Below are 452,864 nucleotides of genomic sequence, written 5' to 3'. Positions count from 1 at the left end.
GGTTTTTCAGTCGATTTTTTTGGGTAAATTTTTGTTTTTATATGTACCCCTTCCCTGGGCCCGACTCAAACCTTGGCGACACTTTGGCGAGGATTGCATTTGCTCCTGCCCGCTGTCGACCACATTCATTTTTTTGCCGCTGAGCGGTCTTAGCAGGTCTTTTTGAGGAATCTCCGTGTCAAAGTACCGCCAGGTCTCTCAACGGTCCTTTGGACAGCACTTGGGCAAGCTTTAGTTTTGACCAATTTCGGGCCCGAAGAACCCTATATGAGTTTATAGGGGAGAATGAAGTGTGTCGAGCTCCGAGAACATTTGAAGCCCCACTCTTAGGTGCAGGTGTGCTGATCACCTCCCTTTTGTCAGTTTCTATTTGGCATTCTCAGGCTTAAAAATCTTGTGGGTTTTTTTGTAAATGGCATTGGGGATGGGGGAGGGAGTTGACAATGAAGCTCATGCAGTCCCAATTATCCAAATTTAGCTTTGATTTGTTATAAAGGCCAATTTGAACCAATCCTTAACATCTCATTTGGCATTGATAATTAACTTGAAAAGAATCCTTGGGAATGGCTGGTGTCATGTATGTAACCTTCATGTAACTGTAACCTTCATGTAACAACACTGTACACTGTATACACCTAAGAAATGCACACTTTGACCACAGGAGGTGAACTTGTGGGAGACACTCCTCACCTGGTCATCCAGGTATATAAAGGGAGGTCCCACGCAGGGTCATCACTTCTTGGTCCTGTGAATCAAGGTACAGGTCACAGAGTGACCTTGTCTCCAGTATGTGCCTCGTGTTGATTTACAGTAGAGTGTAAGGACACTACATTTGGCAACGAGAAACGGGAATCAACGACTCACGAGAATGGCCATCGGTAGCACAGAGAAACGGTACTGTGTTGGTGAGGACTGGGACGATTTCATTGAGAGGCTCCAGCAGAGCTTTGTCACGAAGGACTGGCTGGGAGCAGCAGTGGCCAACAAGTGAGGGGCACACCTACTGACCAGCTGTGAACCTAAGACGTACGATGAAAGACCTGCTCGCACCCGAGAAGCCGGCGGACAAGACCTTTGAGGAGCTCAGAAAACTGATCGGTGAGCACCTCAAACCAGCGAGCAGTATACACATGGCCTGACACCGATTCTATACGCACCAACATCGGGAAGGGCGGAGCATACCGGACTTTGTTGCGGACTATCGGCACTTGGCCAGCCTCTGTAAGTTCGCAGACGCCTGCAGGGGGGAGATGTTAAGGGATTTTTTCATTGAGGGCATTGGTCATGCCGGGATTTTTTGGAAGCTAATTGAGACCAAGGACTTGACCTTGGAAACAGCGGCATTGATGGCTCAAACCTTCATGGCGGGGGAGGAGGAAACCAAGATCATATACGCGAGCAACTCTGCTCCCAACGTGGCGATGGAGCAGGGAGTTAACATGGTAAATGCGACTCAGAACTCTGCAGGCAGGCAAGGGCAATTCGACACCAACCAGGCAGTAACAGACTCTAGGGTGGGTCCTCAACAGAGACAATGGCAGGTTGAACGGACATTTACACCATCACAAGGGACAATACGTCCCGGGATGGGACCATTGACACCCACAAACAGAGTGCTCAAGAGTAATCAAAGAGACAATCAGAGAGGAATGCCTAGTAACAGCTCTTTTGTTCACAACGATCTCAGCTCCTGCTGGAGGTGCGGGGGCAGACATGCTGCACAAACCTGCAGGTTTCAACAATTCATCTGCAGAAATTGTAACTTCAGTGGACATTTAGCCAGAATGTGCAGGAAGCCCACAGCGAGGCTGGTTTACGAAGCGGATGAACCACAAGAGGGGTCTGCAAAGCAAGGTTATGCTCGGGACACAGCAATGGATGCTGAAGTTCAGCGGGTTCAGGTGGCAAACATCCACAGCTCATACACAAAGACGCCACCTATGATGATGAGAGTACTGTGAAACGGCATCCCCGGTACGCATGGAGCTGGACGCAGGAGCCAGTCAGTCACTTATGAGTGTCCAACAATTTGAGAAACTATGGCCACTCAGAGCTAGCAGACCCAATCTAGAACGCATTGACACGCAATTACGCATGTACACCAAAGAGATCATCCCAGTGCTAGGCAGTGCAATGTCGGTGGTCACACATAATGGATCAGAGAACTGGCTGCCACTCTGGATTGTCCCGGGAAATGGTCCCGCGCTTTTGGGGAGGAGCTGGCTAGCCGAGATGAACTGGAAATGGGGGGATGTGCACGCCATTTCATCTGTGGAGCGAAGTTCATGCTCACAGGTCCTACAGAAATTTGAGTCACTATTTCAACCTGGTGTCTGGACTTTCAAAGATACCAAAGTAGTGATACGCATCATCCCGGACGCCAGACCAGTGCACCATAAAGCCAGAGCTGTGCTGTATGTAATGTGGGAGAAAATTGAGAGTGAGTTGGACAGGTTGCTAAGAGAGGACATAATTTCGCCCGTTGAATTCAGCAACTGGGCAAGCCCCATCGTCCCTGTCCTAAAAACAGATGGCTCGGTCAGGCCACTATCAACCAAGTGTCACTACAAGACCAATACGCGCTTCCAAGAGCGGAGGATCTTTTTGCCACGCTGGCAGGCAGCAAGCTGTTCACCAAGTTGGACCTCACTTCAGCCTACATGACCCAGGAACTGGCCGAAGAATCCAAGCTACTGACCACTATCACCATGCACAAGGGGCTGTTTGTCTACAACAGGTGTCCGTTTGGCATTTGTTCAGCAGCCGCTATCTTTCAAAGGAACATGGAAAGCCTGCTCAAATCCATCCCTGGAACAATCGTATTTCAGGACGACATCCTTATCACGGGTCGAGACACCAAGGAACACCTCCACAACCTGGAGGAGGTGCTACGCCAACTGGACCGGGTAGACCTGCGACTAAAGAAGTCCAAGTGTGTGTTTTTGGCCCCAGAGGTCGAGTTTTTGGGCAGGAGGGTTGCCGTATACGGGATCTGGCCTACCGAATCCAAAACGGAGGCGATCCGTCGCGCGCCCAGGCCCGGCAACACATCAGAGTTACGTTCATTTCTGGGACTATTGAACTATTTCGGGAACTTTCTGCCGAAATTAAGCACATTGTTGGAGCCGCTACACGTGCTCCTGCATAAGGGTTGCGATTGCTTTTGTGGGGATTGTCAGGAACGGGCTTCCAATTGGGCGCGGAACCTGCTTTGTTCTAATAAGCTGTTGACCATGTACAATCCCTGTAAGAAATTGGTTTTGACATGTGATGCATCATCCTATGGGGTTGGGTGCATGTTGCAGCTGAGTAATGATGAGGGCCAACTCCAACCTGTGGCTTATGCTTCCCGGTCGCTCTCCCAAGCAGAAAGGGGATATGGGATGGTTGAAAAGGAAGCACTCGCATGTGTCTACGGGATGAAAAAGATGCACCAGTACCTTTTTGACAGAAGGTTTGAGTTAGAAATGGACCACAAGCCATTAACATCCCTGCTGTCCGACAGCAAAGCTGTCAATGCCAATGCGTCAGCTCGCATACAGCAATGGGCTGCGAATGACTACACCATACGGCATCGGCCAGGCACCGAAAATTGCGCTGACGTGCTCAGCAGGCTTCCATTGGCCACCACTGAGGGGGCAGTGGAGCAAAGCGTTGAGATGGTCATGGCTGTCAATGCTTTCGACAGTGCAGGCTCCCCCATCACAGCCCACCAGATCAAAACATGGACCAATAGAGATCCCTCCTATCCTTGATTAAGAAATGTGTCCTGACTGGGGATTGGGTGCCCGCACACGGAGCATGCCCTGAAGAGGTCAGACCGTTTCACAGACGGATGGAGGAACTCTCCATCCAAGCTGACTGCCTACTGTGGGGCAGCTGGGTAGTCATGCCCAAGAACGGAAGGGTGCATTCATCAGGGAACTCCACAGCGAGCACCAGGCATTGTGCTAATGAAGGCCATTGCCCGGTCACATGTATGGTGGCCGGGAATTGATGCAGACCTAGAATACTGTGTTCGCAGGTGCACGACGTGTGCCCAGCTGGGCAATGTCCCCAGGGAGGCCCCACTCAGCTCGTGGTCCTGGCCCACCAGGCCATGGTCACGTATTCACGTAGACTACGCGGGCCCGTTCATGGGGAAAATGTTCCTCATTGTTGTTGATGCGTACTCGAAATGGATTGAGTGCATCATATTGAATTCGTGCACGACATCCACCACTGTGGAGAGTCTGCGTGCGGTCTTTGCGACCCACGACTTGCAGGACATCCTGGTTAGCGACAATGGCCCGGGCTTCACTAGCTATGAATTCCGGGAGTTCATGTCGGGTAATGGCATCAAACATGTCAGGACAGCACCGTTCAAGCCGGCTTCCAATGGCCAGGCGGAACGTGCGGTCCAAATCATAAAACAAGGCATGCTCCGGATTCAAGGACCCTTCCTTCAATGCCGCCTATCGCGCCTCCTGCTGGCCTACAGGTCCCGACCGCATTCGCTCACGGGAGTCCTGCCAGCGGAACTACTCATGAAACGCACACTTAAAACTCGGCTGTCCCTCATTCATCCTGTCCTGTCAGACATTGTTGAGGGCAAGCGCCAGTCCCAAAAAGAGTGCCATGACCGTAACTCAAAGGGGAGATATATAGAAATCGATGACCCTGTTTTTGTTCTTAATCACGGTTTGGGGCCCAAGTGGCTTGAGGGTACTGTAATTGGTAAAGAGGGGAATAGGGTCATAGTGGTCAGACTTAACAATGGACAGATATTGTGCAAGCATCTGGACCAAGTAAAAAAAAAAGGTTCAGCATGGACACTGAGGAACCTGAGGAAAATCATGAGATGCTGCCCACACCACTGCCAGTGAAGGAGCAATAAGAATCTTCAGCAGCATGTACAGTCCCTGCGGCCAGCCCGGACAAGCCGGAATCACCACAGGTGACAGAGACGCATGCCAAGGCTCAACAACCAGAGCCCCAACTGCGGCGCTCCACGAGAGAGCGTCGACCGCCTGAAAGACTTAATCTTTGACCCAAAGACGTTGGGGGGGAGGTGATGTCATGTATGTAACCTTCATGTATCTGTAACCTTCATGTAACAACACTGTACACTGTATACACCTAAGAAATGCACACCTTTACGACAGGGGGCAAACTTGTGGGAGGCACTCCTCACCTGGTCATCCAGGTATATAAAGGGAGGTCCCACACAGGGTCATCACTTCTTGGTCCTGTGAATCAAGGTACAGGTCACAGAGTGACCTTGTCTCCAGTATGTGCCTCATGTTGATTTACAGTAGAGTGTAAGGACACCACAGCTGGAGTAAGTTATTTGTATTTCTTTCCAATAACAAAAATAAATCCAGTGGTGAATAAATAATGAAATAAATGCCTCCTCCCAGACAACAGGCCCAGGTGCAGAGCATGACTAATTCCTTTTAATAGGAATCACTTGGATCCAAGTCCCCGGACAAAGAAATAGACCCTTCATATTTGAAAGCAATAGCAGGGCGCCATTGCTTATTGTCTCAGCTCCTACATTTCTCTAACTCTGCCTTTCTATGCATTTTCCCCTCCCTTCCAGTGTTCAGTTGTCTATGTCTTACTCTGTAGGATGCCGTCCTTAAACTCCTTTGTGTTTCAACATGTTCTCAAAACTCACTTACTTGACCTGCCATTGATCACCTCTCCTAAGTGCCCTACTTAAGCGGTGTCCTGTTTTTACTGCCTTGAGCTGTTTTTCAACTTTAACGGTTCTATACAGGTGCAAAATTCTTGGAATCTACAATTCACAGAAAGGGATAGTACTCCTTAAGCACATGTGCTTTCTTCAAAACTATATTTCTGATGTGAGATGTCAGGAATTGGGATTAGTTACTCCAAAAGCTATATTTCAAAACAGAAAAAATTGTATGGGTATCAAGAAAGTCTTGTTCCCAAGATAAACCAAATAATGTGGACAATATATTGAGAGGGAGAACTTACCAATGTCTTATGGCAGCCATTTCAGTCAGACTTTACAACATTGTATAATACATGTTGCATTAATTTATTTGAGAAGTATTAGATACGGTTATTGTGGATCAACAGGATGAAAGCTGTAGACTGCAGGAAGATATCAATGGACTGGTCAGGTGGGCAGAGAAGTAGAAAATGGAATTTAATCCAGAGAAGTGTGACGTAATGCATTTGGGGAGGGCTAACAAGGCAAGGGAACACACAATAAATGGTAGGATACTGAGGTGTAAAGGAACAGAGGGACCTTGGAGTGCTTGTTCACAGATCCCTGAAGGTAGCAGGACAGGTAGATAAGGTGGGATACTTTTCTTTATTACCCGAGGCATAGAATACAAGAGCAGGGAGGTTATGCTAGAACTTTATAAAACACTAGTTAGGCCACAACTAGAGTATTGTGTACATAGAAATAGGAGCAGTAGTAGGCCATTCGGTCCTTCGAGTCTGCACCGCCATTCAATATGATCATGGCTGATCCTCTACCTCAACACCATATTCCCACTTTTCCCCCATACCCCTTGATGCCTTTTGTTTCCAGAAATCTATCTATCTCCCTCTTAAATATATTCAGTGACTTGGCCTCCACAGCCTTCGGTGGTAGAGAATTCCACAGGTTCACCATCCTCTGAGTTAAAAAATTTCTCCTCATCTCAGTCCTAAATTTCCTACCCCGTATCCTGAGACTGTGACCCCTCGTTCTAGACTTCCCCACATCCAGTCTATCCAACCCTGTCAGAATTTTATACGTTCAATGAGATCCCCTCTCATTCTTCTAAACTCTAGTGAATACAGGCCTAGTCGACCCAATCTCTCCTCATACAACTGTCCTGCCATCCCAGGAATCAGTCTGGTGAACCTTCGTTGTACTCCCTCTCTGACAAGTATGTCCTTTCTTAGGTAAGGAGACCAAAACTGCACACAATACTCCAGGTATGGTCTCACCAAGGCCCTGTATAACTGTAGTAAGACATCCTTGCTCCTGTACTCAAATCCTCTTGCAATGAAGGCTAACATTTGCTTTCCTAACTGCTTGCTGCACCTGCATGTTTGCTTTCAATGACTGGTGTGCAACAACACCCAGGTCCCTCTGTACATCGACACATCCCAAGCCATCACCATTTAAATAATACTTTTTGTCCTTATGTTTTTCCTACCAAAGTGGATAACTTCACATTTATCCACGTTATACTGCATCTGCCATGTGTTTGTTCACTCACTCAACCTATCTAAATCGCCTTGCAGCGTCTTTGCATCCTCCTCACAACTCACAATCCCACCTAGTTTTGTGTCATTAGCAAACTTGGAAATATTACATTTGGTTCCCTCATCCAAATCATTTTTGTTGTATATAGAAGAACTCCACGAGGCTCAGTACTGTGAGCTAAACTTAGTGACTTAGTCTTGTTTATTACAATTCCAGAATGCCTAAACAACATGGCAGCCAACCTTTTATACCGGCCCTGCACGTGTGTGCAGGTTACCATTAGGACTCCAAGAGTTGCGCCCTCTGGTGGTAAGTATTACATATTTACATACATAACATCAGTCCTCTTCCCCCCCCCCGCCTCCTGCAAAGTCTTCGGTACAAGTTATTTACAAGTTGAGGCGATCCGGGGCCCTTTGCTCCCTGGTTGATCGTCTAAGTTCAAACCCTGACGTGTGTGAGTTGGCCGGACCATTGCTGCACTGCACCACGGCTGATCTGACCGGACTGTCAGGAATGGTGGGTTCATCCTCGTGATTGATAGCGAGGTCGATTGCTGGTTGGGTGTGTGTGGGTGGATCGTTGATGGTGATGTCCTCTTCAAGTCGTTCCTGGTTGTCAGTAAATCACAATTTAGTCTGATCTAAATGCTTTCTGCATGTTTGGCCATTTAACCATTTGATTATAAACACCCTATTCCCTTCCTTGACCAAAACAGTGCCAGCAACCCACTTGGGACCATGATTGTAATTCAGGACAAACACAGGGTCGTTAACATCAATGCCATGTGAAACAGCTGCGCGATCGTGGTACATGTTCTGCCGGTGTCGCCGGGTTTCCATGTGATCATTAAGATCCGTGTGGACTAGAGAGAGCCTGGTTTAGAGGGCTCTCTTCACTAACAATTCTGCCGGGGAATCCCGGTGAGCGAGTAGGGTCGCGTCCGGTAACTGAGCAGAATGCGAGACAAGCGGGTCTGCAGGGAGCCGTCCGTCACGCGTTTCATGCTCTGCTTGTTGTTTGGACTGCCTGCTCCACTTGACCGTTAGACGCGGGCTTAAACGGAGCAGACCTGACATGCTTGATGCCATTGCGGGTCATAAACTATTTGAATTCCGAGCTGATGAAACACGATCCATTGTCGCTGACAAGGTCGACAGGTAAGCCATGGGTGGCGAACATGGCCCAGAGGCTTTCAATGGTGGCTGTGGACGTGCTGGATGACATGATTACGCATTCAATCCATTTGGTGCAAGCGTCCACAACGACTAAAAACATCTTTCCTAGAAAGGGGCCAGCAAAATCTACGTGGATGCTGGACCACGGTTTGGAGGGCCATGACCACAGACTCAGTGGAGCCTCCCTTGGTGCATTGCTCAGTTGCGAGCAAGTGTTGCACTGGTGCATGCATGACTCCAAGTCTGAGTCAATGCTGGGCCATCAAACATGCGACCTGGCAATTGCCTTCATCATGACAATGCCTGGGTGGGTACTGTGTAGATCGCGTATAAACGTTTCCCTGTCTTTTTTTGGAAGAACCACATGATTACCCCATAAGAGACATTCCGACTGGATGGACATTTCATCTTTGCGTCGGTGAAATGGCTTAATTTCATCTTGCATTTCCTCGGGAACGGCCGACCAGTTCCCATTTAGGATGCAACTCTTTACTAATGATAGCACAGGATCCTGGCTGGTCCAGGTCCTATCTGGCGAGCTGTGACGGGTGACCCTTCGCTCTCAAAAGCATCCATGACCAGTAGCAAGTCTGCGGGCTGCGCCATTTCAACCCCGGTGGTGGGTAATGGTAGCTGGCTGAGAGCATCGGCACAGTTTTCAGTGCCTGGTCTGTGGCGGATAACATAGTCATAAGCAGATAATGTTAGTGCCCATCTTTGGATGCGGGACGAAGCATTGGTGTTGATACCTTTGCTCTCTGAGAACAGCGAAATGAGCAGCTTGTGTTTCAAGCTCAAACCGAAGTCCAAATAGATATTGGTGCATTTTCTTAACCCCATATACGCATGCTAACGCCTCTTTCTCGACAATACTATAAGCTCTCTCAGCCTTAGACAGACTTCTAGATGTGTATGCAACCAGTTGGAGGTTGCCCGATACATTGGCTTGCTGTAACACACAGTCGACCCCGTACGGCATCACAAGCTAGCACTAAACGTTTACATGGGTCATAGTGTACAAGTAACTTATTTGAACATAGCAGGTTCCTGGCCTTCTCAAAGGCTGTGTCTTGAGATTTGCCCCAAACCCAGTCGTCACCCTTACATAGCAACATGTGCAAAGGCTCTAACAACGTGCTCAACCCGGGTAGAAAGTTACCGAAATAGTTGAGGAGTCTCAGGAACGAACGCAGCTCCGTCATATTCTGTGGTCTGGATGCATTCTTGATGGCCTCTGTTTTTGAGCCTGATGCCGTCTGCTACAATCTTTCTCCTCAAAAATTCAACTTCTGGCACCAGGAAAACACACTTGGAGCGCTTTAGCGGGAGTCCCACTTTGTCTAGGCGATTTAAAACCTCTTCTAGGTTGTGTAGATGTTCAATGGTGTCATGACCAGTGATCAGGATGTTGTCTTGAAACACAACAGATTTCAGCAAACTCTCCATATTTCTCTGGAAAATGGCTGCAGCCGAGCGAATCCTGAAAGGGTACCTGTGGTATATAAACAGCTCTTTGATGCACGTCAGTCTTTTCGAAGATTCAGCCAGCTCCTGTGTCATGTAGGCGGAGGTTAGGTCCAACTTGGTGAATGACTTCCCTCCTGCTAACGTCGCGAACAGGTCATCCGCCTTGGGCAGCGGGTACTGGTCCTGTTGTGAGACTCGGTTAATCGTTACCTTGTAGTCTCCGCAGATTCTGAGCGTGCCATCGCTTTTCAACACCGGAACAATTGGACTGGCTCATTCGTTGAACTTGACCGGCAATATAATTCCTTCGTGCTGGAGTCTGTCCAGTTCAATCTCGACTTTCTCCCTCATCATGTACGGAACCGCCCGAAACTTGTGATGGATGGGTCGTGTATCGGCGCCTAGATGGATCTGTACCTTGCCGCCTTAGAAGTTGCCAATGCTGGGTTCCAATAGCGAGGGAAACTTGCTCAGCACTTGAGGCACACAAGGCGTCATCCACTGAAGATAGTGCTTTGATGTCATTCCAATTCCATCTAATCTTTTCTAGCCAGCTTCTGCTGAACAGTGTTGGCCCATTGCCTGGAACAATCCACAATGAAACCTCTTGCACAGCTCCATCATACGATATCTTCACTGCTGCACTTCCAATGACTGGTATGAGCTCTTTGGTGTCGTTGTGCAGCTTTGCATTAATCGGGCTCAGTTTGGGCCTTTGTGCTTTGTTGCCCCTCAGTTTCTCGAAAACCTTCTGGCTCATTATTGATTGACTTGCACCCTTGTCTAATTCCATGGATACTGGAACTCCATTTAATTTGACTTTCAGCATTATAGGAGGGCTCTTGGTATTGTAGGAGGGCTCTTGGTAGTGAACCCCATACACTTCTTCCTCGGGTTGAGTTGCCTGTGCTGCGTGATCCGCGCTGGATCGATCATCCTCTGCCACGTGGTATGTCGCAGCACATTTGCACATTCGCTGGAGGTGCCCCATCGTTGCACAGCCTTTGCACACGTAGTGCTTGAATGGGCATTGATGGGCCCGATGATTACCCCCACAGCGCCAACACGGTGCTAATGGATTCATATTCATCTCCGATGGCAGATTGTGAGTCATCACAGGTCTTGCAGCCGCAGACGTATTGGCCCTGCCATATGCAGTACGGCCTGCTAGCGACGTCATTTTATGCACAGTATTTGCCAGTGAGCTTCGATATTGAGAAGATATCTGTTTGGTGTTATCGTCCGTGGCCATGCATGTCTGGGCGATCGCGATGGCCCTGCTCGGGTCTAGGGTTTCGGCAGTCAGCAGCTTTCGAAGAATGACCTCGTGGCTGATGCCCAGCACGAAAAAGTCCTGCAGCATTTGCCCCAACATCACAAGGTCCCGCAAGGTGTCTCAGGTTGGTGACATAATCCGCCACATCCTGGCCCCCGGAGCGATGGTGCGTGTAAAAACGATACCTGGCCATGAGGATACGCTAATTCAGCTTGAGGCGATCCCGAACCAGCGTGCACAACTCTGTATATTCCTTCTCCGTTGGTTTCGTCGGTGCGAGCAGATTCTTGATGAGGTCATATATTTTAGGCCCACAGATGGTGAGGAGAACTGCCCATCGCTTGGCCACATTAGCGTCTCCTTCCAGTTCGTTGGCCACGAAGTACTGGTCGAGATGCTCGATGAAGGCTTTCCAATCATCACCCTCTGCGAATCTCTCTAATATTCCAACGGCAGCCATGGTTGCGTGAAGGTTCGTATTCTGTTACTCGTCACCAGTTGTTGTGTATAGAAGAACTCCACGAAGCTGAGTACTGTGAGCTAAACTTAGTGTGACCTTAGTCTTCTTTATTACAACTCCAGAGTGCCTAAACAACATGGCAGCCAACCTTTTATACTGGCCCTGCACGTGTGTGCAGGTGACCATTAGGACTTCAACAGTCGTGCCCTCTGGTGGCAAGTATTACATAGTTACATACATAACAATTTATATATGTTGTGAATAGCTGGGGCTCATGCACTGATCTCTGTGATACCCCACTAGTCACGGTTCTGGTCACCACATTACAGAAAAGATGTGATTGCACTAGAGAGGGTACGGAGATTTACGAGGATGTTGCCAGGACTGGGGAGCTTTATCTATGAGGAAAAATTGGAAAGGCTAGAGTTGTTTTCTTTAGAGCAGAGGAGGCTGAAGGGAGATTTAATTGAGGTGTATAAAATTATGAGGGGCCTAAATAGAGTGAATAGGATGGACCTATTTCCCTTAACAAGGTGGCATAGATTTAAAGTAATTGATAGAATATTAGAGGGGAGTGGGGAATTTCTTTCAGTCACTGGGTGGTGGGGGTCTGGAACTCACTGCCTGAAAGGCTGTTCGAGGCAGAAACCCTCATCGCATTTAAAAAGTACTTGGATATGCACGTGAAGTGCTGTAATCTACAAAGCTACGGACCAAGAGCTGGAAAGTGGTATTAGGCTGGATAGCTCTTTTTTGGCCGGCAGATACAATGGCCAAACGGCTTCCTTCTGTGCCTTAAATTTCTATGATTCTATGCCTACCCATTATACAAACCAGCTGATTTTCATTTGCTTTGATTTCTACAACAGGAAAAGTAGCTTTACACCCAAGCAGCAAGTTGAAAATCTACCCTTGATCTTGTTTTGAATTAATTTCTTATTTATGCAAAAAAACTGTAAAAATTCTAAAACTGCTCGAGTGGTTTGTGTTTATGGAACAATTCAAAGAAAGGTTGAATTATGATCATGAATTATGGATGGTACAGTACAGTATGTGAGGTTCACATTGCGTACTATGAATTCCATGTAGAGAGGGGTCCTGTGGGAAGTAGGAAGGAAGGACAGTAGGAGTATGTATGAGTTTGTGTGTATGTATTGGCACATGCAGTGGAGCCTGGTCTCCAGTTGTCTTGGATCCCCTTGACACTTGAACCAAGACCTTGCTCTGTCAAGCCCGTGTGGTGGTTGGTGTGCAACAGCTACCCTACATTAAAAGAATTTATGCACTGGCATTTTCCACTGTTTAAAATGAGTTCATCAGTCACCTGAGTACTCATTTTTAGTGTGGAAGCAAGTCATCCTCGATCCCGAGGCACTGCCTATGATGATGGTATAGTATTATAATACTGATGGTGGCCTATTATCTCAGGACAATTGCCATGGTAAACTGCTCTGAATATCATGGCAGCTGAACAATGGTACAATGGAAGTAGTTTAGAAAAACTTGATGGATGGCGAGATTTTCCAAAATTCTATATTAACATGATGGATGGTGGGATTTTCCAATATTCTACAAAATTATAGGAAATATAGTTTTAGTACTTCTATACTGTGTAAACACTTATTTATTCTTTTGTATAAACTTTCAACAAAAGCTGTATTTTAATGGGCGTGCAGTAGACTATCATATACTGTTGATGCAGTTAAAATTTGTTGAAAAGCTGAAGAAACTCTTTTTACTGGTGTGTTACATGCATTAAATGTTTGAGAAAAATTAAGCATTTCTGTAGTTTTAAATTGTTTTTGTCATGTCTATCCTCCCCTACCCTGAAGGCATCGAATCTTTAAGGTACAGTTCTATCTGGTACCTCACTCGTGACCATCGTTCATGTGGATACCTCAACAATGCGTATCCTGCAGGTGACATTCCAGTTGAGTCCAATTTTGTCCACAGCTGATGTCCATACGCACTCGATTCCGATCACTCCTGTGCTCACTGACCTACATTGGCTCCTGGTCATCCAACACTTCCAATTTAAAATGCTCAGTCTTGTGTTGGGGTAAAAAGACTTCTCTTCCTCAACTGGACTCCCTGATATAAGGAATCGACACCCACCCTCTTGAATTGTGACCATGGAATCACTCAAACGAAAGCTTCGGTTCAACCGGTTTTTATTCAAGCATGCTAGTGAAGGGTTCTAATGAACACTTCTCCGATCAGAGGTTTTACAATTATACAGTTTTGCGAGGTGTGCGGCCCTTCTACAAAACCATCGACTGGCCGACTGCTATCAGTGAAGTTACATTGATTTGTTGACCTGTATCAGACTGGCTGAATGGTTCTTCCCCACCTGTCCATCTCCCATCACGTCACCCGGAATGTGTTATTCAGTGGTGTCAACTTTGCCTCAGTTCCTTATGACATGATTAGTAACCTTGCTTCTCAGGGTTTGCTATGTTTCTAGACTGTTGACTCTCCATTGCCCTTGGTGGATGTGTTATTATTCAGTACTCAGCGTATGTTTTCATCTTCTATCAGTCTGTGCTAAGGGTCAATGCATTGTTGGCTACTTATAAGCCCTACAATCTGGACCATGTGTCAGATCAATTCACTTGCTTCAGTATCCTTTTTAGTGACCATCTGTCTCCCACTTTAATGATCGTACTTTATCCCCTTGCACTGGTCTTTAAATCCTATAATTTCCTCATCCCTCCCTTTCTCTCTAAACTCCTCCAGCCCTACACTCACTGCAGAACTCTCCATTCCTCTTGACTCATTCCTCCCTCTCTTCACTCCACCACTGACAGCTGTGCTTTCAGGCACCTAGGCCCATGGTCTGGAATTCCTTCCCTAAGCCCATGTGCCTTCCTCACCTGCTTTACAACTCTCCTTAAAACCCACATCTTTGACCATGCTTTCGGTCACCCCTCCTAACAGCTCTTTTTGGTAGACATACACTTTTTTCTGATAACGCCTCTGTGAAGCTCCTTGATGGTGGGGGGGGGGGGGGGGGGGCGGCGGTTCTACTTTAAAGATGCTACATAAATGCAAGTTGTTGTTGCTGCTGCTGCAGTTATCAAAAATTGTGTTAGATAGGATCCTTTCAGTCAGTGGAGAGAGAAAACTTTCCCATTTGACTAGATTGAAATCTAGGCTCCAAAAGGTGAGGAAAAAAAGTGTACTAATCAAGTAAGCTACAACAGTGACCGAACTTGAGTTTTTAAATACTTTGGTTCCAAAATTCCTCGGGTTCTGCTGATTTCTTGCACGTTTTCCAGTTATCTGGTTGTCATGTAAGGGGTGGAAGCTCCATATAACTCGGGTGGAAGCTTCACCAGGCATGATCTCACTGCAACTGCGATCAGTATAATTATGGGGCCTTTTTAAATGTTTCAATGCACTTTTGAAACTGTCCGCTCGGTTACTGAAAAATTATGCTACTTTTGTTGCGGCATTTGACAATCCCATATTGGTTACAGTTTGAAAACTGTTTGGTAATAGTTTGGATTTCATTTTTTTTTTAGCAATGCCTACTCCAACTCGAGAAAAACAACCAACTTTCATCAATAAAAAAGGATGAAGGTTGTCTTTACTGTGTTTCTAACAGAACAGTGTCATCAGTAAACTGTGGCTGTTGAGATTTTACTAAAATCAAACAGCAACTCAGACAATGCAACACACAATATTTGCTTCATCTATATTTATTTCCATGTCACGGCAGTGAGATTGAACTCTGTGGGTACAGTGGTGTGTCTACATAAAAGATCACTAAAGATTCAGTTAAAAGGGACACAGAATACAGGAAGTTTCAAGTTTGACTCCTTTGCAATTTCAATTTTAGAAAACTGCTCAAAGCATTTGTAGTAAAAGCTACATTACATTTTGTGAACAAATGACAACATCCATATGAATATATTAATTGAATGATTTGTTTATTTCATAAAAAATCATGCCAAACAATGTAGTGGAATGAAACAGCTAAACGCACAGTAGTTCCATTTCAAAATCTATATTTGCTGTACAAAGTGGATACAGAAAATAATTAAACATTTAGAAAATGCAGAATTCAGTAGTGATACTAGTGGCATTGTTAAATGTCAATGTTGCCACAGAAATTCCATTGCTTCTTTTAACAAAATTCTACCACTATTAAAAAAAATACTAACTAAAATTTTTCAGTACAAAGAGCCAAGTACCAATTGTAAGTGTTATTGTGACATAATATCTATAACCTTAAAGGGGCAGGCCCTTGACTAGAAAGTAAAAGAGCTTGAATCACTGCAATGCTTCAATATGTGCCTTATCTTGTGTCAACAAAGATACATCAACAGAATGATACACTGGGTTACTCTGCCCCCATGATTGAAAAGGGCAGCATAGGATCAGGGGCTAACTGGTTGGTTGGGAGGACTGGCAGAAGGCAGTTGACAAAAAAAATGGAGGAAACCAGTTAGCACTGCATCTTTCAGCAGCACTCAGGACATTACACATCCACCTTTCAGTAGTGTTATTCTTCTTCGTCGTTGTCAGTATTCAGACAGTTGACCTCACATGCAATAATCTTAATCATGCAAAAGACTACAATTACTGTATCCACAAATTCCCATTACAGAAAATCTTTTACAATTTTACATTCAGTCTAAATAAAAATTGAATGCAACATCTTGTTTCACTGAAATGGGCAACGCAAGGACCTACAACCATCAATTCAAACACATGCCAATGTATAGACCCATTCTGCAAACTATTGTAAGGCGTAGCTCTATAGCCTGAAATTTCCTCATTGTCAGCTGAAATGGTCCATTAATTCAGTAAATTTAAAATACACAAACGACCCAGGACTGTGGAACAGCACACCATAATAAAAATATTTCTTAGACTGTAATACTGCCCAACAAATCTAATCATCTAATTTGGCACTATTTAAGTACAGGTGTCAACGTGTGTTACTTATTTTAAGATAATTTACAATATCGATAATCTGCTAATCACAGCCACTAACTGAAAGCATAGTTTGTTCAATATGAATGGTAACATAAATGAAAGCAAAGTAAAAATTGTACCGCATTACATAAACCACACGATACATACAAGCATGTAATTATGCAGATAAATTCTACTTTAAAAAAATTGCAACACTGTAAGGAATGTGTCTCCAATGGCAGTCTGTATTAGCAATTCAAATAAATACTGTCATAAATTTCAAGGCAGAACAAAAAATTGCTTGAACGAAATTATATGGCGGCATCTAAGAAAAACATTCAATTTCTAGGATATAATCAATATGAAAAAAGGTGTGTTATGTGCAAATCTTGTTTCAACAAATTATGTAAAATGTATAGAAATGTAACAGAAAAATACAATGCTTGAATTAGCAAAAGATTTAAATGAGACTGGACTTTAACTTGATATTAAATTTTAGACAAACATGAGCTATGATAATTAACTACAGCATTCAGCAGTAAGAAAGCTTTCAATCTCAAATAAAAAGACTAGACTTTTTCATGAATATGGCTGGACTTTTCTACTGTTAAAACCAACATCTATTTTTTGCAATGGTTACGAAACCTTACTTCTAATAAGGTACATCCTTCTTTTTCTTTAGTTTGTAAACATGGAAGGTTTTGTTTCTAAACACACGGGAGAAGAAAGTGGTATAGGAAGGGTCATTAGATTTGATTTCATCACAAAAGCGTGGATAAGGAGAAACCTCCAAATCAGGATCATTTGCTCCAGGACCATCCATCACCTGGAAAATATATAATTACAGAAAAAGTCAGATTCCTAAATTTACTAATTTCACAGCACAAAAACATAAAAAGCTTTTAAAGTAAACATTTTAATGCTCACAATAAGGCTGACAGTGATTATTCAAGATATTCTAGTCAGAAGTAAATATTGTACAATTACTTATCACACATGACCCTAACATCTTGTTACAGTACTATATTAAAAGTAGCCTAAATCAAGCTTTTCCAGTCCTTGAAATTGAAGCATGATCGGTCTGTGTGTTGGAATTTAATTTAAGGGCAGTTCTGTTACTAATTACTGTGGATGAGCTGAATCAATTTATTTTTACAAGGAGAACAGAAACACACACCCAAAAACTAAGACGACAATATGTTTCAGCTACATGCAGCACAAGATCCATTTCAAGGATCACCCTCTGACTCTTCTTCCATCTACTCATGGCTCCCTTTTTTCTCTCTCTCTCGCTCGGTTTCTTCTCTGTATCAATAACCTCCACTCCTCAACAACATCTACTTTTATTAATATAGCGCCTTTAAGGTAGTAAAATAGCTCCAGGCACTTCGTAGCAGTGTTATAAGCCAAAATAGATAAATTTGATACTGATCCACATAAAAAGAAATTACGGCAGATGACCAAAAGCTTGGTTAAAGAGATAGGTTTTAAGGAGTGTCTTAAAGGAGGAAAGAGAGGTAGAGAGGCGGAGAGGTTTAGGGAAAGATTTCCAGAGCTTAGGGCCCAAGCAGCTGAAGCCATGGCCACCGATGGTTGTGCAGTTATAATCAGGGATGCTCAGGAAGGCAGAATTTGAGGAGCGCAGTCATCTCATGGGGTTGTGAGGCTGATGTAGATTACAGAGATAGGGAGGGATGAGGCCATGGAGGGATTTGTAAACAAGGATGAGAATTTTGAAATCGAGCCGTTGTTTAGCCGGGAGCCAATGTAGGTCAGCGAGCAACAGGGGTGATGGGTGAGCGGGACTTGGTGCGAGTTAGGACACGGACTGCCGAGTTTTGGATGACCTCAAGTTTATGTAAGGTAGAATGTGGGAGGCCAACCAGGAGTACATTGGAGTAGTCAAGTCTAGAGGGAACAAAGGCATGGATAAGGGTTTCAGTAGAAGAGCTGAGGCAGCGGTGGAGACGCGCAATATTACGGAGGTGGAACTAGGTAGTTTTAATTATGCCATGGATGTGTGGCCAGACAGGTCCAGGAGGAGGAGGAAGGATAGTTTACCTTTGTCACAGTCACAAAGGATGTAATTTGTTTTGGCTAGGGAGCAGTGACTGCTGGGAGTGTCGAGTAGTTTAAAAGAAAACTGCTTCTTTTAACTGAGGAATTTGGAAAGGGAAGGAGTAAAGCCAGTTGTTGTGGTCCATGTCGGAACAAACGACATAGGTAGGAAGAGGAAGGAGGTCCTGCTGAAGGAGTATCAGGAGTTAAGAGCTAAATTAAAAAGCAGAAACTCAAGGGTAATAATCTCTGGATTATTGCCCAAGCCACGTGCAAATTGGCATAGAAGCAGTCAGATCAGGAGAATTAGCATGTGGCTAAAAGGCTGGTGTGGGAAAGAGGGGTTCCTTTTCATGGGACACTGGCAGTACTGAGATAGGAAGGAGTTGTACAATGGGACGGGCTTCACCTGATCTAGGATAGAATCTATGTCTATGCGGAAAGGGTAATTAGGAAGGTGGTAAAGGCTTTAAACTAGTAAGATGTGGGGAGGGATCTACAAGAAATTAAACCAGCCTAAATATAAACAAAACAGGAAAGGAGAGCATAGGAAAGAATAAAAGTAAGGGAGGACATTGATGGCCAGGAAATAAGAGTTATAAAACAGGAGTGTAAAAAGATGGTTAAAAATAAAGTGAAAGGAACTGCTATTAAAAATGAGTTAAACTGTCTGTACAGCAATGCACACATTGTCAGTAAAAAAAAAACAGGAAAGCTGGAGGTAATCATGCATTGTGATGAACCAGACATAGTAGGGATTACTGAGACATGGCTACAGATAATCAGGACTGGGGACTAAACGTCACAGGGCATAATATATTTAGAAAAGACAGAGAGGAATTATGGGGCGGTGGAGTAGGTGTACTTATTAGGGATAACAAAATGGCAGTAGAAAAAAGTGTCGCCGCTATCAGCAAGACAGAAACAGAATTTTGAGGGGCTGAGAATAGAACTAGGGAAAATAAAATAGACAACATTTTATTTGGACAACAATATTTGCAAATAATTATGTAGAACAACAATGGGAAACATTTAAAGTGGTGTTCAAAAGAGTCCAGGAGAAATATATTCAGCTAAAAAAAAATAACATTAATGAAACACTATAGATGAATAAAGCTGTAAGGGAAAAATTGAGGGTAAGGAAAGAGGCATACATTAAGTACATGGACAGCAGGGGTGAGCATAAGGGAGAATATGAAGAGTTTAGGAGAGAAGTTAAAAAAAAAAGCAATTAGGATGGCAATGAGGAACTATGAAATTAAATGATCAAGGAACATAAAAAAAAATAGTAAAATATTTCACGGGCACATAAATAAAAAAAGGAAGGTTGGGATGGGAATAGGGCCACTAAAGGATGGATTGGATAATACCACAGGCAGCAACAGAGAGATGGTCGAAATATTAAATAATTACTTTGATTCAGTATTTACTAGGGAGATAGAACAGGTGGACATGACATCGGATGATGAGATAAGTACATTTAAAATAAAAAGAGGAGATATATTAAATAAACAAATTAAACTCAGAGGAATAAAACCTTGGTCTGGACAGATTACATCGACGCATTTGAGAAGAATCTAGGGAAGAGATAGCAGAGGCATTACTACATATAGCTAATAATTGGTTAGAAAAAGGTGTAGTACCAGAGGACAGCGGAAAACTAACAGAATACCTATATTTAAGAAGGGAGATAGAACATTATCAAAGAACTAGAGACCAATCAGCTTAACATCGGTGGTAGGAAAAATAATAGAATCCGTACTAAAGAAGAAAAAAGGCCAAGGGGTGACCTAATAGAAGTCTTTAAGATTGTGAAAGGTTTTGATAGAGTAGATACAGAAAGAGTGTTTCCATTTGTGAGGAAGAGCATAACTAGAGGCCATCAATGCAAGATAGTTGTTAGAAATTAGGGTTACCTGAAAATGATACTGTGTTTATTGATTGTATGTGTTATGTATGCAATAAAGGTTCAAACTGAGTGCTGTTTAACGAAGCAAGGTACAACCTGGCTTCTGCTTTATTTAGGCACAAAGTGCCTGACTCACAAAATTGCTGGCCTTTTATACCAGAGCAGCATCATGTGCATCTGCTCAGTGGCCGCCAACAATGACACCATCTGGTGGCTACAAACAGCATGTACATACATGACAATACCCTCCGCTGAGATCTTATCACAGTTTTTCCACAGGTTGAAACGGTCCGGTGCTTTATGCTCCTGGGTTGATCGTCTCAGTTCGATTCCGGCCTCGGGTGAATGTGCAGAGTCTGTTGTGGCTGGGTGGCTGACTTGTTGGGGGTGGCAGTGGCCATGTCATTAATTACAAGTCCATTTTTATTGAACAAGTCCGTGATGAAAATTCTGGGTTCACTGATGATCCTCGAGTCCACTGAAGGCTGCGGGTAGGTTGGTTGTTCGTCGATGGTTTCTTCGTCCGACTTTGTAGTCTCCACAGATTCTGACTGTGTCATCACTTTTCAGCACATGAACAATGGGGCTGGCCCATTCATTAAATTAGATCGGTGATATGATCCCTTCACGCTGGAGTCTGTCTAGTTCAATTTCGACCATCTCCCTCATCATATACAGCACTGCCCGAGCTTTATGATGGACGGGTCTTGCATCTGTGTCCACGTGGATCTGCACCTTGGCTCCCATGAAGTTGCCGATACCCGGTTCGAACAGCGAGGGGAACTTGCTCAATACTTGGGCACATGTATCTTCCTCCGACGACATCGCCTTTATGTCGTGCCAGTCACATCTGATTTTCTTCAACCAGTTCCTGCCGAGCAGCGTTGGGCCATTGCCTGGAACAATCCACAGCGGTAACTCATGAACCGCACTGTCATATGACACATTAACTTGTGCACTGACAATCACCTTTATCAATTCTTTGGTGTACGTTCGCAGCTTGGCGTCATCAGGGCTCAGCCTGGGCCTCACAGTCTTAGTATCCCACAGCTTATTAAATGCCCTCTCGTTCATGATCGATTGACTCGCCTGTGTCCAGTTCCATCGATACTGGTATCCCATTAAACTTCACATTAAACAAAATTGGTTTATTCTTGGTTACGAAAGAGTACAGTCCATACATTTCCTCCTCTGGCACCTCGGATTGCGTATCCAGATCCACGCTAGTCTGACTCTCATCCTCTGCGTGGTGTGTCGCAGCTCGCTTGCTCATCTGTGGACAATTGCGCTGGAGATGCCCCACTCTCAGACAGCCTTTGCAACTATATTGCTTAAATCGGCATTGCTGGTGCCGATGATTTCCCCCAGAACGCCAACACGGAGAAGTTGGATATATTCCCGCTGGCGGATTTTGGGCAGCCACAGGTTTTGCGAACGCAGCCGGATAGGCCCTGCCATGTGCCACTCTGCCAAACACCAAATCAATCGCATTTACAGTACTTGCCGAGGTTTGGTTCTTCACCGATATTTGCTTTAAATGCCTGTCCGTCGTTATACATGATCGAACGATCTGGATGACCCTTTTTAAATCCAACTCCTCCATCGGCAGAAGTTTGCAGAGGATCACCTCGTGGTTGATACCGATAACAAAGAAGTCCCGCAGCATGTCTGCTAACACCGTCCTGAACTTGCACGGTCCTGCTAGACGTCTCAGGTCGGCAACAAATTCCTCCGCGCTCTGGCCCTCCGATCGAACACGTGTATAAAACCTGTAGCTCGAGATGATGATGTCGTCGTCTGGCTTGAGGTGCTCCCGCACCAATGTACACAACTCTTCATACATTTTCTCTGTTGGATCACTAGGCATGAGTAGATTCTTTATCAGGCCTTAAATCTTTGAACCGCACACAGTGAGGAACACGGCCTGGTACCGATCTGCATCGTTGACCCCCTTCATTTTGTTGGCCACGAAGTACTGGTTCAAGCTGCTCACAAAGTCTGCCCAATCTTCTCCCTCCACGAATCGTTCTAAAAATCCAATCAGGCACATTTTGCAAACAAAGGTTCTTGTATTCTCGTCACCAAATGTTAAGTATGCAATAAAGGTTCAAACTGAGTACTGTTTAACTAAGCAAGGTACAACCTTGCTTCTGCTTTATTTAGGCCCTAAGTGCCTGACTCACAAAATGGCTGGCCTTTTATACCAGAGCAGCACCATGTGCATCTGCTCAGTGGCCTCCAACAATGACACCATCTCATGGCTACAAACAGCATGTACATACATGACAGTATGTTTCTGCTCAAGGCAAGTAAAGGGTTAATGCATAAGCTATGTTTTACCCGAGAATGCTTAAGTTTCGCTTTCCCGAGACAGTGTTTTTAATGAGTTAGATTAGAGAATGCACAACATTTTGACAGTCTTTAATTTGCCCAATGAAGGGCCAACCTAATATTTCTTCCATTATTACTAATAATCAATTATAATGCTAAGGTAGAATTTGGAGATTGTTTAACAGATATTAAAAGTTAATTAGTATAAAATATATAGAATAGAAGGAATGAGAGTTAGGGTTGGTTGAATTAAGATAATTCTAGCCTGGGGCCCCTGATTTAATGCCTAAGGTTGCCCTGAGACATGCACCAGTTGGAGCTGGGAGACGACAGGATGCTATAAGAGACCATAGCTTTGAGGGAACCGGGCTTGACGGATAAGAGTCGTCCAGATGGATGGATTGGCCTTCAAAACTATAAACTAGAAAGTTGAGTAATGGTTGTAAAGGTCCCTCCTTCAGGGTGGGTCTTCATTGTCAAGTGGAGACAAAGAACTAAAAGCATTATTGGGTAATAAGCTTTTACAGGAGCCTCCATAGGTTGAATAGCCTGGTCAATAATTCAATCCTAGGCCCACCCCTAAAAAGAGGATAAAAGAAACACCATTTGGGCTCATTCAGGTAGATCGGGAAGGAAGAACCACACAAGGGTGAGCTGGTTGAACGCTCTTTCGAGAATAGACCCTGCTCATTGAAGTCAATCACTCTGGGGTTCCAGACAAAAGGTAAAGATGACATAAGCCGGAGAACTGCTTGTCACGGTCGTATGCTTTTGCTGTATAACTTGTGTGTTATATTCCGTCCTAAACTCTGAATAAACACAATATATCCACCATATTGGTTTGCACTCAAACCTGATTATTAAGGTAACCAGAGATAGCCTGAAAAGGCGTTTTCCAAGAAATCAAATAGGGAATTCAGAAGAAACTTCTTTACCCATAGAGCGGTAAGACTGTGGAACTCGCTACCACAAGGAGCATTTGAGACAAATAATATAGATGCATTTAAGGAGAGGCTAGATAGCATATGAGGGAGAAGGGATTAGAGGCTTATGCTGATAGAGTTAGATGAGAAAAGACAGGAGGAGGCTTGAATAGAGCATAAATGCCGGCATGGACTGGTTGGGCCGAATCGCCTGTTTCTGTGCTGTATATTCTATGTAATCCTATGTAAAACATGCAATATGAAATTTGCTGATAATAATCATCTTTGTTCCAAATAGTCTACAATCTGGACATGGTTGTGATGATTAACTGCTAATCTGAACTGTCGCTTTAAAGCACAGCTCAAGTACTGTGTGTAAATCCAGGTAAAGTGTCCATTTGCAGACTGCAAAGTCAATCATCAGCAAACTGATGGATGGTGTCATTGACAGTACTATCAAGCGGCAGTTACTCACTAATAACCTGCTCACTGATGTTCAGGTTGGGTTCCGTCCGTTCCACTGGCTGGAGTCATACCTAACACAAAGAAAGATGGTTGTGGTTGTTGGAGATCAATCATCTCAGGAAATCGTTGCAGGAGCTCCTCAGGGCAGTGTCCTCGGCCCAACTATCTTCAGCTGCTTCGTCAATGACCTTCCCTCCATCATCAGATCAGAAGTGGGGATGTTCGCTGATGACTGCACAGCGTTCAGTTCCATTTGCAACTCCTCAGATAATGAAGCAGTCCATGCCCGCATGCAGCAGGACCTGGACAACATTCAGGCTTGGGCAAATAAGTGACAAGTAACATTTGCGCCACACAAGTGCCAGGCAATGATTACCCCCAACAAGAGAGAGTCTAGCCACCACCTCTTGACATTCAATGGCATTACCATCACTGAATCCCATCAACATCCTGGAGGGTCACTATTGACCAGAAACTTAACTGGATCAGCCACATAAATAATGTGGCCACAAGAGCAGGTCAGAGGCTGTGTATTCTGTGGCGAGTGTCTCACCTCCCGACTCCCCAAAGCATTTCCCCTATCTACAAGGCACAAGTCAGGAGTGTGATGGAGTACTCTCCACTTGCCTGGATGAGTGCAGCTCCAACAACAATCAAGAAGCTCAACACCATCCAGGACAAAGCCCTCTTAAGTGGCACCCCATCCACCACCTTAAACATTCACTCCCTCCACCACTGGTGCACCGTGGCTGCAGTGTGTATCATCTGCAAAATGAACTGCAGCGACTCACCAAGGTTTCTTCGACAGCACCTCCCAAACCTGTGACCTCTACCAACTAGAAGGGCAAAGGCAGCAGGCGCATGGGAACCCCACCACCTCCAAATTCCCCTCCAAGTTACACACCATCTGGAGTTGGAAATACATCGCTGTTGCCGCATCGTCGCTGGGTCAAAATCCTGGAACTCTCTCCCAAACAGCACTATGGGAGTTCCTTTACCACACGGACTGCAGCGGTTCAATACCACCTTCTCAAGGGCAATAAATGCTGCCTGGCCAGCGACACCCACATCCCAGGATCGAATTTAAAAAAAATTAGAAGTAAATTGCTTGTAAATTTCAGGCTCCAGGTCAAAAAACCCCAGCCCTGGAGTTCTGAAGCAATAATCCCATCCATTGCCTAGAATGACAAGTTGATGCACCATTATAAGGTGAAATTATCCTTTATGTGTTTCATTAAGTTATCAGGTAAAACTTGTTAGCTATTGTTTAAAGTTACTAACTCAAATATAACAAAATTACGTCAATTTGTTTTAGATGACTACAAGACTGAACAAATGCTACTTACGTGACCATTTGTGCTATCAAGCAGGTCTCTCAAACGACAGCCTCTGCTGTGCCGCCTTTCATAACAAATACTGTCCTCGAGGAGAATGTAGTCTGTTCCATACAGTCTCAGGATACTGTACACCTCTGCAGGGGAGCGTCTGGAGTAAATCTGATAGATCTTCAGAGAAGGACAATACAAGCAGTATTAAACTGAACAACTTAAAGAAGTACAAATTGACAAAAGGCCATTTGGCTCCTTCTAACCAACTGCACTCAGCATATACCATCAGGGATTCTTCCCATCCTATTTAATCTGCCGAGAGAGCTGAATAGGTACAAATGGAAGTTTCAAAAACTAAACTCAAATTCCTACATAACTGTTAAAGATGACTCCAGATAACTAATCACCTGCAGAAGATAACCCCAGCTTCTGTTCTCTACTGCAAAGTCTTCTTAAATACCTCCCGCCGTCTCCTCCACCCTCAACCCAAACAAGTGCCAGGAGTTCATGAACGTCTTTGTCACTAAGATTGAGACTATCCGATCAGCTGCCTCTGCTGCTTCCCTCCCTTCCCCTAGTCCACCGGGCCAAGCTTCCTTTAACGTTCCCCCTGCCCTAGCCCTGAACACACATCTTTCTCTAGTTTCTCTCCTATCTCCCTTCATGCCCTCTCCGAGCTCATCTTGTCCATGAGACCCACCTCATACTCTTGACCCTATTCCCATTAAACTGCTGACCACCCAACTTCCCTTCCTGGCTCCCATGTTAGCTGAAATTGTTAACGATTCTATTTCCTCAGGTACTGTCCTCCTCTCCTTCAAATCTGTTGTCATCAACCCTCTCCTCAAAAAAAATCAACCCTTGACCTCGTCCTTGCAAACTACTGACACATCTCCAACCTCCCTTTCCTCTCCAAAGTCCTTGAACATATTGTTGCCTCCCTATCCGTGCTCATCTTTCCTGGAACTCCATGTTTGAATCCCTCCAATCAGATTTCCGCCCTTGCCACAGTACTGAAATAGCTCTTATCAAAATGACAAATGATATCCTATGTGACTGTGACAAAGGTAAGCTATCCCTACTCGTCCTTCTTGACCTGTCTGCAGCCTGAGACACGGTTGAGTACACCACCATCCTCCAACACTTCTCCACCCTCTTCCAGCTGGGTGGGTCTGCACTCGCCTGGTTCCATTCTTATCCATCCAGTCGTAGCCAGAGAATCACCTGCAATGGTTTCTCTTCCCGCTCCTACTCCGTTACCCAAGAATCTATCCCAGACCGCTTCCTCTACATGCTACTCCTCGGCGACATAATCCGAAAACACAGCGTCAGTTTCCACATGTATGCCAACAACACCCGGCTCTACCTCACCACTACCTCGCTCGACCCCTGCACTGTTTCCAAGTTGGCAGACTACTTGTCTGACATTCAGTACTGCATGAGCAGAAATTTCCTCTAACTAATTTGCTCATATCTCATTTACAAGTTAATTGACAGAGCGTTTACTGTTTTGCGAGGAGTATTTCCCATGTAATATACTACCCTACAGTGGGAAAACTATTTTTCTCAATCTATGTTTGAGGCTCATCAATTTTATAGTCTTGGACTCTCGTCTGCAATTATTGCTCAAGTTAAGTAAATGCACAAATAACCATAAATAACCATAAACCATGATTTTCAGTATTTCAAGAATCTGCATTGTCCTCTCTCAATATTATGTTCTCTATTAAAATGCCAATTCTGTTAAAGTCTCTACATAGCTTTAAATGCCAAACTGCTCATCTTCTTTTGAATCCTCTTCAGTGCACTATTGTTCTTTCAAGATAGGGCACTCAAAGATGCAGACATTTCAGAATTGACAACAATGAGTTATACAGGGTAGATAACACATTCTTGCTTAAAATTGAATAACTTTGAGGTGCACATCCTCCAATATCTTATTTGCCTTATTAATAACAGCTTTAATTAACCAGATACTTTAAGTGAGCAACCACAGGCATATTTTCTTCCATTTGCTACCTTTGCCAAAGTGCACATCACCCACATGTACAAATATTATACATTTCCTTACATTTAACCACAGTACATTCCATCAGCTATTCCGTAGCCCATCCACTTAATTTGTCCTGAAAGCTGTCAATCGGTTCTACATTAGCGATCTAGCTGGACAGCTTAGCATCAAATGCCAATGTTTGAACATTACAGGTTCAGTGTCACGAATCCGGCAACCTTGGGACCGGGGCCGAGCCAGTTTTCATGTTTTTCCGGACTTCGGAACATGTTTCTGATGTCCGAAATCCAGAAATGCTCAAGCCCAGGTTCGGGTACTTCCGGATTTCGGAATGTCAGAAAGGTGTGGAGGTCGCCGCCAAGGAGCTGTTCGGGTGGGGCCCTGCCGCCAAGGAGCTGTTCGGGCCGCTGGCCCCGCCACCGTGGAGCTGCTCGGGCGGGGTCCCACCGAGGGGAAGGTGTTCAGGCGGGGTCCCACCACCGTGGAGCTGTTCGGGCGGGGTCCCGCCGAGGGGAAGGTGTTCAGGCGGGGCTCCACCGCCGTGGAGCTGTTCGGGTGGGGTCCCGCCGCCAAGGATGAGTTAGGGCGGGCCCCGCCACCCTGGTGCTGTTCGGGCGGGGCCCCGCAGCCAAGGAAGTGTTCGGGCCGGCAGACCCCGTCGCAGAGGAGGTGTTGGGTGTTGGTGCGGGCCGGTGAGGAGGCCCCGAGGCAAGGGTAACGGCGGCGAGAGCGAGGTGAGGCAAGTGGCGGCGGGGTAAGGGCAGCGGCAGCAAGGTGAGGCCCGAGGTCGGGCAGCAACGGGGCCCCGAGGTAAGGGCTGCAGTGGTGGGCGAGACGAGTGGAGGCGAGGTCTGAGGTCAGGCAGCAGCGGGGCCTCGAGGTCGTCAGGGTTGGCGGATATGGATTCCGGAACATTTTACAAATTACGGACATCCCTGCCACCAATTGGTCCCGAGTCCGGATTCTGGACGCTGCACCTGCACTAGAAGTACTCTCTTCCATATAATTTATCAATGGTGTAATCAGCAAGTGTTCCAGCGAGACCCTTGCAGAATATCACTACACATTATCTCTTGAGCCTATAATCATCACCTGCTTTCTAATGCCAATACAATTTCTAGTCTAGCTAGTTTATTTGTCATGTATCCAAGTATTTTTCACTAAAAGCACAGATGCAAAACTTTATTCCTCATCCATTAGTTTAGTCACTAGGCATATTTAGTTTAGTGGTGCCAATGCTACATTGGAAAATTCCTATTAAGCCAATATACTGTATGATAATCTAAACCCTTTGGGGCAATTTTAAACATTCCCAAAATGGGCACAAATCTGCTGCACCCACTCATATCCTTCAGCAGGAGGCCCAAACCAGTTTTAGATTCAGACCTCATTAGAATAGTTAACGAGCTGCCCAGTGCTCAATGAGTGCTAGCATGCAGCTTGCCAAATCAAGGGACTGATAATCTGGTGGCTCCACAAGCAAGCCGAGCCAGGCACTAAAAGAGATGGGAGGTGCATTGGGGGAAGGGGGCTTACCCAGCAATTGGCAGTGAGCCATAGTATTGCCGTTGCTGCTCTTCCTGGCCCTATAAAAATTCCCCCCCAAAATATTCCAGGCCTTTTTTCCCGTGGCTTCCTGCGGTTCTTTTAAGGACCACTGGTTAGGTCGCTCACCGCCAGGCACAAATGAGCACCGCTTCACCTGTTTGGACTTGGAAATTTCAAGAGGAGTCCAAAACTGGTGTGGAATGCCAATTTGCGCATGTATGCAACCTCTCATGGGCAGAAGTGCTAGGTGCCCATTTATGGGGCATCATGGTGGGCTGTTAGGTGTCCATGGGGCAGCCTTTGTTTTCCTGCCATTTCCAACTGGTGTACTCCTTGTAAACATTGTCTCAAATTACTTACATCACCAGTGACAGATCTGTAACTGCTGGTACTTCACTAGAACACTATAAAGCTCAAAATGCCCATTCTAGACACTAGGGGGTAGAAATTCGTTAGCTTAGCGCCTCTGGAAAGGGTCGGAACAGGGGCGCTAATGGAGTTTGGAGCTGTGAGCGCCGGCATTCGTGCCGCTCGGCACATTAAGTGTGCTGGTGCTGGTGGCGCTGTCCAGTATCGCCCGGGGGCATTGAGCAGGTGAGCAACACCCCCGGTTTTGACATCGCAATTATTTTTGTTTGCCGCTGACCCTGTAGTGCCGCGTAGCACGCCGTAGTGGGACCACCTGAAAAAAACAGGCGGTCAGAGCTGTCCCAGTGGCTGAGGGGGAAGGAATGAAAACATCAGGTAAGTGTGATTGTTTTAATTTTTTTTATTTTTGTGATTTATGTTTATGTGGTGATAGGTACTGGGAATGTTTTTTGTGGGATTTTTTTGATGATTTTTTTTCCCCAGGGAAGCCTCTCTTAGGATACTCCAAAGCCAGCTCTTTAGCTCGGTATTTTCAGTTGTTAGCCAGAACAGTTTGACAAAATCATCGACCTGAAACGTTAACTCTCTTTCTCTCTCCACAGATGCTGCCTGACCTGCTGAGTATTTCCAGCATGTTTTTATTTCAGGCCTCTCTAAGTTGATGACAGATAAGTTTGAAACACAGGCTCCCAATGAAATCAAAGCAGCTGCTCCAGTAAACACACAGGCTCACCCATAACCCAAAACGCAGGAACAGCTTGGAGTACAGCAGAAGCTAAAGACGGATTTGAAATAAGGAAAACAGACCTGTCATTACAAGGATACAATCTAATCCGTTGTCTGTGTGGAGATGTGTACCTGTTTTGTTCTTTCCCTTAACCTTTTATCTTCATAATGAGGGTGGTTGGTTATGGTTCTCCCAGTACACAGCTTGACTCCAGCTAACAACTGCATACTTCCAGCAAACACAGCATCTTTAGAAGTTTTTAACCTGTGGGGCGAGAAAGGAAAACAAATTAATAATGTACTAAACACTGATATAAAGGCTTCTTTATAGGTCAGTATTTTTGCTAGCAAAGTTTTAAAGAAAGAGAAACATAATTAAGTCATACTCTTCTAACAACCCAGCTGCAAGAAACACCTCCCTGATATCACCAGAAGTGCTATAGGCCCTGGACAACGTGGACTACTTCCCCTATCTCGGGAGCTCCCCATCAACAAGAGCAGGCTCTGACGATGAGATCCAACACCGCCTCCAGTGCGCCAGTGCAGCCTTCAGCCGCCTGAGGAAAAGAGTGTTTGAAGACCAGGCCCTCAAAACTGCCACCAAGCTCATGGTCTACAGGGCAGTAGTAATACCCGCCCTCCTTTTTGTATGGCTCAGAAACATGGACCATGTACAATAGACACCTCAAGTCGCTGGAGAAATACCACCAACGATGTCTCTGCAAGATCCTACAAATCCCCTGGGAGGACAGACGCACCAACATTAGCGACCTCGACCAGGCCAACATCCCCAGCATTGAAGCACTGACCACACTTGATCAGCTCCACTGGGCAGGCCACAAAGTTCGCATGCCAGACACGAGACTCCCAAGGCAAGTATTTAAGTATGGCACCCAAAACAAGACAAAATATTGTAACTATGGCCTAACCAATGATTTGAGGTTTATCATTATCTCTTTACTTTGTACTCTATTGCCCCTATTTATACAATTTAGGACCCCATATTGCTTTCTTTAAAATCAAATTGTCCTCCCATTTTTAAGATTTGTGTATCTGAACCTCTAAGTCTTTTGATGTATATTTCCTCTCCTTATTCTTCCTCCCAAATTATATCACTCCACATTAATTTTTTTCTGACATCTATTGCCCATTCTACTAACATTTCTATGTTCTCTTGAAGTTGCTTGCAGCCCTCTTCATAGCTAATCATGTCTTCTACTTTTGTGTTGTCAGCAAATTTTGAAATTGTGCCCCCTATTCAGAAGAGCATGGCCTCAACACTCACTCCTTAGGGACAGCAATTTTTATATTCAGCTGCCAAATAAACTTTATTCTCTTATTTGGTTTTAATCCAACTTCCTATCCATTGTTGCCATGTTACCTTTAATATAATGCATCTTCATTTTATCAACAAGCTTGCTAAGTGGCATCTCATCAAACATCTTTTGAAAATCCATACACACAACATCCACTGTGTTTTCTTAATCAATACGCTCTCTTATTTCATCCAGAAAATCTATTAAAGTTGTCAGAGGAGACTTTAGTTTTACAAATCGGTGCTGTCTATTCTTAATGAACTCATGGCTTTCCAATGGAGTACAGGTACTAATTTTATACTTTTGAAGCTTACCCAGTATTGATGTTAGGCTGACGGATTACCCTGTTTATCCCTTTCTCCCTTCTTATAGGTGTTATATCAGCGTCTGCGCACATTCAGAGGCTGAACTCCAGGACATAGTCGACGTATTTACTGAGGCATACGAAAGCATGGGCCTTCGCTAAACCTCCGTAAGACAAAGATCCTCTACCAGCCTGTCCTCGCCGCACAGCACTACCCCCCAGTCATCAAGATCCACGGCGCGGCCCAGGACAACGTGGACCATTTCCCATACCTCGGGAGCCTCTTATCAACAAAAGCAGACATTGATGAGGAGATACAATACCGCCTCCAGTGCACCAGTGCAGCCTTAGGCCGCCTGAGGAAAAGTGTGTTCGAAGACCAGGCCCTCAAATCTACCACCAAGCTCATGGTCTACAAGGCTGTAATACCGGGGTCTACAGGGCCGTAGTAATACCCGCCCTCCTGTATGGCTCAGAGACATGGACCATGTACAGCAGACACCTCAAGTCGCTGGAGAAATACCAACAATGCTTCCGCAAGATCCTACAGATCCCCTGGGAGGACAGATGCACCAACATTAGCGTCCTCGACCAGGCCAACATCTCCAGCATTGAAGCACTGACCACACTTGATCAGCTCCGCTGGGCAAGCCACATTGTCCACATGCCAGACACGAGACTCCCAAAGCAAGCGCTCTACTCGGAACTCTTTCATGGCAAACGAGCCAAAGATGGACAGAGGAAACGTTACGAGGACACCCTCAAAGCCTCCCTGATAAAGTGCAACATCCCCACTGACACATGAGAGTCCCTGGCCAAAGACCGCCCTAAGTGGAGGAAGTGCATCCGGGAGGGCGCTGATCACAGTGGTGACCAAGGAGTGGACCAAGTGATATACTGTACCACAGCTTGTCCGATTTGTGCCTTTTTGGGATTTACTTTAAAACCTGCTTTCCGTTATCTCAAATGACTTTTCCATAACTAGAACAGAGTCTAGCACGCAGGCTTTGAAAGCTGCTTTCCGTTATCTCAAATGTTCCAGTTTCAAGGCCATTACATCTCACTTTCTGTGGTTCTTCATCCACCGTATCTGAAGTCACAAGTTCAACTTATATTGTCCTTTGTTCTAAACTGCTAATGCCTGCAATTTTAACATTTTAATTTTTTCAAAGTCCCTTTACACTTCGCATATATCTCCCCACTTGCCCAGGAGTTTGACCTGTTCACTGAAGGTATTTCTAGATTGTTTCCAAACCTTTTAGTTTTATTTCTTTTTTTTTAAAAAAAGAGATCAGATTTAACTTTTTATTTTAAATATATCTCATTTTGTTGTGCCTTTTCTTAACCAGTGGTACTTGAAACCCTCACAACAAAATTAACTCTTCACTGCTCCCATCCCAATTTCTGCTCCCCTTTTGTAGTATTTGTATTTATTGTTGGATTACAAAATGTCAAATATGGTAACGCTGTTTTTTTTTTTAATATCGGACTTCTCATTTATGCTTATAGTGATTCACAGATCACAGAATGCAAAGTACTTGTTTTATAATTGTGTGTCTAACTTCTGTTTTAGAAGCTGATCAAAAACTGTAATCTTTTGCTCTGTAACTTCAATTTTGTGATACAGTATCTCATAAATTACATCTTTTTAAGCTTCAGCTTCTGACGCAGTAGTTGTGTAATTTTATTAAAAGGCTTCCAAACCCAAGATTTTCCAATACAACTAAAATGTTTATCAAGGAGAATCACCTGAAATATCTCAAAATCCCAATTCAAATATTGTACTGCCAATCTTTTATTTAAAACTCTTTTTACTGAGCTAGAAGCTTTCGTGTCAAGGTTTTACACAAAGGAGAATGGGGGCGTACTTCCCCAGCCCGCAGCCTCGAGAGACTCACGCAGGCCATTTTTTTAAAAAAAGCATTACAATTTCCCTTCTCCGTTCTTTATCTCATTCCTAGACTAAATTTATTGTCTTTCAACCCAATGTAATCAATGATTATGTGTTTTCTTTTGACAAGTGAGCGTGTCGAAAACATTTTTTTAAACCAACGGTACCACGCATTTTTTATGTTTTGCTCAACAAACCTATCCTTTGTGTATTTCCTAGCTCCGTAACTTACCATCCAAATAAATCCGCACCTGCGTTTCAAACTTAAAATGTAATTCAATTCTAGGTTCACACTTTCTTAAAACTTCCCACATACAGGACAACACTACAAAGGGTTAAAAAAAACTTTCACTCTGTCTGAAAAAGTGAGGAGCTAAAACAAACAGACTGCTCCACCATTTTTTCAAACAGGATTTCAGACACACGAAAAATTAATTAATTCCCATCTCAAATATTCCAGTCAAAAAATCACACAAGCACTTTTATTCAAAGACAGACATTCACAAAATTCTCTCTTCATTCAACAAAGTTTATTGTTTGGCCGGCTCTATTTTTGTATCCATACTTCACTTAAGATAGTCACTATCAGGTTTTTTTTTATGGTCTTCTGAAAAATATCTACTAAGCGAGCCGTCCGGCCCCCAATCTAGTGTATCTTTACATGCCATTTCTATACTGGGAACAGGAGATGTCGCTCGGTGTCACGATCCTACGGTCTAAGTGTGTTTCCTACACCTCCTTGATCCTGGCCGTCACGTGGGACTAAGTCCTCTTAATTCAGGCTCAGGCTAGGCATTTGAGATATTAGACCGTCTGCTCGTGTCGATCAACCTGCGTCCACCTTCAGCACCCCTGTTTCTTGTTACTGTCGCGCACTTGGTTAGGATTTTGCCTCCTACCTGGTTTAGAGGATTCTGCCGCCTTCCCGGCTACACCGAACCGCACCACTCACTCAAGTCTGTCCCCACTTGTTCTTTGGTCACGATCTTGTCAAATCCCACAGTCCGTTTTGAGCACTCTAATTTATGGGTGGTAAATGAAAAACACTCACCCTTTTTCGCTCAACGTCCCTGGGAAATGGCAAGACGTCAAGACCCTGCTTGCTGCGCCAAATTGTGATGACCGAGGAGTGGACCAAGTGATATACAAGGTCAACACTCAGGTAGAGACGACAGACTCCGGTATGTGGTTCAAAATGGTTTATTCACAGGCCTGGGAGAGAGATTGAGACCCGCTCTCAGACCCTCAGCTCCGCAGTTAAATTTAAGTTACAGCATTATATACCTTTTAGTACAAGCTTATCTCACAGGCAAAGCCTGCATCTCATAATTTTTCTTAATTAAAGCATTGTGTGTCTACATTCTTTGAGTTATATTTCATCATATCTTATCTTGTACAGATAGTAACCGTGTCTTGTAGTATCCTTCTCAAGGTCTCATCTGCTCGGATGATTCGTGATTATTCTACCACTGATTGTCTTGCTGCTTCGATTTTAGGTTTGCAAGTTAGCAAAATTATATGATACAGTGTTTTCTCTACCCTAGCTTTTAGATTTTGCAAGTTAGCAGAATTACATGATACATGGTTTTCTCTACCCTAGCTTTTAGTTTATGCAAGTTAGCATAATTATATGAGGATTGATAGTGTTTTCTCTACCCTAGCTTTATACATAGGTTTAAATGATCCCAGGCTATGCACCTTACTTTGGGGCTTTTTAGGGGTACTTCAGAGTGCATGCAGGAAACAAGCGCATGCAGCGGAAAGAACGTGCGGAAAACTTGTCCCACTCTTCCTTACCCTCAACGACTGTCTGTCCCACCTGTGGCAGGGACTGTGGTTCTCCTATTGGACTGTTCAGCCACCTAAGGCCTCATTCTAAGAGTGGAAGCAAATCTTCCTCGATTCTGAGGAATTGCCTGTGATGATGATGATGATATCAGTAACCCTCCAGTCCTCTATCACAACTCTTATATCCTGCCAAAAACCATCAAACTCAATTGATGAGAAATCACTATTCCTGACACCAAACATACTTGACTCCTACTCCACACTTCTCTCTGCAGCTTATCCCACTGCCTTAGCCAGTATTTCATGCACTGTTGTCTTAATCTGGAGAACTCGAATCAATAAACTGTAAAAGCACCAACTTAAAGCAAAAAACACATGTTTTGATTTGTTATGGATTTTAGCACAATTTTAAAGTTAAAAATTCAAATGTAATTTTATAAGTGGAAAATCATTTAACTTACTTGATCCAGTTCATTAATTCAACTGTATCAGGGTCATAAAATTCCCTCAGATCTGACAGTTCAATCATTATCTTTGGCCAGAACTAGAAAAACAAGAGACCAAATATTGAACAAATATAATTTTTCTGTCCACATTTCCCACCTTTAGTGGTCCGATGCCACGTACCCTAGAGTCCTGGTGGAAGACTGTAGATGTGGTAATCTAGAATAAATCCACAACCTCTGGGAAAGTCGCTTTCTGACAAGCTCATGGGGAGGGGTTAATGGAGGGCTAAACCTTGATCAAGATGAAACAAACCATTGCAAATTTATTCATACACATTGATACAGCAGCCAGCAGAGGCAATGACCCAGCAGCCACTTGCCATCTGGGAAAAGTCCAAGTGCAAATGTCAGTTGAGATGAATCAGAGATTTCATTTGGATTTGAAAATTATTATTATTTTTTTAATACTTTTACCAGAGATATAGGGCCTGAAATTGGTGGCCTTACTGCCCATTGCCGCCGCCAAGTTTTTTCGGCAGTTTCCCCTCGGTGACAGATTCCTCTTGGTCTGCTGCCGGCGGGAGGGGAGTACTGCTGGGAACTGCCCGCTGACGGCCACTGGCCACTCGCATAAGTGACCTCCCGCTTGCCGAGCTACCATATTGGTGCAGGCGGGAGTCGACGGCAACAGGGGGAAGAGACCGCTATGTGGAGACAGGTCTAACCCCAATGGTAAGTAAGAAGACCTGCAAAAAAAGGTTAGTGAACATGTTTTTTTTTCAGTGTTTTACCTGTATGAGGTCCCCTGAAGGTGTTCTGGCTTTTTTTGAGAAGATTTTTATTTTTCAGTATTTTCAGAATTTGAGGAGCGCAGATATCTCAGCAGGGTTGTGAGGCTGAAGGAAATTACAGAGATAGGGAGGGGCAAGGCCATGGAGGAATTTGTAAAAAGGATGAGAATTTTCAAATCGAGGTGTTGCTTAACCAGGAGCCAATGTAGGTCAGTGAGCACAGGGGAGATGGGTGAACGGAAACTGCAAATGCTAGCAATCTTAAGTCAAAACAGAAAATGGACAACAGGTTCATCAGCATCTGTAAAGATAGAAGTTAACAATTCAGGTGTGTACCCTTCATCAAAATTGGAAAGTGAAAGCTAAACAAGCTCTTTTGTAAGATGTAGAAGAGAGAAACAAGGAAGTGGGGAGGAAAAGAGACAACAGATATTCTAATGTCCTTAAAGAATTTAATAGGAACCTGTGAAATGATATAAAAGATCATGAGTGAGTGAATGAAAAGATGGATTAAAACGATGTGTACTCAACTCAGATGGTGAAAAGCATGGGCGGAAGTTACAAGATCTAAAATGAAACACTACAAACACAATGGCCAGAATTTTACTGGCACTGCAAATGTGAGTTCGGAGGCAGGTCAGCTGTCAAAATGGCAGTGATGGACAGGGGGCAGAAGTACGATTTCAGCACGCCTCTACGCCAGTTTCCCAAGTACTGGGTCTTCACAGACCTGACACCAAGCGGCAGGGGAGCCAATTCAAATCATTAGCAGCTTGTTTAAAGGTATTTAAAAAGCATTTTTACCAGGTACTTACCATTTTCCAGCTTTTTTTAATGAGGTTCTCGGCGCTTGGAGTTCATGTCAGGTAAGTGTGTTGTGTTTTCAATGACTCTCCATTGTTGTGAATAGTTGACAGCTGCAAAAGTGGTATAAAAAGCTACCATTTCACAGCTGTTTAATTTCCAATCTTAGAAGCTGGAGCCTTCAGGATTTGGAATACACTTTTCAGCTTTATGGAGGTTTGAAGTGTTTGGAGTGAACTCTCTATCCAGTGTCACCTCAACTTCAGCATCCATCTATTCCATCAGCATCGGAGCCCTTGAAAAAAATCTCACCTTGGTCTTCAGAATCCCACCACGATCAGCCCGAACACCAACATCACCAGGCACACCAGCATCACCAACAACAGCACCAACCTTCTCTGCAATCACCTGAAGCTGCGCACAGGACACAGGGCATCAGCACCCGACCATATTGCTGCCCGGGATGCCAGGGATGGCCTCACCATGGCCAGATTGACTTCACTTGACGTTGTACACCCTGGCTGCCACATGATGATTCAGGTTAACACCACCCCACACCAGCACCATAAAGCATCCCTACAATGCGAAGCCATTCCTTTCACACTCATCACCATTGGGGCGGGACCATTATGTCTCACCATTCACTGCGATTCAGTAGGCCACTTCCAAAGGTGCACACAGATCTGTCCAAGAAGGCAAAGTGTTGAAAATAAAGATTTCAACGTTTGACAATACATCAACATAAACTTTAAATGAACATTGGCTAAAAGACCCAAGTAGCTAACCTTATGTGTTGTTAGTTGGTATGATTGGACAAGGATGAGGGTGAGTGTGAGGGGTGGCTAGTGAGATAGCGATATGTAGATAGAGGGATGGCTGGAGGTGCAAGGTAAGTTGGTGTGAGTAAAAATGTGCAGGGGTAGGGTACGGAAGGCAGAGTGATGGGGATGTGAGACACATCAGAATGAGGTTGAGTGTGACTTTGCATAACGTTTCGTGATCTACTCAGATCACTGAAAGATTTGCGCCACTGCAGCCTGGTCCTCCTGATGACATTCCTGCTTGAGCCCTCCTATGCAATGTGCAACTAGACTGCGCTGCTGTCCTGGGGAAGTCTCTTCTGCCCATGGCAAGGAAAGAGAACCTCCCTGCATGCTGTGACTCCCTCCATAAGCATGTGGAGTCATGGAGAGCCTGAGTGCGGCCATGCAGTGCTTGCACTACCTCGATGCTGCAGAACACTGACAGCACAACTGTCAAAATGAATGTGGGCATGGTCCCTTTTAGGAAACCGGCTGGTGACCCACATCCTTTTAATTGGTCGAAAACCTCGTGGGGCAGGCTTAATATCCCAATCAGGGGCAGTCGTGGGGGGAGCCGACATGGAGCCAGAAGCGGGGTCGCAGTCCATGCCGGACGTCACCCACCACTCTCCTGCTTTGTTAGGAAAAATCGAGCCTAATAGGTCTGCTAGTCCCAAAGAAAAAAAACAGGCCACCACCTGGTTGCAGAACCCCAAGCTGCAGCTGTGTTCTGTTGAAGGATCCACAATCAAAGCCTTAACCCATCTCCCCTCCCAACAAAGTCTCCCACAACCCACTGCTGAAAAGAAAATTAGGTTGTAGCTCAGGCTTAAAATGACTAATGTCAATGTTCAGCACAGAGGGCTTCAGAGTTCCCAGGACAAATAAGAAATGCTGTTCCTGAAACTGTTGGGCTTGGCTGGAACAGTGTCAGAGCCAAGCATGTAGAAATCAGAGTGGAAATAGGAGAAGTTAAAGCGGTATGTCACAAGGAGATCAATGCCACATGGATATATTTGGTAAAGTGGTCACTTAATCTGCATTTGGTCTCCTCAACATAGATCAAACCATACTGTGAGTAGTAAATACAGTATACTAGATTGGAGGAAGTACCTGTAAATTGCCGTCTCCCATGAAATAAATGTTTGGGACACAGGCCAGTGGTATGGGAAAAGGTAATGGACAGCTGTTGAATCTTGTGGTTTCACAGGAAAATGCCAGGAGGGTAGATTGAAATTGGGGTGGTGGTGGTGGTGGTGAAAGCCAGAGGAGAGGTGATGGAAATGCTGTAGGTGATGGAAATGGCAGATGAAGCAATGAATGCCAAGACTGGTGGGATGGAATATGCAAAAAGATGGGGAAAGGGACAGGAAGGGCACAAGATCTGAAATAAAATAGGAAACACAGAAAACTGGCCAACTCCAGAACTCAGCAGAGCCCTCCATCAGAGTTGTGTTCATTATTACGAGTTGAAGGGAAGAGCATATATGCTTCTGGCGAAGAAAATTTTAGAAGCTCTGGTGCCAATAGAGCAGATACGACAGCGATGTAGATATCTAGAGAAAAATGTGGTGTTTATCGGAAGTGGGATGGGAGGAAGCATAATCCAGGTAGCTGTGGAAGTCTGTGGGCTTATAATAGATGACAATGGAAAGGCGTTATCAACCATCAGGATAATTACAGAGAACATAGAATCTACAGCAAAGAAACAGGCCATTTGGCTCAACTGATCTATGCTGGAGTGTATGTTCCACACAAGCACCCTACTGTTCGAATTACCTCTTCTACTTTGGCCCTATACCCCTCTATTCCATTCTCCTTCATGCATGCATCAAAACTCCCCTTAAAATGCAACAATGCTTTTTACTGCAACCACTCCATGTGGCAGCGAGTTCCACATTCTCACCACTCTCTCAGGTCAAAATTCAAGGTCTGGATAAGGCCTGTTATCATTGTTTTGCGGCGGCCATGCGGCGGAATTGAGTGGCCACTTCGTTACAGTCCATTGGCCGCGACAATTCAAATTCACCTCGGGCGGTCCACCACTTCTGCCCCGCTGCTGCCGACCACCCCAAGCGCATCATCAAAGCACGCACCGCCGCTCTCCCAGACCTCCATTGTACCTCCCGTGAAATTTACCTCAAAAAAAATCGCCGATCTGCTGTGCGGTGCCCCGACAGCTTTTTCTGCCAGTGCCCTTCGCCGTCACTGTGAGAGCCACGGCAGCACGGTGGCCCTTCAAGGGAGGGCGCACTGCTGCAGCCGCCATGTTTTTTTTTGCCGATCGACTTCCCGATCGGCCGGACAATTATGACCCCGGGTTTGGCTGGGCCGCTAACAGGCAGCCTGGCATTCCCTCGTGTGGCCTAGTGGCAGAACCTAAAAATTCGCTACTTCTCTCCCCTTTAAATGAGGGGAAAGATGTGGTGATGCACACGCGCACTGACGTCATCACCGCTCGAGACTCTGTCCCGCCCCCACTTCCGCCCTTCACCAGCACTTACTGCCACACTTCCACCTCCATTATGACAGACTTCCGGTCAGCTCCCAAAAAATTGGCAAAGAGGTGAAAATGAATCAAGAGTCCACCTCATCGGACCAGACGGTAAAAATATTAAAAACATCTTTAAAAAAAGGTAGATGCGCCAGCTTTCTCATGGGCCTGAATTTCGGACCCTCTGTGTAGAAATATTCCTCTTAAATTCTCTGTTTGATCATTTAAAAAAAAAAATTTGATTGGTACCACCCAGATTCACGGTGTAAGTCGTTGTTTTGCCGTGGGCGGTCTTTCAAGGACTTTTTCATGAAACTCCCGCCCAAAGTACCGTCAGGTATCTCGGCAGTCCTTTGGGCGGCACTTGGGTGGAACTTGGCTTCCACCAAGTTCGGGCCCTATATATATTACTGGAATAAATCTTACCTCGTGGTAAAAGTAAATGAAGATTATTATAGGAATGGTAAACCTCATCACACCGACCTGCAAAAACAAGAGATCTAAAGATTAAATGATACCAGCAGATTGGAAACAGTCTGACCCATTAGTCTTACTTCAATACAATGGAAAACAATGGCATTGATTACTTGGGAGTAAAATTTCGGGTTATGTTTAAAATAACTTAGTCAACATGGATTCATAGGGGCAAGATCCTGTTTGACCAACCTTCTTGGCTTTTTAGAGCAAATGACATGCCAACTGGTCTATGGTAAGCCTACAACTTGATGTATCTAGATTTCCAAAAAACATCTAAAAGTTCCATGCAAAAGATTATAAATTGAGCTCACAGCTGTGGTAAATTCAGGTTAAATCTTTGAAACGGATACTTTTTAACAAGTACTTTTTAAAAGTAGTTATTTCAAGATGGGGTTCCTCAAGGATCAGTATTGGAATCATTACAGTTTCTAATTTCCATTGATGACTTGGATTCAGAAATTCAATGCAAATAAGTCAAAATTGTAGCTGACATTAAAATAGAAGAGGTCATTGATTCTGATGGAGCTGCTTAAAATGTCAAAAACAATTGGATAAAATGGGCCCAAGTTTCCACAAGAAAAAAAACGGGCGCCCCTCCGAGCTGGGCGCCCGTTTTTCGCGCCTAAAACGGCGCCTAAAAAGATCCTCGGTATTCTCCACCTACTTACAAGTCCTCTGGCCGTAGGCGCAGCCAGCACCAGCTGTGGGGGGGCGGAGCCAGGTCCCTGCGCTGAAAACAGTGCCGGGACCTCTGCACATGCGCGCTACAGTCAGCACGCAAGTGCAGTAGCTCCAGGCGCCGAACTGTGTGGGAGGGGCCCGAAGCACGCAGCCCCTAGCCCTGGCTGAATGGCCTCACTGGGGCTGCGTGAATGAGGCTCCTCCCACGGCCAGCTCCTGCTCCCTCCCCCCGACCAGACCCGACACTCGCTCCCCCCCCCGCCGACCAGACCCGACACCTGACACCCGCGCCCCCCCCCCCCGCCGACCAGACCCGACACCCGCGCCCCCCCCGCCGACCAGACCCGACACCCGCGCCCCCCCCCGACCAGACCCGACCCCCGCTCCCCCCCCCGACTGACCTGACCCGCGCTCCTGTTCCCCTCCCCCCCCCGCTCTCTCCCCCCCTCCCTCCCCTTCTCTCCCCCTCTCCCTCTCTCTCCCTCCCCCCCTCCTCTCTCTCCCTCCCCCCCTCCTCTCTCTCCCTCCCCCTCTTCCCCCCCTCCTCTCTCTCCCTCTCCCCCCCTCCTCTCTCTCCCTCCCTCCTCTCTCCCCCCCACTCTCTCCCTCCCTCCTCTCTCCCCCCCACTCTCTCCCCCCCACTCTCTCTCCCGCTCCCGCTCCTGCTCCCGCTCCCGCTCAGCGGCACGAACAGCTGCAGAATTCTCCCTGGCTGAAGCACTTTCACACAGGTAGGAAGATGGTTTATTTAATCTTTTCTTGGCTTATAAATGTTTATTCAGGTTGGATTTATTTGTATAATATTTGTAGAAGTATAAATAAGGATTTATTGTCGAATTTAATGAGTTCCCTTTCCCCCCCCCTCCCCCCCACCTCGTTCTGGACGCCTAATTTTTTAATGTGTAGAACAGGTTTTTTCAGTTCTACAAAAATCTTCACTGGCTCCATTCTACTTTAGTTTGGAGTACATTTTCACTGTGGAAACTTTCAAATCAGGCGTCAGTGGCCGGACACGCCCCCTTTTGAAGAAAACATTCTGTTCTAAACTAGAACTGTTCTACCTGACTAGAACTGCAGAAAAAAAAATGTGGAGAATTGCGATTTCTAAAATAGTCCGTTCTCTACCAGTTGCTCCTAAAAATCAGGCGCGAATCATGTGGAAACTTGGGCCCATAAAGTGGACAGATTAATGGGCAGATGAATTCCAATGTGGACAAGTGGAGTAGGTGAGATAAAAATCTAGGAATCATTTAACAATTGGATGCTGCGTTGAGTGGTCTTTCAAACGGATGAAACAAGAACCACCAAATGACCTTCCTCATCTGTATTTGTAACCTTGTGAAAACTAAATCCTCATCAGAAAGAATCAAAAAATGCTGAAATATATTTGGCATTCATCAGACACAAATGTATCTTTGGCTTGCCTTATTTGTTAAAATGGGATTTCTGTTCCTCATTAATAATATTTTCTGCATTTTCTTTTCAATTAGAGAGCAGAAATATTTTCTGACTAAACCAAAAGTGACTTGCACTCCGGACTGAAATGGGGTGCCAGAGAACTTTTTGTTATTGGAAATGAAGCATGTCTGTACAATTAAAATGCACCCATACTTTTATTTCTTAAGCAGTTTAATTTATATTTTAACCTGCTTTAAAGCTGAATGAAACCCCAGGTGTAGATAGATTTATTTCATCTGCTGAAAATCCATAAAACTCCACAGTAGCCACATAAGGTATATTGCAGAGTAAAATGCTGTTAACTTTGGACTGTAAGCTTTGCAACTTGGATAACCTGAGCAAAACAAAAAAGTTGACAGGAATTTACAATTAAGTACTAAATTAACCAAAGCAAGGGAGTAGGACTAATTGGTTAGTTCTACCAAATAGCCGACAGTGATGATGGGCCGAATGGCCTCCTTTCGTGCTGCATCATTCTATGATCCTCCAAAATAATTTGAGGAATATCAGTGGTGAGGAATGGAATGCTTTTCAATTTTACAGCTTTACTATTGAGCATTCTTGATCAAGCAAAGTATCATCAGATCACAAGCCACAGCAAAGCTAGTGCTTCTGCGCCAGTGTGAATTTTTCCATTTATCACATCAACCACACCGTGGTCTCTGACTCTGCTGGTTTAGTGCCAAATTAAGGGAAGTTTTGTGTTCGACTCTACTAGAAACTTGATTGAAACTGATTCACATTCAATCTCATTTTACTGTCAAGACAAGAGATGTTCATCCCATCATTTGGGCTAGATTAAAAGGCAGGCCACAGAGGTGGAAAGAAGTATCTTGTCCGACTCAATCAGCCATTCAATACAGCTGCTATTTATAAAAAATCTTGAAATTGTGTCCATTTTTGAAGCCACTGATAATCTATTTTTAATTTTGCTTTGTATAAAACAAACACAGTAATGCCCAAGTCATTCCAATTGTTATAGGCTAATGTTTGTGTTTGGAAATGTATAGTAAAATTACAGTCCTGAAAAAGGATATATGTTATGTACATTATTGAACTGGAAAGGATGTGAAACAACTGGCTATTTGAAATACAGCATTATTTCTTAGGTGCAAAAGATAGTACTTTCGCCTTCAAGATTACCTGTCATAGCACTGACATCTAGTGGCAAGTTGTAAATACTAATTAAACTCAAATAATTAAAATCATAAAAAAGCATGCACTTTCCAACTTTAAACTAACAATCTAAACAACTTAAAGTAATCTTAACAGAAATGTTCTTAATTTATAAACTCGGAGACCAAAATTGGTTGATACCGATGGTCCGCCCATTTCTCTGCGGTACAGTGTTTGAAGACCAGGCCCTCAAAACTGTCACCAAGCTCATAGTCTACAGGGCCGTATTAATATCCGCCCTCCTGTATGGCTCAGAGACATGGACCATGTACAGTAGACACCTCAAGATGCTGGAGAAATACCACCAGCGATATCTCTGCAAGATCCTACAAATCCCCTGGGAGGACAGACGCACAAACATTAGTGTCCTCATCCAGGCCAACATCCCCAGCATTGAAGCACTGACCACACTTGATCAGCTCCGCTGGGCAGGCCGCATAGTTCGCATGCCAGACACGAGACTCCCAAAACAAGCGCTCTACTCGGAACTCGTCCAAGGCAAATGAGCCAAAGGCGGGCAGAGGAAACGTTACAAGGACACCCTCAAAGCCTCCCTGATAAAGTGCGACATCCCCACTGACAGGTGGGAGTCCCTGGCCATAGATCGCCCTAAGTGGAGGAAGTGTATCCGGGAGGGAGGTGAGCCCCGAGTATCGTCGCTGAGAGCATGCAGAAATCAAGCGCAGGCAGCGGAAGGAGCGTGCGGCAAACCAGGCTCCCTGCCCACCCCTTCCCTCAACGATTATCTGTCCCACCTGTGACAGAGACTGTGGTTCTTGTATTGGACTGTACAGCCACCTAAGAAGCAAGTCTTCCTCGATTCCGAGGGACTGCCTATGATGATAATGGCTAGCGGTATGTCGTTTCATGCTACTGGCATACCGCTGAGACCGAAGGCGGCAAAATTGGTGAAAACATTTTCGGCGTTATGTCAGCGGCATGCATCTTAGTAGTCGATCAAGAGTGACTCTGTTCGATGGGCGGTGCGACACGGAATTGCGCATGCGCAAATTTTTTTCCCACAAGCGTTTTACCCGTGGTCAGGGGTCACCCATGGAGGAAGAGGAAGAGGAAGGGGGAGGAGGAAGGGGGAGGAGGGAGGAGGAAGGGTAGGAGGAGGAGGAAGGAAGGAGGGAGGGAGGAGGAAGGGGAAGAGGAGGAGGGAGGAGGAAGAGGGAGGAAGGAGGAGGAGGAAGGGGAAGAGGAGGAGGAGGGAGGAGGGAGAGCAGGAGCAGCAAGATAGTCGAAGGCCAGTGAGTTTGAAAATAGATAGCCTAGTGGAAAAATTTGGTCGCAACTAATAATTATTCAGTTTCAACACAAGAACAGATATTTAAGGGAAAATTAATAATCAGAAAAAAATTATGCCAATGAAAAAGAAAACATCCAAACGCAGGAATATCAAGGAGGGGAGGTGGAAGGCGCCTGCCTTCGATGAGATGGAGTTACCTGTCCTTCTGGAGCACATCACAGAGAGGTACTCCGACCTCACCAAGGGTGGTCATGGAAAGCCCCTCCCAAAGGAGTACATCCAAATTTGGGACGAGATCGGGGAAGCTGTGTCCTCGAAAAGTACGATGGTATGCACTGGGGAAAGGTTCTGAAAGATGTGGAATGACCTGGTGAGGGTTGCAAGAGTAAGTAATGATTTTATTTATGCCCCCCTACCATATGCTATGTACTATGTAAATGTAGGTTCTGTGTCACACGGATGATGTTTTTATTTATCTTAAGGTTACAGCGATGTATTCGTGCTTTTCAGGCAATGACGAGGATCAACGCAGTGCTTTTTAAAATGTGTGTGTGTGTGTGTGTGTCTATCTGTGCCATGTTAAATGGATTGAAGATTTATACTTTGATTTACTTTCCTTTCTGCAATAGCGGCCGATCAGCGTCGTACGGGGCGGGGGGGGGGTGACCCCACAACCCAGGAGCGGCTTACAGATATCGAGATCCGTGCCCTGTCCCTGGTTGGGGATAGCAACCATGCCACCATTGGCATTGGAGCTGACCCACTCACACAAGATGGTAAGTTGAATAAAATGCAATCTGTGTTTTAATTGTAACTGTAATGTTGGCCTGATGTAATGTAATGTAAGTTTATTGCACTGTAATGTTAGTCGCATGTGATGTACTGAACTGTTGGGGGCATGTAACGCAATTCATATATGTATTCTTGTCTGCGATATGCAATGCAGTACTGCAGCAGTGATGGACATTTAAGTAAGACTGCGATAAGTCACTGTACTATGTAACCCTCACCCCTTCCCCGCTGTCAAGCTTTTTCAAATGTTTTGTACTTCCAGACTCTAATGATTCAGACCACAGTGACATCGACAACAGACCCACTGCCTCCACCTCTGGTGTCACCCAGCCCTCTCCTGACGAGGAAGAGGAAAAGGAACAGGAACAGGAAGAGCCAGCAGCCAGTGGAGGTGGAGCTGGAGGAGGATGCACCAGCTGCATGTGGAACATCCTCCACCAGCATGGAGTCTATATTCATAGGATTCCCCCATGGGTCCTCTGAATCTGCCGGACCAAGCCATGCGCAGCAAGCCATGCGCAGCAGTGTTGCATCGCCTTTGCCACAGCAATGGAGGTTGGTGCAGGAAAGATCAGTTGCAGTAGGTGTGTACCAGAACATGGTGCGTCTGTCACAGGCCAGTGTCGACATAGGTTGAGAGCTACTCAAGGCCATTTCTACAATAGGCACTAACATCGCAGCTCTATCAGAGCGGCAATCGGAGGAAAGCCGCTCTGATAGAACCGCGATGGAGCAAACTGCCGACGCCGTCGAAGCCATGCGGCAATGAACATGATCGGGACATGGCGCAGAACCCCCACGTGCCAAAGTAGTCAGGTCAACAGCACATGGGGAGCTGACATCATCGCCCAGCTCTGAAGCTTTGTCTTCCACATCGCGAGCTTCTCCTGAGGCCCCAGTTATTGCACCTGCAATGACTCACTCTCTAACCCCCCCCCCCCAACGACAGTCCTAATGGTGATGCACCACGCAGCCGCAGATGGGGCAGAGGGCGTGGGCGGGGAAAGTAAAATGTTTGTTAAAGTTGGTATTAAAGTTTTGTAAGTTTTGTTAAACTTTTTATTTAAAGTTGCAACAGTTGTTCACTTTTACAAAGTTTTGAAATTGTTGTATATTTTTAAAATGTTTAGATAAACATTTGAATTGAATTTAACCACTCTTGTACAGTGTCAAACTTTTGGGGTAACAGTCATGAAGGTCCTAAAGTGCAGCTCTCCACATTCAAGCAAAGCGTTTATTTATGAGCTGCTAACGTAACAATTTTGCAGTGGCATACGCTCTGCGTGCCCTCCGCTGTGGTGTTGGGGGTGGTGCCATGGGTTCATCTGCAAGCTCCTCGTCATCCTCCTGCCCCTCATTGTCCTCCTCTTCCTCCTCCGTCTCCTGCACTCTCTCCTCAGGTGGTCCCTGTGGCAATTCCTGTCCCCGCATGATTGCTAAATTATGCAACATGCAGCACACCACTGTAAACTTAGCAACCTGCTCAGGGTAGTATTGCAGCCTGCCTCCTGAGTGGTCCAAGCATCGAAAGTGCTGCTTCAGCACTCCAATAGTCTTTTCAATTATGTTACATGTGGCTATATGGCTTTTATTGTATCGTTGCTTGGGTCCTGTGTGAGCGTTCCGCAGGGGTTCAAGAGCCAGGTAGTGAGGCCGGATCCTTTGTTGCCCAGCATCCAGCATTTACCTTGTTACTCAGACTTCAACAGGTCAGACACAGTGCTCTCCCGCAAGATGTGTGCATCATGGATGCTCCCTGGAAAGTTGGCATTCACTACCATTATCCGCTGTGTATGGTCCCATACCAGCTGCACGTTGAGGGAGTGAATCCCTTCCGGTTTCGGTACACCTCCGCCTCCTGTAATGGTGCTCGCAGGGCAATATGGGTACAGTCAAGAGCACCTTGGGGAAGCCGGCAATGCGTGCAAATCCCAAAGCCATGTCACTCTGAGCTTCCCTGGTCATTGGGAAGTTTATAAATTCCATCCGGCGTGCATACAGTGCTTCGGTTACCTGTCGAATGCACCGATAAGTAGCGTACTGAGAAAAGCGCACGTGTCCCCAGCTGATGATTGAAGAGACTCACATTCATAAAAGGAAAGTGCCACAGTCACCTTCATTTCAACAGAAAGTGCAGTAATATTGGTGCTACTGGGCTGCAGATCTGCCTTAATGAACTGGCAAATCTCAGTGATGACCTCTTTTCGGAAGCACAGCCTTTGGACACACTGTCGATCGGTCAGGTCCAAGTATGAACACTTCTCCCTGAAGATCCTTTGTGGGTGAAGCCTCCCCCTCCTCATCATTCTGCGACCTCTTCCATGAGCCTTATAACTCTGCTCAATAAACTTCCTCACATCTGGTTCCTCCATTAAACAGGTTGTCATCAATACAGGCTGAGATAACACAAGCCCCATTCTTTTTAAATCTCCGCAATATTTTTCCATCAAAAAAATTATAAAATGCCTATATTAATAATTTACTCAGTAATAGTAAATATTACCTTTTCCAATCAAAATCACACTTTAAAATCACTTTTCACCTCAGAGATACAGAGCTGCTGCTTTAGCTGACAGTTCCTGATTTCCAAAATGGCGGCTCCGTGCACTCCACCCATTCCTGGCCACCTACCATCGTGTAAAATCACCTTTTCCAGGACGACATGCGATGGTAAGTGGTCAGTGGTTTTCAGGTGGTATGCGATAAAAATAGCACTTTTTGGGCGGTTTGTGGGTGGTCCCTGCACGCCGGACGGTGTGCATACCGCTCGGCGGTATGCCACTGATGAGTATTCCACCGAGCGGTATGTTGCTGTTTTCTGACCAAAATTGCCCCTTTGGGAAGTACGCTGGTGGTTCGCGGGCGGTGGTATGTCGGCCAATTTCGTACCCTCTATGTGTTGACTACACAATTGAATCTGAAAATACATAGCTGATCAAAACCTCAATGGTGAAGCTATTCCTTGCATTATATCTCTTTTTAGTTGCTGTGAATGTTTTTCAGTTACTGAAACTTCTCTGTTGGAAATAATGTACTGTAGCCAGATATTGAGTCTGTCACTATTACCACACCATCTTTTTGCTGCTACTGATTTTAGGTAAATTACACAGTTTCTGTGTAAAGTCTGTTCTTAATTACATTCTCAAGTTATATAATAAAATTGATGTCATGCAAGAAATGAAAGTCAGTTGTTAATGGGATCACTTACAACTAACTCCTAAGCACAGGCATCATAGGTCTAAATAAATGATCACAAAATGCTCTGGCCAAATATATTAAAATAGTGGACAAGTCTTTGTAGGATTTAAAAATATGAGCAATTTAATGGTTGTGAATTAATGAGGTACTTGTATGTTTAATGCTTAGAAATGCTAATGAATGTCAGAAAACAATTATTTAACTTGCATTTAGAGAAAATAAATATGCGACATGTGTCATTCTACACTTTGTTGAAACCACGACATGATAGTGTGGAACAAATTGTGCAAAAAGTGACTTCACCTCAACAGGAAAGTCTAGACATAACTCTTAAAAGTCAAGTACATACTGTATAACTTTATTGAGAACAGCGGGCATTAATATTCAAGACTCTATAGGACATTTTGTTACAACAAACTACGTTAGACATAAAATTGAACTTCTGATTCAAAATGAATGGCGCACTATGTGTGCTAACGGCACTGACCCACTGAGGAGAATACAGCCGTACTGCTTTGAGGCTCAGACTCCACAAATGATTGCTGCAAATTACTGCTGATGCAAAGACACACATATGGGATGTCCACAGATATTTCATCCTGTAACAAAAAAAACCAGCTAAAAGAACAGACAAATCAGTACAATGTAGATCTAAAAAGTATTTTTAACCATTAACTTATCATAGAATAGAGTGTATTTTGAAATAGATTGCTCCCATTGATAAAACTTTGAAGTTGGAGAAATAGTTTTCAATTGTACAATCTGTGTTCAAATTACCAAAGCTTTGATAGCGAGGTTTATATTTCAGATGATATAACACTGTATTTGCATTTTAGTGTTAAAAACAGGCCATAATTTGCTGTAGCAGATCATCTAACGGCGTCTGCCCTTAGTTAGACTTGCCCTTGCACGTTTAGATTTTAAAATTGTGTGTGTTGGTGACGTACTTTTGGGGGCATCCGAAACGGAGGACGCTCCATAGACCCTCGCGGTTGACGGTGTCAAAGGCCTTTGTAAGGTACAGCAACTTTGCGGCATTCATAGAATGTACAGCATAGAAGCAGGTTGCCAACGATGGGGCAAAGAGAATGGAGGATGCATGAGAGACCAGAACTGGAGGAACGCAGAGTTCTTGGAGGGTTGTAGAGCTGAAGAATGTGAGAGAGAAAGAGAGGTGTGATGCCATGGAGGGATTTGAACAGAAGAATGAGAATTTTAAGAGAGGCCAAGAGCTAATGTAGATCAGTGAGGACAGGGGTGATGGGTAAACAGGACTCAGTGTAAGTTAGGACACAGCAGCAGAATTTTGGATGAGCTCAAGTTTATGCAGGGTGGAAGATGGGGGGCCATCCAGATCATTGGAAGAGTCAAATCTGGAAGTAACAAAAGCATGGATGAGAGTTTCAGCAGTAGATGGGCTGATGCAAGGGCTAAGACTGGCGATATCACGATGGTGGAAGTAGGCAGTCTTTGTGATGGAGAGGAGAGGTGGTCGGAAGCTCAGATAGGATGCCGAGGTTGCGACTAGTCTGATTCAGCTCGAGACAGTGGGCGTGGAGGAGGATGGATTCGGTGGCAAGAGAACAGAATTTGTGCAATGCTTAATTGGAGGAAATTATGGCTCATCCATGTTTCAGAGAGGTAAACAGAAAGACAATGGGAGATAGAAATAATGGGCTTGCGTCTGGAGCGGTAGTCAAAATGTGCACAAAAATGGACATGGGGACTTCAGGTTACACAGACATGGCAAAGATTAGGATAGAAATGTCCTGGTTGTAAACAGAGGACAGGGAGGAGACAATAAGAGAGAAGCTCCAAGGTGGGATGAAGTTGCTTTATAAATAGTGCAGTCAATTTGGAGCACTGACAAACTAATGTCCAGATTCGGTGACGGGTGTGGAGGGCGAGTGAATCTAGTGATCACACACAAAGGGCTGGATTTTCAGCTTCTCAGTTTTCGGGGCGAAAAATGGAGGCGGGGCGGGAAAATTAGCCCTATTAGCATTACCGATTAATTGTTTAACTTTCAGCATTTGGGGTCTGTGCCAGGGGCGCTGCGCAAAGGGGGGCGTTGCACTATTTTCGCAGCGCAAAAACGGGATCCTCGCCAACTTTAGTGCGGGACCGGGTGCACTCCAAGAGAGGCCTTGGGAGGGGAAACCCCACCCCTAAAAAATTCAAAAAGACATTCAAAAAACATTGCCAACATCCTTATCTCACAAATTGATGCGGAAATATTTTTTAAAAACCTGTTTTTCAATTTATTCAACTCACCGCCATCGGCAGGGCTGGACCACCGTGTTTTCCCTGGCGGTCATCGGGTCGCGGCATACGGGTTGGCCGAGTCTCGAAACTCGAACAGTGTCGCAATGAGTGTCTTTACACCTCCGGCACAGCTCTCCCCGGTGTGCTTCTAAGCGTCGCCACAAAAAACGAACCGAGGATCGCGACTGAGCGAAAAACAGCTGAGCGCCCCAGTTTTAGCCACAGAATGTGGTGAAAACCCGGTCGCAAACCACCCGAAAATCCAGTCATTTGTTTTATATCTATATATGTTAATATCGGTATATCTATATCTAATAATCTACATATGAACATATTCATTAAAATGGACTAACTTACCACCAAGATTACAAAATTTGGAATGCTAAAAATGAATTTGGAAAATACATTTATTATCTCAGTCATTTATGAATGTATCTGACTGTACTTATGTATTAGGCCACTGAAATTAATGGTTTTATTTAAAGAAATTCGTTAATGTTCTAATATTTTCTATTTACCACTATTAACCTTCAGAAAAAATAAATAAAGCCCATAATGCATTGGGCTAATGTGTTAGATTACAATACCTCATTGTACTTAAAGCCAGCAGACCAAATAACACATTGTGTATTAGATTGTAGGCCATGTCTGGTCTCAGCATAATCATGTTCTCTTCTTTAATGGATGTGCTCTGGGATTGAGTTGAACAACTACTGCAGCTAGGGAGAAAATTACAGAGTTATAAATAGGAATCACTGTTTTTCGATGAATAAGCATTCTGCTTACGAGGAGGCAGGATCAAAATATTGAACTATTGTTACTTTATTAACATGTAGCCTTAATATCTTTAGAAAATATACCAAAAAAGTTTGTGCTGTTTTACAAGTTTCAGAAAGCATCTGATTATAAAGTACAAGGCTAGTGGAACACAATGTACTGCACAAATAAATGCACCACAGCAGCAAATCATATAGAAAAGTGTAGGAACATAGGAAAGTACAGGATTGGAAAATACCATGCAGTCCATCTGACTGGCCTCAAAAATTAACATTCTCAGATCAATTTAATTTTAATAATCTGTTATTACTGTTAGTACCACTATAATTCAGTATAAAAAGCTTACACTAAGCCTCTGTTTACTAAGTGTCCTACGTGAAGAATTTTGGGAAGTCTCAACCAGTTTCTATTGGGCAACGGGTTACAGCACAAAACCGATACTAATTGACAATCTCACTCAGGCAGACCACCAAAATGGGAGACTGGAAAATAAAAACATCACATCGGTTCAATCGGAGGGGGAGGGGGTGTTCTTCTGAGGTTTAGGCATAGTAAGAGTTATTGGCTGTGCGATTCTAAGGATCATTAGGCTGGTTTTTTACTGATTTCAACCATAAATTCCTACATTGTTGGGGTTGGTAAATCAGGAATAAATGATTTACACCTCGTATTAACATTTTTAAAAAACTTTGAATTTACCTGCCCTGTTTCCATATCCATTCAGCCAGTTTTCCCGAATCCAGTTATTCAATCTAGTCTTGAATGTTGACATAGTTTCTGTCTCAACCTTGTGTGAAGAAGTTTATCTTTCTCTCTGTTCTAAATCGCTTATATTTAAACTTGTCTCCCAGGCTTGTACTAGACCAGTGTTGTTTAATAGAAATTGCTGACTAGCCACAGGTGTGGCTATGATGTCGCTGTTTTAACCACATGTACTAATTTTCGCAGTAAACGTCTTGCATACAATACAGGTAAATGTGTTTCAAGCGTATATTTATTTCAACATCTACCACCATTTAGTACAAAACGTTGTAGTCTTGCTCTTTCATCAAAGTTTGAATTTATCAGACACAGCACATTTAAGTGCAGCAAGTAGGCTTTTGACCAGCAGGTGCGAGCGATACTTGACTTCTTCAGAGTGCTTGTTGAGCATGTTGACTTGCACAACGATACGTGCCAGACCTGCAACTGCTCCATCCAGAACGTGGTTGGATGCTGCTGCTTGTCCTTTGTTATAATGTGCCCTGTTGGAGCTGCTTGTTATTGGTTGGGCTGGCCTAGAGCGGTTATTCCAATTGGTCGAGCTGGCATTAGTCCCCATTTTAGTGTATGACTGGGAAGCACGCCACAGATTACCACCTGTGAAATCCTGCTCATAAATTTACTTCATAATCTCCTAAATTTATTTTGCAGCAGTTCAGGCCTTTCATTATCTACATCACGGGCTCCCACATTGATCATAATAACTAATTGCTCTCCTTCCCCAATCTTTTCCAGTCTATGCGATATGTTCCTTAAACTAGCACCTGGGGAGCATTAGGACTGTCTGTCCGAACCGCAAAGGATCATGGGAGGCTTTCTAATTAGGGAATTTCCTATCACTGCTGCATTTCTAGCTATGTTGCTAATCTTCTTCATCCTTGAGCAATCTGTTGTGTGTTGGTGCCATTGATATTTATTTGATGGCCTCATTTTCCTTACAGAAGGCTAGAGCCTCAAATCGGTTTGCTCAAGGCACTCTGTTTTAATCTTTCCTTCCGGCCTTTTCACATCCACCAGATGGACACCCATTTTCACTCCTCTACTGCTGCTCCCCATTTCTCATCTGTTTCTCACAAAAAACTACTCTCCATCCCTCATGTGTTAGATTGACTCGGGCTCTTCTCAAGCTCTGAGATTTTGAGCCTGAGCAATGTGAGCTGCTTACACTTCGCACAGAGGTATTTTCCTGGGTCAATGCCTGGAGCTCGAAACTCCCATATCTTGCAGGAAGAACACATCACTGTCCCTTCCTGCGCTGACACTTTTAGATATACATAGTTTTTCTGACTTTTTAGGTTTAGTTCTGTTTTAAAGTTATTATTTGTGGATAATATCAGCTTGTTCACTTAACACCTCCTTCACTCTCTGCACCCAATTCTCACTCTCACCAAATTTCCATTTTAGAAGTGCTCACTCTCACTGTGTTCCCATCTCACTCCGTTACCTGCTCACTCTATGAAGTACTCTTGATATTCATGAAACTTCCATAGGTTTTTAAAATCAGCAATAAAAACGCCTAATGATTAGAAACATAGAAAATAGGTGCAGGAGTAGGCCATTCGGCCCTTCGAGCCTGCACCATCATTCAATGAGTTCATGGCTGAACAAGCAACTTCAGTACCCCATTCCTGCTTTCTCGCCATACCCCTTGATCCCCCTAGTAGTAAGGACTACATCTAACTCCTTTTTGATTATATTTAGTGAATTGGCCTCAATAACTTCCTGTGGTAGAGAATTCCACAGGTTCACCACTCTCTGGGTGAAGAAGTTTCTCCTCATCTCGGTCCTAAATGGCTTACCCCTTATCCTTAGACTGTGACCCCTGGTTCTGGACTTCCCCAACATTGGGAACATTCTTCCTGAATCTAACCGTCAGAATTTTAAACGTTTCTATGAGATCCCCTCTCATTCCTCTGAACTCCAGTGAATACAAGCCCAGTTGATCCAGTCTTTCTTGATATATCAGTCCCGCCATCCCGGGAATCAGTCTGGTGAATCTTCGCTGCACTCCCTCAATAGCAAGAATGTCCTTCCTCAAGTTAGGAGACCAAAACTGTACACAATACTCCAGGTGTGGCCTCACCAAGGCCACTGTAGTAATACAACTGTAGTAACACCTCCCTGCCCCTGTACTCAAATCCCCTCGCTATGAAGGCCAACATGCCATTTGCTTTCTTAACCGCCTGCTGTAACTTCATGCCAACCTTCAATGACTGATGTACCATGACACCCAGGTCTCGTTGCACCTCCCCTTTTCCTAATCTGTCACCATTCAGATAATAGTCTGTCTCTCTGTTTTTACCACCAAAGTGGATAACCTCACATTTATCCACATTATACTTCATCTGCCATGCATTTGCCCACTCACCTCACCTATCCAAGTCACTCTGCAGCCTCATAGCATCCTCCTCGCAGCTCACACTGCCACCCAACTTAGTGTCATTTGGAGATACTACATTTAATCCCCTGGTCCAAATCATTAATCTACAATGTAAACAGCTGGGGCCCCAGCACAGAACCTTGCAGTACCCCACTAGTCACTGCCTGCCATTCTGAAAAGTACCCATTTACTCCAACTCTTTTGCTTCCTGTCTGCCAACCAGTTCTCAATCCACGTCAGCACACTACCCCCAATCCCATGTGCTTTAACTTTGCACATTAATCTCTTGTGTGGGACCTTGTCAAAAGCCTTCTGAAAGTCCAAATACTCCACATCAACTGGTTCCCCCTTGTCCACTCTACTGGAAACATCCTCAAAAATTTCCAGAAGATTTGTCAAGCATGATTTCCCTTTCACAAATCCATGCTGACTTGGACCTATCATGTCACCTATTTCCAAATGCGCTGCTATGGCATCTTTAATAATTGATTCCATCATTTTACCCACTACCGATGTCAGGCTGACCGGTCTATAATTCCCTGTTTTCTCTCTCCCTCCTTTTTTAAAAAGTGGGGTTACAGTGGCTACCCTCCACTCCATAGGAACTGATAGTCTATGGAATGTTGGAAAATGACTGTCAATGCATCTGCTATTTCCAAGGCCACCTCCTTAAGTACTCTGGGATGCAGTCCATCAGGCCCTGGGGATTTATCGGCCTTCAATCCCATCAATTTCCCCAACACAATTTCCCGACTAATAAGGATTTTCCTTAGTTCCTCCTTCTTACTAGAACCTCTGACCCCTTTTATATCCAGAAGGTTATTTGTGTCCTCCTTAGTGAATACCGAACCAAAGTACTTGTTCAATTGGTCTGCCATTTCTTTATTCCCAGTTATGACTTCCCCTGATTCTGACTGCAGGGGACCTACGTTTGTCTTTACTAATCTTTTTCTCTTTACATATCTGTAGAAGCTTTTGCAGTCCGTCATAATGTTCCCTGCAGGCTTCCTCTCGTACTCTATTTTCCCCGCTCTAATCAAACCCTTTGTCCTCCTCTGCTGAGTTCTAAATTTCTCCCAGTCCCCGGGTTCGCTGCTATTTCTGGCCAATTTGTATGCCACTTCCTTGGCTTTAATACTATCCCTGATTTCCCTCGATAGCCACGGTTGAGCCACCTTCCCTTTTTTATTTTTACGCCAGATAGGGATGTACAATTGTTGTAGTTCATCCATGCGGTCTCTAAATATCTGCCATTGCCAATCCACTGTCAACCCCTTAAGTATCATTCGCCAATCTATCCTAGCCAATTCACGCCTCATACCTTCAAAGTTACCCTTCTTTAAGTTCTGGACCATGGTCTCTGAATTAACTGTTTCATTCTTCACTCTAATGTAGAATTCCACCATATTATGGTCACTCTTCCCCAAGGGGCCTCGCACAACGAGATTGCTAATTAATCCTCTCTCATTACACAACACCCAGTCTAAGATGGCCTCCCCCCTAGTTGGTTCCTCGACACATTGGTCTAGAAAACCATCCCTTATGCACTCCAGGAAATCCTCCTCCACCGTAGTGTTTCCAGTTTGGTTAGCCCAATCTATATGCATATTAAAGTCACCCATGATAACTGCTGCACCTTTATTGCATGCACCCCTAATTTCCTGTTTGATGCCCTCTCCAACATCACTACTACTGTTTGGAGGTCTGTACACAACTCCCACTAGCGTTTTCTGTCCCTTGGTATTCCGTAGCTCCACTCATACCGATTCCACATCATCCAAGCTAATGTCTTTCCTTACAATTGCATTAATTTCCTCTTTAACCAGCAACGCCACCCCGGCTCCTTTTCCTTTCTGTCTATCCTTCCGAAATGTTGAATACCCTTGGATGTTGAGTTCCCAGCCTTGGTCACCCTGGAGCCATGTCTCCGTGATGCCAACCACACTGTATCCGTTAACTGCTATCTGCAGTTAATTTGTCCACCTTATTCTGAATACTCCTCGCATTGAGGCACAGAGCCTTCAGGCTTGCCTTTTTAACGCACGTAGACCCTTTAGAATTTTACTGCAAAGTGGCCTTTTTGTTTTTTGCCTTGGGTTTCTCTGCCCTCCACTTTTACTTATCTCCTTTCTGTCTTTTGCTTCTGCCTCAATTTTGTTTCCCTCTGTCTCCCTGCATTGGTTCCCATCCCCCTGCCATATTAGTTTAACTCCTCCCCAACAGCACCAGCAAACACTCCTCAGAGGACATTGGTTCCGGCCCTACCTAGGTGAAGACCGTCCGGTTTGTACTGGTCCCACCTCCCCCAGAACCAGTTCCAATGCCCCAGGAATTTGAATCCCTTCCTGCTGCACCACGCCTCAAGCCACGTATTCATCTGAGCTATCCTGCGATTCCTACTCTGACTAGCACGCGTCACTGGTAGCAATCCCGAGATTACTACTTTTGCGGTCCTACTTTTTAAAATTTAGCTCCTAGCTCCTTAAATTCGTCTCGTAGGACCTCATCCCGTTTTTTTACCTATATCGTTGGTACCAATGTGCACCACGACAACTGGCTGTTCACCCTCCCTTTTCAGAATGTCCTGCAACCGCTCCGAGACATCCTTGACCCTTGCACCAGGGAGGCAACATACCATCCTGGAGTCTCTGTTGCGGCCGCAGAAACGCCTATCTATTCCCCTTACAATTGAATCCCCTATCACTATCTCTCTCCCACTCTTTTTCCTGCCGTCCTGTGCAGCAGAGCCACCCACGGTGCCATGAACCTGGCTGCTGCTGCCCTCCCCTGATGAGTCATCCCCCTCAACAGTACTCAAAGCGGTGTATCTGTTTTGCAGGGGGATGACCGCAGGGGATCCCTGCACTACCTTCCTCGCACTGCTCTTCCTGTTGGTCTTCCATTCCCTATCTGGCTGTGGACCCTTTACCTGCGGTAAGGCCAACTCACTAAACGTGCTATTCATGTCATTCTCAGCATTGTGGATGCTACAGAGTGAATCCACTTTCAGCTCCAATTCCGCAACACGGTCCGTCAGGAGCTGGAGGCGGATACACTTCCCGCACACTTAGTCATCAGGGACACCAGAGGCGTCCCTGATTTCCCACATAGTACAGGAGGAGCATAACACGTGTCCGAGCTCTCCTGTCATGACTTAACCCTTAGATTAACTTAAATTGGCAACAATAGTGCTACAAGTTACTCACTGATATAGAAGAGAAAAAAGAAAAGCTACTTACCAGTCAATCACTTGCCCCCTTGGCTGTGACGTTACCTTTCTATTTCTTTCTACTTCCTTTTTGCCTTCTCCCTGTAGCTGCACAAGCGCGCCTCAGCGACGCACTTCCCGACTCTCTCCACACACCTGGAACTCCCGAGCCTCCTCCGATGCGTTGGGCCTTTTTGTAGGCCTCAGCGACGCACCTCCCGAGTTGATGACTTTAATGGTGGAACCAGTAGAAGCAGGAGTGGAGACAAAGGAGGAGTGCCCAAGCACACAGAGCGGCGTCAGCAGATCCGACCTGGGTGGAACCAGCAGGTGCAGGAGCCACCGCAGGGCAGCACGAGCCAGCTCCAGAGTGCAACAAAGGCATAGTGGACAACAAACCGGATGTCACAGCATCCCAGGTGGCGGATTGGTTTGCGACTCTTGGTGCGAGGTGGAGCCCAGCGGTGTGTCGGGGCTCAGAAGTGATCGGAGGACAGCGAGAGCCCAGAAATTGGAAGACAACACGAGATCGGAGCACAGCAGGCGATCGGAGGACAGCGAGCGGTCGGAGAAAAGCGGGAGCCCAGATGTCGGAGGACAGCGGGAGCCCAGAGGTCGGAGGACAGCAGCAAGGTTGTGGCCCAGGAGCGGCGCAGCGCAAACCAACAGTGGGTTTGTGGCCCAGGAGCAGCACAGCATGGGCCATTGCGTCCTACGGAACCCAGGGATTGAGGCCCTGCGAGAAGGAGGATAGTAGGAGTATGCGTGTGTGTATAAACTAGGCCCATACAGCAGAGCCTGGTCTCTAATCGTCTTGGAACCCCTTGCCACTGGACCAAAACCTTGCTCTATCAAGCTCGTGTGGTAGTTGATATGCAACGGCGACCCCACGTTAAAAGAATTCACGCACAGGCATCTTCCACACTTTAAGATGAAGTTCGGGACCTGGAACGTTAGGACCCTCATGGACAACCCTAACAGCAACAGACGGGAACTCGGGTGCTTCGACATTGACATCGCCGTCCTAAGCGAGACCCAACGGGCAGGGAAAGGCCAGCTCAAAGAACAAGGTGGTGGTTACACCTTCTTCTGGAAAGGCAAACCAGAAGCAGAACGCCGCCCCCATGGGTTGACTTCACCATAAAAAATGAACTCGTGGGCCATCTCAGAGACTCCCCCTGCGGGATAAACAAACGCTTCATGCCGCTTAGGCTCACCCTAGCCCGGAACCAGTGCGCTACGGTCTTCAGTGCATACGCCACAACACTGGAAGCTACAGATGAGACCAAAGAGGAATTCTAATCCAGTCGCGAACAATCCCTGTCCCAACGAGCGACAAACTGATCCTCCTCGGTGACTTCAATGCCAGAGTTGGAAAGGACACTGACCTCTGGGGAGGCATGATCGGCAGAGCGGGGGGTAGGAAAAACCAACTCCAATGGCACCCTCCTCCTGACGAAATGCTTAGAACACAGTCTCGTCATAATCAATACCCTGTTCAGTCAGAAGGACCAATATAAAGCTTCATGGCAACACCCTCACTCCAAGCACTGGCATCTGCTAAACTACGTCATCATCCGAGTGAGGGACCGCAAAGACATGCGCATTACCTGCGACATGACAGGAGCTGACGACTGCTGGATGGACCACTGCCTAATTTGCTCTGTCATCAGCATCAACATTGCCCCAAAACAGCGATGGCAACAGAAACAATGCTGCAGGAAAATCAATGCCAGTGCACTCAAAGATCCTGCTAAGAAAGCCCTATTCAGCCAGCGTCTCGCTACCAAACTGACGACTCCCAGTGACCCAGAGACGCAGTGTGTCCATAGTGCCTGGTCAACCCACAAGGTTTCCACAATCAGCACCTGCGAAGGGACGCTCGGTCACTCGAGCAGGAAATACCAAGACTGGTTCGACGAGAACGACCAGGAGATTCAGGAGCTAATATGCCGCAAGCGCAAGGCATTCTTAGACTGGAAGCAGCAACACAAATCGAGGGCTAGAAAGCAGCTGTCTGAAGGTCGAGGTCCAATAGAAAACCCGCGACCTAAAGAACAGATGGTGGGTGGAGAAAGCACAAGAAATCCAGCAGTTAGCTGACAACCATGACGTGCATGGATTCTTCAGCGCAATCATGATGACCTATGGCCCAAGCACCCAAGACCCTACTCCAATACTGGCCAAGAATGGAGGGCTGCTCATCAAGGTCAGAGAGACAGTCAGTGCCCGCTGGAAGGAGCACTTCGAGGATTTCCTCAACCGAGACTTTGTCTTCGATGTGAGTGTCCTCGACTCCATCCCACAGCATGCCACCCGCCACCATCTCAGCATAACTCCAGCCTGGCACGAGGTTGAAAAGGCCATCCGACAACTGAAGAACAAGTTATCAGGAGCAGATGGAATTCCCGCCAAAGCACTAAAACATGGCGGAGAAGCAATACTGGCGCGGATCCATGACCTCATCTCTCTTATCTGGAAGGAGGAGATCATGATAGGAGATCTCAGAGACCCTGTCATCGTGACCATCTTCAAGAAAGGTGACAAGTCCAACTGCGGTAACTACAGAGGAATCTCCCTGCTGTCGACCACCTGGAAAGTCATCGCAAGAATCCTCCTGAATCACCTTCTTCCTGTGGCTGAAGAACATAAAAACATAGAAAATAGGAGCAGTAGTAGGCCATTCGGCCCTTCGAGTCTGCACCACCATTCAATATGATCATGGTTGATCCTCTATCACAACACCATATTCCCGCTTTTTTCCCATACCCCTTGATGTCTTTTGTGTCGATAAATCTATTTATCTTCTTATTAAATATATTCAGTGACTTGGCCTCTACAGCTTTCTGTGGTAGAGAATTCCACAGGTTCACCACCCTCTGATTGAAAAGATTTCTCCTCATCTCGATTCTAAATTTCCTACCCCGCATCTTGAGACTGTGACCCCTTGTTCTAGACTTCCCAGCCAGGAGAAATATCCTCCCCGCATCCAGTCTATCCAACCCCATCAGAATTTTATACGTTTCAATGAGATCCCCTCTCATTCTTCTAAACTCTAGTGAATACAGGCCTATTCGACTCAATCTCTCCTCATACGTCAGTCCTGCCATCCCAGGAATCAGTCTGATGAACCTTCGCTGCACTCCCTCCATGGCAAGTATATCCTTTCTTAGGTAACAAGACCAAAACTGCACACAATATTCCAGGTGTGGTCTCACCAAGGCCCTGTATAACTGTAATAAGACATCCTTGCACCTGTACTCAAATCCTCTTGCAATGAAGGCCAACATACCATTTGCCTTCCTAACTGCTTGCTCCACCTGCATGTTTGCTTTCAATGACTGGTGTACAAGGACACCCAGGTCCCTCTGTACATCGACAGTTCCCAAGCCATCACCATTTAAATAATACTTTGTCTTTATGTTTTTCCTACCAACGTGGATAACTTCACATTTATCCACTTTATACTGCATCTGCCATGTGTTTGCCCACTCACTCAACCTATCTCAATCGCCTTGCATGCATCCTCCTCACAACTCACCTAGTTTTGTGTCATCAGCAAACTTGGAAATATTAGATTTGGTTCCCTCATCCAAATACTTTATATATATGTTGTGAATAGCTGGAGCCCAAGCACTGATCCCTGTGGTACCCTACTAGTCACTGCCCGCCATCCCGAAAAAGACCCGTTTATTCCCACTCTCTGTTTCCTGTCAGTTAACCAATTTTCAATCCATACCAGTACATTACCCCCAATCCTATGTGCTTTCATTTTGCACACTAACCTCTTATGTGGGACTTTATCAAAGGCCTTCTGAAAATCCAAATACACCATATTCACTGGTTCTCCCTTATCTATTCTATCAGTTACATCCTCAAAAAACTTCAGTAGGCTTGTCAAACATGATTTTCCTTTCATAAATCCATGTTGACTTTGTCTAATCCTGTTGATATTATCGAAGTGTGCCGTTATCACGTCCTTTATAATAGACTTGATAGAGAATTCAAACAGGCTGCATTTAGACAGGCTGTGAAAATTCACAGACAACAAGTCAGAGATGCTACATGCATTTCAGCCACATTGCGTTAAGTCATCAATCAACTTGACATTTTCGGACCTTGGGTAGTGAGCCAATAAGGTCAAAGAGGGCGAGTTCTTTTCTGTAAATTGAACCCGGTATAAAATACAGCCATTTTGACCATGTGTCTCAGTAAGATAAAGAAACTGGCAATCAGCGAGCAGCTTGTTACTCTCTGCCAAGATTAAAAAGTTAAAACTACCATCAGAGTTCGTATTTCATTGGAAATTAAGAGATCTAACAATTTTGGCGCTGCGAGCAGGGTCGCTGAGGAAAGAAACTGAATTTTGGACATCGGACCTATATATTAAGGTAAGGACTCCTCTTTTTTTTTTAAAAAGTCCTCGGTCAAAAGTCTAAATTCGCCTCTCCTTCTACGTGATTCCGAAAGCCTCCGGTTTGCGAACCCTCCGGTTGGTAGTCGGCTCGAGGTCCCATAGACGTCTAAACTTCGGCGGTGTGTTAGTTAATTAATCACCGACCTATTGATCGGCGAGCAAGCCTACGACTCGAGACCCCAGTAAAGAACTCAGTGTTATGGCAGCAGGAGATAAGAACAAAGAATTGCCTACAACTGTTAAAGGTGGGCAGGCACCACCTGAAGTTTCGCTAGATTTAATTCTCGAACAGTTGAAAGAATACATAGAGCAACAATTCAACTTATCTAAAACCTGTATTAAGATCGAACAAAAGTACAGAACCTCCAAAGGACAATGGTCCTTGGACAAGATTAAAAGGGTCTGGGGAAAAACGACCCGTATGAAAAATAAAGAGCGAACTAGATGGTCGTTACGGTTATGGGCCAGATCCGAAACCGGAATGAAATTATAATGCGTTCCCAACATGATCGAGAACTGACCAGTACAAAGGATCAATTGCAAGCAGTTTGTGCACAGCTGCGACAGAAAAAGCTTGAACTTGAAAAGCTGGAAGCGGAAGTTAAAGATCTTAAAGGTGAAATTAAAGAATGGAAAAAATCATTAGGTCAAGAGACAGTAATAGGAAAAGGAAAATGTATTGATCAATTCCCAGGGTACCCATGTTTGGATAAATTAAAAGCGCAAACCCGAAGACACGACCGAGGAATAGATACGGTTTCTGAATCCTCCGACAATACAGTGTCGGAGGATGATGAAGAATTAGGGGTGCGCTTTGCCCCGTTTAAAAAAAGACGAGTTGTAGTCAAATCAGAAGAGACTGCGGATGAGGGCGGAACCAAAAAAACAAAGAGAAAGGTGCATGCGGAATACTTAGTTCATGCTCCGGTAGACCCAGAGAAAATTGATAAATGGTCCAAGGAATTGCCCAATCCAAAGAAAGGGGGAGTAAAAACGTGGGACCAATTGGACCGCTTAAGAAATATATATCAACTTCATCCCTGGGACGGAGTGCAAATTTTGACCATAATGGTGTCAAAAACACAGGGAAGAAAATTGCACGACAAGGTAGATGAAGCTTTGGGGCAGAATGAGCAAGAATTAGACGCAGGATGGGAGGCGATTAAACACTGGCTGCAAGCCTTCAGTCCAGCTAAGACAGACTGGGGAAAAATTGCAGCTTGCCAACAGAAAGGAACAAAGGAGGTCCTGGAGTATGACGAGCGGTTTAGATGCACGTGGCTAGAACATTCGGGTATGAATAATATGGATGAGGAAATGGATGAACAAGCGTTTGGACCCCTGAAAGCAGCTTTCGTGGCAGGTCTAAAGCCAGAACTGTCCAAAATGCTTAAGGTAGTGTTACCAGACTGGGAAGGTAGAGGAACTACCTTTGCAGCATTGGTGGATCGATGTAACCAATTAGATCGGGATATGGGAGCTAAAGTCCGAGCTGTACAGGCTATGGGATAGAAATCCCAGGATTCCGATAAACAGTCATTCGGAAAATTACCCGGAAAATGTCATTATTGTGGGAAAGAAGGTCACTGGGCCAAGACGTGCAGGGCAAAACAGAAAGGTCGTGGCTGGGGAAGAGGACGCAGCCAGGGATACAATTCAGCCAACAAACCAGGCTTGTCACAAGATAACGACCTCATAGAAGCATTTAAGCGACTGACAATACAACAACAGAAGGAGTTACTTGGGATAGCAAAAAACGATTAGAGCCCACCCTGGCCCACCTCCTCGCACTAATACAACAAAGGGGAGATGGGCTATATATAACTGTGAGGGTGGGCGATAAGGATGTGGACTGTCTTTTAGACACAGGGGCGGAATTAACATGCTTACCCCTAAAATATGGAGACTTTTTGCCGTTGGATGGTAGGGCACATACAGCCTATGGAGTTGGGGGCCATAAAATGGAAATTAAAAGGACAACACCGGTACTTATAGGGCTGGGTCCACATGAACTAACCACGCCGGTCTGGATAGGCCCAGTAGATCAACCTCTTTTGGGAATGGACGTTCTAATCCAAATAGATTCATCGTTGCATTTCGAGGATGGTCGGGTGACATGGTCAATTAGAACTTTGAAGAAAGAAGAATTGAAGGAACACCTGATATGGGCTAAAGATAAGAACGATTGTGGCCTACTCCAGATGGAGCCTGCGTCATTTACAGGGACCAAGCCTCCATGCACTAAACAGTATCTCATCAGTCCAACTGCCTTTGCGGGAATCTTACCGGTTATTCAGCAATTGGAGAAACAAGGGGTGCTTATTAAAACGCATAGCTCCTCCAATAGCCCCGTGTGGCCGGTACAGAAATCTAATGAGACTTGGCGTTTGACTGTCGATTATAGGAAAGCTAACCAGTGTATTGATCAAAAAGCTCCTTTGGTCGCAGATCCCTCCACCATTTTTAATGCCCTCAAACCGGAACATAAATATTTCTCGGTTATAGATATGGCCAACGGATTTTGGTCGGTGCCTCTGGCACCGGAGGTTCGACAGTGGTTTGCTTTCACTATCCAAGGACAACAGTATACTTGGACCCGGTTACCACAGGGTTTCCACAACAGCCCGACGGTATTCCACATGGCTTTACAAAGCCATTTGCGAGAATTACCTCCCCTGTCATCCACAGTCATACAGTATGTAGACGATATCCTGCTAGCTTCAAACACGGAAGAACAGCATGAACAAGATTTACGAGCTTTGCTGGATCACATTCGGCTGAAAGGATATAAAGCCAGCATCGACAAAGCACAAATCACCAAGAAGGAACACCATGGCCCCAGGCACTACCAGTAGTGCTATGTAGCATTAGGGCAACCCCGAACAGAACTACAGGTCTAAGCCCATTTGAAATTATAACAGGAAGACCCATGTCGCTGCCAGGAACTATCGATTTACGGAAAGCTGATGTTCACTTAATGAGTGACACTTTGTTATCATACTGTCAGAACTTAACCAATGCTATTAGTTCTGTTTCCCGACAGGTATCGGCAGCTTGGGGTAATCCACCCGAAGGAGGACACAACATCATCCCGGGAGTCTGGGTGTATGTGAAAAAGTTACATAAAGAACCTTTGGGTGCCAAGTGGGAGGGACCTTATCAAGTGTTATTGACCACCCAGGCAGCTGTTAAAGTCCAAGGAAAGAAAGCCTGGATCCACGCTTCAAACGTTAAACGAGCACCCGTAACGGAAGCTGAAATCTAATAAGGACAATTACTTTTCGTGAAAATGTATAAATTTACTGTAGTATTGATTGTAGGTATTCTAGGCATAGGCCTACTTCTTACTAGCCCACCTTCTGCACCAAAGGGGAATAGTAGGGTAGCAAGGGAATTACATGTAAATACCTTTTTATATATGTCATACATTTATGCCAAACAAGGTAACATTTCTAGTTGTTGGGTGTGTACGCATATTCCTATTCACTCAAAGGGAGGGATTCCCTTGATGCCAGTTCCCTTGAATATCTCGGAAATGGCTGAGTGGATAATTAATCAAAATAAAACAGGCAATGCGTTTCAGGATACGGAAAACTGGGCACGTAAATGGAAGTCAGCAGGTTACAATCTGACTACCTTTGAAGGGGGATACCAACCGTGGTACAATAATTCCAAACAGCTCCCATTTTTTGGTATCACTAATACAACGGGAATAGGAAGACCGGGGGAATCGGTCTGTCTGATTAGAAACATCAAAGGAGGCCAAATATGGGGTATAGTAACTGCTCCCGGAATTATAACATAATCAAGCCACGGAACCGTCCAAACTGGGCCGATGTGGGAATTTTTAACGTAACGGGGATTCTGAATAAAACAGATGGAAAAGCCTGGACAGGCCCCGGAGTGTTGCTGACAAAGAAACAGCTAACATTCATTGCATATAATGGCACCTATTGGGTGTGTGGCCACAAGGCCTACCCTTGGCTGCCCCAGAATTGGATGGGATCCTGCTATTTAGCCGACATTGTGCCTTATATGTATCATATAAAGTCACTGTCGGAACATTTACACCGTCCTAAGAGAGCTATCACAGAAACAGAGAGGTTCTTTGCCATTCTGATCCCCGGGTATGGGACCGCCAAACTGGCAAGGGAATCCATTAACATGGCATCCGTTGTGGAACGAGTAGTCAATGATACCTCAGAGGCCCTAGTTAAAATCAATGCAGAAATGGTAGCAATCCGCACAGTAGCCCTACAGAATAGACTGGCCCTTGATTACATCCTGGCTGAAAAGGGAGGTACTTGCGCCCTACTCGGAACTGAGTATTGCACATATATCCCAGATAGCTCCGAAGAAATTACCCACTTAGCGGAGCATATCCAAAAGGAGGTAGAAAAACTTAAGCAACCCCCATCATTCACTTTGTGGAATGGAGCCACTGAATGGGACTTCATTGGTAGAAGGTTTAATTCTATTTGTTGTAATTGTTTTACTTTTATATTGTTTGTTTATGTTGATTAAATGTTGTTGCGACCAGGCGGCTGTAGCTGTTGTCCCGCAGGTGAGACACCTTGCAGGTCCCAGCAGACCGTCTGTACGTGGCACAGGGGTATGTTATGCTTAAGGAAAGGTGGTTTACTGGTTGAATTAAGATATTGATTTGGATTAAATTGGAATAAGGTTAATTAACCTACTAAAACCAGACTTCCATTGTGGCCACGATGGAACTCGGGTTGGTGTAAATTTGTGTGGAAGCTACTAGTCCGGACATGTGGCGAAACACATCAACAAATTTTAGAAGGAAACTCTATTAACATGTATGAAATTATTTTGTAGAATGTTTAACCAGTGATACCTGATGTTTTATGATTCAGTTTGTGAAAGAATCAAAGGGGGGGATTGATAGAGAATTCAAACAGGCTGCATTTAGACAGGCTGTGAAAATTCACAGACAACAAGTTAGAGATGCTACATACATTTCAGCCACATTGCGTTAAGTCATCAATCAACTTGACATTTTCGGACCTTGGGTAGTGAGCCAATAAGGTCAAAGAAGGCGAGTTCTTTTCTGTAAATTGAACCCGGTATAAAATACAGCCATTTTGACCATGTGTCTCAGTAAGATAAAGAAACTGGCAATCAGCCAGCAGCTTGTTACGCTCTGCCAAGATTAAAAAGTTAAAACTACCATTGGAGTTCGTATTTCATTGGAAATTAAGAGATCTAACAAGACTCTAGCATTTTCCCTACTACTGATGTTAGACTAACCGGTCTGTAGTTCCCAGTTTTCTCTCTCCCTCCTTTTTTAAATAGTGGGGTTACATTTGCCACCCTCCAATCTGCAGGAACTGTTCCATAATCTATAGAATTTTGGAAGATGACAACCAATGCATCTACTATTTCCATAGCTACCTCTTTCAGAACTCCTCCCAGTCGCAATGCGGAAGGACATGATCTTCACCACGTGGCAGATACGAGAAATGCAGGGAACAGCACCAACCCTTGTACATGGCCTTCTTTGACCTCACAAAAGCCTTCAACACCGTCAACCATGAGGGATTATGGAGCGTCCTCCTCAGATTCGGCTGCAATCAAAGCTTTGTCAACATTCTCCACCTGTTCCACGATGACATGCAAGCCGTGATGCTAACCAACAGATCCACCACAGACCCATTCCACCTTCAAACCACGGTCAAGCAAGGCTGTCATCGCACCAACACTTTACTCGATCTTCTTTGCTGTAATGCTCCATCTCACACTCAGTAAGCTCCCCGCTGGAGTGGAGCTAAATTACAGGACAAACGAGAATCTGTTCAACCTCTGCCGCCTCCAGGCCAGATCAAAGGTCGTCCCATCCTCCGTCATCGAACTACAGAACGCAGACGCCGCCTGCGTTTGCACACACTTGGAGGCTGAACTCCAAGCCATCGTCAACACCTTCACCGAGGCGTACGAGAACATGGGCCGTACACTAAACATCCAAAAGACAAAGGTCCTCTACCAACCTGATTCCGCCACACAGCACTGCCCCCCCGGTTATCAAAATCCACGATGAGGCTTTGGACAACGTGGACTATTTTCCATACCTCGGGAGCCTACTGTCAACAAGGGCAGACATCGACTAAGAGGTCCAACACTGCCTTCAGTGTACCAGTGCAGCCTTCAGTCGCCTGAGGAACAGAGTGTTTGAAGACCAGGAGCTCAAACCCAGCACCAAGCTCATGGTCTACAGAGCAGTGGTGATACCCGCCCTTCTACATGGCTCAGTGACATAGCCTATGTACAGCAGGCACCTCAAAACACTGGAGAAGTACCACCAACGCTGCCTCCGCAAGATTCTACAAATCCATTGGCAAGATAGGTGCACCAACGTCAGTGTCCTCGCTGAGGCCAACATCCCCAGCATTGAAGCACTGACCAAATGCGATCAGCTCTGCTGGACGGACCACATCGTCCACTTGCCTGACACGAGACTCCCAAAACAAGTGCTCTACTCAGAGCTACGACACGGCAAGCGAGCCACAGGTGGGCAGAGGAAACACTTCAAGGACACCCTCAAAGCCTCCTTGAAAAAATGGAACATCCCCAGTTGTTATATATGTGGACGTATTTACTCTGTACAGCCACCAGAGGGCTCATCCCCTGGAGTCCCAGGGGATCCCATAATCCCTTGGGAGCACAGGTATTTAAGGAGGCTTCACAGGTTGGAGGCGCACTCTGGAGATCTGCACTTTACTTTGAGCTCACAGTGTTTAGTCTGACTCTTTCTCCATACACAACAACTGGCGACGAGATACAGATAGCAAACCCAAAGATGCAGAGAACAGTGGGCATCCTAGAGAAATTTTCTGAGGGAGATGATTGGGAAACTTTTGTGGAGCAATTTGACCAATACTTCGTGGCCAATGAGCTAGATGGGGAGGATCGCCCTTCATGGGGAATGAAGGGCGATCCTCCTCACCATCGGTGGGGCATCAACGTATGCCCTCATGAAGAATCTGCTCACTCCAGCGAAACCCATGGAGAAATCGTACGACGATTTGTGCACACTGGTCCGAGAGCATTTGAACCCGAAGGCAAGCAGTCTGATGGCGAGGTACCAGTTCTACACCTACAAAAGATCTGAAGGCCAGGAAGTGGCGAGTTATATCGCCGAGCTAAGACGCCTTGCAGGACATTGTGAATTTGAAGGACATTTGGAGCACATGCTCAGAGACTTTTTCGTACTTGGCATTGGCCACAAAACCATACTTCGCAAACTTTTGACTGTCGAGACCCCAACCTTGAGTAAGGCCATAGCGACAGCCCAGGCGTTCATTGCCACCAGTGACGATACGAAGCCAATCTCTCAGCACACAAGTGCTGCTACAACAAAGTGATGTTGTTTTCGAATCGTAATGTACAGGGCAGGTCACACATACCTGCAGCTGCACGTCCGCAGATGACTCAGAGTTCACCATCAAGGGTGATGAATGCAAGGCCATTAATACCTGGTTGGCGCTACGGAGGTGATCATCGTTTCCATTCATGCCGATTCAAAGAATACGTTTGCAAGGGCTGTGGAACAATGGGACACCTCCAATAAGTGTGCAGGCGAGCTGCTAAGCCTGTTAAACCTGCAAATCACCATGTTGCAGAAGAGGATAGATCCACGGAGGATCACGACGAACCAGAGCCTCAGGCAGAGGAGGCAGATGTACATGGGGTGCACACATTCACCATAAATTGTCCCCCGATAATGCTGAATGTTGAACTAAATGGACTCCAGGTGTCACTGGCGCTGGACACGGGCGCGAGCCAATCCATCATGGGAAAAAAGACTTTTGAAAGGTTGTGGTGTGTGATATATTCACAGAGCACAAGCACACACAGCTTCCAACATGGCAGGCAGCTCTCTCGGAAGCCTCCGGAAATCTGCCTGGTTCTGTTTATTAACCCTGCACTTGCAGTACACAATATGTCCACATCCACTGTGGAGCTACAAACATTACAAGCTTACAGACATTACACTTTTCCCTCCTTAATGAAGAAGCCATCATAACAAACATCATACATAACTTTCATGTTTATACATAACACAGGATATAAACTTATTTTTCTTTTCCATATTTACAAATTTAACTTTATCATTTGTTTTCTGTTTCGAAGAGGATACCTTCGCTCTCGAACAGAACCTTCCAAACATGGTGTCGATTTCACACTCATTCAAGGCTCATCCTGAGGAACGTTTTCCTCCACGGAATTTCCTTGATTTTCATTTGAACTCACTCTAACTTCAGGCTCTTTGTTTTCCTGACTCGGACTCAGACTTTCATTCTGATTCTCTCCTGGATTTGTTTCCAGTACATTGGATTTAGGATTTGCTGCTGGTATATCAAAACTATCTGATGAGTCAGAAATAATTGAATCATTCCTACGAATGAAGAATGGATGTGTATCTTTGTCTGTTACCTGGTTTGGCCATCCATTTGCAATATACTCATACACCTTTGACATCACTGGGTCACGTTTGGTTGCTCTACCAATCTCTTCAGTTGTGATTGGCAGTTCATCAATGTATGAAAAATAAAACACTTCTTCCCTATCGGGTGTAACTTGTGATGGGGAAGGCAATCTAGACATTGCATCAGCATTACTGTGATCAGCTGATCGTCTGTATTCAATATCATATGTATATGCTGACAAAATCAAAGCTCATCTCTGCATTCGGGCTGCAGCTAATGTTGGAACTGGGGACTTTGGATGGAGGATTGCTGTTAGGGGCTTATTGTCCGTAACGACGGTGAACTTACGACCATACAAGTATTTGTGAAACTTCTTGACCCCAAAAATTAATGCCAAAGCTTTCCTTTCAATTTGTGCATAATTACTCTCACTGGCACTGAGAGGGCGTGAAGCAAAAGCAATTGGTCTCTCCTCCCCACTACTTAATACATGAGAGATTACTGCCCCAACTCCATATGAAGAGGCATCACATACTAGCTTAATCGCCTTAGATATGTCATAATGAACTAACATGGTGCTCTCTACCAATTTGCTTTTACACTCCTTGAATGCTGTATCGCATTCTTTTAACGACTTCCAATGGACCTGTTTTTTCAAAAGTTCTTTCAGTGAATGTAATACTGTAGCCAAATTTGGTAGGAACATCCCATAATTCAAAAGACCCAAGAATGAACGAAGTTCAGTGACATTCCTGATCGCATCCAATTTTTCCATGGTTGGATGTAAACCATCTTTGTTTACTCTTTACCCTAAGTACTCCACTGAGTTTTTAAATAACACACTTACGAGCAGACACTCGTACTCTGTGCTTCTCTAGCCGTTTGAGGACTTCATTCAATATGTTATTATGAATTTGCCTATTTGGTGCTGAAATTAGTATGTCACCCAAACAACATACTACCCCTTCAATACCTTGCAAAATCTGGTTCATTACCCCTTGGAATATGGCAGGGACGGAAAACACTCCAAACGGTAGCCTGTTAAGTTGATATAGGCCTAGATGAGTATTTATAGTCAAACATGACTTGGACTCCTCATCTAGTTCAAGCTGTAAGTAGGCATTCGTAAGATCCAGTTTTGAGATCTGACCACCTGTCAGTGTTGTGAACAATTCTTCTATATTCGGCAATGTATTGGGGACATGACCCTCCAGAACCTGGTTTACGGTGACTTTATAATCACCACACAATCTTACCTTACCATCAGACTTAGGTTCAACAATGGGTGTAGCCCAATTACATCGATCTATCTTACAAATAATGTTCTCAGTCTCTAGTCTTTTGAGTTCTTGCTCAACTTTCTCCTCGAGTGCATATGGTACGGAACGTGGCTTGTAGTAAACCGATCTAGTGTCCTTCTGTACCCTGACACTCGCCTTGAGGCCTTGGATCGGACTGCCCGTTTCGCAGAACACCTTTGGATACTTCTTGATAACCTCATCCGTTGATGAAAATCTCGCTTCCACACAGAAAATCTTATGCCAATCCAGCTTCAGTAAGCTCAACCAATTTCTTCCTAGTAAGGCCGGCTTGTCTCCTTTCACTACTATTAGAGGCAAGTTCTGAAATTGATCTTTATATTTCACCGGTACGGTGATACGACCTACCACAGGATTTTCTCTGCCGAGTAGCCTCGCAGCTCTATCTTGGATTTCTCCAGTTGTAAATCATGCAATCTGTCGCAGTACAGTGACTCCGATACTACACTCACGGATGCACCCGTGTCAATTTCCATTAGTATCTTGAATCCCACAACATCTATGTGGATTTTGATGCTTTCCGAATCGCTGTCCGTTAACCTCGTGCTCCTGATGACGTGTAACTCTAACATCTCCTCGTCCTGTTGTTGTTCTTCCATGCTATGTAGTCTCTTGGGATTTCTACTCATAGCTTTGAACGCTGGACTCATAGCTTTAAAAGCCCTTCAGTCGGTATGCCTTCGCAAGCTGCCCAGTCTTCCTGCAGAAGAAACACTGCCTTCACGTATGGACAACTTTGAGCAATGTGTTGTCCCAGGCACCTATAGCACGACTTCGACGCTCTGGTAGAATTTCCAGTTTCTGAGACTTTGGGCCCCCACCGTCTTTTACTTTGAACCTGCAGGTGATTCATCTTGGTTAATTCTCGGGAATATTGTTCGGCCATGCCCATTGACCTCACTGTCTGACAAGCAATCTCAAAAGTCAAGTCATCCGTCATCAATAACTTCCTTCTGATCGCATCATTTTTCACCCCACAAACAAAACGATCCCGTAATGCTCAGTTTTGAAAGTTTCCAAAATTACAGTGCATCGATAGCTTTTTTAATGCTACGATGTAATCACTAATACTTTCATCAGCCTTTTGATTCCGAATCCCTAAACGATAGCTTTCAGCAATTTCTAACGGTTTGGGGTTATAGTGCTGCTCCAGCTTTGTTAAAGTCTAATTTAAGCGTTGTGTCCTTTGGCTCGTCAGGCACAAGCAGATTTACAAGAGTGTCATATAATGCCGGACCTGCCTCTGATAAAAAGATCGCTCTCTTACATTCCAACACAGCCCGGTTCTGGACTGCATTGTCTGGAACTTCGATTATGTTATTTGCAGTGAAATACATTTCTAGCCGATCCACATACGCTTTAAAAAGTTCCCGGTGTCTATATTCCCCCAAATGTCTGATTACACCTGCCATTTTAATCTCTAGCTGTTCACACCGTGTGCTGTATTTTACCTCGGATTTTGTTGCTTTTTTCCAAAGACAGAAACTTCCAAAGGCTCTCTGTTGGCTGGCTGAATCCTTCACCAACAAAATTTAAGCTTTAAATCATCTGAAAAATCCCATCTCAATCGCCAAATGTGATATATTCACAGAGTACAAGCACACAGAGCTTCCAACATGGCAGGCAGCTCTCTCGGAAGACTCCGGAAATCTGCCTGGTTCTATTTATTATTAACCCTGCACTTGCAGTACACAATACATCCACATCCACAGTGTGGAGCTACAAACATTACAAGCTTACAGACATTACATGGTGCAACAAGGCATCAAGGCCAGTCTTAATTCCAGTTCTTACACGAAAGAACTGATTCCTGTAATCGGCAGTGCTACCATAAAGGTCTCCTATGATGGAGCAGTGCACAAGCTACCACTCTGGGTGGTACCGGGCGATGGTCCTACGCTGCTCGGCAGGAGCTGGCTGGGAAAGATACGCTGGAACTGGGACGACGTCCGAGCGCTATCGTCCGCTGACGACACTCCTTGTGCCCAGGTCTTAAACAAATTTCCTTCGCTGTTCGAACCAGGCATCGGGAAATTCCAAGGAGCAAAAATGCAGATCCACTTAATTCCTGGGGCGTGACCCATCCATCACAAGGCGAGAGCAGTACTGTACATGATGAGAGAAAGGGTAGACATCGAGCTAGACCGGCTGCAAAGAGAGGGCATCATTTCACCGATCGAGTTCAGCGAGTGGGCCAGTCCTATTGTCCCAGTCCTCAAGGGAGACGGCACCATCAGAATCTGTGGCGATTGCAAAGTAACTAGCAATCGTTTCTCCCTGCAGGACCAATACCCACTACCAAAGGCCGACGACCTCTTTGCAATGCTGACGGGAGGAAAGACGTTCACGAAGCTGGATCTGATTTCAGCCTACATGATGCAGGAACTGGAGGAATCATCGAAGGCTCTCACCTGCATCAACACGCACAAGGGTCTTTTTGTTTATAACAGATGCCCGTTTGGAATCCGATCAGCGGCGGCGATATTCCAGAGAAACATGGAAAGTTTACTGAAGTCGGTCCTGCACACCGTGGTCTTCCAGGACGACATCTTGGTTACAGGTCGGAACATAGTTGAGCACCTGCAGAACCTGGAGGAGGTTCCTAGTCGACTCAACCGCATGGGGCTCAGGTTAAAACGCTCGAAGTGCGTTTTCCTGGCGCCTGAAGTGGAGTTCTTTGGAAGGAGGATTGCGGCGGACGGCATCAGGCCCACCAACGCGAAGAAGGAGGCAATCGAGAACACGCGGAGGCCACAGAACGCGATGGAGCTGCGGTCGTTTCTGGGACTCTTGAACTACTTTGGTAACTTCTTACCGGGTCTCAGCACACTGCTAGAACCACTACACGTCTTACTACGAAAAGGGGGCGAATAGGTTTGGGGCAAAAGCCAAGAAAATGCTTTTGTAAAAGCGAGAAAATTGTTATGCTCAAACAAATTGCTTGTGTTGTATGATCCATGTAAGCATTTGGCACTAGCATATGATGCGTCGTCATATGGCGTCGGGTGTGTACTGCAACAAGCTAATGATTTTGGGAAACTGCAACCGGTTGCTTATGCATCCAGGAGTCTGTCTAAGGCTGAGGGAGCCTACAGCACGATTGAAAAAGAAGCATTAGCGTGTGTCTATGGGGCAAAGAAAATGCATCAATACTGTTTGGGCTAAAATTTGAATTGGAAACTGACCATAAGCCACTTATTATCCCTGTTTTCCGAGAGTAAAGGGATAAATACCAACGCTTCGCCCCGCATCCAGAGATGGGCGCTCACGTTGTCCACATACAACTACGCCATCCGCAACAGGCCAGGCACAGAAAACTGCGCCGATGCTCTCAGTAGGCTGCCATTGCCCACCATGGGGGTGGAAATGGCGCAGCTCGTAGATCTAACCATGGTTATGGAAGCATTTGAGAGTGAGCAATCACCCGTCACTGTCCGACAGATCAAAACCTGGACAAGCCAGGACCCCTTATTATCTCTAGTCAAAAGCTTTGTGCTTCATGGGAGCTGGTCCAGTGTCCCAGTGGAAATGCAGGAAGAGATAAAGCCATTCCAGCAGCGCAAAGATGAAATGTCTATACAGACAGACTGCCTGCTGTGGGACAATCGATTAGTGGTCTCCAAGAAGGGCAGAGACACCTTCATCAATGACCTCCACAGTACCCATGCAGGTATCGTAATGATGAAAGCGATAGCCAGATCCCACGCGTGGTGGCCTGGTATCGATGCGGACTTAAGAGTCCTGCATTCACAGATGTAATACATGCTCGCAATTAAGCAATGTACCCAGGGAGGCACCGCTAAGTTTATGGTCTTGGCTCTCCAAACCGTGGTCTAGGGTATATGTCGACTATGCAGGCCCGTTTTTGGGTAAAATGTTCCTTGTGGTTGTAGACGCGTACTCCAAGTGGATTGAATGAGAGATAATGTCCGCTGCCACTACTGAAAGCCTGCAGGCCATGTTTGCCACACACGGCTTACCCGATATCCTGATGAGCGACAACGGGCCATGTTTTACCAGTGTTGAGTTCAAAGAATTCATGACCCGTAACGGGATAAAACATGTCACATCTGCCCCGTCTAAACCAGCGTTCAATGGTCAGGCAGAGAGAGCAGTGCAAACCATCAAGCAAGGCTTGAAGAGAGTAACTGAAGGCTCACTGCAGACTCGCCTATCCAGAGTCCTGCTTAGCTACCGCACGAGACCCCACTCACTCATTGGGATCCCACCTGCTGAACTCCTCATGAAAAGAGCGTTTAAGACAAGGCTCTTGTTGGTTCACCCTGATCTACATGAACAGGTAGAGAGCAGGCAGCTTCAAAAAATGCATACCATGATTGAGCAAATGTGTCACGCGAGATTGAAATCAATGATCCTGTATTTGTATTAAATTATGGACAAGGTCCCAAGTGGCTTCCCGGCACTGTCATGGCCAAAGAGGGGAGCAGGGTGTTTCGGGTCAAACTTTCAAATGGACTCATTCACCGGAAACACTTGGACCAAATCAAACTCAGATTCACGGACTATCCTGAGCAACCCACCTTGAACCCTACCTTTTTTGATCCCCCAACATACACACCAGTGGCAAACGGCACCACGGTTGACCACGAAGCAGAACCCATCATCCACAGCAGTCCTGCAGGGCCCAACACACCAGGCAGCCCAGCGAGGGACTAACAAATGATTCAACAACACCAGCTTTCACACCAAGATGATCAACCAGGACAAGAAGGGCTCCAGATAGACTCACAGTGTAAATAGTTACATTATTGACTCTGGCGGGGACGGGGGATCGGGAGAGTGTTGTTATATATGTGGACTTGTATTTTATCTGTACAGCCACCAAAGGGCCCATCTCCTGGAGTCCCAAGGGATCCCATAATCCATTGGGAGCACAGGTATTTAAGGAGGCTTCACAGGTTGGAAAGGTTCTCTGGAGACCTACAATAAAAGACTAAAGTCACATTTTACTTTGAGCTCAGTATTCAGTCTGACTCTTTCTTCATACACAACACCACCGACACCTGGGAATCTCTGGCCAAGACCGCCCAAATTAAAGGAAAAGCATCCAGAAAGGCACTGAACACTTCGAGTCTCTTCGCCGAGAGCAAGCTGAAGCCAAGCGCCGACAGCGGAAGTAGCGCATGGCAACCCAGGCACCCCACCCACCTGTTCTTCCAACCACCGTACGCCCCACCTGTGACAGAGACTGTAGATCCCGCATTGGACTCTTCAGTCACCTGAGAACTCATTTCTAGTATGGAAGTAAGTCATCCTCGACTCCGAGGCACTGTTTATGATGATGATAATGATCAAAACATCACAGGAGTAGATAACACAAAAGCAAAAATACTGCGGATGCTGGAATCTGGAATAAAAACAGAAAATGCTAGAAATCTCAGGAGGTCAGGCAGCATCTGTGGAGAGGAAGCAGAGTTAACGTTTCGGGTCAATGACCTTTCGTCAGAACTGGAGTGTGTTCGGAAAGAACAAGCACTGAAAGAGGGAGGGGAAGAAAGTACAAAAGGGAAGATCACAGACCTACCCTTTTGTTCTTTCTTCCCCTCTCCCTTTCAGAGCTTGTTAAGAATATGTTCTTTTCGAACACTCTCCAGTTCTGATGAAGGATCATCGACCCAAAACATTAACTCTGCTTTCTCTCCACAGATGCTGCCCGACCTGCTGAGATTTCCAGCATTTTCTGTTCTTATATGGAGTAGATAATTTGTTTTGCAAATAATAACTTGTAATTTAGTCGAAAATTCTGTTGGTCTCTGTGATATTACATCGGCTCAAAACAAAACTGAAAACAAATCAAATCTATCCACTCTTAAATAATGCACAGCACTATTGCTATTTAGTTGAAAAATAACCATCCCACAGTATAATGTGGCAGCAAATAGGTACCAATAGGATCTGATTCAATAACAAAGGATAATGCTGAGGTGACATTTAACAAATACTGCCATAAATACACATACCTGAGATTCCGAATAGCAACAGTTCCAGCAATGCTCACTGTGATAACCAGAGCTAAAAGATACGAAGGGAAAATCAATGTGTGCATAAGTCTTTGGAAAGTATCATAAGGCAGCAGGCCAAATGCTTCTTCACACAGGTATAACTTAGCATCAAAATCCCTAAAGAGAAAGAGAAAAAACATTATGCTTCTACTAAATATATTTTCAACTGTGCATACATGAGAACTTGAAGATCTCAATCTGGCATCATTTTATATATGTTGGACTAGTAACTTCAATCTTACATAATTGCTAGTTATTATTAAGAGTTCTGCATTACTAGATTCAGTCGATCGTAGAGGTATATTTCAATATTATTCATTCTGAATTTGGACTTCTAACATCAAACCCTGTTTGCACAAGCACATAAGATTTTGTGGATTCATCTCTGCAGACAATGCCTATAATAGTTTTTAGTTTCACTTCAACTGACATGATGCTTTATTTGGGAAAAGACAATACTTCACATCAAGGATAAAAATACAAGCTGATTGGCCAAATTAATTGTGCCAGCAGCCACTTTAAATGAAGTACAAAATATAAAAAGCCGGATAGCCTGGTGGTAAAGAATAGAGTACTAGAGCCCAGTCTTTAGTTGCTCACAAGCTTTTATTCATAGACACACCCATTACATACTGTGCACCCCCCAACCGCCCACCCCCACAACAATTTTAATTTCCAGTTTCACACTTAAACTTCCCTTTCATTGCCATAAATAAAGAGGAATTTGGGGATGTGCTCCTTTACAACAAGAAAGTTAAATCAGAACTTTCAAATTAGCCTGTGACATGTGACCTTACTCATGCCACCCTGTACCCTCCCCTGCTGCTAACCATTCGTCTGTTGCTTTGGATTTCCAGATGAGGAGTCGCATGCGCCAAATCCTTCAACGGAAGCCTCCACCTCGGGCCGTCATGTGTGTGTGTGGGGGGGGGGGGGAGGGCAGGGGAGGAGGAGGATGAGGGCAAGGACAAGGAACTTGGAGGAGAGGAGCAGACAGAGCAGCCTACTTGGGCTGGGGGGGGCAGGCTGATGCACTCAACTCCTCTTTTTCCTCCGGACAGCACCAGCGATGGGGGCGGGGGGGGTAAAGGAAAGGAAAGAGCCGGAGGTAAAAGACTTTCGGGGCAGGGGTTGTTGATTTGTTGTTGTTCTGGTATTGATTTGTTGTTGTTATTTTATAAAAGTTTAAAAGGTATTTAAGTTTCAAAATTATGTTTAACAAGTTTCCAATGCTTATTAAATTATTTTGTTTACTGTAACCATTCCTGTGTAGTGTCTCATTTGCAGAATAAGAGGGGGAATAGTCAGCGTGGTGGGATAGAATGGCCAGACAATGGTCAAATGTGCCGTTCACTCTTTATGCAAAGCGTTGAATTATGAGCTGCTGATGTAAGGCTCTTGCAGTGGCGAAAGCTGCACGAGGCCTCCTCTGTGGTGGGGGTGGTGGCATGGGTTCCTCACCAGGCCCCCCCTCCCCTCTCTCCTGAGGTGGTCTTGCAGTCTCCATTGGCAAATCCTGTCCACTCATGATGGCTACGTTGTGTAGCATGCAGCACACCACAATGAACTCAGAGACCTGCCAAGGGGAATATTGCAGGCAGCCTCCAGAGTGGTCCAGGCATCGGAAGCGCTGCTGCTTCAGCACTCCAATTGTCTACTTGACAATGTTGCGTGTGGCTATATGGCGCTCATTGTAGCGATGCTCGGCTTCTGTCTGAGGGTTCCAGAGGGGGGTCATGAGCCAGGTGGCAAGGCCGTAACCATTGTCTCCCAGCATCCAGCTCTGGCCTTGTGGATGACACTTGAACAGGTATGAGACACTGCTCTCACGAAAGATGAAAGCATCATGGATGCTCCCTGGAAACTGGGCATTTACTGCCATGATGCGCTGAGTATGGTTGCAAACGATCTGTATGTTCATGGAGTGGAATCTCTTTTGGTTTCGGTAAACCTCTGAATTGAGTAAAGGTGCTCGCAGGGCGATGTGCGAACAGTCAATGGCACTCTGAACCTTGGGGAAGCCAGCAATTCATCCAAAATCTACAGCCCTCTCATTCTGTGCCTCCTAGGTCATTGGGAAGTTTATGACGTCTATCCTGCGTGTGTACAGCGCAGTAGTCTCCTGGCGAATGCAGCAATGTATAGCGTACTGCGAGATGGACCATATGTCCCCTGCTGATGCCTGAAAGGAGCCGGAGGCATAGAAGGCAAGTGCCGCAGTCACCTTCACCTCAATGGGCAGTGCAGTCCTGTTACCATTGGTAGGCTGTACGTCTGCCTTTATGAGCTGCCATATCTCTGCGACCACCTCTTTTCAGAAGCGTAGCCTTCTAATGCACTGTGTCTCAGAGAGCTGCAGGTATGAGCGCTGTTGCCTGTAAACTCGTGGGGGGTAAGGCCTCCTCCCCATACGTCTGCGACCTTTTCGATTACACTCAAAATGCTCATCAATAAGCCTTCTTTCAGCTTGACACTGTATAATTACACCAGCCAGGAATAATGGCCGACATAGTACAGACCCCATTTTTTAAAAATGTCCTTAAATATTCTTTAAAACGAACTATAGGCCCGGAAATTCCATCCTCCCCAGGCCCGTACAGAGTGTGTACGGACCCGGGAAGGCATTGCAAAAGCCTGTTTTCAGCGCATTTCATGCGCATGCGCTGAAAACCAGCTTTTCCGATCTGTCAAGCTCCAGCTTGACAGATCATCAGCATATCGAGAGCGAGGATATTTGCATGGACAAGATTGTGGTGCTTACCCATATCTTGCCCAGCAAATGTCTTCAAAACTCTTGCGCCTGATAAAAGCAGGAGCATAGCCTACTTTTTACAGGCATAAAAATTTTAACACACACTTAAAACATAAAAAATAAAATTTAAAAACACATTTCATTTTTAAAAACCGTGCCCACTACATAAGTTATTTAAAACCATAATTTAAAAAAAAACTCGGAATTTTTTTATCTCCAAGATATTTATTAACTTTAATTTCAATTAATTTTAATTATGTGAGGTGTGCTTTTTATTTTTTTTTATTTGGTGTTACTGTGTTTTTTTTCAATTAATAGCAATGAAAGCTCGTAGATATGGAGTTCTCATTGTTATTAATTGAGAATACTTTACCTGATTGGTTGAGCAGTGACATGTGACTGCATCTTGTGTGTGGGAACCTGGAGGACGGGAGCATACTTCGCACCCGCGGGAAGGGAAGGCCTCCCCACTGGAATTCTACGCTCCTCCGGGACCACCAGGTACTTTCGGAAAAATTCTCCGGTCGGAGGCGTTCGTCCGAAAGAATTTCAGAACCATAAACTCACATAAAACTTCACTGTGTAAAACACAAGCTTCTTCTCCAAATCCTTTTATGCACTGAACTTCTGATCCGTTTTCAAGATAGCGCCATTAGTGGCGGGTGTGCCCTGGGTTCGGCTGTTTCTGGCGGGTTCCCGGGCGGACGGTAAATCAGGCGATATCGCCGAATTTTCCACCTGGGGTGATAGCGCAGCATTGCATGCCGATTGACGGCATCCAAACGGTGAAAACACTGGGCAGGCGCTAAGTCTTAGCACCGCCACAAAACCACTGCGGAAATTTCTGCCCAGGCACAAAATGTTAAGACACTCATTTAGCGCCAAAAAAAGGTGGTGAAAAACCGACTGCAAACCTGTCGAAAATGTGTCCGAAAGGTTAATGGGGGATCTAATGGAGGTTGTCAAAATTATGAAAGGTTTGAGGAGAGTGAAAGATTGTTACTATGACTGGCAAATTGGTAAAGATTATCACAAGAAGAAAAATAAATAAATTTTACCTTGTTGCTCCAAATCCAAACTTCGCTTTAAGGAATTTAAAAATATGTTCATCGGATTCTAGTCCTAGAATTCTCTGCAACAAAAAGGAACACATTGATGAGATCACATCAGCAATTTATAGTTCTACCATTAAATTGCTTCCATTCAGTACTGTTTCTGTGAGTAGTTACTCATTCATGAGTTACTAAGCAAGATCTCTTGGGATACAAATAAGTAATGAGAAGCCCTTAAGAATTAAAAGGAAAATAATAATAAATATAACACAACCAATATTTGTGTTGACCAAAGTTATACATGCTTTTGAAATTGTGAATTCATAGAACATGTTACTGATTGTTAGAAATTCATTTTGCACAAGAAAAGTTTAAGCTCCTGACAACATTTGTTTGTCCCTGCAAAGATAGTTTTGATGTTTGTGAATGTGTTACTTATCAAATATTTCTTCAGAAAACACGCAAAGTAAATATAGGCTCGAGTGGAGCATAAACATTGGCATGGACGTTGGCCGCACGGCTTGATTCTGTGCTATATATCCGATGTAAAAATACTGCGAAGCCAGATGTTCTTATTTCCCAGAACCACGATAGGGTTGCCCTTGTCCTCGCTTTTCACCCCACCAACCTGCACATTCAAGAGATTATCCTCTGCCATTTCTGCCACCTCCAGTGCGATCCCACCACCAAACACATCTTCCCAGCATTCCGAAGGGACCACACCCTCCACGACACCCTGGTCTACTCCTCAATCACCTCCCCTTCCCACGGCACCTTCCCGTGCAAGCGCAGGAGATGCAACACCCGCCATTTTTCTTCTCCCTTCCCACTGTCCAAGGCCCCAAATACTCCTTCCAGGTGAAACAGCGATTTACTTGTACTTCTTTCAATTTAGTATCATCATCACCCATCATAGGCAGTCCCTCAGAATCGAGGAAGACTTGCTTCCACTCTAAAAATGAGTTTTTAGGTGATTGAATAGTCCAATACGAGAATTCCAGTCTCTGTCACAAGTGGGAGGGACTGGTTTGCCGCACGCTTCTTCCGCTGCCTGTGCTTGGTTTCTGCATGCTCTCAGCGATGAGACTCGAGGTGCTCAGCACTCTCCCGGATGCACTTCCTCCACTTAGGATGGTCTTTGTCCAGGGACTCCCAGGTATCGGTGAGGATGTTGCGTTTTATCAAGGAGGCTTTAAAGGTGTCCTTGAAACGTTTCCTTTGCCCGTTGGGTTCGTTTGCCGTGAAGGAGTTTCGAATAGAGCGCTTGTTTTGGGAGTCTTGTGTCAGGCATGCGAACAATGTGGCCCGCCCAGCAGAGCTGGTCAGTGTTTCAACGCTGGGGATGTTGGCCTGGTCGAGGACTCTAACGTTGGTGTGTCTGTCCTCCCAAGGGATCTGCAGGATCTTGCAGAGACATCATTGGTGGTATTTCTCCAGCGATTTGAGGTGTATACTGTACACGATCCTAGTCTCTGAGCCATACAGGAGGACGGGAATCACTACAGCCCTGTAGACCATGAGCTTGGTGGCAGATTTGAGGGCCTGATCTTCGAACACTCTTTTCTTCAGGCGGCTGAAGACTGCACTGGCGCACTGGAGGCGGTGTTGAATCTCGTCGTCAATGTCTGCCTTTGTTAATAAAAGGCTCCCGAGGTATGGAAAGTGGTCCATGTTGTCCAGGGCCGTGCCGTGGATCTTGATGTTTGGGGGTGCAGTGCTATGCGGCGGGGACAGGCTGGTGGAGGACCTTTGTCTTGCGGATGTTTATTGTAAGGCCTATGCTTTCATACGCCTCAGTGAAGATGTTGACCATGACTTGGAGTTCAGCTTCTGAATGCGTGCAAGCGTCGTCTGCGTACTATAGTTCGATGACGCAGGTTGAACCGGGATCCACTGGTTCTGTAGTTTAGTTCCACTCCAGCGGGAAGCTTGTTGAGTGCAAGGTGAAGCATGGCAGCGAGGAACATTCAGAAAAGAGGGTTGGCGCAATGACGCAGCCCTGCTTAATCCCGGTCCGGATGTGGATTGGGTCTGTAATGGATCCGTTGGTAAGGATCACGGCCTACATGTCGTCGTGGCGCAGGCGGAGTATGCTGACAAACTTTTGGGGGCAGCCGAAATGGAGGAGGATGCTCCATAGTCCCTCGCGGATAACAGTATCAAAAGGCCTTTGTAAGGTCCAAGAAGGCCATGTACAAGGGTTGGTGCTGTTCCGTGCATTTTTCTTGCAGTTGTCACGCTGTAAAAATCATGTCCGTTGTACCCCCTAGGGGACGAAATCTGCATTGTGACTCCGGGAGAAGCTCCTCAGCCACAGGGAGAAGACGGTTGAGGAGGATTTTAGCGACGACTTTCCCATTGGTTGATAACAGGGAGATTCCTCTGTAATTGCCGCAGTCGGACTTTAGTATACTGCATTCGCTGCTCACAATGCAGTCTCCTCTACACCCGGGAGACAAAACGCAGATTGGATGACTGTTCAGTCCATTAAACATGACCCAGAGCTTCCACTCTCACCTCTCTATCCTCAGCCTCTTGCACTGTTCCACCCAAGCTCAATGTAAGCTCGAGAAACAGCACCTCATCTTTCAATTAGGAACTTTACAGCCTTCTGGACACAACATAGAGTTCAACAATTTTAGACCATAACCTCTGCTCCCTATTTTTTCACATGGCAACTGTTGATGATTCTGCCATTCCCATATAGACCTCTTCTAGACTCATCTTTTGTTTCTTTACTTGTCCCCATTAACATCTCCTTTTGCACTATTATACCTTTTGTCATTTAATCACTCCTGCCCATCACAAACCTTCCCTTTTGTTCTGTGCTCTCCTCCCCCTGCACTTGCTCAAAACTTTTTCCAGTTCTGATGAAAGGTCATTGACCTGAAATGTTAAGCTCTGTTTCTCTCTCCACAGATGCTTCCTGATCTGCTGAGTATTTCCAGCATTTTCTGTTTTTATTTCAGATTTCCAGCATCCGCAGTCATTTCCTTTTGTTCTTATTTAGGGTCCTTTATAGATCAAAATAAATTAGTGGAAGATACACATTACCAAAATACATTACAGCCTCATTGCATTCTTCTGTAGGCAACTCATTTTGGAGTTTCCTCAAAGTTTCACAAAAAAGACTTACAATAACTCTATTTACATACCTTACTTGTATTATTTATTAGGACTGTTAAGCTGAATACTACAGTTAGATGCAGCAATAGTTTCAAAACTCTTAGACCAAAAGTGCCAGATTTTAAATTCCTCTAAAACAAAAGAGAAAATGCCAAGATTAGATTCTTCATTTCCAAAAAATCATTATCAGCTAAGCAGGACAACCCAAAGATTTATTGGAAATATGACTATAAGTGTAACACTCAGAAAGAAAATCAAACTGCCGTAGCATTTTCTAAAATATTCAAATTTGCTTTTGTATAGTATTACATTGACAATTTTTGGAACAAATCCAAAATACTTTCATGAAGGTTCAATGGGCTAGAAAATGCGTGGCACCCCGTTTGGGGGCATAACTTTTGCGGGAGCGCAAAAGTATCGCTGAGCACTACACAATTCCATCGGATGTGAACTTGCGGTTTAGCGCTCCAGGAGGGAAGTGGAGAGTTAAATCAAGAGCGACCACTTCCCGTGGAGCGCTAAACGTAGAGGGGTGGCAGTGGCAGAGAGCTGCACAATGTCCTGTGCTGCGCTGCCGGGATCACAGGCTCCTTTCCTCCCTTAAAAGGGCCAATGCTGAGGTGATTTCAAGGTAAGGCTGGGAATGGTGGGCGACGGCACCTGTGATCCATGAGGAGCAGCCCCAAGCACTCTTGGAGAGTGTAGGGCTGCTCAATCACGGGATGGGAAAAATTGAAAAGAACAGCACACAGGGGTGAGAATAAAATTTTGGCCTAGCTGACATTCTATGTCTTTAATTACCGCTCCCCAAGCAACCGACCGACGTCACAACCCACCCCCCCTGCAGCTGCCGTTGTTGACGTCCGGTAATGCTGCAAGGGGAAAAGTGAATTTAAGATCCGGGGTGCTAACGGTGGGCTGTGCATCGGATGACTTCACAATCTCCAAGGTGCAGGAGCTCGAGGCGGCAAGGTTTAGTACTAGCGCTAACCGGCCATGCAAGTTCGCGGGTGTCGGTAACGTTGCCATGCCCAGTATGCCGTTGCGGGGGCGATAATGGGAGGCGCAATGGAGGCCAATTTTTCCCCCCAGTGTCCCTTAAAAAAAATAGGGGGCTGAAATTCAGCCTCCCGATAAGGCCTCTGGCAGCCTGAAAGCGGAAGCCACGGGGCAGATGCTCGCTAAATTCAGCTCAGGGCTTTTTGCTGCGGTGTGATGATCCGGCCCGCTACTGCAGATGCGTCTTGAAGATGTCATCAGTGCGCGCACCACAATGGAGCTGCCCCGGGAGGGAAATTCACCTGCCAAAGTCTCCTGACCGCCGCTTGGTGCCCCCGACAGCTTTATGTGTCAGGGCACTCCTTGTTGGTTGCGGGCGCGGCCGCCCTTAAAAGGGGAGGTGGCGCTGACGTCGACGCCATTTTTTTTTTTGCCAGCCGACTGCCAAATTGGCCCGACAATTATGCCTCCGGGTTCGAACAGACCGCCAACAGGCAGTGCGCACCCCCTCTTGGGTGCCAGACCGTTGGCCCAGCCGAAACCCTCGCTGGTGGCCTAGTGGACCTAACTAAAAAAGATGCATAGCTCGCAGTGGCCCTCCCCTTTAACTGAAGGGGAGAGATGTTGTGACACGCCAGCGCGATGATGTAATCGGCACGGCGCTGATGAGTGAGAGGGGGTGAAGTGAATTTAAGATCCGGGATGATAACGGCGCGCTGCGCGTCGGATGACTTCACAATCTCCAAGGTGCAGGAGCTCGAGGTGGTAAGGTTTAGCACCAGCGCTAACCTGCCATGCTTACCAGGCGTGGCAGAATTACTGACACCCGCGAACTTGCATGGCAGGTTAGCGCTGGTGCTAAACCTTACCGCCTCGAGCTCCTGCATCTTGGAGATTGTGAAGTCATCCGATGCGCAGCGCGCCGTTATCACTCCTGCCCCTACGTCCTTCCCCCACTTCTGACCCGCTAGTGATGGCCACTCCGCTCTGCTCCCATGATGAGGCCATTTCCTCCCTGCTTGAAAACAAGTTTGAGGAGCTGAATTTCTCTGGTTGCGATGGCCAGAAGACTTCAAAAACAGTAGTTCCGCGCCGTTTTGAGGGGAGGTGAATTTTGGCCCCTATATCTTCAACTAAGTAGTTTTGTCTGCTTTCCCGCCGCCTTGTGGAAAATCTACATTCTGTTTCCACTTGCACTCTCACTCACTCTAACTAGTTGAATAAAGGATGGAACACCCTAACAAGCTGCTGGTTAAGTGTTTTGATTTACTTTTAAGATGCTCAGTGACTGAGTAACAATAAGACTGATTGGTTATGCCTGTAACATTACAATCTTCACTGTAACCTCATGTTGATATAGAAGTTGGAACAATTATTTTCAGTCACTACTTGTCATTAGAATCAAAACAACCTAGAATATGATGGGGGAGAAATTGGTTGTGTACGCCCATTTTTTTAGGCGCTACGCTGTCTCCTAATAGTTAAAAATGGGGTCAGAGATGCGTGCACACACTTCTGATGGGAAGTGCGCCGGGCGCCATCTTGGTAAAGGGATTTTCACGCACGCACCTAATGACCGCCAGCAGCATGCAGAGCAGATTATGACAGCAGTGTGCAAAGCTTATTTGACACCATGCTGCCATTTTCAAAAGTCACACTCCAGCCTACATCCTCTCTTAACCTCACACAGCTGAACACTACAGTAAATAAAATGAAGAACCTCCCACCAGCACTATTTAAAGAGATCATGAAGTACTTACTGGTTAGTGGCTGAATTATTTCTTCTGGTTGCTGGTGCAATTGTATGTGTTTATGGGCTTTCCTATACTTGACTAAAGTTTGAATAGGCTTCAGGGAGTGGTCTGGCTGGTGCTCAAGTACTTTATTGTTGATTTAAAAGCTTGTGATGAAACAAGTTGCTTCCAGACATGGGTGGCCTGGTAGGGCTTCCTCTGGGAATTTATGCATGACTGAGAGAATGAAGAGAGACCACACAGAGCTGGACATACTGCAAGAGGGGAGGAGGAGGAGGGCTCTCAGCAGGACGGCATATCCGCAGAGGGTCTTTAGGGAGCAATTCTCTTACCTCAACTTCAGCGAAGACCAATGCTCAAGACACCTTCGCTTCACAACAGAGGTTGTGACTGAAATCTGTCAACTGCTGCACCCAAAACTGCAACCACAAAGTAGGGCAAGGACAGCAATGCCTGCGGCTGTCAAGGTGAGCATGGCTCTTAACTTTTATGCGATTGACTCTTTCCAGGCTGCTGCTGGAGATATAGTAACATCTAACAGTTTGCAGTGCACTGTTGTATAAGGGTGCTCACGGAGCCTCTCCAAGTGCTTCTAAGAGGTGCTTCCCCGGTGGCTGAAGCATGAGGTGGTGAAAACGCTGCTAACCTTCAATTGAAGAGACTGCAGATGGCCTTCGAGGGCTACCTCAAGCAGTTCTGGGCCTAGAAGGCCTGGTTTCAGACTGCACCATCTCAGCCTGGGCTGCAGCAGTCTGGGCTGGCTGACAGAGGCAACAGCAAGGGCACTGGTGGAGTGGCAGGGGTGGCAACAGCAATGCAGTCTTCCTGAGAGAGGACAGCAGATTCGTGCTCCATGGAGCCACTGCCACTCTCTCTCTCTCTCTCGAGGTGGCGCCTCAGCGATCTGTTGGGAGCACAGATTGATGGACCGCTGTGACACACTGGAAGCCCCTTTTAGTAGTGATATCCATCATCATTATCATAGGCAGTCCCTCGAATCGAGAATGACTTGCTTCCACGCCAAAAAATTCACAGGTGTTTCAATGAAGGACTGAATATTCCAGGTCCCGAACTGCATATTGAAGGGTGGAAGATGCCTATGCGTGGATTTTTTTAAACGTTTGGTGGCTGTTGCACACCAGCCACCACACGGGCTTGACAGAGCTAGGTCTTGGTCCAGTGGCAAGGATTAACCAAGACGATTGGAGATCAGCTCTGCTGCATGGACCTAGTGCGCATACATATCGCAGTGTGGGCTGGCCCATGCTGCCCCTGGGCCCTCGCCTCTTCTGGGCCCTGAACTCGTGCTTCTCCTGGGCCCCGATCACGCCGCTCTACAATCTCTCGCCGCTCCTCAATCTCTCGCCGCTCCTTCGCCCTGACCTCACTGCTTCTCTGCTGCTTACCGCCTCTCCTGCTGTACCTGCCCACACTCCAATCATTGACCTGGATCTTGGTGACATCCAATCCAGTCGCCCTCTTGACTGCCGTCACTCTCCTGCTCCAGCACGTGTTGCTCCCTGGAGTGATATGTCGCCACGCTGCTCCTACCGCTCCCCGGCCCGCTCAGGCTAGGAGCCACGCAGACCGCTTTGGCCAGGCCATTCCCTCCGCTCCCCAGCCCGCTCCAACGGCGCTCACAGTCTGCACAGCCCCCGGCCCATGAGCATTATCGGAGCAGGCCGGGGAGCGGAAGGAGCAGCGCGGCAGTCCGGCCCAGCAGGGTAAGGAAAAGCTATATGATGCCATACAATCATAGAAACTTACAGCACAGGAGGCCGCCATTCGGCACATTGTGCCTGTGCTGGCCCTTTGAAAGAGCAATTGTGCTTAGTTCCACATTTCCGTTTTTGTCTGAACCCTGAAAGTTGTTTATACTTAAGTACCTGTCCAGCTCTCTTAAAATTACTGATGGAATCAGCTTCCACCACCTTTTCAGTTAGAGGAGTTGTGATCCCAACCACTCGCTAAGTGAAAAAAATTCTCATCTCCCCACCAGATCTTTTGCCAATGATTTTGAAACTAAGACCTCTAGCTATTGATCCACTTGCCAGAGGGATTAATTGTTCTCTTTCTACTTTATCAAACCTCTAATTATCTTGAAAACCTCCAGCCTCAGCTGGAGTATTGTGGACTATTCAGGTCACCACGCTTCAGGAAAGGTGCAGGGGCCTTAGAAAGGGTATAGCGGAGGTTTACCAGGACGTTTCCAGGGATGAGGGACTTCTGTTATGAGGAGAGGTTGGAAAATTTCAGACCGTTCTCCTTGGAGCAGAGAAGGTTAAGAGGTGACCCAATAGAGGTTTTCAAGGTGAGGGAATGGTATCCAGGTCCATGATGGCAGCAGGCTGAGCTTGCAAGGTAGCAGTTTGAGCTTCCACTGTAGTATTCAGTCCTTTGATGGAAGCTGTTTGTGCTGCAATGGAAGCTGTGACATCGGCCATCAGATGTTACATCATGGTGGGTTCCACAGGTGTGTTGATGGAGGGGACCATGCATTCCATGTTGGAAAGAATAGGCTCCAAGCTCTGCACAAAGCCCTGTGCCAAATTGGTGCTCTTTGACATTGAGCACATGTTTTCTGGCAGGCCTTGCAGTGCACCAAGCATTTGGTTATGTACACCCATCAGCCTTCTTCTGCAGCCTGGCCCATCGAAGTCCTCATCTGACTCCTCTGCAGCAGAACTAGTGTGCGACCTCACCCTCCAGTGAGCCGGTACCTGTGCTATCCTTTCCCTGCACACTACGTGCAGATCCCTCTCTGTCCATGTCTCTAAAATACATGCAGTGTCAGTGTCTGGGCTGGTGCCTGCGAGTGTAAAATCAAGTGACTGTGTCTCTTTATCGTCGATGTCTTCTTCCTCTTCCTCCGCCGACTGGGAAAGTTCCAGTTCTTGGGTATATAAAATGAAAAAGGGACAAGGGTTGGGTTGTGGTGAGAAGAGAGGAGAGAAGTAAGAAGTGCGTGATTACACCATCAGCAGCTTGCGAGTCAGAAGAGATTGCGGGAAGGGGGAGACCTGGGATAACAGAAGGAGGATTAGGTGTGCAGATACCCTCATCATCGATCCCTTCAGCCTCTCCAATGGCATCTCCATTGACGCCCCTTCCTATGACAGCCTGCATGGTCTCCTCCATGGGGCTTAAAACACGCAGTTGAGTTTGTCCTCCTCTAGTTCTTTCCTGCTGCCTGCTGTAATGCGCCACCTTCTCCTGCAAGAAAAAGCTAAGTGTATCAGTGAGTGCCCTGCAATATGTTTGGGTGAATTGGCTATCATGGTTGAACAGCTGCCAGCGTGTACGTGCTCTGAGTTATAAGTGCGAAGCTTGCAACAGTGCTAAGTGTGTGAACTGAAGGGTTGAGTAGGTTTTTGGTAGGTGGGGGCGTAGAGAATTGAGTAATGGATCAGGCTAGTGATGCAGTTGATAGGATATGCTCCGTTGGGCGGCCAACATTGTCCGCATGCCCGACACAAGACTCCCAAAGCAAGTGCTCTTCTCGGAACTTCTACACATCAGGCGATCCCCAGGTGGGCAGAGGAAACGTTTCAAAGCCTCCTTGATAAAATGCAACATCCCCACTGACACCTGGGAATCCCTGGCCAAAGACAACCCCAAATGGAGGAACAGCATCCAGGAGGGCACTGAGCACCTTGAGTCTCGTCACCGAGAACATGCAGAAAACAAGCGCAGGCAGCGGAAGGAGCATGCGGTACATCAGACTCCCCACCCACCCTTTCCTTCAACAACTGTCTGTCCCACCTGTGACAGAGATTGTAATTCCCATATTGAACTGTTCAGTCGCCTGAGAACTCACTTTTAGAGTGGAAGCAAGTCTTCCTCGATTTCAAGGGACTGCCTATGATGATGATGGAGGATACGCCATTTGAAGATCTCACTCACCTTGACATTTCATGTCAGGTCGTTAAACTTCTTCCTGCACTACATCTGTGTTCTTGGAGCAACATTCCTGGCATTGACCTCCCCCACCACTTATTCCCATTGCCTCCTGAGCGTACGTCTGGAGGGCCTTTTGTCCCACTGCGAATATAGGACGTTGCTCCTTCTTTCCACCGCTTCCACCAAGACCTCCAGTGTATTGACTGAAAACCTTGGTGCTCGCTCTCTCGCATGTTCAGCCACTGCTCAAATTATCACAGACCAGATTGACATTTGAAAACACTCCCGCCACTCTGTCTTTAACTAGCACTAGCCACTCGCGATACTGCCACCATCCCCGCCCCCCCCCCACTACATGTGGCCCATGAACAGCATGGATAGTGCTAGCTGCATGCAGCAATCATTTAAAAGGGCAAGCAGCACCCATTTAATGTGCTGTCTGCAATGCAATCAACGGGTGCAAGTTAATCGCATACCAATTTCTCCCCCTATATTCTTCACAATTTAAGATACTTCCTAACTGAAGTTCATAAAAGTATGGTAATAACTATAAAGGATTTAAGTCTACATATATTACGATTATTTTGAATGAAAAAAGGTTTTCTATTACTACCTGCAAGTGGCGCACTATTAAAGCAGCCAGAATGAAACTTAGAACCAATGACCCCAGGAGCATGGAGTTGTTAAACTGCAGGATCCAGACGAGAAGCAAAGCAGCCACATGTACAAGGTATAGTGACGTAACCTGCAACAGAAGAGATATTACACCAATGAAGCCTTCTCCTCACACAAATTATTTTCTCAATCATTTGCCAAAAATTCAAAATAAATGTAAATCACAAAATTATTTTTTAGGCCCCACATTAAGATTTTGAAAGCAAATAACACTAAGTATGTTCTTACATGTGCTAGAAGCAGGCATTTAAATGGTCAATTTTCAAAGGAAAGAGGGCTCAATTTTCCCCAGTGATTTGCGTTGTTTTTTTGGAGCAGGCTGCTCTTTTTGGCCCAATTTGAAAAACCACAGTTTCCCCAATCAATTTGCACTAGTGTAACTCAGTTAGTTACGATTTTTTTAAGTCAGTTTTTTTTTCAGCCAAAGGGGACTTAAGCAGCCACCTACTCCACTTCTGGTCATTTAGGGAAGTTTGGCCAGCTGAGAGTTACTCCAGTTCTGATTAGGCTAGCGTATGTGGCCTCTCCAGAAAAACCTTACCTAGAGTTAAGGAAATCAGCACAGCAGATGCCCAGAGACACAGTGAAAGAATTGAAAAACACATAGCAGCAACTTACCTCCAACCCCGCCCGAAGGCTGTCCGGTCCCATTCTCAGTCCCCGGTTCTCACACACAGACAGACAGGGGAGAGAGAAAGAGAGAGAGAGAGAGAGAGGGAGAAAAAGAGAGGACTGACACTGAGTGTCCCAGGGACCGAGAATGGGACCGGACCGGGAGACAGGGGTCACGGACCGGCAAGCCCTTCGGGCGGGGTTGGAGGTAAGTTGCTTCTATGTGTTTTTCCATTCTTTTAATGTGTTGGGAGCTGGCTGTATGTTTCACTTTGCAGCCTCAGCTCACATTGTGCCCCTGGTTACCATGGCAGCCCGATCTTTGTGGCGCAGATCAAGGCTCCACCCCCAAAACTAAGTCGGGTTAGGCCACGACAAAAATGAAAAAATCCAACGGGGAAACTTAGAACTTTTTTGGCGTACTTGGGCCCCCCAAAAATCGGGCGGAACTCTTCAAGTACGCCCAAAAAATGTTTTGGGGAAAATTGAGCCCATTAGAACCTACATGGTTGTCACAGCAATGATCTATTTTACAATGGCATTCAGCCTTTTTCCTCATTTGTTTTACTTTAATCAGTGGCTAGCCAATGATTTTAAGAAGTGCCTGACAAATTGAATTCAATGTAAACACATATCTTCCCAAGCAGTAAAACAAACAGCATTTTATAATTGAAAACTCAGCCAAGGTCTGTTTTTAATATAAATTTGGTCTGCCAGAACAGTATTTTTTTAAATATTAAATTAAACTAAATACAAGTGATGACCTCAAGTTTCCTGAAGTAGGAGAATTAGGATTCGGAAAAAATATAGATAAATAACGTATACAAGTTAGAATGTTTAAACAGGAGAGCATTTACTGAGTGGTCCGGGATTTGCTGTTATTTGCCAAGTTTCTGCTCTTCCCCAGTGACTTAGCCTTCCACAGCCACATTAAATTTTGGAGTTCAGCTTTTGGGGGCCTCTCTGCTGGACAGCCCACCAGACACCCTTAAGTGAAATAGAGAATTTTACTGACCAGCTTCTCGTTTCTCCCCAGTAAGACCTAGCAAACTCATCTATGAGTAGACATCAGAGTGGAATTCAAAATAGTAGACTCAAAGCATCAATGCAAGGCTAATATCCTAGGCGAAGGCTTTAAGCATTCCCATTGAAGAGGCTTTCCAAAACCTAGAAGCCTATACTCAAACTGACCACATTTCTTACTCTAGTGAAACCCTCTCCCCTTTTAAAAAATAATATTTATCCACCATCTTTTAGTTTCCACACATTGCACATCAATCTCTGCCCAACTGCAGAAACAGTCTGAAATTAGTTATTGCTGGATTTACTCGGGGTCTTCTTACCTGCACTCACCACCCCTAACAATCCAGCTGCGACTAGTAATTTACCAGGTTAGTGAATCCATATTATATTCTGTGGCACAGCATGTGCTGCATTTCCCATGTCAGTTCATACATGCATACATATCAGATTTATTGCACAGTATTAATCTCGTATTACCTTTGATGTAGGCACCATATCGAAACAATCCAAGGAAAAGAGAGCCAGAGCTTGTATTAATAAAATAAACTGGTTAAACTGCCAGGTAATGCAGAAAAGGAATGTCGATGCCATGATCAATGTGAATAACAGCCGCTTAAAATAGAAGAAAAAAAAGTTAAATACAGGTCATAAACCAGAAAATAAATCTGCTTTTAATGTTTGTGCACTGTAACATTCTTTAGTGTTTTCACTCTCTTCATTAGTCAAATTGCCATCAGAATAGGTACATTAGGTGTTAAATCTGCCTACACAAAATGGAAAGTTCAATCTCATCTTCCAGGTACAGCAGCAGGCTATATATGTACAGATGAGTAATATTAGAGTTTACTTCAGTAAATGTATTTTTCCCTCTTTTTCTTGGAGACTTCATTAGACATCAGAGTAGATCACACGATGAACTACAAAGCTGTCATATTAGCTGTGCTATTACTGAAAAACTTTCAGCAAATCTTTGCAGGTAGCTACTAATTTCACTTCAAAATGCTCAAATATATTTATTTTTTGTAACATGGAAAGCACCCAAAAACATTAGAGTCAGCAAGATCAATTGCTCATCTCCCATCTAAGAATTCAAATTTAACATCTGTATATACATTCTTAATTGCTGCAACAACTTTACTTCCTAATAAATAATTTTATTTAACAATGAACTTAAATACAAAGTTAACGATATCCAGTTGTCAGAAATATACTTGCATTCTTCAGGTACAGTAGCACTATTTGTGTATTTACTTTGACACAGCTTTCAAAAGAGTAAAGCTGTCTTCCAAAGATTCATATAGTCTTTGATTTAAAATAAAGTTCAAGTGTTAAATTGGAAGAGAATTTATTCAGTCCGTGCCTATATGATTCTTTCCACTGCAGCTCAAAGGTGTATAAATTACAATTTAAAAATGAACAGTGGAACATTTTGTTCTGAGTACAGCACTTGCATCTTTATAAATTTGCATCGTTAGAGTACTGAATATGGTGTTCCTCTCAGACTACTAACAGTTAGAACATCAAACTTTATAAGCTCTTGCTGCTTCACCAACCTGCACCCCCATACAACATGAGGTATGTGCTTAACTCTCATGCCCTCAGGCAACTATGAACAGGCAATGTGTGCTGGCCTTACCAATGATGCTTCTATCCCAAGAAAAAAGAAAATAGACCTCATATGTTCACCATCATTACAAGAAACCTGATTATATTACACCCTAGTATTTGGAAGTTTTATATTGTTACATACCTTTAAATCACTCTCTGGATATCAAACTCAAACTGGGATGAACTTACTATATAGACAAGGTTGATTCTCTGTTGACATCACTAAGTAGCCATGGTGAGAAACTTATTACAGAATCTAATGCGCTGCATGTTCTTTAATTTATTGTAATGTTTAGTTCTGTATGAAAGAGGAGAGCCAGCGCTGGGAGATGTACTTTAAATATAAGTACTTTTATCTACTGTGTGACCCATAGCATTCATTTTCAAAGAAGACTACCTTTTAAAAATAAGCCATTTCAGGATTTTGCATACAACTTCAAGGGTCAGTCATTTAGATGGAGGCATTCCAATATCAAATAGGAATATTCCTACGAGCAGCAGCCATTATTGAACAGCACACTGCACAATTCATCAAAGTTTAAAAATGACAAGTAACCTCCTGACTGGCACTGTTAAATAAATAAATATACAGCTCTCAATCCCAGCATATTCTGTATGGATTCCTTGTCTCACATCACAGTGCATTCACTTTGCATTTGTGTTGCTCAAATAAAAGTAGATGGTGCGCAACATCATTTCTTTTTTAAATGATCCCTTGTATTTTAATCTCAACTTTTATCAGACCCTGTATATTAGATTAGAAATACCTCTACAACTATAAAGCGCTGCTCCACTTGCTTTACAGCAATAAATTTCTATACTCACAGGGTGAAGTGGTTTTAGCTGTGGTCTGAGGTAGTACGTGATTGCCATTATTTGTAATGAAAAAAATGGAAGTGACCAATTCTCCCTCAAAGGAATGGTGAACTCCACCCTTGTTGTATCTATTCTATAAAGATCAAACAAAAATTAGACAGATCATAAAGGAGCTCAATCTAGACGCATCATTACTTTCAGTTTCTATAGGTGCATAAATTAAGTTGCTGTATAAGAAATGTGAAGTGAAATGGCTTCCAAATTTATAGAAATGGGCAATCTGGCTGCAGTTTACATACAAAATCAAAAAGGTATTAATATGATTTAATTTTGCAGGTTCCAAAACAAAAATATAGCTGTCATAATCTGGAGTCTAACAACAAAGGAATTGATCTTAGATGAATAATGCAGATGGAATTGAGATCAAAATTAACAATGCACTTCACAAAAAGGGGCATCAACAGTTGGTGATCCTGTGCTCAGTACAGTTAATGCACAGACAACATGTAATTTTTCCGCACCACAAAGTGTTGATGCCTACCTGTTTAGGATGTACCATATAGCTGCCAGTGCCCCTGACATCCAGGTATCACTTAGTAACCAGCTGGTAATGTATATTGAAATGACATAGAGGGCCTGGAGTCCAAATACTGTGTACAGGTAGAAGAAAACTGGCTCCAGATAATTCTGTCAAAACATGATGCAAATAACTCTCTTCACAATACTTGGCTACAACATAAACTAACACAGCACCTTACCAAAGCTTGGAATAAACTGCACAAATGTAAACACAAACACATTCATTTTATTATAAAAGTTGACTTTTTACCTGAAGAGGCAAAATTCTGTACAAAATGCTTAGGAAAACCTCTTGGTAAATGTTCATCCGCTTAAGGAGGTTTATGGTCCTCCTTGATTCAGTCTTATTGTCATACAAGAGCTCCTTCAAGCCTTTACATAACAAAGCACAACATTAATAAAAAAAAAGAACTGGATTCTAAGGATAAACATGAATAAATTAGCATGTGACACTCATTTTCAAATTTACAAATATCAGACCATTCTACAAACTTGCATCTGCTATTTTATGACCAATGAGTACTGCAGTCCTTCCCTGCTTATGGCTTTGCCTCCAGCAAAAGTAACAGATTGAATACATTGAAGCCCTATAACATCTTCCAAAAGCAGGCTTGGAGAAATTGAATTATTTTAGTACTTCTTGACAAGCAGGTAAACTCAGGTTATGTACGTTTTTCAAAAAAATCAACTTCAATCTCAGGATTTAGAGATGAAAACAAAATTGTGAAGTTTAACTGCTTTGTACACATGTAGAAAGAAGTATTAACTTCTACTGAATTTTCAGGTTTCAGGGCTATGTGAAAAGTAGACGGGCTGTCTCCTCCAGAAAGCAGGAGTTAGTACTGCAAGTGCTGGAAATACTAGATTACACTGACATTTGCCAAACTATTAACTTTTGCAGTGTACTTTGTAATATCTACAAAAGTACAACATCAGTAAGAACACAAAGCTGTAATATCAAGAGAGTTATTTTCTTGAATGGCATTTTCACTTACTACGAAAGAAAATATCAATCTGGTTAGATTTTTGAAAAAATGACAATAGTAGCCTGTCCAAGTCCGTGCCCAGTGCAGTGCACATCAGAAATTGAAGGCATGTTGCAGGCAGCATGCCCATGACATTTCTGATACATACCGGTGGCAGCTGACGATTCTCAAAATCTACCCTAACATTGCTAGCATAAAACATCATTTACAGCAGTGTCAACATGAACCTTAGCAATAATGTAATCACCTTGGATTATGGTTGGGGCCTGCAGCATCTGCTTGTAATATGAATAATACAGACCACATTCTGTCCTGAAGGAGATTTCCTGCTCTACCTCCTGCACATAAAACAGAATGCAATTGTGTTCAGTACAATTTGAACAAACAGAATGTACTTCTGTTAGTAACACAAGTGTTACTAAAGGTACACTTAAAATTTATATTCTGAAAAAAAAACTAATATAAAAGGGATTAAAAGCACAGCAAGAATTGTAAACGCTCAAGAGATTCACCATGGTGGAACCAGGATGCAGGTTATTTAATACAGCTGACGGAGTTGAAAAAGCTGCCACACCAAATAGACCATTTGCTACTGCCATGCTTTTTAAAATATTTAGTAATCGTCAAAAGATTTTTGCTATTCAAAAGTAATATGCTAATGACCACACCAGCTATAGTACCAATAGGCATTAAAAGAAAGGAACATGTTTCTATAATTCAAGTTTTTTTAAAAAAGAACAAATTTGATTTGGAGATAATAAAGATAGGTCAACATCCTGTAAATGTTTAGGAATACCACTGTTTTAGTTGATTAAAAATGTAGTTCAGGTGACGCCCAGCTGGTAACCTAAAGGAGAAACTCTAAAACCAGATGCTGATTTTTGAAATTAGTATCACCCAGAGAGCCAGGAGAGTGAATGTGAAGCAAGGCAGTTTAATCATATCATGTGGACCCAGTGAGTACAAACAGTTCCTTGGTCTAAACAACTGGGACCCAGAAGCTCTATATCCCTTCACCCACATTGCTACTGGATTCAGGGCAAGCCTCTGCGTCCAAAAACTAGGGGACCTCATGGAATGCTGCGTTAGCCCATTCCTCCCCCACCCAGCATCTACAGGAATGGGAGAAGAGTGTTTTCTTCTCTGGCTGAAAGTCCTGGGATCCTGTAAATGGCTGACAAGCAGACCCCCAGCTGCTCTCCACACTTCCCTGTGTCAGCCTGCTAAAACTGACAGGATCATTGCCTCCTGCTGTTAGCCCAGATTCCCTGCAGAGTACTTTGAACAAGAAGTTCTGAACCTTTAAAATCTTGTCAGCAGATTCAACTTTGAAATAAACAGTTGATCTGATAACTGGTGAAAAAGAGGCAGTACTAAACTTTACCTCACAAACGCCCCCCGATACTGAGCCAGACCCAAGGACTTCAAGTGTCCCGAAAACTGCTGTGGACAGTCCTATGACAGTCCTTAGGGAACATATAATCATCAGACCACAACTGAAAAAGCACAAAATGCTCCAGAGCTAAAAAGATTTTGAGTGGAAGATAATGGATCCTGAGACCCAATGCAAGAGATCGAAGCTGGACGGCACAGAAAGGACTCCAATTCAGGCCAGAGGAGGTTAAATAATCTGTTGTCCAAGGTGCAGAGAAGGTATTCACGTTCAGCAGAGCAAAGTATTAGGATCCCGTTAACAAGTCCAGTGGCAGCATTCCCACTTCCGAGTCAGAAGGCCGTGGATTGAGATCCCACATCAGAGACTTGCCCAAATAATCTAGGCTGACACTGCAGTGCAGTGAGAGAGTCCTGCACTGATGTAGGTACAGTCCCCACCACTTATAGCAGCCATGTTCAGAGCCTGGAGGCTGCTCCTGTTAGAAAAATAAATGGCACTCAATGCTGTTCCAATGAAATCAGTGAGTATGCAAAATATTCTATTTCACTGTAGACCATAGAACTTCTAACCACCTAGCAGAAAGCCAAAGATGTTTTGATGAACTTTCCCCTCCCTCAACTATCACCAGAGCATGCCCAGTCACTGGACTCTTCAATGCAGGCTAAACTAATCCACTCAGGCTTCATCTGAGATGGAGAGAGGGGAGGGATTTATTTGTCAGGTGAAGCTTTTTATCATGGGCTTATAACCAAAAGTTACTGATGAGAATTGCTAAGAATTTGGATTGTTTGCTTTGGAAAAGATAGTGTAAAGTTGTGTTTCTGTAATGTTTAGTCTGATCTGCAGATTTCCAGCATGGTTTTTTTCTCTTTGTTTGGAGAAACCTTAAGCACATGATGTGCGGGCCATACTTAAATTTGGTTAAATTTTGATGTTAACGAAGAACTGAAGATTGCACAGTTGACTATCTGATAACATTAAAAACATGAACATTCAAGCACATAAATGTTCCTTGCACAACAGTTATAGTTGTAAGACAGCAACAGTGAAGATCAAGGAGGTAAGGGCTACATCGTCAAAGTAGATAATAATTCATCCATTATTGGAGTTGGTAAACAGGTATTTAGGATGTAATTTATTGAGCAATTTTTCAAATGTTAAAGAAATGCTCCAAGATAAAGCACAACAATGCCTTGAGTTCTTTTTTGAAAAAGATAGTCAATGAACAAAAATTTTGATTCTAATAAATTAAAATAGACAACAAAACAGTCAACAAATGTCAGCATGCTCACCAAACAAAATGCTTCAGGACTAATGCTATTAACAGGCTGAAAAGTGACTCAATTAACTGCAGCAATGATAAGATACACAGCTTCCTAAATATATACAGCAGGATAAATAAGTACAATTTCCATACATCTCATTCACCCTCTACTATGGGCTGAAAGTACGACAACATTATTAGCACATTAGATGAAAACACAGAGGTTGCCTTTCTAAATCTTTTCCTTTGAAAGACAATTAGAAAAACGCTCACCTGTATATTTGAAAACCAGAGGAAATTCTCATGTAGAGACTGAACATACCAGGAGTGAAAATATCCCAGTACTAATCCCACTGAGAGAGCTAGCAGTGGGACAATCCCCGTTCTCCATAGAGGTGACCAGATCCCAGTAACTACCACCTCAGGAGGCAAGATGTTACTACTTCCATCAGTGCCAGCTTGAACATCAATTTGTTTATGATTTCTTTCCAAACTATGCTGTGAAGCATCACTGATAATTTCAGATTGCTTTTTCCTCTTCCTTAATATCATGATAATATGCCACTGGGTGTAAAGAAATCTCAGTCGTCTTTTGCTTTCTGTCTCAGGACCACAAATGGCCAGGACACTGCTCTGTTCAATGTAGCACCTGTCTTCATTAAAAATCCAAGACATGATAAGGCAGCAATGAGTCATCCCATGGGTTGCTATAGAATCTAAATTGTAAACATTCAGTCTGAAGCATTATCTTACTTCTTTCAGTCATTGGTGATATCCTCTTACTACAACCATCCAAAATAAACAATGTTAATAATGCAGAACACAATGTTATCTAGCACATATGTAATAGTTCTGGACTCTAGCTTATTTAGTTTGACAATGGGGATGTTAAATCATTAAAAAAAAACTACAATATGTCTAAAGTAATTAAACCTATTCAAAATAAATACAAGTAGAATTAACCAGATGAGTAACAGCTTATCAAATTTCACAGCATTTAGTGCTTGACAAATAGCAGCCAAAAAAAAATCACTCATAAGCCCCAATTTATTTCAGAACCAACATTTTTGATTGGATACAGCTGTTACTTAGCTTAAATAATGAACTCCAAACCGCTGCACAAACACAGTAGAATAATCTGTGGTAGATCCAGCCTGGCTACATCCTGGATGGAAAATGTCAAAAAGCACAGTAGCTGAGAGTAGCTTGCATAGTCAAAACATTATGTTTGGAATGATCACCTGCCATTTGCTAAGTAAACGCGGATCAGACGTGAGCACGGTGCTGTCATTCAAGATCCAGACATAGTAGCAGACCTAGTCTGTAGGGAAGGAAAGTAGTAAAATTATTTTCACCAAGCTTCTATAAGTACCGTCCTGTGTACTCCCAAGACAAACAGCAAGAACCAACAAAGGGCAAATGACAGCACTATGCCCACTTCTGAAATGCGTTTTACTACTCAGACATTTTTGACTATGCACACTCTTCTTAGCTACTTTGATTAACATTTCCATCCAGGATGTAGCCAGGCTGGACTTACCATGGATACTAATCTGTTTGTGCAGAGGCTTAGAGGTAGTAGAGGTATGTGTTTAAACAAAGCAACAGCTGTATCCAACCAAAAATGCACCAAACTTCAAGGTACACAACATTTACCAGAGAATTACGCATGCTTAAATGAAAGCTTTGCAACAGCTGCTTTTCTTCCACCTTTATCATAACAGTTTCCAAAAAGTTGCAATATTTAAATCAATGGGCCTAAAATTGCGGCCTCACCGGTATGCATGGCCCCGGTGAGGCCTCACAAAAGCCGGTTCTCGGGGCGTGATGCACATGCGCCGAAAACCGGCTTTTCTGATCTGCCAAAATTTCTTCAGACAGACTGAACGCATCTCCGGGAGAAGAACATCCGCACGGGAGAGATTGGGCTAATTGCCCATCTCTTGCCCAGCGAATGTCCTTCAAACTTTTACGCCTGGGAAAAGCAGGCGCATAAGCTTACTTTTACCAGCATAACACTTTTAAAACATAGAAAAATGAAATATAATCATTTATGTTTATGTTAAAAACCCTGTCCATTAAGGTAAGTTTATGTTTAACCCTATTAAAACACACTAAAAAAAAATTCCCCCAAATATTTTTTTTCTAAAACATTTAATTACATTTAATTTCAATTAATTTTAACTTTGTGAGGTGCTTTAAAAAAAAATTGTGCTGTGTTTTGGTGTTTTAGGGGGTTATTCTCATTGATAGTAATGGGAACTCGTACAAACGGAGTTCTCATTATTATCAATGAGAATACTACAGTGATTGGTGGTCCAGGCCCACGTGATTCAAACATAGATGTCCGTACGTGAAAGACAGATCCCCGTACGCTGCGCAGCAAATTAAGGCCTCGGACCAGCATCCTACAGGGACCAACAGGTAGTTTTGTAGATGTTTTTCGGGTCAGATGTGTTCGTACGAAGGAAGCCTCCGACCACAATCCCCACCAACCCCCCCCCCCCCCCCAACAGAATATGCCATGTCAATAAACTCCTCTGAAACACTAGTCTCAATAATCTCTCCTTCTGAAGGGAGTTTCAACAGTAATATTGCATAAGGTGCCTTTCTTTTTTTTCCAATTGTAATATTCAATCATATACTAAATAAAAGCATAACATTCTCAGAGTTTTCCTGATCAATTACCTATTCAGCTGAAAATTACCACGGCTGCTTGGGAAACTGAATTAGATTTTTTTCTGTGCTTGATCACTGCTAAATTATGTACAATATATAAGCACTGCGAACAGAAAAGCTGGAAGTTATCACTTTCTATGAGAGAGCACCAAGGAAGGAATATTAAGCTGTGGAGTTCAAAGAAAGATGATAATACAACACAGCCATATAATGCAGCACCACAGAGGCCAGAACAAGCTGGGGTACACCAAAGCAAGAAGGCACTGCTGTTGCCAAAGTGAAGTACAAGAATGAAATCTGCCACTGTTGAATTGAATAGGAAAGAAACAGAATTCATATGGATAGAAATAATACTTAAGAAGAGATCGATCATGCTAAAAGGGCTGCACTAAAGACCACCGATAGTGGAAAGGAGGTGAAGGAAGAAATATGTAAGCAGATATGTGAAACTAGTAAAGGATGTGAAATAATAATCATGGGAGATTTTAATTACCCCCAAATAAACTGGCAAGAAGAGGTAGTGAAAGGGATACAGGGAATGGAGTTTTTACAATTGGCCGAAAATTGCAGCCTCACCGGGTATGTACGCAATGTGCATGCGCCGAGAACCGGCTTTTCCGATCTGTAAAAATTTCTTTAGACAGATCCAATGCATCCCTGAAGGAAGGACATCCGTGGGGCAGAGATTGGGTTATTTGCCCAACTCTTGCCTAACGAATGTCTTTTAAACTCTTACGCCTGGTATAGCTTACTTTTACCAGCTTAAGAGTTTTAAAACATAGAAAAATGTAATTTAATCACTCATTTTTATATTTAAAACCCTGCCCATTAAGATAAGTTTATTGTAACCCTATTAAAACACATTAAAAAAAAAATTAAAATTTTCTAAAACATTTAATTACATTCAATTTCTATTAATTTTAAATATGTGAGGTGTTTTTTTTTTTATTTATTGTGTTGTGTTTCGGTGTTTTAGGGGGGTATTCTCATTGATAGTAATGGGAGCCACGACATAGAGCTCCCATTGTTATCAATGAGAATACTACAAAGTGACTCGTGGTCCAGGCTCACGTGATTCCAGCATATGCGTATGTATCTGAAAGACACGTTCCCGTGCGCTGCGCAGTGAATGAAGGCTTCCGACCTACATTCCTCCAGGATTACCAGGTATTTTCGTAATGGATCTAGTAATGGGAAAGAACCAGAACAGATAAGAGAAGTAAGCACAGAGGAACATCTAGGCAATAGTGATCACAAGATAATAAGGTTTAAGATAAAGATTGAGATGGACATAAGTAAGACAAAGGCCAAAGTAATAAATTGGGAAATTTATATCACTATATAAAATTATATCACTCGACACGAAAGGTCCGTATAGAGAGAAACAAATTGTTTATTAAAACCTGATTAATCAAGAGAGAACCGGTTGCAACAGTGTGCCTGCTGGTCGCTCTCCTCGCCGGTCTCATAGGACAGGCTGCGCAATTACAGTTTATAGAGTCGAAATACAGTCAAAATGGTGAAACTAGGCGGGGAAGTGTTCCATTCATCATTTGCCACCAGTCCCCGCCCACCTGCTACTAATACATTGGTTAATACAGTTTTCAGCAAGGTCATTGGTTACTACAGTTACATTAATTTTATTGGTTACAGTAATTTCTAACGATTCCATTAGTACATTCAGTTCTGACGACTGTTGCTTGGGATAAGCCCCCTACAGGTTATGTGTTACATTTCTGGGAACGTCTTCCCAGGCTCACTCTCAGGCTCGTGTCCTCGACAGCCATCTGGCTACCCCTCTGCTAAAAGAGGCTTTGTTCCTGTTATCTCATGTGGCTGGAACATAGTGGCCTCTTCTTGTTATTTCTGAGAGCTGTCTACATAAATCTTGTGGGTGTTCTTATCTCCTCAGGAGAATTTCTCTGACCTTCTGTGTTTCAGCCTAATTGCTGGGATGTGGGATTCAGCTATTCTATAATGAACGCATTTAAACCTCTCTCTCAGCCTTTCTTACTTTATATTTTAACTACACAGAATCACTTTACCCCTGATTAAGGTTTTTACAATCCCCCATTTGATCAGGTGGTAACCCCTAATACCCACCATGAACAACAATTTTCCTTTCCCTGCCTTGATTCGTGTGTCTCCCAACTCGGTTTTGTTGATCAAGCGATAGGATTGGGACACTCACGATTCATATCAAGTATTCGTGCCGTCTTTGTGTTTGATTCCCCTTTTTGGATCTAGCAAAGGCTTTCTGCATTCTTGATTACAGGCCTTAGCCAACATCTTCGCTCTGCGTCTCTTATATCTGCCTGCATATTCTCCCAGGAGTATCAGCACCACTATCAGCTGCACTAGGACTAACACATGGGACATAATTCTGATCCCTAGCTTGTAACTTTGCTCGGGTATGTCTCTTCAGTTTTTGCACTTGTTACATAACATCAACAACCAACTCAAGGCTATTACTATCTGTACTGCCACTAGGGTATGTAAAAGGATGCTTATCCACGGATGTATAATCTCAAATACCGAGGCGGGTTTTTCAGGTTATCCTTTATTTCACTGTCCAGTTCTTTGCCTTTATCCTTTAGTTCATATCTTTTAATGTTATTTCTTAATGGTCCTTTGAGCTCAGTTAAATCTTCAAGTAACAGGGGAATTAATTGGTGGTGCTTGCTCTTCCATGTAATCATCAATGTCTTGCTTAATCTCATCGCTTATATGTAATGTCATTGTCTTCCTGGCGTGTAAATACATCATGCGTGCTCTTCCCACTGCCACTGACACTCTTGGAGTGAAGACATTGTAATGTTACAAGTCAAGCCTCCGCAATCGTAAATTCCCAGGCTAGTTACCACGCAATATTCTCCTCGTCCTTCATAGGCATAATGTGTGGGTTCGGTTCGGGCAGGGCTTATTCCAATGACACATCCTTCCGTAGTATTGTCAAACCCGCAGCTATCCTTGCTCCCGTCTCCCACTGGGTGAGGGCATATAGTTAGGCTTCCTTCCCTCCAGCACCCGGTTAAAGATATTCCCCTTATATTTCCATTCTTTTTGATCGCATACTGGTCCATCGCGGATGTACTCTTCCCCTCGTATTATCCCTATGTTTTCAACTTCCTATTGAAGATACAGGTACACGCCTTGGTTTGTTACGGGGATTACTAGTATCGTCCTCTTATTCCTGCTTATTTAGCTCGTTAATTGTTCGTGCATGGCCTTCCAATACGGATATAGTTTGGATGTTTTAGATCCTAACTCTGAAGATTCTATCCCTATCCTGGCCCGTTTTCTCATTAGTACCTCCATCGTTCCCCTCAAACTATCTACTCCTGCTTGGATCGCCTGTATATCTAGTGCACCTACTAGAGAAGTCCCTTTACTTATTTCAGTTAATAAGTCATTCCCTATAGATCTCCTCTGTCTTCCTGCTTTGTGTCTCAGCTGCTTGTGATACTCCCTTGCTCCTGATGCGTCACTAGCTTTTCTCAGGATTGTGTCTACCAATCGTTTGTACAACGCTTTAGTCTTGGGGCTAAACTTTTCTGACAGGTATGGCACTGTTAAATTGATGCTCACAGGTAACACTTCATGCTGCACATTGTCAAATAACAACATTCCCTCCGATCTCATCACCAACCCGCTAGGCGGCCCTTCAGTAAGTGGGGGGGGGGGGGGGGGGGAAGTAATTGGTGGTAGTCTTGTTGGTTCTGGGGTCATGACTATAGGTTTTTGACAATTAATCATCACCGCTGGACCTGAACACTTTCTCTCTTCCTGACATATGACCCATTCTATTGCTCTTAACGAGGACAGCTCTCAGACCATGTCCCTCTCTGGGTCCAGACAATGTACTATTACTTCTGTTCCAGGTTTAACTACCATGTGCTTTCCCGAGGTTAATTCCCCTGGTTTACAATATTCAGGTAACATTTTGTTACCCACTTATCTTGTGGTTTCAAGATAAAATGGTTCTGACATTCGGATGTTGCCCCCTAGGGGCTGTTTTACATAGTTGTTGTACCCTCTGGTGTGGGTATTTGCTTCTGGGCTCTCTAAATGCAGCCTTGTAGCTTGTCCTTGTAGAATCATAAGGGCGGTGGTGATCACGTTTATATACATTCTGTTGATAAAACATATCCTGGACATTCCAGGTTTTTAAGTTAGATTTTTACCATTTCTATTTCAATTGGATTGTTTGCACCATTTCTCCAGGCATGTGCCCTTTTCCAGATCCATTTTATTACAGCTAGTACCCTAAAATTGCAAATATACATCCTAATCCTCTAAAAAGTCCATCTGTCGTATCTTTATATTCTTTCAGCTGGGACCAGTGCTTCCACCGCCCCCTAACTTTCATATTCACGCAAGCACACGTATCTCCACTAATTAATACCCCATATGGTCCGCTCCACCCTGGTTTCTCTGCCACTTCCTTAACCATTACCTTCGCCCCACCTCGGGGATTATAGCCGAGGCGGTTACCTCACCACCTTTGTCCTCCTCCTTCTGCCTTTCTCGGACCTTCTGTCGCATACCTTTCAACTGCTCACTCAATTCCCTCACATACTTTCTGATTCTGTCTCGTAGGGGGCCTAAGTCGGCTTCTCCTGTCACTATTCCTTCTGGTAACCTCATTGCCTTGTTCAAGGCGGTTTTAAGGGTCCGATTCATTCTCTCTACCATCCCTGAAATCTAGGGATGATATGGGATGTGAAACTTTGTTTAATATTGAAAATTCTACATTTCTTTTATCACTTGACCTGTGAAATGAGTCCCTTGATCCGAGTCAATCATGTAGTAATAGGACTGCCTCCCATTTTGCCCGGCGGACATTGGAGACGGCCCGGAGCTTCCCTGTATTTAGCATTTCCACCAGTGTGTGTTTTGCTTGCACTATTATTTCTCCTGTCAGTATGACAGGCTCGCTAATTTTGGCTGCCCAAGTGGCACAATCCAGTGCGGCCAGGCATCTGGACAGACCGGCAGCCGCTGGTGATTGCTGTGTCGAGTAGTAAGCTGCGAGTCTCATCCTATCCCCATTCCCCATGCATTTGTGTCATCACGGCTTGATAGAAGCCTCCCTGGTTCTCACAATATATATGGAATGGGAGGATCCATGTTCGGGAGTCTCAGCCCTGGAGCTGACATTAGGCCTTCCTTCAGATTACCGTATGCCGTCTCTTGTTCGGGGCCCCACTCTATAGTTTCTAAGGATGGTTTTCCCCCTTTCACTAGCTGCTGTATTGGTTCTGCAATCCATTAAATATTGTGGCTGGGCTGGCCACGATAGGATGTTGACGGGGAGTCACTTTATTGAGGGCAGTATAATCAATAGGTACCCGGTATGATCCATCCGGCTTTCGCATGGGCCAAACAGGGGAGTTTGTTGTTCCCTCTACCTCTCGGCGTATACCGCATACTTTGTCCCCCGAAGGTATTTCTAGATTGTTTCCAAACCTTTTAGTTTTATTTCTTTTTCGAAAAAAAGAGACCAGATTTAATGTTTTATTTTAAATGTATCTCAGTATTTTGTTGTGCCTTTTCTTAACCAGTGGTACTTGAAACCTTCACAACAAAATTAACTCTTCACTGTTCCCATCTTAATTTCTGTTCCCCTTTTGTAGTATTTGTATTTATTGTTGGATTACAAAATGTCAAATATGGTAATACTGTTTTTTTTAATATCGGACTTCTCATTTATGCTTATAGTTTCTAAGTAATTCACAGATCACAGAATGCAAAGTACTTGTTTTATAATTGTGTGTCTAACTTCTGTTTTAGAAGCTGAAAATTAAAAACTCCAATCCAAGTAAGAATAGCATAAGTAGAAATTTTTTTGCTCTAACTTCGATATATTTTGTGATACAGTATCTCATAAATTACATCTTTTTAAGCTTCAGCTTCTGACGCAGTAGTTGTGTACTTTTATTAAAAAGGCTTCCAAATCCAAGATTTTCCAATACAACCAAAATGTTTATCAAGGAGAATCACCTGAAATATCTCAAAATCCCAATTCAAATATTGTACTGCCAATCTTTTAATTAAAACTCTTTTTACCGAGCGAGAAGCTTTCACATCAAGGTTTTACACAAAGGAGAATTAGGGCGTAACTTCCCCAGCCCACAGCCTCGCAGGCTTTTTTAAAGGCATTACAATTTCCCTTCTCCGTTCTTTATCTCATCCAGAGACCAAATTTATTGTCTTTCAACCCAATGTAATGATTATGTGTTTTCTTTTGACAAGTAAGTGAGCGTGTCGAAATTTTTTTTTAAAAAACAAACGGGACCACGCATTTTTTATCTTTTGTTTAACAAACCAGTCCTTTGTGCATTTCCTAGCTCCGTAACTTATCAGAATAAATCTGCACCGCTTTTCTAACTTAAAATGAAATGCAATTCTAGGTTCACACTTTCTTAAAACGTCCCACATCCAGAACACTACAAAGGGTTAAAAACTTTCAACTTTCTGTCCGAAAAAGTGGCTAAAACAAACAGACAGCTCCACCATGTTTTCAAATAGGCTTTCAGACACATGAAAAATTCATTAATTCCCACCTCAAATATTTTGCAGTCAAAAATCACACAAGCACTTTTCATTTTAAAGACAGACATTCACACCAGTTTTTTTTCCCATTCAACAAAGCTTATTAATTCTATTATTTGGCCGGCTCTATTTTTGGATCCATCCATCACTTAACATAGTCACTATCAGGTTTTTTATGGTCGTCTGAAAAATACGGCCACCCATAAGGGAGCAGTGTCCAGCATATCTTTACACACCATACTCAGTTTTTGGTACGTCTACCCTTATATCGGTTTCACTGTATTCTCAGATACTGATCGTCTCCCTACTTGGTTTCACTTCACCTACGATCTCACCGACTTTTTATTGATTTAAACTGTATTCTTAGATACTGATCGTCATTCTAATCGGTTATCCCTAATCCTAGAACCTGCGATCCCATCGACACCCTTATTGATTTATCTGTATTCTAAGATACGGATTGTCACTCTACCCGATTCCCCTTGAACTTAGAGGCAACTCTCACATCGATACCTTATGATAGTGTCTATCGTGACTTCCTAATTCCCCCAAGTCTTTTATACCATAACAGACCTTTCACAGATTCTGGTACCCCGGGCAACAGACACGTCTCGTAACAGTTCACATTGGATTATGAGTAGTAGTTAAATATACTCACTCGTGATGGATACGTATACGCCTGTATGGAGGCTGCCCGTTGTATCCTGTTCGTGACGCCAAAATGTTGTGGAGTATTAAAAATATAACACGCGAGACGAAAGGTCCGTATATAGAGAAAAGAATTGTTTATTAAAACCTGATTAATCAAGAGAGAACCGGTTGCAACAGTGTGCCCGCTGGTTGCTCTCCTCGCCGGTCTCATAGGACAGGCTGCGCAATTACAGTTTATAGAGTCGAAATACAGTCAAAATGGTGAAATTAGGCGGGGAAGTGTTCCATTCGTCATTTGCCACCAGTCCCCGCCCACCTGCTACTAATACATTGGTTAATACAGTTTTCAGCAAGGTTATTGGTTACTACAGTTACATTAATTTTATTGGTTACAGTAATTTCTAATGATTCCACTAAGCTGAGGTCCTTACTGCTAGGGGGATCAAGGGGTATGGCGAGAGGGCAGGAATGGGGTACTAAAGTTGCATGTTCAGCCATTAACTCATTGAATGGCGGTGCAGGCTCGAAGGGCCGAATGGCCTACTCCTGCACCTATTTTCTATGTTTCGATGTTTCTAAAAGAGAAACTACAAAATTAAACGATCAAGGAATATAAAATTAAATAGTAAAGTATTCTACTGACATATAAAATCAGGATAGGGATAGGGCCACTAAGGGATACACACGATAAACTCACAGGTATCGACAGCAAATGGCAGAAATATTAAATCACTACTTTGCCTCAGTATTTACCAAGGAGATTAACATGGTGGACATGACTTTAGAAGAAGAGATCAAAAAAGATCGAAAGACATTTAAAAGAAGCAAGCCCAGGAAACTACAGACCAACTAACTCAACATAGGTGGTAGGAAAGATAATGGAATATTTACTCAAAAGTAAAACATCTAGAAACTGAAAATAAAGGAAAGAATAGTCAGCACAGATTTCAAAAAGGAAGGTTATGCTTAAAGAGGTAACAGAAAGGGTAGACAAGAGTAATGCAGTAGACAAAATATATTTGAAATCTCAAAAGGCCTTCGATAAGGTACCGCATCGTAGCCTCATGACCAAGATCAGCACATGTGGAGTCAAGGAACAAGTAGCAGAATGGATAGTAAACTGGCTACAAAATAGAAAACAAAGGGTAGGGATTAAAGGTAGTTACTCAGGCTGGAAAAAAGATGTTAAGTAATGCTCCACAAGAATCGGCACTGTTGTTCACCATTTATATAAACGATTTGGACTCGGGAATTGGAAGTACAATTTTAAAACCCGAGGATGATACCAAATTGGGGGTTAATACAGAGGAGGACTGAGCGGGTACATCTATCAGGAAACCGGGTGAAGGCCGAAATTCAGTAGCACAAGAAAGCTAGCGCACCTCCCGATTTTTTGGGGGCCATTACCTCCGATCGGTGGCCCGATTCATTTTCACCTCCAAAAAAGGAAAAATGGATTCCAGCGCAAAGGAGCATTTCCAAAATGCAGTTTCCAGTGGTGTGGCTGTTAATTACAGCGTAACTCCCACGGAGAAATTCATAATGCTGCTAATGTGTTGCTAACAAGCCAGCTGCTCCCTGCAGCTAGGCCCTGAGAAAGGTAAGGAGTTGAAACATAGAAATTTACAGCGCAGGAGGCCATTTCGACCCATCGTGTCCTCACCGGCCGACAAAGAGCTGCACGGTCCTTGATCAGCAGCCCTAAAGGTTACATATAAACCTATGAACAATGACGGAAAGGCAAAGAGCACTCAGCCCAACCAGTCTGCCTCACACAACTGTGACACCCCTTATACTGAAAACATCTACACTCCACCTCAACTAGAGCCATGTGATCTCCTGGGAGAGGCAAAAAATAGATAAAAACCCAGGCCAATTTAGGGAGAAAAAAATCTGGGAAAATTCCTCTCCGACCCATCCAGGCGATCGAAACTAATTCAGGAGATCACCCTGGTCGTATTCTATTCCATACAGTACTTACCATTATATCTACGCCGTCCAACAAAAGGTCATCCAGTCTAATCCCAATTACCAGCTCTAGATCCATAACCCTGCAGGTTACTGCACTTTAAGTGCCATCCAACCATTTCTTAAAAGTGGTCAGGGTTTCTGCATCCACCACTCTTCCAGGCAGCGAGTTCCAGATCCCCACAACCCTCTGCGTAAAGAAGTCTCCCCTCAAAACCTTCCACCAACCACCTTAAAACTATGCCCCCTCGTAATAGACCCTTCCACCAATGGCAAAGACCCTTACTATCCACTATGTCCAGGCCCCTCAATGAGGTCTCCTCTCAACCTCCTCTCTTCTAATGAGAACAAGCCCAGCCTATCCAATCTGTCCTCATAACGAAGATTCTCCATTCCAGGTAGCATCCTAGTAAATCTCCTCTGCACCCTCTCTAGTGCAATCACGTTCTTCCTATAATACGGCGACCAGAACTGCATGCAGTACTCCAGCTGTGGCCTAACCAAAGTATTATACAATTTAAGCAGAACCTCCTGCTTTTATATTCTATGCCTTGGCCAATAAAGGCAAGCATTCGGTATGCCTTCTTAACCACCTTATCCACCTGGCGTGCAAGAGGTTGACCATGGCTGCTGTGAGACGAGCAAGGAGGGCAAGCCATTATATGGATGCGGAGCTGGACACCCTGATGCAAGATGTGGAGGACAGGAGAAGAGTCCTCTATCCGGACGTGGGAAGACCAACAAGGGAGGTCCTCAAAAATGCATGAAGGGAAATCACATCGGGAGGTCTCAGGCACCTCCATCAGAGGACTGTGCTTGAAATGGTTCCATGACATCATCCATCTTACGAAAGTGAGCATCTCTTCCACCAACTGCTGACCTTGCATCTGCGAGACTCTCCTTCAACATTCTCTTTTTTCCCATACTCACTCTAGCAGTATTTCATTGTTCACACCTCTATACATATATGTGTGTGTTCTCGCAATGGAGGCTCCCTTTCATCTCACACTTACAGCTGCATGTCACGGACAAACACTTGTGCACTCATTTCTGATGCGTCATCACAGTTGTACTCACCAACCATGCTTTCTTTTGTGGGCAAAACTGGCTCACAATAGAGGCGAGCAAGTGAGGACAGGTGGTGGCTACGCAGACACACAGGTGCTCACAGCTCTGGAGGAGAGGGCTGAGGCGCTGGTTGGCGGCATGGTGCATTCCCTGTGGGCGACGGTCGTGCTGGCGCCGATGTGGGTAAGTGAAGGCCCTCCTTTAATGTTCTCTCCTTGAATGCTCCAGCAACTACTGTTCCTTTCCTTCATGGAGGTCTGCTAGTTGCATCTTCCATGCCTTCATCCCCCACCACCCCTTCACGGCAGCCCTTCTCCCATTTATGCTTGCAGATGACACGCCCCCCGTTGCCTCCGGTACTGGTGATGCCGATGTGGGCAGCATTGGTAAGTGAGGCTGTCCTTGAATGCGCTCTCTACTTGAATGCACAAGCACCTACTGTGCCTTTCCTTATGGAAGTCTGCTATTTGAGGACTGCATGCGTCAATCCCCTACCTCCCCCCTTAGGGCAGCCCTTCTCCCATTTATGCTTACAGATGACAGACTGAGTGGCAGCACAGTCGCCAGTCATGACACACCGACAGACATCAGAGAGCAGCTGGAGGCCTGCATGACAGCCGTGTCGACAGAATCCCTTCAATTTCAATTCATAGCAGTAAGGAAATTGCGGGTTCAAGCCCTGCTGTGAGTATCCACAGCATTCTGATGTTTGGGGGTACCACTGAGGAGGAAGAGGAAGAGGAGGACACTGCTGGCACCAACGCGTCACTGCTTCCAGGGTGCTGGACTGTCTGCACCCGGCCCTTCCAGGCCCAAAGATGTTCGAGGGCGTCCAACAAGGACATCTGTAGGTAACACACAACAACCTTCCCAGACCCATGATGCAGCCACAGGGGAGACGCTTAGGCGTAGTTTTAGAATAGGCACACGTAAGAGGTGTTATAAAGAGATGCATGGGGTAAAACATGATTATTTGTGGTAGTTGATGGTAGTATTTTTTGTTTCTGTTGTGTTTTTTCACTGACTTTTATCATTTGATAAATCTTTATTTTTGGCACATATATCTGGCCAGGTGTTTTATTTGGGAGTGGGCAATTCTGAGTGAAGGCACTGCTTGAGATGGCCATGGAAAGTGGGAACTGAAGGGTCATGTGTGAATAATATTATGTGAATCGTGCAGCTATCAGACGTAGCTGCATCTCCCTTGCAGGGTTGCGATGGGGATGAGACCTCCTGGCTGGGTGGCGATGGGGATCCTCCTCTTCCTCCGCCTGCGTGGTATGGCTGGCTCGACCTCCAGCGGCTGTCCCCTCATGAGGGCCAGGTTGTGCAGCATGCAGCAGAGCACGACGAATATGGAAACCCATTCAGGAGTATTTTGCAAGGTGCCACCAGACCAGTCCAGGCTTAAGGATGCCTATGCAGTGCTCGATGATGCACCTGGTGCCTGAATGAGCGTTGCTGTACACATGCTCTGCCGCTGTCCTGGGGTTCCACAGTGGAGTGAGCAGCCAAGTGGAGAAGGGATATCCCTTGCCGCCAAGTAGCCAACCACAATCCTCATTTGGCCCGGTGAATAGGGTGGGCACATTGCTCTGGCGCAGAATGAACGCATCATGGCAGCTGCCTGGGTACCTCGCATCAACCGACAGGATCTGACTTTGGTGGTTACACACAAGCTGAACACTGAGCGAGTTGAAATCCCTTGCGCTTCACAAAGATCTCGGGGTGATCTTGTGGCACCCTCAGCACGTGTGCAGTCTATCGCACCCTGCTCTCTTGGGAACCCTGCAATTTGGGCAAATCCAGCTTGCCGCTCCACCTGCTTGTCCCTCGTCATGGGGAATGGTATGTAGTCCACTCTGCTCCTGTAGCGTGCATCCGTCACCTTCCGGATGCAGCGGTGTGTAGAGAACTGCAAAATGTTTCTGATGTCTGCGGTGTCAGACTGGAAAGATCCCGGGGCATAGAAATTCGAAGCGATGGTCACCTTGGTCTCAACTGTCAGGGTGGTCGTGAGCCTTGTGTGAGGCTCGAGATCTTGTCGCATCACATTGCACAGCTCCGTCAGTACCTCCTTTCGGAACCACAGCCTTCGCAGGCATTGCTCATCACTGAGATGGAGTAAGGAGAACCGAGGTCTGTAGACCCTTTGAGGGTAGGGCCTCCTTCCCCCACCTCTGTGTTGGCCACCTCCCATGGCAGCTGGATGTTGGCCATCTCCCTGGTCCTCCTCATGGTCAGGCGCCTCTGCCAGGCTCTTGCTGGCAAGGCTCCTGGCCCAGTATGTTGTGGGGGGGTGGGGTCAGCGTGCCTGATCCTCCTGACGCCATCTCCCTTCTGGACACTCTCTCGACGTGCAGGTCTGCGCACGTCAGCACGCCCTTGTGGATGTTGGACAGCCATGGCTGCAGACCTCTGGAGCACAGAATGACTGAGCTGAAAGTGCTCAAAACTCTCACAAAAACTAGAAACAGCACTCAGATGGTTAAATTAAATGAAAAAAAACATTTACAAAATGTGCGACCAAAAATACCCCGATCGTAGGAGTACTGCTTTGACCTATCACAGCAAAGCATACCAACACAAAAACCTGGCAGAGGCACTGCTCAAAAAAAAGCTGGGTTTTTAAATAATTGAAAATGGATGGCCTGGTCGCGTAGCAGCGGTGCACACCCTGATGACATCACCGCGGCCCCAACATCTTTACCGCTGGACGCCCCCCAACAAACGGTCCCTCACGGGACCCTGAATTTCAGCCCCGGGCTCTCTTCTCTAGAAAAGGAAAGACTGAGGGGTGACTTGCTGGAGGCCTTTATGAATATGAAAGGGTGTCATAGGGTAGACGTAAAGAGGATGTTTCCACTTGCAGGCGAGACCACAACTAGGGGCCATAAAATGTAAAATAGTCACTAATAAATCCAATAGGGAGTTCATAAAAAACTTCTTTATCCAGAGTGGTTAGAAATTGGAACTTCTACCACAAGGAGTTGTTGAGTCGACTAACATAGATACATTTAAGGGGAATCTAGATAAACACACGAGTGAGAAAGGAATAGAAGGATAAGTTGATGGGGTTAGATGAAGAAGAGTGGGAGGAGGCTCATGTGCAACATAAACCGAAACGGACCCATTGGTCCAAATGGCCTGTTTGTGTGCTGTAAATACAATGTAATATTATGTATTGACAGAGGAAGTAGCCTGAACCAGTTATAGCTACTGCTGTGGAGAAGTTGAAAGAGTTTGATGGCTGTTTCAAGTTCATTAGTTCAAGAGACCTGAACAATACTGTAAAACACTGAAGATCCTGGTGAAGCAGTAAAGGTGTCTTTTTTCTAATTTTCCTTTGGTACACGACTGCTAATTTCATCTTCTACTAGCAAGTTTATTTCTTTATTTCATGTAACAATAACCAAAACAAAATATATTTCAGAAATATACCCAAATACAAATAACCAGGTGAACTTGCCATCTCATCCGAAAGACGGCACCTCCGACAGCACAGCGCTCCCTCAGCACTGGAGTGTCATAGAAACACAGAAACATAGAAAATAGCTGCAGCAGTAGGCCATTTGGCCCTTCGAGCCTGCACTGACATTCAATAAGATCATGGCTGATCATTCTCTCAGTACCCCTTTCCTGCTTTCTCTCCATACCCCTTAATCCCTTTGTTCGTAAGGGCCATATCTAACTCCCTCTTGAATATAACCAATGAACTGGAATCAACAACTCTCTGCGATAGGGAATTCCACAGGTTAACAACTCTCTGAGTGAAGAAGTTTCTCCTCATCTCAGTCCTAAATGGCCTACCCCTTATCCTTAGACTGTGTTCCCTTGTTCTGGACTTCCCCAACATCGGGAATATTCTTCCCGCATCTAACCTGTCCAGTCCCGTCAAAATCTTATATTTTTCTATGAGATCCCCTCTCATCCTTCTAAACTCCAGTGTATAAAGGCCCAGTCGATCCAATCTCTCCTCATACGTCAGTCCCGCCATCCCGGGAATCAGTCTGGTGAACCTTCGCTGCACTCCCTCAATAGCAAGAACGTCCTTCCTCAGATTAGGAAACTAAAACTGAACACAATATTCCAGGTGAGGCCTCACCAAGGCTCTGTACAACTGCATTAAGACCTCCCTGTTCCTATACTCAAATCCCCTAGCTATGAAGGCCTACATACCATTTGCCTTCTTCACCGTCTGCTGTATGTGCATGCCAACTTTCAATGACTGATGAACCATGACACCCAGATCTCGTTGCACCTCCCCTTTTCCTAATCTGCCGCCATTCAGATAATATTCTGCCTTCGTGTTTTTGCCCCCAAAGTGGATAACCTCACATTTATCCACATTATACTGCATCTGCCATGCATTTACCCACTCACCTAACCTGACCAAGTCATCCTGCAGCCTCTTAGCATCCTCCTCACAGCTTACAGCGCCACCCAGTTTAGTGTCATCTGCAAACTTGGAGATATTACACTCAATTCCTTCATCTAAATCATTAATGTATATTGTAAAGAGCTGTGGTCCCAGCACTGAGCCCTGCGGCACCCCACTAGTCACTGCCTGCCATTCTGAAAAGGACCCGTTTATCCCAACTCTCTGCTTCCTGTCTGCCAACTAGTTCTCTATCCATGTCAGTACATTACCCCCAATACCATGTGCTTTGATTTTGCACACCAATCTCTGTGTGGGATCTTGTCAAAAGCCTTTTGAAAGTCCAACTACACTACATCCACTGGTTCTCCCTTGTCCACTCTACTTAGTTACATCCTCAAAAAATTCCAGAAGATTTGTCAAGCATGATTTCCCTTTCATAAATTCATGCTGATTTGGACCGATCCTGTCACTGCTTTCCAAATGCGCTGCTATGTCATCTTTAATAATTGATTCCAACATTTTCCCCACTACTGATGTCAGGCTAACGAGTCTATAATTACCCATTTTCTCTCTCTCTCGTTAAAAAGTGGTGTTACATTAACTACCCTCCAGACCATAGGAACTGATCCAGAGTCGATAGACTGTTGGAAAATGTTCACCAATGCATCTATTATTTCTATGGCCACTTCCTTAAGTACGTTGAGATGCAGACTATCAGGCCCTGGGAATTTATCGGCCTTCAATCCCATCAATTTCCCTAACACAATTTCCCGCCTAATAAGGATATCCTTCAGTTCCTCCTTCTCACTAGACCCTCGGTCCCCTAGTACTTCTGGAAGGTTATTTGTGTCTTCCTTCGTGAAAACAGAACAAAAGTATTTGTTCAACTGGTCTGCCATTTCTATGTTCCCCATTATAAAGTCACCTGAATCTGACTGTAAGGGACCTACGTTTGTCTTCACTAATCTTTTTCTCTTCACATATCTATAGAAGCTTTTTCAGTCAGTTTTTATGTTCCCGGCATGCTTCCTCTCGTACTCTATTTTCCACCTCCTAATTAAACCCTTTGTCCTCCTCTGCTGAATTCTACATTTCTCCCAGTCCTCAGGTTTGCTGCTTTTTCTGGCCAATTTATATGCCTCTTTCTTGGATTTAACACTATCCTTAATTTCCCTTTTTAGCCACGGTTGAGCCACCTTCCCAGCTTTATTTTTACTCCAGACAGGGATGCACAATTGTTGAAGTTCATCCATGTGATCTTTAAATGTTTGCCATTGCCTATCCACCGTCAACCCTTAAAGTATCATTCGGCAGTCTATTCTAGACAATTCACGTCTCATACCATTGAAGTTACCTTTCCTTAAGTTCAGGACCCTAGTCTCTGAATTAATTGTCACTCTCCATCTTAATAAAGAATTCTACCATATTATGATCACTCTTCCCCAAGGGGCCTCGCAAAACAAGATTGCTAATTAGTCCTTTCTCATTACACATCACCCAGTCTAGGATGGCTCGCCCTCTAGTTGGTTCCTCGACATATTAGTCGAGAAAACCATCCCTAATACACTCTAGGAAATCCTCCTCCACTGCACTGCCACCAGTTTGGTTAGCCCAATCAATATGTAGATTAAAGTCGCCCATGATAACTGCTGTACCTTTATTGCACGCATCCCTAATTTCTTGTTTGATGCTGTCCCCAACCTCACTACTACTGTTTGGTGGTCTGTACACAACTCCCACTAGCATTTTCTGCCCTTTGGTATTCCGTAGCTCCAACCATACCGATTCCACATCATCCAAGCTAATGTCCTTCCTTACTATTGCATTAATTTCCTCTTTAACCAGCAACGCCACCCCACCTCCTTTTCCTTTCTGTCTATCCTTCCTGAATGTTGAATACCCCTGGATGTTGAGTTTCCAGCCTTGGTCACCCTGGGGCCATGTCTCCGTGATGCCAATTACATCATATCCGTTAACTGCTATCTGCGCAGTTAATTTGTCCACCTTATTCCGAATAGTCCTTGCATTGAGGCACAGAGCCTTCAGCCTTGTCTTTTTAAAACACTTTGCCCCTTTAGAATTTTGCTGTAATGTGGCCCTTTTTGCTCTTTGCCTTGGGTTTCTCTGCCCTCCACTTTTCCTTTTCTTCTTTCTATCTTTTGCTTCTGCCCCCATTCTACTTCCCTCTGTCTCCCTACATCAATTTTTTTGTGCTCAAGTTCCTGGAGTGGGACTTGAACCCACAGACTTCTGACACAGAGACGAGAGTGTTACCCACTGAGCCAAAGCCGACACTTCAAGCAAAAATACACAGAAAGTCTGAGTTTAGTGATTTAAAAAAAAATGGGTTTCATAATCTCAGCCTAATTCCCAGTGGGTGTTTGTCAATCAGTTTGTGGCATAAAGAGGGAAAACTTAGAGTGAGAAGCAAACAACTTAAAAATGGAGCAAAACAAAGATACAATCAGATTTAGAATTGTATAGACAGTGTGCCATGATAGCTCAGTGGGCAAATGTATTGACTTTTCCATATAAGGTCCATGGCTGAATCTGTGGTCAGTGCTGAGTTACTCAATTTAACAGTGGCAACAGCAACTATACGGAAATTCCTGTCGGCATCCCATAGCTAGCAAGAACATTTCTGCCAGTATTCCTACTTTTTATCACTAGCCCTGATGAAAAGGCAGGTGTATAGACATCAGGGTTGTAAGACTCCAGTACCAAAGTATATAATAAAATCTTAATCGATCAGTCACGGCAAATCAAGTTATATGCAGTATTTAACTAGAATATTAGCAAAGATAACAATGTCTCTGTGAGAAGATTATCACATCTCCATGAGCAGGATTTCTGGATAGACCATGTAATATTCCAGACAGGAGTAGTATCCATTGTGGAGTTGACCCTATGAAATGGGTACTGTGCCTCTGCATGTCACACTCAAGTGCTTTGATCTGATCATTTAATTGGCAGAAGTCGCCAATGGAAGCAGTCTCTATGGGCTCAAGTTTCGGGGCGCACCTAGAATGGCGCAGCCCCGACACCCATGCCTGTTTTCCGTGCTCAAAAGCGCGTCAAAAACTCACGGAGGAATTCTCGGCCTCGCAGCAGTGCGCAGCGTGATACAAACATTGGCACTTGGCCATTTTTAAAAGGTACCTGTGGAGCTGTGGAAAGGCTTGAGAATGAATCATGGTGATTTTTTGTTCCTGAAGGAATGCTTTTAGCAGCACTGTTGAAGAAGTCACCTGCTAAAATCAGTGAGTGTTGCTTTTTGCTGCTAAACTTCCAGAACAAGTGCTGCATAAGTGCATGCAAATTAAGGACTGTGTGTTTTGAAAAATCAGTGTCAATTCAATACAACAATGGAACAACGTCCACCAAGAACAAAGAATTTCTTGCATGAGGAAGTGGAGATATTCGTTAACGTCACCGAGCAGAGATGGCAGGAGCTGGATACCAGCAACAGAGGTCGCATAAAGGTGCCACCCAAAGAAATGAAGAAACGCTGGAACAAAGTTGCAGAAGATTACTGCGCAGTGGTGCATACCATGAGATCTGGAAGCCAGTGTAAAAAGAAATGGCATGACCTTGGTCAAGTAGTTAGTGTAAGTAATATTTTCACTTTTTAATGTAATCGTAATTGTAAATGTGACTATCTGTATGTCCCACCCTGCAGAAAGACGCACGCTGTAAAAAGTGATATTTTAATCTTTGCAGAAGAAATTGGCCCACTACAAAAGGGAAAGAACGCGAACAGGAGGAGGCCCACCAAATCTGCATCCACTGACACCCTTAGAACAGAGGGTAGCTGCTATGATGAGTCATACATGGAGAAAAGCAATCAGTACAGCACAAGCTGGGTCCGCACGCAAGGAAGAGGGCAAGTCCTGAAAATGCATCGTGGCCCTTCAAATCAACCTGCTGCCTGGCCTGCTATGTGTGAGAGTACTCATGCCACCAATCCTGCCCCCTCCTCTGCTGCTAAACATTTGACTGTTCTGATATATTTTGCAGACGACGACGATGATGATGATGATAATGCCAACCCTGAAGATCCTGAAAATCCACAACAAGAACCAGAAGCGGACGATCCAGACTGGCTGCAGGTGACGATGACTGAAATGTCTTCACTGGAGACCTTCCAAATTAATATTTATGAGCCCACATTAACGGGCATCAGAGTTTCAACCTCTTGCATAGGTTCTGGTTTCACCTTCCATGGTTTTGATTCCGATGTTACGGATCCCAGTGGTGCTGCTGGTGTAATCCAGCAGATTACAGCCAGTGCCCCAGCATCCCAGCCTGCGCCTCCCATTCGCATAGGTTCTGGCTCCACCTTCCATGGTTTTGATTCTGACGTTGCGGGTCCCAGTGGTGCTGGGGATATAATGGAGCAGTTTACACCCATTCACCCACCATCCCAGCCCGCGGCTTGCACTCGAGTGGTGCCGGGCGCAAGACCCAGGGCCGCACCATCCCAGCCCGCGCCTCCCACTCTAGTGTTGCCATTTGGAACCCTGACTGTCCCACTGTCCCAGCCCGCGGCTCCCAGTGTAGTGGGGCCACGAGGCAAACCCAGGTAGAGGAGAAGGAGATTGGAGACACGCTCTCCTGAGATGCAGCGTGCAACAGATGCGGCTCAGGTTGTGGCATTGGGTATGGAGACCAATGAGCTTACCCGATCACTCGTCGGCAGCATCAGTGCAGTGGGTGAAGAGGTGACGGTACTGACGGGAGAAATAGCAGTAATGACACAGGAAATGAGGGAGGGAATGGCCGAGGGAGTGCAATCGACGGCACAGGCTGTCAGGGAGGGCATGCAAGTGACAGCATGGGCCATCAGGGAGGGCCTGGGTGAGGTAGCTGCTGCAATAAGGGCACATAGCCCGGCCAATGAAGAAGTGAACATTCACCAAGTTGTGGATGAGAGATGGTTGCAGCCTTTCTTTGCTGCTTTTGTTCTTGTTCTTGATGTAACTGTTGTAACGTTTTTCAAATTGAAATTGTTTTGTAAGTTTTGTAACTTTACAACTTATAAGTGATCTTAGAGTCATATTAAAAAGTAAAGTTTGAAACAAATATTTTATTGCACTAACGTTAACTTTTCAATAAAATATTTTTTCATTAAAACTGAATCATGTTCCATTAACACAACACAACATAGGAACAACTCCAAAAAGTAAACATGTCTATGCTCAACAGTTGTCACGGAGCCCTCAGGCACCAGTAATTGAAGCGATCACGGATGAACTGCTGGCGTAGGGCTCGAGTAATCGTTAAAGGAGCACAACGGACTGCCCTCCTCCGACCTCGTGCTCCGGCATCAGGCACTTGCATGCTTTCCTGATCATTGTCATCATCCTGCTCTTCCAAATTACTATCATCAGGCACTGGCCCCTCATGTGGGTCTTCTAGTTCCACTGCCAGCTCCTGCTGCCTCATGATGGCTAAGTTATACAGCATGCAGCACACAACAGTGAAGTGACCGACAATCTGAGGAGAGTATTGCAAGTGGCCTCCGGAATGGTCCAGGCATTGGAAACGCAGTTTCAAGATGCCAATAGTCCTCTCTATGATGCTGTGCATCGCAATGTGCGCCATGTTGCATTGATGGTCAGCTTCCGTCCGTGTTACGCTTAGGGACATCATGAGCCAGGCTGTACCCTTTGTCTCCCAGTAGCCAGCTCTGCCCTTCTGGCTGCTGCTCAAACATGTCAGATAGAACGCTGTCGCGTAGGATGAACGCATCATGGGTGCTGCCAGGGTATCTCGCATCGACTGACATGATGCGCTGCTTGTCGTCATACACGAGCTGCACGTTAATGGGAGTGGAAACCTTTTCTATTCCTGTACTGCTCAGAATCCTCCACAGGTGCTCGCAAGGCAATGTGGGTGTAATCAATGCAGCCCTGTACCTTTGGGAAGCCAGCAATCCTGAAGAAGCCCACAGCCCTGTCATGCATTGCTTGTGCAGTAATTGGGAAATTGATGAAGTCATTCCTCCGCGCATACAGTGCAGCCGTGACCTGGCAAACACAGGCATGTATTGCACGTTGAAAGATGGCGCACACATCTCCAGTTGTAGCTTGAAACGATCCCGAGGCATAGAAGGCAAGTGCAGCTGTTACCTTCACTTCAACAGACAAGGCAGTCGGCGTTCCGCTTCTGGGCTGCAAATCTGCTCTCAGCATATCACAGATCTCAACAACAACGTCTCTGCGGAAACACAGCCTTTTGACACAATCAGCCTCGCTCATGTCCAGGTATGAACGCCTGGCTCGATATTGCCGACGTGGGTAAGGTCTCCTGCTCATCAGCCTATGGGCTATGACGTTCCTGATGTGGTGAGCTCTAACCAATTCCCTCCTATGCAGTGAACTGATGGCGAACCATTGCATAATCCATGGTGTTGATAATGCAGCACCCATACTTGAATGACAAATTTAACTTTTAAACTTGCTGGCTGGCTGGCTCTCTCTCCCGGTGCTTTGTACGCCTCCCCTGTCTCCTGGCCGAACGGCCTGCAGCCTATAAAAATAACTTCACAGCTCTGGAGTCTGCTGCGTTGCCTCTGTGTGTAGCTCCAACCATGTCCCGCCACTGTCTCCTGGCCGAACGGCCGAAGTCACAGCGTAGCTCGGGAGGCATTGCCTGTGTGTGTGGCCCCAACTGTGTCCTGCCCGTCTCCTGGCCGAATGGCCGAAGTCACAGCGCAGCTCGGGAGGCATTGCCTGTGTGTGTGGACCCAACTGTGTCCCACCCGTCTCCTGGCCGAACGGCCGATATCTTCACAGCTCGAAGGCTGCTGCTGCCGTCGCTGTGGGTCGTTGGACTGACACCACCCCTGTCCCCTGCCGGACGGCCTGAATCTTCACAGCTTGAAGGCTGCTGCTGCTGCTGCTTCAGACAGGTAGGAAAATTCAATGTATTTTTTATTTGCTTTATTTATCATTTAGTATTCAGGATGGCTCTTTATTTGTATAAGTGAGACTGCTGAATGCTTATAAAATGTAATTACTTCCCTCCCCCCCCCACCCCCCCATCTCTCGTTCCCTACGCCTGATTTGTAAGTGTAGGCAGTGTTTTTCTGAGCGTACAAAAATCTACACTTATTCTAAGTTAGTTTGGAGTAAGTTTTCGCTGCCTAAACTTGCAAAACAGGCGTAAGTGGCTGGACACGCCCTCTTTTGAAAAAAAAATTCTGTTCTAAAATGAAACTGTTCTAACTCACTAGAACTGGAGCAAACTAAATGCCAAGAATTGCAATTTCTAAGATGCTCCATTCTAAATTGTTGCTCCAAAAAAATAGGAACAACTCAGGCTGAAACTTGACCCGTATATGTAGGGCACAGCATGCTCCATGTACAGGGAATATATAGACAGGGTTTAGGTTTAGGCAGGGAATTACAGAGCTTAGGGCCTAGGCAACAGGAGGCATGGCCACCAATGGTTGAGCGATTATAATCTGGGATGCTCAAGAGGGCAGAATTAGAGGAGCGCAGATACCTCAGGGAGCTGAAGGTGATTACAGAGATAGGGAGGGGCGAGGCCATGGAGGGATTTGAACACCAGGATGAGAATTTTGAAATCGAGGCATTGTTTAAGCGGGAGCCAATGTAAGTCAGCGAGCACAGGGGTGATGTGACAAGAGACTGTGGTTCTCGTATTGGACTGTACAGCCACTTAAGAACTCATGTTAAGAGTGGAAGCAAGTCTTCCTCGATTTATTCCTCGATTCCGAGGGACTGCCTACAATGATGATGATGAAGATGAGTGAACTGGACTCGGTGCAAGTTAGGATACAGGCAGTCGAGTTTTGGATGACCTTAAGTTTACATAGGGCAGAATGTGGGAGACCAGCCAGGAGTGCGTTGGAATAGTCAAGTCTAGAGGTAACAAAGGCATGGATGAGGTTTTCAGCAGCAGATGAGCTGAGGCAAGGGTAGAGACGGGCGATGTTATGGTGGTGGAAATAGATGGCCTTAGTTATGCCACAGGTAGTACTCCCTTAGTACAACACTGAATTGTCTCTGGTGTGGGACTTGAACCCACAACCGTCTGACCCATAGGAACAGAAGTAGGCCATTCAGCCCCTCGAGCCTGTTCTGCCATTCATTTAGATCTTGGCTGATCTGTATCTAAACTACATTTATCTGCCTTGGTTCCGTGACCCTTAATACCCTTGCCTAACAAAAATCAATCAATCTCAGTTTTGAAATTTTCAATTGAGCTAGCGTCAACAGCATTTTGGGAGAGAGCATTCCAGATTTCCACTACCCTTTGTGTGAAGAAGTGCTTTCTGACATCATTCCTGCATGACCTTGTTTCGTCGCATCACCATTACAATTCTCTTAGATATGCCAATGTGTTCCCTATAAAAAGGGACAACACCCATTTTGAATTGTACACATACTACAGTCGAACAGTGCATGCAGTACTGCGACAGACTATTCAATCAGTAATAAAGAAATTACAGCTGCTTACTATGTCACCTTTGTTGAAAATTGTGCAACATAAAGACAAGATATCAGATCACTCTAGTATAGTTTGAAATTTAAACAGCCAGAAATATACAGCAACATATACTGCATTTAATGGGCTCCACCTTGTTTGATATCATTCATGATTGCACTATAGATTTAATTTGCAACGACATTACCAATACAACTTGCATTGGTTCTTCACAAAAATAATGCACTGGTTTTTCACAAAAATAATGCAGAATATAGCATACTGTCATCTGAAGGTGTAGTTAAAAAATAATTGCTACCTTGTTTCAGCACCAGCCTTTCGTCTCCAGAGTACTGTTGACCTCCACATATGTTAGACAAACTGTTGCAACACACTCACTTAGTACTTAAATATCAAATGTAATCAAAGACCATGGCAGAAAAGAGCACATGAGGTCTCTGAGCTAAGTTATACTCCTTCAATGTTTATGGATGGATCATTATTCCTACTTGCATATGCATGTGAGCATCATGCACCTTTCCAAGCCAACCAGCGTATAAAGTATAGAAAGAAAACTGATGGCCAACTATTGCCTGTAGAATTATTGAATACCTTTCTTTTTTGCTTGAAATCATCAGTTGCTACTTTGAGCAAGGATGCATGTGCAAGTCTTATTGATGGCTCCTGCAACTTGTTAAAACTCAACTTCTCATTGGAGCACAAATTTTCTGGCAACTCCCTAGATAGGGAAATGGGGGGTGTGGGCGGAGAAAATAAAGGGGCAGGGAGAAAAGGGGCAGCAAGAGGGGGAGGTAGAAAAAGAAGAAAGGGAGAGGGTAGGGGAAAAGGGAGAAGACAGGAAAGTAAGTAAGGGCATATGAAACCTAATGCAAAAAAGGGCCAAAAGAGTAATTTGATGCAAAAAGAAAATGATAGGATATCTTTGCTGCCACCCTGTGGCGCAGTTGATCAACTTTGTGCAATACAGCCTGCATGTTAGTAACAACTAAGGGATCTCCTGCACTGCTGCTCAGTGTCAGGGAACACTGGGCAGGGGGAGGACGTTTTGGAGGAGAAGAAAGAAGGAGGGAGAAGAAAGAAGGAGGGAGAAGAAAGAAGGAGGGAGAAGAAAGAAGGAGGGAGAAGAAACAAAGAAAGAGAGAAAGAAAGAAAGAAAGAAACAAACAAACAAACAAACACACACTGTTTGTGGTTGGGTGATTGGAAATATTTCAGGTTAGACTGAATTGGCGTTAGGCCGGGCAGGGCAGATACCCGAGACAGAGTCAGGAAAGGCAGAGCAAAGATATGGATAGGGCAGAGGAAACCAGAAATGCCAAATTAGCCATAGAGACTGAGTGAGCTCAGAGGAAACAGGAAAGGAGATTCAGATTAGGCAGACCAGGGAGTCTAAATGGATTAAGTTATAGCTGTGCAGGAGTAAAATTAAATTTAAAAGCAAGGAAAATTGCTAAAAAATAAACTTTAGAAAAATAGAATGATAAAAATAAACATAGAAAATAAAAAAAAGCCTGCCCTGCGGGTTTTTGTTTCTGTTGAATCACACGGTTAGCCGGCATCAATGTTGAGATCGAATTGATCCATGGTGTCATGTAGAAGACCAATCAGAAAATGTTACAAGCTCACTACATACAAGCATACATATTATCGACAGATATTTACAGACAAGATTTTCAATGTATAGAATATTCAATCCAACAAATATAAACCAATTGACTAACTACTGTACAAATTAGGGAGAAAAACAATTAAAATTAAAACTGATAATAGTCGTGTTTTTTTTTAAATGACCATCCTCCCAACAGCTTTTTTGTTCACTTATTTAATGTTAGTATTCTTTACAATTTTGGTCCTCTTACCTGGATAGTAGAAAACCACAGATCATTTTCGTGCAAAGTTGCAAAATAAAGTGAGGTGAGAAATCCTAAGAAAATTGGCATTATTCCACCAATCAGGAAGATTACATGCTTCGCTGTCACTGGACCTATGGAATTACATAGCAGATTACTGAAAAGTAAAACAATAATAACATAAATAGGAGCAGGAGTAGGCCATAAGGCCCCCTCGAGCCTGCTCCCCCATTCAATACGATCATGGCTGATCTGATCATGGACTCAGCTCCACTTCCCTGTCCGCTCCCCATAACCCCTTATCGTTTAAGAAACTATCTATTTCTGTCTTAAATTTATTCAATGTCCCAGCTGCCACAGCTCTCCGAGGCAGTGAATTCCACAGATTCACAACCCTCAGTGAAGGAATTTCTCCTCACTCAGTTCTAAATGGGCGGCCCCTTATTCTGAGATCATGCCCTCAAGTTCTAGTCTCCCCCCCCACCAGTGGAAATATCCTCTCTGCATCCACCTTGTCAAGCCCCCTCATAATCTTTTACGTTTCAATAAGATCAGCTCTCATTCTTCTGAATTCCAATGAGTAGAGGCCCAACCTACTCAACCTTTCCTCATAAGTCAAACCCTCATCCCTAGGATCAACCTAGTGAACCTTCTCTGAACTGCCTCCACAGCAAGTATTTCCTTTCGTAAATATGGAAACCAAAACTGCACGCAGCATTCCAGATGTGGCCTCATCAATACCCTGTACAGCTGTAACAAGACTTCCCTGCTTTTATACTCCACCCCCTTTGCAATAAAGGCCAAGATTCCATTGGCCTTCCTGATCACTTGTTGTACCTGCATACTATCCTTTTGTGTTTCATGCACAAGTACCCCCAGGTCCCGCTGTACTGCAGCACTTTGCAATCTTTTTCCATTTAAATAATAACTTGCTCTTTGATTTTTTTCTGCCTAAGTGCATGACCCCACACTTTCCAACATTATACCCCATCTGCCAAATTCTTGCCCACTCACTTAGTCTGTCAATGTCCTCCTCACATATTGCCCTTCCTCCCATCTTTGTATCATCAGCAAACTTGGCTATGTTACACTCAGTCACCTCTTCCAAGTCGTTAATATAGATTGTAAATAGTTGGGGTCCCAGCACTGATCCCTGCGGCACCTCACTCGTTATTGATTGCCAACCAAAGAATGATCCATTTATCCCGACTCTCTGGCTGACAAACAGAAAACAATCTTCTATCCATGCTAATATATTACCCCCAACCCCGTGAATTTTATCTTGTGCAGTAACCTTTTACGTGGCACCTTGTCAAATGCCTTCTGGAAGTCTAAATACACCACATCCACTGGTTCCCCTTTATCCACCCTGTTCGTTACATCCTCCAAGAATTCCAGCGAATTTTTCAAACATGACTTCCCCTTCATAAATCCATGCTGACTTTGCCTGACCATATTTTGCTTTTCCAAATGTCCTGTTACTGCTTCTTTAATAATGGACGCCAACATTTTCCCAACCACTGATGTTAGGCTAACTGGTCTATAGTTTCCTGCTTTTTGTCTGCCTCCTTTTTTGAATAGGGGCATTACATTTGCAGTTATGTTCAACAACCTTTTTGTCAAAACATTTATTTGTGTTTTATTGCATTATTGTCAGAAGAGTAATGATTTGCTATCTTAAACAAAACTGATCCTAAATCATACTGCGACCTTACATTTATTCCAACTGAAATCTCTGGCCAAAAGTTAATATTGGGGCTAAAATTCCAGCCTTGCCGGATCCATACAGAATACGTACGGACACGGCGAGGCCCCGCAAAAGCCAATTTTCGGTGCGCAATGTGCATGCGCCAAAAACCGGCTTTTCCAATCTGTCAATTTTTGGCTTGACAGATCGTCCGCATCCCCGCAACCAGGACATTCACGCGGGCGAGATTGAGCTATTTGCCCAACGAATATTCTTAAAACTGTTGCACCTGGTAAAAGCAGGCTACTTTTACCAGCGTAAGAGGTTTAAAACATATAAAAATAAAATTTAAGTGCACATTTTGATGTTTAAAACCCTATCCACTAAGGCAAGTTTATTTTAAACCCAATTCAAACACAAAAAAAAATCAAAAAAATATATATTCTTTCTAAGACATTTAATTAACTTTAATTTTAATTAATTTCAAATATGTGTTTTTTTAAAATTTATGTTGTGTTTAATGTGTTTTTTTTCCTCATTGATAGCAATGAGATATGAGGTTCCAGTCACACGTGACTCCAGCTTCTATGTGCGAACCTCGAGGACGGGGGCGCGCTCCGAAGCGCGGGAAGAGAAGGCCTCCCACTGGAATCTCAAGCGCCTCCGGGATCACCAGGTACTTTCGTAAAAAATTCTCGGGTAGGAGGCGTTTGTCCGAAGGAAGCCTCCGACCCGAATTTCAGGGCCATTATTTACATTGATGAATTATTTTCTTAACCTGGTTTAAAGTCTAAAGTCTATTTATATATGTAAAACAGAAACACTATCAAGAAATAAGAATACTCTAGATCAGCTCATATTTTAAACACTATATGTAACAGAGTGAAATTGTTAGGGAGAAGCAAGGTTATTAATAGCACCCTCAAGTCTTGTGTGACATTTATATTGTAAAACTACCTCCACTTAAAGTAATTCCTCAATTTGCCCTGCATTCACGACAAGTGGATTCCAGAGCGCCAACAGCAAAACTGAAAAAGAATACATGTACATTTTGTCTGACAGTTGTGGCTGCAGTTAGCGGTCTAACTGTGGAATGCCAGTGAAAGAAAGGTCTATTCAGTCCAGAAAACACAAAGTGCATTGCTGGCCTGTACAAACAGCTGAATGTTCAGGATATCGATGACCTGAAAAAATACCAGATTTTCTAGCAGCAGGATATGCCATGGTACTCCATCTGGCTGGAGGCATTAACATAGAGAAAGCTGGCATAGGTAGCAGCACTGTAATATAAATGTGGCATTAGAGGCAGCAATAAGACAAAGAGAAAAGGCAAGATCAGAATGTATAAGAGGTAATAACTAAAGGAAAGGAAAGCTATGTGGTATGCATAGTCAGTATTTTGGGAATAGATGAAAATCAGGCTTAGAAGTTCTTGGCAACAGTCTAGTACAGAGATAATTGAGTCCAAGTCAAGGTATGTATGGGGTAGAGATGAAGTAGCAACAGGTTTGGGATGCAGTTAACATGTGAATGAATTCACTAGATGCAGATAAATGACACAAGAGCACAGATGCCTATAATTGCATACAAACCTTTATACATGCAAGGTCAGTGTATAAATGTAGAAATATACAGATGCACATAAACTTACATAGAATTTACAGCACAGAATCAGGTCATTCCACCTAACTGGCCTATGTCGGTGTTTATGCTTCACATCCTACTTCATCTAACCCTATCGGCATATCCTTTTATTCCTTTCTCCCTCATCCACCTATCTAGCTTCCCCTTAAATGCATCCATGCTATTAGCTTCAACTACTCCATGTGGTAGCAAGTTCCACTTCTTTGGCTCGACATTGATTTTTATTTGATCACTCTTGTGTGAGGTGCCCTGGGACATTATTCTAATGTAAAGGTGCTACATAAAAGCAAGTTGTTGTTGCAGTCAGCTATGAACTAGTTTTCAAATCCAATTTATATAAGCAGCTGCTGTACAGTTTTAAAGCTGAGTCATCAGAAATGGTGACATTCCAACACGACCGTGACCCAATGACTAAAGCTGTTATAAGTGGTGATGATAATCACTCACCTCTTTTCCTTTCCCAGAAAAGCTGACAAAGTGGTATTTAAATTTACTAGCAATTTGAGACTTCTATGGGGCTGAAGTTGGGGCAGATAATTCGAATTATCTGGTGAAGCGATGGGGCGAGGAATAGAGGGAAATGGTCCTCTTTTTTAAAATCATCGGGCGGTGTTTGGAGCGGCAGAGGGGCGGAAGCGAGTCGGGAGCGGGGCAGAAGGTGGGCGGTGTCATCAGCGCCGTGCTGAGCACGTCAGCATGACACGGACCTGCCACGTTGCGCTTATGCTTATCAACGTCTCGCTCCTTCACTTAAACGGGAGGGACGCTACGAGGCCTACATGGCTGAACCCGTGGCCACCATTGTTGGGCTGACTGCAGAGTTGGCCGACAATTAGAATAAAATGGCGGCCACGGCGGTGCGCCTGTACCTTTAAGGGCAGACGCGCTGCCCAGCCACTGGCAGCTTCATAGAAACATAGAAAATAGGTGCAGGAGTAGGCCATTCGGCCCTTCGAGCCTGCACCGCCATTCAATTAGTTCATGGCTGAACATACAACTTCAGTACCCCATTCCTGCTTTCTCACCATACCCCTTGATCCCCCTAGTGGTAAGGACTACATCTAACTCCTTTTTGAATATATTTAGTGAATTGGCCTCAACAACTTCCTGTGGTAGAGAATTCCACACGTTCACCACTCTCTGGGTGAAGAAGTTTCTCCTCATCTCGGTCCTAAATGGCTTACCCCTTATCCTTAGACTGTGACCCCTGGTTCTGGACTTCCCCAACATTGGGAACATTCTTCCTGCATCTAACCCATCAGAATTTTAAACATTTCTATGAGATCCCCTCTCACTCCAGTGAATACAAGCCCAGTTGATCCAGTCTTTCTTGATAGGTCAGTCCTGCCATCCCGGGAATCAGTCTGGTGAACCTTTGCTGCACTCCCTCAATAGCAAGAATGTCCTTCCTCAAGTTAGGAGACCAAAACTGTACACAATACTCCAGGTGTGGCCTCACCTGTACAACTGTAGCAACACCTCCCTGCCCCTGTACTCAAATCTCCTCGCTATGAAGGCCAACATGTCATTTGCTTTCTTAACCGTCTGCTGTACCTGCATGCCAACCTTCAATGACTGATGTACCATGACACCCAGGTCTCGTTGCACCTCCCCTTTTCCTAATCTGTCACCATTCAGATAATAGTCTGTCTCTCTGTTCCTGCCGCACGAAGCTGTCGGGGTCTCTGACAAGCGGTCGATCGACTATTTGAGGGCAATGTCAATTCCAGGGCGGGGACCAGGCGGTGCGCGCTCTAATTACATCATTACCGCCATTCCCACAGAAGCGGGGCGGATACCTTTACCGCCTCAAAAAATCACGAGGGCAATATCCCGATCGTCGGAGAGTCCGCTCCGACTCTTAAGAGTGCTCTTAAAAAAAAATGGACAATTTCAGCCCCTATGGGTTCTGTCTGACAGATCGCTCTATAAACCTATACTACTTTGAGTTACTAGTCTGAATTATGTTGTCAGCAAGGATTCTGAACTGAACTTGAAGGGGGCATCCCATCCTGGAGTCTAGTCTGCACAACAAATGAAACACACACAGCTTGCTCCCACTTAATTTTACATATTCCAGAGGCAAAATAAAGTAGAACACCAACTGATTAAGAACGTAAGTTGGTTTCACTGGACTTGATTTCAGCTTCACGATTATACGTTTCAGAATGCTCAATCTTGCTGTAGCAGTCTTGAACTATCCAAATCTTTTATTAGATTTCAGTTTCAGTTGGGATGCAATGTAGAGCGTTTCTTTTTTAAATAATGCTGCATACTTTCTCCTTCCATCACAATTTTCTTGCCAGTAACATCTTCTGTTCGTGAAGATTCAAGTCATTACTTCAAGCATTGGCCACTGTCCTCTGAGCTGTCACCCAATACCTATCTTGCACAGTACATTCCAAAAATCAATGCGCCTGTTTCCATGCCTTCATCATGGTGCAGCTCACAATGCCATATAAAACGTCAAGTGAAAATCAGCCTTCTACATCTTTCCTCCTCCAGCGTGATTTCTTTCTTCCGAGTGGTTTCATAGACTAGCAAACAATGTGATGTAACGAGATGGTTGAATTATGTAGAAAGAAATATAAAAGTGACAATGTGCAGATATAGAATTACAACACAGAAACAAGCTATTCAGCCCAACCATTCCATGCTGGTGTTTATTTCCCATATGATGAGGAGAGATGGAAAGTACTACTTGAAAAGTGGAAGCAAATTCAATAATAGCTTTCAAAAGGGAATTGTATATATACACTTGAAAAGAAAATATTTGCATAAGCTACAGGGGAGTGGGACTAATTGGATAGCTCTTATCAAAGAGCCACAAATTATAGAATCTTTAGAACAGAACCAGGCCACAGGCACAATGGGACAAATGGCCTGGTTCTGTTCTGTAAGATTCTATGATTTCTTCAAGAAGTAGTCCTAATCCCATGTACCCATTCTGTTCTCATATCTCTTTATTCTCCTTTCCTTTAACCATCTATCTAACTTATTCTTAAATGTTAACATGGTTTCTGCTTCAATCATTAATGCCAGTAATGCATGCCACAGATTCACAACCCTCTGTGTAAAACAGTCCATCTTGCTCTCAACCCCAAATCTCTTACATCTATGTCTCCTTGGTCTAGACTTCTCAATCACTGGTATCAGTCTATTTCTATCCATCAACTCTGCTCGATCACTTCATGATATAAAACAACTCGCCTCTCATACTTAGGTAACTGGCCTTATTTAAATTTAACACTTTAATTCTAGTCTTAAGTATTTCACTCTCAAACTTAATGTGAAATTCTATCACATTATGAATACTCTTCCCCAGAGGATCCATTACTATGAGATTACTAATTAATCCTGCCTCATAACACAATACAAGATCTAAAATAGCTTGTTTCCTGGTTGGTTCCATGACGTTTTATTCTAGGAAACGGTCACGAATGCATTCCATGAACATGTCCTCCAGACTACCTTTTCCAATTTGATTTGCCCAGTCTATATGAAGATTAAAGTCCCCCATGATTATTGTATTACCTTTGTTACAAGCTGCTATTATCTGTTAAGTAATACTGTGTCCAATGGTATAGCTACTGTTTGGGGGCCTATAAACTACTCCCACCTGTGTTTTCTGCCCCTTGTTATTTCTTAACTCCACCCATACTGATTTTACTTCTTGATCTTCCATGCCAAGATCCTTTCTCACTACTGTCGTTAAGTCATCCTTTATTATCAGGGCTATGCTTACCCCCCCCCCCCCCCCTCCACATTTTCCATTCCGCCTGCCTTTTCGAAATGTTCTTTAAAAAAATGAGATGAGCTTTTCCATCTACATATGGAAAGCCTACCAGTTTTTGTCTTTACTTTGGGCTGCTCATCCTCCTTTTGTTTTGGACTTTCCTCCATAGCTTTAGAGGCCTTTCTTCGTTTCAAAAAGGCCATGGTTTCGTTTGCACAGCCTCTTAGAGATTACTGATCCCTGAAAACAATGATCACAGATATTAATAACTATCTAGATCATCACATAAAATCGTCCATTTCGGTTTTGCATTGATTATACTTGTGATCCGCTGATTATAATCTAGAGCCAGTATCCTGGACAATTACAATGTTTTGATCATGCACGATTGTTTGCGCGGACAAAACACAAGGGAGAAGTGATTGGGACCAAGGTGAGCGTCCGTCACGGTCAGGAATCCAGGATCTTTATCCGTGGCCCACCTTCATTGACACGGAGAAATAAGACCGTGGGCGATCGGACAGCTATATTTAGAGCCAATAGTGCGGACCGCCGATAAAATATCATCCTTTTACACATTCACCAGTAAGACCAGTTATTGCCGTCCCGTGTCCCCGCCTCCAAACTCCGGCGCTACACACACCGGCACCGCGCCGAAAGCCCGGCCCTACCACAGAAAACCAAACCCCGAGAGCAGAATCTGCACTAACTGTATTCCAACAAGCGACATTTTGAGAAATCACAGCCGCTAGCTTCTATATCCGGGTCGGAGGTCCGTTTGGCGTCTCCATGGTAATGAGTGGGTGAGCGGGAGCGCGTGCAATGGGAGAGGCACCAGAAGGGCGACGAACGGGGGGCCAGGCCAAGGTGGGCATTTATATCCAGTCACCTACTGTAGGGTGACCATATTTTCTAAACCGAATCCCGGGACACACAGGGTGGGAGCACAGCCAAGTAGCCAGGATGGAAGATGTAGGTTGCTGCAGCCTGGCGAGGCAGTCTTTTATTTAGCAGCTGCACATATACACTATAACTGCAAAACAAATGTGCATATTGTTACGGTGGATGTGACACTATTGAAGCGCATTCAGATAATGTTTATAAATAATACAATAGCACTGTTCAGTCCATTGACCTGAAACTGTGATTATGTCTAACATGCATATATTCCAATGAATATGACTAGTCAGTTCGGCGACGAGTTTCGTGAACCAGGGACTCTTTTGGGGACATTGTTTGTTTGGGGTCACAGTATCTCATCCAAAGTCTGTCTCCGGAAAACAGGGACGTTTGGTCACCCTAACCTAATGTCTTGTGGTGTAGACGCTTCTAGTAGTCTCTGGCGCCTGATGGCAAGTCCTCATCCTTCTTTGCTCTCTTTACCTGAACCAGCCATTGTAATGATGCATTGTAATGATGCAAATTATTTTTGAAATTAAAAAAAAGCCATTGTAATGATGCAGCTCGACTCCCAGTCCCACTCCTTACTAGCAAATCTTTCCAGTTTGTCGGTATTGTGAATGCTTAAATTATTTCCTGACTGTAGTAACCATCAGAATAAGCAGATCGGACCTTGGATTAATGTAGTAAATTTTATAATGTAGTACTCCCTGTAGTGTCTCTGCACCTTGTTACAAACTCACACGAAGCATGTATATATCAGACACAGTCACTCTTATTCCCAGGACCAAAAAATGCTGACCCTGGGTGGGACTTCCCCTTTTATACCTGGAAGCACAGGTGAAGAGTGTCTCTCGCAAGCTCAACTCCTGTGGTCAGGGTGTGCATTTCAAGGTACAGATACAGTGTGCATGAGTTACAGTTACATAACTATTGTCATTGCAAGATGGTGAAATACATGACATCACCTCCCCTCTTAAGTCTTTTAGTTTCAGAGATTAAGTCTATCGGGTTATCGACGCTCTCTCGTGGAGCGCCGCAGTTGTGGCTCTGGTGGCTGAGCCTCAACATGTGTCTCTGTCACTTGAGGTGATTCCGGCCTGTCCGGGCTAGCCGCTGGGACTGTGCATGCTGAGGGCTGTCTTTGTTGCTCGTACGCTGGCAGTGGTGTGGGTGTTATCTCATCATGCTCTTTTCAGGTTCCTCCGTGTCTGTGCTGAACCTTGTCTTTACTTGGTCCAAGTGTTTGCGGCATATCTGCCCATTGTTTAGTCTGATCACCATGATCCTGTTTCCTTCTTTGCCAATTACAGTGTCCTCAAGCCATTTGGGTCCCAAAGCATGGTTAAGAACAAATACCGGGTCATCTATTTCTATACACCTCCCCCTTGAGCCTCGATCATGGAGCTCGGTTTGGGACTTGCCCTCAACAATGTCTGCCACGTCGTGCACCTGCAAACCCAGTGTTCCAGGTCTGAGTCAATCCCCGGCCACCATACATGTGACCGGGCAATGGCCTTCATTAACACGAAGCCAGGGTGCTCGCTGTGGAGTTCCCTGATGAACGCTTCCCTTCCTTTCTGGGGAATGACTACCCGGCTGCCCCATAACAGGCAGTCAGCTTGGATGGAGAGTTCATCCATCCGTCTCTGAAACGGCCTGACTTCCTCGGGGTACGCCCTGGGTGTGGGCGCCCAATTCCCAGTCAGGACACATTTCTTTATCATGGATAGGAGGGGGTCCCTGTTGGTCCAGAGTTTGATCTATCGGGCTGTGATGGGGGAGCCCGCAGTGTCAAAAGCCTCAACGGCCATGTCATCTCGGCACTCTGCTCCGACGCCCCCTTGGTGGTGGCCAGTGGGAGCCTGCTGAGTGTGTCAGCGCAATTTTCGGTGCCTGGCCGGTGCTGTATGGTGTAGTCATACGCAGCCAGCGTGAGAGCCCATCGCTGTATGCGAGCTGACGCGTTAGCGTTGACAGCCTTACTGTCGGATAACTGGGATGTTAACGGCTTGTGGTCCGTCTCTCGCTCGAATTGTCTACCGAAAAGGTACTGGTGCATCTTTTTCACACCGCACACACACGCGAGTGCCTCCTTCTCGACCATGCCATATCCACGCTCTGCCTGGGAGAGCGACCTGGAGGCGTAAGCCACCGGTTGGAGTCGGCCGTCATCGTTACCCTGCTGCAATACACACCCAACCCCGTAGGATGACGCATCGCATGTTAAAACCATTTTTTTACAGTGGTCCTACAAAGTCAACAGTTTGTTGGAACACAGCAGGTTCCTCACCTTATTAAAAGCCTGTTCTTGACAATCCCCCCAAAACCATTCACACCCTTTACGGAGGAGCATGTGTAACGGCTCCAACAATATGCTTAAGTTCGGCAGAAAGTTCCCAAAATAGTTCAAAAGTCCCAGGAATGATCGCAGCTCTGACGTGTTACTGGGCCTGGGCGCCCGGCGAATCACCTCAGTTTTTGATTCAGTGGGCCGAATCCCTTCTGCGGCAACCCTCCTGCCCAGGAACTCGATCTCTGGGGCCAAAAACACGCACTTAGCCTTTTTCAGCCACAAACCTACCCGATCCAATCGGCGTAGCACCTCCTCCAGGTTGCGGAGGTGTTCCTCGGTGTTTCGACTCGTTATAAGGATGTCGTCTTGGAATACGACCGTTCCAGGGATGGACTTGAGCAAGCTTTCCATGTTTTGCTCAACGATAGCCGCTGCCGAACGAATGCCAAACGGGCACCTGTTGTAGACAAATAATCCTTTGTGCGTTGTGATGGTGGTCAGAAGCTTGGATTCTTCCGCCAGTTCCTGAGTCATGTAGGCCGAAATGAGGTCCAGCTTCGTGAACAGCTTTCCACCTGCCAGCGTGGCAAAGAGGTCCTCCGCTCTTGGAAGCAGGTATTGGTCTTGCAGCGACACTCGGTTGATGGTGGCTTTGTAGTTGCCACAAATCCTAACCGAGCCATCTGCTTTGAGGACGGGAACGATGGGACTTGCCCAGTCGCTGAATTCAACGGCCAAAATGATGCCCTCTCTGAGCAGCCTGTCCAGTTCACTTTCAATTTTCTCACGCATCACGTACGGCACCGCTCTGGCTTTGTGGTGCACTAGTCTGGCGTTCAGAGTGATGCTTATCACTACTTTAGTGCCCTTGAACGTTCCGACACCGGGTTGAAAGATTGACTCGAATTTTTGCAATACCTGCGAGCATGAACTTCGCTCCACGGATGAGATGGCGTGCACATCCCCCCATTTCCAATTCATCTCAGCTAGCCAACTCCTCCCCAAAAGCGCGGGACCATTTCCCGGAACAATCCAGAGTGGCAGCCGGTTCTGTAATCCATTATGCGTTACTACCAAGTTTGCACTGCCCAGCACTGGGATTATCTCTTTGGTGTACGTACGTAGCTGTGTCTCAATGCGTTCCAGTTTGGACCTGCTAGCTCTGTGTGGTCATAGTCTCTCAAATTGTTGGGCGCTCATGAGTGACTGTCTAGCTCCCTTATCCAGCTCCATGTGCACCGGGATGCCATTCAGTAAGATTTTCATCATCATGGGTGGCGTTTTAGTGTATGAACTGTGGACGTCAGCCACATGAACTCTCTGAACTTCAGCATCCATGGTTGCTCCCCAGGCCTCATCCTGCATTGCAGACCCCTCGTCTGGTTCCTTTGTCTCGCAGACTAGCCTCGCTACTGCCTTTTTGCACATCCTGGCCAAGTGTCCACTGACATTACAAATCCTACAGGTATAAAGCTGGAACCTGCAGCTTTTGGCAGTGTGTCTACCCCCATACCTCCAGCATGAGCTGAGATTGCTGTTAACAAAAGGACAATTCCCAAACATTCCTCTCTGATGGCCCGTTTGGCTGTTTCTAAGCACTCTGATGGAGGGTGTTATTGGTCCCATCACGGGATGCATTGTTCCTCGTGATGGTGTGAATTGCCGATCCCCTTTCCATTGTCCCTGTTGCAGGCCCACCCTGGAGCTTGTTGCTGCCTGGGCGGTGTCGAATTGCCCTTGCCTGCCTGCCTGGGCGGTGTCGAATTGCCCTTGCCTGCCTGCGGGGTTCTGTATCACTTTTACAACATTAACTCCCTGGTTCATTGCAACATTAAAACCAGGGATGCGTGCGTAAATTAGCTTGGTCTCCTCTTCCCCTGCCATAAAGGTCTGAGCTATAAACGCCGCCCCTTCTAAAGTCAAGTCCTTAGTCTTTATGAGCTTCCTGAAAATGCCGGCATGATTAATGTCCTCGACGAAAAAGTCCCTTAACATCTCCCCCCTGCAGGCATCGGAGAACTTAGAGACTGGCCAAACGCCGCAGTTCCGCCACGAAGTCCGAGACGTTTTGACCCTCCCGACGTCAGTGAGAGTAAAACTGGTGCCAGGCCATGTGTACGCTAATTGCTGGCTTGAGATGCTCCCTGATCAGCTGGCTGAGCTCTTCGAAGAACTTGTCCGCTGGCTTTTGCGGTGCGAACAGCTCTTTCATCAGCGCATACGTCTGTGGACCACAGCTGGTCAGTAGATGCGCCCTCCGCTTGTCAGTCGCTGTCTCTTCCAGCCAGTCCTTTGTGACAAAGCTCTGCTGGAGTCTTTCCACAAAGTCGTCCCAGTCCTCATCCACACAGTAACGTTCCTCTGTGCCACCGGTGGCCATCCTTGTGGTTTGGTGATTCCCGTTTCTCGTCGCCAAATGTAGTGTCTCTGCACCTTGTTACAAACTCACACGAGGCATGTATATATCAGACACGGTTACTCTGTGACCTTCACTTTATTCCCAGGACCAGAGTGCTGACCCTGGGTGGGACCTCCCCTTTTATACCTGAAAACCCAGGTGAGGAGTGTCTCCCGCAAGCTCACCCCCTGTGGTCAGGGTGTACATTTCAAGGGTACAGGTACAGTGTGCATGAGTTACAATTACATAACTATTGTCATTGTAAGATGGTGAAATACATGACACTCCCGATGTAAAATTTTGCACAGCAGCAATGCATATTGTTTAATGTTGTATAAACCTAAATGATGTACTCAAGCATATAACCATTTGATCCAGATGTAAGAATGCAAATACGTTTACACAATATTAATAATTTGGCCTGAGAGAAAGACATAACACTACAAAAGAAAAATAAATGTTGACTTTCTTTTGAGCTAACATATTATTTCAGCTATGTATATGCTCCATTCCAATTCAGAGGGATTGGAGTGTGAAATCTGTAGTAAAACATCTCTTGCATTAAGAAGTATGTCTGTTAGCTCGAAATCTTAAAGTCCAGTGACTGTAGCATAGAGGAAGCAATTTTCTAAACTTTCATTTTAAACCTGAGTTTAGTATTTGGCAGCTTATTGATAGATGCCTGTTAAAATAGTACAATTGAAAGCCCCTTTTTCTATATAATATATAATCACTATTACATTTTTATTAAAAACATTTTGCATTTTTATACCCTTTGGAAATTGTTATTAAATCATCATATGCTACATCATGCACACAAGAATAACCATTGTGACAGCATCATGAAACAGTTTTAAAAAGGCCAATGTAATTTTATGGTGTTTACCAAACACGTAGAGAACCAGTCAAAAGAGGTAATATCCTAACTACTTCGATGTCTTACAGTAGACTTGGAATATTGTAACTATTTTTAGTTTCTGGCCAGAAATACATGGTCTCAAAGAGTGCAAAAAGAGCAACTAGGATTATTCTGGAGCTAAGTGCATTGAGGGGATATTGAGGAAGCTTAGGTTAGGGGATAAGTGGAGATACTGTGTGACACAAGTATTTAAATTTATAAGAGGAATTGATGAGATGGACATTGGAATACATAAAATAAGATATAAAAAGATATAAAAGTAAAGGTGAAAATTCTTCTAAAGACAGTAAGTACTGTATATAAATTGAATTACCTCAAAGTAATTGATGCAATTACAGTACACTTAATCAGAAAGAGTGGGATTGGTGTGTTGTATATAAAGATTTGAGGCCCATTTCAGGATTAGAATTGGAATTGAAATAATAGTAAGTTAAAACTGAGGTGGCGGAATGGTTGATAGAAAAGTGTTTATAACAAGAGTCTGGTGGTAATGAACATAAACAATTACTTAGTTGGGCATAATGTTTTTCTCTCCTTTTTTTTCTGTGGAGCATTCACAGTATGTGAAAATGGAACACTCCTTTTACTAAAGCAAATGTTAAGTAATGACCATATGTTAGTCACAATTACATAGAAATAATTTTTTTCAGTCTGTTACAAAGCATTGAAATGATGTCATAAGCCAGAAGAATGAGGCTAAAGTGTGGTATATACGAGTTGATAACACGATGGCAGGTGTTCGAAATACTAAAGTGTTTTGGATGCAGGGACCTGCTTTAGAAGTATTGCAATGCAGTGGTGCACTGGGAGCCTGTAACAGGAGTACCTCAGCAGTGTTCCAATCAGTGCACATATACAACGGGCATGGAAGGGGATATCAAATATAAAAATTGAAAACCCAATTTTAACTCGAGGCACGAAACATGCAGGCGGGAAGTCCCCTTAATGTCGTCGGCTTGAGACCTGGGTGATTTTAACTCCCGGATATTTCCAATCACCTTTGGAATTGGGAAGCCCACCCACTTACCACGCACAATTTCCTGCATGACTCACAAGGCCGTCTTTTAAAGCGAGGTTGTATTCCCTGCTTGAATTTATCATTGAACAACTGTGCAAGATATCTTGGCTACTGAAGTGAATAGGTCTTCCTATTATGAAATTTCAAACAATGGAATCAGTTGTCAGGAGTAAATTTGAAGATTATTTTGTGCAACAATGCCCTAGTAAATAATAGTCATTGCAGCTTCAGAAAGAGAAGATCCTGCCTGACAAATCTTCGTGACTTCTTTGAGGCAGTGACAGCTCAAGTGGACTGTGCTAAATCCTAGAATGTGGTGTACTTAGACTTCCAAAAGGCATTTGTTAAAGTTCACACAAAAAGCTACAAGATAAAAGTCAATGGATACTTGTTAGGGAACTTATTTGGGGATTTTCTTTTTTGGGGAGGGTAGGGGTGGTACTGAGTAGGGTGTCCCAGGGATCAGTGTTTCTAATTTATATCAATGACAGATTCAGAAACTCAATTCAGATTGGCCAAATTTTCACATGGTTCAGAGAAGCAAATGAACTAACTCAGAAATTACAGAATGTGATGTACAAAATATTTAAGTAGGCAAAACAATGACAGGTGAAATTTAAACCAGACTATTGTAAAGTGCACCTAGGAAAGAAAAAATGTGTAACACTCATACTCCACGAATGGTGTTGAAATAGTTAAAGATGAAGTTGAACAAGAACTAATAGTCTTAGTAGATTGAATCTTAATATGTGCAACTAATGCAAAGCAACGATCAACAAAGCCAAAAAATGTTGAAATACATAGCCAAAACAATAGAATATAGGAAGTTGTGTTCGAAGTGTACTGTGCTTTAGTCAGACCACACCTTGAATACTATGATTAGTTCTGGTCGCAGAAAAACAAAGGAAACATTCAAGTGCTGGAAGCAGTGCATGGAACAGCCACAAGTCTGCTCCCTCGTGTCAAAGGTCAGTGTTATGGAGAAAGTCTGGAGAAGCTTGGGCTTTTCAGCATGGAAAAGAGACTTCTGAGAGAGTAGAACAAGGGTCACAAGTTCGAACTTTAAAAGATAAATTTAAGACTGATATCAGGAAGATCTTCTGCACAAAGAGTGACCAACATTTGGAATGGAGTTTCAGATAGAGCAGCAGAGGTGAAAATCCTAGAATTTTTAAAGAAACAATTAGATGCTGCAATGTGGAGGAGGGGTGGATTTGGGGGGTGGGGAACTGTCAGCTCTTTCTGGATGGATGAACTAAGATGGGCCAAATCTCCTTCCTCATCCATAATTATCTTGTGATCTTGTGACCCACAGTGTAAGGAAAAAGGATCTAACTTGAGATCAGAGTGCAGTCAAAATAAAACACATTGGAAATGGCTAAAATCAACTCTTTAGCAGACTGGAAAACTCCATTAACAGAGAGTGAAAGCTCATCAGCAGATGGTGAAATGTCATCAGAAAGCAGCAATAGGCCAACAGCAGACACTGAAATTGCATCACCATGCAGCAATAGCTCAACAGCTGGCACTGAAATTGTATCAACAAACAGCAATTGCTCAACTGCATACACTGAAATTGCATCAGTGAGCAGCATTAGGTCAACAGCAGTCACCGAAATTGCATCAGCAAGCAGCAATAGGTCAACAGCAGACGATGCAAGCAGCTTGGCTGAGCATGAGCATTTCTACCCCAGCAATGCACCTGAAGAAATGGTAACTCACTCAAAAGAATGCACAGAAGTAGATGTAAATCAATACCAGAGCAAAATGCAAAAAATGTTTAAACTGCTGGAAATCTGCTATGAAATGTATCAAGGCAAAACAGATTCTGGTGAAAACAAAGTACAGTCTAGCAGTTGGCAGCAGAATATAATATCTAAATTAAAGGAAGCACTGACAAATTACTGCAAAATAATATACCGATGTAAAACAGATGATATTGAACAAGAGGCAGAAATTAGTGATGAGCACCACAGCATAGCAAGTGAATGTATTGACATGCTGGAAAATTTTACAAGAATATTTGAAGATGAAGATGAAACAGATTCTGGTGAACAGGAGAAAGATATTAGTAATCAGGATGAGATTAAATTATCTAATTTTAACGACATGCTAGAAAGTTGCTGCAAACAAATATATGAAGATTCTTGTGAAAAGGAATTAGAGATTAGTAAAACCAGCACTTCAGATTGGCAGGTTAGTACAATGCAGACTTTGTAAATAATCTTCTTAACTCATCATTTGAAATTCTACGAATATGTGTTGTAACAATAGTTTTAATACATTATCACAGTATTAAAATCTCAATAAAGGGTAGGTTGTTGACTATTCTTAAAAATTCTTTGTAGTTTTGGACTGGTCATTAACAGAAACTTGCAGTGACATTGAATAAGCCTTTCCACGATTTTTCTGAAAGATAATACATTATCCCTAGGGGCAACTAAAATCAAGGAAAACCCAAAGATGTTTTATAAATACATGAAGTTCAAGAGAATAACTAAAGAAACAGTAGGGCCTATTAGAGTCCAAAAAGATAACTTGTGTGTGTGGATGTGGAAGACGTGGGTTTGGTTCTGAATCAAATTTTGGGCCGGATTTTCGAGAGGTTGGGATTGGGTTTTCACCACGATTTGACCCGCCGCGGCAAAAACATGATTGCAAAGCCCAGGTGGGATCCTCGGGTACCTGTTTGCAGTGGTGCTTCCAAGTACCGCTGGGGAGAGGTGCATCGCGTGCAACTCCGATTGTGTTTCCAATCGAGTTTTGGCACTGTCCCGACCCATACGCCGCGCCCAGAATAGCAACAGGTCAAACCTGTCGGTGCAGCCCTGCCATAAGAACACAAGAAATAGGAGCAGGTGTAGGCCATTTGGCCCCTCGAGCCTGCTCCGTCATTCAATAAGATCATGGCTGATCTGATCATGGACTCAGTTTTAATTCCCTGCCCGCTCCCCATAACCCGTTACTCCCTTATCGCTCTAAAATCTGTCTATCTCCGCCTTAAATATATTCAATGACTCAGCCTCCACAGTTCTCTGGGGCAGAGAATTCCATAGATTTACAACCCTCTGAGAGAAGAAATTTCTCCATCTCAGTTTTAAATGGGCAGCCCTTATTCTAAGACGATGTCCCCTAGTTTTAGTTTCCCCTGTGAGTGGAAATATCCTCTCTGCATCCACCTTGTCGAGCCCCCTCATTATCTTATAAATTTCAATAAGATCACCTCATTCTTCTGAACTCCAATGTGTATAGGCCCAACCTACTCAACCTATCCTCATAAGTCAACCCCCTCATCTCCGGAATCAACCCAGTGAATCTTCTCTGAACAGCCTCCAATGCAAGTATATACTTCCTTAAGTACGGAGACCAAAACTATATGCAGTACTCCAGGTGTGGCCTCACCAATACCGTGTACAGTTGTAACAGGACTTCGCTGCTTTTATACTCTATCCCCCTTGCAATAAGGGCTAACATTTCATTTGCCTTCCTGATTACCTGCTGTACCTGCATACTAACTTTTTGTGTTTCATACACAAGGACCCCCAGGTCTCTCTGTACTCCAGCACATTGCAATTTTTCTCCATTTGAATTCTAATTTGCTTTTCTATTTCTGCCAAAGTGGATAACCTCACATTTTCCCACATTATACTCTATCAGCCAAATTTTTGCCCACTCACTTAGCCTGTCTATATCCCTTTGCAGAATTTTTATATCCTCCTCACAATTTGCTTTCCCACCCATCTTTGTATCATTAGCAAACTTGTCTACATTGCACTCGCTCCCTTCACCCAAGTCATTAATATAGATTGTAATTAGTTGAGGACCCAGTACCGATCCCTGCGGCACCCCACTAGTCACTGTTTGCCAACCAGAAAATGACCCATTTTTTCCGACTCCCTGTTAGTTAGCTAATCCTCTATTCATGCTGATATATTACCTCCAACACCGTGAGCTTTTATCTTGTGCAGTAACCTCTTATGTGGCACCTTATCTGGACAACGTGAGGAAAAGAGTTTTTGAAGACCAAGCTCTCAAAACTGCCACCAAGTTCATGGTCTACAGGGCTGTAGTAATACCCGCCCTCCTGTATGGCTCAGAGACATGGACCATGTACAGTAGACAGTCAAGTCGCTGGAGAAATACCACCAACGATGCCTCCGCAAGATCCTACAAATCCCCTGGGAGGACAGACACACCAACATTAGCGTCCTCGACCAGGCCAACATCCCCAGCATTGAAGCACTGACCACACTTGATCAGCTCCGATGGGCAAACCACATCGTTCACATGCCAGACACGAGACTCCCAAAGCAAGCGCTCTACTCGGAATTGTTTCATGGCAAACGAGTCAAAGATGGGCAGAGGAAATGTTGCAGGGACACCCTCAAAGCCTCCCTGAAAAAGTGCAACATCCCCACTGACGCAACAGAACGCCCTAAGTGGAGGAAGTGCATCTGGGAGGGTGCTGAGCACCTCGACTCTCATCGCCGAAAGCATGCAGAAATCAAGCGCAAGCAGCGGAAAGAGTGTGTGGCAAACCTGTCCCACCAACCCTTTCCCTCAACGACTATCTGTCCCACCTTTGGCAGGGACTGTGGTTCTCGTATTGGACTGTTCAGCCACCTAAGGACTCATTTTAAGAGTGGAAGCAATTCTTCCTCGATTACGAGGGACTGCCTATGATGATGGCACCTTATCGAACGCCTTCTGGAAATCCAAATACACCACATCCACTGGTTCCCCTCGTTACATCCTCGTTACATCCTCAAAGAACTCCAGCAAATTTGTCAAACATTTCCCTTTCATAAAACCATGTTGACTTTACTTGATTGAATCATGCCTTTCCAAATGTTGGCAGCAGTAAGTCCGAAAACTTGCAAATAAGGTAAGTTAAAGTTTTTATTTTTTAATTTTTTTGCAGTGATTACTTAGTTAAGGGTCTTGTAAATGTTTTGGGGATTTTTTCCCCCCTCCCAAGGCTTCTCTCGCAGCGCTCCTGGCCTCGAACTAAAGTTGGCGAGGATCGCGTTTTTGCGCTGAGAACACTTGTACAATGCCTCCATTTTCGGCTGACCCAAAGGCCGAAAGTTAGGCCTTAAAACGTTAATTTTCACGTATCGCTTGCGTTTTCACCCAAAAATCCAGCCCATAGCGTCTCTCTTCAGAAAAGAGAGGGACGATGCTGACATTGTAGTTGAGGAGGAGTATGAAATGGAATTCAATCCGGAGTTAAACATAGTGAAAGAGGACGTAGTAAGGCGTTTAGTATCTTTGAAAGTAGCTAAATTGCCAGGCCCAGATGTAATGTATTCCAGGCTGTTAAGAGAAGCAAGGGAGGAAATAACGGAGACTCTGGCAATCATTTTCCAATCTTCTCTGGATACCGGTGTGGTGCCGGAGGACTGGAGAACTGTTAATGTTGTACTGTTATTTAAAAATGGAGAAAGAGATAAACGAGTAATACCAGGCCAGTCAGCCTAACCTCGATGGTTGGAACATTATTGGAAAACATTTTGAGGGATAGTATTAATCGTCAGTTAGAAACGTATGATTTAATAAAGGACAGCCAGCATGGATTTGTTAAGGGATGATCGTATTTGACTAACTTGATTGAATTTTTTGAGGAGGTAACAAGAAGGGTTGATGAGCTGTTTGACGTAGCCTACATGGTTTTTATCAAGGCTTTTGACAAGATCCCAAATGGCAGACTGGTCAGAAAAGTAAAAGCCCATGGGATCCAAGGGAAAGTTGCAAGTTGAATCCAAAATTAGCTCAGTGACAGGAAGCAAAGGGTAATGGTTAACAGGTGTTTTTGTGACTGGAAGACTGTTTCCAGTGGGGTTCCACAGGGCTCAGTATTCGGTCCCTTGCTTTTTGTGGTATATATTAATGATTTAGACTTTAATGTAGGAGGCATGATTAAGAAGTTTGCAGATGATACGAAAATTGCTATTTGGTTGATACAGAGGAAGATATCAATGGACTAGTCAGGTGGGCAGAACAGTGGCAAATGGAATTTAATCCGGAGAAGTTTGAGTTAATGCATTTGGAGAGGGCTAACAATGCAAGGGAATACACAATAAATGGTAGGGCACTGAGAATTGTAGAGGAACAGAGGGACCTTGGAGTGAATGTCCACATATCCCTGAAGGTAGCAGGACAGGTAGATATGGTGGTTAAGAAGGCATACAGGATACTTTTTTTATTAGCCGAGGCATAGAATATAAGTGCAGGAGGATTCTAAGAGGCTGCAGGGTGACTTGGACAGGTTAGGTGAGTGGGCAAATGCATGGCAGATGCAGTATAATGTGGATAAATGTGAGGTTATCCACTTTGGTGGCAAAAACACAAAGGCAGAATATTATCTGAATGGCGGCAGATTAGGAAAAGGGGAGGTGCAACGGGACCTGGGTGTCATGGTTCATCAGTCATTGAAAGTTGGCATGCAGGTACAGCAGGCGGTGAAGAAGGCAAGTGGCATGTTGGCCTTCATAGCTAGGGGATTTGAGTATAGGAGCAGGGAGGTCTTACCGCAGTTGTACAGGGCCTTGGTGAGGCTTCACTTGGAATATTGTGTTCAGTTTTCGTCTCCTAATCTGAGGAAGGACATTCTTGCTATTGAGGGAGTGCAGTGAAGGTTCACCAGACTGATTCCAGGGATGGCTGGACTGACATATGAGGAGAGACTGGATCAACTGGGACTTCATACACTGGAGTTTAGAAGGATGAGAGGGGATCGCATAGAAACGTATAAGATTCTGACGGGATGGGACAGGTTAGATGCAGAAAGAATGTTCCCGATGTTGGGGAAGTCCAGAACCAGGAAACACAGTCTTAGGATACGGGGTAGGTCATTTAGGACTGAGATGAGGAGAAACTTCTTCACTCAGAGAGTTGTTAACCTGTGGAATTCCCTGCTGCAGAGAGTTGTTGATGCCAGTTCATTGGATATATTCAAGAGGGAGTTAGATATGGCCCTTACGGCTAAAGGGATCAAGGGGTATGGAGAGAAAGCAGGAAAGGGGTACTGAGGTGAATGATCAGCCATGATCTTATTGAATAGTGGTGCAGGCTCGAAGGGCTGAATGGCCTACTCCTGCACCTATTTTCTATGTTTCTGTGCTTGAACTGTATAAAACACTAGTTAGGCCACAGCTAGAGTATTGCGTACAGTCCTGATCACCACATTACAGGAAAGATGTGATTGCATTAGAGAGGGTACAGAGCAGATTTACAAGGATGTTGCCAGGACTGAAGAATTGTAGCTATGAGGAAAGATTGGATCGGCTGGGGTTGTTTTCTTTGGAACAGAGGAGGCTGTGAGGAGAGACCTGATTGAGGTGTATAAAATTATGCGGGGCCTAGATTGAGTGGATACAAAGGATCTATTTCCCCTAGCAGAGAGTTCAAAACCCAAATGGCATAGATTTAAAGTAATTGTTAGACAGATTAGAGGGGAGTTGAGGAGAATCTTTTTCATCCAGAGGGTGGTGGGGGTCTGGAACTCACTACCTGAAAGGGTGGAAGAGGCAGAAATCTTTATTGCATTTAAAAAGTACTTTGATATGTCATTGAAGTGCTGTAACCTACAAGGCTACGGACCAAGAGCTGGAAAATGGGATTAGGCTAGATAACTCTTTTTCAGCCAGCACAATCATGATGGGCCAAATGGCCTCCTTCTGTGCTGTAAATTTCTATAATTCTATGAATTGATGATTTCTCAAAAAATAGATGCATTTCAAATCTCAATTTTGACTAATGTTCTAATTAATTTGTTCTCGAAAGACTCATTCCAGCACTTCGTTGTTGTGGTAGTCGAGTAAGCAGTGCACTTTGCAATGTAAGCCTAGTCTCATATTATTCATTGTGGCTTCTGATAGTTCAACCTCTTCAACCGACCTATTACTCATGATGACATCAGTACCTCTGCCAATGTCCTCCACAATTGTTTAATTTCTTCCTTTAACATTGTTGTAGCCAATTTATCATGGACAATCTACCACACTCTCTGTTCTCCCTGGCACAACAGGGCCTTTGTAGCCTCAAGTCCATAGATTGTAAGTTTCAGTACACTTGGTCTGTGTGGTCAAGCTTCAGTACACTTGGCCTGTGTGGTCAAGCTTCAGTGACCAGTCTGGTTGTCTATCATAAAATATGGCTTGGCCTCATCAAGCTCTACAATCACTCCCTTTCCATGGCCAAATCATCACACTACTCTAAGATAATCCAGGAGAGTAGGAACGACACCAAAACCTATCCCCGTCTCTTACAGGTTTTTTTTTCACATAACCCCTCCAGCCCACACCAAACCTAGCTCATTCTTGAGGCCCATCATTTTTAATTTTGTTAAATTTGTTTGTGGAATGTGGGCGTCACTGGCAGGCCAGAATTTATTGTCCATTCCTAATTGCCCTTGAGAAGATGGTGGTGAGTCGCTGCCTTGGACCACTGCAGTCCGTGTGGTGAAGGTAGTCCTCCAACAATGCTGTTAGGGAGGGAGTTCCAGGTTTTTGACCCAGCAACGATGAAGGAACGGCGATAAACTTCCAAGTCAGGATGGTATGTGACTTGGAGGGGAGCGTGGAGGTGGCGGTGTTCCCATGTGCCTGTTGCCCTTGTCCTTCTCGGTGGTAGAGGTTGCGGGTTTGGTGAGGTGCTGACGAAAAAGCCTTGGCAAGTTGCTGCAGTGCATCTTGTAGATAATACTACACACTGCAGCCACGGTACATCGGTGATGGAGGAAGTGAATGGTTAAGATGGTGGATGGGGTGCCAATCAAGCGGGCTGCTTTGTTCTGGATGGTGTTGAGCTTCTTGAGTGTTGTTGGAGCTGCACTCTTCCAGGCAAGTGGAGTGATTATGGTGGAAGGGCTTTGGGGAGTCAGGAAGTGAGACACTCGCCACAGAATACCCAGCCTCTGTCCTGCTCTTGTTGCCACAGTATTTATGTGGTTGGTCCAGTTAAGTGTCTGGTCAATGGTGAGCCCCAGGATGTTGATGGTGGAGAATTCGACGATGGTAATGCTGTTCAATGTCAAGGGGCTGTGGTTAGACTCTTGCTTGTTGGGGATAGTCAATGCCTGACACTTGTGTCGCACGAATGTTACTTGCCACTTATCAGCTCCAGCCTGAATGTCATCCAGGTCTTGCTGCATGTGGACATGAACTACTTCATTATCTGAGGAGTTGCAAATGACACTAAACGTTGTGCAATCATCAGCGAACATCCCACTTCTGACCTTGAGAAAAGGTCATTCATGAAGCAGCTGAAGATGGTTGGGCCTAGGATACTGCCCTGAGGACCTCCTGCAGTGATGTCCTGGGGCTGTGATGATTGACCTCCAACCACCACAACCATCTTCCTTTGTATTAGGTATGACTCCAGCCAGTGGAGAGTTTTCCCCCTGATTCCCATTGACTTTAGTTTTACGAGGGCTCCTTGATGCCACACTCGGTCAAATGTTGCCTTGATGTCAAGGGCAGACACTCTCCCCTCACCTCTGAAATTCAGCTCTTTTGTTCATGTTTGGCCCAAGGCTGTACTGAGGTCTGGAGCTGAGTGGCCCTGGCAGAATCCAAACTGGGCATCGGTGAGCAAGTTATTGGTGAGTAAGTGCCCCTTGATAGCACTGTTGATGACACCGTCCATTACTTTGCTCATAGAAACATAGAAACAGAGAAAATAGGTGCAGGAATAGGCCATTCGGCCCTTTGAGCCTGCACCACCATTCCATAAGATCATGGCTGATCATTCACCTCAGTACCCCCTTCCTGCTTTCTCTCCATACCCCTTGATCCCTTTAGCCGTAAGGGCCACATCTAACTCCCTCTTGAATATATCCAATGAACTGGCATCAACAACTCTCTGCGGTAGAGTATTCCACAGGTTAACAACTCTCTGAGTGAAGAAGTGTCTCCTCATCTCAGTCCTAAATGGCTTACCCCTCATCCTTAGACTGTGTCCCTTGGTTCTGGACTTTCCCAACATCGGGAACATTCTTCCCGCATCTAACCTGTCCAGTCCCGTCAGAATTTAATATATTTCTATGAGATCCCCTCTCATCCTTCTAAACGCCAGTGAATAAAGGCCAAGTCGATCCAATCTTTCCTCATATGTCAGTGCAGCCATCCCGAGAATCAGTCTGGTGAACCTTCACTGCACTTCCTCAATAGCAAGAACGTCCTTCCTCAGGTTAGACCATAACTGAACACAATATTCCAGGTGAGGCCTCACCAAGGCCCTGTACAACTGCGGTAAGACCTCCCTGCTCCTATACTCAAAGCCCCTAGCTATGAAGGCCAACATACCATTTGCCTTCTTCACCACCTGCTGTACCTGCATGCCAACTTTCAATGACTGATGTACCATGACACCCAGGTCTCGTTGCACCTCCCCTTTTCCTAATCTGCCACCATTCAAATAATAATCTGCCTTCGTGTTTTTGTCACCAAAGTGGATAACCTCACATTTATCCATATTATACTGCATCTGCCATGCATTTGCCCACTCACCTACCCTGTCCAAGTCACCCTGCAGCCTCTTAGTGTCCTCCTCACAGCTCCCACCGCCACCCAGTTCAGTGTCATCTGCAAACTTGGAGATATTACACTCAATTCCTTCATCTAAATCATTAATGTATATTGTAAATAGCTGGGGTCCCAGCACTGAGCCCTGCGGTACCCCACTAGTCACTGTCTGCCCTTCTGAAAAGAACCCGTTTATCCCGACTCTCTGCTTCCTGTCTGCCAACCAGTTCTCTATCCACGTCAGTCCATTACCCCCAATACCATGTGCTTTAATTTTGCACACCAATCTCCTCTATGGGACCTTGTCAAAAGCATTTTGAAAGTCAAAATACACCACATCCATTGGTTCTCCCTTGTTTACTCTACCAGTTACGTCCTCAAAAAATTCCAGAAGATTTGACAAGCATGATTTCCCTTTCATAAATCCATGTTGACTTGGACCGATCCTGTCACTGCTTTCCAAATGCGCTGCTATTACATCTTTAATAATTGATTCCAACATTTTTCCCTCTACTTCTGTCAGGCTTTCCGGTCTATAATTACCCATTTTCTCTCTCCCTCCTTTTTTAAAGAGTGGTGTTACATTAGCTACCCTCCAGTCCATAGGAACTGATCCAGAGTCGATAGACTGTTGGAAAATGATCACCAATGCATCCACTATTTCTAGGGCCACTTCCTTAAGTATTCTGATATGCAGATTATGAGGCCCTGGGGATTTATTAGCCTTCAATCCCATCAATTTCCCTAACACAATTTCCCACCTAATAAGGATATCCTTCACTTCCACCTTCTCACTAGACCCTCAGTCCCCTAGTACTTCCGGAAGGTTATTTGTGTCTTCCTTCGTGAAGACAGAACAAAAGTATTTGTTCAACTGGTCTGCCATTTCTTTGTTCCCCATTATAAATTCACCTGAATCTGACTGTAAGGGACCTACATTTGTCTTAACTAATCTTTTTCTCTTCACATATCTTTAGAAGCTTTTTCAGTCAGTTTTTATGTTCCCGGCAAGCTTCCTCTCGTACTCTATTTTCCATCTCCTAATTAAACCCTTTGTCCTCCTCTGCTGAATTCTACATTTCTCCCAGTCCTCAGGTTTGCTGCTTTTTCTGGCCAATTTATATGCCTCTTCCTTGGATTTAACACTATCCTTAATTTCCCTTGTTAGCCACGGTTGAGCCACCTTCCCAGCTTTATTTTTACTCCAGACAGAGATGTACAATTGTTGAAGTTCATCCATGTGATCTTTAAATGTTTGCCATTGCCTATCCGCCGTCAACCCTTTAAGTATCATTTGTCAGTCAATTCTAGCCAATTCACGGCATACCATCGAAGTTACCTTTCCTTAAGTTCAGGAACCTAGTCTCCGAATTAACTGTGTCACTCTCCATCTTGATAAAGAATTCTACCATGTTATGGTCACTCCTCCCCAAGGGGTCTCGCACAACAAGATTGCTAATTAGTCCTTTCTGATTACACATCACCCAGTCCAAGATGGCCAGCCCTCTAGTTGGTTCCTCGACATATTGGTCCAGAAAACCATCCCTAATACACCCGAGGAAATCCTCCTCCACCGTATTGCTACCAGTTTGGTTAGCCCAATCTATATATAGATTAAAGTCGCCCATGATAACTGCTGTACCTTTATTGCACGCATCCCTAATTTCTTGTTTGATGCTGTCCCCAACCTCACTACTACTGTTATGATTGAGAGTAGACTGATGGGGCGGTTATTGGATAGATTGGATTTGATTTGTCCTGCTTTTTATGGACAGGACATTCCTGGGCAGTTTTCCACATTGTTGGATAGAGGCTTATGTTGTAGCTGGACTTGAACAGCTTGGCTAGAAGCACAGCTAGTTCTGGAGCACAAGTCTTCAGCACAACAGCTGGGATATTGTCGAGGCCCATAATCTTTGCTGTATCCAGTGCGCTCAGCCGTTTCTTGATAGTACGTGGAGTAAATCGAATTGTCTGAAGACTGGCTTCTGTGATGGTGGGGACCTCCGAAGGAGGCAGATATAGATCATCCACTCGGCACTTCATAATAGAATCTATTGTTAAGGAAATGGTAACAGGGCACTTAGAAAATAATAATAGGATTGGGTAGAGTTAACATGGATTTATGAAAGTGCAAGCATGTTTGACAAATGTGCTCGAGTTTTTTGAGGTTGTAACTAGCAGAATAGATAAGAGGGAACCAGCGGACATGGTGTATTTGGATTTTCAGAGGCATTTGATAAGATGCCACATTTTAGTAAGTAAATTAATTTAAGGGTTAAGTTATGGCAGGAGAGCTCGGACCCGTGTCACGCTCCTCCTGTCCTATGTGGGAAATCAGGGACACTGACTACTATGTGTGTGGGAAGTGTGTCCAGCTGTAGCTCCTGACAGACCACATGATGGCACTGGAGCTGCGGATGGACACACTCTGGAGCATGCGCGATGCTGAGAATGTTGGGGATAGCACATTTAGTGAGTTGGTCACACCACAGATAAGGGTTAGGACAGATAGTGAATGGGTGACCAAGAGACAAGGCAAGAGCAGAAAGGTAGTGCAGGAGTCCCCTGCGGTCATCTCCATCCAAAACAGATATACTGTTTTGGATACTGTTTGGGGAGATGACTTACCAGGGGAAGGCACCAGCAGCCAGGTTCATGGCACCATGGGTGGCTCTGCTGCACAGAAGGGCGGGAAAAAGAGTGGGAGAGCTACAGTGATAGGGGACTCTATTGTAAGGAGAATAGATAGGAGTTTCTGCAGCCACAACCGAGACTCCAGGATGATATGTTGCCTCCCTGATGCAAGGGTCAAAGATGTCTCGGAGCAGCTGCAGAGCATTCTGGAGAGGGAGGGTGAACAGCCAGTTGTCGTGGTACATGTAGGTACCAACAATATAGGTAAGAAGCGGGAAGAGGTCCTACAAGCTGAATTAAGGGAGCTAGGAGTTAAATTAAAAAGTAGGACCTCAAAGGTAGTAATCTCTGGATTGCTACCAGTGTCACGTGCTAATCAGAATAGAGGGAGTAGGATAGTTAGAATAAATACGTGGCTTGAGCAGTGGTGCAAGAGGGAGGGATTCAAGTTCCTGGGACATTGGAACCAGTTCTGGGGGAAGTGGGACCTGTACACAAGGGACGGTTTGCACTTGGGCAGGACTGGAACTGATGTCCTGGGGGTAACATTTGCTAATGCAGTTCGGGAGTGTTTAATATGGCAGGAGGATGGGAACCTATGCAGTGAGACAGGGCGAAGTAATATGGAGTCAGAAACAGATGGTAGAAAGGTAAAAAATAATAGTGGAAGGCCGAGTAAACAAAGGCAAGAAACAAAAAGTGACACCCTACATCATAATTCTAAAAGGACAAAGGGTGTTAAAAAAACAAGCCTGAAGGCTTTGTGTCTTAATGCAAGGAGTATCCGTAATAAGGTGGATGAATTAACTGTGCAAATAGATGTTAACAGATATGATATGATTGGGATTACAGAGACTTGGCTCCAGGATGATCAGGGCTGGGAACTCAACATCCAAGGGCATTCAACATTCAGGAAGGATAGAATAAAAGGAAAAGGAGGTGGGGTAGCATTGCTGGTTACAGAGGAGATTAATGCAATAGTTAGGAAGGACATTAGCTTGGATGATGTGGAATCTATATGGGTAGAGCTGCAGAACACCAAAGGGCAAAAAACATTAGTGGGAGTTGTGTACAGATCTCCAAACAGTAGTAGTGATGTTGGGGAGGGCATCAAACAGGAAATTAGGGGTGCATGCAATAAAGGTGCAGCAGTTATCATGGGTGACCTTAATATGCATATAGATTGGGCTAACCAAACTGGAAGCAATATGGTGGAGGAGGATTTCCTGGAGTGCATATGGGATGGTTTTCTAGACCAATATGTCGAGGAACCAACTAGAGGGGAGGCCATCTTAGACTAGGTGTTGTGTAATGAGAGAGGATTAATTAGCAATCTTGTTGTGTGAGGCCCCTTGGGGAAGAGTGACCATATATGGTGGAATTCTACATTAAGATGGAGAATGAAACAGTTAATTCAGAGACCATGGTCCAGAACTTAAAGAAGGGTAACTTTGAAGGTATGAGGCGTGAATTGGCTAGGATAGATTGGTGAATGATACTTAAGGGGTTGACAGTGGATTGGCAATGGCAGATATTTAGAGACCGCATGGATGAACTACAACAATTGTACATCCCTATCTGGCGTAAAAATAAAAAAGTGAAGGTGGCTCAACCGTGGCTATCAAGGGAAATCAGGGATAGTATTAAAGCCAAGGAAGTGGCATACAAATTGGCCAGAAATCGCAGCGAACCCGGGGACTGGGAGAAATTTAGAACTCAGCAGAGGAGGACAAAGGGTTTGATTAGAGCGGGGAAAATAGAGTACGAGAGGAAGCTTGCAGGGAACATTAAGATGGACTGCAAAAGCTTCTATAGATATGTAAAGAGAAAAAGGTTAGTAAAGACAAACGTAGGTCCCCTGCAGTCAGAATCAGGGGAAGTCATAACGGGGAACAAAGAAATGGCTGAGCAATTGAACAAGTACTTTGGTTCGGTATTCACTAAGGAGGACACAAACAACCTTCCAGATATAAAAGGGGTCAGAGGGTCTAGTAAGAAGGAGGAACTGAGGGAAATCCTTATTAGTCGGGAAATTGTGTTGGGGAAATTGATGGGATTGAAGGCCGATAAATCCCCAGGGCCTGATGGACTGCATCCCAGAGTACTTAAGGAAGTGGCCTTGGAAATAGCGGATGCATTGCCAGTCATTTTCCAACATTCCATAGACACTGGATCAGTTCCTATGGAGTGGAGGGTAGCCAATATAACCCCACTTTTTAAAAAAGGAGGGAGAGAGAAAACGGAATTATAGGCCTGACATCGGTAGTGGGTAAAATGATGGAATCAATTATTAAGGATGTCATAGCAGCGCATTTGGAAAGAGGTGACATGATAGGTCCAAGTCAGCATGGATTTGTGAAAGGGAAATCATGCTTGACAAATCTTCTGGAATTTTTTGAGGATGTTTCCAGTAGAGTGGACAAGGGAGAACCAGTTGATGTGGTGTATTTGGACTTTCAGAAGGCTTTTGACAAGGTCCCACACAAGAGATTAATGTGCAAAGTTAAAGCACATGAGATTGGGGGTAGTGTGCCGACATGGATTGAGAACTGGTTGGCAGACAAGAGTAGGAGTAAATGGATACTTTTCAGAATGGCAGGCAGTGACGAGTGGGGTACCACAAGGTTCTGTGCTGGGGCCCAAGCTGTTTACAATGTGCATTAATGATTTAGACGAGGGGATTAAATGTAGTATCTCCAAATTTGCAGATTACACTAAGTTGGGTGGCAGTGTGAGTTGCGAGGAGGATGCTATGAGGCTGCAGAGTGACTTGGATTGGTTAGGTAAGTAGGCAAATGCATGGCAGATGAAGTATAATGTGGATAAATGTGAGGTTATCCACTTTGGTGGTAAAAACAGAGAGACAGACTATTATCTGAATGGTGACAGATTAGGAAAAGGGGAGGTGCAACAAGATCTGGGTGTCATGGTACATCAGTCATTGAAGGTTAGCATGCAGGTACAGCAGGCGGTTAAGAAAGCAAATGGTATGTTGGCCTTCATAGCGAGGTGATTTGAGTACAGGAGCAGGGAGGTGTTACTACAATTGTACAGGGCCTTGGTGAGGCCACACCTGGAATATTGTGTACAGTTTTGGTCTCCTAACTTGAGGAAGGACATTCTTGCTATTGAGGGAGTGCAGTGAAGGTTCACCAGACTGATTTCCGGGATGGCGGGACTGACATATCAAGAAAGACTGGATCAACTGGGCTTGTATTCACTGGAGTTCAGAAGAATGGGAGGGGATCTCATAGAAACATTTAGAATTATGATGGTTTAGACAGGTTAGATGCAGGAAGAATGTTCCCAATGTTGGTGAAGTCCAGAACCAGGGGTCACAGTCTAAGGATAAGGGGTAAGCCATTTAGGACCGAGATGAGGAGAAACTTCTTCACCCAGAGAGTGGTGAACCTGTGGAATTCTCTACCACAGAAAGTTGTTGAGGCCAATTCACTAAATATATTCAAAAAGGAGTTAGATGTAGTCCTTACTACTAGGGGGATTAAGGGGTATGGTGAGAAATCAGGAATGGGGTACTGAAGTTGCATGTTCAGCCATGAACTCATTGAATGGCGGTGCAGGCTCGAAGGGCCGAATGGCCTACTCCTGCACCTATTTTCTATGTTTCTATGTTTCACGTTCAGCAAAATTTAGGGCTCATGGGATTGGGGATAATATGAATTGAGGATTAGTTAACGCACGGCAAACAGAGTAGGAATAAACGAGTCATTTTCGAGTTGGCAGCCTGTAATTAGTGGAGTACCACAAGGATCAGTGCTTGGGCCTCAGCTGCTCACAATCTATATCAATGATTTGGATGAGGGGACCAAATGTAATATATCCAAGTTTGTTGATGATACAAAGCTAAATGGGCATGTAAGTTGTGAGGAGGATGCAAAAAGGCTTCAATGAGATATAGACAGGTTAAGTGAGTGGGTAAGAACATGGCAAATGGAATATAATGTGGAGCAATGTGATATTATCCACTTTGGTAGGAAAAATAGAAAAGCAGAGTATTTTTTAACTGGTGAGAGATTGGGAAATGTTGGTGTTCACAGGGATTTGGTTGTCCTTGTACACAAATCACTGAACGTTAAGATGCAGGTACAGCAAGCAATTAAGAAAGCAAATGGTATGCTGGTCTTTGTTATAAGAGGATTTGAGTAGAGGAGTAAAGACATCTTACTGCAATTATATAGGGCCCTTTTGAGACCACACCTGGAGTATTATGTACAGTTTTAATCTCCTTACCTAAGGAAGGATATACTTGCCATCGAGGGACCTGACCAATTCCTGAGATGGGGCGATTGTCCTATGAGGAGAGATTGTGCAGATTAGGTCTACATTCTCTAGAGTTCAGAAGAATGAGAGGTGATCTCATTGAAACATACAAAATTCTTACATGGTAGATGCAGGAAGATGTATCCCCTGGCTGGAGAGTCTCAGAATAAGGGGTCGGCCATTTAGGATTGAGGTGAGGAGAAATTTATTCACTCAGAGGGTGGTGAATCTTTGGAATTCCGTACCACAGAGGGCTGTGAAGGCTCAGTCGTTAAGTATGATCAACACAGAGATTGATAGATTTTTGGATATTAAGGGAATTGAGGGATATGGGGGTAGTGCAGGAAAGTGGAGTTGAGGTAGAAAATCAGCAATGATCTTATTAAATGTTGGTGCAGGCTCGAGGAGACAAATGACCTACTCCTGCTCCTATTTCTTATGTTCTTATCACCTGCTACCTCAACCCTCTCCTGTCCCACCTCCTGACCACCAAATTTCCTTTTCTCAGAACTTTGCTTCCCATGATCCTCAACCTGTCCCTTTCCTTCAACGTGGTCCTGATATCCTTCAAAACCAATGCTTTCATCCTTCTGCTAAAAACAATCAATTCTCTACTCTTCCATTTTCTCCAAATAAGAACATATCTCCAATCTTCTATCTCTCTCTGAAATCCTGAAACACATTATCATGTTGGACATATAGGTCTCCATGCTCTGAACAAAGCCTGGACCTGGGTCGCTGCCCCAAGGAACTCTTGCAGCGATGTCCCATTCCAACATTTGGAAAAGCATAATTCAATCAAGCAGAGTCAGCATGGTTTTATGAAAGAGAAATCATGTTTGACAAATTTTCTGGAGTTCTTTGAGGATGTAACGATCAGGGTGGATAAAGGGGAACCAGTGGATGTGGTGTATTTGAATTTCCAGAAGGCATTCAATAAGGTGCCACATAAAAGGTTACTGCACAAGATAAAAGTTCACGGGGTTGGGGATAATATATTAACATGGATAGAGAATTGGCTATCTAACAGAAAACAGAGAATCGGGATAAATGGGTCATTTTCCGGTTGGCAAACAGTGACTAGTGGGGTGCCGCAGGGATCGGTGCTGGGTCCTCAACTATGTACAATTTATATTAATGACTTGGATGAAGGGGCCAAGTATAATGTAGGCAAGTTTGCTGATGATACAAAGATCGGTGGGAAAGCAAATTGTGAGGAGGACACAAAAAATCTGCAAAGGGAAATGGACAGGCAAAATAGACAGTGAATGGGCAAAAATTTGGCAGATGGAGTATAATGTGTCAAAATGTGAGGTTATCCACTTTGGCAGAAAAAATAGAAAAGCAAATTAGAATTTAAATGGCGAAAAATTGAAAAGTGCTGCAGTACAGAGGGACCTGGGGGGTCTTGTGCATGAAACACAAAAAGTGAGTATGCAGGCACAGCAAGTAATCAGGAAAGCAAATGGAATGTTGGCATTTATTGCAAGGGGGATAGATTATAAAAGCAGAGAAGTCCTGCTACAACTGCACAGGGTATTGGTGAGGCCACACCTAGAGTACTGCATACAGTTTTGGTCTCTGCATTTAAGGAAGGATATACTTGCATTGGAGGCTGTTCAGAGAAGGTTCACTAGGTTGATTCCGGAGATGAGGGGGTTGACTTATGAAGATAGGTTGAGCAGGTTGGGTCTATTCACATTGGAGTTCAGAAGAATGAGGTGATCTTATCAAAACATATAAGATAATGAGGGGGCTCGACAAGGTGGATGCAAAGAGAATGGGGTGAAGTTTCAGCCGCCCGCTAGAACGGCACACATCGGAGAGGCCTGCCTAATTTATAGAACAAAAATTGCGCCAAATACTTATCTCGCGATTCTCCAATAGCTGTAGACCCAATTCCACCTCGGCGCGGCGCAGCAGGAGCTGCTGGGGACGGAGCTACAGCCCTGCGGCGAAAACAGTGCCGGCAGCTGCGCGGATGCATGCGCATCTTGCTGGGGCGGGCCCTGCCTGAAGAGTCGTCGACAGCCCGAAGTCCTTGGCGGGGCTCAGCTTCCTCGTCGTCAGCGGAGCCCACCCGCCCTGCATCTTGCTGGGGCGGGCCCCGCCCGAAGACTCGGTAGCAACCCGGCATCTTCTTCTCCCCCCACCCCCCCATCTTCTTCTCTTCCCTCCACCCCCCCCCCCCCCCATCATCGTCTCGTCCTCTCTTCTCCCTGGTGCTGCAGTAGGTGAGTAGAAATAATGTTTTTATTTATTGAGTGACTTTTAATTTTTTTTTAATTTTTAATTTTTTAATTTATTTGGATTGATTTATTGGTTTATTTATCATTTATTATTGATGATGGCTCTTTATTTGTAAAAGTGAAGTGTTTAGTGTTTGTTAAACCCCAACCTTCATTCCCTATGCCTGATTTGTAACCTACGCCTGATTTTCTGTGTAGGCAAGGTTTTTTTTAGTGTACAAAAATCTACACTTACTCCATTCTAAGTTAGTTTGGAGTAAGTTTTCGCTGCCTAAACTTGCAAAACAGGCGTAAGTGGCCGGACACACCCCCTTTTGAAAAAAAAATCTGTTCTAAAATGAAACTGTTCTAACTCACTCGAATTGGAGCCAACTAAAGGCCGAGAATTGCAATTTCTAAGATACTTCATTCTAAAATAGTTGCTCCAAAAAAAAGGAGCAACTCAGGCCGAAACTTGACCCCAATATTTCCACTCATAGAGGAAACTAAAACTAGGGGACGTGGTCTCAGAATAAGGGGCCACCTGAGGAGGAATTTCATCTCTCAGGGGATTGTAAATCTATGAAATTCTCTGCCCCAGAGAACTGTGGAGGCTGAGTCATTGAATATATTTAAGGCAGAGATCGACAGATTTTTGAGCGATAAGGGGTTAGGGGGAGCGGGCAGGGAAGTGGAGCTGAGTCCATGGTCAGATCAGCCATGATCTTATTGAATGGCGAGCAGGCTCGAGGAGCCAGCTGTCCTGTGCCTGCTCCTATTTCTTATGTTCTTATGTTCAACCATCTTCTGCGTAAAGATTTTATTCTAATCTTTGTATAGAAATGTGATGTATATCTTGATTTCTTTTAATTATATTGGAGAAATACACTTTTGTAACTTTATATTTACAAATATTTATATAGAGTATTTGAGAAATTATTTTGACGTGCTAATGAATACTTTGTGAAATATTTTCCAATAATACATATAATGGAGTGTGCAGTGTTGTAGAAAATTGTGACTCTTTTATGAAAACTACAACTTGTGTTTCTCTGAATGCCGACATACAAAGTTATGACCTGTTGGACACAGTAAACCAAACCTAATTCTGTGCTGTACACATTGATAACAAAAGTCAAACACTCAGGAATATTGCGACTGACATGATATTTGTAAGTACTTTACTGCTTACAGTTTTAATTGGTGTTAGCATTATTAATCCAAACTTTTGCTTGTGATTCTTGCTTATTATCGTCCATTTGTAAGGTAAATGAGATGCTTCTTGAAACAAACTACTTGTAAAAGTATGAGAAAAGGCGATCACAATTTGATTTTATTTATAAATATATGTAAAACAATCATGAGTGATTAAATGTAAGTTTAGTAAATATTTTGAACTCTTTTCCTGTAGACAGAGAATGCTGCACAAGATCAAACAGATGTAAAGAGTGTTGAAGCCACAGCACCAAGTACTTCTTCCATTGCAAATAGCTGTAGTGATGTATGGCAACAAGAAAATGTTGATGTAAAAGGAAGTGCTTCCCGACAGACAAAAAAAAACAAACGTTGCAAAGTGAAGAATAGATCAAGTCGTAGGCGACGTAAATCCTGTGTAAAAAAAGGTGCTAAACAAAAAATGGATAGCCCTAACAGCAAGCAATTGAATGGTTCAAAGAAAAAAGGAACAACAGAAAGCTCCAAAGGAAGTACAGACGAGTCTGGCAGCAATTCAGTAACAGACAATTCCATTACACACAAAGCAGGTGCGTTTAGATCAACAGATGTATTGGGTAAATATCAAATTGGAACTCCATATTTGTTGAGGACTGGATGGCCCAATTAGTTGAGGCACTGGGCTTTCATTTGTCAGATCTGTGCTCAAATTCAGCCAAACATTTAGATAATTTTTGATATTCATGTCAATATTTGGTGATTAAAGGAAGGTCTTCTTATGATCAATCCTAATAATGGTTACCTGGCCTTCATCCTCCTCTATCAAGGTGCCTCCCATTGCACATCACTCTATATTGTTGTCACCGCTGCTGCAAACCTTCATACTCCTTCAAAGCCATTGCAAGTCTTGGCTGAAATAAAGATCACTGTAAAGTGCCTGAAGCTCAGTTAGTGTCTGATACTTAATTATTTTTGAGGCAATAAAATCGCTCTAGAGCATATATTGATTGTGACTGAGTAAGCAAATGAACGCTTGTCAAGAAGTTTGCAACAGTTTTCCTCTGGTGAGATGTCAAATCTACCTTTTGCTTAGGGTTTCCATATGGCAACACATCTGAGTTTGGGAAATCAACGCCCCACCAAGGAGTGATAATTTTGTTGGTCACTGCTACCAATGCTGCATGTACAGATGCATCTGCAACAGGTAGATTGATGAAGTCGAGGTCAAGTAGGTTTTCCCGTGTGTTGGTTCTCACACCACCTGCCGCAAGCCCAGTCTGGCAGCTATGTCCTTTGGGACTCGGCCAGCTCAGTCAGTAGTGGTGCTTGAAGTCCCCCACCCAGAGTACATTCTGTGCCCTTGCTACCCTCAATACTTCTTCCTTGTGCCCTTGCTACCCTCAATACTTCTTCCAAGTGGTGTTCAACATGGAGGAGTACTGATTCATTAGCTGAGGGAGGGCGATAGGTGATAATCAGCAGGAGGTCCCTTTGCCCATGCTTGGCCTATTATGTTACTTCTGATATCATATCTCTGGTTGCACTAGTAACTGTGATGAAGTTGATACAGTTTTCTTTTGTTCTATTTAATTGGTTATTTTTGTTCTAACTGTCAGCTTGGATCGGTGGATAATACTTTTACTTCTGAGTCAGAAGGTTGTGCGCTCAAGCCCCACTGTGGCCTTGAGCACATAATCTAATGCTAACACTTCAGTGCAGCACTGAGAGGCTGCTCCATTGTCAGGGTTACTTTCTTTTGAATGAAACTTTTAAAAAGAGGCCTGTCAGTCTACTCTAGTAGACATAAAAAATTCAATGGAACTATTTGAAGAAGAGTAGGGATTTTCCTGAAGTCTGATCCACATTCCTTCCTCAAACAACTCCCCAAAAATAGGTTAACTTGCTGTGCAACATTATCTTTCATGTTTACCTTCAACAATAATGACTGCATTTCAAAAAGTAACTCATTGACTGAGAAGCATGTTTGGACATCTTGAGTATATGATAAGATTCTGTATAAATGCAGGTTCTTTCTTTAATAGAAAACACACAAATGTAAGGAAAGTACAGATGTTGACTCTTAGCTATATTATTATGGTTGGAACATTTGACTCTGGGTTCTTGGCTGCAATTTGCGTTATACAGCATTATAATATGTGATACAAACCGAGTTTCTTTTTACCCTATATTTTCAAGTTATTTTATCCTCCTTCATAGTCACCACAGGCCATTCATCAACTGCAGTTGAGAGGTCAGATGATTGGCTGCTACTCTGTTTTGGGCATTAATATGTGTATGAGATTAGCTTCTCCCTCCTATCTCCAGGAAAATATCAGGCCTCTAATCTGTATTTATCCTATCAATGTGAAACGCTGTAAGGATTTCTAATACCTAGTCCCCCGTTACACAGTTCTTTGACTTCAGGATTTATAAGAACAGAATACACACGGCACAGGGTTTTGGCTCAACTAAGATTTGTTTATTTATTGAATATACACACAATTACCTCCCCATACGATTTATATTGGACGAACAAACCCCAAAATACAAACCCCTACGCAAGGGTCATTTGCATCGCCTGTTACATACAAAATACACACAATTATCTCCCCTGTATAAATCACAACGATTTATATTGGACTAACAAACCCCAGAATACAAACCCCTATGAAAAGGTCATTTGCATCGGCACAACTTGACACAGTTAAACTCGTCCGCGATTTGACTGTTACATATAAAGTTACCCAGACTAAATCACAAAAACCTTCTCATCATAGGCAGTCCATCAAAGTGAGGATGACTTGCTTCCACACCAAAAATGGATGAGTTCACAGGTGTTTCAATGAAGAACCTAATATTCCAGATCCTGAACTACATCCTGAAGGGTGGAAGTTGCCTGCGCGTGGATTGTTTTTAACTTGTGGTGGCCATTGCATACCAGCCACCACACGGTCTAGAATACCAGCGGCAGGTCGGGGCCATAAAAGGAGCGGCGAGCGGCCTCGGGAGCAGCGTGGAGGCATACTACTTCAGGGAGCAACGTGAGCTGGTGCAGGAGGGCGACGGCAGCGAAGAGTGAAAACCCTTCTATGATTTGACTGGAAACAACATACAATCACCAATTCCCTGGCTGTCTCCTGAACTCCTGAAGTTGACTGTAAGCCCAGATCTTTAATTGCAGCTCGTATCTCGAAGGCACACTGCTGTTGCTATTTCGATTCTGTTCCTGCACTGCTCTGTGCCTTCGAAAATGGGTCTTCTTTATTCCAAAATCTAACTTGCAATCTCAAAACAGATTTCCTGTTCCCTCCTGTGATATCAGTTCTCCTGCTGTGCAGCACAATGCAGAACCTTCCTTGGTATCGATGGTTGAGGAATGTGTAAATGTCCCTCTTCCTTCTTGACAGTGACCATTGAAGGTGTGAATGTCCCTCTTTTGGTGCTATTGTCAGTGTTGTCTCTGACTTCCACTCTGACTGTCATGTCGGCCCGACAATTATGCCCCTGGGTTAGGCCGGGCTGCTAACAGGCAACCTGGCACCCCCTCTTGGGTGCCAGGCCGCTGGCCCAGCCAAAACCCTCCCTGGTGGACCAGTGGGCCGAAGTTTAAAATTGCGAAGGTTCTCCCATTTAAGTGAAGGGGAGAGCTACGGTGACGTGGCGCCGTGATGACGTTACCATGGCGATCACTTCGCACCGCCCTCAACTTCCGCCCCTCAGATATTGCCACCGCCTTGTATCCGCCCCTCTCATGTAGTCACCGCCCCCATTAAGAGCGACTTCTGGATGTGACTTTTAAAAAAAACAACAGAGTGGAACTTCGCTCAAGAGGCGATCTCAAACACAGCTGCATAAAAACCATTGAAACGTGGTGCGTGCGCCCCATTTTTGGTGGGGGGCAATTTCTACCCTCGGCGTCGCGAGTTTAATAAAGGCTCAGTGCTCACAGCTGCATTCTCAGTTCCTTCTGGGAAACAGATTAGTGACAATACATGTTTGAGAGACTTATCTGTACAGTTTAAAGGTCTTCACACACACAACATAAGAATAAGAATGGGTGGTGCCATGGCTACTTTAGATTGGACTTTGGATGAGGAAGTCAATCAGCAGCAGCAGGAAGGAACTGCAGGTGGACAACAGAGAAGGAAGCAACAGTAGGGTCGTGTTTGCAAGAGGCACGGCCCATGTACAGACAAATGCTCAGCTTCGTTGACCTCTTGGAAAAGCAGTGCTTCTGGAGATTGAGATTGTCACAACAGGGGGTTACAGACATCTACGGCCTCCTAGAAGAAGACCAGCTCCCTGCTGGACCTGGTGGCCACGTATTTCCAGTGGCTGTAAAAGTCACCACCACCCTCAACCTTTTTGACACTGGTTCCTTCCAGGGTGCTACCAGAGACATATCGAGGTCTCCCAGTCAGCACGATATAAATGCATAAGGCAGGTAAAGTATGGATTGTTTGCCAGGGCTGTGAATTATGTAAACTTGCCCTGTGATGACAATAACCAGAATCAGCAGGCACTCGGATTTGCATCTCTGGCTGGCTTCCACAGGTACAAGGTGCCATTGATTGCACACCCGTGGCAATCCGAGCACCTCCAATTCAACCAGGAGTTTTCATCAGTCGCAAGGGATTTGATTCCATCAATGTTCAGCTGGTCTGCAACCACAAGAAAAGGTTCATGGAGGGCACCGCAAAAACACTGGGAACTGCCATGATGTTTTCATATTGCGTCAGTCCAACATCCCCAACCTGTTCCTACATTGAAGTACTCTTAAGAGGTGACTGATAGTTAATAAAGGATAGCCACTTCAAACCTGGATGACACATGTGAGGAACCCCACCAATGAACCCCAAAAGCGCTACAATGGCAGCATATGATAATCAGATGAGTCATCGAGCAAGCTGTCGAGATGCTCATGATACGCTTCAGGTGCTTGGACAGATCTGTATGTGCCCTTCAGTACAGACCAGTAAGAGTCTCCAGGATAATTGTTGTGCGCTGTGTTCTGCACAATATATTGCAGCAGCGAGGACTAGAGGTGGAGGAGGAACAAGCCGCTCATCACTCATTACTTGATGAGGAGGAAGATGAAGATGGGCACCTAATGCCACACCAGCCACTCACATTGCTACTCTGGTTGCCAGGGATTCTCTAATAGTTCGAAGATCACATTGGACTAAACTACTGATCACATCCCCCAGAAGACATCCTCGCCATGCCCTGCAACATCAACCTACTCAAGGTTAAGCAGGACTCCTTCATTCTTGCTGCTATTTTGAACAGTGTGCATTGCAGGACTGCCAGTACATCACAGATTTGCTGCAGTCCCTCTATGATTCCCCTTTTCCTCGATGTTCCCTGGAGTTGAGCATCTATTTCCAGCTAAGCAGAGCTTGAGAGGAGTGTGCCCTCCAACACAGACTCTCCATAGCTGACCGTGCCACCAGTGTCTCTCCTGCTCACTTGTGAACTATGATTCACCAGGTGAGAACTCAACTCTCTGTCTAACAGGATGCACCAAAGTGTATGTAGAAACATAGAAAATAGGTGCAGGAGTAGGCCATTCGGCCCTTCGAGCCTGCACTGCCATTCAATAAGATCATGGCTGAACATTCTCTCAGAACCCCTTTCCTGCTTTCTCTCCATACCTCTTGATCCCTTTAGCAGTAAGGGCCATATCTAACTCCCTCTTGAATATATCCAATGAACTGGCATCAATAACTCTGCGGCAGGGAATTCCACAGGTTAACAACTCTCTAAGTGAAGAAGTTTTCCTCATCACAGTCCTAAATGGCCTACCCCTTATCCTGTTCCCTGGATCTGGACTTCCCCAACATCGGGAACATTCTTCCCGCATCTAACCTGTCCAGTCCCATCAGAATCTTATACGTTTCTATGAGATCCCCTCTCATCCTTCTAAACTCCAGTGAATAAAGGCCCAGTTGATCCAGTCTCTCCTCATATGTCAGTCCAGCCATCCCGGGAATCAGTCTGGTGAACCTTCGCTGCACTTCCTCAATAGCAAGAACGTCCTTCCTCAGATTAGGAGACTAAAACTCAAGACAATGTTCCAGGTGAAGCCTCACCAAGGCCCTGTACAACTGTAGTAAGACCTCCCTGCTCCTATACTCAAATCCCCTAGCTATGAAGGCCAACATACCATTTGCCTTCTTCATCGCCTGCTGTACCTGTATGCCAACTTTCAATGACTGATGAACCATGACACCCAGGTCTCGTTGCACCTCCCCTTTTCCTAATCTGCCGCCATTCAGATAATATTCTGCCTTCGTGCTTTTGCCCCCAAAATGGATAACCTCACATTTATCCACATTATACTGCATCTGCCATGCATTTGCCCATTCACCTAACCTGTCCAAGTCACCCTGCAGCCTCTTAGCGTCCTCCTCACAGCTCACACCGCCACCCAGTTTAGTGTCATCTGCAAACTTGGAGATATTACACTCAATTCATCTAAATCGTTAATGTATATTGTAAAGAGCTGGGGTCCCAGCACTGAGCCCTGCGGCACTCCACTAGTCACTGCCTGCCATTCTGAAAAGGACCCGTTTATCCCGACTCTCTGCTTCCTGTCTGCCAACCAGTTCTCTATCCATGTCAGTACATTACCCCCAATACCATGTGCTTTGATTTTGCATACCAATCTCTTATGCGGGACCTTGTCAAAAGCCTTTTGAAAGTCCAAATACACCACATCCACTGGTTCTCCCTTGTCAACTCTGCTAGTTACATGCTCAAAAAATTCCAGAAGATTCATCAAGCATGATTTCCCTTTCCTAAATCCTGTCACTGCTTTCCAAATGCGCTGCTATTTCATCCTTAATGATTGATTCCAACATTTCCCCCACTGCTGATGTCAGGCTAACCGGTCTATAATTACCCGTTTTCTCTCTCCCTCCTTTTTTAAAAAGTGGTGTGACATTAGCTACCCTCCAGTCCATAGGAACTGATCCAGAGTCGATAGACTGTTGGAAAATGATTACCAATGCATCCACTATTTCTAGGGCCACTTCCTTAAGTACTCTGGATGCAGACTATCAGGCCCAGGGAATTTATCGGCCTTCAATCCCATCAATTTCCCGCCTAATAAGGATATCCTTCAGTTCCTCCTTCTCACTGGACCCACTGTCCCCTAGTACATTTGGAAAGTTATTTGTGTCTTCCTTCAAGAAGACAGAACCGAAGTATTGGTTCAATTGGTCTGCCATTTCTTTGTTCCCCATTATAAATTCACCTGAATCCGACTGCAAGTGACCTACTTTTGTCTTCACTAATCTTTTTCTCTTCACATATTTATAGAAGCTTTTGCAGTCAGTTTTTATGTCTCCTGCAAGCTTCCTCTCATACTCTATTTTCCCCCTGTGTCCTGTGACAGTGCACCCTCAGAAGGAATCTGCTCCTCTGAAGAACCTGTTGGCAGGAAATTACATGACTGCTGTTCTTCGCGTGAAGGCCTTAGTGAATTATTGATGGCAATGTAAAAATGTTACTATTGAGCATAATTAAGATGATCATATTTCACTGGGTGCTGAAATCAAGTCAACTTGACTGAGTCTTGTGTGAGATGTGGGTCAGAGTTATTTAATGCTGTCACCTGGCAGCTGTGAAGTTCCAGTCTCTCCATCCTTGATGGTCAGGGATGCAGAAATGCCATCAATCTCCATGACCTCTTCCTCCGCAGATGTCAGCTGCACTATTTGTGGCGGGCCACCTCAGGTCCTCTACCTCTCCCTTGTATTTTGTGCTCGCTTCTCCTGCTAGGGGGAATGACAGACCCATGAGTGTTCAAACAACGAATGCAATGCATTTGGTGAGGGTGAATTTCACGTAGTTGCATCACATTGTATAAAGATTGCAGTATCTTGGTAGTCTGTCGTATCCAACAAAGACGTTGATGTGCTAATCATCAATGGCATGTGTCTTCAAATGGCTATATAGGCCAATTCTGGATACACATTGTCTCTTGCACGTCGGAGAAAGATTGCAGTGGTGTATGGATAAATGGGGAGGTGAGAAAGTGCACAGAAAGTGAACGATGGGTGCTCTTCAAACTTAAATGGTTGTGCGGAGTGATGTGATGAGTACACTTGACAAGACAGAGTGAGAGGGTGGGGAGTGTGCAATACAGGATGTATGTGAATCTGCAACTGTACTCATCTATCCTGACCTAGTTAGATCATTAAACCATTTCCTGCACTGGATCCAGGTACGGGGCACAATACTCCTGCGGCTGACTTCAGCCACCTCTAACCACACCTTCTTGGTGACAGCAGCAGGTTTCTTCTTCCCATTGCTGGAATAAATTATCTTCTTCCTGCTCCTTACTACCCCCAGCAATACATCAACTGATGCTTTGTTAAACCAAGGCACAACCTTTCAATGTCCTAACTCCATGTTCTAACTTTACTGTCTCCAAATGATCCCAACTCCTCCAAATTCCATCTTTGAATTGGCCCTTTAAATAGTCAAGTTGAGCTTGCGTCATGCAAGTGCGCACCACGGGCATTGGAGACATAAAACCCGGAAGTAAAATGATAATTAGGTATCCATGTTGAAATCAGACATTCCCACGAGCCTAAAATTCTTCTCGGTCTCGTGCCCGCTATCACTATTTCTTTACCCCCCTCCCCCTGTTCCACTCAGAACCCATCTCTTCATTATTATCCAGCCCACTGTTCCCCTTAAGTGAGTGGGCGAAACTATGGCAAATGGAATTCAATGTGTGAGGTGATCCACTTTGGACCGAAGAAAGATAAATGGGAGTATTTTCTAAATAGTCAGAAACCAGTAAAGGAAGAGAAGCAAAGAGATTTGGGAGTCCAAGAACAAAAAGCAATCAAAAAGGCAAATTGAATGTTGGCCTTTATCTCAAGGGGCTGCACTACAAAGGGGAGAAAGTTATGCTTCAGTTGTATCGAGCCTTAGTATAGTATAGACCCCGTCTGGAGTACTGCGTTCAATCTTGGGCACCGCACCCAGGAAGGATGTATTGGTCTTGGAAGGGGTGCAGCGCAGATTCACCAGAATGATACTGGGACTTAAAGAGTTAAATTATGAAGGCAGATTGCATAAACTTGGCTTGTATTCCTTTGAATATGGAAGATTGAGGGGTAATCTGATCAAACTATTTAAAATATCAAAAGGATGCGATAGGTTAGCTATGGAGAAGCTATTTCCTCTAGTGGGGGAATCAAGAACAAGGGGACATCATTTTAAAATTAGAGCTAGGCCATTCAGGAGCGAAATCAAGAAACATTTTTTCACACAAATCTGGGACTCTTGCCCCAAAAAAGCTAAGATATGCTGGGACAATTGGACCTTTCAAGACTGAGATTGATAAATTTTGTTGGGTATGAATATCAAGAAATATGAATCAAAGGCAATTGAAAGGTAAATGGGGTTGAGGTGCCGATCAACTGTGATGGATTGAATGGTGGAGCAGGCTTGAGGGGCTGAATCCTACTCCCGTCCCTAACTATCCTATGTTCCTTAAAGTGACTCTTTAATGAATTTATGCATTTACTTTGCAGAACCTGATGATGTGGCGAGTTCTCCTTCAGAGAAACAATCTGCAGAAAAGGCCAGAAGTGACACTCGATCAAAACAGCGCAAGAGGTGCGTGTTACGAATATTTTCTTCCATGTTATGAATATTTTCTTCCATCTCTTTTGCATATTAAATTCATCTTTTTAGTGGGCTTCTTTCATTTATTTTCTAACCTTCACCTAATTTCCCGTAATAGCGCCGGCCGTTAAGACTGGTTTCCTTGTAAAAATGGCGGCCGCCTTGCTTCCACCCGATTCCGGCATGGAACACAGTGGCCGACACTTTGGACAGTTGGCAGTGCCTGTTCTCCCCTCTCCAATGTAAATGTGAAGATTGCAACACCTGACTTGAAACACAACATGATTTTGGACATACCATATCACCCTCTCCAAACCACGCATGGAAGAACATGCATGCAACAGTTGTACAGAGATGCTGTCAGTGCTTCTTAAAAGGACACACATCTTTCATCTAAGTTTTGATTTCAACTTTTGGGCTTTTAAAATATTTTATTGAAGTAGTGGCTTGGTGCAATGCATTTAAAATGTTAAAGTGTGCAGGGTGTGCTGCTGAAGGCTTGCAAGACTTTGGATGTCAAAGGAAAGTCACTAAGAAGATCACTTGCTCACAGTGCTGGGGGCTCTAGTTGCAGTCCCCCCTGGGCTGGGGCAGCAAAGGGCACAAGTTGCTCGTAGAGGGAAGAGGAGAATCAGAAAAGGAGGAAGCAGAAGGTGGGAGGCAACCCAGACAGTCCCTTTCTGGCCGAGATCGAATCATCCACCTGCGGTACCAGTGACGACAACCTCAATTCCCCTTTCAACATTTGTCCCACCTTAACGTCCCTCTGTTAATGACCATTACAGCATCCTCTTGGCCACAGGGCTGTTAGGGAGGGAGTTCCAGGATTTTGACCCAGTGACGATGAAGAAATGGCAATATATTTCCAAGTTGGAATGGTATGTAACTTGGAGGGGAACTTGAAGGTGGGGATGTTCTCATGCGCCTACTGCCTTTGTCCATCTAGGCGGTAGTGCTTACAGGTTTGGCGGGTGCTGCCAAAAAAGCCTTGGCGAGTTGCTGCAGTGCATCTTGTGGATGGCTTCCCCACTACCGAGATTAAACTGGCTGGCTTGTAGTTGTTGGATTTATCATAGAAACATAGAAAATAGGTGCAGGAGTAGGCCATTCGGCCCTTCGAGCCTACACCACCATTCAATAAGATCATGGCTGATCATTCACCTCAGTACCCCTTTCCTGCTTTCTCTCCATACCTCTTGATCCCTTTAGCCGTAAGGGCCATATCTAACTCCCTCTTGAATATATCCAATGAACTGGCATCAACAACTCTCTGCGGCAGGGAATTCCACAGGTTAACAACTCTCTGAGTGAAGAAGTTTCTCCTCATCTCAGTCCTAAATGGCCTATCCCTTATCCTAAGACTGTGTCCCCTGGTTCTGGACTTCCCCAACATCGAGAACATTCTTCCCGCATCTAACTTGTCCCGTCCCGTCAGAATCTTATAGGTTTCTATGAGATCCCCTCTCATCCTTCTAAACTCCAGTGTATAAAGGCCCAGTTGATCCAGTCTCTCCTCATATGTCAGTCCAGCCATCCCGGAAATCAGTCTGGTGAACCTTCGCGGCACTCCCTCAATAGCAAGAACGCCTTCCTCAGATTAGGAGACCAAAACTGAACACAATATTTCAGGTGAAACCTCACCAAGGCCCTGTACAATTGCAGTAAGACCTCCCTGCTCCTATACTCAAATCCCCTAGCTATGAAGGCCAACATGCCATTTGCCTTCTTCACCGCTTGCTGTACCTGCATGCCAACTTTCAATGACTGGTGCACCTCCCCTTTTCCTAATCTGCCGCCATCAGATAATATTCTGCCTTTGTGTTTTTGCCACCAAAATGGATAACCTCGCATTTATCCACATTATACTGCATCTCCCATGCATTTGCCCACTCACCTAACCTGTCCAAATCACCCTGCAGCCTCTTAGCATCCTCCTCACAGCTCACACCGCCACCCAGTTTATTGTCATCTGCAAACTTGGAGATATTACACTCAATTCATCCAAATCATTAATGTATATTGTAAAGAGCTGGGGTCCCAGCACTGAGCCCTGCGGCACTCCACTAGTCACTGCCTGCCATTCCGAAAAGGACCCGTTTATCCCGACTCTCTGCTTTTTGTCTGCCAACCAATTCTCTATCCACGCCAGTACATTACCCCCAGTACCACATGCTTTGATTTTGCATACCAATCTCTTATGTGGGACCTTGTCAAAACCCTTTTGAAAGTCCAAATACACCACATCCACTGGTTCTCCCTTGTCCACTCTACTAGTTACATTCTCAAAAAATTCCAGATGATTCATCAAGCATGATTTCCCTTTCATAAATCCATGCTGACTTGGACCGATCCTGTCACTGCTTTTCAAATGCGCTACTATTTCATCCTTAATAAATGATTCCAACATTTTCCCCACTACTGATGTCAGGCTAACCGGTCTATAATTATCCGTTTTCTCTCCCTCCTATTTTTAAAAGTGGTGTTACATTAGCTACCCTCCAGTCCATAGGAACTGATCCAGAGTCGATAGACTGTTGGAAAATGATCACCAATGCATCCACTATTTCTATGGCCACTTCCTTAAGTATTCTGATATGCAGACTATGAGGCCCCGGGGATTTATCAGCCTTGAATCCCATCAATTTCCCCAACACAATTTCCCTCCTAATAAGGATATCCTTCAGTTCCTCCTTCTCACTAGACCCTCGGTCCCCTAGTACATCCGAAAGGTTATTTGTGTCTTCCTTCATGAAGACAGAACCAAAGTATTTGTTCAATTGGTCTGCCATTTCTTTGTTCCCCATTATCAATTCACCTGAATCCAACTGCACGAGACCTACGTTTGTCTTCACTAATCTTTTTCTCTTCACATATCTATAGAATCTTTTCCAGTCAGTTTTTATGTTCCCGGCAAGCTTCCTCTCGTACTCTATTTTCCACCTCCTAATTAAACCCTTTGACAACCTCTGCTGAATTCTAAATTTCTCCCAGTCCTCAGGTTTGTTGCTTTTTCTGGCCAATTAATATGCCTCTTCCTTGGATCTAACACTATCCTTAATTTCCCTTGTTAGCCACAGTTGAGCCACCTTTCCTGTTTTATTTTTACTCCAGACAGGGATGTACAATTGTTGAAGTTCATCCATGTGATCTATAAATGTTTGCCATTGCCTGTCCACCGTCAACCCTTTAAGTAACACTTGCCAGTCTATTCTAGCCAGTTCACGCCTCATGCCGTCAAAGTTAGCTTTCCTTAAGTTCAGGACCCCAGTTTCTGAATTAACTGTGTCACTCTCCATCTTAATAGAGAATTCTACCATATTATGGTCACTCTTCCCCAAGGGGCCTCGCATGACAAGATTGCTAATTAGTCCTTTCTCATTACACATCACCCAGTCTAGGATGGCCAGCTCTCTAGTTAGTTCCTCGACATATTGGTCAAGAAAACCATCCCTAATACACTCCAGGAAATCCTCCTCCACCGCATTGCTACCAGTTTGGTTAGCCCAATCAATATGTAGATTAAAGTCGCCCATGATAACTGCTGTACCTTTATTGCACACATCCCTTATTTCTTGTTTGATGCTATCCCCAACCTCACTACTACTGTTTGATGGTCTGTACACAACTGCCACCATCGTTTCCTGCCCTTTGGTATTCCGTAGCTTCACCCATATCGCTTCCACATCATCCAAGCCAATGTCCTTCCTTACTATTGCATTAATTTCCTCTTTAACCAGCAACACCATCCCGCCTCCTTTTCCTTTCTGTCTATCCTTCCTAAATGTTGAATAACCCTGGATGTTGAGTTCCCAGCATTGGTCACCCTGGAGCCATGTCTCTGTGATGCCAATTACATCATATCAATTAACTGCTATCTGCGCAGTTAATTAGTCCACCTTATTCCGAATACTTCGCGCATTGAGGCACAGACCCTTCAGGCTTGTCTTTTTACCACACTTTGCCCCTTTAGAATTTTGCTGTAATGTGGCCCTTTTTGTTTTTTGCCTTGTGTTTCTCTGCCCTCCACTTTTACTATTCTCCTTTCTATCTTTTGCCTCTGTTTCCCTTTTATTTCCCTCTGCCTCCTTGCATAGTTTCCCATCCCCCTGCCATATTAGTTTAACTCCTCCCCAACAGCACTAGCAAACACTCTCCCTAGGACATTGGTTCCGGTCCTGCCCAGGAACAAACCGTCCGGTTTGTACTGGTTCCTACTCCCCCAGAACCGGTTCCAATGTTCCAGGAATTTGACTCCCTCCCTTCTGCACCACTCCTCAAGCCACGTATTCATCTGAGCTATCCCGCGATTCCTACTCTGACTAGCACGTGGCACTGGTAGCAATCCTGAGATTACTACTTTTGAGGTCCTACTTTTTAATTTAGCTCCTAGGTCCCTAAATTCGTCTTGTAGGACCTCATCCCGTTTTTTACCTATATCGTTGGTACCTATATGCACCACGACAACTGGTTGTTCACCCTCCCTTTTCAGAATGTCCTGCACCCGCTCCAAGACATCCTTGGCCCTTGCACCAGGGAGGCAACATACCATCCTGGAGTCTCGGTTGCGGCCGCAGAAACGCCTATCTATTCCCCTTACAATTGAATCCCCTATCACTATCGCTCTCCCACTCTTTTTGCTGCCCTCCTGTGCAGCAGAGCCACCCACGGTGCCATGAACTTGGCTGCTGCTACCTTCCCCTGATGAGTCATCCCCCTCAACAGTACCCAAAGCAGTGTATCTGTTTTGCAGGGGGTTGACCGCAGGAGACCCCTGCACTACCTTACTTCCACTGCTCTTCCTGTTGGTCACCCATTCCCTATCTGGCTGTGTACCCTTTACCTGCGGTGTGACCAACTCACTAAACGTGCTATTAACGTCATTCTCAGCATCGTGGATGCTCCAGAGTTCATCCACCCGCAGCTCCAGTGCCGCAATGCGGTCTGTCAGGATCTGCAGGCAGATGCACTTCCTGCACACGTAGTCGTCAGGGACACCAGAGGCGTCCCTGAGTCCCCACATAGTACAGGAGGAGCATAACACGTGTCCGAGCTCTCCTACCATGACTTAACCCTTGGATTAACTTAATTTGGCAACAACAATGCTAAAAGGTTACTTACAGATAAAGAAAGAAAAAGAAAAACTACTTACCAATCACCAGCCAATCACTTACCCCTTGGTTGTGACGTCACCTTTCGATTTCTTTCTACTTTTTTGCCTTCCTGCTGCAACTGCACCGGCTGGTCACTCCGACTCCCCGACTGGGCCTTTTATAGGCCTTGAACGCTGCCCCGGACTCCCGCCTCCTCGACTGCCTCTCCGATGCTGCTGGTGGGCCTTTTATAGGCCTCGGACGCTGCACTGGACTCCCGCCTTCTCGACTGCCTCTCCGACTCACCGACTTGGCCATTCATAGGTCTCGGACACTGCCCCGGACTCCTGCTTCCTCGCCTGCCTCTCCGACACTGCTGGTGGGCATTTTATAGACCTTGGACACTGCCCCGGACTCCCGCCTCCTCGCCTGCCTCTCCGACACTGCTGGTGGGCCTTTTATAGGCCTCGGACGCTGCCCCGGACTCCTCGACCTTGCACCCTTTTTTGAACGTGTGTAACATTTGCCATTCTCCAGTCCTCTGGCATCAGCCCCGTATCCAAGGAGGATTGGAAGATTATGGCCAGTACCTCCGCAATTTTCACCTTTACTTCCCTCAGCACCCTAGGATGCGTCCCATCTGGTCCTGGTGACTTATCTAAGTACAGCCAGCTTTTCTAGTACCTCCTCTATATCAATTTACTAGTTAAATGCCTATAGAAGACTTTTGGATTCTCTTTTATGTTAGCTGCTAATCTATCCTTATACTCTCTCTTTGCTCCTCTTATTTCCTTTTTCACTTCCCCTCTGAACTTTCTATATTCAGCCTGCTTCTCACCTGTATTCTCAACCTGACATCTGTCATTCGCCCCCTTTTTCTGCTTCAAACTTACTCTTTATCTCTTTCATCATCCAGGGAGCTCTGGCTTTGGTTGCCCTACCTTTTCCCTCGTGGGAATGTACCTCGACTGTACCCGAACCATCTCCTTTTTAAAGGCAGACCATTGTTTGATTATAGTTTTGCCTGCCAATCTTTGGTTCCAATTTACCCGTGCCAGATCCATTCTCAATTCACTGAGATTGGCTTTCCTCCAATTAAGTATTTTTACTCTAGATTGCTTCCTGTCCTTTTCCATAGCTAGTTTAAACCTTATGATGATGATCAACATCATCATAGGCAGTCCCTCGGAATCGAGGAGGACTTGCTTCCGCTCTTAACATGAGTTCTTAGGTGGCTGAACAGTCCAATATGAGAACCATAGACTCTGTCACAGGTGGGGCAGATAGTCGTTGAGGGAAGGGGTGGGTGGGACTGGTTTGCCACACGTTCTTTCTGCTGCCTGCGCTTGTTTTCTGCATGCTCTCGGCGATGAGACTCGAGGTGCTCAGCACCCTCCGGGATGCACTTCCTCCACTTAGGGCGGTCTCTGGCCAGGGACTCCCAGGTGTCAGTGGGGATGTTGCACTTTATCAGGGAGGCTTTGAGGGTGTCCTTGTAACGTTTCCTCTGCCCATCTTTGGCTCGTTTGCCGTGAAGAAATTCCGAGTAGAGCACTTGCTTTGGGAGTGTTGTGTCTGGCATGCGAACAATGTGGCCTGCCCAGCTGAGCTGATCAAGTGTGGTCAGTGCTTCAATGCTGTGGATGTTGGCCTGGCCAAGGATGCTAATGTTGGTGCGTCTATCCTCCCAGGGGATTTGTAGGATCTTGCGGAGACATCGTTGGTGGTATCTCTCCAGCGACTTGAGGTGTCTGTTGTACATGGTCCATGTCTCTGAGCCATACAGGAGGGCGGGTATTACTACAACCCAGTAGAACATGAGCTTGGTGGCAGTTTTGAGGGTCTGGTCTTCAAACACACTTTACCTCAGGCTTATGATACTGTGATCACTGTTCCCTAAATGTTCCCCTATTGACACTTGCTCTACTTGACACACCTCATTGTAGTTCTCAAAACATGTCCTAATTTCCTCTCTAATGTAAATTCCTGGTTCCATTTACACCTGAGATTATTAGCCCTTCGTGTTATCCTTTTCACAAATTGGAGCTACATCACTGACCACATTTACTAGATACGTGTAAGCTTTAAAGAGGTGATTCCCTGATCGGATGATCTCAGTAAAAAGAGACACATGCAGGAGTGGAGCGGTGGTTGGAAAATTGTGGCTGCATAATATGGATTCTCATTCTAACCTATTCTCTTTCACAACATAATCTCCATAATAGGACTACTGAATCCTGGTTCCTAACTTACATGTTATAGTTTGTACTGATTTGCACATGTCACTGTAACACCTTATTTTGCCATTTGGGAGAGGTGGAGAATGTGGCATGCAGCTATAATTCCTCTATGCACCACTGTATGGCATCACTGCCATGAGGTCATTCTAGTTCACAGCCTTTAACTGTATTTGCACTGAATTTGTATATGTATACTTATGGTTCATGTAATCCAGAGCCTTTTCTTTGTTGGTTACAGAGATGCCAAAATAAAACAGGAATGGGGGGAGTTGGCACCATACCTGGACACAAGTACGTTAAACAAATCATTAGCCGAGGTAAGTTTATGAATTTGTTTATAACTAATACAGAAAAATTGTTCGTTCACAGACAACAAATGGAAATTATTAAATTAACATGAAAACTTTACTAGCATTTCTGTTTTACAATCAAAAATCTAGCTCTTTATACTTTTGGGACTTAGCAAGAATGTAACAGAATCCAGATGGATTCCTGTACAAGCATTGAGCAGGCGATCAAAGGAATATTCACAAACTAAAGTTGTAAATTCTCCTGTGTAAGTGGAGGATAGTTCAGTCAAAGAATGAAGAAGATACTACCAAGATGAGTAATCCATCTCCCCACACATTCCTTCAGTTAATGTGGGTAAAAGAGAGAGTCTCATTTTAACCTGCTCTTGTTTACATCATTGGTTAAAATCAGCCCTATTCACACTGTTTCAATGGATCAGAGTTAAAGGGGGAATTTTAACCTTTTAGGGTGGGTTGGGAGGATTAAAAATAAAACATTGATTTTTGGATTGCCACCACAATCCTACTCCAACCCGCCCACTTTCGATTTTAATGGAGAAGTGTTGGAGGGCAAGCGGCCAACCAGCTCTCAGGACACGGGTCAGTCAGTAAAGTATTTTAAGAAGGCTGCATGCCTCCATTTTAAGTAAAATTTTATTTTTAACACCTGCACGCATGTTTCCCAGGCCTTGGGAAACTTGGCAACTGAAGGGAAGTGAAAACATCTGGATCCATTCTTTACAATACGGCTTGTGGGCCAGGAGTGCTTCTCCCGGCCCACCAAGCTTCCCAGTGTCCCCCCACGATCAAACCCACATGATCGACTGACACCCCATGTCCATTAAATTCAGCAGGAAATCCTAACTTCCAGATTTACTGTTTGCAAATCCTCCCCCGCCCTGCTCCCCCCTTCCCGCCTCAGAGTTACTGTTGGGGCCAAAGACTCCAGCTGCACAATTCCAGTGGCACAAAGCCACTGCTGGCTGGGCAGCGGACTGAAATTTGGGGCAGAACTTGGTTATGCCAACTCTCCCCTCATTTATTGCCCTCCAAATTTTCCAGCTGAATTGAGGGCGATTGTATAAAAGCCCCACATACATCTTTCGTATTATTTGCACCCTAGCCTGTGCACCCCTAGAATTAAGCATTGATAAGGGGCTCAATTTCCGATATTACACTTCAAAGTACTTAATTGGCTGTAAAGTGCTTTGGGATATCCTGAGGATCGTGAAAGGTGCTATATAAATGCAAGTCTTTTTATTTCCAATGGAGATTTAAAGTTTAAAAGGCGGTTGTGATCTATTTCATTCTCAAAACAGGCAGAATTATGGGGGTAGTTAAAATAACTGATTTTTGGATTGCCACCACAATCCTACTCCAACTTGCGGGTTTAACAGAAGCTCGTTTGGATGACTGCGAGTAACCTACTCGCCGGAGTAGGGCGTTAATTAGTGCAGGTACCTATTGCTGCAATTAACGTCCTTAGGAGATGTTAATTGGGTGTTTTTAAATTGAATTTTACTTAACCTGTGCAGCATTGGTTTCCCGGACCTCAGGAATTGACCAATCATACAGTGATGACATTGAGCAACAATCCAGGTGGGTTTTTAACTAATGTTCCCTTTAAGCTGCATGGCCGCACAATGCGCAGCTGGTGTGCAACCACAAGAAGAGGTTCACGCAGGTCTGTGCCAGATTCCCTGGGAGTTGTCATGGTGCATTCATACTATGGCAGTCCAACATTCCAGACCTTTTCGCTCCAGGAAGCAGACTAAAAGTCTTGCTCTCAGGGAACAAGGGATAGCCGCTTAAAACCTGTCTCATGACACCTGTGAGGAACCCCAGCAATGAGGTGCAGGAGCTACAATGAGAGTCACCTGACCACTAGGTGTGTCACAGAGCAAGGCATTGGAATATTGAAGATGTGCTTCAGGTGCCTAGATAGGTCTGGAGGCACCTTTCAGTATTTACCAGCAAAAGTGTCCAGAATCATAGTGATGTGCTGCAACGTGCACAACATTGCGCAGCAGAGATGATTGCAGGTGGGGGAGAACGAAGGGGCTTAACATTTGTCTTCGGATGAGGAGAACATAGAGGAGGAGGATGTTGAAAATGAAGGTGGGGCTCCCATCACCGGACCACATTGCTGCCTGAGATGCCGAATACCGTGAAGGCTTACTTAGTGTTGACTCACACGAGGCAGCATGTGGGGTACTGACTATGGCGTGGGGGCGAGTGGGTGGGGGCAACAGGTGAGAATTGATACCACTCTGAGTGGAAATACTAATTTCATGTTCCCTTTTGCCATCATCCATCTCCTGAGTCAGTGCCACATCACTCTTACCATTCTGCTGCAGAACAACTTGGTGTAGATCAGTAATACGTTGTAAGACCACAGATACGATATCTGGCATCCATTTTAAGGTGGCAGGCATCTCCGGCATGGCAGTGGCCATGGCCTGCATGGACTCATTTGAGAGCTATACTTGAAGTCCATTTTGGCAGACGCTCTCTCCATGGCAGACATTCTCGCAATTTCCTTTGCCACCATTCCACTAGCGATTGAGTCAGATTATTCCTTCCTCTCCGCTGTTGTGGTGAGTGTACGTGACTAAGTTGCTGATGCACCTCTAGCATTCTTCTTCTCATCGATAGCTCATGAGGTTCAGCATCTATGTCCAGTTGAGCAGAGCTTGGAGAAGATTGCGCCCCCCCCACCCCCCCCCCCCACGCAGACTCTCCACAGCTGTCCCTGCCACTCGTGTCTGCTCGTGCTTACTTGTGAGTTGTGAGTCACCAGGTGGAAACCCAACTAACTGTTTAAGTGGAACCGCCGAAGTGCGAGTATATGCACAGGTGCACGGCTGTGTCCTGTGACAATGCATTCTCAGAAGGAATGAGATGTTTATGTAATGATGTGTGTATCGTCCCAGTACCTTAAATGTAATGTAAGCACTATGCCACACCACAGAGGGCGCTGTGGTGGGAAACCTGGTAGTACCTGCAACAGGCGCTATATAAGGCTGACCACCACACCTGAGAGGCACTCTGGAGCTGAACAATAAAGGACGAAGGTCACAGCAGTTAGATCAACACCAGACCGTGTGGAGTCAGTGATTTGTGTGCTACATACACCACATTGGCGACTAGGAAGCGGACGAACTCCATGCAACCATGGCTACTCTGGGCTCGCTAAAGGATTTTACGGTGGGCAATGATTGGGAGGCCTTTACGGAAAGGCTCGAGTACTACTTCACAGCAAACAACTTGACGGAGGACACAGACACAATGAGAGAGAAGCTTAAGGCGATATTGCTTTCCAGTTGTGATGATGAGGTTTACTGTCTCGTCAGGGATTTGCTGGCACACGGGAGCGCCAGGGACAAGTCATACGAGGAGCTGACTGAACTCATTCGTGACCAGTTGAAACCGAAGGAGAGCATCCTCACGGCCAGATACAAATTTTACCATCACTGCAGACCTGAGGGCCAGGATGTCACCAAATATGCTGCGGACCTCAGGAGACTCGCGGCGCCGTGTGATTTTGGCACACACCTTGATGAGGCTTTGCGGGACGTTTTTGTTATGGGGATTGGCCACAAGGGCCTCCTTCACAAGCTGCTAGCCACGGAACCCACAGTCACTCTGACAAAGGCCATCACCATCAGCCGGGCATATATAACCTTGATTTGCAGCACCAAGCAAATAATCCACACAGTCTTGAACCCGGCAGGCACTGTCCACAGGATAGCGCCCACCACGGACAAAACTGCAGAACGTGGCTCTGCCCGGGCCAGAGAGCACGGACCTCGGGGTCCTGGAACTCCGAGTCCGCTGAGGGGGGCCAATCAAACAGCACCATGCTGGCGCTGTGGAGGAAGCCATGAGGCTCACCGGTGCAGGTTTGCGGAGTACACGTGCAATGCCTGCCACGTTAAAGACCACCTTCAGCGTATGTGTAAAAGAAATCAGACTCACCATATGGCTGAGGAGATGGGGGATGATCTACTGTTCAGTGAGGAGCAGGTAGAAGATGATGAGGTGTTTGAACTGTACACGTGCACCGACAATTCGCCCCCAGTGATAAGGGAAGTAAAAATCAACGGAGTCCCAGTGAGTATGGAAGTGGACACGGGCTCGGGTCCGTCGTTGATGAGTCGGAGAACTTTTGATAAACTGTGGATTAACCCAGCTGCACGGCCCAAGCTGGTCCCGGTCACGGCGAAGCTGCGTACTTACACCAGGGAACTAATACCGGTTCTTGGCAGAGCGGAGGTGCAGGTGTCCCACAGGGACGAGACGCACGGTTTACCTTTGTGGGTCGTTGCAGGCGATGGGCCGACACTCCTCGGCCGGAGGTGGATGGGGACGGTCCGTGGGAGCTGGGAAGACTTCACCACTCCACAGGCTGCTGCTCCCCGGGGTGCTGCCATGCCCCGGGTCCCCAGAGAGCAGCGCCGACCGAGCTGGAGCTGCAGCCTCAATCCACCCACAGGCAAGCCCCAGGCCCGGACCTCAAGCCACAGAGATCCTGCAGCCTCAGCCCCCAAAGGCAAGCAGCCCTGCAGAGTGGGGCCTAGTGGGGGGGGAGAGCCGGCGGGGTGCGAGGGATCCAGGATGGCCGGCGGATCGGAAGAGCCCCGCCGAGGAGCTGTTAGCGTCGGGCGGAGGCAGCAGCTGGAGGTCGCCGGCCACGGCGGCCGCATGGGAGGCCTCTACGGAGGCCGCAGAGGAGGCGGCAAGTCAGGTGGCAGCGGAGGGGAGCGGAGGCTGCGACGGCGGAGGGCATCCGGAGCGGCGGAGAAGAAGATGGCGGCGGCATTGTGCTCAAAGCAGCAGAGCATCAAAGATGGCGGCGCCCAAGGAGAAGCCTCGTGGAATCCTCCTGCATCAAAGATGGCGCCTTAAAAAGGAAATGCATCCGGGAGTCTTAAAAGGGCCTTACCAAGAGGTGGTCCCCACAAAGGACTTCTGTAAGGCAGAGCGAGTCCAAAATGAGCTATGTTAATGTGAGATGGTGAATTTATAATAAGAATTAATTTTTTAATGCTGAATGGCCACTGTATTTGTGTAAAATAATGGATGAAGTACAATTAATGATAAGGGCTAACAAGGAAATCAGGGATCTGTTACCAGTCAATAACTAGTTAATGTACCAGATAATATGTACCATACTAATGCACTGTCTATGCCTACCTGCCTTCCGTTGGACAAGTGTGATGTTATGTAATGATGTGTGTATCGTCCCAGTACCTTAAATGTAATGTAAGCACTATGCCACACCACAGAGGGCGCTGTGGTGGGAAACCTGGTAGTAACTACAACAGGCGCTATATTAGGCTGACCACCACACCTGAGAGGCACTCTGGAGCTGAACAATAAAGGACGAAGGTCACAGCAGTTAGATCAACACCAGACCATGTGGAGTCAGTGATTTGTGTGCTACATACACCACAGAAGTCCTCTGAGAAATTGTCCTCATTGATATCCTATGACAATTGCTGTATGCGAGAAGGCCCTGGAAGACAAAAGAAAGGGATATGATTTAGTTGTGGCAAAGTCACAATCTGGACAATCACCATTCTTAGTCTTCTCATAGCTCAGTCATTGATGAAATAAAGTCAGCATATGCGTGTCAGAGATATTTGTAACTCCGTCACCAGCTACCTGCGAGTTTGCTATCTCTCCATCTCCGATTGAGAGGGACACAGATATACCACTTATCTCCAGGGTAGCCTCCTCTGCATCTGTGAGATGGACTATTTCAAGCGGCCCACCTCCAGTCCTCTCCCTCTTCCTTGCGTTTTGCATTCGAAAAAACAGACCTGTAAGTGAGTGAAGGTGAGGATTTCACCCAATGGATGCAGTGCATTTGGTGAGGGTGACTGAGACAGATGCATCACATTGCATAAGGATTGAGGTGATTGGCAACGGTGGATGGGTAAATGAGGGGGGTGATGAAATGCATAGAAAGTGAAGGCTGGGTTCTGCTGAAAGTTGAGTGGGTGTGAGGAGTGATGTGATGGATATGCTTGGCAAGGCAGAGTGAAAGGCTGAGATTTCTAGCATTTTCTGTTTTTATTTCAGATTCCAGCATCCGCAGTATTTTGCTTTTGTGTAGAGTGAAAGGGGGCTTGGGGTTAAACCACAGGATGTAGTTGAATCAACAAATATACTCACCATTCCTGACCTGGTTAGGTCGTTAAATCGCTTCCTACATTACATCCAAGACCCGGACACAATGCTCCTGCTGCTCACCCTCTCAGCTGTCTCCTACCTTCTTGGTGAGAGCCGCAGGTTTCTTCCTCCCATTGCTGGGAAAATGCAGCTCCCTCCTGTTTCTGGCTGCACCCAGCAGTATTTCCAGTGATGTGTCATTGAATCTGGGTGCTGCCCTTGTTCTGTGTGCACCATCCATCGTGAAAACTCCAATTTCCATCAGTGAATTGTCCCTTGAAATGCAGCTGAGATCGTGTCATGCAGGTGCACAACACGCTCACTGCGCAGCTTGGTGATGCAGAAACCGGAGGTTAAAATGAATTGATTTAATTGCATTGCAATCGCAGAATCTGACTTGCTGAGTTGATTTCCGGGATTCGCCCATGCAATTCCACTTCCCGTCTCCTCCTGCTCGGAATGATTTCCGGGTTTCGCCCATGCAATTCCACCTCCCGTCCCCTTCTGTTCGGAAGCCGCCTTCAGATTAATACCAGAGCCCGGATGTCTGTGCCAGTGATTAAATTGGAATTTATTAAGGGGTATACACCCCTCTTCCCCCAGCTTGTGTACCTTGCCCCACCCTTGCAACATTTTACCCTGCCTTCAACTTTTGATCATACTTCTGACTCCACTCCTGCAGCATTTAGGATTTCATAAGTACATGGTAATATTCACATAATAAAGTCAGGCAGAAATGTATTTCTTTTTCAAAAAATATAACCTTGAGTTGAGCTTCAAAACCTCGCACCCAGCCCACCAAAAGAGTGTGTATTTCCAGTTGTGGAACATTGCCAGCTTTGTCTCTACCCCACTCCCACCAACGCTTTGCTTTTTCAACACCTTGTTAACTGGCCTCCCAAATTTGATCCTACAAAAACTCCAGAACTCTGCCTACAAGCTCTGCTCACCCATTACCCCAACTCCACTAGCTCCCTGTCCTCCAACACACTGGGGATCATTTTCAATTTTGCCACCTGGCAGAGTGGATCACCCGCCCATTGAAGAATCTGCCGATTTTTGTTCCTTTGATTTTGAAGTTGAAAAATTACCCAACATTGACTTCAGAATCCTCACCCTCATTTAGAAATTCTGTCAGGGCCAAGCTCAGTCTCATCTCTGCAACCTCCTCGAGTCCAGTTTGCATTTAGCATTCAGGATTTAAAAGTCACTTGATTCAACTATTGTTTCCAATGTGGGTGTAAACAGCACATTAAAAATTAAATAAAGTGATATACTCAGAAATGTATTCCGAAGAAAATAATCAAAAATGATTCTTTGTGACTGTCCTAATTTTAAAAATTGCTCATTTATAAAAATAAATTGTAATATATTATACGTAGAACCTCCTGTAATTAATTATTGAGAATTTCATGACAAACATACAGGAATGATGTTAGAAGATTATAATAACTTTTTTGTGAATTCATCGAGGACATAAGTAAACATCAGCCAGACATAATCAACTCCTTTCACCTTCTTTCATAAATTAGCATTTTTTTAAGCAAAGTTGAAAGTTCAAGTCTGGAATTCATGATTTATTACCTGAAAGTAAAGAAAACCAATGTTTAAAGATTAACGTAACTCATCATCATCATAGGCAGTCCCTTGTAATCAAGAAGACTTGCTTCTACTCCTGAAGTGAGTTCTTTGGTAGCTGAACAGTCCAATACGAGAGCTACAGACTCTGTCACAGGTGGCACAGATAGCCGTTGAGGGAAGGGGTGGGTGGGACTGGTTTGCCGCTCGCTCTTTCCACTGCTTGCACTTGATTTCTGCATACTCTCTGGTACACTCATAATAAAGGATGAAATGGAGTACTGTGTACAATGTGCAAGTGTGACCTTTGCTCCTTTAATAAGACTCCAGAGTGCAGGTACCTCGTGGGAGGGCTGCTTATATACCGTGCTCCCAAGGGATGCTGGGATCCCTTGGGACTCCAACAGGTGGGCCCTGTGGTGGTCAGGTGTCATACAGGTTACAAGGGGGTAAATACATAACATCACTCCCCCGTGATGTCAACAGTATTTACAAGGTGAGACGATCTGGGGTTTTTCGCTCCCTTGTCGATCGTCTCGGTACAAATGCGGGTGTGGGTGAGTTGGTTAGTTCTTCACTGGGCTGTTGGGCAGCCAGCCTTGCCGGGCTGCTGGGGATGGTGAGTTCGGCTTCGTGGTCAACCATGATGTCAGTTGCCACTTGTGTGTGTGTTGGAGGGTCAAAGTTGGTGGTGTCTTCTTCGGGTTGTTCGTAGCTGTTGGTGAACCGCAATTTGATTTGGTCCAAATGTTTTCTGTACGTTTGACCATTGGCCAATTTGAAATACCCTGCTCCCCTCTTTGACTGTGACTGTGCCAGCGAGCCATGTCCATAATTGAGCACAAACACAGGTTCATTGATCTCAATATCGCGTGACAAATTTGCGCGGTCATGGTACACACTTTGTTGATGCTGCTCGCCCTCCACGTGATCAGGGTGGACAAGAGATAGCTTTGCTTTTAGCGCCCTTTTCATGAGCAGCTCGGCTGGGGGAACCCCGGTGAGTGAGTGCGGTCTGGTGCAGTAGCCTTTGACACTTGTTTCAAGCTTTGCTTGATGGTCTGAACTGCCCCTTCTGCCTGGCTGTTGGATGCGAGCTTGAACGGGGCAGATGTGACGTGTTTGATCCTGTTGCAGGTCATGAATTCTTTGAATTCAGCACTGGTAAAGCACGGCCCAGTGTCATTGACTAGGACATCAGGCAAGCCGTGCGTCGCAAACATGGCTCGTAGGCTTTCAATAGTGGCCGTGGACTTGTTTACAGACATTATTGCACATTCAATCCATTTTGAGTTAGTGTCCATGACAACCAAAAACATTTTGCACAGTCCACGTGGATCCTTGACCATGGTTTGGAGGGCCATGACCACAAACTTAGCAGTGCCTCTCTGGGTGCATTGCTCAGCTGAGAGCAAGTGTTGCACTGGCGCATGTATGACTCTAAATCTGAGTCGATGCCAGGCCACCACACATGGGATCTGGCTATGGCTTTCATCATTACGGTGCCTGGGTGGGTGCTGTGCAGTTCACAAATGAATGTATCTCTGCCTTTCTTGGGCAAGACTACGCGATTGTCCCACAATAGACAGTCCGCCTGCAGGGACAACTCGTCTTTGCGTCTGTGGAACGGCTTAATCGCCTACTGCATCTCTGCTGGGACACCGGACCAGCTCCCATGGAGGACACCATTTTTTTACCAAGGACAGTAAAGGATCCTGGCTGGTCCAGGTCCTGATCTGGCGGGCCATAATGGGGGATGTCTCGTTCTCGAATGCCTCCATGATCATGAGCAAGTCCGCTGGCTGTGCCATTTCCAGCCCAGTGGTGGGCAATGGCAGTCGACTGAGAGCATCAGCGCAGTTCTCTGTGCCCGGTCTGTGGCAGATTACATAGTTGTATGCCGACAGTGTGAGTGCCCATCTTTAGATGCGGGCAGAGGCATTGCTATTAATCCCTTTGATCTCAGAGAACAGTGATAAAGCGGCTTGTGGTCAGTTTCAAGCTCAAACTTGAGTCCAAATAAGTACTGGTGCATTTTTTTCACCGTGTAAACGCACGCCAGGGCCTCTTTTTCAATCATGCTGTAGGCCCTTTCGGCCTTGGACAAGCTCCTGGACGCATAAGCGACCGGTTGCAAAATCCCTGATTCGTTAGTCTGTTGTAACAGATACCTGACCCCATATGATGACGCATCACAAGCTAGCACTAATCGTTTACAAGGGTTATACAGGACAAGAAGTTTGTTTGAACACAACAGATTTCTGGCTTTCTTAAAGGCAGCCTCTTGTGAATTCCCCCATACCCAGTCGTCTCCCTTGCGCAGTAGCGCATATAGGGGTTCTAGCAGGATGCTTAACCCAGGTCGGAAATTACCAAAATAGTTAAGGAGTCCCAGGAACGACCACAGCTCCGTCATGTTCTGTGGACTCGGCACGTTCTTTATGGCCTCCGTCTTAGCGACGGTGGGTCTGATGCCGTCTGCTGTGATTTTTCTTCCCAAGAACTCGACGTCCTGCGCCAGGAAAACACACTTCGAGTGTTTCAACCTGAGCCCCACGCGATCCAACCGACGAAGAACCTCTTCCAGATTCTTCAAGTGCTCAATGGTGATCCGACCTATAACCAGTATGTCGTCTTGGAAAACCACGGTGCAAGGAGTCAACTTTAGCAGGCTCTCCATGTTCCGCTGGAAGATAGCCGCGGCCGACTGAAGGCCGAACGGGCACCGGTTATAGATGAACAGACCTTTGTGTGTGTTGATGCAGGTGAGGCCTTTCGAAGACTCCTCCAGCTCCTGCATCATGTAGGCCGAGGTCAGGTCCAGCTTGGTGAATGTCTTCCCTCCAGCCAGGGTCGCAAATAGGTCGTCTGCCTTGGGTAGCAGGTACTGGTCCTGCAGCGAAAAACAGTTCATCGTTACTTTATAGTCCCCACAAATTCTAACCGTGCCATCCTCTTTAAGTAACGGGACAATCGGACTAGCCCAGTCATTGAATTCCACCGGTGCGATGATGCCTTCTCGCCGCAGCCTGTCCAGCTTAATTTCCACTTTTTCACGCATCATGTACGGTACCGCCTGTGGCTTGTGGTGGATGGGTCGCGTACTGGAAACCAAATGGATCTGCACTTTCGCCCCTGAGAAGCTCGAACAATGATGGGAACTTGCTCAGAACCTGGGCACAGGAGGCGTCGTCGACAGATGAAAGCGCTCGGATGTTGTCCCAGTTCCAGCGGATTTTGCCAGCTTCTGCCAAACAATGTGGGGCCATTCCCTGGCACAATCCACAGTGGGAGTTCATGTACTGCTCCGTCCTAGGAGACTTTGACTTCTGCACTGCCGATTACAGGGATTAGTTCCTTGGTGTAAGTCGTTAGTTTGGTGTGAACGGGGCTGAGCTTGGGCCTGTGTGCCTTTTTGCCCCACAGCTTGTCGAAGGCCTTTTTACTCATTATGGACTGACTTGCACCTGTGTCCAGTTCTATTGTGTTCCGAACTCAGATGAGACTGCACACAGGGAGGTTAAAGTAACAGTGACCTCAGTCTTTATCAAGACACTCCAGAGTGAGGAACAGGCCTTAGGGGCAGGCTGGGCTCCCTTGGGACTTCAGGGGATACGCTCCCTGGTGACGGGACATGGGAGTGCATGCTTTACAGATACACAACATCACTCCCCGCAAAGTCAAAGTGAAAACTATTTACAAGGTAAGGCGGTCGGGAGCCTTTCTTTACCTGGTGGACCGCCTCGGTACAAATGTCTGTTCTGGTGTGTTGGCTGTGCCCTCGCTGGGCTGGCGTGTTGTTGGCCCTGCAGGGCTGCTAGGTGAGCTTGGCCTTGCTGGGCTGTTGGGCGTGATGGGTTCAATTTCCTGGTCCGGGGTGGTGTCGTTGATCCTTTGGGTGTGTTTTGTGGGCTTGAAAAAGGCTGTGTCTGCTGTGGGTTGTTCAGGGCAGTCTGTGAACCGCAGCCTTGTTTGATCCAGGTGCTTTCTGCAAATTTATCCATTGTCTAGTTTGACTACAAACACCCTACTGCCTTCTTTAGCTATCACCGTGCCCGCGATCCACTTAGAACCATGTCCATAGTTTAGCACATACACAGGGTCATTCAGATCAATTTCCCGTGACACAGTGGCGCGACCATCGTTTACAGTTTGTTGCTGCCGCCTGCTCTCTACCTGATCATGCAGGTTGGGGTGAACCAGCGAGAGTCTGGTTTTAAGTGTCCTTTTCATGAGTAGCTCAGCTGGGGGCACCCCTGTGAGCGAGTGGGGTCTCGTGCGGTAGCTGAGCAGTACTCGGGACAGGCGGGTTTGGAGTGAGCCTTCTCTGACTCATTTAAGGCTCTGTTTGATTGTTTGCACTGCCCGCTCTGCCTGCCCATTGGAGGCTGGTTTAAACGGGGCTGAGGTGACATGTTTGATCCCATTGCGGGTCATGAATTCTTTAAATTCGGCACTGGTGAAATATGGCCCGTTGTCACTGACCAATATGTCAGGCAGGCCGCGGGTGGCAAATATGGCCCTCAGGCTTTCAATGGTGGCAGTGCTTCCCGACATTATTTCACATTCAATCCATTTTGAAAACCACCACCACCAGGAACATTTTACCGAGAAACGGGCCCGCATAGTCGACATGGATCCTTGACCATGGTCTGGAGGGCCAGGACCACAAACTTAGTGGTGCCTCTCTGGGCGCGTTGCTCAACTGAGCACACACACTGCATTGTTGTACACAGGACTCTAAGTCAGAGTCGATACCGGGCCATCATACGTGGGATCTGGCTATCACTTTCATCATTACCAAACCCGGGTGTGTGCTGTGGAGATCCGAGATGAACGTCTCCCTACCCTTTTTGGGTAGCACTACGCGGTTACCCCACAACAGGCAGTCTGCCTGAATGGACAGCTCGTCCTTTCACTGCTGGAACGGCTTGATTAGCTCTTGCATTTCAACGGGGATGCTGGCCCAGCTCCCATGCAGTCCACAGATTTTTACTAGGGACAGCAGAGGATCTTGGCTGGTCCAAGTCCTAATCTGGTGGGCCGTGACAGGTGATTTATCATTTTCAAATGCTTCCATGACCATCAACAAGTCTGCGAGTTGCGCCACAATCAAGTTTGCGGGCTGTGCCATTTCCACCCCCCTGGTGGGCAATGGTAGCCGACTGAGAGCTTCCGCACTGTTCTCGTTGCCTGGCCTGTGGCGGATGGTATAGTTATACGCTGATAGCGCGAGTGCCCACCTTTGTATGCGGGCTGAGGCATTAGTATTTATCTCCTTGTTTTCAGCGAACAGGGATATGAGGGGCTTGTGATCGGTTTCCAGCTCAAATTTCAGGCCAAACAGGTACTGATGCATTTTCTTTACCCCGAACACACACGCTAATGCCTCTTTCTCAATCATGCTGTAGGCCCTCTCGGCCTTAGACAAGCTCCTGGAAGCATAGGCGACAGGTTGCAACTTCCCCGCAATGTTAGCTTGTTGTAATACACACCCGACTCCGTACGACGATGCAACACATGCTAGCACGAGTCTTTTACATGGGTTATACAATACAAGCAGCTTGTTGGAGCATAAAATGTTTCTGGATTTCTCAAAAGCAATTACTTGGTTTTTTTCCCCATACCCAGTTCTCCGCTTTACGCAATAACACATGTAGGGGCTCTAAGAGGGTGCTTAACCCCGGTAGGAAGTTACCAAAATAGTTGAGGAGTCCCAGGAACAACTGCAACGCCGTGATGTTCTGTGGCCTGGGCGCGTTCCTGATAGCCTCCGTCTTGGCATCTGTGGGCCGAATGCCGTCCGCCACGATCTTTCTACCCAAAAACTCCACTTCTGTTGCCATGAAAACGCATTTCGGCCTCTTCAGCCGCAGCCCTACACAATCCAGTCATTGGAGGACCTCCTACAGGTTTTGTAGGTGCTCTATGGTGTCTCGACCCGTGACCAATAACTCGTCCTGAAAAATCATCATGCGTGGTACAGACTTGAGTTGACTCTCCATGTTTCTCTGGAAGATTGCTGCAGCCGACCGAATTTCAAACGGGCATCTGTTGTAGATGAACAGTCCCTTGTGCGTGTTGATGCAGGTGAGGCCCTTCGAAGACTCTTCCAGCTCCTGCGTCATGTAGGCCGAAGTCAGGTCGAGCTTGGTGAACGTCTTGCCACCTGCCAGCGTTGCAAATAGGTCGTCTGCCTTAGGTAGCGGGTATTGGTCCTGTAGCGAGAAACGATTAATAGTTACTTTATAATCGCTGCAAATCCTGACCGTGCCATCACTTTTGAGTACTGGAACAATCTGGCTGGCCCACTCGCTGAATTCCACTGAGGAGATGATGCCCTCGCGTTGCAGTCTGTCCAGCTCGATTTCCACTCTCTCCTTCATCATGTGAGGTACCGCTCGCGCCTTGTGGTGAATGGGTCGTGCCTCTGGGACCAAGTGGATCCGCACCTTCGCCCCGGAAAAGTTTCCAATGCCTGGCTCAGAAAGGGAAGGAAATTTGTTAAGAACCTGGGTACATGAGGCCTCATCGATATGTGATAGTGCTCGGATGTCATCCCAGTTCCAGCGGATTTTGCCTAGCCAGCTCCTTCCAAGCAGTGTGGGGCCATCGCCCGGGACAGTCCAGAGTGGCAGTTCGTGCACCGTGCCCTCGTAGGTGACCTTGACCATGGTGCTGCCCAGGACAGTGATGAGCTCTTTGGTGTACGTTCTCAGTTTCGTGTGGATGGGGCTCAGGGCTGGTCTGAGTGCCTTGTTGCACCACCGTCTCTCAAACATAATTTTACTCATGATGGATTGGCTAGCACCAGTGTCCAGTTCCATGGCTACGGGTAAGCCATTCAATTTTACATTTAGCATTATAGGTGGACATTTCGTCGAAAATGTGTGCACCCCGTGTACTTCAGCATCTGCCTCCTCTCTCTGAGGCTCGAAATTGCTTTGATCCACCATGGACCGATCTTCCTCTGCCACGTGGTGGTTAGCTGGTTTTGCAGAGCTTGCAGCTCATCTGCAAGCTCGTTGGAGGTGCCCCATTGTTCCACAGCTCTTGCAAGCATACCCTTTGGAGTGGCATGAAAAGTCTGAATGGAAGCCTCCACAACGCCAACAAGGTGTGAATTGCCTTGCATTCATCCTTTGTTGGGGACTCTGAGTCATCTGGGTCACCTGAGGACTGCTGACAGTTGCAGACTCGTGGTTTCTGCCCTGTACATTTCTGCTCGCAAACACAGTTCCAGTTAATTTATGAACATTGCTATCACTTGTGTACTGAGAGATTTGTTTGGTGTTTTCACTGGTGGACATAAATGCCTGTGCTATCGCAATGGCCTCACTGAGGGTCGGTGTCTCTACGGTCAAAAGTTTTCGTAGGATGGTCTCGTCGCCAATGCCCAGTACAAAAAAGTCTCTGAGCATTTGCTCCAGGTAGCCATCAAACTCACACTTTCCTGCAAGTCGCCTTAGCTCGCGACGTAGCTCACCACTTCCTGACCTTCAGATCGCTGGCACGTGTAGAACCGATACTTCGCCATCAGCATGCTCTCCCTCGGGTTAAGATGTTCCAGAACCAGTGTACACAGCTCCTCATACGACTTATCTGTGGGTTTCACCGGAGCTAGTAGATTCTTCATGATGCTGTAGGTTGGTGCCCCGCAGACTGTGAGGAGGACCGCTCTCCTTTTTGCAGCGCTTCCTCCTCCGTCCAGCTCGTTGGCTACAAAGTACTGGTCTAGCCATTCGACATTGGCTTCCCAGTCCTCATCCTCCAAGAACTTCTCCAGGATGCCCACAGTTTGCTGCATCTTTGCGTTGGATTCATATACTCGTCGCCAGTTATTGTGTTCTTTACATAGATGAGACTTCACACAGGTAGTTTAAAGTAACAGTGACCTCAGTCTTTATTAAGACACTCCAGAGTGAGGAACAGGCCTTAGGGGCCGGCTTATATACAGTGCTCCCAAGGGATGTTGGGATCCCTTGGGACTTCAGGGGATGCGCTCCCTGGTAGCTGGACCTGGGAGTGCATGCTTTTCAGATACACAACAAGTTCCATAGATACTGGAATACCATTCAGTTCAACTTTCAACATTATTGGTGGACATTTTGTAGTGAATGTGTGTACCCCGTACACTTCTACCTCCTCGGTACGAGTCTCCACCTCAGCAGGATCCACAGTGGATCAATTTTCCTCTGCAACATGGTGGTTTGCAGGGTTTGTAGCTCACCTGCACATTCGCTGGAGGTGTCCTATTGTTCTGCAACCGTTGCACACATAGTGCTTGAAGCGGCATTGATGGGCCCGATGATCACCTCCACATTTCCAACAAGGTGTTAACTGCCTTGCATTAACAATTGATGCCGGACTCTGGGTCAACTGAGCTCGGCAGCCACAGCCGGCGTGTACATTTCTGCTTGAAACCAACGTTACTTTATGCACAGTACTGACCGAAACTTCTTTACTCTGCGAAATCTGTTTACTGTTGTCACTGGTGGACATAAATGCCTGGGCTATCATTATGGCTTTACTTAGATTCGGAGTTTCTACAGTCAACAGTTTGCGAAGGATTGTCTCGTGGCCAATGCTCAGTACAAAAAAGTCTCTGAGCATTTGTTCTAGAAATCCCTCAAACTCACAATGTCCTGCGAGGTTCCTTAGTTCGGTGACATAGCTCGTCACTTCCTGGCCCTCCAATCGTTGACACGGGTAGAACTGATATCTCGTCATCAAAACGCTTTCCTTAGGATTTCGATGTTCCCAGACCAGCGTACACAATTCTTCGTAGGATTTCTCTGTTGGTTGTACTGGAGCCAGGAGATTCTTCATGAGGCCATAGGTTGTTGCCCCACAGACAGTTAGGAGGATTATCTTTTGTTTGGTCGCGTTCTCGTCCCCTTCCAGCTCGTTGGCCATGAAGTATTGGTCGAGTCTCTCCACGAAGGCCTCCCAATCGTCCCCTTCTGGGAACTTTTCCAGGATACAGACTGTTCTTACATTTTAACATGGTTGTTCGTTACCTCGTCGCCAATTGGTACACTCATAATAAAGGATGAAACTGCGGACTGTGTTAAATGAGCAAGTGTGACCTTAGCTCCTTTAATAAGACTCCAGAGTGCAGGTACCTCGTGGGTGGTCTGCTTATATACCGTGTTCCCAAGGGGTGCTGGGATTCCTTGGGACTCCAACAGGTGGGCCCTCTGGTGCTCAGGTGTCATACAGGTTACAAGGGGTTAAATACATAACACTCTCGGCGCTGAGACTCGAGGTGCTCAGCGCCCTCTCGGATGCACTTCCTCCACTTAGGGCGGTCTTGGGCCAGGGACTCTCAGGTGTCAGTGGGGATGTCGCACTTTATCAGGGAGGCTTTGAGCGTGTCCTTATAGCATTTTCGCTGCCCACCTTTGGCTCGTTTGCCATGAAGGAGCTCCGAGTAGAGCACTTGCTTTGGGAGTCTCATGTCTGGCCTGCGAACTATGTGGCCTGCCCAGCGGAGCTGATCGAGTGTGGTCAGTGCTTCAATGCTGGGGATGTTAGCCTGGACGAGGACGCTGATGTTGGTGAGCCTGTCGTCCCAGGGAATCTTGCGGCGACGTCATGGGTGATATTTCTCCAGCAATTTGAGGTGTCTGCTGTACATGCTCCATGTCTCTGAGCCATACAAGAGGGCAGGTATTACTACAGTCCTGTAGACCATGAGTTTTGTGCCAGTTTTGAGGGCCTGGGCTTCAAACGTAAAAGGGAGACAGCGTATTAGTTTTATGGTTCCATTAATTTCTGCAGTTAAACTTCAACATTTACAGGAAAGGATTTTTGCAATATTATCACAAGGCAAAGATGCATCTTTCAATATTAAAAGAGAAACTATTTTCGTTTATTGGGGAGTCTAGGACTAGGAGGCATAGTGTAAAAATTAGAGCTAGACCTTTAGGTGTGAAATTAGGAAACACTTCTAAACACAAAGGGTGTTAGAAGTTTGGAACTCCCTTCCGCAAATGATAATTGATCTAGATCAGTTGTTAATTTTAAATCTGAGATTGCTAGATTTTTGTTAACTAATAGTATTAAGGGATATCGGCCACAGGCGGGTATATGGAGTTAGTTCAGCCATGATCTCATAAATCAGTCATGATCTCATTGCATGGCGGAACAGGCTCGAGGAGCTGAATGTCCTGTTCCTATGTTCCATAGGGTTAAATGATTACTAGTTTACCTCATCCCAAGGCCTATTTTAAAATGATTTGCTCATAAATGGATTCAGTTTTGCAGAGATGAAAATATACATTTAGTACAGAACCACTGTTGGCAATGTTATTATGTGTATTTTTGCATTCTTATAATGAAGTTGTACACTGTTGACTATAAATAAGGTACACACTTCAAGCCCTAAATTCTCAAATGACTGATTTGAAAAGATTTTTCGTTTAATTTTTGCAGCTATTTTCAACACAAAAAAAAATCCTAAATTGATTGAGTAGCAAGACCATTCACTTTAGGAAGAGCATCTTTTGAAGGTTACATTTTGAATTACAGATGCAATGTTAATATACGATGCAGCTTATATTCATTATAAGAACATAAGAAATAGGAGCAGGAGCAGTAGGCCATTTGGCCCCTCGAGCCTGCTCCACCATTTAATAAGATCAGAACTGATCTGATCTTGGGCTCAGCTCCACTCCCTTGCCCGCTCCCTATAACCCTTCACTCCCTTGTCTATCTCCACTTTAAATATATTCAATAACCCAGCCTCCACAGCTCTCTGGGGCAGAGAATTCCACAGATTTATGACCCTCTGAGAGAAGAAATTTCTCCTCATCTCAGTTCTAAATGGGCGACCCCTTATTCTTAAACTATGCCCCCTAGTTCTAGATTCCCCATGAGTGGAAACATCTTCTCTGCATCTACCTTGTCAAGCCCCCTCAGTATCTTACATGTTTCAATGAGATCACCTCTCATTCTTCTAAACTCCAATGAGTATAGGCCCAGCCTGCTCAACCTTTCTTTATAAGTCAACCCCCTCATCTCAGGAATCAATCTAGTGAACCTTCTCTGAACTGCCTCCAATGCAAGTATATCCAACCTTAAATAAGGAGACCAAAACTGTACGCAGTACTCCAGGTGTGGTCTCACCAATCCCTGTACAGTTGTAGCAGGACTTCCCTGCTTTTATACTCCATCCCCCTTGCAATAAGTTCCCCTATTATGAGCTCCTTTCCTTTTATGGGAGGTACCCTGTAGAGTAATAGTCTGAAAACATTTGTAAATTCAATACACTGTGGTTATCAGCAGTTATTTTATTTTCATTCTGTCTGTCACAGCCCTCGGTCATCAGTTACGACTACAAGAGTAGACTTACTGCGAATACAATTGTTGAACCATACATTTCCTACAAAATGGACCAGTAAGTAAAGGATTATATTACATCATAGCATTCACCTAAGATGTACTAAACCTAAATAAAATGCAAGAGTTCAGTTAAAGAATATAACCTTTTTTAATCAGAGACACAGAGCGGTTGGGGGATGGGGGTGAAATTCAACTTTGGCGAATGTCACCTGTTGTACAACCCACCCAATTTTCTTTTGACTTCATGAGAAAGTAAAGTCGGGCAGGATGTATAATGGGTGCTCAATCCACTACTGCCCGATTTGTACCCCTGCCGAAGTTAAATTTCACCATCATGATGTCAAACAAGGTCACACATTTCCATTTTATCTCTTCTTCCCCTTTCCTTTTCTTGGTACGATGCCATTCTTTAGCTAACCTGCCAGAACGAAACCATGCTATGTTTTCCCTCCCTAGTGACCCAAACAAGGTGCTAATGAGCTAATTGTATGAAGTCACATCAGAAGTAGGAGCCTGGCTGGTGGCAGCTGGAGTATTGGATGGGTTGTATGCTGATTTTCTGCACTCCACATTTTGCACTGCGTGATTTAGGGCAAAAAAACAAACTCATGTTACTCGGAGGAGCAGGTCTCATTTACTTGGCTAAATATTTAATCAAGTTCCATGTCAAATCATGTGACTTAAGGCAAGGTCCAATCAAAAGTGTGTTTGTCACATATAAAATGGGTACACTGGAATCCTGTAAGCTGGCCGACACAAGCAGTCTTCTTAAAGAGAGATGACAGTTTCAGGTGCTGGTAAAAGGGGGATAATTACATATTGCTGTATATTCTATGCATTACTTGGTTTCGCCGGATAGTCTGTCATTTCTGTTTTACTTCTTGATAATATTTTCCTTCATTATTCTTGGTTGCTGCTGCCATTTAAATCACATCTCTGATTTTCGTCCTTTATCTGTTTATTATTCCCTTTCCCTCTTATCTCACATCTTACAAAGATAGATATAGATAAGGGAAGCCATTTGGCTCATTTAGTTTATCTCATTCAGCACCAAATTGTCTCTTGAATGATTCCAAAGTTCTTGCGTCAGTTAACCAACTGGAACGCTAATCAGGTATTAATCACTCTATTCATGATGAAATGCTCCCTAACATCCATCATAAACTTGCCTTTTACTTGTTTGTACCTAAGTCCCAATATCCTGCAGTCATGATTTAACAGTGTTCTGGATTCATCTTTTCTATTCCACTTATGTATGTTTGAAATTGATATTTCCTGACCTTTGTAAACATTCCTTAATTTCCTGTGACTTCTGTAATAGTGTTTTCCTGTTTAGAGCACTCATTTTTTCAGTCAGAAAATCCTGTGACTACATTTCCCAATTAAAAAGCTTTGTTTGAGTCTGCCTGCAATTACATGGTGTGGTCACTGGAGGCTCTATATTCATCTTAACAATGAATCATTATCATTTCTGCTGTTTGAGATGAATTGGCCTGGTTTTAATTTATTTTATTTATAATTTTTTTATGTAGGTAGTTATTTTTGTTTTAAATCTTCAAGTAATATGTTCTTCAAATTTATCTATGCCCATATCTTTGGCCGAGCCTGCCATATCTCCCAGAGCCCCTGGACAGTACTGCTGCTTCTGGGTCTGACTCTGCTCATATTTTATAGAAAATATAATTATTTATATCATGAAAATTTGCTGCAATATATACTAATATTTGTGTTTTTTTTCTCTGCTCCACTATTTCCCTTCTCTGTCTGCTCCCCGACCTTGCCAGTTAGCTGCTCCGTGGCTGGCTCTGGGCCACCACTGGAGTAGAGCTTCCTCCAAATCCCATGAATCTGTTGCAGGCTGTGGAGAAAGTCTTTGCAAAAGATGAAGTGGCAGGACTCAAGGTTCTGTTCAAAGCTCTGTCAGCCACTCCCACATACGATATGCAACTTCTGCTCCACTCTTCCACCTCGCTTGCCGCTTGCTGGTTTGGCCACCATTGCCAATATCCTGCTTACCCCCGCTGTCTCGGACTGCCCTGATAGGAGATCCTGAGAGCAGGCTGCCCTGCCGTCATGCCCGGCTGACTGCTTGCCCAATCCATTTTGCCCATCCCCCCCCACGCCATGCTGATTGTGTTGAGGGGTTGTGCATTCTAATAATATTCCTTAGAACCAAAGACTAGACTTGATGCCAAGAAAAAAAGAGTTAGTAATTGCACCCATCTATAATTCTTCTATAACTTCTCCCCCCCCTCTCCCCGGACTTCTGATTTTCCCCACTCACCTCCCAGCTGCTAACTATTTTCTGCCTTCCCTATCTAAATCTTCTCTACCTTCTTCATCCAAATTACCTTCCCTTTCTAGCCTTCATCATTGAAGTCCTCCTTTCGCTCTGTGTCCAATTATCTCCCAGCTCTAACCCTATTTCATCTGAATCTACATGATATCAACATACACTGTTTCCAAGGCTTTTGTATGCTTCTGTGACCAAAAATGAATATACTATTCAACTTCAATTTGCTCCCTCCCTCAAACTCCCAATCATCCCTCTATCTCTCTCATTCCCCCATTATCTCTCATACCCACTTTTATCATGTGCTTCTAATTCTCTGTCACTCATACTCATTGGCCTACAAATTGCGGTTGTAGGCTTGCCGCTTGCGTAGACCTCCGAACTGTAAGAAAAGTACATACCTGCCTGCCGCCTCCGGAGCTTTGGATTCTTGCGGTCCTGGGTCTGCAGGCATATGCCTGGTGCAAGTCCAACCCATCCCAGGGCTGCATGCGGTTCGCAAGCGTCCCTGGGATCACGTGGGCCAGCCCAACCGATGACAAAGAGGGATTCCTATTATGTTTATGGGAATTCCATTTACGTATGGAATCCCCAGAAACATAATAGAAATCACTTAAAGAAAACAATTTCACAACACTGAAATAAAAATAATCACAGATTCAAAATTAATTAAAATATCATTTAACTAAACATTTAAAATAAAAAAATCTTTTTTTGAAAGATAAATTTAAACATTTTTAATGGGGACAACATTTTAAATATGTGAATGTTTAAATCATTAAAAAAAATATGTTTTCACATTTTTTTAAACCTTTACACTGGTAAAAGAAGGCCTTACACCTGCTTTACCAAGCATAAGGGTATGGTGGGTATTTGCTGGGCAGTAATTGGGCAATATGCACGAGCGATAGTCAATTTCCAGTGGATGTGTATGATCAGTCAAGGAGAAACATGACAGATCGCAGGTTCCGGGTTTTCGCGCTTGTGGAAACCAGAACTTGTGGTGCACTTATGACGACGTACGTACGCCTTCATAGGCCCCGGATTATCCGGGCCATTATGACGAGTGGCAGCTCAAGAGATGCTCCCATTCTGGTTGAGGATCTGGCTACTTTTGCAGATTTCAGCAGCTTGCAACAGGATTGCAGCCATGGCATTGCTGCTCCTCATTTGTTCCATGACTGATTTGTTTTAACAGCTGATTGTGTTGCAAGCCACCAATATGCTGGGTGTTCAGTGCATGATTTAATAGTTGGTATTGTGACTAATTCAAACCATAACCTAGCTGAATTAGAACAAACGAAAGCTGCATGCTTCATTATGACCAATCTGCATCTACCACGTCATGATTAATTAAGTATCTAGGTGCAAAGAACTGCATTCTAGTCACAAAAGAAGCTCATGAGATCATTATTTTAATTTCAACTTCTGTATACCAGGATGGATACATTACAACCCCTGAGTTTGGAAAGTTTGTATAAATATAGATTAGCCAGCATTAGTTCAAGTCACTGATTGCCCATTTGTGTCTCTTGGTAAAATCATCTCCAAAAATTCTTCAGTCCTTGTTATTCTTCAGGAGATTCCTGCTTCTTCTCCTTTCAAAAAGGATAGGAATAATGATGTATATGCAGAGCATCAGCATTGAGATTTGAGGCCTGGATTATTTTTCCATGGCATATTACACAAATACATTATACACATGAAGCAATCTATGTTTCTTGCATTCAAATTACATGAAGAAAAAGGAATAGAAGAATATGCTGATAGGAGTAGATGAAGAGAGAAGGGAGGAGGCTCGTGTGGAGCATAAACATCGGCATAGACCAGTTGGACCAAATGACCTGTTTCTGTGTTGTGGACTCTATGTAATTCAATGTAAGTTAACTATTAATTCTCTCTTTTATGCAACAGCATGTTACCAGACCTTCTTACTAGACAACTGGAAAATTGGTAAGGAAAGGAATTTCACTACATTAAATAAATGTTTTAAAAAGCGTATTTAAGTACCAGCTTAACTCAGGGGTAGCAGTCCCACCTCTGAGTCAGAAGGTTGGGTATTAATTTCCCAATCCAGGAATTGAGCATGTAATCTAAGGTGACACTTCACTGCAGTACTAAGTGCTGCATTCAGATAAGACGTTAAACTGAAGCCCGTTCTTTCTGTTGATGTACCAGATCCCATGGCAGTTTTTTAAAGAAGAGTAAAGGTTTCTCTTGATGTCCTGGCTAATATTCATCCTTCAATCAGTGTCACCAAAAATAAATTAACTGGCCATTTACTTCATTGATGCATGCAGGAACTTGCTGTATGATAATTGGCCGATGTGTTTGCCTACAAAACAACAGTGATGTGTTTTGGGATGTACTGATGACATGTAAGGCACAAAATAAATGCAAGTTTTTTCTCTGTGTATTAATAACCCCAACTTCATTGACAGATGTTATGGTTGCCATGTTGCATCAACAGTAAGCTTGTCTGTGTCTAGGAGAGGTTCACATTCAAATGGTGGTGGAAAGCTAAGAACAAGTCAAATCATGCCATTGGAATATACCTTTTAATTGCTTGGTCGACAATGATATTTTCTCTGCATTCACACCTCTGAATGAAAGGATGGACATGCTCTGCTTCAAGGTTTTGCTAATGTTACCCTTTTTAATTAGAAAACGTTTTCTGTTCTAATTTATGGTCTTATTTTCTCCCCTTCTAATCATCATTCTTCTGAAGCTAATGAGCAATGCTGGAGTACAATTGAACAGATGGCTGCAGCTCTGTGGTACCTCAACCAAATGCCTCATCTTTGTGTATGAGCCTTGTCCAGTGTGAGATAGTAGACAGTGACATGCTTAAGCTGCATTCTGGGAATGACCAGAGGGACCAGTGCAGTGCATTCATAGTGCATTGGCTGACCCTCTTCACTCAGGTAATGCATAGGTACAAAATGGTAGATGACGAATGCAGTAGAACTCAAGCCCTGATTTTAGAGACAGAGGCAGGCCTGAGTGGAGAAAATTTCTTGGACCATTTCTAGCATATGTTCTGGCATTTCTTCTTTCTTTCATACAATAGATGACTTTATGGAAGTTGTCTTTTCAGAATTATTTCTGTATTTATGATGTTATAAATGTTATTTATATGGTTATTCAGCTGTATCATGTAACCTCCTGAGAGAGGTGAAAAAACATATAAAAGTCCAGGACAAATAGGGAAAAAGAATTTGTAAAATTTCGCTTTGACCCCTTTAGGCAATCGAAATTAGTCTAGGAGACCACTTTGGCCCTGCTTAATGTCATGCAATACTTACCCTTTGTACAAGATGATCTCCACCCTAGCCAGAAACAGGTCTGGCTCTCGCTTAAAGGAATTCAGCGAATCAGTGTTCAATGCATGAATCGGCAGCCTGTTTCACGGGTCCATTATTCTCTGGGAAAAGAACATCCTCCTAACAATTAATCTAGTTCTGTCTTTACATAAAGATTGTGACCCCCTGGTCCTCCGCAACGTATTTAGTTGAAACAAGCTATCCACACAAACATAATTTAATCCCTTCATCATCTTATAGAATCATAGAATGGTTGCCGCTCAGAAGGAGGCCATTCAGCCCGTCAAGTCCATGGCGGCGCTCTGCAAGAGCACTTAGGTCAAATCACCCCTGTTATATATGTAAACCTGTAAATACCTTCTTTAACCACCAGAGGGTTCATTCCTTGGAGTCCCAAAGGATCCCACAATCCCTTGGGAGCACTGGTACTTAAGGAGGCCTTACAGGCTGGAGAGGCACTCTGGAGACCTTCAATAAAAGACTAAGGTCTTTGAGCTCACAGTATCTGGTCAAACTCTTTATTCATACAGTATAACTGGTGACAAGATATAGATATCGAACCCCACCGCAACGATGCAGAGAACAGTGGCATCCTGGAGAAATTTTCAGAGGGAGATGATTGGGAAACCTTCGTGGAGCAACTCGACCAATACTTCGTGGCCAACGAGCTGGAAGGAGAAGCGAATGCTGCCATACGAAGGGCAATTCTCGTCACTGTTTGCGGGGCACCAACGTATGGCCTCATGAAAAATCTGCTTGCTCCAGCGAAACCCATAGAGAAATCGTATGATGATTTGTGCACACTGACCTGGGAGCATCTTAACCCGAAGGAAAGAGTTCTGATGGTGAGGTACCGGTTCTACATGTGCAAAAGGTCTGAAGGCCAGGAAGTGGCGAGCTATGTCGCCGAGCTAAGACGCCTTGCAGGGCATTGCAAATTTGAAGGACATTTGGAGCACATGCTCAGGGACTTCTTTGTACTTGGCATTGGCTATGAAGTAATACTTCGCAAACTTTTGACTGTAGAGACCCCAACCTTGAGTAAAGCCATAGCGCTAGCCCAGGCGTTCACCGCCACCAGTGACAATACCAAGCAAATATCTCAGCACACGAGTGCTGCTACAAATACTGTGAACAAAGTAATGTTGTTTTCGAATCGCAACGTACAGGGCAAGCCTCACATGCCTGCAGCTGCACATCCACAGATGTCTCAGAGTCCACCATCAAGGGTGATGAATGCAAGGCCATTAACACCTTGTTGGCGTTGCGGGGGTGATCATCGTTTACATTCATGTCGCTTCAAAGGATACGTTTGCAAGGGCTGTGGAACAATGGGACATCTCCAACCTATGTGCAGACGAGCTGCAAACTCTGCTAATCCTGCAAACCAGGATGTTGCAGAGGAGGACAGATCCACGGCAGATCACGGTGAACCAGAGCCTCAGACCGAAGATGCAGAGGTTTATGGGGTGCACACATTTACCACAAATTGTTTCTCGATAATGCTGAAAGTTGAATTAAATGGACTCCCGGTGTCAATGGAGCTGGACACGGGTGTGAGCCAGTCCATTATTTGCCAAAAGACTTTCGATAAATTGTGGTGCAGCAAGGTCTTAAGGCCAGTCCTGACTTCCATTCGTACTAAACTGAGAACGTACACAAAGGAACTGATTCTTGTAATCGGCAGTGCTACCGTAAAGGTCTCCTACAATGGAGCGGTGCACAAGTTATCACTCTGGCTGGTACCGGGCGATGGCCCCACCCTGCTCGGCAGGAGCTGGCTGGGGAAGATACGCTGGAAGTGGGACGATGTCTGAGCGCTCTCACCCGTCGACAACACTTTGTGTGCCCAGGTCCTAAACAAGTTCCCCTCGCTGTTCGAGTCAGGCATCGGGACGTTCCAAGGAGCAAAAGTGCAGATCCACCTAATTCCAGGGACGCGACCCATCCACCACAAGGCAAGAGCAATACCGTACATGATGAGAGAGAAGGTGGAGATCGAGCTGGACCGGCTGCAACAAGAGGGCATCATTTCGCCGATTGAATTCAACGAATGGGCCAGTCCGATTGTTCCAGTCCTCAAAGGAGACGGCACCGTCAGAATCTGTGGTGATTACAAAGTAAGTATCAATCGTTTCTCCCTGCAGGATCAATACCCACTACCAAAGGCAGACACCCTTTTTGCGACGCTGGCGGGAGGAAAAACGTTCACGAAGCTGGACTTGACCTCAGCCTACATGACGCAGGAGTTGGAAGAATCATCGAAGGGCTTCACCTGCATCAACACGCACAAAGGCCTCTTCGTCTACAACAGATGCCCATTTGGCATTCGATCAGCCGCGGCGATATTCCAGAGAAACATGGAAAGCTTACTGAAGTCGGTCACGCTCACCGTGGTCTTCCAGGATGACATCTTGGTCACAGGTCGGGACACAGTCGAGCATTAGCAGAACCTGGAGGAGGTTCTTAGTTGGCTTAATCGTGTGGGGCTCAGGTTAAAATGCTCGAAGTGCGTTTTCCTGGCGCCTGAAGTAGAGTTCCTGGGGAGAAGAATCACGGCGGACAGCATCAGGCCCACCGATTCGAAGATGGAGGCCATCGAGAACGCACCGAAGCCACAGAACGTGACGGAGCTGCAGTCGTTTCCAGGACTCCTGAACTACTTTGGTAACTTCTTACCGGGTCTCAGCACACTGTTAGAACCACTGCACGCTTTACTGCATAAGGGAGACAAATGGGTATGGGGTAAAAGCCAAGAAAATGCCTTTGTAAAAGCTAGAAAACTGTTATGCTCAAACAAATGCCTTGTGTTGTATGATCCATGTAAGCGTTTGGTATTAGCATGTGACGCATCGTCATACGGGGTCGGGTGTGTATTGCAACAAGCTAATGAATCTGGGAAATTGCAACCGGTTGCTTATGCATCCAGAAGTCTCTCTAAGGCTGAGAGAGCCTACAGCATGATTGAAAAAGAAGCGTTAGCGTGTGTTTATGGGGTAAAGAAAATGCATCAATATCTGTTTGGGCTCAAATTTGAATTGTAAACTGACCATAAGCCCCTGATATCCCTCTTTTTGGAAAGTAAGGGGATAAATATGACTGCATCGGCCCACATCCAGAGATGGGCACTTACGTTGCCCACATACAACTATGCCATCCGCCACAGGCCAGACACAGAAAACGGGGGTGGAAATGGCACAGCCCGCAGATTTAGTTATGGTAATGGAAGCATTCGAGAGTGAGCAATCACCTATTACTGTCCGACAGATTAGAACTAGGACGAACCAGGACCCTTTACTGTCCTTAGTAAAAAAAACTGGGCGCTTCATGGGAGCTGGTCCAGTGTCTCGTCAGAAATGCAGGAAGAAATAAAGCCGCGCAAAGATGAAATGTCTTTACAGGCAGACTGCCTTCTGTGGGGTAATCGGGTAGTCGTACCAAAAAAGGGCAGGGACACTTTCATTAGTGATCTCCACAGTACCCACCCAGGCATTGTAATGATGAAAGCGATAATCAGATCCCACGTGTGGTGGCCCGATATTGATGCGGACTTAGAGTCTGCGTGCACAAATGTAACACATGTTCGCAGTTAAGCAATGCACCCAGATGGCGCCACTAAGTTTATGGTCTTGGCCCTCCAAACCGTGGTCTAGGGTCCATGTCGACTATGCAGGCCCGTTCTTGGGAAAAATGTTCCTAGTGGTTGTAGATGCGTACTCCAAATGGATTGAATGTGAGATAATGTCGGCAAGCACGTTCGCTGCCAGCACTGAAAGCCTGCGGGCCATGTTTGCCACGCACGGCCTGCCTGATGTCCTTGTGAGTGACAACGGGCCGTGTTTCACCAGTGCCGAGTTCAGAGAGTTCATGACCCGCAATGGGATCAAACATGTCACATCTGCCCCGTTCAAACCAGCATCCAGTGGTCAGGCAGAGGGAGCAGTGCAAACAATCAAACAGAGCTTGAAGAGGGTAACTGAAGGCTCACTGCAGACTCACCTATCCCGAGTCCTGCCGAGTTACTGCACGAAACCCCATTCGCTCACTGGGATTCCACCCGCTGAACTGCTCATGAAAAGGGCACTTAAGGCAAGACTCTCGTTAGTCCACCCTGATCTACACGAACAGGTAGAGAGCAGGCGGCTTCAACAAAGTACATATCATGATCGTGCAAATGTGTCACGCGAAATTGAGATTAATGATCCTGTATTTGTGTTGAACTATGGACAAGGTCCCAAGTGACTTCCCGGCACTGTTGTGGCCAAGAGGGGAGTAGGGTGTTTCAGGTCAAACTTTCAAATGGACTCATCTACAGGAAACACTTGAACCAAATCAAACTCAAATTCACGGACTATCCAGAGCAACCCACATTAGACCCTACCTTTTTTGACTCCCCAACACACACACCAGTGGCAACCGACATGGCGGTTGACCACGAAGCAGAACCCATCACCCGCAGCAGCCCAGCAGGACTCGCCACACCAGACAGCCCAGCAAGGCCAGCTGCACAGCAGCCCAGCGAGGGCCAACAAACGACTCACCAAAACCAGCATTGGCACCAAGACGATTAACCAGGGAAAGAAAGGCCCCAGATCGACTCACCTTGTAAATAGTTACACTATTGACTTGGGTGGGGGGGGCGGGAAGTGTTGTTATATATGTAAAGCTGTAAATACCTTGTTTAACCACCAGAGGGCTCATCCCCTGGAGTCCCAAGGGATCGCACAATCCCTTGGGAGCACTGATACTTTTAAGGAGGCCTCACAGGCTGGAGAGGCACTCTTGAGACCTGCAATAAAATACTAAGGTCACACTTTACTTTGAGCTCACAGTATCTGGTCAGACTCTTTATTCATACACTGCAACCCCTAAGTCTACGATTCTCTAAAGTGTAGAATCACAGCTCTTTGATCCTATCTGGGTAACTAAGATTCCTTAAACTGGGAATTAATCTTGTTGCCCTCCTCTGTACCCCTTCCAAAGCCTTAATATCACCCACCATATGAGGAGACAAAATCTGGACAGTATTCTAACTGAGGCCTAACCAAGGTCTTGTACAAGGACAAAATGTTTGTGTTATAGTGAATTTTCTTGTAAATATACCCTAGCACCCTATTTGCTCTGGCTATTGCTTCATGGTGTTGGTCATGAACCTTTAGAGAACTATGCACTGCAATGCTGTGATATCTTTCTGTTTCCTCGAGCTTTAGTTCTTTTCTAACCCAGTAAGGTTATTCTTAAACATGGCTGTGCTGAAGTAGTTGAACTAGTTTAAATGCTACATAAAAGCTAGCTCGATGCGGTCTGTCAACCATTGCGCATCCAAGGAGCTTAAGTAGAAGCCTTCCCTGCTAAATAACTTACCTGGACCCGTGAATACCTGCCAGTTGGCAATGAAGTGAAGCTTCTTTTTACAAAGATCCTGAAGCCACATGTTGAATCTAGTGATTTGGCTGTTTCTCTCCAGCGATCTGTTCATGACTGAGGCTACTAGCCTTTCACCCTTGTTTTGGAGGTCTGTTATAAGGTCTTTGTATGAGGACAGGTTGCATAAACTTGGCTTGTATTCCCTTGAGTATAGAGGAGTGAGGGGTAATCTGACCGAGGTGTTTAAAATATTAAAAGGATTCAATAGAGTAGATACAGAGAAACTATTTCCTCTGGTGGGGAAATCACAAATATGGGGACATAATCTTAAAATTAGAGCCAGGCCATTTCGGAGGGAAATCAGGAAGCACTTTTTCACACAAAGGGTAGTAGAAATCTGGAATTTTATTCCCAAAAAGCTGTGGATGCTGAACCAAAATGCACTTTCAAGACTGAGATTGATAGATTTTTGTTGGGTAAGGGTATCAGGGATATGGAGCTGAGGCAGGATAACAGAGTTAAGGTACAGATCAGCCATGGTCTAATTGAATAGCAGAGCAGGCTCGATGGGCTGAATGGTCTATTCCTGTTCCTATGTTCTGCAAAACAAATGGATTTTTATCCATTGTCATTTGTTCTAATATGTAACCCGACTACAGGCACTTACCTTTCGTTAGGTTATCCATACGCTCCCGGAGATCAGCTACTCCAGCACCAGGGATCAAAGGAATGCTCTTGAAAAGGTCTTGCCGAAAAAGGGTGCTATTTGTGTTCCTTACAATGGAATTCCTTACGAGGAGTGAACACCTTTACTCCTGATTCCTTGCCTGTGCCTCTAACCTTGTCCTCTTTGTAGCTGATGATATCAGATGGTAATTTTAAAGAAAATGGAATTATTGAATTGGTTGGTTTAAATTGATGGGTTTGTGTATATATCTTGTTTTTAATTGATATCTTTTCACACTTGTCTACACTTGAGCAAAACAATATGGTTAACTTGATAGTTTTTATTTGAGCAGTTCAGATGAATTTTTGTGCTTCAGGTGTTAATGTCCGAAATCCAGAAACCTTGGGATCGAGGCCATTCTGAATATTTCCAGATTTCGGAACGTCTTTGCCTGGGCTGAGGGAGACAGATGGGAGGAGAGGGAGGTGGGGGGGGGGGTGGGGGGGAGAGGGAGGCAGGGGGTGGGGGGCTTCGGTTGGGCTGCCAGAGGTTGGGGGTGTTGGTCAGGCTATCGGCGATCAGGGGGATCGGTCGGGCCGAGGTCGGTCGGGCCGGCAGAGATCGGGAGAGGTCGGCCGGAGGTCGGGGGGTGGCTGGAGGTCGGGCCGAGGCCGGGGGAGGTCGGTCGGGCTGCCGGAGGTCGGAGGAAGGGGCGGGGGGGGGGGGGCGGTCGGGCCGAGACCGGGGGGAGTGGGGGGTGTCAGGTGTCAGTTGGGCTAAGGTTGGGGGAGGTTGTTTGGACTGCTGGAGGTCGGGGAGGAGCCGGTCGGGCCGCCGGAGGTCGGGCCGCCGGAGGTCGGGCGATACCAGGCCAAGGCCGGGGGGGGAGGTCGGTTGGGCGGATGGAGGTCGGGGGAGGTCGGGTGGCTGGAGGTCGGGGGAGGTCAGGCCACCGAGGCGGGGGAGTCTGGATTTCAGAACATTTTCCAGTTTCCAGACGACTCCGCCACGGATCGGCCTGGTGTCTGGATTCCGGAACTCCGGATTTTGGACTTCGCACCTGTAACAACATATTTAGGGCTAGACTTTCGGCATCCATCCGCCCATTTACCGCCCATTTTACTGCCGAGAGGCTCTTGACTGCCCATATGTGTGTTTAAATGGAAACTACCATCCGTTTACTGCCCATTTATAGCCGGCAGTAGATTTGGCATTCAATTACCGCCGGCGATGAGCGAAACCACCCGCCCATTTTTTTTTTCCTCAAATCTGATGTCAACACTCGTGTAATGCCCAGAAGACTGCTTATAATGGAAACTACTGCCCAAATACCACCCAGATTATAGCCGAGCTCTAATTTCGGCAATTCGCCCACATACCGCCCCAATTACCGCCTGCCCCCAAAAACGTTCAGAAACAGTTGCGCTCACCTGACCTTAACCCGGCGGTAGGGACGCCTTGTTGTAAATCGGATGAAATTGAAGAAAAGGTTGCTTAAAGTTGATGGGAGCATTGAAGTAATTCGTGAGTGATTTTAAGTGTGTTTTTGTCATGTATGTACATTCTGTTTGTAGCCACCAGATGGCGTCATTGTTGGAAGACATTGAGCAGCACGCACATAGTGCTGCTCAGGTATAAAAGACTGGATCAACTAGGCTTATATTCACTGTAATTTAGAAGAATGAGAGGAGATCTCATGGAAACATATAAAATTCTGATGGGATTGGACAGGTTAGATGCAGGAAGAATGTTCCCGATGTTGAGAAAGTCCAGAACCCCAGGGGTCACAGTCCATGGATAAAGGGTAAGCCATTTAGGACCGAGATGAGGAGAAACTTCTTCACTCAGAGAATTGTGAACCTGTGGAATTCTCTACCACAGAAAGTTGTTGAGGCCAGTTCATTAAATATATTCAAAAGGGAGTTACGGCTAAAGGGATCAAAGGGGTATGGAGAGAAAGCAGGAATGGGGTACTGAAGTTGCATGATCAGCCATGTTCATACTGAATGGTGGTGCAGGCTCGAAGGGCCGAATGGCCTACTCCTGCACCTATTTTCGATGTTTCTATGCCAGCCATTTTGAGAGTCAGGCACTTTGAGCCTAAATAAAGCAGGTTGTACCTTGCTTAGTTAAACAGTACTCAATTTGAACCTTTATTGCATATATAACATTTGACGACGAGAATACAAGAATCTTTGTTTGCAAAATGAGCACGATTGGATTTTTAGAGCGATTCGTGGAGGGAGAAGATTGGGCAGACTTTGTGAGCCGTTTGAACCAGTACTTCGTGGCCAACAAAATGAAGGGGGTCGACGATGCAGCTCAGCGCCAGGCCGTGTTCCTCACTGTGTGCGATTCAAAGATCTATGGTCTGATAAAGGATCTACTCGTGTCTAGTGATCCAACAGAGAAAGCGTACGAGGAGTTGTGTGCATTGGTGCAGGAGCACCTCAAGCCAGACGACGGCATCATTATCTCGAGATACAGGTTTTATACACACGTTCGATCGGAGGGCCAGAGCGCGGAGGAATTTGCTGCCGACCTGAGATGTCTAGCAGGACCGTGCAAGTTCAGGACGGTGTTGGCAGACATGCTGCGAGACTTCTTCGTTATCGGTATCAACCATAAGGTGATCCTGCGCAAACTTCTGGCGATGGAGGAATTAGATTTAAAAAGGGCCATCCAGATCGTTCGATCATGTATAACGACGGACAGGAGTTTAAAGCAAATATCGGTGAAGAACCGAACCTCGGCAAATACTGTAAATGCGATTGATTTGGTGTTTGGCAGAGCAGCACATGGCAGGGCCTATCCGGCTGCGTTCGCAAAGCCTGTGGCTGCCCAAAGTCTGCCAGCGGGAATGTATCCAACTTCTCCGTGTTGGCACTGTGGGGGAAATCATTGGCACCAGCCGTGCCGATTTAAGCAATATAGTTGCAAAGGCTGTCTGAGAGTGGGGCATCTCCAGCGCAAGTGTCCGCAGATGAGCAAGCGAGCTGCGACACACCATGTGGAGGATGAGAGTCAGACTAGCGTGGATCTGGATACGCAATCCGAGATGCCAGAGGAGGAAGTGTATGGACTGTACTCTTTCATAACCAAGAGTAAACCAATTTTGATTAATGTGAAGTTCAATGGGAATCGATGGAACTGGACACAGGGGCGAGTCAATCGATCATGAACGAGAGGGCATTTAGTAAGCTGTGCGATACTAAGACTGTGAGGCCCAGGCTGAGCCCTGATAACGCCAAGCTGCGCACGTACATCAAAGAATTGATAAAAGTGATTGGCAGTACACAAATTAATATGTCGTAAAACGGTGCGGTTCACGAGTTACCGCTGTGGATTGTTCCAGGCAATGGCCCAATGCTGCTCGGCAGGAACTGGTTGAAGAAAATCAGATGCGACTGGAATGACATAAAGGCGTTGTCGTCGGAGGAAGATACATGTGCCCAATTATTGAGCAAGTTCCCCTCGCTGTTTGAACCGGGTATCGGCAACTTCACGGTATTGTGTTCCTAACACAGATGAGACTGCACACTTGGAGGTTAAAGTAACAGTGACTTCAGTCTTTATTAAGACACTCCAGAGTCAGGAACAGGCCTTAGGGGCCGGCTTATATACACTGCTCCCAAGGGATGCTGGGATCCCTTGGGACTTCAGGGGATGCGCTCCCTGGTGGCGGAACATGGGAGCGCATGCTTTACAGATACACAACATCACTCCCCCCGCCAAAGTCAAAGTGAAAATCATTTACAAGGTGAGGCGGTCGGGAGCCTTTATTTCCCTGGTGGACTGCCTCGGTACAAATGTCTGTTCCGGTGTGTTGGCTGTGCCCTCGCTGGGCTGGCATGTTGTTGGCCCTGCAGGGCTGCTGTGTGAGCCTGGCCTTGCTGGGCTGTTGGGCGTGGTGGGTTCAGTTTCCCAGTCCGGGGTGGTGTCGTTGATCCTTTGGGTGTGTGTTGTGGGTTCGAAAAAGGTGTGTCAGCTGTGGGTTGTTCAGGTCAGTCTGTAAACTGCAGCCTTGTTTGGTCCAGGTGCTTTCTGAAAATTTGTCCATTGTCTAGTTTGACTACAAACACCCTACTCCCTTCTTTAGCTATCATTGTGCCCGCGACCCACTTGGGACCATGTCCATAGTTTAGCACATACACAGGGTCATTCAGATCAATTTCCCGTGACACAGTGGCGCGACCATCGTTTACATTTTGTTGCTGCCGCCCTGCTCTCTACCTAATCATGCAGGTTAGGGTGAATCAGCGAGAGTCTGGTTGGTTTTAAGTGTCCTTTTCATGAGTAGCTCAGCCGGGGACACCCCTGTGAGTGAGTGGGGTCTCATGCAGTAGGTGAGCAGTACTCGGGACTGGCGGGTTTGGAGTGAGCCTTCTGTGACTCGTTTAAGGCTCTGTTTGATAGTTTGTACTGCCCGCTCTGCCTGCCCATTGGAGGCTGGTTTAAATGGGGCCGAGGTGACCTGTTTAATCCCATTGAGGGTCATGAATTCTTTAAATTCAACACTGGTGAAACATGGCCCGTTGTCACTGACCAGTATGTCAGGCAGGCCGTGGGTGGCAAACATGGCCCTTAGGCTTTCAATGGTGGCGGTGGCGGTGCTTCCCGACATTATTTCACATTCAATCCATTTTGAAAAAGCATCCAACACCACCAGGAACATTTTACCGAGAAACGGCCCGCATGGTCGACATGGATCCTTGACCATGGTCTAGAGGGCCAGGACCACAAACTTAGTGGTGCCTCTCTGGGCGCATTGCTCAACTGAGCACACACGCTGCATTGCCGTACACAGGACTGTAAGTCAGAGTCGATACCGGGCCACCACACATGGGATCTGGCTATCGCTTTCATCATCACTATACCCGGGTGTGTGCTGTGGAGATCCGAGATGACCGTCTCCCTGACCTTTTTGGGTAGCACTACGTGGTTACCCCACAACAGGCAGTCTGCCTGAATGGACAGCTCATCCTTTCGCCACTGGAACAGCTTGATTAGCTCTTGCATTTCAACGGGGATGCTGGCCCAGCTCCCATGCAGTACAGTTTTTTACTAGGGACAGCAGAGGATCTTGGCTGGTCCAAGTCCTAATATGACGGGCCGTGACAGGTGATTTATCATTTTCAAACGTTTCCATGACCATCAGCAAGTTTGCAAGCTGCGCCATTTCCACCCCCGTGGTGGGCAATGGTAGCCGACTGAGAGCATCCGCACAGTTCTTGGTTCCTGGCCTGTGGCGGCTGGTATAGTTATACGCTGATAGCGCGAGTGCCCACCTTTGTATGCGTGCTGAGGCATAATGATTTATCCCCTTGTTTTCAGCGAACAGGGATATGAGGGGCTTATGATCGGTTTCCAGCTCAAATTTGAGGCCAAACAGGTACTGATGCATTTTCTTTACCCCGAACACACACGCTAATGCCTCTTTCTCAATCATGCTGTAGGCCCTCTCGGTCTTAGACAAGCTCCTGCAGAAATAGGCGACAGGTTGCAACTTCCCCGCAACGTTAGTTTGTTGTAATACACACGCGACTCCGTACGACGATGCAGCACATGCTAGCACGAGTCTTTTACACTGGTTATACAATACAAGCAGCTTGTTGGAGCATAAAATGTTTCTGGCTTTCTCAAAAGCAATTACTTGTTTTTTTCCCCATACCCAGTTCTCACCTTTACACAATAACACACGTCGGGGCTCTAAGAGGGTGCTTAATCCCGGTAGGAAGTTACTAAAATAGTTGAGGAGTCCCAGGAATGACCGCAGCTCTGTGACGTTCTGTGGCCTGGGCGCGTTCCTGATAGCCTCTGTCTTGGCGTCTGTGGGCCGAATGCCGTGCGCTGCGATCTTTCTCCCCAAAAATTCCACTTCTATTGCCATGAAGACGTATTTCGACCTCTTCAGCCGCAGCCCTACGCGATCCAGTCGCTGGAGGACATCCTCCAGGTTTTGTAGGTGCCCGACGGTGTCCCGACCCATGACCAATATGTCGTCCTGAAAAACCACCGTGCGTTGTACCGATTTGAGTAGGCTCTCCATATTTCGCTGGAAGATCGTTGCAGCTAACCAAATTCCAAACGGGCATCTGTTGTAGATGAACAATCCGTTGTGCGTGTTGATGCAGGTGAGGCCCTTCGAAGACTCCTCCAGCTCCTGCGTCATGTAGGCCGAAGTCAGATCGAGCTTGGTGAACATCTTGCCTCCTGCCAGCGTCGCAAATAGGTCGTCTGCCTTAGGTAGCGGGTATTGGTCCGGTTACGAGAAACGATTAGCAAATTCTGACCGTGCCATCACTTTTGAGTACTGGAACAATCGGGCTGGCCCATTCACTGAATTCCACTGGGGAGATGATGCCCTCGCGTTGCAGCCTGTCCAGCTCGATTTCCACACTCTCCTTCATCATATGAGGTACCGCTCGCGCCTTGTGGTGAATGGGTCGTGCCTCTGGGACCAAGTGGATCCGCACCTTCGCCCTGGAAAAGTTTCCAATGCCTGGTTCAAAAAGGGAAGGAAATTTGTTAAGAACCTGGGTACATGAGGCCTCATCGACATGTGATAGCGCTTGGATGTCATCCCAGTTCCAACGGATTTTGCCCAGCCAGCTGCTTCCAAGCAGTGCGGGGCCATCGTCCGGGACAATCCAGAGTGGCAGTTCGTGCACCGTGCCCTCGTAGGTGACCTTGACCATGGCGCTGCTCAGGACAGTAATGAGCTCTTTGGTGTATGTTCTCAGTTTCGTGTGGATGGGGCTCAGGGCTGGACTGAGTGCCTTGTTGCACCACAGTCTTTTAAACATCTTTTTACTCATGCTGGATTGGCTAGCGCCAGTGTCCATGGCTACGGGTAAGCCATTCAATTTTACACTTAGCATTATAGGTGGACATTTCGTCGAAAATATATGCACCTCTTGTACTTCAGCATCTGCCTCTTCTCTCTGAGGCTCAAAATTGCTTTGATCCACCATGGACCGATCTTCCTCTGCCACGTGGTGGTTAGCAGGTTTTGCAGAGCTTACAGCTCATCTGCAAGCTCGTTGCAGCTGTCCCATTGTTCCACAACTCTTGCAAACATACCCTTTGAAGCGGCATGAATAGGCTGAATGGAAGCCTCCACAACGCCAACAAGGTGTGAATTACCTTGCATTCATCCTTTGTTGGGGACTCTGAGTCATCTGGGTCACCTGAGGCCTGCTGGCAGTTGCGGACTCGTGGGTTCTGCCCTGTACATTTCTGCTCGCAAACACAGTTCCAGTTAATTTATGAACATTGCTAGCATTTGTGTGCTGAGAGATTTGTTTGGTTTTATCACTGGTGGACATAAACACCTGTGCTATCGCAATGGCGTTACTGAGGGTCGGTGTCTCCACAGTCAAAAGTTTTCGTAGGATGGTCTCATGGCCAATGCCCAGTACAAAAAAATCTCTGAACATTTGCTCCAGGTAGCCATCAAACACACTATCCTGCAAGTCGCCTTAGCTCGGCGACATAGCTCGCCACTTCCTGACCTTCAGATCGCTGGCACGTGTTGAACCGATACCTCGCCATCAGCACGCTCTCCCTTGGGTTAAGATGCTCCCAAACCAGTGTACACAGCTCCTCATACGACTTATCTGTGGGTTTCACCGGAGCCAGAAGATTCTTCATGAGGCTGTAGGTCGGTGCCCCGCAGACCGTGAGGAGGACCGCTCTCCTTTTTGCAACACTTCCTTCTCCGTCCAGCTCATTGGCTACAAAGTACTTGTCTATCCGTTTGACATAGGCTTCCCAGTCCTCACCCTCGGAGAACTTCTCCAGGATGCCCACAGTTTGCTGCATCTTTGCGTTGGATTCGTATAATCGTCGCCAGTTATTGTGTTCCTAATACAGATGAGCCTGCACACAGGGAGGTTAAAGTAACAGTGACCTCAGTCTTTATTAAGACACTCCATAGTCAGGAACAGGTCTTAGGGACGGCTTATGTACACTGCTCCCAAGGGATGCTGGGATCCCTTGGGACTTCAGGGGATGCGCTCCCCTGGTGGTGGAACCATGGGAGTGCATGCTTTGCAGATACACAACTCACGGGAGCCAAGGTGCAGATCCACGTGGACTCAGATGTCGTCCATCATAAAGCAGTGCCGTATATGATGAGGGAGAAAGTCGAAATTGAACTGGACAGATGCCAGCATGAAGGGATCATATCACCGGTTGAATTTAATGAATGGGCCAGCCCCATTGTTCCTGTGCTGAAAACTGATGGCACAGTCAGAATCTGTGGAGACTACAAGGCTATGATCCACAGGGTTTTGAAACAAGATCAATACCTGTTACCAAAGGCTGATGACTTGTTTGCGATGCTAGCCGGAGGGAAGTCGTTCACAAAACTGGACTTGACGTCGGCCTATATGAAACAGGAGTTGGTCGAGATATCGAAGTGACTTACGTGCATTAACACACACAAAGGACTGTTTATTTACCACACGTGCCCTTTCGGAATTTGCTCGGCTGCAGCAATATTCCAGAGGAATATGGAAAATCTACTAAAGTCCATTCCCAGATCCGTCGTATTCCAAGATGACATCCTGATCACCAGTCATGACTCCAAGGAACATTTGAAGAACCTGGAAGAGGTTCTACTGCGTTTGAATAGAGTGGGACTCAAACTGAAATGCTTGAAGTGCGTCGTCATGGCCTCGGAGGTCGAATTCCTCGGGAGGAAAATCGTTGCTGTTGGCATCAGACCTACTGTCGTGAAAACCAAAGCCATCAAGAATGCACTCAAGCAGAATGTGATGGAGCTGCGTTCGTGCCTGGGTCTACTCAACTGTTTTGGTAACTTCCTAACTAAATTGAGCACCTTACTAGAACCAGTGCAAGTGCTATTGAGAAAAGACGAAACTGGGTGTGGGGCGTATTACAAGACAGAGCTTTCGAGAAAGCCACCAATCTGCTTTGCTTGAACAAGCTGCTGGTACATTATGACCCATGTAAACGTTTAATTTTGGCTTGTGACGCATCGTCATATGGAATTGGTTGCGTACTCCAACAAGCCAATGAGTCGGGGAAACTTCAACCTGTCACGTATGCATCCAAAGGTTTGTCTAAAATGGAAAGAGCCTACAGCATGGTAGAAAAAGAAGCTTTTGCATGTGTGTACGGTGTTAAAAAGATGCATCAATACCTGTTCGGTCTGAGGTTCAAATTAGAGACTGATCACAAGCCGCTAATTTCATTGTTTTCCGAGAGCAACGGTATTAATACCAACGCTTCATCCCGCATCCAAAGGTGGGCGCTGACATTATCTGCCTATGATTATGTCATTCGCCACAGACCTGGCACAGAGAATTGTGCCGATGCTTTGAGCTGGTTGCTGTTGCCCACAACGGAGGTGGAAACGCCACAACCGGCAGATCTAATGTTAATCATGGATGCTTTTGAGAGTGAAGGAACCCCTGTCACGGCTCAACAAGTTAAGACCTGGACTAGCCAGGACCCGATTTTATCGATGGTTAAGGGTTACATCCTCAAAGGGGATTGGTGTGCCATACCTAAGCAAATGTGCGAGGAGGCCAAACCATATATTCGTTGCAAGGGCGAACTGTCTATTCAAGCAGATTGCATATTGTGGGGCAATCGTGTTGTAATGCCCAAGAAAGGGAGAGAGAAGTTCGTGCGTGAGTTACATAGCACACATCCGGGTATTGTGATGATGAAGTCCATCGCCAGGTCCCATGTATGGTGGCCAGGAGTTGATTCTGAGCTGGAAGCATGTGTGCATCAGTGCAACACTTGCATGCAGTTTAGCAAAGCACCAGCAGAATCGCTGCTGAGTCTGTGGTCGTGGCCATCCAAACCTTGGTTCAGGATCCATGTAGATTTTGCAGGTCCCTTCCTGGGCAAGATGTTTTTAGTGCTGGTGGATGCTTATTCGAAGTGGATAGAATGCATAATCATGTCATCCAGCACGTCCACGGCAACCATAGAGAATCTCAATGTCATGTTTACGACACATGGTCTGCCTGACATAGTGGTGAGCCACAATGGGCCGTGCTTCACCAGTCAGGAGTTTGTGAAACTTAATGGCATAAAACATGTAAGGTCAGCACCGTTGAAGCCTGCGTCCAACGGGCAAGCAGAACGTGCAGTACAAATTATCAAGCAAAGCATGAGGAGAGTAAACCAGGGGTCACTGCAGACCCGCTTGTCCTGCATACTGCTGAGTTACAGGACAAGACCCCACATACTCACAGGGGTCTCGCCTGCTGAACTCATGAAGAAAAGAGGTCCTAAGACCAAGCTATCTCTGGTACACCCAGATTTAAATAATCATGTTGAATACAGAAGATAAAGTCAACAAGGGTACTATGATCGCGCAATTGTATCACGCGAGATTTCTGTTAATGATCCTGTATATGTGTTGAACTATGGTCAGGGTCCCAAATGGATCGCTGGTACGGTCATGGCCAAGAAGGGCAACAGAGTATTTGTTAAGCTCAAGAATTGGCAAACTTGCAGGAAACACATGGATCAGTCAAAGCTGAGGCACACAGATGAGCCAGAACAGTCGGACGAAGAAACCATCGACAACCAACCAACCTACCAGAAGTCTTCAGAGGACTCAAGAGTCATCAGTGAACCCAGAATTTCCATCACGGACCTGTTCAATAAAAATGGACTTGCAATTCCTGACATGGCCACTGCCACCCCCAACAAGTCAGTCATCCAGCCATCAGCCACAACAGACCCAGCACACTCACCCAAGGCTGGAATCGAACTGAGACGGTCAACGCGGGAGCGCAAAGCACCGGACCATCTCAACCTGTGAAAGACTGATAAGATTTCAGAGGGGAGTATTGTCATGTATGTACATTCTTTTTGTAGCCACAAGATGGCATCATTGTTGGAGGCCACTTAGCAGCACGCACATGGTGCTGCTCAGGTATAAAAGGCCAGCCATTTTGAGAGTCAGGTACTTTGGGCCTAAATAAAGCAGAACCAAGGTTGTACCTTGCTTACCCAGCTCACTGTGTCGGCGCACTGTGTTGGCTCACTGTGTTAAACAGTACTCAGTTTGAATCTTTTATTGCATACATAACAGTTTTAACATTTTGAAAATTATCTGAGCATATTGTGGTCAATTTTGAGTAAATTTGTGGTTGTTTAAGGACAATTCAAGAATTTTGAAAACAGATTAGGGCATTTATAATGATGGGGCCTGTAATTTCTCAGCCAGTATTGGTGACTACTCATGCTACAGAATAGAGATAGGAGAAAATTCATTGAAGAGCATTATGTACCCAATCAAAGAGGTGGCAGACTGCTGAGGAGGAGGAGACCTTACAGCCAACGCATTTACAGGGAGCAGCGTTCATACCTGGACCTGTCCAATAACATGTGCGTTAGAAGGCTGCGCTTCTGAAAAGAGGTCATCAGTGAGATATGCCAGCTCATTAAGGGAGACCTGCAGCCTACCAGCACCATCAGGACTGCACTGCTGTTGAGGTTAAGATTACTGCGGCACTTTCCTTCTATGCACCGGCTCCTTTCAGGCCAAAGCTGGTGACATTTGCTGCATCTCTTAGTACGCCACACATTGTTGCATTCGCCAGTTAACTGACCCTTTACACATGCAGGATGGACTTTATAAACATCCCTATGACCAGGGAAGCACAGAGTGCGAGGGCATTGGGGTTCTCGAGAATAGCAAACATCCCCGAGGTCCACGGCGCAATAGACTGTACACACATCAACATACGAGCATCTTTGGAGGAGTCAGAGGTTTACTGTAACCGAAAGGGATTCCATTCCCTGAACGTGCAGCTCGGTGTTGACCACAGCAAATAATCATGGCAGTAAATACCAATTTTCCAGGGAGCATTCATAATGCGCTCATCTTGCGTGAGAGCACTTTCTCCGATCTTTTTAACAGTCAGCCACAAGGTCAATGCTGGATGCTTGGTGATTTAGGAAGGATAGACAGAAAGGAAAAGGAGGCGGGGTGGCATTGCTGGTTAAAGAGGAAATTCATGCAATAGTAAGAAAAGACTTCAGCTTGGATGATGTGGAATCGGTATGGGTGGAGCTGCGGAATACCAAGGGGCAGAAAACGCTAGTGGGAGTTGTGTACAGACCACCAAACAGTAGTAGTGAGGTTGGGGACAGCATCAAACAAGAAATGGGGGATGCATGCAATAAAGGTACAGCAGTTATCATGGGTGACTTCAGTCGACAGATTGATTGGGCTAACCAAACTGGTAGCAATGCGGTGGAGCAGGATTTCCTGGAGTGTATTAGGGGTGGTTTTCTAGACCAATATGTCGAGGAACCAACCAGGGAGCTGGCCATCCTAGACTGGGTGATGTGTAATGAGAAAGGACTAATTGGCAATCTTGTTGTGCGAGACCCCTTGGGGAAGAGTGACCATAACATGGTAAAATTCTTTATTAGAATGGAGAGTGACACAGTTAATTCAGAGACTAGGGTCCTGAACTTAAGAAAAGGTAACTTCGATAGTTTGAGGCGTGAATTGACTAGAATAGACTGCCGAATGATACTTAAAGGGTTGACGGTGGATAGGCAATGGCAAACATTTAAAGATCACATGGATGAACTTCAACAATTGTACATCCCTGTCTGGAGTAAAAATAAAATGGAGAAGGTGGCTCAACCGTGGCTACCAAGGGAAATTAAAGATAGTGTTAAATCCAAGGAGGAGGCATATAAATTGGCCAGAAAAAGCAGCAAACCTGAGGACTGGGAGAAATTTAGAATTCAGAAGAGGAGGTCAAAGGGTTTAATTAGGAAGAGGAAAATAGAGTACAAGAAGAAGCTTGCCGGGAACATAAAAACTGACTGAAAAAGCTTCTATAGATATGTGAAGAGAAAAAGATTAGTGAAGACAAATGTAGGTCCCTTGCAGTCAGAATCAGGTGAATTTATAATGGGGAACAAAGAAATGGCAGACTAATTGAACAAATACTTTGGTTCTGTCTTCACGAAGGAAGACTCAAATAACCTTCCGAAAGTACTAGGGGACCGAGGGTCTAGTGAGAAGGAGGAACTGAAGGATAACCTTATTAGGCGGGAAATTGTGTTAGGGAAATTGATGGGATTGAAGGCCGATAATTCCCTGGGGCCTGACAGCCTGCATCCCAGAGTACTTAAGGAAGTGGCCCTAGAAATAGTGGATGCATTGGTGATCATTTTCCAACAGTCTTTCGACTCGGGATCAGTTCCTATGGACTAGAGGGTAGCTAATGTAACACCACTTTTTAAAAAGGGAGGAGAGAGAAAGCGGGGAATTATAGACCAGTTAGCCTGAAATCAGTGGTGGGGAAAATGTTGGAATCAATTATTAAGGATGAAATAGCAGCACATTTGGAAAGCAGTGTCAGGATCTGTCTAAGTCAGCATGGATTTATGAAGGGGAAATCATGCTTGACAAATCTTTTGGAATTTTTTGAGGATGTAACTAGTAGAGTGGACAAGGGAGAACCAGTGGATGTGGTGTTTTTGGACTTTCAAAAGGCTTTTGACAAGGTCTCACACAAGAGATTGGTGTGCAAAATCAAAGCACATGGTATTGGGGGTAATATACTGATGTGGATAGAGAACTGGTGGCAGACAGGAAGCAGAGAGTCAGGATAAACGGGTCCTTTTCAGAATGGCAGGCAATGACTAGTGGGCTGCCGCAGGGCTCAGTGCTGGGACCCCAGCTATTTACAATATACATCAATGATTTGGATGAAGGAATTGAGTGTAATATCTCCAAGTTTGCAGATGACACTAAATTGGGTGGCGGTGTGAGCTGTGAGGGGGATGCTAAGAGGCTGTAGGGTGACTTAAACAGATTAGGTGAGTGGGCAAATGCATGGCAGATGCAGTATAATGTGGATAAATGTGAGGTTATCCACTTTGGGGGCAAAAACACGAAGACAGAATATTATTGGTGGCAGATTTGGAAAAGGGGAGGTGCAACGAGACCTGGGTATCATGGTTCATCAGTCATTGAAAGTTGGCATGCAGGTACAGCAGGCGATGAAGAAGACAAATGGTATGTAGGCCTTCATAGCTAGGGTATTTGAGTATAGGAGCAGGGAAGTCTTATTGCAGTTGTACCGGGCCTTGGTGAGGCCTCACCTGGAATATTGTGTTCAATTTTGGTCTCCTCATCTGAGGAAGGTCATTCTTGTTATTGAGGGAGTGCAGCGAAGGTTCACCAGACTGATTCCCGGGATGGTCGGACTGACATATGAGGAGAGACTGGATCAACTGGGCCTTTATTCACTGGAGTTTAGAAGGATGAGAGGGGATCTCATAGAAACATACAAGATTCTGATGGGACGGGACAGGTTAGATACGAGTAGATTGTCCCGATGTTGGGGAAATCCAGAACCAGGGGACACAGTCTTAGGATAAGGGGTAGGCCATTTAGGACTGAGATGAGGAGAAACTTCTTCACTCAGAGAGTTGTTAACCTGTGGAATTCCCTGCCGCAGAGAGTTGTTGATGCCAGTTCATTGGATATATTCAAGAGGGAGTTAGATATGGCCCTTACGGCTAAAGGGATCAAGGGGTATGGAGAGAAAGCAGGAAAGGGGTACTGAAGGAATGATCAGCCATGATCTTATTGAATGGTGGTGCAGGCTCGAAGGGCCGAATGGACGACTACTGCACCTATTTTCTATGTTTCTATGTTTCTATGTGATCAAAGATATGGCCTCGCCACCTGGCTCTTGACCCCTTCCATAAGCCCCAGACAGATGCCGAGCATTGCTACAATCAGAGTCATATAGCCACACGCAATATCGTCGAAAAGACAATTGGAGAGCTGAAGCAGTGCCTCAGATGCCTGGACCACTCTGGAGGCAACCTACAATACCACCCGAAGCAGGTCGCTGAGTTCATTGTGGTATGCTGCATGTTGCATAACTTAGCTATCAGGAGGGGACAGGAATTGCCAGATGGGACCGCTGGTCCACCTCAGGAGAGGGGAGGAGGAGGAGGAGGACGAGGATGTCGGGGAGGACGATCAACCTGGCGATGAACCCATGAAACTACCCCCCACACCACAGGAGAAGCCCCGTGGTGGTTACCAACTGCAGCTCATAAATGAACGCTTTGCTTGAAGTTACGTTGGTGACAGTTATGTTACGAGGTGGCCTTGGAAATAGTGGATGCATTGACAGTCATTTTCCAACATTCCATTGACTCTGGATCAGTTCCTATGGAGTGGAGGGTAGCCAATGTAACCCCACTTTTTAAAAAAGGAGGGAGAGAGAAAACAGGGAATTACAGACCGGTCAGCCTGACATCGGTAGTGGTTAAAATGATGGAATCAATTATTAAGGATGTCATTGCAGTGCATTTGGAAAGAGGTAATATGATAGGTCCAAGTCAGCATGGATTTGTGAAAGGGAAATCATGCTTGACAAATCTTCTGGAATTTTTTGAGGATGTTTCCAGTAGAGTGGACAAGGGAGAACCAGTTGATGTGGTATATTTGGACTTTCAGAAGGCTTTCGACAAGGTCCCACACAAGAGATTAATGTGCAAAGTTAAAGCACATGGGATTGGGGGTAGTGTGCTGACATGGATTGAGAACTGGTTGTCAGACAGGAAGCAAAGAGTTGGAGTAAATGGGTACTTTTCAGAATGGCAGGCAGTGACTAGTAGGGTACCGCAAGGTTCTGTGCTGGGGCCCCAGCTGTTTACACTGTACATTAATGATTTAGACGAGGGGATTAAATGTAGTATCTCCAAATTTGCGGATGACACTAAGTTGGGTGGCAGTGTGAGCTGCAAGGAGGATTCTATGAGGCTGCAGAGCGACTTGGATAGGTTAGGTGAGTGGGCAAATGCATGGCAGATGAAGTATAATGTGGATAAATGTGAGGTTATCCACTTTGGTGGTAAAAACAGAGAGACAGATTATTATCTGAATGGTGACAGATTAGGAAAAGGGCAGGTGCAAAGAGACCTGGGTGTCATGGTACATCAGTCATTGAAGGTTGGCATGCAGGTACAGCAGGCGGTTAAGAAAGCAAATGGCATGTTGGCCTTCATAGCAAGGGGATTTGAGTACAAGGGCAGGGAGGTGTTGCTACAATTGTACAGGGCCTTGGTGAGGCCACACCTGGAGTATTGTGTACAGTTTTGGTCTCCTAACCTGAGGAAGGACATTCTTGCTATTGAGGGAGTGCAGCGAAGGTTCACCAGACTGATTCCCGGGATGGCGGGACTGACCTATCAAGAAAGACTGGATCAACTGGGCTTGTATTCACTGGAGTTCAGAAGAATGAGAGGGGACCTCATAGAAACGTTTAAAATTCTGACGGGGTTAGACAGGTTAGATGCAGGAAGAATGTTCCCAATGTTGGGGAAGTCCAGAACCAGGGGACACAGTCTAAGGATAAGGGGGAAGCCATTTAGGACCGAGATGAGGAGGAATTTCTTCACCCAGAGAGTGGTGAACCTGTGGAATTCTCTACCACAGAAAGTTGTTGAGGCCAATTCACTAAATATATTCAAAAAGGAGTTAGATGAAGTCCTTACTACTAGGGGAATCAAGGGGTATGGTGAGAAAGCAGGAATGGGGTACTGAAGTTGCATGTTCAGCCATGAACTCATTGAATGGCGGTGCAGGCTAGAACGGCCGAATGGCCTACTCCTGCACCTATTTTCTATGTTTCTATGTTTCTATGTTACGTTTCATCCTTGCCTTTCCATTGTTTGCAACCCTTGTATTGATGGTTAACCTTCTGTTTGTAAAAGACACACTACAAGAATTGTAAGTGAAATAAAAATCTTTTATAATTTAAAAACTGAAAAAACCTTTTTTAGAAATTTAGACTTGCATATAAATATTTTAAACAGGAAAAAACAATTAACAGATACAAACATTGAAAACAGTTAAACAGATAGAACCCCCCACCCCCCAGTCAACATTTTTTTAATATCAATTTAAATAACTATAGCAACATCATCCACCCCACCCCCCACCCCCAACCAGGAAAAATATCTACCTGCAGTCACCGTTCCCTCTGCCTCTACCCCCCTGACCTTCACACACCCTTTCCCCCTAACGTTGCCCCTGCCTCTGGTCCTACCCGCATTTACTCCAAGTCGTCTTGCAGCAGGGCACCTCGAGCGCGGGGGGTGACAATGGCAGAGTCACTGCTTGGGATCACGGAGAAGAATCGGTATCCGAAGTCCCGTCTCCAGAGTCAGAAGTAACTGCTTCCTCCTGACTCTCAGCTCCCAGCATAGGTAGTACGGCACCTTGGGGTGCAGTGCCATATACCGAGTCCATTGTCTGCTGCATGGCATCGACAGAATCGGCGGTTCGCCACATTACCACAATCAGCTGCGCCATGTCCTCTGAATGACGAGCTGAAAGTGTGGCAATGTTGCTGATTAATCCACCTATCGCCTGGAGGAGCTCTCGACCAATGTCGACACTCGCCCTAAACAGTCCAGGTTGACGTCTGACTGTCTTTGAGCATGCCGACCTCGCCGAATCAACCTCTGCGAATTTGGTGTAGGTGTTGGACCATTCGGTTGAGGAAGAGGTGGCCACAGGTAGATTGGATCCTTGAGTCCCCGAGTCCCGCTCCTCCACATGTTGGGTTGAGCTGCTGGGTTGAGGGTCATCCATACGATCCTACTCCTCTGTGGACTCGTCTCCGGTAGGGAACACCACTCGAAGTAAGAGGGGCGATGCTCCAGGGGGCTCCAAATTTCTCCGCTGTTCGTGGGCAACTAGAAAACATAATATGAGAGGTTAGTAGAAGAGGAGGGGAAGGCCAGGATGACATGAGAATGCATATGCTGCGCAGGCATACGTAGGAGGAGCAACACTACTGCATTAGATATCTCCGACAGACGTTACATTTAATTAACATGAACAGAAAGTACAGAAACTGCATTACATTATATAATATTTCTTGATCCCAGCATTAATTACATTACATAATTCATATATTATACCCAAGTAGCATTAAATTATCTGGGGGTTATACATTATTTACCTGGCGCCCCAACCGGCTCTGCACCACCACGGGTGGCCCAGCGATTATGGACCCTAACGACAGCTGTGGCCCGCTCCTCGAGGTCGATCAGTTCTGCCAACTCTGTGGGCTCTCCTCCCATGCGCAGATGCTTCGCATGGTTGGCAGATATCTTCTTCTGCAAAGATGAAAGAACATGCTAATTGCCCAGGTACTATTACAGAACACACAGATAGACACCCACAATTAGTTATCGCCAATGTCCCATTAATGTTATATGTTATATGCTAATACAGTTAGGATGCAATTATTGCATGATTAAAACATCTACGTTTAGAGAAGCACTGTAATAAGATCGTGGATAGGAAGCAATGTGTGACACCAGGATTACCCAGCTTACCAAACTTAATTACAATCTGGCAGATTTACATTTTAAGTAATGAGTCAGTGCATGATTAAAGTTATTGAAGTTATTAAAGTTAGTACTTACTCTCGCAGATGCAACCAGGTCGTTACAACGTTTGCGGCACATCGAAAAAGGTGCAGGAGTAGGCCATTCGGCCCTTCGAGCCTGCACCACCATTCAATATGATCATGGCTGATCATGCAACTTCAGTACCCCATTCCTGATTTCTCTCCATACCCCTTGATCCGTTTAGCCGGAAGGGCCACATCTAACTCCCTTTTGAATATATTTAACGAACTGGCCTCAACAACTTTCCGTGGTAGAGAATTCCACAGGTTCACAATTCTCTTGAGTGAAGAAGTTTCTCCTCATCTCGGTCCTAAATGGGAACATTCTCCCTGCATCTAGCCTATCCAAACCCGTCAGAATTTTATATGTTTCTATAAGATCCCCTCTCATTCTTCTAAATTCCAGTGAATATAAGCCTAGACGATCCAGTCTTTCTTCATATGTCAGTCCTGCCACCCCGGGAATCAGTCTGGTGAACCTTCGCTGCACTCCCTCAATAGCAAGGATGTTCTTCCTCAAATTAGGAGACCAAAACTATACACAGTATTCAAGGTGTGGCCTCACCAAAGTCCTGTACAACTACAGTAAGACCTCCCTGCTCCTATACTCAAATCCTCTCGCCATGAAGGCCAACATGTCATTTGCCTTCTTCACCGCCTGCTGTTCCTGCATGCCAACTTTCAATAACTGATGTACCATGACACCCAGGTCTCATTGCACTTCCCCTTTTCCTAATCTGTCACCATTCAGATAATATTCTGCCTTCGTGTTTTTGCCCCCAAAGTGGATAACCTCACATTTATCTACCTTATACTGCATCTGCCATGCATTTGCCCACTTACCTAATCTATGCAAGTCACCCTGCAGCCTCTTAGCGTCCTCCTCACAGCTCACACTGCCAGCCAGCTTAATGTCATCTGAAAACTTGGAGATATTACATTCAATTCCTTTGTCTATATCATTAATGTATATTGTAAATAGCTGGGGTCCCAGCACTTAAACTTGCGGTACCCCACTAGTCACTACCTGCCTTTCTGAAAAAGACCCGTTTATTCCTACTCTTTGCTTCCTGTCTGCCAACCAGTTCTTTATCCACATCAATACATTACCCCCAATACTATGTGCTTTAATTTTGCACATTAATCTCTTGTGTGGGACCTTGTTAAAAGCCTTTTGAAAGTCCAAATACCACATCAACTGGTTCTCCCTTGTCCACTCTACTAGTTACATCCTCAAAAAATTCTAGAATATTTGTCAAGCATGATTTCCCTTTCATAAATCCTGACTTGGACCAATCCTCTCACTGCTTTCCAAATGCGCTGCTATGTCATCTTTAATAATTGATGCCAACATTTTCCCCACTACCGATGTCAGGCTAACCAGTCTATAATTCGCTGTTTTCTCTCTCCCTCCTTTTTTAAAAAGTGGGATTACATTAGCTACCCTCCAGTCCATAGGAACTGATCCAGAGTCAATAGAATGTTGGAAAATGACCACCAATGCATCCACTATTTCTGGGGCCATTTCGTTAAGTACACTGGATGCAGATTATCAGGCCCTGGGGATTTATCGGCCTTCAAACCCATCAATTTCCCTAACACAATTTCCTGACTAATAAGGATTTCCTTCAGTTCCTCCTTCTCGCTAGACCCTCGGTCCCCTAGTATTTCTGGAAGGTTATTTGTGTCTTCCTTAGTGAAGACAGAATCAAAGTATTTGTTCAATTGGTCTGCCATTTCTTTGTTCCCCATTATAAATTCACCTGATTCTGACTGCAAGGGACCTACATTTGTCTTCACTAATCTTTTTCTCTTCACATATCTATAGAAGCTTTTGCCGTCAGTTTTTATGCTCCCTGCAAGCTTACTCTCATACTCTATTTTTCCCTTCCCAATTAAACCCTTTGTCCTCCTCTGCTGAATTCTAAATTTATCCCAGTCCTCAGGTTTACTGCTTTTTCTGGCCAATCTATATGCCTCTTCCTTGGATTTAACACTATCCCTAATTTCCCTTGTTTGCCACAGTTGAGCCACCTTCCCCATTTTATTTTTACGCCAGACAGGGATGTACAACTGGCTCAGCTCCTGATAATCGTGGGCGGCCGACGACACCACCTCCACGATCTTCACCTATATACCTTGGTAAACATTTGGGAGGGGTTTCCCACGCCCTCGCTGGATTAATTGGCTCCACCTGTTTTCGACTTCATGGACCAAGGTTGTGTTGGCCTCATCAGAAAACCGCTTGGCCATTTTTCTCCCTCCCACCTCAGCTACCTCACCTACGTCACTCATGACTACTTCTTCAATGTCAATACTTTTTATTTGAACTGTATTATAATTTTTTTCCAACTTTTAGAACCTCGAATATTTGATGCTTTTCTCTCTCCACTTGATCTGCTCCCAGCCTCCCAGCCTCTCTCTCTCTCTTCCTCCCTTCCTCTTCTGCGCATGCGCAGGTGATCCCTGACGCCTTGAATTGTGGGAAAAGTGAAGTGCCGGAAAAAAATTGCGCATGCGCAGAACGGCCGTTGCTAGGAACGCCGGCCTTGCACGACGGAATAGATCGCTACCATCCACTTGCTATCGCTACCGCCCAAATAAAAAAGGTGAAACTAGCAGTTTTTAAAATGGGCTTTATTCCGGCGGTTTTTAAGGTGGGACAACCACTACCGCCGGAAATATCGCCCATATATGAGCGGTAACAATCTACGCTGAAAGTCTAGCCCTTAATCTGTGAGGCAAGCAAAATACAAGGCTTTGAATTGTATAGATTCAAGTATATTTTAAACCGCAGGAATGATTGGCTATCCTCCATTTAAATCGGTGTTTTGAAATTTTTTATACATCCCATACAGATTAAGAAGCTGCCAGTTTACAATATTATAATCATAACCAATGCAACTTGTGATCTCTGTTGGGGTATGGTGTGTCAGCGTTTTTGTTGCAACATTAGAAAGGACAACCTAGTGGAAGTTAAATGATCATTCTTCCTTTTCCCCTCTCTCAAATTGTAAAAAGCTCTGACACTGGTGCCATTCTGAAGCCCTTCCCCATTAGAGACAAGGGCCCTTGTGTTTTTATTTTGAGAGAGGTTGCTAGGTACAAAAAAAATACAATGCTGCAATTTACCTCCACAAATCCACTCTTTGGAATTTCACTAACCTAAGCCTCTGTGATGGTGAAACTGACAGAATATAATTTGCAGCATTTGACACACTGCACAAATGTGTATTTCCCTGGTTTTGTGCCCTTCTCAATTGATGCAGCACTAACACACTGTATCATCATTAATAGAGCAAGGGACCAAATCCTTTGATTTGATGCACTACTTTTGTTAAGTAGCACACAATGTACTGACTGGCACAACTGTAGCAACCTTTTCAGTTACTATTGAGGCCACTATAACTTGGCTCCAACTTTTTAATGTTCTTTTAAAAAGCTGTTGTATGACACATATGTACTTAGTGTGCACTTCATTAGAATTTGCAAAATTTCTGTCCGCTAAGCTGTAATGAAGGTGGACTATTTTCCAATTCATACTTTTCTAAATTAGTACAAGAAAATAATTCAGTATTTCACATTTCAACTTGTCGAATCATATCTAAATGATTTCTCCCAAGGAACAAGAAAAAGGGCAAACTTCACTCTGATAAGCGAATCAGCCTTCCATTTCGAGCTCAAAAAAAATATCCCAGGTAATGTAGTATTCTATACTAAAGCTACTTAAGTGGTTTGTTTTGGTCAATCCTGCAACATGTTGCAAATATTTATATATTTATATATTCTCTTAAGCCATCTGAGCTGAGCCAAGAATTAAAAACTGGGTTTTATTAACTGCATTCTGGAAGGGGAATCTTTTTTTGCGTTTGTGTGTGTGTGTGTGTGTGTGTTCACGCACACACGTGCTAAGAGAAAGTAGAGCATATCTAGAATTCTGAAACAAAAACAGAAAATGCTGGAAACACATGGGTTTGCACATTTTGGGTGCAGATCCTTCTTCAGAATGGTACCAGCCAAATAAATCAACAATCACTGCCCATCTCAGCATTCCCTTCCAGAATGTCTGTTCACATGTGAACAAGACCCTTGCCATCCCCAACCTTATTGTGGATGATTGCATTGACATCCTGGTTTTGATTGAACTCAGCTCACAGATGGCAACATCTTGCCCCTTATCGAAGTCTCTCTGCCTGGCTACATTTTCCATCCCTGCCCTGCCAAACAGCCATGATGGTGGTGTGATCCTTATCATCAGCTCACACCTTGATCTCTCCCTCTAGTCCTGTGGTACCTCTCCTCCTTTCAACACTTCACTTTGTTACATCTCTCTCATCTCTCCTTTAAAATCCTCATTGTCCGCCACCCTCTCAAACCCCATCCTAAGTTTCTACCCGAGATATCTTGGTGATTTCAATCTCTATGCCAGTTCCCCTTGCCCTCTCTCTTCTGAACCCACCGCCTTCCTGTCCTCTCTACATATTCATGGCCACTCTTTACCATGCCATCTCCCATGGTCTTTATACTCCTGTGATCTTGATCACTGACAACCACTGATCTGATCCCTCGTCACCCACATCTCCCTACCCAGTTCCAACCATACTTCCTTCTTCATATGCCTCTGGAAAAATGTCTTCACCATTGCATTTCCAAACTCCCAACTGCTTAGCCTTTGTTCACCATTATACTTCTGCAATCATCAATTTACTCAACCACTCCCTCATCTCCACCTTTTATGCTCTTGTTCCCAGCAAAACCTTTACTCTCTCCAATATTAACGACCAGGATATGGCTCCCATCTTTGCTCCCTCACATCCGAGAGGCACAGATTTGAGCGTATCTGCCATACAGTTGAGCCATCCATCACCAGATCTGGGTGGACCATATGAAGTACTATTTGGCATCACTATTGTCTTCCAAAATGACTTACTGCTCCAGGATTAGCCTAGTAAGCAAAGAGAACCCTCAGTTTCTTTAATTTTCAAGATTGAGTTCCGTAAATTTTTGTTAGGTAAAAGTATCAGGGATATGGATCAGATCTTACCCATCACCATTGCCCTCTGTTGGTTCTGGTCACCTAACAAATTTAAAATGATCATCCTTCTGTTTTAAATGTTTTCACAGTCTCAAGGCTCCCCAACTCTCTAACTTCCTCCGGCCCTACAACCACCCCAAACTCTCTGTTCCTCTGAATCATGCCATTGTTTATCTTCCCCTCCCATCACCCACAACTGGAAACCGTGCCTTCAGATGCTTAGGCTACCCTCTCTAAACCCCTCAGCCTCTCCACCTCCCTCTCTTCCTTTAAAAGCCACCTCTTTGACCCATCATAATATCTCTTTCTTTGGCTCAGTGTTTTTTTTTGATTACGCTTCTGTGAAATGCATCTGTGTTACAGGTTCTATATAACTGTTAATTGTTGAGCAATTTTAGTGACAGAAATTCTCTTCTGACTCTGAAACTTTGCAGCTTTTGCACTACAGCCAATCAAAATTATATATTGTCTGTAGCAGACCTTGAGTAATGCTGACACTGGCATCAGTGCTCATTGACTATATCCCGGGCCTCTCAGGCTGGGAGTAATACAGATGAACTTTGGACCTGAAGCACCCAAGTTATGTCCATCTAAGTTGCAATTAGAGGGCTCTGAAAAAAATCTAAAAAAGGCTCTAAAAATGCCCAAACGTTTTCATATTTTGGTCTCAGAAAATGGATTACAGTACAAGTGCAGGTTAAGTACCATATTACTTTTAATGATTGTGTGTCTATGGAAACTGTCAGCATTAGTAAAGAGGGTTGAGGGAAGCCCAAAGTGTAATATGGTTAACCTTGTCCATTAGGGTTTAAAACTAGTTCTAAATCTTTCAACTTAGGCCTAAGAAACTGAAGAAAATAAACCATAATTTTGATGAAGAAAATAAAAACGACTATTTGTCAACCCGAATCGACTTCTTCAAACTTTCTCTGGATATTCTCAAATATCAAAGCCCTTTCAACCAATCTACAATGGAAAGCGCATTGATATGTTACATGGGACATTCAAAGGGTTCTCTGGCAGCAATCAAAGAACTGACTGATTACTATTGTCATTAAACTGGTCAACTACTCAATACTCGAGAGACATTTGTTTTCATTTATCTGGTAGTATATAAATTTAGATCAAAAGTAATACATTTATGTTTGTGCTGTGTATTTTACTGCTTTCATTATATCAGTTACTTTTTAAATTGTAAGTCAACAGTTCATAAATTATTTCAAATGTTTTATATTTACACAAAAAAAAAATTGTAAGTCAAAAATATTAATGTGAAACATTTCTCCAGAGTACTGACGTTTTGAAAATTTACAGAAATTGAAACTTTTACTCATAGAATTGTGCTCAAATTTAAAATTTGTTGATTTTAAAATAGATTTGTTCCAGACTTTCAGTTTATTAAATCAATTGGAGTTTGTTGCAAATACGTAGAGACATGAAACTGTTGGCAAACATTTGCTTATTTTCTGACATGGATTATTTTAAAAGTAGAACTGGCTGAAGGATGTAAATTTTTTTTTTGAAGGTTCTCATTTTTAATTTGCCTCTTTTGCAATGGCAATTGATCACTCTGCTTGTTGGGGCTGTTTGGAGTGGGGCAGGAATACTACCACTGAACCTTTGGTCTCTCCGCCTAATGTAGGTACATGGAGACACCCTGCAGTATTCCTCAAAATGTTTTCAAAATAGATGCTAATTATGATGGGCCAGATTTTGCTTACAAAATAATGGTGTGTGAATGATGCATGGCATTATTAATACGCAAATATGCCAGCAGCTTGTAGTGAGCAAGGGATTGCCTGTTTCAAATCCACACAAATTGCTGGCCAATTTGTGCTGCTTCGTCATTAGTTTCGCGAAAATGGCATTTCGTGCTTAACCTCTCTGTGATTTTCATGAAGTTGCTGCATTAGCAAATTATTTAAGTTAAGTCTAGTAATTAACAGCGCAAGTACCCTTTTAACAACATGATAATTGTTACTACAAAAGCATAATACTGTTTGCAGGGGGTCCGCTTCGGGGTCCCTTCCCCCCCGGGGAGAGTGTAGTTCTTTTCAGGGGGTCCCACCCTAGGTGGGTGTCATTATTTGCAGGGTCCCCCCGGGAGGGACTAGTTCTTTGCAGGAGTGAGGGGCAGAGGGGAGAGTGTTACTGATTGCAAAGGGTTCCTCCCCCCCCATGATGGTGTTTTATTATGGGGGGGTGGGGGGAAGAGGAAAGAGTGTTGTTGTTAGCAGGGGGTCCCCCCGGGAAGGTGTCGTTGTTTTACGGGATGGCGTTGGCATCTGCGGAGAGTCCTTCAGAAGGGTAGCGGTATGTATAGTGGGTACTCCTGAGAGCATGTTGTTATGTATAGTTGTTCCTACGGGATGATGTCTGTATTTGCAAGTGGCCTCCTATGAGGGCCACTTTACACTTTACTATCGCTGAGATAGTAAAGTGTAAAGAGCACATCTGAAGCAAGAACAGAAAATATTGGAACCAAACAGCAGGGTCAGTCAGCATCCATGGAGAGAGTTGACAAGTTGATGTTTTGGGTGCAAATGGAGTTCAATGTGAGGAAGTTTGAGATCATTTGCTCTGGATCAAAGATAGACAAATCAGAATCTTTTCTTAAAAGTGAGAAATCAAGAACTGTGCATGAGCAAATAAATCACGAAATACTAGTGCACAGGTAGAAACAAGTAATCAAGATGGCTAATGGAATGTTGGACTTTATCTCAAGAGGGTTGGAATTCAATGGGGAGGAAGTGATACTTCAGTGGTACTCCGTCTGGAGCACTGCATTCAGTTCTGGACACTGTACATCAAGGAAGGACATATTGGCCTTGGAGGAGGTATAGTGCAAGATACACCAGAATTATACTGGGGTTTAAAGAGTTAATTTATGAAGACAGGTTGCATAAACTTGGTTTGTATCTGCTTGAGTTTTGAAGATTGAGTAGTGATCTAATTGAGGTCTTTAAAATGACAAATGATTCGATAGTGTAGATACAGAGAAATTATTTTCTCCAGTGGACACATCCAGAACAATCTTAAAATGCAAGTAAGGCCATTCAGGAGTGATGTCAGGAAGCACGTTTTCATACAACGGGTAGTGGAAGTATGGAACTCTCTTCCCTCAGACCTCCAAACAGTAGTAGTGATGTTGGGGAGGGCATCAAACAGGAAATCAGGGGTGCATGCAATAAAGGCGCAGCAGTTATCATGGGTGACCTTAATTTGCATATAGATTGATCTAACCAAACTGGAAGCAATACGGTGGAGGAGGATTTTCTGGAGTGCATAAAGGATGGTTTTCTAGACCAATATGTCGAGGAACCAACTAGGGGGGAGGCCATCTTAGACTGGGTGTTGTGTAATGAGAGAGGATTAATTTGCAATCTCGTTGTACGAGGCCCCTTGGGGAAGAGTGACCATAATATGATGGAATTCTACATTAGGATGGAGAATGAAACAGTTAATTCAGAGACCATGGTCCAGAACTTAAAGAAGGGTAACTTTGAAGGTATGAGGCGTGAATTGGCTAGGATAGATTAGTGAATGATACTTAAGGGGTTGACAGTGGATGGGCAATGGCAGACATTTAGAGACCGTATGGATGAACTACAACAATTGTACATCCTGTCTGGCGTAAAAATAAAAAAGGGAAGGTGGCTCAACCGTGGCTATCAAGGGAAATCAGAGATAGTATTAAAGCCAAGGAAGTGGCATACAAATTGGCCAGAAATAACAGTGAACCCGGGGACTGGGAGAAATTTAGAACTCAGCACAGGAGGACAAAGGGTTTGATTAGGGCAGGGAAAATAGAGTACGAGAGGAAGCTTGCAGGGAACATTAAGATGGACTACAAAAGCTTCTATAGATATGTAAAGAGAAAAAGATGAGTAAACACAAACGTAGGTCCCCTGCAGTCAGAATCAGGGGAAGCCATAATGGGGAACAAAGAAATGGCAGACCAATTGAACAAGTACTTTGGTTCGGTATTCACTAAGGAGGACACAAACAACCTTCCGGATATAAAAGGGGTCAGAGGGTCTAGTAAGAAGGAGGAACTGAGGGAAATCCTTATTAGTCGGGAAATTGTGTTGGGGAAATTGATGGGATTGAAGGCCGATAAATCCCCAGGGCCTGATGGACTGCATCCCAGAGTACTGAAGGAGGTGGCCTTGGAAATAGTGGATGCATTGCCAGTCATTTTCCAACATTCCTTAGACTCTGGATCAATTCCTATGGAGTGGAGGGTAGCCAATGTAACCCCACTTTTTAAAAAAGGAGGGAGAGAGAAAACAGGGAATTATAGACCGGTCAGCCTGACATCGGTAGTGGGTAAAATGATGGAATCAATTATTAAGGATGTCATAGCAGCGCATTTGGAAAGAGGTAACATGATAGGTCCAAGTCAGCATGGATTTGTGAAAGGGAAATCATGCTTGACAAATCTTCTGGAATTTTTTGAGGATGTTTCCAGTAGAGTGGACAAGGGAGAACCAGTTGATGTGGTGTATTTGGACTTTCAGAAGGCTTTCAACAAGGTCCCACACAAGAGGTTAATGTGCAAAGTTAAAGCACATGTGCTGGCGTGGATTGAGAACTGGTTGACAGACAGGAAGCAAAGAGTAGGAATAAATGGGTACTTTTCAGAATGGCAGGCAGTGACTAGTGGGGTACTGCAAGGTTCTGTGCTGGGGCCCCAGCAGTTTACATTGTACATTAATGATTTAAACGAGGGGATTAAATGTAGTATCTCCAAATTTGCAGATTACACTAAGTTGGGTGGCAGTGTGAGCTGCGAGGAGGATGCTATGAGGCTGCAGAGTGACTTGGATAGGTTAGGTGAGTGGGCAAATGCATGGCAGATGAAGTATAATGTGGATAAATGTGAGGTTATCCACTTTGGTGGTAAAAACAGAGAGACAGACTATTATCAGAATGGTGGCAGATTAGGAAAAGGGGAGGTGCAAAGAGACCTGGGTGTCATGGTACATCAGCCATTGAAGGTTAGCATGCAGGTACAGCAGGCGGTTAAGAAAGCAAATGGCATGTTGGCCTTCATAGCGAGGGGATTTGAGTACAGGGGCAGGGAGGTGTTACTACAGTTGTACAGGGCCTTGGTGAGGCCACACCTGGAGTATTGTGTACAGTTTTGGTCTCCTAACTTGAGGAAGGGCATTCTTGCTATTGAGGGAGTGCAGCGAAGGTTCACCAGACTGATTCCCGGGATGGCGGGACTGACATATCAAGAAAGACTGGATCAACTGGGCTTGTATTCACTGGAGTTCAGAAGAATGAGAGGGGATCTTATAGAAACGTTTAAAATTCTGACGGGTTTAGACAGGTTAGATGCAGGAAGAATGTTCCCAATGTTGGGGAAGTCCAGAACCAGGATAAGGGGTAATCCATTTAGGACCGAGATGAGGAGGAACTTCTTCACCCAGAGAGTGGTGAACCTGTGGAATTCTCTACCACAGAAAGTTGTTGAGGCCAATTCACTAAATATATTCAAAAAGGAGTTAGATGAAGTCCTTACTACTAGGGGGATCAAGGGGTATGGTGTGAAAGCAGGAATGGGGTACTGAGGTTGTCATGTATGTAACCAGCATACTACTGTAAACCTTATACAATTGTAACCCTCATGTAACCACTACATACTGTACATACTTACTAGAAATGCACACCTTGACCACAGGGGGTGTACTTGTGGGAGACACTCCTTACCTGGAGATTCAGGTATATAAGGGGAGGTCCCTCGCAGGGCCAGCACTCCTTGGCCCCGGTAATAAAGGTGAAGGTCACAGAGTGACTGTGTCTGCAGTACGTGCCTCGTGTGATTATGTTTAAGAGTTAAGGACTCAACACCTGGCGACGGGAAACGGGAATCACTGAACCCAGAGGATGGCCACCGGTAGCTCAGAGGAATGTTACTGTGTGGGTGAAGACTGGGACGATTTTGTGGAGAGACTCCAGCAGACCTTTGTCACGAAGGACTGGCTGGGAGAGGATGCAGCTGACAAGCGGAGGGCGCATCTACTAACAAGCTGCGGGACAAAAACGTATGCGCTGATGAAGGACCTGCTCGCACCCCACAAACCGGCCGACAAGTCTTTTGAAGAGCTCAGCCAGCTGATCAGCAAACACCTAAAACTGGCGAGCAGCATACACATGGCCCGGCACCGGTTCTATACACACCGACGTCAGGAAGGGCAAAACATCTCGGACTTCGTGGCAGACTTGCGGCGCTTAGCCAGCCTCTTAAGTTCTCAGACGCCTGCAGAGGGGAGATGTTAAGGGACTTTTTCATTGAGGGCATTAACCATGCCGGGATCTTCAGGAAGCTCATAGAGACCAAGGACTTAACTCTAGAAGGGGCAGCATTGATAGCTCAACTTTCATAGCAGGAGAAGAAGAGACCAAGAGAATTTACGCGAGTAGTCCTGGGTCCAAGGAATTAATGTGATAAACGCGGCTCAAGATCTCGCAGTCAGGCAAAGGCATTTTGAAACTGCAGCAGTCAGACAAAGGCATTTTGTAACTGCCCAAGCTGAAACCGACTCTAAGGTGGGCCCCCGACAGGGACAATGGAGAGGGGAGCGGCAATTCACGCCATCAAGGGGACCATTAACACCCACCATCAGAGTGTTTAGAAACAACGAAGGGAACAATCAGAGAGGAATGCCTGCTAACAACGATCTCAGCCAATGCTGGAGATGCGGGGGCAGACATTATGCGAAAAGCTGCAAATTCCAGCAGTTCGTCTGTAGGAATTGTAATGCCAGAGGACATTTGGCTAGGGTTTGCAAACAGCCGGTAACGAGGCTAATCTATGAAACAGAGGAATCAGGCGAGGGGCTTGCAGTGCAGGACAATGCCTGGGGTAAAGCCATGGATGCTGAAGTTCAGCTCGTTCATGTGGCTGATGTCCACAGCTCATACACCAAAACGCTACCCATGATGATGAAAGTTTTATTGAATGGCATCCCGGTGCGCATGGAGCTAGACACGGGAGCTAGCCAGTCCCTCATGAGTGCACAACAATTTGAGAAACTATGGCCACACAGAGCTAGCAGGCCCAAACTGGAACGAATTAATACGCAGCTACGGACGTACACCCAAGAGATCATTCCAGTGCTAGGCAGTGCAAACGTGGTGGTAATACACAATGGGTCACAGCACCGGCTGCCACTCTGGATTGTTCCGGGAAATGGCCCCGCGCTTTTGGGAAGGAGCTGGCTAGCTGAGATGAACTGGAAATGGGGGGATGTGCATACCATTTCATCTGTGGAGCGAAGCTCATTCTCACAGGTACTACAAAAATCCGGGTCACTGATTCAACCTGGTGTCGGAACGTTCAAGAGCACAAAAGTAGTTATACGCATCACCCCGGACGCCAGACCAGTGCACCACAAAGCCAGAGCGGTGCCATAAGTGATGCATGAGAAAATAGAGAGTGAACTGGACAGGCTGCTCAGAGAGGGCATAATTTCGCCCGTTGAATTCCCAATGGGCAAGTCCCATTGTTCCTGTCCTTAAAGCGGACGGCTCGGTTAGGATCTGCGGTGACTACAAAGCCACCATCAACCGGGTGTCCCTGCAGGACCAATACCCGCTCCCGAGGGCGGAGGACCTTTTTGCCACGTTGGCAGGTGGCAAGCTGTTCACTAAATTGGACCTCACTTCGGCCTACATGACTCAGGAACTGGCTGAAGAATCCAAGCTTCTGACCACCATCACGACGCACAAGGGTTTATTCATCTACAACAGGTGTCCTTTTGGCATCCGTTCAGCGGCCGCCATCTTTCAGAGAAACATGGAAAGCTTGCTGAAATCCATTCCCGGCACAATCGTATTCCAGGACAACATCCTAATGACGGGTCGAGATACCGAGGAACGCCTCCACAACCTGGAGGAGGTGCTACGCCGACTGGACCGGGTAGGCCAACTGCTGAAGAAGGCCAAGTGTGTGTTTTTGGCCCCAGAGGGCGAGTTTTTGGGCAGGAGGGTTGCCGCAGACGGGATCCGGCCTACAGAATCCAAAACGGAGGCGATCCGTCATGTGCACCGGCCCGGCAACACACCGGAGTTGCGATCGTTCCTGGGAATGTTGAACTATTTCGGGAACTTCCTGCCGAACTTAAGCACATTGTTGGAGCCATTACACGTGCTCCTGCATAAGGGTTGCGAATGGTTTTGGGGGGACTGTCAAGAACGGGTTTTCAACAGGGCTCGGAACCTGCTTTGTTCTAACAAACTATTAATGTTGTATGACCCCTATAAAAAACTAGTTTTAATATGCGATGCATCATCATACGGGGTTGGGTGTGTGTTGCAGCAGGGTAATGGAGACGGACAACTCCAACTGGTGGCTTATGCCTCCAGGTCGCTCTCCCAGGCAGAGCGTGGGTACGGCATGGTTGAAAAGGAAGCACTCGCTTGCGTTTATGGTGTGAAAAAAATGCACCAATACCTTTTCGGCAGACCGTTCAAGTTAGAAACGGACCACAAGCCGTTAACTTCTCTGTTGTCCGACAGCAAGGCGGTCAATGCAAATGCGTCAGCTTGCATACAGCGATGGGCTCTCACGCTGGCTGTGTATGGCTACACCATACGGCACCGGCCAGGTACCGAAAACTGCGCTGACGCGCTCAGCAGGCTTCCCCTTGCCACCACCGAGGAGGCAGCGGAGCAAAGTGCTGAGATGGTCATGGCCGTTGAGGCTTTTGACACCGCAGGCTCCCCCATCACAGCCCGCCAGATCAAACTCTGGACCAACAGGGACCCCCTCCTATCCATGATAAAGAAATGTGTCCTGACGGGGGATTGGGCGCCCGCACATAGGTCATGCCCCAGAAGGGGAGGGAAGCATTCATCGGGGAACTCCACAGCGAACACTCTGGCATCGTGTTAATGAAGGCTATTGCCCGGTCACATGTATGGTGGCCGGGGATTGACTCAGACCTGGAACACTGGGTTCGCAGGTGCACGACGTGTGCCCAGCTGGGCAACGCCCCCAGGGAGGCCCCGCTCAGCCCGTGGCCGTGGCCCACCAAGCCTTGGTCACGCATTCACGTGGACTATGCGGGCCCGTTCATGGGAAAAATGTTCTTGATAATTGTCGATGCATACTCGAAATGGATCGAGTGCATCATATTAAACTCGTGCACGACATTCATCACCGTGGAGAGCCTGCGCACGGTTTTCGCGACCCACGGCTTACCGGACATTCTGGTCAGCGACAATGGCCCGTGTTTCACCAGCCATGAATTCCAGAAGTTTATGTCGGGTAATGGCATCAAACACGTCCGGACGGCGCCGTTCAAGCCGGCTTCCAATGGCCAGGTGGAACGTGCGGTCCTAGTCATAAAGCAAGGCATGCTCCGCATCCAAGGACCCTCTTTGCAGTACCGCCTATTGTGCCTCCTGCTGGCCTATAGGTCCCGGAACTCCTCATGAAATGTACGCTCAAAACGCAGCTGTCCCTCATCCACCCAACCCTGGCAGACATTGTTGAGGGCAAGCGCCAGTCCCAAACCAAGTGCCACGATCGTAACTCAAGGGAGAGGTGTATAGAAATGGATGATCCGGTATTTGTACTTAACCATGCATTGGGACCCAAGTGGCTGGAGGGCACCGTGATTGGTAAAGAGGGAAACAGGGTCATAGTGGTCAGACTCAATAATGGGCAGATATGCTGCAAACACTTGGACCAAGTAAAGAAAAGGTTCAGACATAGACACCGATTAACATGAAGAAGAGCATGAGATGTCAACCACACCACTGCCAGTGGACGAGCAACAAGGACAATCACCAGCATGCACAGTCCCTGTGGCCAGCCCGGACAGGCCGGAATCACCTCAGGTGACAGAAACGCATGCCAAGGCTCAGCCACCAGAGCCTCAACTGCGGCGCTCCACGAGAGAGCGTCGACCACCTGATAGACTTAACCTTTGAGTCAAAAAGACGTGAGGGGGGAGGTGATGGCATGTATGTAACCAGCATACTACTGTAAACCCTATACAATTGTAACCCTCATGTAACCACGACATACTGTACATACTTACTAGAAGTGCACACCTTGATCACGGGGGGTGTACTTGTGGGAGACACTCCTTACCTGGAAATTCAAGTATATAAAGGGAGGTCCCTCGCAGAGCCAGTACTCCTTGGCCTCGGTAATAAAGGTGAAGGTCACAGAGTGACTGTGTCTGCAGTACGTGCTTCGTGTGATTATGTTTAAGAGTTAAGGATTCAACAGAAGTTGCATGTTCAGCCATGAACTCATTGAATGGCGGTGCAGGCTCGAAGGGCCGAATGGCCTATTCCTGCACCCATTTTCTATGTTTCTATGTTTCTAAAAGACTGTGAATGCTGGGTCAGTTAAATTTTCAAGCCCGAGATTTTTGTTCGGTAATAGTATCAGACATTATGGATCAAAGGTGGGTAAATGCAGTTGAGGTACAAATCAGACATGATCTGATTGAATGGTGGAACAAGATCGCGGGGCTGAATGATCTACTCCTGTTTCATGTACTACAAATAGAGGGAATTTGAAACAAAAATCGGAAAAGTAGGAAATATAACATCTGTGGAGAGAAGAGACATTTGGTGTTTTAGGCTTGTGCACTTAAATTCAACGCAGAAAAGTGTGATGTGATGCATTTTGTTGGGAAGAATGGAGAGTGCAAGAAGATAAAGACCTGGGGGTGTTTGTGCAGAAATCTTTGAAGGTGGCAGGACAGATTAACAAAGCAGTTAATAAAACAAATGGGATTCTGGGCTTTATAAATAGAGGCTAAGGCCTAAATTTTCCCCGACTTTGCGACCGTGTTTTCGCCGCAATTTGACCCTCTGCGATGAAAAACCAGTCAGCGGGATCCTCGGTGACCACTTTGCGGCGACGCCGGGGAGAGGAGTGCCAACGTGCAACGCCACAGATTGCATTTGCGTCCCACTTTTGGCTCTCTCGGGACCCATATGCCACGCCCAGAATACTGACAGTGCAGTCCTGCCAGCAGCGGTAAGTATGAAGACCTGCAAAAAGGTAAGTTAAAGTTTACATTTTAAATTATTTCTCAGCCATTTAGTAGGTAAGGGTTTTTTGAATGTTTATTGAAATTTTTTTTTCATTTTTCCCACCTCCCAAGGCCTTTCTCGCAGCGCTACCGGGCCCTGGACTAAAGTTGCCAAAACTCGCGGTTTGCGCCGCAAATCCTCGTGCAACACCAGCTTTACCGATGCATAAAGGCCGAAAGTTTGGCCTAAAAATGGTAGCACAGCGAAAACGGTAATTTTGGCATAAAACTACCGTTTTCGCTGAAAACCGAAAATCTAGCCCATAGAATACAAAAGCCAGGAAGTTATGCCCAATCTCCCAAAACATTAAGATCAGCCTGAAGCAGACCAGCATCATCTATAGATCTAACACTCGCATAAATCTTGGTATCATCTGCAAATTTGCAGATTGTGCTGCCAATCCCTGAATCCAGATGATAAAAATAGTAAAGAGCGATGGTCCCTGTGGGACACCACTGGTGACTGGTCTCCAAACAGATCCAAATCCATCGATAACTACTTTTTGCCTACGTCCTGCCAGCCAGTTCTGAATCCAGCTCAATATATTACCACTAATACCGATCTTATAGAGAAGCCTCTTATGCAGTGCCTTGTCAAAACGTTTTTGGAAATCTAATTAGACATTGGCCCTGAAATTCCGATGTCCTGGAGTTTCTACGGACCCGGGAAGGCATCGGAAAAGCCGGTTTTCAGCGCTCAATGAGCATGTGATGAAAACTGACTTTTCCGATCTGTTAAGTTTCTGGCTTGACAGATCCTCCATATCTCGGGAGCGAGGACACTTGCAGACAAGATTTCCGATATTTATGAATATCTTGCCCTGCAAATGTCCTTTAAAATCTTGCGTCTGAAAAAGCAGGCGTACAGGTGCAAGTGTTTAAAAATAAACAAAAACATTTTAAAATAAAGTTATAAAAACACATTTTATTGTTAAAAAGCCTTCCCACTACAGTAAGTTTATTTTAAGGCTTAATTAAAAAAAACTTTTAAAAAAGTCTGGAAAATATTTTTTTATATAACAACTTTAATTTAAATGAATGTGTAGTTTATTTTCTATTTTTTATTGTGTTTTGGGTTTTGGGGGGGTGGGGGGGTTCTCATTCATAGTAATAGGAGTTCCGGACTTACGGAACTCCTATTATTATGAATGAGAATCTATACTGCACCTGATTGGTTGCTGTCTCCAGCTCCCGGCCTGCGCACGTCCCCACGTGCACGCGCTGCAACGCGCAGTCAAGGGAGACCTCAGGCTCAGAAGTTCCAAGGGGCGCAGCAACAACAGATAAGTGCGCATCTTTTTTCTCTTTTTCTGTCGTTTGCCCGCGGAAAGAGCTCGACTGGAATTTAAGGGCCAATGTCTGTTGGACTTTCCTCATCCACCAACTTTGTAACTTCTTCAAAAAAATACAATTAGATTTGTAAGATACGATCTCCTTTTTATGTAGCCATGTTAGGTGTCCCTAATATGTCTTTCTCTATCCAAGTATTCATATATTACATCCCTAATGATTTCTTCAAGCATCTTACCTATTACTGATGTTAAACTAATGGGCCTATAATTACCCAGGTCTGTCTTGTCACCTTTTTTAAAGTTGGGGGCTAAATTAGCCTTCTTTCAGTCTATAGGAAGTGCAGTGCAGTGAGCTATACAGGCCATGAGCTCGCACAGCACATGCCCCATCTCTCTGAGGATCCTCGGGTGGATATCATTTGGCCCTGCTGCTCTATCTATTTTCAAGTGATTAATTCTTTCTAAAACAATATAGTAATCTATGTTAATACTAGTTTTGTTAGTAACATTATTATATTCTAATAGTCACGCAGTATCTTCAAGGGTGAAGACCGATGCAAAGTACTCATTTAATATTTCCGCCATACCCAGTGAGTCCTTTGTAACCTGTCCTTGAACACCCTTCAAACGTCCAAAAGTATTGGATCGTTCTCTGACTCTTTACATAACTGAAAAAGCTATTCCCATACTTCCACAGTTGTCTACTATCCTTTTTTCTATTAGCCTTTTTGCTTATCTAATAGTAGCCTTCATTTTCTTCAGTTGTTCCTGGTACTTAGCTCTGTTTCGTAGAGTATTAAATGCCTTTAATTCATAGAAACATTTCTGTTACATCTTATTTGTTATTGTACATAGCCAGTCAGCCACCTTGGCTTTTTCTTACCACATTTTGTTCTTTTGACTTTGGGAACAGATTTGTTTTCGACATTTTTTAATCTTGTTCTTAAAAACTTTCCATTTATATTCTGCATCCGTCTCATCACCACCCAGGAGGGTTAGCCAATTACCTAAATCATCTGTCATTTGGTGAAGTTTGCTCTTTTGAAATTTGGTACTAGTTACAGGTTCTCGGTACCTTTGGTTCTATTAGCCAATTGGAACCGTATCATCATCATTATCATAGGCAGTCCCTCGAAGCAAAGATGACTTGCTTCCATGCCAAAAAGGGATGAGTTCACAGGTGTTTCAATGAATTACCTAATATCCCAGATCCCGAACTACATCTTGGAGGGTGGAAGATACCTGTGCTTGGATTTTTTAATGTCTGGTGGTCGTTGCACAGTAGCCACCACATGGGCTTGACAGAGCTAGGTCTTGGTCCAGTGGCAAGGATTACCCAAGGCAACTGGAGACCAGCTCTGCTGCAAGGACCAAGCGTGCACACATATTGCAGTGTGGGCTGGTCCGTGCTGCCCCTAGGTCCTTGCCTCTTCTGGGGCCCAGATTCACGCCTCTCCTGGGCCCCGGTCACTTGCCTCTACGAACTCTTGCCGCTCCTTCCTCCTGCTGTGCCTGCCTGCACTGCAATCAGCGACCTGACTTCGCGGCCGTCGCCCTCCTGCAGCAGCGCGCGCTGCTCCCTGCAGTGACATGCCACCGCATGCTGCTCCCTCTGATGGCCCCGGCCTTCTGATGGCCTTGCAGGCCGGCACCACGCCGATTTCCTGGCTGGGCCGCCGCACTCTGCTCCCTCCAATGGTCCCATATAATGTTGTAGTCACTGTTGGCCAGATGTTTCCCCACATGGAGGCCCGATACAAGGTTAGGCTCACTACTAGATCCAATATATGATTATCCCTAGTTACTTCAGTAACATGTTGAGTCACTTTACGGACTCAACATTGAGTTCAACAATTTCAGATCCTAACCACACCCATCTTTTTTTGGACAGCAGCAGTTGATAATGATTCTACTCATTATCTCGAATTTCGTCACCGAGAGCATGCAGAAATCAAGCGCAGGCTGCGGAAGGAGCGTGCGGCAAACCAGCCCGACCCACCCCTTCCCTCAACGACTATCTGTCCCGCCTGTGACAGAGTCTGTGGCTCTCGTATTGGACTGTACAGCCACCTAAGAACTCAAGTTAAGAGTGGAAGCAAGTCTTCCTCGATTCCGAGAGACTGCCTATGATGATGATGATGACTATTCCCATTTACACCTCCTCTAGCCCCATCTTTTGTTTCTTTACTTGTCAAATTACCACCCCGCCTTTGCCTTGCATCCCTTTTGTCATTTAATCTCTCCTGCCTTCCACCTGATCACACACCTTCCCTTTTGTTCTTTCCTCCCCTCCCCCCTTTCCCTATCTCTGTGCTTGCTTAAAACCTGTTATATCTCTAACTTTTTCCAGTTCTGATGAAAGATCATTGACCTGAAACGTTAACTGTGTTTCTCTCTTCACAGATGCTATTTGACCTGCTGAGTATTTCCAGCATTTTCTGTGATAATTATTAATGATAATCAACCTCTGCTGCCCAGAACGTAAACAATTATAAGTATGGAGTCTCATCCCTTCATGTTGTGAAGTGTTTTAGATTTTGAAAATGTCAAATTTTAATTTTTCTTTAAAATTTTTCTTTGTCTCTTTTTTTCTCTCTCAATCCAATCTTTCTTTCCCTCTTTCTGTAGCTGATTTGACATTGAATTCACCCACCTTCTCAATCCTTCCTCAGTTTGTCACAATCCTTTAATCCCATTGGTTAAGGAGATATACTGTTGTCCCATTGTTCAGCAAGGTCCCTGATGCCCTCACGTGCCGTTATCAGCTTGCACTTCCAGCAACTTTGTGGGCCAAATTTTTTAAAACCTACATGTTACATGGACAAGTCTAACTAACAGGGCACGCCACCAGATGCCCCGCTCCAGCAAAATCTGGGCTGCTGTGTCGGATGACAATGATAGTTAGTTAATAGTAACTGATTAGAATTGCTTACTACCTAAATATTACCACCCCATCCAAAAACACATTCTTCAAACATTTCAAAAACAGAATGTTCTGATTCTTTTCTACTCAATATGGGATATTGAATGGCTTGCTGTACTTGGATACATATAATAAAAGGATTGCTAACTGCACATTTTGTATGCATGGCTTTGTTCCAGTATGCTAATCTGGTTATATTTATGTGTACAGTGGAATATTTTTGAAAAATTATGTTGTCAAAGAATCTTTTTTTTTACAATCACAGAAACCGAATAACCCAAGCTTAGTTATGCTACAACTAAACAGCCATTGACTTTATGCTATCACTTTGGTGCAGATATCAATTACATTTTACTGGGTAACCTAGATAACATAGAAACATAGAAAATAGGTGCAGGAGTAGGCCATTCGGCCCTTCGAGCCTACACCACCATTCAATATGATCATGGCTGATCATGCAACTTCAGTACCCCATTCCTGCTTTCTCTCCATACCCTTTGATCCCATTAGCCGTAAGGGCCATATCTAAATCTCTTTTGAATATATCTAATGAACTGGCCTCAACAACTTTCTGTGGTAGAGAATTCCACAGGTTCACAATTCTCTGAGTGAAGAGGTTTCTCCTCATCTTGGTCCTAAATGGCTTATCCCTTATCCTTAGACTGTGACCCCTGGTTCTGGACTTCCCCAACAACGAGAACATTCTTCCTGCATCTAACCTGTCCAATCCTGTCAGAATTTTATATGTTTCCATAAGATCCCCTCTCATTCTTCAAAATTGCAGTGAATATAAGCCTAGTCGATCCAGTCTTTCTTCATATGTCAGTCCTGCCATCCCGGGAATCAGTCTGGTGAACCTTCGCTACACTCCCTCAATAGCAAGAATGTCCTTCCTCAGATTAGGAGACCAAAATTGTACACAATATTCAAAATGTAGCCTCACCAAGGCACTGTACAACTACAGTAAGACCTCCCTGTTCCTATACTCAAATCATCACGCTATGAAGGCCAACATATCATTTGCCGCCTTCACCGTCTGCTGTACCTGCATGACAACTTTCAATGACTAATGTACCATGACACCCAGGTCTCATTGCACCTCCCCTTTTCCTAATCTATCACTATTCAGATAACATTCTGCCTCCCTGTTTTTGCCACCAAAGTGGCTAGCCTCACATTTATCTACATTATACTGCATCTGCCATGCATTTGGCCACTCACCTAACCTGTCCAAGTCACCCTGCAGCCTCTTAGCTTCTTCCTCACAGCTCACACTGCCACCCAGCTTAGTGTCATCTGCAAACTTGGAGATAATTACATTCAATTCCTTCGTCCAAATCATTAATGTATATTGTAAATAGCTGGGGGCCCAGCATTGAACCTTGTGGCACCCCACTAATCACTGCCTGCCATTCTGAAAAGGACCCGTTTATTCCTACTCTTTGCTAGCTCTCTATCCACGTCAGTACATTACCCCAAATACCATGTGCTTTAATTTTGCACACTAATCTCTTGTGTGGGATCTTGTCAAAGGTCTTTTGAAAGTCCAAATACACCACATCCACTGGTTCTCCCTTGTCCACTCTACTCATTACATCCTCAAAAAATTCTAGAAGATTTGTCAAGCATGATTTCCCTTTCATAAATCCATGCTGACTTGAACCGATCCTGTCACTGCTTTCCAAATGCGCTGCTATTACATCTTTAATAATTGATTCCAACATTTTCCCCACTACCGATGTCAGGCTAACCAGTCTATAATTCCCTGTTTTCTTTCTCCCTCCTTTTTTAAAAAGTGGGGTTACATCAGCTACCCTCCAATCCATAGGAACTGATCCAGAGTCTATAGAATGTTGAAAAATGACCATCAATGCATCCACTATTTCTAGGGCCACTTCCTTAAGTACTCTGGAATACAGACTATCAGGCCCTGGGGATTTATCGGCCTTCAATCCCATCAATTTCCCTAACACGATTTCCTGACTAATAAGGATTTCCTTCAGTTCCTCCTTCTTGCTAGACCCTCGGTCCCCTAGTATTTCCGAAAGATTATTTGTGTCTTCCTCAGTGACGACAGAACCAAAATATTTGTTCAATTGGTCTGCCATTTCTTTGTTTCCCATTATAAATTCACCTGATTCTGACTGCAAGGGACCTACATTTGTCTACACTAATCGTTTTCTCTTCATGTACCGATATAAACTTTTGCAGTCAGTTTTTATGTTCCCTACAAGCTTACTCTCGTACTCTTATTTTCCCCCTCCTAATTACATAGAAACATAGAAAATAGGTGCAGGAGTAGGCCATTCGTCCCTTCGAGCCTGCACCACCATTCAATAAGATCATGGCTGATTATTCACCTCAGTACCCCTTTCCTGCTTTCTCTCCATACCCCTTAATCCCTTTAGCCGTAAGGGCCATATCTAACTCCCTCTTGAATATATCTAATGAACTGGCATCAACAACTCTCTGCAGTAGAGAATTCCACAGGTTCACAATTCTCTGAGTGAAGAAGTTTCTCCTCATCTCGGTCCTAATGGCTTACCCCTTATCCTTAGACTGTGACCCCTGGTTCTGGACTTCCCCAACATTGGGAACATTCTTCCTGCATTTTACCTGTCCAGTCCTGTCAGAATTTTATCTTTCTATGATATTAAACCCTTTGTCCTCCTCTGCTGAATTCTAAATTTCTCCCAGTCCTCAGGTTTGTTGCTTTTTCTGGCCAATTTATATGCCTCTTGCTTGGATTTAACACTATCCCTAATTTCCCTTGTTAGCCACAGTTGAACCACCTTCCTCGTTTTATTTTTACGCCAGACAGGGATGTACAATTGTTGAAGTTCATCCATGTGATCTTTAAATGTCTACCATTGCATATCCACTGGCAACCCTTTTAGTATCATTTGCCAGTAAATCCAAGCCAATTCTCGTCTCATACCATTGAAGTTACCTTTCTTTAAGTTCAGGACCCTAGTCTCTGAATTAACTGTGCCACTCTCCATCTTAATGAAGAATTCTACCATATTATGGTCACTCTTCCCCAAGGGGCCTCGCACAACAAGATTGCCAATTAATCCTCTCTCATTACACAAGACGCAGTCTAGGATGGCCTGCTCTCTAGTTGGTTCCTTGACATATTGGTCTGGAAAACCATCCCTTATACACTCCAGGAAATCCTCCTCCACCGTGTTGCTACCAGTTTGGTTAGCCCAATCTATATGTAGATTAAAGTCACCCATGATAACTGCTGTACCTTTATTGCACACATCCCTAATTTCCTGTTTGGTGTCATCCTCAACCTCACTACCACTGTTTGGTGGTCTGTACATGATTCCCACTAGCCCTTTGGTGTTCCGCAGCTCTACCCATACAGATTCCACATCATCCAAGCTAATATCCTTCCTTACTATTGCGTTAATCTCATCTTTAACCGGCAATGTTACCCCACCTCCTTTTCCTTTCTGTCTATCCTTCCTGAATATTGAATACCCCTGGATGTTGAATTTCCTGCCCTGGTCACCCTGGAGCCACGTCTCTGTAATTCCAACTGCATCATATCCGTTAACAGCTATCTGCGCAGTTAATTCATCCACCAGTAACGGTTTATTTAGTAAAGTTTTACTAGGTAAAGTATATCTGGTACGAAGATGATTCTGCACTATTTCTGGAAATTGCATCCAAAATCTGGTGCTTTAGGTGGGTGGTCCAATCATACCACCTACCGTCTGGCCAAACTTAAAATCAACCCGAGTCAGGCCTACTGTCAACATTACAGGAGTCTTAACTGTAAATATTGCATCCATTTTTTAATTAAGAAAATAGCAGTAAGCGTACTCTCCATATTGGTTGTTGTTGCACTTGTAATATGTATCTGCATATTAGAGAGAAGAATGCCTCTTTCCTGTATGGGGCAGGAGTCAAACGAAAATGATTGATGTACAATTGAAACACTGAATCCATGTCATCTTGGTATCCTCTATTCTAAACCCATTGAGTCTGTACCAGTTCTTTCAAATATTCAGCACTGTGGAAGGACAAAATAACATTTCTGGAGTCTCAGAAGACCCAGCTTGGTGCAATATCATGTCTATATTGAAGAGTGCCCTAGATTAAAATCCATAAAACGTTTCTTCCAATAAGACTGTATTTGTGCTGCTGGTATGGCTGCTCATGTTATGGCTACATTGAAAAAATCAACAAGAAACAACGGGGGAGAAACTAGTTTTGGGTGGTTGCGCAAAATAGGTGATAGTGAATTGGGAGCCCGTTTTACATCTTTCCCAATGTTCTTTTCCATTGAAGTCTGTTAGGTATTTTAAAGTGGTTTGAATGGTTAAGTTGAACGTGGAGAAAAGGAGAAGCTTTTTGTTTCCATGTGAGCAAAATGAGCTGAGCCATCAGATTAAGGACCTGAGACAAGGGGCAGTTGCTGAGACACCACATACCACGGTAAGAGATAGCATTGAGATACTACTAAGACAGTCAGAACTATTGGCCTGCACATCACAGTACAATAAACAAAGCTTGTAGAACAGAGGTGGAAGCCAAAAAGATTAGAAGTGGGGTAAACACCTCAAGCGTGATGTCAGCTGGGTGGAATAGTAGGTGCAGCCCAAGGTATAGCTGAATAGTATAAGGGTAGGAGCTGTTCCCTCCAAAAATTAGAGCACTCTCAGAACAGTCGGACGTCCATTTGCTGCAACGGTGCCCCATGATAGATAACAGGTCTGATCAACTTGAACAGGACTTCATGGAGGAAACAGGTTGTATTAATTGCTTGCCATTTAATGTAATACTGTAGAACAGTTGTATAAAAACAATACTGTTATTAGTCAATGCATATTAAAGATGATTGTTTCAAACCACTTGGGACCAAATCACATGGAGGTTATTGTTGCAGGAAGAATAACCCTTTGTTGCAACGTAACCATGCGAACTCAGCTAACAAAGTCAATAAAAAAATAGTAAATCATTAAAAAAGGGGCTCCTAATTCACTATCGCCTATTTTGCGAATCTGCCAGAGAGCAATTTCCCCCTAATGACATTGAACTCTGGCAGAAAGAATGTAGTTTGTCCACAATAGGATTTGAGAACTTTGTCTTTTCCCAGATGTCAGACCTCCAAGCTTCCATTTGAGACAAAGTCGAAAGATATATACAGCTGCTTTCTCACTGATCTTTATTTATTAATGCACCCAAGACATTACATGGCTTCAGATTCAATCATTATGTACTTATCGGTCTTGTGAATAAATATCTTGGCATATAATGAAAGAAAACCCCTACTTTCCATTTAAGTGGTGGAATGCAAGAATGGCAAATAATGCTGTTAGATGGTTAGGAAGTTTATATATAGATGCTTAGGAACACATGTTTAGTAAGACATATGATATAGTCGTCTGAATAGGTAAATCCTTTTTTCTCTCCAGCTCAATTCCTCCAGTACAGTTGTAATAATCTTTTAGTAGACTTCTTTCTCCTCTATATATTTAATGTTATAAATTCATATTCTAATATTGCATCTTTCTAATGATTTCATAAAGCTCTGATTACTATTAAGGAAACAATGAACATGACTGAGCTGATAACATGAATAGTGGAGGGGTGTGGAGGAGCTGCAGATGGGTAGCCAAGAAATGTTCTGCATGGGCTCTGCACCTTATCCTGAGCGATAACATCATTTGATGGCATGTTGATATGTTGAAGCTGTCTGCTTACCTGTAAAACACAAATTCATCTGGTTAACCTCACAGATACACTTGTGATATAATTCAATTTAAAACAGAACATCTTAAACACAATGATCCTGAATTTGTTGAAAAAAACAACGTTGTCTAAATGATGGATGTTGTTATTTATGTACAAATCGACCCGCAAGTGGCGAGGAAGAGATACCCCGTAAATTGCAAATCGGCACAAGCTTTGCGAAAATGACATCTTGCACTTAACCACTCCATGAATTTCATGAAATTGCTGCATTTGCACCTTACTTGCCCATTAAACTAGCCACGGAAAGTTAAGTCTAGTAATTAATAACGTAAGTACCCTTTTATCGATGTGTTAGTTGTTAATGACTGTTAATCAACCTCGCTGGCCCAGAAAGTGAACAATTAAAAGTGCGTAGTCTCATTCCTTCAGTTTGTGAATTGTTGGCGATTTAAAAAATGTCAAATTTTAAATGAACTTATTTTTCTTTTCCTTCCTGCCCCTTTTTTTCTCTCTCTTAATACAATCTTTCTTACTCTCTTTATATTTCTCTTTCTGTACCTGATTTAACATTGAATTCAGCCACTCTAATTCACCCTCCTTCTCAGTCTTTCCTGTATTTATTTCTCAATCCTTAAATCTTATTGGTTAAGGAGATAGACTGTTTGTCCCAAGGTACCAGATACCTGTTGCATTCATGGCGCTGTTATCAGCTCGCACTTCTAGCAACTTTGTGTGAAAAACATTTTTGAGCTGAAGGGTGCAGGAACTATCAGGTCACACCATGAGATGCCCCGTTCCAGCAAATTCTGGGCCAATAATTTAAAAACTGCTAAATGCTGAAAAATGTACCATTTATAATGCTGTACTATATATTTTTGTAGTATTTCCAGCCCGAGAAAAACAAAGGAGACTGCTTGAAGTAATACCAATGGAAATGGAGGGCTTGAATTTCTTCTTGTAATCGGCACAGTAAACATCCTTGGCAAGGAAACAACTTATACCAATGGCAACAACCCTTGGTCAAAACATCTGTCAGTATCATTTGAGACTTTCTCTTGTACTGCTGTGCATTGGTTACCATGAAGATGTAAACATCATTTTGTATTCCACTGCCTACTTGAGTAATTACTTCAATAAAGTTATTTTTAATGTTGAAAAAATGAGGATGGTATTATAATATTTCTGTAAAATATTACATAAATATGGTCAGGCTGCACCAAGATTATTGGGTTAGGTTAAACTGTGCAGTTTAGCAATTACTCTTACAGCACACTGGTGCTATAAATACATTAGCAATTCCTCCAATGTATTTATAACACCAGTGTGCTGTAAGAGTAATTGTCCTGGAAAAAACATTCTCAGTAAAAATCTGAATATGGAGGAGAAACTATTTTTTTTTGTTTACAGCCTACAGTAATCATCGTGGTTTTAAATGGATCATCTTCCAATGCTATTTTACTAATTTTGGTCTCAGTTACACTGACAATGTTTCTCTATATGAAAACATTACAGTCACATTTATCTATGAATAGTATTATTAACATAGAGACATTACCAACAGCTTGCATGGACTACTTAAATACATGTTATCTAAGGTTTTATCTTAATTTATTGAAATATACAGGAACCTGTCTGCATAAGCAGAATCCTTATTCCTGGAAGTTTTCATTTTGACAGGTTATTGCTGGAACATAACCCAATTAGAGATATTAAACATGTTTCTGCATTCACTCTTTCAGTAATTAAATGTGCCTAATTTTCTAGACAGCCAATAAACCATAATAAATTAGATTGAAATGCATTATGCCCATTGTTCTCTATACATTGAGTACCCAACGTCAGTTGTGCAGCTGTTGGAAATGTGTAGCTTTTACACACTTCCTTGTGACCAATTACAGAGCAACATTGGCATCATTCTGGGGCAAGTCCTGTGACAAAGACATGATGAGGAGAATCAAACAAGAAGAAAATACCCTTTAAGAATAATGGCCCGGATTTTGCGGTGGTAATGATGGTGAAACTGTCAGATTTTGCTGTCATTACCACTCTGAAACTGACCGTAACCTCAGGATTTAGTGGCTGCATAGATAAACATGGAAATCCTGGAGTTACAGTCAGTCATTCACTGCTCCACCATAGGTGATGCTGTGGAACTCCCCATAGCTGGCAATCAGTTGAACTGACAAAAACGTAAGCTTTTCTGCCTAATATCGCTCTTAAACACCCCATAAAAAGTTAAGCTTTGTTGAAATAGGTGTAACTGGGGATTTAATAGCATGTTGACTGCTGAACAACCATTTTGGCCCTGAAAAACTAATTTTATATTTGTGGAATGTGAAATTTTTCAATTATGATAAAATAATAATAAAAAAGTAAGTTTATGATTTTTCAGGTGTTAGTTCAACCCCATGTGTATGTCCCAATCTTTATTTTTTTCTCTGTAAATTTTTAAAGGGTGAATTGATAATCAGTGCTTTTTATTTCCTGGTTTGCTGTTTGAGAGAATTCTTCAATGTGATTGGCTGTTTAGACATCTTGATGACATCACTGCTGCTCTATGATGGGGATCCCCTTTTGACAGTGCTACAATCAAATTATGATCAAAAAAGCTAAAGTGTTCCCACAGAGATTGCGAGATTTTTGTGGACAACTTTCTTCGAGGTCAGTGACGATCACCATTGCATTTGCCGCTGACCGCAAATACTGGGCCAATAATTATCTAAACTTCACCAAAAATATAAACATGAACATCTGAACAAGCACCCTAGTTTAGAAAGCTGTTATAGATTGGAGTTATATGTAAGAGCATAAGAAATAGGAGCAGGAGTAGGCAATTCGGCCCCTCAAGCCTGCTCCGCCATTTGATAAGTACATGGCTGATCTTCTACTTCAACTCCACATTCCTGCACTATCCCCATATCCATCGATTCCCCTAATATCCAAAAATGTATCGATCTCTATCTTGAATATACAAGGACTGAGCCTCCACATCCCTGTAGGGTAAATAATTCCAAAGATTCACCACCCTCTGAGTAAAGAAATTTCTCTTCATCTCAGTGCTAAATGACTGCCCCTTTATCCTGAGACTGCGGCTCCTGGTTCTAGACTCCCCAGCCATGGGAAACATTCTTCCTGAATTTACCCTGTCAAGCCCTGTAAGAATTTTGTATGTTTCCATGAGATCACCTCTTTTTCTTCTAAACTCTAGAGAATATAGGCCTAGTCTACTCAATCTCTCTTCATAGGACAATCCACCCATCCTAGGAATCAATCTGGTGAACCATCGTTGCATCTCTCTATGGCAAGTAGATCCTTCCTTAGGTAAGGAGACCAAAATTGTACACAATACTCCAGGTGTGGTCTCACCAAGGCCCTATATAATTGCAGTAAGACATCTTAAATGCCAACATACCATTTGCTTTCCTAATTGCTCGCTGTACCTGCATGTTAACTTTTGTGATTTGTGTACAAGGACACCCTGGTCCCTCTGAACATCAACATTTCCCACTCGTTCACCATTTTAAAAATGCTCTGCTTTTATATTTTTCCTACCAAAGTGGATAACTTCACATTTCTCCACATTATATTCCATTCGCCATGTTCTTGCCCATTCACTATATCCTCCCTGTCCGTTAGCCAATCCTCAATCCATGCTTGTATATTACCCCAATCTCATGAGCCCTAAATTTTGTTTAATAATCTCTATTTAAGTAACGAGGGAGAGAGAAAACAGGGAACTACAGACCGGTTAGCCTGACATCAGTAGTAGGAAAAATGCGATAATCTATTATTAAGGATATGGTAACAGGACACTTGGAAAATAATAAGATTGGGCAGAGTCAACACGGATTTATGAAAGGGAAATTATGTTTGACAAATCTGTGGCACCTTCGCGAATGCCTTCTGAAAATCCAAGTACAGCACATCCACTGGTTCCTCCTTATCTATTCTGCTAGTTACAACCTCAAAAACACTAATAGATTTGTCAAACATAATTTCCCTTTCATAATGTCCTGTTACCATATCCTTAATAATAGATTATCGCATTTTTCCTACTACTGATGTCAGGCTAACCGATCTGTAGTTCCCTGTTTTCTCTCTCCCTCGTTACTTAAATAATGGGGTTACATTCGCTACTTCCCAATCTGTGGGCACCGTCAAGAATTTATGGAATTTTGGAAGATGACAACCAATGCATCCACTATCTCTATTGCCACCTCTTTTAATACCCTAGGAAGTAGGCCATCAGGTCCAGAGGATGTATCCGTCAATCCCATTAATTTCTCCAATATTATTTTTTTTTTTACTAATACGAATTTCTTTCAATCTCACTAGACCCCTGGTTCTCCACAATTTCCGGGAGTTTTTTGTGTCTTCCGTGAAGACAGAACACAAAGTATTTGTTTAATTTCTCTGCCATTTCCTTATTTCCCATTATAATTTCTCCTGTCTCAGCCTGTTAGGGACCTATGTTTACTTTTGCTAATCTTTTCCTTTTTACATTCCTATAGAAGCTTTTACAGTCTGTTTTTATGACTCTTGCTAGTTTACTCCCATATTCTATTTTCCCTTTCTTGATCAATTTCTTGGTCCTCCTTTGCTGAATTCTAAAAGCCTCCCTAGCCTCAGGCTTACTACTCTTTTTGGCAACATTATAAACCTCTTTCTTTAATCTAATACTATCTTAAATTTCTCATTAGCCATGGTTGGACCATTTTTCCCGTGGTGTTTTTATTGCTTAAGTGAATGTATTTTCATTACGAATTGTGAATTATTTCTTTAAATGTTTGCTATTGCTTTTATACTGTCATATCTTTTAATCTAGTTTCCCAACCTACCTTAGCCATACCCAAGTAGTTTGCTTTGTTCAGGTTTAGGACCCTAGTTTTGGATTTAACTGAATTACTCTCAAACTCATAAAATTCTATTATATTACGATCACTGCTCCCCAGAGGCTCTTTTACGACAAGGTTATTAATTAACCCTGTCTCATTGCACAGTACTAGATCTAAAATAGCCAATTCTCTCATAGATTCCTTGACATACTTGTCATGTATGTAACCTCTATGTAACACCACTGCAATACTGTATATACTTAAGCAATGCACACCTTGACCACAGGGGGTGAACTTGTGGGAGACACTCCTTACCTGGTCATCCAGGTATATAAAGGGAGGTCCCATGCAGGGTCATCACTTCTTGGTCCTGTTAATAAAGGCTCAGGTCATAGAGTGACCTTGTCCATAGAATGTGCCTCGTGTGGGTTTTGTGCCATTGAGACTAAGGACTTTACATTGGCGACAAGAAACAGGAATCAGCAACCCATGAGAATGGCCACCGGTAGCACAGAGGAACGGTACTGTGTTGGTGAGGACTGGGACGATTTCATTGAGAGGCTCCAGCAGAGCTTTGTCACGAAAGAATGGCTGGGAAATGCAGCGGCCGTCAAGCGAAGGGCACATCTGCTGACCAGCTGCTGACCTAAGACTTACGCACTCATGAAGGACCTACTCGCACCCGAAAAGCCGGCGGACAAAACCTTTGAAGAGCTCAGCAAACTAATCGGTGAGCACCTCAAACCGGCGAGCAGCATACACATGGCCCGACACAGATTCTATACCCACCGCCATCGTGATGGACAGAGCATACCGGACTTTGTTGCGGACCTCCGGTGTTTGGCCAGCCTCTGTAAGTTCACAGATGCCTGCAGGGGGGAGATGTTAAGGGATTTTTTTATTGAGGGCATCGGTCATGCGGGGATTTTCCAAAAGTTAATTGAGACCAAGGACTTGACTTTGGAAGCGGCGGCGTTGATGGCTCAGACTTTCATGGCGGGGGAGGGGGAAACCAAAATAATATACGCGCGCAATTCTGCCTCCAACGCGGCGGGGGATCAGGGAGTCAATATCATAAACGCAACTCAGAGCCCCGCAGGCAGGGAAGGACAGTTCGACGCACCCCAGGCAGCAATAGACCCCAGAGCAGGTTTTCAACAGAGACAATGGCAGGCTGAATGGACATTTACGCCATCACAGTGGACAATGCGGTCCAGGATGCGGCCATTGACATCCACTAACAGGATACTCAAGGGCAGTCAAAGCGACAATCAGCGAGGAATGCCGGGTCATAGCTCCTTTGTTCACAACAATGGGAATCTCAGCTCATGCTGGAGGTGTGGGGGCAAACACTCTGCCAGGACTTGCAGGTTTCAACATTTTGTCTGCAGAAATTGAAACCTCAGTGGCCATTTAGCTCGAATGTGCAGGAAGCCTGTAACCAGACTAATTTACGAGGCGGATGGACCAGAAGAGGGGTCTATGATGCAGGATGACTCTTGGGGCAAATCAATGGACGCTGAAGTTCAGCGGGTTCATGTGGCAAACATTCACAGCTCATATACCAAAACGCCACCAATGATGATGAAGGTTTTATTAAACGGCATCCCTGTACGCATGGAGCTGGACATGGGGGCCAGCCAGTCACTCATGAGCGTTCAACAATTCGAAAAGCCATGTCCACACAAAATCAGTAGACCCAAACTAGAACACATTGAGACACAACTACGGATGTATACCAAAAAAATAATTCCAGTACTAGGCAGTGCAATGTTGGCGGTCACACACAATGGATCAGTGAACCGGTTGCTGCTCTGGATTGTCCCAGGCAATGGTCCCGCACTGTAGGGGAGGAGCTGGTTAGCTGAGATGAACTGGAAATGGGGGGGATGTGCATGCAATGTCATCTGTGGAGCGAAGTTCGTGCTCACAAGTCCTACAACAATTTGAGTCACTATTCCAACCTGGCGTTGGGACATTCAAAGGTACCAAAGTAGTGATAGGCATCACCCTGGACGCCAGACCAGTGCACCACAAAGCCAGAGCGATGCTGTATGTGATGCGGGAGAAAATTGAGAGCGAATTGGACCGTTTGCTGAGAGAGGGCATCATCTCGCCCATTGAATTCAGCGACTGGGCGAGCCCCATCGTTCCCGTCCTAAAAGCGGATGGTTCTGTCAGGATCTGTGGCATACAGCGATGGGCTCTCACACTCGCTGCGTATGACTACTCCATCCGGCACCGGCCGGGCACCGAAAATTGCGGTGACGCACTCAGCAGGCTTCCACTGGCCACCACCGAGGTGGCAGCGGAGCAAAGCACTGAGATTGTCATGGCCATTGATGCCTTTGACAGCGCAGGCTCCCCCATCACAGGCCGCTAGATCAAAATCTGGACAAACAGAGATTCCCTCCTATCACTGATTAAGAAATGTGTCCTGACTGGGGATTGGGCGCCCGCACACGGAGCATGCCCTGAGGAGGTCAGACCGTTTCACAGGCGGGTGGATGAGCTCTCCATCCAAGCTGACTGCCTACTATGGGGCAGCCGGGTAGTCATGCCCTAGAGGGGCAGGGAGGCATTCATCAAGGAACTCCACAGTGAGCATCCTGGCATCGTTCTGATGAAGGCCATTGCCCGGTCACATGTTTGGTGGCCGGGAATTGATTCAGACCCGGAACACCGTGTTCGCAGGTGCATGACGTGTGCCCAGCTGGGTAATGCCCCCAGGGAGGCCCCGCTCAGCCCGTGGCCCTGGCCCATGGACACGTATTCATGTAGACTACGCAGGCCCGTTCATGGGAAAAATGTTTCTCATTGTGGTAGATGCGCACCCGAAATGGATCAAATGCATCATTTTGAATTCGTGCAGGACATCCACCACTGTGGAGGGTCTGCGCAAGGTCTTTGCAACCCATGGCTTGCTAGACATCCTTGTTAGCGATAATGGCCCATGTTTCACGAGCTACGAATTCCGGGAGTTCATGTCGGGCAATGGCATCAACCACGTCAGGACAGCACCGTTCAAGCCGTCCTCCAATGGCCAGGTGAACGTGCGGTCCAAATCATTAAACAAGGCATGCTCCGGATTCAAGGACCCTCCCTTCAATGCCGCCTATCGCGCCTCCTGCTGGCCTATAGGTCCCAACCGCACTCGCTCACGGGGGTCCCGCCCGCTGAGCTACTTATGAAACGAGCACTCAAAACTCGGTTGTCCCTCATTCACCCTGTCCTGACCGACATAGTTGAGGGCAAGCGCCAGTCCCAAAACGAGTACCATGAACGAAACTCAAGGGGGAGATGTATAGAAATAAATTATCCCGTATTTGTCCTCAATCACGCCGTGGAGCCCAAATGGTTTGAGAGTACTATAATAGACAAAGAGGGGAACAGGGTCATTGTGGTTAAACTTAACAATGGGCAGATATGCTGTAAGCATCTGGACCAAATAAAAAAAAGGTTCAGCATAGACACTGAGGAACCCAAGGAAGATCATGAGATGGTGCTCACACCACTGCCAGTGAACGAGCAACAAGAACATTCAGCAACATGCACAGTCCTGGCGGTCAGGCCGGAATCACCACAGTTGACAGACACTCACTCCAAGGCTCAACAACCAGAGCCCCAACTGCGGCGCTCCACAAGGGAGCATAGACCACCTGAAAGACTTAACCTATGATCTCAATAAGACTTTGGGGGGGGGGGAAGTTGATGTCATGTATGTAACCTCTATGTAATGCCACTGAAATACTGTATATACTTAATCAATGCACACCTTGACCACAGGGGGTGAACTTGTGGGAGACACTCCTTACCTGGTCATCCAGGTATATAAAGGGAGGTCCCACGTAGGGTCATCACTTCTTGGTCCTGTGAATAAAGGTTCAGGTCATAGAGTGACCTTGTCCATAGAATGTGCCTCGTGTGGGTTTTGTGCCATTGAGACGAAGGACTTTACAATACTGATCTAGAAAACTATCTTGAATGCATTTCATGAATTCTTCCTCTGAACTATTTCTGCAAATTTGGTTTGCCTAGTCTATATGAAAGTTAAAATCCCCCATGATTATTGTATTATAGTCTTACCCATGTTACATGCATCTGTATTTTCTTGATTTATACACTGCCCGACACTACAACCACTGTTAGGGGGCCTATAGACTACTTCCACTAGTGTTTTCTGCCCCTTGTTTCTTAGCTCCACCCAAACTGATTCTACATTTTGTTTTTCTGAGCCAAAATCCTTTCTCTCTACTGTCCTTATTCCCTCCTTTATATTTAAATTTAAAGATTGGGAAGACCGAAGCCATTGTTTTCGGTCCCCGCCACAAACTCCGTTCCCTGGTCACTGACTCCATTCCTCTCCCCAACTTCTGTCTGAGGTTGAACTACACTGATCGCAACATTGGTGTCATATTTGACCCTGAAATGAGCTTTCGACCACATATCCGCAGCATAACTAACACCGCCTATTTCCACCTCAGTAACATCGCCCAACTCCGCCCTTTCCTCAGCTCATCCGCTGTTGAAACCTTCATCCATGCCTTTGTTACCTCTAGACTTGACTATTCCAATGCACTCCTGGCTGGCCTCCCACGTTCTACCCTATGTAAACTTGAGGTGATCTAATACTTGGTTGCCCGTGTCCAAACTCGCACCAAGTCCCGCTCACACATCACTCCTGTGCTCGCTGACCTACATTGGCTCCCGGTTAAGCAACACCTTGATTGCAAAATTCTCATCCTTGTTTTCAAATCCCTCCATGGCCTCACCCCTCCCTTTCTCTGTAATCCCCTTCAGCCCTACAACCACACCGGAATATCTGCGCTCATCTAATTCTGCCCTCTTGAGCATTCGTGATTATAATTGATCAACCATCGGTGGCCGAGCCTTCTGTTAATTCATCTATTTTGTTACAAGTGCTTTGTGCATTCAGATATAGCTTTCACTTTTTTCTATTTTTCCCTGATGTGACTTAACTCACTAATGCCCTATTACCTTTATTCATCTTTCTGTCCCTTCCTGACCCACTCGGCTTATCTTTACCCAGACCACTTCAGCCTTGACATTTCTTGACATTTCTCTTACTACTTTTGAATTTACCCTTTCCAGAATCCTTCCACCCTCTTCATTTGGGCTTAATGGAGAAATAACATTTTCAGAATTTATAATGAAAATACTATAATATATTGCTGATCAAGATACAATATCAATGTTTTTGTCATGTGTATTGTTACAATTTCTAATTATATATATTCTTATTTGTAACAATGGAACTCAATGTTATGTGAACATGATGGAAAAAAAATAGCTCACTTCTTCAGCTTTCTTAAAAACTCGTATAAAGTTTAAACCAAGTAGCTTTTTAATGTCATTATCAGTCCAGTTACGCTGGAGAAGCTCAGCAATTAAAGCAGGATATTTTGAAACATCTTCCAGACCAGTTGGAGCCCTTTTAAAATAAAACAAAAATACATTATTATTGTTCTTACTGTCTCAACAAATGGATAATTCTAGGCTCAGAATCAGAAACAATTGCAAACTCTGTACCTTTCAAAACCATCAAAGTCACTACCGATGCCCACGTGATCTGCACCAGTGATATTTCGAATGTGATCAAAGTGGTCTAAAACAATAAACAATTTAGTAAATGCACAGAGAATTTAATCTTGTCCTATCATTCAAAATGGTTGCTGGTTATACTAACCTGCCACTTGGGATAAGGTAGCAGTTCCTTTACAAGAAATAAAGTAAGGATAAAAGTTCACCATCACAATGCCTGAATTATTTGCCTGAAAAGTTAACAAAGCAGACAATTTGTGCAATTAAACTGTATTTGAAGATAAAATCACAGGATACTGAAAGTTACTTGAAAAACATTTTAGGTGGTGTGATTCAGTGAATAGCATCATGGAGCACTGGTAGGTTTTAGACACAGTAACTTCCCAAACTCTTGTGTGCCATTAAAGTGAGAGGATAAATAAAGCTAGCTGTTTATTTATGGGAGAGAAAGAGCAGGAAATTTTGTCCCATGTTACTCCCACACACCACCTAGCAGCAATTCAAGGCAAATCTGGCAGATCTTTCTGGATGAGCAAATTACGTGTGCTGGAGCTACTTAAAAGAGAGAGAAAGCAAATAAAAACCAGGGGAGGCCAAACAAGAAACACATTGCAGTATATTATTGGTTTATGCACGGGAAATATTTGATGCATTTTCATCATCAGTTGTGTATTTCTAAAACACTTCATGATTATAAATAGGATTAAAATGTACTTCATTTTAGGTCCAGCAGCACCATTTAGGTGCTCTGGTGATCAGCTGTAGGCACAACTATTAGAATGTTTCATTCATATTCTTTTCAAATTAATAGTCTCCATCATTTCTCATACTTTATCAACAGATCCTTTTATTATTATGCTTATTGATTCTATTTTCTCAAGATTTTCAATAGATTTCAATGATGTTTAATAATGTCACTTTTAGTGGCAATTCACACTTCAGGAAAGTGTGAATATATACATCAATATAATTTTCTTGTCACACCATCAATCTGATACAAAGGTGGGATTTTCACATTGGAGAGCGTACGGATTTGGGGCGGGTCAGCAGCTAAAAGTGCAGAAATTGACAGTGCGTTGGGAACCCGCTGACTTCAGCCTTTCCCTGGGAGGTTAACAACCTGAATGAGGTCGCCCGCCTCTCCAGAGTGGGTCGCGCGGTTTCTCCACGGTCCTGCTCGGGAGAGGCGGTGACCTCATTCAGGTTAACTGCTCATTTACAGACCATTAACAGCCTTTTTAACGTCAGGTTTGAACTTTAACTGGTTGCGCACAAGATTCACACACCTTGGGAAGCTCCGTATCCGTAATAAGATGGATGAATTAACTGTGCAAATAGATGTTAACAGATATGATGTGATTGGGATTTCAGAGACGTGGCTCCAGGGTGATCAGGGCTGGGAACTCAACATCCAAGGGTATTCAACATTCAGGAAGGATAGAATAAAAGGAAAAGGAGGTGGGGATAGCATTGCTGGCTGAAGAGGAGATTAATGCAATAGTTAGGAAGGACATTAGCTTGGATGATGTGGAATCTATATGGGTAGAGCTGCAGAATACCAAAGGGCAAAAAACGTTAGTGGGAGTTGTGTACAGATCTCCAAACAGTAGTAGTTATGTTGGGGAGGGCATCAAACAGGAAATTAGGGGTGCATGCAATAAAGGTGCAGCAGTTATCATGGGTGACTTTAATTATGCATATAGATTGGACTAACCAAACTGGAAGCAATACGGTGGAGGAGGATTTCCTGGAGTGCATAAGGGATGGTTTTCTAGACCAATATGTCGAGGAACCAACTAGGGGGGAGGCCATCTTAGACTGGGTGTTGTGTAATGAAAGAGGATTAATTAGCAATCTCGTTGCGCGAGGCCCCTTGGGGAAGAGTGACCATAATATGGTGGAATTCTACATTAGAATGGAGAATGAAACAGTTAATTCAGAGACCATGGTCCAGAACTTAAAGAAGGGTAACTTTGAAGGTATGAGGCGTGAATTGGCTAGGATAGATTGGCGAATGATACTTAAGGGGTTGACAGTGGATGGGCAATGGCAGACATTTAGAGACCGCATGGATGAACTACAACAATTGTACATCCCTGTCTGGCGTAAAAATAAAAAAGGGAAGGTGGCTCAACCATGGCTATCAAGGGAAATCAGGGATAGTATTAAAGCCAAGGAAGTGGCATACAAATTGGTCAGAAATAGCAGTGAACCCGGGGACTGGAAGAAATTTAGAACTCAGCAGAGGAGGACAAAGGGTTTGATTAGGGCAGGGAAAATAGAGTACGAGAGGAAGCTTGCATGGAACATTAAGACGGACTGCAAAAGCTTCTATAGATATGTAAAGAGAAAAAGGTTAGTGAAGACAAACGTAGGTCCCCTGCAGCCAGAATCAGGGGAAGTCATAACGGGGAATAAAGAAATGGCTGACCAATTGAACAAGTACTTTGGTTTGGTATTCACTAAGGAGGACACAAACAACCTTCCGGATATAAAAGGGATCAGAGGGTCTAGTAAGAAGGAGGAACTGAGGGGAATCCTTATTAGTCGGGAAATTGTGTTGGGGAAATTGATGGGATTGAAGGCTGATAAATCCCCAGGGCCTGATGGTCTGCATCCCAGAGTACTCAAGGAGGTGGCCTTGGACATAGCGGATGCATTGCCAGTCATTTTCCAACATTCCATAGACTCTGGATCAGTTCCTATGGAGTGGAGGGTAGCCAATGTAACCCCACTTTTTAAAAAAGGAGGGAGAGAGAAAACAGGGAATTATAGACCGGTCAGCCTGACATCAGTAGTGGGTAAAATGATGGAATCAATTATTAAGGATGTCATAGCAGCGCATTTGGAAAGAGGTGACATGATAGGTCCAAGTTAGCATGGATTTGTGAAAGAGAAATCATGCTTGACAAATCTTCTGGAATTTTTTGAGGATGTTTCCAGTAGAGTGGACAAGGGAGAACCAGTTGATGTGGTGTATTTGGACTTTCAGAAGGCTTTCGACAAGGTCCCACACAAGAGATTAATGTGCAAAGTTAAAGCACATGGGATTGGGGGTAGTGTGCTGACGTGGATTGAGAACTAGTTGGCAGACAGGAAGCAAAGAATAGGAGTAAATGGGTACTTTTCAGAATGGCAGGCAGTGACTAGTGGGGTACTGCAAGGTTCTGTGCTGGGGCCCCAGCTGTTTACATTGTACATTAATGATTTAGACGAGGGGGTTAAATGTAGTATCTCCAAATTTGCGGATGACACTATGGCAGTGTAAGCTGCGAGGAGGATGCTATGAGGCTGCAGAGTGACTTGGATAGGTTAGGTGAGTGGGCAAATGCATGGCAGATGAAGTATAATGTGGATAAATGTGAGGTTATCCATTTTGGTGGTAAAAACAGAGAGACAGACTATTATCTGAATGGTGACAGATTAGGAAAAGGGGAGGTGCAATGAGATCTGGGTGTCATGGTACATCAGTCATCGAAGGTTGGCATGCAGGTACAGCAGGCGGTTAAGAAAGCAAATGGCATGTTGGCCTTCATAGCGAGGGGATTTGAGTACAGGGGCAGGGAGGTGAACCTATGGAATTCTCTACCACAGAAAGTTGTTGAGACCAATTCACTAGATATATTCAAAAAGGAATTAGATGTAGTCCTTACTACTAGGGGGATCAAGGGGTATGGCAAGAAAGCAGGAATGGGGTACTGAAGTTGCATGTTCAGCTGTGAACTCATTGAATGGCGGTGCAGGCTCGAAAGGCCGAATGGCCTACTTCTGCACCTATTTTCTATGTTTCTATAAGCTCGCCTGTAAAGGGGAGACAGAAGCTCAATGGCCTTGTTCATTAAGTAACAGGTGGAAAAAAATACATAAATACACACAGCTTACACCTGCTTCCTTGCCTAAGGAAAGGCTCTTGCTGACACCATTTTGTGCAGAGATTTAGCTTTCAGAAATTTGCAGGTGATTTCTGAAACTTGGAAGCCACTCTCATTCTAGTCACTCTCAGTACAGTGGAGGATTGTGCCTCTGATCTCTACTTTACCTGCCATCTATTAGGTCAGCATGGATGCCGCTGATGCTGTCTCACCTTGGACCTCAGAATCGGACCAAGATGAGCCCCAGAACCAGCAACACAAGCCACAGCAACACCACCAGTAGTAGGAACCACACAGCAACCTTCTCCTCGCCGACCTGATGCTCTACAGGAGAGAGGGGATCAGCACAGGGGTGCACCGTGCCAGAGGTGATACCCCCAACACAGGGCAGAGGATGAGCTTCCTGGACATGACTGAGCAGCAGTGCTTCAGGAGCCTCAGACTATTGCGCCAGGTCTTTGCAGACATTTGTAGCTTGCTGGAACAAGACCCGCTGCCCAGAGGCTGGACATACCTTACCAGAGGCTGTCTAAGTCACCATTGCCCTCAACTTCTTTGCCTCAGGCTCCATCCAGGGACCTGCAGCAGGCATTTGCAGGATCTCACAGTCAGCAGCCCACAAATGCATCACGCAGGTCACCGATGCCATGTTTCACAAGTCAGTCACTTATGTAGACATTGCCACTGATTAAGCCAGTGTTACTGAGGGGGTGCTTGGATTTGTGGCTCTGGCTGGCTTCCCACAGGTGAAGGGCATCATCAACTGCACACATGTGGCCATCAAGCCACCTCACATCACTCAGAAGTGTTTGTGAACTGCAAGGGCTTCCACTCTCTCACTGTGCAGCTCGTCTGCAACCATAAAAAGATCATGATGCATGTTTGTGCCAGATTCCCTGGAAGCTATCATGACTCTTCTGTGCTATGCCAGTCCACCCTCCCCTCAAATCTTCGCATCTCCAAACAGATTTACTCATTAGCTGCTTAAAGACAAGGGCTATTCACTGAAGACATGATTCAGGACACTGTTGAGGAGGCCAAACAATGAGACCGAGGAACGCTATAATGACAGCCACATGCCCATAAGATATGTCATAGAGCAAGCAATTGGCATGCTGAAGATCTGCTTTAGATGCTTTGACAGATCTGCAGGAGTCCTTCAGAACGCAACAGCCAGGGTTTCCAGAATTATGGTTGTATGCTGCATAGCGCAGCAGTGAGGATTGGAGATGTAGGAGGAGCATGGTGCAGAGCGCACAGCCTCTTCGGAGGAGAAACCTGAGGTGGAGATGGCGCCAGCAGCGGTGCACATTGCTGCCTAGGAGGCCCAGGATGGCCTCATAATGGCCCCATTTAATTAACTTGCACCAGTGAACCCATGTGACTCCCATATGCTGTACCAACTTCCCTCCCCTCCAACACTACAAACCAGTCCTACAATGACCTAGTCATTCCTGGACAGCACTTTGCTGCACATCAGTGGGGCGATGATGGCTCAAGTCTATGTTGGTATCCCTCCTCGAGATGAGGTCAGTGAGAGTCTGCAATCTGTTGTTCACAGCTAGCATGTTCTTGTTCGACTGGCGCAGTGGCTGCTCCATCCTTTCCATGGAACACCACATTGTCGCCATCGTTTGTGAGATGGTGGTGCTCATGTTGGAGATGGACTCCTCCATTCTCTCTACAGTCGCACATATCGCGGCTGCAAAATCACTCAGAGCCATGCACATTTGTTGATGCTCCTCCAAGATCAACCTCTTTTTTGACGGCCCCCAATGTTCAGCAACTGCATGCAGCTGAGCAGAGCTGGGAGTGCCCTGTGCCCTCTAGCGAGGACTCCCCATGCTGTCCCTGTCTCCACCATCTGCTCTTACTCACTTGTGATCTGTGAGACACCAGGTGACAACACTACTCTATGTCTCGCTGGACCCACTGAGCTGCGCATATCTGCGCTGGTGCTTGGTGTGCATGGGTCTGGTGATGGTGAACCCTCAGAGAGTGAAGCTTCCTCTGAGGAGTTGTCTTCCTCCTCTGGCTGTACAGTGTGCTTGGACACTAGATGGACCTGTGGGAAAGTAAAGACATGAATTAGATATGTAATGATAAGAATGCGTGACGTTACTATTATGCACATGATGACATTTCAGTGGCTGCTGACATCAGTCATCATATGAGTGACTGTTGTCTGCCATGTGGCTGTATGAAAGTTAATTATGTCACCAGGTTTCTGGGAGGTTCCCCTCTCTCCATCTTCCACCGCCAGCAGCTCTGCAACTCCAGTGATTTGCAGCGCCTCCTCCTCTGCTGGAGTCAAGTTGGTGTAAATTGGGAGGGCCACCTCCAGTTTGTTGCCTCTCCCTGTTGTTTTGGGCTCTCTTCTCCTGCAAGGAGAGAAAGAAGAGAACTTTGAGTGAGAGTAATGGAATGAGTGTAAGGAATGGAATAAATCTGTAGTGGGTGACTATGAGGGAGTGACATGCCAATGCCAAATGGATTCCTTTTACGGCATTACTTCCTATGATTGCATTAGGATGAGTGAGAGTGTCAGTGGTGGTTAGTCAGATGGGGATGTGAGTAAGTGCATAGCGAATGAGAGATGGATATACCTTGTAAGGTAGGTCGGTGTGAGGATTGACATGCAAGAGTAGGCTTGAGAAGGCAATGATGGGTTGAGGTGACACGCACATCAGAATGTAGTTGAATGTGGCATTGCACTCACCTTTCCTGACCTCATGAGATCATTAAAACTTCCCTAGCACTGGATCCAGGACTGCCTTACTATATCCCCGCTGCTGACCTCCTCCGCGATCTTCAACTATGCCCTACCAGTATCAATGGAAGGTCTCTTGTGCCCATCCCCAGAGAACAGGATGTCCCATGTGCTTGACTTCCAGGGAGGAGTCAGAGAAACTGGTTGTTGCCTTCTGCCGCTGGGACTGCAGAAGCCTCAGATGGAAAATCTTTATTCTCTGAACAACCACACCTATGCCAAAGAGTTATGATCTTCCTCCAACAACCTTCAAGTGTGATGTTTGGAAGGCCCCTTTAAATATCTGAGCTCATGGCGAGTCATCAATGATGTCATCATAGCCGCTCCATTTAAATTGGCTGAGAAACCCGCAGGGCTAACTCAATGAATCCAATTCAGTTAAAGACAAGGTGAACAGCGCGCTGCAAAGTGCTGCGTGAGGCTGACCTGCTACACAGCTCCCCCGCACCCGACTCACCTCACCGGTAATAATTCCGGGCAAAATGTTCTCAGCTCGTCTAAACAGGTAGAAACAAGAACTTGGGCAAACTGTACCGTAGTGCAAAAACACAGCTAACTTGCCTAGTACCTGTAGTGCGTCAGCTTGGCTCAATTGGTAGCACTCTGAGTTAGAAAGTTATGGATTCAAACTCCACTCTAGGATCAAGAAGCACACAATCTATGCTGGCATGTTGGTGCAGTACTGAGGGAATGCTGCATTATTGGAAGTGCTGTCTTTCAGCTGAGATGTGGATCATGGCACTATTTGAAGAGCAGGAAGTATTTTCTAGTGCTGTGGTCAACGGTCCCCTCTCAATCAACACCAACAGTAACAGATTATCCGTGTACCTTCAAAAGAAATTCAATGGGTGTGAAGCACTTTGGGAAGTCTGAAGGATGTGATAAGATACTAGAGAAATGAAAGTACTTTCTTTTATTAGTTTTACTTTCAATGATTAATCCTGAGGGCTTCTTAATTCCAGCAAAACCCACACTGCATTAGATAATGACTACTAATCTATGAAATGAGCTACAGTCAATTGTTTGCAAATTAATGCCTGAAAGACTGAATCATTTTAGAATTTTAACATCTACAGGAATGAAATATTAGCATTATACTAATGTTATTGCTTTAATATCAGAAACAAATTGCAGATCAAAGCTAATGTGCCTGGTAAAGTAAGGCAAAAGGAAAACCACAAATACCAAAAATCTAAAATGAAATCTAGCGGATGAATCAGTATCTGAAAGAGGAACATGGGTTAATGTTTTGGTGTAATCCTTCATCATGCATGGTTTATATATTTTTAGAGTCATAAGGAATAAAATACTCAATCAGTCAAATTAGTTCTTTTACAGTAATGTGTAATAAACCGAAGACTTTTAACATTGAATGTACATGAGCAGTAATGCCACTTTGGCAAATGGTTGCCCGTAAGGCATAAGGAGGTGCGTATAAATTATGCTGTATGTATAGTTTAAATATACTTCCCCCATCAGTAACCATTATTTTCAAAGCACATAGATGCATGGATTTCATAATTGTCTATTTGTTATAGCAGCAATCCTGTTATGTAACTGCAATGCATTGAAGCCACGGTATTTCCTACAACAATCAATAAAATGAGTCTCAATGTTACTGTTTGTCAGATCACTGCGTCTGAAATCACACAATGTAATTGTTGTCGTCAGTCGCGACATAATCCTCCCATCCAACTCAATGACATGTAAAAAAATATATAGTAGAAATCCATACAACTTCACAGAATTTTCTGCAAGGCAATGATACATCGCAAAATTAAAACAATATTAAATTGATCAAGCGTTGCTCTTATGGTGTCTGACATCTCAATCTCTAAATACAATTCTGCCTGTAACACACTATTATCAAATATGGAAACCTATTTATTATGGGTTTTTTTGTTATTAATTCAGGTAAAAATTGCCTTAAAATAGATGAATAAGGAGTTGGACTTAGACTTTTCCCTGCAACTTTCAGCTCAAAGATTTTTTGTGTCGTGACTTGTTGGCAATGTGAGCTGAGAATAGCATGGCAAGGGCAACAGGGTATCTGGGACCTCAGTGAACAGTGAGACCAACCTGTATATATATTATATATGTAGATATACATGTATCTCCTTAACCAATGACATTTAAGGATGGAGAAATAAACAGAGGAAGGACTGAGAAGGAGGGTGAATTAGAGTCAAATTCGTACTATGAAATCAAGAGAGACAAAGAAAAATTGGATTGAGAGAGAGAGAGGAGAGAGAGAAAGACAGAAAGGAAAAGATTAAAAAAATAAAATTTGGACATTTTAAAAATATCCACAATTTACTACCTGAAGGAATAAGACTCCAGTTTAAATTATTCACTTTCTTGGTCAGAGAATCAGCGACTGACAGTTATTAACAATGATCACGTCGTTAAAAGGGTACTTGTGCTATTAGTTACTAGATGTAACTTTCTGTGGCAAGTTTGATAGGCAAATCCAGTAGGTTCATAAAAATAACGAGAGGCCAAGAGTGAAATGCTGTTTGTGCAAAGTGAACGGCGGAGAGACATAAATCGACTGGAAGTTCGAAAGACTCGTAACTCATGGCATATCTCTTAATCCTCTGAACTTGGTGGCTGATTTTCACATTAATAATGGTGTGCGTTGCTCAATTGCCATTATTTTTCCAGCAAGTTCCGGCCCAATGTATTCCATTTGAAATGTTAAATAGTAGTATGGAACATTTAAAGTATGCACATGATTAATCATACCAGCTTACGTAGAACATGATCTTGCACATTTCTGTAGTTGTGGCATAAAGCAAATGCAGAGGAATGACTGAAAATGACAGGAGCAGCTGATACTTCAAGTGCTGCCAACATTGTATCTTCCGAGACGTGGGACAGATCAACCAGCATTCCCAGACGATTCATTTCTTTTATAACTTTCTGAAAGGCACATATAGCAAACATTTGACACAAAGTATGGCCTTCCCTTTCTTTTCTGTATTAACAATAATGTGTATATATATATATACAGGTTGAACTTCTTTTATCCGGTACCCTCGGGACCTTGCCTGTGCCGGATAAGGGGTTTTGCCGGACGAGGGGCGGTCACGCTAAATTGGATGGTACAGGTACTGAGCAAGGGGGATATCAGCGCTGGCTGGGCTTGGGGCTGGGAGTGTGGCAGAGAGATCTGGGGGGGGGGGAGCGGGGCGGTGGATCGCGGGGTCAGGCCAGCGATTGCGGGAGTAGGCAGCGAGGAAGGACTTCAATTTGTTCATGTCGGAGTTCTGCGCATGCGCCACCCAGTGGCCGGGAATGGTGCCGGACGAGGGGTTGTGCCGGAAAAGGGAGTCCCAGATAAAGGAGGTTCAACTTGTAGTGCCTTTTCACCTGCGCTAATTTCTACTTAAGCGGCTCGATGTCAAATTTTAAAATCTCATAATACTCCTGTGAAGCGCCTTGGGACATTTCACTATGTTAAAGGCGCTATATAAATACGAGTGGTTGTTGTTTAATGTAAAAAAATATCCTAAGGCGCTTTGCAAAAGTGTAAGGGGAAACATGTCATTAGTCATGTAGGAGTAGGGATGAATGGTTGTTTTTGGACTGGAGGGAACAGTGAGGAGGATAGTGATAGACTTCAAGAGGACATAGACAGGCTGGTGGAATAGGCAGACAAGTGGCAGATAAAATTTAACGCAGAAAAGTGTGAATTCATACATTTTGGTAGGAAGAATGAGGAGAGGCAATATAAACTAAAGGGTACAATTCTAAAGCGAGTGCATGAACAGAGAGATCTGGGGGCATATGTACACAAATCGTTGAAGGTGGCAGGGCAGGTTGAGAATGCGGTTTAAAAAGCATATGGGATCCTGGGCTTCATAAATAGAGGCATAGAGTACAAAAGCAAGGAAGTTATGATGAACCTTTATAAAAACACTGGTTTGGCATTAACTGGAGTATTGTGTCCAATTCTGGGCACTGCACTTTAGGAAAGATGTGAAGGCCTTAGAGAGGGTGCAGAAAAGATTTAACAGGAATGGTTCCAGGGATGAGGGACTTCAGTTATATGGATAGACTGGAGAAGCTGAGGTTGTTCTCCTCAGAGCAGAGAAGGTTGAGGGGTCTAGACAAAGTAGATAAAGAGAAACTTCCCATTGGCAGAAAGGTCAAGCCAGAAGACACAGATTTGAGGTGATTGGCATAAGAAGCAAAGGTGACATGAGGAAGAACTTTTTACGCGAGTGGTTAGGATTTGGAATGTACTGCCTGAAAGGACAGAGGAGGCAGATTCAATCGTAGCTTTCAAAATGGAATTGGATAAGTACCTGAAGGAAAGAAAATTGCAGGGCTATGGGTAAAGGGCAGGGGAGTGGTACTAGCTGAAGTACTCCTGCAGAGAGCCGGCACAGGCTCGACGGGCCGAATGGCCTTGTTCTGTGCTGTAACCATTCTATGATTCAATGATTCTAGAAGTACATATTAGGAGTGGTGACCAAAACCTTGGTGAAGGAGATGGATTTTAGGCAGGGTAGTAAAGGAAAAGAGAGAGATGGTGAGTCAGAGGGGTTTAGGGATGGAATTGCAGATGTGTGGGGCCTAGGGGGTAGAAAATACAGCCACCAATGGTGGGGCCAAGGGAGGGGAAGATGAACAAGAAATTACTGCCATAGATGTTAAAAGTTTTTAAAGTGTGTAGGGAATGCTGCAGGTTGCTTGCTAGGCCTCGGATGGTAAAGGAAGGTCTCTAAGAAGACAGAAAATGCTGGAAATTCTTAGCAGGTTTGGCAGCATCCGTGGAGAGAGAAACAGATTTCAGATCGCAGGGCTGCCCAACCTGCTGAATATTCCTAGCATTTTCTGCTTTTATTTCAGATTTCCAGCATCCTTTCGCAGAGAGAATAAGAAGATGCCAAAGAGGAAGACGCAGAAGAGAAAGCAGAAGGAAGGATGCAGCCCAGATAGCCCCTTTCTGGCCAGGATATCTGGGATGGAATCATCTGCCTACAGTACCAGTGATCCCAACCCCAATTCCCCTTTCAACATTTGTCCCACACCTTGCCTTCCCTCTGTCACAGCGTCTTCTTGGCCACAATGCTGAAATAAAAGCCACCACAAAGCAAACCCTCTCTGTCACTTCATCAAAGAACTTAATCAGGTTAGTCAGACATGATTTTTCTGTAACAAATCTGTGCGGGCTGTTCCCAAGTGAGAAACAATTTTGTCTCTCGATAATGGTCTCGAGTAATTTTCCCACCGCTGACATTAGTCTGATTGGCCTGTAGTTACCAGGTTTACCCTCTCCCTTTTTTTGAACAGGGGTGTAACATTTGCAATCCTCCAGTCCTCTGGCACCACCCCCATATCCAAGGAGGATTGAAAGATTGTGGTCTGAGCTTTGTTGCAAGGTTTTTGGTAAGACTTATATGAACAAATTGGTTTCTTTCTCATGCTTATTCACGCTAATCAGATAAGTTTTGTATCTTGCAGACTGTACTCTAATTCTACTGGTTAATGTTGGCAAACCTTATACACTTGTTAAATATTTAAAGGCTTATAAGGAACAACATGTTTCAATACTTGGTACGTTTTTTTGCCGTAATCTCTATATGTACATCACAACAATATTCTATGATAAAAGGACCATGAACTCTGACACAGTACATCATAATGCATGCTTTCTTTCTACACAGTAGCAATGTACTTTTGGCATGGCTCCCAAAGACTGTAAATCAAAAGCAACTTTTCATAGTCTCAGATAGTTTACTAACTTTTCCAAACTCAGACAGTCCATTGACACCAGGTTTTACACTGCCACTGTCCACTCTGCTGGTATCTGCCCTGAAAAATGAGAAATGTTAAAATAAAGGTTATGTTTCGATTAGGTGCATTCTGCATTTGTGAAAAATAAAGTTAGAGATTGCACTGTGTCACAATGTACTGAAAAACCTACATGCTGCACTATGGACTGATGTCAATGATTCTCAACATGCTGAGTTTGCAAATATAGCCATGAAGAAATGCTGAGCAGATAGCAAATAGATCCCCAGAGGGTGAGCAAAAATCAGGAACATAAGAAATAGGAGCAAGAGTAGGCCATCCAGCCCCTTGAGCCTCTTCTGCCACTCATAAGAACATAAGAATTAGGAACAGGAGTAGGCCATCTAGCCCCTTGAGCCTGCTCCGCCATTCAACAAGATCATGGCTGATCTGGCCATGGACTCAGCTCCACTTACCCGCCCGCTCCCCATAACCCTTAATTCCCTTATTGGTTAAAAATCTATCTATCTGTAACTTGAATACATTCAATGAGCTAGCCTCAACTGCTTCCTTGGGCAGAGAATTCCACAGATTCACAACCCTTTGGGAGAAGAAATTCCTTCTCAACTCGGTTTTAAATTGGCTCCCCCATATTTTGAGGTTGTGCCCCCTAGTTCTAGTCTCCCTGACCAGTGGAAACAACCTCTCTGCCTCTATCTTGTCTATCCCTTTCATTATTTTAAATGTTTCTATAAGATCACCCCTCATCCTTCTGAACTCCAACGAGTAAAGACCCAGTCTCCTCAATCTATCATCATAACATAACCCCCTCATCTACGGAATCAGCCTCGTGAATCGTCTCTGTACCCCCTCCAAAGCTAGTATATCCTTCCTTAAGTAAGGTGACCAAAACTGCACGCAGTACTCCAGATGCGGCCTCACCAATACCCTATACAGTTGCAGAAGGACCTCCCTGATTTTGTATTCCATCCCTCTCGCAATGAAGGCCAACATTCCATTCGCCTTCCTGATTACCTGCTGCACCTGCAAACTAACTTTTTGGGATTCATGCACAAGGACCCCCAGGTCCCTCTGCACCGCAGCATGTTGTAATTTCTCCCCATTCAAATAATATTCCGTTTTACTGGTTTTTTTCCCAAGGTGGATGACCTCACACTTTCCGACATTGTATTCCATCTGCCAAACCTTAGCCCATTCGCTTAACCTATCTAAATCTCTTTGCAGCCTCTCTGTGTCCTCTACACAACCCGCTTTCCCACTAATCTTTGTGTCATCTGCAAATTTTGTTACACTACACTCTGTCCCCTCTTCCAGGTCATCTATGTATATTGTAAACAGTTGTGGTCCCAGCACCGATCCCTGTGGCACACCACTAACCACCGATTTCCAACCCGAAAAGGACCCATTTATCCCAACTCTCTGCTTTCTGTTCGCCAGCCAATTCTCTATCCATGCTAATACATTTCCTCTGACTCTGCGTACCCTTATCTTCTGCAGTAACCTTTTGAAAATCTAAATACACCACATCCATCGGTACACCTCTGTCCACCATGCTCGTTATATCCTCAAAGAATTCCAGTAAATTAGTTAAACATGATTTCCTCTTCATGAATCCATGCTGCGTCTGCTTGATTGCACTATTCCTATCCAAATGTTACGCTATTTCTTCCTTAATGATAGTTTCAAGTGTTTTCCCCACTACAGATGTTAAACTAACTGGCCTATAGTTACCTGCCTTTTGTCTGCCCCTTTTTTAAACAGAGGCATTACATTAGCTGTTTTCCAATCCGCTGGTACCTCCCCAGAATCCAGAGACTTTTGGTAGATTATAACGGATGCATCCGCTATAACTTCTGCCATCTCTTTTAATACCCTGGGATGCATTTCATCAGGACCAGGGGACTTGTCTACCTTGAGTCCCATTAGCCTGTCCAGCACTACCCCCCTAGTGATCGTGATTGTCTCAAGGTCCTTCCTTCCCACATTCCTGTGACCAGCAATTTTTGGCATGGTTTTTGTGTCTTCCACTGTGAAGACCAAAGCAAAATAATTTCCACATTTCCCAATATTAAATCCCACTTCTCATCTTCTAAGGGACCAACATTTACTTTAGTCACTCTTTTCCGTTTTATATATCTGTAAAAGTTTTTACTATCCGTTTTTATGTTTTGCGCAAGTTTACCTTCGTAATCTATCTTTCCTTTCTTTATTGCTTTCTTAGTCATTCTTTGCTGTTATTGAAAATTTTCCCAATCTTCTATTTTCCCACTAACCTTGGCCACCTTATACACATTGGTTTTTAATTTGATACTCTCCTTTATTTCCTTGGTTATCCACGGCTGGTTATCCCTTCTCTTACCGCCCTTCTTTTTCACTGGAATATATATTTGTTGAGCACTATTAAAAAGCTCCTTAAAAGTCCTCCACTGTTCCTCAACACAAACTCAATTGTCTGTGTTTTCTCAATAAGATCATGGCTGATATTCAACCTAAACTCCACTTTCCTGCCCAATCCCCATATTCCTTGATTCATCTAGAGTCCAAAAATCTATCCATCTCAGCCTTGAATATACTCAATGCCCTTTGGGGTAGAGAATTCCAAAGATTCACGATCCTTTGAGTGACAAAATTCCTCCTCATCTCAGTCTTAAATGGTCGACCTCTTATCCTGAGACTATGCCCCCTAGTTCTAGACTCTCTAGCTAGAGGAAACAACCTCTCAGCATCTACCCTCTCAAGCCCTCTCAGAATCTTATATGTTTCAATGAAATCACCTCTCATTCTTAACTGCAGAGAATATAGATCCATTCTACTCAATCTCTCATCATAGGACAACCCTCTGATTGCACAAATCAACCTGGGAAGAATTATTCTGTACTCTTCTTGTGCACCTTTTTATGTTAGCTGTCAAAGTGACTTTTGGGGAGGCTTGGAAAACATAGAAACATAGAAAATAGGTGAAGGAGTAGGCCATTCGGCCCTTCGAGCCTGCACCACCATTCAATAAGATCATGGCTGATCATTCCCTCAGTACCCCTTTCCTGCTTTCTCTCCATACCCCTTGATCCCTTTGTCCGTAAGGGCCATATCTAACTCCCTCTTGAATATAACCAATGAACTGGAATCAACAACTCTCCGCGGTAGGGAATTCCACAGGTTAACAATTCTCTGAGTGAAGAAGTTTCTCCTCATCTCAGTCTTAAATGGCCTACCCCTTATCCTTAGACTGTGTCCCCTTGTTCTGGACTGCCCCAACATCGGGAATATTCTTCCCGCATCTAACCTGTCCAGTCCCGTCAAAATCTTATATGTTTCTATGAGATCCCCTCTCATCCTTCTATACTCCAGTGTATAAAGGCCCAGTCGATCCAGTCTCTCCTCATATGTCAGTCCCGCCATCCCGGGAATCAGTCTGATGAACCTTCGCTGCACTCCCTCAATAGCAAGAACGTCCTTCCTCAGATTAGGAAAATAAAACTGAACACAATATTCCAGGTGAGGCCTCACCAAGGCCCTGTACAGCTGCAGTAAGACCTCCCTGTTCCTATACTCAAATCCCCTAGCTATGAAGGCCTACTTACCATTTGCCTTCTTCACCACCTGCTGTACCTGCATGCCAACTTTCAATGACTGATGAACCATGACACCCAGGTCTCGTTGCACCTCTCCTTTTCCTAATCTGCCACCATTCAGATAATATTCTGCCGTTGTGTTTTTGCCCCCAAAGGGGATAACCTCACATTTATCCACATTATACTGCATCTGCCATGCATTTGCCCACTAACCTAACCTGTCCAAGTCATCCTGCAGCCTCTTAGCATCCTCCTCACAGCTCACACCGCCACCCAGTTTAGTGTCATCTGCAAACTTGGAGATATTACACTCAATTCCTTCATCTAAATCATTAATGTATATTGTAAAGAGCTGTGGTCCCAGCACTGAGCCCTGCGGCACCCCACTAGTCACTGCCTGCCATTCTGAAAAGGACCCGTTTATCCCAACTCTCTGCTTCCTGTCTGCCAACTAGTTCTCTATCCATGTCAGTACATTACACCCAATACCATGTGCTTTGATTTTGCACACCAATCTCTTGTGTGAGACCTTGTCAAAAGCCTTTTGAAAGTCCAACTACACTACATCCACTAGTTCTCCCTTGTCCACTCTACTAGTTACATCCTCAAAAAATTCCAGAAGATTTGTCAAGCATGATTTCCCTTTCATAAATTCATGCTGACTTGGACCGATCCTTCATTGCTTTCCAAATGCGCTGCTATGTCATCTTTAATAATTGATTCCAACATTTTCCCCACTACTGATGTCAGGCTAGCCAGTCTATAATTACCCATTTTCTCTCTCTCCCATTTTTTAAAAAGTGGTGTTACATTAGCTACCCTCCAGTCCAAGGGGCCTCGCACAACAAGTTTGCTAATTAGTCCTTTCTCATTACACATCACCCAGTCTAGGATGGCGAGCCCTCTAATTGGTTCCTCGACACATTGGTCTTGAAAACCATCCCTAATACACTCCAGGAAATCCTCCTCCACTGTATTGCTACCAGTTTGGTTAGCCCAATCTATATGTAGATTAAAGTCGCCCATGATAACTGCAGTACCTTTATTGCACGCATCCCTAATTTCTTGGTTGATGCTGTCCCCAACCTCACTACTGCTGTTTTGTGGTCTGTACACAACTCCCACTAGCGTTTTCTGCCCTTCGGTATTCCACAACTCCACCCATACAGATTCCACATCATCCAAACTAATATCCTTCCTTACTATTGCATTAATTTCCTCTTTAACCAGCAACATTACCCCCTCTCCTTTTCCTTTCTATCTATCCTTCCTGAATGTTGAATACCCCTGGATGTTGAGTTCCTAGCCTTGAGAGGAGGCCTCCTGCCTGTCTTTCAGCTACAGATGATGCATGATATGGGCAAACTATTTTCTGTTCACGCCAAATATAGCAGCTACATGGATCTACTTGATACCTTTATCACAACAATTTTACAGTTTTATTTTTATTATTTGTGCTTAGATAATATTTTTCTTAGTGGTTAAATATCCAATTTACAGGGAAACAAACTGGGATCTAAACATTCATAGTGGTTATCATCTTGTTAGGCAGCATGGACAAGTCTCCATTTTACTGGACATGGAGCACGGAATGTGTATAATTGCTTAGACTCTTTTGCAAGCCCATTATTTCTACTTACAGTCAAAAGAGGACTTACTGCCATAGCATTAATACAAGTAATTATGTTACTGTGTGAAGGGTAATATCTGATCCCGTATTTGCCAACTCAAAGGAAACTTGGCACTGCCACAAATGGCTATACTTTTGTATAATGAAGCATTTTCTTACCATGGTGTATTACAGATATGTGTTAATGTCAGGTAACGGACTCCAAGTTCATAGAACATGCGCAAAGCTGCCAGACTGCTGTCGATTCCATGTCCACCTTCTATACCAATCAGGCTGGCTATTTTACCACTATTAAACACTTCCGTGATTCCTTTAATAGAATTAATCAATATTGTTACACGTTCCAAAAACATTTTTCCTACACACTGTCTTTTGCAACCTTATTGCTGATGCATTGTCAGCTAAAGTTCATAGCAGTATTTTGTCTGAGACTCCACCATTTAGGACATGGTAAGAACTTCTCCGAAGGTAGCACCACCTTTGTCCAGTTTCAAAGTCACAAACAATTGCTTAAATCCACAACCTCATTTTTATCAATTACCCAACTCCTTTGCTCACCCAAATCACAAATCGTGCCTCCATGTGTTCTTCAAATAACAAGAGGGCGGTCAAATATTTGTGATCTTCCCCCATCATTCTTGTGTTCTGCACTTTGCTAGCAAAATGTACACATTGTACGCAAATAAAATAACATCTGTTGTGCAAGGACAGGAAACTTTTTTTACATTCCTCACCTAAATATGGATTATATAATGACATACCATCTGCTGTTGTTGTTAGATGCAAATCTTCCGGGAACATCTGTATGATTCTTTTTATCACATCTATTTGTTCCAAAGTGTGGCGGACTGCATCTTTGTTCTGTGCATTACAGGGCACATAAGCAACCCAAAACTGGTGCAATGAAGCAGAAACACATGTGAAATTGGACCAGCAACATCAGGTAACAATGGTTATTCAATCAGAATTACATGGGGCTTGCATTCTATCCTGTTCAGTCCTCGTTTCTATCAATTTTTCCACATCTGCTTAATATGAAAGATATAATAGACGTACTGATCCTGACTTATTGATCCATAATATTAAAATCAACAGCCAGTATTATGATTTACTTTTATTAAATTATTGGAACATTGGTAAAGGTAAAGCCATCTTAAGAGTGAAGATGAAATATTAAACATTCATTATCTAGCAGGTGGTTCCATATTATTCACTGTAATAAAAACAGTGAATTTCCTCATGATGATTGCCATGCTGTTATGCTAAAGGAAATACATTTGCATCAACCAGTGGTCAGGAGACGTATTTACAATAGGGGTTACCTGGCGCACTAATTTCTATTTATGCGGCTCGGTGTCAAATTTTTAAATCTCATAATACTCCTGTGAAGCACCTTGGGACATTTTAGTACGTTAAAGGCATTATATAAATACAAGTAGTTGTAGTTTAATGTAGAAAAATATCCTAAGGCGCTTTGCAGAAGTGTAAGGGGAAACATGGAGCCATTGTCATTAGTCATGTAGGAGTAGTGATGAATGGTTGTTTTCGGATTGGAGGGAAGGTATAGTGAACAGTGAGGAGGATAGTGATAGACTTCAAGAGGACATAGACAGGCTGGTGGAATAGGCAGACAAGTGGCAGATAAAATTTAATGCAGAAAAGTGTGAATTCATACATTTTGGTAGAAAGAATGAGGAGAGGCAATATAAACTAAAGGGTACAATTCTAAAGCGAGTGCATGAACAGAGAGACCTGGGGGTATAAATCGTTGAAGGTGGCAGGGCAGGTTGAGAATGCGGTTTAAAAAGCATATGGGATCCTGGGCTTCATAAATAGAGGCATAGAGTACAAAAGCAAGGAAGTTATGATGAACCTTTATAAAAACACTGGTTTGGCATTAACTGGAGTATTGTGTCCAATTCTGGGCACTGCACTTTAGGAAAGATGTGAAGGCCTTAGAGAGGGTGCAGAAAAGATTTAACAGGAATGGTTCCAGGGATGAGGGACTTCAGTTATATGGATAGACTGGAGAAGCTGAGGTTGTTCTCCTCAGAGCAGAGAAGGTTGAGGGGTCTAGACAAAGTAGATAAAGAGAAACTTCCCATTGGCAGAAAGGTCAAGCCAGAAGACACAGATTTGAGGTGATTGGCATAAGAAGCAAAGGCGACATAAGGAAGAACTTTTTACGCGAGTGGTTAGGATTTGGAATGTACTGCCTGAAAGGGCAGAGGAGGCAGATTCAATCGTAGCTTTCAAAAGGGAATTGGATAAGTACCTGAAGGAAAGAAAATTGCAGGGCTATGGGTAAAGGGCAGGGGAGTGATACTAGCTGAAGTGCTCTTGCAGAGAGCAGGCACAGGCTCGACGGGCCGAATGGCCTTGTTCTGTGCTGTAACCATTCGATAAGCTCATTTGTATGCCCTTTTGAGTAGTGATTGGTCGAAATGGAATTTGCTGGAGTGCATAGAAATAAGAGTGCAGCCTTTAAAATCTGAACACTGCAGCAGCAGACTGGTGGACATGCAGATAAATAACAGCATTTTGCTCACTCACTTGACTCTTAGATAACTTCACTGCATGACACAATAATTTTCTCACAATTTAAGAATGTCTACAGCAATAATCACTGGAATAAGCGGCAAACAAGGCAACAGGCATTGACGAACTACCCAGAATTTTACAGACTTGACTCTCCAAGTCCTCCGGAAGAAAATAAAGATAAAGAGACATAGACTGTTAGGTGTCTGTGCCAGCAAACTTGCCAGAACTCTAATTTGTGGCACCTGGATGGAGGTGCCAACTGAGTTCAATTCTCTCACTCCCAGTACAGCAGACCAGTGCCTCAAGAAGTTCAACCAATCTCACAGAGCAAGAAAGATAATGTACTTGTACCCTTTCCTTCCTTTACACTGGGCTGCAGCACACTCTTCGCCCTCTAAAAGGAACATTGGCACAGATGCAATGCGCTGAATGGCCTTAACCTGCGCTGTAATGTATGTTATCACCTTAGAAACAAAACTTTTCTTGTTACATATCAATGATTTCCAGCACTGCTGTGAGCAATAATGAGGCTTTATATCCAGAAGATTGGGGCTGAAGTGAAATGATCACTTTCACTACTGTACTGCAAACTTATTAATAGTACGGATGATTTCCTAACTGATATTCCTTCCCCCCCCCCCATAAGATTACAGCAATATCTCTTTTGTACATAAAGGCTGAAGAAGAACCTGCTACCTGAGCACCAACCAAACCAGCCCGAAGCTTCTCAATGTTGGTCTGAGTAACATTCCAGCTCTTAATGTCTACCGCAGAAAGATCATTGTGCACCCTCTTCCTTAGCTGCCACGGCATGTCATTGTGTCTGAAATAATGAAAGTTATGTCAGGTTTTAACAAAAGAAAATACAGAGATTAGTACACAAATCCATTATAGTGTGGATTGGCAGACCATCATGAAAAGTATTCCCATACAAGTGAGCCCCCAGTCTTAACCAATTTTTCTGTGGAGATGCTGAACTGATGCAAGTTATTTCCGTTTTTCAGTTAACTGGTTTCTGACAGATGCAGTAAACCATTACCAAAGTTTCATTTTTGAGTTTTATGCTAGATATTTTACTCGGGTTTAGCATTACCAACCATTCCTGTAAGCAAACTTTGCATCCCCTATCCACCAAAATCTGCCTGATAACTGGGTAAACAATAGTGAGATTGAACAAAAAATTGTTGCCACGGTACTCTGGCTTACTGGAAAGCACCACATGACACCATATGATGCTTATTTTTGGTAGGCAGATTGAATATGCATTCTATCAGATCAAGACTCATGCTCTAAACCAACAGATATTTAACATCGAAGAGATAAATGAACAGCATTCAGTACAAACAGTAGATATTAAAGTAATTACACTATTTAACATAAGAAATAAGAGGAGTAGGCCATATGGCCCCTCGAGCCTGCTCTGCCATTTAATTCGATCATAGTTGATCCGATCATGGACTCAGGTCCACTTTCCTGCCCGCTCCCCAAAACCCCTTATCCCCTTATCAGTTATTCCCTTATTTGTTATATATGTATAAAAAAATAAAAACCAAAAGCACTTCTCTTGCAGAATGGGTATATAATTGGCACATAAACGTCAATATACACAAGTGTGAGGTAGTACACTTTGGTCGGAAGAATAAGGAAGCCATAATAACACAGGTGGGGAGTTAAAGTGTTAAAAATCTGAATCCAGACTAGGACCTGCCCACTTCCGGTTTTAATGGAGACAGGACGGGGGGTGAGCAGCCAACCTGCTCCCAGGAGGCGGGTCTTCTATTTAAATATTATAAGGCTGGCATGTCTCAGAATTGACCACCATTTAAAATTTAACAGTGGCTGGTCGAGTTTTACAGGCCTTGTGAAACCCACCAGCTAATGGAAAGTGAGGACTGCCTTTACACTTACCTCCTGGATCCAGCGTCCCTACCCAATTCACCACCCCCCACCCCCCCAACCCATGATCAGAGACCACTCCATGAGGCCTCTCCCCTCCCCCACCTCCCCCCGCACACCTCCAGTTCCCCCCCCCGATCATTTTCTGGACACCTCTCCCACTGTACTCCTGCGACACTCCAATCATTCCCCGGATTCCCCGGACCACTTCTCCCCCCCCCCCCCCCCCATCCCCATCCCCCCGTGATCTTCCAGCCCTCCGATCATTCTCCAGACCTCCCCACCCCAACCAAATCAGCCCCCGCCCCCCCCATGCGATCCCTCTCTTCCCTCCTTTCTGTGACCTAGTGCCAAAGGCCTACCTGTCCGCAGCCAGCCAGCCTCTCCATCTGACTGGTTGTGTGAGGCAAACAAAGGTTTCCAATGCCTTTAAATTCAGCAAGGGCTGCGGGAAATCCAGGGAATTAAAATTGGGCAGGTTTTACAATGGGTGAGCAATCTGTTCTGCCAAATTACTGCCAAGGCAATGAAGATGCAAATTTACCCCCATATGTTGGATTACTGCACTGCACTGAACCCTATGCAGATGCCACATAAGTGGTAAACTAGAACCAGAGTACACCTCTGCTGGAGGGAGTAGTACCACCGTTGAAACGCCAAGCCTGATATATATCACTCATAATGAACAAAGATATGTGGCAACAGCACGAGATCAATTCACCCACCTATTGTTCCTTCCAACTTCAAGGGAAGCAATTGATGAGGAGTAAGTTGGACACATTACATTGTAGAAGATTAAGGTGCTTAACATGTCACAATCTGCCCTTTGCTGAGAGCAGCTTTTTGCCAAATAGTTCATGCAAGAGTTTATGTGAGAATCCTGAGGCTTGAGACAACAAAAGCAGGAAGGAATTACCTGGAGGCTAGGTATGTGAACATACACCTTTTTGGGTTATAGAGAGCTAAGCAGTTGCTGCAGAAGCTTTCAACCTCCAACTAGTGGCATCACTATTGGATAGGGTTTGGTGTGTGTCGATGCTGTAGTCATCAGGATGTTGGCAACACACTCACATTTATCGCAAGTTATTTGACTTACCATGCAGTTTGGTAGCAGTTCCTAATATCTGTTTTCTGCTTTTCAGGGGCACAAACCCACCACTGTTCATTGATATGATCACTTAGTGACTAACCGATCCAGAAATTGTCCTCTTGGATTGGAAAATTGCCAGTCACTCCACTATTTATGAAGGGTAACAAAACATTTCTACAGCACCTTTAATGTAGTAAAACCTCCGAAGATGCTTCACAAGAGTGTAATAAAACAAAATTTGACACCGAGCCACATAAAGAGATGTTAGGGCAAGTGACCAAAAGCTTGGTCAAAGAGGTAAGAGAGAAAAACTAGGAAATTATAGGTCAAAACATTGCTTAGGTGAATTTTTCAGTAATTTGTGCTCGTGACTCTTACACTGGCAATGGATTTCTGTGTGTGTAAAACGCATCAAATCAACAAAATAAATCTTTGGTATACATTTTTGTAGTCAGTAAATCATGAACCATAAATTGATTAATTTTATGGATCTACTTTCACTTTGCTAACTATATGCCTAAAATAAATGTTAAAACACCAACTTGTTACCACAACTGATAAGATGTGTCTGTATGATCTTAAAACATGTATTGGTGGCACAAAATGCAAATATTTGTTTTAGCTCCAGATTCAATTGAAGTCCACATTATTCCAAATATTATCACGACAATTAATTTACATAAATTGAGTTTGAACACTAAAGCTTTAATTTTTTTGATTCAGTATAGAAAACCTTAAAGCTTAGAGTATGACATGCAATTTCAACTCAATAGGGAATATAATCATTTACTTACCCATCGATCAATGTAGTATTTTTCATTAACTGCTCAGCTTTCTGACGAAAGGAAAGTATAGCTGTGTTTTTTTCGAAACACTGCATTAAAATAATCAGTAAAATATCCAGAGATTTTAGTATCATTTCTAAAGGACTTAATAGTTCTCACAACTACAATGTGCTTCTTACTGTTTGAACTTTCTGTTAACGTGCCAAGATTTTTAAAACAATGGTTTTCTGTTACAGGAAGCAGTTCCCTTGTGTTTTAAGGCAACACAAAAATACATCATCATAGGCGGTCCCTCCAACGAGAATGACTTGAGTCACAGATGTTTAAATGAAGGACCTGATGTTCCAGTCCTGAACTCCAATTGAGGGGGTGGAAGATGCCTGTGCGTGGATTTTTTTACCGTGTGCTGACTGTTGCACATCAGCCACCACACGGGCTTGACAGATCTAGGCCTTTATCCAGCGGCAAGGGTTGAACCAGGATGACTGGAGACCTGCTCTGCTGCACGGACCTAGTGCGCACACATATCGCAATGTGGGCTCGTTCTCCTATCCCCCATTTACTGGTGCCCCTCCCTATTCCCCCTTTTCCAGTGCCCCTCCCCTATACCCCATTTACTGGTGCCCCTCCCCTATCCCCCATTTACTGCTTGTACTTGATATGGCAGTGTCAACATAACAAAAACAGATTACTTGCTGTATCTGCATACTAACTTTTTGTGTTTCATGCACAAGGACCCCCAGATATCCATATACCCTACATCAAAAGCACTACCCTCTTTGACACTCCTGGTTAAACTTCTCAAAAAATTCAATCAAGTTAATCAGACACGACCTTCCGTTAACAAATCCATGCTGACTGTCCATGATTAATCCGTGTCTTTTTAAATGAAGATTTATCCTGTCCCTCAGAATTTTTTCCAACAATTTGCCCACCACCGAGATTAGGCTGACTGGCCTGTACTGATATTGACGGACACTCTATAAAAACAGGCCTGTTCTGATATAGGGGACACTGTGTAATAACAAGAATGTACTGATATAGGGGACACTGTAATAACAGCAATGAACTGATATAGGGGACACTCTGTCAGTCAGTAAGCGCATATTACACAATTTAATATTCCACAGTAGACATACCATAGCTGGAGCTGAACAATCGTTAGATGGATTTAGCATTATGGACCTAATGGAAACTTCACACATCATTCGGTCCAATTGACCCGTGCCTGTGTGTGTGTCTCTGTGTATGTATGTGTGTGTGTGTGTGTGTGTGTGTGTGTGTATCTGTGTGTGCGTGTGTCTCCCTGTATCTGTGTGTCTGTCTGCCTGTGTGTGTGTGTGCCTGTGTGTCTCTGTCTGTCTGTGTATGTGTGCCTCTGTGTCTGTATGTGTGTCTCTGTGTGTGTCTTTGTGTGTGTGTGTGTGTGTGTGTGTGTCTGTCTGTCTGGGTGTGCATGTCTCTGCCTATATCAGTGTCTGTCTGTTTCTCTGTGTGCCTGTGTGTGTGGGTGTGTCTGTGTCTGTGAGTCTGTCTGTGCATGTGCGCATGCCTGTGCTTGCATGTCTCTATCTGTGTGTCTGTCTGATAGTGTGTGTGTGTCTGTGTGTGTGTAGCAGATTATTTCAGTAATAGATGCAATGGTGGTGATTTAAACCTCATGAATATCCCGATGTCGTATGATTTTATATATGAGCCAATAAAAAATATTAAATATAAGGAATGTGATGATGATGAGTGTGTTATTGCATGCTCAGTGATTTGCTATACACTCTGGGGGAGAAATCCGATCACATCTCAGTTGGGGCGGTAACCCAGGTGGAGCGGTAATTTTTAGCGCCTTGAAAAAGTTTGCTGCTCCCAATGAGAAATTTGTCGGAATTGGGCGAAGAGCTGAAGGTGGCACAAAATCAGCTGTTACACACTTGACCTGAGGGAGCGCTAACGAAAATGCCGGCGATAAATTTAACCGACCCATTGCGACAGCAAAGAATGACTAAGAAAGCAATAAAGAAAGGAAAGATAGATTACGAAAGTAAACTTGCGCAAAACATAAAAACAGATAGTAAAAGCTTTTACAGATATATAAAATGGAAAAGAGTGACTAAAGTAAATGTTGGTCCCTTAGAAGATGAGAAGGGGGATTTAATAATGGGAAATGTGGAAATGGCTGAGACCTTAAACAATTATTTTGCTTCTGTCTTCACAGTGGAAGACACAAAAACCATGCCAAAAATTGCTGGTCACAGGAATGTGGGAAGGGAGGACCTCGAGACAATCACTATCACTAGGGGGGTAGTGCTGGACAAGCTAATGGGACTCAAGGTAAGGTAGACAAGTCCCCTGGTCCTGATGAAATGCATCCCAGGGTATTAAAAGAGATGGCAGAAGTTATAGCAGATGCATTCGTTATAATCTACCAAAGTTCTCTGGACTCTGGGGAGGTACCAGCGGATTGGAAAGCAGCTAATGTAACGCCTCTGTTTAAAAAAGGGGGCAGACAAAAGGCAGGTAACTATAGGCCAGTTAGTTTAACATCTGTAGTGGGGAAAATGCTTGAAGCTATCATTAAGGAAGAAATAGCGGGACATCTAGATAGGAATAGTGCAATCAAGCAGACGTAACATGGATTCATGAAGGGGAAATCATGTTTAACTAATTTACTGGAATTCTTTGAGAATATAACGAGCATGGTGGACAGAGGTGTACCGATGGATGTGGTGTATTTAGGTTTCCAAAAGGCATTCGATAAGGTGCCACACAAAAGGTTACTGCAGAAGATAAAGGTACGCGGAGTCAGAGGAAATGTATTAGCATGGATAGAGAATTGGCTGGCTAACAGAAAGCAGAGAGTCGGGATAAATGGGTCCTTTTCGGGTTGGAAATCGGTGGTTAGTGGTGTGCCACAGGGATCGGTGCTGGGACCACAACTGTTTACAATATACATAGATGACCTGGAAGAGGGGACAGAGTGTAGTGTAACAAAATTTGCAGATGACACAAAGATTAGTGGGAAAGCGGGTTGTGGAGAGGACACAGAGAGGCTGCAAAGAGATTTAGTTAAGCGAATGGGCTAAGGTTTGGCAGATGGAATACAATGTCGGAAAGTGTGAGGTCATCCACCTTGGGGAAAAAAAACAGTAAAAGGGAATATTATTTGAATGGGGAGAAATTACAACATGCTGCGGTGCAGAGGGACCTGGGGGCCCTTGTGCATGAATCCCAAAAAGTTAGTTTGCAGGTGCAGCAGGTAATCAGGAAGGCGAATGGAATGTTGGCCTTCATTGCGAGAGGGATGGAGTACAAAAGCAGGGAGTTCCTGCTGCAACTGTATAGGGTATTGGTGAGGCCGCACCTGGAGTATTGCATGCAGTTTTGGTCACCTTACTTAAGGAAGGATATACTAGCTTTGGAGGGGGTACAGAGACGATTCACGAGGCTGATTCCGGAGATGAGGGGGTTACCTTATGATGATAGATTGAGTAGATTGGGTCTTTACTCGTTGGAGTTCAGAAGGATGAGGGGTAATCTTATAGAAACATTTAAAATAATGAAAGGGATAGACAAGATCGAGGCAGAGAGGTTGCTTCCACTGGTCGGGGAGACTAGAACTAGGGGGCACAGCCTCAAAATACGGGGGAGCCAATTTAAAACCGAGTTGAGAAGGAATTTCTTCTCCCAGAGGGTTGTGAATCTGTGGAATTCTCTGCCCAAGGAAGCAGTTGAAGCTAGCTCATTGAATGTATTCAAGTCACTGATCGATAAATTTTTAACCAATAAGGTAATTAAGGGTTACGGGGAGCGGGCGGGTAAGTGGAGCCGAGTCCACGGCCAGATCAGCCATGATCTTGTTGAATGGCGGAGCAGGCTCGAGGGGCTAGATGGCCTACTCCTGTTCCTAATTCTTATGTTCTTATGTTCTATGCCCCGATCTCTGATTGCGAACCTGGGAAAGGCCGAGTCTTAAAGGCGCAGCACAGTAGTGCCCCCATTAAAGTTTTCAAAAATACTTTTTCTCAAGCTAAACTGTTATGTCTGTCTGCCGCTACAAACTCAGAGGCTCACGTACTGTACTCTGTGTAAACATTGTGCTGATTGTGGCCTCCGAGGGAAGCGCCTCCTCATCCCTTTAAGTCGCCCCCAGCTAATGACTCTGGACTGTTTTTGCATGTACTGTTTTTCCAGACGTTGTTATTGCCATGCACTAAATGAGGCTGTCACACCTCATTTAGCGAGCTGTGTGTAAGCGTGGGCGTTGCACCAGGACTGACATCATGATCGCAGCGACCATCAGCAGCCAGGCGCTAGCAGTTTGCGCCAAGCTAAACCTGTAATGAATTTTCCGGCGGGTGGGGGGTGAAATTCGGTTACAGTCTAGTGGACGCCATCAGAGGCCTTGCAGAGTGTGCAGCGGCCCTCCCCTTTAAGCGAAGGGGAGGGATGTAGAAATGCGTCACTACTCGCCCCATTAGCGCTGCTGGTCCCGCCCCTAAAGTGGAGTGTAATCTCGCGTGCTCCACTTCCTTTGGGGGCTGGTAAACCCAATTCAGCCGCAACAAGTCATGGCCCTAGCAGGAAACCACCCCCAATCGGGGCGTAGCACAATTTCGCCCCCGCCCCAAGTGTGTTATTGTAGTCTCGGTGATTTATTTGACAGTCAGGTGAGTTATACTCCATACAATGTGTTACTGAACATGCAGTGTGTTATTGAACATTCAACTCCATCTGTTGAATCGCTAACTTGTCCTTATAATCGCATTTTATATTTATAGGCACTGAGAGGTCAACAAAACTGACAGCGATTGAATGTATTCTCAAACAAGACATTTCTCGCCTCTAGAGAAGTGGTGAGTTTGAGATTTTCCTCAGTTGAAATGTTTCCATAATTTTTTAATATATTTTTTTGATCTTCCTTTACCCACTCCCCCAGCCAAACCCCCACCACACATTGCCCACTGTGTCCGTCTGATCCCTTGGTCCCTACAATACCAGAATGACTCATTGACACCCATTGTTTTTGAACAGATACTGAAATATTCAGAAAGGTGTCGTCGCTGTGGGAAGACACTGACAATCTCCGGAAGAAGCTGTGCCTGAACCTATCATGTGAGAGCCACCGCGAGACTCCAGAGCGTCGGATCATAGAAATAATCCGGGCCATTATTGGAGAGCTGCCATTTCATTGAGAAACCTGGGTGAAGGGCCATGGCCCTGAGCTCCCATCACCATCATGCTTTGTTCAGAGCTCCTGAGGAAACGAGGCCAATCGAGTGGTGCCCCCCCAAGTTTGGGTTTGAAGAGAAAGAAACAACAGAAAAATAACAACTTTAATGGCATATCCTATCAATGTGCATTATGGTTTAATATGCAAAAGCAGATGGGATGCAGCACAGGCTTCAATTAATTTTTTTATAAAACCAGAAAACTCATTTACTTTCGACTTAGAATTTGAAGCACAACATTCAATTGATTTGTGCCCCTCTAAAGAACTTCCTGTTTTTAAAACCCTCTTTGCCAGCTTTCAGAAAGCACTTCTTAACCTTGGTGATAAAGTATATATTAAAGTAATATTTCATGATTTAAAAATTCAAAAGGAATTCTAAATTTTGCCAAAGGCTCTCCATGGCTCACTCGGGTGAGATGAACTGTGATGAGATGGATGAAGAAACAATAAGGGCCGGAATAAGCATATTGAGGGATACATTGGAGAGTCTGGGTGCAGCCCTCTGTCTCTGTGCAGTCATCATCAGTGTTTGCAGCACTCACAATGCTGTCAGTGCACTACAACATTGAAGATTAAACTTCAAATCTAATGTGGCCATGGTCCCTTTAAGAGATCCCGGCTGAAAATGTGCCATGAATTATGTTACCAGACCCACTCCATCTCATTGGGCTGGGTAATGCGCTGGGTGGGTTTAATAGGCCCCATTAAGGCAAGTTCATTTCTACAGTGGGATGGAGCCAGCAGCGGAGTCGGGACCTGACATGGCCACCGCCCGCACCAAACCCGCCAAGGTAAAGAAAATTCTGGCCTCGGTGTCTGAAAACAGCTCAAAACTTTCTTTAAAAAAAAGTACGTGTGAATTTTTAATCTTTTTTTGAATATATGTAGAACACTGAACTAATTTATGTATACTTACAAATAGTTTCGTACACATTTTTAAATTATTCAAATATTGTGTTAAGTTTCTGGCATCTAGGTTTCAAGAATCAAGTTTTAGGACTTCTGTCATATTGGTTGATTTTTAACCTTGATTTTGTATTTACAAACTGCCTCCTATTTCAGTTTATAAAATTCATAGATCCTGTAGTCAAGCTGCCAAAGAGCAGTACACACAAGGTCAGGTAAAATCTCTCAAGAAAACACACTGCTTAGGACACTAATGAAACATTCAAACATGTCTATCCTCAAAGGGTGCTTCAGAAAACATTTTAGAGCTGAAATATCAAAAGTATTTTGGTTCATAAAGGCAGTTGTTTTCAGTTGGAGCTGGAGTTAAAGGGGTTACAAATTGACAAGCATAGTTCAAAAGTTGTGAGAGAGATTTATGGCTTTCATTTTTACCATTCAAATGTTGAGATTCTTATGCTATAATGTTCAATGTGTTTGTGTGTGATTTGACAAAAGTAAAATGTATAATTTTTTGTTCACGCATGGATGCATTCCCCCAATACATTTATCGACCTCTCACTGTGCAAGCTGTTTGCAACACCAGCTACAGAGTTTATTAGCAAGGACCATATTTTTGTAAATGATAATAAAGTTTTTGAACAGTTTCAGCTAAAATTCAACTCCTAGGTCAACATTTAGGATTAAGCTAGATGGTTAAAGAAAAGGGTAAGAGAGAGATATGGGCCCAAGTTTCCCCAGGAGTTGCTCCGTTTCTTTTGGAGCAACTTGATTTTTCTGGAGTATCTTAAAAGTTACAATTCTGCACATTTGCTCCAGTGTAAGTGAGTGAGTTAGGGTTTTTTTAAGTTTAGTTTAGTTCAAAAGGGGGCGTTACCAGCCACCTATGTCTGCCTTGGCCATTTAAGCCAGCTAATAGTTGCTCCAAACTAACTTAGGCCAGCGTATGTGGCCACGTGTCCGCACAGAAAAACCTTACGGAGAGCTAAGAAATTGCGCAGGTCGACAGAGATTGGGTGGGGGGGGGGTGCACAGAGGACCTTGCAAAGCACTAAACACCTTCATAACTACTAATACAGATCTTATACTGTAACTTTTGTATAATTTACACATTCCACGAGATAAAGCTTCATAAAATCTGCATTTTTTATCATTTATATCAGAAGTTGAATTTTGATGGTGCTGACTGCCTTTCTTACTGTTCTTATCAGCAGTCTAGGGACAACTTTTCTAATCTGAGCAGCTTGCTCCTTTTCTAAATCATTTGAAGAAACTCTCCTCCTTCCCCCCCGCCCCTATCCCCGCACCAACCTGTTTCTTGTAGCCCTCAGAGTGGTTCGAGTCTTGAACTCTCCAAGATCATCAGGTGTGAATTTAGGTAGTTAGGTTTAGGGGGCTATTTTACTGAGGAAGGTTTCACAGACAATTTTTTCCTCGTCCAACATCCCCAAATGTGAATACGTTTCCAGCAGGGGTGGAGGTCGGGACTCAGGAGCTGGAGAAGCGTCGGGAGATGAAGGAGCATCGGGGAGAGGTGGTTGGGACTCGGGAGCCAGAGGAGCATCGAGGGCCAGAGGAGCAATGGGGGAGGGGTGGTTGGGAACCAGGAGCATCGGGGGGAGGGGCAGGGGTTGGGACTCAGGAGCCAGAGGAGCATCGGGACTGGAGGGGGGAGGCCGGGAAGGCGATTGTCGGTCAGAGGGGAGGATCAGAGGCCTCGGGGAGGGGGGAACAGAGGTCTCGTGGGGTGGAATCGGAGGTCTCGGGGATGAAGGTCGGGGGAGATTGGAGTGCTCGTGGAGTGTGGTTGAGCCAGGGAAGGCAGCGGCCGGCCGGTGCGGCAGGCCACTCGGCCCGGGATAGGGACGGCGAACATCGTGTCGTCCCTTCGGCCAGGAATAGGGGTGGCGAGCATCAGGACGCATCATGCGCACAGCTGCCGGCACTGTTTTCGGCGCAGGGCTGTAGCTCTGCCCCCCCACTGTGATTGCCACGCCACGCCCTAGGACAGTCCACGGAATGGGGAGAATAAGGAGCTACATTTTTGGCGGCGTTTTAGGAGCAGAAAGTTGCCGCACCTCGGGTAAGTGCGCTGGGAAGAGAGGTTGGGGAAATTTGGGCCCATGGGAACAAAGTGATCACATGGGATTAGGACCACTGCTCATGGAGGATAAACACCAACATGGACTGATTGGTCCAAATGGCCCATTTCCGTGTTGCTATGTGATTCTATGAGTATAACGCAGAGCTCTGAACATTAAGCACTGAAATCTCCCAAGTGAAAGCAGAGCTACATTTGGGGGATAACATAATAAATTAGCTGGAAAATAGGTGATATGTTATATAGAATTAATCTGTTCATTTTTTTTAAGACAAAGGTTTATTACCAAATTACAAATGGTATACTGAATAAAACATAATAGATGACAAACATTACAAGTAAAATAAATTAATCTAATGTTACACAACATTTCAAGAAGTACAATAATTACAGAGGTACTACAGGTTTGGTTTTATTAACACAGAAAAGCTTGATCTGTTCTATACTAACAGATCCATATAGCTTTTGGCATTAAGGCATGCAGCTTAATGTGTGGATCGAACTTAGATACACATTCCTACACGCACACACTCACACAGTTCCAATATTAAAAGATATGTCAGTTTTCTAGAGTGCTACGCTTTGGCTAATAAAATGTTTTAGTGTTGCTGGTGACATCTGGGAAGAAAAAGTACATGTATTCAAAATAATTCTTCAATATCAAATGGCTTGTATGTTACATTACTTATACAGCTTCCATATCCACCTCAGATATCAAATTGTAAAATGTCCTTGTTGTACAATCATAGATCTTTAACAATTATATATTACATTTTAACTAAGTGCTTTCAAAATATCCAAGTATGGGGTCAGTGGCCATCTAGTGAAGCTTTTTGTTTAATATTTTTCATAAATTTATTTTATGTTAATGCCACTGTTTATGATTGGAAATATAAGCATATAATACAAATGGGAAACATAGTGAATGGGATATAAAATAACAGGAATAAAAATAAATTTGTGTAGGATCTAAAGGCTCCGGGTTAAGCATTTTAATAGTTAAACCCAATAATGTCTCCCAAAAGCAAGTTTCTCTTTACCATACATTTCTGTGTGGCATGATCACATAAATAAACTTTTGTAAAGTAATATAGTTTACAGTTTTGTGTTTACCAATGATGCACAGTACTTAATCTTTCAGTCAACCTCGTAATGATTCAGGATTCAGTAATGAGGGTGTACTTGTAAAATCCTTACTAACCAAGCTGAATCCTGCTTAAAGTGGAACAAAAACCATTCTGACACCAACATTTAGATATAGATCCTTAAGTTATCATGTCAGCCCTATAACCTGGAAACACCACTATCCATAATTTATTCTTAAATATACGGAACTTTATACTGTTTGAAGCATTTTTTTTTTTTACCTTTATTGAAAGAAATATTCTCCTCACCACCCCCCCCCCCCCCCACCAGTATGTCCTTTACCCCAGTGTCAGTCATTTGAACTCACCATAGAATGGAAAATAGGTTAATAATGTTGGCTTACAATGGGCTTTGATTACTCTAGTCAGTGGTAGAATTTGTGCAAGATTTTGAGATTTTACCAATGTAAGCACAGGCGTGAGATAGTATGTCAAGTATTCTGCATATATTAAGATAAACTCTCAATTATTTACATCAATAGGATGTTGCCTAGTATATCAGTAGGGTATAACAGCTACAATGGATTCAGTTTCTCAAAATCTTAGCTCCATTTATAGAAAGACGACTTGCATTTATATAGCGCCTTTCATGACCACCAGATGTCCCAAAGCACCTTACAACTGATTCAATACTTTTTGAAGTGTAGTCACTGTTGTAATGTAGGAATTTATATTGTAATTTGAAACCAAATCAGTTTTTATCTAGTTTGCAAATCGCTATATAAACACTGACACTTTGCAAACCAGATTATATCAGACTTTTCACCGTTGGTCTAAATAATGCACTAAATAGGTATAATTGGGACAAAACCAGAAATTTTCCAGATTCATTCACCTCATAGGCAGTACAAATAGGGCATTACAAATGTTCAAGTATCAGCAGTTGGTATCTTAGCAAGTCCCTTTGTCATTACTGATGCTTCCCATCACCTTTCACATAACTGCCAGTCCCGCTAAGGGTTCACAAAGATTTTCCAACCACTGCTAAGTTTTAGGAGGCGTATTAAGAATTAATAACCTTTACACCACAGGGTGGTAACAAAAGTAACAATTTTTTTTAAAGTATTTTTTTGAAAGTTGCTGTGCAAAGTACCCATTTCAATTTACAAAGCACATATGTTGCTTCTATGTAAACATGACAAAAATTCAAAACCAATTAAAATGAGAACAATTTAATAAAACCATTAAGAAACCCCAAATATTACTCCTTTCATCATTTCTGCCATTAATATAAAAGGAACATTTATTTTATATTGGCAATTTTAGTTTTAGGCCAATAAAGGTTTTCTATAAAGCTAATTAAAAGACTTGAATATTGGCAATAGTTTTTGCTGCTTATAAAATGCAACTGCAACAATTGATTTCTACAAAATATATTAAAATAGGTTTGTTACATATTGACATGGTTAGCTTTTAACTTCACACTCTGGGTCCTTTATAGCCACATTTTTTTATACCACTGACCACAAAAGCTCCAAACCATTTAAGGTAAATGTTAGTTAAATCTAAAGGGATTATGTGTATATATGTATATATAATATACATAAATAGCATTTACCTCGGATGGTCTGGAATTTTTGTGGTCAGTGAGATAAAAATGTGGCTATAGCCAGTGTGTGAAGTTATATATATATGGAATTACAGTAAAAATAATGTGCAAGACCTCAAGGGTTTAAACTGATAGAATGATAAGTGATCAATTTTCTATGCTTCCCAATATAATTGAAACAGTGTCAAATGTAGAGAACATTCAATAGATCAGTTTGAACTGCTGGTTTTCAGGTAAACATTCAAACTAGTTTAAATGGGTTCCAATTACATTCCCAGATATGATGTCAATTCATGTGGCTAATATAACCAAAAAATTGGGCTTAACCCAGCATTGCTTTTACCCATTTTAGACAGTGGAAATGGGCTATTTTAGAAATTTCTACAAATGTTTCATTCACTTCACAATCTGTGGTGCAAAGTAATTGCCAATATTCAAAGCTTTGAAAATGTGAAAAGTCAGCTAAAGTTCAATACAAGAACCTACGCATTTCCTTTCAAGTAACAAAGAAAGTGACTAATGATTAAAACATACAGTATCTTTTCCTGGGCAATGGCAAATGCATTTGCCACTTAATATTCAGTACAAATTTACCTTGCAATTGGCGAGATCATTGCTCAAACACAATCTTCATGTTTTAAAGAGACACCAAATTCATGGGAAAGTGTTTGGCAAACCTCTTTTCATCTGTTGACAAACACGTAGCACCATAACAGTTCTTATTGAAATGTGTTGTTCTCTTACTTGTTTGTGATAAGGTTCATGATGAAAACAGGACACAGGCTTTTCTCACATCCCAAATATAAGTGTTGCCAAACATTTCTGAAAGGGCTTATCTTCACTTTAGATACTATGGGTGTAAATAGCAAAATATTTCCTCATACGTATTTGTATTTTAAATAGATTTTAGACTGTTTTAATTGCTGTTTATAAGGCCAGTTTATTGCTCAAACTAAACAGTTAAAATTTCACGGTGTTTTAAAAATTGAATAAAGTTCAAAAATGAACAGTAAATTCAAAGGTAAAACCACAAGTTACTTAACTATCATTTAGTCACAATACCTGCATTAAAAGGAAAACATTAACTCATTGAAAAAAATCTTATTACATCTTTTCAATTTTATTCACATCAATTTTCTCGTGTCTGTTAAAAGTAAATCCAGCACAAATTTTAAATCTTTAATGTATACTTTTAATTACATTGCCAAATTTAGTCCATGCTCTTAAATGTACTATTTCATCTGTCGTAAGTTGAATCTTAGTGAGGTACCTTATACTATTTGTTCAGTTTATATGATTCAGTGCAATCTTTCTTACAAAATGAGGGAAATCATAATTTTAAGCAGCAAAATTAAGGATTATAAACTTTCAAGGGCCCATTTCAAGTCAAAATGCTAATATTTATTTTAATGTTAGTGGCAGTCTGTTGTCATTGGGATACTACAATGCACCAACAAAAGCCCAGGGCAAACCTTGGAGGAGTTAATGGTTCTACTAGAACTATTATTCCTTTAAAGATGCTTTTGAATAATTTCTACTTGTGATACAACATACTAAAATGCAGATTTGATATACTCCCTTTAAATATAGATCTCAATGCCTAGATATTTTCAGTCTGAAGCATCAAAGCCCTTGTGAATGTTCCCAAACCTTAAATACTGCTCTGAACTAAAGGGTATAATAAGTTAGCAGTTACTCACTCCTCCAAATAAAGTTTTAAAATGTCAGTGTACACCATGACTGGAACAAAGGCGATTTTCAGACTGTTTTGAAATAACTCAACAGTATTGTATGGAATTTAAAAGATAATCTGTCTGTAGTAAAATTATTCACCGAAAAAAATGATATCAGGCAAATTAAAGCATAACATCCTTTTAAAGATGTACAAAAAATTGTTAACATGGGTCAAGCTACTCAGATAAGGTTCTTTTCCTTCCTATTTGGAGTGGAATCGTAAAGCACTTATCAGAGGCTATTGTGTTTAAAAGTCAACCTGCTGTAATTCATAAGTAGAGGAAAACCTGTGCAGTCTTAGACAAGAATAGTTCCCTGGAAAATTGTGGTACTAACCAAAGCTTTGACTAAAACCTTTGTTCCAAGCTTAAATTTACTGCTACTTAACAAGGACAAAGCTTCCACTTAACAACTCCTTCACCTATCATTGTCCTTAAAAGAGATTTGTTCAGTGATATGATTAGAAATTAGCACCATCAGCAAAGTGCATTGTGAATTCAATAACTTCACTGCCATGTAACAGCTGAAAATTACATGCATAAATATAAAAAAGTTAAATAAATACAGAAATATCATCTGTACCTAAAACGCCAGTATTTAGGACACGGGATGGAGCAGTGTAAGAGAAATTGAAATATCAAAATGATCCTCAAGCATTTTGCTTGTTTCTCGATTATTTATACGCAAGTTATTACTTGCAGTAAGTTCTTACAAAGGTGAGAACTGTAATGCTGACATTTAAAAAAGACAAAAATCATTTTTTGAAATGTTGACATTCACTTTCTGTTCATACTAGTACAAGCTTATTGCAAGACTTCATCCAAGAGCCAATATGTGCTGCAAGTATGTTTCCAGGTTTAATTTAGTCAGAGCCGCTCTGTTCAGGCTGGGAGCATTGGTCCTTGTTAAGGATGATGTTAATGATCTCACCCTCGTGCTCCTTCATGTGATCCATCAATAGCTCTTTACTGGTGGATTCATATCCGCAGATACAGCAACAGAATAGTAGGACACAGTACTCCATGCCAGCACGAGTCTGACTTCCACTTTTTCCTGGTGAATCAGAAACATTTATGTCTGAATTCAACTTCTGGCACTTTTCAGGGCTTCTGGTTTCATCTGTAATGTGGCCCATTGTCTCCGGAGTGGACACAAGCTTATCAGAATTTATAGAAAGATGATGAACTGATGATGGTGATGATATTTCTTCAACATCCTCAGCTGAAGATTTCCTCTGGGGCTCTTGAGACCTAAAACAAGTTATAGAGATTTAATATAAAATACAGAGTAAATAAGTTTACCAAATATATATAAAAAATGGTACTTCCTGTCATTTTCGATTCAATTGTGCTATGGTTTGTTCCATATTAATTATGTCTACACCTGGTGAAACCTTCCATCACTTTTTAAATATGATTTTCTCATTAATGAAACAGTCTGTGACACTGTAGTTACAGGATCCAGACACTGCGTGACACAATGGAACAGTTGGTTACTGGATGGAGATGATTTTTTTTTTAAAAATGTCTCTCCCTCTCCAGGCTAGAAATAACCCTTAAAATGTTTCTTTAGCCAGTGCTTTCACAAGGCCCACTGTCCATTTTGGGACTCTGGTGGCAGTGCAAGATAAAGCTATCTAGGGCTAAGTTTCCCAGTGCGTCTCTACCCTCTAATAATTTTGAAAAATTTAATTTCACAGCATCAATGTCCCCACTCACTGCCATCCCATATATGCTACATTAGGAGTCAGTGTCTCCGGAAATGTGGTTCGCTGGATACAGTGGCAAGGCCTGGTATGATGATGTTTGCATCCCTAAACACCAGCACTTTCCCCTCATAACTAGCCCTGCTGGAACGAATAGTTCATCACAACTTGTTTACCTAACTCCAACTTCAGCCTGCAGGAAATAATTATCTAATCCAAAATTCCATAGCTGTTTGGAGAATTCCCATCCACAAACCCCTCCCACTTGAGCAGAAAATTGGAATTGGGATCTTCACAGTCTGCCTCCCAATTGCCACCCAAAATCTCTCTTCTTCCCCACCTAGAAAAAAAATCATGTCTCCAATGAAGAAAGCTTTCTCTCCCACTGGTGGAGGAAGCACGCCTACTAATTCCCTCACCTTCTCCTCCCCTCCCTGAGAAATAACGGAAATTGAAGGTCTGTGAGATGGGAGTCCCTTCACCAAAAATCAGGGCCTTAAGAATGCAGACCATCTCCTCTCCCCCTAAAGAGAAAGTCTCCATGCCTAGCAACCCTCTTCTTCTACACAATCATAAATATAAATTACTACCTGTACAAAGAGTGCAACATAGCATTGAAAATTATTCAAATCATAGTTGATCGAACAGTGCTAAGCACAATTACTAAATCTGAAGATGTTCAATTACCCACAGTTGAATCAAATGCTCACAACAAAAGGATCATTAGAAGCTTCCACTATCAAATGCATTTATTCTCACCTGCTGCTTTGAGAAATGGCTTCATTTATGGCCTTATTCACCTGTTCATAATTATAATTTTGGTCACTTGCATGTTTCCACATATGAGACTTCAAAGATGGAGGATGGCTACACATGTAACCACATAGAGAACACCTATCAAGAAACAAAACCAGATAAATTGATCTACATTTTTGTTTTCATCCAGGTAAATACAATATATTAATAAAACCCAATATAATCAAGTTGTCCCATAGCTGTAGAAAGAAGACCCTTAACCATAGGATTACAAATCTGAATTGCAATCTTGATTAATATTCAAATGAGTCCATTGCCAATGGCTAAGTTTCAAGTTCTTGGGCAATCAAAAGAGATGCAACAACAATGGCTACAGCAAAGCTGGTGACCCAGGCCAGCTTGTTCTGCAGGCTGGAGATAGCAGTGATAATCTAACAGGGTGAGTAAACAGAGAAATACAACAAGAAAGTAAAACATTTTCTGCTTTTGTAAAGCAAGTGCTCCTCAAACACCTGGTGAAAAGTAGAATCTCTTATTCTGACTTTCACAAATGTCATACAACACAGATTCTTAAATTGCAGGGCCATGGTTTGTTAAGGATTTTTCTGAACTCCCCAAATTATGCCACATATCATATGATGTAATCAAATGGATATGCAATGATATAACACTTTGAACTTTCTTCTCTGGTCACCATAATTAAATACATTCTAAAGTTTAAAGTACTTACTATTCAGGAACAATGGGGTCAAGTTTCAGCCGCCCGCTAGAACGGCGCACATCGGAGAGGCCTGCCTAATTTATAGAACAAAAATTGTGCCGAATACTGACCTCGCGATTCTCAGATAGCTGTAGGCCCAATTCCACCTCGGCGCGGCGCAGCAGGAGCTTGCTGGGGGCGGAGCTACAGCCCTGCGCCGAAAACAGTGCTGGCAGCTGCGCCGCGGCGACGCCCCTATCCCCGGCCGAGTGGCCTGCGCATCTTACCTCGGCGGTGGAGCCCGCTCGCCCGGCCTCTCGCTGGGGGCGGGCCCCGCCCGAAGAACTCCTGGCAGCCGTCGTCGTCGTCAGCGGGGCCCTGCCCGCATCTCGCTGGGGGTGGGCCCTGCCCGAAGAGTCGGCGGCAGCAGCCCGGCATTGGCTGCGTGCGGGCCCCGCCCAAAGTCCTCGGCAGCGCCCGGCTTCTTCTTGGTCGTCTTTTCTCCCCCTCCTCCCCCATCTTCCTCTCTCTCCTCCCTCCCCCCCCCTTCTCCTCCCTCCCTCCCCCCCCTTCCTCCTCTCTCCTCCCTCCCCCCCTTCCTCCTCTCTCCTCCCTCCCCCCCTTCCTCCTCTCTCCTCCCTCCCCCCTTCTCTTCTCTCTCCTCCCTCCCTTCTCTTCTCTCTCCTCCCTCCCTTCTCTTCTCTCTCCTCCCTCCCTTCTCTTCTCTCTCCTCCCTCCCTTCTCTTCTCTCTCCTCCCTCCCCCCTCTCCTCCCTCCCCCCCTTCTCTTCTCTTCTCTCTCCTCCATCCCCCCTTCTCTTCTCTCTCCTCCCTCCCCCCTTCTCTTCTCTCTCCTCCCTCCCCCCTTCTCTTCTCTCTCCTCCCTCCCCCCCTTCTCTTCTCTCTCCTCCCTCCCCCCCTTCTCCTCTCTCTCCTCCCTCCCCCCCTTCTCTTCTCTCTCTCCTCTCTCCTCCCTCCCCCCTTCTCTTCTCTCTCCTCTCTCCTCCCTCCCCCCTTCTCTTCTCTCTCCTCCCTCCCCCCTTCTCTTCTCTCTCCTCCCTCCCCCCCTTCTCCTCTCTCTCCTCCCTCCCCCCTTCTCCCCCCTTCTCCCTCTCTCCCCCCTTTTCTTCCCTCTCCTCCCTCCCCCCCTTCTCTTCCCTCTCCTCCCTCCCCCCCTTCTCTTCCCTCTCCCCTTCTCTTCTCTCTCATCCTTCCCCCCCTTCTCTTCTCTCTCATCCCTCCCCTCTTCTCTTCTCTATCCCCCTCCCCCCCTTCTCTCCTCTCCCCCCTTCTCTTCTCTCCCCCCTTCTCTTCTCTCTCCTCCCTCCCCCCCTTCTCTTCTCTCTCCTCCCTCCCCCCCTTCTCTTCTCTCTCCTCCCTCCCCCCCTTCTCTTCTCTCTCCTCCCTCCCCCCCTTCTCTTCTCTCTCCTCCCTCCCCCCCTTCTCTTCTCTCTCCTCCCTCCCCCCTTCTCTTCTCTCCTCCCTCCCCCCCTTCTCTTCTCTCCTCCCTCCCCCCCTTCTCTTCTCTCTCTCTCTCCTCCCTCCCCCCTTCTCTTCTCTCTCTCTCTCTTCCCCCCCTTTTCTTCTCTCTTCCCCCCTTCTCTTCTCTCTTCCCCCCTTCTCTTCTCTCTCTCTTCCCCCCCTTCTCTTCTCTCTCTCTTCCCCCCCCTTCTCTTCTCTCTCTCTTCCCCCCCCTTCTCTTCTCTCTCTCTTCCCCCCCCTTCTCTTCTCTCTCTCTTCCCCCCCCTTCTCTTCTCTCTCTCTTCCCCCCCCTTCTCTTCTCTCTCTCTTCCCCCCCCCTTCTCCTCTCTCTCTCTTCCCCCCCCTTCTCTTCTCTCTCTCTCTCTCTTCCCCCCCCCCCCATCATCTTCTCTTCTCCCTCCCCACTCCCATCTTCTTCTCTTCTCTCTGGTGCTGCAGTAGGTGAGTAGAAATATTTTTTTATTTGTGATTTTTAATTTTTTAAATCTTTTTAATTTATTTGGATTGGTTTATTTATTGATTTATTTATCATTTATTATTGATGATGGCTCTTTATTTGTAAAAATGAAGTGTTTAATGTTTGTTAACCCCCCCCCCCCCCATCTTTCGTTCCCTATGCCTGATTTTCTAAGTGTAGGCAAGGTTTTTCTGAGCGTACAAAAATCTGCACTTACTCCATTCTAAGTTAGTTTGGAGTAAGTTTTCACTGCCTAAACCTTTAAAACAGGCGTAAGTGGCTGGACACGCCCCCTTTTGAAAAAAAATCTGTTCTAAAATGAAACTGTTCTAACTCACTAGAACTGGAGCAAACTAAAGGTTGAGAATTGTAATTTCTAAGACACTTCATTCTAAACTAGTTAACTCCAAAAAAATAGGAGCAACTCAGGCCGAAACTTGAACCCATTACGTGGAAAAATCTAAAATTTATTAATTGGAAGAAACTACTTAAAGCTAGTAAATATACTTCAACACTTTACATAAGCATGTAGGAGGCAGAGGGATTGCTTTTTAAACAAGTAATATAATCACATGTAAATGTATGCATTTTTCAACCATTTTCCACTGCTTTATTATTTGAATACCAGAAGGCCCACCCCCAACAATGAACTCACCAACTATTTGGTTGCACCGGATTATAGAATCTGTACATAAAGGCATGCCTCCACAGTCAAATTTTAAAAAGTAATTTAAATGAATTAATGAAATGAGTGGGAGTGTGTTAGGAATATACACAACATTTGGTAATTTACTAAAATGCTCTTCAAACTCACGTTTTAGTGATAAACACTTAAAACAAGGATTAGAAGTTGGTTTAGATTAAATTTAACTCTAGATGAGGGCGAATACAGAAAAGTACCTCACAGTATTTTACACAGCTCCACTTAACAAGCAGCATTGTTTGCTGCAGCTTTGATTCATTGTGACAGTTCAAAAGCTAGCGAGGGCATTGGTAGATTAGCATCATGAATGGATATCATCCTTAAATCTAAAATAATAGATCCGGCTGGGATTCAAATACAGCTCATGGGGCTAAACTTTTGGGTTTTTAAACCGTTCAATTACTGCCCGATTTATCGCTTTTAAGGCCTTACTGCCAGTTTTTAGGTCCACATGCAAATTTTCACCCATATATTGCCTGATTACCGTCGGCGGTATTTTCAGGTTCAAATCATCACCGGCGGTAATTCCAGCCGCCCGCCAAGTAGATGGCATCAATTTTCCCTCAACAGTGTCGTGCACGCCCGTAAGATAGTTTAGAATTTGAAAAAAACGCCCAGAATACAGCCCGCTATCAACATCGCTGTGTAAAGGGTGCACTTCAATGCCCCAGACCCAGCAACATGGATGTCATTTTGAAATTGGAGTTGCAGCTATATTAAATTGCAGTTTAAACTTCAATTGTTTTTTGGAGCATTTTATTATTGTTTTTGAGGAATACTTATAATTTCAGGGGTTTATAAAAATATATTCTTTAATTTGAGGAGAGATTTGAGAGATTAATGACATTTTATTAATTTTAGAACAATTTTCAGTAAATTTACCTTAAAAAAAAATGGGGCTTGTAATTTCTCAACCAACGCTGGCTACTAATTACATGCCGCAGAGAGAATCTGGAAGGTGGTTTATTGGAGAGCATTATGTGCCCATTCAAAGAGGTGGTAGACTGCTGAGGAGACCTCACCCACAACGCATGTACAGGGATAAGCGATCATACCTGGACTTTTCCGAGGACACATATGTTAGAAGGCTGCACTTCTAACATGCAACATGTTAGAAGGAGGTAGTCAGTGAGATATGCCAGCTCATTAAGACCTGCAGCCTACCAGCACCATCAAAACCACTCTGCCCGTTGAGGTTAAGGTGACTGTGGCACTTTCATTCTATGCATAGGGCTCCTTTCAGGTATCAGCTGGCGACATGTGCTGCATCTCAGCACGCCGCACATTGCTGCATTCGGCAGGTGACACAAGTGCTTTACGCACGAAGGTTTGACTTTATAAACTTCCCAATGACCAGGGAGGCAGAGTGAAAGGGCGTTGGGATTCTCAAGAATAGCAAACTTCCCTAAGGTCCAGGGTGCAATAGACTGTATGCACATCACCCTGCAAGCACCCTTCGAGGATGCAGAGGTTTTTTGTATCCGAAAGGGATTCCACTCCCTGAACGTGCAGTTCATTGTCGACCACAATCAAATAATCATGGCAGTAAATGCCAATTTTCCAGGGAGCATTCATGATCTTGCGTGAGAGCACTGTCTCTGACCTCTTTAAAAATCAGCCACAAGGTCAATGCTGGATGCTTGGTGATAAAGGATATTGCATCGCCACCTGGCTCTTGACCCCCCTGCGTAAGCCACAGACAGGAGCCGAGCATCGCTACAATCAAAGCCATATAGCCACACGCAATATGGCCGAAACGACAATTGGAATGCTGAAGCAGCGCTTCAGATGCTTGGACCACTCTGGAGGCAACTTACAATACCATCCGGAGCAGGTCACGGAGTCCATTGTGGTGTGTTGCATGTTGCATAACTTGGCAATCAGAAGCGGGCAGGAAATGCCGCAGGGGACTGCAGGTCCACCTCAGGACATAGTGGACGAGCCAGTTAGAGAAGTGGAAGAGGAAGGTGAGGAACAGGAGGTTGAGGAGGAGTCTGGCGATGAAACCATGATAACAGCCACCCCAACACCACTGGAGAAGACCTGCAACGCTTATGCAGCAGCAAGACTGTTATGTCAGCAGCTCATAAATGAACGCTTTGCTTGAACAGTTATGAGTTCAGTTAAAATGTCCATTGTTTGTACCCTTTACATTGATTGTATGGATTGTTGACCTCTCATTTATCAAAAGTGAGTGAGACACATCACAAAAATTTAAGCTCAATAAAAGTTATTTTAATTTTGAAAAAGGCTGAGTGTGAAGTAAATTAAGAAAAAAAAATTAGTAATGATACTTAAAATTTAAAAAATGAACAAGATTTGAATAAGTCAACAATGCACTTTTAACACACAACACAACACCCCGAGCAGTAAACTATTTTTCATAATAAACTAACACCCACCCAACCAACCACCCACCCACTAACAGTTAACACAATAGAAAACATTTTTATATTAATAGACAACAACGCACACCAACCCACCCTCCTCCCCCACAATCATTGAACGAGACAGGAAACATTTTTAATTCATTTGCAACCACCGCCTTTCCCCCCCACCGCGCCCCCACCTGACATTTAAATGTTTATTTGGATTGCGTGTACCCCTGCCCCTCCCCACCTGTATCAATGTCAGGGCGTTGTGCAGCAGTGTGTCCCGAGCGCAGCTGCAGAAGGCGGGGTGACCATGGCAGTGCCAAGTGTGGGGAATGTGGAGAGGTGGTAGGGTCTGACGATCCGTCCTCGGAGTCAGAAGAATCTGCATTCTCCTGACTCCCATGTGCTGTAGGCATGATTGGTACGACACCTCGGGGTTCAGTGTCGTTCCCCGATTCCACTGGCCGCCGCAAGGCGACCACGGAATCAGCGATTTGCTGCATCACCCCAATCCGCGCCGCTGTCTTCTCCAAATGTCGCGCTGATTGCGATGCTACCTCTTGTGTGAGTGCACCAACTGCCTCGAGGAGCTGTCGACCTATGTCGACACTCGCCCTCGTCAGCACAACCATGTTCATCTGTGTGTCTGCCTGTCTTGTTGCACGGATCTCATTCCGAAGCAGCCTCCTCAGATTAGGCACGGGTACTACAACACTCGGTGAGCACTGCTGCACAACACTTGGTCCAGCCACTTCCTCGGAGCTGAATCCAGGAAAAATTGATTCGACGGAGGAAGAGGTGGTCGCAAGCATGAGGGACTCTTCATTGGACTGTAGCACCTCCTCGATGTCGATTTCCTGTGGCAGGTCGAGCATTAGATGCACTTGAGCAAAGTCATCCTCCTGTTCCTCTGTAAACACTACTATATGCTCCTCTTCAGCTATAAATCAAGATAGAATAGGTAAACAGAAGGGCGAGGAAGTGAGGGAAGGAGGAGGGTGGGAGAGAGAGGGAGGGTGAAGGTGACATTTTATAGCTTACAGTGTGCATGAATATGAGGAGGCGCAACATTATTGCATTATATTTCAACGAGATACACTACATGCAATGAATGTACATAATTTACAGAGACTGTATGGCATTCTAATATTTCATAATGGTACTAGCTTTAGAATGCAGCATTTATGCATTATGCATATCCCGGGGATCTTGCGTTCCTCACATCACGGAAGCACCGGATCAGCACCACGAGTGGTCATGCGATCATGCACCCCAGTGAGTGCTGCAGCCCGCTCCTCCAGGTCGCTCAGCTCCTGCAGCTCTGCTGGCCCTCCCCCAGTTCGGCGATGCTCGCCTCGGCTGAAAGCGATTTTTTCCTGAAAATACGATAAAACCATGGTTTAATATAATTGCACAAGTACTAGTAAGCACTCCCAATGCTTTTCAACACTGTCCTAGTAAGGCATCGTCACCTTTCAAGTTGTGCATGATAAACACATCTTATTAATTAACGCAAAACAATATAATAACATCGTTTATAGTAACTCCAAATTTAGATATTAAGAAATGCAGAGAATGGCACTTTCAAATTTTAACTAATGAATAATTGAATTATTAAATTTATTAAAGTTTTGACTTACTCTTGCGACCGAAACGACGTCATTCCAGCGCGTTCTGCACTGGACTGGCCCCCCGATGGATCTGGGCGTCAGAGGATACCGTCTCGGCAATTTCTGCCCATATTCGCTGGTATACTTGAGGGCTGGGCTTGTCACGACCATCCTGGGTCAATCTGTCCCAACGCACTTGGGCTTCCATTGAAAAGCGTTTAGCCCTTTTCCTCCCTCCAACGTTCGCTTCGGGCTCCACCTCCATCGCGACCGTTAATTTTTGTTCCATTTTAGTTTTAATTAGATAAATCTTCAATCGTACTGAAGTCTACTCTCTTTTTCCTTAGCCCTCCCTACTCAAACGCGCATGCGTGGGATGACCCTTGACCCCCGGAACGCGGATAATAAAGAAAATCCACCGCGCATGCGCAAAAATAAGCACACCAACCATTGCACATGTGCACAAAGAGAAGAAAAAAAATATTTGGCTCATGCGCAGTAAGGCTGGTCTGGATCGAGCTGGCCTTACGAGGACGAAGACCACCCGCTGCTGCAGACTGCCGCCCCCCACCAGCGCTGAGATACCATCAGGTTAAAATTAATGCTTTAATTCTCGGCGCAGATCGGGCAGTATTGTTTAATTATTTTCTTATAAATGGCCAATTACCACCGAGATACAGGCGGTGGCGGCGCAAACAGGAAAGTTTAGCCCATGAAGTCTGGACAGATTTTTAAAAATTAGTGAAGTAACAAATGCTAGGATTGGATAATTCCCAACTCCCCCCTCTCAAGTTGTTGAACAGGGCAGCTCCTTGAAGTACCATACTTGAACAAACCTACAGTATGGTAGCAAGGCAAACTTTGAGTGAATACAAGCTGCACATTGATTTATCTTCAATTTGGTCTTGCAATTTTGACGAACTTCATATTTAAACACAATTTTCCATCATAAAGAAAATAAAGATTTTATTTATTCATCTGCAATTACTGAACTGTCTGTTTAGAATTTACTTACTTGTACTGTTCCAGCAACTGAACAGCCTGTGGTTCCTGTGGATGGCGCCTCATATGACACTTTAAACCGTTCATATTTGTTGTAGCAAAGTCACAACTACTGCACCTGTAAATCGATCAAGGACTGAACATGAGCATGTGTCTTTAAATGTTTGCTTTACTGTAATATAGTACTGATTTTCACTTTAATATCTTATAAACTCGAGAAGTGAGGTTCACTAAAGCTCCTCACCATTTCCCTCAAAAATGCTGAGAGATTGTTTTTGTAACAAAATATTGGAATACATATATAATATAGTTTATCAAGGTGAGGGTGCAAGGGAAAGAAACTTCCACTTTTTACACAGGAAAGGATCAGAAGTAAACAAAATAACTGGAATCACTGGTTCTTTACAAATTCAGGAGGGCAATGAATATAAGACTCAAAAAGCAAATGTTTAAAAAGGATTCTTTATCGGGTAGGAGTTCATTAGTGGGGGAAAAGATTTTCGTTGCTTGTAATGAGATTGTAAAGTGTTCATTATATATTTGGTTACAATTTCACTGCAAGCAGTGGAAACCTTCCCGTGTTTCTATACATTTTACTTAACTGTCTAAGATGCCTAAATCATAAACAGTGCCCTATAAACAGTTTTTGACAAAGGTTCCACACCTGAAAACGCTAACTCATCTGTTCTCTCTACAGATGCTACCTGATCTACTCAGTGTTTCCAGCATTTTCTGTTTTTGTTTCAGATTTCCAGCACCTGCAATTTTTTTGCATTTTGTTTAATTCATTGCCACCTCCCGGTCAGGAATTGCTACCCTGAAAAAGGTCTATTGCACTCTTTGACATGATTTGTCACTTTTAACTGGTTCACCTTCACTGCTAGCTCTTTCCCATCTTGCTTTTCATCATGTATTTGCTAAGATTTGGTTTCACAGCCTCATTTCTTTTTAGCACCGGTCTCCACCTCACTCAGAATTTGGATTCCAGCTCAAAAATTCATCCTTTTTCTCATCGACCCATAATCAACAACATTTCCATGATATTCAATGTTCCTCTAACCACAAATCCACCCTCTCCTCCATATCACATGCATGCCCTTGACCCCTCTTTTCAGCAGCACGGACTCACTATTTCAGAGCTGTCCTGGTCCTCAGTTCCCTATCACTCATTATCTTATCCAGTGCTCGTCAGGTAGCAAAAACCGCAAGCTTCAATAACAGTTGGATGCCAGACTATCTCCTGATCCCTCTTCACTTTCTTCTGATCCCCCACCTCTCCTTTCAATCTCACCCTTTGCCATATTTTCTGTATCCCCTCCAGCCGTTCCCTTTTTGATACTGAACAATCCATCCTTAGCAAGGGCGTCAGCTCCATCATATATACCTTCACCACGAGTTTTAACAAGGGGGTCACTCATAAAACGGTAACCCATCTCTTCTCTCCATAGATGCTGCCTGACTTGCTGAATGTTTCTATCAATTCTGGTTTGTTTCATCGAAGATCTCTTATTTATAGTTCTCCACATTGTGAGGAGGTTAAAATAATCCTGAATTGGTCATGGATTAAAAAAAATGGCAAACTTCTTTTGGAGAACCAGATTTATCAATTCGAACTACTGAATCAATTAAAGACATCAAGCAGTGGTTACATTCACAATGTATTTGTGCTTTGAAAAGAATTAATAAAGCGATTTAGAAAAATAAGGAAAGAACTTGCATTTATATAGTGCCTTTAACAACCCCATGATGTCCCAAAGTGCTTCACAGCCAATTAAGTACTTTTGCAGTGTAGTCACTGTTGTAATGTAGGAAATGCTAACCAACAATGTGGGAAACTGCCCAGGTATGTCCTGTCCAAAAGATGCAGGACAAATCCAATCCGGCCAATTACCGCCCCATCAGCCTGCTCTCAATCATCAGCAAAGTGACGGAAGGTGTCGTTGAAGTTCTAACAAGCGGCACTTACTCACCGATGCTTAGTTTGGGTTCCGCCTGGATCACCCGGTTTCAGACCTCATTACAGCCTTGGCCCAAACATGGACTGAAGAGCTGAATTCCAGAGGTGAGATGAGAGTGACTGCCCTCGACATCAAGGCAGCATTTGAGAGAGTGTGGCATCAAGGAGCCCTAGTAAAACTGAAGTCAATGGGAATCGGGGGACGATCTCTCCACTGGCTGGAGTCATACCTAGTACAAACGAAGATGGTTGAGGTTGTTGGAGGTTAATCACCTCAGCCCCAGGACATTGCTGCAAGAGTTCCTCAGGGCAGTGTCCTCGGCCCAAACATCTTCAGCTGCTTCATCAATGACATTCCCTCTATCATTAAGGTCAGAAGTGGGGATGTTCTCTGATGATTTCAGTGTTCAGTTCCATTTGCAACTCCTCAAATAATGAAGCAGTTAATGCCCGCCAGACCTGGTGACATTCAAACTTGTGCTGATAAGTGGCAAGTAACATTCGCGCCACACAAGTGCCAGGCAATGATTATCTCCAACAAGAGAGCGTCTAACCACTGCCCCTTGACATTCAACAGTAATACCATTGCTGAATCCTTCACCAACATCATCCTGAGGGTCACCATTGATCAGAAACTTAATTGGACCAGCCACATAAATACTGTGGCTACAAAAGCAGGTCAGAGGCTGGGTATTCTGCGGCAAATGTCTCATCAAAGCCTTTATCTGCAAGGCACAAGTCAGGAGTGTGATGGAATACTCTCCACTTGCCTGGATGAGTGCAGCTCCAAAAATACCAAAGCAGCTCAACACCATCCAGGACAAAGCAGCTTGCTTGATTGGCATCCCATCCTCTAACTTAAATATTTACTCCCTCCACCACCAGTGCACCATGGCTGGGGCATGTACCATCTACAAGATGCTCTGAGTAACTTGTCAAAGCTTCTTCGACAGCACCTTCCCAAACCCGCAACCTATACGACATAGAAGGACGAGGGCACTAGACACATGGGAAAACCATTACCTGCAAGTTCCCCTCCAAATCACACACCATCCTGACTTGGAAATATCTCATCGTTCCTTAATCATCGCTGGATCAAAATCCAAACAACATGATGGGAGTACCTTCATGTGGACTGCAGCAGTTCAAGGCGGTGGCACACTATCGCCATCTCGAGGACAATTAGGGATGGGCAATAAATGCTGGTCTTGCCAGCAACCACCACTTCCCAGGAATGAATTTTTAAAAAATTTGCACACAGGAAGGTCCCACAAACACAAATGCGATAATGACTAGATAATCTGTTTTAATTATGTTGTTTGAGGGATGAATATTGGCCAGGACACCGGGAGAACACCTCTGCTTTTCTTACAAATAGTGCCATTGGATCTTTTATGTCTTCCTGAGATGCCACCTCTGAAGTGCAGCACTCCCTCAGCAGTGTCGGGCTGGATTATGTGCTCAAGTCTCTAAAGTGGAGCTTGAACCCATAACCTTCTGACTCATGAGGAGAGAATATTATCTATTGAGCCACGACTGACATGAAAAGTTATCTTCAAAATGTAATTAATGATATAATCGAGTAATAGTTTATTTTCTAATTCTAATGAGATCCCTATAGAATGCCTTCATAGGATTAGGAAAAATATACAATGGGTTCAATGAAGTGGTCACATCTATCAGGATCCCGATCTGTGATCCAGAACGCAGAACAAGTTATAAATATGTCGCTTCATTTTGCTGCCATCTGGTGTCTGGGAATGTTCAGACATTAAAGCAGCAAAATTGAAAGGCACACAACTTACTCAAAGAAGCAAACAGTTACTTTATCAATGCAACATAGGTAGAACTGCTGGGTGTTGCTTTGTGTAATAATGACTTTCTTGTTGCAACATCTGAAGAATCAAGTAACACAGGCACAGAAATAGCTTTGGTCAACAGAGTTTGTTACAGATTTTGAACTGAGAAACTATTTTACTCGAGCTCTCTCATTCAACACATCTTGTTTGTCATTATATTCTTATACCATTTTATCTTGTAGCAGCAGACTGCTGTATTTGATTCAGCTTGAAAGCAAGAAACCTACAGAAAGAGTTCACAGAACTATTGGATTATGAAAGGAACAAAGTGAGTTCCTGCAATAACAAGTTACAATAGGAGACCGAGCCATGGAACTCTACAGAAGCAAAATACTGCGATGGAACTCTCTACATGGGTATACAGCAAATCTATGCAGTTTCATTACAAAATTGTCCATGCAGTTCGTATGGATTCCATTTTATGCAATCAATTGACAATTCATTGCGAAAGGTTCCTCTAGCACCACTGATATGATAGGAAATCATGACAGGATTGTGCTGCAAATGTATATGCAAGAACAACTATTGTAACAGAGATAAACATCAAAAGACAGAAAAAATTAGCAGCAATTAATGTTAAGTTTATTTATTTCAAACTACTAAATACTCCAGTGTAAATTACAACAGGACACTATTGAAGTGTGTTGTTATCCTGCAGCTTCTATTCTGTACCAGGTATCTGTAAACTGTATTGTGCAGCTAGCCGACTCATATTTTACAGCTGGTTGTACCTTGTTCCGAATCATATTGGGCCTGAAATTGTGCTCCCCATGGGTGCATATGAAGTGCACATGCACCCGTGGGGAGCACGATTTCAGGCCCAATATAAGGCCTGCTTTTACCAGCATAAGAGTTTAAAAAAAAATCTTAACACTCATTTATATATTAAAAACCTTGTCCATTAAGATAAGTTTATTTTTAAATTAAAAAAATTCCATAAAAGTAAATATTTGTATAAAATATTTAATTAAATTATGTAATGTTTTAAAAATTTATTTTCAGTGTTTGTGTTTTTTGGGCGTATTCCCATTCATACTTACGGCAGCTCCATACATATGGAATTACCATAAATATGAATGGGGATCTCACTATTCCCGATAAGTTGGGCCTACTCACGTGATCCCAGAGATCCGTACGATCCTGGGATATGTGGGCCTCTACACTGCCCTTTGCGTAGAGCCCCAGGACAAGTCGCCGAACCTCCGGGGCCTCCAGGTACTTTCATAGAAATTAATGCAGTCGGAGGCATCTGCCAGCAGGAAGCCTCCGACCGCAGTTTCTGGGCCATTGAGCTCAGTGACAGGTTGAGAAGTCGACTGATTCTTAATATAAGGCGTGTGGGGGTGGGAGCTTTGCTTCACTTCCCAAATAACAAAGATTCCATACAAAGTTTACAAATTGCCGAGCTGGAACTAAAAAAAGTCACTGCACCAGGCAGGGGTTGTACTATTCCTGATGAAACATATGTAATACTCAACTGGCACGTTAACCCATGAAACAATTTTTAATTGATAGCTGATTGTCGTTAAAAAAAAATGGCAGAGAACATTTGGCAAAACTTAAAAGTTACAATTTGTGCATACAGTCATTACATCTACATACTGGAAACCTTTTCCACATTTAGCAGTATCAGTTGTGCCCAAAATATATTTTCTTCAATGAACGTACATTCAAATTCCTCAACATCATTTGTATATTTCATGATGGAAACTTTTGTTTTTTGTTTGGGGGGAGGGCTAAATAATACATTCTGACTGCACCATATAGGGCCCAAGTTTCGGGCCGCGCCTAGAACGGCGCAGCCCTGACCTGGACGCCCGTTTTCCGCGCCCAAAAGTGCATCTAAAAATACCTGCAGATTCTCCGGCTCCCTGTTGGTCCTTTGGAGCTCGGCGCGGCGCAGCGCAGCACGAGCTGTGAGGGGCGGAGCCAGGTCCCTGCGCTGAAATCAGTGCCGGGACCTCTGCACAGGTGCGCTACAGTGCAGTAGGTCCAGGCGGCCGAAACTGTGTGGGAGGGGCCCGAAGCATGCATCCCCTAGCCCTGGCTGATTGGCCTCACTGGGGCTGCAAGGATCAGGCTGCACCTCCCTGGTCCAGCTCCTGCTCTGGCTCCAGCTTCCTCCCCTGTTCAGCTGGCTCTCTCACCAACCCCCAGCTCCCGCGACCCCCCCCACCCCAGCTCCCGCTCAGACGACCCCCTCCCCCCAGCTCCGACGACCACCCTCCCCCAGCTCCCGCTCCGACGACCCCCCCCCCCCCCCCAGCTCCCGCTCCGACGACCCCCCCCCCCGCCTCGCTCCCTCTACGACGACCCCCCCGCCAGCTCTGGCTTTCCCCGGCCTTTAACTCCGGTCCACTCCGCTCCTTCGTCCTTTGGCGGGGCCCGCCCGGCCGGCATCTTGCTGGGGGCGGGGCCCGACCGAAGTCTTGGGCCCGGCTTCTTCACATCCGCCGGGCCCGTTCAGCCTCCTCCCTCTCCTCTCCTCTCCCACCCACCCTGCCCTCCCTCCCCTCTCTTACCCCCCACCCTTCCCTCCCTCCCTCTCCTCTCTTCCCCCCCCACCCTTCCCTCCCTCCCTTCCTCTCCTCTCTCCCCCCCCCTCCCTCTCCTCTCCACCCACACCTCCCTCTCCTCTCCACCCACACCTCCCTCTCCTCTCCACCCACACCTCCCTCTCCTCTCCACCCACACCTCCCTCTCCTCTCCACCCACACCTCCCTCTCCTCTCCACCCACACCTCCCTCTCCTCTCCACCCACACCTCCCTCTCCTCTCCACCCACACCTCCCTCTCCTCTCCACCCACACCTCCCTCTCCTCTCCACCCACACCTCCCTCTCCTCTCCACCCACACCTCCCTCTCCTCTCCACCCACACCTCCCTCTCCTCTCCACCCACACCTCCCTCTCCTCTCCACCCACACCTCCCTCTCCTCTCCACCCACACCTCCCTCTCCTCTCCACCCACACCTCCCTCTCCTCTCCACCCACACCTCCCTCTCCTCTCCACCCACACCTCCCTCTCCTCTCCACCCACACCTCCCTCTCCTCTCCACCCACACCTCCCTCTCCTCTCCACCCACACCTCCCTCTCCTCTCCACCCACACCTCCCTCTCCTCTCCACCCACACCTCCCTCTCCTCTCCACCCACACCTCCCTCTCCTCTCCACCCACACCTCCCTCTCCTCTCCACCCACACCTCCCTCTCCTCTCCACCCACACCTCCCTCTCCTCTCCACCCACACCTCCCTCTCCTCTCCACCCACACCTCCCTCTCCTCTCCACCCACACCTCCCTCTCCTCTCCACCCACACCTCCCTCTCCTCTCCACCCACACCTCCCTCTCCTCTCCACCCACACCTCCCTCTCCTCTCCACCCACACCTCCCTCTCCTCTCCACCCACACCTCCCTCTCCTCTCCACCCACACCTCCCTCTCCTCTCCACCCACACCTCCCTCTCCTCTCCACCCACACCTCCCTCTCCTCTCCACCCACACCTCCCTCTCCTCTCCACCCACACCTCCCTCTCCTCTCCACCCACACCTCCCTCTCCTCTCCACCCACACCTCCCTCTCCTCTCCACCCACACCTCCCTCTCCTCTCCACCCACACCTCCCTCTCCTCTCCACCCACACCTCCCTCTCCTCTCCACCCACACCTCCCTCTCCTCTCCACCCACACCTCCCTCTCCTCTCCACCCACACCTCCCTCTCCTCTCCACCCACACCTCCCTCTCCTCTCCACCCACACCTCCCTCTCCTCTCCACCCACACCTCCCTCTCCTCTCCACCCACACCTCCCTCTCCTCTCCACCCACACCTCCCTCTCCTCTCCACCCACACCTCCCTCTCCTCTCCACCCACACCTCCCTCTCCTCTCCACCCACACCTCCCTCTCCTCTCCACCCACACCTCCCTCTCCTCTCCACCCACACCTCCCTCTCCTCTCCACCCACACCTCCCTCTCCTCTCCACCCACACCTCCCTCTCCTCTCCACCCACACCTCCCTCTCCTCTCCACCCACACCTCCCTCTCCTCTCCACCCACACCTCCCTCTCCTCTCCACCCACACCTCCCTCTCCTCTCCACCCACACCTCCCTCTCCTCTCCACCCACACCTCCCTCTCCTCTCCACCCACACCTCCCTCTCCTCTCCACCCACACCTCCCTCTCCTCTCCACCCACACCTCCCTCTCCTCTCCACCCACACCTCCCTCTCCTCTCCACCCACACCTCCCTCTCCTCTCCACCCACACCTCCCTCTCCTCTCCACCCACACCTCCCTCTCCTCTCCACCCACACCTCCCTCTCCTCTCCACCCACACCTCCCTCTCCTCTCCACCCACACCTCCCTCTCCTCTCCACCCACACCTCCCTCTCCTCTCCACCCACACCTCCCTCTCCTCTCCACCCACACCTCCCTCTCCTCTCCACCCACACCTCCCTCTCCTCTCCACCCACACCTCCCTCCCTCCACTCCCTCCACATCCCCCTCCTCTCCCCCCCCCTCCTCCTCCTTCTCCCCCCCCTCCTCCTCCTTCTCCCCCCCCTCACTGTCAGAAACACAGACACTGACAGAGAGTGAGAGAGAGACAGACAGAGACACACACTGGGGAAACCCCGTCCCAGCACGCTGTTGGAGGACTCCCGGTGCTGCAGTCAGTGAGTAGAAAATGTTTTATTTATTGATTTTTTAATTTTAATTTTTTCTTAATTTTTTGGGGGTTGATTTATTGGTTGATTTATTGATGTATTTATCATTTATTATTGATGATGGCTCTTTTTGAAAAACTGAAGTGTTTAATGTTTGTAAACTTCCTTCCCCCCCCCCCCCCCTGCCCCCACCCTCCCCGTTCCCTACGCCTGATTTTCTAAGTGTAGACAAGGTTTTTCTGAGCGTACAAAAATCTACACATACTCCATTCTAAGTTAGTTTGAAGTAAGTATCCACTGCCTAAACTTTCAAAAAGGGCGTAAGTGGCCGGACACGCCCCCTTTTGGAAAAAAAAAATCCGTTCCAAACTGAAACTGTTCTAACTGACTATAACTGGAGCAAACTAAATGCCGAGAATTGCAATTTTTAAGATACTCCATTCTAAACCAGTTGCTCCAAAAAAACAGGAGCAACTCAGGCCGAAACTTGGCCTCTATTACTCAAGACCTCATGATTGCCCCCATTTAGATTACAAACAGTTCACAATTTCTCAAAGTTAAAACATAATTTCCTGACATTCTTTCTGACAATTTTGGGCGAAAGAAATAGAATTCTTTGGCATTTGGGATATTGTAACTATAACTTTAAGAGTTTTCTTTGAGCACCAAAGCTCCTTTAGATAGAATCTTTTTTTTCAAACTCACTGCTGCAATTATTATTTATTGCATGCCTTTGTTCACACTTGTATAACTTTGTTCTTGAAAGTGACTGTAAAATAGGAAGAACCACCCAGAAGTGCATCAAAATGGATTTCAGGAAGCCACATGAAAATAGCCCTTTAAGGTATAAGGACAAACACAAAGAAACAGATTGCCTAACTAATTGTCCATTTTTGGAGATGCTGGGCTTCAGTTTTTGCAGATACCATTTTAGCCATTTTTTTTTTTTTAAGGGGGTAAAATTGGCAAAAAATACACCAGACAGTAAAAATCGGCATTGAGCGAGGATTCATGGTGGAAACCGCAGTCCTCGTCAACTTTAGCCCGAGGCCCATCACCGCCAAAAATACAGGCCCTGGAAGGAGAAAAAAAAAACACAAAAAAAATTGCAAAAATAAAAAACTTAAAAAAAATCAGAACACATTCACTATACACTTTACTAATGAATCGCTGAAAAATAATTAATAAAAACTTCAACTTACCTTTTTTGTAGGTCTTCATACTGTTTCTGGGGCTTCAGCGTAGGCTTTTATCAGGCGTTTTTTTCCCCACTGAGTACGGGTTTGCCGAACGGCCAATTTTAAGCGATGCGGTTTCTTTTGGCATTGCACATCATCGATCCGCTTTTTGGCGATATTTCAAAACCACCATTCGTTAACTTTGGCCAATTTAGGTGAGTACCTTTTACTGGCAAAAAAGGTGAAATATCGCCGAAAAAACATGCTCAAGGCTGACCAATTTCTCCCCCGCTGTGTGTTGAACAAACTGTACATTGAGTTTGTTATATTAAGGCCAAGGTCAAAATCTGAAAATTAGTCATTAAATTTATACAGTTTGGGCTAACAATGAACTTGAAAGTAAAGCTCTTAACACTGGGGTTTCAAAAATCATTCTTAGTAACCTGACTTAGAATACTGACTCTGCCCATGAAGGTAAATATGTAAACATCAGTGATGCAATTTCTAAATTAGTTTTTTACTCAATAATTGCAAAAGGTGAGAATGCATACTATGTCTACCACAGACAATGTGCCAAAAATTGTAGTCAGAGGTTTCCGACCGAAAATATTTTTATGACAGTACATGGTGGTCCCGGAGGAACGAACACTTGCACTCCGACGCCTAGATGCGCAGAGGCCCACGTATTCCAGGAGCGTATGCGCATCCTGGGATCACATGGGCATGGACCACCAATCACAATGTAGTATTCTCATTCATAGTAATGGGAGCACCGAGCTCCCATTACTCTCACTGAGAATACCCTAAAATCAAATAAAACACAAACATAAAAAAAACACTTCACTTTTTAATTAATAGAAAGTGCATTAAATTAAATGTTTTAGAGAAACATTTATTTCTTTTGAATTAAAAGTGTTTTAATAGTGTTAAAAATAAACTTATTTTCATACAGGGTTTTTAATATAAAAATAAGCACTAACATTTATTCTTTCTATTTATAAAACTCTAACGCTGGTAAAAGCAAGCCTTACGCCTGCTTTTACCAGGCGTAAGAGTTTGAAGGACATTTGCTGGGCAAGAGTTGGGCAAAGAGTCCAAATCTCCGCCCATGAAGGCCCTTCCCCCGGGGATGCGTGCGATCTGGCAAGACATTTTGATCTACGCGTGCCTAAACCCAGAACTTGTGGGGCCTCTTTGGGCTTGTGCATACATCATACACACCCGGAGAGGCTGCAATTTCAGGGCCAATATTGCGGCAACTGCAACTTTTATTCAGAAACCTTAAAATGTATCTAAAAAATAAACATCCCAAGATATCACACACTATGGCCGGAAGCTTACCAGCTCAGAGTGTGGGTTTGGAGGCGGGCCTACTATCAAAATGGTCATTTGACAGCGGGGTGGGATCCCGCTCTGAACCTGCCTCTGTCAGTTTCCAAAGTGCCATCTGTGGTTCACAGACCCAACACCAAGTGGCGGGCCAGCCAATTAACATTGGGGCAGAAATTCCGGCCTCTCGAGTCCGTACGGAATGTACACTGACCCGGGAAGGCATTACAAAAGCCAGTTTTCAGCGCACAATGAGCTGGAGCTTGACAGATCTTGCGTATTTCGACAGCCAGGACATTTGCAAGGGCAAAATTGCGATATTTACCCATATCTTGCCCAGCAAATGTCCTGAGAACTCTTGCGTCTGATAAAAGCAGGCACATAACCCACTTTTACAGGTGTAAGAGTTTTAAAATACACAAAAACATTTTAAAATAAAATTATAAAAACACATTTTATTGTTAACAACCCTCCCCACCACGGTAAGTTTATTTTAAACCATCATTTAAAAAACTTAATAAAAAAAAAATTGGAAATATATTTTTTATAATTCATAATCAATTTAAATTCATAAAAATATGTGGTGTACTTTTTAAAAATTAGTGTTTAGGGTGTTTTCTCATTCATAATAATGGGAACTCCAACTTATGGGGTTCCCATTATTATGAATGAGAACATACTTTACCTGATTGGCTGCTCAGATCCATGTGACTGCAGCTCCAGCCCTGCGCACGTCCTGACGTGCACACGTTGCGACGCGCAGTCAATGACGGCCTCAGGACCAGGCACTCGCGTGGGCGCAGCAGCTTCAGGTAAGTGCGCATCTTAAGTTTTTCCCTTGATCGCCCGCGGGAAGCAGCCGACTGGGATTTCTGGGCTATCGGGCTAGATTTATCATCATTTAGCCCTACCATTGCTTTTCCAGTGGTATTTCGGAGCTATTTAAAAATCGAGTTTTTTTTTAAACCACTAAAATACCACTCTCACTCAAAAGACTTTATTCATCAAATAAAACTGGTGGTAGGGCTAACTGTATTTCATTCTTATTTTTCAACGTAACACTGAAGTGTAAAATTGGTGATATTTTTGCGCATGTGTCATCAGTACCCATCCGCTCCTCCTCTCCCCGACATGGCCTTACGTTGGGCCGGCCGCTCCTCCTCTTCCCGTCGCCTCCAGTGCTCTCTCTGAGGCCGGGGCGGCGTGCTCACCCCCAATCTCCACCCCCCACCACCTACACCAGGTGCTTACGAAGCCCAGCCACCGGGTGCGTTGCTCCCCTGCACTCCTGCTGACTCGGTCCCTTTGGTCAGTCGGCCTGGCCCAGCGGTGTCCACGACATCCCTTGGGGGATGGGGGCATGGGACATGGGGACCACTGTGTGGACATGCTCTTGAATAAACCTTCTTCCAATTTTACTCTGCATCATATAAGTAGTCAGCAATATTGGCAGAGATATTTTAGGTCCCATTCCTTTAAATGTCCTGCAAATGTTCTGAAAATGTCCTCCAAATTTCTTAAATATCCTTAAAATGGCCTCCAATTTACACAAATAATCCATTAATAGCCTCAAATAATCTTCAAATCTAACTCTGAACTCACAAAGATGTCTGTCTAAAACTCAGCCTTCTCATGTGGACTGGACTGCAGCTCCATTTTTTAAAATGGCATCCGTAGCACTGGATTCAATCAGATAAGAGCAGATAAGAGTGCACTTTTCTTGGTGGTAATTTAGGCCAGTGGTAAAGATGGTGGTATTGATGAATTCACCTCCGACGGTCATTTTCAGTGGTATTTCAGTGTTGCACAATTAATGATGTCATAAAAACGGGAAAATAATAAGATCGGTGGTATTTTTTTTTACCACCGGTGGTAAATCACTGATGAATTTAACACCGGTGGTATTTCGGTGCTAAATTATAAAATCGGTAGCAAATCTGTGATGAATTTACCACCGGTAGTATTTTCGGTGGTAAATGATTGAAAAAATAATGAAAATCCAGCCCAAGAGTTAGTTTAGAGGTATTTAAAACATTTTTTAACCAGGTACTTACCATTTTTCCAAGTTTTTCAGCAGCTTCCTGTCGCTTGGGCTTCACGGCAGGCAAGAATCGGGTTCTCAATGATTATCCTTTACTTTGACGAGTTGACAGCTGCAGAAGTAGTATAAAAGCTGCCATTTCACTGCTGTTCACTTTCCAATCTCAGAGGCTGAAGCCTTCAGGATTTGGAAGACACTTGAGCTGTATGCAATTTGGAAGTGTTTGCAGTGAGCACACTATCCAGTGTTATCTCCTTGGAGCAACCTCTCACACCATTGACAGATTGCTGGTAATCTCAACTTCAGTTGCCATCTATTCCAGCAGCATCGTTGCCCTTGAGAAAATCTCACCTTGGTCTTCAGAATCCCACCACGATCAGCCCCAACACCAACATCACTAAACACACCAGCATCACCAACACCAAACTTCTCCGCAATCACCTGATGCTGCACAGGACACAGTGCATCAGCACCCGACCTCATTGCTGCCCGGGACGCCAGGGAAGGCCTCACCATGGTCACATTTACTTCACTTGGCACTGTACACCCTGGCTGCCACATGAAGCGCCAGATTGGTACCACCCCACACCAGCACTATAAGGCATCCCTGCAATGACCAAGCCATTCCTTTCACACTCATCACCATTGCGGGGGTAACCTTATGTCTCACCATTCACTACAACTTACTAAGCCACATCTAAAGATTCACACAAATCTGTCCAAGAACACAAAGTGTTCAAAATAAAGATTTCAATGTTTGACAATACCCCTTAGCAAAAACTCCAAATGAACATTGACGGTGTGTGTTATTAGTTGGTATGATTGGCCAAGCATGAAGGCGACTGTGAGATGGGGATGTGATAATGTAGATAGAGAGAGAGGGATGGGTGGAGGTATAAGGTAAGTTGGTGTAAGGATGTGCAGGAGTAGGGTAAGGAAGGCAGAGTGATGGTGATGTGATGAGTGGCATAGCAGGATTAGGTTGAGTGTGGCTTTGCCGTAACATTTCGTGATCTGCTGAGATCATTGAAAAGTTTGCTCTACAGCAGCCAGCTCCTCCCGACGACATCCCTGTTTGTGCCCTCCTGTGTAATGTGCAGCCAGGCTGTGTTGGTGTCCCGAGGCGGTCTCTTCCACCCATTGGAAGGGAAAAGAACCTCTCTGCATGCTGTGGCTCTCTCCATAAGCATCTGGAAGGAGTTATGAGACAGCCTGGGTGCAGCCGTGCACCTTTGTGCAGCGCTCATCTCAATGCTGCAGATTGCTGACAGCACAACTGTCAAAATCAATGTGAGCATACTCCCATTCGGGAAACCTGCTGATGACGCGTCATCAAATGACATAATCAGACCCGCTTCTTTCAATTGGCCGGGAATTTCACAGTTGGCCGGGGCAGGGCAAGCCGCATCAATGGGAGATTCTTCACACAGTGTGGACTGAACCCAGGAACGGTTTTGCCACCCGCCACCGACCCCCCCGGTTGGCGAGATAGCGGCCTGTGTGTTAGATTGTCAAGGGACTCCACGGTCACCTAATTAATACTGTAGTACCTTAACCAGCTTTCATATATCACCAGTAAAAACAAATTGTATTTTCCTGTGTTTCATGGACTTACAGTTTATGAAGTTGGCAGTTTAATAACCTGAGAAAGTCTGACATCCAATTTCATTAAAAATCTCCCACCATCAATAAGTTTATTAACCCATTTCTAGTTTTATGGTCTGCGCCAGTGACAAGCAGGTTATCACACAGACGGCAGAAAATATATATTTTAATGGCTCTTTTCTGCTTGCAAACAGGTCACAGGAGGTACTTCTAGAGGATAGATGTCACAATACTCCTATTTGTGAAGTACTATTGACAAAGATTGCCGAGACTGATATGCATACACAGATGTAGGTGAATTGGAATAAAACAATGCTTTAGGATTTCCGTGCATTAGATAGTTTGCAAGAATAAAAGTGTATATTAATGATAAAAATTGATTCAGTTTGCATGTATAAATGTCAGAAGTGGAGATTACAGACAGGCTGCGAGTTTGAAGAGACAAAATGGATACCTCCCAAGTTCATGTCTTCTCTGGCTGGGCAGAGCTTAGAGAACAAAAGAAGCATGGCTTTGAAACCCATCGAAACTCACCAAACTAGAAAAGGTGTTAACTGGAAAACAATTAACCTAATCAACGAATGGCCCATTCCCCCAGTCACATGTGTGAGGAAAGCCAATAAAAGACTGCCCTGAAACTAAGACCCAATCCTGGGGCTTTCTGAGAAACAATGGACTTAAGAGATATAAAAATCCAAGTGCAAGGCCTGCTCGTTCTCTCTTTTTGGACCACACGGCAAAGTAGGAAACCTCCTTCCACAAAACCAGAAGCAAGGAAGAATGTCGAGTGCTTTGCCTTGACTCAGAGGGAAGTATATGTCTTTATAAATCTGTAACACATTACTGTAACAGCATTGTACCTGTTGTAACGAAGTAGAATCTGTAGGGTACTCATTGACTGCTGTTTTTCTGATAGGATACGTGCATGTGTGTGTTTAATAAACTTATTCCAAACTGTTTTAAAAGAATTGGGGCTAGAAATGTGTTTTTTGGTGCTTTCACTCCGCTACCATTACGAGGCCTAAAATTCGGGCTTCAATTTGCACAGCAGTAAAAATCGGCGTTGCACGAGGATTTGTGGCACAAATCACGAATTTTCTGCAACTTTACTCCAAAGTCGATACCGCTGCGAAAGGCCTTGGGAGGGGGCTAAACACCAAATAAAAAAATCACAACACATTCACAAGACACTTAACTAGTAAATCGCTGCAAAAGAATTAAAAAATAAAAACTTTAATTTACCTTTCTTTGCAGGTCTCCATACCTACTGCTGTTCCAAGGGCTGCAATGCAGGTTATTCCGTGGTGTTTTTTTTCGTCATATAGATGCGCAGTATAGTCTTGCTGTCAATTTAATGCCAGAAATGTAGAAATCTTACAAAATTGGTGGCTCGTCCGGGATCTGGCAAGACAGCTTTTAATCATTCTTTTAAACAATTAGAAATCTTGGGAGTTGCGATTCTAACCTGTGTTGCGAAGTTTAAAACTGTAAACTGTTAAACGGATCGGGAGAGTTGCGTGTTAGTCGTCGCGGTAGTTGGAACTGTTTAAGAGAAGGACATAGGATGAAGGGATCGGTGATGTACAAAATGTCAGCAAAATACGTAGCTGCAGCCTACCATGAGAAAATATATGAAAAGGTGTCCATAAGGGACTTACAAGAGTTACAGGCACGGTGCATCTTGTAAGGGCCAACATGTGTCCTTTGGGGAGCTCGTGACATTTATCCAGGAGAGAGTGGATGAAGGAAAGCTAAGGCCCAAACGGGCAAACGGTCTCTTGGCATTCAGCGCACATTACTGTATTGAGAGAGATGAGGAACTAATGAGGCAGGATGCAAAAGAGACAAAATTTAAGGGAAGATACACAAGATTTAAAAGAATTACAATTAAAAGAGATTCGACTAAAAGAAAAAGAGAGTAAAATTATAAAATAACACGCATCCAGCTTGTTAGGCAGTTAAAAAAGGGAGAAATCCAGCATTTGAGACAAGAAACCAATCGATTAAGCCACAGTATCAGGCAATCAGAAAGAGGGGCTGAACAGTCAGCTTCGTTGCTACAGCAACAAAGCCTCTCAAATTTAAATGCTAGAGCAGCTATGGCTGCCGCAAATAAAAACAGATTAGAGCTAAAAAAAATATAAATTGGAAAACTTGGGGCAAGAGGTAGAAGATGTTAGGGGGCCATTAAGGGAAGCAATTAAGAGGTCACATTGGGAGGCAGACCACTCCCGGTGCCAACTAGAAATAGCGAGGCTAAAGAATAAGTTAGGGCAGCAGCAGGCCCTGGTATCCACAGCAACCCAGGAAGCAATAATAGAGGCAACTGAAGGGGACAAGGGGGAGACAGATTGGGAAGAGGAAGGCAGTATAATCCCCAGAAGGGTGAAGGAGGATGCTATACCTTGGAGACACAAGGACCAACCGTAGCAGTAGTAACCACTTCCTTGCGGCGTAATGTGCATGGTCACATCATCAGTAACCATACCGACTCACGGCCCATATCTGATGCTGACGCCATGGCGTATAGCCATGAGTTGGGGCCCATTAATGAGGGGGACGACCCACTGGGACTTAATAGGAGGTAGGCAGATTTCAGGAGGGGTTACCCAGAGGTAGAAGAGGGAGACTTAACACGAGTCCTCCTCTTGGCCTGTTCCACTTCTCAAAAATAATCTGCCAGACCCAATCCTCCAGCATGGCACAGCAACCCATGTAGTCATGACCGAGATCCTAAACCATTTAGGGATCCGAAACTTAAACTTAATGGCTATGCTTAGTCAGACCAAACAGCGCCCAGATGAGACCTCTAGAGCCTTCAGTAATTGGCTGTACGATATCTATGAATGTACTCAGAACCAGGCACCTGCTACTGCTGCAGCAGGCAAGAATCAGGAACAATTTAACTCGATGTTCCTGACCCAACTCCACTCTTTAGTTAAAACCCTGGGCATAGCCGTGAGGCCCGCCGATCAATGGACAGATATAGAGACCAACGCACAAAGAGCCTGGGAGATGGTAAAAGAGCACTTACAAGTGAAGTCACCACCCACCGCAAAGAAACCAGTGTCAGCGGGGACAGTGCTTTAATTGTAAAAAGGAAGGTCACCTTGCAAAAAACTGCAGCAGATCCAGATGGGCACTAGACCACGGTGCAACGCATAGATACCTCCTGAGGGATCAACCCAAACCCTCTGGGATGGAACAACAATTGGCTCAGTTAGTTACCCTTCTAAAGAAGGACGAATCCAAGCCCTGTGTGACAGATCAACGATTGGACCAGCTGATAACCTCATGAAAGCCCAAATTGTCATGGGGACTCCTCCAAGGATCCACCCCCCAAAGATTGGTCGGAAGTGGGGTTCCGACGTGATGGTAGCGGGTGACCAGTAGTCCTTATTATCTTAAAAGGGGGCTGGCAGCAGATTATGCTTATCGATACTGGCTCAGCCGTTACCATCATCCACACCCTATACCCTGAACGCCATGCAGCGGCAGGGAAGGGTTGCATGGCCCTTAAAGAGTTTAATGGTGATACAACCACTATGTATACAGGGAAGGCCTCTGAACTTCAGTAGGAGGCCTCACCTGGAAGGTCCCAGCGCCGATGCTGATGACCACCCCGACAGAAGGGGAATTTTAGGGACTGATGTGTTGGATCAGTATGGTAATAGATTACAACCAAGAATGTGTTTGGATGGAATTGAGAAATAATGCAAGAGTGATAGGAGGTGGGTGGGGTGGCTTGACCCATCCACCTCCACGGAGGTGGGTGGGGGGCACACACCCACCTCCATGGCACGAACCTGGTATTGCAGTACTTCCAGGAACGGTGCAGTGGCTCTAGGCCTTTTGGCTAAGAGCATTGGCGCAGAGTGATCCTTGACAGGTGCAAGGTGACCTCTGGCGTTTGTGATCTGACAAGGAATTGGAAAGATTGGCAACGAATAAAAAAAAATGCAAGAGTGATAGAAATTTCAGGTGCTCACTCGGCTTTTGCTTTTAAAAAGCCATCTGAGTACGACCCCCCGGAGAACGAAAATGAAGCTGTGGCAAAATTAATTCAGGGTGTTCGCCACATGCAAGCACGATTGTGAAAAAATGACAGGGGAAGAGTCTATTGAGAGCCGCCTCACTCATTCACTAAACAGTATCCCATCCCAAGGTAGAATCATCCCTATATCTGAGACACCATAAAATCCCCAGTCTAGCAGGGTGTTGTTAGGACAGGCACTTTCACGACCAATTCACTCACATGGCCAGTTAAAAAGCCTGATTGCAGCTGGCGACTGACTATTGATTACAGAAAGTTAAATTCTGTAACACCAGTCTGCTCACCGGTAGTAGGAGAAACTCCCACCATATTATCTCTAATTCTTGCTGGTTCCAAGTATTTCTTGATCCTTGACATTGCCAATGGATTCTGGAGTATCCCTGTTAAAAGGGAAGGCCAATACAAATTCGCATTCACTTTTGAGGACCAGAGCTACACCTGGACATGCCTGCCTCAAGTGTTCCACAATGCCCCACGATCTTTCACAAAAGAATGGCTGCAGTTTTAAAAAGACTTTTCCCACCCTACCTGTTTTCTACAGTATGTAGACAACCTACTGCTGGCAACTGATAGCATGGAGGAGCATCTGTCCCTTTTGCACGAACTGTTGACATTGTAGGCTCAGACGGAACTCATTGGAATTCTGAAGAATGAGAGGTGATCTTATAGAAACGTATAAGATTATGAGAGGGTTTGACAAGGTGGATGCAGAGAGGATGTTTCCACTGGTGAGCGAGACTAGAACTAGAGGGCATGATCTTAGAATAAGGGGCAGCCCATTTAGAACTGAGATGAGGAGAAATTTCTTCTCTGAGGGTTGTGAATCTGTGGAATTTGCTGCCTCTGAGAACTGTGGAAGCCGGGACATTGAATAAATTTAAGACAGAAATAGACAGTTTCTTAAACGATAAGGGAATAAGGGGTTATGGGGAGTGGGCAGGGAAGTGGAGCTGAGTCCATGATCCAATCAGCCATGATATTGAATAGCGGAGCAGGCTCGAGGGGCTTTATGGCCTACTCCTGTTCCTATTTCTTATGCTCTTATGTTAAAGTGAATCCCCGTAAGGCTCAATTGGTAAAAGAACGGGTCACCTTTCTAGGAGTGTCCATTTCTCCAGAGGGATCATCCCCTAACCCACAAGGTGAAAATAATACAGCAACTGCCATTACCAACTTCCAAAACAGCCCTACAATAATTCTTGGGTTTGGTGGGGTACCAAAGGAACTTTATCCCAGGCTTTGCAGAGTGCACAAAGCCCCTGTATGATTTGATAAAATTACGGGGTGATGAAATACGCCCGGCATAGACTGATGGTCACACCCAGTCCGTGGCTAAATTAAAAACTGCAGTGATCCCACGCAGCCCTTTCATTGGAGGTTGGGGCCACAGAACAAAGCCTCACCGCAGTTCTGTGCCAAATGCGAGCTAATCGACTACAGCCCAATGCATATGTATCTCGAATCCTAGAGGGGGCAGAAAAAACATATGCCGCATGCGAGCGCCACCTGCTGGCCATCTTCTGGCCAGTACATCACTTTACCTTTATTATTGGGTTACAGGCTACAATCCTGCACAGCGGACACACACCTCTGAATTTACTGATGAAACCTGGAGATTCGCTAGTTTCTTTGCAGTGCCTCAGCAAATGGACATTGGAATTTATGGAAAGAGACATTGATATAATTTCCAAACCCACCACACTGCTGCCACAATTTCTGATCTATGAGGGAGACCCGCATGAATGTCCGTTACCCCTGATTAACTTTGAGACCCATCCTGTGCAGAAAGAGCCCATACAGGGAGCCCCAGATGTCTACAGCGATGGGTTCTTATATCACATTGAGGGATCCCCCCACACCAGGTATGCTGTGATATTGCCAGAGAGAACCATCCAGCGAAGATGCAACAGACAGTCCTCACAATATGCAGAAATTGTTGCACTTCTAACCGTTATGAAGGAAACCTCAGATAGACCCGTGAATATTTGGTCCGATAGTGCCCATGTGAAAAACATCATGCTCGCTCTCCTTGCCTGTATACCACAAAAATGACCATCATACAATAGACGGTAAGCCTTGGTTACACCTGCTCTGGTCATACCTTAAACAGCGATCCGAGCCCTGCTTCAGAGGAAAGGTAGCAGCTCATAGAAAAGGGGGGTCCACATAGTGAGGGAAATTCCAGAGCAGCCAAGGACGCTGCGATTGATTGGGAGATTGAGGATATAGTTGTTGACCCCTGCAATGCTGTTAGCAAGGCCTCCTCAACAGATCACCTAGATTTAAAATCCCTGCAGCAGCAATACTGGTCATATGCCGTTGTAAGTGTCTGGCACGAGGAAGACAGACCCCTTCCTTAACCAACAGCCTGAGCTTCCAACACCATATTAGCTGCTGCCCCTGACTCAGATGAGCAGTTGCTGATGTTCAAAAGAAAGCCAAATGCCTGCCCAGCGGTGTGTATTCCTCCAGAGGTGGATCAGGAACTGCTCTCTCTTTTTCACTCCCGCCCCACAGCAGGGCACTATTCGGCCAATGTAACCTTCTATAAGGTAGCATCCACAGCTTGGCGGTCTTCTATGAGGGAAACAACCAATATGTGGCACGATGCCTACCGTGTCTGCAGCACAATCCTCCCACATACACCAACCGAGACTTGGGACAGAAAGCAGAGTGTAGCGGTGAACAGTTGTTTTTCAGACTGGAGGGAAGTATACAGGGACCACTGGTCTTTTTGATATATATTAATGACACGCACTTGGTTATACAGGATATAATTTCAAAATTAGTGAAGGATACAAAATTCAGAAATGTAGTAAACAACGAGGAGGACAACAAGAGACTTCAGGAGAACATAGACAGACTGGTGAAATGGGCAGACAAATGGCAGATAAAATTTAATGGTAGGAAGGATGCGGAGAGGCAATATAAACTAAATGATACAATTTTAAAAGGGGGTGCAGGAAGAGAGAGACCTGGGCTGTATGTATGCAAATCTTTGAAGATGGTTGGACAAGTTGAGAAGGCTTTTAAAAAAGTATATGGGATCCTTGGCTTTATTAATAGAGGCAGAGAGTACAAAAGTGAAGAAGTTATGCTAAACCTTTATAAAACATTAGTTAGGCATTCGCTGGGGTATTGTGTTCAATTCTGGGCACCACATTTTAGGAAGGATATCAAGGCCTTGGAGAGGAAGCATTAGAGATTTACTAAAATGGTACCAGGGATGAGGGACTTCAGTTATGTGGAGAGACTGGATAAGCTGGGTTGTTCTACTTAGAGCAGAGATGATTTTGATAGAGTAAATAAGGAGAACATGTTTCCAGTAGCAGAAGGGCCTGTAACCAGAGGACACACATTTAAGGTGATTGGCAAAAGAACCAGAGGCAACATAAGGAAAAAAAAATACAGCGAGTTCTGATCTGAAATGCACTGCCTGAAAGGGAGGTAGAAGCAGATTCAATAGTAACTTTCAATAGGGAATTGGATAAATACTTGAAGGGAACATTTTTGCAGGGCTATGGAGAAAGAGTGGGGGAGTGGAACTAGTTGGATAGCTCTACCAAAGAGCCAGCACACGCATGATGGGCTGAATGGCATCCTTCCATTCTATGATTCTATGAAAATCAGGCTCGATATGTTCAGATGTATGTTTACAGAAATTTAGTGAGGTACTTATCTAATTTTTTGACTGCACACACCTGTAAGGTTTATCAGAGTTGTGGATTCTCCTGTGGTTTCTTACACCAACATATGTCGAACTTGTGTAGTCACACACATCGCATTTGTACAGTTTCTGAGTTGACAGTATTTCTAGATAAAAGAGGTTAAAGAATTAGTATTAAGAGTTGTTGAGGATATTAAGTCACAATTACCATAAAAGGCAATATAACCAAGATTTAAAAAACGGTATTTTCCACTTGATGCAGGTACCCTTTAGATATTTAATGCATATATAATAGTGTTTATACAGGACATACAATACATGTCAGTGCTTGCCGGTATCCAAGTATCTTTTTTGAAGGGAGGGGGTGTGGTTAATGAGAAGTGTAAGGATACAAAAAATAAAGTTAGTCTATCTCAATGGCACAGCACATTTTTGTCACTCTTCTCACAGATTCATGCAAGCATGGACATTGTTGTATATATAAATCTTCACCAGGCTTTCCCAGCATTGCTCAATTTCAGGATGCTCATCATCATAGGCAGTCCCTCGAAGCGAGGATGACTTGCTTCCACGCCAAAAAGGGATAAGTTCACAGGTGTTTCAATGAAGGACCTAATCTTCCAGATCCCGAACTACATGAAGGGTGTAAGATGCCTGTGCGTGGATTTTTTTAATGTGTGGTGGCCGTTGCACACCAGCCACCACACGGGCTTGACAGAGCTAGGTCTTGGTCCAGTGGCAAGGATTACCCAAGACTAACTGGAGACTAGCTCTGCTGCACAGACTGAGCGCGCACACATATCGCAGTGTGGGCTGGCCCGTGCTGCCCCTGGGCCCTCGCCTCTCCTGGGCTAGAGGTCCATTGTCATGCTCCTCATTTTAGATGGGAGTCAACATCTGAGCATGTTTGAAAAGTAAACCGTTTTGGATAGAAAGTCATGGAAGCATTTTAATGTATCTTTGCTGGATAGCCTTGCCATCATAACCTTTATTTCATAATAGCCACCTGTAGTTTAATTGGCAAGCAGTTAAAGATAAAGAAATGTAAATGACAGTTTAGCTGCTTGTTGATTGTGTGAATCTTAATTATTGGTGTAAATGTCTCAGCCATCCTTCACAGAACCACACCTCCAAGTGTCTATTCCAACATTCAGACAGACCTACATATATGGAGGAAACAGAGAAAGCTGTCAACAGAATAGAAACCTCGAGTGGCTCGAGAAATCTCAGTGGAACTATTAAAAAATGTAGCTGGCCACAAAGCTATCAATCAACTCCACAGACACTTAGTAAAGCCTGGGAAAGCAATGCTTTTCCAAAAGACATGAAAAAGGTTATGATACTGCTTTTTGTAAATGGAGATGGGTCTCTAATCAGACTGTCAAATTATTGAAGCCATTACTCCATCAGTGGCTGCAAAATAATTTGTGGCTCACTGGTGCTCAGCTGTTTGTAACAGCACCGTCATAGCATACTGAAGTTCATAGCTGATGCATGTACATCAAATGTTTATCCTGAAACAAGTAACCATTCTTCATTGCTTATGATGTCTTGAGCAACACATTTCACTCTTTCAACTGTGTTAAGTTTAGAACATATGTGTTTTTAGAAAATTTTATTCTGTACTGGACCACCGAAGCATAGCTAATATAGGGATTTGATATTTCTTCTATCAATTGGGGGGAGGAGGGAGGGGTGTGTGTGTGTTGGCTGATCATGAGATTGGGGGGGGGGGGGCAGGGGGCTGAGGACAGGGAGGCATATCACGACAGATTTGCTAGAATGGTCAAGTGGGGGAAGCACGCCTGCTCCTTCTTTCCCACAAGTAGTGCTAGAAAAGCACTTAGCTGTTGGCTTCTTCTGACTCCCACGTCCCTTCGGCTGCCGGGTTGCCCAAGCCCTGGGAATCCATTCCGTTAAATTTAAAGTACTGACAAAATCTGAGGAACGCAGCCTCATTAATGTATTAAAATCACTGACCGGCCTTTCCAGCATGGGTTATTTGAACAACCCCAAACCTGCCTCGGTTAAACCAGAAGGCAGCACACTTGCAGCGGGTTGGGGATTAGATTTCACATTAACAATTTAACTCCCACCTATTATCGGGTGGCTAGAATACCACCCCCATACGCCCCCCCCCCCCCATTATTTCTGTTGGGCAGGAGTTTGTGTAACACCTCGAAATGAAGCCTGGGTAAACCAATTGTCAAAAGGGGCATATATGTTGTTGACATAGGCTAAGAAAGTCTGTCACTGTTGAAACAAGGCCAGATAAGAACTTTGCAGTGGTAACTTATTTCATCTGCACCTTTTTCCAACCAATCATTGTGCACTGAAAGAACAAATGCCTGATTAGAAAGCAGGCCATCTGCCTTCAGAAATAAAGCCTCTAACTTTCATCTACAGGTCCAAGAGAAATTGAATTATCTAAGACAGGTACCTCTGTAAAGAGGACACACTAAGGCATTAGCAGCATATTGCTGTAAAGTTTAGCATTCATTTTATGTTGAAGGCCCGCTCCAAATGGCAAACACAACTGTATCTAAAATGAACTTCTGTGCCTAGAACATTAAAACCAAGCAAATCTAATTGCAAAAAAACCCAATTCAGCATAATTAAGCTATTTTATATCATAGGCAGTCCCTCGAATCGAGGATGACTTGCTTCCACGTCAAGCAGTTCACAGGTGTTTCAATGAAGGACCTAAAATTCCATGTCCCGAACTAAATCTTGAAGAGTAGAAGTTGCCTGTGTGTGGATTTTTTTTAATGTGTGATGGCCGTTGCACACCAGCACCACACGGGCTTGACAGAGCTAGGTCTTGGTCCAGTAGCAAGGATTAACCAAGACGACTGGAGACCAGTTCTGCTGCACGGACCTAGAGCGCGCACATATAGCTGCGTGGGCTGGCCCGTACTGCCCCTGGGCCCTCGCCTCTTCTGGGCCCCAAACTCATGCCTCTCCTGGGCCCCGATTACGTCCCTCTACAATCTCTCGCCGCTCCTTCGCCCCGACCTCGCCGCTCCTGCTGTATCTGCCCACGCTCCAATCACCGACCTGGACGTTGGTGACGTCCCTTTTCACTACACGTGCTGCTCCCTGGAGTGGTATGCCGCCATGCTGCTCCTTCCGCTCCCCAGCCTGCTCCGCTGATGCTCGCAGGACGGGGGCCGCACAGCCTGCTGGGCTAGGCCGCCACGCTGCTCCTTCCACTCCTCGGCCTGCTCCGTAACATAGTAATACACAAAAGACTTGCATTGTTTAAATACAAATGTTTAATTAGACACTTTTTGCATACAAGAATACACACACATAAATATTCACATTACCCTCTTGCATGTTTTCAGTTTCTTCTCCTCTACTATGGTCAGTATTTTCATCATTTGTTTCCACTGTTGAGGAAATGTCAGAGAGACTATGTTGTTCACGCTCATGGTTCCGAAGTTGACTCTGTCAGAAAGATGCCCAGAATGTCAAAAAGGCAATGAACCATATTTACATAGAATGAATCCAACAAACACCAACCTACAAGCAACCAAAATTAAAAGAAGTAATCCGTCACTTCACAGAAAACATTTCAGTAACTCTTGTGATTATAACCCATTGTTGTAATTCGTGAGACAAAGAAAACACATTTAAAAGCATACATTTGGATGAAATTTAAATACTCAACAGCAAGATACTTTAAAACTTTAATCCAAATGAGATTATTAAACATTTTGAAGTCAAAACTGAAACATAATTGCTCAGTAAAGAATAAAGCTACAGTACAATGTTAAATCCACCATCTTCTAAATAATGGTCAAGTAGCAGAGCCTGATTAAGCTTCTGAATTCAAAATGACCTAAAATGCTGTTAAATATAGCAACTTGTATTTATATAGCACCTTTAACAAAGTAAAAAGTCCCAAGGTGCTTTACAGTAGTACAAGACAAAATAATTTGACACCGAGCCATAAGGTGAAATTAGGGCAGGTAAGCAAAAACTTGGTCAAAAAGATAGGTTTTAAGGAACGTCTTAAAGGAGGAAAGAGAGGTAGAGGCGCGGAGGGGTTTAAGTAGGGAATTACAGAGCTTAGGGCCTAGGCAACAGAAGGCACGGCCACTAATGGTTGAGCGATTATAATCAGGGATGCTCAAAAGGACAAAATTAGAGGAGCTCAGACATCTTGGAGGTTGTGGAGCTGAAGATTACAGAGATAGGGAGGGGCAAGGCCATGGAGGCATTTGAACACAAGGATGAGAATTTTGAAATTGAGGTGTTGCTTAACTGGGAGCCAATGTAGGTCTTCTTAGGTGGCCCCTCATATTGAGGATGACTTGCTTCCACCCCAAAATCATCATCATAGGCAGTCCCTCGAAATCGAGGAAGACTTGCTTCCACTCCCAAAGTGAGTTCTTTGATGGCTGAACAGTCTGATACAAGAGCCACAGACTCTGTTACAGGTGGGACAGACATTCATTGAGATAAGGGGTCGGTAGGGCTGGTTTGCCATGCGCTCCTTCCGCTGCCTGCGCTTGGTCTCTTCGTGCTCTTTCCGTTGGGACTCGAAGAGCTCGATGCCCTCCTGGATGTAATTTCTCCACCTTGGGCGGTCTTTGGCCAGTGTCTCCCAGGTGTCAGTGGTGATGTCGCACTTTAGCAGGGAGGCTTGGAGGGTGTCTTTATAACCTTTCCGCTGTCCTCCTTTGGCTCGTTTACCATGAAGGAGCTCTGCATAAAGCATTTGCTTAGGGACACTTATCTGGCATGCGAACTATGTGGCCTGCCCAGCGAAGCTGATCGAGTGTGGTCAGTGCCTCAATACTGGGGATGTTAGCCTGGTCGAGGACACTGATGTTGGTGCGCCTGTCCTCCCAGGGGATTTGCAGGATCTTGCGGAGACATCGTTGGTGTGAGGTGCCTTCTATACATCGTCCATGCCTCAGATCCATACAGGAGGGCAGGTATTACTACAGCCCTGTATACCTGGTTTGATGAAAATGATCAGGAGATCGAAGAACTAATAGATCGCAAGCACAATGCATTTCTGAGCCTCAAGCAACAACCCAACTCGGGAGCTGCAAAACAACATTACAGACGGCTCAAGGCTTAGGTCCAAAAAAAACCAGGACCTAAAGAACAGGTGGTGGATGGAGAAAGCACAGGAGATACCACAACTTGCCGACAGCCACGATATGCGAGGATTCTTCGCTGCAGTTAAGGCCACCTACGGTCCAAACTCCCAAGGCCCCACCCCACTCCTGGCCTAGAACGGGGGAAACACTCATCAAGGCTATCAGGGCCCGATTGAAGGAGCACTTTGAAGATCTCCTCAATCGAGACTCTGTCTTTGACTCGAGTGTTCTCGACTTGATCCCGCAGCATGCGACCCGCCACCAACTCAGTGAAACTCCAACGTTGCACGAGGTAGGCAAAGCCATAAAACAGCTCAAGAATAACAAAGCGACGGTGCGGATGGAATCCCTGCTGAGGCACTAAAGTATGGTGGCGAGGCGCTGTTGGCGCGGATACATGACCTCATCTCTCTCATCTGGAGGGAGGAGAGCAGGCTGGTTGATCTGAGAGATGCAGTGATTGTGACTATTTTTTAAAAATGGGACAAGTCCGACTGCGGCAACTACAGGGGAATCTCCCTGCTATCAGCCACTAGGAAAGTTGTCGCTAGAGTTCTCCTCAACCGTCTTCTCCCTGTGGCCGAGGAGCTCCTCCCAGAATCACAATGTGGATTTCGTCCCCTACTGGGCACAACAGACATGATCTTTGCAGCGCGACCGTTGCAGGAAAAATGCAGGGAGCAGCGGCAGCCCTTAAACATGGCCTTTTTCGATCTTATAAAGGCCTTTGACACGGTCAACCATGAGGGTCTAAGGAGCGTCATCCTCCGTTTCGGATGCCCCCAAAAGTTTGTCAACATCCTTCGCCTGCTTCACGATGACATGCAGGCTTTGATCCTTACCAACGGATCCATTACAGACCCAATTCACGTCCAGACCGGGGTCAAATAGGGCTGCATCATCAGTCCAACCCTCTTCTCAATCTTCCTTGCCGCCATGCTCCACCTCACAATCAACGAGCACCCCGCTAGAGTGGAACTAAACTACAGAACTAGTGGGAACCTGCTTAACCTACGCAGCCTCCAGGCCAGGTCCAAGATCACCCCAACCTCTGTTGAGCTGCAGTATGCGGACGACGTCTGCGTCTGAGCACATTCAGAGGCTCAACTCCAGGATATAGTCAATGTATTCACTGAGGCATATGAAAGCATGGGCCTTACGCTTAACATCTGTAAGACAAAGGTCCTCCACCAGCCTGTCACCGGCGCTCAGCACTGCCCTCCAATCATCAAGATCCACGGCGCGGCCCTGGACAACATAGACCATTTCCCATACCTTGGCAGCCTCTTATCAACAAAGGCAGACATTGATGCAGAGATTCAACATTGCCTCCAGTGCGCCAGTGCAGTCTTCGGCCGTTTAAGGAAAAGAGTGTTTGAATACCAGGCCCTGAAATCTACCACCCCAAAAAAGGAATGAGTTTACAGGTGTTTCAATGAAGGATCTGACATTTCAGGTCCCGAACTACATATTGAAGGGTGAAGACGCCTGTGGGTGGATTTTATTTAACGTGTGGTGGAGGTGCACACCAGCCACCACATGGGCTTGACAGAGCTAGGTCTTGTTCAAGTGGCAATGATTAACCAAGACGACTAGAGACCAGCTCTGCTGCACAGATCTAGAGAGCACACATATCGCAGTGTGGGCTGGCCCATGCTGCCGCAATGTAGGTCAGCAAGCACAGGGGTGATGGGTGAATGGGACTTGGTGCGAGTTAGGACATGGGTAGCCGAATTTTGGATCACCTCAAGTTTATGTAGGGTAGAATGTGAGAGGCCAGCCAGGAGTGTGTTGGAATAGTCAAGTCTAGAGGTAACAAAGGCATGTATGAGGGTTTCAGCAGCGGATGAGCTGAGGCAAGGGCGGAGATAGCGATGTTACGGAGCTGGAAATAGACGGTCTTGGATATTCTGTGGATAAGTGGTCGGAAGCTCACTTCAGGGTCAAATATGACACGATGGTTGCGAATAGTCTGTTTCAGCCTCAGACAGATGTTAGGGAGAGGGATGGAGTCCTTTGCTAGGGAATGAAATTTGTGGCAGAGACCGAAAACAATGGCTTTGGTCTTTCCAATATTTAATTGTAGAAAACTTCTGCTCATCCAAAACTGGATATCGGACAAGCAGTCTGACAATTTAGAGACTGTGGAGGGGCAGAGAGGTAGAGCTGGGCTGTCATCAGCGTACATGTGGAAACTGACGCTGTATTTTCGGATGTTGCTAAGGGGCAACATATAGATGAGAAATAGGAGGGGGCCAACGATAGATCCTTGGGGGACACCAGAGGTAACCATGCAGAAGTGGGAAGAGAAACCATTGCAGATGATTTTCTGGCTATGATTAGATAGATAAGAATGGAACTAGGCGAGTGCAGTCTCATCTAGCTGAGTGCTAGTGGAGTTGTTGGAGGAGGATGGAGTGATCAACCGTGTCAAAGGCTGCAGACAAATCAAGAAGGGTGAGGAGGGATAGTCTACCTTTGTCAGTCACAAAGGATGTCATTTGTGACTTTGATGGGAGCCGTTTCGGTACTGTGGCAAGGGCAGAAACCTGATTGAAGCGATTCAAACATGGAGTTGCGGGAAAGATGGGCACGGATTTGGGAGATGACAACACGTTCAAACGTTCAAGGACAGGCAGGACATGAGAGGAAGGGGAGGTTGGATATGGGGCGGAAGTTTGTAAGGACGGAGGGGTCAAAGGTATTTTTTTTGAGGAGGGGTGATGATGGCAGATTTGAGGGAGAGGTGTACAGTACCCGAGGAGAACCGTTAACAATGTCAGCTAACATAGGAGCCAGAAATAGTTACCAAGTGTGGCTCTTTAATCTTAAAATGTTAAATAAAAGTGACCCAAATTTACAAATGATTGCAATCCATAAACAATTTAACATCTCTGATAATGCTTTACTGTATCATTGAACTTGAATGATATGCAAAGCTATTTTAACAAATGGCTGTGGTTATATTTTAGTTTCTATACACACACATTAATTGTAACATATCGAAATAGTGAAACGATTTAATTAATATAGTCAGTTTACCTTATAATAAAATGCTTCATTACACCGTTTGCAGTGATACATCCTAGTCTTGCAGTGGTTTATCATATGACTCTCCAGACTATTACTATCAGCAGCAATGTGATCACAGATTGGACACTGGTAAGGCTGCCGTTGCCGGTGAACTCTTAAGTGCTGCTTGATGTATCCCTTGTTACCACTGCTATAGTGACAGAGGCGACAACGGTAAGGCCGCTCTATGTTGGGTATATACTCCACTAGGTTGCCTGGTGAATTCAGATCATTTGAAGGTTGACATTGTGCATTATCCTGCAATTCCTTCAGGATATCTTCATCGGAAGCATTTTGGTCAGTTCTTTCTCTCAATTTTTCAATCACGGTGAGTAGTGACATACTGATGCCCATTTTCATTGGTACTTCAGAAAAGTCAGATTTAGCCTTATCAAGCTGCAAGTCACTACTAGTGCCATCTACAGAATAACTGTGAGCTGGAGGAATGGAAGGGCTGATTTCCATACTTCTCTGCCCTGTATCAGGCTCAGGGTTTTTAGCGTTGGCTCTGTTTAATTCTGGTGCTCTCATTGGCATTGCAACAAGAGCTTCAGCAGCCAATGAATGAAGCCTCAAAGATTCAGAATTAGTTCTCCTTCGTACTGGTGGAATATTTTCATCAACTGCCACAGGTTCAGTCGATTTTAAAGCATTATTACTTTCTTCAGCATTCCACCCCAAGGCAGTTGCTTCCAATGCAACTGTATTGTTACTTTGTTGATATATTTCTGAAGAATCTTCACAATAAATCATATGAGACTTTTCAGAGATAAGTCTCTTCTCAACTTCAATGTCTGGTGTCATCAGAAAGTGCTTTTCTGGAACAGTGTCTCCAGCTCCTGGGACACGCTCCACTATAACATTGACATGTCCCGCCTTGTTAGAACTGCAGTTAATGATCTTCTGTGCAGAAGAAAGAAGGCTATCTGAAATTGTGTTTTCCTGTTCGCAATGCATTATCAGAGGCTCCTCCTCAATAATTTCCACTACTGTCGGACTAGGTACTTTTGAGTGGGTAATAGCAGAATCTTTCACAGTAGTCTCAGACAGTGAGGGCTTGCAATCCAATGAATCCATTACAGTAACTGGAGCCACGCCACAAAACTGCAATTGATTTGAATCAGTGCAGTGCACACTTTCTGATTTAATTGTTGGTGAAAAAACAATTATTGGCTCATCTTCATGAATTGAGAGACCTGTAGAAGAAACTGCTGAGGTAGCTGGCTCACATTCCTCCTCAAAAATTGGATAAGAACAATCTACTTCACCAGCATGTTTCCATGCATGCGTTTTTAACATTCGCTGGCGATCACAAGCATAACTGCAAATCAAACACCTATACATGCCGTACTGGTCATATGTATACCACTTTCTTGGGCCTGGTTCAGTGTCCAAACCAACATTTCCTGATTTTGCATCTTTGTTGTCTACATTACCTATAGTACCTGACCCTAATTGCTGCTGAATCTGTGGTAACAACTGCTTTCTCTGCATCTGTGCATCCTTGAGGTGCATCCAAATATGAGCTTCAAGTTCCTCTTGTTTTTTTGAAACAAAGCAACACTCAGAGCACATCAATACCACCTCACTTGACTTTCCATGTTGCTCAAAGTGCTCCTTTAACTGTGGAAAAGTCAGTGAACTGAATTTACATAAATTGCACTGGTATCGGGTGAGTTTCCTGTGCAAATATTTGTGTTCTAAAATATCTTTAGAAACCGTAGTAGCAAAGTTGCACTGTTCATGTGTGTAGGCCTCGGTGTTGTTATGGCTACGCATATGTGCATAGTAGACAGATTGCTCTCCAGTAACAAAGTCACAGACAGTACAACAGAAGCTGTTTGTAGCTTGAGTTTTAGCTGCAGAGTTAAGAGTCCTCAGATCTATTCTGTTACAACTCTTAGGCAGATCTTCTGTCTTAAAATAGGTTGCTCTAACTGAGGTGTCATCCTGTAATTTATCCTTGTTTGGGTCCACAAGTTTTTTGGCTGTGAGAGCACAGCTGTTAGTGTGTTCAATTACTGCACTTTTTATGTCAGAAGTGCTAGTATAAGGCCTCTTTTGACCAGCTAGAGAACACTGCTTTGATCTTCCCTTCTCCACTATCTTGCTCAACTTTTCAATAACCTGAATTAACGAGCCTGATCGTTCCATTTTTGATACAATCTTACTATCTACAAATGAACGAGTTGCTATCTGCTGCAAGAGATGTTCATCGCACTTATGCTTTGTTGTACAGCCATGGCTTTGTGGTTGAGATTCTGCAACAGCATCTGAAAGCATACTGTCCGGTCCGCTGGTGTGTTGTATTAACAATGCAATACCTCTAGATTTTTCCATTATACCTACAAAAGAAACAGAAAACATTAACTTTTACAAACCCAGATGCAAATTAAGTATTCCTAATAACAATACATTGGGCCGAAATTTGCCCAGGAGTTGCTCCATTTTTTTTTGAGCAACTTGATTTTTCTGGAGTATCTTAAAAATCCCCATTCTGCACATTTAATTTGCGCTAGTGTAAGTGAGTTAGTGAGGATTTTTTTCAGTTTTGTTTTTTTTTCCCCAAAAGAGGGCGTTACCAGCTACCTATGCCTGTTTTGGCCATTTACGCCAGTTTGGACAGCTGATAGTTGCTCTAAACTAGCTTAGGCCAGTCAATGTGGCCACTTGTGGCCGCACAGAAAACCCTTGCGGAGAGTTAAGAAATCAGCGCAGGTAGCCAGAGATAGGAGGCGGGGGAGGGGGAAGAGAAACGGAGAGGACCTTGCAAAGCAATAAACACCTTCACAACAACATTCAAGAAGCATAAAAACCATCAATAATAAATAAAAAGTAAAACTTAAGTCCTAACTTCCGAACTCGGCCCGGGAAGTCAGCGGGCTGACTCCGACTTTCTCAAGGACCCTCCGACGACTTCCAGCTCTCTCCGGCTGGGGGCAGGAGCTACAGCGCAAGCACGAAACCTCCAGTGCGCATGCGTTGAGCTGCCGGCTCTGTTTTTCACGCCGGGCCCTAGCTCCACCCCCCTAATAGACTGACCACGCCACGCCAAGCCATGGGAGAGGCTACAGAGCAGCCAGAATCCGGGGAGATCTTTTTGGCGCCGTTTTCACTCGAGGAAGTCAGCGCATCTCCGGTGAGTGCGGCGAAAAAAACGGGATGACCAAATTTGGGCCCATAACTACAATTAACTTTTGTGAATACTAAAAATAAAATAATTTTTCAATTCCTGACAAGCATACATTTAAATATATTTAATATTTCTCCAGATCCAATTCCAACTCTGCATAGCCCACAAAGGGACCTCTTTTTTGAATAATTATTTAAAACTTCCTATGCTTACGTGGTCAGACTTCATTGTTATATACCAAAGACTACGTACAAACAACTCGCATTTATATAGCGCCTTTAACAGAGAAAAACACCAGTAGAGGGATCGAGAGAAATAAAGTAGAGGTCGAGCTTGGCATCATCAGCATACATGTGAAAGCTGACCGTTGTATATTTGTAATTTGAATGTTACATCTTCGACCATTTTTATTTTGTAATCAAACTCCAGATGAATTTGCCAACCTAAGTTAATATTTTAAATCCTGTAAATCACATTGACGTCACTTAACTGGAGGCACTAGAGGTTATCTGTAATAATGATTTTCATAAGCTTTGAAACAATAGGGATGCTTCACATACTAACCTTAAGAATTACAAGCTATTTTAATCTCTTTTTATTAATATTTTTCTGGAATAAACTCATACTTGAGGATGATGAGTACACAGGAAAATCGTACAACTCGGAGGGGGGGGCACGAGACTCGGATGGGTTTACCATATTTGACAGCATGAGTGACTAAACCATCATCTATTTGTTTAAAGAATTCTATGCCAATTTCCACCTTTTGTTCTGGGGATGTATAAGAATTACCAATTAGTCATTCTCCTCTTGGTCACAAATTTCTACCCAAACTATCTTGGACTTTCCTTTATTCAGCAAGTAAAACCCGTTCTTTTTGGAGTATGCTTGACAGGATTTGAAAAATTATTTTATTTTTAGTATTCACAAAAGTTAATAGTAATGTATCTTGTGCTCTTCCCCCATCAGCAATTTTACCCATATTCCTCCTCACTCAAATTTATTCCATTTCCTGCAGCAGTCTTAAAATGCCATTCTATTTTTGACTGCAATTTGGGACAAAGAATTGAGTTGTAAGTAGGTAGTGAAAGTGCTACATTTTTGTAACTGGGTATAATAATAAATCCATTACAACAATCAAAACAAAGGATTGCCTACTTTCACACAAGTTCTTCAGAAGGACAGGATTTGTGGCTGGCTTTGATGCACTTCATTGTATATTGAACACACAATATTTTGCTTTATGACTAGCGATTGAAAACTGTTCCAGAATTCTACACTCATTAATCACACATCCTAAACAGCCAAAAGTGCCAAATTAGGAATTTGTGCCTTTTGACTCAATTAAAATGTATACCAGCAGCTACAAGATCACTGCCAAAACAAATTCTTCTTGTTGATAGCTGCTGACACAGTGCTTCTTTTATTGCCCATGTCGGAACTGGATTTCAACTATGTCCAGATGACAGAACTAGCGCCTTTGCATTAAATCAGAAAGATACTTCCAGTCCCTACTTTGCATTCTTTCAAAGAATGTAACTGCTTTTGAATTCCATCTGTTAAATGTACACTACTTATAAAATGCTTTGCAACTTGACTCAGCAAGACAGCTAAGAAAGGTCATCGACCTGAAACGTTAACCCTGTTTCTCTCTCTCCACAGCTGCTGCCTGATCTGCTGAGTATTTCTCACATTTTCTGTTTTATATCAGCTAAGAACAAAGTCTGTCTGTTGGGAGTCTTTCATAGATTAACATTGATAGCACTTAAAGAATTAATACATAATTCACGACAAATATACATTCCTTTAAGGCACAAAAACTCCACAGGAAAAGTGGCCCAACCGTGGCTAACGAGAAGTTAAAGATAGTATTAGATCAAAGGAAGAGGCTGATAATGTTCCCAAAAAGAGCAGTAAACCTGAGGATTGGGAGGATTTTAGAATTCAGCAAAGGAGGACCAAGAAATTGATAAAGAAAGGGAAAAGAGAACACGCGTAAACTAACGAGACATAAAAAGAGACTGTAAGAGCTTCTCTAGGTATGAAAAGAAAAGATTAGAGAAAGTAAATGTGGGAGAAATTATAATGGGAAATAAGGAAATGGCAGAGAAATTAAACAAATACTTTGTGCCTGTCTTCATGTGTGCGTAGGCAATTTCTTCTCCTCTTTGAATAACAGAAAAGCATTTTTAGCATGCATGTCTTTACAAATCATTGATGCAATTAACACTAGAAAGCCAAGATCCTTCACCCAATTTGGGGCATGATTGAAATCTTACTTTGAAGTTCACATTTCATAATGCTCCTCTACAGGGATCAAACAATTCATCAATCGTCTTTAATGTTGATAAAGAGAATCGACGATAGATTCTCATGATCCTTGAGGAGTATTTTCTCGCCTGAGCAGGGCATAACTTAATTCCATGGAAAAGACATTCACTTATTCTGGGTAAACAGTCAGCAACTGACACATTGAGCAGCCTTAGTTGGCTGCCTTCTATAATACTCGAGTTCTCTATACAGCCCTCAAATTTAATGCTTTCATAACCTATTGAAAATGTGTGAACAGAGTATGGAGCTAATATAAAGCTACCAGTGTATAACAAATGTAATAGAATAAACTGAAAGCAGTATAAAACCCACCCAAAATTTTTGCTTAAAAATGAAATCTTAATTGTAAATTAGCTAAATATAGTATTGTCTATGGTTAAAAACAATTATAAAGTATCTTCTCTTTCTTCTTAGGCAGTCCCTCGAAGTTGAGGATGACTTGCTTCTGCACTAATATGAGTTCTCAGGTGACTGAAGAGACCAATGCGGGACCTACAGTCTCTGTCACAGGTGGGGCAGATGGTGCTTGAAGGGACGGTGGGTGGGGTGCTTGGCTTGTCATGTGCTCCTTTCGCTGTCTGTTACAAAGTGTAGTGCAAAGAACGTTGCAGCAACTATTATTCAAAGTGAGCTGGACTCGGTAGATAATTTAAAAGGCCTAACTGAGATATGGGGAACCTACGAACTAAAGAGAATGAAGCAGAAATTCCACTTCCCAACCTGCGATTTCCCTTCAATTAAAAAGCCCCAAATAAAATCAAGAATTACATTCTCCGTGATGATACTCCAAGAATGACATTCTCACGGACTGTGACCCGTGGTACATTATCCTTTACCACAAACTCTCTGTAGCCTTTTACATGTTCAGCACCAATCTCCTTCAACACCTCGCCTGCATTGCCCAAGTTCAGTAGGACTGCCCTCTCATTTCACTCTTACTTAACAGATCTCAGGCAGAACATCTCCAGTAATGGCCTCTCTTCCCACCTCTCAAGGCTCCCAATAATCCATTCCTTGCCCTTCTCTTCCTCAACTACATAATGCTCCTTGCAAATCATCATCGGTACCATCATCAGCCCTACCTTTCAACAAATTCTCTTGAGCACTCCACTGTCTCTGTCCTGTCAGACTGCTTGTCCAACATCCAGCCTTTGATGAGCCACAATTTCCATTAGCTAAATAGTAGGAATACCAAAGCCATTGTCTTCAATACCTGCTGGTGATTGTATCCCCATTTCTGCCCACCGTCTCAGCTTGAATCAAACTGCTTTTATGCATTTGATTGGTGAGAGACTGGGAAATATTTGCATTCAGAGGGACCTGGGTGTCCTTGTACATGAATCACAGAAAATTAACATGTAGATACAGCAAGCAATTAGGAAAGCAAATGGTATGTTAGCTTTTATTACAGGCATTAGAGTATAAAAGTAAAGAAATCATACTACAATTATACAGGGCATTGGTGAGGCCACACCTGGAGTAGTGTGTGTCGTTCTGGGCCCCGAAATTCACGGTCCCGGGAAGGACCGTGACTACCCGTTTGTGGCAACCATTTGTCAAAATTGAATAGCCACCGCTTTGAGCTTAACTGGCCGCCCCGACATAGATTCAGTCCGGGAGGTCTTGTAGCGGTGTGGGCCACCACCGACTCTCGTGGAGATCTGGGGCTTGCGGCAGGAGTGATGCACTAAAAGTGCGCACCGCTGCCGCTCCGCTCCGGACTAATTTTCAGTGTGAAAAAGCCGGCCCTTCAGCTGACGGTGCCCCCGCCAGCTTTTAGGGCCAGTGCAGAGTGGCAGAGATCTCGGAGCCATGGGAGCGGAGAGAGTCAAGGTGGTAAGATCCAAACCTGTGGATGTTCAGCACGGAATCCGCACTCAAGGGGAGAGAGAGGGCCAGCTCAGCATTCCGAGCAGTAACAAATGGGAATTTGTTCCACCTCCAGGCTAGATCCAAGGTCGTCCCATCCTCTGTCATTGAACTACAGTACACAGATGACACTTGCGTCTGCGCACACTTGGAGGCCAAACTCCAAGCCATCGTCAACACCTTCACCAAGGCGCATGAAAGCTTGGGTCCTAAACTAAACAGCCGTAAGACAAAGGTCCTCCACCAACCTGACAACGCCACACAGCACTGCCCCCACGGTTATCAAAATCCACAGAGAGGCCTTGGATAACATGGACCATTTTCCATACCTCGGGAGCTACTGTCAGCAAGGGCAGACATCGATGACAACATCCAACACTGCCTTCAGTGTGCCAGCGCAGTCTTTGGTCGCCTGAGGAAGAGTGTTTTTGAAGACCAGGACTTCAAAGCTGGCACCAAGCTTATGGTCTATGGTCAGAGACGTGGGCTATTTTCAGCAGACACCTCAAAGTACTGGAGAAGTACTACCAACACCGTCTCCACAAGATCCTGCAAATCCATTGGGAGGACAGACGCACCAACGTCAGTGTTCTCGCTCAGGCCAACATCTCCAGCATCGAAGCACTGACCACATTCGATCAGCTCCGCTGGGAGGGCCACATCGTCCGCATGCCTGACATGAGACTCCCAAAGTAAACGCTCTTTTCGGAGCCTTGACACAGCAAGCAAGGCCCAGGTGGGTAGAGGAAACGCTTCAAGAACATCCTCAAAGCCTCCTTGATAAAGTGCAACATCCTTACTGACACTTGGGAATCCCTGACCCAAGGCCACTCAAAGTAGAAGAGGAGCATCCTGGAGGGCGCTGAGCACCTCGAGTCTCGTCACGAGAGCATGAAGAAACCAAGCGCAGACAGCGTAAGGAGCGTGCGGCAACCCAGGCTCCCCACCCACCCTTTCCTTCAACCACTGTCTGCCCCACCTGTGACAGAGACTGTAGATCCCGTATTGGATTATTCAGCCACCTGAGAACTCAGAGTGGAAGCAAGTCATCCTCGACTTCGAGGACTGCCTATGATGATCTTACGTGTGCCTAACCTGCGACTTCGCTTCAGTATCTCCCCTGTGGTTGCCTCATGAGTCTGGGAAGGCTGCTGTGTTCCCTGTGTGGAAGCTACAGATGTCCTTCTAGGACGCCCTCGATCAGCTTTGGGTCTTGAAGGGCCGGCTGGTGACTGGTCACCACCCTCCTGGGAGGGTTCAGTCTGACTTGGCTCGGGCGAGGCCATGCGTGGAGGCACTGGCGGAGTGACAGGTCTGGGGCCAGGAATTTTGCGAGCTGGAGGGAGCGCATCATCTGTATCCGAGGAGCCTGAGTCACTCACTGGGGACGTCACAATACCATCAGCACCAATCTGAGGGAGCTCAGGTCAGCGCTGTGGCGCCACACCGGAACGTCCCCCGTGGCCCGTGGTGCAAACCAGCTGCGAAAGCAACATTGAGGTCTCGGGGGACATCCAGCTGAGTAGCCACAGTCTGAAAGCCATCTGATATGACAGCACTTAGACGCTCTGTCGACTCTTGCAGAGCCACGGCCATCCTCTCCAAAGCAGCACAGATAAGCTTGTGCCCGCGCGCCTGTGCTGCAATGGTAGTTGCCACATCACCCCAAGGGTGAATTTCCCATGGGAATAACACACCAATTAAGACTGCAAACTTTCAGGTTTGAAGGGCTAATAAGACTGGAACACTTTTTTGTGGTCAAGAAGCTAAATTTGGATTCAGTGGCCTGAACACCACCAGCTTTCTGGCTGCACTGAATTTCAGCCTCCTGGTCTCCTTACCTAATGAAAGACATATCTGCCTTAGAGGAAGTGCAACGAAGGTTCACTAGTTCCTGGGATGAGGGGATTACCCTATGAGGAGAGACTAAGTAGACTAGGCCTATATTCCCTAGAGTTTATAAGAATGAGAGGTGATCTAATTGAAGCATATAAAATTCTTAAGGGGCTTGACAGGGTTAATGCTGAGACAATGTTTCCCCGGCTAGGGAATCAACAACACGGGGTTACAGCCTCAAAATAAGGGGTCGGCCATTTAGGACTGAGATGAGGAGAAATTTCTTCACTCAAAGGGTTGTGATTTTTTGGAATTTTCTACCCCAGAGAGCTGTGGATGCTCAGTCGTTTTGAGTATATTCAAGACAGAAATCGATACATTTTTGGGAACTAAGGGAATTGAGGGATATGGGGACAGTGCAGGAAGGTGGAGTTGAGGTAGATGATCCGCCATGATCTTGTTGAATGGCAGAGCAGACTCGAGGGGCCGAAATTCGATAAGGTGGCACACAAAAGGTTACTGCACAAGATAAAAGTTCACGGGTTGTGGTAATATATTAGCATGGATAGAGGATTGGCTAACTAACAGAAAACAGAGAGTCGGAATAAATGGGTCATTTTCCAGTTGGCAAACAGTAACTAGTGGGGTGCCGCAGTGATCGGTGCTGGAGCCTCAACTATTTACAATCTATATTAATGACTTGGATGAAGGGACAGAGTGTAATGTAGCCAAGTTTGCTGATGATACAAAGATGGGTGGGAAAGCAAGTTGTGAGGAGGACACAAAAAAATCTACAAAGGGATATAGTCATCATAGGCAGTCCCTCGGAATTGAGGAAGACTTGCTTCCAGTCCTAAAGTGAGTTCTTTGGTGGCTAAACAGTCCAACACGAGAGCCACAGACCTGTCACAGGTGGGACAGATATTCGTCGGGGGAAGGGGGTGGCACTGATTTTATCACACGTTCCTTCCGCTGCCTCTACACGCTCGCAGCATTGAGATTCGAAGAGCTCAACGCCCTCCCGGATGCACTTTCTCCACCTAGGGGGGTCTTCGGCCAGGGTCTCCCAGGTGTCAATGGTGATGCCGCACTTCACCAGGGAGGCTTTGAGGGTGACCTTGTAACGTTTCCGCTGCCCACCTTTGGCTCGTTTGCCATGAAGGAGCTCAGAGTAGAGCAGTTGCTTAGGGAGTCTCGTGTCTGGCATGCGAACTAAGTGGCCTGCCCAGCGAAGCTAATAGAGTGTGGTTAGTGCTTTAATGCTAGGGATGTTAGCCTGGGCGAGAACACTGATGTTGGTGCGTCTGTCCTCCCAGTGGATTTGCAGGATCTTGCAGAGACATCGTTGGTGATATATCTCCAGCGACTTGAGGTGTCTTCTGCACATCGTCCATGCCTCTAATCCATACAGGAGGGCGGGTATTACTACAGCCCTGTAGACCATGAGCTTGGTGGTAGGTTTGAGGGCCTGGTCTTCGAACATTCTTTTCCTTAAGCGGCCAAAGGCTGCATTGGCGCACTGGAGGCGATGTTGAATCTCGGCATCAATGCCTGCCTTTGTTGACAAGAGGCTCCCGAGGTATGGGAAGTGGTCCACGTTGTCGAGGGCCGTGCCGTGCCGTGAATCTTGATGACTGGGATTATAGATAAAGGGATATAGACAAGCTAAGTGAGTGGGCAAACATCTGGCAGATGGAGTATAATATAGGGTGTCCACTTTGGCAGAAAAAAATAGAAAAGCAAATTATTATTTAAATGGAGACAAATTTCAAAGTGCTGCAGTACAGAAGGACCTGGGGGTCCTTGTGCATGAAACACAAAAGTTAGTATGCAGGCACAGCAAGTAATCAGGAAGGCAAATGGAATGTTGGCCTTTATTGGAAAGGGTACAGAGTATAAAAGCAGAGAAGTTCTGCTACAACTGTAAAGGGTATTGGTGAAGCCACACCTAGAGTACAGCATACTTGCAATGGAGGCTGTTCAGAGAAGATTCACCAGGTTGATTCCGGAGATGAAGGAGTTGACTTATGAAGATAGCTTGCGTAGGTTAGTCCTATACTCATTGGAGTTCAGAAGAATGGGCCCAATTTTGGCCAACCCGTTTTTTTGGCGTACTTTCCCTTTGTGCGCTGGAAACGGCGCCGGAAAAAAATGGTCCCATCTTGGCTGTTCTGAAGAGTCCGAGTGCCCTGGCGCGGTGCAGATTAAACAGTGGGGGGCGGAGCTACAGCCCTGCGCCGATATCAGTGCCAGCAACGTTGCGTACGCGCAGTGGCGTCGAGTCCGGTGTTCGCACATGCGCAGCAGTGCCGAAACTTGTAGCCGTGTCCTGCCGGTGTTGCTGTTTGCATGCAAATTAAGACTCCCCGCGGCCCCCCCCCCCCCGAAGGCCGGCCAGCCAGCAACTCTCTCTCTCTCTCTCTCTCTCTCTCTCTTCCTCCCCACCTTATTCCCCCCCTCCCCCCCACAGACCGATGCTGCGTTCGGTCGCCCCCCCCCCCCCCACCCCGCTCCCTCGAAAGCCAGCCAGCAGCTCTCTCTCTCTCTCTCTCTCTCTCTCTCTCCCTCCCTGCTCCCATCACCACCGATGCTGCGTTCGGTCGCTCTGCTTCGCACACTGCAGCCCCCCCCCGCCCTGGCCAAAGGGCTTGCCGGTGTGTGCTCCTCTCCTCTCCTCTCCCTTCAGCCTCCCGATGAGTCTTTGCTGGCCGCCCCTTTTCCAGGCCGAATGGCCTCCCGTATAGGCTGGCCCACTGCCTTCCCCGGCCGAGTTCAAGTCAAGGTAGGATTTACTACAATTCTTTATTTGTTATTCAATTGTTTCCCTGAGTTCTTTAGTTTTTAATGAGTTATTTAAACTTTTATTTGCAATGTTTGGTGCTTGGGTGCAGGTCCTTACTTACCTGCGGCAATTTCTTAATTGCCCGTTCAATTTAAGGTAGGATTTGATGCAGTACTTTTATTTGTTACTTTAATTATTTACTTCACTTCTTTATTTTTTATTGAATTGTTATTACTGCTTGTGCTTTCTTTGGTGCTTGAAATGCTGTTTAGGTGTAGGGTTCCTTCTATTTTTTTATTTTTTATTTATTGATTGCTTATTACTTTGGTCTTGGTGCTTTAGGTGCAGGGTTGTTTCTATTTTATTTGTTAATTAATTGCTTATTACTTTTTGTGCTTTGTTTGGTGCTTGGTGGTGCTTGAAATGTAGTTACTTGCACCGATTCCTTAACTGTAAGGTCTTTCTGTGCGGACAAAAGTGGACACATATGCTGCCCTAAGTTAGTTTAGTAAAACTTTTTTCTGGCCAAATTGGCATAAATGGTGTAAGTGGCTGGGAACGACCCCTTTGGAAAGAAAAAACTGACCTAACAAAAAACCTAACTAATTCCTTACACTGGTGCAAATTAAATGGCCATATTTGCAACTTTTAAGATACACCAAAAAAAAGTGCAACTCATGGGAAAATTTGGGCCCAATGAGAGGTGATCTTATCAAAACATAAGATAATGAGGGGGCTCGACAAGGTGGATGCAGAGAGGATATTTCCACTCATAGGGGAAACTAAAACTAGGGGACATAGTCTCAGAATAAGGGGCCACCCATTTAAAACTGAGATGAGGAGGAATTTCTTCTGAGGGTTGTAAATCTGTAGAATTCTCTGCCCCAGAGAGCAGTGAAGGCTGGATCACTGAATATATGAGAGGCGGAGATAGACAGATTTTTGAGCGATAAGGGAATAAAGGGTTATGGGGAGTGGGCAGGAAAGTGGAGCTGAGTCCATGATCAGATCAGCCATGATCTTTATCAAAAGGCAGAGTAGGCTCGAGGGGCCAAATGACCCACTCCTGCTCCTATTTCTTATGTTCTTACGTTCTTAAATACCTACTCCAGCTCCTATTTTTGTGTATTCTTATGCTTCCAATCTTCAGCTATACCACTGTCACCTCCAGAATCAACTATTCCTATTCTCTCCTCGCAGGCCTCCCATTTTCCATCCTCTGCTAAATTTAGCTGATCCAATATATTTAGCTCCGTCTCATTCGCCAATCACTCTGCACTTGCTGACCTGTATTAGCTCACAGTCCTCCGCATGTTAATTTAAAATTCTCATCCTCCTGTTTAAATCCCTTCATGGCCACAACCCTCCCCATCTCTAACCTATTCCAACCATCTCGCCAAACTCATCATATCTTTGACCTTGGCCTCTTGTGCTTACCCTCTTCTCCCTTCACCCCACCACCAGCAGCCGTGCTATCAGCCATCTCGGTCCCCAACTCTAGAATTCCTCCCTAAACCCCTGTTTCTCCACCCATTTCTCAAGATTTCCTTTGAAACCACCTCTTTGAAAAAGCTTTTGGTGTCCATTTTTGATTACACCTCTGTGAATTGCTTTGGGATGTTTTCCTATGTTAACAGCACTATATAAATGCAAGGTGTTGTTGAATGGACAGAAAATCACAGTCTGGCAAACACAGATGCCGAATTTCTATCTCAATATGTCAACATGAAATGTTAGCATGAAAACAAGGAGGGGAAAATAAGGACAAAATGCCGGTTAAAGGAACGGAAGAATGAAGCTGTTGTCATTTTTAAATACAGCAATCAGCAAATTTTTGCAACTATAAAGTTAAAATTCTATCAATGAAAATCACGATTATAAAATGCACAATGTTTTGTGCGACTAATTTAACTCTGAACTCATGTTAACTTTTTCTCTTAAATAGGGAGCACTACCTCCAAAGGGGAGGGAGGAGGGGGGGTGATTTGAGAGATTAAGAAGGCCACCACAAACAAATGAGTAAGAAAAAGTATAATTAAAAATCAATGGAAAAAAAGATCCTTTTTATAGCTATCTTCCTCCCTAACATTACATTAAACAGGAAATAGACTCTTGTGGAGATTAAGAGCCCAAGATTCCACATGATTTGCGCCTGATTTTTAGGAGCAACTGGTGGAGAGCGGACTATCTTAGAAATCGCAATTCTCCACATTTTTTTTTCTGCAGTTCTAGTCAGTTAGAACAGTTTCACTTTGGAACAGAATTTTTTCTTCAAAAGGGGGCGTGTCCGGCCACTGACGCCTGATTTCAAAGTTTCCACAGTGAAAACGTACTCCAAACTAACTTAGAATGGAGCAAGTGAAGATTTTTACACATTAAAAAATCAGGCGCATGTTACAAATTAGGCGTTCAGAACGAGGTGGGGGGGGGGGGGGGGGGGGAAAAGGGAAGTAATTAAATTCTACAATAAATCCTTATTTATACTTATACAAATATTATACAAATAAATCCAACCTGAATAAACATTTATAAGCAAAGAAAAGATTAAATAAACCATCTTCCTACCTGTGTGAAAGTGCTTCAGTCAGCTCAGCGGTGTGGCGTCGTTCCCGCGAACGGGAGGGAGGGAAGGAGGGAGAGGCAGTAAGTAGGCAGCAAGCAGCCTTCCACTTGAGGTGGAAGCCTTACAGTTAGCTCAGCGGTGTGGCGTCGTTCCCGTGAACGGGAGGGAGGGAGGAGCAGTCGGGCAGTAAGCAGGCATTTGTGCAGCCTTCCACTTGAGGTGGAAGCCTTACAGTCAGCTCAGCGGTGTGGCGTCGTTCCCGCGAACGGCAGGGAGGGAGGAGGCAGCCGTTCCCGACGGCGGGCTGGGGGGGGGGGGGGGGGGGAAAGGAGGCAGTGAGAAGGCTGCAGGAAGCCTCAGAAGTTGAGCAGCCGTTTCCCGACGGCAGGGGGGCGGGGGGGGGGGAGGAAGAGGCCGTCGGGAAACGGCTGCCTCAACTTCTGAGGCTTTCTGCAGCCTTCTCACTGCTGCAAGAAGCCTCAGTGCTGATCATAGAAGGGCAATGTGCTTTTATTAAAAAATATTCAAAAATTAAACAGCGACAAAGAACTACAAAAATGGCCAAGTGCCAATGTTTCCTTCACACTGTGCATTCGCAAACGCTCCAACGCGCACGCGCAGCGTTGCCGGCACGAAAAAAACTAATTTAAATGGTACCCGCCCCCTCCCACTTACAAAATCGGCACGAGTGGTAGGCTATGCCCCTCTGGGCGCCGCGCCAAGCAGACATGGAGCTGCAGGGCGCTCCAGAATCGCGCGTTTTTTTTCAGGCGCCGTTTTTGGCGCGAAAAACGGGCGCCCGTCTCGGAGGGGCGCCCGTTTTGTAGCGTGTGGAAACTTGGGGCCTAAATGTCATATCTTTGCTTGCACGGCTAGTGATGTTTAGGCTCATGGACAGATGCCAAAGTATCTAGAATTTGAACAATAAGCTACCAGTTAATTAACTTGTGTTGAGCTATTAAAGGACAGGAGCAATTTAAATCAACAAAATTGTCCCTGCTCTCAACATCAAGTGTGTTCAACCTCCAATTCAGCCCTAAATTCAGCCTTACCGACGTCAGGTATATCAAGGCAGGCTTTCATACCAGCATCCGAGCGATGCAGACTGTGTGGGAAGGCTGCTTTTTCGCAAAGAAGTTGTAACCGAGATCAGAACATAAGAATTAGGAACAGGAGCAGGCCATCTAGCCCCTCGAGCCTGCTCCGCCATTCAACAAGATCATGGCTGATCTGGCCGTGGACTCAGCTCCACTTACCCGCCCGCTCCCCGTAACCCTTAATTCCCTTATTGGTTAAAAATCTATCTATCTGTGATTTGAATACATTCAATGAGCTAGCCTCAACTGCTTCCTTGGGCAGAGAATTCCAGATTCACAACCCTCTGGGAGAAGAAATTCCTTCTCAACTTGGGTTTTAAATTGGCTCCTCCGTATTTTGAGGCTGTGCCCTAGTTCTAGTCTCCCCGACCAGTGGAAACAACATCTCTGCCTCTATCTTCTCTATCCCTTTCATGATTTTAAATGTTTCTATAAGATCACCCCTCATCCTTCTGAACTCCAACGAGTAAAGACCCAATCTACTCAATCTATCATCATAAGGTAACCCCCTCATCTCCGGAATCAGCCTAGTGAATCGTCTCTGTACCCCCTCCAAAGCTAGTATATCCTTCCTTAAGTAAGGTGACCAAAACTGCATGCAGTACTCCAGATGCGGCCTCACCAATACCCTATACAGTTGCAGCAGGACCTCCCTGCTTTTGTACTCCATCCCTCTTGCAATGAAGGCCAACATTCCATTCGCCTTCCTGATTACCTGCTGTACCTGCAAACTAACTTTTTGGGATTCATGCACAAGGACACCCCCAGGTCCCTCTGCACCGCAGCATTTTGTAATTTCTCCCCATTCAAATAATATTCCCTTTTACTGTTCTTTTTTCCAAGGTGGATGACCTTACACTTTCCGACATTGTATTGCATCTGCCAAACCTTAGCCCATTCGCGTAACCTATCTAAATCTCTTTGCAGCCTCTCTGTGTCCTCTACACAACTCGCTTTCCCACTAATCTTTGTGTCATCTGCAAATTTTGTTACACTACACTCTGTCCCCTCTTCCAGGTCATCTATGTATATTGTAATCAGTTGTGGTCCCAGCACCGATCCCTGTGGCACACCACTAACCACCGATTTCCAACCCGAAAAGGACCCATTTATCCCGACTCTCTGCTTTCTGTTAGCCAGCCAATTCTCTAACCATGCTAATACATTTTCTCTGACTCCGTGTACCTTTATCTTCTGCAGTAACCTTTTGTGTGGCACCTTATCGAATGCCTTTTGAAAATCTAAATACACCACATCCATCGGTACACCTGTGTTCCACCATGCTCGTTATATCCTCAAAGCATTCCAGTAAATTAGATCTGTGAGTTAGTAAAAGCAGACCTGCAACCTAGAAGTGTCAGCAGGACTGCTTTGTCAGTTGAAGTGAAGGGTGCAGCTGCACTTTCATTCTATGCATCTGGATCGATGTAGGCCACAACTGGATACATCCCACAAGGGGATATGTGCGGCATTTCTCAACATGAAACACATATACCTGCATTTGGCAGGTAAGTGCTGCACTATATGCCCAGAGGAATGACTACATAAAGTTCCCCATGTCTGCCCAGGCTATGTGTGAAAGGGCTGTGGGCTTCCCCAGGATTGCTGGCTTCCCAAAGGTATAAGTCTGCATTGATTGTACCCACATCGCCTTGCGAGTACCTTTGGAGGATTCAGAGATGTAAAGGAACAGAAAAGGCTTCCACTCCGTTAATGTGCAACTCGTTGTGTGTCAACGTGCATCGCATCATGTCAGCTGATGCAAGATAGCCTGGGAGCACCCATGATGCGTTCATCCTACGCGAGAGCGCTATATCTGCCATGTTTCGGCAGCAGCCAGAAGGACACAGCTGGCTACTGGAAGGCAAAGGGTAAGGCCTCGCCATCTGGCTCATAAGACGCCCCTATATGTAACCCAGACGGAAGCTGACTGGGAATACAACATGTCGCACATTGCAACGTGCAGCATAATAGAGAGGACCATTGGCAACTTGAAACATAATTTCCGATGCCTGGACCATTCCGGAGGCTACTTGCAATACTCCCCCTGAGATTGTCGGTCAGTTCACTGTTGTGTACTGCATGCTGCATAACTTAGCCATCATGAAGCAGCAGCAGCTGGTAGTAAAAGACTCATCCGAGGAGAGAGTGGCTGATGGCGAGGAGGAAGATGCAAATGACAGGGAGGACGACGACGAGGACACCATGCAACTACCTGAACCCGGAGCACGACGGCGGAGGGCAGTGGGCCATCGTGCCCCTTCAACGATTGCTCGAGCCTTGCACCAGCAGCTCATCAGTGAACGTTTTGCTGCCTGAAGTGGCAACTATTCAAAATGGACCATGTTTACTGTTTGGACCTGTTCCGTAATGTGTTGTGTTAATGGAAATGATGATTCTTTACTTCAAAAAGTTGTGTTAATAATGGAATTGATTCAGTTATAATTTAAAATATATTTTATTCAAAAGTTTAACAAACATTTGTTTGTACTTAACTTTAATAAAATATTCTTGTCGCAAACTTTAAAGTTTTCAGTTAAGATCAGTTATAAACTTTTAAACTTGTAAATTTACATAACTTATAAAAAACTTTTCATTTGAGAACAGTTACAACAGCAGCAAAAAAAGGTTGTACCCATCTCTTCTCCACATTTTAAGACCGCCCGCTGGCTTGGTCTTGTTGACTCCACCCCTGCCCACGGGCAGTGGTGCAGCCTTTCTCGGGTTGGTACCGAGCTTATTCTTTCGAACATCTCGGGTAATGCGCACTTCTTGATGGGGGGAGTGGGCAGGCAGTAATATGGAAGGCCCGGCTTGGGCCTCTTCAGAGGCTGGTCTGGGGATTGGAGTGGAAGTGGCTGTTGATTCTGTCAATAGCTGTGGGGTCTGGGCAGCTAACTCCGACATTCCGTCCATCATGTGCCCCGACAGTGTCTCCACTACCTCCAACATTCCCTCCCTCATGTTCGCCGACAGTGTATCAGCTACCTGTGACATTCCCTCCCTCATGTTGACCAACAGTGTATCAACTACATAAACATTCCCTCCCTCATGTTTGCCGACAGCGCATCAGCTACCTGCGACATTCCGTCCCTCATATGCACCGACATTGTATCAGCTGGCCGAGACATTCCCTCCCTCATGTTCCTGGACAATGTTCCCATTTCTCTTGAGTGTTATTACTTTTCCAGACAGTCCCGATATCTCATCACCCACCTCACTGACGGTGTCCAGGAGTGATCATGTAAGGTCAATGCTCTCCACACTCATTGCCATCATCTGAACCATATCTGTTAGATCCTGCAGCTCAGATGAGTGCTGTCGAGCTCTCCCTCCCCTCCTCATCCTGTGGCATGCTGCATCCCACTGGAACCCGCAGCCTTGGACGGTGGGGCCCTGGGTGTACCTTGCTGCATCCCAGTGGGATCCATAGCCTCGGATGGTGGGGCCCTGGGTGTGACTCGCTGCACCCCACTGGATTCCCCAGCCTCTGACTGTGGCAAACCATGGAATGTCCCAATACTCGTACCACTCAGGAAAGGGGCTGGCAGCTCAATGGGTGGCACCTGCACCTCCTCCAGAGTGAGTACAACAGTGGGTGCTTCATACATCACGTCCCCCTCATCCTCACCCCCATGCTTTTGGTCTGGAAGGTGGGATTGGAAGATGTTCTCCTCTTCAGGCTTGTCCATGTCTGAATCTTCTTCTGCATCGTCAGAGTTGGCTTCAAGTTCTGCAATATATAACAGAACAGACAAATCGTTAGCAGCAGAGGCAGGGGCAGGATGGGTGGCATGAGTAGGCTCACACAGCACAGGCAACAGGTTGACTTGAAGGACCACGATGAATGATAGCACATTGCTTCAACCAAAGCGTAGCTAGCGGAGACATCCCCATGAACCGAAGCATGGCTAGCCCGCGCAGTACTTAACATTTAGCAAAGCCAGACTGTGGAATTTGCAGCACTTACCCTCTCCCTCGAGTGTGGGCCCAGTTTGTGCAGTGGTGGTTGCTTTTCTCCAGGCAGAACCCATAAAAGCAGCGACCATGTCTTCCAAGTGTGTCAGTGGGTGCAGATTTGCCAGCCGCTTCTTGTTTGAGTTCTTTCCCTTTTGTTGTGTGCCACCTTTCTCTGCAAAGATTAAAATATAACATTTTAGAGAGGGTATCTTTCTACTGGGTGGGACATATACAGATGGTCACATTTACAATTGCATTTCCAGTGAATAAATGAAAATATTACTTACACTAACTACTTGACCAAGGTCCTGCCACTTCTTTTTGCACTGGCCTCCAGACCTTGGGGTGGTCACCATTGCACAGTAATCTTCTGCAAGTTGGTTTCAGTGTTTCATCATTTCTTTTGGTGAAACTTTTATATCACCTCTGCTGGTGTCCAGCTCGTACCATCTGGCCTCAATTACAGTAACTAGTGCCTCCATTTCATCCTGTAAGAAATTCTTGGTCCTTGAACTGCGTTGCACCTTGTATTGCAGCTCCGATTTTTCTAACGAAAGTTAAAGTTCTCACACACAACTGGCTCTTTAAAAATGGCCAAATGCAGACCGGAAGCTGTACTGACCATGGCAATCACGTAAAAAAATGTCCTTTTTTTAAATTCACGCATGTGCTGTGGGGGGGGGTGGGGGAAAGAGGGGGCATCATGTTTTTGGTTCAGACATTAGGCTCCACCCCACCCCGAAGCTAAAGGACACTTATTTTTTTTGGAGTCGTCGGGGCCATAAAGAAACGGGCGTAAATCTGGCAATACGCAAAAAAATGGCATTGGGGAAAATTGAGCCCTCGAGTCTAAGTTTGGAAGGGGCTGTTTTTAGTGATGTTTTGTCATTGGTGCGAAGTACTAAATCGGAACAGCAAGATGTGCTAGTGTCATCAATTTGAGGTGGACATGGAGCTAAACTTTGTGTGTCACTGCAGTAATGCAGAAGATCAGTACCTGGAATGGGTACCAGAGGTATTCAGGGCAACAGGATACCAACTGTAGCATGAAAGGATGAATAGAATCTTTTGCAATACTGGGCTTGTGTTTTTATCATTTCAGGATGTGGAGTGGATATGCAACTTGTAAAGCAGAACCACTTGCTGCAGCAGTTCTATAATAGACTATAACAGCAGCAAGTAGCAAGATAAATTCAGAATTTACTCAGCTTACTAGTTCAGGCAACATTTCAAAAGTTAGTTGCTCTGCTGCAAATCCAGGAGCTGACTTCACTGAATACATAGCAAGATTCCTCCAGTCCATTCATTCAGTTGTACAATGTGATTTTATGTGCACCTTTCAGACTGATGCTCAGACCACTGTTATTCACAACAATTTAGATAACTGATGGGGAAAATAGGTAAGTAAATGTGCTTAGAACAGTAGGTCTACTGACGTAAACAAGGCTGGGCACATTCAGTACAGCAAATATTACTTTTTTCTTGTTAATTGTTTTATAGTTACATATAGAAACATAGAAAGTAGGTGCAGGAGTAGGCCATTCGGCCCTTCATAAGAACATAAGAATTAGGAACAGGAGTAGGCCATCTAGCCCCTCGAGCCTGCTCCGCCATTCAATAAGATCATGGCTGATCTGGCCGTGGACTCAGCTCCACTTACCCGCCCTCTCCCCGTAACCCTTAATTCCCTTATTGGTTAAAAATCTATCTATATGTGTCTTGAATACATTCAATGAGCTAGCCTCAACTGCTTCCTTGGGCAGAGAATTCCACAGATTCACAACCCTCTGGGAGAAGAAATTCCTTCTCAACTCGGTTTTAAATTGTCTCCCCCGTATTTTGAGGCTGTGCCCCCTAGTTCTAGCCTCCCTGACCAGTGGAAACAACCTCTCTGTCTCTATCTTGTCTATCCCTTTCATGATTTTAAATGTTTCTATAAGATCACCCCTCATCCTTCTGAACTCCGAGTAAAGACCCAGTCTACTCAATCTATCATCATAAGGTAACCCCCTCATCTCCGGAATCAGCCTCGTGAATCGTCTCTGTACCCCCTCCAAAGCCAGTATATCCTTCCTTAAGTAAGGTGACCAAAACTGCACGCAGTACTCCAGGTGCGGCCTTACCAATACCCTATACAGTTGCAGAAGGACCTCCCTGCTTTTGTACTCCATCCCTCTCGCAATGAAGGCCAACATTCCATTCGCCTTCCTGATTACCTGCTGCACCTGCAAACTAACTTTTTTTGGGATTCATGCACAGTGGGTGTCCCCCTCCCCTTTTAAAGGGGGCACTGGAAAAATTTGATTTTAGCGCCCCAAAAAAAAAACCAAAAACCAAAAAAAAAAAAGGGGCCTTGAAAATGTCTGCTGTGTCACCCAGGTCGGGTGGCATGGTTTTAATGTTTTATGTTTTTGCAGGTTAACTCAAAAGAGTTTCATGCACAGTGGCGCGCGCCTGTGATCCCGCTGCTGGGAGGCTGAGGCTGCAGGATTGCTCGAGGTCAGGAGTTCTGGGCTGCTGTCGCCTGTGCCGATCGGGTGTCCACACTAAGACCGGTATCCACATGGTGGTCCTCGGTTAACCTGGGATCACCAGGTCTGATGAAGAGGGGTGAACCGGCCCAGGTCGGGAACGGAGCAGGTCAAAGCCCCCGTGCTGGTCAGTAGTTGGGTCGCACCTGTGAATAGATGCTGCAGTGCAGCCTGGCCAATACATTGAGACGCATCCTTTAACTCAAAAGAGTTTCATGCACAAGGACCCCCAGGTCCCTCTGCATCTCAGCATGTTGTAATTTCTCCCCATTCAAATAATATTCCCTTTTACTGTTTTTTTTCCCCAAGGCGGATGACCTCACACTTTCTGACATTGTATTGCATCTGCCAAACCTTCACCCATTCGCTTAACCTATCCAAATCTCTTTGCAGCCTCTCTGTGTCCTCTACAAAACCCACTTTCCCACTAATCTTAGTGTCATCTGCAAATTTTGTTACACTACACTCTGTCCCCTCTTCCAGGTCATCTATGTATATTGTAAACAGTTGTGGTCCCAGCACCGATCCCTGTGGCACACCACTAACCACCGATTTCCAACCCGAAAAGGGCCCATTTATCCCGACTCTCTGCTTTCTGTTCGCCAGCCAATTCTCTATCCACGCTAATACATTTCCTCTGACTCCGCGTACCTCTATCTTCTGCAGTAACCTTTTGTGTGGCGCCTTATCGAATGCCTTTTGGAAATCTAAATACACCACATCCATCGGTACACCTCTATCTACCATGTTATATCCTCGAGCCTGCATCACCATTCAATATGATCATGGCTGATCTTGCAACTTCAGTACCCTATTCCTGCTTTCTCTCCATATCCCTTGATCCCTTTAGCCGTAAGGGCCACATCTAACTCCCTTTTGAATATATCTAACAAACTGGCCTCAACAACTTTCTGTGGTGGAGAATTCCACAGGTTTACAATTCTCTGTGGTAAATTTAAAGTAATTGGTAGGTTTAGAGGGGATTTGAGGGAAAACTTCTTCACCCAGAGGGTTGTAGGGCTCTGGAACTCACTGCCTGAAAGGATGGTAGAGGCAGAAACCCTCACCACATATAAAAGCACTTGAAGTGCTGTAACCTGCATGGCTATAGACCTAGTGTGGCAGTGTGAGGGTATATCATGTGTTTCAGGAAGGAAGATTATGCTTGACAAATCAGAGTTCTTTGAGGGAGTGACATATATGGTGGATGGGGGACAATGCAATGTATGTGTCATCACCATTTCTCTCGACCCCTCCACATCCAGTTTTGGATGAGCAGAAATTTTCTCCAATTAAATATTGGGAAGACAGAAGCCATTATTTTCAGTTACTGCCACAAACTCTGTTCCCTAGCCAATGACTCCATCCCTCTCTCCAACATTTGTCTGAGGCTGAACCACATGGTTTGCAACCTAGGTGTCATTTGTAAGATCTAGTCGGTAAGGCTATCACAAGGCTGGTGCCTTGTTGCAGAACTAAGCTATTTTAATTAAATTGACTGTTCGACTTGGCTTTACAAATACACCCTTAACCACTGAAACTGCAAAAGATCTAGAAGGGGAGAGAAACAGGAAAACTCTACAATGTGCCAGACAAGAGTTAGAGAAGTGTGAAAAATGTATGTGCAATTAACAGGTCATTGTAGAAACCCTAATAATTGATGCAACTGGGACATGTGATCAGGAAAATGGATATAATTGAAAAAAGATTGTAACTAATCATCACAGTTGTAGAGAAGGACCCAGTGAGCACTCCCCCCAGAGAAGGAGCCAGTGAGCACCCCCACAGAGAAGGAGCCAGTGAGCACCCCCACAGAGAAGGAGCCAGTGAGCACCCCCACAGAGAAGGAGCCAGTGAGCACCCCCACAGAGAAGGAGCCAGTGAGCACCTCCGAAGTGAGAAAGGGGAAATGTAAAGACATTGCTTGTTGTGCTACGCTGACTAGTGCTTGAATCGGTAATGTAGAACCTGTTCGGGGCTGTATTTCTTTAAAGATGTGTGTACTCATTATATAATCCTAATAAAAAGATTTATCATTACTAACTGAGATCAAGTCAGAGTCTCTATTACTTCTTACAAATGGTGACCCAGATGGGACTGCAATAGGGTTGTTGTGGGAGTTGAGCCAGACTTTGGGTCTTGCACTCTAATTGAACACAATATACCCACCATATTGGTTTGCAGTCGAGCCTAATTGTTTGAAAGACCAGAAGTAGGACTTGATTATGGTGATCTTGTTGGGTTGCAGAGTCATAGTGACAAAAGGACGCCGAGATGTTTGAGAGAGACATAAGGGAGGCACTAGAGAAGAAATTAAATAAGCCGAGTAACAAGGACGTCCAGGATTTAGTGGCAAATTGCCTGAATAATAAGATGTCCTCGTATATCATCATCATCATAGGCAGTCCCTCGAAATGAAGATGACTTGCTTCCACACCAAAAAAGGATAAGTTCACAGGTGTTCCAATGAAGGACCTAAAATTCCAGGTCCTGAACTACACCCTGAAGGGTGGAAGATGTCTGTGCATGGATTTTTTTTAAACATGTGGTGGCCGTTGCACACCAGCCACCACACAGGCTTGACAGAGCTAGGTCTTGGTCCAGTGGCAAGGATTACCCAAGACGACTGGAGACCAGCTCTGCTGCACGGACCTATTGAGCTCACATATCGCTGTGTGGGCTGGCCCGTGCTGCCCCTGGGCCCCGAACTCACGCCGCTCCTGGGCTCCAATCACATCCCTCCAGTCTCTCGCCGCTCCTGCTATGTCAGCCCACGCTCCATTCACCGACCTGGACCTTGATGACGTCACTCTTCGCTGCCGTCGCAGCTCGTGCTGCTCCCTGGAGTAGTATGCCTCCACGCTGCTCCCAGGGCCGCTCGCCGCTCCTTTTATGGCCCCAACCTGCCGCTGGTGTTCTCACGCAGGTCAGGGCCTCCACGCTTCTCCCAGGCCGCTGCAGCGGCAGGTCGGGGCCATAAAACGAGCGTCGAACAGCGGCCTGGGAGCAGTGTGGAGACCCCGACCTGCCATAAAAGGAGCCTCATACAAGAAAGCAGTTGAGTACGTCCAGAGACGAGTGGATGACAAAAAAAATAAAATACATAAAGGAAGGAGATTACTGGTATACGCTGCTCATTTCTGTACACGTAGTGGTGATGAACAAAGAACAGTTAGTACAGGAGCAGGAGGCTCAGATACAAGATTTAAAGAAGCAGCTGAAGAATAAGCAAAGAAATATTGATCAGAGTTCATGCTTTAGCAGCAGCGGCCTACGCAGCGATGTCAGAAGCAGCTGAGGTTAAAAAGCAATGCGAGAAGGTTAAAAGAAAAAATGAGCAATTAAAGTATTCTCTGGAAGATGCCCGAGGGGCACTACGAGAGGCAGTGAAAAGTAAGCTGAGTGTTAAGGATACTCAAATATTAGTTACAGTGCGTCTGACTAGTAGGACATCGGCTTATGGCGAGGCGGTGAAGTATATTCAAGGACAACGGGACGAGAAGAAAATTAAATGAGAGAAAGTAAAAAGATTACTTGTCTATGTGTCACAGTTCTACGCAAAAGTTGCAGATAAACGTAGTAAAAGTGGGGTAAAAGGGAAGCATAAATAGGAGAGACAGTGGGAGATAAAAAGGATCCAAGTCATAAGCGAACCCATTTGAAAACTCAGTAAACGAAGGAAAATAAAACAGGAAATTGGGAAGCCAGGAATAGTTGCTGAGACGACAGTTTAAAAATTGAAAAAAAGAAACAAAGTTGAAACCGACACAAACTATCAGATTCTGTGCCGAAAAACATAAAACACAATATTCACTGAATGAAAGGAACTTTAAAGGATGCTGGAATTTCAGTTTGTGTGAAAGTATGTGTTAAAGTGTGGAAGTTTTCCTGACCATGAATGTTTAATAAGTTACAGGATTCCTTTTGTCTGAAAGTCTCTTTGAAAGAAGGTGTGTCTGTTGTGTTTGTTTTACATCCACCACTTTTCTGTGCATAGAGCTAAAAGCCATTTAACTCTTTGTAGTCTTGTCTTGAACGTTGGAAGTTTTAAGGAAGTGTGACTATGTTGAGTTCATTTCAATTTAAGATTGAGAGACTAGAGATGGTGACAACTTTGTGATCTGCAAAGTACTGTCTTCTTAATTTGGTGACTGAAAGTCCAAGGCCCCCACCCTCTTAAGGTTTTGACAAGCAAGATGTAACCAGAAATTATCAATTGGGTTGAAAGAGGAAAAAATAAATTAGTCCATGATGAAATAAAGAAAGGAGAAAGGGAAAGATTCTGCCCTTTTTCTACTTTCAGTACAGTGTCCTTTTTAAAAAAAAAACAGTCTGTATGAATGTTTCGGAGCTACAAGCTGAGTGACGCCCCTTGTGTAACATGTTAAATGATTTCTGTTTAAATGTGACAACTAATTTTGTCAGTTATATTCAGTATTTTTATACTCATTTGAAAAGCATCTGAAGAACAGACAAAGATGATATAATTTACTGTTATTGTTAGTAATACTGGAATGTGTAACCAAAAGAAAGAAAAAGGTGGACTGCTATTGCTGTGAGAGAGATATCAGGCAAAAGTTTTAACATTTATTTGAAAGCTGCAAAAAGTTCTGTAACATTATGTGGCTAGGTGTCAATTTTTTTTGTCTTATAATACTCCTGTGAAGCGCCATTAGGACGTTTTACTACGTTAAAGATGCTATATAAATACAAGTTGTTATTGTGGTACCCATGGGCGTTTAGAAAGCCCACACATGAAAGTACCACACAAGAAAATATTGAAGATTAAGGGGAATAGAATTAGGGGAAGGGTAGCAAATGGGATTAAAAACTGGTTGTAAGGCAGGAAACGGAGTGTAAGAATTAAGGACAATTTCTCAGGGTGGATGAAAATGGGTAGAGGTGTCCCTCTGTTGTTCACTGTATATAGGAATGATTTTATATAGGGTAGATTTAGGGCTAGAGAGAGTGGTGTTCAAAATTGCAGGCAACACTAAAATAAGAGGCATAGTAAATCATTGAGGACAAAAGGAAGCAACAAAGGGATACTGATAAGTTAGTGAAATGGGCAAAAAAGTGGCAGATGGAATTACATATCAGCAAGTGTGAGGTGTATCGTTTGGTGAAAAAAAAATAGAAGTAATACTTTGGGGAAAGGTTGGTTGATGAGCAGAGGGATTGACATGGCAATAAAAACAAACTAATGTAATTCTGGGTTTTATGGCAAGAGGTATATGGGCCGGGTTTGCAACCGAGTTTGTGCTACATTTTGACCCTCTGCGGAGAAAACCCGGTCGCAAAGCCCGGGCGAGATCCTTGGCTCCTTGTTTGCGGTGGCGATGGGACCTACTGCCGGGGAGAGCTGTGCCGGACGTGTAATGATGCGGGTTGCGTTACTGTCCGAGTTTTGGCAGTCTCCCGACCTGTACGCCGGGCCCAGACAGAGACAGGTAAATATAACCCTGCCAGCAGCGGTAAGTACGAAAAACCTGCAAAAAAGGCAAGTTAAAGTTTTTATTTAAAAAATTTTTTTTTGTAGCAATTAATTAGTTAAGGGCCTTGTAAATGTTTTTGGGAACTCCCTCCCCCCCCCCCCCCCCCACCCCTAAGGCCTCTCGCAGTGCAGACTACCCTGGACTAAAGTTGCCGAAACTCGCGTTTTGCGCCGCAAATAATTGTGGAACGCCTCCCTTACTGAGACCCCAAAGGCCGAAAGTTTGGTCTAAAAACGGTAATGCACCGAAAACGATAATTTTCACGTATCGTTACCGTTTTCGCCAAAAACCCCACAAAAGCTGAAAATCCGGCCCAATGAATATAAAAGTCAAGATGTAATGGGGAACCTGCATGAAATTTTAGTAAGATCACAGTTGGAGTAGTGTGTGCCATTTTGGGCTCCACACTATAGGAAGGATGTTGAGGCAATATGGTACAATGCAGATTCACTAGGATGCTGCCCAGTACGAGGAAATACGAATATAAGGACTCGGGCTGTTTTGTTAGAATAGTTGATAGAGGTGCTTAAAAAATGGGACACAGTGGACAGAAACAGACCGCTTTCAGTAATTGAGGCATCTAGAATGTGGGAACATAAGATATAAGCTTAAATGCAAGAGATTTAGGGAAAAAAGCAGTAGAAAGTTTCTTTCTTTTTAAACATAAAGGATCATGAGGCTTTGGAATGCATTACTGGAATGATTGAAGCAGAGACCATGTCAACTTATAAGGATAAGAAAGGTGGTTGAAGGAAAAGAGGACAAAAAGGTGATATTGGAACAGGGCAGAAACATGGGATTAGAACTATTACTCGTGTGGCGAACACACACCAACACAGACTGGTTGGGCCTAATGGTCTGATTCTGTCTTGCAATTTCTATGTAGTCAATCAGCAGGATCCTACAGTATTATAGATGTTATTTTTCATTGGCACTAGTAGCATTTTTTAAAAATGTAGAATGTAATAGAAAACCTGTATAAAACTTTAGTAATACAGGTGCAGAGTCAAAAATCCAGAGTTTCGGAATCCAAAATGTTCCTGAATCCGGACCAATCGGTGGCAGGGTTGTCCGGAATCCGTAAAAAGTTTTGGAATCCGGACCCGACGACCTCGCCCAAATACAACCTCGGTGGGGGGCCCGCCCAACGACGACCTGCTCGGTGGGACCAGATGGCCCGAACAGCTCCTTGGCAAGAATCCCCACCTTTGACGTTCCGGAAATACCCAAACCTTGGCTCGGGTGTTTCCAGATTCGTGACGTCAGAAAGCAAATCGGTAGTCCGGAAAAGCTCGGAATCCGGAACAGCCTCAGTCCCAAGGGTTCCAGATTTTAGGCACTGCACCTATACCACAGCTGCTTGGTCTTGTAGCTTCTAACAAAAATCAAGTTTCTAAACCACCACCCCTTCAATACAACTCATGCCCTTTATTTCTATACCTTTGAGAGCGAGTGCCAATCACTTCAATGAATTGAGCCTCAATAACAGTGTTATACAAAAGGACATGAATCTAACATTTTAATAATTTCAACACAAAAATGCCTAGCTTAAAGTATTTATATCCTTGACATACAAATTGTATTTGAAAATTTAATTTCCCTTAAACTGTTGTAGCTAATCTATTTCAAAAAGTAATCGGACTGAAATTATACAAATCAAATTGATGCCTATTCTAAATAAAACTTAGCCTAGCATTAACTATAAATTGATGGGCCAATTAGAATCAGCCCTAGTCTTGGCTTTTCAGTGGCTTAAGAGATAATTTGAGCCTCCTGAGCTGCCCAATATTGATTACAGGTAAACAACTTACAATTTCAGTTGAGACCAGATCTATTTCCACCCCATCCCCATGTTGCTATTCTCTTCCCCTCACCCATGCTTCAATTGGGAGGATGAAAGAATCAAGTGTGGCAAGTGCACAAACTGCAGTCATTAAAAATTGAGCATCAGTAATGTTTTTGAAAGTTTTTTTTATTTTACATTCTTAAAGTCAGATTACCAGTTCAATTAGGGTTCTCTCAAATTGATAGCATAGTGCTGGGTAGGGACATCAAAAATCCATGTACTGGATGGACTGCAATGAAAATCTGAAGCTAAGTTACCTTGAGAGTTATCTGAGCTGTATATTCTATGTAATTCTAGGCAAGATCTTTAAATGTTTTCAGTTGCTACATGTGCTTTCAAGCACAGTAAGATGTTAAAATTTCCATGGCGTTTCATAAAAAGCCAAAGACAGACATATCCCAAATTGCCTATTTCCTAATAGGAATTCCATTTGGGAAGTTTGGGCTTCTTTAGATACCTTTTCTCATGCGCAATGCAAAAGATAGCTCATGAATTGAAGTGAAATCTTATGTACAAAGTAATCTAGAATGGTGTGCCTTGGATGAATAGACCCATTTATCGTCTCTGAATTACATATAGGATTTCCACTATATGCCCACATCACTTCAAAGGATGATTAATATTAATAACAGCAGACACTTAATAGATTAAACAACCTAACAGGCTTATCCACAGATACAATCATTGCAGAACCAAGCAACTGTGAGCTGTTGAAGTGAGCCAAGTAACAGCAGCTTTGAACCAGATCACAAAAGAGAAAGCCATCAGTTAAGTTCGGAGTAAATAAAGCCAAAACACATCTCAGAAGGAGTAGCCTACCAATTACATTCTCCTTCAGAATCACGTAAGGGTTCCCATCTACAAAACTACATTTCACTTCTTGTATATGTTGAGGCCAGATCGAAACTGGTTTATCAAAAAGTGGCAGATTCGTATATCCACAAAACCCTTTGTAATACAATCTTGTTTTTAAAAAGTCACAGAGGTACAATACTCAATAATGGACTGCAGGCATAACATATCACTTTAAAAAAAAATGTCTCTGTGGCATTTGGCAAGTGCTGCTTGTGTTAAGGCTGCTGGCTAAATTACATTGATTAATAACCAAGTGAGGTGGATGTGCTTGATGAATGTTTACCCAGATGCATACTTCCATTAATCAACTTGTATTGACTTGAATTATCTTTTCTTTATATATTTTATAGTCACAAGAACAATCCTGAAAAATATTGCTAGTTACCCAAATAATTGGTGAAAGATTGAGATGTCTACAACAAGTTATGCATAGATAGTATTTCTATGGCAGTTGGAAATTTCACCTGGACATTGACATTTCCAGCTACTGGAGCGAGATGGAGATGGAAGCTGGGTCCTCGACTATTTACAATCTATATTAATGACTTGGATGAAGGGACCGAGTGTAATGTTGCCAAGTTTGCTGATGATACAAAGATGGGTGGGAAAGCAAATTATGAGGAGGACACACACAATCTCTGCTCTAAGGAGAACAACTGCAGCTTCTCCAGTCTATCCATGTAACTGAAGTCCCTCATCCCCGGAACTGTTCTAGCTAAATACAAATACAAATGCATGGAAAAGTGGAAATCCAGCAGACTGGGAGTTATAAAAAGCAACAAAGGGGTACAAAGTAAAAAGAGGTGCAGAAGCGAATATGTAAAAAAAAACTTGCAAATGATACAGCACAGGAGGCCATTCAGCCCATCATGTCTGTGCTGGCTCTTTGGTAGAGCTATCCAATTTTAATTCCACTCCCCTGCTCTAGCCCTGTAAAATTTTCTTTCAAGTGTTTATCCAATTCTCTTTTGAAAGTTACTATTAAAACTGCTTCCACTACTCTTTCACACAGTGCATTGCAGCTCACAACTCACTGGGTAAAAAACACGTTTCCTTTCATTGCCTCTGGTTCTTTTGCCAATCATCTTAAATTTGTGTCCTCCAGTTACCTACCCTTCTGCCACTAGTAACAGCTTCTCTTTATTTACTCTATCAAAACCATTCATGATTTTGAACATCTCTCAAATGGGCTGAATGGCCTCCTGTGCTGTATCATTTGCAAGTTATTTTTTACATATTCGCTTCTGCACCTCTTTTTACTTTGTACCCCTTTGTTGCTTTTTATAACTCCCAGTCTGCTGGATTTCCACTTTTCCATGCATTTGTATTTGTATTTAGCTAGAACAGTTCCGGGGATGAGGGACTTCAGTTACATGGATAGACTGGAGAAGCTGCAGTTGTTCTCCTTAGAGCAGAGATTGTGTGTCTCCTCCTCATAATTTGCTTTCCCACCCATCTTTGTATCATCAGCAAACTTGGCAACATTACACTCGGTCCCTTCATCCAAGTCATTAATATAGATTGTAAATAGTCGAGGACCCAGCTTCCATCTCCATCTCGCTCCAGTAGCTGGAAATGTCAATGTCCAGGTGAAATTTCCAACTGCCATAGAAATACTATCTATGCATAACTTGTTGTAGACATCTCAATCTTTCACCAATTATTTGGGTAACTAGCAATATTTTTCAGGATTGTTCTCTTAACCGTCTCTGCTCTAAAGGAGAAGTCCAGCTTCTCCAGTCTCTCCACATAGCTGAAATCCTTCATCCCTGGTATCATTCCAATAAATCTCTTCTGCACCCTCTTGAAGGCCTTGACATCTTCCTAAAGTGTGGTGCCCAGAACTGAACACAATGCTCCAGTGGATGCCTAACCAGTGTTTTATAAAGGTTTAGCATAACTTCCTTGCTTTTGTACTCTATTCCTCTATTAATAAACTCAAGGATCCCATATGCTTTTTTAAAAAACAGCCTTCGCGACCTGTCCTGCTACCTTCAAAGACTTGTGTACATACACCCCCAGGTCTCTTTGTTCCTGCACCGCCTCTAAAATGGTACCAGTTAGTTCATATTGCCTCTCCTCAGTCTTCCTCCCAAAATGTATCACTTTACAGTTCACTGCGTTAAATTTCATCTGCCATGTGTCTGCCCATTTCACCTGTCTGTCTATGTCATCCTGAAGTCTGTTACTATACGTCTCATCGTTTATGTGTTGAAGAGGAATGTGAGCCCATTAAAGATGGATACAGGCGAGACTGTAATGGATAATAAGGAAATGGTAGACTACTTTGTATTAGTTTTCACTGGAGAAAGAGGACAAAATACCAGCAGTACAAGGGAACCTAAAAATAAGTTACGGGGAGGAACTTAGTAGATTAAGTAAAAAAAAGGTAATGGAGAAAGTAATGAGACTTAAGAGAAACACATCGCCAGGACCTGATGAGTTTTACCCAGGGTATTAAAATAAATAGATCAGGAAATTGCAGATACAATTTCATAATTTTTCAAATTTCTCTAGATTCAGGAATTGCAAATATCACTCCAATATTTAAGGGAAGGAAGTTCGAAACTAGATCATTACAGACCTGTCAATTTAGCATCAATTGTGGGAAATTACTGAAATCTATCAGAGGCAGAGTGACTGAGCACATGGAGAAATATTAGCTGGTCATGTCATGTCCGATAAATCTAGTTGAATTTTTGAGGAGATTACCAGTATGGTGGCTTGAGATGTGTCTATGGAAGTTGTTTATATGGACTTCCATAAGTTTCCACACAAGAGATTATTAGTAAAAAAAAGTGCACACAGAAGCTGAGGTAAACTTGTGACATGCGTGGTAATTGGTTGGCAGGTAGGAGACAGAATAGGGATAAAGGATAATTCTCTGTTTGGTGGGATGTGACAAATGGCATTCCTCAGGCATCTATACTGGGGCCTCAGCTTTCCACCATATATATATACAATGACTTAGATAAAGGAATAGCGAGTTGTATATCCAAGTTTGCAGATGAAACTAAGTTAAGAGGCACAGTAAGTTGCATGGATGGGAGCAGGAAGTTGCAAAGGGACTAAGTGAGTGCACAAAACTATCGCAGATACTAGTGCCACCAGTGCCACATGCTAGTCAGAGTAGGAATCGCAGGATAGCTCAGATGAATACGTGGCTTGAGCAGTGGTGCAGCAGGGAGGGATTCAAATTCCTGGGGCATTGGAACCGGTTCTGGGGGAGGTGGGACCAGTACAAACCGGACGGTCTGCACCTAGGCAGGACCGGAACCAATGTCCTAGGGGGAGTGTTTGCTAGTGCTGTTGGGGAGGAGTTAAACTTATGTGGCAGGGGGATGGGAACCAATGCAGGGAGACAGAGGGAAACAAAAAGGAGACAAAAGCAAAAGACAGAAAGGAGATGAGTAAAAGTGGAGGGCAGAGAAACCCAAGGCAAAAAACAAAAAGGGCCACTGAATGTAAAGGGGCTGCAGGAGGGGTCAAAACTAAAAATCATGGATTAAAAACTAGTATTAAAATACTCTACCTAAACGCACGCAGCATTCGAAATAAAGTAAATGAGTTGACGGCACAAATCATTACAAATGGGTATGATTTGGTGGCCATTACAGAAACGTGGTTGCAGGGTGGCCAAGACTGGGAATTAAACATACAGGGGTATCTGACGATTTGGAAAGATACACAAGAAGGGAAAGGAGGTGGGGTAGCTCTGTTAATAAAGGATGATATCAGGGCAGTTGTGAGAGACGATATTGGCTCTAATGAACAAAATGTTGAATCATTGTGGGTGGAGATTAGAGATAGTAAGGGGAAAAAGTCACTGGTGGGCGTAGTTTATAGGCCCCCAAATAATAACTTCACGGTGGGGCGGGCAATAATCAAGGAAATAATGGAGGCATGTGAAAAAGGAACGGCAGTGATCATGGGGGATTTTAACCTACATATCGATTGGTCAAATCAAATCGCACGGGGTAGCCTGGAGGAGAAATTCATAGAATGCATACGGGATTGTTTCTTAGAACAGTATGTTACAGAACCTACAAGGGAGCAAGCTATCTTAGATCTGGTCCTCTGTAATGAGACAGGAATAATAAACGATCTCCTAGTAAAAGATCATCTTGGAATGAGTGATCACAGTATGGTTGAATTTGTAATACAGATTGAGGGTGAGGAAGTAGTGTCTCAAACGAGCATACTATGCTTAAAGAAAGGGGACTACAGTGGGATGAGGGCAGAGTTGGCTAAAGTAGACTGGGAACACAGACTAAACGGTGGCACAATTGAGGAACAGTGGAGGACTTTGAAGGAGCTCTTTCAGAGTGTTCAACAAAAATATATTCCAATGAAAAAGGGTGGTAAGAGAAGGGATAACCAGCCGTGGATAACCAGGGAAATTGAGAGTATCAAATTAAAAACCAATGCGTATAAGGTGGCCAAGGTTAGTGGGAAAATAGAAGATTGGGAAAATTTTAAACGACAGCAAAGAATGACGAAAGAAAGCAATAAAGAAAGGAAAGACACATTTCGAAGGTAAACTTGCGCAAAACATAAAAACAGATAGTAAAAGCTTTTATAGATATATAAAATGGAAAAGAGTGGCTAAAGTAAATGTCGGTCCCTTAGAAGATGAGAAGGGGGATTTAATAATGGGAAATGTGGAAATGGTTGAGACCTTAAACAATTATTTTGCTTTGGTCTTCACAGTGGAAGACACAGAAACCATGCCAGAAATTGCTGGTCACAGGAATGTGGGAAGGGAGGACCTGGAGACAATCACTATCAATAGTGGGGTAGTGCTGGACAGGCTAATGGGACTCAAGGTAGACAAGTCCCCTGGTCCTGATGAAATGCATCCCAGGGTAGTAAAAGAGATGGCAGAAGTTACAGCAGATGCATTCGTTATAATCTACCAAAATTCTCTGGACTCTGGGGAGGTACCAGCGGATTGGAAAGCAGCTAATGTAACGCCTCTGTTTAAAAAAGGGGCAGACAAAAGGCAGGTTAGTTTAACATCTGTAGTGGGGAAAATGCTTGAAACTATCATCAAGGAAGAAATAGCGGGACATCTGGATAGGAATAGTGCAATCAAGCAGACGCAACATGGATTCATGAAGGGGAAATCATGTTTAACTAATTTACTGGAATTCTTTGAGGATATAACGAGCATGGTGGATAGAGGTGTACCGATGGATGTGGTGTATTTAGATTTCCAAAAAGCATTCGATAAGGTGCCACACAAAAGGTTACTGCAGAAGATAAAGGTACGCGGGGTCAGTGGAAATATATTAGCATGGATAGAGAATTGGCTGGCTAACAGAAAGCAGAGAGTCGGGATAAATGGGTCCTTTTCGGGTTGGAAATCGGTGGTTAGTGGTGTGCCACAGGGATCGGTGCTGGGACCACAACTGTTTATAATATACATAGATGACCTAGAAGAGGGGACAGAGTGTAGTGTAACAAAATTTTCAGATGACACAAAGATTAGTGGGAAAGCGGGTTGTGTAGAGGACAGAGAGAGGCTGCAAAGAGATTTAGATAGGTTAAGCGACTGGGCTAAGGTTTGGCAGATGGAATACAATGTCGGAAAGTGTGAGGTCATCCACCTTGGGGAAAAAAAACAGTAAAAGGGAATACTATTTGAATGGGGAGAAATTACAACATGCTGCGGTGCAGAGGGACCTGGGGGTCCTTGTGCATGAATCCCAAAAAGTTAGTTTGCAGGTACAGCAGGTAATCAGGAAGGCGAATGGAATGTTGGCCTTCATTGCGAGAGGGATGGAGTACAAAAGCAGGGAGGTCCTTCTGCAACTGTATAGGGTATTGGTGAGGCCGCACCTGGAGTACTGCGTGCAGTTTTGGTCGCCTTACTTAAGGAAGGATATACTGGCTTTGGAGGGGGTACAGAGACGATTCACTAGGTTGATTCCGGAGATGAGGGGGTTACCTTATGATGATAGATTGAGTAGACTGGGTATTTACTCGTTGGAGTTCAAAAGGATGAGGGGTGATCTTATAGAAACATTTAAAATAATGAAAGGGATAGACAAGATAGAGGCAGAGAGGTTGTTTCCACTGGTCGAGGAGACTAGAACTAGGGGGCACAGTCTCAAAATACGGGGGAGCCAATTCAAAACCGAGTTGAGAAGGAATTTCTTCTCCCAGAGGGTTGTGAATCTGTGGAATTCTCTGCCCAAGGAAGCAGTTGAGGCTAGCTCATTTGAATGTATTCAAGTCACAGATAGATAGATTTTTAACTAATAAGGGAATTAAGGGTTACGGGGAGCGGGCGGGTAAGTGGAGCCGAGTCCATGGCCAGATCAGCCATGATCTTGTTGAATGGCGGAGCAGGCTCGAGGGGCTAGATGACCTACACCTGTTCCTAATTCTTATGTTCTTATGTTATGTATGGAGTTCAATGTGAGGAATTATGAGGTCATCCACTTTGAATCGGAAAAAGACGAATCAGAATATTTTCTTAATAGTGAGATATTAAGAGCTGTGGAAGGAGCAAAGGGATTTCGGTGTCTATATACACAAATTAAAAGCTAGTACACAGGTGCAAAAGGTAATCAAAAGCCTAACGGAATGTGGCCTTTATCTCAAGGAAAGCAAAAGTGAGGAAGTGATGCTTCAGTTGTAGAGAGTCTTGATCAGACCACATCTGGAGTACTATGTTCAGGTTTGGGCAACAAATCTCAGGAACAATACATTGGCTTTGGGAAGGATGCAGTGCAGATTCATGAGATTGATGCAAGGGCTTAAAGGGTTAAATTATTAGAAGTTGCATTAACTTGGTTTGTATTCCCTCGAGTTTCGAATGTTGAGGGGTGATTGAATCAGTGTTTAAAATGATAAAGGGATTCAATAGGATAGGTACAGAGAAATTATTTCCTCTGGTGGAGAATCCAGAGCAAGAGAACCGAGGGCTCAATTTTCCCCAGAGATTTGCGCTGTTTTTTTGGCGCAGGCCGGTTTTTTTGGCCCAAGTTAAAAAACCCAAGTTTCCCTGATCAGTTTGCAACAGCGTAACTCAATTAGTTACGATTTTTTTAGGCAAGTTCTTTTTCAGCCAAAGGGGGCGTAACCTGCCACCCGTGCCAATTCTGGCCAGTTAGGCCAGCTGAGAGTTACTCCAGCTCTTCTTAAGCCAGCGTATGTGGTCTCTGTAGAAAAACCTTGTGGAGAGTTAAGGAAATCGGCACAAGTAAGTGCAGCAGATGCCTGGACAGCAGCAGCAGGAGAGGTAAGAGAGAGGGGGAAGAAGCCTTTCAAGTAGTTAGGTGCGGGGACTAGAAGGGAGGAGGCCATTCGGCCTGGGATAGGGATGAGGGAGCGGACTGGGAGATCACTTGGCCAGGGCTTGGAAGCTGACCGGCAGGCCACTCGGCCTGGGATAGGGGTGGGGGAGCGGACTGGCAAGCCACTCGGCTTGGGATAGGGGCAGGGGAGCAGACCGACAAGCCACTCGGCTTGGGATAGGGGCGGGGGAGCAGACCGGCAAGCCACTCGGCCTGGGATAGGGGCGGTGGAGCGGACCGGCAAGCCACTCGGCCTGGGATAGGGGTGGGGGAGCGGGAGGCCGTTCGGCCTGGGCTCGGGGTGGGGGAGCAGACCGGCATCAGGAGGAGGGGCGAGGGAAACTTTAATAATTTAGTGGAGGTAAATTGCTGCAATATATTTTAAGGTGCTTGTGCAGGTTGTGAGCTGGCTGTATGTTTCACTTTCGAGCCTCAGCCCGCTTTGTGTCCCTGGTTACCTTGGCAACCCGATCTTTTTGGCACAGATCAAGGCTCCACCTCCAAAACTAAAGGACATGTTAAGCTGCGCAAAAATGAAGAAACCAAACGGGGAAACTTAGACATTTTTTTTGGCATACTTGGCCCCCAAAAAATGGGCGTAACTCTTCAAGTACGCCAAAAAAAAGCTTTGAGGAAAATTGAGCCCATAATTTTAGAATTATAGCTAAACCATTTGGGAGTGAAATCAGAAAGCACTTTTTCCACACAAAGGGTAGTGTAAATCTGAAACTTGTTCTCCTAAAAGTATGTGGATACTGGATTAATTGAAATTGGTAGATTTGTGTTCGATAAGAGTATCAAGGAATATGGAACAAAGGTCTTTAAATGGTGCCGAGGTTCAGATCAGCTATGATCTAACTGAATGGCAGAATTGGCTCAAGGGGTTGAATGACTTACTCCTTCCTATTCCTATGATGCAGAGAGTGAAAGAGCAAAAGGCAGACATTGAAACAGAGAGGTTCAATTTTTATCCTATCCATGTGGAGCAACAATTTCCAGAACAAATTGTGATCCAGGCAGAAAATGTACAAATAAGTGACAAAGCCAAACGATTTAATTTTTCTTTTCTTTAAAAAATATTGTTTAGCCATTAAATAAAAGTTCTATGTTAATGATGGAGTTAAGGATGAGTTTTTTTTCCCATGTTGCTAAGGGATCTAATCCTTTCCCCAGGGCCAAAGGGCGATGCGATTTTCTGCTTGACTGCAGACATTGCGGCCAGAGGTAAGCAGCATGTCAGGCCAAACTATTACAAATAGTCAGGTGCTGGTCGGAGGCTGAACAGTGCAAAAAACATTTTTGTCCGTAGCACACCAATTAAAGTGTCAATGAGAACCACAAATCCAATGTAGGAAATGACTGGGGTGGGGGTTATTCTTTTATTAGGTTAATAGCTGAGGAAAAAAAGTTGAAGAGGAAGCAACAATTCAAGTAATTACACCTTAAACAAATACTAAAATCCATTGAGAGAAAGAGCAAAAATATTTTAGAATAGGATTTCAGACCTATGCCACCAGAGAGGGGCAGACCTTATTGTAATATGTTAAAAATGTTACTATTGAGCTAAACTTAACTCTCGCAGGGTTAAATCCACAGGATACCAGCACTGTCAGGTGTTAATTAGTTATCAAACAGGGTATCTGAACCAGCATGCTGGAGACAAGGCAACATAGTTTGATATCTAGTGATCGTTCAGGCTAACTGCTTCTGCATCAACTCTTTTCGCTTGAACTTGGCAGAGGCCATTGGAAAGTTAGGCTGGTGGATTCTTCTCTTTTTGGAGTGGGGGGGGAGGAGGAGGCGGGAGGAGGGGGGGGATGGGGAGGGGGAGGGGGGAGGAGGAGGGGGGAGGAGGGGGAGGGAAGCAGGGTAGTCAGTTTGCCTAAAAGCTGACACTGGAGACAGACAAAAAGAAACAGCTGTGAAAGCTGGAAGTAGTCAAGCAGCAAAGGGCTGCAAGAAGATTAGAAAATCAGATTTAAGTCAAAGAAGATGACCCACTGAACTGTGGTAGCGCAGTGCATTCATTCTTTTTCTATTACGTGAAGATATGTTGTTTTGAAAGAAATAAGTAAAGCCAATCAGAACCGTGTGCCCATTTGATGGGAAATAAAGCAGCTTAACAATTCGTATTGAGTCTCATCTCACCAAGTGTTTGTTCAGTCTGCCTTTGGAAAAATCTGGTCTTGATCACAGGAGGATACCGTCATTGTATCCCTGCATTATGCTATTGTCAGAAAAAAGAAAGACTTGCATTTATATAGTGCCTTTCACAACCCCATGATGCTGCAAAGTGCTTTACAGCCAATGAAGTCCTTTTGAAGCGCAGTCACTGTTGTAATGTGAGAAAGACAGCAGTCAAATTGTGCACAGCAAGTTCCCACAAACAGCAATTAAATAAATGACCAAATCTTTATTAGGTGTTGGTTGAGGGATAAATTTTAGTCAGAACACTGAAAGAACTCTCGTGTTCTTCTTCAAATAGTGCCATGGGATCTTTTATGTCCATTTGAGGGACATACAGGGCCTCAGTTTAACCTCTGACAGTGCAGCATTCCCTTAGTACTGAATGGCTCAGCGTTCTGCTGTATGCCTTGCCAACCAGGCCTTCAGTCACCCATTTGCCTGGCTGCACTAGGCCTGTTTGGCTGCCTGCCCTAGTGCTCCTCCCAGTAGGACCATGTCCATCATGTTTCTAGCTGCCTAACTGTACACGGCTCCATTCGTATATTTAAATTAAGGGCAGTTCTACTCATCCCATTTCTTTACGCTAATTATACTGAAAATGACCGTGGAAGTTTATTTTATTTTAATATAATTTTATGCATTCAAACTTTTGTATTTTAACTAAGTTTAGGATGTACAATTAACTTTAACCATTATAATTATGGACATTTTTATATTTTAATAGTCACTGTTTAAATATTGTTTGAAATATTTCAAAAGATCTAGAAATTATTGCTGCAGGTATCAGCAGGCACACGTTTTGTATATTTGTCTGTTATACAAAACCCATATTAAAATATTGGTATGGAGACATCATATAAATAACTAAATAAATAAGAATTGAAGGTAGTGCAGTTGATAGTGTATATTAACTTTACAAGGTGTTGAAGAAGTGCCATAATAGACTGGTTAGCAAAATTGATGCCCGTGAGATTAAAGGGGCAGTAGTAGCAAGGATATGAAATTGGCTAGGAGAGAGAAAGCAGAGAGTAGTGGTGAACAGTTGTTTTTCAGAATGGAGAGAAATGTACAGTGATTTTCCCGAGGGAATACACAGCTCTTTGCTATTAGGGCCACTGCTCTTTTTGATATATATTAATGACCTGGACTTGGATATAGGAGACAAAATTTCAAAGTTTGCAGATGGTACAAAACTTTGAAATGTAGTAACCAGCAAGGAGGATAATAGCAGACTTCAAGAGAACATAGACAGACAGGTGAAATGGGCAGATACATGGCATCTCAAATCTGATGCAGAGAAGTGTGAAGTGATGCATTTTGGAAGGAAGAATGAGAGGCAATATAAACTAAAGCGGGTGCAGGAACAAAGAGGGGGGATGTTCACATATACAAATCTTTGAAGGTGGCAGGACAAGTTGATAAGGCTGTTAAAGTATACAGGATCCTTGGCTTTATAAATAGAGACATTACATAGAATTTACAGCATAGAAAACAGTCTATTCAGCCCAACAGGTCTATGTCGGTGTTTAAGCCCCACACACGCCTCTTCCCACCGCAAGTCATTTCACCCGATCAACAGATCCCTCTATTCCTTTCTCCCTCATGTACTTATCTAGCTTCCCCTTAAATCCACCCTTGCAGGCAGATTACAAAAGCAAGAAAGTTATGCTAAGCCTTTATAAATCACTGGTGAGGCCTCAGCTGGAGTATTGTGTCCAATTCTAGGCACCACACTTTAAGAAGGATGTCAAGGTCTTAGAAAGGGTGGAGAGGAGATTTAATAGAATGGTACCAGAGATGAGACTTCAGTTATGTGGAGAGACCAGAGAAGCTGGGGTTGTTCTCTTTAGAGCAGAGAATGTTATGTGGAGATTATTTAATAGGTGTTCAAAATTATGAAGGGCTCTGATAGAGTAAATAAGGAGAAACTCTTGCCAGTGGCAGCAGAGTCAATAAGAAATAGGAGCAGGAGTAGACCACCTGGCGCCTCGAACCTGCTCCACCATTTATTATGGCGGATCTGATCATAGACTCGGCTCCACTTCCCTGCCCCATCCCCATAACCCTTTGTTCTCTTATCACTCAAATACCTGACTATCTCTGCCTTAAATATATTCAATGACCCAGCCTCCACAGCTCTATGGGGCAGAGAATTCCATAGATTTTCTTCCTCATCTCAATTTTAAAAAAGTGCCCCCTTATTCTGAGACGATGGGCCCAAATTTCTCCAGGAGTTGCTCCGTTTTTTTTTGGAACAACTTGATTTTTCTGGAGTATCTTTTTAGTTGCAATTCTGGCCATTTAATTTGTGCCAGGGTAAGTGAGTTAGGTGGGGTTTTTTTAGGTTTTTTTCCCCCCCAAACGTGGGCGTTCCCAGCCACTTACGCCTGTTTTGGCCATTTGCCGAGTTTGGCCAGCAAATAGTTGCTCCAAACTAACTCAGGCCAGCGTATGTTGCCACTTCTGTCCGCACAGAAAAACCTTACCTAGAGTTAAGGAATCAGCGCAAGTAACTACATTTAAAGCACCACCAAGTACCAAACAAAGCACAAAAATAAGCATTCAATAAAAAATAAAGAACTGAAGTAAATAATTAAATCAACAAATAAAGAATTGAAGTAAATCCTACCTTCAACTAAACTCGGCAGCGGCTAACCGTGCGGGAGTCCCCTCGGCCTGGGATAGATGCAGGAGAACGCGGCATCTGAACTGGGGGGGGGCAGGGGGAAAGAGTAGGAGATAGGAAGAAGGCTCAACATGGCACAGGCTGGAGGGGGGGGGGGGGGGGCTGGCGATGGTGAACATGGCATCTCAAATGGGGGGGGGGGGGGGGGAAAAGAGAGAAGAGAGGGGAAAAAAAAAAAAGAGATCCACAGCGGGCCCGCCCCGGCCAGTGCAGTGCAGGAGTCCCTTCGGCCAGGGCTAGGTGCGGGACAACGCACCGGCAAGCCCCTCGGACAGGGCTAGGTGCAGGAGGGAGGCTAGGCTGATGGCATCTGAACAGAAGGAGGGAGAAGGCTCAACGCGACAGGCTGGGGGGTGAACGCAGCATCTGGGGGGGGCCGATTGCGCATGCGCAACCGCTCCAATGCGCAACACTGCCAACCCTCGGCCCGCCCCTCCCCGATGGCTCTGTTTACCCAGCACAGCCCTAGCTCCGCCCCCCCTCTCATTCTGCTGTGCCACGCTGCGGCTGAAGAAGACCCGAGGATCGTCCAGAATTGTAAGTGAACTTTTCGGCGCACTTTTTCTTCCAGAAAGTCAGTGCACCTCATGGAGGTGTGCCATTTTTGCTGGGGGGACGGGACGGACTTGAGCCCAAAGTCCCCGAGTTTTAGTTTCCCCTATGAGTGGACATATCCTCTCTGCATCCACCTTGTCGAGCCCTCTGATTATCTTATATGTTTCGATAAGATCACCTCTCAGTCTTCTGAACTCCAATATGTATAGGCCCAACCTACCTTCATATGTCAACCCCCTCATCTCCAGAATCAACCTAGATAACCAGAGGACACTGATGTAAGGTAACTGGCAAAAGAACTAGGTGTAGATGAGAAAAATGTTTTTAATGCAATGAGTTGTAATGATCTGGAATTGTGCATTGCACCTGAAAGGATTGCACAATCCGATTCAATAGTAACTTTCAAAAGGGAATTGGATACATGCTTGAAAAGGAAAAAATTGCTGTGCTGTGGGGAAAGAGCAAGGGAGTGGGAAGAATTTGATAGGTCTTTCAAAGAGCCAACATAGGCATGATGGGTTGAATGGCCTCTTTCTATGCTGTATGATTCTATACAAAGTTGGACAATGGAAGAGAGATGTTGATGGTGGTTGGTAGCAAAACATGTCAAAGCCTGCAAAAAATGAGGATAAGGGATAACGCCTCCTATATTATGATATTATTAAATATTGGGAAGACCGAAGCCATTATCTTTGGTCCCTGCCACAAACTGCGTTCCCTAACCACTGATTCCATCACTGTCCCTAGCATTAATCGGAGGGTGACCAAGACTGTTCGCAACCTAGATGTTATATTTGACCCTGAAAGGAGTTTCCAGCCACATATCCGCAGCATAACTAAAACTGCCTTTTTCCACTTCCGTAATATTGCCCACCTCCGCACCTACCTTAGCTCTTCTACTGCTGAAACCCTCATTCATGCCTTTGTTAGCTCTAGACTTGACTACTCCAACTCACTCCTGGCCAGCCTCCCATTCTACAGTACGTAAACTTGAAGTAATCCAAAACTCAGCAACCCGTGTACGAACTTGCACCGTCATGATCACCCATCTCCCCTATGCTTTCTGACCTACATTGGCTCCCGGTTAAACAACGCCTCGATTTCAAAATTCTCATCCTTGTTTACAAATCATGGCCTTGCCCCATCCTATCTCTAATCTTTTTCAGCCTCACAACCCCACAAGATGTCTATGCTCCTCAAATTCTGTCCTCTTGAACATCCCTCATTATAACTGCTCAACCATCAGTGGCTGTGCCTTCAGCTGTTTAGGAACGCCCTCCCTAAACTTCTCCGCCTCTCTACTTCTCTTTCCTCCTTTAAGACACTCCTTAAAACCTACCTCTTTAAACAAGCATTTGGTCATCTGTCTTAATTTCTTCTTTTGTGGCTCAGTGTCAAATATATCTATTTTGTCTTGTGAAGCACCTTGGGACGTTTTACTATGTTAAAGGCACTATATAAATAAAAGTTTTATTATATGCTGTAAGATTCCAATGATTCTAAGTGTTTGTTCATTAATATCTGTAACAGTAATTTCTGACCTTAAATGTTAAACATTTGATCATTTTAGGTTTTGATAATTTACTTGGAATTATTAGTGTGCTGGTCAGTGTGAAAAATGAATGAAATATGAATTATTTCTAGCCAAATCAATTAACAGCCACTAAACAGAATTTGTACTGCTGCGTTGAAAATGTGTGCGCAGAACATCCAAATGATACCAGGCTCTAGTTCCCAACACATCTCATTCTGTACAGCACGTTTAATAGAAACCAGTTGATAACTCATAGTTAATGAACTTTTGTACATGGTATTTTGCAATATCAAAAAGACATTACTCACAAGTTTTTTGATTTAAAGTTCATCCTCATGTCTAAGAGTATGAATTAAACAAGCTCCATTTTACATAGCATTTAGATTTAATCGGCTAATACCCATTAACATATTCATCATACTTCAGTCATATCTGACTGAAAATAAATTGTTCATGCTACAGTTACTAGGATTTCTGTTCATTTTTGAAATCCAAAATATGCATTTGTCTTCTCTTTTGTATGCATAGTGTTTTCTTCTATAAATATGTGGAGAGAAAAAGATTAGTAAAGACAAACGTAGGTCCCTTGCAGTCGGATTCAGGTGAATTTATAATGGGGAACAAAGAAATGGCAGACCAATTGAACCAATACTTCGATTCTGTCTTCACGAAGGGAGATACAAATAACCTTCTGAAGGTACTAGGGGATAGTGGATCTAGTGAGAAGGAGGAACTGAAGGATATCCTTATTAGGCGGGAAATTGTGTTAGGGAAATTGATGGGATTGAAGTCCGATAAATCCCCGGGGCCCGATAGTCTGCATCTCAGAGTACTCAAGGAAGTGGCGCTAGAAATAGTGGATGCATTGGTGATCATTTTCCAACAGTCTATCGACTCTGGATCAGTTCCTATGGACTGGAGGATAGCTAATGTAACACCACTTTTTTAAAAAAGGGAGAGAAAACAGGTAATTATAGACCGGTTAGCCTGACATCAGTAGTGGGGAAAATGTTGGAATCAATCATTGAGGATGAAATAGCGGCGCATTTGGAAAGCAGTGACAGAATCGGACCAAGTCAGTATGGATTTATGAAAGGGAAATCATGCTTGACGAATCTTCTGGAATTTTTTGAGGATGTAACTAGCAGAGTGGACAAGGGAGAACCAGTGGATGTGGTGTATTTGGACTTTCAAAAGGCTTTTGACAAGGTCCCGCACAAGAGATTGGTATGCAAAATCAAAGCACATGGTATTGGGGGTAATATACTGACGTGGATAGGGAACTAGTTGGCAGACAGGAAGCAGAGAGTGGGGATAAACGGGTCCTTTTTAGAATAGCAGGCAATGACTAGTGGAATGCCACAGGGCTCAGTGCTGGGATCGCAGCTCTTTACAATGTACATTAACGATTTAGATGAAGGAATAGAGTGTAATATCTCCAAGTTTGCGGATGACACTAAACTGGGTGGCGGTGTGAGCTGTGAGGAGGACGCTAAGAGGCTACAGGGTGACTTGGACAGGTTAGGTGAGTGGGCAAATACATGGCAGTTGCAGTATAATGTAGATAAATGTGAGGTCATCCATTTTGGGGGCAAAAACACGAAGGCAGATTATTATCTGAATGGCGGCAGACTAGGAAAAGGGGAGGTGCAACAAGACCTGGGTGTCATGGTTCATCAGTCACTGAAAGTGGGCACGCAGGTACAGCAGGCGGTAAAGAAGGCAAATGGTATGTTGGCCTTCATAGCTCGGGGATTTGAATATAGAAGCAGGGAGGTCTTAATGCAGCTGTACAGGGCCTTCGAGAGGCCTCACCTGGAATATTGTGTTCAGTTTTGGTCTCCTAGTCTGAGGAAGGACGTTCTTGCTATTGAGGGAGTGCAGCGAAGGTTCACCAGACTGATTCCAGGGATGGCTGGGCTGTCATATGAGGAGAGGCTGGATCAACTGAGCCTTTATTCACGGGAGTTTAGAAGGATGAGAGGGTATCTCATAGAAACGAATAAGATTCTGACGGGACTGGACAGGATAGAATGTTCCCGATGTTGGGGAAGTCCAGAACCAGGGGACATAGTCTTAGGATAAGGGGTAGGCCATTTAGGACTGAGATGAGGAGAGTTATTAACCTGTGGAATTCCCTGCCGCAGAGAGTTGTTGATGCCAGTTCACTGGATATATTCAAGAGGGAGTTAGATATGGCCCTTATGGTTAAGGGAATCAAGGGGTATGGAGAGAAAGCAGGAAAGGGGTACTGAAGGAATGATCAGCCATGATTTTATTTAATGGCAGTGCAGGCTCGAAGGGCCTGCACCTATTTTCTATGTTTCTATCAGCTGTGTATAATCTAAATATTATATTGACTCATTAATAAGGTTAAAGAATCTACAGGTGGACAACTCCAGACCAGAGAAGGTCTAAACTACATTCTGAATCTGGAGAAAAGATGATGTAATGGGGAAAAAGGCTTCAGTTTAAGTAATAATGGCATAAGCAAAGCTTTGCTTCCAAAATTCCATAGCTGAAACTATCGAAGGAAACTACATTTGCATTGCAATTTATTACCCCCAAAAGATAAAATGCATTTCATATATTTCATTCCTAATTTTCCAAACATTAGGTTGTCTGAGCTACTGCTTCCAAGAGAATCTTTAACTGAGTGTACAGGAAGCAACACCTACATGAAAAAAAGTCACTTAATAAAAATGATGAGAAACATTTTGAAATACTTTTTTCTCTCATTCCTCCACCCACCCCACCATCCCCTCCCCTCCCCTCAATTTTTGTAGTGGTTAAATGTGTTGTGCTACTGGGATATTCGCATCAGAAAGGCTTAAAATGCAATCACTGCTCTGTGCTGAAATAGACTTTTATAGCAATCTGTAAAAATACTCAAGTGGAAAGGTACTTATATTATCAGATAGAACAGAGACCGTGTGAGATCCCACCTATGGCAATACCCTGTTTCCAAAGCTCAGCTTAAGAGTCAGATAGAACACAATTGTAGAGAACAGTCTGATTCTGCCTGAGGCAGTGGCCAGGGAGGAGTATGGAATCGGAGGCGAGGGTACAGAGTTTGTGGTGGAGACTGAAGACTATGGATTCGGACTTTTCAATGTTTAACTGGAGGAAGCTGTGGTTCATTCAGGATTGTACGTCGAACAAGCAGGCTGACAACCAAGAGGCAGTGGAGGGGTTGAGATGTAAAGAAGTAGAGCCGAGTGTTGTCAGCGTACATGTGGAACCTTTGGATGATGCTGCTGAAGGGCAGCATGTAGATGAGGGGGAGGCCAAGGATAGATTCTAAGAGGACTTCAGGAGGTACCAGTCTGGGGCGGAAATAAAAACCATTGCTGGAGATGCTCTGGCTACGATTGGATAGGCAAGAGTTGAACCAAGCGAGGGCAGTCCTACTCAGCCAGACAATGGAGAAGAGGTGCTGGAGGAGGATGATGTGGTCAACCGTGTCAAAGGCAGTGGTTGAGAAGAATGAGGAGGAATAGTACATCATGGTTACAGTCACAGAGGATATAATTTGTCACTTTAATTAGAGCCATTTCAGTGATGTGGTGTGGCGGAAATCTCATTGAAGAGATTCAAACTTGGAGTTGCAGCAAAGATGTGCATGAATTTGGGAGGCAACATGTTAAAAGACTTGGGAGAAGAAAGGAAGGTTGGCGATGGGGTGGTAGTTTGTAGACAGAGGGATTGAGGATGGATTTTATGAGGGGGGGTAATGACAGCAGTTTTGAACAGAAAAGGGGACAATATTTAACATGAGGGAACCATTTACAAAGTCAGCTAGCATGGGGGCCAGGAAGGGAAATTGGATGGTCAGCAGCTTAGTGAGAATAGGGTTGAGAGAACAGGAGGTGAGTCTCACGGACAAGATGAACTCAGAGCGTAGGAGAGAAGCTAGAGAAATATGCGGTTCGTGGCTAGCGTGGGAGACCCTGAGGGAAGTTTGGTGGGCAAGGGAAAATGGGGCGGTTGCAGAGGCAGCTGAACGGATGGTCTCAATCTTAGTGATAAGTCCCTGAGTTCCTCACACTTCTTGTCGGAGTTGAGGGGACAGAGGTTTAAGGAGGGTGGGTAGATTAATACATTCTCTCGCACCAATCATTCCAATGTTTAAAAAGTGTCTAAGGCATTTCTACCACATTCTATTACAGATCCAAAAACAATCTTTTAAAAAAAAGAGCCATTAATATGCAGCCCAAAATGTACAAGCAATTACAAATACTCTCTGAATAACCTCAGCAGTTTATAAGTAGATATAAAGTTATCCAATAAGAGCAGTGGTCATAAAAGGAGCAGGCCAAGTCAAGAGTGAAACATAACCATATTGCACACCCACTATCCATGAACATCAACAAAAGAGAGCCACTGTTCCTATCAAAAAGCAAGGTCAACAATTTAAATTGCAAGCAGGTCCTAGGTGAATGGAATTTGAAACCTAGGTGAATGGGTTGTTTTATGTGCCGAGACTTTAACCCAACCGATCTCGTCACCTTTGAGACAGATATTCAGACATAAACACTTACAGAACCACCATTCTATTGAAATGCAATGTCAAATGATAAATTTCTCCAAAATAAATTAAACGGTGTAAAAGGCAGAGCAGATTGACCCAACATCGGAAATTTCGCATTTCAAAACCGGAATGGGATTCTTTTCCAAAGTAAATGCAGCTGTCACCAGTAAATTTACAGAAGTTTAGCAATCCCCAGATATTGATATGCACGTAATTCGGTTTACAAGACATACACTGAATGAAATGCATTTACTGACTGCCAGCAAGGCAGGATGCGCGACTAGAAAATTTGCATTAAAGCAACTTTCGGCGGAAAGTAAACTCCAATAGGAAAACAAAAAACAATAGGCAAATTGCAATCCAATACAATGACCCAATAACATTCGCTTCAGCTGATGGGAATTTTTTTTGTTGTATTCCACAATTTCTTTAACCTTAAACGGAGCTGTTGCTGCTCCGCAGCGGTGTGCAGCCTGTGGAATGCCGACCCTGTCACTCCACCCCCACCCATCACACACCGCACGTCAGTCACTCTCAACCACAGGCCGCGCTGGCAGGGGTCTCTGTGCCCTGTTGGGCGGGGAGGGTTATTCTCTCAGGGTATCCCATGTAATTTAAGGCCGGGCTACCTGTAGCACTTCCTGACACAGAAGATGAGCTTTTTTTTTTGGTGTTGTTTTACCTGATAATTCCAACTCCACGCTCGCGTCTCCCTCAACAAAATGCCACCACGTCCCACAGCCGCGCATGCACCAAGCGGCAGTCTCGCGATACCGCGTCCGCTGCGAGCCCTCCGCACACGTCACGGAGCGCGCGGCGGGGCGGGTGAGGTTGCCGTAGTAACGAACGTACCGGCAGCGAGAGTGGGTGGGGCCTACCATTTTTGTGTCTGGTCTCTGACCTCAGGTCAAGTGCAGCCTCAAGGATTCCAGGTATTCGACCCCTGAAGTCAATTGTACTTAACCTAAGATTTCTGGTTAAGTCAACCAGTTAGTTCAAGCGTTCTCTCCCAAAACGGCAACCTTCATTTTTCTCTTCACAGGTGCTGCCCCATCTACTGGGCATTTTCACCATTTCGGTTTTATTTCATTTATGTGTGTCATGTATTCAACTGTTATTGTAATCCATGTATAAGCTGACCTAAGTTGTACACCGTGAGAACACTGACCGCTAGGTGGTGAACTTGTGGGAGACACTCCTAACCTGGACTTTCAAGTATAAAAGGGGAAGCTCCACCCACCTTCATCACTTCAGTGCTGGCAAATAAAGGTTACTGGTCACAGAGTGACCTTCTCTCGAGTATGGGCCTCGTGTGGGCCTCGTGTGCATTTATACAGCTATAGTAAGGACATATTAATGTGAAACTTAACCCTGTTTAGATTAGTTCCCCAGTGACTTCAGATCCTATATGCCATGGTCAAGGCAATTCCCAGGAGTATCATCATCATAGGCATGTCCCTCGAAATCGAGGAAGACTTGATTCCACTCTAAAAGTAACTTTTCAGGTGACTGAACAGTCCAATACGGGAATTACAGTCTCTACAGGTGGGACAGTTGAAGGAAAGGGTGGGTGGGGAGCCTGGTTTGCCGCACGCTCCTTCCGCTGCCTGCGCTTGATTTCTGCATGCTCTCGGCGACGAGGCTTGAGTGGCTCAGCACCCTCCCGGACGCTCTTCCTCCACTTTGGATAGTCTTTGGCCAGGGATTCCCAGGTGTCAGTGGGGATGTTGCACTTTATCAAGGAGGCTTTAAGGGTGTCCTTGAAACGTTTCCTCTGCCCACCTGGAAATCGCTTGCCATGTAGGAGTTCCAAGTAGAGCGCTTGCTTTGGGAGTCTCGTGTCAGGCAGGCGGACAATGTGGCCTGCGCAACGGGCCCAGGTGTATAAATCTCCAGTGGTCTGTGTCAATATGATCCCCAAGCATCTGCGCAGATACAGAGCAAAATACATTTGGTGGAGCTCATCAGAGATCTGCTGAAACTACAGGACCAGATTAAAGCGAGCACCCTGCCTTCCTCTCCAGGATTGCTGCCTGACTTGCTGAGTGTTTCTGGCATTTTGTTCTTACTAAAAGAATTTACATTTATCTAATACTTCACATTGTCAAGATATCCCAAAGTGCTTCACAGCCACCAAACTACACTGCTTGTGGAGTGTGTGATATGTCCTTACTATACAGTATAAATGCACACGAGGCCCATACTTGAGAGAAGGTCACTCTGTGAGCAGTTACCTTTATTACCAAGACCTCAAGTGATGAAGATGAGTGGAGCTTCCCGTTTTATACCTGAAAGTCCAGGTTAGGAGTGTCTCCCACAAGTTCACCCCCTTGTGGTCAATGTTCTCAAGGTGTACAACTTAGGTCAGCTTATACATGGGTTACAATGATAGTTGAATACATGACATCACCTCCCCCCCAAAGTTTTATTGGGATCACAGGGTAAGTCTCTCTGGTGGTTTATGCTCCCTTGTAGAGCGCCTGAGTTGGGGCTCCGGTTGTTGGGTGCTGGCCTGAGTGTCTGAGGCCTGTCCGGACTACCCACAGTGACTGGGCTCTCCTCCACTTGGTTCTGGTGTTCGGTCACCTGTGGTGGAGTAAACTCTATGTCGTGTTCTTCCTCTGCTTCTTCTATGGGGTTGCTGAACCTCCTTTTAGTTTGATCCACGTGTTTGCGGCAGATTTGTCCATCGGTAAGTTTAACAGATTTGTCCATTGGTAAGGTAAGAAAACCCTATTCCCCTCTTTGGAACCACAGTGCCTGCAAGCTATTTGGGCCCTGCAGCGTAATTAAGGACAAAAACGGGGTCATTAACATCAATACATCGCGCCTTCGCATTCCTGTCATGGTAGTCACATTGTGACTGACGCCTGCTCTCAACAATTTCTTTCATAGTAGGATGTATACGGGATAACCTGGTTTTGAGCATCCTTTTCATTAGCAGCTCTGCGGGTGGCACCTGTGAGCAAGTGTGGTCGGGATCTATTGGCCAACAGGAGGCGTGAAAAGCGGCTTTGTCGGGAACCCCCTTGGATTCTGAGCATCCCGTGTTTGATTATCTGCACTGCTCGTTCCACCTGGCCGTTTGAGGCCGGCTTGAACGGTGCCGTTCTGACATGGTTGATTCCATTGCCTGCCATGAAGTCCTGGAATTCAGTGCTTGTGAAGCACGGGCCATTGTCGCTGACCAAGACATCCGGTAGACCACAGGCGGCGAACATTACCCGTAGACTTTCTACCGTGGCAGAGGATATGCTTGAATTTAAAATGGCACACTCAATCCATTTGGAGTAGGCGTCTACTACAACCAAAAAAAATTTTCCCATGAAAGGACCTGCGTAATCCACATGGATGCGTGACCATGGCTTGGCAGGCCAGGACCAGGGGCTAAGGGGGGCTTCCCTGGGTGCGTTGCCCAGCTGAGCACACGTGTTGCACCTCGAACTCAAAATTCCAGGTCTGCATCTATCCCTGGCCACCAAACGTGTGACCTGGCAATTGCCTTCATCATGACAATGCCCGGGTGCTCATTGTGAAGTTCTCTGATAAACACCTCTCTGCCCATCTGCGGCATGAATACTCGGTTTCTCCACAGTAGGCAATCGGCCTGAATTGAGAGTTCATCCTTGCGCCTATGAAACGGTTTAAATTCCTCAGGGCATGCCCCGTACGTGGCTGCCCACTCCCCATTCAGGACACATTTCTTAACTAAAGACAGTAGCGGGTCTTTATTTGTCCAGACTTTGATCGGGCTGTCACAGGTGAGCCTTCGCTTTCGAAAGCTTCAACAGCCATGACCATCTCAGCATCATGCTCAGTTGCCCCCTCAGTGGTGGCTAGTGGGAGCCTGCTGCGTGCATCGGTGCAGTTTTCAGTGCCCGGTCTGTGCCGAATTGTGTAGTCATAGGCGGCTAACGTGAGTGCCCACCTCTGTATGCAGGCCGGTGCATTTGCATTTATGGCCTTGTTGTCGGCCAAAAGGGACATTAGGGGTTTGTGATCTGTCTCCAGCTCAAATTTCCTGTCAAACAGGTACTGGTGCATTTTTTTTACTGTATATACACATGCTAGCGCTTCCTTTTGTACCATCCCGTAGCCCCTTTCTGCCTGGGACAGACTTCTGGAGGCATAAGCTACCGGCTGTAATTGACCCTTGGCATTCACATGCTGCAACACACACCCAACCCCATAGGACGACGCATCGCACGTTAGAACAAGTTTCTTACACGGGTCATATAACATTAACAGTTTGTTCGAGCACGCAACTTGTTATGCTCCATCAAAAGCCCTTTCCTGGCTGTCCCCCCAGATCCAATCACGACCTTTGCATAGGAGCACGCGTAGCGGCTCTAACAGCGTGCTCAATTTGGGAAGAAAGTTACCAAAATAGTTCAGGAGCCCCAGAAATGAACGCAGCTCCGTAGTGACAGTGTGAGTGAGATCAGTGATGTATTTAGATGGATAGCAACAGTATGAGTGAGGTCAGTGATGTACCTGGATGGGTAATAACAGGACCAGGGGCTAAGGGGTCTGGGTGCTCTCTGGATCGCTTCCGTTTTGGACGCAGTGGGTCTGATCCCGTCTGCTGCTACCCGCCCCCCCAGGAATTCTACCTCTGGAGCTAAGAAGACGCACTTTGCCATTTTCAGTCGCAGCCCTACCCGGTCCAGTCTGCGTAGCACCTCCTCCAGATTGTGGAGGTGTTCTTCAGTATCGCGACCCCTGACGAGGATGTCGTCTTGAAAAACCACCATCCTTGGAATCGACTTGAGGAGACTTTCCATATTTCGCTGAAAGATCGCGGCGGCCGAGCAAATCCCGAACGGACATCTGTTTTATCAAACAACCCCTTGTGTGTCATGATGGTGGTCAGCTTCTTCAACTCACTCACCAGCTCCTGGGTCATGTAAGCTGAGGTCAGGTCCAATTTTGAAAAAAGTTTGTCACCGGATAGCGTCGCAAAGAGGTCCTCCGCTCTTGGTAGCGGGTACTGGTCTTGGAGTGACACCCGATTGATGGTGGCCTTGTAATCGTCACATATTCTGACCGACCCATCTGCCTTGAGCAGCAGCACGATCGGGCTCGCCCAGTCACTGAATTCGACTTCGAGATGATGCCTTCCCTCAGCAGGCGGTCCAATTCGCATTCTATCTTTTCCCGCATCACATACGGCACCGCTCTGGCCTTGTGGTGTACTGGCCTGGCGTCCGGGTGTATGTGAATCACTACCTTGGCCCCATGAAAGTGCCGATGCCGGGTTGAAATAATTAGTCAAGTTTGTCCAGGACCTGTGAGCATGATACTCGCTCCACAGAAGAAATTGCATTGACATCGCCCCATTTCCAGTTAATGACAGCAAGCCATTTCCTCCCCATTGTGCGGGACCGTCCCCCGGGTCAATCCAGAGTGGCAACCTGGTCTCCGAATCTTTGTGGGTCACGACTACCTAGCACCGGAATGATCTCCTTTGTATATGTCCGTAGCTGTGCGTCAATCGGCAATAATTTTGGCCTCCTGGCCTTGGACACCCACAACCTTCCGAACTGTTTGATACTCATCAGGGACTGGCTGACCTCCGTGTCTAGTTCCATTAATACTGGGATGCCATTGAGGAGCATTTTCATCATTATCGGTGGCGTCCTGGTATATGAACTGTATATGTGCTCCACATGAACTCACTGAACTTCAGCTTTCAGCGATTTCCCCCAGTATTCATTTGGCCTCGTAGGGCTTACATCGGGCCCGTCCTCCTCGTACATCAACCTGGCTGCAGGCTTCCTGCACATATGCGCCAAGTGACCGCTGATGTTGCAGTTTCTGCAGATATGTTGCAGTTTCTGCAGGTATATTGCTGATACCTGCAAGCTCTGGCTGTGTGTTTGCCTCCACACCTCCAGCATAAGCTGGAAGCCCCGTTGTTGGAAACAAAAGGTCCATTACCAGTCGATCGTCTTTGACTGTCTCTGTAACTGTCTTTCTGCGCACCATTAACAGGTGTTGATGGCCCCATTACTGGCCGCATTGTCCATTGCGATGGCATGAATCGCCGTTCAGCTAGCCATTGTCTCTGTTGAATTCCCCCTTTGGGTTCGAGTACATGCTGGGGCATGTGTGATTGCCCTTGTCTGCCTAGAGAACTGTGTGTCATGTTAACAATGTTGACTCACTGGTCGCTTGCCGCATTTGAGCCAAGATTTTTGTCATACATCATTCTGGTCTCCTCCTCCCCTGAGATAAATATCTGGGCTATCAGAGCCGCCGCTTCCAAGATCAAGTCTTTGGTCTCAATCAGTTTCCTGAAAACCCCAGCGTGCTCGATGCCTTCAATAAAAAAGTCTTGCAGCATCTCCGCTCTGCATGCATCTGTGAACTTACATAGGCTCGCCAGTCGCCGGAGATCTGCCACGAAGTCAGGAACGCTTTTCTGATGAAGGGAGTTAGATGAAGTCCTTACTACTCGGGGGATCAAGGGGTATGGCGAGAAAGCAGGAAGGGGGTATTGAAGTTTCATGTTCAGCCATGAACTCATTGAATGTCGGTGCAGGCTAGAAGGGCTGAATGGCCTACTCCTGCACCTATTTTCTATGTTTCTATGTTTCCCTTCTCGCCGCCGGTGCATGTAAAACCGGTGTCTCGCCGGTTTAAGGTGTTCCCCGATCAACTTACTGAGCTCTTCGAATGTCTTGTCCGCTGGCTTCTCTGGAGCTAGAAGGTCCTTCATCAGGGAGTACGTTCTTGATCCACAAACCGTCAGGAGATGAGCCCTGCGTTTGTCGGCCGAATCCTGTCCCAACCATTCCTTAGTGACAAAACTTAGCTGTAGTCTCTCAATAAAGTCATCCCAATCATCACCAACACAGTACCTCTCTTCTGTGCTGCTAGTGGCCATGCTCGCGTGGTTTCAATCCCAGTTTCTCGTCGTCAATGATATGTCCTTACTATATAGTATAAATGCACACGAGGCCCATACTTGAGAGAAGGTCACTCTGTGAGCAGTTACCTTTATTACCAAGACCTCAAGTGATGAAGGTGGGTGGAGCTTCCCCTTTTATACCTGAAAGTCCAGGTTAGGAGTGTCTCCCACAAGTTCACCCCCTTGTGGTCAATGTTCACAAGGTGTACAACTTAGGTCAGCTTATACATGAGTTACAATGATCGTTGAATACATGAGAGTGTGGAACAACGTAGTTCAGAAAATTCCACAAAAATTGAGAAATGTCTGGGCTGTGAATTTGCTTTCCAGCTTACATTGACATTGTTCTACTGCAATCAGTGTTTTTGTGTGGCTGTCTACACTTTTTTGTCCTTTTTTTTTGCTGGTTGCTTTCTATTTAAATTTTGTACTGAATGATTTGAACAGTTCAACCTATTTAAATACCACTCAAACAGTTGCTGGGATTTGTTGGATTTAACTAACACTGCTTAATTCAAAAGGAACTGCCAGTCATACATATAACTGATCAAATCATAGTACATTTTTGTATGAATGTGGCTTGACTTCTCCCCTGGAATTTTCTGTAAACAATCAAATACACCTTTAAAACATTTGTATATTGAGTTAAGCTGGGGAGATGATTTTGGCTACAGCTGGATTTTAAACTCCTTGGGGCTGGTTTTTCTGGCCTGGCACTGGACAGGCACAAGCAAGCCTGAATTTCCCAGACAGCGGCAGTCAGAAGATTATTCAAACCTCACTTGCGCACTTGTCCGCTTATTTCAATGTAAACTTGCAATAACAAAATTATTAATTATTAATGAAAAACAAATTGACATTTATAATAAGTTTGCATGCTGAATTGTGTCAACCAACATCACTAAAACATGTTATTTGGTTATTACCTCATTTCTGTTTGTGGGACCTTTCTGTGCACAAATTGACTTCCGTGTTTCTTACATTACAACAGTGATGACACTTCAAAAGGTCTTTTTCAATAAATACAGTCTTGAACTGGTTACAGAAAAGAATATGGCTAGTTTTCTTCTACTTTGTGCTGGGAAATGATATTCCTTTTTTCCCAGGCTGCAAGATATTCTGGGGGAGAGGGTGAACAGGCAGAGATCGTGGTCCATATCGGTACCAATGACATAGCTAGAAAGAGGGATGAGGTCCTGCAGGCAGTGTTTAGGGAGCTAGGAGAGAGATTAAAAAGCATGACCTCAAAGGTAGTAATCTCCGGATTATTCCCAGTGCCACGAGTTAGTGAGTACATAAATAGGAGGATAGAGCAGTTGAATGCGTGGATGAAGAGATGGTGCAGGAGGGAGGGCTTTAGATTCCTGAGGCATTGGGACCACTTCTGGGGGAGGTGGGACCTGTACAAGCTGGATGGGTTGCACCTCAACAGAGCTGGGACCAATATTCTTGCGGGGTGATTTGCTAGTGCTGTTGGGGAGGGTTTAAACTAGCTTGGCTGGGGGATGGGAACATAAGAAATAGGAGTAAGAGTAGGCCATTTGGCCCTTCGAGCCTGCTCCACTATTTAATAAGATCATGGCTGATCTGATCATGGACTCAGCTCCACTTCCCTGCCCGCTCCTCATAACCCTTTATTCCCTTATCGCTCATAAATCTGTCTATCTCTGCATTAAATATATTCAATGACTCAGCCTCCACAGCTCTTTGGGGCAGAGAATTCCATAGATTTACAGCCCTCAGAGAAGAAATTCCTCCTCATCTCAGTTTTAAATGGGCGGCCCCTTATTCTGAGACAATGTCCCTAGTTTTAGTTTCTCCTATAGAAATATCCTCGCTGCATCCAGCTTGTCGAGTCCCATCATTATCTTATAGATTTCAATAAGATCACCTCTCATTCTTCTGAACTCCAATGAGTATAGGCCCAACCTACTCAAGCTATCTTCATAAGTCAACTCCCTCATCTCCAGAATCAACATAGTGAACCTTCTCTGAACAGCCTCCAATGCGAGTATATCCTTCCTTAAATACGGACACCAAAACTGTATGCAGTACTCTAGGTGTGGCCTCTCCAATACCCTGTACAGTTGTAGCAGGACTTCTTTGCTTTTATACTCTATCCCCCTTGCAATAAAGACCAACATTCCATTTGTCTTCCTGATTACTTGCTGTACTTGCATACTAACTTTTGTGTTTCATGCACAAGGACCCCCAAGTCCCTTTGTACTGCAGCACTTTGCAATTTTTCACCATTTAAATTATAATTTGCTTTTCTATTTTTTCTGCCAAAGTGGATAACCTCACATTTTCGCACATTTTACTCCATCTGCCAAATTTTTGCCCACTCACATAACTTATCTATATCCCTTTACAGATTTGTTGTGTCCTCCTCACAATTTGCTTTCCCACCCATCTTTGTATCATTCGGTCCCTTCATCCAAGTCATTAATATAGATTATAAATAGTTGAGGCCACAGCACCGATTCCATCTGTTTGCCATCCGTTAGTGTTTGCCATCCGGAAAATGACCCATTTATCCCGACTCTCTGTTTTCTGTTAGTTAGCCAATCCTCTATCCATGCTAATATATTACCCTCAATCCCATGAAGTTTCATCTTGTGCAATAACCTTTTATGTGGCACCTTATCGAATGTCTTCTGGAAATCCAAATACACCACATCCACTGGTTCCCCCTTATCCACCCTGCTCGTTACATCCTCAAAGAACTCCAGCAAATTTGTCAAACATGATTTCCCTTTCATAAAACCATGCTGACTCTGCTTGTTTGAATTATGCTTTTCCAAATGTCCTGCAACTGCTTCATTAATAATGGACTCCAGCATTTTCCCAACCTCAGATGTTAGTCTAACTGATCTATAGTTTCCTGCTTTTTGTCTGCCTCTTTTTTTTAAAATAGGGGCGTTACATTTGCAGTTTTCCAATCCGCCGGGACTGCCCTAAAATCCAGGGAATTTTGGTAGATTACAACCAATGCATCCACTATCTCTGAAGCCACTTCTTTTAAGACCCTAGGATGTAAGCCATCAGATCCAGGGGACTTGTCTGCCTTTAGTCCCATTATTTCACTGAGTACTACTTCTTTAGTAATAGTGAGTGATTGTATTAGGTCCCTCCCTCCCTATATCCCCTTGATTATCCACTATTGGGTTTTTAGTGTATTCTACTGTAAAGACCAATACAAAATATTTGTTCAACGTCTCTGCCATTTCCCTGTTCTCAATTATTAATTCCCCAGTCTCAACCTCTAGAGGAGCAACATTTACTTGAGCCACTCTTTTCCTTTTTATGTACCTGTGGAAACTCTTACTATCTGTTTTTATATTTTGTGCTAGTTTACTTTCGTAATCTATCTTCCCCCTCGTTATCATTTTTTTAGTTGTTCTTTGCTGGCTTTTAACATTTTCCCAATCCTCTGGCCTCCCACTAGTCTTGGCCACATTGTATGCCTTTGTTTACAATTTGATACCCTCCCTTATTTCCTAGTTAGCCAGAGAATAGAACCTGAGAATAGATTCACAGGGGAGGGAAATAAAGCTGGAATTGGAAAGCAAAAATGTAGAAAGTGAATTTGAAAGACAGAGGAAACAATAGCTAGAAAGTAGCCAACAATAATATATACTTCAATGCAAAGAGTATAGGGAATAAAGCAGATGAGCTCAGAGCCCAGATAGACACATGGGAGTATGATATAGCTATTGCAGAGACATGGCTAAAAGAGAGGCAGGTGTGGCAGCTCAACATTCCTGCATTTTCAGATGGGATAGAGAGAGGGGTAAAAAGGAAGGTGGGGGGGGGGGGGGGGGTTTGCGGTATTGATTAAAGAAACTATCACAGCTGTGAGGAGGGATGATAGATTAGAGGATCATTAAACGAGGCCATATAGGTCGAACTGAAAAACAAAAAAGGGGCGATCACACTGCTGGGAGTGTACTATAGCCCCCCAAACAGTGAGAGGAAGATAGAAGAGCAAATATGTAGGCAAATTTCTGAGAAGTGCAAAAACTATAGGGCAGTAATAGTAGGGGATTTCAACTACCCTAATATTAACTGGGATAAAATTAGTGTGAAGAGTATAGAGGGTGCGGAATTCCTAAAATACATTCAGGAGAACCTTTTTTAGCCAGTATGTAGCAAGCCCAACATGGGAGGGGACAGTTCTGGATTTAGTTTTAGGAAACATAGAAAATAGGTGCAGGAGTAGGCCATTCGGCCCTTCGAGCCTGCACCACCATTCAATATGATCATTGCTGATCATTCACCTCAATACCCCTTTCCTGCTTTCTCTCCATACCCCGTGATCCCTTTAGCCATCAGGGCCATATCTAACTCCCTCTTGAATATATCTAACGAACTGGCATCAACAATTCTTTGCGGTAGGGAATTCCAGAGGTTAACAACTCTCTGAGTGAAGAAGTTTCTCCTCATTTCGGTCCTAAATGGCTTACCCCTTATCCTTATGCTGTGACCCCTGGTTCTAGACTTCCCCAACATTGGGAACATTCTTCCTGCATCTAACCTGTCCAGTCCCATCAGAATTATATATGTTTCAATGAGATACCCTCTCATCCTTCTAAACTCCAGTGAATACAGGCCCAGTCGATCCAGTCTCTCCTCATATGTCAGTCCCACCATCCCGAGAATCAGTCTGGTGAACCTTCGCTGCATTCCCTCAATAGCAAGAACATCCTTCCTCAGATTAGGAGACCAAAACTGAACACAATATTCCAGATGAGGCCTCACCAAGGCCCTGTACAACTGCATTAAGTCCTCCCTGCTCCTATACTCAAATCCCCTAGCTATGAAGGCCAACATGCCATTTGTCTTCTTCACCGCCTGCTGTACCTGCATGCCAACTTGCAATGACTGATGTACCATGACACCCAGGTCTCATTGCAGCTCCCCTTTTCCTAATCTACCACCATTCAGATAATATTCTGCCTTCATGTTTTTGCCACCAAAGTGGATAACCTCACATTTATCCACATTATACTGCATCTGCCATGCATTTGCCCACTCACCTAACCTGTCCAAGTCACCCTGCATCTTCCTCGCAGTTCATGCCACCACCCAGCTTAGTGTCATCTGTAAACTTGGAGATATTACACTCAATTCTTTCATCTAAATCATTGATATATATTGTAAATATCTGGGGTCCCAGCACTGAGCCCTGCGGCACCCCACTAGTCACTGCCTGCCATTCTGAGAAGGACCCATTTATCCCTACTCTCTGCTTCCTGTCTGCCAACCAGTTCCCTATCCACCATAACACATTACCCCCAATACCATGTGCTTTAATTTTTCACACTAATCTCTTGTGTGGGACCCTGTCAAAAGGCTTTTGAGAGTCCAAATAAACCACATCCACTGGTTTTCCGTTGTCCACTCTACTAGTTACATCCTCAAAAAGTTCGAGAAGATTTGTCAAGCATGATTTCCCTTTCATAAATCTATGCTGACTTGGATCGATCCTGCCACTACTTTCCAAATGCGCTGCTATTTCATCTTTAATAATTGATTCCAACATTTTCCCCACTACTGATGTCAGGCTAACCGGTCTATAATTCCCCCGTTTTCTCTCTCCCTCCTTTTTTAAAAAGTGGTGTTACATTAACTACCCTCCAATCCATAGGAACTGATCCCAAGTCGATAGACTGTTGGAAAATGATCACCAATGCATCCACTATTTCTAGGGCCACTTCCTTAAGTACTCTGGAATGCAGACTATCAGGCCCTGGGGATTTATCAGCCTTCAATCCCATCAATTTCCCCAACACAATTTCCTGACTAATAAGGATTTCCTTCAGTTCCTCCTTCTCGCTAGACTCTCGGTCCCCTAGTATTTCCCGAAGGTTATATGTGTCTTCCTTCGTGAAGACAGAACCAAAGTATTTGTTCAATTGGTCTGCCATTTCTTTGTCCCCCATTATAAATTCACCTGAATCCGACTGAAAGGGACATAGAAACATAGAAAATAGGTGCAGGAGTAGGCCATTCGGCCCTTTGAGCCTGCACCGGCATTCAACAAGATCATGGCTGATCACCCACCCCAGCACCTCCCCCCCCACGCCTTCTCCACACCCTCCCCCCGACCCCCCCCCAGCCGCAAGGACCACATCCAATGAACTGGCATCAATAACTCTCCGTGGCAGGGAACCCCACAGGCCAACAACTCCCCGAGTGAAGAAGTCTCTCCCCATCCCAGCCCCAAACAGCCCACCCCCATCCCAAGACCATGCCCCCCCCACCCCCCCCCCCCCGGCTCCGGACCCACCCAAAACCGGGAACACTCCCCCTGCACCAACCCGCCCCTTCCCGTCAGAATCCTTCCCAAATGCCGAACCCCCCCGGATGTTGTGCCGCCAGCCCCGGCCACCCCGGAGCCACGCCCGCGCGACGCCAATCACACCACATTCACCAACCGCCAACTGCACAGTCAACCCGTCCACCCCACTCCGAACACTCCCTGCACCGAGGCACAGAGCCCCCAGGCCCGCCTCTCCAACACACTTCGCCCCCCCCCAGACCTCCGCTGCAATGTGTCCACTCCCGTCCCTCGCCCTGGGTTTCTCCGCCCCCCACCTCCACCACTCTCCCCTCCATCCCCCGCCCCCGTCTCCCCTCCACTTGCCTCTGCCTCCCCACACAGGCTCCCATCTTGGGGGCGGTAACCTTCTGGGGCCGGGAATTTTAGCCCCCAGCGTGGAAGTCCTGCTCCCGCCGCAGAATTGACTTACCATCCCTCAATGGAAGCGGAGTGCAATTTCCCACACTCCACTTCCTTTGGGGGCAGTTACCGGGGCACGACTGGACCTACGTTTGTCTTCACTAATCTTTTTCTCTTCACATATCTATAGAAGCTTCTGCAGTCAGCTTTTATGTTCCCAGCAAGCTTCCTCTCATACTCTATTTTCCCCTTCCTAATTAAACCCTTTGTCCTCTGCTGAATTCTAAATTTCTCCCAGTCCTCAGGTTTGCTGCTTTTTCTGGCCAATTTATATACCTCTTCCTTGGATTTAACATATCCCTAATTTCCCTTTTTAGCCAAGGTTGAGCCACCTTCCCTGTTTTGATTTTACTCCAGACAGGGATGTACAATTGTTGAAGTTGATCCATTTGATCTTTAAATGTTTGCCATTGCCTATCCACCATCAACCCTTTAAGTATCATATGCCAGTCTATTCTAGCCAATTCACGTCTCATACCATTGAAGTTACCTTTCCTTAAGTTCAGGACCCTAGTCTCTGAATTAACTGTGTCACTCCCATCTTAATGAAGAATTCTACCATATTATGGTCACTCTTTCCCAAGGGGCCTCGCACAACAAGATTGCTAATTAGTCCTTTCTCATTACGCATCACCCAGTCTAGGATGGCCAGTCCTCTAGTTGGTTCCTTGACATATTGGTCTAGAAAACCATCCCTAATACACTCCAAGAAATCCTCCTCCATTGTATTGCTACCAGTTTGGTTAGCCCAATCTATATATAGATTAAAGTTGCCCATGATAACTGCTGTATCTTTATTGCACGCATCCCTAATTTCTTGTTTGATGCTGTCCCCAACCTCACTAATACTGTTTGATGGTCAGTACACAACTCACACTAGTGTTTTCTGTCCCTTAGTATTCCGCAGCTCTACCCATACAGATTCCACATCATCAAAGCTAATGTCCTTCCTTACTATTGCGTTAATCTCCTCTTTAACCAGCAACGCTACCCCACCTCCTTTTCCTTTCTGTCTATCCTTCCTGAATGTTGAATACCCCTGGATGTTGAGTTCCCAGCCTTGGTCACCCTGGGGCCATGTCTCCGTAATCCCAATTATATCATATTCATTAATAGCTGCCTGTGCAGTTAATTCGTCCACCTTATTACGAATACTCCTCACATTGAGGCACAGAGCCTTCAGGCTTGTCTTTTTAACATACATTGTCCCTTTAGAATTTTGCTGTAATGTGGCCCTTTTTGATTTTTGCCTTGGGTTTCTCTGTCCTCCATTTTTACTTTTCTTCTTTCTATCTTTTGCTTCTGCCCCCATTTTACTTCCCTCTGTCTCCCTGCATAGGTTCCCATCCCCCTGCCATATTAGTTTAATCCCTCCCCAACAGCACTAGCAAACACTCCCCCTAGGACATTGGTTCTGGTCCTGCCCAGGTGCAGCTGGGCAGGTGCAAGGGGTATCAGTGGGAGAGCATTTAGGGGTTAGTGACCATAATTCAGTTAGATTTAAGGTAGTTATGTAAAAGGACAAGGCTAGAAAAGGAATTAAAGTTCTAAATTGGGGAAAAGCCAAATTTACTTAGCGGAGAGGTGATTTAGCCATAGTGGACTGGAAACAGTTACTTGAAGGTAAATCAGTGTCGGAGCAGTGGGATGCATTCAAGGAGGAGATCCAGAGGGTTCAGACCAAATATGTGTCCTTAAAGAAAAAAGGGTGGTACTAACAAATCTAGAACCCTCCTGGATGTCTAGGGACATACAGGGTAGGATAAAGAATAAAAGGGAGGCTTATGACAGATACCGAGGGCTAAATATTGCAGAATCTATAGAGGAGTATAGAAAGTGCAGGGTTGAAATTAAAAAGGATATTAGGAAAGCAAAGAGAGAGCATGAAGAATTCTCGGCAAGTAAAATCAAGGAAATTCCAAAGATGTTTTTATAAATATATTATGAGCAAGAGGATGTAAGAATTTGGCGAAAACACTTGTTGGACCTTTTGGACTTTGCTTGGACATATTTTCTGTTACTGCAGAAGAGCAGACAGCTGAAGTGGGAAAGGTCTAAACATGTCTCACAGGAATACACATCAGCTGGGCGGGAATGAGAATGGCTGAAAGCATGAACATCATGGTTGATGGGCGCCTTTTGTCATGGAATGGGAAGCAATCAGTGGGACACTAAGTAAAGTGGCAGGGTTTCAGGCCATCAAAAGACAAAGGAAAGCTATTTTGACCACAGACTCATCGAAGCCACACATCGAGGTACAGCCCAGTTGACAAAGGAACAAGCCCTACAGACTTGAGTTTGTTTTTCAGTTGGACAGCCTCAGGGGAAAGGACAGTTGGATTTTTGGCGCCAAGAAGACGCATTTTTGCAAGTATAAGAGAGGCAGTTTTGGGCTGCCATCTCTCTCCCTCTCCCCTCTTCTATGCCTGCTTGCAAAGCACACGGACCAGAAACACCAGAGAGCCTTGCTACTTCAACTGGGAAGCTGATCTTGAGACTGGACTTGAATACCACAGATTAGTACGGATCCAGAAGATATGCCTCATCGGGAGAAGCAGCAAGTAAGCTAGAGGGGTAATTGGTGAGCATTTATCCCAGCCCACGCATCTTTAAGACCACTGCATAGTGTGAAAGGGTGTCGTGTGTCCCAACCAAGGCGTTGGGGTTTTAGTGGGGAGGTTTTTGCAAGGATCATAAGCGTACGCACATTCTATTGGTCACATTTCAGTGGTACAATTTTGAATCCGAGCGGGGGTGTTTTAGACGTGGGTACTTCAAGTTAGGGGCCTGTTTAGACAGGCCAAACTGTGTGTATTGTACTGAGTTTGTTTGTATTACTCTACCAGGGTGTGTTTTAACTTGAATAAAAGCATTGTGATGATAGAGACCGAAAAGATCTGTCTATGACTGTATATTACTGTTCACGACTATAATTCCAGTGTCTAGAACTATTGTAAGAGGGGTGATTCGAAACCACCAGGGGCAGAACCACTTACAAGGATAACTAAAGAAAGGGTAGGCCCTTTTAGGGACCTTGAGGGTAATCCGTGTGTGGAGGTGGGAGACATGGGTATGGTTCTTAATGAATACTTTGTGTCTGTTTTCACAAAAAAGAGGGGCGATGCAGACTCTGCTCTCTCGGAGGAGGAGTGTGAAATAAACATTGTGAGAGAGGAGGTATTAAGGGGTTTAGCAGCTTTAAAATTGGATAAGTCCCCAGGCCCGGATGAAATGCACCCCAGGCTGATAAGCGAAGCAAAAGAGGAAATAGCAGAGGCTCTGGCCATCATTTTCCAATCTCTCTGGCTTCAGGTGTGGTGCCAGAGAACTGGAGGACTGCTAACGTGATACCTTTGTTTAAGAAGGGAGAAAAGGATCGACGGAGTAATTACAGGTCAGTGAACCTAACCTCGAAATTCTGAAGGACAGGATAAATCTTCATTTAGAAAGATATGGATTAATCAAGGACAGTCAGCACAGATTTGTTAAAATAAGAACATAAGAAATAGGAGCAGGAGCAGGCCATTTGGCCCCTCGAGCCTGCTCCACCATTTATTTAAGATCATGGCTGATTTGATCGTGGACTCAGCTCCACTTCCCTGCCCGCTACCCGTAACCCTTTACTCCCTTATCGCTCAAAAATCTGTCTATCTCTGCCTTAAATATATTCAATGACCCTGCCTCCACAGCTCTCTGGGGCAGAGAATTCCATAGATTTACAACTGTCTGAGAGAAAAAATTTCTCCCCATCTCAGTTTTAAATGGGTGCCTCTTATTCTGAGACTGTGTCCCCTAGTTTTAGTTTCCAATATGAGTGGAAATATCCTCTCTGCATCCCACCTTGTCAAGCCCCCTCATTATCTTATAAGTTTCAATAAGATCACCTCTCATTCTTTTGAACTCCAATGTGTATAGGCCCAACCTACTTTCATAAGTCAAACCCCTCATCTCCGGAATCAACCCAGTGAACCTTCTCTGCACAGCCTCCAATGCAAGTATATCCTTCCTTAAATACGGAGAGCAAAACTGCATGCAGTACTCCAGGTGTGGCCTCACCAATACCCTGTTCAGTTGTAGCAGGACTTCTCTGCTTTTATACTTTATCCCCCTTGCAATAAAGTCCAACATTCCATTTCCCTTCCTGATTACTTGCTGTACCTGCATACTAACTTTTTGTGTTTCATGCACAAGAACCCCCAGGTCCCTCTGTACTGCAGCACTTTGCAATTTTTCTCCATTTAAATTATAATTGGCCTTTCTATTATTTCTTCCAAAGTGGATAACCTCACATTTTCCCACATTATACTCCATCTGCCAAATTTTTGCCCACTCACTTAGTCTGTCTATATCCCTTTGCAGATTTTTTGTGTCCCCCTCACAATTTGTTTTCCCACCCATCTTTGTGTCATCAGAAAACGTGGCTACATTACACTCTGTCCTTTCATCCAAGTCATTCATATTCACATTCATATAGATTGAGGACCAGGCACCGATCTCTGCGGCACCCCACTAGTCACTGTTTGCCAACCGGAAAAAGACCCATTTATCCCAACTCTCTGTTTTCTGTTAGTTAGCCAATCCTCTATCCATGCTAATATATTACCCCCAACCCCGTGAGCTTTTATCTTGTGCAATAACCTTTTATGTGGCACCTTGTTGAATGCCTTCTGGAAATCCAAATACACCCACATCCACTGGTTCCCCCTTATCCACCCTGCTCGTTACATCCTCAAAGAACTCCAGCAATTTTGTCAAACATGATTTCCCTTTCATAAAGCCATGCTGACTCTGCTTGATTGAATCATGCTTTTCCAAATGTCCCGTTACTGCTTCCTTAATAATGGACTCCAGCATTTTCCCAACGACAGATGTTAGGCTAATTGATCTATAGTTTCCTGCTTTTTGTCTGCCTCCTTTTTTAAATAAAAAGCAGCAGCAGGAGCCGAGGTGGAGCACTTAAAAGGCAAGGCTCAACAGGCAACATTCGAAAGGGACGTCAGATTTTAAAAGTGACATCGGCACAAGGGAAGTAGCTGATAAGTTAATACTTAGTCTTTAAATAAAGGTTAGTTAAATCAGCTGATTACTGAGTAGTTGCTGAGTGTGTTTTGCTAAGGTTTAGAGTTTATTTTTGCTTGATAATTCCGAGTCTAACTGGAGGAATGGCAGGGCAGCTCAGTCTCGTGAATTGCACATCCTGTGGCATGTGGAAAGTCCTGGATGTTTCACGCAGCTGGGACAACCACGTGTGCAGGAGTTGTCTCCAACTGCACCAACTCGAGCTCCAAGCTTGGCGGCTGGAGTCATTGCGGTGCATCCGTGAGACACAGCTACGTGGATAGCGCATTTCTAGAGGCGGTCACCCCGCAGCTTAAGAATGTGCAGGCAAAGAGGGAGTGGGTAACTGCCAGACAGAAGAGGAGGAATAGGCAGGTAGTGCAGGAGTCCCGTGAGTCCATCTCGCTCTCCAACTGGTATTCTCTTCTGAGTACCGGTGGGGGCGATGGTGCCTCTGGGGAGTGCAGCCAGAGCCAAGACCACGGCACCACGGGTGGCTCAGCTACACAGGGTGGTGGCAGGGGGGGGGGGAGGAAGAAGAATGGAAGAGTCAGGGGAGCGGACAGGCGTTTCTGCGGCCGCAGATGTGACTCCAGGAAGGTATGTTGCCTCCCTGGTGCCAGGGTCAAGGATGTCACCGAGCGGCTGCAGGGCATTCTTGGGGAAGAGGGTGAACAACTAGAGGTCGTGGTCCATATTGGGACCAGTGACATAGCTAGAAAGAGGGATGAGGTCCTGCAGGCAGAGTTTAGGGAGCTAGATTAAAAAGCAGGACCTCAAAGGTAGTAATCTCCGGATTACTCCCGGTGCCACAAGCTAGTGAGTACAGAAATAGGAGGATAGAGCAGATGAATGCGTGACTGGAGAGATGGTGCAGGAGGGAGGGTTTCAGATTCCTGAGGCATTGGGACCGTTTCTGGTGGAGGTGGGACTTGTCCAAGCCGGATGGGTTCCACCTCAACAGAGCCGGGACCAATATCCTCACAGGGAGACGGGGTGAGGGTTGCTAGTGCTGTTGGGAAGGGTTTAAACTAGCTTGGCAGGGGGATAGGAACCTGAGAATAGATTCAGTAGGGAGGGGAGTAAAGCTGAAATTAGAAAGCAAAAATGTATAAAGTGAGTTTGAAGGACAGAGGAAACAAGCAGGAAAAAAGGGTAAAAAAACAAATTTAAAAGCTCTTAGACAAATGCACGTAGCATTGGTAACAAAATAGATGAGCTGACGGCACAAATAGATACAAATGGGTATGATCTGATAGCCATTACAGAGATGTGGTTGCAAGGTGACCAGGACTGGGAACTAAATATTCAGGGGTATTTGACAGTTCTGAAGGACAGAGAGAAAGGAAAAGGAGATGGGGTAGCACTATTAATAAAGGATGAGATCAGTGCGTTAGTAAGAAACGATATTGGCTGAGAGGATCAAGATGTTGAATCAGTTTGGGTGGAGATAAGGAATAATAAAGGGAAAAAGTCACTGGTGGGCATAGTCTATAGGCCCCCTAACAGTAGCTACACTGTTGGACAGAATATAAATAAAGAAATAATGGAAGCTTGTAATAAAGGAACGGCAATAATTATGGGTGATTTTAACCTTCATATTGATTAGATAAAGCAAATTAGCCAGGGTAGCCTTGAGGAAGAGTTCATGGAGTGTATCTGGTTCACTTTTCTTGAACAGTACGTTGCGGAACCAACCAGGGAGCAGGCTATCTTAGATCTAGTACTGTGTAGTGAGGCAGGATTAATAAATGATTAATAAAGAAGACTACAAATGTATGAGGGCAGAGCTAGTTAAAGTGGACTGGGAAAATAGACTAAAGAATGGTACGGTTGATGAACAGTGGCAGACATTTAAGGAGATATTTCATAACTCGCAACAAAAATATATCCCAATGAGAAGGAAAGACTGTAAGAGAAGGGATAACCATCCATGGCTAACTGAGGAAATAAGGGAGGGTATCAAATCAAGTCGAGGAGGCGGGAGCTCGGAGCAGCGTGAGTCCGGGGTCGGCGAGAGGCCTATAAAGGCCAGCGGGAGCTCGGAGCAGTCAGTCGAGGAGGCGGGAGCTCGGAGCAGCGTGAGTCCGGGGTCGGCGAGAGGCCTATAAAGGCCAGCGGGAGCTCGGAGCAGTCAGTCGAGGAGGCGGGAGCTCGGAGCAGCGCGAGTCCGGGGTCGGCGAGAGGCCTATAAAGGCCAGCGGGAGCTCGGAGCAGTCAGTCGAGGAGGCGGGAGCTCGGAGCAGCGTGAGTCCGGGGTCGGCGAGAGGCCTATAAAGGCCAGCGGGAGCTCGGAGCAGTCAGTCGAGGAGGCGGGAGCTCGGAGCAGCGCGAGTCCGGGGTCGGCGAGAGGCCTATAAAGGCCAGCGGGAGCTCGGAGCAGTCAGTCGAGGAGGCGGGAGCTCGGAGCAGCGCGAGTCCGGGGTCGGCGAGAGGCCTATAAAGGCCAGCGGGAGCTCGGAGCAGTCAGTCGAGGAGGCGGGAGCTCGGAGCAGCGCGAGTCCGGGGTCGGCGAGAGGCCTATAAAGGCCAGCGGGAGCTCGGAGCAGTCAGTCGAGGAGGCGGGAGCTCGGAGCAGCGTGAGTCCGGGGTCGGCGAGAGGCCTATAAAGGCCAGCGGGAGCTCGGAGCAGTCAGTCGAGGAGGCGGGAGCTCGGAGCAGCGCGAGTCCGGGGTCGGCGAGAGGCGTACCGGTGCAGCTACAGGGAGAAGGCAAAAAAACAAAGGTGACGTCACAGCCTAGGGGGTAAGTGATTGGCTGGTGATTGGTGAGTAGTTTTTCTTTTTCTTCTTATATTGGTCAGTAACTTTTAACATTGTTATTACCAGTTTAAGTGTATCTAAGGGTTAAGTCATGGCAGGAGAGCTCGGTCGGGTGTTATGCTCCTCCTGTACCATGTGGGAACTCAGGGACGCTTCCGGTGTCCCTGACGACTATGTGTGCGGGAAGTGTATCCGCCTCCAGCTCCTGACGGTCCGCGTTACGGAATTGGAGCTGAGGGTGGATTCACTCTGGAGCATCCACGATGCTGAGAATGACGTGAGTATCACGTGTAGTGAGTTGGTCTTACCGCAGGGAAAGGGTCCACAGCCAGATAGGGAATGGAAGACCAGCAGGAAGAGTAGAGCAAGGAAGGTAGTGCAGGGGTCCCCTGCGGTCATCCCCCTGCAAAACAGATACACCGCTTTGGGTACTGTTGAGGGGAATGACTCATCAGGGGAGGGCAGCAGCAGCCAAGTTCATGGCACCGTGGCTGGCTCTGCTGCACAGGAGGGCAAGAAAAAGAGTGGGAGAGCGATAGTGATAGGGGATTCAATTGTGAGGGGAATAGATAGGCGTTTCTGCGGCCGCAACCGAGACTCCAGGATGGTATGTTGCCTCCCTGGTGCAATGGTCAAGGATGTCTCGGAGCGGGTGCAGGACATTCTGAAATGGGAGGGAGAACAGCCAGTTGTCGTGGTGCACATTGGTACCAACGACATAGGCAAAAAAAGGGATGAGGTCCTACGAAACGAATTTAAGGAGCTAGGAGCTAAATTAAAAAGTAGGACCTCAAAAGTAGTAATCTCGGGATTGCTACCAGTGCCACGTGATAGTCAGAGTAGGAATCGCAGGATAGCGCAGATGAATACGTGGCTTGAGCAGTGGTGCAGCAGGGAGGGATTCAAATTCCTGGGGCATTGGGACCGGTTCTGGGGGAGGTGGGACCAGTACAAACCGGACGGTCTGCACCTGGGCAGGACTGGAACCAATGTCCTCGGGGGAGTGTTTGCTAGTGCTGTTGGGGAGGATTTAAACTAATATGGCAGGGGGATGGGAACCAATGCAGGGAGACAGAGGGAAACAAAAAGGAGCCAAAAGCAAAAGACAGAAAGGAGATGGGGAAAAGTGTAGGGCAGAGAAACCCAAGGCAAAGAACAAAAAGGGCCACTGTACAGCAAAATTCTAAAAGGACAAAGGGTGTTAATAAAACAAGCCTGAAGGCTTTGTGTCTTAATGCAAGGAGTATCCGCAATAAGGTGGATGAATTAATTGTGCAAATAGATGTTAACAAATATGATGTGATTGGGATTACGGAGACGTGGCTCCAGGATGATCAGGGCTGGGAACTCAACATTCAGGGGTATTCAACATTCAGGAAGGATAGAATAAAAGGAAAAGGAGGTGGGGTAGCATTGCTGGTTAAAGAGGAGATTAATGCAATAGTTAGGAAAGACATTAGCTTGGATGATGTGGAATCTATATGGGTAGAGCTGCAGAACACCAAAGGGCAAAAAACGTTAGTAGGAGTTGTGTACAGACCTCCAAACAGTAATAGGGATGTTGGGGAGGGCATCAAACAGGAAATTAGGGGTGCATGCAATAAAGGTGTAGCAGTTATAATGGGTGACTTTAATATGCACATAGATTGGGCTAGCCAAACTGGAAGCAATACGGTGGAGGAGGATTTCCTGGAGTGCATAAGGGATGGTTTTCTAGACCAATATGTTGAGGAACCAACTAGGGGGGAGGCCATCTTAGACTGGGTGTTGTGTAATGAGAGAGGATTAATTAGCAATCTCATTGTGCGAGGCCCCTTGGGGAAGAGTGACCATAATATGGTGGAATTCTGCATTAGGATGGAGAATGAAACAGTAAATTCAGAGACCATGGTCCAGAACTTAAAGAAGGGTAACTTTGAAGGTATGAGGCGAGAATTGGCTAGGATAGATTGGCGAATGATACTTAGGGGGTTGACTGTGGATGGGCAATGGCAGACATTTAGAGACCGCATGGATGAAGTACAACAATTGTACATTCCTGTCTGGCGTAAAAATAAAAAGGGGAAGGTGGCTCAACCGTGGCTATCTAGGGAAATCAGGGATAGTATTAAAGCCAAGGAAGTGGCATACAAATTGGCCAGAAATAGCAGCGAACCTGGGGACTGGGAGAAATTTAGAACTCAGCAGAGGAGGACAAAGGGTTTGATTAGGACAGGGAAAATGGAGTACGAGAAGAAGCTTGCAGGGAACATTAAGGCGGATTGCAAAAGTTTCTATAGGTATGTAAAGAGAAAAAGGTTGGTGAAGACAAACGTAGGTCCCCTGCAGTCAGAATCAGGGGAAGTCATAACGGGGAACAAAGAAATGGCGGATCAATTGAACAAGTACTTTGGTTCGGTATTCACTAAGGAGGATACAAACAACCTTCCGGATATAAAAGGGGTCAGAGGGTCTAGTAAGGAAGAGGAACTGAGGGAAATCTTTATTAGTCGGGAAATTGTGTTGGGGAAATTGATGGGATTGAAGGCAGATAAATCCCCAGGGCCTGATGGCCTGCATCCTAGAGTACTTAAGGAGGTGGCCTTGGAAATAGCGGATGCATTGACAGTCATTTTCCAACATTCCATTGACTCTGGATCAGTTCCTATGGAGTGGAGGGTAGCCAATGTAACCCCACTTTTTAAAAAAGGAGGGAGAGAGAAAACAGGGAATTATAGACCGGTCAGCCTGACCTCAGTAGTGGGTAAAATGATGGAATCAATTATTAAGGATGTCATAGCAGTGCATCTGGAAAATGGTGACATGATAGGTCCAAGTCAGCATGGATTTGTGAAAGGGAAATCATGCTTGACAAATCTTCTGGAATTTTTTGAGGATGTTTCCAGTAAAGTGGACAAAGGAGAACCAGTTGATGTGGTATATTTGGACTTTCAGAAGGCTTTCGACAAGGTCCCACACAAGAGATTAATGTGCAAAGTTAAAGCACATGGGATTGGGGGTAGTGTGCTGACGTGGATTGAGAACTGGTTGTCAGACAGGAAGCAAAGAGTAGGAGTAAACGGGTACTTTTCAGAATGGCAGGCAGTGACTAGTGGAGTGCCGCAAGGTTCTGTGCTGGGGCCCCAGCTGTTTACATTGTACATTAATGATTTAGACGAGGGGATTAAATGCAGTATCTCCAAATTTGCGGATGATACTAAGTTGGGTGGCAGTGTGAGCTGCGAGGAGGATGCTATTAGGCTGCAGAGTGACTTGGATAGGTTAGGTGAGTGGGCAAATGCATGGCAGATGAAGTATAATGTGGATAAATGTGAGGTTATCCACTTTGGTGGTAAAAACAGAGAGACAGACTATTATCTGAATGGTGACAGATTAGGAAAAGGGAAGGTGCAACGAGACCTGGGTGTCATGGTACATCAGTCATTGAAGGTTGGCATGCAGGTACAGCAGGCGGTTAAGAAAGCAAATGGCATGTTGGCCTTCATAGCGAGGGGATTTGAATACAGGGGCAGGGAGGTGTTGCTACAGTTGTACAGGGCCTTGGTGAGGCCACACCTGGAGTATTGTGTACAGTTTTGGTCTCCTAACTTGAGGAAGGACATTCTTGCTATTGAGGGAGTGCAGCGAAGGTTCACCAGACTGATTCCCGGGATGGCGGGACTGACCTATCAAGAAAGATTGGATCAATTGGGCTTGTATTCACTGGAGTTCAGAAGAATGAGAGGGGACCTCATAGAAACGTTTAAAATTCTGACGGGTTTAGACAGGTTAGATGCAGAAAGAATGTTCCCAATGTTGGGGAAGTCCAGAACCAGGGGTCACAGTCTGAGGATAAGGGGTAAGCCATTTAGGACCGAGATGAGGAGAAACTTCTTCACCCAGAGAGTGGTGAACCTGTGGAATTCTCTACCACAGAAAGTAGTTGAGGCCAATTCACTAAATATATTCAAAAGGGAGTTAGATGAAGTCCTTACTACTCGGGGGATCAAGGGTTATGGCGAGAAAGCAGGAAGGGGGTACTGAAGTTTCATGTTCAGCCATGAACTCATTGAATGGCGGTGCAGGCTAGAAGGGCTGAATGGCCTGCTCCTGCACCTATTTTCTATGTTTCTATGTTTCTATGTTTCTATGAAAAAAAAGGCCTACAATGTGGCCAAGACTAGTGGGAGGCCAGAGGATTGGGAAATTTTTAAAAGCCAGTAAAGAACAACTAAAAAAATGATATAGAGGAAAGATAGATTATAAAAGTAAACTAGCACGAAATATAAAAACAGATAGTAAGAGTTTCTACAGGTACATAAAAAGGAAAAGAGTGGCTAAAGTGAATTTTGGTCCCCTGGAGGATGAGACTGGGGAATTAATAATGGAGAACAGGGAAATGACAGCGACGTTGAACAAATATTTTGTATCGATCTTCATAGAAACATAGAAAATAGGTGCAGGAGTAGGCCATTCAGCCCTTCGAGCCTGCACCGCCATTCAATGAGTTCATGGCTGAACATGCAACTTCAGTACCCCATTCCTGCTTTCTCGCCATACCCCTTGATCCCCCTAGTAATAAGGACTACATCTAACTCCTTTTTGAATATATTTAGTGAATTGGCCTCAACAACTTTCTGTGGTAGAGAATTCCACAGGTTCACCACTCTCTGGGTGAAGAAGTTTCTCCTCATCTCGGTCCTAAATGGATTACCCCTTATCCTTAGACTGTGATCCCTAGTTCTGGACTTCCCCAACATTGGGAACATTCTTCCTGCATCTAACCTGTCTGAACCCATCAGAATTTTAAACGTTTCTATGAGATCCCCTCTCATTCTTCTGCACTCCAGTGAATACAAGCCCAGTTGATCCAGTCTTTCTTGATATGTCAGTCCCGCCATCCCGGGAATCAGTCTGGTGAACCTTCGCTGCACTCCCTCAATAGCAAGAATGTCCTTCCTCAAGTTAGGACACCAAAACTGTACACAATACTCCAGGTGTGGCCTCACCAAGCCCTGGTACAACTGTAATAACATCTCCCTGCCCCTGTACTCAAATCCCCTTGCTATGAAGGCCAACATGCCATTTGCTTTCTTAACCGCCTGCTGTACCTGCATGCCAACCTTCAATGACTGATGTACCATGACACCCAGGTCTCGTTGCACCTCCCCTTTTCCTAATCTGTCACCATTCAGATAATAGTCTGTCTCTCTGTTTTTATCACCATGTTTTTATCATGGTAGAAAACACTAAAAACATTCCAATAGTAGATAATCAAGGGGCTATAAGTAGGGAGGAACTTAATACAATCACTATCAATAATGAAATAGTACTAGGTAAAATAATGGGACTAAAGGCAGACAAGTCCCCTGGATTTGATGCCTTACATCCTGGGGTCTTGAGAGAAGTGGCTACAGAGATAGTGGATGCATTGGTTGTAATCTACCAAAATTCCCTGGTTCTGGGGCAGTTCCAGCAGATTGGAAAACCGCAAATGTAGGGAAGGTCGTGTCTGACTAACTTGATTGAATTTTTTGAGGAGGTAACAAGGAGGGTCGTGGGTAGTGCATTTGATGTAGTGTATATGGATTTTAGTAAGGCTTTTGATAAGGTTCCACATGGCCAACTGATCCCGAAAGTAAAAGCCCATGGGATCCAGGGCAAAGTGGCAAGTTGGATCGAAAATTGGCTCAAAGGTAGTAAGGGGGTAATGGTTGATGGGTGTTTTTGTGACTAGAAGGCTGTTTCCAGTGGGGTTCCGCAGGGCTCAGTACCAGGTCCCTTGCTTTTTGTGGTATACATCAATGATCTAGACTTGAATATAGGGAGTATGATTAAGAAGTTTACAGATGATACTAAAATTGGCTGTAGTTGATAATGAAGAAGAAAGCTGTAAACTGCAGGAAGATATCAATCAACTGGTTAGGTGGGCAGAACAATGGCAAATGGAATTCAATCCGGAAAAGTGTGAGGTAGTGCATTTGGGCTAACAAGGAAAGGGAATACAGATTAAATGGTAGGACACTGACAACTGTAGAGGAACAAAGGGACTTTGGAGTGCAGATCCACAGATCCCTGAAGGTAGCAGACCAGGTAGATAAGGTGGTTAAGAAGGCATATGGAATGCTTGCTTTTATTAGCCAAGGCATAGAATACAAGAGCAAGGGAGTTATGCTTGAACTGTATAAAACACTAGTTAGGCCACAAGTTAGAGTACCGTGTCCAATTCTGGTCACTGCATTACAGGAACGATGTGATTGCACTGGAGAGTGTACAGAGGAGATTTACGAGGATGATGCCATGAGTGGAGAATCTTCGCTATGAGGACAGATTGGAAAAGAGGTGGCTGAGGGGAGACCTCATTGAGGTATATAAAATTATGAGGGGCCTGGATATAGTGGCTAGAAAGGGCCTATTTCCCTTGGCAGAGAGTTCAACAACCAGCGGGCATAAATTCAAAGTAATTGGTTGAAGGTTTAGAGGAGATTTCTTCACCCAGAGGGTTGTGGGGGTCTGGAACTCACTGCCTGACAAGGTGGTAGAGGCAGAAACCCTCACCATATTTAAAATGTACTTGGATGTGCACTTAAAGTACTGTAACCTGCAGGGCTACGGACCTAGAGTTGGAAAGTGGGATTCGGCTGGATAGCCTCTTGTTGACCGGCATGGACATGATGAGGCGAAATGGCTTCAATCTGTGCTGTAAATTTCTATGATTCTATGAAAACATAGCGTAAAATCGCAGACCCATATTGCTGCATCTTCGCCCCCTTTGCATTGCCCTGCTTTGTATTGCTCTGCTATTTTTAAAGAGATATCTGCACTTCTCCAATTCTGGCCTCTTGCGCATCCCTGATTTTAATCCCTTCACCATTGGTGGCCCTGCCTTCAGCTGCCAAGGCCCTAAGCTCTGGAATTCCCTCGCTATGCCTCATTGTTTCTCTACCCCTCTTTTAAGACGCTCCTTAAAACCTACCTCTTTTGACCAAGCTTTTGGTCATCTGCCCTAATATCCCTTATGTGGCTCAGTGTCAAATTTTGTTTGATAACGCTCCTGTAAAGCACTTTGGGATGTTTTACTACATTATATAAATACAAGTTGTTGTTTAGAAAGAAAAAAGAGACAGAAAGGAAAAGTAAGATTTTTTCTTTTAAATTTGTTTTTTAAATATCTAAGGATTTGCTACATGCAGGAATGAGACTCAACAAATTAAATAGTACCCTTTCTGGGCCAGAGAGGTCGGTTTGCATTGCATAACAATGATCACGTCGTTAAAAGGGTTCTTGCGCTGTTAAGTACTGACTCTAACTTTCTGCGGTGAGTTTAATTTGATTATAATGTACAAATCCACCAAATACTTGAAACTAATGGGGAGGTTGAGGGCGAGCTGCCATCTGTGCGAGGCAAATGGTGGAATGGCGTAAATCAGCCAGCAAGTTATGGCGATTTGCAATTCACAGTGTATCTTCTTCGCCTGAACTTGCTGATCGATTTGCATATTAATAAAGACGTGCGTCGTGAATTCGCCGTTATTTAATTTGGGTCATTAAATTTGCTAAGGGTAAATTAGTGTGTTATGAGTTACAGATAGACTGATGTACTTCATATGCTAATGTGGTTATATCTGCCATTAGGGTCAAGGTAAAGAGAGAAAGCAGAAGTATGTTTGTGGTCTACTAGGTGTTCCCTGATTATCACCAATAATCTTGTGATGGAGTATTGCCAACATGTGGGCAGATAATTAACTAAATTGGGTGTTTCCCAGAATGTCTGCTTTCGGAAGTGTATATTCATATCCTGTTAATTCCAAAGTAGAAGATGATCTTTAAAAAGTAATGCAAGATTTAAGACCGAAAGAACATTTTTCTTTTAATTACTTGATGTACACACTAGCTTAAGGTTAACCCATGGGTGTTAAATGAGGAGCCATTCCAAAATTATACCTACATTAGGCCTGAATACTCATAGTTTGGGGTTAGGTTAGTATTATTGCTTATAAATAAGTAATTATGTTGATTTAGATGGGCAAGGCTAAGAGAACTTGACTAAAAAAACTCATCAGGGTTCGGAGTCCTTGTATGATTCAATAATAAGGAAAACCAAATATATGCATTAAATTTCATAAGTGCAGCAATCATTCAGTCAAAAAGCATGTTTATCATCTTTGCTAATGTATGGAAGCCAACAATAGTTAAATATAGGGGTCCCGAAGTTACTCAAGGGTTTCACTGGACTTTTAAATTTTAGCCGTAACTCCGATGTGAGTCGGGAGAAATCCATCAAAAAGGCAGGGACCCCGTTTATCATGTATGTAACCTTTATGTAACAACACTGCAATACTGTATATACATAAGAAATGCACACCTTGACCACAGGGGGTGAACTTGTGGGAGACACTCCTTATCTGGTCATCCAGGTGTATAAAGGGAGGTCCCACGCAAGGTCATCACTTCTTGGTGCTGTGAATAAAGGTTCAGGTCATGGAGTGACCTTGTCCATAGAATGTGCGTCGTGTGGATTTGTGGTATTGTGTAAGGACTTTACATTGGTGACGAGAAACGGGAATCAACGACCCACGAGAATGGCCACCGGCAGCACAGATGAACGGTACCGTGTTGGTTAGGACTGGGACGATTTCATTGAGAGGCTCCAGCAGAGTTTTGTCATGAAGAACTGGCCGGACAAGAGAAGGGCTCATCTGCTGACCAGCTATGGACCTAAGACTTACGCGCTCATGAAAGACCTGCTAGCACCTGAGAAGCCGGCGGACAAAACCTTTGAAGAGCTCAGCAAACTAATTGGTGAGCACCTCAAACCGGCAAGCAGCATTCACATGGCCCGACACAGATTCTATACCCACCGATGTCGGGAAGGACAGAGCATACCGGATTTCGTTGCGGACCTCCGGTGCTTGGCCAGCCTCTGTAAGTTCACAGACGCCTGCAGGGGGAGATGCTAAGGGATTTCTTTATTGAGGGCATCGGTCATGCTGGGATTTTCAGAAAGCTAATTGAGACCAAGGACTTGACCTTGGAAGTGGCGGCGTTGATGGCTCAGACTTTTATGGCGGGGGAGGAGGAAACCAAGATAATTAACGCGTGCAATTCTGCCTCCAACGTGGCGATGGATCAGGGAGTCAATATCATAAACATGACACAGGCAGGCAAGGGCAGTTCGACACACCCCAAGCAGCAATAGACCCCAGAACAGGTTTTCAACAGAGACAATGGCAGGCTAAACGGACATTTATGCCCCCCCAGTGGACAATGCGGCCTGGGATGGGGCCATTGACACCCACTAACAGGGTGCTCAAGAGCAGTCAAAGGGATAATCAGCAATGAATACCTTGTAACAGCTCTTTTGTTCACAACAATGGGAATCTCAGTTCATGCCGGAGGTGTGGGGGCAGACATGCTGCCAGGACTTGCAGGTTTCAACAGTTCGTCTGCAGAAATTGTAACCTCAGTGGCCATTTAGCCAGAATGTGCAGAAAGCCTGTAACCAGGCTAATATACGAGGCGGATGAACCAGATGAGGGGTCTGCGAGCCAGGATGATGCTTGGGGCAAATTAATGGAAGCTGAAGTTCAGCGGGTTCATGTGGCAAACATTCACAGCTCATATACCAAAACGCCACCTATGATGATGGAAGTCCTATGAAACAGCATCCCTGTATGCATGGAGCTGGACACGGGGGCCAGCCAATCATTCATGAGTGTTCAACAATTCGAAAAGCTATGGCCACTCAAGGCCAGCAGACCCAAACTAGAACGCATTGAGACGCAATTACGGACGTACACCAAATAAATCATTCCAGTGCTAGGCAGTGCAATGTTGGCGGTCACACACAATGGATCGGTGAACCGGCTGACGCTCTGGATTCTCCCGGGCAATGGTTCCGCACTGTTGGGGAGGAACTGGTTAGCTGAGATGAACTGGAAATGGGGGGATGTGCACGCCATGTCATCTGTGGAGCGAAGTTCATGCTCACAGGTCCTACAGCAATTTGAGTCACTATTTCAACCTGGCGTCGGGACGTTCAAAGGTACCAAAGTAGTGATACGCATCACCCCGGACGCCAGACCAGTGCACCACAAAGCCAGAGCTGTGCCGTATGAGATGCAGGAGAAAATTGAGAGAGAGTTGGACTGGCTGTTGAGAGAGGGCATCATCTCACCCGTTGAATTCAGCGACTGGGTGAGCCCAATCGTTCCCGTCCTAAAAGCGGATGGCTCGGTCAGGATCTGTGGCAACTACAAGGCCACTATCAACCGGGTGTCCCTAGAGTGGAGGACCTTTTTGCCACGCTGGCAGACGGCAAGCTGTTCACCAAGTTGGACCTCACCTCAGCCTACATGACCCAAGAACTGGCCGACGAATCTAAACTACTGACCACCATCACCACGCACAAGGGACTGTTTGTTTACAACAGGTGTCCATTTGGCATTCAATCAGCGGCCGCGATTTTTCAAAGAAACATGGAAAGCCTGCTCAAATCCATTCCTGGAACGATTGTATTTCAGGATGACATCCTCATCATCGGTCGTCACACCGAGGAACACCTCCACAACCTGGAGGAGGTGCTATGCCGACTGGATCGGGTAGGCCTGCGACTCAAGAAGTCTAAGTGCGTGTTTTTGGCTCCCGAGGTCGAGTTTCTGGGCAGGAGGGTTGATGCAGACGGAATTCGGCCTACCGAATCCAAAATGGAGGTGATTCGACGAGCGCCCAGGCCCTGCAACACATCGGAGTTGCGTTCATTTCTGGGACTCTTGAACTATTTCGGGAATTTTCTGTCAAACATAAGCACATTGTTGGAGCCGCTACACGTGCTCCTGCATAAGGGTTGCGATTGGTTTTGTGGGGACTGTCAGGAATGGGCTTTCAATCGGACGGGGAACCTACTTTGTTCAAATAAGTTGTTGACCCTGTCCGACCCCCGTAAGAAATTGGTTCTGACATATGATGCATCATCCTACGGGGTTGGGTGTGTGTTGCAGCAGGGTAACGCTGAGGGCCAACTACAACCTGTGGCTTATGTTTCCAGGTCGCTCTACCAAGCTGAACTGGGATATGGGATGGTTGAGAAGGAAGCACTCGCATGTGTCTTTGGGGTGAAAAAGATGCATCAGTACCTTTTTGGCAGGAGGTTCGAAATAGAAACGGACCACAAGCCATTAACATCCCTGCTGTCAGACAGCAAGGCTGTCAATGCCAATGCGTCAGCTCGCATACAGCGATGGGCTCTCACGCTCGCTGCGTATGACTACACCATCTGGCACCGGTCCGGCACCGAAAACTGTGCTAACGCGCTCAGCAGGCTTCCTCTGGCTACCACTGAGGGGGCAGCGGAGCAAAGCGCTGAGATGGTCATGGCTGTCGATGCCTTTGACAGCACAGGCTCACCCATCACAGCCCGCCAGATCAAAATCTGGACCAACAGAGATCCCCTCCTATCCTTGATTAAGAAATGTGTCCTGACTGGGGATTGGGCGCCCGCACACGGAGCATGCCCCGAGGAGATCAGACTGTTTCACAGATGGATGGATGAGCTCTCCATCCAAGCCGACTGCCTACTATGCTGCAGCTGGGTAGTCATGCCCCAGAGGGGCAGAGAATCATTCATCAGGGAACTCCACAGCGAGCACCCAGGCATCGTGCTGATGAAGGCCATTGCCCGGCCACATGTGTGGTGGCCGGGAATTGATTCAGACCTGGAACACTGTGTTCGCAGGTGCACGACATGTGCCCAGCTGGGTAATGCCCCTAGGGAGGCCCCGCTCAGCCCGTGGCCCTGGCCCACCAGGCCATGGTCACGTATTCACGTAGACTACGCGGGCCCGTTCATGGGAAAAATGTTTCTCATTGTGGTTGATGCGTACTCGAAATGGATCGAGTGCATCATTTTGAATTCGTGCATGACATCCACCACCGTGGAGAGTCTGCGTGCGATCTTTGCGACCCACAGCTTGCCGGACACCCTTGTTAGCGATAATGGCCCATGTTTCACAAGCTACGAATTCAGGGAGTTCATGTCGGGTAATGGCATTAACCATGTCAGGACGGCACCGTTCAAGCCGGCCTCCAATGGCCAGGCAGAACGTGTGGTCCAAATCATAAAACAAGGCATGCTCCGGATTCAAGGATCCTCCCTTCAATGCCACCTATCGCGCCTCCTGCTGGCCTATAGGTTCCGACCGCACTTGCTTACGGGGGTCCCGCCTGCGGAGCTACTCATGAAATTAACTCTCAAAACTCGGCTGTCCCTCATTCATCCAGTCCTATCCGATATTGTTGAGGGCAAGCGCCTGTCCCAAAACGAGTACCATGACCGAAATTCAAGGAGGAGATGTATAGAAATTGATGGCCCCGTATTTGTTCTCAACCACGCTTTGGGGCCCAAATGGCTTGAGGGTACTGTAATAGACAAAGAGGGGAATAGGGTCATAGTGGTTAAACTTAACAATGGGCAGATATGCCGCAAGCATCTGGACCAAGTAAAAAAAAAAGGTTCAGCATGGACACTGGGGAACCTGAGGAAGATCATGAGATGGTATTCACACCACCACCAGTGAACGAGCAACAAGAACATTCAGCAGCATGCACAGTCCCTGCGGCCAGCCCGGACAGGTCGGAATCACCACAGGTTACAGACACGCATACCAAGGCTCAACAACCAGAGCCCTAACTGCGGCGCTCCACGAGAGAGCGCAGACCACCCGAGAGACTTAACTTATGATCCCAATAAGATGTTGAGGGGGAGGTGATGTCATGTATGTAACCTTTATGTAACAACACTGCAATACTGTATATACATAAGAAATGCACATCTTGACCACAGTGGGTGAACTTGTGGGAGACACTCCTCACCTGGTCATCCAGGTATATAAAGGGAGGTCCCACGCAGGGTCATCACTTCTTGGTCCTGTGAATAAAGGTTCAGGTCATGGAGTAACCTTGTCCATAGAATGTGCCTCGTGTGGATTTGTGGTATTGTGTAAGTACTTTACATCATTAAACCATGTCCCTACCAACACCGGGAGTTTTGATTGGCCTTAAAAGGGACTTAACCTCCGCTTGCCCCTTACAAAGCTAATGATACTAAAGAGGCGGGTACTCCCGAGACTGAGAGTTCTCATTTCCCTGGCTCAGAAGGGACCTTGCATATTACTGGAGGCTGGTATGCTGAAAGAGATGAGGTGCATCGGCTTCCAAATGGACACAAGTGGGCCATGCCAATGAGCCCTGGTGATGGGAGTAGCCTAGACCAGCAAAGCAAAGATATATATTTTAAAGTTAAACGGCTAAAGTTTTGGCAGAAAAATGGTGTATTGTCCAGCTGCATCGGGCAAGTAAGTGCCAGAGTTACACCTGTAGTAGTGCTGGTTCCATTTAATGATTCTTCATCATCATCATCATCATCGTAGGCAGTCCCTCAAAATCGAAGAAGACTTGCTTCCACTCTAAAAATGAGTTCTTAGGTGACTGAACAGTCCAATACGGGAATTACAGTCTCTGTCACAGGTGGGACAGACAGTCGTTGAAGAAAGGGTGGGTGGGAAGACTGGTTTGCCGCACGCTCCTTCCTCTGCCTGCGCTTGTTTTCTGCATGCTCTCAGCGACGAGACTCGAGGTGCTCAGCGCCCTCCCGGATGCTCTTCCTCCACTTAGGGCTGTCTTTAGCCAGGGACTCCCAGGTGTCGGTGGGGATGTTGCATTTTATCAAGGAGGCTTTGAGGGTGTCCTTGAGACGTTTCCTCTGCCCACCTGGGGCTCGCTTGCTGTGTAGGAGTTCCGAGTAGAGCGCTTGCTTTTGGAGTTTTGTGTCAAGCATGCGATCAATGTGGCCTGTCCAATGGAGCTGGTCGAGTGTGGTCAGTGCTTCGATGCTGGGGATGTTGGCCTGATCGAGGACGCTAATGTTGGTGCGTCTGTCTTCCCAGAGGATTTGCAGGATCTTGTGGGAGGTAATGATTCACTGTGCCACTGACCGTACAAACTTTATTAGGGTCAGCACTGGAGGGCACTGATGAGTGTGACCCCGAATTAACCACCGGCTTCACGACTCGCAGATTTTCGAGGCTAGAGTATTTCTGGGTTGGCAGTCTTTCAATATTTCTGTACTGTGATCTATATAATTTAGCCTTGATAAAATCAATATCTTTTAAAATTAATAACATTACTCATGTTAAATAAGTGAACAAAAACCTTCTCCAAGCATACTACAGGTATTAGCATTTTAGACCTAAAATGTGCACAATTTCCAGAACATTTTTATGGACTGGTCAGTTTAGATGTTAAATAATGGCTGAAGACAATTTGGGTTATATTAAATCTCCCTACCCCCCAAAAATATTTTTGTTAATAAAATGGTTTATCTTGGTCAGCCTTATTAACTATCACATACAAAGTAACCCAACAGCATCATGAACTTCTCAACGTTTTGGCAGCTTCAAATAAACTTTCAACTAGTTCAAACTAAATATGTTCACAACAGTTTATGAGTAAATTGAATTGCAGCTTTGTTTACAAGAGACAGCAAATTCAAGCATAACTTTATCTTGTTTGTTTTTCATCTTTTTTGTGTTCTCCCAAATCCACAATAACTATCCAAAGTATTTGTGGTGATCTCTCTATCTGTTTACCACGTGATGTGGGATGACTAAAAGCATTGACTGCAAAAGGAAAAAAAGTAAACTAAAAAAAGACATTGACTTGCTCTGACCAATGGAAATACTGCAGCTAATAATGTAAATGTAATTGAAGAAGGCATTGAAGCAGCTGTCACGGAATTTGTTAGAACTTGGCAGTTACATTCTCCTACTACTTGGCTTTCAGCATTCAAGGCTGTATACTTATTACAGTGTGAGGACTTGATAAAATAGCATAAACCAGAGCCCAGCTACTGGCTAAACTAGGTAAGGAATGAAACACAGTTTAAATGACATGTTACAATTCTGGGTTTTTATAAAGCTGACATTTCTCAATGATTTAATAGTAATTCCCGTAAGTGGACTTTGTTCTCTACAATCCTGAAGAAGTACCTTTTCTATAATCCATCTTCGAGATGTGTACCTGAGGGACAAACATTTGCAGTAATCTGCTTACTGGGTTTGATGTGGTCAATCATAACTAATATATTTATTTACTCTTAACCATATGCAGTGCATTCCTAATATATCATTTCAATATAACATCTTAAATCAAATATTAGAGTTTATAGTAATATAGTAGGATAAAATTGTACTGACTGTTACTTTGATGCAACATATTTTATGATGCCACTCAGCCACAGTCACCTGTATCGCTCCCTTTGACAACACTGTTTCCTCCTTCTCTTTAAGGTCTGCCTGAATTTGCCACATTACCTGTACTGTATTCTTAACCTGACTCAGCCTGATATAAATGCTGTGATAGATAACCTGCTTCAATACTCTCCAACACCATTCTGTCTGTTGGTCTCCTGTTCTGTTCTCTCTGACTCACTATACAGCCACCATAAGAGTGGGAACACTCGACACTATTCTAATGCTGCTGAATTTTCCAATTTGAATGTGGTGGGCCAAGTAGCATTAAAAAAATACTTTCTTAGTCCTGCCCCTCATTGAATAATGTATAAATTGCACCAACTAAAATGCACACAGATTGCACCATTTTAAATATAAGAAAACTTTCACAGAAGGACTTCCATTTATATAGAAGCAACCAGAAATGAAAAGAAAGAATGGACACTGAGATATTTGCCCAGCGACTGGCGAGCAATTGCCCATGTAAGTCTTACAGTTAATGCAAACAGTTATAGGATCTGCTTGCATCAGCGTAAGGGGCTATCTAAGGCTTAAATTAAACATTTTTGTATCTTGCAAGTATGCACATATACTTTATTAAATGAGTTTATGCAAATATTGGCCCAAATTATAATCTTAATGATGTATAAAATAATTTTTTTAAAATAATTTTTTTACTGAGGTTGTTGCAATGAAGAAACTTATGAATAAAATTCCAATTCTGCACATGGTATAATGATTAGATTTGGAAATTCCATTGCATATCATTTGGGGATTCTTTTCGTAAATGACTGAAATGGAATTCTCATTTGTCATTGAAGGACCGTCCCACGTGCTCCCAGATACACGTCTGAACTGCCTGTGTCCCGGGTACCTGTGGTACATTACACTGCCCTCTGCCTCGAGGCCTGAGACCACAACTTTTCGCAGTCTGGGCACCAGGAGGTACTTTTGTAATTGTTTTGCGGGTCGGAGGTATACTTCGACAGTATGCCTCCGACTGCAATTTATCGGACAATGTTTCAGGTCGATGTTTCAATGATGAAAGGTCATCGACCTGAAACATTAACTTTGTTTCTCTCTCCACAGATACTGCCTGACCTGCAGAGTATTTCCAGCATTTTCTATTTGTATTTCAGATTTTGAGCATCCGCAGTATTTTGCTTTATTAACTGTTTTGTTAACCTGTCCTGCCACTTTCAAAGATTTGTGCACAAACACCTCCAGGTCTCTCTGTTCTTGCACCTCCTTTAAAATTGTACCATTTAGCTTGTATTATCTTTCTTCATTCTTCCTATCAAAATTTATCACCTCACACTTTTCTGCATTGAATTTCATCTGCCATATGTTCGCCCATTCCACCAGCCTGTTTATGTCCTCTTGAAGTCTATTACTGTCTTCCATATTGATTCCTACATTTCCAAGTTTTCTGTCACATGCAGATTTCAAAATGGTGCCCTGTACCCCCCAAGTCGACCTACTTTCTTCTTCTCCAATGCTCCTGGGCCGCTGGATCCCACACCACTTTGCCAGTATTTTGTGCTTCCATTTCGACTTTCCTCACCGCCCCTCCCCCCCACCCCCACTGCCTCAGCTATTCAACAATAGCTTGTATTTATTTCGCATCTTTAACATACGGAAACATCCAAAGGCGCTTCACAGGAGCGTTAATCAAACAAAAATTGACACCAAGCCAAAGAAGTAAACAATAGGAGGGGTGACTAAAAGCTTTGTCAAAGATGTAGGTTTAAAGGAGGATCGAGAGATGGATAGGCAGAGAGGTTTAGGAGCAAATGGAGTGTGGTAGTTTGCAGGGGAAAAGGGGTCAAGGATGGGTTTTTTGAGGAGGGGGTGATGACAGCAGCTTTGAAAGAGAGGGGGACAGTAGCTGAGGAGAGGTAACCATTTACAATATCAGCTAGCACGGGGCCAGGAAGGGAAGTTGGGTTAGCAGTTTAGTGAGAATAGGGTTGAGACTGGAGGTAGTTCTTACGGATAAGATGAGCTTGGCGAGGGCATGAGGGGAGATGGGAGAGAAACTAGAGAAAGATGCAGGTCAGGGCAAGAGCAGAAAAGAATCTCATAAGAAGGTAGGCTTGGTGGGCAAGGGAAAAGGAGGGATGCAGCAGAGACAGCTGAACGGATGGTCTCAATTTCAGTGACAAAGACGTCCATGAACTCTTCTAACTGTTGTTATAGGTGAGGTGGAGGGAGCAAGGGAGGGGGTTTAAGGAGATGGTTGGTAGTAAAAGAAACCAGGTGGTTATCTTTGCATTCCACAATGATCCTGGCGTTGTGAGCAGATTTGATAATGGAGAGCAAGGCCATGGTGGGTGACCCTGAGCAGCTCTTGGCCATGAGGGCCTGGCTGCAGATTGCAGCATCTTGACTTGGGCCATGAGGGCTGTGTGGCACTAAGAAGGGCATTACTGCTAAATAAATCTGTTTGGCAATTTATAGGTTGAGCAGTGGTCTAGTGCAGTACTCTACTGCCTTCCAAAGACAAGGAAAATCACATGAGTGCTTGCGATAACACCCATAAGCCAAATGTAGGTGACAAGGGTTTTCTGTCCGATCCCTGGGCTCACTACATTTACCTAGACATTGGGCGGGTAAAGCAAAACTCTGGATTGTAAGCAGTAAACATTCATCTATGGAAGTAGTCCAAGTTGCTGGATCAGAGAAAAATATCTTGAGTAAAAAAAACATAAATGTAACCAACACAAATAAAACATGTATCTGCAATGAGGGGACCATCATTGACATCGGAGGCTGGGAGGCTGCTGAAGTTTGTAGTGATGCCAACACTCCTGGTTTGTAAAATGATAATTGTATGCATCCAATGTGGCAATGATTTTGACTTTCATTGCGTTAAATGCAATGTTGGTGCTTCACCACAAAACAGCAAAAAATTGAATGAGTTAGTGGATAGCTTAGCCCACAGTCTCCATCTAGTGGCAACAGAAGCATATTGAATACAAATGACCTTCCACAACACCCGTAAAGTTTTAGGTGTTTGATTGTAGCCAGTACCATCAAGATAAGGTAATTTTATTAGTAATTTTGTGACAAAACATATTTGCTATTTGATGGTTGGCAGTGAGATACAAGAAAATCAAGGGTACTCTGATGACATCATCAATCGCACCATAAACCAAAGCTAGGTGACTTTAATATCATTAGAACTTTGAGATTCAATTACTGTCTTATAAATCTACCAGGTATTTTTTATTCATTATAATGTGTCAGGTAACATTTAAATTTATTACAAACTAATTTCATCTTTTTTCAGCAGTACTTAATGCTTCTTCAGTGAAGTCTATGAATGATGTAGTATAAAAGGCAGTTTATTGGCTGCATTGATGTAAAAATCACACCTTCATGACGGTCATAAAATCCTACATGAAGTTGTAATTTATGGATTAGATATTACAGTAGGTACTAAGGAATATAGGTGCTGGAGTGATATAGATGGTTTCCATCAGATCTGAAGATATACACCATCACTTGACTGCGACTGCAGTACTAATTTCTTTGTGATAACAGAGACAGGAAAATATAAGAGTTGGAATATTCTATGGTTCAGTTGAAAAAGTGTTGCTTCTGGCGATTTTAGTTTGAAAAAATTGTCGTAGACATAAAAGATTGAGAGGTCCCAGCATTACTTGCACTTGATGTTCCTGATTAAATTCATGTGGCTTATTCCTCAAAATCCAAATATTAACATATATAGAAAAATTATGACTTTCAATACCTAGTATTGTAATTCATTAGTAAAAGAAGTAGTTCTGAAGTTAAAATTCTTGGAGTGTAAGTTGTTGCTTATTTATGTGGTTGAAGTTGTGCATGTATAATTAATCCCCAGTAATATATGGAACTATGTTCTATATTATACAATGCTATTAATCTTTTCTACATAAACAGTAGAACAGCTTGCAACAGTGTATTGTAATAATCATGTTTCCCAGTTGCAGCTGCCTTATCCTTACTACGTAAAACACAATCTGCAACTTTCCAGTTATGTGCAGGAACTACTGCAATACCCTTCTTTCTTTTCCTGCAAGCATTCCTTTACTCATAGCTGATGACTGATAAAGTGCGACATCCCCACTGACACCTGGGAGTCCCTGGCCCAAGACCGCCTTAAGTGGAGGAAGTGCATCCGAGAGGGCACTGAGCACCTCGAGTCTCAACGTCGAGAGCATGCAGAAATCAAGCGCAGGCAGCGGAAAGAGCGTGCGGCAAACCAGTCCCACCCATCTCTTCCCTCAACGACTATCTGTCCCATCTGTGACAGAGTCTGTAGCTCTTGTATTGGACTGTTCAGCCACCAAAGAACTCACTTCAGGAGTGGAAGCAAGCCTTCCTCGATTCCGAGGGACTGCCTATGATGACTCATAGCTGAAGACACAGGGAAGCAGTGGAAAATACATGATAGATATTTTATTGCTAGCATCTATTCTCGCCTTCATTAAGGAATGCCATTTTTAAGAGTTCTTTCACAGTCTATAATTTGGCACGTTGAGGAGGAGTGCCCAGGAGGAGGAAGAAGAGAAATGAACATGTCCAATACGGTGAGCAAGCAGACAAGGATACACTGAACAAAGATACAGTATTCAGAGACTAGAATTCATCTCTGCTCACCAGAGCAAATTTTAGCTTCACATTGGCAGAATTTTTTCATGATTTACCAATCTAACTGTGAAAGCTTTATGTATGTGTTCGTGTTCTTGCCTTATGCCAAAGTGTTCTAACCTATATATCACTGTCATATTTGTAACCTTCACATAACTGTAACCTTTATGTGACAACACTGTACACTGTATACACCGGAGAAATGTACACCTTGACCACAGAGGGTGAACTTGTGGGAGACACTCCTCACCTGGTCATCCAGGTATATAAAGGGTGGTCCCACACAGGGTCATCACTTCTTGGTCCTGTGAATAAAGATACAGGTCACAGAGTGACCTTGTCTCCCATATGTGCCTCATGTTGATTTGCTGTAGTGTGTAAGGACACAACATTTTGCGATGAGAAACGGGAATCAACGACTCAAGAGAATGGCCACCGGTAGCATGGAGAAACGGTACTGTGTTGGTGAGGACTGGGATGATTTCGTTGAGAGGCTCCAGCAGAGCTTTGTCACGAAGGACTGGCTGGGAGCGGCAGCGGCTGACAAGCAAAGGGCGCATCTACTGACCAGCTGTGGACCTAAGACGTACGCGCTGATGAAAGACCTGCTCGTACCCGAGAAGCCGGCGGACAAGACCTTCGAGGAGCTCAGCAAACTGATCGGTGAGCACCTCAAACCGGCGAGTAGTATACACATGGCCCGACACTGATTCTATACGTACCGACGTTGGGAAGAGCAGAGCATACCGGACTTCGTTGCGGACCTTCGGCGCTTGGCCAGCCTCTGTAAATTCACAGACGCCTGCAGGGGGGAGATGTTCCGGGATTTCTTCATTGAGGGCATTGGTCATGCCAGGATTTTTAGGAAAAAAAAGAGGCAGCTCGTGCAGAGCACAGAGTGCAGCAGCATAGAGTGACATTTGTGAGTTTGGTAAGTGGGTGAGTTCGGGCAAGTGGGGGTGGCAGGTGCTGTTTTGTCTTGTTTTTCCTACCAGTGCTGACACTAGAGCAGCTGATAAGGAGTGCAAGAGTAGGAGCCGGAGGCCCAGAGACCAGCCCAACCAGCTGCAGACAAAGATAGAGGGGTGAGAAATCGAGAGGTGACGTCTGAGTGCGGGGAGGAGCAGCGTCAGCGGCAGTCCGGGGTCAGCGTCTACAAAGGCCCAGCGGCAGTCGGTGAGCGAGCAGTGCGGGGAGGAGGGACAAGAAATCAAAAAGTGACGTCACAGCCAAGCTGATAAGTGGTTGGCTGATCGGCTGGTGAGTATATCTCTTTGATTTTGTGTTCTAATAGATAAGAGGATAAATTACTAAATAACTGCTTAATGTGTGTAGTGGGAGTCAGTGTTTTTGCTGGGTAATTTAAGGGTAACTATTGGGATGGCAGGGCAGCTCATTCAAACGGAATGCAACACCTGTGCCGTGTGGGAATTCCTGGATGCTTCCCGCAACGGGGATGACCACATGTGCAGGAAGTGTCTCCAGCTCCTCCAACTCGAGCGCCGAGTCTCGGAGCTTGAGCGAGGACTGGAGGCACTGAGGAGCATCCGAGAGAACGAGAGGTACGTGGATAGCTCGTTTCAGGCGTTGGTCAGCCCACAGATTAAAAGGGTACAGGAGGATAGGGAATGGGTGACCGTCGCTAACAAGAGTATGGCGAGGCAGGTAGTGCAGGAGTTCCCTGAGGCTATCCCGCTCTCCAACCGGTACTTTATTCTGACTACTGGCGAGGGCAGTGATGCCTCTGGGGAGTGCAGTCAGGGCCAAGTCCTGCACAGGGGGGGAGGAAGAAGACGGGAAGGACTATAGTGATAGGAGATTCAGTAGTTAGGGGAGCAGATAGGCGCTTCTGCGGCAGCAAAAGTGACATCAGGATGGTGTGTTGCCTCCCTGGTGCAAGGGTCAATGATGTCACTGAGCGACTGCAGGGCATTTTGAGGAGGGAAAGGGTTGTGGTCCACATTGGTACCAACGACATAGGTAGAAAGAGGGGTGAGGTCCTGCAAGCTGAGTTTAGGGAGCGAGGAGTAAGATTGAAAGTCAGGACCTCAAAGGTGGTAATCTCGGGATTACTGCCAGTGCCACATACTAGTGAGGGTCGAAATAGGAAGGCTAGTCAGATAAATACGTGCCTTCTTCACCACCTGCTGTACCTGCATGCCAACTTTCAATGACTGATGAACCATGACACCCAGGTCTCGTTGCACCTCCGCTTTTCCTAATCTGCCGCCATTCAGATAATATTCTGCCTTCGTGTTTTTGCCTCCAAAATGGATAACCTCACATTTATCCACATTATACTGCATTTGCCCACTCACCTAACCTGTCCAAGTCACCCTTTAGCCTCTTAGCGTCCTCCTCACAGCTCACACCACCACCCAGTTTAGTGTCATCCGCAAACTTGGAGATATTACACTCTATTCCTTCATCCAAATCGTTAATGTATATTGTAAAGAGCTGGGGTCCCAGCACTGAGCCCTGTGGCACCCCACTAGTCACTGCCTGCCATTCTGAAAAGGACCCATTTATCCCGACTCTCTGCTTCCTGTCTGCCAATGAGTTCTCTATCCACGCCAGTACATTACCCCCAATACCATGCGCTTTGATTTTGCACACCAACCTCTTGTGAGGGACCTTGTCAAAAGCCTTTTGAAAGTACAAATATACCACATCCACTGGTTCTCCCTTGTCCACTCTGCATCCTCAAAAGATTCCAGAAGATTCGTCAAGCATGATTTCCCTTTCATAAATCCATGCTGACTTGGTCCGATCCTGTCACTGCTTTCCAAATGCGCTGCTATTTCATCCTTAATGATTGATTCCAACATTTTCCACACTACTGATGTCAGGCTAACTGGTCTATAATTACCCGTTTTCTCTCTCCCTCCTTTTTTAAAAAGTGGTGTTACATTAGCTACCCTCCAGTCCATAGGAACTGATCCAGAGTCGATAGACGGTTGGAAAATGATCACCAATGCATCCACTATTTTTAGGGCCACTTCCTTAAGTACTCTGGGATGCAAACTATCAGGCCCCGGGGATTTATCAGCCTTTAATCCCATCAATTTCCCTAACACAATTTCCCGCCTAATAAGGATATCTTTCCGTTCCTCCTTCTCTCTAGACCCACTGTCCCTTCGTACATTTGGAAGGTTATTTGTATTTTCCTTTGTGAAGACAGAACCGAAGTATTGGTTCAATTCGTCTGCTATTTCTTTGTTCCCCATTATAAATTCACCTGAATCTGACTGCAAGGGACCTACGTTTGTCTTTACTAATCTCTTTCTCTTCACATATTTATAGAAGCGTTTGCAGTCAGTTTTTATGTTCCCTGCAAGCTTCCTCTCGTACTCTATTTTCCCCCTCTTAATTAAACCCTTAGTCCTCCTCTGTTGAATTCTAAATTTCTCCCAGTCCTCAAGTTTGTTGCTTTTTCTAGCCAATTTATATGCCTCTTCCTTGGTTTTTGCACTATCCTTAATTTCCCTTGTTAGCCACGGTTGAGCCACCTTCCCAGTTTTATTTTTACTCCAGGCAGGGATGTACAATTGCTGAAGTTCATTCATGTAATCTTTAAATGTATGCCATTGCTTATCCACCGTCAACCCTTTAAGTATCCTCTGCCAGTCTATTCTAGCCAATTCACACCTCATACCGTCGAAGTTACGTTTCCTTAAATTCAGGACTCTTGTTTCCGAATTAACTTTGTCACTCTCCATCTTAATAAGGAATTCTATCATATTCTATCATATAATTACCAATAAGGTAATTAAGGGGTATGGAGAGCGGGCGGGTAAGTGGAGCTGAGTCCATGGCCAGATCAGCCATGATCTTTTTGAATGGCGGAGCAGGCTCGAGGGACTAGATGGCCTACTCCTGTTCCTAATTCTTATGTTCTTATGTTCTTATGTATTAAATCAAGATTCAAAACGGGCAAAGTGCCTTAAAAAGACAAACCTGAAGGCTCTGTGCCTCAATGCGAGGAGTATTCGGAATAATGTGGATGAATTAAGCAGTTAACGGATACGATGTGATTGGCATCACGGAGACATGGCTCCAAGGTCACCAAGGCTGGGAACTCAACATCCATGGCTATTCAGCATTTAGGAAGGATAGACAGAAAGGAAAAGGAGAAGGGGTGGCGTTGCTGGTTAAAGAGGAAATCAATGCAATTGTAAGGAAGGACCTCACACAACAAGATTGCCAATTAGTCCCTTCTCATTACACATCACCCAGTCCAGGATGGCCAGCTCCCTGGTTGGTTCCTCGACATATTGGTCGAGAAAACCATCCCTAATATACTCCAGGAAATTCTCCTCCACCGTATTGCTACCAGTTTGGTTAGCCCAATCAATATGTAGATTAAAGTCGCCCATGATTACTGCTGTACCTTTATTGCACACATCCCTTATTTCTTGTTTGATGCCGTCCCCAACCTCACTACTACTGTTTGGTGGTCTATACACAACTCCCACTAGCGGTTTCTGCCCTTTGGAATTCCGCAGCTCCACCCATACCGATTCCACATCATCCAGGCTAATGTCCTTCCTTACAATTGCATTGATTTCCTCTTTAACCAGCAACGCCACCCCTTCTCCTTTTCCTTTCTGTCTATCCTTCCTAAATGCTGAATAGCCATGGATGTTGAGTTCCCAGCCTTGGTGACCTTGGAGCCATGTCTCCGTGATGCCAATCACATCGTATCCGTTAACTGCTTAATTCATCCACATTATTCCAAATACTCCTCGCATTGAGGCACAGAGCCTTCAGGTTTGTCTTTTTAAGGCACTTTGCCCGTTTTGAATCTTGATTTAATACATAAGAACATAAGAACATAAGAATTAGGAACAGGAGTAGGCCATCTAGTCCCTCGAGCCTGCTCCGCCATTCAAAAAGATCATGGCTGATCTGGCCATGGACTCAGCTCCACTTACCCGCCCGCTCTCCATACCCCTTAATTACCTTATTGGTTAAAAATTTATCTATCTGTGATTTGAATACATTCAATGAGCTAGCCTCAACTGCTTCCCTGGGCAGAGAATTCCACAGATTCACAACTCTATGGGAGAAGAAATTCCTTCTCAACTCAGTTTTAAATTGGCTCCCCCTTATTTTGAGGCTGTGCCCCCTAGTTCTAGTCTCCCCGACTAGTGGAAACAACCTCTCTGCTTCTATCTTGTCTATACCTTTCATTATTTTAAATGTTTCTATAAGATCACCCCTCATCCTTCTGAACTCAAACGAGTAAAGACCCAGTCTACTCAATCTATCATCATAAGGTAACCCCCTCATCTCCGGAATCAGCCTAGTGAATTGTCTCTGTACCCGCTCCAAAGCTAGTATATCCTTCCTTAAGTAAGTGGACCAAAACTGCACGCAGTGCTCCAGGTGCGGCCTCACCAATACCCTGTACAGTTGCAGCGGGACCTCCCTGCTTTTGTACTCCATCCCTCTCGCAATGAAGGCCAACATTCCATTCGCCTTCCTGATCACCTGCTGTACCTGCAAACTAACTTTTTGGGATTCATGCACAAGGACCCCCAGGTCCCTCTGCACCGCAGCATGTTGTAATTTCTCCGCATTCAAATAATATTCCCTTTTACTGTTTTTTTTTTCCAAGGTGGATGACCTCACATTTTCCGACATTGTATTCCATCTGCCAAACCTTAGCCCATTCGCTTAACCTATCTAAATCTCTTTGCAGCCTCTCTGTGTCCTCTACACAACCCGCTTCCCCACTAATCTTTGTGTCATCTGCAAATGTTGTTACACTACACTCTGTCCCCTCCTCCAGGTCATCTATGTATATTGTAAACAGTTGTGGTCCCAGCACCGATCCCTGTGGCACACCACTAACCACCGATTTCCAACCTGAAAAGGACCCATTTATCCCAACTCTCTGCTTTCTGTTCACCAGCCAATTCTCTATCCATGCTAATACATTTCCGCTGATTCCGCGTACCCTTATCTTCTGCAGTAATCTTTTGTGTGGCACCTTATCGAATGCCTTTTGGAAATCTAAATACACCACATCCATCGGTACACCTCTATCCACCATGCTCGTTATATCTTCAAAGAATTACAGTAAATTAGTGAAACATGATTTCCCCTTCATGAATCCATGTTGTGTCTGCTTGATTGCACTATTCCTATTTCGATGTCCCGCTAATTCTTCCTCAATGATAGCTTCAAGCATTTTCCCCACTACAGATGTTAAATTAACCGGCCTATAGTTACCTGCCTTTTGTTTGCCCCCTTTTTTAAACAGAGGCGTTACATTAGCTGCTTTCCAATCCGCTGGTACCTCCCCAGAGTCCAGAGAATTTTGGTAGATTATAACGAATGCATCTGCTATAACTTCTGCCATCTCTTTTAATACCCTGGGATGCATTTCATCAGGACCAGGGGACTTGTCTACCTTGAGTCCCATTAGCCTGTCCAGCACTACCTCCCTAGTGATAGTGATTGTCTCAAGGTCCTCCCTTCCCACATTCCCGTGACCAGCAATTTTTGGCATGGTTTTTGTGTCTTCCACTGTGAAGACCGAAGCAAAATAATTGTTTAAGGTCTCAGCCATTTCCACATTTCCCATTACTAAATCCCCCTTCTCATCTTCTAAAGGACCAACATTTACTTTAGTCACTCTTTTCCTTTTTATATATCGGTAAAAGCTTTTACTATCTGTTTTTATGTTTTGCGCAAGTTTATTTTCGTAATCTATCTTTCCTTTATTGCTTTCTTAGTCATACTTTGCTGTCGTTTAAAATTTTCCCAATCTTCTAGTTTCCCACTAACCTTGGCCACCTTATACGCATTGGTCTGGCCATTTTTGCTTTTTGCCTTGGATTTCTCTGCCCTCCACTTTTACTATTCTCCTTTCTATCTTTTGCTTCTGCCCCCCTTCTATTTCCCTCTGTTTCCCTGCATAGGTTCCCATCCCCCTGCCATATTCGTTTAACTCCTCCCCAACAGCACTAGCAAACACTCCCCCTCGGATATTGGTTCCGATCCTGCCCAGGTGCAGACCGTCCGGTTTGTACTGGTCCCACCTCCACCAGAACCGGTTCCAATGTCCCAGGAATTTGAATCCCTCCCTTCTGCACCACTCCTCAAGCCATGTATTCATCTGAGCTATCCTGAGATTACTACTTTTGATGTCCTACTTTTTAATTTAACTCCTAGCTCCCTAAATTTGTCTCGTAGGACCTCATCCCATTTTTTCCCTATGTCGTTGGTACCTATATGTACCACGACAACTGGCTGTTCACCCTCCCTTTTCAAAATGTCTGGAAATGGGGGGGATGTGCACGCCATTTCATCTGTGGAGCGAAGTTCATGATCACAGATCCTACAAAAGTTCGAATCATTATTTCAACCTGGCGTCAGGACTTGCAAAGGCACCAAAGTAGTGATACACATCACCCCGGATGCCACACCAGTGCACCACAAAGCCAGAGCTGTGCTGTATGTGATGTGGGAGAAAATTGAGATTGAGTTGGACAGGTTGCTAAGAGAGAGCATAATTTTGCCCATTGAATTCAGCGACTGGACAAGCCCCATCGTCCCTGTTCTAAAAACGGATGGCTCGGTCAGGATCTGTGGCGACTACAAGGCCACCATCAACCGAGTGTCCTTCAGGACCAATACCCGCTTCCGAGAGCGGAGAATTTTTTTGCCTCGCTGGCAGGCGGCAAGCTGTTCACCAAGTTGGACATCACTTCGGCCTACATGACCCAGGAACTGGCCGAAGAATCCAAGCTACTGACCACCATCACCATGCACAAGGAGCTGTTAGTCTACAACAGGTGTCTGTTTGGCATTCGTTCAGCAGCCGCTATCTTTCAGAGGAACAAGGAAAGCCTGTTCAAATCCATACCCGGAACAATCGTATTTCAGGACGACATTCTTATGATGGGTCGAGACACCAAGGAACACCTCCACAACCTGGAGGAGGTGCTATGTGGACTGGACCGGGTAGGCCTGCGACTAAAGAAGTCCAAGAGTGTATTTCTGGCCCCAGAGGTCGAGTTTTTGGACAGGAGGGTTGCCGCAGACGGGATCCGGCCTACCGAATCCAAAACGGAGGCGATCTGTCGTGCGCCCAGGCCCGGCAACACATCAGAGTTGCGTTCATTTCTGGGACTATTGAACTATTTCGGGAACTTTCTACCGAACTTAAGTACATTGCTGGAGCCGCTACACGTGCTCCTGCGTAAGGGTTTCGATTGGTTTTGTGGGGACTGTCAGGAACGGGCTTTCAATCGGGCGTGGAACCTGCTTTGTTCTAATAAGTTATTGATCCTGTACAACCTCTGTAAGAAATTGGTTATGATATGCGATGCATCATCCTGTGGGGTTGGGTGCGTGTTGCAGCAGAGTAATGATGAGGGCCAACTCCAACCTGTGGCTTTGGCCTCCAGGTCACTCTCCCAAGCAGAAAGGGGGTATGGGATGGTTGAAAAGGAAGTACTCGCAAGTGTCTACAGGGTGAAAAAGATGCACCAGTACCTTTTCGGCAGAAGGTTCGAGTTAGAAACGGACCACAAGCCGTTAACATCCCTGTTGTCTGACAGCAAAGCTGTGAATGCCAATGCGTCAGTTCGCATCCAGCGATGGGCTCTCATGCTGGCTGCATATGACTACACCATACGGCACCAACCAGGCACCGAAAATTGCGCTGATGCGATGAGCAGGCTTCCTCTGGCCACCATTGAGGGGGCAGCGGAGCAAAGCGCGGGGATGGTCATGGCTGTCAATGCCTTTGACAGCGCAGGCTCCCCCATCACAGCCCACCAGATCAGAACCTGGACAAACAGAGATCCCCTCCTATCTCTGATTAGGAAATGTGTCCTGACTGGGGATTGGGCGCCCGCACACGGAGCATGCCCTGAAGAGGTCAGACCGTTTCACAAGCGGATGGATGAGCTCGCCATCCCAGCCGACTGCCTACTATGGGGCAGCCGGGTAGTCATGCCCCAGAGGGGTAGGGAAGCATTCATCAGGGAACTCCACAGCGAGCACCCAGGCATCGTGCTTATGAAGGCCATTGCCCGGTCACATGTATGGTGGCCATGGAATTGATGCAAACCTGGAACACTGTGTTCGCAGGTGCACGACATGTGCCTAGCTGGGCAATGCCCCAGGGAGGCCCCACTCAGCCCATGGCCTTGGCCACCAAGCCATGGTCACGTATTCACATTGACTACGCGGGCCCGTTCATGGGAAAAATGTTCCTCATTGTTGTTGATGCATACTCGAAATGGATCGAGTGCATCATATTGAATTCGTGCACGACATCCACCACTGTGGAGAGTCTGCGTGCGGTCTCTGCGACCCACGGCTTGCCGGACATCCTAGTTAGCGACAACGGCCCGTGTTTCACTAGCTTTGAATTCCGGGAGTTCATGTCGGGTAATGGCATCAAACATGTCAGGACAGCGCCGTTCAAGCCGGCTTCTAATGACCAGGCGGAACATGTGGTCCAAATCATAAAGCAAGGCATGCTCCAGATTCAAGGACTCTCCCTTCAGTACCATCTATCGCACGTCCTGCTGGCCTACAGGTCCCGATCGCACTTGCCAGCAGAACTACTCATGAAATGTACACTAAAAACTCGACTGTCCCTCATTCATCCAGTCTTGTCAGACATTGTTGAGGGCAAGCGCCAGTCCCAAAATGAGTGCCACGACCGTAACTCAAAGGGGAGATGGATAGAAATCGATGACCCAGTATTTGTTCTTAATCACGCTGTGGGGCCCAAGTGGCTCGAGGGTACTGTAATTGGTAAAGAGGGGAATAGGGTCATCGTGGTCAGACTCAACAATAGGCATATATGCCGCAAGCATCTGGACCAATTTTAAAAAAAGGTTCAGCATGGACACAGAGGAACCTGAGGAAAATCATGAGATGCTGCCCACACCACTGCCAGTGAACGAGCAACAAGAACCGTCAGCAGCATACACAGTCCCTGCGCTCAGCCCGGACGAGCCGGAATCACCACAGGTGACAGAGACACATGCCAAGGTTCAATAACCAGAGCCCCAACTGCGGTGCTCCACGAGAGAGCGTCGACTGCTTGAAAGACTCAATCTTTGACCCAAAGATGTTGGGGGGAGGTGATGTCATGTTTGTAACCTTCACATAACTGTAACCTTTATGTAACAACACTGTACACTGTATACACCTGAGAAATGCACACCTTGACCACAGGGGGTGAACTTGTGGGAGATACTCCTCACCTGGTCATCCAGGTATATAAAGGGAGGTCCCACGCAGGGTCATCACTTCTTGGTCCTGTGAATAAAGGTACAGGTCACAGAGTGACCTTGTCTCCAGTATGTGCCTCATGTTGATTTGCTGTAGTGTGTAAGGACACAACAATCACCATCTTCTTTGTAAAGTTTTGTCACAGTCCTGAACGGTGAAAATCTTTTCTTCCATGCTGACCAGACTGATGGCTGACTGAAGTTTAATCTTTCTGATGGTTTGAATTTAGATGGAGGGAGAAATATTGCACTTCACCGATAACTGCACAATTTACTTAACTTCTCACCCAAATGATATGCCCAACTGATTCTCTTAAGGTAGAAGTGCATTCTCTCACAGGAGCGAAGATGGTGGCTTTCCATGTGTTATTGTCTGTACAAATAACTAATAAAATCTATTCAACAAACAAAGATTTATATACCCTTATTAAATAACGTGAATCTTCTTTCTTAACACAAATTTAATACTATTTGTAGAAGTTTGGGTTTCTGAAGGATTACCTCAGAATTAAGTTACAAGACAAATCCCCAGCACAGATGTTATGGCAAACAGGAACTACCTAAATCCCCGTGCACCTGCGTATAGAGAAAAGTGCAATGAACTATGAAATATACCCTCTACCGAGATCTCTGCAGTTATAGCTCCGCACCCTCAAGTGCTGCCACCTGCTTCCCTATCATCTTCCATCTGCTGTCTGGTTTCCTGTCATTTTCTGCCTGCTGTTCCTCTGTCACAGTTCCCCAAGTCATGCCCAATTTGAGTGTATGGTGGATAGTGCCAACATGTAGCACCAGTAGAAGATTGGTTATGATGGACATGGGCTCCTACACTGTCTAAACTGAACAGCATTAGAACGGTCAGACAGTGAGTTTTGTTTGTATGTCAGTAACTAAGTATTTAGTCAAGTAGCTGCACAGGGAGCTTGAATCAATACTTTGAAAAAAACACAGGAAGATAAGTGTATGTATGATAGTCATCCTGTCTGGGGTCAGATTCAGATTTACTGGTTGCTTACACACTCATTGTATGCCAATGAGAGCAAAGGCATAAGAATATATTAGGATGACATACTATCTTTTTTCAAAAGCACTAATAAATCATGGTTCTGCTCCTGACAAATCAATACAACAGTAATGAAAAGGGAGGTGAGGCATTGTAATAATTTGTTGAGTCAGGAGGAGGTCTGTTCATTTATACAAATGATTTATAAGAACCTTCTTTGTTGATAAGAGGGAGTTCTACTACTTTTGAGTATACAAATGTGTTAGATCCCTCATCTGCTTTAGAATTTGCTCAACTAATGTGGTTCCATAGCACATATGGGAGTCAAAAGAATGCACTCAAAACTGCCTCTTATTGTAAACTTGTATTGTTTCGCCCATTTTTTCCTTCACTAACTGTCAGTTTAATAGTTATAATGGAGATTATTCTTCAAAGCAAATAGATTGAAGCAATTTCTCAATATGTACCAAGTTTTGGGTCATGTAAATAGGAAATATATTCTACTGATTGCCCAAACATTCCTACATTAGAAAAGGGGATGTCTACACTTTGTAGTATCTTGCAGGAACTTTTTCTTGACATATTTTATGCATTCGAGCTACTTGCACTGGGTCTCGCTAACTTATCACATTTACCCTTACCAACCTATGCTCGCTCCCCTTCTCCTACATGTGCAATTTAAAATACTTGCCCTCATCTTCAAACTGCACAATGGCTTCACTCTTTCCTACCCCTGCAACATTCACCAGCCCACATTCCCTCCCGTACTTGTCAATCCTTCTACTCTGGCCTACTCTGCATCCCTATCCTTTCAGCCAATACCTTGGTGGCAGTGCCTTCAGTTGCCTCAGCACTGCTCTCTGGAATTACCTAAACCCCTCCACTTTTCTATTTCTCTGCCCTTTTTTAAAAACCTTTTCAAAATCCTTCTTTTCAACCTTTTCCCGTGGCTGGGCATCGGTTCCTCTTATTTCTCTGTAAAGCACCTGGGATTTTTTGTATGTTAAAGGCACTATATAAATAAAAGCTGTTTTTTGCAGACAGCTACTTATATTTGTGATGCCATTGGCACAAAACTCCATGATGTCACATTGGGGGAGTTCAACATAAATATCTGCTTCCTGGCTACTTCTATCCAATAGTTTTGAAGCATCAAACATAGTAAAAAGTGGTGATAAAGGGATATAGCCTTTTACAAAGTTCCTCATTTTTGAGAAGGGTGCCTTTGATGGGACCAAATGCAGATATGTAATGCAATTAACAGGTTAGTCAAAGTAAACCCAAAATAATGGATCTTATTTTAACCCCAACCTGCCCAACAGGAACTGGGAGGGTGAATGGCTAAAATCGTGAAAAACAATTTATCATCCTGATCCAGCTCGCTGATAGCCATTTTAACTCCGGAGCTGGTTCGGGTGCCTGATGCTTCATGAAGATATTCAAATTGGGGTCCTATGATGTTATTAGAACCCAAACCCAATTTTACGATGTCATGGCCAATATTTATTACTCAACATCATGAACAAAGAACAGATGATCTTGTCATTACCTCATTGCTGTTTGTGGGAGCTTGCTGTGTGCAAATTGGCTGCCACGTTTCCTACATTACAACAGTGACTGCACTTCAAAAATACTTCATTGGCTGTGTTTTGGGATGTCCTGCGGTCTTGAAAGGCTAGGGACAAGGGATATGCCTTACAGACATGGGTGATACCCATCTGCAACCTAGATTGCTCTGGGGGCTCCCTATAATATGGCTCACGCAAAGTGGGCCGCGTCATTGTAGTTTGCTGCATTCTGCACAACCTGACAATGCAAGAATGATTGGAGTTGGAGGAGGCACAGAAACACGAAGAGGCATCTTCAGAAGAGGAAGAATTGGATGAAGTTGAGTGATAACCACATGAAGGAGGGGGAGCACAATGCATTGCAGCTAGAGGCCAGGGGGCAGTTGATAGAGCAGCACTTTTGGTGACCTCAAACCCCTTAACTGAAAAGTCAGAAAAGCCTCTCAGCATCAATAGTGCTTTTTCACTCCCTTGATTCTGCATTAAAGAACATTGAAATAATTCAGCCAATCTCTATGTCAATGATGTTCTGATAGTGCAGACTAAGGCTGGGATCTTACTAACCTCGGCAGGTCCGTGAAAGGTGACGTTGGTGGCAGGTCCCAACCCCACTGCTAGCTCCAGCCCGCTCTGTAAAATGAATTTCCCTTGATTGCGCATGTTTCCCGGCCAATTAGATGAAGCAGGTCTGGTGATGTCATTTGATGATCAGCCAGTTTCCTTAAAGGGACCATGTCCAAATTTATTTTGACATTTGTGCTGTCAGTGTTCTACAGCATTGAGGTGCTGCAAACACTGACAATGACTGCACAAAGGCACAGGGCTGCACCCAGGCTCTCCCATGACTCCCTATGCTTATGGAAGGAGTCACATCATGCAAGGAGGTCCTCTTCTCTTCCCATGGGCGGAAGAGATCACCCCAGGAGATCAATATAGCCTGGTTGCACATTGTAAAGGATCTGGCTGCAATGCCGCAAACATTTCAATGATCTTAGTAGATCACGAAACATTAGTACAAAGCCACACTCAACATCATCCTGCTGTGCTCCTCAGCACATCCCCATTACTCTGCCTTCCCTACCCTACTCCTGCACATTCTTACTCACACCAACTTACCTTGCACCTTCACCCATCCATCTCTATCTATATTAAAAAGAAAGAAAAACTTGCATTTATATAACCCCTTTCATGACTACCGAACATCTCAAAGCGCTTTACAACCAATTAATTACTTTTGGAGTGTAGTCACTGTTGTAATGTGGGAAACGCGGCAGCCAATTTGCATACTGTAAGCTCTCACATACAGCAATGTGGTAATGACCAGATAATCCATTTTTGTTATTTTGATTGAGGGATAAATATTGACCAGGACACGGGGGATAACTCCCTTGCTCTTCTTTGAAATACTGCCATGGGATCTTTTATGTCCACCTGAGAGAGCAGACTGGGCCTCGGTTTAACATCTCATCTGAATGACGGCACCTCCAACAGTGCAGCACTGCACTGGAGTCTCAGCATAAATTTATGTTCTTGAGTTCCTGGAGTGGGACTTGAACCCATAACCTTCTGACTCAGAGGCGAGTGTGCTATCCACTTTTTTATTGTCATTATTTATTTAACATTAAAAACATTTACAACATTGTGATCATTCCATTGTATCATACAAATCCTTTCTGCCAATCTGCACAGCCGTTCCTCTAACACATATTAACATCAAAACGTAAAGTTGAATTTGTCTGCCGCAGCATATATTAATCTATTGTACTTTAAAAATTGATCATAACCTAACCTGCCAAACTCTTTCTAGGATATCCTCATCCCAAAGGGTTTCTTTCAGACACAACAAGTCAATGCCTTTAAAACACTGCAGCAACAGCTGCAATTTCTTCTCCCTCCTCACTCCATTCACGTTAATCGAGACCAATGTAATCATGGCTCTTAATAAAGGAAGTGTGCCTGATAATCCCCCCATCAATTAATCTACAGCTGTTCCCTCCTCTCATGCAGGAGAGTCCGAGAGCGGGAGAGTCCGAGAGCGGGAGAGTCCAAGAGCGGGAGAATCCGAGAGCAGGAGAGTCGGCGAGCCGGGAGGTCGTCGACTGAATCGGGAGGTCGGCGAGTCAGTAGGCCCTGAAGTCGGCGAGTCGGTAGGCCCCAAGGTCGGCGAGTCAGTAGGCCCCGAAGTCGGCGAGTCAGTAGGCCCCTAGGTCGGCGAGTCGGTAGGCCCTGAAGTCGGCGAGTCAGTAGGCCCTGAAGTCGGCGAGTCAGTAGGCCCCTAGGTCGGCGAGTCAGTAGGCCCCTAGGTCGGCGAGTCAGTAGGCCCTGAAGTCGGCGAGTCGGTAGGCCCCTAGGTCGGCGAGTCAGTAGGCCCCGAGGTCGGCGAGTCAGTAGGCCCTGAAGTCGGCGAGTCAGTAGGCCCCTAGGTCGGCGAGTCAGTAGGCCCCTAGGTTGGCGAGTCAGTAGGCCCTGAAGTCGGCGAGTCAGTAGGCCCCGAGGTCGGCGAGTCAGTAGGCCCTGAAGTCGGCGAGTTAGTAGGCCCCGAGGTCGGCGAGTCAGTAGGCCCTGAAGTCGGCGAGTCGGTAGACCCTGAAGTCGGCGAGTCGGTAGGCCCTGAAGTCGGCGAGTCAGTAGGCCCCGAGGTCGGCGAGTTGGTAGGCCCTGAAGTCGGCGAGTCAGTAGGCCCCGAGGTCGGCGAGTCAGTAGGCCCTGAAGTCGGCGAGTTAGTAGGCCCCGAGGTCGGCGAGTCAGTAGGCCCTGAAGTCGGCGAGTCGGTAGACCCTGAAGTCGGCGAGTCAGTAGGCCCCGAGGTCGGCGAGTCAGTAGGCCCTGAAGTCGGCGAGTCGGTAGGCCCCGAGGTCGGCGAGTCAGTAGGCCCTGAAGTCGGCGAGTCGGTAGACCCTGAAGTCGGCGAGTCGGTAGGCCCTGAAGTCGGCGAGTCAGTAGGCCCCGAGGTCGGCGAGTCAGTAGGCCCCGAAGTCGGCGAGTCAGTAGGCCCCGAGGTCGGCGAGTCGGTAGGCCCTGAAGTCGGCGAGTCAGTAGGCCCCGAGGTCGGCGAGTCAGTAGGCCCCGAGGTCGGCGAGTCAGTAGGCCCCGAAGTCGGCGAGTCAGTAGGCCCCTAGGTCGGCGAGTCGGTAGGCCCTGAAGTCGGCGAGTCAGTAGGCCCTGAAGTCGGCGAGTCAGTAGGCCCCGAGGTCGGCGAGTCGGTAGGCCCCGAGGTCGGTGAGTCGGTAGGCCCCGAGGTCGGCGAGTCAGTAGGCCCCGAAGTCGGCGAGTCAGTAGGCCCCGAGGTCGGCGAGTCGGTAGGCCCCGAGGTCGGCGAGTCGGTAGGCCCCGAGGTCGGCGAGTCAGTAGGCCCCGAAGTCGGTGAGTCAGTAGGCCCCGAGGTCGGCGAGTCGGTAGGCCCCGAGGTCGGCGAGTCGGTAGGCCCCGAGGTCGGCGAGTCAGTAGGCCCCGAAGTCGGCGAGTCGGTAGGCCCCGAAGTCAGCGAGTCAGTAGGCCCTGAAGTCGGCGAGTCAGTAGGCCCTGAAGTCGGCGAGTCAGTAGGCCCCTAGGTCGGCGAGTCGGTAGGCCCCAAGGTCGGCGAGTCAGTAGGCCCCGAAGTCGGCGAGTCAGTAGGCCCCGAGGTCGGCGAGTCAGTAGGCCCTGAAGTCGGCGAGTCAGTAGGCCCCGA

General features: G+C 44.8%; 4 protein-coding genes across 12 annotated transcripts; 1 reads left to right on the top strand and 3 right to left on the bottom strand.

Moving 5' to 3' along the window:
* Window positions 1-15,512: 15,512 nt before the first annotated feature.
* On the bottom strand, window positions 15,513-187,104 carry dpy19l3 (dpy-19 like C-mannosyltransferase 3). Of its 2 annotated transcripts, none has more exons than XM_070898088.1 (19): window positions 186,316-187,104; window positions 136,803-136,933; window positions 129,636-129,760; window positions 99,587-99,677; window positions 98,604-98,725; window positions 98,316-98,461; window positions 97,784-97,907; window positions 95,828-95,962; window positions 93,654-93,785; window positions 86,417-86,518; window positions 83,268-83,341; window positions 79,416-79,574; window positions 52,712-52,843; window positions 50,347-50,458; window positions 41,252-41,308; window positions 35,949-36,031; window positions 30,321-30,453; window positions 25,553-25,711; window positions 15,513-17,346 (listed from the first exon to the last, which is right to left on the bottom strand). In XM_070898088.1, the coding sequence occupies exons 2-19, from the start codon at window positions 136,894-136,896 to the stop codon at window positions 17,173-17,175; spliced, it is 2,154 nt and encodes a 717-aa protein (XP_070754189.1). In that variant the 5' UTR covers window positions 136,897-136,933; window positions 186,316-187,104; the 3' UTR covers window positions 15,513-17,172. The 2 variants fall into 2 exon arrangements, with proteins under 2 accessions (XP_070754189.1, XP_070754188.1); XM_070898087.1 differs by lacking the exon at window positions 186,316-187,104 and adding an exon at window positions 137,404-137,494.
* Window positions 137,421-258,746, top strand: LOC139278875 (uncharacterized). 3 transcript variants are annotated; one of them, XM_070898093.1, is made up of 8 exons: window positions 137,421-137,485; window positions 165,308-165,659; window positions 174,624-174,708; window positions 182,286-182,364; window positions 201,411-201,493; window positions 205,646-205,684; window positions 235,182-235,256; window positions 258,468-258,746. In XM_070898093.1, exons 1-8 carry the CDS (start codon window positions 137,483-137,485, stop codon window positions 258,502-258,504), a joined length of 753 nt encoding a protein of 250 aa, XP_070754194.1. In that variant the 5' UTR covers window positions 137,421-137,482; the 3' UTR covers window positions 258,505-258,746. The 3 variants fall into 3 exon arrangements, with proteins under 3 accessions (XP_070754194.1, XP_070754192.1, XP_070754193.1); XM_070898091.1 differs by having other exon boundaries at window positions 137,476-137,560; XM_070898092.1 differs by lacking the exon at window positions 137,421-137,485 and adding an exon at window positions 137,642-137,665.
* On the bottom strand, window positions 257,040-292,252 carry LOC139278874 (dipeptidase 1-like). 2 transcript variants are annotated; one of them, XM_070898089.1, is made up of 10 exons: window positions 291,912-292,252; window positions 288,828-288,954; window positions 286,352-286,484; window positions 285,750-285,900; window positions 280,379-280,448; window positions 277,371-277,547; window positions 268,129-268,213; window positions 267,972-268,047; window positions 267,738-267,873; window positions 257,040-257,595 (listed from the first exon to the last, which is right to left on the bottom strand). In XM_070898089.1, exons 1-10 carry the CDS (start codon window positions 292,034-292,036, stop codon window positions 257,413-257,415), a joined length of 1,263 nt encoding a protein of 420 aa, XP_070754190.1. In that variant the 5' UTR covers window positions 292,037-292,252; the 3' UTR covers window positions 257,040-257,412. The 2 variants fall into 2 exon arrangements, with proteins under 2 accessions (XP_070754190.1, XP_070754191.1); XM_070898090.1 differs by lacking the exon at window positions 277,371-277,547.
* A 9,314-nt stretch (window positions 292,253-301,566) lies between these two features.
* znf507 (zinc finger protein 507) lies at window positions 301,567-395,725 on the bottom strand. 5 transcript variants are annotated; one of them, XM_070898082.1, is made up of 8 exons: window positions 365,466-365,612; window positions 365,127-365,228; window positions 345,855-348,229; window positions 341,025-341,145; window positions 337,730-337,841; window positions 315,364-315,468; window positions 307,026-307,160; window positions 301,567-305,811 (listed from the first exon to the last, which is right to left on the bottom strand). In XM_070898082.1, exons 1-8 carry the CDS (start codon window positions 365,542-365,544, stop codon window positions 305,424-305,426), a joined length of 3,417 nt encoding a protein of 1,138 aa, XP_070754183.1. In that variant the 5' UTR covers window positions 365,545-365,612; the 3' UTR covers window positions 301,567-305,423. The 5 variants fall into 5 exon arrangements, with proteins under 5 accessions (XP_070754183.1, XP_070754184.1, XP_070754185.1 ...); XM_070898083.1 differs by lacking the exons at window positions 365,127-365,228; window positions 365,466-365,612 and adding an exon at window positions 395,662-395,725; XM_070898084.1 differs by lacking the exons at window positions 365,127-365,228; window positions 365,466-365,612 and adding an exon at window positions 370,156-370,216.
* Between the last annotated feature and the right edge of the window lie 57,139 nt (window positions 395,726-452,864).

Source organism: Pristiophorus japonicus, chromosome 13 (genome assembly GCF_044704955.1).
Source record: "Pristiophorus japonicus isolate sPriJap1 chromosome 13, sPriJap1.hap1, whole genome shotgun sequence".
NCBI lineage: Eukaryota > Metazoa > Chordata > Chondrichthyes > Pristiophoridae > Pristiophorus > Pristiophorus japonicus.
The sequence above is the reverse complement of the archived record's forward strand: the minus strand, read 5'-3'. Positions and strand labels throughout refer to the sequence as shown.

Excerpts from the sequence above, each read along its gene's own strand:
- LOC139278874 (XM_070898089.1), bottom strand. The coding sequence starts at position 292,036 with ATGATACTAAAATCTCTGGATATTTTACTGATTATTTTAATGCAGTGT. Across the intron at positions 286,485-288,827 it reads CTGGTTTGGTTGGTGCTCAG|TTTTGGGTTGCTTATGTGCC; the intron begins GTAGCAGGTTCT and ends TCATTGCACCAG. Across the intron at positions 277,548-280,378 it reads GACTGTCTGAGTTTGGAAAA|AAAGTTATAAAAGAAATGAA; the intron begins GTTAGTAAACTA and ends TGTGCCTTTCAG.
- LOC139278875 (XM_070898091.1), top strand. The coding sequence starts at position 137,516 with ATGGGAGAGGCACCAGAAGGGCGACGAACGGGGGGCCAGGCCAAG. Across the intron at positions 174,709-182,285 it reads CGATCAAAACAGCGCAAGAG|AGATGCCAAAATAAAACAGG; the intron begins GTGCGTGTTACG and ends TGTTGGTTACAG. Across the intron at positions 235,257-258,467 it reads GCTCAAAAAAAATATCCCAG|TATTTCCAGCCCGAGAAAAA; the intron begins GTAATGTAGTAT and ends ATATTTTTGTAG.
- dpy19l3 (XM_070898088.1), bottom strand. The coding sequence starts at position 136,896 with ATGGCCTTTTTGAAACGAAGAAAGGCCTCTAAAGCTATGGAGGAAAGT. Across the intron at positions 50,459-52,711 it reads CTGGCTTTAAGTACAATGAG|GATGAAATATCTGTGGACAT; the intron begins GTATTGTAATCT and ends TTTTTGTTACAG. Across the intron at positions 25,712-30,320 it reads TAAGGGAAAGAACAAAACAG|ATCTATCAGATTTACTCCAG; the intron begins GTACACATCTCC and ends CCTTCTCTGAAG.
- znf507 (XM_070898082.1), bottom strand. The coding sequence starts at position 365,544 with ATGGTCGCTGCTTTTATGGGTTCTGCCTGGAGAAAAGCAACCACCACT. Across the intron at positions 348,230-365,126 it reads TCCAGACCAAAAGCATGGGG|GTATAATGGAAAAATCTAGA; the intron begins GTGAGGATGAGG and ends TTTCTTTTGTAG. Across the intron at positions 307,161-315,363 it reads CAGTTGCTGGAACAGTACAA|GTGTTCTCTATGTGGTTACA; the intron begins GTAAGTAAATTC and ends GTTTCTTGATAG.